This window comes from Anser brachyrhynchus (assembly GCF_964034855.1).
Source record: "Anser brachyrhynchus genome assembly, chromosome: 1".
Taxonomy (NCBI): domain Eukaryota; kingdom Metazoa; phylum Chordata; class Aves; order Anseriformes; family Anatidae; genus Anser; species Anser brachyrhynchus.
In genome coordinates this window covers 168,463,674-168,976,223 of record NC_137694.1, presented here as the reverse complement: position 1 = coordinate 168,976,223, position 512,550 = coordinate 168,463,674, and the positions used below count along the sequence as shown (strand labels likewise).

Below are 512,550 nucleotides of genomic sequence, written 5' to 3'. Positions count from 1 at the left end.
TGTGGCTCTTATTCTTGTATGTCTCATTTCTTTCCTTATAATCTAGCTTTGATTTTTCTTTAATTGATTTTTCTCTCTTAATTAGCCTCTTCCATTTCACATAAAACCAGTTCCACGCATTGACTAATCTCCTCCTTATAGAAAATACCAAGGATAGGCATTAGTAAAGTCAGTGAAGCCCTGGTTAATTACCAAGGAAATCTGCCCGCATCTAACCTAACTGCATAACCGCAAATACAAGAGCAATGTTTTGGAGGCCTGGAACGATGATTCCCAGCAGCATTACTGCCACATTACCCTTTTTTGATCCAGCAATTAGAAAAAGCGCAGCGTTTCTTCGGAGTGTTTCTGCTAGGAGGGGAAGTTGGCAATGAATTCGGCCATCATTCATGTGCTGTCACAGCTAAGAGAGAGTTACCAGAGCTTATTTTCCTGCGCGCAGGGTGAAGTAAATAACAGCAGTGTTCCAGGGCGTTCGGCGTGCCAAGCCTCGCCGTTTGGCTCAGCCCAAATAACTCGTGTCCCATTTCGGATCGGACCGGTGGCAGGTTTAGTGGCTGTTCCCGGACTTCTGTAGATGAAGGCAGTCCCAGATTCTGTGTTTCCCATGTCTTTCCACAGCAAAGGCCCGCTGATTGCATGGTTTCAGCCTCTGACGTTGCCTCACACTCCTTTTAGATGTTTCTATTGCTCAGCTACCTGGTTGCATAAACCAGCTTAATGGCTCCTTGTTAATCTTGAATGAAAGGCCATAATTAGGCCCATCTACTTCAGCAGCACTTAGCCTAACGCAAACAGAAACATGCAGAGCAGACCTATGTGCTGGAATACATTACAAAACTGAAGGTGGAGAAGCTTGCTTCACTGGCGGGTGCTACATCCACAGCTCATGGTACTAAAACAGCGGTTGAACAGCCCGTCCGATCTCAAGACCTGCAAGAAGAGGTAGCATCATCATATGTGGTTGGTTTGAAGCAGTTGGTGCAGAGTCCCCTGAGGTGCTGAGGCAACTCTCAAATCCAGCTCTCAAATTATCATTCCACGTGAAGGGAAAATCCAGTTGGCAAACTGGCTTTTCTAGTGATCACGTGAAAGCAACGTTGTACTCTCCACTGGGTGCTGAGTTCCTTCCTGTGGTTTTTATATTAGTTGAGGGCCTGATCCTCCACAGAAGTGCCTCTGCGCCCACATGGGAATCCTGTGGCCTTCATTATATGGGATCCTCTCAAGGATCCTTGTTTTAATCTGGTCTGTAAGGTGCCACGAGGTTCTGCCATGCTATACAACCACAACAATGGTTTTGCTGTTGACCTTCATGAAAGAGAGTCTGGCTCAACAACTATTATCCAGAAGAATGTGGTGAATTACTCATGTGCTGAATAATGCATCCTGGCACTTTACGTGTAAGAAGGCAGAGGGAATTTATTGGCCAATGTAAGCAGGAGAAGCAGCCCAATGGATATGCTTTTAATCAAGTGACTTGCATACCTTGCTTGTGTTTACTTATTCCTCTTCTCCTTCACCACTAACCATTATGCTGTTGTTGTCCTCTGCCGTGTTTCTAGCACCCCCACAAATGCTTGCTGTTTGGGATTTTGGATTTGAGCTGACACAGGCCACTGGAGAAACTTACGGCAGACCACGCAGAGAGGTCTACAAAGTCCTGTCTATGGCAAACAAGACGGGCAGTGGTTCCAAGGATTTCTTTGATGTTGTTGTTATGCTTTTTAAAAATAGGTACTGTTTATATATAAACATGTATGCAAATACATATTGGCATCTGTGTGTATGTGTGCCTGCTTGCTTGAATATTCAATTTAATTCTGACTTCTGGCAAACGCTTGCTTTTTAAAGCGTTTGATGGCAGTGAGATCCACAGGTTAGCTGAGGAGCAGAAGGGGGAGAAGAAAATGGATGTTTCTATGTTTCCTCGTGGAATTTCTAAACAATCAGGAAAATGTAAAGGTCTGTTTTCCCTGAGCTGTGTATACTGTACTCAGGAAAATGCAACAGTGAATTTCTGTTTCCAATGAGTAGGTTCTTTGTTTTTTATTTTGAAGTCTTTTAAATTCTTTTGGAGAGAGTGAGAGAGAGCTGTACAGAGATGGAAGGGCAGTTACAACAACAAAGCTAATTAGAAAAAGAAAAAGAAAGTAAATCTTCAGCTGGGCAAGCTAAAAACATGATTTATTTCTGCAGGAGAACTTGCGCAAGAGGTAGCAGACAGCAACCTGAAATGAAGTCTCGAGTGTAGCTTGTCAAAGCAGAGTTCCTCCTCCCCTAGCTCCACTTTTCCTTCCTGATCTCTGCCCGGCCCTGTTTCTGCTGCCCATCAGTCTCAGATTTAATTCATACTCCTCATTGCTCCCATGTCTCCAGCTACCATTGCGGCTCCATCCCATCCCACCCCACCTCCGCAGCTGGGTGCCAGCTCGTCCTGCTCTCAGCCAGGATGTGCATCTCACCTAGCTCAGGTTTGAGCAGCAATTGCTGTCCCTGTTTGACAAGAGGGCAAACTGCAGGGAAGCGGATGGAAGAAGCTGCTGTGTACAGAGCACTGACCAAGAACTGGGGAAACACAGCCTGGAAGCGTGACAGCTTTTCTCTCTTTTTTGCAGATTTGTCTGTTCCTGTTTTCATTTGTGTGACTTTTGTTTTTGACTCGGGCTGTGAAGAGCTGGCAGAGGAGTAAGTTAAGAGTGTCACAGGAAGAAGGTGCGAACCTGGAAAGAAATGTCTTCCTCACTGTCCACTTCTCTTCGTGGCACAAAGGATATCAGCACGGCTTGTTTACTTTCTGCCAGTCTCCCTGCGCTGGATTGTATAACCGGGACAAACTTCCTTTTTTCCTTACGTACAGTGCTTGTGTCAATATATAGGACATGCTATAACTATGCACACAACGACTTTTGCACCCAGTGAGAATTTATTTTTCTGCGTGGGGCTCGGGAAACTGATGGGAGCCTTCTTCCCATGGGACAGGGCATGTGATGCCGAGGGGGATTCTCGTACTGACTGAGGCAGTAGCTCAAAAATGTTCAGCTGTACAGCGTGGAGTCATGGGGTTTTCAGCCTTGCTTTTTGTGCTGACCATCCCATTTTCCTGCTGTACTCTTTTTCACTGTAGTAGAGTCAGCTCAACAACGGCTTCAGCTACAGGAAGCTTTAGGAAAATGTGGTTTGACTCTTTCTCAAGAACTGAGGAGTCACATTGGCTGATTTGCCATCTTTTCTGCCTGGGAAATCAAAGTCTGAAATCTCTTCTAAATAATATCCCCAAAGGCCATTTCTCTTCCCAGCCTCAGTTGTTGTTTCTGTTTATACTTGTTTGGTTTAGCTGGCTATTGTTACTGTGGTTTGTCATTATTTCCAACGCATCGGGCTGGATCACTAGACCAAAAAAAGGACGTAGGCACCCTCAGAGGGACCCGAAATCCAGTCTGCACACGCTCCCAGGTCAATACCCAAGCTGCAAGGTTGTGTACTCGTGCTCTCTGCTGCTCTCTTTTTCCAGTCCCACAAATACTGCGCTCTCTGCTTCCCTCTGGCCTGGCCTCAAGGAAGATGGAAACAAACTCTGTTAAGTCCTCTCTCTGGCTCCAAATAGCCCGTGGAGTGGTGAGCCTCCTGAGAAGTCAGGGATGTGGCTTTCAGCTTTTTCAGGCTAACCAGGAGTGGGCACCATGGTCCTGGCCACCAGAGGATCATCCTCCTTCACCAATTATTGTATAAAAGAGGGGCACCATCACCAAATCCCTTCAAGGCACTGGCTGTGCAAAGAAAAGCAGTGGCATCTTGTGAGAAGCTTCATCGTGTCTACAGGCAGAAAGCGAGCCAGAAGAGTGCCTTTGACATTAAGACCCCCAGAGGATTTAGGCAGGACAATACCTGGTTTCTGGGTCCTGACCAGGGATAAGGGTGACCTGCGTCCTTAACAGCATGAAGCCTGAGGCTCTGCTGTGTATCTACACAAGCACAGCTTGAGGACCACAAGGAATTTTAAACTCATAAATACATGGGCATATAGAGTTTAACCTGTAGGGTTAAACATTGACAGTATGAAGGTTTTCTGGATTATATGCTTGCATTACACCCCACTTTAGGTGCTAAATCCTTTTTGAGTGATTTTTTGCTTCAGTAAGAAGAAGCAATGTGCAGCTTTGGTAACACGTGGCTGGGGAAGGCTTAAGAAATTTGTTTCTGTGGACTATGTTGGCACCAGAGCTGGACTTGAGGTCTGGGTCTGTAGGAGCCAACTTCTCCCTCAATGTCAGTGGTGCAGAGCTGGCACCAGCTGAGCACCGCCAGCATCTTGCAGGTGACTCAGGGCACGTTGCACACATCAGGCTGGACCAGGAACTTCCACGGCTGATTGAAATGACATAGTGAAATAAAATTTAATTTGAAAAACTGCTGCATTACAGTATGACACAGAAGACCTAAAGTCTGAGTGTATTGCTCTCGGGGAGCTTTCACAACAAATTTCTGGATTTCAGTCTTTTAATTCACAGTCTCTCCTGGGGCTGGGTCCAGATTTTGTACTTATGAAGATGTTTATTTTCCAGTTTTGTTCAAATACAGCAATCTCCCAAGAGCAAAATTTTTGAGATTTTTGATTGTGGAAGATGGCAGAATTCTTGCAAGATTAACAGCATTTGTTCTATAGCCAGCTATCAATTAAAAACCTTACATGGTCCAAAACATTCCTCTCAGCCCATCTCTGATGGATCCCTTAAATGAACACTTGAATTCACAAAGTGCTGCTAAGAAAAAGCAATAGTAATGTGTTCAGATGCTCTTGAAGTTGCTTTGGCTTTTTTTTTCTTTCTTTCTTTTGTGTTGTTTTGGTTTTTGTTCTTACCGTTCTCAGCTAAATAAAGACATAGTAGTTTTCTTATACAAATATTTCTAAGTTATTACTAAATTTACCTGTGGCTTCCCCTCCACCCCAAAAAATAATAAATTGTTGTTTTCCTAGCACTGTATTTGGTTTCTCTCCTGGGCTGTTATCAGGCTAGAACTAAGAATCATTCCTGCTTTGAAGAAGCTCAGACAAATGGGTAAGCCAGGCTAAATGTCCCCGGGGGAAAACTTACTTCATTTCTGAAACATTAACAACAGCAATCAAATGAAATGTGAGTATTTTCAGAGTACATACTGTGCCTTAGGACATTTAAGCTACTTTCTTGAATAAAGGAACTTTTCAGTAACCTTAAAGAAGCATACCCTGAAAAGACAGTTCTGAGTATCAGATATTTCTGACACGTACCATCTGCAGAAAAAATAGGCTCAGGGGACCCACGTATTCCTCTTTTATCTCCTTTCTAAGCTTATTCTGTGTATTTATGTTGCTTAGCTTGCACCTTGTAGCTGGTAGTTGTTTCTTAGTTTGCCTGTGACAGATCCTGCTGTTTTGTGATAGTCCCTTAGAAGCACCTCATGCTGTTTCTTCTTAGTGTTACTCAGTTTGTTGCTGCAGTGGAGAACAGGGTGTTAGCTGAAGTCTGGTGAGCTGAAAGGAGGATGGCCATCTGACCGATCTTCGAGTTGTTTCCAAGCAAGGATTGTTTTCATGAAAATATTGCCTGCTACCACGTGTCAGGGCACTTCAGCATACCTGGAGAAACAGCTGGGGCTGGAGGATATAAAAAAAAAATAAAATCAAACTTTATGCCATTTGCACAACTGTGGTTTGGGATGGTTTGGCCAATGCCTGGACAGACATCTGATTTGAATTGTTTTCCTGAGGTCAGCGTAACTGCAGAGAGTTCCCATCTGCTCCCTCTCATATTTTTTACTTCTTAGTGCCACTGTGCCATTAGCAAGATGGACAAATGTTGTTTTTTCTTTCTCAAGTGTCTCATCCTTGGCATTTAAGCACAACCATCTGAAAAAACACCCTTACCAATTAAAGGGAACAAATTAATCTTACAGCAAAGGCAATGCATAAAATCTGTCTGCAAGCCAATGTTTACCCCAGGAAGACAGGTAGGCAGCCTCCTCCTCACAGCAGCATAGTGGCATAAGTATTAAGTTTGAGAAACATGTGTCTGTACTAGTAAACTAAACATGATTGGGACTGCCCCCTGGCACTGAGGCCATGAGGAGATGGAAACGGCTGCATCCATGGTATTGGTTGCTCCTCCCCTCCATGCCCCGCATACAAACTGCCTATTGAGAGCAGTCCTGGCCCGTGCCAGCTCTTGGCCTGCATTTGGGAATTGTTTGGGAAAGTTGGCCCTGGCCCCGTTGTGCCAGGCACTATGCTAACAATTAAACTGCACAGACAATTGCCTTCCAGTGCCTGGGAACGTTCCTTGGCACTCTTTAATTTGCCAATATGGACGTTAGCTTTGGAGTTCAAACTCTGGCAGATTCAGCTTGGCTTCCCCCTGACTTTAAAAGGAGGGAAACAAACAAAAAATGGCATTCAGGGGAGCAGTTCTGCTGCATGTGGTCCTTCTTAGAGCCTGAGAAATATGCAAATACACAGGCTCTATTGATTTTTTTCAAATTACTCTGCATTGACAATAGAATAAAGACAAAAAGCAGAAATGACCCAGAAAATTGCCTTACTATTAAGAAAAAGGAAAGGGCATTTTATTTTTATTTTCTGTTATTTTATTTTATTTTAGTGAGTGACAGAGCTTGGGGACGATGTCTATATGGGGGGCTCAACTGGGAGGCTCATCAGAGAGCTATGTAGAGGAAATGGGAAGAAATGTTCCTTTTTAAAAAAAAATAATATGAGAGAGAGAGAGAGAGAGGGAAGAGGTCTAATCCCTTTGAAGCTCACAGTTTTATGAGAGCTTTGTCCTTGGGAACTATTCACCAAAGATGACTAGAGCCGCTTCGAGCTTTGCAAAATTACTACAAACATAAGGTGAGTGGCTTTATCATAAAATTGGAGTGGCCATTAAAACTTCAAAGGAGACGTATGACCTGAATTTTACCTGTCACAGTCAGGAGTATTTATTATAGGAAGATTTGATTCCTTTCTTTAGTTAACAGCCTGGCACTCACGTGAGGTCATGGGCTAGATTATAGTTTTCATTGGTGGTATGACAGATTAGATGTTAATATTTTATTGCTCCTGACCTTGGGAATCCATAAACCATTGGACAGGTGAGAGCTGAAAAAACAACAACCTGGCTCCTTTCACAGTGGGAGCATATTTCTAATACCCTAGTGTGGCCATAGTGGTATGTTTCCATTGATTAGCATCTAACCAGGCTGACTTTGACAGAACACATCCCTCAGATCCCTGCTGGAGACTGCAGTTCTTTAGGAGCCCTGGTCAAGCAGCACCACTGCCCATTTACTGCAAGCTTTGAAATAAGAATACCCGAAAGGAGCGTCAGAGTTGGTAGTCAAAATGGTAAGGAAGGAAAGACACTGTGATAAAGCCATTTTTTCCCAGCAACCTCTATGTATTTTCCCAACCTTTGTCCTTCCTTCTAAATCTGCTGGTTGGCTGTGCTCAAACCAGCAGGGTTCAACACCTCCTTGTCTCATGGGCACAGAGGTAGCCTTTTCCCCTTGTTCTTGCTGGGGCTGCCAAATTCGCCACACCATCATTTGGTTCCCTCTTCTAATGCCTTGGTGTGCTCTCATTTTCAGCCGCCTTCTTTCACTCCTTCGAAACTCTTCCCCAAAATTCAGGTCTTCCTACAACTTCCCATCTGCCCTTCCAGTGTTTTCTGCCATTCTGCCTGCTCCCAAGAAGTGCTTGTAATGGCCCACTTAAGGGAGCAATTGCCACACATGTCTTTGGCTTTCTAGGCTGCTTGTATTGCATCTTAGGAGGCAAATAATATCTGCATCTGAGTGAACATGCTTGCCTGCAACTGTATTTGTAAATATTCAGAATCATTTTACTAATATTTGCATGAGTCTGAGATGCTTATTGTTCTAAGAGAACATGGCAATAGCATTTTAGCAGTACTCAAGTGGGATCCTCTATAAAACTGTTCATCTGCGTTTTCCAAAGTCAGTTAAGTAACATTTGCAATATCCTAGTTGAGGAAATAAAAGTGGTAAAAGAGAACTTGATTCAAAGTCACAATATGGCTGCAGCACAATTGACAGCATAACCTGTGGGTCTGGATTCCGAGGAAAATACAAACTATTATACTTACCTGTATATAATTTCCTACATCCAGATTAAGATTCCAATAGATCTGAAAGATGGGATTTCAGTAGATTTTAGGTGCCTAATCCTGTACAACAGTAGAGATGACCAGCTTGCTAGCACTGCCCTACTTCTATAGGTACCTCTATGGTCAGCCTAAAAACAGTGGTACTTTTGCTCATTAGGAATAATGATGGTGGTAGCCAGCTTTTGCATAATAGGCCTGTGGGAACACTACTTTCTCAGGGACTGAGAGGACCACAAGACATTTTACGTTAGACCACTATTGAAGTCATTGCCAGCATGACATCCCTAGTAGCCTTGCCCAGGCAGACAAGGCAGGGTACAGAGACTCCTTGGAAAGAAAGACTTTATGAAGGGAACAATGGATTTGCATCAACTGATGACCTCAGCATCCAGCGACTGTTACGGTGTATAGAAGTAGACATGCAAAATCTAGTTGTTATGATTTTAAGTGCAAAAGTAAGCTAGCTATAGACATGTGTGACAGGACAGGCTCAGACCTCTTCCAACAGTGTAATTGAACTTGGAGATAAGATTAGAATCTTTGAAATAAAATGAACAAACAAACAAACAGAAAACAGATTATCATCGAGAGATGCAAGCCTGCTTCCCTAGCTGAAAGCCAGACCCTCTCAGAGCTGTCCACCTTTCAGCACTGAAGTGAATGAGAACTGCAGGTCTCTTGGGACTTTGACCAGGGCATCTTTGTGTAATCCTGATGGCTCTCTCCTCACCTCTGCCATGACCTGAAAACCCACAACCTTGTCTCTCTTGTTCTGAATCACTCTATTTTCCTCATCCTTCTCCATTACCTCCCATTCCTAGCCATTGTTTATCCTGATCATTCATGGCCTGCTGTTTCCTTGTTCCTTTCTCCCTCCGGTTAATACTGTTATCACAGCAGCCCTAACCACAAGGTTTCTGACTGGCAGTGTGGTGGGATGTCCACCCTAACTGAGGTCATCTCACCACCCTGCTACCAGGAGGACCCTTTCCTCATCCAGGACAGCAAGAGAGAGACTCAGCCTCTCCTTTCTTGCTGCATCAGGCCCCTTGCATTCCCTCTGCTCTCCCACACTATACTGGTACCCCAATCCCTTCACATATGGAAAACCCAGGATTAAATTGTTCCACCAGCAGCTAACAAGCCACAGCAAAACTGGCCTGGCTGGTTGGAGACCAGCCAAATAGCAATACGGTGGATCATGTGTCATGGGTACTTATAGAAATGAAATGTCACAGCACTCAAATAGAGAAGGAAGACTTGGTCTCAGGCCACGAGGTGTAAAAAAGCTTTATTGGAATCTTTGCTAGTTGAAACTGATCATAAACTACTTATTTCCACTGCTAAAAGGGGCCTGGCAAGCAGCTTGCTGGGAAACATTTTTTTTTTCAATTACAAACGTATGAATTGCAAACTAGATACCAGCCTGAGTAAGACTTGCAGAAGCAGATAGACTCTCTAGAGTACCTGGGAAAAAATACAGTGGAATAAAGTCCAGAGGTAGGGTATTTACATTGCAATTTTATTAAAAATCCTGTCTGAGACAAAATATAGACTGTAACTGCCATGTATAAGGTTGTGATGCCACAAAAAGGAGCTGAGGCTTTTAGCATACTGTTTCTGGGAAAGTCTATTTCCAGTTTCTATTGTCAGTGTTAAAAAAACCTCATAGGACCGGTAGGATTTTGTTTTAAGTGATCAGGAGAGTTGAACCTTAAAGTGTCATAATAAAGACAAGTGTTTTAAAGAATAAAGTGTGTGGCATGAAAATAAAATCTAAGAAAAGTATAAAAGGTAGGATTCAGAAGAACAGAGAAATCTCTAAAGGCTTGACGTGTTCTGTTATGTAACAAAGAAGTGAGAGAATCCATATGTGGTGTTTCATGTTAGGCCTTGGAATAAAACAGGTTCTTCAGACCCAAATAATCATAATTAAGCTGGATGCAAAAGTGTCCATTAATTTAGCAAGAAAGTTCTGCTTACAAGTACCACAGCCAGGCAGCTAATCACACACAGCAGGTATCTTTTTACTGGACAGGGTGTATCATAGTGTCTGATTGTCACAGCGGAATTAAATGAGCAGTGGATAACACCAGAAGTAGCAGTTTCATCCAGCTTCTCATCTTGATGTCCAGCCCCTTCTGTAGCCAGACCCAGTTCCCTCGTAAGACCTGCCACGACCCAGCCTGGTCACACTGCTCCAGCCTCTTGGCCTTGCCAGGCAGTGTCTGCCCCAGTGCCCAGCCCATAGTCCACCATGTCTGCTCTGCCTCCCTCAGCCACCCAGGCCTGTGCCACTCCCCCAGCTTCCTTCCCATTCCCACAGTTTTGCTTCAGGAGTCCCACAGCTCTTCATCTTCTTGTCTTTTCTTATCCCATCCAGCTCTACCTCATGTCCAAACTGCTTGTCTCCGTTAGCAAGCCATGGTCATGTAGTCGTTGCCTTGCTCTTTCTCAAGCTCCTTATCTAGACTTGCTGTCTGTGTTTACACCATTGGGCCCAAGAGTGCTTCCCAGTTCCCATGTCTGGATGTGTACTTAGTCATGCCCCAGCTCCATGCTGGAATAGAAACCTGGATGTGTATGCTGGATGGGAGCTGCAGCGTGTCCCAACAGGCCTGACAATTCAGAGCACCAGGAAACAAGGGCCCCGAGATATGCTGCAGAGCAAGTAAGTACAGATGCAGCAGCTGTTTCTCAGCTAGCTGGCTCTCTAGTCCCAGTTCCAAGTCCAACTTTCCGTACGCAGTCATCACTCCCCATACCCACGCCCAGCTAGTCTAGGTTTCTGTTCCCTGCTTTGGATCCATCTCACAAGGTTCTGCTTCTCAGCGGATCCCATTCTGACCTTCTGATCTGACTCAGCCTTCTAATCACATCTCTGAGTCCAATTCCCACTGCCTTGGTACCAGCAGCAGTCTCCTGGAGTATGTAAGAGACAGGTTTCTTGTTCTTGGGCCTTGTACATGACCCCTTTCCACTCCTGGCCACTGCCACCAGCCACTAAGTGATGAAGAACATCTTCTTTCCTTTAGCTCAGTTGTTTTGTGGAGACAGCCAGCACTTGTGTCCATAGGCGCCACAGTTCTACCCCAAGTCTGAAGAGGATTCTGCAGCCTGGTCATAAAATGTTTGATGCCAAATGTATCGGACATAGTATTAACCTTAATGTGAGCAAAGAACTTGGATTAACATACACGGTGAGACCAGATTCCCTGCACCAATGACACAGAAGCAGGCATCTACCCAGACCTTAGTTCTGTGCCCAGAACCATGTTTGTACAACTCTGTTGCTTGTAGGAAATTGTGAGAAGCTCAGGCATGTTCAGTGACAGTAGGACTTTAGTCACTTTAACCAAACAAATCTCTGAGCAGGTGCATAAGTCAAATTTCAAATTTGTCAATTGCCTGAATTTGGGTAGATTTTTGCAGGGATGGGGAAAGGCACGTAACTAGGTTTGCCAGCATTGCAAACAGTGTTGCAGGGAAAAACCTGAACACCAGCTGTTTTCAGTCACCAGCTTTACACTGTTCCCTTCTGGAAGAAGCTGGAGAAGGCAGTCCATGTGTGCCCTCACCACCAGGCTCTGCTCTAGACAGGCTTATTTCTGAGCTTCACGCTGGATCTATGGCTGCACCACAGCTGCTATTACTCCAAGGGTCACTGTCTGTATTATTAGGAGCCAGGTTCAAGCTACACTCACAGACAGGACTGTCTGGTACTGTGTATTTTTGTTAACCTAGGACACAAAGGCTTTGCCTTTCAGCATAGGATCACTGTGCAACAGGGTGCTTATAAGAAGCACTCGACTTTCCGTATCTCTAGGATATATTTAAAGGAGTTCTTTAAATGTTGATTTCACCTGGTCATGGTCTTTAAGGGACAGCTTGAGGGCAGAGCCCTCAGGATTACTAGCTGTGTGTTCAGTAAGGTCACTGGGGGCTGATCCTCAACATTTCAACTGTACCTGCTGGGGAGCAGTTATGATCTCTGGCTGTGGTTTCTGACACTGAGCTCTGCTGGAAGGCAGCTGGGGCTGCCTGAGCAGCTGGGAGCCAGCATGCACCCATCTTTTGCTGCTTTCTGGAGTCAGGATGTGGCTGAAGGATGTACCCAAACCCAGGAGCTCAGATGGGCTCCATACACACCCCCTCTTCAGGGACATGCCAAATACCTGATGAAGTTTGCTGAGGGTTAACTGCTATCTCATTCACTTTGTGAACTGTTGTCCTTCCCAGTTCTGTATTTTCCCCTTTTCCAAGCGCATTTGTCCCCAGCTCCTTGCATTCCGGCTTCTAACACTTCATATTCTCTTGATGGTTCCCTGGCCCCTTTGATGTATGTATGAAAGTTGATGGAGCTGTTGAAGTCCGTCAGCTGACTGACGCAAAGCACCATAAAATAACCCAGGTCGCATACCACATCCAAGTCAACCTAAACCTGGGCACCCCAAATTCTTCACACTCCTTTGGCTAGTGCTGCCAAGAGGAGCTGGAACTTTCAACTAGATCTGACATATCAAAACCAAGCAATTCTCCGTCTCTTTGTTCCATGGCCGTATCAGGTTCTAGTCTGACTTGAATGGGAGAGGTATTCCTAAGACTGCTTTTGTTTATTTATTTTCAGATGCACATACCACAAAAATTAGATTACGGTTTGGATTTTGTCACGGCTGTCTCCTGCAAAGACTGGTTCTGTCTGTAGCAAGTAGTTTCTGGAGGGCTTCTTCTATTAATTACATGCTGCCACCCACTTATTTCCTTAAGGCAGATTTTGCATCCCTGACTTCCCTGTGAAGCTTCCTTCCTTTAAGGTAGTATGTCTCTAAGGTGGGCAAACTGACAGCATAGAAATGGTATTTACAATCCAGGGGTCAGGATACTTTTTTTCTGCCACATGGAAGGATGGCAAGTGCACGGACTGTGTGACAGAGAGCATTAACTCATTCTGTGCTGACGCTGTAAGCAATTGCAAACTGAGGCCACACTGGGAGACTTCACTGTTGCCCCGATCCTGTGATCCCACATATGCTTAACTTTACATTTGTAAACAAAGAGAAGCACAAGATAAATATACAACACTAAGGAGATGATAATTTGGAAGTTTGTTAACATAATTTACTTTTTACTGGTTAGATGGCAGAGTGTTTGAGGCATCTTGCTGAGGGGCCAGAGGTGCGAGTGCAAGCCTTGATTCAGACTGCAGTTAAGAGTCACTTGCAGCCGCCTGTATTTGGACACTCAGCCATTGGACTGTCGAGTCAGAGATGGGGGGCTGCCTACACAAATAAGGCCTCACATGAGCCTCACAGACCAGCCTCACGCTGAGAAATCTCTAAACTTGGTGTACATGTTAGTCTTGTGCTGCAGGGTCTCTCTGGTGACTTGGTGAACAGTGCTTGGCTCACAGCAAGGATTCCTACGTATCATTGCTATCTATCTCCATGGAGAAATCTGGGAACCCTGGGAACTGTGGTTTTATGATAACCAAAGGTGATCATGGCCTCTGATGATTTTTTCATTTTCTGTTTGTGTGTGTGAGAGAGACATTTACATTTAGTGATTGTTGTCTGATGCAGTACCTTTGTGGACATTCAGCTCTCCCCCTTCTGCACAGTGGTCCTTGCTTGCACTAGCACCATGTTTTCTTTACTTTCTGTTTCTCTTTCTCACCCTGCCTTAATGAATATTTAGCTATTCTGTTCAACATGATGGAAGGTTGAGACAGCCCAGCCATGTACCTGGGGTATTCCTGGCTGATGGCAGGGAGGTCTGGGAGGAGGTGTGAGACGTGTGTCCCTCTTCAGCCTCCTCCAGCACAAGTGTGTCTCAAACCTTGAGCAAGTGTTTTAACTGCGAGGTACAGGGTACAGAGGAGTTTGCTGCTGTGGCCTTTCTCAGCCACATTTTGCATTGTCTTAAGTGCTTTGTGTGCCCTGAGCCCTGCAGGTAACCCGGGGTGGTGGTGGTTAGTCTCTGTGAAGGCTTCTCCATCGAGCTGTTTAACAAAGTCCCAACCCAGGCTCTTTTGACCTAGGATGCAAATGAGATGCCTTCTGTTTTCGTCTCTGTTATTTCTTTTAACCTTTCCTCATTTTCAAGGAGAAGGGATTTCTCAAAAATATTACTTAAACAGGCACTTTATGCAGAATAAAATTAAGACGAACTAAATTACCCTGGTGCTGTGCATTTGTTTGGCTGAGAAAGAAGGTTTGTCTTGTCCTTTCACCTAAAGCTCATTAAAACTTCTTTCCAGACATGTTTTGCCACTCAAATTGTACTCCTGCACGCTATGAAAGCAACAGAAAATTAATTCATCTGAGGTTGGCTGCCCATCCCTGCCCCACTTTCCAGAGTGAAATCCATATAGCCATCAGGACTCTGCCTTTTTGGGATGTATTTAGGGTTGCACCTGAGGCCCCATTTCCAGCCCCAAGCAGCGGGAAAACTCGCTTGAGAGGCAGCTGGAACTTTCTTTTGTGCAAGGAAATCCCCTCACGTAGCATAAGGCTGTTATTGTGAAGGTGACTGACTCTGTGCCACCTTTTCCATATTAAATGTTGGCAGGGGAATTTACCATGCCAAGCAGAACAGCTAGTGAGTGCTCTTCTTGCACCGGGGCCAGCAAAATGTTAGTTACCAGACTGCTGCTACTTGTGCAGCAGAAAGTGTTTGAGGGCTTGGTGGAACATCTCATAGCTTCAGAACCACCCAAAAACCATCTTTCCTTTTCCCTTTCCCCTTTCCCATTCTCTTGGGTGTAAACTAGAGTGGAAGTTCAGCCTTTTCACGCTTTGTAGGATATGGATAGAAAGAAACAGAAGCATTTTTAGCTTTTAGATTGATATCTTCACCTTAGTTTTATGTCCCTGATCTCATCTGCCCTATAATTGTGTCAAAGATTTGTTTGGAGTAGTTGCGGTTTAAAACTGGAGAAAGCTTTATCAAAATTTATGTGTAGAAAGTCTCCTGCAACATGGTTGTTGGTTCACGCTATGTGACTTTATTTACAAATACAGTTCAAGGAATAGAAACTGAGTAGAGTGCATTTTGACAAATATCTTAAAACAACCCTCCTTTGAGACAACTGATTTTGATTTTTTCCAGCTCCCATTTCCAAGAACAGGAACTTAGGAACTGAGTTCCATTTTATTTTCTGATTATTGAAGTCATACTTCCTCCCATATAGTGACTTCACAATTTGCATCAAAGCACACTGTATGTTTCCCAGAATAACTATTATTGGAGGGTAAAGGTATAAATGTAGCCCAAACCTGTGAGCTATTTGGAGACTATTAATATGGGACTTCACTATACTGCTAAAACCGCAGAGAGCTATGCCTCCTGTAGATGCCATTCTGTTTTTTGTTTGTTTGTTTGGTCCTTAGGTTGCACAGCTGGCCTGAGCTGATATAAACATTATTCTGGGAAGTATAAATAAAGCTAATAAATCCACCTGTAAGAATTTTAATGGCTCTAATACCTCTGCACTTAAAAATGTTCACCCAGGAAAGTTTTTTGTTTCAAATGTTTAATAGAAGAAAGTATGAATATGTGTTTTTATAACTTGTAGTCCTCCACTCTCTAAAGTTACATAGAGGCCCTGAAGGAAATTATCACTGAGCAAGATTTTTAGTTCTCCTGACCACACTAACGTGGCGACTTAGTTTGCTAAGGAAGCCCAAATGTTCCTTAAATAAAACTGAAAGGAAGCTGTAGAACCTCTGCTTAACAATAGCAAACAGAAAACAGTGAGAGCACTTGACGTTGAAAATTTAATTTTCACCACCATGTATTTATCTGAGTTTAGCACCCACTCTTAGCTGATAAGGAATAACTAATCATGATTTAAGCATTTCTTCAAACCTAGCAACCTGTTGAACAGCTTCTTAATGTGCCTATCAATCACTTGGAGATAAGGATAGTTTGCACTCATAATAGCTAGTTGTAAAAATAAATAGAAGTTACTATAACTAGTTCAATCAACAATGGGATCTTTGAGGTCAGAGTGGAAATAATCAAACAGTAAGTATGAATAGGCTGTAATTTTTCTGATTAACAAATGTTTTGCTTGTCATGTGATCTTGAGAGCTGCTCTTAGCTTCTTAGAGGACTAAAATACATTTCAGAATGTATGTATTTACATTAGAGGGTTAAACAAACGCATGCACATACCAGTTACCTTCTAAAGCTATCTGTGCATGCAAAGTTTCTTCTTCTTTTTGAAAGTATCTTTGTCGTAAATTTAAATTCTCAAAAGGCCACTTTATAAAGCATCCAGCATAAAAAAAAAGGGAAACCTAATAGTGTGTAGAAAGTACTGTGGAATGCAAACTACAAATTACTGACATACAAAATAAACATATTACTCACATCTCTCTGATACAGCTGAAAATATAACAGCCAACAGGAACATATTAAATCTCAGCACCAGTTGCTGATCAAAATAACAGTGCCCATATATAGCCAGTAGTTGTGCAAGAGGAATAAGAGAACTATGGCTATATCTGTATATACATCCCAATCAATGACAACCACAATCTGAAGATTGAGGAGACATTGGCCCTAGCTTTATGAATCCAAAATAGCTGCTCTGATCACCTTCTGGAAGCACCTGTTTTTGGCAATGATTATGTAAAGATCATAAACCCCTAACTTTTGGTATTTAATAATTGCATCTGTGTTATATATCTAAAATAGCAAATGAGGTGATGTAAATATAACTTTCTTCTCTCCTTACATGTAGCCTGTACAAAAATACAGGGTCTTCTTCTATGTTCTGTGATAATCAGTGCAGTGATTTCAGACAGAGGTAAATAAGTCTGTAACTCATATATTGTACTCAGAAACTTGTATATGCCCATGATATCGTACAACCTGGAAACATCTGTGCTCTTAAGAGATGGAATCACAGAATCACTAAGGCATGAGGAGACCTTGGGAGGTCTCTAATCCTACTTCCTGCTCAAAGCAGGATGAACCATAAACTCAGACCGGGTTGTTCAGTGCTTATCCAACTGGGCCTTGAAAACTTCCAAAGCTGGAGACTGTACAGCCTCTCTGGGCAACCTGTTCCAATGGGTGGTTATCTTCACAATTCTTCTACTTTTTTTTTTTTCTTTTTTTTTCCTTGTGCATATAGCTACTCAGAATCTCCCCTTTTTTCAACTTTTGGCCACCACCTCTTGTTCTCCTGCCATGCACCACTGTGAAGGACCTGCCTCTATCTCTTTGCTGGCCTCCCAGTAGGTACCAGGGGTTGATGTTAGGAACTTCCATGGGCATCTCTTCTCCAGACTGAACAAGCCCCATTCCTTCATCCTCCGTACAGGGCAAGGACTCCAAATGGAAATAAACAGCTGTTGGAAATCCCTATGTTGGTAAGAAACCACAGCATACTTCCTCTATCAGTTGTTTGCTTCTAACCTTGTTCATTCAGTCATGAAAGGAGTGACACCACTTGACAACTGTCTCAGATCTTAGATGTTTAATTAATTTTCACCTTTACCTTCCTGAAGAGGAGAATGTCCAAAGTAGCATACTAACATTTGATCTGATTCTGCAAAGCAATGAACACTCACAACTTTTGTATGTCTGACAATTCCCAGAAGCCAGCCCTCTATTAAACACAGCAAGGGTGTTGTCTATTTGGTGTATTTCAGTATTCAACAATATTCAAAAGGAAAAACCAGTCAGGAGACAGCAAACTACAAAGGAGCATTCTAGAGGAAAATTTGCTTAAAGACCATGGAAGAATGAGATTCACTGATGTCTAGGAGGAGCAGACAGGACTTAAATACCATGGAGTCATTTTGGAAAAAACCCTTTTTGGAACAGCAGATTCGTGGAACTCACTTTGTTTACCACACAAGATCTGAATCAATTTTGTTTAAGGAAAAGAGCTGTTCTAAACAAGGTGCTGTGACTACTTACCTATCAGTCACTTTGATCTATTTTGACTCATCCTTTTAAATTTGAACACAACATAGGAATACAGTAACAGTAACTTCCACAGGAGCTGATTAAAGAAAACAGAATATATATAATGAAGAGATGAGCAAATCTCCAGCATTGCAGGCACTTTAGCTGGAACTTGGCCTTTCAAAGAGCCATCCAGCTTTTATTTTAAGGGTCTCATGTGGAGAAACCTCTTGATCCCTTGGTAGGTTTTTCCATTTGTTCATTACTCTGATAGCTGAAGAAATAAAAGATGTATCTATTCTCTAAACACAACAGTGCAAATGTGTTCATTCAAAGGGACCAAACCAGAATTTTATATGAATTTTCCAAGTTACTTCTTAGATCTCATTTGTGAGAATATGTGTATATGTTTGATTTAAACCCAAGTCTGTCACTGCACACTTGTTTTATGTTTCATAAACTTAATAAGACCTCTAAGTAAATGAAGTGGGAAATTATGAAATGTCACTGAGGACACACATAAATATCAACTCTTGGCTCTAAAAAAATGAGTCCTCTGGAAAACACGTTGAGTAAACTTATTAGTATTTATATAAAACCACTCAGGTCTCTGGCAATATAATTCTAAAAAAGGTCTTCCCCTCAGGTAAATAAACCTCATGTTCTTAACTACTTGTAAGGTTTAAAATGTCATAATGCAAAATATTGCATTATTTTGGCTTAATAAAAGCATTTAAAAATGTTTCCAAGACTGCAGTAAGGGGTTGTTTGTGGTGCCAGCAATGGCTGCAGAGTAACAGTCCTTATTTCAGTGCAACAGCCGAGCATCTGTGACGTTTACAATCATATGAGTTACAGTTTAAAAGTTTAAAGCTTTCCCGTAAATGATGATCATAAGGAAATGGATTAAAGAAGCAAAATATAGAACTTGTTGAACTAGTCTCTATTTTAAACGGGATTATATCTGACAAAGCCTTTTGTTTTAAAGTAGCCATCTCAACAGCAGCAAGAACAGATTGGGTTACTTAAAGGGCCACTGACAACACAGAGGAAACAGAAACCCCTGCGAGTTAAGACAGGGTGCCTCAGTGTCAGAAAACAGGAACTGCGTGGTGTGATATCATCTGCTGGTTTTGCTCATTCCCCCCAGTCACCTCATTGCCTTTACCAGGTTGTGATTCAGTCTAAGAAGGCATGGAATAATAAGGAAAGAAAACTCCCCTTTCCACTGCTTTCACCCATGTTGGTGAGCTCCCCATCAGTGAACCGAGAGTGGAAGCCTGGAGAGAGAAGCTGTGGACCCCAGGCCCATGTGTCTGGGTAGGCACGTGGCTGGTGCATGGAGACCTTCTTCTGCACCACTGGCTACCCTGTGTGAAGCTACTGTGATCTTTTGGGAGTGGGAACAGCACAGAAACAAATTACGACTTTAATCTTGATTTTACCTTTTCCGTTACAAAAACTCCAGTACCCTTTTCCCCTCTTACTGCGCAGACATACTGTTAGACAGTGGAGAAACACACAGAGCTGTTCTGTTTAAGAAACAGGAAAAAGTATTTGCAAGGGAAAAAGGGGGCAAGGCTGTTTAAGGGCACTGAAAAATTGGGATGATCCCTTCAGACAATCTAAGAAATCAAACTACAATTTAAAGGACACTTTTGAGGGATTTTGATGGAAAAAACAAACAGGTGGTATTGTAATCATTTTCTGAACAAAAGTATCCAGGGTATCCAGGGCAATCACACAGAGCTCAGGAGCGCTGGGATGTTTTGGATGGAGGCTACACGAGATAGCTCACAACATCTAGGAAATGCCTGGAAAATGATTTTCAGGGTCTCTGAACCAAGCTCTAAATGACAGTCAGAGGGGGTGAAATTCAGCTTCAGATTGTAGATGCCTAAATTAGGTGTCACTGCAGGCACAATGGGAGCCAAGTGTCTGAGCACCTAGCATGGTCAGTGGAGTTTTGGCCAACACAGTGTGGATGTAGAGAGCCACATGGTATAGAGGTCCTCCATTCCTCAAGCTGAACAGCTCTTTGGACCCCCTGAACTGATGCCAGCTGATATGCCAGTTTTTATAGATGAGTGGATAATTTCACAGAGTTTTGAAAGAACTGCCTGGGATTACACTGAATACTAAAAAAAAAAATAAAAAAAAAAATAAAAAAAAAAAACAGGAATTATCTACAATTATCTATGCAGGGAGCTGAACTAAACCTAAGGCAGATTTTGTGTTTTTATGAACTAAAACTGAACCATTAACTTGATATTTTTGTGGAATGTAGATGGCATCTGAAGAAAGTCTTTCCATTTATTGGTTTCACTAAAGCCTAATTATTCATAGTAGGGACACATTCAGCTTGCAATAGTTTCCGCTCCCCAAAAGCAAAGGGTTTGCCCTCTGCACAGCAAATTGAGTCTCGTCCTCTTGTTTCACCTCACCTGACTCAACATCCATGCAGCTCAGGTTCTCAATCCTGACTAACAGTGATGATTTATGGGTGGAGGGAAAGAAAAGTCAAAGTCCTTATCTTCTGCTTCACTGCCACATTGTCCAAGTTCCCTGTGGGACACAAAGACACATCTTCTTACTGGTTCCTTTCATTACGTGAAGGGAAACAGCTGGGGGTTACCAGGTCTGAGTTGGAACAATTTCTGTGAACAAGAACCCTAACTGGAATCAAGTATAAATAAAAATATATATATATATTTAACTTTTTAAAGTAAAGCAAAGTTTTAAAATAAGACTGCAGAATCTTGGGCCTTACTTATCAAGACTTTTCCCCTCACCCAGTCAGTCATCCTACGCCAGAATCTATGTAGTTAAAAGAATTTTTATTTTGCTAGTAAAAATTATAAATTAAAACAAAAACAAAACAAAACAACAACAACAAACATAAAAGCTCCAAAGCCATGTCATTACTTTATTTAGAGTTCTTGTTTTTCTTTAACTTTGCTAGCTAAGGAACCAAACGAAGACTTTCATCTTACACATTTCTTTTAGAGTTATCTGGTTATCCATGAATGCTTGGGTTGTGTCTCTGTCATCTGGATTTCCAAATCATTTCCTGTTCAAGTTTTGCATAGGGTCAGGTTTACTTGGTCCTTCTATCAGATAATCATAAGCAGTCATGGCAAAGGTGTCATCAAGATTAGCCATCAAACTTTGATTCCCAGTTGATAAAGAAAGAAAAAAATCAATTGGTGAATTTATCAAAAGATAAGATGCAGTTTATTTAAATGATTCTGCTTAACAGTACATCAACAAGGCACAAACTTCATTGGCCTCTTGAACACTGAGTTTTGCTGTGATTTCAAACTCTGGAAAACTGACTTGCATAGTCTGTTAAATCCATGTGCTTCATGCAGATGTGTCTGAATCTTTTTTCCAGAAATAAGTACATGAAATAGAAAACATTGTCCAATACTCCTATATTGCAGTGTGGTACTGTGGTGATGGACCCCTGAAAATATCTACAAAATCTTAATTAGGTTGTCTTGTTACAAGAATAAGATATGTCAGTTTGTCTTTTACAAACCATGAATCATAGTCATAATTTTCCTGGTATCTTCCTGTTATCTTCTCCTACGAAGACAGGCTGAGGGAGATGGGGTTGTTCAGCCTGGAGAAGAGAAGGCTCCAGGGAGACCTTATAGCAGCTGTCCAGTACTTAAAGGGGGCCTTCAGGAAAGCTGGGGAGGGACTCTTTGTCAGGGCGTGGAGTGATAGGACAAGGGGGAATGGTTTTAAACTAAAAGAGGTTAGATTTAGATTAGATATTAGGAAGAATTTTTATTTTTATTTTTTTAAAGAGGTGCCAACATCCTCTCATTTAAGAGTAAAATCTGTATGTGTGTATACTTACACAGACAAGAGTTCTCTCACTAATGCTTTTGTCTCCATACTTCCCAGTCACATTGTTCACAAGGAACAGAGACACCCAACCTCCCACATCTGTGTGATCTGGCAAAGAGTGTGTTCAGGCAGCTGGTTGCTCAAGAGTCCATGACATGGACATACCCAGAACTGGAACCAGCAGCTACTCACCTCTAGGAGATTGATGAGAATACTGAAGGGATATCTGCAGCTGAATGGAATAAAAGATTGGCCTTTGCTAGAGGGGACAGGTTGTGGCTGCTCTTTTGCACAGATTTTCTGATGGCCTGAGAATAACAAAAATGGTTGCTTTGTTGTATACAGCTGCAGGTTGCACTGCTAATATACACTGTGGTTTGACAATAAGTCTCACCAGAAATCAGTGACTTGGAACCCCCATGAATTTTCAATTTGATAGATTCAATATCTGAAACAATTTGCTATTGCTGGTTCACCGAAGAGCTCTCAAGCTCTTCTTCTACCTGCAGAGACACCAAAAAGTCTTTCTGCAGCTCACACAGTTCAGTGAAATGACATTCTTATGATGTCTTCTGTAGATGAGGATGAATTGCAAAGCATTTCTGAGGCAGGAAGAAAGGATTTGAACAGGATAATTAAAGTGTACTTCAGTGTGAAATGGCATCCCTGACTAACCAAAACATAAAACATTACATTAGTTCCTACCTAACTGTTATCCTGGCTTTACCTACTCTTATTTATAATAGATGAGATGTCAAAAATAAGCAAAATATATGAAACAAGACCACAAAGTTGAGTCAAATGTCTGCCTTAATGCTCAATATTTCAGTTTCTAAATTTAAGCTAATATTTCCAAAATACATTTGTGAATAAATTTCTTATTTAAAAGCAAAGAAAAATTCCCTGTATGGATAGGCTTCAAAACTTCCTAATTATTTTTGAATCTTGCTACAATCTGTCAGATAATTGTTTGATCTTTCACTCTTTTATGTCAATGTCAAAATTATTACTGAGTATAATAGGTTCAGAACTCAGGCTGAAGAAGGGAATTTTAAAAATACAGACTCTTGGCACCACGTACCATAACATTACTGAAGGCGTATTATATTTAAAAAGACTTTTTAGAAAGAACAGAGTAAATTTCTTTGAAGTTATTCAGCCTATTGGGCATATGAATGTACAACAAGCACATAGTATGTTTGCCCATTGAAGACTCTTGTTAGGTTTTAAATGATAAAAATTCCAAGCACTGTAAATGCTGGTTGAAAACCTCATTTGCTTTCATAGTTCTAGATATCCAGATTTCTCACAAAAACTAGGTACAGTTGTTGGAACAACTCAGTTCTTTAACACCTTCTCTAGGTCTAAACACCACTTTGCTGTTTTGAGGGGTTGTTTTTCCAAATGGAACTGGCTGAGTGGATTTTGAAACATAACCTTCAGCAGAAGCAGTCAAGATCTGACAGCTTCAGATTGGGATCTCCTCATAGCACTGGATGACTCTCTCACTAACATAACATGAAATTAAATTTACAGCCAGAGTCTGCAAGGAGTTAAGTGCCTCCTTGCAGTTGCTTCCTTAGTAGCTTCTGGCGGTGGACGTGAGGAGGTGCTTGCTGCACTCAGTGGGTGCATCAGCATCAGCTATTTACCACTCTGGAGAGCTCACTGATTCAGTGCAAATTTGCCTTGTGTCTGCAATTGGAGTCATGCAGCACACACATGAGAGCACCCCACTGTCAGTGTGGTTGCAAGGTACCTCCAAACAGGGAAAGCACATCTTCCCCATGTCCTCCAGTGGTTGGCATTCTGCACAAGCACGTGATTCTGTTGGCAACCTCAAAGCAGCCTGGGCTGGCTGTGCAGAAACACACTTTGCATTGCCTACTAGCTACAGATGTGTGGTGTCATGTGCCCAGTGCAGGCAATTGCTATGAATTTATTGCCATAAAGATGCTCCTAGAACCAAAGCGGATCACACCAAGTCAAATCCTGCTCCTGCCTTTTCTCGCACCTCCCCAGCTGGTAATAGGAATGCCTGCAAAGTGGTAACTCACTTGAGAAACATGGCAGGTGTCTGTCTGGTCTATCCATTTGCTTGTGTTTGCCTTATCTCTTTAGCTCTGTGGGAGTTCTCAGTCGAGCAACTTCAATTATCATCCCTCTCTCTCACAGATTCCACAGACCTTCCTGAACAGACACCATGACACCTTCTATGAGGAGACCTGTGCAAGGACTCAGCAAAACATTAATTGCAGACTCAGCAAAATATTCACTGAGACACTAAAATATAAATGGTGCATACGGTGGATTGCAGATTCATTCCTTGTATCTGAATTTATCCCCGCAGTAAAGTTTTAGTATTTATTAGTCAGGATACTGAAGAGACTTGTATGCTAACTGAAATCCCATGCAAACTAATAAACAAAACTTAAAAATTGCATTGGGCCAATTAAACTTGCAACATTGCCAGGAAAACAGTTTTAGTGGAGGCCAAGTCTTTATGAAAAGGTATCTGAACTGGAATCCTTGGGTGTAAAAAGGCTACCCATTAAACCTTAGAGAAATGGTTGCTGCAAGCAGGAATGAGGAACATGGCCAAGATGTGGTGATGAGGCTGTTCTAGTTCATGCTGGAAGTTGTCTCCAGGAATCTAAGCCTTGCGCTACTGAAATCACTAAGGGAACTTCTTGTGATTTTTTTTTTTTGGAAAAAGAAAGCAATGAAAAAAGTTTGCATGCCAAGCTTTAACCTGGGACTGATTTGCTTCATGAGAGTGAAGCCTCAGTGTGTGTGCGCTCTGGTAATTGAAATACCAAACTGTATGAGAGACCCTTCCTTTCAAAGGACAGATGGGTCCACAATAACTGTACAATTGCCACAGCTGCTGCAGAATCGGAAGTTTTGTAATGCTTGGAATAGGAGGATATTTAGCATGTCTACATGGCACAAAGCACTGCTTTGCAAAGCTACCTCTAAATGAGTCGGAAGTAGTCCATCTTCATGCAACTTTCTCCTCAGGCTAATGAACTTTGCCTCTTGGCAGGGCTAATTAACCCATGTGAAGTGCTATGCTAATATGACTATATTGTGTTTGCTACCCACATTACATAGTTTCAAGTCAGGTTGGCTATCTCTGCATTAAACTGCAGTCACGGCTGTGCCAAGGGCATCAAAATACCCTGCTAATGTGAGTCTCAGAGCTTGCCTCTGCCTGTGCTCCTCAGAGAGAGTTCTCATTGCAGGCAGTGGGAACTTAGCCTAAGGAGCCCATGACTGGGCCTTTAAACATTCAAGACCAACATTTTGAATAATTGACTCTCTAGTTTGCCTCGGGATATTATGATAGTTTTCAAAGGCTGGTTCCAATATAGCAATAAGCCACAACAACGTGTGTGTTAGTATGCAATCGGTGCATGCCTTCAGTGCATTGGCATGGAGCCTTTACCACCCAAGAAGTAATCCCGAAGTAATCCAAAGCCTACTGAAATCTGTGGAAAACTTTCTATTCAGTTCAGTTGGCTTTGATTTCCATTGACTTCAACAGGTTTCAGATCTGCCCCAGAGATTCCAGTCCCTTGTACAAGGACTGTTTACATGAAATCATTAGATAAAATACACAAACAGCTCTTGGAACAAGGACCAGCACCTAGGACTCTTCTTGGCGAAGACCCTAATCAGTGTGCTGCAGTCATACCCTTTTTTGTTTTTTCTCTCTTTAAGCCCATGCAGCCTATGAGGTTTTTTTTTTGTTTGTTTGTTTTTGTATTTTTTTTTTCCACGCAGCCTGGCAACTTCAGCACAGGCTTGACCTTAGCACTCCCTGGAGACTTGGAAGATGGGTAGCTGAATATCTCCAAATGGGAAAAAAACATAGGCTCCATATCACACATCCTTCATGAATGCTCTAGCCACTAAATGGTTGTACACAAAGCGGTTGTTGGCAGCTCTTCCCTTGGCTGTGTTTTACAAAGGGTGGTATGAACCACCCTGTTGTATGGAGGCAATTGGATGTAGACAGTGTGTGCGATGCCTTAGGAAAGACTAGTGGACCAAAGCTCCTCAGCTTGTGGATCTCAGTGACCAGAGGCACGAGCAGGGGCCACGCTCCTCAGCTCTGTCATGGGGAAAGTATGTCCGCATATGCCCAGAGGCACATTTCAAGGTCTGTGGAGAACTTCCCAAGGCAAAAAGGAAAGAATTTGTGGAAGTGAGGTGGTGCTGGGTGGTTGGAGAAAAGTGTTTAGATGTAAGTGATCATATGCTTTTTAAGCCCCACATTACAGGTTGCTCCCAGTCGTGGCCTGAGTTACTCATCATCACAGCACTGCACCAACAAACACAAGGCCTTCTCCATCCACGGGCTAGCTCAGGGTTAGCTTCCAAGTTAGTGCCTACAGCTGTACTATTCCAAGTACACACTCCTTTAAGCCCATGCAGCCCACAAGGTTTTGCTTAACCTCCTGTTGAAGAAAAATAGAGATGGAAACCTAAGATTCTGATTCTAAAGAAAAGACTTCTGGATTTGGGATTATCAAGAAGTCTTAGTTAGGTATTAGTCTGGCACTAATATTCATTTTTACTGTGGATCAAGAGCTTCTCGTTGAGTAAACGTTGGTAATGGGTGCTACAAAGATTATAGAGATGATGGTAAGATCTGAGGTTATAGGAATGTGGTTGCTGTTTGGTGATCATATGAGTAGAGTGGTATTTCCACAGCCAGGCGAGTAAAAATATTGCAGGAAAGGAATTAAAATGCTCTGATTTTTTAAATCAGTATCCTCATGGAATCATAATTTAATAAATATATTTCTGATATACAGATGAGTTTTTTTCCAAATCAGTTATGAATTTAATCCATGGGCAAATTGATTAATGTATTAACAGAGAAGTAATTATCTAAAAGGATGTCTATTTAGGTAATGTGTAGTTAACAATTAATGTGCCATTAAAATAGTTAATGTATACTGTTTAGTTAAATATACTCATTAATCAAAACAGAGCAAGCTAAAATAATGCTAAGTGCTACTGTATCAGTGTATTGCCAGCATGGACAGTAGAGTTAATTATAGGTCAGATGCTGATAATCTTGCTCAGATCAAGGAGTTCCTTGTCCCTTTAATAGCCTCAGGGGGTATTTCTGCATTTCACTTTGAGATGCTCCCTGAAGCTGCTCCCAAGACCACATGCACTGAGTCTGCCTCTTTACTAGTAAATTAAACAGTGCCAGGGCACTGGAATTGAAGTTGTCAGAGCAGCCGTTGACATGCTTTTGGCCTGGGCCAGCAAGCACTCTCCTAAACAATTCCCTGGCATGATCGGGGAGTCAGCAGAGGCCAGGGACTATTCCCAGGTGGCCGTGTGAGTGTGGCCACCCTGTTTTGGGGAGTAAGAGAGTTTAATAGTAATGGCATGGTACGCTGTGGGTTGGCCAGTTTCGATGCTGAAGAATGGTCCCAGGCAAGTGTAATTCATTAGTGTAAGTGCCGTTGAGCAGCACAAATGGTAAAATCTGCAAACACAGCCCCAGCTGTGGCTGAAATGTACTTTGTGAGTAAAAGGGACTCCCTAGCAGTTCACAATTGTGTTACATGCTGCATAGCCCGTTGGGTAGCCTTGCCAGGCACACCAAGGCAGTCTGCGTGCATAAATGGGAACTGTATGTGTGTGTGTGTGTGTATCATCCTCTTTCCCAGCCATGTAACCGAAACCAAATATCGTCTCTTACTTCAAGCGATGTATAAATCTATATGCATATAACACATATATATTGCTGACATGTAGCAATTGTTGATGGAGCAAGCTCTGATGCTGCTGTTAAACTGCACTGAGTAGTTAATCAGTGGCCCTATTTTATTGTTTTTGACATTGCTTTCTACAGGTTGAAGAAGTTTACCTTTATAAGAAGCAGAAAGTTGACAGATATAGTAGATAATTCTGTTATGCCTGCTTGGAAATGATTAATGCTAAACTTTTGAACAGGTCTGCCTTGAAAAGGAAATGTCACCTGTTCAAACGCAGCTTTGTATGTTCTCCTGTGGTAATGTATTCAGTGCTTATCGAAATGCTGATCTGCTGGTAGTTTCAGGGAGTAAAGTGAGTTTCAGCAAATGAAGCCCAATCCTGCAGGTGCATGTTCAGGCAAAACTGCCATTAGTTTTAATGAGAGTTTGTCTTATTCAAAAGTGCAGGATGAAGCCGGCTAGTAGGTAAATGAAATATGTGAGCACAAGGGTGGGTTTTTATTATTAAGTATATATTGATGTGCCTTTGAGACCTCCATCCAAAAATGTTTGGAGTTTGTATGCATTTTTCATGCAAAAGCAATCACTAGAGCATTTTTATGATTTATTAAATTCTCATTTTATTTCCCTCCCTTCCGGCTGCTTAATAAAGAGTTTCCAGCTGTTTGTACTTCCATTTGACAGATAAAGTAGACCCTGATTCTGCAAAACACCTAGGAACATGTATAATTTTAAACATGTGAAAAGTATTTTCTGACTGAAATGAGCTATCAGTGGGCTTGAAATTATGCATGCAAAGAGACAGATTTTCTGAAGTTCTTAGGTGCCTAAAAATGTAGATGTGGTTCAGTGGGATTTTTAAGGATACTTAAACGTGTTCCTAACTCCCTCTGTAATGATTTCTTTAGTACTCCATGAGTAATGAGAGAATAGGCAATAAAGAGCACACTTTTACACTAATGCATTTCAAAAAACTGCAGTTTCTGTAGTGTAGGGAATTAGGAAAAATAGGTTAAATTTAACAGGAATGCCAGGAATAGGGAGAGACTAAATGATTGCAATAGTTGACTGTCGTTTCCTCTCTGGAATTACCTGAAACATTTACAGGTTTATTACCATGCTGCCTCTCAGACGTACTAGAACCTAAGCAAAATAAAAGGTCTTATGATCTATCAAGTTGTTTGAGGAACTCCAACTACTTCTTCTGTTCATGAATCATCTGTGAGTTGTTCACGTTTTCCATGAATTTGTCCATTGTTCAGATTTGTATGAAATTTATTTTCTGGGAAAAGCCTATTAATTAACTAACCGAGGAACCAAAGATTGGGGCCAAAGGGCCAGATTTTCAAGCACTCTCTAGGGAGAGTACTGTTTATACATATTTCATGGGAGGGGTTATAATTTCAAAAATAATTGTGGTGGTTTGGAATTTGTAAATGCTTTGGGTGGATATTGTTACATATTAAGTTTTTTGAAGTAACTAAAATTCAAATGACATTCTTAGTCATTTAACTATTCAGTATTTGAACTTCTCCTTAGAAAGTTGTTTGACAAATACCAACACCATGGAAACTGTAATATTTATGTACTAATTGAATACAAATAGAATATTTCCTCTACCACTTATCTTTGTACATGGAGACAGTTCCTCATTCCAGATCTGTCCCCCTATCTACCTATCTATCTAAACCTCGCTCTATTCAATACTTCATGCATACTACCAACATTCTCTCAGTAACATTTTTGCTTCACACACTTCCCTTTTAGTCACTTAGTTTATAAATAATGCACTGATAATCACTGTGACTCTTTGAGTTTGACACAACTGAAATTGCAATTCAATATGAGTCATTTTCCTAATACATATTTAAGTTGTCCAATTTTCTCAAGTTCTTCTTATTTTTGTCTAGTTTTCAGCTGGATTCACATGTTTTGAATGACACCAATTTAGTTCTTGTGTAGAGATCTGAGGACATTTACTGGGATGTTTGTTGTTTTTAATTGAATATTACAAAATGCAGAGAGCTAGAAGATAAAAATAAACAGTCTGTATTGACTTTTAATGGAAATGATTAGAAAACTAGCTTAGTAAACCTCCTCCTTTTAGGGTGTATCTGTACTTCAATCACAGTTATTGCTGTAGCCAGTGTTAATATTCCCACAGTAGCTGTAAATCAACTAATAACTGCAGCAGTACAGGGCTCTGCTAAGACAGACCACATAAATATTTACCTGGCTGAGATATATATGCAACCAGCACTAAATTTCATACTGACATTGCTCTCACTCTGCCTAACCAGTTTGCAGTTAGCTCTGCCCTGCCTGCAAAAGGTGCCATTGTATCGAGTGTCCTCTCAGAAAGAGCTGTGGGTAAGCTGGAGGTTAACTGATGAGCAAGGAGTGCTAGTTTGGTAAACCACTGATAGCCCAGAGCCGAGGGGCTGGCGCTGGGTGGCTTGCATGATTAAAACACTATTTTAAGAATGAGGAATACTCTAGAAAACTTGATATTAGTAGTGATGATTGCAATAAATACACTAAAAGATGATCATATTTCTACTGCAAACACACTTGTTCAAAGGATCAGTGGCAAGGTGACTTACTTGTTTTCAAATGAGTCCGGCTGTGGTGGATTCAATACAAATAACAACAGAAATACAGGAAACATGTTTTGGGCCTGAATCTCAGAGATTTCACATAATTCCTAGACTACCCCCAAGGAAGGAAAACAGAAATTGGTTTAATGGATTAGATGAGGTGAAGGAGAAGAGAAGTCTTTCTTCTCCGGCATGCAGTGACAATTGAGCTGCCTGCAGACCTTGCAGAACCAGCAGATGAAAGAGCCACCAGACCTTAGAACCTCTTTGTACCACTGTGCAGAGGAAATTCAACAAGAAATGGATAATTTATTGGAAAGCTGTTGTCGGGCTATTTTTTGTACTCTTGCCAGTAATGTAGAAGAATGCAGGTCCTCACAGCTTCACAAGCTCTCCACCTGGCTCTTCTAATCACCCTTTCTCATGTGTGATACTGCAGAAACATTCCTGCTGCTGGAGGCTTTCTGATGCTCTGCTGGAAGAATTCTAAAACTCCTAGGGTATGCAAGTAGCAGTCTGATTCACTTCCCACCACTGTAATACTGACCAGAGCCACGGGTGTGAGCTGGTGTATGCTGTCAGAAGAACAGAAATAATTTCGCAATCGCAAAACACTCATTGATTATGCATCTTATGCACGCATAAGTTATTAACTAATTTAAATTTAACTAATTTAAATTTAACTAATTAACTAATTTAAATTTAAAGTATTTGCCATGGTAAAAAGTGCTGCTTTTCACTGATGCACAGAAATAAAATAGCATCTTCCAAAGAATCCCTGAGAAAGTCCCCTAATGCGCTGCCAGATCCTGATGTGTAATTCCAGACACAGATTAAAGTACAAACTAGAAAATACTGGTTGTTTGACGACAGTCTCTATAATGATGCCCAGACTTTTTGTTTCCTCTCTAGTTCTGTGTACCAATACAGACCTAGAGTAAACAGAAACATGAGCTTTCATTACCTTGTATTCAAGCAGCTGCAATAAAAACTGCTAATGGAAGACGAGGAAAGAAGAGGTAAAAGATCAAATGCCCTAAAAGATATTTACACAACATAAGAGTTTTGTGACCATAAGATACTATTTTGAGGTTATGTACAGTGAGTGAAGAAAGAAACTGCACTTTCAGGAAACTTTGTGACAAGAATAGGTGGGAAAATAATTATATTGCATGTCTAGCCTTCCCTTTATACAGACAAATTGTATGGCAAATGCCAAAGCAAACAGTTTATAAGTGAAGCCTAAGGTTTATTCATTTGCTGTCTGATCAGAGGAATTTATACATACCTGTAGTATGAGTGTCTTTATTTCACATTTTCTTTTTTCTAAACATGGGAGGTCTATTAAATCACTGTTAGGAAAGTTCAGGCATTATTTTAGAAATTGCTTTACTTTGGAATTTTATTTAGAATTTAAGGATTATTGCATGATTTAATGTGAAAGTATTACCTTAATTACACTTTTCCTCCTTTGAGCAGATAACTAGCCTACTGAAGAGTGGTGGCACAGCAGATATTTTAGTGAGACATTTTTGATACTCTCTCATAATGCCATGAACAAGCTAAGGAAACATAGTCTTTAGGAAATAACTGGAAAGTAGGACAGCCTGAAAAATCTTGCTCAAAACATAGGCATGAGATTCACTGAAAAACTGTAAAGTCCTTCCAAGTGGGGTGGTTGTAGGCTTATGTCCTGGCCCCAGACCTAGTCTAGATTTTCATTTAGGGTCTCAAATAGGCTAGAGAGCATACACACACAGGTAACTTGCAGATGGCACTGATGGGACTATGCTCCAAGCATTTTGGAGGAGATCTTCAGAAATCAGATGGGCAAAATGAAGGGATGGCCTGAAATCCAAAATAAGGGGAAGTGCAGAGAACTATACTTTAGAGGGAAAAGAAAAAAGAAAAAAAAACATAAATAAAACGGACAATAATGACAGATACAGCAACACAGCAGGCAAAGATTTGGAGATTACTGTGAAGCACAAACCAGTTAGGAGTCAACAATGTGATGCTCTTGTGAACAAGACAAAAACAACTGGGAGACGACTGCTTAGCTCTGCTAAGGTGTTGGTGAAAGCTCACCTGGAAGACTCAGCCCACTTTCAGGCACTGCACCTGAAGAAGGCTGTAGGCAAATTCAAGGTGAAGGTAACAATCAGGGTAAGAGGTTTAGAAGACATAACAAACAATAGAAATTGGATTGCTTGGTCTAAAAGGGGAAGGCTGAGGTGGGAACAAATTAAGAGTCCACTACAACAGGATTGTTATAGAAAGACAGATTCACTTGAAATTGAAATTGAAAAAAAAGAATTGAAAAAAGAAATTGAAAATATCATTTTTTGAAGGCTTTTAAGGATGGATTACAAAAAACTCTTTAAGGATGAGCTGGGAATGCTTCTTCTCAACAACCTCTTGAGGTCATTTACAGCCTTATACTGCTATGATCCATTGATGCACACCAAAAAAAAAAAAAAAAAAAGCATCTGAAATCAAACTTCTATTCTTAAACAGTTTATTAGAAAACTTTTTTTTGTGTGTGTGTGTTATGTTTGTGTGTGTGTGTGTTATATTTAGTATGTGTGTGTGTTATATTTAGCATGCCACCCTACTATTATTTTCCACAGACAGAGCGTTTCATAATTCTCATGTCAATGCTTTCTTAGTTCTTGATGATTTTCATGAATATTCACATTGAAAAGGCTTTAGGAGGTCTTTTCTAAATAAGAATTATGTTCCAAAGGTTTTTACTGTCATTTTGTAGGTGTTTGTTAGATGGCAAATACCTCTTTAATCTGTTTCCTCACAGACAGTTAATCAGAGAGGGTAAGGTTTTAATCTCTCAGGATGATTGCAACTTTTGTATTCAATGCACATACTGATATTTAGCTGTAAACCACATGATTCTTAGTAATTTTTATCCAGAAATTGTTCCTTCGGTTTCCAAGCCAAATCTCAAAATATTTTCACTGGTACTAGGAAGGTTCGTTTGCATCACATTTGCTTCATTTGCATCTCTTGGCAACATTTTTTGGTTCAGAGCACTTACCCTTTAAAAATATACTTATCTACAAGTAGTGACCTCTGGATGCTACCCTCAGTCTAGTCAGTGAGACAAGGTTGTGAGAATAATTGACGTGCTTGTTATCTTGATAACACTTTGTTATCATTTAAGAAATCATCTTGGATTGATTGAAAATAAAACTTACTGTGAAGTTTTCAAACCAATTTTAACACTCTACTTAAAGGAATATTAAAATTCCTCATGTAGTTTTGCTGAAGAGGAAACTGAGAGGCAGTTTTGCTTTAAAAAAAAAAACTGTGAATGTGACATTATTTTTAAAGATGTTTTGATTTGACTCAAATCAATGCTGTTTTCAGTGAAAATAGTTATGTCCCATCATCAGAGCTCACTGTTAAATCCATTTGTTAGCAGGAGAGACACATAAATTAATCACTGACAGAGTACAAGGTTATGCTCATCATAATAATAATGCAGGCTCTGTTGTATGGAGAATTAGGTGATAAACCATCTACTTTATGGCATGCAAAGGATCAGATGTTGCTGCACCTATATAATTTGCTGCAGATTATGAAAACAGGAGGTTCAACAGTCACAGGATTGGATTTATTTTTTAACCTAGGCTTTAGCTGGGATTTTGGTGTAATCTTTGTGGGCTGTGCATTGACACACAGATAATAGACTTCTCCTGTGATAACTAGAAACATAATTAACATTCATTTTTTGTGCACTAGTGAGATGCCTGTCTGCCTTCCTCCCACTCGTGTGGCTGTAGGCCCTCTGGAACAGAGCTCCAGACCAAATGAAGCCCATGGGCCACAAATTCCCACCCCATTTGAAAAGGGAAGCCTCCTCCCAGAGGGATGATGGCAGCAGAGAAAATATTGCAGCCCTGGGCAATGAGTGAGGCAGGCAGTCTGGCACTGCGGCTCAGCAGATCTCTGAGACATGAAGTCACCTAAGTGAAGCCACCCCATACATGTCAAACCAACTGATGGATTATGTATGTGTGCTTCTTCACCTTTTGGTTCCACCCAGTCTGCAGGCCTTATATGGGGTGTAAGTCCATTAGGCTTTTATCAGGGATTCCACTTAAATTCCCTTTCCACGAACATGAACTTGACTTTCTTGGGAAGAGTTCACGTGCTGTTTCACACACCTGCAGGGATTTTAGTCAAGCTGCTCATTATTCCAATCCTCTCATCTGGGAAGATGTGCTTACACCAAGGATGCACCTCCTGTGGCTATTTTCTCTTTGAGGTAAGGGAGGTGAAATTGTTTGCCTGGTATATACCATTCATTTTCCTCATGGTAATGGGTGAACACCTTCTTCTTGCTGCTATCTTTCCTTCATGGAACCTGCAATGTTGCACAAATTTTCCATGTATTTGCCTAGCCTGTAGGGCACTGTATTCCAGTTTCATTCTTTAGGTTTCTTTGAAGCCAATGAAGTAGGACTGGCTCTTGAAAGTGCAGAGGTTGGGATCCAGTCCATATTTATACCATTTTATGCCTTAACTGCACAGATTATACCAAAGGACAGACCGGGCCCAAATGAGACTTTAACTAGTTTCTTAAATCAACAAGAAATGTTTTGGGTTTTAGTGTATTGATTTTCCTGCAGTTGCTCATCCTGAAAATTTGGCAATAGATTTCTGCTGAAGATTTTAAATCAGACCTTGTTATATATACCACATGAGTAAAAGGAAAGAAATTAGTTGTACTTTATCATTTCCACTTGAAAATTAATAGAGATTCTTCCACTACTTTCAAACCAAAACAATACTTTCCCTTAAATGAAACAGAAGACTGTGGTCACAGCCCATCTGAAAAAAAATACAGTGAGATATTTACTCTGCAACTGAAACTGCCTACACTGGAGTACTTAGCTGGTGTAAGAGCAGTCTTTGAGGGGTATGGCCAGTACAAACAACCCTTTTGCTGGTATGTCCATGTTTGTCAAAGACTGGAAGTCCATCTTGCAGTCACAGAGCTGTCCCAGCAGAAATGCAAAGCACAGACCAAGTCCAGGCTGTCTAGGTAAGTCCAATGTTGCACTGAGGACACGAAGAGGAAAAGTCCTACTCTGAAAAAAAAATGAACAAGCTTAGAGAGGGAGATAGGAGATTTGATCGTAAAACAGTAAAATTAAGACAAGGACCCAAAATTCTTGTTAATGCATTCAGAGTGGAGCATAAACAATTTCTGTGACAAAGCATGACAAACTATGAACAAGTACTACAGGATGGGGTTCCTAAAAATCTTTTGACAGCCAAACATTCAGAAGTTGTTGAGAGGCACCACAACATCTTGTTCCTTGGCTAGTGTACACAATATATTCTCCTCAATCTGGCAACAATGAGCTGTGTCTCTTCTTTCATTCTAGTTTGCGTACTCTGTCCTCCTTTTCCTGATCCTTCCTGCAGAGCCATGTCTTTTCCACATTTTCTATGTTTCATGTACACTGCAATTAATTATTATCTCTGTGGCACTAACCACTTGAAGTTCTACAACGTCTGCCTAAGTTGATGGAGGCCTTTTGTCATTTTCTTGACATGAGCTTTTATTACATTATCAACAAAATGGTCAGATAAGCCCTTGAAACTGGGTAAAACTTAGTGATCTTTGAACTTTTAGTGATCAGCTTTGGAAAACAAGGGTGAATTTAGGGGACCTCTGGAGAATCTGCCTTTGCTTTCCTCAGTTCCTCATTTTCCTCTCTCTACAACTTTCTGAGGAGGGGAAGCAGAGAGTAAGGTGTTGATCTCTTCTCCCTGGTGGAGAACCTATGATAGAATGCATGGGGATGGCACAAATCTGCACCAAGGGAGATTCGGATTGGGTATTAGGAAAAAAAAATTGCTAGGAGGGTGGTCAAACACTGGAACAGGCTCTCTAGAGAGGTTGTTGATGCCCCATGCCTGTCAATGCTCAAGAGGCATTTGGATAATGCCCTCAATAACATACCGCAACATTTGGTTAACACTGAAGTAGTTGGGAAGTTGTTCTTGATGATCTTTTTGGGCCCCTTCCAACTGAACTATTCTTCTTTGCCTCTGTTCAAGTCATTTGGATTACAACTGTGTCTGTCCTTGCTTACCATAACACTTTTAATATACAGCAAATAATTATAATGGTGAGTCTGAGGCCATTCTTACTACTCCACTAACGTTTCATTTAGGGCTGGCTGGATGCATGATGTTGATTCCAATTTATTACCAATTGCTGAGCTGTAGTAAATGTCAGCTAAAGAAGAGCTTAAATATCTTTCAGTTCAAGCATTTGTCATTGCAATTTTGAAGGGGAACGAGTATGATTCATAGCAGCATTCACTCAGGTTGGTAAGTTGGTTCTCAACTAGTGCATGTGTGTTAGCAATTTAGTACTGGAGAAGTTATTGTTAAAATTAAAATTTTCCCTGTGTCTGTTCTTGGAATTGTGTAGTACACGTGAGCATACCTCAGGAACCAAAGCTGAAGTTAAGCTCTCAGGGTCCATCCAGAGCACTTCACTGACAGTGGGTGCAAGGTGCCTTCAAAGCACATCTTCTCTGTGTCCTCCAGCATTTCACACACTATGCAAGCACATAATTCTTTTAGTAATGGCAAAACAATCACAGTTGGCTGTACAGAAAGCTACTTTGCATTGAAATATGTGCCTTGGACAGGCAACTGGTGTCCTCCTTGTTCCTCAAGGGTCAGCATTGGGACTGGCAGTGTTTAACATCTTTGCTGGTGACATCAACAGTGCGATAAAGTGCACCTTCAGCAGGTTTGCTGATGACACCAAGCTGTGTGGTGCAGTCAACACACAGGATGGAAGGGATGCCATCCAGAGGGACCTGGACAGGCTGAAGACATGGGCCTGTGTGAACCTCATGAGGTTACACAAGGCCAAGTGCAAGGTCCTGCATCTGGGCCAGGGCAATCCCCAGCACAAATCCAGGCTGGGTGGAGAATGGATTGAGAGCAGCTCTGAGGAGAAGGACCTGGGGGTTTTTGCTTGACGAGAAACTCAACATGAGCCAGCAATATGTATTTGCAGCCCAGAAAGCCAACCGTATCCTGGGCTGTATCAAAAGCACCAGGGCAAGCAGGTCAATGGAAGTGGTTGTCCCTTTCTACTTTGCTCTTGTGAGACCCCAGCTGTAGTACTGCGTTCAGCTCTGGGGCCCCCAGCACAAGAGGGACATGGACGTATTCAAATGAGTCCAGAGTTGGGCCGCAAGGATTGTCGAAGGGCTGGAGCACCTCTCCCATGAAGAGAGGCTGAAGGAATTGGGGCTGTCTAGCCTGGAGAAGAGAAGGCTCCAGGTGGACCCCACAACAACCATCCAATACCTAAAGTGGGCCTACAAGAAAGCTGGAGATGGATTTTTTGTCAGGGAGTGTAGTGACAGGACAAGGGGGAATGGTTTAAACAAAAAGAGGGTAGATTTAGATTAGATATTAAGAAGAAATTCTTTGCTCTGAGGGTGGTAAGGCACTGGACCAAGTTGCCCAGAGAAGCTATGGATGCCCCATCCCTGGAAGTGTTTAAGGCCAGGTTGGATGGGCCTTTGAGCAACCTGGTCTAGTGGTAGGAGTGGTGGAACTAGATGATCTTTAAAGTCCCTTCCAACCAAAACCATTCTATGATTCTATAACAACTTCAATGCCAGAAAAAGTGTGTTGTGGAATAGCTATACAACATTATAGCTCTACTATAATAAATTTCACCACATTGTGGTCCCACTGTGATGAATTTTACCAAATCAAGCACTGGTTGTTCCTTTTTTGTAGGCCTCAGAAGTAGCTACTCTAGTTACATCCACTGGGAAATGCTTTGTGATCCAATATTCTGTCCATGTTGTGTCACAGTCCAAGAACTTAGAAGTGAGTGGTGAACCTACAAGAACCTACAAGTGGTGGCCTAATTCAATGTTGCCAGAAAAAATGAAAAGGAACACAAAGCAAGTGCTTGACTGTAGCCAAAACACCATTTCTTTGATAACAATGACTTTGATTGTGAAGCAATGATTGCTTTTATCAATGATACTAGATTACAGGCAATGATCCCTCCACTGTGACTACTTTCACGTACCTGCACAATGCTGGTGGTTTTTGCCTGTTAAAACACCTTCCACTGTTACCAGACAAACTGTGTTTTAGATCCATTTACAAGACTTTTTTCTACTGCAGACCTCTTTTTTTTTTTTTTTTTTTTAACCACTCTCAGCAGTAGAACCTGCTCTTTTTCCATGTCCCTTTCTATTGTGAATAGAAACTGTCCCCAGCTCTACGGCTGGACCTTGAACTGGGAAGGCTACTTGTGTCCCCCAGTCATTTTGAGTTTGCTGAGTTTGACCGATTGCTGAGTTTGACCGATGTACAGAAACATCTCTCCAAGAGCTTTGTGTTGATTGTCCTGTTGAAGTAACGCACGTATTATTTACCATAAGAGACATTTCAGAAAACAAAGGGTTAAGACAGTGAAAAGTTTGCACCTTTCCATATAAACCTTAGTACTTCCTTGCACATTTTCTGTATGTTTATCCCAGTCCTAACCCACTTCTTTTCTACTGGAAGAAAATGACATCAAGCAATTACTCCTTGTTCCCATTCTTTCTAGTCCAGGTGAAGGGTTTTAACAGATTAATATTTCTTTGATTTGGACCTTGGAAAAATCCATCCATAACCTGTTGCGGTGTTGGTAGACATTTCACTGTTAGCAGTCCCTGACAGTGAAGTCTCCCAGCTATACTCCCTGGAAGACATTTATCTTTGTCATGATTCCATTTAGTATTTGTTTTTCTTAACGGTCTCCTTTTATCCTGTATAACCCAACAAAAAACATAAAACAGATAAAAGTAGGTACTTAGGAATACTGTGAAAATAATAGAGATATCTCATTCTTTACAACAAACAAATGAATATGAAGTGCTTCACACACTGCAGCCTTACAATCTGGATGTTACACAAGCAAAAATAAATGCACACACCCATAAAACTAGTAAAACTGGCTGTTGCAGCTACACATAGTTCCTTGTGTTCATTAAAATTCTATCTTTATTGAGCTTATCTTGATTGGCATGCAGATCAAAGTGAAAACGTAATAAATAAAATAATATATATAATGGAATCCATGGAAAGAAGCTATTCAGAAGATAATTCCAGTAAGTAAATTGCAATGCAGTATTAAAAACAACAGTGCAGAAGCATTTGAAACGTAACACGTCATACACTCTTGAAGGGCTGGATCCTGAGGCCATTACTCACTTGTGTAGACACACTGACTTCAAAAGAATTACTCGCCATGAGTAAAGATAGTTGGAGTAATACTAAACAAGAGAGTATTAGCTCCTCCTGTGCAGCTGTGTAGCTGAATAACAGCACTGCGTGAGCGTGATCCTGTCAGCAATGCCCAGTTCAGTCCGTAATGGCAGCTTCAAGCCCTCTCTGGGACATGGTGAGCCCCAGCACAGGGCAGAGTATCCTTGATGAAATGCAAAGTGGGGAGGACAAATATATACAAATATGAAATAAATTTAAGCAAAAATCCCCGTTTTTATTTATGTTCACTTGTGCTGCTTACAAAATTACTTTCTTATTTCTCTAGCTCTTGTTGGCCTTTTATGGCCCATACATGGAAAAGTGAGCTGGATCATCCTTGCCTCATCCATTATTAAGCAAACAGTTGTGCTTTGCTGAACTGGGACCTCCATTTCCATAGATGAATTTTTATAGCTATTTAAATGTAAGGAGAAAGAGCAATTTGACTTTCAGATGCCAGGAATGAATTTTCAGGGCAAGTAGCTAAGAATTTATTATTTTTTTTAACACCTTAAACTGTTAACTAGAGTCTTTTGATGCAACCATAGTACATGAACATAAGGCTTCTTAACATCATGTTTGCATTTTTTTCTTGGCACAATTGCACTTGAGGTAAGGGATGATCTACAAAGTTAGTCACAAAGGTGAACAAAACAGAAACTAGATGACAGAGTCTAGACATCAGAAACTAGAAGACAAGGTATATACATCATGGGCTATTGAACAGAATTAGTTCAATCCAGAATACGAGAGAGAACAGGTCGAAAAAAAAATGAATGACAGAATAGAAGCTTAAGAGAAACATTTCTCAAATAAATTTAGAAACCTAACTGGCATCAGTGGCTTCTGATTGCTTACATTGTTTGAGCATTGGGAAACAACAAAAAGACCTGGGTATGCCAGATTTTGGCTTTCTGGAAAATAACATTGAGGGAAAATTTCTCCCACTTTGGTCTTTCATCCCTTTTATGTTTGAGCATTCTTATTACATACCCAGTATAACCAAGAATTAGCCAGACTGTCGTACCATAAGGATGAGTTTCAACAGAGAAAAACATTTATCTGTGGTTACAGACTGGCTCTCTGTGAAAAACAAAACAAAACAAAAACTGGTTGTGGCAGTACGTTCTGGAACTTCTAAAAGCAAAAGATGAGGCTAAGTTTACCTGTCTGCCTGCCACTGCCTAGAGTGTTTTCCCAGGTCTCAGCTAGTTTATAACATATGGTTACCTGCAGTCATGTGAAAATGTTTTCAACCAGCCTGGTGAATTTTTGGCAGCCACTTCTGTTTTACAGAAAAAATATTTCACACTATTTTGAAGTTGTAGGAGGCAATGTCCCCTTCCTCAAAATAGTTCTAGATATTTTGAGCCCAATTCACTACCTCTTCAACCAAATTTTTTGTTCATATGACTCAATCAATCACAGCAGCTTTACATCTGTGTCATTTTGGAGTAAGTACTATAGTGAACCAGCCCCCTTTGCTCCTTTCTTCTACATTTTTCCACTGCTGTTGTGAAGGATTCAAGAAAATTTTCCACATCTGAGAGCTTTCTGAGTAAGGAATGGAAGATATGGCATCCTTAAAACCCTGACAAGCATCTCAGAGGTTATGATATCTGTAATACTGAAAAATGCCACCCAGGTTATTTCATTTTTTTTTCTCTTTATCTTGTTTATATTTTATTAACAAAACTAAATCTGATTCCAATAGCTGAGTGGAGACTTCTCTTTAAATGAAAGATTCACCCCTAGCTCATTGAAGCTCTTAACTGACACGGAAGTTAACTGCATTATGTGGGCTTCAGGCCATCCTCAGCACAATCAGTCTTCGTCAAGCTGAAACTTGCTGTGTTTAGGCAGGCTGGGATTTCTAAACAGGTTGTTCAGCCCTATTTTCTATGCTCAGTTGCCCAAGGTTTTGTTTTCTTCCAAGAGTAACAACAAAGCATTTGGCTTACAAAAGTTTTGAAAGAGTCTATCATTTTGAAAGATTTTCTAGCCTTAAAATGGGCAGTTCCAATTGAACAGACAGCACGTTTCCAAAATGGAATGGTCTCTGCAAGCTCTGAGGGACTGGTGAGCTGTTATCTCTGACTTTCTCTGTAATTTGTGACCTTTCAGGTATGCAGCAACGCAGCTACAGTTTGACAGCATCTGGAGGTCTAACTGAGGGCACTTCAGGACTCTGAAAAAGGATTCCTCTTGAGTGTTTAACTCAATCACATTTATTAATAAGGTGCTTAGAGCCTAGAAAGGGCACGACTGTCTACTTAAACCTAAACAAAGATTAATATCCTTTCATGTGGTTTATGTGTTTGCCTGGTATTTGATGTTGTGGGGCTTTGGTACAAAACTGGGAAAAAATGCTTTTCCAGCATGTCATGTTCAAGTAAATATATATCCATAGGAAAAACATAAAAGAAAAAAAAAACAACAACAAAAAATCACCCACCCTCCAGAGGATGTAAGTTATCAAATCTGCTAGCATCTCTTCCAAACCAGTGTGTAATAACTGTCTATACAAGTTACAGTTACTTCTCATACAGGAGAAAAATCATCAACAAGCATATGTCCACATAAGCAACTTAAGGATGAAATGAAAGTTTCATCTCAATTATGTTCTTAATGTAATATCATTAATATGTGATCCATACATTTAACTAGCACAGTCTGAATGAAAGTTACATAAATATCCAGTTGTTATCTTCGTTGATGGAATCAGTCTTATGCCTGTAGACTCCTATGAAATTCTTAGATATTCACCACCCATGTTGCCTTCACAAGCTTTATGCTACTGTAGTAGCTCAGAGAAAAAGGAGTAAAAACCCCAGAGATTTTAAATGGATTCAAAAACTATCAGTAGCACTTACAGAATTTCTAGTGGTAACCATAGACTTATGTCTTCAGATCTACACAAGTCTGTGGTATACTATGTATACTCTGTGGTATTCTGTACTAACTGATTGTTGTAAACACTGGAAAGGTCATGTCAGTCCTAGTGTTTTCCTAGCTTCAAATTCCAACAAAGACAGGAATCCCGAGGTGTTAAATGCCACATGGAGTGCCTAGAAAGAAACAGTCCTTTCCCAAAAATGTTGTTGAGGCTACAAACATAGGAAAAAGAAAGTACCGTTATCCCTGTTTTATAAATACACATGTCGAGAGATGAAAGGACCTGCCTCTGTTATTCATGGAAAGATTATCATTGACTTCAGTGGGTGTAGTATCAGCCCTATAGCGGTATGAAACTTGGCTCCTAATTACATTAGGCCCACGTAGACTTAGTTTCAGCCACAGTTCATTTTTATCGCCAGGTTGTTAACCTGTAAACCAGAGGTATTTCAACTGCTGACAGAGTCTGACTTGCGGTTCTAGGCTCCCAGGATGCTTGACTAAGAGAAACCCATGTCCAGTCACGTTTCATTTGTGCTCCAAGTGCTTGGCTTCCATCAATGGCTTGGGATGGCCTGTTCTCTGCAGATTAAGAGGAAACAATATATGACGCACAGGCTTGTCTCACTCACTTCAAAGTGTGAGCAACAGTGACTCACCCACCTCCACAGAAATCTTTAAACCCAGTGCTGAGCTTCCTATTTTCCTTCTTGTGTCATAGATAGCATTACCGTCTTTTGTTTTCTCCAGCCCACATTCACTTGCTTTGCAGAATTTTGAATCCAATCTGGCAGTGATTTTTTTTTAATGATGCCTTTGGATTCCTATATTCTTTCTTAGTTTACTTAACCAAACAGCATGTGTTTAAGTTTCTCAGTAACTCCGAGTGTTACCAAATAAGAATAATCTGCATAATATCTTCGTGAAAGAGAAGCTTGTTATTCACACTTTATCATCTTGTCCCAACAGACAGCTGCTGTCACTGTTTGCCCTTTTCAGTGGAAGTGGGCTAAATTCATCCCAGTCACAGATCGAGGTAGGTGGCTGAGGTATAGTTCCCATCCATTTTGAATAAGATGTATTATATTGAGTTATTCTTTTACAGAACAGGGAAGCTTATTGAATAGAAAGGATTAACATGACTGCGGACTGATCTGACCCATGCATGACATCAGCTGGGACAGAAAAGACTTCCATAAGATCTTCAAAATATACTTCACTAGGAATGACACAAATAAAACCAAAATTTACCTTATTAGAAAAGTCTTGCCACATTTCACTGGGAAAGATTTGTCTGCTCTTTTGCTTGCAGTCCAATAAGAGAATTCAGTGAACCTGGGTCACACGTGGCTGAGTAAATCCTATAGCCTAGTATGCAAAAGGTGGATACTGCCACCACCACTGCTACTCCTACACCACTCTTTTTGAATTAAAGTGACCGTGGCTGCTCTGCCTTTTGCTGAACCCGGTGCTGTTGATATGCATTAGACATGATCTAAACATGCCTAGAAGACTAGGATCCTTGTGGGCCTTAGGCAATGGAGTACCTACTTTGTAAATCCCAAATGCACTTGGGGAAACAGCAGTCTACATGTTTAATTTTCAGTCAGGGTGTCAGTGGTGTAAACTTAGGCATCAAAGCAAATTTCATAATGGAAAATTTTGGGTAACTTACTGGGGTAAAAGTTGTTGGGAAAATCACGTTTCTCTTTCTTTGATGAAATTTTCTTCGGTTGCACCATAAGTGCTTAGGTACTTTATTTGAATCTTGCTGAAGGCACCTGCCTGTCTGAGTTTCAGCTCTTCTGGGTGTCCAGAGCTCTGCTTTGGCACATGCCCAGAACAGTTTAAGCAGCCTGATAGCTATCTCCCACCTAAGAAGCTAGGCATTCCTCTGCTGAAGTCTCCTGGGGGGGCTCAATCCTGCAGACAGTCTCAGAAAACACCAAACGCACACCCAGAAGGCTCCTTGGAAAATGCTTTGTGGGTGCTTTTTTAGAACAGACAGCGGAGGAAGATCTGCCACCCACCTTTTATACAATACTCTGTGGTTAAGCTGTTTGCTTAGGAAGTTAAGACTACGATTAAACACTTTGCTCTGACTGAAGAGGTTGAAACTAATGTTTCTCCAAAGAAAATGTTCTCCCTGGTGTGACACTCTTGACTTTTCCTCTTGGTGTTGCTTTATTGTATAGCAAAGAATGCAAAAGTCACTGGACTGGCTCTTCTGTACGGGTGCATTATTCTGTAGCCTTGTTGTTGGGACCTGCACAGAATAGGTTTAGGCAGAGCTTCCTCCTTCCAGACTTGTTTATATTCTTTATAGTCAATACCCTTTCAATTCAACTCAGATGAGCAGGAGATGTGACACAGTAAAGACTGGAACAAATTAAATCCTGGTCTCCCCCTCAGTCCTCTACAGCTCTAGCCAGCTAACATATATTAAATAGACAGAAACATTTCCATCACCAGTGTATTTCAGAAGTATACCTTAGAAAGACAAAGTGTAAACACCTACTTAGAGGTTCTGGTCTGTGAATGCAAAATAAGACATCCTAATCTCTGTGTTTGTTGTAAAGTAGTTGAAAATGCCTGAATGGTGAATATGGTGAAAAAGTGGGTTTGGATCCTGCTTTTGGGCACCTGACCTCCCCTGCTGTCTACATAAAGCCACATGCATAGCCACTGGTTTCTACTGTAATAGCCCACCACACAGGCTGCACCTGGGCTTAATTTTTGCGATCCTTGATAAGGTTTAATAATGCCAGTTTGTATTCCTTTCCACCCTAGCTAACAGACCAGCAGTTCTCTTCAATTACTATCATTTTGCTGTTTCACATTCCACTTTTCTTTCTATAATCCTATATTTCTCACTTCACCTCAGATATATTCTATCTGTTTTGTAGAAAAGGATTTCAGATCATTCACAATGGCAGCAAAGTTATATTCTACTGTATCTATGGTTTCTGCCTGTCTTCTTCATGGTTATACTTTTTGTCTTTTCTCACTAAGCAAACACTGAAGTGGATTCTTGCTGGAGAATGTGAGGTCTTTAGATCCCTGCCAAAGCAGAGGAGACTCTAGAGAAATACATAAAGCCAGAAGAGTTAGGCAGAGGGTGACCTGGGTTTTAATATCTAGTAGAAGTTCTGTCTCTGAAGTGATGGTAACAGCAGAAGGTGGGAACAATGCAGGAGGGTCATATCTGTATGGGGAGAGAAAGGGGTTGCAGGATCCAGGAAGGTTGTAGCAAGCGAGTTCAGGTGAGAGACAATGGGTGGGAAGTCAAGTTGTATGGGCAGGAAAAAACAGAGCTTTGAGTTGCAGGGAATCTATGTGTTAATTTGGAAGGTTGAGAAAGGGTATTGTGGGAAGCTCAAGTGGGAGTTTTTTTTTCTGTAGAAGAGTGGAAGAAGAGTTAGGAGAAGTCAGGACATAGTTGGTGCCAAAGAGATCAAAGTGTAAATCTGAGAGTTGTGCTAGTGGAGGAAATTTCCCCTCAGGAAAAGGACAACAGATGTATTGAGAGTGGGTGAAGGCTGCTGAGGAAATATGGTGATTAGCAGCTGAATGCTTTGGAGGAAAAGAGACTGAGATCAGACTGAGTAGGACTAGGGGAATGGAGGCAGGTTTTCATCTTCCCCTCCTTATTGCTTCCACCTCCAAGGTCCTCAGAGCTCCTGCATGGGAACAGGGATGTATATGAAGGACAACAGCCTCTTCTTGCATCCTACCTCTTTGTCTTTGATTGTGAGAGGACAGAGCTGTTTGGAGGTGGGGACCATCTGGGTAACCTGTTATGTCTCTGGGTGACTTGCTATGTTATGAAAACCAGAGCAGTTGTGGCATCTCCGTCCCCAGAGAATTCCTATGCTCAGCTGGACAAGGCCTCGGCTGAGATGACTGTTAGTGCTAGTCCCACTGTGAGCCAGGGGCTGCAGTAGATGGCCTCCAGCTCTCCACTCCAACAGGCTCTCCCAGGTTCTAGGAAGTTTTTCGTCATAGAGGCATTTTTACCTTTGGCATCTTATGCTATACCTTGTTCCATTTCTCCATATTTTTGCTCAAGGTAATAGTTGAGCATAACTATCGAATAACAGTGATGTTCCCATCGGCTTGCAATAATGTATTCTGAGATCATGCTTCTGTAACAGCAAACATTCTAATTTAGAGACTACAAAGAAGGCCACCCACAGGATTTATCTGTCTCTTGCTGAATTCAGCTTGCAGTTCAGGTGCCTACTAATCTCCCCATTTTGTCCCTCAAAATCATCACTTTTGCTAGACTTGCCTGTAGGTCAAAGGAAAGTTGACTTGGCTTCTTTCCAGATCTTGTTAAAGGCCATTTCTGAAGTCATAAATGTAGTTTGCTGAAGAATAAAGGCACACCTTTTCCTGTATGAATTGATAATATAGCTCCCTTTTGCAGCACTCACAGCTGAAGCTGGTAGGATGGTTCAGATCAAATTTAATCTCCATTCTAACAACACTGAGGCTTTTGAGAAATCAGAAAGATATTGCCTATGTTTCCTACAAAAAAAACCCACCCCCTCACCCAACCAAATCAAATCACAACAAAACAAAACAAAACAAAACAAAAACCAAAGCCTCTCTCCAAACTGAATGACAAAATAGGAAGAATTATACTATTTCATGGATTTGTTTTGAAAACGAGGAAGGAGAGGGTAGTGCCTGAACCTGTACTTGATCTCTCAAGCATCAGTGAAGCACTGGTGTTAAAGCCCAGCCACCATGTCTCCCTCTGCTCTTGGGGAGCCGCCAAGTCTCCTCGTCACCCTGAGAAAGTGTCCATCTTCTTCCTGTGACTTTAGAGGGAGTCTGAGATGACTAACCCCCTAATTTACATGCATCACATAGGTGATTAACGTTAGGTAGGATGAATTGTGGCCACAGTGTATCATTGAAACATCTTACCTTATTTTCCAGATCAAAGTATCTCATGTTTTTGTTCTGATGAAACAGTTTGGTACTTAACAAGAGGAGCACATAAACATTTGACATACTAATTAGGGAAGCCAGCTGTTTACTGGATCATTCCATTACCCTGCAATCCTGCTACAACTAATATGTTATGGCACGTGTTTTATTATGGACTTCCACAATCTAGCCATAAAATTGAATAAATATCTGTAACTGTAGCTCTTCAAGTGATATTAGTAACAATGAGAAGTTTTGTTTTGGACTGAAATCAGAATTTCCCTCCAGGTTAAGTTTTAAAATAAAAATTTAAATCTTTTTATTCTGTGGCAATTTATGTTTGGTTTAGTTGTGACACAGTTCCAAAACAAATTTTGAAATGATATTTAAAGTGAACTGTATTCACAGGTTGAACCAATCTTTCTGTCCAGGCAACAAGAGAGCCATTCAGCTATCAGTTCTCATCTTAAAGTCTGAACAAAGTGTTAAAAAGTAATGAGAAATTTCATCAGTCTTTGTTGGTAGTGGCTCAATGGACAGCATTACCACTAAACTGCTAGATAATACCCAAATCATTTTGCTTTAAGATGCTGAATTAAGCAAAGTGTTTAAGAATATGACAAATACTCTTCTGAAAAGCTCTAGGTCAACATATTCTAAATGGATAAATGTAAGGCTGTTTACCAAAACATTTTTAAGCAATAGTAAAAAACGCACCAGAAGCTTATTCAACCTACAAAAAGAAACCTATCCAAACTTTAAAAAAAAAAAAAGAGAAAAGAAAAACCTTAACTTGATTTGAATAGAATGTGAGCTAAAGAACATACACAAAAAGTCCATTTACACTATTGTTTGAGTATGCAGTGTGCAACTAAAAATGTTATGATTGTTTGCAGAGTATCTACTATTAAACTAAATAAAAGCATGCTGTGACTTGATTGACCTATGCATCACTGCATGCCAATCTATTTGAGTTACTTCACAGTTTGGGAACATTCTCACATAATCCTATACATATTCTTACTGCATTTGTTTTTTCCAGTTAACTTGACCTTCTTCTGAATCATACATATCATCTTCAATGTACAGCTGGGAAAATAATTTATTAACAGTGATTTTCAGTAAAAAAGCAGCTCTGCTGCTTCCCATGGGCAAGGAGCTGATACTAACATCACTGAATTTATTGTAAAAGTCCAGTTTATCTGAGCAGCAAGAAATCTCTAATGTGATGTTAAGAGGAGATATTGGGCCTCTCTTACAGATAACAGACTCTAGCCAGCAGTCGACTGTGCTCAGGACTATGCAATCGAAGTGGTTTGTAAGTTTAGAAATGCTGCAGCCGTATGCTGAGGAGGTGGCTTGGCATTTGGCACTAATTTCCATCCTGCAACTGTCAAATCCACAATCACAATCCATCATACAGAATAATGGCTTCCTTCTTCCTGCTCACTCCACAGTCTAAGCATGATTTTCCATCTTAAATGCATCCCGTCTTTCACATATGTTTTATTTTATTGTACATAATCAGACACACACTATGGTATCATTAGAAAGTAAATATTTATTAGTCTTTGTCAACAGCGATACTCCCTGTATTGACATTTGATCCTTGAAAGTAACCATTTATTTTAAATGTTATGGTGCATTGTGGTGCAACAACAGATGACAATTGTTGATTTTTCAACAATGGTAACTGCTGGGCTGAATGAGCGATGAGATAATCCTTGAACCTATTCACTTGTGAGTGGTAGAAAAGGGAGGGAAATGGTGAAAAAGGCCAAATTCTGTTTCAGGATATACCTATGTTTATTCCAGGTGTTTCTGAGAATGTTTGTAGCCATGATGAATTAGCAATTTTTTACACCTACAGAAAAATTGCCACCTGAATGTCTAAAACTGCTTTAAACATTTTATCCTTTCTTATATAGCAAATATAATTCATAAAATCTGATTTTTAAATTATTATTATTTTTACTTTTACCTCTAATAACAAGTAACATTTAGCCTTGCCTTGCAGGAAATGCCTTAAAAAGAAAGCCTTGATATATTCCAGATTCTTAGCCAAATGAAAGTTTAGAAAGACAAATGTGTTTATCAGCCTTCTCCAGGGAGTTAAATTTATGCTGAGTTAGAATGCAAAGACTGGAAGTAAATCATTTTCCAGTGCTAAGAGACTTTTACTTTGCAGTCTTAAGATAGTCTTTTTTTTGGCTGGTCCTTTTGGGGTTGAAAACAGGATTCCTCAGAGCTTTTCAGAAATTAGGGTCTGAAGGAGAAGTAGGAAACAAAATAGTTTACTGAGTAAGATTAAGTCAGTGTATGAACAGGGGAACAGGAAAGACCATAAACCAGAGAGACCAGTTCAAACCAATTTTCAGATAACTCCTCCCTTTAGCAACATTACTGTAAGTTACAGATATTACATCATCAGAACAAATGATTATTTGCTAATCTATGATTCAGAAGGCCAACCATTGTTAAACAGCACCTTTTAGAAACTGGTTAACCTTTTACGTTCCATTTACTTCATCACCAAATTTAAAGATGCAAAGAAGCTATAAATGAAGTGTACTGAGAGATTATTGACTATAAAAATCAGAAAAGTACATATACTTTGTACAATGTACAAAGTACAATGACATTTATCTGTAATTTTGACAGAGAACTGGCAAAAGGTCTCAGGTAGTCAAACCTGGCACCAGATGCCATTAGTACAGTCATAGAACAAGCACAGTACAAAAATCTCCCCATAAACCTGCTTAGGTAATGTATTACTTCTCCGACAATTCAGTTTGGGGAGGCTGTACTGTACTTCTCATAAAGAATGTTAATTATGATAAATTCTTTGATAAGCACATCTGCAATTTGGGAGATGAAATCAGACAATCATAGTAATCTCCTGTAAGGACACTAATATCTACATCTGCTCAGAACTATACATTTTTTCTATCCCAATAAGTACTCCTGTTAGAAGACAGAAATACTTCTGTAGATGAATGAATGAATGTACACATTCAGTGTACAAAGGTGCCTCAGGAAACACAAGCAGAACATACTACTGAAATCAGACTATAGGAGAAGAAGTTGCTTAAGGATGGATTTTTATTAGTCTTTCAGTTTGGCTTGTGAGTGCTATTTTGAAGGGAGTCCTCTGACTGTTCCTACTTAGTATGCTTTGGTTTGCATCATGGAGTGTCTCAGAGCGAGCAAACTGGATTCCTTTTAGATGACCTAACAAGAAAACAGGCTCCAGAAGACGGTATACCTAACACCATCCAGTTGCTACTGGAAATTCAGTCAACAGGACCAAACTAGAGCTAGTCTGACGTCAAATCCATGAAATGTGTGCAATGTGCACATCATTCCTCTGCACCTACTCCCACAGTATTTGCTAGAACAGGTGTAGCCTTAGATACCGCAGGTTTTGAGAGGCTCACTGCAGAGGTCTCAGAGGGGTAAATAAATGGTCCTGAATTGCCTCATTGCAATTTGCAGCTATTCCATTTGTCTGTGGTAAGAGTGGCACGGTGCCATTTATATTTTTGTCAGCTTTCTTAGAAAGGTGTTTAGATGTTAGATACCTGAGAGCCTTTAAGACTGTCCATTTATTTTGGTCATTTGTGGGTGAGTATTCTCCTATACACTGCTAAGTGTAATTAGGCTATAGATGGTGCTTACTGTGGTTTTCTCCATAGCACCACATTTCCTTTATTATTTTTTTTACATCTTGGTTTACTTTGCTCTTGTTGGTGTTCAAAGCTGAAAATGCACTAAGAGCATTGAAGGACCCTGAAGAAAAAGTATATTTCATTAAAAAAAAATCCCATAGACACTTGAGCATTGCTTGATTTCCTTGGGGCAGACTTAACACTGTGTGTGCAGATGGACCTCTTAACTATGTGTTTTGTGAGCTGTTTTTCTGTGCAGATAGTAATGCATTACAGTGATGTGAATGACTGCACAAAAGATATAGATGACTTTCTATCTACATGTGATAAGGGACTTTTTGGTCTATGTGTAAAAATTTTAATTATAATTGCAAAGGAAAAAAGCATCTCATGAGAAGGATGCATGAATTCAGAGAAGTCCTAAATAAATCAGGATAAGCCAGAGACGTATAAGTGGAAAGAAGTTTCCACAAGCCCCGAAAGAGACAGTTTCTGTTCCCTCAAGTCTGAGAGTGCAGGATTCAGCTCAGTCTAATTTATGGCATCTGCAGTGTAGATAGCTGCATCTCAATTAGGTGTTAAGCTTCTATTAAAGTTAATGGAGACCTTGAAGATTGCCTAAGCATAGTCTTCTAATGCCATTTGAGATGCCATCAAGAATATGAGACATCTGCATGAAGCCTCCAGATAAGACACACGACCTAGCTGTGACCCATGCTTTTGTAGAGAAGCCGAATAGTGACACCACACAGCATCAAACATGTTGGTAAGACATCTACGTTTAGGAAATTGAATTAAATCTGAGCTTTCCCTTGATTATAATGGGAACTTCGACAAGCTCAGATGTAGACAGTGGTATTTCAGAGCTTAAATTCAGGCAAGTTGAATGCTACCCAATATCTCATAATAAATGCAATGAAAGTGGTAAACAAGTACTGGCAATGTGAAGAAAAGCCCTATTCACACGGAAGAAAGGACAGAGGTAGACTGTAGTGCTATTAATGAAGAGAAATGACATATTTATGTGTGCTGGAAATAGAACTGTGTAAATAATGGATTTTGGGGGTTCGGTGGTGGAACAGAAAATTAGAAAATAAATTCCTTTCAGTTAACCTGAAATAGATTATTTTTAGTTTTTTGTTTGTTTGTTTGTTTTGTTAACTAATACAAGGAATATGTGTCTCATCTGGTTTGTTAATGACCAAGAATTAGATTTCTATGTAGCCTGTAGCCATGGGTTAAGCATGGTAGCTATATTCCTGTAGCTGTGGATTAAAAAGCTTAGAAAGGATGCTGGGCAGGAACCACTGGATCACAAACTGAAAATTAACATGCAGTGCTATGACAGGAAATAATAAACAACACTAATTCACAGCATGACTGGAAAGCTTATCTGCTGTATTACATATTTTATGGGTTCTACTCTGCAACTTTTGCTTTGATTGCATTCACTCGAAGTGCCACAATACGTATTCACCCATGTGAGTGAGCAAAAGTGATTCATCATGCAAGAAGATTGTGAAACTGGGCAGAATCTTTAATGTATCTACGTGTTCACCCGTCTCCAAAATAATCATTAAAAGACATCATTTGAAGGGTATTTGAGGAAGATTCTTATGCTCTGACATGAGATTTAGACCTGAAAGTTTTTTCTGGTTTAATTGTATTGTTTAACAGGTAAAATATTTCAACTAAACACACTATTATAGTTTTGGAAATACGGAAACTGATGTAGGTTATACCCATTCAGGGTCTAGAATAAACTATAATCACATTAAAATTTATATAACAGCATTGCTGTGTCTACTTTAAAGAACAAAATTGTGCTCATAAAGCTTCTGGGTTTTACTTGTTCTGAGTCACTGATACAAATGAGAATATTCATGTGAACAAAATGAACAGACTTTGGATCCTGAACAACATGAACAATCTATATGGAAAAAAAATTAAAAATATGTGATATTATGTTCATACCCATTAGCAGTTTAAAGCTACAAGTGTTTAGGAATATATAAGTTGAATTTTTCAAAGAAGATACATGTTGATACTTCATATTATCACATGGAAAGTTGTGCGGTTGGCAGCAAAAGTTGCTTTTCCTTCAAAAAAAAGTTATATTAATATTTACTTGATTGCCTGATAAAAGTAATACTACAAAAGAATATTGCAAAACCTTGGAGGTTTGGCATGCTTTTCTATGTGGGTGGAAAATGTTGTTATGAAGCCAAGCTGGAATGAATCATGAAACTGTAGCATAAGAAATATACTAGAAGTTCTATATTAAAAAAAAAAAAAAAGATAAAAAAAAAGATGACAGCTAGAACCTAGAATAATAAAGTTGTGGGCCTTACAAGTACACACAACATAAACATGTTGCTAGAATAATATTGGGTAGTAAATTATTCAGGACAGGCTTTGGTTGCAAGGACAAGCAGTAGGGTTTTTGCCTTTGTTCACAAGTTTAGGCTCTGAACTGAGGTATTGAGATTAGGAGTCCCATCACCAAGACATTTTCTAGGGGAACTCAAAAGCTACAGGACTTCCTCTCCCCTGTAAGTTCTAAGGGGCATATCAAGGGACATAACTCATTTCTGTCGGTGTATCTTCTGTGTTAATGAGAAGTGTCAAAATAATGCCGTACAGATTAACCCACCCACTGTATTTATCTAAAAAGCACGTGTGAGCAGGTGGTCAGGTTTCTTTAGCCTTTCCACTTCTTGCGTCTCAACACTTAGGGGACAACGTGAGGGAAAGTCATACAAAATTTGACTGCTATACAGGTAACCCATCTGTCTTCCTATCAACCTAAAGCCACAACTGCCAGGCTGAAATAAAGATGCATGTTATGCCAGGTAAAATTGAGAGAGTGTTAATCTCATGCATAAACATTGGCGCATGTGTATAAAATAATGCTGCGTAAAAGAAGGGCACGAACCATTCCTCACCCAAATGCCAAGTGACAGTGGCTGGCTTGCATCAACACTGCCTAGCACCAGTATTTTTACAGGAGACTCATCCTGGGGACTGCTTGGAGAGACAATCGTAAGGACAGGGCCAAGGAATGAGCTAAGATTCAAGCAGCGTGACAATGAAGAGTCTGGCAAACAAGTTCAGTAGCAGATTGCCTTTTATTTGGCTGTGTTAATGTCCCCATTGTGACTTATCATAGGTAAACAGGTATTGCGGACAATTCTATTTCAGTCATTAAAAGATATGTTCTGTAAATGTACTGCATATACTTATCCAATTGACCGTTCCAGTCCTGTGTTCCTACTTTTTGTAGCAAACATTAGACATATTCACCTATTGACAAATGTGAAGCTATGCTTGAAGCATTTATAGAACCATAGAATATCCTGAACTGGAAGGGACCCACAAGGATCATCAAGTCCAAATCCTGGCTCCATACAGGACCACCCAAAAATCAGACCAAATGTCTGACTGTGCTGTCCAAATGTTTCTTGAACGCTGGCAGGCTCAGGGCCATGACCACTGCCCTGGGGAGCCTGTCCCAGTGCCCGACCACCCTCTGGGTGCAGAACCTTTCCCTAACCCCCAGCCTGACCCTCCCCTGTCCCAGCTCCATGCCGTTCCCTCGGGTCCTGTCGCTGTCCCCAGAGAGCAGAGCTCAGCGCCTGCCCCTCCGCTCCCCTCGTGAGGGAGCTGCAGGCCGCCATGAGGCCTCCCCTCAGCCTGCTCTGCTCTGGGCTGGACAAACCAAGGGACCTCAGCCGCTCCTCACACATCTTGCCCTCCAGACCCTTCACCAGCTTTTTAGCCCTCCTTTTGGACACTCTCTAAGGTTTTTTTTTTACGTCCTTTTTATATTGACCAAACCTGTACACAGTGCTCAAGGTGAGGCTGCACCAGCACAGAGCAGGACAATCCTTTGCCTTGCAAAGTATGATGATATTTTTAGAATTCAAGACATAGCACTTCTTTAGATGGACCAGCTTAAGAAAAGAGGAAGAAGAAATACCAGATGGATGGAGAATTGTGTTCATTGATGTATTTTAGGCCCCAAATTTTGGTTTCATTTAAAAAAGAATAAGGCAAAGGACTATTTAAACATCTTCAAAGAATTTGCTTCTAACATGGGAACAAAGAACAAACAAACAAACAAGTACACTAAAGGCCCCCGTAAAGCACTGTTTTTTAAATCTTTAAGTCTGTAGGCCGTTTTTTGAAAGGAGACAAAAAGGAACAAAGAGGAGTAGGCTGGTCAAAACGCAGGTAGGAATATGCACAGAAGCACATGTGAACAGGAGGAGCAGGATGTGCTTGTTCCCTAGTAGTTGTTACTTGTAGCTACTTCTCCCTGCCACATGCATATGTGTGAGTAAGATCCCAGGGCTCTTATCACTCAATTGTCTGGATTCAAGGCCGCTCCCTGCACAGGCTCATTTGTCAGGTGCCTTGGCTGGGCATCTTGAGCTGCATTTGGCCTCCAGGCCTTCACTCAAGGTATCTTGCTCCAAGGTCCATATTCTGCTGCTCTTGCTGTCATTGAACAGTCCCTTATTTCCCAATCCATTCGTTATCTCTCAGGTCTCAATTTGGCCCTCAATTAGTAACACAGATAAGGAATTACTGACGTTACACTGTGATTTTTACTGACACCAGAGAAATTCACTCTAGGTGACATCTCCATGTCCTTCCTGTAATGATTGAAAGAGTGAGTAGTTGTGAAGGGGAGGGGTAGGGGGTGGATAATTATAGAACATATTCTTGAGCTCCAGCCTTGGCATGAAAAGACCTTTACATGTCTCCATAACTAAAGTCCAATAGGCTCGGCTCAGCTCTGATGCATTTGTGCCTATGCATCCACTCAAATATTTTAATTTATTTTACCATTAGTTATTTCTTATTGGCTTTACAATTCCATAAACATAAGCTCACTTTAAAACATGATTGGATTAGAGTGCTTGTAGTATTTACTATAAATGAAAGTTTTTCAGTGTTTAGATATATGTTGAGTATAACATATAATAAAGACTTTTTTTCTCTCTCTTTTTCCATTTCACATAAAGCTATGAAAAACGTGTTTCCTATCAACATTTTTATATAGAAATAAATAAATAGAAGAACTAGAGAAAATAATTAATCACAAAATTTCTACCAAATTATCTTTTTGTCAGCTGTGTTCAGTCAATACAAGACTGGGGAATGAAGGCATATGGAAAAAAAAACACATATGGATAGATAGAGCACACTGTCTGTAGTAAACCAAACAATAAATATAACTGTACCTCCAGTCCAGTACTGTAATCAGCTGCTTCTATCATCACTGACTGTAGGTAACATTTCTTCAGCAGAAGCAGAAGCTAAAGTCTTCATGTTCCCTCAGGAAATTCCTGTAGAATTTGCTGACCATTTCAATTGTACCAGTTAGAAATTCCATACTTTTTTCTTTCAGAAATTGTAATTTGCTCTTCTGTCTTTATAGCATATGTGGCAGTAGGTGAAGTTTTACGTGTTCAAAGCCCACACACAATTTCTCTCTGTGCTTGGTGTTCCCTATCCTACCCAAAGATATAATGTGAGATTCAACTTTTCACATCTCTCCCAAAACCCAGGATCAATAAGGAGATGAGCAGCTAAATAGGGAGTGAAATAGCTTGTATTTACTTATGTCTGAATAAGCTACATCTAGTATTATCATTATTATTAATTCTCATGGAAAGAGTCGACAGTTAGATTCCACAGTTTGCTGAAAGTTTTCTCAGATATACCTCTGCCTTTTGAAGACTTTTTTCCTTCACTAGGCTGATACCTTATCTCTTTCATTTAACTGTGGGTTCAATGGTAGGAAATTTGCTGGAAAACAACAGAAACAAATCATCTAGGAACTCCAGCTAGCAGAGATAGTTGTGGAAACAGCCAAAATGGGGACAGCAGAGAACTTCCGTGGAGAGAAAATTGTGATAGTATATGCAGAACCTTGATGTGATAGCAGTCCAGGAATAGGTGGTTACAAGGCAGATAAATTTCACCAGCTTTGATCAAGCAAGACAGCTAGACACAACTGCTAAAAAAACCTGGAGTCCTGGTCAGAAGTGTACAACAGTTTGAAAGGATCTAGGTTATCAGGGAGGTATGTAGGGTGCAAGAAGCTGTTAAAAGAGTGCAAAGAAGGTATAACACAAGAAAACTTCCTAAACACTTTTTTTATGCAGAGGTAGGACTCTGACATAAACACTAACGGGAGTCCATCCTTTGATGTCCACTTTCAATGACTTTAGGGGGCAAAAAGCATAAGAAATACCAGTCTAGATATGACAAATATTGCCATAACTCTGTCTTTGATGACACCCAGGAAGACTTGCTTAGAATGAGTTTCTATAAACATGTAGGTAATCTATTCTTAATGTAGTTTTCTGGATTTTTCTGATCAGCTGAGTTTGAAATTGTATTCAAATCATGGTACTTACTAGCTATGGATGAACACTTCTGTAATATGTTTGTCTAATTCCACTTTGAACTTATTCATGTATTTGACTGCCTGCAGTATGGACATGGAATATGTAGTAAGGCATTGTACGAAAAAGTTCTATATGAAAAAGTTCTATATGAAAATGTTTTATAAAATCTCTTCTTAAAAGTTCTATAAATTCTCTAGCTTAACTAGGTAGCCTCTATTTTGTGGATTTTGTAGGAATAGTTGTCTTTTAACTCACAAAGATCTGTATAAATTCTGTTCTTCACTAACTGTTCTTCGATGGGAATAATATTTTGTTATTAGTTAAAGTAAGGGACCAAGTAACATCAGGAATAATATATATTAAATATAGATGCAGGAAATGGCGGCACGATAAGTGCTCTAAATGTGAGTATTTATATTAGTAGTCATCCATGTAAAGAAAAGTTACCTAATTCTTAGTCCCAAATAAATAAACTAGGTGTCCTGGTCTTATTTATTTATTTATTTATTTATTTATTTATTTTTCCATAGGAGAACCAAATTCATATAGACCTATACAAGGTTTCTGTGTTGCACTCCTCTCCACTTAGACCCAGACACCAGCCCTTAATCTAAAGCAAGGGCTTAAGTTGCTTGTAATTGCCAGTGGAGGCTTTCAAAGGGACATCCAACCTGCTTAGTTAGGTTAGTCACACCTCCATGATTTTCTTAATGTTTGAAGTATTGCCTATCTTACTGGTGGCTGCTGCATGTGCAATTAATAAGTGTCTAACTCTGCCTGCATCATTTAAAAAACATCAAAAATCAATTTGTTTTGTAACTTCTGATCCAAGAACCAAAAACCAGTAAATTATTAATTTAGATCACCTGAATATGGTCTTTCTTCTACAATTTTTCATGTAATTTTATTTAAAAAGAAGCCTTAATACTCCAATATGAAGTCTGCACCACTAGTACATCAGGAGCCAATCCACTCTAAATTTAAATTTGCATATTTAACTGCACTTACGTTCCTGGGATGCTATTTTTTCCACCTACAGATGCATGATATATTGTTTAAAAAGTAGGCATTAGAGTGCCTGTTAATTATTACAACAACCTTGCTGCTAGTAGGTTAGATCACATTGATCCATGTTCTAACTCTGATATGCCTGTCCCCCAACAGAGTAAGCTCTGTCATTACTGGCCTTTAAAACTACTTCTGCACTATGACTGCCCTTATTCCCCACTGAAAGTTATGAGAGACGGAGCAGGAACAACCTTGCCCTGCATTTTGGCTATGACTTTGTGTTTGCCAGATAGAAGACCTTGGCAGAACTCTCTTCTCTGAGCAGTGGGAAGCTAATTTTTTTTTCATAAATATTTAGTTATGTGTTTGTTTAGCTAGTGTTAGAGCATAGCATCCTGTTCATCACTTCAAAAACAGCAAAAGCATTTTTTTTAATATTAGGTCAGGGAAATGTTTTTCCAGTATTGAAGACTGCTCTATAACTAAACAAAGTATTTTGATTTCAGGAATTGCCTTGCTTGCTCTTCAATATTGTTAAACATTGGTCCACAGAAGCACTTTTTGGCCTTCAGGAGAGGCACATTCAGGAAGAATGTTTCATTTGCCATTCCTTCCCTGAAAGATCATAAGGTGCTGAGGAATATTGCTGTAAATATTTCCTTTCAGTTTAGAAGCGCTGGAGTGCATGTTCCACTCCAAGGTCTGCCACAGACCCAGGCCTTTTTAGGCCTTCATCTGCACTTTGGCTCAGACCAGGCTCCCACATGCCTTCTATTAGGAAGGTTTCAGGGTACCAGAAAGGCAGCCAAGCCCTTCTTCACACAATGTCCTGACAGTGGTTGGATACAGCATTTTTCCTTAAGGGACTAAAAGGGTGGATTGCATTCCTTGGCCCCTGGAAGGGAGAGGCCTCACGTAATTCTCAAAAGGTAGTTCATGGCTCATAGTTGGAAGGCCAGCTGTAGGCAAAAATAGTCACAGCAGCAGTGTTGACCTTCCCCTAGAATATGTTTTTTGGTAGCGGAACATCGATCTCACATCACTTAGAGGTGATGTCCTAGCAGAGGGGTTTGACCCCCAGGCGGACTTTCACACTTGCATCCTTTGCCATGCTGGGTGGTGTAACTGTACTTGCTGAGCTGCACTGTTATATGCCGTTTGAGGTATTCAGCCACAGTAATAAGCCTTTTCTCAGTGCTGAAAGGACCACCTAATTCAGCCTGCTGAGGTTATCTCCACTGTGAAATAAACTTTTGTCACCTTTAAGCATGTTATTGAAATATTCCCTGTTCACTTGACTAATTCCTGTTTCTGATGACAATATTTGTAGACCAGAGAGAAGTGGTGCCATGGCCGTTTTCTACTAAGCCACTTGCAATACACATTTCAGAGCTAGGCCATCAACACTGAGGTGGTCATGAAGTTTAGAAGGTGAGCTCTCTCATGCTGAGCAACAACTCCAGTGAAGAGAGGAGTGGAAAGGAACATCTGCAAAGTGATGACCCTGTTAGTATGTCTGTACTATCAAATAACTTAGCTTTTTTTTTTTCTTCATGTTGGTCATATCACATATTTGTTGGTTTTAACCAGTTCTAGGCCCACTTCAGGGATTTCTGGCAATATGGATGCATCTCCACCAATTTTGTTTCCCTCCGTCCTCCATAGTTCTCCAAAATTATTTCCCAAACATCCTCAAGTTAATACATGCCATATTGCAAGACCTGTAACATATACCCTCACAATCACCCTGAGAAAGGACTGTTCCACTAGCTGCAGTGCAGCCCTCATATCAAACACACACACAAAAATGACTAGTATGGCGTAGAGTTCCTCCAAGGGAATGTGGTATTGCCCTTTGATCCAGTGGAGGTTCAAACTAATGTGGCCATGAGGCACTCTGTACTACTTGGCCCCGTGGGCCACAGATCTCTCTTTTGAAAGACTGCCTTTGGCAGATGTCACCCATGAACCCCTCAACTGTCCTCTTGGTTAGCCTCAAAAGAATCTCAAATTCCTTAAACCCTCATTTTGGCATGACAAGGAACAAGTATCTCAGCCATATATATATATATATATATACATACCCTTGAACATCTTCACATACTGGTATTTGTTCACCTGGCTAAGCTGGTTAACAAATGATTACTGAAGCTGGTAAGAAACATACATTGGGTGCTGACAAATGTAATACCAACCTCTAAACCAGATACTATTAAGGAACTGTTATGAAACTCATATTTTCTTTGCCTATGAAATACAGAAGTGCTGGCACTGTAAGGACACTGAATTCCATAAGGACAGAGTCATGTTTATGTCTCATGTTAAAGCTTTACATACCATGGTCTCATCCTTACATTTGAATCAGATGACTTATTTGATTTTTTTTTTCAGCACCTCACTCTGACACAATGAAGCCAGATCACATATTCTGGATCTACACAGAGTTCTTTTAAAAATCAGGATAGGACAAAAGTTTTCAGTTTCCCAAATGTTGTTTGCCAGTTTCACAGATAGGATGGAAAGTCAGACTGTTAGCCAGAGGCTATTTAAGTGGGTGTCTAGTTGCATTAAGTTTGTTATGAATTAACCAGATTAGATCAACCAATTCAGGCTAGAGATCATGCCACCACCAGAGTGCCAGCAGCCTCTGTGGCTTCCCTGAGAAGTGTGCCTATCTCTGAAATCTGGAGGAGACTGGGGATCAGGCCATACATTTACACAACATTATTCTTTGGTCGACAAATCAAAATCTGATGTTTGCATTCACAGAGCTGTCCTGTAATCATTATTTAAGGTAGTCTCCAAGTACTCTCACCTCCTACACATCAGGTCATTGCTTGTGAGTCATGGCAGCAGAAAACATAAGGATGTCAAGAAAGGATGTCAGCTATGGAAATTTCCATTACGAGGGTTTCCCTTTGGCAGAATAAAATGGTTGCAGTAACCGTGCGGATTCTCTGAGATGTTGCCCAACCAGCTTTCCTTCTCACTGCCGTGGAGTTTTATAACACCTGAATTCTGTAACGGCAAAAAAAAAAAAAAAATCACTCTTGGTGCAATGGGTGGTGGAGATTTAGGGTGCAGGTGCAGGCTCAGTGGATACTGCTGGCCAAAATAATGCAAGCATAGGTATGTGAAATTGAGGCATGCCAAGAGTGAAGTAGAAATGGACAATGCATCTGAAACAGCCATGGTTACCCCAAGGTAAGTAATGACTTTGGCTTGCCAAAGGGAAATCCTAGTCACTCAGAGTTTCCACAGTCTTCAAAATTTCTTGATTTTGTGAGTGTTGCGCCAGCTGTAATGAATAATTGTAAGGTGAACCTTTGATTTTATTATCTCTTGTTTGCCATAAGAATTTGAAATCTAGGTGTTGTTGACAGTGACATACAATAAAATCAACTCACTTGACCAGTCTGGTCTCGCTTGTGGGACTGCTTAAAGGAACATGATGTCTAAATGCTGCAATCTGCATCAGGAAATCAAAAAGTAAAGCGTAAACCACTCTTTTTTTTTTTTTTTTCTCCAGACTAAGATGAAAATTAGTTGCTAATCTCACTGACAGCAAATAATGGTTTCTGCATTTTTCTTAGATGTTGTGTTGTTATTGGACATATTTTCAATGTGCTCTATGAAGTAATGCTTAATGTTTCTTAAGAAATAAGCCTGGGGCATGTTCATAGTTGGCATGAAGGAGAATATTTTTAGTGGAAGAGGGTGGTAGTGTACTGATGATGTACATGATAAGATGAAGAGCAAAAAAGTACATTTTTCTGCATGTTTAAACTTTTTAAATTAGAAAATGTGATCAACTCAATGTGATGATTCAGCTGAGAAACAACACAGGGAAAACTGACCTAATTTATAAATTGGTTTGTCTTTTCCACTGCCACTCCCACCAAAAAAAAAAAAAAAAGCTAAATATATAGTGCTCTGTACATGTTCTGAGAAGAACCTTTCTGTCTCTTGCTATTTTGTCAGTGTGAAATTTCATATGTTGATCTTCAGCCACGTGATTGCTAGGTCTTACAGGAAATCAGAAATGGATGGGAAACTCTTCAGGAAATGAATTGTGCAGAAGGAAGTGATGTTGATGACTCACTGGTTTGTATTTTTCCTTCTGAATCAGAACCAGGTGGCTGGCAGGCTCCTGAGGGTGCATTTGCTGTGGGTCTGCTACTTTTTGGGTGAGCAATTAATCCTGTAGTCCTTTTCAGAGTTGCAGATCTTGCAAACTTCCAGTTTGAGGCCTGCATATAGCCTTTTCTCCTTTCTTTCTCCTGCATTTTGAAATGAGCACTCTGTAGTCTCCCCATTTTCTCTCCTGTTTTATCAAGTCACGTCCCACTGTGCCTTGAAATATTCAGCTCTAATTCCCCTCTTTCTAACTGTTCCTGTATGACATCTCTGATTCAGAGAACACTGGGGTAACTCCAAAATCTGTTGTGACCTCAGTGGCTTGTGGCACAGGTCTGAAGTCTTTCACCAAATGACAAAGGAAGACACTTTGGTTCTCAGATGCCTTCCTCACCCTACAACGCCATCTTTAAGAAAGTAACCAGCAGCAAGTATTTAAAAGAACATTTTAACTCCAAAATAAAGTTACATAGGCAAAAGGTTGCTCCTGATGTTCCATGCAGCTCAGCTGATATAGGGTGTTTCACACTAAGCTCCCAGCATTTGTCTTCAGACGTTGATTGGCTTCATTCAGCATCTCTTTCTGAAACACACTTTCCAGTGCCAGTGAGGTACGCCCTTTATTTCTGTCTCTCTATGTGTTTATACACTTGACAGTTGCTGAAGTGAAGGTATGAACACATTTATTACCTTTCTACAAAGGCCTATCTTATAGTAATGCATACACAATATTATTTCTCCATTTCAGCACCAGTCATAAAACTTAGTACTGGTCCTTTACCAGACAATTTCTTACTGTATCAATGAAGGAAGTTCAACATTATTACTTAGATTTTTAAATGACTTAGGCTTTTGTATTCTTACCAATTATTGTAGCTAAGTTTGACATAGACACATAACCTTCAAATATACTATTGCATGCCACCTGTTTCAGAAATGATCTGGTTGGACTAAATTCTGTTTGCACTTTGATAACAGAGGTGACTTACTGTCCTTTCCTGAATATTTGGTGTTCAGACAAGTTGTTCAAGTTATTTTATATGTATTGTATACACACTATGTATTTATATAAACATGATTTCCTTCCATCTATAACACAGTCCGTCATGGTAAGTATAAAGAAAACCTGTTCCCCCAGCTTTGCAGATGGCAGACAGAGGCAAAACAGAGGTTAGAACAATATCAATATTGCAATCATATATAAACAATTTGAGACACAGGTGGTAAGCCTTGACTGGGCCTTCTTTTAGTTCTTGTAAACCATAGTCAATATGGGTTTTATCACGTATGGAAAACAATGAAAAGATCCTTTTTCAACCTCAGTGTATCCATTGCTTTGTGGGCTGATATCAGTGTCATTTATAGAACAGAACTCTGCTGTCTCGAAAGCCCACATGAATCATTAGAATTGCGTTGTGAGTAAGCCTCAGCAGATCTGAACCTGAGATGTTTCACTCTAGCACCCTGAGCCAATAATCCTATGAAAGTAATTTCTTTCAGAAGTTTACTCAGAATTTGATCACCATACATAGGATTCATTTCCATGAACTCAGCTGCCCAGTGCCCTCTGAGGTAGACTCAGACACCTAAGGCATCTGGTTATCCAAGACACCTGCATGCCCCTAACAGGTATGGGATATCCGTACCCTTCTGCAGTAGCAGCTGTTGGTCAGACAGGATAACTGTGTTTGAATGGTGCTGAATGCAGTTTAAGCAGCTAATCTGGGACCATGGGCGGGATTTCTGTCACAAACTCAGATTACAGTGGGCAGAGGTCTTCACACAGGTGATTACATGGAAGCTTGGTGGTTAAGTTCCCCTAATACTCATGGTAGTTCAATTTGGCTGCTCACAAGTGGGACATTTATAATGTCATGCAGATACCTTGAACATCCTAGGCCACCTCATATGGTTAGAGGCCCAGGGGCTATATCTGTGCACTGTTATATGAGATGGGCCCATTAAGAGGGCAAGTGGCAAGCCATAACTCACATGCATGTAGCTTAAAGCTCCTCCATCCCCAAAACAGTGTAACAGCAACCATTGTTTCCTTATTGGAACAGTCCTTGGCCCATGTTATCTTCTAAATAATGTGGAGGCACCTTCTGGCAGGTTATTAACCTGTGCTGAAGCCAGACTATTGTGTATCTTAAAACAAAACAATATGGATGCTTATAAGCCTGTGGTGGAGCTCATAATTTGACTTCTTTCGAATCTCTGGGACATAACAAGAATGTTGTTTTAAGCAAATTCATTTTTTCCATCCTCCTGAGAAAAGATTAATATTTATTTTTAGTTTAAAATCTCAAGGTATTAATTTCCAGTGTATTTCATTCTTCATTTTGACAGTGACTCTATTCAAAAGCTTTAGGAAAACTTATCATCTTACATTTACATGAAAGATTGCTATATCAATATAGCTATGATTATTTCTATAGTGCCAGAAAACACAACAGAACACCACATAGCCCTTAATGATAACATTTCATAAATGTAATTTTATAAACATTACAACTTAGATATTTCTACACCCCAAATCATAATGGGTTTATGTATTTTTCTTTCTATACATAAAAACCTAATATTGCAAATCAATCAAACATCTATTCTCACAGAATGATTAAGATTGAAAGAAACCTCTGGAAGCCATCTGGTCCAACATTCCTGGTCAAGCAGACCTGGTCAACCCAGAGCAGGCTGCTCAGGACCATGTCCAGGTGGCTTCTGAAGATCTCCAAGGAGGAGACTCCACAACCTGTCTGGGTAGTGTGTGCCAGTGCTCTGTCACTCACGCAATAAAGAAGTTATTCCTGATGCTTAGATGGAGCTTCTTGTGTTCCAGTTTGTGCACTTTGCCTCTGGTCATGGCACTGGGCACTGGGCACCACTGAAAAGAGTCTGGCTCTATCATCTTTGCACCTTCCCTACAGGTATTTACAGATATTGATAAGATCCTCCCTGGGCCTCCTCTTGTGCAGGATGAATAGTCTCAACTCCCTCAGCCTTTCCTCATAGGTGAGGTGCTCCAGTCCCTTGATCATCTTGGTGACCTTCTGTTGGGCTCTTTGCAGTATGTCCATGTCTCTCTTTTACTGGGGGGGCGGGGTGGGTCAGGACTGGACACAAAACTCCCAGTGCAGCCAAGAATACCATTTGCTTTTCTAGGAGCAAGGGCACATTGATGACTCATGTTCAAATTGGTGTCTACTAGGACTCCTAGGTCCTTTTCTGCAGAGCTGCTTTCCAGCTGGGTGGCCTCCAGCCTATACTGCTGTCTGGAGTTGTCCCTCTCCATGTGCAGCACTTTGCACTCCTCCTTGTTGATATTCATGAGATTTTTGTACCTCTCTAGCCTGTCAGGGTCCATCTGCATGGCTGCACAGCTCTCTGGTGAGTCAGCCACTCCCCCCAGTTTTGTGTCATCCACAAATTTGCTGAGGGTGCACTCTGCCGCACTGTCCAGATTATTAATGAAGATGTTAAAGAGAACTGGACCCAGTATTGACCACTGGGGTACTCCACCTCCAACTAGATTTTGCACCACTGACCGCTGCCCTCTGTATCTAGCTGTTCAGCTTGTTTTTGATACACCTCACTGGCTGCTCATCCAGCCCATACTTCATCAGCTTCTCTATGAGGATCTTATGGTGGACAGTGCCTTACTGAAGAAAGACAATACCTACTGCTCCCCCCTCATCCATCAGGTTGGTGATTTCATTATAGAAGTTTATCAGGTTGCTCAGGCATGACTTCCCCTTGGTGAATTGATGCTGACTAGTCCTGATGATTTTCTTCTCCTTCATGGAAATGTTCCATCACCTTCCCAGGGATCAAGCTCATGTTGACTGGCCTGTAGTTCCCTCAGTCCTCCTTCTTGTCCTTCTTGAAGGTAGGAGTAACGCTTGCTTTCCTCCAGTCTTTGTGCACTTCTCCCAGTCACTGTGACTGAGCAAAGACTATTAAGAATGGCCTCACAATCACATCTGCAGCTCCCTCAGCACTTGCGGGTGCATCCCATCACGGCCCATGAACTCACAAAGGTCCAGTTTGATCAAGCATTCCCTGACCTGCTCCTCTTCCACAAAAGATACATCTTCCTTACTCCAACCAGTATTGTAGTGACTTTTTAGGTGTATCTCTAATGTCCAGTGGCTGCATTTCAGAGGTGCTCCTACCCCACCAAATGTCATGTCTTGAGATCTTGAGTAAATCGGGGATTTCACCATATAAAGTAGTGCAACTGATGGAAGATTCAGGTCAATATTTTCTCAAATTAAATACTATTTACACCCCTCTTCTCTGAAAATGACTCTTTGTTGATATATCTCAAGAATTTATCATGAACTCTCATAATAGTTAATATTTTTCTTCAAACTTCACCTCCCTGAAGTCATGTACTTAAAAAAGAATCTCAGCTCTTATTTCAAATTAAAAGTTGTTGTAGAAATGCTTGAATATGGGAAACCTGCATAACTCAAATGTAGGTGATCTAGATAAAGGGAATTTTCACCACCATTAAGGTATGTCACTTACTTTTTTAACAGCCTTTTGTAGTTCTCATAAAGAGAAAGAAAGTAAGAATTTATTGCACTGTAAGATTTTGACAATTTAATAACTTGGTGGAGGTATTTGCATTAAAAAGTTATTGAAATCTTAAATTCAGATAGAGAATTAGTAATAACTGAGATATACAATGACATATTGCTAGCAAAGGAAATAATTTATTAACAGAATTGATCACTGGCAGTAGCTGTGGGAAGTTATACATGAAATCCTGATTTAATTGCAAAAGGTACACATACTTCAGAGTTGGCATTTTACTTGCTAATCTAGAAGAAGAAAAAGGTACAAGAGACAGTCCTATTTGCATCCTCTTCACAATTATGTGGTTAATTGGCATGCTCATCACATTGGTATGCCAACAGTGGCTGCATAATGAGATACTCTGGCAAAAACATGCGTTTTATATAACTGCAAATGCATGAATCAATCTCTTAGTTGAAAGTGTTTTTAGCCATTATTTTCAAAAAGCAAACCCATGTAATTCTGCTTGAGGCAGGAGCTGCGTTGCTGCATACTGTTTTCATGTATAACTGACTTGTAAGCCAAGATACCAAAGGGCACATTTCTGAAGCCTCTGAGGGCTCCCAGTCATACTGGCAACAAACTGGCCCTTTTTGAAGGAGGTGTCTAGCCTATACAGCCTAACCAGTCTCACCTACTGTGTTTGTCTGCCTCTCACAGATTGCTTTGTGACTGGCATCCTTGCGCCCTGCATGGCCGTGCCAGAACAGTGGATAAACAATGGGATACCCTGGCACTAGGATGCATTTTCATAATGATGAAAAATGAAGATTTCACAGATGGTGTGACTCAACCTCCCACTTCAAAGGCGAACTAACTGCAGTCTCTGTTATGGCCAGACGATGCCCAGCCCTATGTGAGAGAAGTGGGGATTGAGGGCAAAAGCAGCTTACTCTCCTTGTGCCTCTCGGCACAGTCTGGGATGGAGGCATCTCACAGCCAGCAGAGCTATCCTGTCTGTGTACAGCTGACTAGGAACAGATAAACACAGTATTATGGATAAATGGAGCAAGCTGTGCTGCCTGGTCCCTGACAGAGCAAATCAGTCAACTTTTCTCTTGGAAAGCTGAGTCCCACCTGGCTCACCTGTGCCAATTCTTCCCCAAACGCTCCTCCAAAATGCTTGAAGGATACCATCTGTACATGAAACTGTGGCAAAGCTGTTGAAAAGTTCAGTTCCACGAGTTGTATTACAGCTTGGTTCACAAGGGTTGGAATATCCAGGACTGGATATTAGGACTATAATGACAGAGAAAGAGGCACTTGCTAAAAGGAATTACATGGACTAATTGCCCTAAGGAAATTCCTCTTTCTGTCTCCTTCTGTGGGATTGTGGAGAAGAAAATACATTCCTACCTTGCATGCTTTATTACAAGGACTAAAATTAGGTGAGATCAAGGTAGGTAGTATAAGTTTCTGTTTACCAGTTAGGAAACAAAGTCCCATTGCACCTGCACTTACCTATCCTTGATGCTGGTGCATTACTACAAACAGCTAGGAGTAGAAACAGAGAAAGATATCTGATGTGGTAACCTGCAAGTGTGGTGTCAGGTGCTTGACTTCTGAATATTTAGGAGCACCTTTTCACTCATAGTTTACATGGTCACTCTAATTTTTATTCCAGCCTTTTTATGACTGTTTAGTTTTGAGGGAAAGTGTAAACCTTCACAGATATTAAATAAACTCTGGCAAATAATAAGATAGCACATCTTAGAGAACATTTCAAGGCAGAAATGTGCTATAAAACAACAGGCATACATAATGATAATACAAAGAATTTCATTTTGTGTCTCTGGTGATTAATTATGTTAACTCAACTTCAGATGTTTATGGCATTCCTGAATCTCAGAGAGAGAATCACAGCCTTTTCTCACGCTCAGGTTTTTTTTACAGTTCTATAACTGAGAAGCATTTGTAGTTATATATTCCAAGTATCATTTCAGGAAGTATAGCAATGAGCTTCAATCATTTCAGAGAAATTGGTGTGCACAATAGGAAATAATGAAGATGGATTCCTATGCAGTAGCAACACGATATGGAACATTCTAGGCTTCATATTCGTTGGGTCAAAATATTAATATTTCAGATCATTTTTGATACACCTTGTCTACATCTGTATTAGCTAGACTCTTTGAAGGCACAGGAAAATGTGCCATGTTCATGAAAATTATTCCTTATGCTTTTTCTTGGAGGATCTTAGGGGTCAGCATTTGAGCTGTTAAGTGTTATGAACAGCATGATAGGCCAAAACACACAGAAATACTACTACTTCTCTTTCTTCCTGCAGGTGTGGAGTAAGTGTGAAAGAAAAGGAGATAAGAGTCTCTAGCCAGGAAGCATACACTGCTTTGGGTACAGGGTCACCAAAGGTTAATCCTTCTCCTCATCGTCCAGGACAGGGCTACAGAAGAAGAGCAAGTTTTGATCTTGTGGGTCATCCCATCACCAAATGACTCCGTGGTGTGTGCCTGAGGCTGCTCAGCTAAACTCTGCTCTGTGCATGAGCCTGCGGCAAACCACAGCTTAGCCCTCAGAGCAGGTCTTTGTTATCACCTGGCAGCGTGACGTCCCACACATATCCTACTTTGCTGGAAGGGCAGAGTTAACATTTAGGTCATCTGAAGAGACACCAGCCACAGTCAAAACCTTGTGGCCATTACTTCCTCCATCACCCATGGCTGAAAAACCAGGCTGTGTCCAAACTGCAGGTGTGTAAAACAAACCCAATGTGCTAATGTCATTCAGTTTCAGGTACCCAGCTACCTTCCTCTGCTTCTCCATGTATACCTCCTAGGTGTAATTCAGCACTCCTGACTTTAAATGTCTAATATTTAATTGTCTAAATCTAATCTACTTATTTTGTCTTTTAGTGGAGAGAAATAGGCACGTTCAGCTGGTGATTCACCTACTTATCTGAGATACCTATCTTACAGAAGGATGATTTGCCTGTCTCCCACCAGTCACTGAAGACAGAGACTGAACAACTAACTTGTGAACTTACAGAGGTTTTATGTTACATGCGATTAATCCATGCCTAGGTGCTTACTTGTGAACTATTTGGCTGTGGATCATAGATCTAACAAATATTATTACAAGAAATAAAATGTAGGTGAAAGCTTACTTTTACATTGAGTTTTGAAGTCTTAAGTGTGCAATGTATTCTGCTATCAAGAATGAAAAAAACGTTTTGTGTGTATGTGTTCATATGTTTGCATACGTTCATGTTTGTATACACAAGAAAATTAAGGTGTGCTGGTGGAGGTAACTAGCTATTGTGGCTGTGACAGACTTTCAGGCACACAAAGCTTCTTTTAGTCTTTTATATATATATATATGCATATAAAGGAGTCAAAATGGGAACTTGGAAACCTATTTGTCTTGCAGTGGGTGTACATCTAAAATCCAAGTACATGTTCTTCGTAATGGATATACCATAATGTTATACACCCATAACTTTGAAATCACTCTTTTTTATATAATTACACACATGTACAGAACATATACTATAGTATATGTAATAGCAGTTCTGAATCAAGTTTAATTTGATATATTACCTATATGGCATATTAAAGATGGATAAGTAGATGTACACTTACATATATCTATGCTTGATTATTCTATGTATCTGTATGAAATATAATTGACAATATGTCAAACCTGCATGATGTTCCCCATCCTTCATTGCTTGCTCATGTTCCTTTGCAACTAGAAAACAGCCTTGAAGATTTCACTGCGGGTATCTTGACCCAAGACGGTGAAAGACATTGTAATGAGCTCTAAACTCCTTCCTATTCACATTGCCAATGGTGTTTACAAAAAGACAGGAGAGATTGCACACTGCTCCTTTACATTGCCGATAATACACTGCCAAGCCCCAGGTGGGCGTGAGCTTAAAAACAGCCCAGTTGCTCTTACTGGAATCAATTGCTTTCATGGCTGCCACATTCTGGGACCAGGACAGTGACAAAGTCACTTTGAAAAAACTAAGGAGCTCAGGATCGAGCCTTGTCAATGTACGAAAAACACAAGTAAGATAAGAGTGTTCTAGTCATCAAATAATTTATTTGGAATATGTGTCCAAATCTTGTGGATTTAAAGCATTCCTTTCTATTATGTTTATTTTTTGGAGAAATGGATTGTGTTGTGACTAATTAGCTGCTGTCAGGAACATGAAATTAATTAATTGCTTGGACTTAAAGCTGCATTTCATAAAAAAAAGATTATCTGCACTGTAGACTGCTAACTTCTTTTCTTGTAATAATATAGGCAATAATTACCGTATATGTCAAATAATAATAACAACAAGAAGCAAATCAGCTGTTTTTTCAGCTGTAATTCTCAGGTTCTATTTCATTTGCTTTTGAAAATATTCTCGGGGCCAAATATTGCCCTTACATGTATTTGTCTCCAAAGTTAAGAGAAATTATACGTGTAGATCTGAGCTTAAAATCTGGACCACTGGAATGGCTGTGCTTTTTCTGTTCCCCTGCTTGCATAAATCCCATCTGTGGACCCGATCCAAAAACTTCTGAAATCAAAAGAAAGCTTGTAATGACTTCAATGGATTTTGGACTAGAGCTAAATTATCATGAAATGTTTTTAATTGAAAAAAAAAAATGGCAGTTCATCAAAGCCAAAGCTCTTCTTAAGAAATAGCTGTTTTTGATATATTCATAGTCTTGAAAATCATTTGGAAGGAAAAGTTTGGAATTGTTGAAATGTACAATAAAGCTCTGTTTTTCTACTTCTATTCATTATTTATTTAGAAATAATGACTACAATAACATAGGATTTTAAAGCAAATGTTTCCCTATTATCAAAATAAAAATGTCAAAGTGTCTGAAGTAATTTTTCTTTTGTTTTCTTGTTAAAATTTTATGAAATCTGAAGCTTTCACCTTATCCCATAATGGGAATTTTTAAAGGAAAAAATTCCAATGGATGAAGAAACTAGTTTGTGAAGAACTCTTAGGCCATTAGTAGAATGACAGTGTGCCTATGGAAAAACTTCATATCTCCTGGTAATGCCAGATATAACTTTCCATCTACTGCATTCAGTACACTGAAATGAGGCAGAGCTAGTATCTATTGCTGGTTGTGCTTAAAGAGAAATAAAGAAAAAATAAAAATTCACTATTTGTCTCTCCCAACCTCTGCAAAGCCCCCCAGCTCACATAGTTGCTGTCACCAGAGGAGAGAAACGTTGATAAATTAAACCTGTCAGCTCTCTCTGCCAGGTTGCTAATGGGTCTCTACATTCCGCTATTAAGTGTAATTCTGATGGGCAAACCTTGCAGTCTTCTCACAGCATTATGGACTAACGTGTCTTCTTCTTATTGTGAATAAATGATGTCTGAAATACCTCAACAGAAACAGTGATAAAGTTATTACTGAGGAATGCTAAGTTGTTGTAGGAGAAAAAATTACTGAAGAATGTTGCTGTAGAAGAATTCATATTCTTCATCAAAATGCAGATTAAAATGCATTAATAAACAGTTTTAGGGCGTTTCATTAAACCGAAATTAGATAGTCTTGAGTGGCAGAAATTCAGTCAAAAACAACTAGAGGAATGACAACTACTACAAACTACAGTTATTTTGTCAACAAGCCTTAATTTGCATGAATGCCATGGTCATGAGTGAAATTCAGGAAAGGAAAGGGAAAGGAGAGGGAGAGGAGAGGAGAGGAGAGGAGAGGAGAGGAGAGGAGAGGAGAGGAGAGGAGAGGAGAGGAGAGGAGAGGAGAGGAGAGGAGAGGAGAGGAGAGGAGAGGAGAGGAGAGGAGAGGAGAGGAGAGGAGAGGAGAGGAGAGGAGAGGAGAGGAGAGGAGAGGAGAGGAGAGGAGAGGAGAGGAGAGGAGAGGAGAGGAGAGGAGAGGAGAGGAGAGGAGAGGAGAGGAGAGGAGAGGAGAGGAGAGGAGAGGAGAGGAGAGGAGAGGAGAGGAGAGGAGAGGAGAGGAGAGGAGAGGAGAGGAGAGGAGAGGAGAGGAGAGGAGAGGAGAGGAGAGGAGAGGAGAGGAGAGGAGAGGAGAGGAGAAGTCCAGTAGAACTGAGAAGGGATTACAGTAATCAAAAATAATTTCCGTGGTATTTTTACTGCTAGAGCTAACACACTGAATATGAAGTATACATATTCATTAAAATGCGCTGCTTGTATTGTGGATGGGCCTAATGATACACATTTTTGTTCTGAACTGAATTTAAAATTATTTCAAACTTTGGAAAATATGAAATGTTCAGACACGTGGTCAAATTATTTTTCATTGGATTTACCTCAGTGACTCCGTCTACACATATATTCTTGGCCCATGACATATTAGAAATAAAATTATTTAATCCAGTCTGCAAAAAGAGAAGTTGAAGTTTAGTCACATTATTTGGCAATTCTTTTACTTATTCCAGTATGCAATTACTTACTGCACAATACGTTCATGCAAATGAGTATGAAGGTTTGGATTTGGTACACTATTCAATTTGTATCTCCATTGAAAATCTATTCAAGAGGTATGAAGACAGAACAATTATCTGTAGGACATGAAATCAGCCAACCAGTTCTTTGTTTGTTATAACAACATGGGGGAGTTGTTTTGACAACATTTTCGTAATGTGGGTTAATGTGATGCAACTGCACTTCATATCGTGTCTAGGAATGGGCATTTGCCATTTTCCAGGGCATTTTTAAAATCTACTACTTAACAGATATCTACACGATCAGTGCTGGGAAAGATATAAAGAAAAGAAAGGAAGTATTCATGTTTATTGTAGGAGTCAGCTTACAGTCTTTTAAGTCAGGCTTATAAATTTTGTATATAGGATATAAAACCTGAGAAATCCAGGGGAATTAAGGAACTGCTACTGCACCTGGTCTTTTTAAAAGTCCCCTATTTTAGAATGTAAAAACAAAAAAATGAGAGCTGCTTTAACCTCCTAACTAGATGTAATGTTAAAAGTGTAAAAATCTAGTAGGAATGGGGAAAAAGAGTGCTATGTCTAAGGCCTTGAAAAGCAGATTCAGTATTTAAGAGAATGCTGAGAGTGTTTAGGAAGATGTGTACAGGAATAACCAAGTAGCTAACCATGAAGTAACCATGAAAAATAAGACAGATTATTCATCTGGCTGTGGCCAAGAAATTTTGAAGTGGGGAAAAATGATCCTTGAAAATTTCTAGAAATAAAATTTATCACAAAGTAACTTACTGAAGCATCTCATCTGGGACAAGACTCCAAAGTTACATAAATGCCTACTTCAACCTTTGCTTAAGCTGAACACTAGAGCTGGTATAATAATCAAGACTCACAACATTTGAAAGAGTACTCTCTGGACTTCTAGCATAATTTATATTTGGAAAAAAAAAAATGCTTTTCACAGTCACATACAAATCCACTTCTCCATAATGTAAAAAGGCTAGAACAAATAGCATTATCAGTTGATTACTTTTGCTTAGATGAAGACCAAGACTGAAGCAATATTTGAAATCTAGATCTAGATATAATGACCATCGCTGTGCTTTTTACATGCTTTATATTCAAGATTAGGACAGGCAGGAGAAGTAAAAAAAAAAAAAAATAAAAATGGAGATTCTCAGTGATCGATTCTCCAACAATATCCCTGCAGGATTTACAGCCTCAAACTCCTCCCAGTGCCCTCAAACCACACCTCAGGGCATACAACACCTATGTTCAATCCCACGCTAAAAGAACAAAACTCTGGATTACCAAGCAGATCTCATGTTATATTGGCTACTCAGACTGAAAATATGTATGCACAAAATGACAACTGTGTTTGAAGGGCTGTGGGAATACCCCATGAGAGAGCTGTAGGCTACATCCGAGCATAAGTGACAAGCTTTCTCTGAAAGAGGCTACTCTTGAGCAGTGCAGATGCAACCATTCTGTGTCACTTGGCCAAGGAGCCTGGTGTCAGCCTCTGGAGCGAATATCTGTGTCATACTATGCAATGCTTTGAGAAATACCTCAGCTGGATCTTAATAAGCCTTGTTTTGACAGAACAGCGAGGTGATACCACAGGGATTAATGGTTTCTTCACTTAGCTCTTTAGTAAAAGTTGTCCTATCTTTTCTTTCTGAGAAGTATGAAAAATGAGAGAAGGAAGACCATGTTTTCTTACTTCTCTCTGTTTTTTTCCCATCAGATATCCCAACTATCATCTCCCCCCACAAGATTTTCCTTCACATGGCTAACGAATCACAGTGAGAGATACAGGTTGAGAATATACAGCTTGCAATATGAAGCCCACTAATTAATCAGGACTGTGGCGATGACTAAACAGTGTTGCAAGTTTCAAATTTCCCAGATTTCCCAGAGCAAAGCTATTTCACTAGTATGCCCATAATCCTAGACAAAGCAGAAGGCTTGATATTTGAAAAAGGAAAAGAAAAAAAGTTAATGAATGCCAGGTTCAAATTAAGGAAGATACAAATTTGAAAACATAATGTACTAAGGGCAAAAAATATAGAGGAAAGTTGTGTCCATAGATATTATATCTACTGATTTAGGAATAATTACTTACACGTGGGAAGAGTTACATTTTGATAGCTGGCCCAGAGTACACATTGGGTGCTGCTATGTTTCTCTGGAATGAATAATTTGTCTTTGAAGAGAATACTTTCAGAAGCAATGAAACAATCTGACTTCCCAGTACTGTTCTCATTTTCTTTATTCCTTTTTTTTTTCTTTTTGTTTTTCATTTGGATAATGCTTCTCTACCTATAAAGTGTTTATGTTAGGACTGAATATCTAACTTTTATGGGAGTGAGATATTTATTAGGTAGTTAAACTAGGTGAGCAAGGTACAGGACTGTAAGTGAAGTGTAAACAAGAACTTTGAGAATGAGTCCTCCCAGTGGGCTGTATTTAATTTAGAGATCTAATTTGCAATTCAAATATTAATTATAGCTCATCTGGGTACTGAAAACAGGTACAAAGGCATTACTGAGTGTCAAGGTGGATTTATTTGACCAAATGGAGTTGTTTCTGATTTATATGTTTCCATCTGAGCTAAGTTCAGAGTTACAGGTAGAGGCTGAAACTACTAGCTCAACTGTTCCAACTGGGACAAGGCAAGACTTCAGGCACACAAGTCCCATTTCAAATCAGAAAGACTGAAATGCCCAAAAGTTTTGCTGATTTTCCCAACACTGGTAATTGTTTAGGTAGAAGGCAATACCTCTATCTACAAACTTTGCTTCACTTTTGTCCTTAGACAATGAAGGTTACAACCATACCTGAGCTAGTCACCACTTTGTAGTCAGTGGAGACATACTTCTAAAGAGCATGATTCTTTTGACTCATTTCTATAAAAGGATGAGATTTTTTTTTTTTTACAGTGACATTTACAGTGTCTTATTTTTACATCTTTTCTAGAGCCTTACTTTTCTTAAATTGTAATAAGAGAAGACAAGGATGACCAACTCAGATATATATGTCTCAAGTTAATTGAGATTAATTCTGTCTGATCCATCTATGTTGCAGTGTAAACCTAAGCTATCTCAGCTACCAGAAGAAGATCTGATCTGGTTATGGTAGAATGGAATTCAGTGTAAGTTAATTTATTCTATGAAATTTAATTTTTGAGAGCTAGTATTAAAAATGCGAGCTAGCTAATCAGCATGGCCTGTTGGAAATATTAGTTTATTGTGGAGAAGGACACTGTGGAAATAAATGGCTAATGTTATGACCTGTGATTATTGTAATAAGAAAGGTCTAAAAAATTATAAAAATGACTTTTTCACTGCCAGCTCTATTGAATGTTGTGTGTTTATAAGCACCCTTTCTTTGAGTCATCATTTCTTGGAAAAGACTTACTTTTCTCCATCAGTTATCACAAGATAGCAGAAAGAGAAAAATCATATGTTCAAAGGGTTTCCAGATTGCTAAGTGTGGATAAGCAGCAGTTTTAGTTCTTGTTTGTACATACAACAAAAAACTGTTGTTTTGTTTTGTTTTGTTTTCATTATTCTATGTTATTTTGAATACTATATATTTATTTGTACGTAGTAAAATTAGGCAGGTGAGTGTTTTGCATTCACAGGGCTGGTAGAAAAAATGGGCAAATTATTTTAGTGCCAGTCCAGGGAAGTCCTTTTCAGACAGGCTTCCTTGGACGCAAAGCTTAAGCCTGTTTTTCAAAGGTATTTAGGCATTGCTCCAGTCAGTGTTGCAATGATTTTGTAATCTATCAAAGCTGTTACATGATCTAATAGCTGTAAGTTAAGTCAACATGGTTTAAGCAGAAAATAAGATGAGATTTTTCACAAGGTTAATTAACCCTTGTTAGTAGCAGACTATACATACATAGGACAAATTCACGAGATCCTGAATTCAAAAGCAAGGTTGGATGTCTTTTGAAAGGATGTATCTATTTTAGTAGTATGTTCAAAAGTTTTCAGTGCACTTTTGGATCTGTGTTATGAAAAGGGTCACACTTACTGTTGTAGTCTCTTCGAGCTTCCATATCTTCTTGTCTGAATGTCTTGATCACATCACTTCTATTACATATATGGTCTTGTCTTTATGGCTGACAACTTTTGAGGTGTTTATTCTCTTTAATAACCTCATGAGACAGAGAGCTATTACACCCATTTCACAGATGAGGCAACAAACAGCTGGTGTTTGAGGTATATTTAGGATTTGCTCAGATTCAGCATCACTATGTTTACCTGACCAGATGGTCAAATATAGACACTGACATGTCTATACTCCACGGAGACACAGGAGCAGGGATTCTGGGCCGAAATAACAGGCATGGTGAGATATAGAACTTTCTCACAAACTATGTCCAAAATATGGCATGTACTCAGGTTATGGGGAAGTGAAGTTCACGTCTCTTCTCCACCTGAAGAGAACTGAACCTACAGTCATTTCTGAGCTGGGAACTTGGAGTGTGGGAGAGGAGCTGGGTGCTGCATACCATGAGGCCCAACCAACTCTACAGAGGGACACAAATTTCTAAGTCAGCTGCTTCTACAGTAGCTCATCATGACCTCCAGTTTTCTAATTAGAGACCTAATGGGAACCCATGCCAGGTGTTTGAGTATCTCTGTGCTGTTCAGCAGCCTGGATGGCTGTGCAGCAAAGACAGAACAGTGCTATGAGACTGTAGACATGGCCTATAGCCTGCTTTTATATGGCAAGCCTTCTAAACCACAGCTAACTGTTAGACAAATCCTCACCAGGTTTCATGCATCCATTTAAATGAGGGCAGCAAAACTAGATACGGGAAACATGATTTTTCAACGTTGTAAACATTGTTAATAATACCAGCCAACTCTAGTTTACAAAATTTTACCTGTGCATCTAAGTAATGTCTTAATTTGCTTTTGCTACAACATGCATTGAGACTCATGTTCAGGTCGTTCTGGACATGGACCTTTGTGTTCTTTTTAGTGTCAATGCTTTCTGGGTTGCAGTCTTTCATCTGGTAAATGTGACTAATCGTTTTTTTATCCTTGTATTCCCTATGGCTGTATGAAAATAAATGTTGTTAGATCATATCTATCACTCTGTTGTGCTTGATTTTGAGTTCAAAGATTTTGAAACTAAGGCAAGGGGTGTATTTTAACTTAGACATGTCCCCTAATTGCCCATGGATATGGTTGCTTTGTGACTATAAATCTAGTAACAATCCAGAGCACAGCTTTGTTCCTAATTGCCTAAAATCTGCACACCTTCTCTTTCTCTACCACGTTATCAGCATCCAAGGAGACACATGGGTGTTGATGTAAGGCTATCTCTTGTAAGTCACATTCCTATGGCAAGGTAATAAACTTGTGTATGTATAAATATTAGTACACCCTTCACATAGTTTATCTGACCCACTTGGGATTTCATCAGCAATAAACTTGGAAGGGCAAAGCACTATTACTGAAGCTGCAGTTCAGGATACAGCAGCTATGGGGCAATACCACCTTTAAAAGTTCGGCTCTTCTGCTCCCTGACTTCCTGCCCCCCTTTCATCCAGAGAAGAGGCCCCCTGACTTGTGCTGACACAACTGCTCATAGAGCTGCTCTCTGAACTGGACTGCTGAAGTGGTCTGCATTAAGGAAAAACTCTGTTAAAAAGGGCTTCAGAGTCCAGCCTTTCAAACAATTGTGCTGGCAAAGAGGAGTGGACATGGAGCACAAGAGGGAGGAGGAGGACGAAGAGGAAGAGGACAAGGAAGAGTGAATAACTGGAGCTGGGTGGGGTGGGAATCCCTGAAACTGGCACTGCCACTGAATCCTTCTGTTTGTGGACTACAGCCAGAGCCTGAAGGGTGAAAGCACCTTGGAAAACAGTAATAAAACCAGTTTGTGACTTTTTTTTTTTTTTTTTTTCCCTGCAGCATAATTCTCCCAAACTCATTTTTAGGAAAAGAGATGAGCTCTGTAACACTTTTCAGGGGTTTTGCATGTGAAGTGTTTTCCCCAGTTCAGTTTGTGGCAATGACTCACACTCCTCAGCTCTTTCTCACTCCTGTTTGTCCTTTTCACGTGCAGAAATAACTGCTCTAGTAAAGGTTTGATGCAAAGTGCATGCTGGGGACCCAGAAAACGAAGTTGATGACTTTTTTCTCCCAGTTTCCTGATTCATTTTGTAAGGTGTTCAGATCCAGTTAGTCTCCAAAGGCATAATAAAAACTTTGTACAAAGACTCTACTGTCTGACATTAACACTGTATTTTCGATATAGTGAAAACACTTGCCTTAATCTGGAGTGCAAAATTGCTCAAAAATATCTTAACTACTTTTGGTAAGAAAAAATGTGACTTCTCCCATTTTAAAAAGTTTTTTTTTTTTCTCTTTTTCTTTCTTTTTCTTTCATTAATTGGTGCTGAACATAATCTAAGTAAATAGTACATGGATACTTAGCACACAAAATACTTATTTTTAGTTTTGAAGATGGTATTCCGTTTTAAAGTAGCTTTGTAGCTTTTCACATAACTGAGCTGTCATCACTTGTAAGCAAGAAGTGAAGTTACAGATCAAGTTTGGACATGTGGCTTTATATAAGGTCTCACAAAAATCCTGGAAGCATGAAATATTCTTGAAAGATTGTTTTGACTTTCACCCGATGCTTAAGTCTATTTAGTCACGTCAGGGATATTGCCAGTGGTCTGAACTTTATTATCAACTCCATAGACTGTCTACTTTCATGAAGAAACTATGCAGGTACTGGAGACTACCTAGACTTGGCCTTCACATCTGCCTTCAACAGTTTGCATCTTATCTCAGTGATAAGGAATTTTCCTGATAAAATGATCAGGTAGAAACAATTTGATGATATATTAAGCAATTGCTGTAGATATGCTAATCTTTATTAGTTCATTGTGGAGTGACTAAGATTTTGAAAGAGATCCTGGTGACATAAAAATGAAGCGGCAAATAAATTCAATTAAAAAAATATGGAAGACATAAATTCTTGTGTGTGTGAAAGCATGAGAGAGCTAAGGAAGTATTTTCATTACATTTATTATTCAACAAGGACCTACATCTGTTTCCAGTTTGCACTGTTTATTGACACATCTGGCTATTTGGCCTTAGGAACTACAAGTTGCTGTTGTGGCATTATTCTCTGAATCAACTTTTTAGACCACCCGGAAAATAATACAGCAAGTGCTGTGAGAAGATTGTGTTATTTGTAATAAGATTACCTTTTGGCATCTAGATGTATTGTATAAATGGGATTCTGTCATCTTCTGTTTTATAAATTACAATTTTTCATTTTTTACACCTGTGGGGAAAATAAGGCTGTAGCCAAAGGGCTTACTATTTGACAAAGATAAATCAGAATGGCCTGATAAAGTTTCAAGTAGATGCTAGATACAGTAGTAACTACTTGCCTTACATGCAAAAATACCTTCGTTTCAGTAGAAAAAAAATACAGCGAAAGTCACAGAACTGAGTAAGATGTTTCTTTAACCTACGGTGAGATGTATTTTTTCTGGTTAATATCCCACTGTTGGAAGTGAATACTGTCCAAGTCCTTGACCCTTCGAATACTTTTTATATAATAATTAAATTTTCTCCATCAGTGGTTTGAGAGTAGTAATTCAGTCCAAGAGTCTAAAAGAGAGATATTATGAAGAATATGGATTATACTTTGAAAAATGAATGGATAAGTTCACAGGACAGAAGGGACCACCTAGATCACCAAGTCCAGTCCTTTCCAATTGCATGCAAAAGATAGGATAGTCCTGCAGGATTCATGGAACATCTACTACAAACACCCCCTCAAACCACAGGCCACAAGACACATCCAATACCCTGTCACAGATTTAAGACATACTAGTAAAAGACAACAGCCACAGCTTTAATGTGCCACAGGAAGGAACATGATGAAACGCTTATTTGTTTTATTACAAATACTTTTAAAGTAGGGTAATTTGTTGTCTTTAAAGAATAGTCTAGATAATCTATATGGCCACATGAAGCCACAATGCAGCTTCACTTGCTATGTTGAATTACATGTGGAATTAATTTGACCTTCTGCATAAAACTAACACAGGCCTTAAGATGAACAGAATAAAGATATATATGAAAAAATGCTGGGTTTTGATGAATTGCAGGATTGTAAATATTTTTGTGTGCTTTTTTTTCTCAGAAAGTTTAGAGAGCCTCAACAGCTATTTCCATTCCTTCGGGTCAAGGATACAGTTTTTAATGTGCATTATTGAATTTTTAATTTCTTTAATAGCTGCAGAATATAAAGTACAGAGGGCAGGGCAGCAAAATCACTGGGAGGCAAGAGCAGAGGATGAATACTGTATTCTTTGCAATGCTATACTATGCTCTGTTATTCTCTTTAGGCTTGCTCTTTGTCCTCAACATTGTATTCCCATGTGTGGTTTGATTTCTCTTGTTCTCTCCTTAGGAGAAGAATCTTAGGGCAATCTTTGTGGTTAGGCATTCATACTTCCTGCCACACACGCAACCATACAGACCATAAACCTGGTCTTCAGCCTTGCCACATATCCCGTGCACCTTCATGGCAAGGATGATGATGTCTTCTTCTAGCTTCCTGGCCAACATAAATGTTTGCAATTAGAAACTTAGGTAATGACTGCACTAGTGCACAGTTTACCAGCCATTAAACATATACCAGAATGTCTGAAGCAAAACAAATATGTAGAAATGCACCAGGGGAGGTTTAGGTTGGAAATGAGGAGACATTTCTTCTCAGAAAGAGTAGTCAGGCATTGGAACGGGTTGCCCTGGGAAGTGGTGGAGTCACTGTCCTGGGGATGTTAAGGGAAAGGTTGGACCTGATGCTTAGGGACATGGTTTAGTGGGTGACATTGTTTGTAGGGTTATGGTTGGACCAGATGGTCTTGGAGGTCTTTTCCAACTTCAATGATTCTATGATTCTAAATATAAACTACTCAGGATGATTTTTTTCATGTGCATTTGATGGACTTAGGACTTATGCAAATCAGCCTTGAAAAGTGATTTAGAGTTAGTTTCATAATGCCTGTTTTGAATGTTAGCCTTGCAGTGCCTACAGAGTTGTTGCCCAGTGCTCAAAGGGTAAGTTAGAGTACCTAAATCAGGTGTTTGAATAGTCTAATCAGACAAATAAGAAAATAAGACGTCCTGAGAGAATGGTTCAGTGTCCCCCACACTGAGCAATAGTTACCTGTGTGGAGCTCTGAAGCCTCACTGTTAGGTGCTCTGCTGGGAGCAGAGAAATGCCTGATTCCCCTTCCAGAGCTGTTTATGCACTTTATATGAGATAGACGTGTTATTTAGAAAAATAAAGAGGCTCTAGGATCATGACCTGAACCAGGTCACCCCCTCCCAGCTGAATGACCTAACCACTAGGTTACTGAGTTGTTTGTGGTTCTCCTTCTAGCAGTAAGGGAATGATCTGTCTTAAATCTTGTCTTGCTTAAAAAAAACAAGGAGGAAAGTAGAGTGCCTAGAGGAACCAGGTCAAAAGATTGAAGTTTAGGGCAGAGCTTTAGAAAGAAGCAGCAAGGTTTGACGCCCCCCAAACTAAAAAGGATCAAGCATCCAAATTCTCTGCAACCTCTGTAACTGTTTAAGGCAGTAAACTGTTATGCAAAGGGCAGGCTGTATCTAGAAAGGCAAGCTTTGCCCTTGTGTATGCCTAATCTCAGTTTGGGTTCAGCAGCCTGAAAGCCATGTAATTGGGAGTGCCTCTCCCTAAATCCTAGGTTAGCTGTCTAAGCTCTCAAGAAGGGACAGGTCAGTGCTGGCTTCTGTTGGCTGGATCCCAACAATTTTCTTGTCAGGAGGGGGGCTGATTCATAAAGTACAAGCATCTTGTTTTATCCAGTGGTTGTGTTAATCAACTCAGAAGTCAAGCAGGCTTCTCTAAATCACTGTGAAAGGTTGTTTTCTTGCTCTGAGTGTGTCCAAACACTCATAAGGCTCAGAGTCAGTACTCTCATTAGGACTCGAGTTGTTGAGATACTAAGATGTTTGAAGTTGTAAATTTCTTCAGGAAATATGAAAATATATCCATGAAACTTGGACCTGGACTGTCAAGTTACTCAGGTGCCTTAGGAAACGTTTCGTTTAGGTACACTCTCTTAAAGATTTGCCTTCCTGTACAAAGGAGACAGGTGTTCTTTGGGGGGCTATTTTGACAGCAGTCTTCTTGGTGTTGCCAAATATGTTTTCTTTTCTTATGCCTTTTGGCTAATAAACCTGAGAAGTTAACATCTTCAGTCAGATGGTAAAGGTGTTAAAGTTGTTTTAACACATTTTAAGACACAGCTATCTAATGGGAGTGGATCCAAACAAGTTCTAGTCAGGATACAATAAACTGTTAGGAACAAGAGTACTGTAAAAACCTTCAAACGGAAATTCAGAACCTTACATGGCCCTTGGAAATAGGATCCATCTCTTTTTCTCTGATTTCAGCTCATGCAGCATGCTGTTAACCATCTGGTGCCTCCAGAAAAGGAAAAATGTAAATGACATCTGTCCTTGGCATGGTAATGGAAAAAAGGAAAAAAGCTATATTCATTTCGGAAAAAGAACAGACTCATTTCAACTTTGGTGAAAGCTCTGTGTTTTTTAACTGGCAATAGTATACACAGTGAAAATTCTCTTTGAATTATTCTTATATGCAAATTATTTCTGTGTATTCTACTGATTTATATGCACAAAAACATATTGGCAGTATCTCCTACATAAATAGAACACCCTGTATTGAACTATTAGAAAGGTGAGGTTATTCACTTGTGTTCGCGCAGCTTCTAGTGCTCATGATTCAGTGTACAGCTTTCTACTGAAACTCAACACATCTGGCAGGTCTTGGAGCTTCTATACTAGCTCTAGTCCCAGATGTAAATGTATAAAAATTAATGGTGTACAGACAGTTTTTCATTGATGATGAATAGGTGTGATGTGTATGGAGAATGGGGAGGATTTACATTATAATGAACTGTAGAGAATTCAGTACATGATGGTACCCTAGAGCTTCAGTCAATAAAAAAGGAAATTTAATAATGTACTTTTATCGAAGATGTTTTCCAAGTTTTTGCCCCTTCTTTTTGCCTAATTATTGCCTTCCAGAAGTCTGACTACTACATCACTTTTCACTTCTCATTCACTATTTCTGGTTGAAGACTTCTATTCCTTATTAGTAACATTTTGTTTACCCCAGAAAGAATTTGTTTCATGGTATCACAACTGTAGATCTTTATAAAGATATTCATTATATTCTCTATCTTTTAATATCATCTTTAAAGTCATTCTGCTATGTGAAAGGGCTCTGCTTTTCTGCTTCTTCTTCTTCAGGTTATTAGCCACTGATGGGAAACTTGTAAACAGGATGAAAGGAACTTCAAAAAATACTTGCTGAGTTCAGAGTTAACATCACACCCTTCTTCCTGCTTCTCGAGCCCTGATGTGGATGTTGTGCTCCCAGGGACCCAAGACCTGCCAATGACCTGAATTAGCCAACTAAATGGTTCTGTGGTGTTAGTACTCAGGGAGCAAGAAGAAAACTGAGACCGTACTAGCAGATTGCAAAGTAAGTGGCCAAGACAGTGATGCTTCTTCAGTGCTGCTGCTGCCACTGGAGTGGTGGTAAATTTCTACCTACCTCAGCAATACTGGCTTAGAGAAGAGTGTTTAAAGGGACAGGGAGAGATGCATATGATGAACATATCTCATGGAGGGGGGTGGAATGAGTGGGAAGATACAGCATGCGCCGTAGGGGAGGAAGATAGTAAATCTGTGCTTTCATAATCACATGTGACCAGACACTCAGGGTGGGATTCATTTGACAAAAAGTAGGTGTTCTCATCAGAGCTACTCATGCTCTGTGCCTTTTGCAGGCAGTGGAGAGAGGTAAGCATTTTTTAAAATGTTAGTTTGTGTTTCTGTGGCTTTATTGGTTAAGAAAGAAAAGTTAGTTTTCTACATAATACAAAACTTTTGCCTAATCCCTAAAGAAAGGATTTATTACTACTTTGGCAGGGAGCTGTGCTGGAAACTCTTCCCACTGCTGTTCCCTGGACAATGTCCTCCCTTGAAATATGGTTTGACTGTTCTGAGCAGTCTTGCATTGCAAATTCACACACAGCAATATTGACATCTGGCTTTAGCATATGGGATACAGATAGTCCTTGATTGCTGAACAGCTGTGCTGCTTTGAAAAGAAACAATTGCATTTGAAGAATATGGGATATAGAGTAGGCCTTGTCCTATCCCACACATCTTGCTGACATTTCTTTTTCTAAATTACTAGTCTGTTTATTAAATTTCCACAGTATAAAAACACTGAAATTTATAAGAGACTGAAGTAGATGGTAATATTGTCAGATATGCCAGCAAACAATCCATTGACAACACATGTTAGGAATCAGACCATTACAATTAGTCAAGAACAATGCCAGAAGATGATGAGACTGAGTAAGAACAAACAAACAAGCACAAAAGAAGGGGCAAGGGAAGTACTGAAGGTTCAGAAAATATTCCCATCCATTTTGTATGTAAAAAAAAAAAATCCACTTAGATGAAGAAACCGAGGGTTTTTGCAACAATCTCAGCAACTGTTAAGATAGTGAGCTCATTTACAGAATAACAAAGAAAGAATGCTGGTATAAGCTGAACATCAGCTGTTAGTTGATCAGAAAATGATCCCCCATAGCAAAGTAAAATACAAGTATATAGGGAAGGAAAACAAATTTTTGAAGCCCATATTTATCTCAAGAAATACAACAATGATCAAGCTCTATATCTTGTTCTGAATTATGCTGCACACAGAACTTGCAAATTGAAGTTGGTCATTCAAGCTTTGCTTCATTTTGCAACCCACTAGTATATATTTCAACAATATATGGATTTTCATGATTTTTATCTGTAGGGCTGCATATCCCATTGATATACTTTCAATATACTTTTCACATAGTAAATTTTTTTTGTAGCCAGGCTAACAGTAAACACTTTCCATTCATCGTCTCTCTTATGCCATGACTTCTGGGTGCGTAGGTTTAAAGGTCGTAGATGCCATTATGAACACCAAGTCTGCCCTATATTTACATATTTCATCAGTAAATTTTCTATCAGAGCCATGGTATCCGCATGAAGGTCAGTTCATCTTTAAAAGTAGTAATTTAGTACTGATTAGAGAGCTCAGGACCTGAATTAATCCCACCTGAGGTACCTATAGGGCAATCATTTGGGGCTTTCTCAGTATTTAGTGAAGTGAGAATAGGGAGCATTGGAGGTGTGTCAAGATGAATTTGACTTTGAAGGTGCCTATAGCATACTCAGGAAGCCCAAAGCTGTTAACTTCCTATGTCGGTTATGTGCTGGAAAATTGGATGGGACAAATCTAGGACTAAGTGGGCCAAAGTTATTGTAGGCAAAGTTCTAACAAAAAGAAAATTAAATGAAATGTTGCAGAATAATACACTGGCTATACAACAGAATCTCCTGGCAGCACAACCCTCTGACTCATCAGAATAACTAAAAATGGCTTACAATACAGGAAAGTAAGGGGACTGTTGAAATAGAGGAATAATAGTGATTTTTTCAAAGGAAAAGAAATGGTCGTTATTTATTCAATTCAGGATAATGTGGAAAGGTGCATCTGTACTATTATAGCAGGTCAATTCATGTTCAGAGCCTTTTAATGGAACAGATCCCTTCAGAACATTAATTTGTGCTTACAAAAACCTAATGTGCCAAAAAAGTATGATACCAAGTAGACAACCAAGCCAAAGATGTAGTTTCAAATATTTTATCTTCTGTATTTTCACTCCTCAGTAGATACAAATTTTCTCTTACCTCAGCCAAGTTCATTTAAGTCACTTTATTTTATTTCATCTTTACTTGCTATTAAATTTTTCTAAAGTTTCATTATCTTTTTAAAGCTTCTTACTATATACTTTAAATATATGGGACACACACTTTCCAATCCTCTCCCTGCTCCAAGCAGAGTGGGGCAAAAAGCAAAGACCAAAAATGTCTCTTTCATACCGTCTTCTGGGAAGAAATGCCATCAATGGCTCAACCTCCAGGTCCAAAGTGTCATTAATTGATTTGGCAGATGGCTTCTCAGGAATGCCAAGTCTAGTCATTGTAATTTTAAATTTGTCTATACATTCTTCCAAATTCATTACTGCACTGTAGTACAGTAAACAGCTGGGGCCCAAAATGCAATACATATTTTTACAGATTACAAATATAGGAATAAACAAACAAACAAAAAGTGACATCATACAGCCTAGACCTCAGTTTTTAGAATGTTGGCATAGTTTTTACCAAAAATCTTAACATTTTCCTATCAACCTGTGTGATTCATGGCTCTGTTTTCTGTTCTCTGTTTTGACACTTGGCTGGCCCATGTTAAGATGCTTTAAGAATGTACCATGATCTCTCATTTCACTGAAACGTCACAGACTGTACAAAGGCCAAAGCAAGAGATGGGATATAAGAAGCTCCATATTTAGCTGCTTCATTTATCCTGGCACGCCTATCTTTTTCTCTTCTCCCCATCTCATGTTAGTAATCATGTCTCCCTGATGAACTTTCAGTTCCATAACGACAAAAATGGGCACCATAAGGAGTATGTATAAATGAAGATTAATAAGAAATAATAAGTATTTCTAATAAATGCTTATTGGAGATCAGCTCAAAAATCTATTTAAAGCCTAAATATGCATAGGCACAGAAGCTGTTTAAATTTAAATCTAATCAGGATTCTCAAATTAGGATTATCTTGGGCCTAATCTTGTAAACATGGTCAAAGTACAGAAAAATATATAACCAGGGTTTGCTTTTGTACTGTACACTAATAATGAAACTATTCTGCAAGGTGAGCATGATACAGTTTCTTTCCTGATTTAGTGCAGTGGTTGGATCCAGGCCACCCACATGCCTAGCAAAAAGCCCTTTTCTGCTGAATTCCCCTGTTTCAACTCCCCTTGGCACAGCTATTTTATTTGGTATAAAAGTATTCTCAGGTAGGAAATTTGTACCTGGATATCTTCATCTCTTCGGCGAATCCTCTTACCAGTTGCTTAGAAAACAAGTTTTAGTTTTTGTCTTAAGTGGGCAGTGAGAGTCTCCAAATGCAAATCACTTCCAGGATCTCTGTCTTTTAGTTGGCAAGGTAACTGCGTGAACTATACTCTGTACTAAGGAATGACAGGGTAAAAACAGATCCCAAGAATACATACACTTCTCCATTTTCCCAGGCTGGCTCTTTTTTTGGACTTTCTGGACACTTCACAACTCAGTGAATGAATATTCAGTGGCTTCATTGGTAGGAACTGACATTAGCGAGGGTGCATATAGAAATCAATGTCCAATACATTCTGATTTCAATGTATGCCAGACACTTATTTCTTCACTTGGGATATTTTCAAAATCCTGATCCTATTTTTTCACTGAAGTGATATTTTAGGGGAGATTTAAGGAAGGCGTTGGGGATAATTGATTATAGCATTGTCTATTTTGCAAGGTCAAAGCAGAAGTTATTAAAAGTAGGATTTTTTTTAAGGAGTGGATAGCAGCATATATTTTTAAGTGATAAGCCCATAGGATGCTAAATATGTCCTCCTGGAAATTTAAAAAATGTAAACTATCATTACTCTGTTCTGTTCTGCGGTTGCAAGCACTGGTGCCAGAATTTTTTTATGCCCATGGTAACAAAATCTCTCTCCCTCTCCCTTTGCCCTCAGCCAGCCTTCCCAGGCCAGGAGCTAGAACTGACTTTAGGAGGAGGCCTTTTACATTTGGTGTATACACACGTGTGTGTATACAATATACATAAATCCATATACAGCACAGAGGAGATTACCTCATTAGGCTTGGTCTTTAAGGTCTTCTATTTAGGGAATTCTCCTCATAGGCAAGAATATCCTCCATGAAAGGATGACTTTTTAAAAAACTGGAGCAGTAGGTCTGCTTTACGAATACTTTGAGGAAAATCTGGATTATACCTCTTCAGAATGAGTTACTCCTTCTTTATGCAATTTTTCTGCATGCATTCTGTGCAGGAAAGTGTCATTGTCATCAAGAAAAACATCAAATGAGGAATACGTCAGGCAAATGAATGTTTCTCATATGTAGGCTTTATTACTATTTTTTAATCATATGAAATTTCAAAAACCTGTTTCAACACTGACTGCAGCCAATGGAAAGACAATTATTTACTCCAATGGGCTCCAGATCAAGACACAATGTTGGAAATGGGTGTAGTAAAGCCCATTAACATAGAATTGTTTTTGGACTTGGCATTTTTAAATCCCCTCCTCTTTGGTTCTTGAGCTACACATAGTTTGTGCTCAATAAAAAGACGTTATACTGCTGTACATGTTGTAACCAAGCCAAGAACTCAAGTTGCACTGTAACTAAATCATAACCTTTGGACAAGTTACAAGGAAAATATATTTGTTTTATTGATTTTTAGTCACTTCTGCACTGATTGATCATTTACTTTAAATACAAAGACTGAAACGAGGATTTGAAAATGCATAGTTCTTTAGTCTGACTAAACATCATACCCAGCAAAATGATCTTTTGTGAATTTATATAATAAAAGATTTAATTTATTCCTTCATTATCACTTTTTGCATTTTTTTCTAGACCGTAGTACTAAGAAACTAGTATAATTAATGTATTTGTTAAAGAATTTGGCAAGGGCATAGTCTGATTTTTGTGATTTTCTTTCTAACAAACATATCTTGTACTGTAGTAGAAGCCAGAAGTCTGAGCCACACTGGAGGAAAAGATGTCATAGGTATGTTAGAGATTTATTGGAAAAGAGGCCCTTGTCCTGGTAACATTGCAGTCTAAATTAAGACAGTTGCATTAACTATGTCTTTGTTCTTTTGTTCTCCACAAAATTATTCTCTAATTTTATTGAGATTAAACATATGGTGTTGTTTTTGCTGTTTGACTAATTGCAACATTTTTGAAGAGAAGAGAAATCAAAGAGACTTCAAATTAGCTGTGAAAATGCTTGCCCTGCGATTCTTTAACAAATATTTGAACAAACTTTTATAAGGAATTTGAAGGAAATGATATCATGTGTTTCTTTAGGCACTGTCATCAATCCAAAACAATAACCTTAGGAAAGTCTGTAGAATCATATATTGTTCTTTAACAACAGAGCCTATCTCCATGGCAAAGAGTTGCGCAAGAAAGGGTATTTTAGCTCAGAAGCACTTCATGTTAACAGGGCCATAAAGCTTCCAGGCAGAGCTGACTTGCACTCAGCCTTCTCATGAAGGCAAAGAATCTCAGGGCTTTGTCCATGTAAACAGGCACACATGTACCAAATGTGGCAAATGGGGAGGTGCTGGTCAGCACGGATTGGGCAGTAATACACTATTGTTCTCAGAAAACCCTTTTAAAGGTAGAACTTTCACAATACCTATAAATAAAGTTTTAGCATTATTTGATAGGGTTTTATGGACACTGAACAGATATCTGTGCCGTTAAAAGCTGGTATAAAAAGTTATAATAAAATTCAGAAATAAAAAAGTCATTCTTAAACAAAAATCATTCTACATTTCGCTCTTATCTCCAAACTCAACATTAAGGGATCACATAAATAGCTGATTTAGAGGGAAGTTAAACTCAGATGACAAGTTGCATGAAGGAGCTCAGAAATGGTATTTGTTTGAACTCATAACTATCCATTCTTCTGCAACATAGATAAGGCATTCACCAGAAAAAAAAAAAAAAGACAAAAAAAAAAATGCTTAGGTTCCTTCACAGTCCACTGTTACTCTCAGGTGCTCTTTGCTCACTGTGATCATATAATGTAGAGAGACTGTGCTCTTGATATCAGATTTACCACTGTTGTATCTATCTGGTAACAATCCCAGAAAAATATTGAAACATTAATTTCATTATATGGGTACATGTCAAATGTGGTACATTTTCAGTCAGTCTGAACTTGGGCAAGGACTTCAGAGACTTTTAGAATGTGAAAAAAGCATTACTCTCATCTTCTCAGAATATTGCTTTATGAAAATCCTCTTCATTATTCCTCAGTTTTCTCTTATCAACTGAGGCAAATATTTGGATGTTCTCCCTCCTTCAAGAAATTACACATATCTCCTGCTGAAGGGTGGAACTAATGCAAGTAATGAGATAACTATATTTTGTTAATAAGTTAACAGGGACTGAATGCTTTGTGGTTTTTGTTGTTGTTGCTGCTGCTGTTTGTTTTTGTAAAAAAAGGCTTGGAAGGAAAAGCTTGAGACATTAAAATGGCATTGTAGGTTAGGAAAGAAAAGCAGGAAAAGACAAAAGACGTGGAAAATATGACAGAAATTGAGGACAAGTGTTTTTGTAGCCATATTAGAGAGTAATATATATATATATATCTTGAAATTCAAATAGTAATTCACAAGCATAGCTATTGCTTAGCTTGGAATTTGTGACAATCTAACAGTCTCATCTGCCTTATGTGCGTATATAGTATTTAAGACTTCTGGTCTTTTATAATGAAATTACGGATTTTTTAATATATAGCACAAAGGATTATAACCAATTCTCATTTTCATATTATAGTTATTACTCATTGTATGAACAAGCTCATATTATTATTTTAATCTTATTATATGGAGAACTTTTCAAACTATGCAAGCAGTTTAGCCCTCTCATAGTGACTCATACATGAACTTACTCTCTTTCCCTCCAAAATTATTACAGTCTGTAAATGAAAGGAGAAAAAAAAAAAGTGATGGAAACCTTTAATTTCAGACTACATTTGTTCACGAACTTTGTTTAACTCTATTTGTACTGGTTGGGTTGATAACTGTGTCACAAGATTTTTTTTCTTCATGACCGGAAGTTAAAGCTGAGTCACAAAACTAGTGACTAAGAGAAATCACTCTCATTTCTGTTATCTAGTCACAAAAACAGTTGACTTTTCAGTCCAAAATACTTTCAGAATAATCTGGCAACTGTCAACATTCTCAGACAAGAGAATGTGATTGAGAATGAGTTAAACTGTCCAAGTCCACTCACATGTAGAGATATTCACTGTTACATAGATGTGCCACAGACTGTTCAAATGGTAGCTTTCCCATCTCACCTGTTTCACCACCAGTAACATAAAAGTGCCACTTGATGATGTTCCTGCATATAGAGAAATGATGTAAATTATAGGTGCAAGTCGTGTTTGCAGAAGCAAATCCTGCAGGAAAGAATCTACATAAATGACAGAGCACTAAATCCATTGTGCCTACGCTTTTGAAAGTGGAACCCTCCCTGGGAAGTTGGTCCTGAGTGATTTTCTGTTAATTACATGTTAATTAACCTTTCTACCTACAGCCACGCGGTGATTATTGTTTTTCTCAAGTAAACATTCCAGCACAAGCTCTTAAAGATTACCTAAGGATGTCATGTATATCAGGAAAGAAATCATAACCAGCGAGAATGAGAGCCTCGGCTCTTCTGGCACTATGGATCCTTTAGGAAGGTTGTTTAAAATTTGATTGCCAGCAGTGTAAGCTGCATTTTTTTAATATATATTTGTGGCTCTGCCCTCACAAATCTATGATTCATGACAGGAATGCAGCTTGGATCTCCTGCAATGTAAGCAGCTGCAGATACTTCAAATACTTGGGTACATGTGATCCAGCAGCTTGCTATAAATTTGCCCCTAAAAATAAAGTAACAAGTGATTGAACAGTGATAGGAATTAAACACGGCAGTGAGTGAATGGCATGCACAAGTCCTTACCTCAGAACCTTTTATTAAGGCAATTGCTATAATTATAACCAAAACGAAAAAAGAAACACCCTAGAATACTATCATTGAACAAACTTGCTGCAAGATTCCTTTAAAGGTTTTTTTTATACTGTTGGACACTGAAAAAAGGTATTTGCTGGTATGCAATGTCACGAAGCATGATATGTATGTTGTTACATCATCTGAGAGTCAACTGCATTTCCACTTTCCACTTTCCACAAGTTACTGAACTAGTTTAGTATCAAATTTCCCCCAGGTTTTTACCATGTGAAGAAAATAGTCAGGAAACAAGCTTAAACTTTTGAAACTGAAGCAATATTTTGCTATAAAATCATATAGCAAATATAGTTTGGAGACAACAGACAATAAACAGCTTTGGATATGTCTCTGATGACTGAAAGTCTCAATTTTCATGGCCTTTTGTATCTGGATTTCTTATGTTGTTTTTTTTTTCCCCTCACTTTAATACAGAAACTATCTGTATTTAATAATCCACATAGGATGAAACAGTATGTCAGCATCTCTCTGAACTGATACTTCCATTTCATCTCAGTTTTCTATACAATTTAATATAAAGTGTTGGAGAATATAGAAAATTTCAGAAGAGAAATTTCATGTTCAAATCATGAAATTTGCTTCCATTAACAAATTGCATACTTGCTAGCTGGGAACTTGGTTGGGAGTTTCAGCTTAGATGACAAAGAGTGAATGAGAATTGGAATTAGCCACTCTGTAAACTCCTTTTCTGGAAGGAAGTTATTTATTCATTTATTTATTTTTATTTGTCTTTGTTTTTGTTTTTCCCACTAAGAGAATCATCAGAGGAGCTGTATAGCCTCCTGTCTATGTTTCGTCTTCTACAGGCCATCTGTTTCTGCTATTGTCAGATTAATATTTACCCATGCACAGCAAGAACAAATGTATGGAACTTGCATACTTGCAACTCTAACATACTTGCATATTAGACCCAGATTTTTCAGGTACATCTGAATGCTTCTTCTTGTTGTGTGAGGCAGCTAAACATGAACTCCTAACTTCTTCTGTCTAAAGCTTGGGCATTTGCTCTGAGCTGGTCTTCCAGTCTCCCACTTGATCAAGAGAAAGTTGAGGACACATCCAGAAGGCGCAACTAGTATATTGGATGTTGAGTCAGGGAGAAATGCCAAAGGAAAAACAGGCTGAATGTTTAAGAACAATGCTAAATACTGAAGTATTTATTGACTTATTTATAACTCAGTTCTTATACTGACAAAACTAATTCCGGGGTTGATATGTTTAAAAACATATTTGCCTTGATACAGCATGTCCAATTTTATGTTGTTGTTTTTTTTTTCTTTTTTCCCCTGAAGCTCTGCTTTTATCTCAGTATAATCTATGTATTACTGTATAGTAGTAGTATTGCAGTACTTCAAATAAATGTAATACCATTTTTGCTGTGAAGCACACTATTTGTGTTTCTCCATCAAGTGTGCTTTGCATCTCCCTCTTTAAATATAAAAGGACAGAGGAAAAACCCCAGTGTTTATTTTTCTCAATTCTGCACTGGCTGTTTAATATGTTTCTTATGAATCACCATTATGAAAGGATTCCACTTTTAAAAGGAAGCTTATGAGGATATAGGTAAGTGTGAGTGTGGTCTTTTCAGAAGAATGTTTGATTGAAGACCTGTTTTTGGACACAAGGTAAGGAAAAAGATCACTTAACCTCACTTGAATAAGTGGAGATTAAAGGTTAAAAGCTTTAAAGCTTTAAAATGCATTAGCAACAGAACAGTAAATACAATCCATGGAGACATGAAGGAATTAGCAAAACAAATGTTAAACTAAGAAATGCACTCTAAGATCACTGGAATCTCCACACTAAGTCTGAATGCAGAGCACATTTAAATGTTTCCCTGGTTGTTTTTAAATTGTCTTTGTATTCCTTATATTAGCTCTAATGGAGAGGATACTAAACCATGCCATGAATTATGCAAGCAAGATTTATGTAGATCTTTCCATGTTTTAGCCTCCCTGGAGTTTTGGTGTTTTAAAAGGTGATTTTTATCATATGCCTCATTTAACCTATTGCATATTGGCTGGGCTTGTACTGCTGATGTATCAATAATGTAGTCATAACCCAGTTCAAAAAATTCTTGTACATTACTAGGTGAAACAAAGCTACAGTCATTAGTGATGCAACCATACTATATTGTAGACATAATTTTTATGAGTACAACATATGCTTAATAGCAGTATTTGATGTTGCTATATCTATTTTAAGTTGTATCATGGATACCTTCAACAAATAGATTGGTTCTCTGTTTAGCTTGCATAAGTCAATAAACTGATTCTTACAGCTCAGTAAAACCCACATGCTGGACACTCTGAAAACGCAACTGCTTCCCCAAGGAAGAGGGGTAATCCCAGGCAGACCATATTGTAGCTGTCTAATTTTAAGCTGTGTATCAACAGGAAGTATTTACCTGAGAAAGGCTGAACTAAAGATAAAAATGTAGTTTTTAACTGTTTAATCACAGAAACATACAGAAGCGTCTGAAATTCCAAGAGGACTCCCAAATCAAGATCTGGCAGAATCTAACCAAGGCAGACAAAAAATCAATGCCTCTACTTGATGTATTGCACACAGGGTCAAATCTTACTGAAGGTGGGGGGTCTTAGCTGTGAGAGAAGTCTTCTGCTTGTAAATGCAGCAGACTCAGCATTGCCTCATACGGAGTGAAAACCTGTCCCCACAGAAGTCAATTGTGAAATTTTTATCCAATTAATTAAAATGAGGGCACAGTGTATATGTGAGAATACAGAGGTGAGAACATTCAAAATTTTAAAAACACAAATTATATTCAATATTCTGTGAGTGTAATTATAACAAATGATATCTAAAATTGTGGGATATTAGCAATATGTGGTAAATTTCACCCAGTATGAACAACACCTTTCTAAGATTTGACTTTTAAAAGATTCCAGTAATATATATGACAAATTGCTCTCATTGCAGACGGTTCAGATATGAGAGCTTCTTAAGAGTGACTGAACTTATTTTGAACTTTTATTTTCATTTAAACTCTCCATTAAGGAATTTGGGAGGGTAAGCAGGGGAGAAAGGCATTTGTTTAGATTCTGCTTTTAATAAAGTTTTAACACTTTGATATCACTCTCTGATTAGATTTGGCATCCCACATTCCAAAGTGAAGAGAGGTTATTTGCTCCTTCTCTCCTCTGCCCAACACATCTTACTTATGTCTTATAAGCAGAGCCTCTGAATCAGCCCAATTATTGTCATTAACAGCAGAGTTTTCTGCAGAGCAACATTCCTTGCTGTGGCTCCTCCTCCTCCACTCAATAAGGGATTATCCTATAAACCAGTCTAATAATCTTATTTCCAATTTGGGGGTGGGGGTGGAGGGGGAATACCATATTCTCTGCACTCATGATAAGAACATAGTGTGTTTGAAGCCTGCCCTGAAAGAATGGATTTTCATGATGTTTATCAAGTTACTTTGTAAAACAACTAAGGATGGGTTTCATCTGCAATGTAGATTTCTCCATTTAAGCAAGTCCTGTTTCCTTTTATAGTCAATAGATATCAATAGACACTTTGAGTGTGTGATTCATCCCATCTCAAGATAGACGTCTAAATTAGGTCAGGTGACTCACTCTCTGGAAGTATTTATTGACTATAAAGGGAATCTGAATGACTAACTCAAAGATTTTTAGAGAGATTTTTAGTGAGACGAATTTCATTCTTCATGCTTTGTATCTTCTGACACATAGTCATGACCCTTCTGCTCCTTTAACAGTTACTGTCACTGCATTTACACACAGATGCGTCAGAGAGCTTACCATTTTCCATCTCTCTCTCCTGTGAAACCCAGTCTCCAGCTTTCATTTCAATTCTTCCCACCTAGGAGGATAGCCCTCAAGCCTAGCTGATCTACTTTCCCTTGAACCCTCAATGATTTACATTATCCTTCCTTCCTCGTCTATCTTCACCCAGAACTTCAGCCCTGGAGTCAAATTTAATTTCATCGTTTCATGCCTTCTTCCTCAGGCATGTTATTCTTTATTTATCTCCAATTCAAATAAAGAGAACTGAGCACAATCTACTGGTTCTTTGCTTAATATTATGAAATGTTATAGAAATTGAATGTTCCATAAAATTGAAACATAATTAATAAGAAATAATCCACATATGTTTTTTGCTTTTCATTGAATGTTACAGTGCTTACGGTAAATCCCTCCATATGTGGCTTTCTAGCTATGTTGATTTGGTCCTACCTCCCTCTTTCGCTACACTGTTATTCAGCAGGGAAATCCCACTGGAGCTTGTATTTGTATTTTCGAAAATAAATAATAGGTTTGAATTTTGGCCAAAGTCTTCTTCCAGTAGTGAGTGAGAGTTGCTGACTGAGAGTCTCTATCTCTCATGTGGTCACATAAATTAGGGTCCTGATCAATGATGACAAGCATTCTGCTAGCTAGACAAACATTAATCTGGTTAACTCCCCTTCTTCCCACTCCTTCCTGACACAGAGGAAGAAGTGCCTTTGGAAAAAGTTTGAGATGTGTAGGTTGATTTTTTTTGTTGCTATAATGTGGCAAGGGAGCTCCAAACACCTTTGGGAATTTATGAAAATTCCAAGCAGGAAACAAACAAGCTACATAAAGCATAAAAGACTGCCTTTCTTGCTTTCTTTCCTTTACAAGAGACAATTAATAAATTTTATTGTTTATGATTTCTTGAAAAATAATAGTTTTTGATGTCTTGAAAAATAATTGTTTTTCAAACAGTCACACGAATGCTTCAATCTGAAAGTCTGAGATTCTTGATTCTTTTAATATAACTTCCATTAAATTAATTTTGGGTTCACCTATATGAATAAAATAAATAAACACGTAAAGTCTGTATGGACAGTTTTGTACTGTTTTCAGGTCCTGACTTAGCGTTGCCTCTGAGTGCTTCACTATGTCACTGGACATAAAAGCTCAGGTTTGTGGTGCTTGCCACACTGCAGTGAGCAATGCAGATCTATCACTGTGCCCCCAGAGTTTTACTGCAAAACCCAGCTGGAAGGATTGAAGAAGAGCTCTCCTGATTTTCTAGATCCAAACAATTAAAATCCTAAAGAGTTTTTTTTCCTGTAGAAAAGAAAATCATTTAAGTAATAAAGTGAATTTTCACATTTAGGATTAGATTCCTGTGCTTTTGTTTGTATTTGGTAGCATTTCCCTCAGCTACTTAACTGATGGTGTTATTCAAGGCGCATTGTTCATATTAAATATAAAGATACGCAACCTGAGGACAGTTTGTTGTAACTTATAATGCAGAGAGAGCACTGGGAAGTAAAATCTCCTGAAGTCCTTTATTAACCACGCACGAGTGTTTGCAATTGCTTTGCTCCCTTTAGGGGTTCCATAAACTCCTTATCAGGGGCTCCATAGAGCTATTCTTTTCATTATCCATTTAAATCACAAAGTGATGCTGGTGCTTTGCAAAAGGCTGAAACCCAAGGATTTGTATTCTTCAGCCTACCCCATTTGTCAAATATTTCTATTTGACCTGAGTTTATAAGTGCCTTTTCACTGAGTGGAAACTTGTTATTTTATTTTATTTTATTTATGCTGAGGGAATGTTTTGAATATTCCATATACAGTTGACTTCAGAAAAGAAAGACTATTGTTTTTGATCCAGAAAGAGTTTATATAAGGGATAAGGAAGGGAAAATATTCTTGAAAATACAACCCCCTCCTCAAAGTTGTGTATCTTGGAGCAGAGGAAACACAATCAGAATCTTCTGTTTTGATTAACCAAAAGAAAAAAAAAAAAAAAGAAAAAAAAAGCAAGACAAAGCTCATAGTACTTGTCTAATTTTCATAGTTTGTAAGAGATGTTATGCAAAACTGAGAGTCACCACCACCAGGTGCTGTTTTTACACAGAAATTTTGTAGACATTATATTTTTAAAGATGTAAGGTACAAGGTTCTCTACATTTCAAAGTTATTTAGGTTTGAATTAAGCCATGCAAATAAAACAACAAAAAAGAAACAAACAAACAAAAAACAACTCAAGAACAAAACACCAAACAAACCACAAACACCCACATCTTTCCATTCTTCCACTCTGAAATATTGCCAATTATATTTTCTCTGTTTCCATTTTCTCTTTTATCAAAAATGAGACAATGCAGTCAAACTGATCCTAATGTTGAACATCCTATGTGGCCTGTGAATAAATTTTTGCAATAATGACCTTATTTATTGGGTTGTTTTGGGTGATTTATCTGCTTGTAGCTTCCATTGAATTCCCTAGGCACCGGAGACCACTGTCTGTTCTCAAAACACCAAACCTAAGCCCCTGAACAAGCCCATTGCCATCTCAGTTTTGAGAAAAACAAACCATGAATTCTATAGCTTATGACAAAAATAGTTTCTCTTTTATCCAATAACTAAAGTGTTATAGCTAAGGTTAATTTTTTTTTCCAGAAAAAGGGAAGGATCTGTAATCATCACATTTTTCTTATAAAAACAGTAATCACACTACCAACATCACCACTACCACCAACTGCTGCCGTATCTCAAGAGAAAGTGACATCTTTGTATATGAAACCTGAAAATTCATATCTAAAAGCCCACACACCTTCTCTTCTCGTTTACAGGTGTGCCAAAGCTTCAAATATCCCTTTGGTTAGGACCTTCAGATTTCTGCTTATTTCAAAGTTCTGCAGTTATTTACAAACATGGAAAGTATCTCAGTGTTGATGGATTTGAGCAGTTTGCTGTTTGTTGTTCATTCTTTGCTCAGGTCACAGTCAAACCTCAACCCGTAGACATCTTCAGGTGTGTTATGTAGCATCAAATCCCCTTATGGATACTACAGGGGTTGCTGCTTTCTTCTCAGTCCTTTATGGAGAAGACAGAGATGCAATTCTAACTACTCACAATTCCTCACCTCTTCCTATTTTTTGGGGGAGAGAGACATAGGAACATAAAATCATAGGATAATTTGGGCAGGATGTGGCTGCTGGAAGTCCTCTGGTTCATCACCTCCTGAAAGCAGGACCAACTTTGAAGTTATGCTATATTTCTCAGAGCCTTGTTCAGTCAATGACAATAGATCACTTTCTGAGGCCATCTAGCAGGTCTTTGTTTAAGTTATTCCTTCTCTGCATTCAGAATTAATTTCCATTTAATATTATCCATATATTTCCGTCATCTCTTTGTCAATCAATTACCAAATAAAAAATAGGACCATTTAACCTTTTATATTATTTATAGTTCTCATTACTTCAATTTATTTCAAGTAAATAACATATATTTTTTATCTTCATTTGTCCTGCTCAAATGAAATTGCTACCAATTTCCGATTATTATATTTTGATCTCCAAAACTCCTATCAGTAGATTGTAAAGATAATTAACTTATTTATAGTAATAACTACAATGAATTTTCTATTGAAAGCTCTGCTTTTCAAATTGGCCATCATCCACTTTAATAAAAAAATAAATAAATCAGTTTTAGTGGCTCCATATATTAAGTCATATCCAAATTGTAACTTGCATACTTGTGGGATGCAGCTTTATAAATCTGGACAAGATCAGTGTATGAAAATGCTGCATATCTCTCATAACAACGTAGTATATGGACAGCTAGTCTGAATATGACCATAGATCCTTCTACCACAGTATCCTGTCACAGACAGTAGCCAATAAAAAAAAAAATCATGAAAGAAAACTATAGAGTGGGGTAGTCATTTGTGTTGACAGACAGGATAAAGGTCCTTTGGAAACTGATGGAAAGTACCATGGTTTTTTATTTGATAATTACAGGCATTGTGAAAGTTATTGGGTAAGAAGGTTGGAAAAAATAGACAAAAGAGAGGTCAAAAAAAAGAATACTTCATTTATTTTAAGTATTGCAGTTGGGAAGCACCACATTGATCCTAACAGGGCAAAACCGAGTATGATTATGGATTGTTCTGATAAGTCCCACTTCCTTTCTGAAAAAGATCTCCCTCACTTGAGCCCTTCTGTACTTAGTATGCAGTGTCCTGTACTGCTGCTTGATGCTCAACCTCTTTCTTATGTGAAAGGTGCATTTTAAGAGCTTTTTTTTTTTTTTTCGTCATATTTATGACTTCTATAAATACTTCACCTGAGTGGATTTTGAAACATAACTTTTTGCAGAAGTACTCTGCTAACAGAAGAGCTTCACATTGGGATCTCCCCATAGCACCGGATGACTCTTTCATTAACGTAACGTGAAATTAAATTTATAGCCAGAGTTTGCAAGGAGCTTAGTCCCTCCTTGCAGTTGCCTCCTTGGTAGCTTCTGGCGGTGGACGTGAGGAGGTGCTTGCTGCACTCAGTGGGTGCATCAGCATCAGCTATTTACCACTCTGGAGAACTCACTGATTCAGTGCATATTTGGATTATGTCTGCAATTGGAGTCATGCAGCACACAGATGAGAGCACCCCATGGTCAGTGTGGGTGCAAGGTACCTCCAAAAGGGGAAAGCACATCTTCCCCATGTCCTACAGCAATTGACATTCTGCACAAGCGCGTGATTCTGTTGGCAACCTCAAAGCAGCCTGGGCTGGCTGTGTAGAAATACACTTTGCATTGCCTATTAACTACAGATGTGTCATTTCAATATCTTTGCATATATATATACCCTCTTGAAGAGCATACATCAGTTACTACTTAAGTCAATGAGATACACCGGTCCCAAATTACTAATCACTGAAGTTTTTTCACAGTCATTCACAACAGTTCAAGAACGACTGGAGCGCACACTTTTTCTCAACAATATTTTAATTAACCCTTATTTATTATTTAACCTTTATTTATTATTTAAGTAATTTATTATTATATGCTTAAGATAAATACATTTTTCATGTCCCACGGAATAAGTGTCTTATTCAAAAATGAAACCAACTAAAATGGCTAACTGCATCTTTGCATGCCAGAAGTGTACATTTCTGAGGTGAAAAAAAAAATCTAAACACCTTTGGTATACATTTAGATTAATGATGAGCAAGTACTACTTTGTTTAGAAAAAAAAAAACTATTTTGATGTGTCTAGAAAATTCTTAATTAGAGAGAGAAGCCAGCTTTTGTATTTCTTACATTTGCTTTTCATGGATTCTTTCCCAGTAGCTTGGTTTTAGATTTATGGGATACTTAATATCTTTGCTTTACATTCCAGAAACGGAAAACAGATATTAAACAGAGATTAAGATATCAAAAACAATTCTTTCTACTTTTTTTTTTTTTGCATAAACAATGATAGTCAAGAATTTTGTACAAATTGCAGCTGACTGCATTAGAATTTTACAGTATTATTTTTTTTTAATTGCTTTGAAGTCTACAGATTTATAAGTGATACCTTGATTGGGCCAGGGACTCTATCAATGTACCCTAATAAATTCTTATTTAGTAAGCTAATCCTCATTGACATTTTTTAGTATCACAGCCCTATTGGACTCAGGATAATTCTAAGAAGCCGTTGAGCTTCTTTATGTAAGGGATAGCTGAAACAGCAAAGCTTTTCAGCCAAAGTAAGGCCAAGTCACCAATTACCAAGTCGGTAGTGTACGCTGGAAGACTTAGCTGGATTCTGAGTATGTCTGAAGTGCACAATATGCTGCATGATGCAGATAACCATGTTTTAAGCATTGTATCCATGCTAACATCCTTTTGCTGCTCTCAGTGCTCTCAGAGTGAGCACAGGTATCGCTGGCCTTTGCTGTCTTGTATCATGAAGACATGCCTCAGGGGCAGAGGGATTAGAGTAACACATCTGTGTGTGTGTGAGAAATACCACAGGGAGACAAAGGAGATACAGAAAACCAGAAAAGCTGCCAGAAGCAGCACCGGGAGTGTGGCCCTGCACTGAACTTCCCAGGAGAAGGCTGGCAAAAGCAGCTCAGGATGGGGTGCAAACAACTTCTCCCTTGTCCGAGTGTAGGAAACATCAGCCTATGCATTTGCGGTAAACAGGAGTGAAACATGAATGTGTAAAAAAGGTGGCTGTGCCCACCATCAGTTCTTCATCAAACATAACAAGTGCCAAAATTTCCAAAATTGTCTGATCAAATATTTTGAAACAGAAATGGGAGGGTGCCAACAAAGAGAAGCTACTCTGTTAGTTCAGCTTATACTACATCCTGCTAGTTGCATTTTTTGAGATTTTTGCCAAAGAAGATGCTACCAATTACTTCTGACTGGACTACTTATATTATTTAAATTTTTAGCTAGCCATCACAATGGAGTTACTCTTTTCACTTACTCATTTTGACGCCTGCTTTAGAAGGAATTAATTGGATAGAGGATGGTGGAATAAAGCATGCACACCACACTGATTATATCTGCACTCAGCCCTGTAACACTGTGTTTGTTCTGTTAATTAATCTTGCCATAAAATAAATTAGTGCACGTGTTCCTTCTTCAGGCCTGTGTGCAGTCTGTGATGACATGCCTGTCTCCTGACAATGGTCTGGTAGCGTCATTAGAAGTTTTTGAGGAGTTGGATAAGCTTCACCTGGAAGCCTGTCTGGATAGCCAGAGCAACCTGGTTTCGGTTTGCTAGGGTTACAAGTGATGCCAGAGCATCTCCAGACCTTCACATCCACATGGCCACTGGAGTGAAGTCTCCTGATGTGTGATGAAGTGGTCAGAGAGAGAGAGAATAATCTCTGACTGCCTTGTCTACCTGTGCAAAGAGCTATCTCCACCAAATTCTCACCTCCACAAAGTTGCTTTTGGTCATTAACAACTAGCAGTTCAAAGGGCACAGGACTAGAGACACTGTGCATATGGGGCTAAACACAAATATTAATAAATTATTGATCATTATTGGATGTCTCCCCTCCAGATGACCCGGTTGTGATATTATCCAGAAGACCAGTGTCTCTTGCAGAAACTGCTTTTAGAAACAGATCTATGGTGCTTATGACTTAACAGCATTGCAGGACTTATTGTTAGATCTATTAAAAAGGAAAGTGAAATTGTTTTCTTTAAAGAAACAGTTTTTGCTGTTGAAAATGGAAAGAAAGAGGGGTTCAATGGCAGTGATCGTATGGGAAGTCCAAATTATGGCAAAGAGGGACATTTCAGACATTTTCTTCCCTCCAGATTCAATGACTCAGTTGAAGAAAGCTATGTTCTGGACTCCTGCCTCCAGTTCTTCAGTTACTTCATTCCTTCTGCAGGTTTCACAGAGAGAGAGATTTGTCTCTTCTTCCATGGGAGCCAGGTGGCATTTGTCTTACTGACCATTAATCACCCAAAAATTAAAGATCAAATCTAAATAATTTATCTTGGCTCTCTACAGTCAATGGAAGGAATGAGATGCCTATAAAGGGCAGCTCATCCTACCTACCTTAGACAGTTATTATAGAATAAGATGAATTGCTGCTTCCTCATTGACTTCCCCAGAGAGAAGTGAGGTGACAAGTTTAGATAAGACAATTCTCTTTAAGATGGCAAAAATAAGGAGAGGAATCTTACCCCACCAGAATCATGGCCTAGAGCAACCATATATTTTCTTAAAAAATGTCTCCTCAGTTGTCTGTAACATTATTTGTTTCTTTTCTTGGTGTAAGTCAGATAATGTCAGAATCACTGGTATCCTAACTGTAAGCTAATTCAGCAATGTAGGATGAACATACTGTGGGGTTTCATGATCAGCAGAACACATTCTTCATATTAATATCTTTTTAGTATGACTTTTCTGTAGGCTTCTGTTTAACTAGTATAGCAATTTAGAAATGCATGCCTTGAAAATCTATTTGTTGTTGTTGTTCAGTATTTCCCTCACAGATCTGATATCATTTAAATATGTATGTGCACATATGTGTATGTGTGTAAAAATATACCTACATAAAGAATAAACAAGATGTGAATGAGTGCCTTCTGCAAGTGCTTTGCAATGTTCCCAGTAGAAGTCATCACTGCCCCATCTTGTGCAAGCACTAATATGAGCTGAAACTATAAAGGTTAATGATTTCTTGCCATAAAATAAAAATCAGATAGCAAAAGCTGACTTTCTTCAAGTGATCTTTATTAATAAGAACTTGCACACTTTTTGAGTTAGGGTGTTGCAGGAATAATGACTGAGACTGGAATAGAAATTGTACTGGTGGATAAGGAGCTGTTTTGTTTCTGAGCAGTTGGAAGTACAGCCAGCCAGAGGAAAAGCTATTGCATGGAAAAGGCTGGCTCAGGTTTCTGATGTTAAAATTGCCATTAATTCCCCATTTCAAGATCTGCAATGTCAAAAGGGCAGAGCTTCCTAGAAGTGAATATATAACAGCACAGCTAATGTGTATTGCTTTGCTCTTTGTGATGCCTGCCAGGTTTTCAACAATACTTGAAAGGCCAAGCAGGTTTTTTAGATTAAGCGGGGCCAAGATAAGGTTTGGAAATTCCATCATTTTCTTCAAGTACTTTTTTTTTTTTTTTTTTTTTTAACATCTGCTTGGGTGGATGGTTGACTTCAGGGTGCTTTTCTAACATGAGGTTTTCTTAGTGGCAACCATATAGGATTAGGATTTGAGAAGCTTTCATGAACATTACAGCAAAAGATAGATCGGAGAGAAATCCCCACTCACATTTCCCTGGGCAGCACATGATATATTATTGAATGACTCATGCTTTCTAAACAGTATTACTGTTAATTGTAATTAATCAGCTTCCATCACCTTTGGGTAAGAGCTCTGTCAAGCGTGCAAAACTGTGTCTTGTGAATATGTATTCAGGGACATTTCAAATGTTCATTATTGATCCAGGGGCTGTTAAGAGCTAATCTTTACATATTTGGACACAATAATGGCTTGTGATGCAATTCTGTACTCAGGAATCTTTGCACGATGGCATGTGCTGTCCAGGAACTCCTCACAATATGGATTTTTTATGATATATTTTGAAAGCTCACATACAACTATTTCCACTTCAGCGAATGTGCATAGGTTACATTTGTGATGAAGGACCGAAGACAAAACACACACATTTTCCATAAGAGACTGAGAGGTCAGTGACTCATCCTGGAATATTCTACAGATGAATTAAAATTCCTCTGCTTAAAAATATGTAAAACGACATCTCCTTCCAGTTACATAGCTATCCACAGAGCCGATGGGTTTTCTTCTCTTTCAACTGCCAAGTTTTGTACAGCACAGCATAGCACCTCCTCACACATTACTAATAAACAGAATTTAATCTACACACTATAGGAACTCTGGGAGAGATCCTATATTTAGGCTGTATACCACTTTCCATTACAAAAGTTTCTTGTGACCTTTTTATGAGAAGCTATAATGCCTCCTTTGTATATAGTAGACTTTGACTTTTGGCAAAGGAAAGAAATGCCTTTTATGGGGAACCAGCTGACATATATGCTACTAACATTTCCTGCTTTCCTCCCAGTTGAGCTTCTCAGGAATATATCAGCTGCTTGGTGAAACAATAACAACCTACACAGCCAACCTAAAGCTGGGGTGATGCCACCAGTGATGCAGCATCAGACAGAGCTACACTGGGAATGCCTGAGAGCTGCCAGTGGGAAGGGAGCCAGGCTGCAGCCCTACCAGTTAACCACAGCGCACTTACCTTCCAGTAGCCCATCCTCCTGCCAGGAATCCCACATGGGCAGGCATGCCTGCAGCTCCGAACTGGAAGAAGCCTAACACTAGAGGTTGTTCATTTTTATGGATTTTCAACCAATTTGGAACACCTCGTACTTGCCGATGGCAGTGATTAAAATGTAACCTAACAAAAATTCAGGAGGCAGATTCTCAAACATAAAACCACAGCCACTAATTTACACGGTGGAGAAAATGACCCGAATTATTTAAAAATATGCAGGTATGCTTTGTCACTTTACTGAGCAATTTAGTTATTCTGGAAAGAACATTATTTAAGACTAATGCCACAATAATCCCCAGTTAATTCACTGCTACATAATGAAGCAATAAAACTATATGACTGTGTGTGTATTCATACCTCTGAATCCTCTGCAAGTAATGTTAATGATAACTGTACTGCGCATTTACATACAGCTTCCCTACCAACGATCTCACTGTCCTTTAAGTGTCTGAATTGGAGTAATCTAACAATAGCTTTGGGAGGTTGGCCAGTTTTGTTATCCTAAAATTACAGGTGAGGAAACAGAAGCACCAACAGTTCAAGTGACTTGCACAGGGTCCAAGCCAGGAACAGGAGCCAGGAAACAATGTACCTTTGATCTAAGGTGGGTGTGCCTCCAACCGATTACAATTCGTGTTGCACCTGCCTACGCCTGGGGTGCTTGGCTCCACGTTTTCTGATCCCGACTGGGGCAAAACCACAAGACCATTCTTCAGTATTTGAATGATAAAGAACAGGAAGGATTTTCTGGTGGTTAAGGTGCTAGCCAAAGTCTTCACAAGACTTAGGTCCAATACTCTTCTGCAACACAGTTCCTGGCAGAAGTCCTCAAGAGGATGCAGGTGCCTCAGCTGGGAGTGGGCCTAGGTGGCAAACTTGCAGAATCCTACGTACCTAAGCAGTACTGAAAATCTGGAATAGCCTCCTAGGCAAATGTCTAGGCTCCTTATTTTTCAGTCCATCCCAGAGTCACCAGAGAGGAGATCTACTTCCCCCCCACCTCCTTCTGGGTTCCCCCTGTCCCTCTGGATGCTGTGGCTCCTGTGTCACTCATGTCTGTCAGTGCATGGAATATATGTTCAGAATGGGCACTATGTAATTCCAGGCGTAGCATGGTTTGAATGTCAGGCAGCAATTTGCTAGAAGGCAAAGATGCGTGTGTGGAGGAAAAAGGGAGGAGACATTCCATTTACTCGTTTTTTTTTTTTTTTTAGTTACTGAAGAAAGTGTTATTTGCTAATTAGCAGCACAGTTCTATGCCATATTTCACAACTTCTCTGTATTTACTTTCATGATATCTTCCTTGAATCACATCCTAATGTTTTACTATACATTAACTTCATGGTGTGGTTCCTTCCTGTGCTTTCCTTCAGTAAAGCAGATGAGTGGAAAAAAACCCACAACATTATTCTCAAATCCATATGAGATAGATTAGGTACTTAACCCAGTAATTATGGTACAGCTTCAAGTATAGGCATCATGGAAAAGCTAATGAGAAGTTTGGATATATTCATTGTTCCAGTGAGATTTGATCTCCATCTGAATGGGAGCTTGGCTTTGGATCTCTTTTGGTTTTGGAATCCTCTGAAATTCCTGAAAATTTCAAATGAGTACAGATTTGAATCTTTGGGTTTGACCCACCCTCAGCAGTGATACTAATTTCATGTTCCAGGCTGCACTTCAATTCAGTATAGAAAAATGAGTATTTGTGACTTAGAGAGAGGAAATTATGGTATCAAAGGCCACTGAAACCTGTCCATTGTCTTTACAGTCAAATACATTTAAAAGAAAAAAATAGTTACAGGTGTAAATGTTCAAAAATGTATTGTTACATAGAAATGAGCTATTGTGAAAACTTAGTCTTTACAGTTTGTAGCACCTTGATTTCCTTTGGTGCAAAGAAGAAGAGAGATTACTGGTTTACTTTCACTTTTGAGAAGTAAAACAAACAAACAAAATACTGTTTCTGTTTTGATTTAAGATTTTGCATGTTTGAGAATTCAGTATAAACTTTTATGATAATTATTCACATCTGAATATACTAGGATTTCTACGACGTATACTGACAGATGATCCTTTAAGAGCGTCTGTGTCGTACAGTGGTAGAGAAGTTCCTCTGGCTCTGTGCAGGGTGAAATGAGTGGCAGAATCTGGCTATATTATACATAATGCCTCTAGTATACAGAGTTGCCACAAGGCAACTATAGACATTTATTATATGGGATTTATGTAAGCATGTAAGACATAAATGCACCAGAACAGAGTTCTTTCAAAATAAGTACTGAAGTCATGGAAGTCATTCCTGAATGTACTTTGCTGCAGGATGAGTATAAATAGATCAAAACATCCACGCAATGGAATTCTTTGCAGAGGATGAACTACATGTGTAAGGTGCTATAAGATGCTGAAATATGACTGTTTCAGCATGCATGTATATTTGCAATATAAATCCTTAGAGTACATAACAAGTGCCAGTCTTTTTATTTTAGGACTTCAAAACATTTTATATAACATGTTTACACTATAATTCCAGTAAAGTAATAATCAGAAAAAGAACACCATGAGCATTACACATAGATCATATTTCAAATGCACTTATTCGATAAGCTGTACATGTATGTAAGTTCCACAAAGCTGCAATTGTTTGCATTTGCCTCTCAGCCCAATGAGTGAGTGTTTTGCTATCCTGCTTTTTATCATTTTGTGTTAATTATCACATTGTGTTGCAGCATGAAGGGGAAAGACATACTGATACTGAGACCTTTGCTGTGGAAGTGAAGTGCTATGGAAAAGGATTTCTTGAGGAGGCCTCCAGTATTTCACAGAGGTGCACTTAAAAATGTACAGCTTTGACAGATGTTGCTAGTGGTGCTCTCTACCAGACGTAGACATTCAGTACAGCCCTCAGTTTGGGTAACAACCAGCTAGTGTGCATAGGTGCATATATGGAGAGCAGGGGGTTTGGCCTGTCTGGGTTTTGTGGCTGCTGTTTAGTAAACTCTTAGTAAATCCTGAGCCTCCTTTGTCAATATTAACACAAATGATTAAAAAATATAGTATTGATTTTTACATCTAGCCTGGAAGAAGAAATAATGGTATGTGATTTCAAATACAGAAATCATGAGGTACGGATTTAAGACACACGAAGGACAATTCAAAATAGCTTGTATTTAGCTGATGACAAAGTTTTGGAAGATTCCCCCCTCCCCCTGGATATTTAACATACACTGAGAAATGCAAAGTTGTGTTTTAGTGTAATGCCAACAATACGATTTTTGTTAATGAGCTCTGCCTATCATTTCCTCATGGATATGTTTCCATTGTATGCCTCATTGTGACTAAATAATACTCGTTTTATTCGTCTGTCGCATAGGTCTGATGAAAGCCACATATGCTGTACAGTTAGGCCAGCTGTTACAAGGGAATATTTAAGATAGCCTGTGGCACTTTGTGTTTTTCTGGAAGAATTTCATGCAAGCCAACATATGTCAGTACTATAAATTATTTCCGTATATGTTAGGAGGATTCCTGAAAAATTAGGGACCTTCTTCTGGGAGACCCTGAAACTGAGGAAGATGCCAGGAGAACAAATCAGAAGAGTGAAGGGAAAAAGACCAAATCCTTATCTTCCTGAAGTGACTAGTGTTTAGCTGTCAAAGAGTTAGGCCCAAATGTGTAGACCTTCTCTATAATGACAGTTTTGCTAGTATTTAGGTGGGAAAAGTGATGAAAATTGAATTTGACTGTGTGGCTGGCAAAATCTTGGAAAAATTGTGTTCCAGCCTTCTATGTGTCTCATCGATGTCCTGATTCATAGTATTTATAGAGTGATAAAGAGGTAGACAGCAAAGAAAAAAAATCTGAACTGAAAATCATCTATAACAACTCATTGAACTCCTAATGCCTTCTGCCTGTCCCCCTGCTTGGGAATCTTCCTTCTAAAAGCTGCTGCATCAGGTCATGCACATGTCCAGCTATATTTAGGCTCACAACAGGCTGTTTACTGGGGATTTGAAGTCTGGCAATCCAGATACTCTAGACACAGTTGGAATGCTCTTGCTCACACACTCGCTCCTCTCTGCAACTTACACTTGGAATTAAAACTGCGATGTGGCTCTGTCATTCAAACTTTACTGTGTCTGGCATTGGGTATCCAAAAAAAAAAAAATCTTGGTGAAATACAGCACTATGGTTTTAATTTAAACGACTTAATGCCAAAAATATTAATGGACTACTTATCAGTCAGTAGGCAAGCAAAAGTTTTCAGTGATCTTCCATTTAAAGTTTTGGTTCAGTCAGAAATCAAGACTTTTTATTCTTATTATATATTTTATAACCTCTTTTCCTTTTAAAATAGTATTTCAGCCATTCAGATTCAATATTTAGCAAGCATTTCATGAAATTGTTGTTCCCCCTCTCCTCAAGCACAGATTTCAGCAAATTTCTCATACTCTATTACATGTAATATTATACCGATCCACATGATCAGTACATATGAACTGACAAGATCAGCATAACAAGACATTCTAAGTTCTGAGGTACTTTTCACCATTATAGCTTTACTACCTTTTAAAAAGAAATATATTCCCAGTGATTCTGAAATTCCTTTAAAAATAAACTGCAAATTATCTATAATATTAAATGTAAAAAAAAATAGTTTTTCACAGCATTATAGCACTTGCATTTTTTTTATAGCTTACATTTATTGTCATTTTTTACAGGTTATCAAAATAGATATTTAAAATATTTTTTAAAAAATATATATATTTTTAACTTTTCAACATTTCCATGCTATGGAAGTATGATTTTAGAACATCCTAAATCCAACATATTGAGGAAAAAAAGTTTTTAATTCAAATTAGAAACTGTTTAGAAAAGCAGATAAAGTTGAATGCTTTCTTGATTCTGTAGCTCCAATTTCTCTTTTTCTATCAATGTATTTCTGTAAATGCAATGCTAACTTAAATTTGCTTTAGTGTAGTCCATATATGGCTTTAAGATTTATAGGTGCAATTTGGTTCACCAATCATAGAAGTATGACCAAAGACTACAATAAAACAAAAGAATTTGATGCGTGTTGTTCTTGGATTTTTCACCCAGAAACACAAAACGGTCACAATGTTATTATTACCTGTCAAATCCTCTTCCTTGAATTCTGTCATCACTGTGTGATATAAGTTATAAGCTGGAAGTAAATTGAAGGTTAATGTTGGTTTTAGAGGGACCTGAGGAACATGTTTATGTACTTGGTTTCAAAATGCTGAAATTTGAAGCCTGAAACCTTAAAGAGAGGTCAACGGGAATTTAGCATCTACATGTCTCTGAGTATCTGAGCTTTGGTGCTAAAAAAAAAAAAAAAAAAACTTTTGGAACTTTTTATTCCAAATGTAGGCCTGAGGCCACTGTCCTGATTTACAAATATCCCCATCTCCCTTAATGCCTTATTGTTGGTCTTTTAACAGGGGCTGTGACTCCTCACCAGCTCTGATATTAAAGCTAATTACACACTGTGGGTGCATGAATATAAGTTTAAGGCCCAACTGCACTTGCTACTATTTGAAAATGTTGGTATTTTTACTCTGTTTCTGATCTACCTTATCAGTCAGAGGCCATGAGTAGGATGGGAGCACATGTTCTTTGTTTTGTTTCCCCTCCAACTTGAACTCTGTGTTGTGAAACACAGTCTGGCCATGGTCTACACAGCTGAGCTTTCCTTCGACGCAGAAGCATTCCTCTGAAGGCAACAAGAGTTTAAGATGATGTAAGGGGGTTTCTGACCCCCTGCAGATAATACTGGCTGACAAAATGAGGACTGAGAAGTGCTCTCACCTTTTCTGACCTTCCACAAAGCCAAGAGGAAAAGTCTGCTGGAGCAAAGTCTCTACTAGAAGGACACAAATAGGCTTGACATGCAAGCACTTGTACAATATTGCTATCTCTTAGATACTCTTTTGCTGAGTACAGAGGACCTCTCGGTGTACAGTGTATAACGTAAAGTAGCATCTTGTAAGAGCTTCTGCTCTCCTCACCACACATTCCTCACTATAGCTTGTTGCCTTGCGTAGCTTCATACAATGACTTGAGCTTTTGCATCTTCGATCTGTGGCTCCTTCCCCAGGTACTGATAGCAACCATGCCATTATAGCGCATAATACAGCATGAGCTAACTACCCAAGTATTTTGTCAGCTTTTTGATCAGCCTTTGCACCTTGCCCCAAGTTCTCTGTTGCCACAGCTACACTGATAGCTTTGCTTGAGCTAATGAGCAGCTCTGGCATGTTTACCTGAGCTTTAGCCCCCGAGATATCCTCTGTGCATCTGTCAGTGCTCCCTTCCTCACTTTATGTGTACTGTGCAGAGTCCCTGGCAGGTGAGCAGATCAGCTAGGTGGTGTTAGAAGAAGGAAGGGTGACAGTCTTCTCTGTCCCTGGTGGTAGGACTATGGCTGCTATAAGCACTTGCTCTGCAAAGTTACTCTGGCCCATTGTTTGCTGGTTTGTGTTTCCCAAGGTGGACTTCAGGATCAGAAGGACAGTCTCAGTCATGTGCCTTTGTAGATAAAGCAGAGCAGAAGCCTAGCTTTAAGTGTTCCTGGAGGACCAAGGAATCTAATTAAGCTAAAGTTAGCCTATCTGTGTACTGCTTTTATAACCCCATGCAAAGGTCCCATGGCTAGATACCATCCAGTCCTCATAGCTTTACCTGGAACAGTCCTTTACTATTCCCTGCTTCTCTTGACAGTCGCATTATGTGTGCTCAGAAGGAGCGTTCGCAGCTCAGACATGAAAGCGTGTTCTTATCAATTAATCCTTTCAACAATTTCAAATGGCTACATAAGCAGAGCTATGGTTATCAGATATCTAAATGAGGGAAGGTACTATCTCCCCATGACAGGGCCCATGGGATCTTACATGTGCATTGATTAGTGAATGTAGGGATGCTTGAAATACCGGTGAGATTCCCCACGCACTACCGTAAATGCCACAGCAATTGCCACAAAACCTGTCTCAAATACTTCTCGGGAAAGGGTCTAGACCATCCCCAACAGAGAAGAGCGAGAATTAAATTGGCTCGTACAGAGGGGCTAAAGCTATAACCCTGGATATGTGTACATGTATGACCCTGTCACTATAGCTGCCATTATCCTGGACACTGTGATTTCATGTGCCAGATATCCAAAGAAAAGGAGAGCAGACAAAGAGAAAAGGAAGGGCTGAGACAGTCTTAGTGGCACTTTCTTCTGGGCACAATTGATCCTGCACCAAGGTTGTTCAACTGCTACAGGTACAAAAGGCCCTCAGAAATATTTGTGGGCCAACAAGAAGCTGTGTTAATGATTCTCAGCCTGCAGGCAAGGAGTTGGAAGTCTCTGTCTGCATAAAAGGGGATCATAATTTGCTCCTGAGAAAGAGCAGCAGCAGAAACTTAGTGCTCTGTGAATCCTACTGGAAGGCACTGTACTATTCTCCAGAGGTTTTAACAGCATATGGGATCCATATAATTTTGCTGTTCATTTTCTGTGCTCCTCATTCAGCATTGCACTGGAGTTTGTGAGTCCAATGGTGGGCTTGATAAATCTATCACTACACTGTAACATGGTAGGTCTATCATTTCATTGTAACAGGTACCCCATATGGGTTTAGGTATCCTGTACAGTTCCTTAAAAATGCAGTCTAGTTCACATTAACAGCAAAGTAATAACCTTTATCCTGCAGGTATCCAACCAAACTTGTTTCATCTCTATGCCATGCCAACAGTATCTTGTCTTCTGGGAGTGTTATTTCAGCTGCAGCACCACAGAGCAGAGAAAGAGATAATCCTTGACGTAAACACTTGTCAAGCCTTTTAGGAGTTTATAGGTCAGAAAAAACACTGTCAGTCTGAAACAAGGAAGCAGTGATTACAAGTCTACATGGAGGAAATGCCAGAATTAATAAGGAGTCTGCTCCACCTTCTAAAAATCACCAGGCTTAATTCTGGGAGGTCATAGGAGCAAGTTATTTCTAGTCATATGAAGCTTCTGTGAAGAATGTGCTGTTGCTCTTTCTTACCTTGAGGACACAGAGCAATGGTGTTTCTTATAATTGGCTGGAGAAAGGCAGCGGCTCTAGAAAGCTTTTACAGCTCTCTAAAAGTCACCACCTTCTGAATAGGAGACTTGGTGTGGGAACTCATCAATGTGTATGAACACCTAAAGGGATGGTGCAATGAGACTGGAGCCAGGCTCTTTTTGATGGTGCCCAGGGCCAGGACCAGAGGCAATGGCACATGCTGGAGCACAGGAGGGTCCCTCTGAACACCAGGAGCACTTCTTTGCTGTGCGGGTGACTGAGCACTGGCACAGGCTGCCCAAGGAGGTTGTAGAGTCTCCTCCCTGGAGATCTTCAAAAGCCACTTGGATAGGGTCCTGGGCAACCAGCTCTGTGTGTCCCTGCTTGAGCAGAGGTCTGGACCAGATGGGCTCCAGAGGTCCCTGCCAGCCTCAGCCATGCTGTGATTCTTCACTGTATTTATGTGAGGAAAAGTTGGACAAATGCAGAATTCAGGACCTGTATATCTCATGTTAATCCAAAACATGATGCTACCTAGATCTGAGGTCAATTATCCTGCCTTCGTTTCTTGCAAAATTTAGACTGGTGGCAGGCTACCCACTCCTAGGTGTCATCAAGTAATTTTCACTCTGAAGAGTGTCCTGCTGAAGATGCTGACAAGCTGTTTCACTTGTCTGTTGAGCTTTCCCAGACAGCCAGGACTGTGTCAGAGATGTTCAGGGTAAAAGGTGCCTTCTTTTGCCTGAATAACTTGGACTCACCAACACATCTTCTGAGCGTACTGAATAAGCACTGCCCAGGCACTAGTAAAGGCTAGTAAAGACTAGTAAAGGCTCTGGCCTTTCTGAGTTATTATAGGCTGATAGAGAGAAAGTCAGACTGTTGCTAATGAGTACTATTAATATCTCCTTTTGTGAGAACAAGTCATGTAATACCCTGAAGCTAGAGGCAGTTAGGTTCTTGCTTGAGAGACCATATCATATTATCATTTTCATCTGGCAAGCGTATACAAAGAACTAGAATGAAAACGGCGAATCAATTATACATTTTCATTGCAGTTCTTAATCTCATTAAAACTTTTGCAGATGGGACTGAACTGTGTGGCAACCTCAGTTATTTGTTTTTCATTAATGGAGACCAGACCCTCGAATCCAAACCTCTCTGGAAGAAGGCACAGAATGACACAGGCTGCCCGGACTGCTAGACGTGGGGTTGGGGTGCAGGAGATGGAGGTGCCCATCTTGCCACAGTGCTCATGTGGGATTTGTTCCCCCTTCCTGATTGGGTTTTGTGATTGCCAGGCTACTGTCTCTCAGTGTGAGTGTCTTCTGTATTTATCCCACAGCATTTACATTTTGAGAGCAAAATCTGGTTACGTGACTGTTTTGGAAATGTGGTTAAATGGGTGGCAGGAGTCTGGTGCTCTTAAGTTTTGAAAGAAGTAGAATCTACATGCTTTCATGTAGCTGAAGGTTTCTTTTCCTTGCTTTTTAGCCTTGATTTGGTTATGCTGCATATGTAGCAGCCCTATGAACTTCACAAGCAAGATTTCTGTGTATTAATTATAACAACATTTTATTTCCTGGATATTAATATTAAATTCTTAAAATGTCATGTGCATGCCAAACACTTAAAATTCAAGATGTGGGCCGTTTAAGAAAGCATTCTCTTATCATGTTACAGGAATCGCGCTTTTTCTCTAAGGCAAACAGTTATCACTGAAGTCATTTACAAGTAGATTTTTTCAGTTTCCTTAATCAAGCTTTTTAATATACATGCAAATTGTAGCAGCACAATGTTTGGATACACAAGGGCAAGAAATGAGTGCTTTCTAGATACCGTGTGAGCATTGTTAAAGATTTATAAATACAAGCAGGAATGCACCAAAAAAACACAATCAAAGGTCACTTATAAACTGAGTTAGGATTTGAAACCTCTTTCAAAGACAAGGTAAAAGTGAAGACTAAAAACACTGAAGAACTGGGTATTGAACAATGGCATCAAACATCTACAAAAAAAGGACATTTTGTAATTTCTTGTTTTGAATCTTACTGTGGGTGTAATCCTGGCTCTGCTGCAATCAACGGGAGTTTTGGCATTGACTTCAATAGGCCTGTGTTTCATCCTGTATTTTTAGGATAATTCTTCAAGGGATTTATGAGATATAATTTTAAATCATAACAGAAAACACCCACTAAGGAAACTACTAAATATTTTTTTCGGGAACAACAAATAATTTTAAGATGGGAGAAACTTGAAATACTCTTCCAACTAATTTTCAGTTGCTCTTCTTGTTTAATGCAGCTTAACTTTTATATCATGGCAGGACAAAAAAGGCCATGTGAATGTGCATGATGGAGAATTTGCTCTTATGAGACTTCTAGAAAAGTTGCAGCATCCAATTTTTTAGCATTAACTCCATGAACTTTAATGAACTTGATACCCTTGGCTATTAGATAAGAACCACATTACATCTCATCATTAGTCAGCCAAGATAATTAATGGTTGAAACTGCTGTAATAAAAAATTATATTAATCAAACCTGCCACAGTCTGTTTATTGTTGTGAAGCAACTCATGTATGACAGGTTGATAGCAAAATATGGAAGAAACAGAAATGCTATTCATGCACATTGTTTGTTTCGGTGAGTGATATTTTACACTGGTTAACACCACCTGACATAAAGCAGGTAGCCATATGTTTTCAAAGGCCTGCTTCAACATCTACAGCAGACAAATAAGAGCCTTTATGCTGACTTCCGTGTGCTTTGAAGTCACTAATGAGTATGTTTTTGAATAACATATAGTGTGAAATCTCAGATGAAGCAGTAAATAGATTAGCATTAGGGTGGCTATTTTCCATTCTTCCCCCTTCTCTCTACTTCCTATTTTTGTGGTTTTCTGATGTTACGTCTTGTCTGTGATTACCGTATAAGCTCTTTGAGACAGAAATACTGTCTGCTTACGTACACACATATATAAGTGTGTCTGTGCGGCTGTGTTGCTGTGTGTAATGTTTCAGCTATTCTGGGCCCTTTGCACACCTCTGTGTCACAATTTCCCAAAGTACAGCTATGGTCCTGTTAACAATATACCTCACAGCCCCTCACTTATAAAAATAGCTTTTTTTATTGGTCTTGGGCAATATTTTGGTTCAATGCCAGTTATGTTAAGATGTGAATTCTGTGTGCTAGCTAAGATCATGGTAATTTTCAAGGAAGTGTCTGCTTAAGGGCTGCAGAGTATACCAGGAGGACAATTCAGTAAAGAGTTCAAATCATCCACTTTGTTTAATAATACCATTTCTCTACAGCTTTTGCCAGAGGGGCCTGCTCATTTAAGTCAATATTTTTAACCAAAGAATTAAATTCAGATTCTTCACTCTGTATTTATGTACCTAAATATAAACAGTTTAATTTTCAAAGGTGTAGATTATTCCCTACTGATGCTGACAGCGTCTGTTCCCATCTTCACTGGTAGAATTATTAACACGAACCTTCATGCCATGTTGTGCCAAGTAGGGATTCCTGACATGCAAACACATGTAAATATCATGAGTGCCATCTGCAAGCGTAAAAGGACCAGGATGAGGAAAGTTGTATGGACGCATTTCAGGGAGAATGAGTAAGTAAGCACAGAAGCTGGGAAGATCAGAGAGAAGACTGATTGTTAGGCTTGATTTTTTTTTTTTAATGGCAATGAAGATCTGGTTAGACTACAAGTGAAAATGAGTCAGTTGATCCAAACTAAATCTTGAATAATGAAGTGCGTAATTACTGGAGCACCTTTTTAAGGAAATGTTTGTTCATGTCAGAGAAAAGCTACAAAATGCAGTAGAGTTTGTTGACTTTAGCCCTGGATAAACCTGAACACGGAAGGGCAAAGACCTGATTGTCCATGTTGAGTTTTATTGATACATTTGCATAAGGATGCTTACAAAACATCTGATCTCATCAGAACTACTGTTCCTTTCCTTTTGACCTGTGAGTTAGTGATACCTGAGAATAAGCAGGAAAAAAAATGTACAAAAAGACCGTCAAATATAGGTAAAGCACCTAGTTACTGAAGTATTCTCACTGACTTTAAACAGAATAAACAACTTTTATGCTGTTCATCCTGAGACACCGTAATGATATGTGTTCTTATATCTAATCCATGGCACTGCCACGATTTCCTGTTCATGTACCCAATAACTGACAATAAGCAATTTAAATAATATATCAGCTCTCAAAGGAAAGTTTGGCTTGTCAGGTGAAAAGACTTTGAGCTTCAAACTCTTGTACATACCGATTACTGCTCAGATTCCCAGGAATTTTTGTTACCAGACATCTTTGTATCATGGTAAGTCTTCCCTTTCCTGACGGCACTCCCCAGTCAAGTTGCTTTGTAAAAGTAGACTATAATAATTTTTTTCTAATTTTCTATTATTAAAAAAGCAGTAGACATTAATATTTCAGATGAGAAGTTGTTACCTGAAAAAAATGCTAGAGGTCTTGTAGTCTTTGAGGGTATTTGGAACAAACCATTTCTGTTTGCAGACTAATTGTTTGGTGAGAATAAGGCAAGCTACCTTAATGACAGCTTGTGAAATAGCAATCTATGATATAGTACTTGGATGTAGCAACAACTGTGTTTCAAGCCAAGTAAAAAAACTGTCAGTATCTTGTGCGTGAGAAGCTTGTAGATACCCTGAGGTGACTTCATATAATTCTAAACCAGCAGGTAGCTTCTTGCATAGCTAATCATGGCATCAGTGCCTGGAGCAAGTGGAGGTGGTTGACAATGTACGTTAGTTTTAGATGAATTCAGATCCTTTTGAATATCATTTTAATTCGCTGTTCCAGTTTCTAAAGTAGGCATTTACATGTTTAATTTTTTCAAAATACAGAAGGTAACCTTGGGGAGGGGAAAGCATGGCTTATGTAAAAACAAAACAAAACAAAACAATACAGAAAAAAAACTCCCAAATTTTGGGAACTCTAATTACTGTGTTTTAGATCTGGGAGAACTACTCCTAGAAAATAGAGAATAATTTTTTATTTTTTTTTCTTCTCTCTAAATGAAATATATCTAAAGTAATTCTGAGAAAGCTTCTGTGTAAGTCAGTTGAGCACATATGTTGTCCATGAACTACTTAAACGGTATACACATCAAATTATTTGCTAGAAACTATTTACGGAGTTTGGTTCTGTGGTACACTAATATGCTGCCTCACAGAATAACTGACATTTTTATAAAATAAGTGGAATAAAAGTGATTTCAACATAATTGCACAAACTTCCTTCCTTAAAAACAAAGGGTCTTTTTTTTTTTTTTTTAACAGCATTTAAGAAATGATAGGAGCAGATATCTTTTAATGGGATTAAAGATGAGTAAGCACTTAAATGGCTAAGTACTTAAACACCTACCTTTGAAAACTCCATTAATTCATGACTTTTAACAACTTTAAAAATCTAGGACATATTTACAGATTGGCTTGAGATTTTTGTTTCCCAGCAATATTCTTGTTAGGCCAAATAACATCAGATTAATACTCCTTTGACACTTCATAATAACAATTCAGAGAAAACAATTGTTTGTTTCCACATCTGTGAGAAATAGTTAAAAACATGGATCAAAGCAGATGCTGCACTTTTATTTAGTGAATGCTGGTAAATACTTTCCTTTTTATTCTCTCTCCTGTTGTCTTCTCTTAATCTAGGCTACTTCTTAGTCTAAACTCTAAAGTGGTGTGTAGGTATCATAGCTTGCATACCCAGGTAAAAGTCTGCAGCTTGCTAAATACTTGGGTTTCATCACTAGAGCTGACACTGCTCAGCTAGTCGCATTTTTTGGTTTGTGCCCTGATGCTCCACATCATGCCAGAGGAGAGTAAATATACTGAGAAGGACCATTTCATGATCATGTTATATTCATATGAATGTCAGTCTCAAAAGACCAGTTACGTAAATAAATTTTTCACCAACACTATATGTCTTTCCTCACTGCAAAAATGTCCTAAATTCCCCACTATGCTTGCAGAGATTTTCCAGAGCTCTACTCTCTTTTCTATTCAACTATCTCTCATATCTCTAGCTTTACATCTACTGAGAGCTATTTTCTTCTCATCTGCCCATTCAGAGCAGAACCTACTATGTAAAGGTTATCTGCTTCTAAACTCCCTCTGCAGACAGACCCATAAGGTGGCTCATGACAAAGAGCAGCTCATCATTTGTGCTCATTAGGCCGGCATGTAAATCTGTCCGGGATGACCAGGGAAGCCAGAAGCTGGATGAAGCTTTCAGAAACTTTCCAGAGTCCTACATTGTCTTCTACAGCTCTGCACCCTCAGTGATTTCTGATGCAATGCTATAGAAGTAAACTAATGCCTGTTACAAGGAATAGGTGAGAAGGGTGATGTCCTTATAAGTCTACTTAAAACTTCATGCACGAAATGCTTAGGAAATCTGGTAGAGTATAAATACTTGCAGAGACTTTTTGCCTTCCTCTAATCTGAAATAGCACTGCCTGTCTGGTTTGGTGTAGCAGTAGAAAAATCACATCTCCTGTGGAAGGATGAGTGAGCAAAAATTTTTATAGTGCAGATGCAGATTTAGCTTGCTTGAAAATGGAAAGTAAACACAAGAGCTGTGTGAGATGTCTGCCATTTTTAAAGCAGAGGAGATTTAGGTTATTCCTCCCAAGTGCTATAAAGAAATACAAGACTATCTTAAAAGACTGTGAGTTACTAATTATAATTTATTGCCATTTTTCTTGAGGAACGGCTGCACTTATATTAAAAATACAAATTGACACACACACATACAAAACTGTGAAAGAAAAACTCATTTGGTCAAATGTGTAATTTTTGATGGAAAAAAGAAATATACCCTTGTCTTTCAATAATGCATCAGATTTCATCCACCATTTTTTCCTCATGCCTTTTGTTTTCTTCCACTGGAAAAAAAAAAGGATGATGCAAGGGGTAAGGATCTAAACAGAATGAAGACTGTTCATATACCAATACTTTTTCTAATATAAAATTTAAAAAGACTAAAAAGTTGAAAAATATATTTTACCGACATTAAAAAAAATCTGCTGACTTCTCCAGTTAAAGAACATGAATAAATAAATAAGTAAATAAACAACAATAAAACAAGGAGAGACAGAAAGAGTAAACTATGGAAAATTTAAATAAAGCAGAAATAAATATTTTTTTTTCATCAGAAATTAAAAGCAATTTTAAAATTAAATTAAAACTGTTTAACTGGTTTTAAAAGCATAGTATTTTAATCAGAGATACTAAAAAATTGAGTCATTTGGCTCACTTCATTGCAACCAGTTATAACTGGGAATCAGAAGAACAGTCTGAGAAACAGTCAAGGAATTACAGAGGACAGATTATCTGAAGATCATCTGCAGGTCCTGACTAAGGTCATTTAGCACAGAACAACCACTATTTTTTGCTGGTATTATGAGATAAGCTATTATAATGTGCTTTCTACTTGGGCATGTGTGCACTTTATATGTGCCAAAATGAATAGCTCAAATTTTGTGTGGTTAGAAAATTGGTATGCTTAAAAAAAAAAAAAGATATATGCAAAGGTGATAGTGCAAAAATATTCTGTGTATCATAAATAAACAAAATGACTAAAATCAAGTAGGCAAAACAGAAAGGTTTAGGATCATATGTAATGTTATGCCATAAGGGTAAGAAAGGGTGGAGTATATTAACTGTATGGAGATGTCTACATACATTCTATATTCTATAGCTGTTTACATCTGAGTTAATCAACATAGACGTCCTTAATAGTCACTGTAGAGAAAAAGGTGCTTTCAGTGTGTGATGCATCTCTATCATAACAGAAACATCTAAGCCAGTTCAGATGAAATGTGCTCTGTGTGCTTATTTCTTTCATCAGCAATAACTAGCATGACTAGATCAGATGGAGATGTCTACATGGTACAAGTGCAAAATTAGGTGAGAAGACTCCTTCTCCAGATGGCTTGCTAGATCTCTAGACAATTCTGTGAAATTTGCTTAGAAGATTCTAATGAAAGAAGCTGAGTATTGCAAATTGTCAGAGAAGTCATGTCTTTTACTCTCTTTACTTTTTATAAAATTTCTTAATGGTGGTGATGTTTATCTTTCCCTCAGAGGGAGAAAAAAAAAACAGCAACAATGTAATGGTCGCTGGACTGATAATTCATGAAATTCTTGGGATAAAATCTAAGGACTCCATAGATCTGTCTTAATCTGAGCTATGCCTAAATCCCAAGGTTGAATGTGGCTATGAGTGGTTGAAAAGGTCATTCTTTTAAAACATGTTTCTGGGCTAATTCCAGCATTCACATTAGAAAGATTGCTGCCTCTTCATTCTCTATTAGGATGTGCTTTTCTAGCGCTGCTTTTCTAGCATTAATGTAGCCAAGTAGCTTAATCCTCTCGTTATTTTTTACCAACCAAAAACACTCACGGTACTGTGCCTCTGATTCTGTGATATGAGATATAGGATGAGAATTGTCTTGAGCATTTAGCTTTGCTTAAATCTACCACTGAAATTACAATGAAATTCCCTCTTTTGGTTGTATTCACCTTTAAATTACAGAAAGTTGACATCTTTTTTTTTTCAAGGTATAACAATTACTATTTATGTATTGATACAAAACATTGCTAAATGCTAAGCTTCATCTACAGCCTTATCCATCACCATTTGCCTTTTCCTTTTCCTTTTCTGCACTTCTCACATATACAGGTACACATTAAGGTTTCCTCACAACCTTCCCTGTTATTCTCAACTGTGACCAAGTTGTAGCTATAGAAAAATATACAGGGGTGTCCTGTATGATGGAAAGGGAACAGATAGACATGAAAAATACTTCAACAGCAAAAGCCAGTGAGAAACATGCAGGCTTCTATCCGAGGTCTATGTTACCAAAGAGTTCTGGTGCAGAGGGAGGACTTCTGCTAGGGAAATCTATACCAGCTTCGGAGCTACAATCCACTGACTGTTAAAAAAGTGGCCATCTGTTGAGTGGTTCTAAGCCCTCATCTGAAGTAAAAGAAAGGTCATATAGCAAGACGTCTAGCGTGTTTTCTAAGCAAACAAATAATCGCTCATACAGAAAATCCAATCATCCCTTAAAAATTTAATTAAAAAAGATAATTCAAAGATAGTTTAAAATTACTATGTCAGGTGATAGAGTCAAGCCCACTGTGCTCAATAAATCAAGCATAGCTGAAACACTCAGTGGGTTTGGCTCCCTTGCCTCATATGAAGCAATTCTCAATTAAATGTGAGTTTTCTTCTTTAAACAATTTCTATGGTTTGATTTTCTTTTTTGTGGTTATTTGTTCCCTTGGAAGGTGTGCTAGTCATGTTGCTTTTGAACTAAAATTCAGCATACCATATACTTTTTATTGGCTTCAATGCAATTGCTTCTCTTTGGCCTTCAGAAGTCCCAGACCTCCAGACTAGAACTAGTGCAGAGCTGCTGGCACCTTTTCACAAGTACAAAGAAGCGCAGACACATCACCCACACATTGAAGCAACCATAATAGTTTCTTTTTGATTTCAAAATCCAGTTCAGAATGACTCCCCTTGTTTTATGGACTTTTCAGCCACTTGCTCCAACCTATTGTACCTCATACATTTTGGGCTAGATCCACTCTTGGCTACACAAAAAGACTGGAAAATTGCCCAAAGAGTGCAGCTGACCACTCTCCCAGCTGGAGGGGTTGTGACCAGAGCAAGCAGTTTTCCAGCAATCTCTGCTGTGTAATTCCCTTCTGAGAGAGGCTACTATCCAGCACACTTTTAAGCAGCCACAAGACTTCCAGGTATGCAGAAGATGGGATATTAAGGAGCTGAAAGCCTCTTTCATGACCCAGAGCAACAATAGGTGCTGCATGAAGCAATTTTTTTGTGAGAAGAGATCATCTTCACATCAATTCTCAAAACTGTAATGAGAACACTCTTAGAACTTTCAGTTTTTACTTCTAAATACCCTATTTTTTCCAAAGACATGTTCTTCTCTGGCCCTCCAGATAATCCATCAACAGTAGTGTGATACCTGTTTTGTTCCCTTGGCTCCTACCACCTACAGATTTCTGTTTCTGTAACTCAGCACTGCTGACTCTTAAGATTTTATCACAAGTCTCATAATATTTTGTATTTTTATCTAAACCTCCACTGAAGTCACCTAATTACAACAAAATAACATCTCATTTTTTATGCTGTTGATATCTAATCCCTACAGTTGCAGAGAAAGGTCTGGGCCATGAAAATTTTAAAAAACAAAATCTACATGAAAACCTCAAAAATATTTTTAATTTCATGGCTTTTATGGCTGTCTCCCTAATTTGAGATTCTGGCTCATAACTTCTAAATACTTATAGTGTCTCATCAATACGCTACCTGTTTTCATGAGATGACTCTGTTACATCAGCTTACTTTGTGCTGAGCCCTTGAAATGTCCACTACTGTCAGGTCAACAGTGGTGATGATTAATTAAAACCAACAAACCTTATGTTCATGTTCATCTACAACCTAACTAAAACATAATATCTTCAAGAATAAGATACTATAAATGTATATGGACGTAAAGGAGACATATATGAAGAAGGAAATATGCAACCAAGTTTGGGATGACTCCTGTATTCAGCAGTGGAAAGCTGTGGGTAAAGAGTGGTGATCATTCCATCCAAGTGCTAGAAAAATTTAAAGCATAACATCATGTATTCTGCATGTTCTGTATATGTTAAAGTAGACTCTTTTAAATATTTTACACCAGAGGACACTGAAAAAAAGTTAGAAAAGATCTGAGAGAAGATGTGATCTTTCTCTATTAATACATTAGGGAGGTAAATACAAGGAGGTTGAAAGCTATTAAAAATAAAGGATAAGGTTGGCACAAGAACAAATGGTATAAACTCACCATGAATAAATTGAAGGTGGAAATTAGCAGGAGGTTTGTAACCATCAGAGCAGTGAGGGAGTTTTGCCTGTTTTTACTGAGACTGTGTTACGTAGCCTTGAAAAGCCACATGCCCTACTTACTATGAATCCTACCTTTCAGGGGTCAAGAGGAATCACAAAAATCTTCAAAAATCTCAATTCCAAAATATAAAAATGTCACAATTCTTAGGGTTAATATTTATTGTAGGGCATTTTCAGCTAGAAGCAATAATATGAATGTCTTGTTTCTAGACCTGCAAGGTTGAACATTTAAAAAATAATAGTTATTGAACATGTGTTTTGCATAAGCTGCCTTTTAAATCTACTCCTCAGTATGTCTGAATATCACCTGTTCTGAACCTCACTTTCGGTCTGCCATCACTTTGAGAGGAAATTCCAGTTTCAAGAGAAAGAAGGAAATGTTTTTCACTTTCTTTAAATGAAGACTGCCGTGCTGTTAGATTAGTGAAATTGAAAAGTCAAGAAGTTACGTTTGCTATTTCATGAAATAAAATCTGTCTTGCAGTCTCTAAGCCTAGGTGGGTCCGGGAAAACAAAGAATGACATAAATTTGACATAAACATCAAGAAGAATTACATAAATTGTGCTAAAATGTGGTTAAAAACAAAAAAAAATGGGAAACTTCTCAATACAAATGAATGAATTATAGTCATAATATTGGAGGCATGGCCTGATACCATTTCTAACAAGTTATAGGAAAAAAGTATGGAGTTGTAGTTAGAGTAACAAAGGAATAACTTTGAGGTGATGCTTACCAACTTTTAATTATTTTTTATGAGAAAAAAAAAAAAAGAAAATGAACGATTTACCTTAGTTTGCTAAACTTGTCAGTTCAAGTTTTACATCTGTAAGATTGGCAAAATTCACTGAATTTCACGGGTTATGTCTTTAAAATAATATTTGTATAACAGTTGTGTCACATAGCTGTGAAACTAGTCTGCACGTAAATAATTCTGAATAAATAATTTCAAAGGTTATTTGTTACTGTTTTTTTATATATATTTTTATTTATTTTTTATTTGTTTGTACCTTGTTTCATCACTTACCTAAATTAAATCTGCTCATTCAGAGGCCACCATTTGCCATGGCTGAATTTGTAGGTCTGCGTTAGAAATCCACCTAAGTTCCACCTTAAAATAAACTTGCTTTTGTCTTTCTTGCTTTAATTTTTGCAGCCACATAATAGTGGCTGCTGCTGCACCTGACTGTGCCTAATTACCTCTGGAAAGCAACGTAAGTAACTAGCATTGCTATGAAACTCTTTCTTGTTTCCTTGCTGACTCCTTTGTTCATGTCATATTCATTTGCTAGTTCTGAAAATTCATGTTCAGACTCAGCTACGCGTGCAACCCACTTTGTTTTTATTTATCAGCCACCTAGCAACATTTTCTTCATCCACAATGACTATGTGTCATTCAAAGGCATTATGTTGTGCAAGTATTTGTAGCTGTGCAACCATTTCTTTTTTTTCAGGAGCTGTTCATCTGACAGCACACGCTATGAAAAATAGGACATGATTTGTAATCTTTTAAGAGAAGCCGCTTAGTACTGAGGAAAACACCAATTCTGTTTAGGACAGTGCTAAAACGCTATGAGCAGACTTCAGCAGAGCCTGCACACACTTCTGTCCAGGCAGCTGCATCTGGCATCGTAGGACAGCACTGACGTAGCCTTCTTGTTACCAGTTCTGCCAGAACTGGTATATCTATCTAAAACAAAAAAGGAAAACAAAGTCCCCCAGAAGTCCACTTGCCATGTGAAAATGTTATTTTTCTATATTTTTGATATATAGATGCTCAATAATAAATGGTTTAGATAATAAACCAGCTTTTCTTCCTTCTAATTCTATAAGAAAAAGCAAGAAAAACCTGTGACAAACATTATATTTTTCTAGAAAACACTTCTCAAATTCTTACATTATGCAGCCAATCATTACTACTAACTCTTAAGACAGGTAGGAGGAATATTAAAACCCCACTTTCCAGAGTCATTTGGTTACATGAGACTTTTGGACTTCACTTGTAGCCTTCATTATACGGGAGAGATTAAATATGTGACCAAAACGTGCCTTGAAGGCTGAACTTCCCCCCACAACATAGAAGGTAAATAAAAAAAGACTAAAATATGTTTCATCTCTAAGTATCTTTGATATTAGGGCCAAGTTCATAATTATTAGCAGGTATGAAAGAAGAGTTTTGAACATCTATGCTAGTGGCACCAAGACGTCCTAATCCAGAAGTAAATATTTTGTTTACATCTAACTTCAAACATCTACAATAAAGACATCTGCATTGCTCTAAACTCTCTTTATTGTTAGGGTAGAGAAACAAACACTTGTAAGGAGCCTGTTCATCTCGCCTCTTTCACATATACACTGCGATGAGATGAATAATTTCCTGTCCATAACTTATTCTACTGTATTGAGCATAAGGATGCTTCTGGTGACAAGATTGTATCTGACATTTGATAAAACCATCTCCCCTATCTTTATCAGGATATTGTCCTTGCTGAAACAATGGCACTTACATGGCAGGACTTCAGAATACAAATATCTTTCTTTTCAGATCAAATCTTTGGTTACTTTTTTTTTAATTTTATTTTTGTTTTTGTTGTTGGCTCTTTTACACCTAGTAGAGATGGCACACTAATGCATATCTTTACACAGTATCTGACTTTCAAAAAAAAAAATCAGAATATGTAACCAGGGACATTAAGAACATAGTTTAGTGGAATAAAATGTAGACAAAATAAGAAAACACTTTTATATTTGACCTAACCGTTTATACATTTTCTCTCTTTAGGCTCAGGATAAGTGACCTAAATCTTGTTAACAAGATGTGACGTGCCTGGACTCAGCAATCTGTCCAATCACTTAAGATTTTCTGCATAAAAAGGGAGATGAAGAGAAGTCCCTCAAACTCAGATGTGTAACTATATTTTTAGGGGACAGGGAAAAAATGGGGGGAAAAGCAAGTTTAACTTTTTTAGGAACCAGAGGATGAGGGTGAATTTAGGCAGGGGCTTCTCCTAGATGGGTGCATTGTGTCTGACAAGGAGCAGGGCTTGGCAGTAGCTACAGCCACGCTATGAAACAGCTTAGCAGGACATAGGTCCTAATGCTCCACACTGCAGAGATTTCAGCAGAATTCAGCAGATTTCACCTTAGGCTCTGTTTTGGAGTGAACCTTCAGTCCCTTCTGAAATGAAGCTTGGGCACTGCTCTGGTGTAATTCACTCCAGAAGGAGTATAACTACATCAAATGGCACCAGGCTTGGCTGCCCTCACTGCCCTCCATACGCTTAACCACCACTCACCTTCCATGGCCCCACAACAGGGAGTATGCCACATACACTCTTTTAGCTTCATGGTATAGAAACACTACTTTGGTGAACTACAGGATAGCCTTCAAATATACTGTGCAACTGAAAACAAACAAACAACAACAACAACCACAAAAATGACCAATTATATGTTAGAGCCATAGGGGGCAGTTTAGAAGAGGGCCGGAGCCATTCACTTTGTAGTATGGGCTCTGTCTGGCTCACCTAGGACATACACTTTGCATTTTGGGGGGCGAGGGACTGTGAATCTTTAATTCTGCAGTGCACGGGGAAATTCTGTTGTCACATTAGTCTGATTTTATTGTACTGTTTTTCAGAGGTGATACTAGTTTCAGAACTGACTTTGGGCTCTTTGCATCCCCTTTCATTCTGGTTGCAAACATGTCCTTATTCATGGTCAGCATCGTGCCCTATAAATATTTCATTGATTCATACAGGGATCTCACTGCTATCCAGTATAAATAAAACTAACAAAATCCAACTCAAATTAAATAAGTGTGTAGAGAGCTTTTATGCTCCAACCTTAGCAACATAGCTGCATTAACCTTCAGACAAAATTAAAACTGTTTATGTTTGCTTTACAGCGTGTGATAGTGATTTTTATAAAATCTTTTATAAACTGTATTTTCCTCATACCTGTATGCATTACACTAATGCTCTGTCTAGGGTTAGGGTCTAGATGTTATTTCAATATAAAACAATAACAGCATAACAGTGATGTATGAAACTCTGCTGCCAATAACAACTAAGGGATGTGAGTTTTCCAAGATGTCAAGAGACTTTGAATTGCACTCACTTGAATGAAATACATCATATCATTTTGAAATCTTAATTTTAGGGTATACTACGCATACCTTTAAATATTATTATCTTTTTTTTACAAGTAGGTTTAACAATGTCAGTGATAGTACATAATCAGTAAACACTTCTAACTGAAGATTAGAACATGGAGACATCGTGTCACTGGCATTTTTAAATTGAAAAGTGTTTTTTGACCACAATAACAATTTTTAGAGAATGCCTGCTCTGTCTGACATTTTGTTTTCTTTTACTTTTCTTTTTAATGGGAAATCTGCAAACTAAAACTTTTCCCTAGTGACCTTCAAGGACTATCAGAAGAAAACATGCTATTTTTTTCCTCCTTAAATGCTTTTTTGAAAACATTTTTCAGCTTTAGAGTTCCTTGAAGAAACAAATAAATGAAAAAGTCATTAAAAATATTGAAATAAAGTGCTCAGAAATCAGGCTTTTGCAGGTAGATTTACATGACTGGGTTCTACAGTTTGAAATGAAGCTGGTTCCTCTACACAACACAATTACATTTATTATTTTAGACAATTACTACAAATCAATTTCATCAATTGTGTGGTGAGTTTTTCCTGTGTAAATTCATATGCAAGCATAGGCCTAGATTTAGCCTACCTAAATTTAAGCAATTAGGCATTGAGGGAATTGAGACCCTGGCTGCCCAGCTGTCTCTAGTTAATGGAGAGAGAGGTCTCTCTAGAGGGCAATTCAGATATTAGTTGCGTGCATTGGGTGCCTCTCCCTCATTCCCTTCCTAGGGGTTATGAGGAACCTTGGTGTATCTCCTTTCTTAACTCGTGAATTTCAGTTAAGTAACTAAATTTAGGAGAGCTGTTGCATTTATGACTTTTGTTGTGAGGCTGCAAAGTCATGAAACGCAGTACAGGGTAAGAACTTCTTCAGTGGTCAGACCAAAGTCCTTCTCCCCATATCTTGCTCCCACCAGTGGCCAGCAAGGCTGAAGGACTGGTCCTGCCCACCTTGTGCAGGCAGGATGTGTTTCCTGAGCCAGAGGTGGTGACTTTGGGTTTAATAGCCCTCAGAATGTTTCTATATCATGTCAATCTGGTGTGAACAAATTTAAGATCCCACATCTGCAGCATCTTGTGGGAAGGACTTCCACAACTTAGTTGTACAAAGTAGTTCAATGGGAAGAAATGGGAGGGAATCTCCTGACCTGTTGGAAAACTGAAAGAAGATGGGAACTGTGATATAAACTGTGGTTGCTCAGAAAGCAGTGCAGTGATGCAAAGGAGTATCCCTACAGACTATGTACATCTGTATAAACACATAGTATGGAAAACTAGATGCATGCTCTTTTTTCCAACACCGATTCTTGGCAACAAATCAATTCTTAAATCATTACAAAGCATGTGCAATACATAATCCCAGGAAGTATGCAACCCATTTAATTCTTCTGCTTGTTTCTGTATCTCTAAACTAGTTTGATGCCAGTGCAATCTGCCAAGTTTGGGCTGGGGAGGGGGAGAGATGGTTCAGTTCCTTATTAAGACCTTTTCATGTAACATTACTCCTGGATACAGGTTGTGGTTACCTTTTGTATTGTTATCAAATATCCTTTATAGACTGTGCAGCTTAGGAGGATCAGACTCTGTTAGCACTGTTTGGGACACATTATGTCCCTTATCTACTGGAACTTCATCCTTCCTTACAGAGAAATGTATTTTTCTATTGTATCCACGGGAACAACCTTCAGCAAGGGTAGATGTCCAAACAGACAGTTCAGCTCTGCCCCCATTTCCTCCCCATTCCTCTGAATGAATTCCTATCTAAATAATTCCTGTCTCTACAGGTGTTGAGACAGGCAGTTCTCACATGAAAAGAGAGAGAGAGAGGGAGAGAGAGAGAGAGAGGGGGAAGAAAAAAAGGAAAACAAAATGATGACAAACGAGTTTACCTAGTAACCATTTGGAAACACTATCTTCTACCTCTACCTAACCATAAACGGAAATATGTGCTTTACACCTTCTCTAATCACAAGGTTTAGGTGGCCATACAACAACTGCATGTTTGGAGCTATTCATTATGACTGACTCCTGAGATTTAGCATATGTGTGTGCTTGGACATCTTAGCCATAGAAACCTCAGAAACAGCTACTAAAGCACAAAACCCCTTCCCTTAGTATGCACAGGCATAACGTACCTAATCCTTTATCTCTGGCAAAGCTGTTGTCTTTTTGCCAGGGGCATGTTCAGTGGTGTGTGGAATCTGGAGCTGCTGCCTGACATTGTTGGTGAAGGTGCGCAGATACCATGGTGATGGGAGTGATATAGGTGCCTAGATAGATAGATGGATGGATGGGTGGACGGATGAATGGATGTTTTCTTTACCCACTCGCCAGCTCTTTGATTCAACCAGTCCAACTTGATTTTCCAGATTATTTAAGTAAGGAGGCTCAAATCCATCTGTTTAAGAAAGCCTGGCAAGCAATCAAGCCCCCTGCAATTCTCCCCTACTGCCATCTCAAAATTAAAGGTAAACACTGAGCAGTTCTCATTTAAATATGAAGCATCTGATACAGCCTTGATTTTTTTTCTTTCTCTTTTTTTTTTTCTCTCTTTTTTTTTTTTTTCTTCAGTTGCTGGAGAATAAAAACAACAGTTGAAGGAACTGCAGTCAGTAAAAAGGTTTCTCTGGCAAGGACGCCAAACTAAATAATGACACCCAAAGCAAAAACATGCTTCGCTGAAACTAAACTTTAGTCAATTCACTCACCGAAACAAAGGATTTTTTGTAATTTCAGAAGTGAACATTGTACTTTACTCTGGCAGCCATTTGTATGTTTTTCAATGATCTGATTATGTATAAATCCCAATTTAGCATGCCTTTCAGCACCTAAATCCTATGAGTGATTTGAAAACATTAATGAACTTTTCTATAGACTACAGCTGGTCTTCTCTTCCTCCTAAGTTTTTTAAAATGCAAGCTTTAGTGACAGTGTTTTGATGTGTTTCATTTGTTGATGTGTATTTTCTTCCCCCCCCCCCCTTTATTTTTAATTACTTTGTAAATATTTATAAAAGATACAGGATCTGTTTCATATTCTCAAAGCAAGTCAATGCGTTTTCCTTCATTCCTGTCCTCTGAAGTTGCTGTGCCTTCTTGTGCTCCTCATAGTTTGATGAGACCTGTACTCCTTAGAAACACAGCCATCAACATAATCTGAAATTTAGCATAAGATTAGTTCAAAGGTGGCTTACAGGGATAAAGTCTCAGCTCCTACTCAGAGCCTGAATAATCAAGCAGTTTGCAAGATTGGCTAGATTTCACTCCTGGCTTTGCTCTGTGTCTTTGTCTCCATGTCTTTACAATTTGTAAAACAACTCCAGTCTCTGTTTGCAGGATTGTACATCTCCTTTACACTGGCCTGAAGGGGTACTGTAAATCTATCCCTCTCAGAATGATTTAAAATGCTGCAGGTGAAACTCCCTCTCTTCTGCCTTCTCCCAAGCTCTCTGTGGGGGCTCGATATCTGAGCACTGAGAGTTAAAGGCACAAACTTCAGTGGGAATGTCTCATGGCTACAGCACAAGACAGTTTGGCATATCTGCATTTTTCACGTGTCAAGCGCTTCCCACCCTCAGTAGGACTTTTTGTGCTAAAAGGGCAGAGGGGACCCTACTGGCGTTCCTGATATTCCAAAAAATAATATTCTAAAAATACCTATATATATATGAATAACAATTCAAAAAGAAATTCATGTAGGGTTAGCAAGCCAATCATATTCAATTCTTAGAAATTGCCCTATAGAGCACTTGTTTTCTGCAAATTGCTGAGAATTCATTTTTTCATCTTTGCAAAGAAATTTAAGCTTACCTTCACTACCAGTTCAAATGTTATTAGCAACAGAAAAACAAATTTTAAAAATAATTCCTGAAAGGCTGTAGGTAGAAAAAAACTGTGAAAGACAAATCTTTTCCATGCAAAGGCTTCTGCTGACTGAATCGTTACTTTCAGCTGAAAGTCTGAATTGTTGAAAATTCCTACTCAGCTCTATCCCTTCCTACCTTGTTCTTTTCCTGTAGGAGGAAAACCAAAACCTGAGTTACTGCGAATTATTTTCCTAAAAGTTGTGTTTTCATTTACTCAGCTGAGAAATCATTTGAAATACCCTGAGTCCTCTTATTTCTTCAAAATAATCCCCTACCGTAGACACATGAAGTAGTGTAACCACATTCCAACACAGCCATATTTATTAAAAATTCAATGTCCCATGTATTTTAAGTAGAAGATGTTTTGGTTTTAAGAAATTGTGGAAAATGTTAAAATAAATGTTGCTCCAATCATTGCCCAACCAGTGCACTTAATTAATTTTACAACCAGGTGGTGAAAATGAACTTACTTCTAATTTTAGGGTTATTTGGCCCAGCTCTACTACACTGTGGTGTAATCGATACTACAAGTCCTACTTCTCCAGCTTGTCAAGGCACAAGGCAAATCCAGCTTCCAGGGATGGAGATTTTAGGCCTAACTGCAATTTAGCACCTCATATAAAATGCCCCTTCCTTTCTGCCTGCTGAACCCAGATATTTGAAAAACAGCATGTGTGGGTTTTGCTGCCATGGGTAAGCAGCCCCACTGCTTTTGCTCTGAGCTGTAAATATGTAAGCCACTTTTTGCTGATGATCTCTTTCTGATGCCCTGGCAGACTGCAGCAAATTGCTGATGGTTGTTTCAGCCTCTCTTCCAGACATGAGTCTTCATTCCACAGTCCTAGATAAAATAGTGTAAACTTGGGGAAATTCCAGAGTAAAATTTTTAATGGATTGCTGGATTCAAAAGAATTAACTTGGTGGAGTTATTTCTGAACAACACTAGTGTAATTGAGATGCAAATTAGATCTCTTTAGCACTAATAAATGATTAGTTAATATTCAAAATATCAAATTCATATGTAGTTATACATAAACTTACAAATAAATAAATTACTCTGTCAGTGCCTTCTTTCTGCCTGATTTTTCCTCAGGGTTACTCTTTTGATGGTGATAAATATTTTTATTATTCCTCATTTGTGGGTTACTGAGTTTTGAAAACACTTTCTGGATACACGTACAAATGCATGTGATTTTAAAGGATATTGAATTAACTCCACTGCATCTATGCGAGCACTAGAAAGGGCAGTAAATGCACATCACCCATCATCCCAAGAGCAAGAAGCAGGCAGGGCTCAGTGTCCTATGCTGATGAAGTTTGATGCAAGGGACAAGACAGTGCTGTGCTTCCTTAAGGACTTTCTTGCATCACTCCTGCATTGCCTATGCCCATCAGTGACTAAGGCAGAGTGCTCTGACTGAACAGATTTGATTAAACCTTTCTGGGTGTAGATCTATCACAATCCTGCTTCTTCATGTTGCATGATAACATCCAGCCCCAGGCAGACTTTTGATTAAAAGTTCCCCTGAAGATTTGTGGAGAAATTCTGTTTATTCCCACAACTCTGAGAGCATTGAGGTTATGTGCCCACATTTTGAAGTGCAAATTACATAAATTGCAATTTGGCAAAGACATTTCAGGAGCTGGGAAACTGACTGGGGAGGCCTATAGAAGTTTTCCATTGGACTATGGTCAGGAAAAAAAAAAGCCTATTTTTAAAAAAAATATATATTATTTTTGAGTTTAGCCCACATAATCTTTAAAATTGGGGGTGATGACTAAAGAGAAGGACAGAGCTTAGCGTGCAAGATTGGACCTGGAAAAACTTTAGAGAATCATTTTTCAAAGGAGAACCACACACTGAGGTCACAACCAGACTTCTACCATGTGATTTATTTTCTATTCAGCACTTGCTATATTCTTGCCTCTTCATTTTCACCTTTGTTTTAGAGACAGAAAATGAGTAAACTTTTTTTTCCCTGACTCTGGAAAGTTTGTTGCTTAGTTTTAGAAGAATTTGGAAATGTGTTTGCCAAGTCATTTTTGAACCACACACCAGCAAAGTGATTATTTATTACACTTCTCACTGCTATAAATACAAGTCACCTTGGCCTACTCGTGATCCAAAAGCAGCTTGATTGTACAAGTTCAAACTCTTTTTCACTCTTTTCCCAACCAGTCCATAGGTAAGGGATGGGTAGAACTTGCCCCTGAAAAATAAGAAAAGTATTTGGGCTGTTAGTTCCTAATCAGTTAAGCACCAGAGGCACAGTCTGAAATATTTCATTGATGATTTGACAGCTAACAGTGCAGGGGCTGACTCAGGACTTCTTGTTCACTCTTTGCTCAGACTGAACCGTGATGATTTTTATCAAATTGAGGAGTTAATAGAAAATGCTGACTGGATCTCTTTGATGCCAGTGTCAGTCTTAATTCAGAATTTCTCTGGTATGCTGTGGAAAGTACTTGAAACAATATGGAAACATCTAGGTCACTGTGGTATGAATTTCAGTGGGATTTTCTAATTCCACACGGGCAGTACACCGAGGGGCCATTAAAGATCAGGGTTGTGGTGCCAGGGATCCTGAGATCTTGCTGGGATACTGAGAGTTCCTGCTCTGCACTCAGCTTCTGTGCACTTGATGGTCTGTGCCAGTAGCATGGTAAGATGATAATGTCCCTATTAATATGGACTTGCTGCTGAACACAATGGTTCCAAAGTGCTGTGTGATTTTCAGACTTTCCACTTCTGCCATCAAAGCATCCCGAAATTCCTCTAGTTTGACAAACTTCTGGTGGGCATACAGCAGCACCAAGCAGCAGTTCAGGACAGAAAGAGGAAAGACAGAGCTTTCTGTCACTGAAATCAGTGAATACGCATGGGCGGCATGTGATCACTAAACTTTTATTTTTTTCCTGCTGCTCACAAAATCTTGGCATTCAGAATACCTCCCTGCACTGTGCTCTGGGGATAGAGCAGAACTGACTCTCCTCTCATTGTAGGTCACTTGATTCACCCGGCTCCACAGATCAGGGATTAATTTTTATCAGCTGCACAAGAAGAAGAGATGAAGACACAGAGATAAAGGAAGCACATTTCTTCCTCTGTATTCCTGGGTAATTTGCTTATCCCCACAGGAATCATTTACTATAGCAGAGATCAATAACAGTATACCAGTATAAGCAGGAATTCTTGTAAGAGTCCTTATCCACATAATTATAAAATGGTCTCTTCCTACTTCACCTTTGATCTCAAAACACTATATTTAGATATGTCATGTTCACTATCTGCAGCATTCTGAATTGTGCGATTCTTATCTATGCGTAGAGATTGAACAGATGAATACACAGTAGTCTTGAAGTTATTCCCGTTTAAATATTTTCCATTCTCAGAAAAATGATGGGAAAAGGCATCAAAAAACAATTTCCAGTTAAAAAATATGCTAAAAAATCTCATATAAATGGGCCATTTCTAATAACTCTGGCACTGAACCACTGAACAAAACATGGAACCACTTCATTGCAACAATTCTGTAAATAAAAAGTAAAAACCCAAACATTTATGGGATACAGACCATTTTCTTATGTTGAAAATAAAGGAATATAGATAACATATTTGATGTAGAAATAAACTGAAGTTGGCTGAACCTTTCGGTAGGACTTACTGAAATTCACATGCGCTTATCCGTCCAGATGAAGCTGCTTTATTCTACTGGAACATTCTTACAAGATCTTACCAATTTAAAAACAACAGTCAAAGTATTCAAAATTGTGAATTAGATTGAAAGAAAAATACAAGTTTAACTACTAAGATTAGTATTTTTTCCAAAACTTTTTTTAAAATTTGCTTTTTATTACCACTTTCTTATTTGAAAATGCATTTTGTCTGATCAGATCTTCCTGAAATACAATCAGTGCTTTATGAGGAGACATAACAAAATATTTGTTCTTGTTAGCTGAAAAACAGACATTTCAATGCCTTTTTATTTCAACAATAAGAAAAGTGGATGTTGAAAAAAACAGTTTATTTAATTATCCAGAACTATATAAAACAGCTTAATTTGTGAAGTGTATGGAGCATGTCCAGGGAAGGGCTATGAAACTGATGAAGGGCCTGGCACACAAGTCCTATGAGGAGCTGCTGAAGGAACTGGGATTGTTTAGTCTGGAGAAGAGGAGGCTCGGGGAGACCTTATTGCTCTCTGCAACTGCCTGAAAGGAAGGTGTGGGGAGCTGAGGGTCAGCCTCGTCTCACAGGTAACTAGCAATAAGACCAGAGGAAATGGCCTCAAGTTGCGCCAGGAGAGCTTTAGGTTGGAAATTAGGAGATGTTTCTTCTCAGAAAGTGTGGTTAGGCATTGGAACAGGTTGCCCAGGGAGGTGATGGCATCACTGTCCCTGGGGGTGTTCAAGGAAAGGTTGGACATGGTGCTTAGGGACATGGTTTAGTGGGTGATATTGGTGGTAGGGGATGGTTGGACCAGATGATCTTGGAGGTCTTTTCCAACTCTAATGATTCCATGATTCTATGATTGCAAATTTCTTTGGTAAAAAAAAAAAAAATCCAAATATGACCTCATCTTTTAAATGAAATTCAAGAATCACCTTGTGCAGTCTTACAATCAAATCAATATCAGACTAAATGCCTGGAAACACATTCTTCAATTTATTTTCTCACTCACACTGTGAGATAAATATAGGATAACTGGATCATAGGATGGAGGGCCCCTATGGCCCAATCTTTTTCTCAAACATCAGACCAAGATGCTGAGGACTATGTCTGTTTGTGTCATGAAAACCTCCAAGGATAGAGACTGCACAAACTCTCTGGGCAGCCTGTTCCACTGCCTGGATGCCCTTATGGAGAAAAGGGTTTTAATTAATAGTTTGTGTGCATGGGTAAGTGTGTATATATGTGTTGTGGTTTAAACTGGCAGGCAGCTAAGCACCACACAGCCATCCACTCACTCCCTACCCTGACAGTGGGATGGGGGGGAGAATCAGAAAAAAAGTTAAAACTCATGGGTTGAGATAAAGACAGTTTAATAGGACAAAAAAGGAATGGAAAATAATAATTATGATAAAGGAATACCCAAAACCAAATGATGCACAATGCTATTGCTCACCACCTGCTGACGGATGCCCACCCAGACCCTGAGCAATGGCAGCCCCACCCAACCACCACCTCCCTCTCCCCCCCATTTTTATGGTTCAGTATGCCACTGTGTGGTAGGGGACTTCCCTTTGGCCAGTTTGTGTCAGCTGTCCTGGTTCTGTCCTTTTCCATCTTCTTGTGCACCCCCAGCCTCCTCACTGGCAGGGCAGTGTGAGAAGCTGGAAAGTCCTTGGCTTAGTTCAATCACTGCTCTGCAACAACTAAAATATCAGTGTGTTATCAATGTTATTCTCATCCTACATCCAAAATGCAGCACCATAGCAGCCACTAGGAAGAAAATTAACTGTCCCAGCCGAAACCAGGACAATATAAGTTGTTGTTGTTGTTGTTGTTGCTTTCAATTTATAGATAAATATTTCATGAACCATCTGCCAGTGACTGCAGAATGAGTAACGCCGGTCTAGAGCATATGGGCAGAACTTCTCAAAATGCTCTCTTGGTCACTTTACTACATAACACCAAACTTGGATTTTCCACCAAAATTCTAAAATATTCATAAGAAATTACTGTTAATACAGAGATATATACAGCTGAAATACTAATTAAAACAGATCAAATTAAAAAAAAAAAAGGGGGGGGGATGAATTCAGGTAGCTTTCTTCACTAGAGTGGCTGAGATTTCTGGGTGGAAAGCAGCACATAATAGCACATTGCCCAAATGCCCAATCACTTTCTGAATTAGACTAATAATCTGTAACTAGTAAATGAGGGGTGGGTGGGAAGACTTAAGTGGTATTTTCCTAAAGAACCTGAAGCATAAATCATTCTTGTCATAATATCCATCTTTGTCTAATATTGACGGAGACTGGGTGCATCATAGGTTGCTATTTTTTGGTATTTCTCAAGCATCTAAATACTAGTGTACAGGGCAAAAATAAGACTGGAGAAGTCAGCCAGGGCCATGGAGCAAGCTTGAGCATTGAAAGTTCACACATTTTAATTGCTGCCAATCTCTGCTTGGGCTGCTCCAGTTGCCTCTGCCTGAGGGAAATCTGCTCTAGAGGGAGCAAGCCTGAAGCAGTGGGGATGAGAGGCAATTATCAGTTGCCTTGGGACCAGGCCTCGGACCTCTTTTATTTGTTGGTAAAGACCACGTAGCCAAGACCCCTGTGGGGCTCCATGAGAACGCTGATCAAGGGAATGCAGTCTGGCCTGTTCTGTACTTTTCTGCCAGAGATCATGTAGGCCGGAATTCCTTCCCCAGACACATTTAACTGAAGCATGCAAGCCAGAAGCTTCATTGCTCCAGGCCTCTGAGGAGTCAACAGAGAAAGATACATCTGGAAGGTGATTCAGCACCATGAGAAGTGTCTGGTTTTCTCTATTGATTATTGGCCGCATTTTGGTCACCTACACACCTAAAGTAGCCATCTCAGATACCTTTAAAATTACTCAGGGTTAATTTGGGCTATAATTACTCAAACAACATTGTGAAGGGCATCTCATAATAGCTCCAGTTAAGAATAGACTGGACTATTTGAAGGGATCTGGACACCTGGGCATTAAGTGTGCGTGTACAAATCAGGATATTAACAATAAATGCAATCTATCAAACCTACCACAGTAACTACACATGGTATGCATATAGAAATAATGTGTGGTGCATGCAGAACCCAGCATTTCTGGTCTACATTAAATGAATAACTGAATGAAACTTTGATGAATGATTATACCCCAAACAGGACATGGTCTCCTTGTATGTAAGGGAGTTGTATAAACATTCATTGCCTTCTGCTGCTTCTAAATTCGACAGGTTAACTGATTATGCAGTGCTCATCTTTCCAGAAATTATTATTTCATACAATGGAGATACTGAGTTGGGTTTCAAGCTTCCAAACGTGCACATAAACAGAAATGCTAGACCGTTTGTCCTATTCATGTTTGGCCAGTTGAGGAAGCTCATCTTTTACAGACTGATGATTACAAGTTTATTTCATGTTATTTATTTGTCGAGGTTTTTATCTTGACTATCTAACAGTTTGCACTTAATGAAGAATTTGTGAACTGAAATCTGGAAACAGTGGATTGAAGTGCATTGGATCATCCAAACTTTATCTTTCTGCATAACATGATAACTACTAAGCTATCCAGTTATGCAGCACAGTCTCTGCTACAGAATCTTTTACCATCTCCATAGAAGTCTGCCCCAAAGCCATCATTCATTCCGTTTGTCCACTCCTTCTCTGCTCATTCAAAGCCTGGGAAAGCAGGTGCATCTTCCAGTTAGCCCTGGAAAGTCATATATCTTAGCTGTAAAAACCAAAAAACATAGAAGTAGCTTGTGAAGTGTGAGATGATAGTCTATTCATCTTTAAAACTGCCAGGGACACTATTGTCGTAAACATGGCTAATGACTAGTATCCATTGTCATGTATAAGGAGCCATAAACCAAAGTGGAAGAATGAAGGTCTGTTATGCATGTTGTAAAACCTGGTGTGATGAAGGAAACCTGCTGTGACCACTTGAACCCCCAGGCTAAACATGCCTGGAAATTGCAGATATTTCTTTGTCATTGGTTTCACATTTTTCAGGGAGATAGACATATGGAGGAATTCCTATCACCTGTGGCTATTCCCTGTGCTGAGGTCAGGGCAGATAAAGAAATTCCATTTCTTGGGAGCTATCTTTCTAGTTTTCCTTATGTATTCACCACATCTCCCCAATACTTCACAGCATTTTTTGCCACCTTGCTCAAGGTTTGCTGCAGATAGGATAAAAAAATTTCTCTTCAGGGAATTCCCTCAGATAATCTCTCACAGGGTGTGTCAGGCACTGAGTGAGCTCTGCCCAGTCTCTGAGAAAACCAAAAGCCATGTATATCCCATTAACACAATGAAGGCCAGGTTAACTGGCCCTATTACTGGGGCTCTCAAACACTGCCTTCTGATGACTTCCAGACGTTTGTAAATTGGACATTTAAGTGTGAGCTAGTCAACCAAGGCTTCTTTTATAGTTACTGCAGGAGAAAATAAACATCACCAGAGGCGATTTGTATGACCTATCTTAGATGCCTATCTCGGGATGAGATGAATCACCTTCTGGAGGTGTCTCTGTCTACATCTACTGCATATACAGAGGCCAACATGTCTTGCTTAGACTTAAATTCCCATTTAAAAAAATAAATGAGATTTTTAGATAACCATTTGTCTCAGGAACTTGGACTTTAATAAAACATCAAATAATGTGGGACTGGTCATGCGAGATACTACACTGTCATCCTAATACTAGGTCTCTCAACCATGGTTTCAAAGTCAACACCTTCTTCCAAGAAACTTCTTTATATTTGTTTACAAAAAGGTGTCTATCTTCACACAGTCACCCTGAAAGTCAGACTCATATGTACATTTCTGAGGTATGCAGTAGTATCCTGTGACTTGCACAAACCTTGACCTCCCAGATCTGTCAGGGAAAACATGCCCTGAAAACAGGCCCAGAATGTTGACTTCTTTATCCTCTCTCCCTGGTTTCTCCATATTAGGAATTCAGGAAGGGCCAGTTCAGTCAGTCCTCAAGGGAATAATATAAATGGAATGATCTTAGATCTGGGCTTTACAAAACTGCTCTTAATTACTATATAGACTTATACCTAGTGTCCTTTTTGAGCTGGTTCTGTCAGAATTTTTGACCTTCTCCTTATATGTTTCATTCTACATTCTTTTAGAGTGTTTAAGAATTTATACTGCTTACCTCTGCTTCTGTGCTGACTACCTGAAGTTCCTGGATTTGCTTGCTTGTCTAAGAGCTTGGGCAGAATGAACTACAACATTTGTTCTGAAAGTCTGTATAACAGAGCAATTAAAATCAAACAAGTGTTGGAGTAGATACCTATTAATGCAAACACTGTGACCACGAGTTGCACCCTATTCAGAATCACAGATCACGTACCTTTCGCAATTGGCATGCCATATCAATAAACCTAGGCCTTGCAAGTCACTGAGCTTTCATAGTTACTTATTAGAATAGCTAGAATTGCCATTTTGTTCTTGGTATGTATATTTAAAAAAAAACACAAAAAACACATATAATTCAAATCACAAGTTCCATTTTTCCTGTTAGTTGTGTTTTCTGAAGCCAGTAAGATTCATCAACAGCATATTTGTATTTCGTACCTGTACTCACATGCGTACATACTGTGTATACACAGCAACACAGAAACGTAAACACAGATCACTTGAGCCAAAGGTAACCATTAGGAGGAGTTTGTCGAAAGCGTGCAACAACACACAAGCTCCAGACTGGAAAAGCTGGTTTCATACTACTTAAGTTAGGCACCTATTCACTATAGACTACCTCCTTGTCAAATGAGACGTATATCTCTGGAGGGTGATTTGGCTCACTCAAGATTTGAGTTGTCCTCTGATGGTGTCAGCCTCTTTTCGCTGAAGACAAGCCTAGATATTCAAAGTTTTACATGCTCAGGAACACCTTAGATTTGCCAAATGTAGTGTAACTATGTATTTATTTGAGACAAATATTACTGGGCTTCTCACAGCATGTGGCCTTCATGTTGCCTAAAATACAGTATGTACGGTGTAGGAATCTACATAAGGTGTCTATAGCCTCACTGAAGTGATTTGAGACCTAGTTAATCCAGGTCACTCTCAAGCAGATGCCTGATCACCTGAATTGTTTCCAAGACTTCACTAAATTGTTCTCTGCTAGAAATGTAGATACCCAGCTTGTAGCTAGACACACTTAGACACCGAAGGCTAGGACAACCTAAAGCCTTCCTCAGTCTTCCTCTAGTCGCTTCAGTTGACATGGCTTTTAAATAAGCCTTAAGTAAGCCAATAAATAAGGAAAAAGAAATGACAAAGAAGTCTTAGAAGGTCAGAATGATTGACTTTGTATTTGCAGTCAATATTAGTGTTTAAGTTACCTGATCACTTAGAAAGATTTAGGTTTAGGTCTCACTTTCTGGCATTTAATTCACTTTGACCTCCAAAAAGAGTATCTTAGTGCCAAACTGACAGCCATTCTGATAGAATAGTCCTTTCATTATTTCCCATTTAGGTTGTGTAAGTTTCTCCGGAATAATTAAATGTGGTATATAGGAAAACATTACCCTTGCATATGACAATTTCACCTTGAAAATATTTGGGCACAAGTCAATGGAGCTGGTTGCTATACTGTGCTGACCAGTGAGAACATGGGACAGTGAAAGAACTCCATGAACTTGGACACCCTGGCTGATTTCTAAACAATGCATTATTCCCAGAACAAACTCCTATTGATTTCAATAATTATATTCTGCTGGCTGCTCAATGCTTAAAAAACAAAACAAACAAACAAAAAAACTCCCCTGATCTAGGTATCTAAGTACTTAACTGTCTATCTGCTTTTAAAAATCTTCTTATTTGAAGTATGAACTTTGGGTTCCTAAGTCACTTAGTAATCTGAAGGACAGTTTTTCCTCTCCAAAAACTAGAACATGATAGGATCAAGACTGAATTTTTTTTCCTTGTTCTCTTCTTCTCCTCCCTTCCCTAGTATAATTGATATTCCCCTCAGTTCCAGTGAGAAAAAACAACAGACAGCAACAAAACAAAGAAGCAAACAAAAAAATCCACCTCAGTATTACAGAGTTTTATCCCAAAGCACAGTGAAGTTACCTCAGAAGGTTCATCATAAAATACTGAGTAATAACTTGATGGTAAGGGTGCTTACTGGAGATGTGTGAAATAGCCAGATCACTCCAAAGCTAAGTGATATAACAACTAAAAGTAGCCTTTTTGGAAGCAGGGCTTTCTCGTTTTTCATGTATTAACTGTGAAAGTCTTCTGTTTCTTTCTTATTTAAAATGAGTACATTTTCTTAAATCTTAGAAAAGTAGGGTAGAGTCACTTTGTTTTTTGCAAACCTCAGGGCTTAGCCACTAGCACAGACTCACGTGAAGCTCTTTCACAAAACCTTTGATGCTCCCCTACATGAAATGAGTCACATGAAAACCACGTGAAATACTATGTATTTTATTTTTTCAGCAGCAAACAAAACATGGGTGAAAGCAGACTCGCACGCACATAATTCCCTTCCTTCCTGCTCCAAAACAGTTAATATAGTTACTCCTATGTTATGGCAGATGAGCAATATTTAATACCTCTTTGGCTTCTTTGTACTATGTACTACATGGAGCTCTCAACATCTGGCCAGAATTCTGTTTTTCGTAACATGAAGGCTGGGATTCCCCATTCTCCCAATTGTTAATGATAGGCTAGAGTTTTATTTGTAGTTCCTCAGATCCAGCATATTTCTCTCTCTCTTTACGTGTCAGGGTGGTTCTGTTGTACTTTAAAGTTAGTTTTAGAATGATAATTATGGATCAAGAGTTCACATAGTGCTGTTCTTGATGTTAATAAGCAGATAAATGTATAATCGCTCAGCATTATGAAAAGTTCTAACTGAAGGACCAAAAGACTTTGTCATTTTACTCCACCCTTTATGAGTCAGTAAAACTGATTGAATTATATAGCAGAACTAACACTTCACTCTGATGAAACTCATTAAAAAAAAAAAATGTCACTACATGTTGGCAGTTTATAAAAGGAGATTAACTAGCTTATCCATTGGTACTAACATGTCTTTAATGATGGTAGCATTCTTTACAAATTAAATAGCTATTAATTAAAAAGCCTGTCCAGATATGCTTTTGTGTCCATGTAAATATAGGTAGCTACCTGTCTTATTGAAAAGATCTGAAGTACATTGAATTTAAGACCAGCTGGCTCTCATTTAATCCAAAGGATGACCTTTTGGGCCCTAAAGTTCCCTTTCTATTCATCCATTGATGTACAAATCTGCATTGAAGGAGTGGTGCCTCGGATCAGTGGCTTTTCCAGTCCAACCAGTGACTTCCCCTTGAACCAAAATGTATCCATCTACTGCTATAGAAAAGAGGAATGCGGATGGTGTATTCTGTCTCTGATGTTTTGTGTTTGGGTGATTCCTGTCAATGCTATAGAAGGTTATTGCAAAAGAAGATGAGATGATTCCACCAGTGTTGGAGAGCAAGGTTGTCACCTACGTTCCTTCACAACTGCAGCAAGTACAGTTTAGAGGCATTGGACAGCTGTGAAAGGTTTTAGAGGTTAAATATACCTGGATGAAGATGGAGTAACTGGTGCTAGTTTATGGCACAGTGAAGTCTAGATAAGTGCTTTTCCTAATTCCACTTTGAATTTCAGATGAGACCTAAAGAAAAGATAAGAAAGGCTTCAGATCTGTATGAGGAAACAAAGGGGTAACTTTAAAAGACTATATTATGGAAGTCAAGGGGTCCTGAGATGTGGATCTTACATATTTATCCTTTCTATAGTGTTTATTTCCTGCCGTGTCCCAGTAGCCACTATCTCTAAAATCCAGAGTGACAGCTGATGTCCAGCAGAAGAGTCATAGGCTATCATTCTCTCTATATTTTTGATAAAAGAAGATAAGAAACTATTTCAGAAGTACCATGTTGTTAAATTGATTTTGACAGGATTAAAGATAATAGGTTAAGAACTTCTAATCTTTTTAAGAGGTTCAGGCCAATGATCATGAAATCACCATCTTAAACCAAGACTTTGTCTGTGCATCTCCTGACACTTTGGACAGTCACATAATACCATATAACTGAACTGATAAACCTAGTAAAAGAGACAAGCAAGGAAGCCTTTTCCCAGCTTTGTCAGAGCTCTTGGTTTACTGAATTTAAGCTATCAGGCTTTAAACTCTGGAGAACTAAAGAACAACTGCTGCATACCCATTCAGATTGTGCTTTAAATGACAGTCCCACACAGTAATGACAGGAAACTATTTGTTTTGTATTGCTCAGCCCACACAGACGGAAGCTCTCATAACATGAAATCCCAGTTTCTTTGCTTTTCCTTTGCAAAACATACAAGAGACAGTTCTATGCTATGATCATGTATTCTTCTGTAAGCATGCTTTATGCATTCGTTGACTAGCTGAAAACAAAAGAAATAAAATCATAGAATGGGTTGGGTTGGAAGATACCTTAAAGATCATCTAATTCCAACACCCTTAACCCTGGGCAGGGACATCTCCCACCAGACCAGCTTGCCAAGGGCCTCGTCCAACCTGGCCTTGAACACTTCCACGGATGGGGCATCCACAGCTTCTCTGGGCAACCTCTCCCAATGCATCACCACCCTCAGAGTAAAAACTTTTTAATATCTAATCTAATCTAATCTAAATCTACCCTATTTTAGTTTAAAACCATTACTCCTTGTCCTTTCACACAGAGTCCCCTGACAAAGAGTCCTTCCCCAGCTATCCTGTAGGCCACCTTGAGGTACTGGAAGGCTGCTATAAGGTCTCCCTGGAGCCTTCTCTTCTCCAGGCTGAACAATGCCAACTCCCTCCTTCATATGAGAGGTGCTCCAGCCCTTTGATCATCTTCGTGGCCCTCCTCTGGACTTGTTCTAATAGGTCCTTCTTGTGTGTCCTTCTTGTCCAGGGGGCACCAGAGCTCCAGTGGGGTCACAGTGCTCCAGGTAGGGTCTTACAAGAGCAAAGTAGATAGGGAGAATCACCTCCTTCAACCTGCTGGTCACTCTTTTGGATACAATTGGCTTTCTGGGCTGCAAGTGCACATTGCCGGCTCATGTTGAGCTTCTCATCAACCAACACCCCCAGGTCCTTCTCCTCAGAGCTGCTCTCAACCCATTCTCCACCCATCCTGTATTTCTGCATAGGTTTGCCCTGGCCCAGATACAGTACCTTGGACTTGGCCTTGTTGAACTTCATAAGTTTTACACAGGCCCACTTTTCAGACCTTTCCAGGTCCCTCTGAATGACATCCCTTCCGTCTAGTGTGTCAACCACATCACACAGCTTGGTGTCATTGGTAAACTTGCTGAGGGTACACTCAATCTCACTGTCCATGTCACTGACAAATATGTTAAACAGCACCGATCCCAATATTGATCCCTGAGGAACACCACTTGTTACTGATCTCTACTTAAACATAGAGCCATTGACTGTACTTCTTTGAGTGCAACCATTCAGCCAATTCCTTATGCACCCAATAGTCCATCTGTCAAACCCATGTCTCTCCAATTTAGAGACAAGGATATCATGGGGGATAGTGTCAAATGCTTTGCACAAATCCAGGTAGATGATGTCTGTTGCTCTTTCCCTATCTACCAATGCTGTAACCCCAACATAGAAGACCATCAGATCTGTCAGGCATGATCCACCCTTAGTGAAGTCATCTTGGCTGTCACTAATCACCTCCGTATTTTCCATGTGTCTTAACATAGTTTCCAGTAGGATCTGCTCCATGATCTTGCCAGGCACAGAGGTGAGACTGACGGGTCTGCAGTTTCCCAGGACTTCCATTTTTGTTTTTTAAAAATGGGTGTTATGTTTCCCCTCTTCCAGTCAGTGGGAACTTGACTACCATGACTTCTCAAATATGATGGATAGTGGCTTAGCAATGACATCTGCCAGTTCCCTCAGGACCTGTGGATGTATCTCATCAAGTCCCATGGACATGTGCACCTTTATGTTCCTTATCTGACAAAAACTTCATGCATTTTTGACCTTATGACATAGTCAGAAAATCAAATATCAATAAATCCCCCTCAATACTGATAATATCTGAGGTACTAAATCTCATGAATTTGACACCAAGATAATGATGTTTTTGTAACTTCCATCTGAATACTGATTTTTAAATTCTTGTCACTTACCCTCAGTGACATGTATTGATTATTGCTTGTTTCTATCCAGATATTTCAAGATAGTTCTGCACATGTTCTGCTACCTGTAGACCTCATGCAAGTCTTTACGTACTTCTGGCCAGTTGAATACTTCCATACTCCAATCACTGTATTGAGTACAGCTCATCATAGTTTTGAAATTTTGTTCATGTGTAGACACCTCCATGCTGATCCATAGATCTTACCCCAAAAGACAACTTAAACATCCAGGAGGTCAGATCAGTTGCCTAAATGTAGGCATCCAGCATTGCTTGTAATATCTTTGTTGGAATAAAAAGATGGAGTTGATATTAGACAAGATCCAAAGATCTAGCACCCTTCTGGAGAGGTAGCAGAAGGCATGGCAAAAAAACCTAGGAAATCTAGGATGTTGGTAGACTTGTATATTGAGCTGAGCCCCTGGAGACAGGTGAGATGATTTGATCCTGCTTGGACATGGATATCAAAAGAAAAAATAAAAGTGCCTTGTATAATTGTTGAGTGATTTGTTTTGTTTTCAATGCTCCTGTGAATTTACTTTGACCCAATTAACACCATGTAATTTCTACTGATCCATACCAGTGTTACCTGGACTTTCATAGATATTAAATGGATCTTTGTGATGTGAACAAATTGTCCTCTTTTTAATTAAACATTTTTATAAGCATACTGGTAAACACATAGTACATTAATTTTCCAGTAATTTAAGTTCTTAAATTTGTTATTCATGTGCGCATGAATGCTCACTGGAACAAAATTATTTCACCAGAACACCCAATCTAACTGCCACCAAAACCTGCTGAATGATATGTTTCTGGCAACTATAGAAAATTTGCCCATAGGGATGTTTGAATGGAATGTTGCTATGTAACCAAACTCCAAAAAGTGTCTTTAAAACAGTGATGAATGAGTGAAGTGCACAAATAGATTTTTTTTTTCTGTCAGAAATGTAATACTTACACAGAACCTTTTAATTGCATCAGTAACTGAACTGACAACCAAATAAATCTGACAAAGAATGTGAAAAACTTGATATATCCTACACTGATGGGTGGAGAAGATTTCAGGGAGGCTTTAACTAGTTATTTTCTTAATAACAAGGTTATATTTGCTCTTACAATTATGATTTCATGGAGTTTCAAAATCAGGATGACAGCAGCCTTCACATTTTGTGCAGAAGCCTAAGTATATTATCTTGGTAGCCTATAGAAATATGACTGAGAAAGATTGAAAGAGAAAGATTTAAGGGAAGGTGAAAGATTTACTGTTTTAATAGAATAACAAATTAAATTTTTGAGAACACTTTGTCTGTATGAAACTAAAGTTTTCTAATAAGAGAATGTTTATGAACTTATTTACATCACTTTTGGTCTATTTTATTTTTGTACACCTTTTTCTTTATGCACTGATGCTTTTTCAACATAACATTTATGCAGGTGATAATTCTGCCTAATTTTACTTTTTAAAATTGAGACAAGTAGGTGCCTAACTTACATACCTGAAAGTTAATGGACATTAATTCTGTGTGCCTTTGAAAGCACCTACCTTTTTTTTTTTTGACTTGATAAGCATCCATTTTTATAGAATGAGTTCACTAGGAACCTAAAATAAGTATCAAGATATGTTAGATATGTAAGCTACATGAGCTGGACCACCTATTACTTTGATATCTGTTTCTGATGATGACACGATGTTTTTGTGTCATCACTGATAACACAGCAGAAGAAAAGAGTGAATGAAGAGAACCCACCTTGGACAAAATTAATTTTATAGTGATTTGTGCATGCATGTCTATACTCTACAGTGAGGCCTGATCTAGACACAGGTAGGTAAATCTGTGGTAAATATGCAAAGAAAGGAAAGAGAAAGACAGACATAATACCAATCTCTAAACAATCCAAAAATATGTAGGTAAAGATCTAGGCGAAAAATTCGAAATAACAATAATAAAAAAAATCAAAGTAATTTTTCATCGTGTACATGAATAGAATAGAATAGAATAGAATAGAATAGAATAGAATAGAATAGAATAGAATAGAATAGAATAGAATAGAATAGAATAGAATAGAATAGAATAGAATAGAATAGAATAGAAAATATCTATAAAGTATCAACAATAGTATTCTGGCTTCAAAATGCAAATACAATCTCAGAACGGAATCTCTAGCCGGATAAAAAAAAATTCAAATCCAACTGGTGCTTCATAATAGTATAAATGTTGATGGTCCTGTGTTTGACAGCAGTCTGCAAAGCAATGCAAGTGGACCTGGGTTTTAGTCTGGAGTATTGGAGTTACAGCAGAGAGGTTCTGCAATTGCACTGCCTCTGAGTTTCCATGTTAATATTTCCTCAACTACTTTCTGCTTTCAAAGTGACATAAATTGTGGTGAATATGTCTTACGATCTGTTTGCTTAAAATGGGGTTTCTGTCTCTGCTGAGAGTGGCTGTGAAACAAACAGTATGTAACTGGGTTATTGCTTTTGGAGAAACTTCACTTCTTGTCATGGCCTCCATCAGTGGTATCACACAGCACCACAGTTCTTGACTGGCATCTTTATGTCAACAATGCATTGCTTTCAGAGTGCATATTTGGAGTCAAAATATAAAGCTGCATTTATAGACAGGTATTTGAGAGTTAACTTTTATACCCCTAAATGTTTTTAGAACAGGTGACTGAAGAGGTACCTCATGCAGCTGAGATTTCATTAGTGCTATTCATCCAATTAAGATACAACACTGCAAGAGGGAAGTGGGAATTTTGTAAGGAGGTGTAGTATTATCAGTATTGACTTAATCAAGTGAATTATTTTTCTCTGTTAGGAGCCCCAAAAGTCTAATGGTAAACAGCCTAATGATAAGAGATCTGCTTCCAGAATTAATTCATACTTTATCCAATGGAAAAAAGGAAAAGATTTATACTCAGGAGAAAACCATACCATTTTTAAAATGTAAACATGCAAGAATTAAAATTATATGGTTAATCACAAACAGAAAATACTTTCTGTATTCTTTGCAGATTTCACTGGCAGGCATTTCAATATGCTTAATTTGTTAAAGTGCACAAGTATGTCATTTAAAAAGTAGCACTCATGTTATTGTGCTTGCTTTCACTATAAAAATAGAACTCCTGGCACTCAGATAAAATAGAGAGTTTTGAAAATAAGTATTTTAACTCATGTCCTAGACACTTCTGAATCTGCTTTATACTCAGAAAGGTCTGTGCATGGGAAGGAAAGCACTTGCTGTTGTGCAGAAGCTGATTTTATGGAACGTGGCTTTTTTTTTTTTCAGTGCAATTAGAGCCTAATGGTTTTTAAAAGAAATCCTAGTCTCACATATTTATTAATTATATCTCATGGGACACAGCTCCTGTCTTCTCCATTTCTTCTTTTCACACTCAGGGTCAGGAAGAGGGTTTTTTTTTTTTTTTACATCATTCAGTTTTCTTTTATTATTGACTTCCCTCCCATCCCCAGGGATGACTTCAGCAGATCTGCATGGGTGCAACTGAAAGCAGCAATTGGCCACTTCTCTTCTTCCAAGGGCATGACTATGACTTACCCAGGCAGATATGCAGGCAGACCTGAGCTCATTTTACCTCTCCTCAGAGCTAGCTGACTGAGCAGCAGTGTGGACAGGATGAATCCAGGGCTGTCTGTACCCACCTGTGCAGGCACACTCCATAAATCGTTAAGTCAGAGCCATGGGATTAACTCCCCTAACACTATCCATGTAAAAGCAGGTTTCAAAAAACATGGTAGGTGGAGGCTCTCTAGGTCATGGAAAGATAGGAGGTTCAAACACCATCTCGTTGTACCAGAAGACAGGGCAATGAATCTCCCTTTGAAAATGTCCATCTTTTTCATTCTCTAAGGGATTGCAGTGATTACCTTTTACCTCTGTCTAACTTCGAGATGTTGGAGTTAGGTAAGATGAATCTCATCCCCAAGGACTAGGTTGCAAGCACCTTCCACAGAGTTAGTACGGCTCTCAGGAATCAGCAGCAGGATGCCAGTCAACATAACTGCAGCTACTTTGGTCAGACGTTCCAGAAAGGATTAACCAAAGGGTTAATGCCTTTTTCAGAATTTTGAGAACTGGAGCACAAAAAAAAAATGGAGCTTGGAATATGTGATGTCCTGATACAGTTTTAAACTTTTGGCAGGTTTAAACAAATTTATGCAGCATTCATGGGCATTTACAATTAGAAATCATGGTCTATTTAAATCCTAATAAATATCTTCTGCTGAACTGTGTCAAAACAAAGTGTGAGATACCTTCAGTGGATTCCTTAAACAAATAATATTAAACTTACTTAAATAATGCCCTCCAGGTATTATACTGAAACACCTGTTTTATTGAGCAACATCTACTCTCATGGGAAATAAGTTCAAAGCCAATATAGTAGCATACAAAATGTTTTTGCCAGATACAAATGCTGCCTACGTTCAGTATTGCAAATGGAAATTTTTTTTCCATTTGCAGTCATCTTTCCTTAATAACGCAAGGTCATTTATACAACATGACTATTTTCATCTGTATGAAAGAGATTATCATTGGAAACATTAAACTGCAACTCTATTTTTAAAAGACTTTGTTGAGTTTAAAGGAAAGAAAAAGTAAACCTTTTACCCAGATGAGGTTTAAATGTTCATTCAGAAAGGGGGAAAATAGTTTTGTATTTCCCCTTGGTCATCAACAAGAGCCTAAAATGAAACCCATCCAAGTGAATGAAGAGATCTCAGTTTCCCTAATAAATTTTGGATTATGGCTAACTCATTGATTTCAGCAGTACAATATCTAACTGGGTTGAAATGATCCAATTCTTATCTCTCTATATATCAAGAATTACACAAAATTAATAGTAAATATAAAGTGAGATTATACTCAGGCCTTGCTAATGCTGAATTATTATTCAGAGTTAAAATTTAATTTGCAATACACATTTGTTTTGGGAATTATAACAGAAGCAGAGAAGAATAAATGGGAGCAAGTCAAGGCTACTTTGTTGATGCTATTTATGCCTTTTAGCTGATACTTTTGTTTAGTTTTAGTTATAGGCAAAGTTGTCATTGATTTCAGATATGACAGAATTTTATCGGTTGTACTTCTCGTCTGTGTTTCATTTAAGAATCATGGTAGTTAAGTCCTCTGAGTAGGCAGAGAAGGATACATGATTATATTTAGAGACTTTTCCACTACTCAGATTTTTCCACTTATTATAGTTTGATTGAGCCCTTCGTAAACACTAAAACCCACTGAGGGCTGGGCGTGAACATTTCCAGAATTAATGGCAAATGAACATTTTCAAAACTAATGTTCTAGCTAAAACAATTTCCTAGTAAAGTGTTCACAAGCAACAATCTTCCTGCAGTTCTCAGCTTTGCAAAACAATTTAATCATATGTTAAAGACAACTGGGAAAATAGTTGTCTAAGTTTCAACCTCTGCTAGAAACACAACTTTTAATATTTCCAGTGATCTTTCCTAATTCCTTTTGGAAAGAGCTTTTATTCTGGTACCTGTCAGTTCAGTTTGCGTTTTCTGGAATCATCTCCAATGAGATGATTACCCCAGAGTCGTTAAACAGAAATTTAGGAATAAACACAACCAAATAAACAGAAATATGTGAAAGTTTCTTGGTTGACTTTGACAAGCAAATCAATTTGCCAGAAAAGGGCTGTCGTCCTTCCAGCCAACAATCAGGGTCCTGATCTGAATCAGAATAACTATTTCAGATTTAGTTTGACTCTCTGTGCGTACCAGCTGGTGTCCCAATATCATCTCCACTTTTGTAATATTAGCTGGAGTGTATGAGCTCTATCTAGCCGCACACCGTTACATGCAGCTTCTCGCTTTGTACATTAGCTTTGTTGATTGTGGCTTGGGTTTGGTAAACTCAGTGTTTTCTGCCAGATTAGACAGGAATGGACTGAAGCTCTTGAAGTAAGAGACAGCTGAAATCAGTAAAATCCAACTGCGCTTGCAGAAAAATCAACAACACAAAACCAAAACCAAAACCAAACCCAGCAGTAATAAACAATCAGTTTCCCTGAAGACACTTCAAAGATTTTGTTGTCATATCCTTTCTTCAGCTGTGCCATGCCTCATTCCTCCATTCAGCTTCTCTTCCGCTCTCCCCAGTTGTGGGGAGAAGAGCAAGGGCATCATACACAAGGCATCTTATCACCAGTAAATGGTAGTTAGCTGGAGGAAGAATGTTCAGAGGAGATGAAGCTTAACCCCTCCTTCTGTTCTGTGGGCATATATACTGAAGCCAAAGCTCACCTTGCAGGGCATGGAGATAACATGGAGATAACATTTTCTCCTGGAAGAGGGAGAGATGAAGAAAGATTTATAACTTTCAGGGTAGCCAGCATTATCCCAGGATCTGCTGGTGTGATAGCAGAGAAAAGCTGCTTTACCTGATTTTGAGGTAATATAAATCTGGCTGTTGGATGCATTTTTGCAAGGTAAAAATATATACATATATATCCTGCAAACTCAGCTATATTATTTCTAACTATAGTTTTACATCAGTTCATAGCTTAACATGTTAAGCATGTTTTTCATGAGTCCAAGGAAAGGCTGAAAATTTTGTATCATTCAAACTCAAAGGGATGGAAAAGGAAAATCTTATTGGTGAAAAGGAGGGCTCAGCCAGCCCTACAGCAGTTTGACCTGAAGATAGCCTCTAGCAGCCACCAATGCAGCTGTCAGTGGAGTTTTCAATAGCCAGATGTTGTTACTGGAAAATACATTCCAGAGTTCATTGGAGCTACTTATAGTCCTGACCTTGTATGACCAAGGCAGCTGATTCCATCACTAAAAAAAGGTTTTGCAGATTAAGCTGAATGTGAAGCTTCAGCTATAGAATTATACGGTATTTTGCTAGCAAAAGTGTAATGACTAGAACATGCACGTGCCTTTTTTCTATGCCAATGCAACTACTTTCTGAAAAATTTTAACCTGTTCTATATATCACACGAGGTCAGCTTATCATTCAAGCGATGAGTGGAGTTGATCTACTTTCTCACCATCTGAGCACTTGGTTAATTTACTGTCTGGTTCCTTTAAAAATCTTCTTGTCCTGTTGTAGCTTTATTGTCCTTCAGGGTGAATATTGTAAGATAACTGGAAAAAGTTTTTGTGAAAAAAATAATATCCTCCCTTTCTGCAAAACAAGAAGGATTTTCAAGGTCCTGGAATGTGCTTGTTCCTCAGCCACCCACAGAATGCGTGGCAAAATTAAATACATCTGACATGTACAGTACATCATGTCATGCCTGCTGATGTGATCCAATAGAGTACTAAGCATTACTCAATGCAAGGCTTATAGAAATGAAAGAGAGATACTGATTGCTTAATATTTACTTACAGTTTGCGAAACAGGACGAATAATCACACCTTGATTTCAGGGGCTTTTTTTTTTCCTAATTCCTGTATGGAAAAAAAAAAAAAAAAAGAAAGACTTATTTTTTCCTAACATCATATAATGTTTGCTAAGATATATGGTTGGGGGCTTGCAATTATAATGAGTTTACAGTATGAGATGTCCCTTTTCAGCAGTGAGACAGGCGAGGAAGTGGAGGACAGGTTATTTAAAACCAGACCCTGTAAACAAGGACGATTTATATTATTTTACAGGGTTCTGAATCTACACCTGAAATGCTGTCAAAGGTGCCATGCTACCATTGTCCATATGAGCCATAACAATGAGTAATCCACATGAATCTGTAGTACATTTTACAACTTACAATGTTAATGCCAAGTTGCCTTGAATTTCAACACTACCTAGAAAAATACCTGTTCAGTTTTGATTGGATGAGAAACAGTACGTACCATTTCCAGATTTCACCCACTGGACGGGTGTCCCATGATACTAAAGTTTCAACATACTCATGTTAGGCATGCCCTGTGGGTTTGGATAAAAGCATTGTCAAGCCTTAACCTCCTCCTCTCTTTCTCACCTTATACATTAAACAGAAAGCAGATGGCAGCAGTCACTCCCATCACAGCCTCATTTTTCCAGGTCTTTTATTTTTTGTTTAATAAATGCCACTTCAGCTGTGGGGTTTTGTTTGTTTGTTTGTTTTTGTTAATTTGTTTTTTATACTTTTGGCTTGCTCCAATTCTTGCCATTGCACACAGAAGAGATAACTCTTTGGATAACCTCTATTTGGTCTGCTTATGTGGTCTATCAAAGGTGATCAGATCTTCAGCAGCTGTACATTTTTTTGTGTTACTGCAGACAGTCTTGTACATGTTATAGCCTCTCCATTACTTCTTCCTTTGGTTTATTGTACACAAAATATTCCAGAACTTTGCCATATGCCCATATGCTTTTTTTTTTTTTTTTTGCAATTTTCTCTAGAATTTGCAGTTATTTTTCTGTATTCCGTGCTGTATAGGAGGATGTTTCACGGGACCAAGGGACTTAATTTTTCTGGTCTTTCTAAATGCATGAGGTATTTGTACTATGTTGCTTCTCTAATACATTCAGGTTCTTAAATACAGTCTCCACTTTGTCAATTTTTAGATTTCTTATCATATGTGTAATCACTCTGTCATTTTAGATTTTGTTAATATTTGAATACATCATAGGCATCAGAGGACTATTACATTAAAATGCATTTTTAAGAAGAAATAAAAGAGAACATGACCTTTTATAATTATGAATAGGAATGTATTTCTTATGGCAGATAATAAGAGGAACTGTTGAGAACAATAAGAAAACTAATAAATAAGGTAAAGAATTGTTTTACATAGTGAAAATATATCTTCTTTCACTGCATAAAGACTGTCAGTCCAAGAAACTTCTTTTTTGGCTGACTGTACCTAGTTATTATTAGCAGTAAACATTTCACCAGTTGTTCATAGATAGAAGGAAAAAAAAAATTAATGAATCATCCTACCTAAGGTAAACTTTGAACCAACTCTGCAGTTAACTCCAAGATTAAATTCACTTTGAATATCAACGAACTTTTATCTTTTATACTTACTAACAATAAAGCATTTGACTATTTGAAACATTTATCTAAAATTACTGTGAAAGGAAGCTTTTGGCAGTGTCATAGCCAAAAAGACACAGAACAATTTTTAAAAGAGCAGTAGAATCTCATCTTTTTCTCCCTCTCTCTCTTTTTTTTTTTTTTTAATAGACACTGCTTACCTCACAGATTCCTGAGTGAAAATTAAAGGCTGAGTTTATAAAATTACCAGCCCTACCCATGTCAGATCTTCTTCACATATTTCAGTTGAAAAAATTAGAGAGGGGACATTAAGGTTTATAGAAACCCACAATTATGAAGGAACAAATATGTGTAGAACCATTAGAAGTGCATTTGAAGAGAAATCTGTGAAAAACTGTTGATTACCAGACTGAAAAGCAATTGCGGAATTGTAAAGCAGTGAGAGATTTTATTCTGCAGAGTCCTGATCACTGGGAAGACTATTTGGTGAACATGGCATGCTGGCTTGTCTGGCGCACAGAGTCTGATGCCCTCCAGACTAAATGACTATTACAGAAATGAGTCTGCATAGGACTGTGTTTTTATGGTATGTCTACACTGCTAAAAACAAGGAGGTCAGGGACCAAGCTCTAGCATGGGTCTCCTGATGACTCAGACCCCTTACAAGAGTAGTTTATTCCCTAGTTTTGGTCTGGAGCACTTCAGCCAGCTCTTCCAAAGTGCTCTTGGGAGCCAGCACTAAGCACCACACAGAGGAACTAAGCCATGATACATGGCCGAGGTTTGGTCTGGAGCCTTCTATTTAGTAGTATAGACACAGCTCCACAGATCTGCTCCATGGTACCCCATTCCTGAGGTGTGCTGAGCCTCATTATTAGCAGGGCCTGAAGGAAAAGCAAGGAGACAGCATTTTCAGGCACTTATACCCACAGGTTAGTGACTGCTCCAATAGGAAAAGTACAGCAGGATTGTAGCAGCACTGGGAAAATATACACTGACAATGGATGTTAATGGCATAAGTGCTTACAGCAGTAAATTCATTTACAGAAATCAGCAATGGCAAAAATTTCTTTCTAGTCAGATTGCTGGACAGGTGGGTTTTTTGTTTGCCTGTTTGCTTGTTTGTTCACTGAAAGCATTATTGTTCTCTACAGCTAGCTCAAAGGAGGTTGTAGCGGGACGGGGGTCGGACTCTTCTCCCAAGCAACAAGCAATAGGACAAGACGAAATGGCCTCAACTTGTGCCAGGGGAAGTTTAGGTTGGATATTAGGAAACATTTCTTCACTGCAATGGTTGTGGGGCATTGGAACAGGCTGCCCAGGGAACTGGTTGAGTCACCATCCCTAGAGGTATTCAAAAGGCCTGTAGATGTGATGCTTGGGGACGTGGTTTAGTGGTGGACTTGACAGTGTTAGGTTAATGGCTGAACTGGATGATCTTTGAGGTCTTCTCCAACCTGATGATTCTATGATTCTGTGAACTGATAGGCCCGAAGCAGCACTTCAAATACCCTTTACTGCTAGGGAGATAGGAATTCGTGGATAGATCAAGGCAACTCATGCTACTGTCCATACTATCCTGCCCTCCTTTCCTTCTTTAAGGGACAAAGTAAAACCTTTGGACTCCACCTCTGTACTGTGGGTGCCCTCTAAGACAAGGATGCAGGTAAAGGAAGTACATCTCTTTCTGGCTTTCTTACAGGTTTATCTACTTTCTATTTTCCTCCCAGCAACTTTCTTCCCTTCTCCTCTGATAGCAAGGGAAAGAGACATTGATTAGAGAACAAAAGACATCAGTCTGAAACTAGTTCACAAGGTATGCATTCACTCCCTCCTAGCCAGGGGGAGGGTGGAAAAAAGTGAGACAGGTAGAAAAATGGATTCAGTGGATGAGGAGAAGACAGCTGAAGGAGTGATTATATATGGGTAGTCAGGAGGATCATCCTAGGGTTGTATCATAGTCCTTCCTGCCTTCCTTTATATCTGAGCAGAAGACAACGGCTGCCTAGGTGGAAGGGGCAAGGTGGGGTCCTATATTTTTTGTTCAGATCAAAGAGCAATTTGTCTTCTCTCACAGGAGTAGCACTATGTTCCATTTTTGGAGAGAAGTAGGAAGAGTTTTTGTTCTGGAGAAGAGGAAGTTTGTGAAGTTGCAGTTCAGTGGGGACAACACAGAAGTGGATGGGGTTGTGAGAAGAGAAGAGGGAAAGTTAAAAGCAGAGGGATAGTCCAGGGAAATTTTGAGATCACATGAGCAGAACAACTGAGAGGGAACCCATGCAGCCAAGAACGCTGACGAAGAAGGAAAAGGTAGGTGTGAAAATAACATGTCATCTAGCTTTGGTAGCAAATTGATGCTACAACCTGCCCCTTCTCTCCCTTTTCTCTTTCAGTTTCATTGACACAGAAAAACGAGTTTTCAGGATTTTTTCAAATGGCGTATCCCTAGACTATATGGGTGGACAGAAGCAATAGAAATAATCTGGTATCTCCAGAGTACATCCCATACTCCAATACCTATTTTAAGATGAAAATAAAATGGAAATGGAATTAATAAGGCTATGCATGTACAGAGTGAAGAAAAATTAGCAGGGGAGCATTATTCTTTGAGTGAATTCACATTTTCAGAAGGACAGTAGCTTATTCTGATGGTACGTGTCTTAAAACAGGACATCATGCCTGGCCATCTGTTAGTCTCATCTTGGCTTTTTCTCATCTTCATAGCCCAGTGTTTGCATCCCTCCAGCACATGTTCTTTTCTTTGTTTGTAATCAAGTATTGAAATATATAGGGAAATAGCTAAGACCCCAGAGAACAACGAGTTCTTAGTGTGGTCTGGAAGAACTTCCAAAAGTGACGGAATTCCTTCTTTCTCCCACGGAGGTATGACTTGATCTGTCTCTCCTTTCCTTTCAGTCTGTGATGATAACAGAACTAGAAGTAATGCCTATTTTGCAATGTATAGTTTTTTTTTTTAATTTCTCTGAAAAATTTTATTCCTTTTTATTTTTTCTTTAGTGGAAAAAGCAGATGTAGTGTACCATTTGAACTGATACCCAATTCTCCCCAACTAGAGTGCTGCAAAGAACTTGGTATCTCAAACGCCATGTTAAATGAAATCTTTCAATTTGAGTAGAAACGTCCATAGGGAGGTTGATCTCAAAATCTGTGCAAGATTTACATATAATGTTAATGTACTATCAATCTTCTGAAAAGAGATTTCAGAAAAAGGAAAAATAAGAAATCATTCTATCAAGAGACATTGAAAAAATAAACTCCCCATTTATATTTTTAAATACAAATAGGGATTTTTAATCGTTTCAGGTTGCTCAAGTTGTTATCACAAAAGATCTTGGTGTTATAAGCACTTCCTGAAAATCAAGATCCTTTCAAATTATCTCTGATTGAGTGCTGAGACACTGAGGAGGGCAGAAGTCACGCTTGTCACACTTCTCTGTAGTAACACTTTATTTAGAATTTTGAAGCATGTCAGCAGCTCCTACTAAACACTTGCACCTCCCGTCTTTTTCTCGAGACAGCTTGTGCAATGTGACATATAAGTCAAAAAATGCAAAGACATTTACATATGTACTTAATACAGGCAGAATAAACCCCAGGGTATGTATTAGACCAAATTAGGAGCCCAGCTGAGCTGGTTGAAACGTTTTCCCTCTGTCAAACACCATTTTCAGCCTTGTTACTCAGGCTCCAGGTAGGCGCAAGAGGGACCCTCCCTTACTTGATGATGTGGAAATGTGACAGAACCCAAATTAAAGGCTTTCTGTACTTGTTGGGGGAGAGAAAAACATTAATCTGGATAGACGACAACACTATGAAAAGTATTAGCTAACGTAAGGTCCTATGACCATTGCCTCCTGCTGTAGCTGTATAGCTTGTAGAAAGAGGAGCTTAAGGTGCAGGACATACACTGCAAGAGTTTGCAACACTCGGCTAGCATGTAGGCATGCAGACTTCAAGTCTCTGCTCTGCTCAGAGTGGAGGAGAGCCTTACAATTCAACACCATCAAAAGATGCCCTCACTCATGCTACAAGTTCTCTCTGATGGTTTTGTTTATTGTTTGTTTCCTCCTACAAAAGAAAAACAGAAAAAAAAATGAAACAACACCAGAAGTCTCAGTTTTGTTCTCCACCAGAACTAAATCACAGAGTGCCAAAAGCTCTGCACACTATAGGCATCATCTTCTGGCCACCCTTCAGGTGCAGGGCCGCCCTTGGCACTTGGCTTGTTCTCCACAACACATCCGTTGTTTCATTGTAGCACCACCCTCCCTTTACTACCACTTGCATGCTCTCCAAACTGAGCTTTCCTGGCAAGATGTCTGAGGAGTGAATAAATAGAGGAATAAGACTGTTCAAGGAGTTGCCGCTTCCTTTGCATTTCTAATTTGATCCTGCTTTGGTCTTAACTATTTTTTTTAACTTCACTTATAATTTATTTTAAATGTTTTTCAGAAACAATGAGAATGACAGAAAGGCATCCCATTTAAATTGTAAAAAGAAGTAATACAGGTTTGACTGCATTAGGAAGAAAGAAAATAATTCAGAATAATTGAAAAGCAATGATGAAAGTGCTACAAAAAATGAGGAAAAAAACACTTGACATAATAAAGAGATATGGAAACTTTTTAAAGATCCCAGAGAGATTCATTTTTCCATAATCTAAGAAATCAATCCAGGCAATCTGGAAATCTGTAGTACTCTTTAAAGGAGGTCTTACAATGCTGTCAAAAATAAATGTATCTTCTTATTTGTGACAGTGTGAAAGAAATTCATAACAATACAATGCTCTAATGCTTCTCCCTGTGTTAAGCAATTCCAAGGACAGCTGAAAGCAATGTGGGAGAAAGGGAGACTTTTCTGCACATCAGAAAGTGGCAGGATTCAAGTTGTTTATCCTAGATTTTTTTAACCAGACAGCCCCTAGATCTTATGCTAAGTCTTTAATGCTTTGTTATGAAAGGCATCTATCAGCTGAAAAACTCCAGGCCTATTGCTCACCTTCCTGCAACCAGGATCTGCCATCAGTTAGGATCCAGTATTTAAAAAACAAAGTCTAACATTTAGAACCAAAATTCCCTGGACTTCTCAGAGAAGTTTTTTCCTCGCTATTTTATTGTGCCATTTTAAGCTACTTTTGCTACACGTGCTAAAAGATATTTCTTCCTTCATAACCCCATTAGCTATCTGCATAGTCTTCAAAAACACATACCTCTAATTAAGGTATGGTCTGGCTTTGCACTACTATGTGCAGGTAAAAAATAAATCCAGGCGTGTTTCTAAATCTGGGAGAAGGAAGGAGCGTCTGCTGCAGGTGATTCCTACCTCCTGCCCACACTGAGCCTTGCAGGAGGAAGGGCACACTCCATTCTGTGCAAGGGGAAGTGGCACCGCTTTGGTGCTGGGCAGTACTACACAATTCTGGTGGCGCTGGGACTGGGAGGGACCATCTGGGAGCTGCCAACCAGCATGAAGATATAGTCACCATTCCAAACCTGTCTGGGCTCAGTTCATATTTATCTGAACAAATTCTCCATGTGAGACCTCACAGGTACAAATGGTATGGGTATGTGTGAGTTTTATACTAAGCTGTGCATGTCAAAGCAACTTCCAAAAATATCTGTCTGGACATCTACAAATTTCTGGAGGTAAAAACCTTGTTAGCCTGAAAGAGCTCACTGAATACTGTCACTTTGGGCAAGTTTAATAAAACAGAACGATTTGCCAAAGGCCTCAGTACAATGACAAGCTGTTTGTGTCAGTTGTAGTACATCTCAGCTCCATGTGGTAGTACACAAGTTAGGTTACCAGAAGTTTAATCTCTGATGGCAGAGATTAGCTGCTGTTTCACCTTCCTCAGGCTGAAAAAGCACCTCTCGCCTTTCTCTTCTTTCCCTTCTGAGTACTCTTTGTACTCTTGAAAAAATGATGAGCAACCCCATGCACTGAAAATTCCTGCATAATGTTGAAATGCTAAACAAGAGAACTATTTTTTTTCCTCAGCAAATATAAACACATTCCACTTGAAGGTACAGTTATAAAATAGCAGAGATATGATTAAAGAATTCCATGTGGATTCATTACAAGCTTTCATTTCTGGTAAACTAATAAAGCTTTCCAGCTCATTTAAAAAAAATAATCTCCCAACATTACACAGGAAGAAAAAAAATATTACTCTTTGGGTCTCTGATAGGATATTAGCAGAAAGGCAAAATATTATCTATGCCAGATATACAAGCCAATATCGCAGAAAAACTCATAAAGTATATCAAGTCCAGGCAAAAACATAACAAGCAAAAAGCAGAAAATCACTTGAACTGTAGCAAACTGACGGTAGACCCATAAATATAACTACCGTGCTCCCAGCCAAAGCAAAAACCTCAGAAACACATTTTCAGAGATATACAATTAAGACTGGGAAAATAAAAAAAGAGAGAGAGAGAGAGAAAATTAACAAAAAGCCAAAATGCTTTTTACAGAACTCTAATGAAGAAGGAAAAGAACACAAGGTACAATAATAAGCCAGATGAGGTAATAATATACCCAGAAAGAGTTGAAAAGGAAAATGGACAAAAGTCATTCCTAGTTCAACTCAGCAGCAATTTAAAGAAGCAAGAAACAAATATATGTACAAGTAAATATATGTTTGTAAAACCTTATAGAGTACTGCCAAGAGTCCTTGAGGTGTTATTTCTATGCATACAGATATTCTTCCACAAATGCATCCAAGTGGCCAGGACTTAAGAACAGCAAGCAAGTCTTATTTCCATTCATGGCATTTGAATTTCTCTGATATTGGCTTTCAGAATGTGATATTATAAGATAGAATTTGCTCAGTCCTGATGATTTCCCATAACGACTTAAAGGAGGAAAATATATCAGCCATACTGCATGAATGTTATATGGATGTTTAAATGAAGGTTTTATGTACTGGTAGCCCAATATATAAATTAACGTTTTATACCTTCTTAGAAATCTTAAAAGCAAACAAACAAAATGAAACAAACCAAAAACCACAACAGTGCACTTTTCTATGCATACATTAGAAGCACCCAGGACATATTTTACATGAGTCCAGTGAGTTGAGTTTGAAATCTATGTCTGGTAGAGTGCTTTCAAACCAGATTTCAAATTTCATGTAGATCTTATTCTTCTGCCCCTAGTGGTGCTTATGGTGTAGATCTGTCCGGAAGGGATGTCTTTTGACTGTGCTTTAAAGAAAACAAAATCAAAAGGTGGAACTACAGCAGGAGAAGGGAAACAAGTTGTTCCCATACATTTATTGCCAAATAAGAGAAGCATAAAGAGCTCCCTGGAGAGTTGTAGCTACAGTTGTAACTGTGTCTTGACCTGCTATGCTGCTTTTTGTTTTATAGTCCTCAGAGGCAAATTACACAAGGTTCACTAGGGTGAATGCATAGTCATCCAGCTGCAGATTCATCCCACCTTGCTCTAGGTCCCTAAGCAAAAGCTTCCATTAGGAGCAGACCTATCTTACCCTCTCTGTCTAGCAGAGGAATTTCCAGAAGATGACTCAAAGCAAGGCCTGAATCTTGCTCAGAAGGGGCATATGTGTCTTACAAAAAATGTTCCTAGAAGAGTTCCTGACACACTGATAATAAGCTAGTTTCATTTTTTCTTTCTTTCTACTCTAGGTTTTTTTGACTTTTTCAGCTTTTGAAGGGCACTATGCTACATGTTCTTAATTCATATTGGAAAAAATACCCCTTTTTAAGCTTTCCTTTGTGTTATTGTCCTTGCTCCCCTCCTTCTGAGTCTTTATTGCTTCCCACTGTGAGTGGGACATAAAGGAAATGCTCCACTTAGTGAGATGCTGAATAAAAAAAATGTTAAGCAATACACTTATTTTGTGCGGGAGCCATTGGGATAAGGCACTTAGTGGCAGCAATATTGAAAGGATCGACCTTGTAAAAAGGCAGTTTGCAGCCTTTGTAATCTTTGAACAGCATATTCTCAGCCCTCTGAAGTTTTCTGCTGTACTATTACCTTCAGAGTTGATTATTGCTTTGTTGATTTTTCCTGCAGAGATAGAGAGTCGGTACCTTCTGGTACGCTCTGCTGATACTACGGCTAATGCTTGTGTTGTTTTAAAATCCCACTTAATCCACCGCCTCCATCCGAGTCGTAGCGTGTTTCATTTTGTTTCCCCAAGTGCCTTCTTCCTGCTCCAGAGCATGTGCTAAAGCAAAGCTCATTCGCTGCGTTACACAACCCCAAATTACTCTAGGAATTAGGGCATTTCTGATCCCCCTGCTAATACCGGTGTTATACAATTGAGGCGCCCTCCAGATCTTCTCCTTTCTAAGGGAGGATAATAGAAGTTGCTTGGAGTCACTGGCGTTTCACAGGGCCTGGGCCTGCTTGCTTCAGCCGCCGGAGCTTGGTCCTGATGTTTGCAGCTGAGACCCATCCTCTGGAGTAATCTACTGCAGGGAGACCAGGGCAGGCAGCCTGGGCCACCAGAGATGATGCTTTGTGTCCAACTCAGTGTCACCAAAGAAACAGGGGTCTTTGCTTTGGAAAAGCACTCTGCCCCAGTGGGAAGTGACGCTAGGTGCCCAGCTAGGTCACCGGCTTCCTCCTGAGAGGTGAATTTCTTCAGGATTTCAAGGGACTGTCTAGGTTGACGATGTGGGAAACGCAGCTCAGAGAAATCCACCCATGATGCAGATAGGATTTACCAAAAGTGGTAGACTGAGGACCAACAGAGATCCATTGATTTCAAGGCCTATAACAGTGTTCTTAGAATTGATTTTTTTATTTTTTTTATCTAGCATAAGCACATAGACACAAAAGCTTGGGGCAAGGCTGATTAACTTTAGACCTGAGAGTCTGGTGGCTTTTCTGCTGATGAATAAGTAATGAAGGTGCTGGCAGCACAGTATTCACAGGCACCCGTACATGTCCATGTGACGGAAACAGAGAAAAGCAGGCTATTACTGTCTTTCAGCAATGTCTTATTTCTGTATTAGAAAGCAAAATAGACTTCAGCATTTGTATTCTTTAAACTAATTTCAGGGTTATGTCTTAATTTACTCTTACCTCAGGAGTTAAGAAACAAACACTCCATAAAACGCAGATTATACAACACATACTTATGGCCATCTGGAAAAACATACTGATTGATTAAAGTTCAATCTATCTGCTTTAAGACCAGCTCACAGTAACTGCAATGATTGCAATTCCAGCTATGAGCTTTCTCTTCTTAAAACATTCCTCGCTGTTATCGGACCAATCACTCAACAGAACTCTCACTTATTTCACTTATTTCAATGGCAGGGATGTATCTGATAGTCTGGAGCACAGTTCTGCAGAAAGAAGAGGGTTTTGTGCCTGATGACTCAGAATTTCTAAAGAATATAAAGATCCAGGCTCAGTGATGTAAACAGAAATACACTTGCGTGCCCCATATGCCTCAAAGAAGCTGAGAACGTGATACAAAATATTGACCAAAGTTCAATTAAGTACTGATATGTTCTGTCAAAGTTTATAAATGTGTGTTTAATAATTTAATGATTAGGCAATTAACCTTTAGGATAGTGTGCAAAAACAGGCTATCATCTTACTTTTGTAAAAGTTCTACCTGCCTGTGTCAAAACACCAGTAAATCAGTTCATTGCAAGAAGATCATTAAAATCATAGATTTTTAGAATGTTAATTAAAAAGGTATTTTGAAATCCAAAGTTAATTGTGAAAATCTTTTATGGCTACATAATCAACAACCAGAGATCTATTCTGTCTTTATCACTAAGGGAAACTAACCAAGGCTTTTTACACATATACTCTGTGATGAAGTACACATGCCTTATTTAGAAAGCCTTCAAAGGTCTCAGAAGCTTTGCCTGAAGATAACATGGGTCAGTATTTCCCTACAAGTCACCATTATCTTCTCAACCATGTGTGAAATACTTTTGATTAAATAATGTATTTTTAAATTTTGTAATAGCTCAAGGATGGTTTGAAAATGAAGCATGAGTCAAAAGCTCATTGAATATTATTCACTGTGCATTCCCCAATTATTCTTGCAGTGCAGTTAGTTCCAAACCACTAGCAAATTTGCTATAATAAAATTTTCTATCAACTTTCCTTTATATATTCATCTTGCCTCTACCGTACCACTCTGAGCTCCTCCCAGCTGGATTCTTTTCCTGGGGGCAGGATGGAAATATTTCTCTGCTGCCTTCTCAGCCTTTGATTCATATAGTGCTTGCCCTTTTTATTCAGTATTTTAACTACCAGTATACCAAGTCAAAGTAATTGTGAGGCCCTACTCATGTAATCTAGACATTGACTAAAAAGCAACTCACTCATCACATGGACCTGGGGTGTATAAGAAAACCTGATAACAGATGGTAACTACAACTACTACTCATTAGAATCCTGATATTGAACTGAGCCATGTCATGTTCAAAAGGAAATCCAGAGCTCTGGAAGATGAATCCTTGCTTATGGGGATGTTCAGTCCAGGGCACACGGCTTTAGCTAGCCTGAAGCCTGAAAAATTGTAAGGCCTTGATCTGCTCCTGTTGGAGTGAATTGCTAGAGTAATCATAGTCTCAGTTAGACTTCCTGTGTGCATTTTGGACAGAATTTAATGCAATTATTTTTAGACCTATGAAAAGTCATGCCACTCATCCAAGCTAGGTGGCCTTCATTCTCCCTCTAGTCACCAGGTCAGGGCTTTCAATTTGTTCCACTTGAAAATTACTATGGACTATGGGATATTGCATATTTAAGATATGTGATGATGACTTCTGGGAGCTGCTTCTCTTCCTCACTAGGCTCTCAAGGTAGGTAAATGGCAGACTTTACACTATCTGTCTAACTTTTAGACAGTTAAAATTAATGATCTATCATAGTTTCAGATATGAGATACAGTTTCGTGAACAAAGTGTAATAAAACAACTGATAAGAACATCAGTAGTCAGATGCAAATTCATGCTGGGGACATTTAAACTCAAGCTCATACTTAAGGAAATATACTTAAAAAGCAAAACCACCCATCCTGCCACCCATATAGCTGTCTGTATTTAAAACTCAAAGAATGTTGTTAATTTGTTTTGTGCCTTTGATTTCTCTATGGAAATAACTGCCTTTATGTATGCTTATCTACTAGTCAATTTCATGTTCTGACAGCGAACAGCTTCTGAGCATATTTGGATAGAAATTTATAGTTACATTGGAAGAAAACACACAGGGACAATATCACTTCCCAAAATATGCAATTACGCTTTCATGCAAAACACTTCAAAGAAATGTACATGAAAAAGAAAAAAAAAAAAAAAGAACAAGAAGAAGAAAAAATAAAAATAAAAAAAAAAAAGAAGGAAGGAAAATTACCCTGAAGAAGTCAGCTAGTCAGCTAAGGGCTTTCCAACTGTGAGACTGTGCAAATTAAGCTTTTTTTTTTTTTTTTTTTTTTTCCAGTTTGCTTTTAAATGGCTCTGAGGAGCTGGTAATCTTTCTTGCTGTCAGAATCCCAGAATTGGGGCATGCTGAACAAAGACCCTCCACAAATGGCTCCCTCTGGTGTGAAGCTGCAAGTCTCAGCCTGTCCAGGGTACAGTTGATCTTTAAGTTACAGTTTATATTTTTAACATGATGTATAACAGCAGTTAGAACATCAATCTGAAGATTATCTCAAATGTGATTTTTTTTTTTTTTAATTGCACCATCAGCTCCTCATTGTCTGGGCTACTGAGGATGAAAGAAGAACTTGGAGAATTCAGTGCATGCATTACTGAATATACGGTGCTAATATCCAACCTTACTCAATCCACTTTTTTTTTTTTTTTTTTTTTTTGGTCAGGATATACAAGCACAAGCTCAAGCACTAGCTTGACCCAAGAGGGTTGCTGGTGTACCTGGTGCCTCTAGTATCCACATATTCCATCATCTTGAGGACCAGGTGAGATTCTTAAGCAGGCTAGACAATAATGTGAATATACAGAGGTAGCTCAGGTCAGGAAAGGCTAAGAAACACTAGTAGGTCTGAGCTCATTGTGTAGCATGTGTCATATTTCATACCTCTTTGGATCCCAAGGATATGAACCAGGGGCAGCTGAGCTGGTTCTATGCTGAATTAGTACATGTTCAGCAGGTTTTGTTAGCGTGGACTGTAGGGCACATTGAAGTGGCTATGTTACTCCTGAATATGAGCTGTCTCTAAGAATCAGCATGTTTGTGTTCAAGGATTGCTGTTTCTCAGCTACTAAACTAGACCCAGCCTTGAACCAGCTTATATGACCCTGTGGTCCTGACCGATATAATCCTCAATCTGGATACAACATGTGCAGATAACTGAGAGTTGCCTGAAATTTATTACTTAAACTACTCAAACACTTCAGAGCCTCTTTGCCTTCTTTATTGATTGCAACACTTTCTTGCTGCTGTGATTTTTTTTTCCCTAAAACTCCAGGAAGAAAGATGTTATCATCGTCATCAGCACAATGATGGCATTAGCAGCGGTGAACCCAGGTACCCCTGCACAGAGTGCTTGTGCTGTACAAGGGCTCTCTGTGTGTCTACAAGCAACATATGTGCTGCAGAGCTGGAGCTCCACCCCAAGTCCCTTGGATGCGTGTGCTAGTCACATAAGACATTGGATGAAGAACAAAGTCTTGCTTGGAAAGGAACAAGAACTCCTAAAAAATTAAAGAAAAAATTCCATCAGCTTCAGCTGAGGAACTGAGTCCCTAGACCAGAAGTAGGCTCTGGTGTAACTGCTTTCACAGCTCCAAGACTCTTGGCTGCCTGTTTTTGCACTGACCTGGCTTTAACACAGAAGTGGAAAACCAGAGAGTGGTTTTAGAAAGGATATCTAACTGTCTGCAAGCTTAGGTAACTTGCTTGATAAGCCTAGATCTTCTTTAAAGCCTTACATTGAAATGTCCCCCTTCTTGGAAAGAGTAGGAAAATGTCTTGGAAGGTGAGGAATCCACCTGATTTTATAGAAAATGGCAAGAATGACCATATTTAATGACACTGACTGCAGTGTTTACTATAAATGAGCTTGGAGCCCTTTCCAGGGCTCAACAGTATTCAAGTGGCTGTTTACCTAAAGGTAGAAATATTTCAACAGGAACAAATGCTCCTGACCATATGTAGGTGGCTAAACCTAAATGCCTGGGGACCTTTCAAGCTAATTAGGGAAGAATCTAGCAAACTTAAGCACATACAATATTAGGCAGTTGTGGAAAAGAGGCAGGCTGAACTTTCACCTGGGATCAAATGAGGATTTGGGCAATAATGATCTAACCTAAACAGAGTTTAGGATAGTTTTATCCTACTCCTAACCATAGCTTGCCTTATTCCAGTTGCTGGTGCAAGTTCCTCTACACTGACTCAGGACGAACTGCCTGTTTCTTCAGTGAGACTAAATGCTCAAGTAGAGCATGATAAATTCTGATAAAGAAATCAATGTCATTGGAGCACTCTTTTTTTGTTGTTGTTGTTCTTTGTCCAGTTGTAGTAGACATAAAAATCTCCCAAGTTCTGGCTTCTGCTGGAGGAGTAAATAGGGCTCTAGTTGTTAAGGAGAATTAGTCTCTTGACTTCAGAAGAATTAACTGTGGTCGTTTATATCTCATGTATTTAAAAATCATTGCATGCCTGGATGTCTAATGGGCACATTATCATCACAACAGTGTTTTGAAAAATAGCATGGGATGGAGAAAGTCCCCAAGGGTTGGCTATCCAGGGACTTCTTCACACTTGTCACCACATTATATGAATTGCTGGCAGAAGATTGTAGATATCAGAGATGAGAACAAACCTGAAGTGTAATTAGCCTCAAAGAAAAGCCGGAGAAACAGAGACACAAAATGAGGCAGGGCTTGCCAGGGACCATCAGTAATGCAGTGGCAAAGCCCATGTTTCCTGATACCTAACCCATGTGCCAAACTCTAGGTGCAGGCATACACATTACTGTCAGGAACATCAGAGGAGGAAGGAAAAGTCTGGAACTGCCCACTGAGAGCAGTCCCTGTGCACAGCTGAGAGAGAGAGTGAGCAGGAGAGGATGAGCAGATATTGGCAATCCACCTGCAAGCAAGGCCAAGAAAATATTTACCTGTGCTGGTAAAGGAACTATTCAAGGCACCCCACATAAAGGGACGCAGGGCAGGGTGTGTGGATGGAGTAGCTGGAGAAAAAATGCCACAGACTACCTGACAGGAACAGATAGGGCCTGTAAAATAAAAAGGATTTGAAAAGCAGAGAGCGAAATTTTCAGGTACTAAGGAAGCAAGCAAAGCAATGCCATAGCAAGACAGTTCACTTCACCCTGTGAGGGTCGTGAGGAGGGGAAGTGGGAAATGGGATTCTGTGATGTCAGTTTTTAGGGGAAGGAAGACCGAGATAAAAACGAGTGGTTTTTTTTGGTTGGTTGGTTGGTTGAGTTTTTTTTGTTTGTTTGTTTCTTTTTTTTTTGGGGGGGGGGGGGGGGCGGTGGGAACTACCCCAAACCTATGGAAACCAGAATTCTAGTCTGGATGACAGTAAGATCTATCCCTTCAGCCACAGTTTTTAGCAATTTGGATACTATAATTGCCTTTGAAAGTTATGGCAAATGAGACATTTTGGAAGAAATGAGTACAAGCTCCATTTTGGCTACAGGAAATCTGGAGGGGTTTCTCTCCAGGTGGGTGCAGACAGAAGAGCTGTACCAGCTAAGCTGGTAAGAAACAGCTTCTGAGTTCATACGTTATAGGAAACACATTAGCACCGCACTGGCTCACAGTTAATATAGGCTGTATAAGATGACACCAAGAGCTACGCTGAGAGGCCTGAAGAGCTTTCTGGGCTGGTTCAGAACCCTATCTGGCCATTAGCTGAATCACTGTGTTTAGCAGCCACTCAAATAGACACACTCCAAGATGCCAGTTTTCTGCTGTCCCATTCACCGCACTCTCTTCGTGCTAGTGAGTATTTCTGGAGAACTGCCAAAAATTTGATTACCGGTATAAACAAGAGAGAATAAATATAGTGGCTCTGACTAGCCCATAACGCAAAGAAATTCAGTGATTTATCCTAATAATTATAATGTTTTTCAAAATATTTTGAAAGGGAATATATTCAACACTTTGGAAATAAATATATTGTATGCATTTTCATTTTTAAGCTGCCATGGAATGTTAATGGTGACAAAATATTTGTGCTATACAGCCAGTATGCTAATATAAATATTTTCTTAGTGAATTTTTTATAGTATATAGTGTTTGGGAATTTATAAGTGAAATTAATTATATGCTTAGGTCTCGGCTGCAGAAATCACATTAAAAACTGTTTTCTGTAATGGAAAAAAAAATCAGAACAGACTACTTCTAGGAGGTCAATTAGGCATTAAAGGATTCCCGAAGAAGCATGATTTTTAAACTAGGTATGCTAAAAAATGGAATTATAATAAGTGCATCTCAAGTGGCTTTTGAAACATAGAAGAAAAGGCATAACTTTATTCATGTGATTAATTTCTTTTAGTTAATGGGAGAAATAATGCTGATACAATTGATTCCAACCGTAACTATTATCAGTGCCAGGTTCTAAGCAGAAGCTATGTGTGCTCAAGAATTTGCATAGCAGAACATGATTTGGGACTGGGACCATAACCTGCTGAACACACTCATCACCATTTCCAGGGATAGTCCTTATGGAACCTGTTCAGCCTGCTTACCTGCAAAACAGCCTGAATATCTCATCCAGATGTGACCAAGGTCTAAAGCATCCTGCTCTGTATTTCCCTGCAAAATCATCCCTGATTTATACCTATCAGTGAAACATAGCAACTGCTAACACCTCAAAGCGACATTACTTACCCAAGTGGAGCAAGAACCAAAGAAATCATAGTCTGTCCAAGTAAAACTGCAGGTGATAATTTATTTCAGTAAAACATAATTAGTGGGATTGGAATTCGGCCAGGAGCCTCAGGTAAACATTCCTTTTAAAAATAGGAATTGGATATTATTCTAATGAGTTTTTAAAACTAGTCCCAAATATATATAACCTTTCTCAATGCCTAGAATATTTTGCATGCAGTTAAGTGCAGGATAGATGCTGAGCATACCAATAATGCTTGGTGCAAAGGAGACTTTGGAGTGACCTCAAGGATTTCAAAAAGGTGAAAATCTCTGTGCCATTAGTCACTCTCCTCATTACTAGGGCATGCCCAAAGGAAAGGTACAAAACTGGCTCCTCTGCAAGTACAAGTACAATAATCAAATGTGGCTTTTTTTTTTCCCCCCAAGTTTACTCTACGCAGCCCAGAAATTCTCTTGTGTTCAGTTCTGCCTAAGGTCATTTTTTAAAATCAAAGAGTTGAATTTACAGCCTGATAAGGGTAACAATTGTAGAGGTCTGTGTTACTTTTTTAAACAAAAAATAAGCACCCGTTTTGCAGGTGTTCTTGAAAGATTTGCAAGTCTCATGCAATTTCACGTGTCGCTAGCATCCCTGCGTGATTATATAGCAACCATGGAAAATATCTACTTCCTGGTCTTTCGGGGATTTGCAATCCCATCTGTTACATTTCACAGTTCATCACTAAGAATATGAGTTATATGATAAGTTGTGGAAAGTAATTATGAAAATACATAGTAAAGTCCTCTGACAGAAGCAAATGGTGTAGGGATGAGGGTCAGGTGGGGGATATGACAGCTTCAGTAAGAGTCTGTCAGAAAGGTCTTCTGGAATAAGTCTTGTCCATCTGCCAAACATACGAGATAATTGACATCTTGGATATTCCCACCAGCTGTCTCAACAGTTCAGGATCGAACAGGGGCAAATCACACCCATAGAGAAGCAGAAATGCACGCCACAATGCAGGAACTGGAAAACATGACAGGTGACATTTGCTAATGACTGGTAATGATACATAAGAGATGTTAAGTATTGTAGCTGTAACCCAACCATTTTGGAAGACTGAAGTTGAAATACAAACTAATTTTAACACTTTCTAAAAAAATCCAGAGATGATCTGCTATCACACCAGCGTATTCCTGGTGCACCCTTACTTGTGTAATGTCTGATGCTGACACATTGTCATTTGGACTGCTGATATCCCCACACTTTAGGTAACCACTAAGCTTTACATAGAATAAAAACAAAGGATAATTAAATTGTTAAGACCTCTGGTTTTCTAGTAGATCTAGTGGAGCAACTATACCTTATTAGGTGTGTCAGGACATCTTGCTTTTACTTATTTATAATGCACAGAAAACAAACAAACAAAAACAGAATAAGATTAATTTCCATTTATCATCATACCACCCTCTGAGGATGTAATACTTCCTACCACATCAGTAATTAAGAAGATAACAAATGGTATTTCTTAATTTACAGAAATAGATCTCTTGAACAACAGAGTAGAAAAATGAAAAATTGAGAAGCAATCTGAAACATCTGCTGCTTTTTAACAGCAACAGAAATAGTAACACCCTCCCCACCCACCCAAGGATTTTGCTATCACTTCAAAAAGGTAAATGAAGTGACTTGGATAATTACAGACGTGTCATCCTGATGTCAATACTTGGCAAAATAATCCATCAGGTGGATGTGACTCAATGAATAAATAATTAAAGAAAAACAACATATTTGAAATGGGTTGATACAATTTATGTAAAATAAAACTTAGCAAACTACCTTTATAAAAAAAGAAATTCCACACTTGTATGGAACACACTGGCTTTACAACAAAACCTGTACTTTACTTTCACAATCAGAGCACCTCTCAGCAGAGGGGCTTGTTACCTGAGCAGCAACTGGTGGCTCTCCAAAGGATTTCCTTTACCATCCTTTGACAAGCTTCTTTGCTGACACAGCCTGCAGGAGCATAGCTGGCTTCAGCAGAGCTGTGCTCTTTCACACCATCAAAGTGTTGCTCTCCCTCTTAATAATTCCCATCCTTTGCTGACTGCTGGATCCATCCCAAGCCCAAATTTTGACAAGTAAATAAATAAAATTATTTTAGAAATTCAGTCACGTGGAGCTGGCCTTTTCACTGCTGCCAACATCTTGCCCAGTGCCACCAAAAGTGAAGTAAATATTATTGTGATAGCCAGGAGAGACTCTTGATCTTTGCTCTGTGCAAACGCTCTCCTGAGTTTAATATCTGATCCACACACTAATGGCTGCTAAACTGTTGAGACAATACAATGTGTGGATGTCCAGGAGGAGAGAGATTAAAGTAAGGTAGAGTTCAGAGAGCAGATCTTCTGATGGCTTCCAAAATACTCAGTTAAGCTCATTCCAGTAGTAATTCAGTCCCAAGTGCGTCAGATTGGTTGAAGACTAATGTGCAGCTATAGACTGCAAGCAATGTAAGATGACGAATTAAGTGTTTTCCTTTATCATGATTGCTAATGAGTAACCATTACGCAGAACATTACCTCACAAAATACTGGTGAGCCAAAAATCACTCATAATGACAGTATATATTTACTAATGTGACATTCAGAGGGCTCCAACATTCTTACATTGAAGATTTTGCCCTCTGAAACACAACATGAATTAATTCACCACCACCCATCCAGGGGTCCTTACTCAGTTTTGCATGACTGAAATGCACAGCAGAACAGGCCTATATTAGAGTCAGAGTGCAGCTGTGTACTTTCTGCAGACTTCCAGTTCGTCATCATTTGTTCACTATGAAATATTCTTAATTGGAAATAGCTGGCAGACAACATGGCAGATGATTGCAGAATGGTGGTATTAATTTGTTGGCAATTTTGTTCAAGTTGTTCTTATTAAAGACCCTAGTCCTGATGTTCTTTCCCAAATGAGGGGAAAATAAAATGTGCTAGGGATGAACCAAACAGGATTATAAATGCCATAGGTACAGAATAGAAAAGCCTTGCTAGTGCCTGCACCAAACTGTTTGGTGATCAGTTGAATCCTGAGCTTACCAGCAGGAGAGGACGATCTTTCATCTTCTCCCACTGAGAACATTGTTGTGATGCCCTTCCTCCATCTGAGACAAGCCAGTGATGATTTGGAGGTAGAAAAATTAAATGAGCAAACAAATATATCTGGAGAAATGAACATAAAGAAAGAATGGAGAATCTTCCTCAGACCTAGTGAGGATGTGATGTTTGAGATACACTGCAAGTCTATGTCAAAATGTAGATGTTACTAGCATGCTGAACAGGTAGTAGAAATGCCTATTTTCCTGTTTTCACCATGGCTCATAAAGGAGAGAGAGAAAAAACTCAGGTCATGGATCTGCTGATTGCAGGGCCTCAGAAAATTACCTAAGTAACCCACATACTTGAATCCAGTTTCTGTTTCAGAACACATCCATAGAAATAATTCTTATCTTATTTGAGAGACTGTAAATCCACTACCATCCTAGGTAAGCTTTTCTAGTACTTAACTATTCTTACGGCTAGGAAAATGCAACGTCAAGGCCATGTTTGTCTAAACTGAACTTAAATCCATTAGCTCTTGTTAAGCCTTTGCCATCAAGATTAGAAAACATCCCACTATCAGGTCTAATCATACTCACTAGAGTACGGGATGAATGGCCACTCTTCTTCTCTTCAGTGAATTTAGAAAGTTGTACATCTTAACCCTTAGAAAAGCTTTGCCTCCCAGCCCTTAGGTCCCATTTATAGTCAGACTGGTATTTCTACATTCTTCTTGAACTATGGACATCAGAGCAAGCTAAGTACCACAGCAGCAGCCTACTCAAAGCTGCGTGGACAGCCATGGCATTTTCCAGTCTTTATGGGATATTGTCCTTTTTATATCCAAGGATCACCCTCTTCTGAATTCAAAATTTTTGAAGATAATGAATAAATCTTTATTTGAGCCACTTTTTTCCATGGAGAATGATCAAAATAAATCTCATCTAACTTTAGATTTTCAAATACAACCCCCGATTGCATCTAAATCGGTAGTATGAGACTAAAAAGCTAATTAGTCAAAGTTTTATAAAAGGCTTATAATCAAAGAGTTAATAAACACTGGTCAGAACGCATCTTGACTGCATTTGAAAGACCCTCAGGAAATTCATGTTTCTCCCAACTGACTGTGGAAAGTATCCAGGACAATAAGGCTCTGTTTAGGGTCCAACACAAGTCAGCACATATACAGAGCAAACCCACCTTCCTATGGAAAGAACTGTTTCTTTGCATCTTTATTTCTAGAGGTATTGTCTTCTGTATGTCTGTAGTGAAACACATTTTATGGGATTGTGACTCTTTAAGGAGGCAATTATGTCAATGCTACCTATAATCATATTTTCTTCTATAATTTTTAACCCAACAAATTTTGTGTTGTCTAAGAATCCTACCTGAAAACACTTGAATGGTCATCTTTGTTGTTAGTGAAAATACTGAATAGTGCCAGCTTAAGATTCAGGGCTGGAAATAGATCTGTTCTTTGCCGCTTCCTTTGTAGCAACTGCTTGAGATCTCTCCAGGAGCCACTTTATGGCATGCTTGTTATGTGTTATGCTGTGTTAATTTTATATAATTCATGTTTCTTAGTCAAAATGTTATGGATAGAAAGTCAAATGCCTCAGAGAAATCCAAATATGTGACATCAGTATAGTTACCATTGTCTGCCAGCTTCAGAGCAAAAGACAACAAACAAAACCTACCTTCCAACCAAAATACTTGCAGCTTCTAATTCTTTGTTCTGCAGTCCAAAACCCATGGCCCTGTATTTTTTTATATTCAAGACTAGCAGGATAACCATCTGATAGCTACCTGTGTCATTCCTTTCATCATTTTCAAACACCAGACAATTACCAAGAGTTTTTCAATCCTCTTTGAAGGATTTCAATTCTTTCAGTTTTCCAAGCTTTGCTAAAAATTCACCAAGGCCCTTCAAAGATCTTGGTTAATTTCCTTATGACTTTCAGATGCAAGTTATCCTGCCAATGTTGTATTTCTTCCTCTGCAGTTACAGGTGGTAAATTTTCTATTCCATCCATGGCATTGGATGCCATGGCCATAGACACAACGTTCATTCTCTTTTCAACTATAAAAGAAAAACAGCTGTTGAGCACAACCAATCTCTCTCATCCATTAGTCACAGCTTCATTTTCTGCATATAGCTGATCATACCTGACGTAAGTACTCTTCTTTTCACAAACACTTATTTTCTCTTCTTTGAACCTTTCTTCTCAGATTGAGGTATTTTATACCTGCATTTATATCCTTACTGTGGATTTGTGGAGTTGTATTATAAATCTCTTCCCAGACACATAAGGTGTAAGAGCTATTATAATTCAGCAAATGAAACAGTTGTTTTTTTTTTTAAATCAGTGTTTCTTTTGATTATCCATAAGAAGAATGTAAAATCATGACAGTTTCATCTTCCTTCAATTTCACAGGACAAAACAGAATAAGAGAATTAATACATTTGCATTTCATGTTTAACAATTTTCATATTGATTTCATTTTATTCCTTCAAATCTTATCTGACATCTATTTATCCACAATCAAAAGATCTAAAATGTAGTACCAGAGCTGTACAAAGCAAGACATCCTGCCACTAGAATTTGGATACTTGCATGAGGCGTCTCCTATCTGACTACAATATTTACAACAGTCCTTCCTGCTCTCTTATCAGATTGTCATCTCACAAACCTAAGATTATTTGGCTGTTTTCAGAATGGTATTCTTTCATGCATAACTCAATATAACAAGATTCCAGTCACTATTGCTGTATCTGACCTATTTGAGGATACTACAACAATTCTTCTGCATTTGTTCATACATGATACAACAAGAAAGAAAAAGTACAGTAAATGAAACCCAAACTTCTTAAAACCAGCTTATTTTATTCATTTGTTTGCTTTGTATTTATTTATTGTCTTTGAATTTTGAGTTTGCAGGAATTTTCCACTAATCAACAATTGAAGTGACCTCTGAATCAGAAGTCAGTATGTCAAAAACAAACAAACAAAAACATTGAACTTCCTGAGTAACACACACCCTGCATTTTGAGATGATGTCAACTTTTAAAACAAAATTGGACTTGCATTTTGTGTGCTACTGCCCATTCAAGTCTTTGCAGAATGTTGGGCATTGAGTTGTGAGCAATTGCTCACCAAGTTTAAAATAGGGACTGCTGGAAATTTCATGGAGGAACAGCAAAATACACCATAGCAAAAAGTATTCATTGAAATATGCAATTATTATAATTAATAATACTGCTATTAACAAAAGTAATTTCTCTGCCAAAGCTTGAGGCACTCTTTGGTTCATTAGAAGAAATCACAATAATTATCAAAGAAAATATATGGCCCGGCAGAACTTTGAGATGGAAAACAGTTATTACATCACCTAGTTCATTCTCTCATTGCCAATGGAAGATTGCAATATTAAGTACAAATTCATCTTCAATATTTGGGTGCAGGTTTCCAACTTTTTTCAGCAAAGCAACAATTCTTTCAGCAAAACATTAATGAAATGCTGGCGCTCTGGCCCTCAGCTTGAGAATTTTTCTGAGAGCAAGAGCTTGTCCAGACTTTTCTGTGTGTTTGCCCAGATAAATGTAGTTAAATAGAATTGTTTAGATTGCTGTTTTTCCTGTTGCACTTGTTCTCCAGCCAAAAGAAAATGCATTTTGCATACAGTGTTGCAAAATGGGACATCTCCATACAGTACAGCTAACTTATTTTAATAGAGCAGAAAGTTAGTCTTGATATTTTTCTCTTTTGATATGCTTGCAGATGACTAAATAAAGTGCCAGTATGGAACAGTCACCTAAAACTGACATTTACTATATGTACAGTCCTATTGGAAATGTAATTCTTTCTGAGTTTACAGTCACACAACTGGACAGATCTAGCTCAGGTCTCAGATTTTTTTCCAAGTGTAGCTTGAATGCCTCAACTGTAGGCACCAGGTCCTAGGTTCATTCCACCAGACTTGCTAAAGCTCATTGAGGGTGTGTAAAAATGAATGCCTCCTGTTTGCAATAAAAGTCTTAGATTTGTACGTGGCAGTGCCCTGTGACACTTCTCGATCAGACCATTCTGCTCTGTCAACCTCTGAGTCTCAGCACATTGTAAACTGGGGCTAAACCCCAAAACTGCTCAGACCAGTGTTTTGGGGCGTGCTTGGGCATGTGGGCACTAAGGCAACTCTCAGGTCAACCAGTAAATCAGTTCAGCAGGTGTAGTCAGCTCAGCAAGGTTAGGCTGAGCAGGTGTGAGTTTTGTTTGGATCAGATGCACCTAAAGTTCATCCCTGCCCTGTTTCAGTTCAGACTCCTCTGTCCTTTTCTGTTTATATATTTTTAAATTTATTTGTTTATTTATTTTTTTATTTATTTTGTGGAGTTGGACCAAAGTCACTTACATGAGCAAGAAGTCACTTACGTGAACAAGATGTTAGGCATGTCCTTGGGAGACATACATCAGAATTTTCTGGTCTACCAAATACTGCCATCAGATTGCAAGCTGATTGGTACAAAGAGGAGGCACACGCTAAAATATCTATCAGACAGTTCTCTTTTTCCTGTTTTCATGCTCCTCACATTGGCAGATAAAGTATAAAGTCTATTTCAGTCAGGCAGGCCTGGGTTGTCAAGTCCAGATCCCTGCTGATTAGATAGGTAATTCTTATAAGAACTTCATTATTCCTTGATTGTGATTATGAGTCACTTCCAGTTTGCTCAGTCTGGGGAGGCCCACTTTGCAGGTGGAAACAAGTCACAGATTCATTTAATCAGGCCTTATTTTTTGTTGTCCTGTCAAAAATATACACCACAAATCTCCTCTATTTCAGAAGCACTGGGGGGGAGGTGCATATGTGTCACTTCCAACAGGCATTCAGCTTTCACCTGCCAGTCTCCTAAGATCTTTTCTCCATTCCAGTACTTGCTTTGTCACGCAATGTCCTTCCTCAAAAAAAAAAAAAAGGATTCAAATAAAACAAACAGAGGAGTTGATATTGATCTTGGTGTATTACAGAGGAAAGTAATTAAAAGGGTGATTACTGCTCCTGTGGTGCAATTTTGAGCATCAGCACAATACATTCTCTACCTTGTTTATCCTGCTATGCCCAAATAAATAAAATCCAGCTTTTCTAATTATTTAGCTCCCTGCTTCATTTAGCAGTACCCTCTGGGATTACCTTGTGTATGTGTATAGGACCTATTTGTTTTTACAGCTTTTTGTCTTATTTATGAGCTTGCCCAGGTAGTGAAGTGAAAACAAATGACAAAGTGCACAACTAATTATCAGTCTCTTCCTATTCTGACTGCTTACATGGGAAAAAAACATGACATATTTGAAGATCTTTTGTGTTTGCTATATAACATGACACATTTACTTTGGTTTAGGGCAAGCTGGACTAACACTGATCTTACAGATGTAAGTGGTAAATGCACCAGCTGGCTCTAATGAAAGCATTTTGAGCACTAGTGAAGGACTTCTGGAAATGCCACCTCCAATTGCTGGAGCTGAAGATTTCATGAGAGGAAAGGTTTCCTCTCCTGGTGTACTTGCCACCTCCACAACAGCTACAAGAAATCTGTCTCAGGGACCACAGGAATTTCCCCATAACACTTCAGTGACTCTGGATGCTCAGGCACTCTGCTCCAGGAAATGCTTGCCTCAAGCACTGCTGGGGTTCCTTGTCACCAACCCACTCCTGTGCTAAAGAGTCTGTGCACTTGGAGTTGAATATGGACTTTCTGAGAGTCCCCTAAATTAATTTTAGGTAGTAGTATAGGGAAAACAGTAAGATGTCTTAGCCCAGGCTTTTAAACTCTGAAGGAAGTATCACCATGTGCCTGATCTTCCATCCTACTTTTCTGCAGCCACTGCTGGAAAGAGTAAGTAGATGGCCATAAGGGATGGCTATTCCTGAGTTCTTCATTGAGTCATTTATAAATCTGTTTGCTTTTCAGCCTTTTTGCAACACAGGGTGGTTGTTCTTCCCTGTAAAGGATTTCCAAAAGTACCATTGCACCATCTGCAAACAACATTAAGGAACTTCTAAAGCTACTGCTAAATCATACCGGTGTGTTTCCATAGAATTTTATTGCCTCTGCTGATTTAAAGCACATTACTGCTTTGATTATGCTTGTGACAAAGCAATTTATTAGACTCCTTCACTGCAATTTGCCTTCCCTAAGCTATGCATCCAACATACAGGTAGAGACATCTTTGCTGGTGAGATGTTTGCACTGAGCTGCAATACAGTTGCCTGCAGGAGATGGTTAATTCTTCCATACACCTACACCTACAATCAACCATCTATATTTCAAAGTCTATATGTCCTCAGCAGCTTTCTCAGTTAGGACAGCAGACTTTCCAGCTACTCTACATAAAGATTCCGTGAAGATTCCAAGTTGGTACTTGAAACAAAGACACATAGATAGCCCACAGAGAAGTGGCAGCTATGAAGCCTGGCCTGTCAGTGCTGGCCTGAAGCACTTGTCTTCATGGAGAGGCAGCTGATGCTAGAGAGGATACTCTAGGATGTCTCTGATTATCCTGAGCAACCTGATCTAGTGGTTGGCATCCTTGCTCATGGCAGGGAGGGTGGAACTAGGAAAGCTTTCAGGTCCGTTCCAACCCAAGTCATTCTATGATTATAGTAGATGCAAGTGTTCAGACAAACAAATTGAGTCCTAAGCATCTTATCATTTCTCCTGCCCACAACCTCTTCCTGACAAGTTGCACCTCACCCAGCCTGTGGATAGCTGTGAACTGCTCTCTTCTCACTGAAAGTAGCTAATGAGTTTAATTCTGAAATGCACTAGGAAAGAAAAGAAAACAAAACTACTCCACTGCTGGGGCCTCCGTTTATAACTGCGTAAGACCTTTCATGCATGTCTTAATGTATCTTAAATAATTGACTATGAGCCCTTAGCAGGCCCCTAGCCTTCAATAAAGTAGGATAAATCGGAAGGTATTTGAAGTTCTTAAAAAAAACCATGTGGACAACCCTAGTGGTGAAGGCCTGGGCCACCAACCTGCAAGAACAGAAGAGTTGCCCTACTACCTAATGGCTAGTACATCTCAAGAAAACAAACAAGCAAACAAGCAGAAAACAACCAAACCCAACCAGCCAACCAACCAACAACAAAACAAACAAACAAACAAACAAACAAAACAACCAACCAACCAAAAAAAACCTGAAACCATCTTCTGGCACTGATGCCAGCTGGCATGGAACACCTCATGTCTAGACTCTTTAACTCCATCTCCAAAAGGATAGCAGCATCCAGCTGCCTGTTGGGGATGGTTCCTGGGCCATGCTAACTCCTGAATGGTGCTTGGGTGCTGTCTGGAAGAATGCTAGCTCAGGCCAGGGGCCACTCTTGCAATATGACAGCAGAGGCAGCTGCATTGCAGTGTTGCTTCCCACCACTGTTTAACTTACAGGTATGGCTGTAGTCAGTGTAGCCATCCCTGCTCACTGCTTAGGTTCATGGGCTGATTCTTACCTGTGTGATGAGGATGACTTCAGTAAATAAGAGAGAGATTCCTTGCAAGCTTGATATCCCACCTCCTTTTTCTGTTTTTGCAAGCTGTATGCACATCTAACAGACATGGTGGGGCATGCAGTTCCCTGGACTCTTGTAGGCCTCGCTTCTTCTGGTGGCGTGAGCTCCTGACAGCCATGTTCACATGAGGGAGGCCTCTCACCAGCGCCACTCCTCTGTAAGCAGTGTGTCCAACCTACTCAACAGCCTTAGGCAAGGCTGTGGGTGCGATGTGGGACAGCTCTGTGCTCCGGAGGCCTTGTGAAAATTTGTACTCTTGTACCGAGTAAGAGAGAGAATCTGCTGCAATGCCTGGCCGTAAGGCTGAAAGTCTGGTTTCTGGTTGTGAGGTGGTCAGCTTTCTTGACTAAAAAAGCAGGCACGGATGACACTCAACAGTTTTCAGCAGTCCTCTGACACACCAAGGGTTTACTGGGGAGGTAGGTATCTGTAGTCTTCCCTGAAGAGGTCATTAATGCCTTGGTTGCTGCTCAGGAGGAACGGTGTCCCAAGCCAAATAAAGGTCCTGAGAGGCAGTGGAGCTACCTTCAGTGTTGCCTGCTGCTCATTATTACCACTGGGCACAGAGTAAACAGCATACATCCATTTTTTATATATTTATTCACATCAAATTTCTGTTGCATTTTCTATGTTTTCTATCTGAATAAATACTGTATTTTTAATGAATACAACATAGTCTCATACGTCCTCCTTTTTGGGATCAACCACGGCTGAGTGAAGATGTGGTTGAAAATAGTTTGCCGCATTCATAGTATCTAGGGATTCTCCTGGCACTGGGAGCTGCAGCTTTCCTACTTTCCTGTTCAGGCTACTGGAGTTAACTTCTCCATCTTTATCAGGTCCCTAAAGCCTCCATGAAGCCTTTTCTTACCCACTTCCCCCAATGCAGGTGCTGTTTGCCATGGTCCCTAGAAGCAGAGGAGCAAGCTGTGCATCATTTAATCTCCCTCAAGGTGTATTGAAATGCACTACCAGTCCAGAAGTGGTGGTGTCATCTCACTGACAGGAGCTTACCAAAGGCCGGGTCTATTAGCATGGAAATAATCATATAGTTTCTCAAAATGGGCTTAGGTATGCCTTGAAGGAGGTCTGCAGTCAGGGACAAGGAAGATAGCTATTGGCTTTTACTGGGAAAGTACAGAACCCCAAAACAGCAGGTAGTTTTGATGTAGAGTCCAATGCATGTAGCAGTAGCTGAGACTGAACCAAGCATTAGGTGAGAAAGATACCCAAAGCAGGGTCTGTGTTATGGCATTACGAAAAAGACCCCTGCCCTTCAATTCACTCATCCTGATTATGGCTTTGAAAACTGTGTTTCACCAGACAGGTGCACTGACCACCTTTATCTCCCACAAGTCCCTCCTTGCCAGTCTATACTCATGAAACCTCAAGGACCCATGAGAAGGACCCCGTTCTCAGTGGATCTCCTCTCTCACGCCTCTCCAGTTGCCTAAGGGTCAGGGACACCATGTGTGGCCTTGAAGTTTTTCACACCATCCTGCTGCTTTGGTTTCAGACTGCCAATACAACCACATTGGCCCACCATTAATGCAATGGCTTCCCATTAGTAACAGGTTTTACATGACTTAGGGACATATATCGTCATAAATGTGTGTGCTGCAAATGCTGCCACAGATGTATGAGGATTTTGGAGCATCTGAGTTCAGTCACTTACTAAACATACAGTCAAGAGAGTTGATAGTATTATGGGGATGAGATGACCCAGAAACAAACGTTCAGCTGCCTGAAGCAGCCTCGCTTCCTGAAGTTGGACAGGTGAATCCCACTCTAATGCAGCACCTCCTTAAAAGAGAGAAGTAAGCCATATTGCATAGAACTGGGACATTATGTCTGCACGTAGATAGGGCACTGCCAGAAGAACTAATGGGGAAAAGTTCCTCTTTGGATAAAGAAATAGGTCATCACTGTCAGCATCTCACATTGCTTCTGTTTATCACTGTCTTCTCACTTTTCTAGTGGCATAAAGGTAGCTATCCCTTCTCCTTTATTGTGGTTATCTTTCATCTTTCCTCTTCTCTTCTTAAAATCCACCTCTTCACATCAATAATCCCACAACATGAATTAATTTTTTGAAGAAACAATATGACAATGAGCACTGGTAGAGTCTTCTAAACTATTTCTTATAGTGATATCCTCCTGAGTACACATTCTAGTTTGCTATGACATTGTTATTTGAGACTGTATGAAAATCAATATATATACAATGTAAAAAATAAAATAAAATCTTGACTGTCAGCTGCTTTTAGAATGATGGTCACTAAAGCTCTTAAGCCTAGATTAAGGCAGTGTATATTCTGTCTACATCCCTAAAGCTTGTATCTCCTTTTGGGTTTTCCTATGTCTCCAGAGGCACAGGGCACAATAAGCATGGGAACTTTAGATCAAGTGTTCACTGTCTGACCCAGTACTTTGGTGTCCAGATGCAACAGTGCCCAGTGCCTCTTAAGTTATTTAGTTACATGTCAGAAAGTGGTTTACTAATTTGCTAATTTTACTGTTGCCGTATAAACTACTTACTCATTTTTTTTGTTTATTTGATTGATTGATTGATTGACTGATTGTTTCATTTTTCATTTTTTTTTCTGTTGCTCATTGCTATACATCAGAGTTCAGAAGTCACCTGAAGAGCCCCATATGCACACATAGCCCCATATGCACTTTTTCTGAGCATTTAAATGAGATGGTGGGTAATGGTAGCAGAACTAGGGCTTCACTGATAAGATTTCAAGTCTTGCTCTGGGCTTACTTCAAGTCTTTCTCCTGTTGAAAGCTGCTTCCACTCTGTGCAACCTAAATGCCTATGTGGTTATGCGAGCTGAGATCTGACCTAGATCTGATGCTAAACACATTGTTCCCTTTTGTGCTGCTGGCTACAGAAGCATTGTATCTTAACCAATCTAGCTGCAGCAGCCAACTACTTTATCTTCATCTTTAAACAGGTTCTTAGTCTTGGATAACGATGTGTTACGGTTGGTCAGATAACATTGGCTTTTTAGGAGTTGTTGCAAGCAGCTACTGTCTTTGTTCTCTGCTTAGCTTTCAGTCAAATATTGTGTAAGAGATTTCCAAAGGAAGAAATTTTCATTATGTTGTTCCTGACCAGATCTTTTACAAGACTTCTCTATAGCTTTGTGAAAAATGTTACTTTAGAAAATAAAACCACAGACTCCATCAATGAATTCATATAACAAGGAAGACTACTTCCATGGTCAACTTCATACTGCTAAGTAGGGCACTACTAACAGGAGAAAGTCTGACATGATAGGCAAGAATGTATCTCAGATACTTTAGCATAAAAAAAAAAAAGACTTTACTCTAAGACATAATAATGCAGAAAGATTTCCAGGTAACACTTTGAAACCATGAGTATTTAGGCCTGAATGTTCTCATAAAGTAATATTAACACTAATTTTATCACAAACACATCTACTCTTTCATAACTTTACATTAAGTCATATACAAAGATTCATCAAATAGAAGTGAAGAGTCTCCTGGCAAAAAAAAAAATCCTCAAAATGTTTACCTAGCCATAACTAATAGCTTTTGATTGTTCCTTAGTAAGCTTGGAAGCCATTATGGAAAGCGCAATTAAGAGTCTTGACATTTACTGTGCGTTCCAGTTCAAATTTACTAATGGATACAATTCCATTCCTTTTTGCACGACACAATGCCACAAATTCAGTTCAGAGTAATGCAGACTTCCAAGGGTGAGCTGGGAATAATTACATAGAAGGTCAAAAGCCTCTTGCTCTGCAGTAAGTACCATTTCTGACAGGCTTGCTAGTTTGTTTAAATAGAACATTATAATCAAGCAGATATTGGAAACAATCTCAAGGAGATTACTTTCAAACAATATAGAGCCCTGCTCATAAAGATATACCTCATTTTCAGTTATGTGGAGGGTCACCAAGAAAGAAGGTCCTTTTAATACTGAAGTAGACTTCTGGTCATTGTGAGCTGCAATTCCGTATCCAAAGTAGGATTTTATTATCAAACTTGAAACTAACAGTAGGCTGAATATTCAGCCCAATGCAAACAGGCTGCATAACTTTCTTTAAACCAGCCTTCCTGCTTGTGATACTTTTGTGAATGAAACTGGATATTGAAGAATTAGAAGTTCACATACACCTCTGGTCATTTTTCAGGGAAAAGATTGGGAAGGAGGAGTAGAAGAGATGCTGATTACAACATGCTGTCTTCATAAAGTAAACGTATGCAGAGGTGTGGGAACATGCATATAAACCTTTCTCCAGAGTTTGTTGTTTCATTAAGATGAAGAAAGTTAAAAAATGTGTTGCTTCCTCTCTCCTCCTTTCCCATAACAATTCTTGCTGAACAGTGCTAGTCAGGAGCAGGTATGAATGTCACCATTTCCATTGATAATCAAGTTTTTGTAAGAAAATAACACAAGTAATTTCCCTGTATTTACAAATAAAGACCTGCAAACTCTGTACCAGGTTAATAAGCTCTTCAGGTTCTCTAAGAAAGCCTTCAAGAGTTGCCTAGACTTGCTGCAGGATGTAGCTGTACTGAAAGGGGCATAGCAGCAGGCCATAGGCAGACAGACACCTCTGTGGTGAAAACAGTCTAGGGCGTCAGTGGTGTTCCTCAGCACAGAGTGGCATTAGACCATCTTCTTTTATTTGTTTTTATTTATGCCAAGTATCTGAGTTACTTGCAAACTTTCAAGTAAAATGAAACACCATTCACTGATTTGAGAAACAAACACCTCGTGAAGTCCTGAAGTACTTCAGCTTTGAAAAAAGAACAAGTAGAAACTTCTGCCAGTTTGCTGTGAAACTGCCAAGACCTCCACATTCAACGTTAGTTATTTTTATCGGAGAGGGAAGTTGGCTAAAGGCCTGAACAAAGAGGTGGGTCTTCAATCCCTTGCTGAACATGGGAAAGCTCAGGTTTAGAAGTGTTTTGAAGAGAAGGAAGAGGTAAGGTAGCAAATACCTGTCCTCCACAACACCACACCCAGACTTCCTTCTACCCTGTCACCGAATCTTGCTGAAAGAGTGTTGGTGGCACAGAACAGACCGTCCTGATCAGCTGGTCTCTGGCTCATGTGATGATCATCACCTTATAAGTTCATCTGGAGATGAAGTTTCATACTTTCCCATCACCCTATTTTACTCAAAAGGCTTGCAGTCCCCTTGACTCATGGCCCCAAACAGAGAGTGCAGCCCTACCATATAGGACTAGGATGATAGCAATGCAATCTGCATGCAGACAAAGCAGCCCATCTGCTCAGTGATCATGAGATCATAGCTGTTCTGCTGCAATAATCTCCCACTTGCAACGTGTGTCACAGGTATGAACTGTTTGGCCTGTATACCAACAGGTTTGATCTTGCCCCTGGATGATTCCTGAATAGGTTGCTGAAAAGCTCTCAAAAGCACCTCCACCTTATAAGCTGACTCCACCCTCTTTACTCACAGTGGGTTATGAGGAAGTTGCTGCCTTTTTTATTTGTTGCTTAAACCTACCTGTTAAAGACCATAAATGCATTCTACACACTACATAAAGTGTGGGGCTTATTGCAGGTCTCACAACAAAAGAGTGCTTTAGGTTTGAATGCATTATCTTTGAAACCTGGGAGAGGGAGTACGTTGTATTTGTTCCAGGATTCAGAATGTGCACACAAATAAGGTGGCTCAGTTGGATTTAGCCATGCTGATGCATGGTCCTTTAGAAATTGTACTTCCAGTGACTGAAATCATCCACTTATGTTTCTGAACACTTCTGAATCAAATCTGGAAAATGGGTTCATGACAGTTTGGGATACAAGATGGTCCTGACGATTGACACAAGCCACATTTTGGGTGAGGTTTATTCATAAGCAGATGCATTTTCACACAGCAGGTCAGCTAAGTAATATGTCATACTCAGCACTGGCCTGCAATGTAGATGATTCTTTAATATAGTATTTTCTTCAGCTACTTGACTGAATGTGTTCAGTGTCTGTAGGTTAATTCTTGCAGAAAAATAACTCATTTAGTTCCAGTTCCACACGTCATTTTTATCTAAATGAAGATGCCACAGCTTTTTTTTTTTTTTTTAAATAGGTGTGTGCACTCAATATGCTTTGAACAGGGGATGCTGGCAAGGCATCTATAGCTACAATCCCATCTGCTGTCTACGTGAGGTCCTCACATGCAACCTGCAAGAAGTCTGTCCAGGTATGCTTGGCCTGACCTCCTCCCATGCACCCTGACCTCCTGATGACATGTTGACAGCATATTAACCTGCTGGACATGCCCGAACACATAAAGCACTAAAACGCTCCGAAGGAAAGTCTCCAATTGCACCAAACTTTGTTGCCTTCCAGATAGTCAGGAGTGGATTTGGCTTTAGGATGGCCTCAGGTAACCCCTGAGGTGCAGTGCAGATATACCGTATGTCACCCGCATCAACACACCTACATGTTCTTACCACGCAGAATTCTCTCTTGGCTGGTGCAATGGAAATTAGAATTGGGTGTGCCAACATGTATCAGTAGGGAAATGCACCCTTAATCCATGAATGTTTGCTTTATAAAGACTGAAGTACTGTAAAAGCCATTCCTTTATGCAATGCAGCTTATAGATTATAAAATTCAAGAGACAAGGCATGGATTAAGTGCATTACCACACAATGGACACATGTCAGTTTGGTTTTTATCACTGTCAAACAGGCACTGGGAAAGAGTCATAAGAAAAATATTTATAGTAATAAATCCCTGTAGAAACATCTTAACATGATAACATTCAGATTGTACACTAAAAGAACTGGAAGTATGTAGAGTACAAAGTGACTCAGGTATTCCAGGTAACGCATGACATATTGTAATTATACTAGTATTTCTGGTTGGCTAGTAGAAGTTGCAGGAGAAAATGCACTTCACAGGTTTTGGATAAGAAACTGAAAACGTTTGGGCTGGCTACACATTAACCTCAAAGCTGTAAGTACGGGCAACTTTTCTTACTATTAATAACATGATCTATGCCAGTAAACATCTTCCAGAATGTAAGGAGCACAAATTATAACTGCTTTCATAAGTCATAAAACAAGGTGCGCACTGTTCTCCAGCCTCACATAATCGTGGAAATATCATCACTGCAGTAGTTTGTCTCCCTCTGGATTTTTTCCCTTCACATGCTTATGCTGACAGCTTGCTTTGCTTTACTTTACTCACTGATGTGGTTAAAATTTGTAACCCTCTTGATGACTGCCATGGTTAGAGAGCACATCTCTTTCAACAGGTTCCTTTTTCCTGGCGGTGATACAATGTCTCTGATTCATAGGCTGTGGGACAGTGGTGGTGAAATCACTGGAGCTTACTGTCCCTTGGCACTGGGGACTGAACGGAGAGCTGGTGCAAGCTGGGGAATTACCATCGAGTGGAGAATGCCATCCCCGACTTTGGCTTTTGAGGTTTAGTTTCTTTTTCACTATTTTTCTCTTTCATTACATTTCAGAAACTCAAAGGAATGTAAGTGTTTCCATATCACACTGTATAATTTAAAAGAAGACTAATATTTTGTCTGGCAGCCTTTGTAGCTTGTACAGATGATTTCTTACATCAAACTTCCCCTTCCTTTCTCTCCCTCCATTCCCCGTCCCTCTGAGTTTAGAGTGTGATGTTTTGAAAAGCACACTATTTGACTAAAGAGTCCTCTCTAGCATTTAATAAATTAGGGATGGGTTAATATGGCAGCCTTCGGTTAATGTTCCTCCTTTATAATTTGCTTTACTAAAGATTGTTTTATCTAAAACCTGATAATTTGAATTGGCTGAAAATGTTCCATTGAGAATGACTTTTAACAAAAATGCATTGTTTGCTTGTTTGTTTTTAAGGAGACTTTTCAGGGTAGAGAGTAGAGAAAAAGGGAAAAAGCCTTTGTGGGGGATAGAGAGTAAGGGTAGTTTGACTAAGTGAGGGATACTTAAAAATCTTCAGTTTGTAGATCCCCGGATGACTGTTTTGGTACCCCACAGAAATCAGTTTGTTCCATAATTCTCCTCTGTGAGCAAGTGTGTTGCATGGACTATATTTCCCATCATTTGCAACAGCCCGTAGAGGAGGCCTGTGAGACCAAGTTAACCAAGGAAGAAACAGGGGTGCATGAGTGACGTTCTCCACCGTCCTGAGCTCATAGAAACACTCTGGTCACAGTTTCCATAAGGCACCTTAACACTTTTTCTATACAGAAAATGTTAATTTCCAGACAAAATTTTGTGGTTTTGAAACAAAATTCTGCTTTTGCAACAATAATTATAACAGCAGTGGTGATGATGATGATGACATTTTCCTGAGAAAAGAAATCCCATTTTCTGATTAGTTTTATTCACATCTTTGTGAATCTTTTCTCACTGAGAAAAGTCCAAAGGAAAACTGAGCCTGACATGAGCAGTGAAGAAACCAGAAATCTGCACTGGGGTCCTGCTTGTATCAACTCCTTTCATTGGTGAGTTTGCCTAACTTCCTTCCCATATGAAATTATCCTTCTGGAAAACCCACTTAAAATCTTTTCTCAGGCATAGTTGGTCAATTTTGCATTAAAAATAGGCAATGGCAGCAACTTACTGCCTGTACAATTTTTTTCCTGCTATACAGTCCTGCTACCCTTTTGGTTATAAAATTAAATTCAAATAATGCTGCCACATTCCTCTTAATTTAATGAAATGTTAATATTGACTAAAGCTTCAATCAGCTTGGAATAACAGAAACTGAAAATTGTGTTGCCAAAAAGATGGGTATTTAATGTACTGCTCACTACTTCCTTGCTTTTCTGCTTTGTTTATCAGTACATTAATTTTTCCGTGTTGCACCAGCATATTTTTATTATTTAAGCAAATTATCATGGCTGAGGTAAGTAATAAGATTATTCTTTGTTAGCTGGCACAAAGCCATCCCTTTCATGTGTACAAGACTCAGCTATGAATTATAAGGATGTAATGTCCTTGATGGATTTAGTGGTGACATCATAAATCCTTGCTCTGATGAAGACACTAATATGTGCTGTTGCCAGTAGTTTGCTGACACCACTGGTATTTAAGGACACAAATAAAGATGTCTTTCTTGGCATAGTACCATGGAAGCCAAAGCTACTATGAAAGAAAACACCAGCTAGGTGAATTCCAACTGTTTTGGAAATTCATCACTTAAGCAGGGAACCAACCATACACCTACATAATGAATGATGCTCTTCTGTGTTCATACTGTGCTTTGAAGACCATGGTCAGTTGAATGTAAAACAAACAAACAAACAAACAAAAACAACTATGCATTTGAGGTATTCGGCAGCAGTTTGTTAACTGTTTCGGCTCAGCTGAAGTAGTTCTGGAGCAGCTTGCGGGTCACCGTGGCATAGCTATGTGGCTGGACTGGACCCAGAGCAAGGAGCAAGACAGCAGCCTTGTCACCTGTTTGAGCTTCCTTCCTGCCCTTTCTTCAAAGGGGATTCATGCAGGGCCTCCTCTGGCCCCAGCTCCTGATTTAGTACTGCTGCCACACTCTGGCGCTGCAGTCAGGTGAGGTCGGCATGTCCACGTGGGTTCTGGGGGCAAGTCAGAGCACTCCTGTGGGAAATGGTGGCCTAGGCCTCCTACACCCACAGAGACGGTCATGGGGGGACTGAAGCTTGTCCTGTAGTGATGCCTGGCACAGGTGAGGTGCTGGGTATCAAGAAATACAAGTCACATCACAGCACACACTCGTAATGCATTGATGGGTCTCTAGACTGACTCCTTCAGATACTCCCTAAAGCATAGGCTCCCCAGCACTGCCCTCTGCACCATCATTGCTCAGCACACTTCTGTTGCACAACCTTGCAATCTCTCTTATTCTCTTTTTAGATAGACGTAACAGTTCTCACAATAAAATTTTCCCCACTCATTTCTGACACTCCGGTCCTTCTTTTCTCTCTCTTGGTGGATAAAATCCCACCTCAGTGCCTTAAGGTGGCACATACAGAATCTCACACCACCAGTGCAAAGATTCCAGATTTTGTTTCAGGAACTGCATGTGGCTTCTGGGCAGTGACATGAAACTCTTTTCTGTAACAAAGTATGTTAGGATATTAATTGCTCATGTTAGTGCAAGGTGTCAGGTATCATTATCAAAATCATTGCAAAAATCTTCATGTTGCTGTTCAAACTTTGGACTTGGCTTAAAAATGAAAATGTTGTAAAAAGGTGTTCCTTCCCTTTGCCTTCTCTGTTCTTGGACAATTCCAATTTTAAATTTTCTTTGCTGCTCCAAGAAATGATAATTTCTTGCCCCTATTTCAAATGAAGGCTGAGTCTCACAATACCACGACTCCACTAGCTGCGGCTTTGACAGAAAGCCAAAATATCTGCCTTTTAATGTGCAAAATGTAGATGTTATTCAAACTTTGCATACAAAATGCACTATCTGTTATCCTGACAATGAATATGTTTGTGCATTGTATCAAGCAGTGCTTGGCTTCCCTATGCCATATGGTGTAGTTTTGTTAATAGTACTGATTTTCATATAATTTACCTGGAAACTTTCAAACCTCCTGCTTGTGTAAAGTTCTTGACACACCAACCTACAGCTCAATCCAGATCGTACCTGTTTTAACCACTCTACATGAATTTCTAACCAATTTCTATCTGTTTCAGGCATGCTGGGACCTGTCAGCATTTCCACTTTGTTCTTAGCTGGATTGATATGACGCTCATAAACGTTGCCAGATGAATCGGTGGCAAGGGTTTGGTACATAATTCAAGGAATTCAGGTTTTCAAGTCTTCTGAAGCAGCAGTCAGCCTTGGAGCCAAGGTTTAATATCATTAGTGTATTAATATATGTCAGTGGTTGAGTCCTTTTTTTTTCTAAACCACATTTCACAGAAAATCTCCTACCAACAGCCATTGATCAAACATGACAAGCTCCCTTTTGGCTATCGCCTGTAATACGGGCTACTTAACTCCAGCATTCCTTCCCAGAATGGAAACTGCGGCTTTTGGCGAAATAATGGAGCTTCTGTTTCTCTGCCACTGTCAGAAATGGAAATTCAGTGCAATCTTTTCATCAGCTTGAAATGCCAGATCAGATTAAAAGCCCTGATGCCAAGAGGAGGGCATCGGATGCATTCCTTTGAACTGCGGTTCTTAATGCTCTTCAGCCCACCACTTTGTAAAAGCACCTCAACCTTCCTGTTACTCCCCTCATTAGAGCAGTGCTAAAGTGTGAAATAATTAACAGAGGTTGAGGTCTTTTGGAAACAGCCCTGCTTGAGCCAACTCAGGTCTGCTGCAGGGCTGCCAGGGCAAGAGAGTCACCTCAAGGAGGAAAGCACACCAGCGGGGATGTAAAATCAAACTCACGGGGTGCATGCAGGCTGCTCCATGGTCACCTAAAGGAGACACTGAGACCTCTCTGCTGGGGAGAGTAAGCAACATTAGCTTCAGTTCCTGCCAGGCCTGGGTGTTTAAAGGTGAGTAGTCGTCACACCAGGTCCACTTGGTGGATAATTAGCCAGGCTAATTAACATTGGCATTACTCTCCATGGGCTGTAGAAACAGGACCTGGCAGCCCCAGAGAGCTGCGCCTCTGAATCAATCACTGATTTCTTGATCTTGAACTTGTTAAAGGTTGTGATAACTAATCTGGGTGTGAATAATATTGCCCGTTGTGTCTGGCAGTCTGAGGAAGCCACTGCCATCCATAACAAAGGTCTTGCTGCTAAATTTTCTGTGCATTTCACACACATATGGTGTGTGTGCTATGCATAGTGCCTGCTATGAAGTGTGTTGTTGTCGTAATGAAATCATGGGGAATCAGATGGAAAAATGTGTGTTTGAGCACTTAAAGCTAGACTTGTAGACCACAAAACAGACTTCACAAGTAGAGGTCAAGGTGGCACCAATTAAGACAAGATTATATTTAATGGAGAGTCACCTGGATTGAATTAAGTGTATTTTCTTGGACCTGGAAGGCTGGAATCAGGATAAACAAACTGCTCCAGAATTCCTAGGTGACCTTCTAATAATTATGACCAAATTTGAGTTTCGAGTCTTCAGAGCCCCCAAATTATCTTTTATATAAGAATGCACATTGCTACTCGGGAGGTCTGTTTGTTGTGATGAACACAGCATAAAACAAATCTCTCACACACAATAATGCAGGTGGAGGCTGCAAAGCAGTTTCTCCAACCAAAAGAGCTAATGGGCCTCCAGTGTAAAACACATTTTTGTAACTCCCTTTCTTCAGACTTTCTTTTGTTGTGAGAAATGCAATGCCAAAAGAACTTAATCACTTTGTTTTCCAGTCCATAAACAGCTGACATGTCACTGGGGTTGTGATTAAGTACACACAGTAAGTCCACCAGAGTTCACGCTCATGCTACAGTCAAGGATGGGGGCCACTGCTTTTCTTTTTGTCTCAAGCTTTATTGTTTTCGCATGTACCAAACTGTACCTCCTCATGGAAACACAGGATAAATATGATGCACACACTGCTCAGTCTTGCAGGTTCAATGTGCAGCGTCTTTGTCCCTTATGTGCAGAGAGGATGCCCAAGAAAGGAAGAGAAGATTGTAGAATTAGGTGGAATCTAATTCTGTTTTTTTTTTTTTTAACTTTTATATTATTTTCCCTGTCTTATAATCTACATGTCCTCTTTAAGATGAGCATTCATCAACAAGTTTTTCACCGCAAAATAGTTTCTTTTAAAAAATGTGTTGGTAGACTGAGCTCTGCTTATTCATCCGAGAGATTTCAATATATACTTAATAAGCCCATAAAGGTTTTCAGATCCCTAATGGGTCTGTATCGATTCTTTGGACCGTATGAATCCTCACAGATTTTTGGTGAACACACATTGGGCAACTTCCACCATTTCTGTCAGCAGTGAATATAAGAAACACTCAGTATCTCTAGACAGGTGTAGAATGGGCTTCCTTAAAGTTGACTAGAAATGTCTAAAATGTATGGGTTGAGTTAAAAGTTGACTTGCACAGAATTTAAATATATATATATACTAAAATTTAATTCAAAAAACTTTGTTTCATACATACTTTTCAAGAGTTAGCCAAATATCCATTTTCTTGAGAAATGTGTCATAAACAGAAAAAAAAAAAAAAAGTCACTGCCACTATTTACTTCACAGGGTGTTTACTTGAAACTTCAGGCCCATGGTTCACAGTCTTGCCTGCTAAGATTAGGAATACTGTTTTTATACCACAAAAGAATGGGAAGACCTAGATTTTCACATTGGATGCAAAATAGTTGTTCTTTCTGTTACGAAGCTGGAGAAAATCTGATACAACTGATGCTTCAGATAAAATTGTACTAGTTTTGAAATATGTTTTTTTCTGTATTTTTTTTTAGTTTGAATCTTGGGGCAAGAGAACTGTATTTTAAATGATGAGAAATACACCAGCATCAGTAATTGCTACAAAGCTTGTAAAGACATTCCTATAAACCTTTGTGTGGTACATAGAGACAAAGGTGTAATGAAGTATAAATGGCCATGTTTGGCACCATCTGATTCAGTGGTTCACAACCTAATTATTTCCAAGTCATAGCACTGCCACCATCCTCTTTCACTTAACCCTGACCCATAGGATTACTGTATAATCATACTTCATGCTCATCTCAGCTCCGGGGTTATTGATATTGCCCTATGTCCCTTCAGCCCTTCTCCTGACTTCCTGACCCCTCCTGCCTTAGTTCTTGGTTCATGCTACCGGTGCCTTGCCACCCTGTCATACTGCCGTTACCTCTCTTCTGCCTCCAGCCACACCACCCTCTGCTGCTCATTCCCCTGTCCCACCCTGTGCCAGAGTCAAAAATGACAACCCCCAAATAGACCCCGCCGAATCTCTGTTGTACCAGGCCTGCACAAAGGCCAGAAAACTGGTCAGCTTAGGATAACAAGTGCAGTGTGAGCCTTGCTTCCCCCAGCAGGAACCGGTGACTTGCATTATCCGGTTGTGCTTTTTGTGGTTGTGAGTAATGCAGCCGTTTGCAAAAGGATGCCGAGAAACCCTGAGTTCTGCATCCTGTGCTCCTCCACATGTAAAAGCAACAGCTAGCATATCATTATCATCATAACTAAATATATTACACAACAGTTGTTAAACACTTCCCATCCAGGTCCTTTCTGAACTTTAATTAAGGTTGCAGTGCCTCATGCAGATGCCACTGCAGTCAGCGTGGTACGTGTACTCCTAAGGCACGTGTCATACATTATGCCAGGGGAATAATGTTTGATGGTCTTTGGCTTTGGCATGAAGTGAGCCAAACAGCTCTAAATCTAGCACTTTAAGTAAATTTCCTCTGGGGAAAAATACATAAATAAAATCAAATTCTGGAGTAGATTTGTGGCAAGGATAAGCCTTCAGCCATGAGTAACAGGGACTCCCAGGTGTCAGGAAACGCTCCTTTGCTCTGCAGGTGCTGAGCACTGGCACAGGCTGCCCAGAGAGGCTGTGGAGTCTCTTCATGGAGATCTTCAAAAGCCATCTGGACATGGTGCTGGGCACCCTGCTTTGGGTGTCCCTCCTTAAGCAGGGGAGTTGGACAAGACGGGCTCCAGAGGTCCCTGCCAACCTCAGCCATTTTGTGGTTCTGTGACTGTATGATGCCGTGGTACACCTGATCACAGGAATCAGGCGTGAGGGTTAGCTCCCTCCCTACCTCTGCTCCAGGTTTCCCTGATGGGTCCTCCTTCTAGGAAAAGGGTGATGCTGGGTTCTGGGGAGCCTCGACCGCCAACCCAGAACCCACCTATCCTGGTGAAAGGAAAAAAAAAAAAAAAAGTTTCTTATAATTATTATGCCCTTGCTGACTCCTACACCAAGGTGCCACCTTCCACTCTGTCTTTGATAAGTGGCTATCTATTAGGGATCACCACACACCTACAAGTAATGAACAGTGAACTAACTTCTGGTCACGAAGCTCAGGAGTGCTGGCAGTGCCCTCTCAACTTCCTCCTAATAACCTCCCTGCTAGGACAGTCAAGGAAAATATTTTGAGCCCTAGAGCCTTCTTAAAGTTTATAGGTACAAGGCCATCAACATGAATCAAACTAAAGCTGACAGTCCCAAAGGGCCACATTAATTTTCCCACAAAAAAAAAAAAAAAAAAAAAATCCATGAATGTAGCACTCCTGTCCCACATTTGGCAGGTTATTCATTTATTTTAATTTGCAGTAACCATGACTGAGTTACATTCATCTTCCCAGATGTTGTTAGTGATGAAAGCTCAAGGAATAAGCCTTTTCTGGTGTTGATGTACTGTGTGCCAAACCTCATCTTGAGCCCCTGGCTCCCGCTGTACTTTTCTTGTGTCTGTACTGCTGCTTTGTGATAAATGAAACTTGCAGAATCACACGTACTGTGGTACAGGAACAAGCATCTTGTCTGGGGAGTGGTCAGTGCCAGAGGCTAAAAACTTGTGTTGTGTGTGCATCTGCAGAGGCTCATGTAATCACTAAAGCAAAGTTATTATAACTAAAGCAAAGGTGCTGAGGCTTTGATTACAAATGTCAAACAAAACGGGAAACAAAGCGACTCCGAGGAAGGAGAAGGGACCCGTCCCCGCGTTCTCCTCCCTCCGGCTTGTCACAGTGAATTGCTTTTCCTCCTTTGTTTTATTTGCTCTAAAAGTCTTTGCAGTGTTCCCTTCCTGGCTCGTCTGTAGAGTCCTAGGAAGCTCAGAGTTTACTCTCAGTTAGACTGAAAAGCCCCAGCTGGTAGAAATGATCACCCGTAAATAAATAAACACAACCAAAAAGCCTCGCAGAAATGCCGTACCAGCCTTTTCTATTTTTTTTTCTTCTTCTTTTTGTAGCACGCCTCATAAAGAGATTGCAGGCTTTACCATTAGACTCAAAGAGCCATGTTAACAATTTGCATTTACAGAGACGGCTTTCTTTTCGGCTAATTGCAGGTTTTGTTACCACGGTGCACGAAGCTCCTTCAGCTCCCCGTGGCTGCACGGCTCCCTCCCGGGGGAGCCAGGCCCTAAACCTCCACATGCAGCAGAGGAGAGGAGCCCGAGCTGCCCCCGTGTGAGGGCAGCCTCCCAGGTCCCCGTTCGCATCACTTACCTGTGTGTGAACCCATCCAACAGCCCGAGTGTGAGATTTGCCACCATGTATAGCCAGGGCGAACCCCCTGCTTGGTGTCCCTGTCGTTCCCCCTAGGGCTTTGCCTTTCCCTCTGCTCATGCCTGCGTGTTGTGGTGGCAGTCTGGTGGCTGTGCAGGTCACCTGGGGACCTTTTTTGGGCAGCCAGGATGTCCCCTACCAGATGGACTGTGCTGTCCGGGATTCGGATGGGTTCGTGATGCCTGCAGGGAAAAGGGGAACAGACCAGGTCTGGAGAGTACCCGGGGCGTCAGGGCACCCCCTGAAGCACCAGCTTAAGTGTGGGGACAGGCATAAAAAGAGACCGGGCATTCACTGCCTACTCTTGGCCTTGTGGATCTAGTATCTTCAAGATGTTCAAAGCTCCTATGCAGTTTTTGCATAGATGTGGACACCTAGCTCCTAAGGTACTTCCAGCAATGCTCCTTGTGCTCAGAGGTGTGAGTTTGTAGAGGTACCCGAACTACCTTTAGAAGGAGCTACTCAGTACATCCATGTCTGCATATGCGTGTGCGTGTGTGTACAAATGTATGTATTTGTACTTGCATGACTCTGTGTGCTACCAACCAGACCTCTGACGTCAGTGTAGGCATAGCCTGTCCTTAAGAATAAACTGCAGAAGCTTTATGTGCTGGATAAAGCTGCAGAGCAGTTGCATCCAGCTACCCACAGCAGCCAGCCCTGTCTTTCGGTGGCTCTGACATGTTTCCACCAGGCTTTGGAGGCAGAAGAGGAAGCTGCTTCCCAGGAAACCCGCTGCTGTTCCTGCCTGGGCCACACACAGGCGGGCTCCTTCATCGTCAGGACGATGAAACAACTTTGGAGCTCTCTTCTCCCGCGTCTGCTGGTTCCTCGGCCATGGCAATGCATGGTTGCACCAGCAAGGGCTGGATTCGCCCCTGTGAAAATGAAATGGCACGGCAGGATGGTCACGCCAGTGCTGGTGGAGGAGGTTAAGATCTTGCTACCTGAAAATCAGACCCAAGGGAGTGACCTACCGGTGTGTCAGCTAAGCCGCTATAATGGCTATTTTACTTTTGCTATCCACATTAGTTCCTTTCCTCTCTATATTACAGTGTGGATGTATTTAACTACACTTCTTTTCCAGCCAGAGCCTGCTGGAAGGAGGCAGAAAAGCAGAGCTGCAGGTTGCCTTGCTTTCACTCCGCATTCAGAGCAGGGAGCAGCGGCAGTCCCCCCACTAGCGGTGCTGCCTACCTTGCACTGAGCGAGTCACGTTTGTGATGCGGCTGAACGCAGAGAGGGAAATTTAGTAACTCCTTGCAGACTGCATACCAGGATCCCTTCACGACATTGCATGCGTAAGAAACACGGAGGGGAGTCCATAATAAATGTTACAAGGGGAAATACCTCCGACTGATAAGAAGCTGAGTGGATGACAAATCACAAAAGCCTCCAGTGAACCCCACAGGAGCAGATAACCTTGAGACGTACCTGTATATAAAGATTAAACAGCAACCTGAGCTCGGCGGAGATTTATAGAGCTTTGCGAGTGTCTTGGTTTCAGTGTTTGCTTTTGCAGTCATTTCTGGACTTTATTGTTAGTTTCTGTCTGTTAATATTCTGTACGGGACCAAAAATACATGCATGGAGAAATCACCCCAGGAAAAAAGAATTCATTTGAGATATTTTACAAGGAGATTTTATAGATCAATATCCCCAGTGAATAAGATAACCAGGAAAGGGCACAGTACATCTGTGAGAGAGGTTGTGCAAAGATATAAACAAAAACATGAAGGATAAAATATATTGACATATTTGAGCTTACTGGCTAAATCTGGTTATTCATTCTTCCATAAGTGGCAGCCCTAGTTATTATGGGCTATATATTTTTGCTAAGACAAATATGTGAGGCAGTAAATGCCTTCGTTAGTATGCTTCAACAGGAAGGGTAGTGGCTACTGCTGCTATTCAGGGCCTCTCAGGGAAAATACCGATGAGTAAAAAAAAAAAAAAAAAAGAAAAAAAAATAGTGGCCAGTTACACATTGGGCTGAAACCTTAATGAGGGAGACAGTTCTGCCTAATGGCTAAAGCAAGTGGGTAGAGGCCTGAAGCAGCTGGTGTTATTCTGAACACCAGGAGCACTTCTGTGCTGTGCAGGTGGCAAAGCTCTGGCACAGGCTGCCCGGAGAGGTTGTGGAGTCTCTTCCTTGGAGATCTTCAAAAGTCACCTAGACATGGTGCTGGGCACCCAGCTCTGGGTGTCCCTGCTTGAGCAGGGCTTGGACCAGATGGGCTCCAGAGGTCCCAGCCAGCCTCAGCCATGCTGTGGTCCTGTGATTTTATGAGTCTGTCTACTCAACCATTGGGATACTCCAGCTTGATTGCCTTTATTTCTTCTACTGTAAAAAGGCTGCAGCTGTCTAATTTGCAAGGATGGGACGGCTGATAAGGGACATGCTTCCACAGCGCGCACCACAGGCATTGCACTGCAGAGATAGTTTATGTCCAGGAGCCGTGTCCCACAGGGGTGGCTCTTCTTTGGAAAGGCTAAACTATCAGTGAGCACCAAAATCTGGCTTCTGTAGCGTCACCCTTTCATCTTGCAACCAAAACCTCATGGCACTGGGTCTCAGTGCAGCAGGCTGGAGAACAGCAAACAGGTTTTTCAGCCAAACCTCCCATATCAGTGTGCTTCCCTATTGCAGGCTGGCGAGGAGGCATGGCATTGTAAATGCACGGGTGAAAGTCTGCCTCCTTCGGGAGGCAGGCAGGCTCCCAGGGTTCAAGGACACTGCTGATGTGATCGTTTCCGCAAGCAGAGAGGTCCGTGCTTATCTGACCCAGCGACCCAGCATGCAGGGTTGAAGGTGGCTACCAGCAGCCACTCCTCATCGCAGTCCCAGAGAGCTGAATGTGCTGCGCGCCGCGTACAGACCAGCACATGCTGCCTTTCCACTCCAAACAACAACAAAAAGAGGTGGGGGGTGGTGGAGCCGTGTGTGGATTAGATGACAATTGAGCCGTTGTTTGTGCAAGTGGAAGAAATAACTTTTCAGGAACAGGCCATGGGTCAGGGCAGTGGACGGTGTGGGCGTTCACTGGAGAAGTCAGACTAAACAGGCAGTGATGTGCTTTATACTTATGGCACTGCTGGGAGAAAAAACAGTACGAAACACAGGCAGGACACTGAGGAAGAACAAACAACTTATTGTGTGGAGAGCAAAAGTACCTTGGAAGGACTAGTAGGACTATCTGATGTTTAAATTAATCAGTGCTTTGAGAGATTCAAGATCTGTTCTAGGAGGGCTTTGGTTTAGACGCATCTCTTGATAAGGCTCAGAGGTCTCCAAATCAAATCACTTTGTTTACTTGTTTCTCTGCCTGTAACCACGTAACATCGTGGTTTTTATTAGATAAATGATCATATTGGCTAAAAGCAAGTGAATGGAACTGCAAGGGAAATGGAAAATTCACATTTAAGGAGAAATTTCACCATTAAGGGCAAAGTGCAGCTCAAAGCCTCTGCCTTGGTCTCCACAGCTGTCCTGAATACTGCCTCAAACATGCAGGGAACTGTTCCACAGACACGGAAGAGAAGCCCATGGGTCTCAAAACGTCCCTAGGAGCAATCACAAATAGCACCCAACTTCAACAAAGTACAAAACCGATTTTTCCAGTTCACCAAAGCCTTCCTTCCCCAGCCATTTCTTCACTTGGCATGCATACAAGGAACAAATCCTCTCTCAGCTGCACAGGCATCTTAAGGATGCTGTACATTAATTGTATCCCTACAAGCAGGGAATTAAGAGGGAAAGAAGAAGGCAGAGACAGACACACAATTCCATTTTAAAATACTTAGTGAACTAAGATTATATACTAATGCAAAATATTTTTATATCATCCCAGGACATTTTTGTTTATACTGCTGAGTGCTATTTTATTTGTTCCAGCTTTGCCACAGATGCGCAAACACTGAGAAAGAAGAAAGAATGTGTACTCTATATGATGGCTTTTAAAAAATCAGTAAAGCAAGTAAAATCCATTTCTTAAGAAAACATTCCATTAAAAAAATCACTATATGTTTATAGAAAAGATTTTTTTTAACAAAGGTTTAATTTTAAAAGTTAATAACTGGGTATTCCAGAAGGTTTGAGTCATCCACAGTAATAATTAGGGGGTTTGTTCCATACAAAATGCTTTATTTAACCTTCATGCCTCCATTCAGATAATTATACAAATGCATACATTTAAAGGTTTAAACTCTATTTCAATTCACAGCTCAATTCATAGGAAAGTTGAATACAGAAAAGCAATGCACCAACAAAATATGTCTGAGACACCATTAAAAACGATAACACTTGTTCATTTAAATCTTTGAGAATAGACTGGAATAATCATCCTCTGACAGAATTTCATTAGGGGATTCCCTTTACATTATCATAGGGCAAAAAAAAATCACCATTTTACAGTAAGAGGAAAAAAAGCTCTGAGTATATTTACAATACATACAGTATACATAAATACAAGAACAACACTTACATAATATTAATAAACTTATAACATAGGTGTTGCCTAAACACTACATAGCATATAAATGCAGAGGAAACTATCGGGAAATTAGATCTTCAGATGATTACTTTTATTATTGTTGAAGAAAAGTAATTTTTGCATGGAAAATCTTTTGAAAAGGCAAAAGAAAAGATGAGAAACTACTGCTTGCTTGCTAGCACTGGTATTTTTATTCCTTTGAAGTACAGGGCTTCTATCGACACTATTATCTCTATGGGGTTACTGATAATGACCCTCCCTTTTGCATCTTATCGTAGGAAAAAGAATGAGGTGCCATACATACTAATTCCATTGTTGTGAAGCTTCGGTCCCAAATTAGTCACTTTATAAACTACGGGATGTTTTTGTATTTTTACACAGGAGGATCAAATGAACACTCATTGGTACATACAGCTATAACTACCTGATTAGAAGGAACAGTTGGAGGCCAAACGCAGCCCCATCCTTAGGATTTCATTCAACTAATGCCATAGGGGAATTTACTTCATCCATAAGTGACTTGGCCAAGAATGGTATTTTTCATTATTCTGTTGTTTCTTCCTAAACGCAGCTGAAAGAAACTTTCCAAATTAATGGTATTTTTGACCCCACATGTTGATAGCAGTGTCTAAATCTCTCGTTCACTTGAAGTGTATGAATGTGCATGTCTGTGTGTGTGGGTTGAAGGTTTTAAGGCTGGTGGTGCATGAAACTTAAGTAATTCATTACTATCTCCGTGTATATTGTGCTGTAAGTGCACATGGGATATATAACTTCTTGGGGACAGAGCAGGTCAAGAGAGCATGCTGTGTAGGTGTTCAGTGGAGAAATTACATCACCAAGGAAGCAATGTATAGGACAATAGGGAAAAATATACTATGGTGGTTTTCTTTTGTCTTTTTTTTCTTGTTTAATGAAAAACAAGATGCAAATATAGCACTGAAAAATAGTTTGAAGCCAGAAATGAGAACGTAAGTTCTGAATTTTGAAATAGTTTGGTTTGTTTGTTTGTGAAGATTGTGGCTCAAACTATATTTCCAAAGAAACTCTTCACATGTAGAAAGGCAAGAACAGGGAGAAAAGCAGCATCTGAACCCATGTCTGTGGTTCATGGTTCATGCTTATGGCAGTCCATCGAAGCTTTTACCTATTTGAGTGTGTCTCCTACCAGACACCGAACTCTTGTTTTCCAAATGCAGAGCTAGCAGCATGAAGCAAGGCTTAACAAGTCAATGGACCACCACGCATGTTTTCTAACTGACAGCACCTTGGCTCGCTGACATTTCTGAGAATGAGCCAGGGGAAACATTGCAGGTCACACATATGGATGAGAGGACCCCAAATAACTTTTGCTGTTCTTATTTTCATAATAGCTAAAATTCACATTCACAGTTTTGCTTGTCTGGAGGACTGAATGATTGTTTACTGAATAATCTACAAATCACTCCAAAGACAACTCAGTTTATTTCATAATTTAAAGTCAGTAAGCACAAGCTGCTATAGAGGTATGCTGGCAAATCAACAAAACAGAACAACCAAACAAAATCAACCCCCGAACAACAACAACAAAACCCCTCTGTATTAATTTTTTCAGAAGGAAACCCCAAAAGCCTGGCTCATCTTATGATGGTGAAGACCAGATGCCCTTTCCTACGCAAGAACTCACACACCTAGTGTTGGAGTCAGCCAAACTCCCACCACCGTGCATTTCTAGGGGTGTCTCCTCGGAGCACTGCAGCTTCAGAACAAAGGACCAAGCCCTCCTCTCCAACAAACAGCTCAGGTATAAGAAACTCATATTTCCTTTGTCCTTCTGATGACACATTCCCTGGTGCTCTCCTCAAATCCCCAGTGTGAATTGAGCTCTTTTATGTGCTTAATATTTGGAGATTAAGTTCAGGATGACAGAATAAGTATATGCATGTTCTGATGGGATTATTTCCACTGATGTCTAACAGATTTAAAAATAAGTTGTTACTAAACTAGTGGTCTTCTCACATGATTAACCGGCATGCATCAGTGTCTAGTTTTTACACGCACGGCCACATGCTTTTATTTTGTACCTCCACTGTCTTCCATACGTGAGCATCTTTATGCACACGCAATCCTGCCTTGGTGAATAAAAACAAAAACCCATTCTCCCACTCAAACAGAAACCCACTGAGGGTAACAAAATCTGGGCAAAATGTAGAACTGCCCGAGTACAAAATTCTGCACAGATAAATGGTGGGTACAAATCTAGAGAACAGAAAGCAATCGTTCTTGGCAAAGGCATTAGGACAACCAGTTACATTTTGATCTCCAATAAATTCATTTTTAGGAACAGGAGAAGCATGAGGGATGGCATTACACCACTATTTTAAGACTCCATTAGCATCAGTAATTTATTATTTTTTTTTACAGAAACCTACTAGATTAATAATAATAATAAATGAGAAACAAGGACAGGAAGAGACAGATCTGGCCATTTTCTAGTGAGATCAGTCTACTGATGCAATCGTTTAGGCCACTTAATATTAAAAACTAAACCTTCTCCACTCCAGTTATACCATCTTCTTTTTTGTTATTCAGATAGTCTCTAGACTAATAGTCCCCACCTTTTTCATTCCTTCGTCCCTAAAATAATAATAATATATAAAGTGATATATTTTGTCCTCTCTTGGAGTCAACCATTTCAAAGATGGTATTAAATACCAGTGTTACACAAAGAAGAGAAAGGAGACATTAGATGAACTCATCTCCAGAGTTCAATGCAGAGGATTTTTCAGGAGAATCCCTGTTCTAGTGTGTACCCTAAAAAAGCTCCATTGGGCTTATTGCTGGTTTTTGGAATATTTTACTACAGAATACCCTAGATATATGGGCGTATCAGACATAAATTAGGAAGAAATGCCATAAAACACAATCAACTCCATTTACACCTACTTAGAATTCATATGGATATGAGTAATTTGTAAACTAAGACCCATTCTCATCTCACAAGTATATGACAGACGTTATTTGAGAAAATAACTAAAACTTCTAACAAAATATCTCAACATGTGAAAATACAAATGGCACTTTGTGTTCGCTTCTGTGCTGCATTATTGTTCTCAGAGTACAATTTTATTTTCATCTTATTGTTGACAGAATCCTGTAAATTATTGCTGTGTAAAAGTATAGGAACATCCCATCAGTTCTAATAACAGGCACTTTCAGTTTCTGTTTCATCTTTTAAAATAGATTTTAGGCTACCTTGCTGAAGTGTATGTGCATTTTAAATGTCACAGCTGTCCCGCTACCATTGGTTTTGTTGACATGCTGCTGCACCTAGAAGATGGAACTCCCCTGGAACTGGCAAAGAGCAGCTGCTTATTTCAGCTCTGCAACCTTTATTCGAGATGCATTGTTGTCAGGGAAATACAAGAACAAATAATATCAAACGAGAGTTTGCTGTTACTGTATCTGCCATTCACTGTAAATTGCCAGAAAAAAAAAAAAAAAACAACAAAAAAAACCCCTTTTCATATGGTTTTCATTTTAAGAGCTTTTTTTTTTCCTTTATTCAGTCAAAGACGTTCTGAGTGTTGACTTATTTGACATTGAAGGACACAATATGACTTCACTATATCGCATGCCATCTGCAAAACAGCAAAGAAGCGTCCATTCTGTCTTGCAGAGAAAACACGCTCCCCAAAACGGAATAATCTACTTAACATTTTATGTTTAAGCTTTGCAGGGCATTATTTAACCATTTTTTGATGAAAACCAAAGTTGTTTTTTTTTTTTAAAATGTACTTCATTTAACCTATTTACACCCCATGAAAAATTGTGAGTTTGAAAATACTTTTCCACTATCACATATATTACAGAATAATTAAACTGTTACAAGTATAGTAAAATACTTTCAATGTATTTCAATTTCTAAAGATGCAGTATCCTTATAGTTATTTTTTATTTATTTTTTTACTAAAAACTGATTTACTGCTGCAATTGATCAGAACTGAAGCATTTTTAAATGACCAATGGGCATGATTTTAATAAGCATATTACACAGCAACCGTAATGCTACCATGAAACTGTGAAAATATAACAATCATCTTTAAATTTCTTTGTGTGCTTCTCCAGTTACAAATCACAGGCAAAGGCATAATACAGTAATACAAGCTGGTTTCTTAAGAAGGTAGTATTTCCTTTTACAGTATTTATTTCCAGTTCTTCATCTTGCTTTGTTTTTATAAACTTGCTTGTTTATGTATCCGCACATGGGAGGAGGCATGTGGAAGTGCCAGCACTTACACGCATGGGCGTACGGGTGAGCATGTAGGAGGAGGGCAGACTTCCTGAACCATCTTTAGGCACGTCTGCTCTGGAAGATGCAGTTTCTCACACTGATCTTTCCAAACCAAAGTTCAAACTAAAAAAATAAGCAAGGTATTAATGGTGAAACTTACTCTGGTTTGAGGCACCCACCTTCAATAAAGGAGAAAGAGATTTTTTCCATTAAACAGCATTTATTATCAGAAGATAAATTTATAAATGGCAACTAGAATACATTTTCAATGTGGCTAATGGAAAACGAGACTTATGATCACTGCTATTCCCATTATTAAAGGGGAGAAAGGTTGTCCAGCTATTTGTCCATGCTCTGCACTGTGAGTTTACCCCAAACATCAACATCACTGATGTCATTTTTAACACTGTTAATTTTGTTAGACATTACTCCAGCAAATAATCATATATACAAGTCAGTCTAAATCTATTATTTCATTAATTGTGTAAGCATGATAGAGAATAAGGAATACTGCATCTTCATCCCCAGTATAAATTGCTGTTGCAATGAGCCAATTTTACAGTGCTGAATAAAACAGGTGCTCAAAAAATAATGACAATTTAAAATTTAAAAAGTTCTGTATCAAAGCTGCTTGCTCGTTACGTTTTCATATAATGCTGGCTACTGAGATTTCCTGACAAATCCACTGGATCCTTTTGAAAATACCTGAAATCTGACACTTCGTGGCAGTTTCCCATGTGGGCTGAGCTGTAATGGCCACAGTGGGTATTAACTGTCCTTTACTCACACCGAAAAGCATAAATCTCTTTCTGAAAGAAGGGGGACACCGTATATATTTGTATTTCCCAACTGCTCAATTCAGATGGACCTACTGTGTGCTGCCAAGAGAAGATCTGGTATTTCTGCATGCCACGCATGATGTAAGCCTTCACGACAGTTATGCAATGTCGCAGCGCGGCAGTGGGACACCAGGACTTTTGAGGAAAATGCCATGGAGTAACCACCCTCAACCTCTGCACAAGCACCAAAATTTGGCGGGCCTGGACCACAGCCACTGGTGGAAGAACACCCTGAGAAGCTGGGAGACATCAGCTCCACGTCCGAACACCCTCCTCCCATGAAGTAATTTCTCTTAAAATACTTCTGAAGGGGAAAACCAAAACTGAGAATATCCTCAAAAAATACCTCGGGCCAAAGCCTGAGGGCTCTGGTACAAAAGAGACACTTGCCAAGGATCATACTGGCTACCTGAAACCCAGCGGTAGACTGCTGCTGGTTGGCCAAGGTGTCTAGAGGTAGGGTTGTAGGGCAGCATAAAAAGCACGTATACATCTGCTAGGAAGGCCAAGTATCCATTTTTGCCTGTTAATTAAGGAAATTTAGGGTGCACTGCTCTATCTTTTAGCTTCATTCTGTTCCCATCGGCATGCCCTGAGCCTGTGACCCTCAACGTGAGCTCTGCTTTACCCCCTTGTCACTTTGGGGTTCCTTGAATAAAACCAGACCCTCTTTCTGTTGTTGTGTTTCACATGTATAAAGTAACAGGGAACCGGCTGAAGGACAAGGGGTTCACAAAGAGCAACTTCTGCCTTGGGAAACAAACCTCCTCGGGTTTCTCTGTGCAGTCAGCACAGGGCAGTTCAAAGCTGCACACTGAAATTTAGGGCCTCTCAATTGCTCTTTTCTCACCATTGACTACAGAGGAAGCGTGAAGAAGACATTGGTCCCTCCCAGTTACATTCAGCCCTTGTGAACAACATCAGAGATGATGCCTCTCACTGCTTCTCTTGAATGCTAACAGAACAGCCTTAATAGTTTCTCGTCCAATAAATTTCATTTTCTGTGGGGGGAAATCACAGATTCTGCTGCTATTCAAGTTATTGGTAGTTAAAATGTTCTCAGGCAAGAAAATAATTATATAAATTGAGTTGTACCTGACCTGAATTCTTTCCCAAAACACTGAGAACGACTGATTCATTTAAAGGGAATGACACTGAAGCACATAAAAGTAGACCTTGAATGCAGTCCATGAACCTCCTCAGGCACAACACTGACAATCCGTTTTTTAAGTAAGTAACGCTGTTGGTAAAAACCCAGTTCTGTTGCTCCACGATGCGTTATGGGCTATCAAAAAGCCCCTGTTTGTTTCAGCCTTTTTTAAACTGCATCGACACTCGGCGTTGCTGCTTGAATACTAACTCTGAGCTGGGTACTAAACACTGCCAAATTTTGTGGAAGATGATTACCAGTGTGGTCAGTGGGAAATGGGAGAGGCATTTTTCCTGCTATGGCTGCTGATAATTTGTCCTGGGTTTCTATGTTGACCAGTCAGAAGAGGGGAAAATGAATTTTAACAGTACTGAAGTTCTTTAAGGGAGCTGATAAATTATCCATTATCGGGGAACATTTACGCTGTATTTAAAGACAATCATACTCCAGAGCCTCTAAATGCTGTTAGAAAGTATTATCCCAGTCTTATTAATTCTCAATTAACTGTAATTGCTTTCAGTATTTGTGTGGATACTCTGTGCTGCTTTTTCTTAAAGATTATCTTGATTTCCGAACCCCCACCAACATTACAACCATTACTTCAGGAATCAGAAATGAATTCAGACTGATCAAACATTTAAAAATGAACAAGTGGCATCACAAGTTTAATCTGTGCAATTCCTGGAACCAAATATTCATAATTAAATGCACTGCAAAAGACCTTTATGTATACATCTTTTATCTCTAAGCTATGAAAGTCTCAACACTTAAAAAATCTTGCCAAGCCTCTTCTTTGTCGCATTTAGCTGAATAGGCAGATCCTTGTGAGGAAGGAAAACAGAAAAACACTATTCTGTTTTCACGAACAACTGATGACTAAGAGTTTCTCTCTTTCCTCCATAATGTAATTAATATAAATTGATTCACAATTATAGGGCTGTATGGGAATGATCAAGAATTTCCTTTTATTTAATCTGAAAAGTCTTGGATTGAAAATCCCAGCAGAGGCAGCCACTGCTACCCATATAAAGGGCCATTTGTATCATAACAGACAGCTGGCAAAATCTTGTTATTCCCTAATTCCCAGGGAGAAACATAATGTCTTGCAGAGCACCATTCCAGAACCATTTCTCCTTCCTACTTACAGTTCATCCACTGACTCCTCAACGCTCAGATCTTTCCTTTATCTGTCTTGCTTTCCAGACACAAATAAGTTTTACGTTGAAGGAAATGAATGTACTTAATTGTGGTACCTAGCAGGTCAGTGAAACCATCAGAAAGATTGACTTGAATGGTCTTACATGCTATTCTGCATCCCTGCCTTCTGTTGGTGTGGAGTGAATTGTTGTTTTGAGAACCATTTTACTCATTATTGCTTTTTCTCTGCAAGAGACGCAGCCCTTTCTTCTGTTTTGTTTTGTGGGTACATTCAATTCCATTCCACAGATGCCTACACCCCTAACCTTGGTACCAGCGAGCGTAAGATCTGACTACTTCCTTGCATTCAAACACTGGTCACGGGGAAGAGGATACCTGCATGAAAGAAAACTGCACTTTGAGAACGGGGTAGTAGTTTTCAGATCGGCTTTTTCTATACAAATCATGAAATGATTCTAAATAAGTCCATGGTAAAATACAGATACTTAATATTGTACTTTCAGCAGAAATGCTGCTGCCCCTTTTTTATTTTACAGACTTCAACAACAACAACAAAAGAAAAAGAAAGGAAAAAAAAAGGATAAAAGAAAACGGTTAAATGGCTGGTGTCCTCAATGGCATAATGACAACTTGTGGTACAACATTAAAATGCCACCATTGTTATTGCAAAAGTTTGCTCCAGCAACCCTTCGGCTCCGACGGTGGGACCTCTCCAGCAGGATCTTCTCGCCTACTCCCACGCAGCTCGTCTGTAGCACGGCTCGGGCGTGAGGCTGACATTGGCCAGGTGGTATTCAAAACAAGAGGAAAAGATGGGATAATAAAGGTCTATCGGTCTGGCTCTCATCATCATCATCAATTTGTGGCATCTGATCCTCCAATCAGCAGTGATTTTTCAGGAACAAAATGTCCGACAGCTGAGAAAACATACAAGCTATAAACATTTTTTTCAAAGGACGCAGCATGTAAAATAATGCCCATTCCTGTAGCATTTCGGCTGCTATTTCCCAGGTGATTGTGATGACACTTTTGGGGTGTAACCATGCTGAGGGGCAGATGGGGTTAACTTCAGATGGCGAGGAGAAGAGTGGCACTTCTTTTCCTGCTTTTTTTTTTGTTATTATTTTTTTTTTTGTTACAGACAGCAGGGACAGCCCTGCCTGTTAACACTGTAGAAGGGGATTCAGCCCTGCTGAATTCACTCCGGGTAGTTAAGAGACCCAGCTCTTAAGCTCGGCTGGAACAGGTAGCGTTTCTCAAACCAGCATGTGCCTGCGGCGGTGGAGCGCCAAGTGATCTGAGCGGGAAAAGCTGCGGTCACAGTCTGCACACTTGAATGGCTTCACTCCCGTGTGCTTGCGGTAATGCCTCGTCAGTTCGTCGGAGCGAGCAAACTTCCAGGTGCAGCCTTCCCAGGTACATTTGTAGGGTTTTTCTCCTGGCAGAGACAAAAGAAAGGGGTGGGGGGGGGAAACAGGTGGTGACTTTCGCCTCCTTGCTCTTAATCCCCACAACCCCCTCTGTACGCTTCCCATGAACACCCACTGCCTAGGGGTTTCTTTAGGCCAAATTACACAATTACTATGAACCGAATCTGCTGAATATAAGGAAAGGGCCTCGAGATTTATCATTCCTGTGGCATTCACATGACTAAGAAAATCAACAGGATTAAGGCAACAGTATAGATCCTACCTTGCAGGGGTGATGCGGGGATTAACGTAAGGACAAAGGGCTGTGTAATTATTCCCATGATTACTGTACAAGTTTGCTAGCCTCATCCCAACAAGCTGTACTTTCTCCCAAAACGGCCAGCCTGCCCTACTTTTCAGCAATTTATCACAGGGTGCCAAGGACTTCCAATTATTTATAGGAAGTTTATGAAGGTTTCTAATTATTCGTATAAACAACACTGCAGGACGTTTCTTAGCAAGCTGGTAAAAATGAAGTACGATTTCCCAAGGAAACATAAAAATTCAATCTGCAAAGTGTCCTCTTTATTTATTGCACTTACGTTCAGTAAAATTAATTTTGCCTGTAAGATGTTACCAGGAATGGTCTATGATTTTTAAAAGTACTTAGCCACGGGACTTGCACACAGCTATTGATAAAAACTGATTTACTTCAATGAGATCAGACTTGGGCTAAGAGCAGTTTTGGAAAATCCCACCCCACTGCTTTTTGTCTTAAGTTAAACATGATGCATGCCCCAGGTTCTGTGTCATAGAGTGTCACAGGAGAAGATTAATATGGCTGATCCAGACTTTTTGCTTTCATAAAAGAAATTGCTATAAAACCCCATTTTTGCCACCTTTGAAGGCTGTACTTGTTTGGGATTTCTATCACCACTCTTTAATGTCTACACGTTAAATGCTCTTGGGAGTTACCTTGATCCTACAGTTGAGCATGCTTCAAAACTGAGGAAGTGAAACTGTGTGAGGTCTGCGTGCGCGTTCCTCTGGTGTGTCAAAAGTGATTTTTTAACCTTCCCTTCCTGAAGCAGCTAACCACAACCAGGACAACACAAGAGCATCTCTGCAACTACTGTTTCCTTCATCGGACACAGTCGTTCCTCAGTTATTTGTTATCATTTATGAATCACGAGCAGCTCGCGAGATACCTTTCCAATTATACGAGCCAGTGACGCAACACTCGCTTTGTCGCAGGCAGCACCTCCCTCCCAGCATCTCTTCGAAAGTCAGTAAATGTTTTGCCGAGTGCTCGGAGTTTCAAAAGAAAATCATCGCCAAGTTCAAACAGCCCTGAGAAGTCCAGCTGAAATGGCCGCGGGTGTCTCTGTAAGGAAGTCAGATGCTGTACAGGCACGCGGTGGGGCTGTCGGCAGCATTTGAGCTCGCTGGGGCAGTCCCTCCTGCGCACCATCTGGGCTGCGCTGCAGTTTTGATGTCGGACGGGGGTGGGAAACAGTTGCGGCAAGGAGAGAGTGATCCGGGCTCCGGGCTGACAGGCTGGACTTGCAGCCGGAGCTCTGCACTGGCAGCCAGGTTGCCCAGCTGATTTTACAGCCCCCAGCTGAGCAGCACCTGCTGTGCCTGGGCAGCCGTGGCGGTGCAGCAAATGGTGGGGCACCTGTGCTTGCCAAGGACAAAGCTCTGCAAAACGGGCTCAGATTTGTCACTGAACTGCCTTGCATACGTGCCCTTGCTGCAAACAGCTAGTGTGGAGCACTGTATAGATGTAAGCCCTGCCATCTGACGTGATAGGTCTACCCCAGTGGTCCCATCACACTGCATGGACAGTCTGCAAGTGGAGCGCTTGCCGCTTCCAGCTTCAGCATACTTTTAGGCACTCTTCTTTCAACGCCTGGCGCTGCCTCTGTTGGTTTCTTTGACCACAGAGACCTCCAGAACAAAGAAGGGACGTATTTCCCATGCTTTGGGTCCTTACTCAAAAGGATCTGTGAACCTGTGTCTCTCCTTACCCCAAGATCCTTCCCCTGAAACGGCCACTTCGGCACAGAAAGCCCCGGATCTTCTTTCCCGTGGTAGAAGACCAATGGAGAACCCCAGGCGGGAAGGGATGGAAGATGAAAGAGAAATACCAGAAATAGTTTGTTCTTCCTTTAAAACAGTATCACTTTGGGTAAGAAACCAGAGCCAGCTGGCGGAAAGACGTGAGCGTAGGCCACTCAGCTGAAGTTCCCAGGTGTTGCTTCCAGCCCTTCTCCTCAATGAGCCCTGCTCACCCAGCCCCTACACAGCTATGTGAAAGAGACAGGACTAACCACATTCCTCTCACGCTATTTACACCACTGAAGGAAAATATCTCTTACAAGCTCAACCTAAGAAGACCTTTCATTATTTTCAATTAAATATGTGTTTATACCATAAGAGAGAAAAAAAGCAAGACAAAGCAGCATTACTCTAAAGACATTCAGTAATGTACATCTTGGAAAAGGCATTGTAAAAGAGACCATGAAATATATGATTTTCCTTAAAGATTAATCAATAACATTTTACACAAACCTTATTTTTAGGTAAAGAATAATATTATTTTCTATTAAACACTCACATTATCTGTGGATGGCCAGGTGCCAGAACAAAAAGTTCTTATTAATAGGCAATACTATATTAACTGTGAAGCCTCTGCCTGGTAACACCCCCAAAATGAAGGCTAACCACTGATTCCTCAAGAACTGCCGTAAAGAACGGAAGGTGCAAGAGTTCAAAAGATAAGAAAGGACCAACAGGAGCAGAACTGTCAGAGGTTGGGAATCTGGTGCCAGATTTCCCACTCCAGCTTTGGGTGATGAACTCGAACACTCACAGCTGAAATTCCCAGCACAATCAACAGAGAAATGGGACCTCACAGGGCAGCCCAGAAAATGGTGATCAAGGCAGTGGACAAATCTAGTTAGTTAATTGGAGGAAACTATCCCCAGTGCTTACTCATCTGTGGGGCTTTGGTGGCTCTGGTTAGTGCTGGGTGCACTCCCAAGCCCCTGGGTGGACTACAGCCCTCCAGAACAGAGGAGCAACACATATTACACATATATCACCATTTCAGGTCTGGATTGCAGTGGAGTCGAAGTCAAATACTCAACTCAGACACTTCTACCTTTGTGCAAGCACTTGAGCTTAAGTGCCTAAGACACTCTTGGGTTCAAAGTACCTCTTATTCTGCAGCTCCCTCAATGGCTCAGCAGATGCCAGAGCATGGGCCTCAGAGTTACTGCCACGCACCAAGGCTCTCAAATGCCCATTCAGTTCTACAGAGCAAAGGCAGGCAGTGCGAGCTCTGCCCAGGGTAGTGGAAACATGGGAATGGAGGAGGAAGACAAAACAGCGGACAGGCTTTGGAAAATGTAGGAAGGAGAGCTGCAGAAAGAGACTAAGAACTTGCAGTAATTAACACAGGGAGGAACAGAAAACTGGAAAAAGAAAAAAGATCGTCAGCTAGCTTAATTTTCCGAATCTGTAAGGTTTTAGACTTACAGAAGGTACCTTTTTAAAAATAACAGCCTGAAGCTGTGAACATATTCATGAAAGCTGACTCTCTACTTTCCCAGCTGTCTTTGCAAGCCCTATTGCTTTGTCCCAAAACTTGACAAAAGGATCGTGAAACACAGAGAAACTGTATTCTGATGGTATTCTGCAGCTCTGCAATACATAGACAGTAAACAGTATACCACGACAGTCATTTACACAAATCAAGTGGGACCCAGGAGCATGAGAAGGCTCTTTTAGGCAGTTCCCCGTAGAAAATGAGTATTTTCTATTGTTTGGGGAAGTTAATTAGAAAGTTTTAAAGGCATGACTCAATGCCCCAAATGGAACTAGTCATTTTTTAATCTTCTATTAACAAAACATCTGCTTCTAAGAGCCCTCCAAAACATTGCCTTTTCTAATCCAGATGCCACAATCTGAATTAGTTTAATTACTTTTACCATATTAATTTTCCTACACTACCATGACTCCTCTCACTTAAGCACTTAAGAACATAGTTACAACAGTTACTCATTAAATCTCCCTAAACTCAAGCAAATAATGAATTAATAATGCCGAATAACGACCATTATTTAGTCAATCCTTCAAAAATTTTCCACCTTCCCCACAGCCCAACAGCTGTCTTCCCATATCCGGAAGATCATTCACTCACGGAAATAAATCTCCTTCAAACTTCTACTTTACAACCCAGTGATATTCGCATACTCTAAAGAAAAAATGTCGTATGTTGGTACCAGCAAGAGACCATGAGATGCAAGAGACGAAAGGAGCATGGTCTGCTCTACACCACAATTTCCGACGCGGTACACTCCTCAGCAATTTTGCTCTGCCCAACAACTAGCTGGTATCACAGTATTTGATGTTCAGTGCTTCAAGTGAAGCTGCAACCAAAGCCCGATCTAAAGAGTTACGGGGTGGTCTGCCAGCAGGGTAAATGCCCCATGTAACAGAACTGGGCTTACATTCCCTAGGCAAGAAACTTTATTGGCTGCGTTTGCAGATACTCTGTGGTACTCCCTGGGCACTTGCAGTCCCTTTCATTTGTGTATTATTAAAGTTTCTTTTATTCATCAGTTTAGCAGGCTTTTGGCAACTATGCCATTGAGTAACGATGAGGTAACTGTCTGCCACCAGGACAGAAATCATCCCAGTGATCTAGTTGTAAACCCACTTTTATCTCTGACAAACTCCCTTCTGTTATTACAAGTGAGTGTCCTTTCCCAATTATGTCCCATCCATCCACTTCTGTACATAACTCTCACCATGACTCTGAGTTACTACATCCCTTCTCCATAGCCCCTGCAGTGGTATTCATCATTTTGAAACACTGCTAACTTTTTTATTGCAAAATATACACAAGAGAATGTTCGGGGTTACAGGCTTAGCCATCTAGTCAGACTTTTCTGCATTTAAGCTTTCACTATCCTGTGAAAAAGCCACAAGCTAAAATTCCAGTTTTGGAAAGAAAAAGTTCGAGAAGCACTTGGAGATGAAACTTGGTTTATTGTTTTGTGCAGCGATTCCAAACTGGGCAGGTGGGAGCATAGGGGAGATGCTGTCCCTCACTCCATTCACAAACTACAAAGGACTTAAGTCAAACTTGCATGGTTTAAGAAGTGGCACCTGCCCAGCCCTGCTATCTATGGCCACATCTTTATACATTCCTAATACAGTTTCTACCGCCGTTACACATGGAGGAGTGAGTATTCCCCACATAAAAACAGAGTGAGGTCCTAAGGACTTAGCCCGTAACAAATCGAAAGAAAACAAATACTCCAGCAAACATGCCTCTGCCTATGTTTGACGGTGTTACATATTCTAGTTGGAAGTCAACAGGTCTGCAGGGTCAGGACATCTCAGAGCCGTTCCTGGTTTGGTTTCTGCTACAGGATGCTATGCAAAACATAATGTGTAGTATTTATGTCAGCTGGTTTCAGCTCCCACGTAAACACCAGAACCACTCTAAAACACACAGCACGGTCACGCTGCACCCATACTGATAGTGCTGTGAGGGGGAAAATCATAAATGGAAAACCACAAATAATGGCTTATTACATTTTGCATTTCTACTAAAAATAAGCAATTTCAGGCAGAAAAGAATCTTTTTACAGCAAAAACACCATCTTATAAAGAGCATCCTCAGGCACTCCCAGAGGAAGAGGGCAGCTTAGCTTTTAGACACAGGGGAAAGGGAAAAATGACAACTATTATGTTTTGTGTGATATTTTTATTAGTATAATTTTTTAATGAAAAACATCTGAGCACTTATAGAGTACTTTCCAACTTTAAAGTGCCTTGTGCAGCACTTCATAAAAAAATATATTAATACCTTATAAAAGTCTGCCTTCATAATAGCACCGTGTAACAAGTATCTTTGTGTCTATTCTGCAGGTAGGAAAACAAAGGCACTGAGCATAAGCAGCCTTCCCAAAACTGCAGAAAATGAACGGCAGCGTTATGACTCACATATTAAGAACACCTTACTTTCTGTAGGGAGACCACTAGATCTCAGTTTCATCCCTTTAAATGATTGAAACATTTGCAATGATTTTGATTCAAAAATGTAATTCAATTATTTTGATATCTTTCAAAAGGTGATTTTGAACCTCTGTTTCCAAGTTACTGGTTCACTATATCTCTTTTGTGAATATAATAAATTTGAGTTTTGCTTCAGTATTGTTAAAATATGCAAATCAAAGATTTTTCTGGGAAGAGATTAAAGTTTCGTATCAGTTGAGCAAGTCTGGGAAAATAATTTCTACAAGCAGAATGGGAACATGCTGTGCTTACTGCAACGTCTTGAAATTCAGGTTTTTTACTCCTCGTTCTCAGTCTTAGGCAGAGCAAAGGGACATGGTTTCTTCAGGTGACAACTGAACAAAACAATTTCTTCAAATCAAAATCATAGTGACAACCTGCACTCTCAAACACCAGACAGAACTTCATCAGATTTTTGGGAGTTCTTAAAGTGATTATTTGCAAGCTCCACGTCTGGTAATTCAGACCCAAGTCATTCTCCCACATCACAACATGAGTATCCTTCATTTCACCACACTGCTGAGTTTAGGAACCATTTGCCATTCTGGCCCTTCTCATCACTCCCCCTGCAAGATCAGTATTAGTTAAGGACCCTTATCTATTTATTTCTCCTTTGTCTCTCTTCCCATACTCCCCTTTAGGTTCAGTCTCAGTTTATTGCTACTTTAATACAAAATCTCAGCATACAAACACAAAATACAAATCCCAGCATAAAATGCCTTTATTTCCAGACTCACAAGAACTCTACTCTCCATAACTTCAGAAGGCAAACCCACAACACCAGTCTCAGTCCTGTTCTGCCACTGCGCACACTGAAGACAAAGAGTTAATACAAGAAACTTCTCTTCCACATTTTTGCTTTTTAGGCTTCCGCACAGAGACTTTGTCCTCCAAAGGGACTTGGACAAGGATTGTCAAAGACATTGCTGAAATAAAATGATAAATGTAATTCCCCTAACAACTGTAAAAATACAATTTTTGGAAATGTGAAAGGCCTCTTCCTGTGCACCTGATTCCAGGAACTAGATGAAATCCCAAAAGTAGGGGACAAATAGCATTTATTACCCTTTCTGATCATTTTTTCCTGCCTGATGTGGTCCTTTTATATATATATATGTACATACTTATGAATTGAAGTATACGTATATGCTTACATACATCTCTCTGTATGTATTTGTAGTAGGAGAGAGCATGGAAATTTCCTCCTGCCCTCCAGCCACAGCAATAAGGGACTATCAAAATTCCAGTTCTTTGGGTAAGGATGAGATTTCTCCTTTTATGGCAACCTTCACTCACAAAGGAATTTGGGAAAGGTGATGCACTTCCAACAGCAGCCAGCTGCGCACATGGTGGTAGCAGACTTGTAAACTAACTCTCTTTGGCTGGGGTGCTGCTGGCCTGAGTTTTGGTCTGACCTCCTCAGAGAAAACACCTTGTCTTCTCTGTGGTCCCTAACTGCAAGGGAGATGCCAATTAAGTGACACTTCCATTTCCATCTTCAATAACCGTGTCTCCGATTCTGCTCCCGTCACTCCTCCTGGATGCTCCAGGACTTGCTCCAGCACGTTCAGCTAGAGCAATATTGATGTCTCTCAGTATAAAAATTAAACCTTCCACTAACTGTAAAAACAAAACAAGAAGCAACTCCCCAGAGAAATAAACAAACAAACCAAAAACAACAAAAAGGCTCCAAGGGTTGAGCTTTGTCTCATTCAGAGGGCAGGACCCTGGTGTGCCAGGCTGTTTACAGAAACAGAGCAGTGAAAAACACCTCCCTTAAAGACCTCACTAGTTAAGCAAATGAGTTGTGAATAGTATAAAGCTTTCTAAATAGATATAACAATTTTTTTATCACCATAAAATGTAGAGTAAATACATACAATATCAAAGAAAAATATTAACTGACAAAATACACATGATGAGGGAAGAGACTGGGAAAATTAGAATTAATGTGACCGAGATACCAGAAAATTTTATATCCTACGTGGAGAAAATACTGAAGTGCAGAAAATAACCACCCATCCTACACAGGAGTCATCTTATCTTTTTCTTTTCATGGGAAAGGAGAAGTTTTATAAAATTTCCCCAGTTCTCTGCCTACTTGTTTGCAAAAAATGAAGATGGAAAACACTTGCTTTCAGGCTCTGCTTTCCTTTTTCCTTCTAGGAAAAAAAAGTAAGCAGAAAAAAAATCAATAAAACATTAAAGCAAAGGCTTTTGTGAAACTTACTTGTACTTTTGAGCACGTTCTATTCTCAAAGAGTTTGTTTCTGATTGACAGGTTGCCCTGAAAAGAACAGCACGGACACGAACAACTCCAGGCGCACTTCATGAGAGACGTGGTGTTACCAGAAATGGGCATTTCGTAGCATGTTGCTATCCGTTCCCCATCTGGGACTGAGTGGGCTGCAAGAGTTAACGTCCTTGGAAGCCCTGTAATGTGTTTTTACTCCTCTAGGTCTGGGTGCATCTGGAGGCAACATCTGGGAAAGCACACTGGAGGGAATGGGAGTAGGGAGGTCTTTCTCGCCTTCATGCCACTGCAGGGCTGAAAATGGTAGACCACAATCATGCCTGAGACCTCAGATGAACTGCAGTTCTTTGGAGGTAGAATATTAAGCACTAAATGGCTTACTTAGAGAAAATTTTATTCTGCATAATGAAATCATCATTATTCCCTCGTGCCACACACAGACAAAACACATATGCACCCCATATTTACAAAGTCAAGGGGCACTGTTGCAAATATTTTTCATAACCTAGAGACTGAAAGCAATCACAGACACAATTAGACTTGCTTTCCCATCAAAGTGCCTTGGAATAACCACACGGGCACTCTTCCATATCGGCACGGCATCAGACCTACAATGCAGAGAAACGACTCCCTGTGTGTAAGGTGAATTCAGAGCTCGCAGAACGCGCCAGAAATGAAATCATTTAACTTTCCACGGAGCGGCTATTGGAAGAGAACTGGATGTACGAGCTCCCTGTGGTATGGACACCTGCCCGTAAGTAGCTGGACTCGGACAACTATCCCTCTACATCCAGGCGGCTAGCAGAGGTTCACATTTCTGAACATCACCTTACCAGGATGCGGTGGCCTTGGTGAGTCTGCCTTTATACCCTGGTAGGTATTCTACCAGCAGACACCCTATTTTAAATACCTCCTAAGTTCTGTCCTGAAATCTGAACCCAGGAACATCAACAGGCTGAGGCTTCAGCAGTCCTGTTTATTAAAGTATTTGTCTATCTTCTAAACAGAAATTGCATGAAGAAAGGGCAAAAAAGCTAGACGTGAAGACTTCTATGAAATATACTGGTTTCCACATTAGAAAGCTCAACTGTTTATTGAAACTGGCAGTAAATTTTAAACACTAAATGAAAATATTTCTTAAAAAATAAAAGCGTCACCCAAAACAAATAGAACCTCCTATTTTACTTAAAGAAAACTACTTTTTAAATTAGCTTTGTTTATTTAAATTCCTAGGTTCTGAAACAGCATGTGAACCTGCTGTTGCAGCTTTTTTCACTCAGCAGATTTACGTGCAGGAGGAAGAGCCCTGGGATAAAGGCCCTAAGAAGCACGTAGGACATGAGAAAGAAAAGCTGGGCTTTTGAATAGAGAGTCTGGTGGGCAGGTGACAAAGAGGTGTTAATTTTAAAGTAGGCCAAAAATCTGCACAGTTCAGGTCAAATCCAAGAGGATTATTTTAAAAATGTTGCTTCCTCCCAATATTTGTCTAAAGAAGGGATTACAAACCTGTAAATATCTCTCTGGAACGTATAGCTAGCAAAAGGCATTCAACAGACCTTAAGAAAACAACAGGTTTAATGGAGTTTTAAAGCCTACCGAGCAAAAATAACTATTTTGGTGCCTCTGACTTCTTAAGTCTGCTCTGAAATTGCTGAAAGGAAAATGTGAACAAAGACTAATGACAGGGGCCCTTTCATATTAAAATAATATATGGAGCAACAGTGAGTGAGAGGAATGCAATGTTTGAAAAAGCACAGACTAAATAAAACACCCATGTACTCACTAGCCCTCTCTCTTCTAGGGTGGTGTCTCAACCCAGCAAAAAAGGAACTTCTTGGGGAGGAAATGTTGTCATTTTCTCAGGTACAAAACCACATTTCTGAGATGTTTAGTGTCTCCATGTAATGAGGACACGCTGATGAGGACCCCCTGACACTAACAAATAGGCTTCATTACGTCTGAGGCAAAGGTATTTGCTCTCATATCTCAGGAATGATATAGGCGTTGATCAAGGACAAACCCCTGAACACTAAAAGAAATTATTTGGCCTGGGGGCTATGTTCAGCTTGCGTCTTTAAGTGCAGCCACAACTTCGGCAGCAGGGGCACCAAGAAGACTGATTTGGACCCAGCGCTGGCTGGAGCTCACAGATGAAAATCTGCAGCCACAACCCTGTGTCGGAGCCCCGCAGGAGCTTCTCCAGACAGGGAGGAAGCTTCCTTGCCTTCCTCCACCCACTGGAGGCAGGAGCAAAGCCACAGTTGTGACTGGATGACACCCTGCCCTATGCTCATGGACTAAATCCATTCCTACTTCATGCCACTGGAACATCCCAGGCTTCTGCTGCAACTGACTCCAAGAAGCTACTCTGCCACATTCCTCTAGAAAGTAGTAACTAATGACTGAAATAGCACTGCATTGAAACACAAAGTGGTGATTGTATAGCTACAACACCAGCTATAAAGAAAGTCCTACAGAAGTGAGAGACAGAAAGCAATCACTTCTCTATCAGACGTAAAATCATGCTGCACATAACTTTGAAGCAGGCATCTTATTCCTTTATTGAATTCTTCAGGATGATTCACACAACAGTTTAAACTCCTTGGGCCTTTCCATATGGTAAAAGGGTAGCCACAAGAAGCTAGAAATGGATTTAGCTGTGAGCAACTTTAGATGTGAAATCCAACACAAATCAAATTTCCCTTTAAATGACTATGTAGTTAGTGGGTTAGATTTCTCAGGTCATAATCCCCGTGCTAGGCACCGCTTTGACTGTGACGCATTCACACCACACAGTGTACTCTGCATACTTAGAAGAAAGGGAAGAGCTTTAAATATCCTCCACGCGTACTATCCATTATACCTGTTTCAAAGTCTCTGTGTTCTTTACCAGGCCCCTAACAGACAGTATAATTTGCCTCTTCAATTTACATAATATGGCTCAAATTTACATGTTCTCCCTATTTGAGAGGAGACGGATGATGCGTATGAAAACTGGGTCACAATATGCAAAGGTCAGCTTTGGTACTATTGGTAAAAAGAGGATACCACAGACTAGTATTTGTAGACCAAGTAGCCTCTGGATCAAAAGTGAAGTTGCCGGCCAGTGGGACGATTTGCCCTCTATGGGGTGGAAGAACTTACCGGTGCACCATGTGCATGCCATGGGACATCCACCACAGCCAGCTGCACAGAGGTGGGCTCCCTGCAGTGCCTCTGCAGGCAGGTAGAGCCTGTCATCGTTTGACACTCACGCTTCTCATTACTTAATCTATTTTATACCAAGACAACTGAAATCACTATGAACACACACAAGGCGCTGTGTGCTTTTCCTATGACCACTGACGTCTATCCAAAAGGTGTTTTCATTTTCTCATGCCTCCTTTGCACTGTTATGGCAAGCAAACCAAAGGGTCCTGGGTGTTTGTTCTTGTTCTCCCTCTTCCCTCTCTTAAAACTCACTCCCTTGTCCCCTCATTGTTCCATACACTCCCTTTATCCACAACCATTATGCTGATGAAGGCTATAATAATATATACCTGAGATGTGTTATTTCTCCCGAGACTTAACTGTCTTGCATTTGACCTGATAAATGGTGGCTTTGTCCTGCCACCTTCACCATATTTAGCTCTTATATTTAGTTTCATTTTAGTTACAGATGATTGAAAAATAATGATCCCATGTGAAATTTTGCAGAGAAATTGCATTTTTGACTACTTTGCAGCTTGTTGGTGACATTTCAGAAACATCCAGCCAACTAGAGAGGAGGTTGAGATACATGCCCTCAAAATTTTGGCATGAAAACATATGCCTGCTTTTTGCCAAAATAATGAAATCTTTGACACTTACTGCCAATTTTACAGCTCCACAGACCCATGACTTCCAGCTTCACCAGCTTCACAGATCAGTTACTAAAATCCAGTTTTTATAGCCCATGTCAGCTTCTCAACAGCAAGCATGATTTGACTCTTTGATTTACATAAAACATGCCTGATTTTCATCATCTCTGTTTAAAAGGAAGAGAGTCTGTAGATCTTTCACAAGCCAGGTCTAGTAGAAATGGAAACAGTGATAAGATAAAATTTAAATATTTTTAGAATTAAGTTTTGATGGTAAAAAGAACATGCTAAGTGGAAAGAACCAGTATTGCTTAGTCTTAAATGTTCAGCTGTCCTACTGGAAGCGTCAGCGGCAAATTTATCTCCTAGAGGACCTAAAATAGCAATTACATATCATAAAATAATGCTATGGTTGTTTCCCTATCTGTCTTCAAAGTAAAAGAAGCAAGCTAACAAAGATGAGTCCCACCAGGGCCGCATAGGTGCACGCCTCACAGGGAACAGGAGTTTCAGATCTCCACCATTAACTCCCAGGGCTGACACGAGTGCCTACACTAAACAGAACAGACACAGGCAGATGGGGAATGCAACCCAGAGCTGCTAGTTTTCCGATACTTAAAGATTACTCATTTATAGAATCACACATTAGTAATTTTCTTTATGTTCACTGAAGCAGAAACTAACTCTACGCAACTCCGGTGAGCCAGTTTCTCACCGTTTTCTCCTTGTGGAAAAAGATGATAAACCTGAGCTACAAGATTGACTGCAAGTCCTGAAAGCTCTCCATCACACCCGATACCTCCTGATAGCTTTATTTGACGATCTGGCAAAACAACAACAAGAACCTGATACTAGAAAGAGAAATTCAATAGCAAGTGCTTGTGATTTATGAAATGCTCCAGCGATTACAGGTTTCACTTGCAGTTTTCCCAGTTTCAGAGACGATACGTAATTCAAGCTCGCCCCCCAGTGGCTTCCATGCCCACTCCACTCCACGAAGGTTTGAGGACACTGGTGAGAACTATTTGGAAGTTGGCTGATGGCTTACTTAAAAAAACCGAGGGAACACTCAAAGAGAATTGAATGCAAATGTTACTGTGTGTAATATTTTGTTTCAATTTTTAATGAAGTTCAAAAGAAATGTACTTTCCAACCAAGAAAGCAGTTCATCCTGTCAAAATGCCGTATTATTTTTCCTCTGGTTTCCAAGTGAACGTGCATGTTTTAGTGACTATGAATATATAGTAAATGAAAAAAATAGTTTTCAAAAACATCCTGCTTAGCTAAACAATTGCTAGCAAGATCAGTCTGCCTAAAAAAAAAAAAAAAAAGCCCAGATTATGCAATGTTGAGTTTCTGTGATCTTTCCTCAGAAAGTTGCCTATTCAAACTTGCTCACCCTTGCGTGCATAGCTGTCATAATTCATTTATACTTATCCAAAACTGCACACTAATTATTGTGGGTCATACGTGAATAATTAACTTCTTTTGCCTGAAGCAAAAGTAAAAGCCAAGATAAAAAAATGTAAGATGAGATTAATACACAGAGTATGCTCATGGCCAATGCTACATGTAAGTCAGATTACATCAACTTCTTACCAAGACCTGAAAAGCGTTCCGTGAAACACATTTTAACAGCACAATATGGATTTTCTCACTGGATTACTGGTTGAATTCAGTGCTCACCTTCTCTCTAGACTACACTTCTTACGCTGCAGCAGGCACAAAGACATGACAACATAAAACAGTTAACAACTGATCATTTAATGAAGGTTCTTGATTTGAGGTTATTTTTTCTATTGTATTTTCTTTTCTCCCTGAAGGAATGAACTAATATCCAACATGACTATAAAATATTTCAGGCAGCTGCCTTTTGGGGTGGGGATTCATTTCAGCAAGCTAACAGGCAAGTACCTGAGCTTCCCCTGTATTCAGCAGTGAAATAGAAGCACCTTCAGATGCCAATCCCTGGGTCTACCTGAAGAAGGAATAATGTGCCCCAGAGGTGCCAAACCCTCTTCTATGACTACCCATAGATCCCAGACAGATAGCATAGCCTAGACACCCAGCCGCTGGGGAACCAAAGCTGGAGAGATGAATCCTGCATTACTTTTGGTACAGAAACTCCCTTCATGCTACCAGAGAGTTATAGCTGCAAAAGCTGCAATTACCAACACCATTTTATGCCTTCAGTACCTAGTTTTGAGCACCTGAAATGCATAGCCTGAGCTTCAGTGGTGCAGACTATCTAACACTGATTTGGGTGTGTTATACACAAGAGCTAGTCTGTCATGAGATCACTGATGAATTACAGACTCATTAAAGAATTGGGCAACAACTTAGCAATCAGGATACAAAGAAGGAAATGGATGGAGTAGAGTTAGATTGAGATAAAGGAAGTAAAAGAAGAATGAAAGAGAACAAGGCAAAAGTGTAAGGGTACATAAAATACATCAGAATACAAAATATACAGGGAAATAATAAGGAATAGGGAAAAAGAATTAAGACAAAACCATTAAGAGAGAAAGCTCAGGCATTAATGGGAAGATGTGAAGAAATCAGAATAATTGGAGTGGAGAGAAACCTAATGAAATACCCAGAACGTTTATGCTGTTATAGGAAGGAACTCTACTTTACAGGAATTAGTTTGGGGGGGGGTATTAGGATGGAGCTTTGTTTAGTATTCCTCTCAACAAAAGTCCTAGCAACCTAAAGACATATTGGAAAGAATGATGCAGAGGTGACTTCATCTGAAATGGAGAAGTCATCACTTAATTTTTTAAAATAATATCTCATACTCTTTAGAGTACATCACACCACAGAAAGCACCACCAGGTTCTCAACAAAGAACAGCTTTGTGCTGTATGCTGGACAAACACCATCTTTTCTCCAAGGAGTTACAAGAATGTTGAAGTACATTAAGAGCAGAGAGATCAATAAATTTAATTTAAGTAGATCAGCAGCAGAGTTAGGAATAGCACCGAAACTCAATAGTGTTCTGTCCACTGCCTTTTTAGCCATTCTAGCGGTCACCTTTTAAATTGTTCTTGATGACCTCAAAAAGCTATTCCTGAGTTTCTCCACAATAAAATTACAACAATTACACATCACTGCTTCAGCTGCCCTCATATGTCTGTCGTGGGGAGTAGTAATGACCTATAAAGTTAATAACAAAGCCAGGTATTGATTAAGTATTATCATCACTGAATGGGATCCAGCTCATCTAGGCACCTCTCTTGCATTTTTGGTGAAGGGACCCAATACAACCTATTCTCATTAAGTGACTGACTTCCCTTGGTGGTATGCGTTAGGTGCCTCTGAAAGCATCCAGAAAGAAATCCCGAGTTCTTGAATTTATACTTGGTTTGAATGGAAGGTATTTAGCAGCACCTGTCATTGAAAGGCTACATCTGTAAAAGCAAGTAATATAAGAGCTCAATAGGAGCACGTCTGTAGAGTGAAAAAGTTGGTGAAGATCCATGTCCACACTCTTTCATCTTCTTGATGGTTTTTCTTGGACAAGCTTTGGTTGGTCTCAAGCAATGGTCATCCACTGTTGGTTGAAACACATTAGATGCGTCCATGGAAGCCACTTTTCTGTTTAGTTTCAGCTGAAAGGAGTCCAGTTTATGCTAAGAGTGCTTAAATGTTGAGAAGAAAAACATAGAAAGTGGCGATGACAGGGAAGTTCAATTCAAAAGTATGGTCCTGATCTGCACCAGCATGCCAATACTGGTGTACCTGCAGACATCTCCATTATTTCCATCCAGATCTTTGTCTGTTAGTGTAGGATGCAAGTTCAATTGGTCCTATATTAGGCAGAAAGGAACCTGCTTGTCTTAACCATGCAACACAGTGCCAGCAAAGCCTTACCTGTGTGCGTCCTCCGGTGGGCCTTCAGGTGGGAACTTTTTGTGTACACTTTGTTGCATCCCTCGAAGTCACACCGATGGATGCGCCGCTTCCTGGAGTCTGGAGACTCAGACCTTCTCTGACGCCTTGTGCTCTCAATACTGAATGGTGAAATTGAACTAAAAAAACAGAACAGAAGGAAAAAAAATGAAGCAAGAGCACAGCACATACCTTGGGCCCCAAAACATCAGCAGTAATAAATCACTACGCCAGAAGCAACCCGAGCAATTACTTAAATATTTCCTTTTCTGCAACATAGTCCACAGCACCTCTTTGAAACAATTCATGCTTGAACTAGAGTATATTTTGCAGTATGAAATAATTGAAGTCTTGATTTAGACGTGCTTATTGCCAGAGAAAACACCATGATCCTTGAAATACTGCTCCAATAATGAACTAGTCTGACTTTATCTGAGCTTTATTTCAACTTTACTTGTCCAGTTCCAAACTCACTGAACCCTTCTTTCTAAACAATTTCCTAGATAGACTCCATAATTTCTCCTTGATAAGCTTAAATAGATAAAAATCCTGACACCTTTTGTGAAAAAGTGTTTCCAGCACCCAGATCTGAACTATGGATCCTTGTATTTGGCTAAACGCCTGTTGCTTGCTTTTATACACATTGCCAAGAGATCCCTATCACCCTGCAGCAGTGATTTTTCCATTTCCTTATTTAACAGTTCTCAATTACCTGTAAGTCAATGAATTTTATTTCCTTTCAGACTGATGATTAATAAAAAAAAATAGTAGCACAGGGCCAGGGAACAATCCCCACAGAAATGCATAAGCTCACTGAAGATACTTCATTTACTCCAGTGTCCTAAGGCCCATCAGTCACCCCAATTTTAAGCAACCAAAATGTAACGTTGAAGTCATGTTGCTTTGGTTTATAAATACGCTGCATATCAAGTCAAATCCTTGAAGAAAGTCTGGTACAACAATGTAGTAGCCTTGGGTTAGACAAACTTGTGTCATAAAACATTATCAAGTTGGTATGCCAGGATCCAAACCCTCATCGATTTCCATTAATTATATTACCCAGCTATAAATCATTATTGATTGATCTCCTTATCAGCCCCATTACAGTTATACTGCACAGCAGTTGTGTTCACCTACAGTTATACTAGCCTGCTCAGTTACTTTGAGTACAGGAACAACATTGCCCTTCCTCAAGTTTCTGGGACTTCCACCACATTCCCAGGTTTACTGACATTCACGGAAATGACCTTGAGGTTTGTCAGATACTCTTTTAAACTCTTAAGATGCAAGTTCTCAGCTCCTGAAATAACTTGTGACCATCAAATGGAAATGAATCATAGGGAAGGAAACTGAATCTGCTCACGAAAAGAAGCAAGACCCACTGGGGAAACTACAATACTAAGAATGGCATTTGAAAGAAATACTGATGCTGAGAAGCTCCTGTGTCAAAATCAATATTCGATCCTCTCTTACAATAGCCAGTGTTGTTACAGCTGTAGCTGTTCTGGCATAAACTTCACTTTCAGGGATTTCCAAAATTTGCTGATGATTGTATCGGATTAAAACGTTGCCTACAGCATCTCACACCATTAGCACGTGATTTCACTGATGTTCCAATTTATTGCATTTCAAATCTTTAGGTTTCAAATTTGTGGTAGTCCAAATTATTAATCTTTCTTTCTGTTTCAATGCTTTTAAAGTACAATCCCAATTTAAAACACTACTTAGAAAAAGGAGCATTCTTTCTGACAGCCCTCTTTTTCTCTTAACACAATATATACTTCACCTTCAGGCAAAGAGATTTTTCAGATTAATTATTTTTGCCTAGAATATGATATGTGTAAATGGGCATGCAGGGAATTTCTGAAAGAGAGGAAGAAATGGACAGGGGGCCATAATATGAACATTAACCAGCAAAAAGTAGTCCCCAAGAGAGTAAGACACATCAGCACTTTAACTATGTGACAGGAATACAGATATGTTTAGCTGTCACGTATATGGCTTAGGAATTGTATTTAAGCATCTGCATCTCAGGGCAAATGAAAGTCTTGGGTTAGACGATTAACTGAGATCAGTCCCACTACTCCAGATTCTTTTTTTTTAACACCCTGCCAGATAAAATAGAAAGCAAACATAAATCAAATCTTAAAGCTCAGTACCGAGGGTACATAACCCAGTATGCAGGACCAGAAAACCTTTATCTTCAAAAATAAGCATTTGTGCATCATTTTTGCTGCATGGGATTTACAAGCTGTCTTAAAAGCCTGTTTTGTAACAGGGCGTTCAGGTCCTGGATAATACAGTTTGTTTAAATGGGAGGAGGATCAAGCTTACAATGCTGCTGCAATTGCCAGCACTGAGGAAAAAAAACGAACCTTGAGCACAGTCAGCACCTCCTAAGGAGCTAGTTGTCACGTACCAGAAGGTGACCTCACGGCGTGAGCTGCTCTTGCTTTCCTGGGGGTTTACACAGGAGGGTGTAAATGAAGCGGCGCCACATGATCGGTGCTGCCACTTCTAAATTCTTGCTAACCAGCAGAAGGGACACAGGTGACAGCTCAGAGCACCCCCTCAAGGGGATCTTCTCTAGCCCCTGTGCCGCAGGGGCACCCCATAGTTAGCACACATTTTAGGTGCAGACGAGCTCACAGGTGGAGAAAGCCAGGTCAGAAAAAAAAGGAAATAAAAGCCAGGAACCGAGCACCAGCTTTGTTTGAGCCTTGCACAAGCCCTGTGACTGTTTAACTGGAGATGCCACAGGAAACCTTAAAAAGAGCCTACAGATGCTTTTTTTTTTTTGAGGTTACTGAGGTTAGTGCCTCTCGCAGGGACTTTCGGTTCAGTTCTTTTCATGTTCATGTAGCAGTAATTGGACACCCTCCACTTTCTCGAGCAATTTTCACAAAATAACTTCGCCAACCACACACAGTGACAGAAAAAAAAGAGCAAAGTCCTCAAAATCATGTTTTGTGTCTTTGAAAGGCCATTGGGGATCTGCCAGGTGGCTGTGCCCGGCACAGAGCTCCAGAACTACTGTCTGATGGCATCACAGCAGACAAGCACCTTGAGAATGGAAATGACTGGGAACTCACAGGTATTGCTTTTTGTAATGATTTTTTTTCCTGTTTCCAATGTGTTTAAAATCATGTAAAAAAAATAATATATATATATTAAGAAAAAAAAAAGCAACCTCTTTTGACTAAGTGTCCCTCGCAGAGTGCCCAGAGTGAAGACCTGGAAGAACATCAGCAGCTGCCAGGGTGCCCCGAGGAGGAGCTGCCAGTTCTCCTGCTGACATCCAAGATCTCAGGCAGCCTTTAAAACTCAAGGAGGGGTTTAGCAACAGGGCTGACACCTATGTAATATCCCAGGAAAATTGCAGGATATATCAAATTACTGCCGATGCGTCAAGTTTGGGAGATAAAATAACGAAGAAAAAAATCGGGTTCTGGCTCGTCAGCTTGACATTTATTTATTTGCAACTCATTATTCCTAAAAACAGTGTAATTTCTGCATTGGTATAGGAACCATTACACTGACATAAATCCTGGGAGGGAGACAGCTAGTTGCCTCCAGCTGCAACACCTATAGCTATTACTGCTCACAGGGAAATGAATGAACGCAATCGGACATTTTTTGGATGGGAGCATTTAGGATGATCTACAAAACTTCAGATGTGTTATTTCCAGATAGAAGTGAAAATATGCATCTCTACAGTTCACAGACGTACAAGGGCTTTTCCCTGATGCAAAAGTCTGCACATTAAAATAAAGACCCAGGCTTCACCAGTAGATGGCCATCAAGTTCTCCAGAGCATGCAGTGGGGATTAGAACAACCCTGGTAATGCAAAATTTTCTCCTTTTATGAATGCTGCCCATTACTTCCTAGGTGTTTTGCCTTCACTTTTCATACAGACCACAAAAGGCCTTTGGCATGTGCAGCAGCACTGTTAAAAACACACACAGTGGGTCTTTTTATACCCATCCTGTGTTTTCTGAGTGATAGGCAGAGCAGAGCTGCCCAGGGAGAGCAGTATGTTCATTAAAACCTTGAACCATGCTCGGTGGCACAATAAAATGTGACACACGGTGACAAGTGCTCCACAGAAACAGCCTGCCCATGGGGAAAATACACAGTACTACCTTCTGCCACCAAAATGCAAGCTTCAATACTGTGTCCTGACAGCCTGGGCAAGAGCTTGGCCAGCAGGGAGCCTGTGACAGATCCGACCAAACTTGTAGCTGAACGAGAGACTTAATGGCTGCACTTCACCAGCGGGTCCATGGCTGCTAAAAACAGATGTTAACCCCATTCTGGGGCAAAACACAGGCATTTATCAAGTCTTCTCTCTCTGCTCTCACTTCCACGAGAAGGAGAGCCAGCCTGGGCTTGGCACCTTGCAGCAGCTGCTCCGTCTGGATGACGGGCTCGGCAGGCCACAGCATGCACCGCAAGGCAGGCATAACGCAAGCCATGGTCCTCTTGTGTTTCTCAGGCTGTTGAAGGATGTGATTTGGTTAAGCTGACATAACAGGACAGTCCTGCTCCAGTTGCTTTCTCCTGTGTCGGCACAGGCACTTGTCTGGTCCTGCAGCGAGCCAGTTCAGGGACACACGATGATGAAAAGCCAATTCTGCAAAAAAAGCTGAGCAGCTTGTTTGCTTTTGCTGGTTTAGCTCTCTAAATAGTGAAGTTTGCCAAATACCTGCCCTGACACATCAGAGAGGATGGGAACCTGTGTCCAAGAGTGAGGGAAGTGTCATCACCCTTTTCAGTGGGAACCAGCTGTTATAACACCAATGCCATAACTTCCATGGAAATTCAGAATTTGTACAAAGAAAATCAAGAGCATGCACATAACAAATCAACTCAAGCAACAACTGGAAAATGCACCTTTCGCTCCACAACAAAGCCTCTTCTTGCGATTCTTGTGTATGCAGAAAAATGCATACAAGAAGAGAAATAGATGGGCTGAAAAGAAAAATTAGGATACTGCTATTGGAATACTTAGAAGGTGATAATGTGCTTTGGTGATACAAGACAGAACCCAACAGGCAAATGTTAGTATCTCACCCTCCTGCCAGTTTTGGAAATCCAGACATTAATATTTTTTCTTTCATTTTAAAGAGAAAAAATATAAATATTCAGTATTTAAATACACAGCGTATAAATGTAGCAATGTGAATACTTCATTTGTGAGACATGCATACGTTCTGGGCCAACCTTTCATTCATAGTAACTGAAAGTGCAGGCAAATGAAATAAAAGCAGAAAATTCCGTATTATATGTTTGCATTCTGCATTGCAATCAGCAGTTGAAGAAAATGCTCAGATCTCTAGCATTCATTTGCAATTCAACGGGAACCTGGGCTGCAGAAACACTGTGGGTTTTGGCCATGAAGCGTTTATAGAAATCAGAGCTCTTAAGTGAGTACCTATGGGCATCAGGGTTGAGTTTTCTGAGCTATTTTTGAAAGCCTTGGCCTTCAGATCCAGTGGCGGGACAGCACCCCCTGAGCACATCAGTTGAGTAGTACACTCACCAAAACCCACTGCAGTTCGCTGCCCTCTGTCAGCTGAAGTAGGTTAGTAAAGACTGCACAGAGGCTCACAGAGCTGCTCTCTGTCCCAGACAGACAGACAGACAGATGCAGAGACGAAAGCAGCCTCAAAACATTTGCTTTGATTCCTCTAGCACACTTCTGAGTCAAGTTAACCCATGCACAGCAGCACGCAGCTCATTTTAGTTAAGTACTCATTTTCTCTCAAGACCTTCAAATTTCAGACGTTAACAGGCAAAATACAGGCAAGTCTGTGTGTTTCTGAAAAGGGGAACTGAAGTGCATTTTCCTGGCTTCCAGTTCTCAGTCACTTTCCTTCATAGTAGCTCTTCACATAACACAATTTCATTTTCTGATAGCTCTTATAATGTTATGCTCCCACTCAGGATATTGGTGAAAATAACTTTACAGACACTACATATTTAACTGTGATGAAATATAATATACATTATTTATCATTACGGTTTATACTACTTCACCTACTCTACTAGCGAGATGCCAAAATCATACTGTTTAAAAACATAGCAGTTTTGTTACTTTACTCTGCTTAATAAGAATTAATGTCGACTCCTGTTAAAGTTGTCCCCTCAAATATTTACTCACTACTTTTTTTTTTTTTTTTAATACTAAGTTTCTATTGTGCCCTGTTCACAGGCAAACAGATGCACATGCATACATACATATGTATTTTTTCTTCTCTCTGATCCTGAGACTCTAATTAATGTTTCATGAGTGACAAACATCTGCCTTAGGAATGTTAGACATTAAAACATATCAAGCAGTACTTCAGAAGATCATAAGAGGAAAATATGTACTACTTGTTTTGTTAGCGGTTGTTACTTCAATCGGTGTACTTTAGGTGACTTTATACTGGAAATTACACTTTTTGCCAAGAAAGAAATGAAGAGTTTTGCAGCATACACAAACAGTATACATATTACATAGGAAAGCCATGTGGGTAAGTGAGACACAGAAAAGAGACATCTGAATATGCAGCAGATCCCAGGCAAAAGGATCCTCTGTTCTGGCCCCATATGGCCATTCCTGTGCTCTTAAGTTCCTGCCCAGGGCAGCCACCAAACAAAACACCCCCATATCTCTGGCCACAACTTTATCTGTAGCATTTATACCCACCAAGACCAGCTAAAGCCACTTGAACTGTTGAGTTGCCTTGCAGTACCACAGCATGTTTCATCTCCCCAGCTGCAGTGGAACTGAAAAGATGTGAGTGAGAAGAGCCAATGTCAACTGTGGTATGTCTTACCAAAATTATCTATATCCTCCATTACTAGCTGTGTTAAATTAAGACGTGAATTAGATGGTTGCTTGATCCTCCTGAGCCATGGTGCTGCTGTGAGGTGATGGAGTGCTGTATCCCAGCCCCACGCTGGGCTGAGACCCAAGCGCACATCACATTTCACCCTATTACTCTGTGCTGGGTTTCTGAGGAAGGTAGGCCAGAAAATATCTATGACATGCTCCAGCATCTCCCCTACATCTGACGACTGGAGGACCAGGGCTACAAAGCACACTGCACCACAAGATAGAGAAAGTCTATAAATCAAGCCTGTGATGTACTCTGAAAGCACACTCCAAAAAAAAACAAAACAAAACACCAACAAAACAAAACCCACCCCATCAAAGCCTCCCATCTATTTCACAGTGATCATTAACTAATAAAATTTTACCCTAGAGACTCACTGTGTAGAAGAGCAGAGGATTTTTATGTTAACTATCTCATACTTAATCATTGCCTGCATTATTTTAATGTTTATTCCCGGTTTGGGAAACAGTAAGTTCACTGTAGTATAACAACTTGCACCACCTGCAGATCTCACTCACTGTACAAATCAGAATCTGGGCAAGCTCCTAAGCAGACACAACATTACTCCTGCAAAACTACATTCAGGCATAGCCAAGCATGGGCAACTACAGCTGCTGGAACAGCCGCACTCCTACCAAAATGGGGGACTGCTGCTAAACGAGGATGAATTTTGTATTTCTCCTAACTGATGCCAAGACATACACAGCTTGTTTCTACAACTTTTAGAAATATTCGATAGTAAAGCTGCAATGTTTTACATATAGACAAAATACTGTTAGGAACTTTAAACATATTTCCCCTTCATTGTTCCCTGTGTTCCTCCTGGATTCTGACAGATGAATTCAAAGTAGGTGAAACACTTGGCCTGACTTTTCATTGTATATTTTGAAGTGACAAATAACTACAGTTGTTTAAATTTGCCACATTACTGTGGAATAAAGAATAACAGAAACACTTAGCTTGGGAGGTACACATGTGGGTCACCTTGTCTAACCTCCTGTTCAATGGTGTAACTTCAGAGCTAGATCAGATTGCTCGTGGCCTGGTCCTTTTGGAGTCTGAAAATGTCTGAAGATGGAAAAAAACACACGCCTCTGGGCAATGCGCTCCAGTGCTCAACCACACTCATGTTCTATATAAACTTTCTAATGAATGCTTATTTTTTCTAAATAGTTCCTGCTTAAATGTTTGTATTTATAAATTCACATACTTACACATTATAATGAAAGATAAAGGAGTGACCATGAGCTAAAACAAGCTAGAACTTTTTTTTTTTTTTTTTTTTTTTTAATTAGCTGACTTTGCTTTAGACCTCATGCTCTTCTGAGCTGAACTGGAAATCCATGAGAATAAAGAAACCTAAAACAGTGGGAAAAATGTATCTTCACCACGAACTTGCAGGTGAAATTAAGTGCATGAACAAAGGTCTGTTCTTTAGATCTGAAGACAAAGAATTTTAACTTCTTTCTGAAAATGGGAATAGTTCCTGAAACACTGTATGCCAGATGTGTTTCATCAAATATCCTGAGTTGGCAAGGACCTACAAGGATCATCAAGTCCAACTCCTGGCTCCACACAAGACCGCTCAAAAATCAGACCATGTGTCTGGGAGTGTTGTCCAAACACTTCAAGACTGCTGCCCTGGGGAGCCTGTCCCGGTGCCCGACCACCCTCTGGGTGCAGAACCTTTCCCTAACACCCAGCCTGACCCTCCCCTGTCCCAGCTCCATGCCGTTCCCTCGGGTCCTGTCGCTGTCCCCAGAGAGCAGAGCTCAGCGCCTGCCCCTCCGCTCCCCTCGTGAGGGAGCTGCAGGCCGCCATGAGGCCTCCCCTCAGCCTGCTCTGCTCTGGGCTGAACACACCATGGGACCTCAAGCTGCTCCTCATATGTCTTGCCCTCTAGACCCTTCACTGTCTTTGTAGCCCTTGTTTGGACACTCTCTAGTAGTTTTATGTCCTTTTTATATTGTGGCACCCAAACCCACACATGGTGCTCAAGGTGAGGCCACACCAGTGCAGAGTAGAGCAGGAGTTTGATGCATGCTAATATAGGCCTAGGAGATAAGCCTGGTCTAGAGGAGAAAGAGCATCTTGTTTCATCTCTTCCTTTTACAGCTGGCATCATTCACAGGACCTCTAATACACTGGGAGTCCTAGCACTCCTTCCAGAAGGAGGCTGACTCAGTGCTGAGTTTGTTCTTTCTTTTTTGTCCCCTTCTAAGCAGAGCAGAAAATTGGGTAACTGAGCACCTCCAACTCAGCTTTGGGCTGAGGGTAAAAAACGCAGAGCCCTGCTTCTTACCTTTCCTGTTCCTTTCTGATTCATACTTTACCTTCATATTTTTCTGGCAACACATATGCAAGCAAGCTACAGCAATACTGGTATGCTCAGCAGAGGAAATTAAAAGAGGGAAATAAAGAGTTCTCTGTTGGAGACATGGGCTGAGCTGAAATTTCCAGCATGGAAATTAGATGAGTATGTACATGTTAACGTCTTTCACTTTTGTTCTGGTTGCTTGCAGAAATAGCACAGTCTCTCCACTTTCTAGTGCAGAGCTCCCTGCGCTTTGTATCTTGTTTACCATGTTTCTTTCCTCTTGTATCTCCGATTCTGATGTCTTACACCTGTGTAGCATAGTAGTCAGTCCCAATGTCTGTACAATGAAGACTCTTGCTTGTGTATCTACCTCCTCTTGATGGTCAGACCAATAGATTTGGAATTGATCACCTTACTGGTGATTAAAATTCTCTCTTGTGTATCCTTAGCTGACAAAATTGTCATACAATGTCTTGTGCGGTCAGTGACAAAAAATGAGGACATTGCACCCGCTGGGACTGGAGCTCGTGTGAGTGACCTTTTCTTCCTCCCTTCATGTTCAGAAGGCTCATTATCAATATGTTAAAGATTTGATTACCCTGGATACCTATGTATAGTGTAATTCAGGGTTGTCATCTGTAACACTCTGTCATCAAGCAGATTTTGGTAACTACAAAATAGTTGACTCCACTGACATGCGCACTTCAGCTGTAAATATAACCTGGAACACCCACGGGAATATCATCTCAAAAAACAATTTCATATGCCCCACAGCTCTCCACAACGCTCCTGTCTCTAAGAACATATACAGCAAAGAATGCATCTACTGCAGAGACAAAGTAAGTATCATAGCTATTTAATCTGGATAAGACAAAGGGACTAAGCAATTTAATTATTTGGGGACAAAAATATTACTGAGCACAAAGTCACACTTCAGTGATCAGGGTTTCTTTTTCTAAAACTCCTTTCTAATAAATAAAGTTAGAGATTTTTATTTTTCTTAGAGAGGTCCCTCTTCTATTCAAAGGAAATTTTTATTAAAAAACATGAGAAAATACTCTATAAAATTGTTACTATGCTCCAGAGGCCATAAAGACTGTGCCACCCTGTCTTTTCTTTAACAATGAGGAATACTGATATATTTATGTTGTACAAGAAGCTAGCTTTTATATTCAAAATGCTAACTTGTACCTGGCTTTACAGTCATGCATGTCTGTAAAGTTCTTCATCTGGATTACAAGCTCCTTGCTATACCTTTTGTGTTTGCATAGCAGAATAAGTACAGTGGGGTCCAAATCCATGAGAGATATATAAATACATTACTTTAATAGGAAGAAATCCCATTGCCTCTCCTCGTAGGTTTTCCACACCTATTTATAATATTACCTCATCTGGAAAAAACAGTAACAGTGTTCTGGCCTTCAGTGCCACCTCCCTAGTTGGGACCTGCCTCTCTAGAAAATCACAGAGCCAGGGTTTTGTCTCTCAGTAAGGTGTTTACATGGGCAGATATTTATATAGTCACGGTTTCACTCTGTTTGCTAGAATCTGAAAGATTTCTAGTGGCTTCACCTGCACACTCAGACAGAAGATATCCCTCAAAGTTGTACAAGTCTTTTTGCCATATAATTTCTGAGAAAGAGAAATGACTACCATCTACAGGCTGGAATAGTTATGTTATCTGTTTACTGAATTTGCAGGGATTGGTTGGACCATGTGGGTAGCCACTCCTGTTCTCTCCATCATTGAAATATACCTAATTTCCATCTAATTAATTCCACTTCAGCCTGCACTCTGAGTAACTGCGGGTAGGCAGAGTCTTTCCACCTCTAATTAATTAGGTAACAAAACACCAATTCTCACAAATACCAAGAAGGTGAATTTCAAGAATTCCTTGTTTATCACTACACCAGTTCAGCAGTCAAAAAGATACCAGAAAAGTCTGGCAAAGCTGCCATTGTCTTCAGTGGAATCAAACACATGCTCCCCCAGAAGAAAGGAAACTGGAGCATTTCAGCTTTCATGAATCAGTACCCTTAGCACTTTCTTACCGAGGCAGCACTGCTTTTACTATCTCAAGTGCTTATAGGAAGGGCAAGGTTTGATTAAGAGCAAAATTATGTTGGTAGACAGACTGCATGTGGCCATAAGGTATCTTTTCTACTAAGAAATCTAAGGAAATACATCTTTACCTGATCTTTTTGCCACATTAGAAATTGAACCATTTGCACTCAAATATTACAAAGTCTCTGTTCTTCCTGACAAATATCCTCAAAAGCTTTTTCAAGAGCATCGATTATGCTGGTAGCCAAGCAACTCCACTCTGGGCTTCACTGGGTCCAGGTGGTTACAAGGGCTTGCTCTCATGCTCCTCCTCTCAAACAACGAGGTGGTCCTCAGGGTGGCTATTCCCTGGACAGGAAAAACTACAAAAGCCTTTAGTGTGGGAATATTCTTCTTCAAAAAGGCAAGAACAAAATCCCAATGACTTTTTGTTGCCGAGAGAAAGGGTGAAGATTTCACCCTACACGTGCTCCAGCCCTGATAAGGTGAAAACTGACAGGACTTGGCTGGCTGTATTAACTGTGACTTTCCACTTTCCAACTATGACTTTGTAAGTGGGCTTGTAAGAACGTTTTCATGCAAGGATTTAAACTGGTTAAGATTTAAATTAAGTTGCCTCTTCAGTTTCTTGAAACGTAACACAATGTGTTCTCTTGATAAGAAATGTTTTCCCACTGGCTGAAGGGCGTGTGTCTCCCTTTGGGACGTCAAGTATTCAATTATTTGAGGGGAATTATTTTACTATTTCCAACAGACGTTGAATGTTTTGTTCTGAAAAGGACAAAAATATGCAAAGTTGAACAAGACTTGTAACTGTCAGATTTTTGACCCAGCCCTTCCCTAGCAACAGGCAAAACTGCGTGCTTGCAGCCTTTGTGAAAGATATTTTATTTAGCTTTATTCCACAAGAATTATTTAGACAAATATTTAGAAAAAATGCTATGCAAACAAAGAGACAGAGAATTTGTAGCCTTTGATATACTGCTATAGTTAAATGAACACGGTTTCACAAGGGATTCAGTAGCCACCATTTTCAGATAGCACATTTTTTCTTTTAATTTGAAAATGTCTCAGGGAGGAAGAAGGGAACTTATTTCCCATACGGTCAGAAGCATTACCTGGCCACCAGCTGCATTGCTTGCTTGGATTTCTTGCAGATGCCTTAAAAATGCATATCGAACCTTTTTCATCCATGCGATACTGCCTGTCCTACTTAGTGCTAAAGCATATTTCTACAGCCTTGTTATCATTTGGTGTATTTAGTTTTCACACTACCATCACCATCATTTATTTTCACACTTTGAAGCACACTCACATTACAAAGGGAAACTTGCAAAGAAGCGAAGCGCATCTGTCTAGCCGTTCTCTCTGAAGTGGGCACATCCCTCCCTCCTGTGTCTCCTACAATGCTGAAAATCAAGGGACTGTAATAATGGGCCACTCTGTTAACCTTGCTAATTTATGCATGTTGCTCATTAGTGCTCTGCCAAGTGCAGTTTTCAAGTCCCAAAGGTAGGTCAACAGATCTGAGCTTCTAGAAGAGAGTGTTCTGAATTTCAAGCATCTCAAACTTGTGGTCAGGAGCACTGGATTGGGATCCAGTGGTCTCTTGCTTTGTCACAGGTTTCCTATACATCAATCTATACCCAAAACCAGTTGTGCTGAGCCCAGATGCAGTTCACTTGTCTCTGGAATTTTTGTCACTTCCCTGAAAGCACCAATCTGCTAAATCTTCACCAACAGGATGTTTGGTTTTATAGCTTCAATCCTTTATCAATAACCAGCATTTTTTGCCCCCATATAAGACACAGCTATGAAAGTTTCCACTGGAAAACATGCCAACAAAACACAGTAAAATGAATGACTGCAGACCTTCTCTCAGGAATTATTACAGAGAATTCTTCTCTGCAGAGGAAACAGTGAGTGCCTCAACAGAATTAACATTTTTCTTAAAGCTTTTAAAATAACATCATCATTTCTTTAATAGTACTTTAAAATTTTTCTCCTTTTTTAAAATAAATAAATAAATAAATAAAAATCCCCAACATCTACTTCTGGTATTTTTTCTCTCTAATCTATTACAATCTCCACTTGTTTACTATCTAAGACGTTACAAACAGTATCAGACACCAAATAAACCACCAACTAGTACTGCCAATATAGTAATTAAGAACAACCAGTGTGCATACACTCAAGCTTTTACTGGAGAAATCGGAGTCTGTTAAAATCTAGCAAAACTCAACCCTGAACATATGTTGTTTTGTTTTGTTTTGTTAAATGGGATGGAACATACCAGAACTTTAAAGATCAAAAAACCCCATAATTTCCTAAAACATTTGGAGCCTTAGCTTGCAGTAAAAATGGATAATTATCAAAGCATTTTGCTGTCACAATTGTACACTTGGAAGAGGCACAAAAAAAAAAAAGGAAGAAAAAAGAAGGAAAAAAAACCAACCCTCCCAGTAAGACAGAATGATATTGCTGTAACTACAGTAAGAAAGACAAAGTGTTAGGCAGGTGGAGAAATCAGACAGGTATTCAGCTATTCAGGTTTAAGGTCAGACGAGACAATCACGGTCATCATGAGCCATGTCCAGGATGAGCCAAGCTGCACATTTCACTCTGCAGCCTGGAAATGGGGCACCTGCCTACACCGTCTGGAAGCTCCTGAGGTTTGGGATGGTGCTCAAGGCACCTCGCAACACCCACACAGTAGGAAAAAACACATTTTGGGGTGCAAGAGAGAGGCAGGCTCTTCCTTCCCACTGCAGTTTTTATTTCTTCATCCCATGTGGGAAGGGTAGAGGGGGGAAGACTGTCATCGCTGATACCCCAAACTGAACTGGGGGTCAAAAGGGATGAGCTGCTCACAGGCAGCTTGACGAGACATGAATGCTCTCAATGGGAAAATTCCTGACCAGGCTGAGATGAGATCATAGAACAGAATTACAGAATAGTTTGGCTTTGAAAGAACTTAACTGGTTCACCCAGTTGAACCCCCCTGCCATGGACAGGGACACCTTCCTTTAGGTCAGGTTACTCAAAGCCCCGTCTAACACAACTTTGAATATTTACAATGATGGGGGCTTTTCTGGGTGACCTGATCCAGCGTCTAACCATCACAAGCTGGACACAAAACCAGTCTGATGCATCCATATCCATTTCTCCCCACCCCCCCCCGCAGAAATACTGCTGAAGGAAAGCTGTTAACTTCAATTTAATCCTCTTGGGACATACCCATTTCCAAGCCCATCTCTTCCCTCTTTGGATAAACAGACATCCATTCAGAAGTTTGTATTAGCCACATCAGCCACAAAATCTATTCTTCGTTGAAGTCTCGTATCTTGCTACTCAAATATAACCCAGCTTGTTACACAAATGGAGGGAATACTGACATTGTGGATTTTTTAAAAGTAAAAATTTTAATTAAATGTGATATAGAAGCATCCTGTGGCATGAGGAAAGCCCTCTCCTGCCATACAGAAGGTACAATGAAGTGTACGGACAGGAATATAGAGCAGAATAAAGCTGCAGAGCTTCTGCCAACGTGTTAGTTATCAGAGTTACAAGGCTGCTTTCAATGGCCAGCTATTTCTTGCTCTTGTTATGGTCTCTCCTACAAAAACAAGATGTCAGAATTTCAACGTTTTTCATGTTCAGTAAATTATAGTCATTTTCAGAACATCTTTAACCTTTTCAGCAGCATGTGGCCTGGCTGGCAGACCACTCGTGGCTCTTCACACCAGAAGTCTGACAAACCTCTTCCAGAAGAGGCAAGGCAGGCAGGGAACTGGTATGTAAAATTATAGAATATCAGCCAAACCAGTACCGCATACTGCACTACCGTGTATTTAACACGGGGATGTTAAATTCTGCTATCTCATTTCTGTGACAAAAAATTGAGCAACAGCAACAAATGGCCCAGTATTAATCTATTTTTGTGACAGGCTGTTTTTATTTCAGTTGCTGGAGTTCAAAGAGGAGAGATGTGGTTTAAATACACTTGCCACGGGTGAGGACTCTTTCTGAAGTGCTGGAGCCTAACTCTACCCGTTGAAAAGCACTGGATTTAAGAGCCATTTTGAAGCACAACACTATTACGAAGTCTCACATTATTTCAGCGCCCATATTACTCAACCATACCATTTGAAAATGCACCTGAATTAAACACACAACTTCTCATTAAAGCAATGTGTTACATTCAGATAGCAAAGACGATCAGGAAAGAAAGACAACATGGGGCTCCAGAGTGCTGCAGTGGATCTCCTGGATAACCTCAGTGCTGTCCCTTATTCTTTGCGTGTTCCTGCTTTTTAAAGTATGGGGATACTACTTTTTCCTCCTTCTCTCTTCCGCCTCCCACCATCTTAGGCTTATCGTCACTTTGCTAGTTGCTGAATCTAATCATATGCTTGTACAAGCACAGCTGTAAGGGGGCTGCAACCTCACCCATGATTTTCAGGCAGAACAGTAAATACTAGTACTAAATACAACTATTAAAATATGAAAATATGGAGTATAAAAAATTCAAAACAATTTCATCTTATTTCTGAGCCTGCTGGCAGTTGGTGAATGCTACTGTTTGCAATGATGTTTAGAGAGTGTCTCATCTTTAGTCTGTCTAGATGCGTATTTTAGGTGAACCTGGTTAAGAAGAAATCCTTATTAATGCTGTATCATGGTCAGCCCTACGGTCTTGCTGCATGCTTTCATATTACACACACATTGCGAGACAAAGCCAAGTGGGAAGCCAAGTGGTAGGTGACTTATAGAAGATCTCTTAGAAAACGTTAGATTTTCGTTTCCTAATGCAATGATTAAAAAATCCTTGAGTAAAGCAGGTTTGTGATCAGACCATTTCTGCTCTGCTGACAAACCTGTCCGAAACTGCAAGCTCCCAGACCTGGAACTAGAGAACCATTATTGGCCAAACACTAACAGGAGTGCAAAGCCTCTACTTCATATTCTGGCAAATGTCCCCGCAAAAGGTGGTGCTGTGATTTATGTGCCATTCAATGCTGTTTTCAAGACATTCATTGAACTGAAGAAGCACCATTATAATATGTCAAGCACACGTCAAAGCCCATCTAAATCAACAGGGGCTGAAAATACATCATGTGCCTGACATACAACAATTGACATGTCATATTATATTTGACATTTCAAGGACAATAGTGCCTATTTAAATGGAGACATGGTAATATAAATATTTTTTTACTCAAGTTAACAGGGCATCTAACAGGACATCTTGGTGAAGAGCTCTTTGTAAATATCTGAAAAAAAGAAAACTTTTTAAAAGAGCAAAATCTTGAATGGCTCAAATTATGAAATGTGGAAGAGCCAACTTAAAAGAAGATAGCTCTAATAACAGATCACTACCTCAGGGGGTAATTCTGGTCACAACAGCTAGAAACCTGCTACCGATTTGCATGGAGACATAATTTTACCCCTTTTACCTGTCCCTCCCTACTCCCTTTGCAGTTCTGAATGGGTTTAGGCCTCCAAATAACACTATGTAGATTATCAGCATTGCAACTGATATAGAAATATGGATTAAGAGGACAGGCGTACGAGGAGGCATGAGCACAGCATGGGTCATACTCTTTTTGCCTGCACAGACAAGACAAATTGCAATGTAGCAGAATTTTGAATTACATATGCTCCACCTTACACCTCATCTCCTCTTCTGGAGGCAGCTGTATGGGGACAGTAGCAACAAAGGTTCTATAGGATGTGTTGACAAGGAAAAGGAGGAGGTAATACAATACATCTAAAAAAGGAGCAGCCAACTCATTACTGTTGGATTGGGAGATCCCCCAAATTGGGGGAATCCAACAAAATGAGATTACAGAGCCCACTGTCACACTTTCATCTAGTTTCCACCCATAAGGGATGGTTTTCTTTTTTTTTCTCTTTTCTTGGTTTAGATATTCAAAGATATTTTTTTTCCTCCACCACATGTTGTGATGCAAAGAAAAGGTGCTGGCAGAAAGTTTTTAAACTGAGGTTTAAGTAGATGAAATTAATCAACTGCTGCTTTTACCTAATACTTTCATCTACAGCCTTAATTGATTCTTTCTTGTTCTATCTTCTCTCCTTTACATTTCTAAGACATGATGCTACACTCCCCAGAACTGCTGTTTAGCCAAGCAATACGTATTTAACTCTTTTACTCTGACTCTTAGTTATCCCCTCCAGCAATCGAAGCAGTTTGCTGCTCTTCTCAGGTCTTGTTCAGATTTGTAAATGTACTGAATGCAGCACAGTTCCCTGAAATAATATTAAGTTCTCAGCCAAGAAGCATGGCAATAGCATTTGCAGGATTAGATACATATGTTGTATGCATAATCTAATGACGTTACGCTGTGTGGATGCCATTGTAAATGAGGAGGGTGAGCAGAACTACCATAATGAAGAATGAAGAAAGCATCCAGAAATCTAAAAACATGGAAAACATCTCCTCTGCAGAATATTCTTCCCCTCTGTATTTTCTTCCATTTAAAACTCTACTTTGAAGAATGCAATGAATTTATTAATGACAAAATGCCAAATCCTACAAACCTGTCAGAGAATATAAGCAAACTAATCTACTTTTTTCTTTCTTTTTTTTTTAACCCAGATCCTGCTCATAAATTCTGAGATGCTTATGCCCCAAAGAAGAAAGTAAACAGAAATACTGTGTTAGTTTAAAATTCTGTTAAAACAGAAGAGGTAAAAAGAGATTGGAGGAGGTAATCATGTTAGACTAGCAAGCAGAGAATTTTAATCCAAAAAAAACCCCAAGCCCAAAAGCCTCAAAAAGTTTTGAGTGAATCTTCTTAATTGCAGCAACTACAAAGAAAAATAGTATGAGTAATCTGTCATAATTCTCATTCTCCTTTCAGAACTGTGGAAAATTGAGCAAGGTAGAAAGAAAGGTACGGTGCCAGCGTTTCATTTTAGACCTCAGAATTAAATACAGAGATCAAGTAGTTCAAAGGAGATGAACAGAAAAAGCATTCAGGTACTTTGTGAATTTAAGTTCTTCTTAATATTTCTGTCTAGGCTGCAATAACAAGACAAGAGCATACCGGGGAAAACCAGAAAAAGACAAAACTACTAACGAGTGTGAAGTTATTTTCAAGACTCAGAATAGGATAATTCAAAGAACTGAGAATGAGAAAGAAGAGTAAAACTATAAAGTGCTTTTTGACAGCCTTCTTTTTAAAAAGTGGCTGAGGAGATTTATCAAAGTGTGTGAAATGTTTGATCCTTAGCTGAACTTACATGAAAACAGAACCATATTCCTTTCTGTTCTGAGGTCAGAGAAACGCAGCCAGAGCCAAAGGACAAAGAGCACTTTTTGATTTTAAATTAGGTAATGCTGCATGTGTAGACACAAATGTCAATATATAGGTAGCTAAAAGGCAGTTCTCAAACACAAAGTGTTTTGGCACATTTAATTCACTAAAAGATAAAAATCTGAATAGCTGAAAATTAAGAGTATCAAATGACACATGTGAAAGGGAGGCTAATTGAAACACAGTATTTTATATAGAGAATGGAATTATGTAAACTAATTCAAAACGTTATTATTAATTAATAAGCAGGCATATCAAGGCTCTGGAGGTAGAGTGTACCAGTGATGAAAAGACATAAGGATGCTGCAATGGCAGTATGTACCTATTCTGAAAGTATGTAGCATCAAATAATGTAGCAGAGTGTGAGCTGCAGCCCCATGCCCTTGTGTGTACTACACAGGGTAGCTGAACCCAGCCCTGCTCTGCTCTACCAGATGGTTGTCCTCTTTCCCCTAGCAGGGAGATAGTGTGATCCGCCAAGGGGAATGAGGCTGTTCCATCACCCTGCAAGCCATATATTAGGAAAGGGACATTTGCAGATATTCACGTTGGGGGTCTGTTACCCATTAGGCATCACATGCCACACCTCACCTCAAGTCTTTCAAGCACATAACAGTATTTATAATGCCTTTAGAAACTGGACAGGACGTGCTGCTCTTCACAGATGCTGTACTGAGAGGCAACCTGCTTTGCAGTCCTAAAGAAAATGCAAGAGCAGGAGCTTCTGCTAGCCCCAGAACAGGTGGTGTCATCAACAGTGTTTGCTTCTTCCTGCTAACTTAAGCTTAGACTTGAGTGGAATGCTGCCTTGCTGGGACAGAGGAGATGGGCTTTGTGCTAGAGAGGATCGATCTCCTCCCAGGAGGATGCATTGCTAGCTCTTCCCTTGGGACCACGAAACTGGGCAGCCAGGAGCAGAGAGAGTTGCAATGGAGGACCATACAAGTGAGGGCACCAGATGTGTGTGACACAGGACAAAAAGCGTCTGCTGCTGTCCTACTTCAAGGTGGTACAAACCTTCAAGGTGCTATAAACCTCCAAGTACTCCAGGTAAAGGTCACTAACTTTGATTTCTAATTGTAATTAGAAAGGGGAAAAACTGAAAAAAACAAACAAAAAACAACAGTTCTTACTTGTGATTTATAAGCCTTAATCCAAACAACTCTGCAATGGATCTTCTTCACCTGCCTGCCCTGTTCCCAGTCCTTCCCAGCATGCTATCACCAGGTCTGCATGCTAACTACTGTGTTACACAAGGGACTGAGAGGCTGGAGCTGCAGGGACATCTGAGGAAGGAGACAAATGAGAAAAGTCCTACAACATCGCAGTGGGAATAGCCTCTCTGTATGTGCTCTTCTACTCTAGGTTGCATTTCTCCTTGTACTGCCAGGACACTTCTTTGTAAACCCTTGCAAAGGAGAACACAGTCAACTTGGAAAATACCAGACAGACTTGTTAATTCAAGACAAAACACTGTATTTGGCTGATGTGGCAAGGATTTGGTAGCAGGGAGGCTGCAGGGGTGGCCTCTGTGAGCAGAGCCCAGCAGCTGCCCCATGTCAGATCAGAGTCAGCTCCGGCCGGCTCCAGAAGGGACCCGCTGCTGGCCAGAGCTGAGCCAGTGAGTGACATTGGTTGGGCCTCTGGGAGAGCAGATATAAGAAAGAGGAAATAAAAACCTTTTGTGCAACAGCAGCTGGGAGAGAGGAGTGAGAACCAGCCCTGCAGCCCCCAAGGTCAGTGCAGCAGGAGGGCAGGAGGTGCTCCAGGCAGGCAGCAGCAGTTCCCCTGCGGCCTGTGGAGAGGCCCCTGGTGGAGCAGGCTGTCCCCCTGCAGCCCACGGGTCCCACACGGAGCAGATCTCCACGCTGCAGCCCGTGGAGGAGCCCCCGGTGGAGCAGGTGGATGTGGCCTGGAGGAGGCTGCGGCCCATGGAGAGCCCCCGCAGGAGCAGGCCCCGGGCCGGAGCTGCAGCCCGTGGAGAGGAGCCCACGCAGGAGCAGTGGTCTGGGGGGAGCTGCCGCCCGTGGGGGACCCGTGCTGGAGCAGTTTGCTCCTGGGGGATGGACCCCATGGTACGGAGCCATGTGGGAGCAGTTCTTGAAGAGCTGCTGCCTGTGGGCAGCCCCCGCAGGCTCAGTTCGGGAAGGACGGCATCCCGTGGGAGGGACCCCACGTGGAGCAGGGGCAGAGAGGGACCGTGAGGGAGCGGCGGAGACAAAAAGCGTTAGGGACTGACCGCAGCCCCCATTCCCTGTTCCCCTGTGCCCCTTGTTGGGGGAGGAGGTGGAACTGGGTGGATGGCAGAATGTGTTTAGTTTGCTTTTAGTTTCTCACTGTTCTGTTCCACTAGTGACGCGCAATAAATCTCATTAATCTCCCTAAGCTGAGTCTGTTTTGCCTGTGATGATAATTGTTGAGTGATCTCCCTGGCCTTATCTCAACCCTTGAGCCCTTTCCATCATATTTTCTCCCCTATTTTCTTTGAGGATGGGGAGTGAGACAGCAGTTGTGGTGGAGTTCAGCTGCCCAGCTGGGTAAAACCACCACAAAGGGTTTAAAATTCAGGTCAAATTTTAAGTTGGTCAGAATCTTAAGAAGAGGGCACGACATATTATTCAATTAGCTGTTCTTTTATATTTCTCCAAGGTCTGAACCCATGAAAACTGAGTAACCTGTTTTCTCTCTTTCCCTCTGGAGAGAAGGCCTAGCTTCTAACCAGCCTGGTTAGCTTCTAAACGCACACAGTTTGCACTCCAAATTATTATATTTTGAAAAGCTCCAAACCCCTCTGCAATGTGACCATCAAGTGAAATTTGGGATTTAACAACATTATGTTAAAATTTAAGAATTATAAAGATGAAGGAAGTAAACCCTACATATTTAGTAATACAGCAAACCCTAGAGATACAAATATGAATGGAAATTGCATTATATTGACTAAAGTGTTGAAGGGAGTGTTTTCAGTTTCAGTTGTCACTATCCAGCTTGATTGCAATTTTTTGTTGTTGCAACTCCTGTAGACGTGTACTTATTTGTAAATCATTGTCCACCTTTTAGCCCCATCTATGCCATTTCTAAATTTCTACATGTGATTAGAAAATCTGAATCAGAGTTAATGCACCTAGACTATCTGCACTAAAAAGCACTTAATAAAAATCCAAAACATGTTTATAAGTTCCAACTATTCCCACTGAAATTAAAAGCAAGGAAAGTAATTATGTTACTCTGGGGGTTTTTCCTCTACTGTTGTTTTCACAAAAGCATTAATTGAATGCCGGTCTTGAAAACATAATCAGCATTAAGTCTCGACTCTAGATGGCAGCAGCCTCCTTTAGTTCTTAAGTTTTCTCCTTCCTTAGTCTACTGGTCTTTGTTCCTTAACCCTCCAAATAATTCTATACTTCCTTCTCTTCCCCAAAAATAAAGACTTCAGTGCTCCAAGCAGTTTGGAGAAGATCACTGCGAGGCATTTTCACTAAAGAAATCAGGCCATGCCTGCAGTTAAGCTACATGGTTCTTCAAAGCATACAGAATAATTGAGGCCTGAAGTGGGGAAAAAAAAAAAGAAAGGAAGATTTTCCACCTCCTCCTTCCCGTATCAGGCACCTGGAGAAGTGTTAGAAAAAAAGTGCTTCTTTTCGTCTAATGACAGCCCCTCAAATAGAAAGGGAGGGGGCAAAGGACAGAGAAAAGAAAGAGACATAGAAGAAACAGAACAAAAAGGTGCCAATTCGTAATGACTTTGAACCAGGAAAAAAGTCTGCCTAAAGAATATGTCTTTAAAGCACCGAACAATTTAACAAATCTCTCTCTTCGGGTGCAGTATACTGACACTATGCTGGTAGAGTTTATCAGATGAGCCAACGCCACGTTACATGTTGCAAAAACTAACACATAAGGAAAGCTATCACTCAAACTAAAACCCTTCATCTGATCTCCTATCCCTTTTCCTTTCCCCTAATATTTGCTTTTAATTTTGCCACTCAGACACCATTCTTAGTAAGTCTATTTTTTCTATGCTATATGTCTTCCCCTGTAATGGGTATTTGGTAGGGTTTTACCTCGTCCAACCTTAGCGTTTCTTGCGTGCTCTTAGACATGATCACATCTCTGGCATTCAAGTAAATCAAATGGAAATATGAAAATATCTTAAACAGAGATTTCTAAAAGTCCATGCTTGCATAATTCCTTAACATCTATAATCTGTCACAATTAGAGCCTGATTCTGTGAACCCTCAAGCACCCGAGCGATTTCATTAGGGCAAACAATTCCAGTTCAGCTGGATCAGTCCTCTCTGTGCAGTTTCCCACAAACGTGCTTTCAAAAACAAGCTATTGCACTTAAAATTTACAGTTAATGTTAGCATTTTGAGGATTTCCACATATTGTCATGATCTTTTTTTCTATTGCTAAGGACATGTAGGGACATCAGAGCCCACTCAAGAAATTGACTTTCATAGTAGATCCTGCTGAGCACTACTTCATGTGGCGGTCTTAAAAAAAAAAAAAGAAAAAGAAAAAGAAAAAAAGGAGAGGAAGAATGCACAAATGCACACGGTTCAGTCCCCTGCATGCCTTTTGAGGCCCCAAATATTCTAAGGCTGGTGAAGCTGAAGTTAAGAAGCTTGGACCTTGCTGTGAGGCATACACATGGTCTTCTGGAGTCATGAAGGCTATAAAAATACAGCGAACGAGTATCTTCATCTTCCTCTGATTGCAGTCAGCAAATATGTTTTTCTATAAGAAGCAGTATTTTCTTAAACAAGAATTTAACAGACAGACACAGAGAATGTCTGAGACATATAAACACCTAAGACAATAAATATCAAGTTTAACTTATGAATTCATCTCTGACTTGCTTTACAGCAAGATCAGATAATATTAAGACATCTGAATAAAGAGAAGGGCTCTTCCTAAACTCTGTTTGACCAGCATTACAAACTGCATGGTCATTACATGACATTTTTCACAGTGTGGTTTTATGATACAGCTGAAGTGAGCTAATATTCTAATAAAGGCAGCAGTTTTGCTTCTTCTCCCTCCATCCGAAGCCACACGTGCCTGATCCACCAGCACTCCTCTAGCTGTATGGAGCAGCAGGTTTGGGAGCTAGCGTGTGCCACTGCCATTCCTCCGGTGCGTTCCACCAACAGCCTGTTGAACACCAGTGCCCACACGGAAGAAGTGACCAAAACCCACAACTAGTAATGGGGACCAGACCCCGTCCATTAATTTGCCCACTCGCCTATGTAATTAAGTTACACTTGCTAGTTTTGTAAAAGTAACTAATATCACCCTGTTGTGCCATGGCTAAAGGACTCAAGCATGAAAACCAGAAATGAAATTTCAGAGCTCATGTGGGTAGGAGTCTTACCTTCATTTTAAACCACAACTGAAGCATCCCAGATGTAGCACAACACTAACATTACCCCAATGCTTTTTAAAGAGGAAGCCTTGACCACCCAATACTGACATACGTAGCTGTGTATTTTCTGGTGTGCTTTAGGATAAAGAACAGCAATCAGTGGATCTGAGAGTCAAACCCCACAATTGTATCCAGGGGGCTGAACCTATATTCACATGGGACCCCACAGAAGTCAAAGACAATCCCTGAAGGCACAAAGGGTAGCTCACGAGTGCCCTTGCACCACTGGGATCAAAATCTTTACTTTTGGGTCTAACACAATTACAAGTCAGAAATGACACATGACGCATGGCCACTTTAAAAACTATTTCAAGGACCCAACACAATTTATTACAACATCACAAGTCACCAGTGGTCTCACCCTTAGGACTAGAGTAATGAACAATTCATTTTTGTGCTACCAGAGGGAGCAAAAAGAGCAAACGAAGCAGTAAACCTTCCTCCTCTCATTCTTCTCAATTATTATCAGGTTTATCTATAATTCATAGGTTTTACTATGAGAATCAACAAAATATCTGAACTGATTTCAGATTTATGAATTTATTCTCTCAATACCCAGGTGAGGCTGATGGACAATGTTATTACCATTTTTCAGACAAAGGATTGACACACAAAGTAATTACCTGCACAATTTTTTTTTAATTGTTATTTTTTACATGAGGTATGATCTACAGTGGAAAATAAGGGTGACTGAGCTATCCTTAAACATCATTACGTAAGAAATCTAGGATAACAGGGATATGACATATGGCAGATAAGGAATCTCGAGCCATGGTCCCATATCCCTACCTAATGTAAAGGTGTATTTGATTTCAGATAACTCATCCTTCAAACTCCACTTTCCTGGCTTCCTCTTGGTGCTTGTTTTATGGCATTTAGAATTAGAACTCACATACTAATTTTCAGGGAAGGAAGATTTTTTTCCCCAGGATGGTAATTTTTACCTTACATTTCCTCTACATTTGTTATATCTTCTTTAAGACTCATTCTCTTTCACTCTGTTCTAACCTACTTAAGTGGTTTGCTTAGTCTCCTTTGATGGCCAAGGGACAGAGAGAGAGACACAGGGAGAAACTGGCATTCCTTGGGAAAATTGACCTCATGCATTTCAAACAACCAGTTCTTAAATGGGGATGTCCACCTCATGCCATTAAATGAGGAATGAACTCTACATACCTACTTAACTGGTGAAAGGAGTCACACTGAGAATTTATCCATGGTGACATCTTTAGCTGCTAACACCGAAGGCAAAAGCTGGCACTGAGAAATCAAGGCAACTATTTCCGTGCTGCTGATAAACAAGATAGTGGTTTGGGAAATGCATTTAAGAGAGGAGAAAAAGGAAAGAAAAGACGACTTGTTTGTTTTACAAGTTGTTTGATTGCCCAACAAATCATTTAGTCATTTGTCTACTCGTATTTGCTATACACATATATTTATGAAAATGCAGTCTGAGCGAGGGACCACGGAGGGTGTCTGGAGGCAACACAGGGCACGCTGATACACCCTTGACTTTAATGTATCAGACTTGTAATGAGGGACTAATTTGGTTCTGAGCAGTAGCTTGGCAGAAACAAAATACTTATAGACTATTAATAGAGAAACTTTTCACAGAAGCTGTGACCTTTATGACTTAGCATGGTTTACAGCCCTCCCTCTGTTACAATTAAGCAAATCCTTGCTGCAAAGCAACATGTTAGTGTCTTTTCCTCCCAATTACAAGGGGACAGACTGCTATGCAGAGCAACGCTTTATTACATATACTGATGCAAATCCCTTCTGCAGTACAGAGGTGTACTATTGAAACATGAGAGGGGTTTATACTACACTGAAAAATAATGTCCCCTCATGTCCTATAAAAATCTGTCCTTGGTATCAGCAACCACTCTAGCTGAAGGCCTATGTAGATTTGCAGATAGTGATTTCTCTGCTGTGATAATGAACTAATAAACTAATAGGAGAAAACATTATCAGTAGCAATGTTGTTGTGGAATTTGGGGGAAAAAATGAGTGTACTGAAGAAGTGGCTACTTTTTTCCCTTCAAAATAAGACATTTGTAGTAGATTTCTAATTACACTGAGTATAATTAAACATTTAAAAACACTATTGCAAATGCCTGACGGAAAACAATTATGAACCACATCAAAGAAAAAAGTTCATTTACTATGTCAGCCCTTATTTGCCAAGCCATGTGTCAGCAAAAATACTGTCTGTTAAGGTCACTGAGAGTAGAAGAGACAGAGAAGTAACTATGTCAGGATCATTTTTAATGCAAGTGGATAAGGTCTACAATTCAGGAATTGAAATTAAAACCTGCAAAATATGTATTTGCATCTTTAGACAAAATAAAGCAGCTTTTTTAATTATTAAAAATACTTATTTGTCTGGCTCCATCTGCTCACTGCTGTAACTCACTGTGACAGAACATGAGCGAAAGAGCACATAGTGTAAAAGCGCAGGTGCATGGGATTAAACAAAAGAAGACATAAAACAATATACAAAGACAACAAATTAGTTCCAGAAATACAGGCTAGAGAGAGAAATTTAGAAATGATTAGAACAATTGGTACAGTGACCCTAGTTCTTCCTGGCACTGCAAAAATGATTCTACAGGGATGCACCACTATCTCAAGCATCAGAAGAGCAACATGCTTCATTTTGTCATACTTAAAAAACAGAGGACTGAACAAGCAACGACTCACTAGAAGCAAATGGTGAGAGCAGCTAAACGACTGGCATTGCAGCAGTTTTATGCCTGGCAACTATTTGTGCATAAGAAATGATTTGTAGTGATGCTCTGCACGTGAAGAGCGATAGAGTAGTTCGGTACAAGTAGTGGGAAGCATGTTTCTTTAATTTATCCTATTTTTAGTAGCAGGTTGAAACGATGTCAGATCTAGGAATAGTTTGGTCTCATGGAGGAGTGCAGAGTGAAAACTCCCCCTGTGAAAATTATTTCAGCCACATCTTTGACAGCTGGCCCACAACTACGTTACCCTGGGAATGCCAAATCTGTGAGATAACTGAGGGGAGATAGCAGAGCTCTGCACAGCCAAGAATGTAATGATAGGAAGTGACTATTCACTATTTTTTCTAAGAACTGAAGGCTTAAACTAAACAGAGAGAATAACTTTTTCCCTCACATAACACATACTTGGAACTCATTGCCACTGCATGCTACAGAGGCCAAAAGAATAAATGGTTTCAAAAGAGGATTAGACAAGTTCATAAAGGGTGGCATCATCTATGCATATTAAACGTTAAGGTCAAGAAACAGCCTCAGAGTCTAAAAGTGCATAAACTACTGATTTTTTTTAAAGCTATAAAGTAGAAGATGTATGGGTGGAGGGGAAATAGGTATTCCAGAGGAAGAATCACTCTATACCAACCTTGTGATGCCCTTCCAGTAAAGAATAAGCAAGTTACTGGGTCTGCTTGGACTGACTCAGTAGGAAGGATTTTAGACTTCAATCATTTGTTTCTACACACACAGTAGTGAAACATACACTGTTGAAATCAAACGCCAGCTTTAGTGAAGGACCTCCATACCAAAGGAGTAGGTGTGCTGGTTCCTAAAACATCATGAGTAGGATGACCTCCAAATCTCACATTGCTTGTGGTATTTACAAGGATACGGCATGCTCAACAAAGGACAGCTTAAAAAAAAAAAAAAAAAGGATAAATCCAAGGAATCACACTCATCAGGAAGGGAGAAGTTCAGCTTGCAACGTACCTTGGCTATCCACCTGTCCAACAACTCTTTGCTATGCATTGCCCACTCTTTTGTTCGGGCCTAATCCAAACGACAAGCTGAGGAGCACAGTAACATTTCCTACTCAAGAATATTTCATAGTCTCATAAGGACATGCCATCTTTTCAAGTATCATCCAGCCCAGGAGGCAGGTGTATGGAGCATGGAGAACTAGCTAAGGGCATGGAAGAGAGATGTGTGGGCTTCCTGGTTTCAGCATGAGACATTGGAAGAGAGGTGAGGAGCCACTGTCAAGGCTTTAGGCCTGGGGAAGGAACGACAGCCAAAATCAACAGGACGTGCAGGCTGCAAAGGTGACTGAAGCATATTGGAAGCAGCAATGGACAGACTGAAAAGTTGAGAAGTGACAGAAATTTCAACAGCTGGCTCAACCAAGTAAGTCTCCTTGACCTTAGTGTTAAGAGCATTTTCCCTAAAAACATCCCTGCTCAAAGAGAGTAGAGTATCTTAGTAACTTTTGCTCATCAGGTCTGGTGGTACAAGTACCAATACTATGGAAACGACTTTAATTTTCTGCTCTGAAATCACTGTATGGCGTAATGTTTGCACCAAGATTATACACAACAGTATTTAATGATCTCTTACCGACACAGTGATGGAGAGGGTGGCTGGGAAAGGGGATCTTTAAAAAAAAAGATTAAAAAAAAAACCACTGACAATAACAAAAAACCTTCTGCAAAATTGCCATACTCGTCATTTTCGTGAAATGAAAAGTAATTTACACAGCAGTTTTACAGAAAAAGGAATTATGCAGTTAATTGGCATTGCTGGATAATTACACTGTACATGAGGCCTTGCTTTTAGGAGAAAATACAAGCTAATAAAGAGAGCCAGTTGATCAGTAATGGCAGGGCTTTTGGGAGATACCAGAGACACAAAGCTAAATAATTTAAAGCAAAGGAGTATAATGACTGTGAAACTAAATTATTTTAAGTTTACATTAATTCTCCACCCAATTACATGTCTAATGTTAAATGCAAAAGCTAGAGAATTCCCCTCTGCTGCCTCGTCTGCAAGCACACGCAGCGAAAACAAGGAAGCCAAGGGAATGTGATCTGAACACGACCGGACTCTGAATGCCTGCCTTGAACCGCTGCGTGCATCCTTAATATCCAGAGGTCTGCTGGAGAACTAAGCCAGTTTACACCTCCCTCTGGTTAATTCTGGTTCAAGTAAGGTCTCTGCCCAATACGGCCACTGCAGTCAATCGATTCTCTCTGCAATGCTTTTTGTACCTTTCAAGCACCAGCAGTAGATGGCTCAGCCTGGCTGTCTATTGCCACAGTTACCGGGGAGAAACCAGAGAGAAGTTAAATAACATGGAATTAACAATGAAAACGATGACTGGTGTAATGAGGCTGTTGCGTTACCTTTGCGTTAGAAGCAATTTAGCCCTGATTACTATTGACCTTTGGTGATGCTGCATCCAAGTGAAATGTGCTATCCTAGAAAAGTGCGGGTATACTGGAAGGCAGACTTTTGTTTCTGAGGGTATTCGTAAGTAAACCAAATCACTTCCCTTCCTGCATTAGAGGTTTATCTTACCTCTGAGTTATCAGCATGCAGTAGTCACCCTTGTGTAACAAACAATGCAGAAAAAAAACACAAAAAAACTTGACACAGTACACCTAGCAAATTATTATTATTATTACTTCTATGGCACCCAAAAGAGCACTCAGTACTTCACGAAGTAGTTAAAAAGACAAACTATGTGCCACACGGAGCTAGCGCTCAGTGAAACAGTAGAGCTGCACGGGGTGGAAAAACGGGAGGAGATGGTGTAACAAGAGGAAGTATACAGGTCACAGGAATAACATCAAACAGTTACTGATACGGGGGACGTGAGGTTCAATGCACGTTACCAATTCTTATTCCTCATGCTCGGAGAAATCCCTGGGACGGGATGTCTTGTTATCATGCTTTCTCACTCACGTTTTTTTTCCAAAAGCACCGTTTGCTTGCATGGTAATCTGTATCTTATTTTGCTTAGATTTTGAAGCCCGAAAGTAGACGTATTTGAAAATCATGTCATTTCCAAAATAAACACGACCATTAAGGATCTGCATTTCAGCAAAGAGCAGCCCCAGATTTTGAAGCTTTCACTGATTTCACAGGATGGCATCACAAAGTCTTTGACTTTGGGCCAAGACGCACCACAGCAAACACCCAGAAGCAGCTCATGTCCCCGCACCCGATGTAATGCACTGACAAATCACACTGTGGGACTCTGCATGCGCTCAGCCTAAGTTAGAAGAATGGCAACAGATGTGTTTCTCTTACTTGCTCTTCATTTAATTTTTAGGACTCACTGTTTGGGGAACTGGATAGGCCGCTTGGTGTAGGTGATGTATTCCTACTGAAGCGCTATGATGCTATATAAATCCATTGCTCTCACACCTCTGTGTGCTGACAGCACTTCCCTGTCCTCTGCGGGAGGGACTGCAGCATCCTTTGCCTGCTGGCCGCACTGGGGACAGCCCAGGGAGGAGGCAAAACAGAGGAAGGTGCATTAAAGAGAACGACCAGGAAAAACTAGAGTGCTCATTGCCAAATACATCTCCCAGTACAAAAACAATTGCCATACAACCCCCTGCTCTTTGGGCAACCGCATACCGCCCAGAACAAAGCACGCTGCTGGCGCCTCCGGACTATTAATAATAGTAAGGTATGTGCTACAGCAGGAGGGAGGACTGCAAGGGGTGGTGCTCCACGGGGCTGGCATAAGGAATGGATCTGCTCCAGGCTGCCTGCCAAATGCATCGGAAAACTTGACTTTTCCAGGGGCCGCCAAAGGATGCTTTTCTCCAGCCAGCAGTACTCCTGCGAGGACTTCTGCCTGCAGAAGGCAAGTATTTCTGCTTGCTCTCCAGCCTCTCCAACCATTACCGCTGCATCCTGATGAAATGGGGTCACCGGGCTGGTCACCCTGCCTGCCCTCGCTGTAACAGCTTCTGCTTCATGCCCAGGGGCGTATGCAGAGGTCACCAGCCAGTGAGTAAATGCCTGATAAAGAAATTATTCCAACTAGCCCCTTAACTCAAGGGGATGCAAGAGGGATGGCAGAGCCAGCTGCAGGCACTATTCGGGTTTGCCCACAACCCACTGCGAATGCAGAGAATAGGATATCTCACCAGATACAGAGGAGAGAACAGAATAATTGTTTGTTTCGAAGGAAACAGCTCAGTCCCTGCTATTGGTCTCATACTCCAGAGGTTTTGAAAGGCATGAAAGCAGTAAACCAGCACTGAGAAAAGAAGGGGCAAAAAGGGCTAACAAATAATGATAATATCTATCAGTGCACATTTTAGCATAGGGAGACGTGTCCAAGGGAAATAAACTAAATAATCATGAAGAACCTTCTGCAGTTACAGTCTTGAATCACCTTTAGGTTTCCGCACACATAAACTACCTCCGGGATGCCATGTGTCCCTGCTAGGGCTCTTTTCCCACTTCAGATGCCTGACAAACTGCAGAACAACATATCCTCCCAGAGAAACGAAATCCCAGATTCCTGCCTTACTTAAAAGGATTGCAGACGACTAGCTGCTAGAAGCGTTACTAAATATGTTGATGGCTCATTCCTGAGTTTACTCTCGTTACTGCTTGTGCTTCTGGTTTCTGTACCACAGGAACGGTCAGGCAGGCACTGCGCACGCTTGCTGTTGTGCAGATCTGCTGCGACACCTCATTTTCACTGGCAGAGCTGATCGAGGCCTCCCAGTTCATTTCTCCCAGCAGCCGGGCCCTGCTGCTGAGCTGTGCTGTGGTGCACTGGGAGACAGCCCAGCTCCCTGCGAATGTGCCTACAGACCTTGTCTCTGTACAGCCTTCAGCTTTCGAACCACTAACGCAGACTCCACAGGTGGGAAGAGGCAATTTAGCTTCCTTGTGTACCGAGCAGAAAGCATTTGAGATACCATCTATTTTGCAGAGGATTAAGGCTACCAAGCGTCTATCTTAAGACATCAGCCCGCCTCACAAATACAAACAAGCAGTTAGAGTTTCCAGGGACACATTATCTCACGCTATGGGATATGCCAATGGGTTAACCTAAGTCTTGGAGATAGTATTTCAAAACCGGTTTTGTGGAGGGACTATCACCTCCTAGATATAACTTTGTTTTTATTAAATAAAGTAGTAATAAACAAAAGCAACAACATCTTTATGAGTTTCCTCAAAATAAATGAATAAATAAATAAATAAGGTCTTGAGGATTCCTGGGAGCTTTTCTTGTGCACTAAAAATGCCTACTGTGAAGTCATGCTGTCCCAGTGGAGATGCCCAGAGATCGCAGAGCCTGCACTGCCTCTGTGCCGGCTGCCCCCAGCTCTCTGACTGGAGATGTCCCTTCCCTGCCCAAATAAACCCCACGCGACGCCGCAAGCTGCTTTTTTTAGAAAAAAGCTTAACTGAATTAGCACCTCACTCCAGCCTGGCTCCTGTACTAATAAGAAAGTCCGTGAGCATTGCCCCGAGATGTCCCTGCGGGGGGCCAACCACAGCTCCTCTCTTCAGACCAAGCGCACCCCTGCACTTGCACAGCGCTGTTCTCGCAGCACTCTTTATTAACGTTTTTCCCAGGACGGCTGCCACAGCTGAGCCGTTCCGCACAGATTTTCTGCTCGGTATGGGGGGGTGTGAGGGAGGGGGCGTTAATTATACAGCAAGATGGAGCGGGGCCAGGCAGCCCCTCTGGCGAGCGGTCTCCTCCGCGCGCAGCCTCCTTCCTGCTGTGCGGCAGCCACAAGGATCACCTGTTGGTCTTGGCGCCCGCCCAGCCTGGGGCCTAGCGGAAATGACAGAATCAGCGAGAAACGAGAGCCAGCTTGTGTTGCAGCTACCCAAATGAGGGAAATACAAAAACAGATGATGGCAACGTGACCCGGCTGCTGCAGGCAGGAGCCAAGAGGGGGTGGGGTAGAAGGGAACAGAGGAAGGAGGAATATGGGGGGGGGGGGGGGGACAGAAAAAAAAAAAGCAGACCACTAAAAAAGAAGCTTTTTTTTTTTTTTTCTGCTGGGTCTTTCTCCTTTCTCTTTCCACATTCAGCACAGCAAAAACATGAAGAGTTTTTCCTCCCTCCATACGAGCACCTGCCGACATGAAGAACTACCTTACCTTGCTCCTGCTCCTGCTGGGGAGGTCGCGTCTTTCCATCTCCTAAAGGAGAGATTTCAAAGGGATATTCAGATACAGGCAGCAGAAACAATCTGCCTTTTTCAGACAGGCTCCTCTCTGTCCTGCGACACACAAACGGTTCAAGGATCTCTCACAGGTTTGTGTCCGGAATCCCCTCTGCCTTAAAAACAGCACTCAGCAAAGCCTTGTATTTGGGAGTATTTGGGTGAGCTGCAGCATCATGCAGCGGAAGGATTAAGCAAAACTTGCCTCTTGTATTGTTCTTCTGAACAAAAAATCAGCTAAGAAACCACAGAGAAGCTATTACTAACAACTTCAAGTAGAGGACTGTTGTCCTTTAAATGATAAAAATACGAGCTCTGATTACACATTACATCTCCAGACATAACTAGCTTCATACAAGCTCTTGGAACACTCATTTATGCCAAGCACAAACCATCCTGACATCTGAAATTTCCAGGGTAATTTCTCCAGACCCTTGAGTTCAGACATATTTCAACATAATAAAGGCACACTCCCTTGAAAAGCTTAACAGGCTTTAAATGGGCTTTTGAAAGATTTTTAATTATTATTATTTTTTACACAATAATTCTTAGAAACAGTAACAATAAAAGCAGGAAAAACTTAATCTGTAAAAGGAAGTTTTTCCTCTCCGAGAGCAATAGAATGGATTCCCAGAGCTTGCTGCTTCCAGAGGAAAGCCTTCATAAATAATGAATAATGCACATTGCAATTCCTCCATAATCCTTCAAACACACCCAGCGTCGAGCAGTTTCTGGGGCTTAGGCCCTTAAGCTGCAGCACTTTTTTGCCTTGCCCTCCCCAGTTTCACCAGCTTCCTCTATTTCTCTTCTTTCCAGCAACTAGGTAGGCAAGCAGAAGCAGGATTCGAGTAGTGGGAGCAAGCTGGGGCTAATTTGCACATTATGAATTATTCAGGCGCTCCTGATTCCTGCACCTGCACAGAGGCAGGAAGCTTGCAAGAAGCAGTCATTACTCTTCTCTTGGGTTTGCACAAGCTCAGTTACCGCTCAGACACTTTGTTCTGTAACTAAGGGCTTCAGGTCTTGCATTAAGTAGTGGAAATGGGGAAAAATAAATAAATCTCACGTCGTCAACCCCCCCCCCACTTTCCACTGCCCCATACCCAGGATAATTATTCCGTCCCTTCTGAGACAATGGGAGTTTGTATCAGAATGCTGAATTCATCTCACATGTGCTAATCCGGATCAGAGCATCAGCAGAGAAAAACTGTGTGTGCACGAGCTGGTCTTGTCAGATATTTACTCAGCTGTATTAGTCTGTGTGTTTGAACTTTTCCCTAGCTCAGGGCATCAAGTATTTCACGTGCTAACTTGATCATTACGGCATCCTTCTTCACAGATGATACAGCAGAAACACATTTTCTCCTTGGCCTTCTGGCTAACGTCATGGGTACTGACACTTTAATACTATTAGAGGAGTCTATCCTGGGCTTTCAACAGGATGGATTTAACAATAGGTCTTTTCCATCTTCATCCACCAGTATCTTGGTAAACAAAACATGACACCTAACAGCAAATCGTGATATGATCCGTGAATTTAAACAGCCATTAAACACATTTGCAGAGGGCAGATACAAACCAATTAGCAGTATAAATATTTCAAGGTAACAATGAGATTTTTTTTCAGTTGATATGCTAAGGCGAAGAGATCTGAAAGTACCATGCAAGTTCAAAGCAGCAAACACCATCCTTATCCTTACTGTATCTCATGCCCATAGTTGCACTGAATATATCTGGGTTTTGTCCTTTATTAACATGCCATCATCAACAAGTTTTCAAGTTAAAAGATGGTCTCATTAATCACAGGCAGCTAAGCATCATGCTTGGAGTGATTCAGTACGACAGATCTGCAGCAACTGATAACGAAAAATCTTTAATCCCCTGTTCCAAAATAATAAGTCAAACACGAGTGTTAAGCATTCAGAAAGTACAGTCAATCCTTATCAAATCTTCACTCTCCTCTCCATGCCTAAGGAAGTTAATTCAGCTTCCTTTTGCTGCAGAATGCATGAATGGCCCTATCTCATTCCTATCCAATAACAGGTTCTCCGGCTCTTTTTAGGGTATTTTAATTGGGCATGTAAACACGTTTTATTCTTTGATGCTCTTTCATTCAGCATCATTAATCCCCAGCATGAAATCAATAGACTTACAACACTTAATCACGTCAAAACGCAACATACAAACCCACAAATGACTTTAGCTCATCACACAGTGAATAGTTTGCAAGTTGGAAACTATGCCTTCTTTTTGCCTTGGGATTCAGCAAACCCTAAGCAGGTCTTTCACAGAAGTAAACAGATTCTCTCTCCAAGTATCTGCCATTAGGCCAAAAAAAAAAAAAAAAGAGTTGTTGATAAACAAAACATGGGATTTTTTTGTTTGCTCTGTCATCTCTCTTCATCCCTTGCAGTCACTTAAGAGAATAAGTGCAGGCCTTACAAGAAATTCTTATACTTGTTTTAAAGCAACCTCTTGGCAGCATGCATGTTTAAAAATGTTTTTTAAAGGCTGCACTAGCTGGGCTACAGAATATACTAGAGTTGCAAAGGAAGGGAAAATCATCTTTGCAGGTGTTTATTTTCCCTTTTTTAATGGTTACCACATATTGTTTTTCCACTTGAAAAGAATGTGTAAGGGGCAACATTCACCTTTTTTTTTAAAAACAAACAAACATTTGCTCTACCTTTACATATGATTTCTAAAGCCAAAGGGATACACAAAGTGACAAGAAACTCTTTAATGGTGTAGAAATTGTGGTTGAGATGTAAAAATTAAGGACAGCCAGTTCCACCATCTGATAGACAAAAGGGAAAAAGGAATCCTCCAGATAAAGGAACAGTAACTTTAATTCTTGTACTTTAAAAAACATTTTTTAAAATTGAGTTAAATTTAAAAAAAATTAAAAAAAAATAACATTTTAAAAACTGCTCATTTGAAAGAAGAAAATACAATTTTAAAAGTGAAATATTTGAAGGAGGTGTGGAAACCAGCATGCTGAAACCTTGCTTTGCAATGCAGGCACACAAAAGCCTTCCCTACATCCGTGACCACATTCCCAGCCACTGTCGCATCAATAGGCATACCCAGCATGTCCCGAAACTCATGGGGTCCTTCACTGTAACACCAGAGCTTCTTCAGGCACTACCACAAGACATATACTCACTCTGGGAGGTGCCCATTTTCCATCTACAGGCAAAGGCAATGTCCTGAACTTTGCCTACATCTTGTGAAGAAACCCCAAAACAGAAGCAGAGTTTTGATGGTGGTGGCACTGGCAACTTCCTGCCTTGTACCCATGTGTTCATATGATTTTGGCCATAGAAGGAGAGATGTTAGTTGCAGTCCTCAGACAGAAGGGTTCATTTGGCATCTCCCCCATCCCAGGAATAAACTGCCTGAAAGGACACTGGGTCTTCTGCACGAGCACCGATGGAAACGAGGTTACTCTGCCTCAAGGAATGCAAGAATCACGGGGATAAAAGCTGGGCAGAAAAGGGGGATCCTGGCTCCATAATGGAAATCTGGGCCCTCAGCTTCAAGAAGGAAATGGTGAAAGCTCTGTTTCAGTGTCCAGGGCTGTTTCTGTTCTAACACTGCTCCAGGAAACTAAGCCTATAGCTCCAGTCCTGTCCACACTCAGGCATGATTCAGGCTCTCCTTACCCACTCTCCTCATCCTCTGCTCCTTGTTTATACAGTGCACTATATTCAATAAGAAGGGAGATGAGGAACTCCACCATCCCACAAATATCCCATGTGATTAGGCCTGTGTGAGGATCCTAATGAATAAAACGTCTCTGCGATGCTTGTGCTGAGAACACAGGTCTCACCTGACAAGCTAAGTTAACGATGTTCCTCTGCAAAAAGTGGGAGCGCTGCTGTTGGTGCTACCAGCTTGTTTCTCAAAAGAATCATACCTACTCTGTTATCATCCAGAAAAAGCTGTGAGGACTACCTCGAAATGAAGCAGATGCTTTTAGTTCCTGCTGGTCCCCTATACAGTCCCTAAAAACTTTTCTAATGTGACTGGGCTGGTATTCCTATGGAAGCATTTAAGCTCCCTAGACAGGAAAGAGAAGTATACAGCTAAATCAGATGCGTAAGACCTTTGATCACTCCTGAGGTGTGTCTCTCCAACGATTATAAGAGGGAATTCTGGAGTCTTTCTTCAGAGGTCAGAGCACCCTGCAGAACTTAACCTTAACCTACAGGCAAAAGTTGGTGTCTCAGCTCGGCACAAGTGCTTTTTGCTCAAGGTTTAAAAAAGTTTTGTGAGTGTGAAACGGAGGTACCACTGCCTCCAGTGTAGCACGACACGCTCTCAGAATAGCTGAGTGAAGGAAGGAGAAATTTCCTAGCAGGTATGACTAATCTGTACTTTACTGCAAGTATCTGGAGTCTTAGTGACCTCCTGATTTTTCAGTTTTTCCCCACTGAAAGTAGTATTTATGCACTGAGCTGCAAGGAGGAAAAGGCATAGATTAGGGAATTGCTTCAAACTCTTTGGCTATCCTAGATGCATTTATTTTTTATTGCCTCCGTTTAAAAAAGAAATAATATAAAAATGAGCTAAAACTAAAGTATGTAACAAGGACATTTCAAATCAGGCAAAGAGAAGATTAAGCATTTTCTTCTGGCAGTTACATTCTATTTATTATCATCATCATTCTTTATTATTTTTCCTTAAAAATGATCCAGATTGTCTCCCCAAACATGTTGCTTTTAATGTTTGACAGAGGCTAGATTCACTCGTGGTTGAAAGCAATCAAAGTTCAGGCACAATAATTTATTATTCTAAAATCCAGTGCTCTGCAGTTACAATTTGGTGCTAGAGATGAATTGCAAGTACCGACCTGGGCCTCACATTCCTAACGACTTAATGGGAATCCTAACAAGTGAAACAGTGTACTTTGCAATGCTTATTTTCTTTTTAAACTGGTGACAAATGGGAAGTACTACTTTGAGCTAGCCTTACAAACAGCAGGAATAAAACAGAACAGCAGAAACGTTTGTCTTTGAACAGAGGAGAGTCAAAGCAAACTAAGGTGAAAACAGTGTCTGGCAGGGTAATTCAGATCAGTGAAGTCATCCAACTCCATAGCAGCCTGACCCCAACGCAGCCCCAGAGCTACAGCTGCCAGCTAGACAGCTACTAGCCAACAAACTAGCAGAGGTGCAAGCCAAGGAGCCAGCAATGAACCCATGTGCCAATGCAGGAAAGCTATATTCCAGAATTTGGCATCTGGGTCCTTCAGCTGCCAAACATCTCCCATCTGGCTGAGTCTGTGGAACCAGGTGTTAAAAAAAAAAAGGGGGGGGGGGGGGGGGCTGGTAAATTACACAAGATAAAAGCAGTACTGCCTCCAAGACACCAATGATAAAGAGGCACGTTGTGCCTGCCAACACCTGAAATTCACATATGACATCACTTTGTCAACAGTGAAATGGTGGACCGGGGTACTTCTGGATCAGGAGAGGCAGTATGGACAAAATACTCAATGTACCACAAGAAAAGAGTAGTTGATATGCATGAACTGGAGCAACAGATGGCCTGTGGCCATCCATGGAGGTCATCAGATGCAGAACGCATGGGATCGGTTTTGAGTAAAACTAAGAGATTTCATGAGCACAATATGAACAACCTACAAAAAATGTTTCTTCAAGACTTTGTGATCCACTCTGTTCCCCCGCTGTCACAAAGAAAATCAAATATCTGTGAATGTTTTTGCACTCTCGTAACTAAAACACCATCACTGTGAGTATCATTTTATGGAAAATAGCTTTCTTGAAATTCAGGGGGAAAACGTAACTTTAGTAAGAAAAAAATGAAAAAAGGAAGAGAACTGAGGATGCGTAAAATTTCATTCAAATGAAATACATACACTTGCATAGCTCTATTTAATTGTAACAGTTCATTTCTGACAAGTAGTTAGTGTTCCTAAGCTGTTAATAGCTCTATACTCCAAGAAGCAAGACCAGCTGTGATGAATACTCCTACCAGTGCAAGAAGTGTTAAGTGAACCATAGGAATTCATAATTTTAGGTGATACACTGATTAAATTTAAATTCATCTCATTGGCCTTACTTCCACCTTTCACCCTGCAGATAGGCCCACATGGCCTAAACAAGGTTTGACAGATGTGACCTTCCTGAACAATTTGCTCCATTATTTTAAAAAGACAGAGAAGACCCTATATCTCTCTTCCAAGTTTAGGGTTTTATGAACAGCTATGTGTCTTACCAAAATATTATATTTCAGCCTCATCTCACTCCAGCCAGAGCCAACAAATTTGCAGTTGTTTAGAGCACTGAGATGCCCCATGCAATCTTCATCTACTTATAATCATCCAGGCTGTTCAGGGGGTCTTACAAGTAGGATATCATGTTCTTTGTTATGGTATGTGTAAATTCAAAATGAATTTTTTGAGCAAATTATTGACAACATAAAAACTTGAGAAAAAAATTGACAACATAAGCCTCTCTCTTGAAAATGCTTCCTGTAGAATAGAAGTGTTTATATAGACTATTATTAATAATTATAGCTGAGTCTGTATCTAAAATTGTATGTGCGAGGCATTTATTTATTTATTAATACTTATTATCATTTATTTATTTATTAACACTTTGAGAGATTAGTAGTTTCTTCAGCAGTTTCTGAAGCTATACTGATACGTTCAATTACACTGAAATTTTGAGTGGAAACTTCTAAAAGGAAATTCTATTTTATTATTGTTTAAATAAAAATATCTTCTCAAGACATCAAGTTCTGTTAATAACGTTATATTTTTGTTCTCAAGTAAATCTCAAAAGCTTTGTACTGGTCTTAAAAGAGAAGTTGCTGCTGCTACTTTGAGAGTATTTGAGTAATAAAATCCTGCAAATTTTTAATATAAATATACTAGTTGTAACGCAATTAACTGCAAATTGGTGATATGAGGAGACTTGAGGAACGACTTCGGTATTTGACTACTCATTAGCAATTTGAAAGTGTAATTGCTCTTAAACATGCCATCTTCTTAATTTTCTTACGAAGCTTAGATCTGCTTATAAACATGAAGAATTAGATTTCTGATGCAATTATTTGCTTGTAGTGAATGTAGGAAGTTGTTTCTCCTTTGGTACTCCACAGATAGAGGTTCTGTGGATTACTAAGGGTAAACAAAGTAGAGAGTTGACGGGTTTACACTTGTCACATAACACAACTCCAAAGAAATCTTTTTACGGGCCCACAAAACAAAGGAAGAGATGAGGACAAACAAGCAAACGCACCGAGAGCTGACATTTTGTTGCATACCATTTTTAAACCCAATAAAGCATGAGCAATGAATCCAGCAAAAACAGCATCCCTGACAGCACTGGTACACCTGTTCTGTCATGTATGACCTGTATGCGCGAGGTCAACCCGAGGCACCTGATGGTGTTACTGGTATTACAACACTTGCTGGAACCTCCCACTGGACTTCGGTGTAAACTCTGCACTCTAAAGCAGGTTATCTACTAGGCACATTACACAGCAAGGTTTTAAGATTTTGGCATCCTTGAAAAAACAGCAAGGAGACGTTTGCAAATACCTCTTCCTACATTTTACAGCTTTGCTCATCTACTATTTCGTGGTAATTGACAATGACCCATTAGAACATATGTTACGTTGATCCACGTTAACCTTGGGTAAAGTAAGTTATTACTCAATTTCAGTAGGCTACTTTGGACATTTTCAACTGCATTATCAAACATTAGACAGGATTCTTCTTTGCTATTCTCATATTTTATTTACTAGGATTTGGAAAAATTGCAGTTTTCCCACAATGCACACCACCACCCTCCCAGCCCCCAGAAGATGAAAAACAAAACCAAAAATCAACTTTGGACCTTGCCCAGCCCCACATATCCCCCAGCCATGACATAAAGAGGGAAAGAAAGCTGAAAAGTACTGCTACTAGGCTTTGTCAATAAAACAGAACATTATATAATACACAATAAAATGCTTCATACCTGGAGTTGAAAAAACGAAAAGGGTTAGCAGCTGACCTGGCACAGCCCCACATGCTCTCTCTGGAAATTGAACACAGACAATTAGGAATTTTAAGTTACCCCAAACAATTGCAGGGGACTTAGACAAAGTTGAGGAACACTTACTGCAAAGTAAGCACACGGCCTCAGCATGGAAGGGATTTAAGATTTTTCCATTCGTTTTAAAACTCCTCCTTAAACTGAAATTGCTCTGTAGAGGCCCCAGCTAATACTAAACAGGTCATTAGGAGCTCTGCCATTAATTTGTGTGGGAGTAGAGTCAAGGCTTAAGGGCCCAGGTGTCACTTGGTGGTGGTCATTCTGGATCATGGTGGATCACATTTTCTCATTAAAAAATAATCAGTGACCAAGAAGAAAACATTAAGGAGAATCTTGAGCAGACAGACATTGTGTGAAGAGGGAATAGAGGCTAGAGCACACATCCCCTCCCAAAATTGTGCTGCTTAAGCAACATTATTCCTAACACACCATAGAATGACCTAGCCATAAATGCTTTTACTTAAAACTGAGACTCCAGGGAAAATAGATAATCTGCTATGATATTATCTGGAATATTGAACAATACAAACGTACTATGTAATAGCTGCATAAACCCTCATGCTGTGATTTGGACTACATGGAGTAGTCCTTTTCACTGACAACTTCTGATCTACTACATGTACTCAAACAAGAAGCAACAGACAGCTGGCTTTCTGAAAAAGTTCCACCATGTTAGAAAAGAAAAAAAGAAAAACCTGTAGGAAGCCAAGTCTATGAATAACCCACTTCAGTCCTTCCCTCTGTGGTTTAGACCTCAGACGTACCACAAAATTAGTCTGAGGACAACGCCCAAGAAGCTAGCAAAAAATATTAGAATAATAACATGAATCATAAAAAAATGTTACAGCACGCTAGCTGTTCATTGCATTTGCACTGCAAACATTTTGGATTCTTTATAGCGATCAGTTAAAATGCTCAGGTTGGGGTTGGCACAGTAATTGTTGAAAGTAAAAGGAAACTTGCAAAGAAACTTCTCTAGATTTATCTAACTGCTCTTACCTTTGGCCCTTGGTAACCTGTGGCCTAACTTGGCACCTCAACATTTACAAATAATCTGGTTTTTTTTCCCAAGATTTTGCACTGCATCCTTCAAACCTCTCACATTTCTATGCTTGAAGTGTACAGTAAATATTTGTCTTCCTTACTGTTCGATTTTGCCATTTGCTAAATGATAAATTTCTGATAATGACAGAAATCTGCCACCAAAATGACAAAAGGCTGCAAAGAACCTTCATAGCAATCTGTAATTTATCAGCTCTATCATGGCCTGACATTGCTTTTCCCACCCTTTTTCTCCACTCCACATGTAGAGTTTCTGCATTCTGCAGAAGTGCATCTGAGGTATGTGTCCCATGAGATCACTAGGTACAGGTTTATTTCACAATTGCACCCGTAGGTAACCAAAGGCACTGGACAAAACCTCCCCCACCCCATTAACCCTCAACTGAACTCAACGTGCATTGGAAAAATGGTAACTGGAAACCGTGCCATTGACCGTTCTCTCCCATGCAAATTAATTTATAATCGCCTTTTAGCTCACTCCATGTCTTACTAAAAAAATACTTATTCCCAAAGCTAATACAGACAGCAATACATTACTCTGAAACCATGACTAAACTTTGTACAATTATTTTCATAAAGTTCCATTTTTAACACATAAGCAATATGGCAGGCAAAAAATACAGCTGGTGAAGATGAGAAGTGTTTGCATGCTGAATTTTTGCCAATGGGAAATTCAGCAGACAATTAAAACTCTGGTAAGGACTTCCAGTATCTAGGCACTAAAGAGAAAAACCACCAGAAAATCCATCTTTCAAAGAACCCAAAAGACACCTAAAACTTGCAATGTTCCCCTTGGTTTGGCCTGAAAGCCAAAAGGCTGTGGCTCGCAAGTGGGACAACTTAGCCTGAGATGGCTGACGAGTTTCCTGCCCCTAGTTGGCTGCCTTATTCTCATTTTACTAACATCTGAGTGGGACAAACAAGTTTACAAGCCACATTTTCAGATTAAAATGTACCTTAAAATACCATTCATGTTGGGGTGGATGAGGAATAGAAGGGAGAAACTGGCATTTAAGTGCATGCCTATGCATCCTGTCTGGACAGTTGAGCACCTACCTCCCACCCCAACGCTGCTCTGATCCAGAAGCCCAACCCTTGCCTCCGGGGCTGAAGTTTTTCTGTGCTCTGGAAATGGCTAAAACACACTCGACAACATGGATTCAGCATAAAAAGGGATCTCTAATAGTCACTTTCCAATGCAAAATACCAGTGTAGGAGGAAAAAGAAGAGAAAAAGGATGTTGTGGGGCCACTCCTGGGTATCTTTTGCATCCTAGCCTTGTATTCAGTTGGCAAACTTGGGTATCTGGCTTCCTGAGTCAGTGTGCTAACCTCTAGTTTTTTATGCCGCAGGTAGGTGGCTGCATGACTGCTGCCCCTGCCCATCATATCTTTAGAAGGAGTGGATCCCCTCCTGTGAGGCTGCTAGGAAGAGGATAGGATGGGTTTTAAAATAGGTAGAAGCAGGTAAGCTCTGAATAGAGTGCTTGCTCTCTCATTTTCCACAATGAGAAGTTGGCAATGTAAACTTTTTTTTTCCAGACTTTGGCTTTAATGATCAGGTCACAAGCTCCACAGAGAACAGAGATGACCCACAGCCATGCACCTAGCAGGTAACCAGAGCATTTAACTCTCTGCTGATGATACTAAGGGAGTGCTGATACCTTGTGTAGGTGCTCTGAAACTGCTGGAGCCAAACACATATTTTATAACCTTACAACGCTTCCACCAGGACCCCAAAGTTGACAGTCCACACCTTGTCCCAAGTGCCTGCATGGTTCATCCTGGCTCTGAGCACATGTAGCTCATGCACATTGTATGGGACTAGTGGTATCTCTATGCCATGTGGTACATTAACAGGCGTGTGCCCATTACAAAACTGCATGTTCTTGGTAGAGCGTGCTATTAGGATTCAAACACATTTGCAAGCAAGACTCTGCCTTAGTGGTGGCTAAGAAGCTCAGAGAAATTATACAGTGATACAAAAAAAAAAAAAAGTCAGGCAGTGGAAATGCTGAGTGCAAAGGGAATCAACCTCTCTAGCTAAGCAAATAATTTACTAAACATTATCCTGTTCTTCCACTTTCAAAACCTCTGTGATTGAGATTTGTGTATATTCAGTCATTATTCTAGCTCCTCCTATGAACTTATTTGACTCTGACTCTTTGGCCACCTGCCCAAAGAGAAAGCTATGGTCATCAGCTCTCTCATTTTTGGGTTCTGCTTGAAATGCTGGAGGTTTCCCCATGCAGCAGCCACTGTAGACAAGCCTTAGGATGAGCATTTTCTCAGGGCAGCCTCTGACCTGCCAGCCCACTCCATTCTGCCTGAGCTTAATGACACAGGCTAAGCAAGAGTGGGTTTGATCCACTGTGGTCTCCTCTTTAGTTTCTTCCTGCCTCAGTTTTCCTATTTCCGTGCATCACTATCCTGCAGCAGCTCAGTATATCCCAGGGGGATAAATAAATAAAAATGTTGCCCAAAACTTCATTCTTGACGTGTCTTTTGTGTGTCATGGCTACAACAAAGAAGCTTGACTCTGGCACTTGTGACTGTTGTTACTTCTGACACACCTCAGCATTAGACATTGTCTCAGCCACTGATTTGCTTTCTCTCTTATTTCAGCCTTCAGTTACTTTCATTTTGCCTAGAGTAACTTCATATGCGTGGTTGCTTTAAGCTCCAATTATCCCTGCCTTGAAGTGTTCAAAATAGTAATGGTCACGTCCTCAGCCACATACCCATGGACAACGACACCTTTTCGGCACAAGGGCTCAGCACAAAAATTTCTTCTATATCCATCATCCAGGAACCTCCTGTCATTCCTCTTTACCTGAAGCCTAAAAAGAACTTGCTGTGAGAAATGAGGTTGCAGTGGAGTGACTCTTAGTGAAACAAGATGGAGCTAATAAAGGGGAAAACCCACGACAACCTTTCCCCATTGTGAAGAAGAAAGGAGAACAGTAGAAAAAATACATTGTGGTTTTTGTTGTTGGTGGTGGTTTTTTTGTTTGTTTGTTTGTTTGTTTAGAATCTTGTATTCACATGCTTACTCAATTATGCCTGGCTGAATGGTGTTCCTGTCTTAAGAGTGCCCTCCTTTGCATGCCTTTTACATATACCTGGGACCTACACAACTTCCTTCATGTTTTTGCATTCACTGATCTGAACACTCAGGAAACACTTTTCATATGTTGGTATGAGCACTGCTATTAAGAATTAATTGTGCTGCATGTTTGTCTGTCACAAAATCACAGGAACTGCCATATGGAAAAGGAAAGATAAAAACTTATCTGATCTAGATAATGAAAAAAGAAGTAATTTTGGCTCAAGTGACAGCAGAGGACAATGCTCTTTCTTTTTCTTATCAGTAAGTCAAGGTAGCAGTTCACTGAGGTAGTTTTATTCTGGCTTTTTCTGGCAGAGTTCTGCTGTCTAATCCACGCTGACGAGTATTTGCTGCAGCTCTGAATTTCTTAATGCACACCTTTCTGCCTCTGCTTTCTGTGCTGATTTAGAAAGAAAATACAGAAAAAGCTGAATAATGAATCATCGGGGAAACTCCTGCCAAATAGGCACACAAACTGCTAACTGGGTAGCAGTCATACATATTGTTACTTATAATTCATATTTCAGTGTCATGCTCTTGAAGCAATCACACAATGCATCCTCCTCCATCAATAAAAGGCATTTCACATAGCTAACCACTAATGACTAGAGCTTCACTCTGGAGCAACACAGAGCAGTGGATTTAGCGTGGGAATAGATCCCAGCTCATCCTCTGCTTTGCTGTGTGCCTTAAGCAAGTCACTAACCTGCAGATAATTATAATATTTGAACACACAGGGGACCCGTACAATTTAATTAGTTAATGTTTGCAAAGCACTCCAAAGATAAAAAGTGCTATATGAATTATAATCATACTCTATTGTTTTGGGGCGTTTTATTCCAAGGCACACTTGTGTAAACATGTTTAGTGATGTAAAATCCCAATAACGACAAAGTTTGATAACTACCTTGAAATGATTGGCACTTCTTGGACTGAAATTAAAATGAATTAACAAATTTAATCTATTTTTGAGACGACAATTATATTAGACAATTAAATATAGATACTGAACTGAAGCCAGGAAACAAGATCTTTGAAAGTTTGTTTGTAATGGATAAAGGTAATGAAAGAGACATACAGAAAGTTATCTGTGAACCCAAATGTTACAAATAACTCTCTTGCTGCACTATACTGGTCTCAAAACAGGCCAAGTGTTACTTTTTTTTTTTTTCTTTTTAGCATTCAGATTTCTGTTATGGTTTCAGAATTGATCATTAGATGCAATTAAGTTAATGGTAAAAGTCACCTGGACTTTAACAGGGCCGGGATTCCTTGGCTCTTTCAACTTATTATGCTTATTAATTTAAATGTTTCTCTTCAAAGGAAAATATTACTCCTAGCAATGGTATGGTAAAATATGTATTGCAGCTCAGTGCCTACCACTTCAAAGTGATTCAAAAGAAGAGAGCAGATTTCCTAATGGCAATGCCTCCTTGCTCTAGACTCATCTATGAACAGTCACTGGTAACTTACTGTTGCAGGGTGGACTGGAAAAAAAATATTTTTGTGTAGACCAAGCCGAAAGCTTTTTCTTTTCACATTAGCTTTCTTCAGGGAATAATTTGACAATATCCCTGTCTCCTAATACACTGTCATTTAAGCAATACCATCCTTTCAAAGCAGGCAGCTATGGCAACTTCTTTGTAGAAGCTGCTTTTGATTTACAGTTGCCGTCCACCTGGCACTTGTTCCTAATGATCACTGGCTGATGGGAAATCTGTTATCCTGGCAAAAGGCTCTGAGACACATACAAGAGATTTTCACACCAACAATCCCAGAATCTCTGTGCATGCACAGAATGGCATCCTTTGATTTTATTGCCCAGCCTGTCAAGTTATTAATTTATTTTTTTTTGTAAAATGTGGCATATGCAAAAGAAAAAAAAAGAAAAGAACCTTCATAGAATAGTATAGGTCTACAAATAAGTTTGTAAAGTGCAATCTAAATACACTATAGAAGTCAGCACTTCTTTACTGAGTTATCTGAACTGCGTGTAAGTATAAATCACACTTTACAGCAATGGCATAGTCCCCAAGTTTAGATATACCGGTTCAGTTTCTTCACGAGTCACAGACTTCTATCATGGCCTCAGAAAACCACACAGAGTACAATTCCTCACGTAACTTTAGCAGTCTTAAGGTTAACCATTCTCCCTAAGGAATTTGTGCAGGCTCCTTTATAACCATGGGGGAAGACAGGCACCTCCAAAAGGCATGAGATGATTGAGAAGGGTTGGATGAAAGATGCAAAAATTGGACCTAGAAGTATGCACATCTCTACTCTACTACTGTGAAAATCCAAAACACTTGAGCTTAACTTTCAGGTAGCTTAAATTATGAGAGACGAACCTTGCTGCAAGGTTAAGTCCAAACTGCACCAGCCAGTACTGCTCGGGGGTTCCCTAAGCTGGCTGGGACACAGCTCTCCTCTGCCAGCCCTTGTCCAACCCAGCAACACTTTTCACAGCACAGTCCCTTTCTTTTCTGCCACAGGATACAGATGTGAGACTGCTGACAAAAAATAAAACTAGGACAGAAATATCCACGAAGTGGGGGCATCAACCACAATACAGATGTTTGTCTGCCTTACTGGGCTCTATGTCACCAGTGCATCTCACTTAGGTATCTGCATACGCACCTCATTTTTAATGCTCAGTGAGTCAGATAGGTTTGTTCAGTGACTTGAGAGGGCTGAGGAGAAACCCCATGCCAAAAGAGTCTGTGGGGAGGTGGGAGACTCATGGCCAATTCAGTTTTCTCTGTTTGGGGCCCCAGTGCCCCCCATGAGCATCGCAGCAACTGAGCAATCTTCTGCTCGGAAAAAATTTACTGCAATGGAAAAACGCACCCCAGACTTGGCAAATCTTCATGAGAAAAGTCAAATTGAAGCTGATGTATTCCCACAATTTTACTTTAGACAAACTAGCATTCTCCAGTGAAAAAAAATGCTTTATTGAGAAATTCTGGAGCAGCACTACTCAGCTCTTCGTGTGCAAAGTCACCATCCAATTGTGTGCCAGTTTTAAATTGAGCATTTGTTCACAGAGGGTGGATGTACCAGAGGAGAGAGAAGCAAAGTTCAAACAAGTACTGCCAAAACACTCTCACTTATGCTTCTTGGGAGACTCAGGGCAAAGTATTTTGTCAGTAACTAGAGGAAAAAACTGAGGCAGAAGTTCCCTATAATGAACAGCACAATAGTAGTAATGATTGCAGCTGAAGCAGGAAAACAGATATTATCCATGTAGAAAATGAATGGCTGATGGGAACACACTTATAAACCTCAAAAGAGATAAAAATCAACACAGAAGTTGATTTACATTGAAGAAAAGGAGGGAGAAGAAAAGGTAAGAAAAAAAATCAGACTCAAAAACTACTTATCAACTTGGTACTGTGGCTGTGCTGTCTATCTGCTGTGGACTTTCTTTTTCTCTCGTGCAGTAACCAAAACTTTCTTCTGCTGTGTTACGATAATAAAACCGAGCAGAATTTAAAAATAAAGTAAGATGATCACATTAGCATTAACGTATCAATCACGTAACGTAGCCAAAGAGAACGCGTAGTAGGGTCAAAGCCCTCTATTTCATTTTCCTACAAGCACCCAGCAGTATCCAGCGCAGCGCAAGAAAGAGTTCATGCTAAAGGTCAGCACAGTCACATCCCAATGACAAATCACATTTCTATGAATTAACTGCAGCTATCACTACAAGTATTCAGGATTTCCTCTCTGAATTTTCTGTCTCTGCTTCATTCCAGAGAAACAAGAAGCTTACTCAAGCAACATTAGTTTATATGCACAGTCCATCTTCTCCTTGACGTGGAAAAATGGTTTCATCAAAGGGGTTCCCTCCACCTACACCTCATAAGGAGCAGAAATGTCTGTAAGGGCAGAAAGAGAAATTTCTGGATCTTTGGATTTTAAACAACACACTGGTCAAAAGCTCACACTAAAAACCACCCTCCCTCTGCCTCTCCCACTGCTGCCCTCAGTCTCTGCAGGTAGGAGAAATCACATGGCATGTGTGTTTGGGGGAGAGAGCTACGTGGTCTGAAATACTGAGGTTTTACGGTGCAAGTGTGCAGGGCAAGAAGAAGCTGAATGCCCCGTTCAAGGTTTGTGTTGCTGTGTGCCATGGGATGGCTCCTGAGCCCCGCTGCATCAGGGCAATGGAGGGGTGGGAGGGCTGCCATGCTGAGGGAACAGCACTCTGCCTCCAAAAGGGGAACTTAAAAATTTTACTGGTCTTCTAGGGCTTGACTAATGCTTTCTCTTTTCTTGGCTTCATAAAGAATTCTGGAGTGTATCTGAGATTTGACCCTGAATATATGATGCTATTCTGGCTGTGTAATAAGCACCCAGCGGTGTCAGGTATATAGAGGCAAATCTGTTCTTTGTTAGAGAGCTACATGTCAGAATGAGTTTGTAAAACATGCTACGAAAAGGATGAAATGTTGCTTACAGTGCAAAGCCCACTGAAATCCACATATCGTGGCAATATTTATTATCAAGAGCAAATTATCTGAGATTAATAAATTATTCCTAGTCCAAGTTATGGTAAAGCACAGGAACTGCCATAAAGCAGCACTCTCACATAAAGAAATTTCACCCAAGTGCCCTGCTGGAAATAATGACTTTGTTTATCTATAACTTTACATTATTGATTGAACTGAAGAAGGACTATGAAGTAATTCCGAAAGAAGTACTGAGAAATCTGCAAGCTCTGCCAATATAAAGCTAGCAGCAAGAAGGCAATTTTCCTGAGAAAAAATAGTCATACTTGGTTATTTTACAAATATGCAAGTGAATTACATTCTGTTTAAGTAAATAAGAACTAATGCCAAACGTGTCTCTTAGCGTTTGATTGTCAGAATTTTTACTGGTAAGATATTTTTTTTTCTAGTTAGACTATAGTGGACTTAAAACAAAGCAGAAACACAGGAGGATGCCTTCACTTTTAGAGGACACGAAAAGCAAAGCTGTCACATAAGCATTCCAAAGTGTCCTATGACCTAGCCACATAAGGGTAATTTGCAAGGCAACAAGCTTAAAAATCATAGAATCATTAAGCTTGGAAAAGACCTTCCAGACCATCTGGTCCAACCATCCCCCTACCACCCAATACCACCCACTAAACCATGTCTGTAAGCGCCACCTCCAACCTTGCCTTGAACACCCCCAGGGACGGTGACTCCTGAGTCAGGCCATGGGGTGGCTTACCCTCCCCTCACACCAGAGAACTGCAGGGCCTGCAGTCAATGGGGAGGAATGGGAGCTCATGGGCTTAACTCTCTCCCTAAATTAGACAGCTAGCATAGTTTCAGAGAATTACCACTTGGGCACATCAGCTGCTGTGCTCTCCGTGTGCCGTGAGGCCAGATAACTAGCTTGGATGCAGGTACCTATGCTGCAGATGTCCAATTAGGCAGTTGGGGAATAAGGGCCAATAGACAAATATATTTATATACATATATATAATTAAATATCCTTATGAAGGACAATTTAAAAAATGTCTGAAACACAAACTGGAAAAGGTCCGTTGTTGTCTGGCACGTGCCACTGTCATGTAAAAACTCGGCTTAGTGTTATGTTTAACAAAGGCAAGACTGCACAACAGCAATATAATATTGAAGGAAAGGATAATGCCATCCCTTTGGAGGTGCCATGCTGTACTTCCCAGATAGAAAGAGAAGACTCTCTCTCAGCAGTAAGTTATTTTTCGTTGTTAACTGTAGAACTATTTACAAGAAAGCACTGACAAGCTCACTTAAGAAAGACTAAATGCTATGGGACAGTCTTCAATGCTCTGAGGTCCAGCCTGCTTCACCTCAACACTTAGCTTAGACCTACGACTTACTAAGATTTAGGCGGTCTTTCTATGCGTGCACCTACGCTGCCCAGTTACTCAGCAGAATGGTAGGTGCCTTTCCACGTCTTCAGAGGAAATTCCTGACTACTAAGTTTAGCTGCCAAACTGAGCACACAGGATCTCCCTTTGGAAAGCTTCAAAGGCACTTTCCTCTCTGCAACAACAGTATGTAGAATGTGGTCTTTTATTTTCAGAGGACTGCTTTGCTAGACATCTAAAATTAAGGTACACATTAGATGCCAAAATTATACGGAATGGAGCCTGTCTGTAAGGCAATATATTATAGACCAGGGAAGAAATAGATTGAGTGGAGTTGGTATAATGCGCTAACATCTCTTTTCAGCTCGGCAGCTGTACGTACAGCGTCTATGACTGAGAATGAAGTGAAAAATAAGACAAATTGCAGATCACAGTCAAATTAAATTTTCCTAATGGGGCTTTTGAAATAAACTAACAGATTACTGTTTAAATATAACCTGTAACAAGGATGAGTTGATGTTATATTATTAAATTTCTTAATTTAATTCTCATGCTCCAGAGCCAGCCAAGCAATATTCGACACATTTTCCTTCACAAATTGTGGAATGCATTATTCCGAAAACACTTTTCATGGTTTGACCAATTCTCTAAATGTTCCATCAAAATCAATCACATAAAATAGAATCTGCCTGCCAGTCATATATTAAAAGTATTTGCTAGCTCTCCATGCCTCTTTCTCTTTTCATTAATTAGGCAAAACTATTTAGTTCAAAATAATGACGGATTGTATTATTTTTCTGGCTTATTATGTGTGCTATAAACTGAGAAAAAAATACTTAGCACTTCAGGGCCTGGTGTTGTTACTAGCAAATTCAAAATATGTGCGAGGCCTGTCAATCAAGCAGCAGTGTCACTTGTGAAGAATCGTTTCCTTCCTTTACCACTGTCAGAATGGGAGCATGCTAATTGCAGTGGGAGCCAACACCCTGCCTTGGCCATAATGAACTCCCTCTCTGCTTAGGGGGAATGTAGATTTGAGGATCACAGTTACTGTGCTTGACCAGAAGATGAATTAGCGGGTGTCTGGTGAAAGCCCTTCTGGGTTGTGAAAGGTGGACTCTCTGAAACAGAGAGTCTCTGAAACTGAAACAGAGAGGCAGCATGGCTGGATGCAGTGCAGAATCACTACTGCCAGTCTTGTCTGCAACACCACCTCTTCCTTCCTGCATCTTTGGGAGTGGGTGGGAGGGGTGACTTAGGTGGGAAAAGGGTGAAGTAAGGAACACCTCAGGAAGAAAACACATTGGCCAACCGCCTGAACAATGCAAAAAACATAGTTCCCCCTCAACACACAGCTTAGTTTTCTCTCAGCGTACAGAACATAGCTTTGGGAACATCAGCGCTTCTGGCTATTGATGGCATGGAAGAAATAAAAACCAACAATATGTAAGTACTTTTAGATATTGAGTTACAACATTTAAAATGCATTTATAATAAATTATATAACAGCGTCTAATGGCCTTTATTATATCCCTTCCTATTTAATAACGTCCAGAATGCCCACAGTTTGAACCTCTCGGATAGAGTAATATGTTTTGTAGGGGTAGCACAGGCTTTAGTGCCTGGAGGCTCTAGTTCTATTTCCAGCTCTGCTTCAGACTTACAGGGTGACCTTTACACATAACCTCATTTTCCTCACCTATGAAATGGGGATATTAATACTTATTTACCTCACAGTTGGTTCCCTTCCAGCTGCTACAGTGACTGAGCAAGCTTATGCATCTACAGAATTACTAATGTTAGTGATAAACTTTTTCTTTTTTTCTTTTTTTTTTTAAATAAGCAATAAAGGAATTAAATTAAGAACCTGGTTTTTGTCCCTCCAGTAAGTAAAAGCACACAGAAAAATAACAGTAATGGAAAAAATGTTCAAAGCCCCTCACTAATTTCCTTTCAATTACTCTATTCTTCATGAGAAATGTGGGTGATTTCTATTTGATGGCAAGTAGATGAAGCTTCCTGATGCTGCTTTCAGTCAAGAGGAAGTGTGTTTTTTTCAGGGAAAGTCTGACCTGGAGTGAATATAAAAACCACTACAAGCTTTGCAAGTAAAAAAAGCAGGAGACATAATTTTAATCTGGAACTTTATCTAAGAATTAGGGAGGAGAGAAAGAAGTGAAAAGAGAAGCAGAGAGAGCAGAGAGAGGCAGCAATCTCTTCCTAAAGGGAATGCGGCTGAACAGAAAGGATGCCGGCAGGTACATCGGCTTGCAGAGGAGGGGACACCTCCACGGAGCTGCCGATGGCTGGTGTCTCCATCAGCCAGGGAACACGTTGGTGATACTCATCTCACTCTGAGAATGTGATACTTACTCTTGTACTGCTCTGGCTATGGAGAGCGCTGTAGATCCAGTTTCATTAACGCTATCTAAGGTCACATTTGGCAGGTCGTCATCATCACTGTCACTTTTAATTTGTCTGGGAGATAGGCCTCGGGGGTCCATTTGTGCTGGAAAGAGACATATAATGGATTAATATGAGCGCGCTGAAATTAATCTTGTCCCAGAGCAACATTAGGGTGTACAACACATCTATCTGCTTAGGCTGGATGGCATGGTTTACTCTGAGCTTCACAAATCAGATGGTGAATTTGCAAAGTCCTCTAGCAGTACTGCAGATATACACAAACGTTTCCACCTGTATACAAATATCCGAATGCACACAAAATATAGGAATGCATTCTGCAGACCTGAGCTACTGAATGCAAATAAAACTATATACACAGTGTTTGTCAAAAACTCAGTTCACCCTAAAATTATTTATTCTGGTTGTCTTTGGAAAGCGAAGAGAAAGTGGTACCTCCACCTTGTACAACACAGCACACGTGAGAGCAAATTTTACAGCCAAATTTCAAGAGCAATCTTTGGATTTTGACTGTCCATCTTGAGATACCAGGTGGAGATCCATGTCACTCCAGTCAACTAAAAGCTAGGCAGCTAAAATAGGCCAGTTGTCCTGGCTTTTGAATCAATTCAACACCTGTGTGAACCTCTGAAGATGACTTGACTCCACATAATGTGTCAAAGACTGCAAAATATTTTGCACAGACAACTAAGTTTCAGGTGATTGATGCTGGCTAATGCAGCTTCTTCCTTTAAGTCCGATTTGTTGGAAAAGTCACATGTTCTCGGGTCTTAAGAAAATCCAAACATCAGCGTTGCAGGATTATTTTGTCCATCTACAGTTTAGTGTTTGGTAATGCCCTGGGTGTCCACAGCAAGGTGCTGGCAGCAGGGGGCTCCTCTATGAGGAGAGGCCGGGGCTGCCCCATGCCAGACACAGACGGTGTCCAGCTGGCTCCAATGGCCCCACCACAGCAGCCAAGGTGGTGGCACCTTGGGGAAAATGTACAAAAGACAGGGCAAAACACTGCACAGGCAGCGAAGAAAAAAGTGAGAAACAGTCTTGTGAACATCAAGGTCAGAAGAGAAGAAGGGGGAGGAGGTGCTCCAGGCACCAGAGCGGAGGTTCCCCTGCAGACTGAGGATGCCGCAGCAGAGAAGGTGTTTCCCTGCAGCCTGTGGAGAGAGCCACTGTGGAGCAGACACCCGCACTGCAGCCTGTGGAGGAGCCCATGCTGCAGGAGGGGGATATATCCTGAAGGACCTGCAGCCTACGCTGGAGCAGGCTCTTATGACAAGAAGTGCAAGCCATGGTGAGCCCATGCTGGAGCAGGCTTATCCTGAAGGACTGCAGCCCGTGGAGAACCTACTCTGAAGCAGGAGAAGAGTGTGAGGAGGAAGGAGCAGCACAGATGAACTGCCATGAACTGACCGCAACCCCCATTCCCCTCTGCTGCTCATGCTGGGCAAGGAGGTAGAGGGGTTGGGAATGAAGGAGTGAAGCCGAGCCTGGGAAAAGGGCTGTGTGTGTCCTAACCATCCCAATTGTTTTTAATTGGCAATAAGTTAAATTAATTTTCCCCAAGTCAAGTCTGGTTTGCTCGTGACAGTAATTGGTAAGGGATCTCCCTGTCTTTATCTCGACCCATGACCTCTTTCATCTTATTTTCTCCCCCTGCCCTGCTGAGGAGGGGGAGTGAGAGAGTGGCTGGGTGGGCTCTGGCAGACAGCCACAGTCAGCCCTCCCGAGGTACGTTTTGTGAAGAAAAGAGACAGCAAAGGAAAGGACAGCAGAAACGTGGGCTACATGCCTACCCTTTAATCTTGTCTGCTGCCCTGCGCAGGGAAGGGAAGCAAGGATAACCCTTCCCAGGGGAGCAACTGAGTATGGGCAGGGAGAGGAAACCAAGAGGTGAAGCGACGGGGACCCTGGGGCACAAGTGTGACCTGGGATGTTCAAAAGAGGAACTGGGGAGTTGCCTGTACCAGGGGACAGATCCAGAGACAAACCTGAGAGGTGATGTAAAGAGAGACAGTCCTCCTCACCCATGAAATACCATGTGGGATTAGTAAACTCTGAGAGACACTGAAAGCATCTGGAGTAGAGAGCAAAACTGGAGAGATGCCTGACTCTGCAAGGGAGGAGCAGGCAGGGGGGGTAGGCAAGAGATTTGTTTACAAATGTGTTTATTTTGTTTGGCCAGGTGAAATAGGGGAACCCAAGATTATTTATTTAAAGAGCTTACTGTTCCAGTTTGTTAGCTTGTATTCTCCTACAACACAGTGTCAGAGAGAGGACACTTTCTGGGCCTTGCTACATGTGTTTTGAGAAAGCTTTTATTCCCCATCAGCTCTGCCGAAGCAGAGCCCTACACAACAGGTTCCCTTCAGAGATCACAGAATGGCTTGGGTTGGAAGGGGCCTTAAAGATCCTCTAGCTCCAAGGCAGGGACACCTCCCACCAGAGCAGGTTGCTCAAAGGCCCATCCAGCCTGGCCTTGAACACCTCCAGGGATGGGGCATCCACAGCTTCTCTGGGCAACCTGGTCCAGTGCCTCAACACCCTCTGAGTACAGAATTTCTTCCTAGGATCTAATCTAAATCTACCTTTTTTTTTAGTTTGAAACCATTACTCCTTGCCCTATCACTACACCCCCTGACAAAGAGTCCCTCTCCAACCAGGCCTCAGTCAACTTCCACCAAACTAAAGCCTACAGTACCCTGAAGAAATCAGGTTTTGCAGTCCCCTACATTCAAATGCATGTTTTATTTTTTCTTGCTTTAAGAGGACACAGAATCACAGAATACCTCTTGCAGGCAGATGCCAAGGGCATGCCAAGGGCTTTTTCAACAGGAAGGTTCTTAACAGCCTTACCAAAACATGGGGAGAGGGTCAGAACAAAAATATAGTTACAGGCATACAGCTAGAGAAATCTGTTTTCTTCAAGGTAAAAATACACAGTATTTGTAAACCCTAACTCTGTTCAGCTAAAACACCAGGGAGAAAAGAAAAAAAAAAGTATACTTTGTCTTCATTTAAGTCACCCAGGTCTAGGTCTACAGCTAGAAAGGAACTCTGAAAGCCACAGTTAAAATTCCCATTTTGCAGTATTTCTCAAGTTGCTGTGTTTGCTGACTCTAGAACAGGGACTGAGCTACGCTGAAGAATGGGAGGGAAATGGACACTCCAAGAGCTATGCAGCCATAAAAGTAGCACTGATGGATAGCTGGGCTCTTGAAAAGAAAGCACTCCCTAAATGAGTGATGGCTCTAGGGAAAGTTGGTCTTAAATTTTAATTTATATCTTGGCTATGAACCACTTCTGAGTGAAAGAACAGTGAGTGATTATAACTACCCTTCAGCCGCATTTTTATTTATGTTAAAGAAATTCACAAAGAAATTACTATTAAAATATGTTCAGTAAGCTAATGCAACAACCCCTTCCTGAAGCACAGTGCATTTACAGATGCACAGTAGTACTTCTGTTAGCTTTCTATTAACAGAGTTTAGGTGCCTCAGTAATACTGGCTGCATTCTGATTGCTTGTTATTTCTTGACATACACTAAAGCAAACACCTTTTCCTTATCAAAGCAAAGACTGTTAACAATAAAAGATGAGCTGCACTGAGACAGACATCAGAAATTGTTCAAAACATTTTATTATTTTAGGTGGAATAAACACCATTCTATGTTTCTTAAAATCACAACTTAGTCATGATGGTATTCAACGTGTTTCTGCGCATCAGTGATACCCTAGTACTTGTTTTAAGAGCAACTAAGCCCTCTAGTCAGCTGATTTAGCCTCAGAAAGCTACTCCTAAAGAAGGTGCTACTTCTGAGGATACTTATACCCTATTTAGGCTACCTTGTTAAATGCAATTTAAGATGATTATTACTTATTTTGTTACTTTTTCAGTCTTTCTTTCAGTGCATCTCATTGCAAGAAGTTATGCATTTATATCTATACAACAATTAAGTATTTTTAAAAGTGACGTATTTTTGAAAGCTGATATTTGTTAATAAATTTAAAATTGTAATGAAAATATATATGAAAAATAATACTTTGCATTTACTGTGGCTCAACCCAACTTGTATTATGGTAAAAGTCTTAAGTGGCTAGCTCAGAAACTTTCTTATGATTAAACCTAGGCTTAACTTAAAATCACAAAAGTCGAGTAATTTAGTCCATAATATAGTTCTTATACACCAATTTTGACCACTTAACCGTGAATACACCTACCCAGAAAGCTTGTTTAAATGTATATGAAGAGTATCTTACGTACTTTTGTTCCTTATTAGACGCACAGTTTCATTATTATTACAGATTGCTAGAAGACTCTTAAGATATTATTGAGACTCCTATCCTATTCGGTGTTGTTTCTAGATAACCTGAGGAATGTGTTAAGATGAAAACTCAATTATACTAAAATAGCACCTTTTTGTTTGTACCCAGTGAGGTACATCCACTCTGTATACTCCTAATGCAGCCATGAAGTTGGCAGTGGGGTTGTGCATTTGCAGCTAAGGAAAACTGGATAATTCTGCCCCATGGATGCTACTTGCTTCACCAGAAGCCAACGTCTGAGTACATCATAAGGTGTTGTGACACATGGGCATGGTGAGAGTGAAATGCTAGGAATGGAAATGGATCTTTGGGCAAATTCAAAAGCGGGGAATTCAAGGCCATTTTTGGTTATATTTTCACAGCAAACTTATTTAAAGATGATAATTAAATTAGAGAATGATGCAAGGATTACTCCCTTATTTTTAAATGTCAGCCATATAGATAGAAGCCCTTTTTTTGTCCCACTTTCCATTCACGACCTCTTCTGCTCAGTCTTGGTCTTCCTACAACCCTCTCATTTTTCGCTCTCCCTTTATGTCAGTGCTTTGCAAGCACTGGAGGAGAGCAAGTGATGAAGAGCAGGCTGGCCCTACAGGTGCTCCTCGCCCCAAGGACTCTCCCATACCAGACCAGTGGATCAAAATGCAAAATGGGCTGGATCTTGCTCCTTCTCCAGCTTGCAGACTGGGATGGCCAAGATGCTGGTGAGCAGAGGTGGGTAACCAGGAGGCTGAGCTTTGCCTCCGACACCTGGCATAAGCTTCCCTGTCTTCTGCCCAGCACGGCTGCAGCTGCTGCAGGGAAAGGCAGCCTTTAAAACTATTCTCCTTCCTCAAATGAGCCATGTGAATAACCAACTGGCCGAAAGCCTAACAGATATCTCCTCCTCACCACTCACTACAGCGTGATAACTGCAGTACAGGATTTTTATACATTCAGAGTTCATGACTCCTACTAATGTCAACAGCTTTGCCTTTCTCTTGGACATCTAAGAACAACTGTCGGACTGCTGGCACCAAGGTTTATAAATACCAGCAGCAGTTCATAAATGCTGAATTAAGAGTAATTATTGGCCTAATGAGCATCAGACTGGGAATAAGGAAGAGATGTAGGCAAAAGATAATTTAGCAAATGAGATGAAAAACATGGAGGACAAGTGAGTAATGGAATACAATTGGCAAGCAAGGCGAAGGAGAGCCCACAAAACATGCCAGTGCATTTTAACCTTGCTTTGTGCCCTACTTTGCTCTGAGGACCAAGCTTTTCCTTGAATTTAAGACCGCAGGTCCAGAAGAAACCTCACCGTACCACTGAATCAAGTCTTCCCTATCACAGGCAGACACATTTAATTAATAAAGCTCAGGCTCTGGAAATGAACAGGTTTTCTTGCCTTTGCTACTCCTCTTGAAAGGCAACATTTGTCCAACAGAGCTATCCCGTGGTTTTGTGACGTGTGAATGAGGCTAAGGTGAGGCAAGAGAAAAGAATCAAGGTAGAGACAGCTTTCATGAGACAAAGGTGTCATTGAAAGAGCACAGGAGTTACAGAAGCAAGCTGTTAGCACTACACGCTGGAAAGACCAGTGAGCCAGGAGAGTTATTTAAGGCTGTCTGCAAGTACAGAAGGCTGCAAGTGGCCACATCACTTTCTGATCCTTTCTGCCAAAGAAAGTGCAGAGAATTGCTCTTGACACATGTACATATATGCAATCACTTCTCAATGACCACTTGTGCCAAAAAGGAGTTTCCTTTTAGGTGGTACAAGTGAACTCATCCCGAATTTGTTTTAAGGTACAATGTGCAAATGGCTCTGAAGAAAGTTGCAACCAGCCTGTAAATACTCCAGAACTTGGTCTACCATCAATACTGTATCTGAACAGCCAGTTGCCAACAGGAAAGTCTGATCTGGATCAGATATAAGTTTGCTTCTATTTCTGTCCAATTAAACACAGTTTTTTGGATATAAAGTTTATGTTGGCTGTAGGGGCCAGACAATACCTGATCCTGTGTTTTTTTGGGACAAAATTACCCCTTCTAAAAAGCTGGAACAGATTTAAACTTCCACAATGAGTTTTTAAGGAGCGCTGACTTATTTTGTGCTTTCTGGCACAAAATCTCCAGGAATGACCCAGTCTGCCAGCTCGAGGATGGACAAACCCCTTGGATCCAGGGGCCAGGATGCAGCCTTCACCTTCCCAGGGCAATAATGTAGCCACAGGGCCACACAACTGGAGTATTTTTCTCCTACTCCACTCTCTAAATGTGTGCTTCTGTTTGCACTGGGGCAGGCATGCTTCATGTGAAACTTTGATTTGGGAATCACTCCAGGCATGCTTGGGTGTGTTTTGTTTTCCATCAGCAAGCTCAGCATTTTGGGACAATGAACAGACCTGAGCTCCCTCGAGAGATGGCAAAAAGAGGTTTGCTCCACCCTTACATGTCCTAATCACTCGACTTTTTCCCAGCAATTTAGAGATACACAGCTCAAGTGCTGTGGCCTGGTTGCTTAGGCCATGCACTATCAAAAAACCTGGGGCTGGATGCCTGTAGTAGGTGGTCTGAATCTGTCCCCTCTTGAGGGTGAAACAGGCCGTGCACTGACATACCTCTGCAACTGCAGGCGGTTTTCAGTTACCACAACCTGATCTGATTTCCTCAAATCAAATTTCCTGCGAGTGATAGGGATGAAAATTCATCCCATTGGTAGGCTCGCTGAGATCCACTAGAAGCAATTTCACATCTACACACTGCTTTTGATTTAAAAGCAAATCTGAGCCCCTTGGGTTAAAAATGAATGAAATATTTAAGAGCAGGAGAAAACTAAGTAACCATCAGGAGTTTTGCCTCTCTTTATAGGTAAGCCACGTAGTATGAGCTAGTGCTGAAATGACTCATTACAAGATAATGCTTGCTGGTGTGAAAATAGAGAAAATTTCAGCATCCTGAAATATTGAAGCCTCTGGCTCATTTTATTTTAATACCTCAGTTTTCTGATTTAAGGTAACTTCTCTGCTAATAGCTTTGCGAACATACATACGTGTAGGCCTGCTGATACACCACAGCATAATAAAAACTGAATCCCACTTAGTTGCACTCTTAAAATAATTAAAAATCTATTTCTGCTTTGTGAATGATTTCCAAATTCAGAGCTGGTTTGCTCTTGTTTCACACATTAAACTCCCCACTGTGCTTTCTCTGAAAAACACCTAGTATTCAACGTGCTGGCCAAAGTGATTGCTCATGATGGGGTTTCCCAGTGGCCCTGACATCCCACCACTAGGTCTGCAGAAATTAAATTCTGCAGAAATTAGTACTTCTGAGGTACCTCAAACAAGCCTGAAAGAGCCACGCTTGCTATTTTCTTTGAAACTTCAAAACTTTTCCTCTCCCGTTGCTTCCAGTGCAAGATGGCATATGGCAGCTAAAAGAAGATCCTATCTAGTTTTAAGTGGCAGTCGCTCTGCACTAACCTCCATTAAGAATGAAAAACCAAGTATTACCCCATGCCCCCAAATTTACATTTTCAAGGACCTAATTACTACGTGTGTGTGTGCAGAGGGAGGCAGCAAGGTGCCATCTGCTGCCAAACTCCCAGAAGGATGGCACTGGAAAATACAGTTGAGAAAATTACACCTCCACTCTTTGCCGGGGGGAGGACGAGAGGAGCCTTCGGCAGGTGACTCGGTCATGCCTTAGTTTCCTGAGAAAGGAAGAAAAGTTTCTGGGGCATCTCAGAAGTGCCTGAAGATGGGACAATGGCAGCAGCCCTGCTCCCACTCACTCACTCCCACTCTCTGTCCCCTTCCACCACTAATGCCAAGGTGACATCTCGGTCCCCAGCAGCAATGCTGAACAAAATGATCCCTGGCCAAACCGGCTCGACTGGAAGAGGAGGAATTCACAGGGGGACACAGTAATCATCATTAAAATCAGCGATCTGCCAACAGTTATGAATACCACAGTGTCTCAAACATAACTTTGCTCTCTGTGTTTGGCGTGTGGCACAGTTCAGTACCTGAAATAACTGCCTGTGTAACTCTGCAGCCAGCAAGCCCCAACCTTTTCTGAAAATCCTCCTTCTTGGCAGGTTCCCAGAGAACAGGAGCCCCACGCCAAGTCCTCCAGCAGGAAAACGCTGAAGGAGAGCATCACAGAGGCTGCAATGTGTTTTGAATGATGGAAACAACACTTTCAGACATAGATGTACGCGAGATGCTTGAAACAAAGTCCTCGGAGATTAAGTGCTATGCTCAGGTTTACCTAGCGTGTTTCAGACAGGTGTCTCAGGAAACCAAATCCTGCCTCTAGAGACCTAGCAAATGCACTCATTGTGGGAATGACGGTATCCACGATTTTCTCCTCGTAAGCTGGTACATACTATACGAAGCACACGTAGGGTATTTTTCTTCCTATTTAAAGTTCATTATAAGCACTTTGTGCGCTGAAAAATGCTCTGGGCGCACCTATCAGATTTTCAATCAAAACAGCTCGGTGTCTGGTAGGGGCAGCAGAATTGGTCGATTTATTTCATATAACTTTATGTACAAAGCAGCAGTATCCATGAACTTAATGGTCAGAATATCGAGTCTACAGGGGTAATTTTTATTACAATTTATGGCAAGATTACCCATACGCCACAGTTTTCAGATTTTATTGAGATTTTATGGGACTATATAGCTACAGCAGTTAACTGCACCCAGCATAGCTATAGTTCACAAAGAATGGGAATTGGCACCAAACACAGTGTAACTAATCTACCAGAGAATATTAATTGCTAGGATCCCATCAAAGGCAATATTTAAAATCATTTCACCAATCACATTAATTCGCACGAAACCTGTAGAAGAGTAGCTATGTGTAGAAATGTAAAGGTGAGAGCAATTGCATGGATGGAATACATGCACATATGTAAGCATCTCTGTCGCTGGTTTGTATACAGAAACATACAACACCATTTTTTTTTTTAGACAAAGGATTTTGTTCCTTCCCAGCTACTGGAATGTTGTGGGATCTCATCTATGCAAAAACCGAACTACTGAGACTACTGAGATTTAAACCACGCTCAGCATAAAATACAGAAATACTGTATCACCAAAAGTAAACAGGGAAAACAATGACAGATTATATTTAATATTAAATAAAATACCGCAAAGCCACTACAAAAATAGTAGCAGATTGCAACTAACACATTTCAACAGTCTAGAGATATATAAGACACCAGAAAGTTTCCAGTAGGTTGGTCCAACTCACAATAAAACCCAAGGCAGGGATAAAGTAAACGAGAAGTTTTATGCATGTGTTTCAGCTGGATCCAAATTTGTGGGTTAAAAGGAACTAGATCAAAGCTCAAGGCTGACGAGAGTACAGAACTGAAGGGCCAGAGGCATTCTTGGCGCTGAAGACAAGGAACTAACAGCTTCCATTAGGTGTAGGGACTCAGGACATGTCAAAATGGCCTTCCTAATCCTCCTTATGCTTGGCTTCACAAACAAAGCTGGAATACATATCTACCTCGTTTCCCTTCCAAACCGGCTGCTAACAAGAAATATATATGATGCTAAATCCATTGCTGATAAATATTTGAAGCGTGCGTGCTTCTGTGGCGAAAAAATCTACACGTGTCACTAGTGAGTCGCGAGATCTGACTTTTCTGGAGATTTCAGTAGAAGACTGCCAACACAAGCTACTTTGTCTGAAACAACCTCCTTCTCAATTCTAAGCTGCAAAGTATATCTTGCAACCTGTATTTTAGCTCTCCATTCTGGTAAGAATTACTGTTTACTCCAGTTCTTAAATATATGCGCTATCTCCAGTGACAGGGGTTCCTCCCCGAACACAAGCCTGCTTCTCTCCCTGGCTAGCCATTGCCAACCTGCTTCTCCTTTCCAAGAACCACTAATATTTCTTCCAGACACTGCGGTAACAGAGGGATTGAGATTCACATAGCAAACATTTTGAGGGGTAGGAAGGTGGAGGCAGACAGGTTGGAGTACGTACTGCCTAGGAAGATGTGTGTCCAACAACAAAAAATTACAGCTAATCTAGAAACTCTCCACCCTGGTGCAACTCAGATCCAAAATCTACTGAAATGCAGAAAGGATAATTGCTTCCCATGAAACGAAAAAGGCAACATTACTGGTTTTAATTAAGAGTCTCTTCCATAGCATAAATTATACAAACAGACCATACAATCTGACCTTTAAACATACGGAATGGTTCTTAGATTTGTAACTTTGTACTACAAATTGCATTAACATTTGTGGGATAAACTTTACAGTTGGTGGAAATATAGCGTGTATGTGTATATAAATACAGTAGACTGTACTTTAAAAAAATGGGTGGCGGATAACATAATCTAGTAGTATTACCTGTTTTAAGTCACAGCAAAATCTGTAGCAACAGGTACTGCGTTTACTAGTTATGAGTCTATCAACATATAGGAATACGGCATGTGTAAGCTGTGAAAAGATGAAATCCTGTTATTTCTCCTAGGTCTATACACAGATGTAGTAACATACAAATAGTCTGTGCCAGTGTCTTTATGGGAGCTTACATACATGAGAAGCTGAAGTTCAGGTGGCAAATTTAAGTATGTAATGTTTTGAATGCTGGATTTTGCAACTTGCTGCATCTTCTGAAAACTTTAAAACCCGTAAGAGTGAAAAAACACCTGAACCTGAAAAAACAGAAATACCAAAGTTGTGCAGGTCTTTGGTGCACCATCACCAGGGGGAGCTTCTGGAACGCCCTTCGGTGAATGGAGCAACTCTATGAAGTATGGAGAACAATTTTTAGGGATATTATCTTTGACAAAATCTGCCGCTAGAGGGACATGATTTGCCAGTAGTATTTGTGGATATCATCTGAGAGGAAAGCAGTGGAAAGACTCAGGCTAATTGGACCAGAGTCTGTAGGGGAATGTATTGCTACCATGCCAGGCCGTTTTGCTCCTCTCTATCAGAGCCTCTCCTTGTTCCCTTCCACAGTACAAATTCTGCCTGGATCTCTTTTATTTCAAAATCCCAGCAAAGCTTCTCCTTGCCTTTCCCCAGCCACTCTTTCTTGTGTTTTTTACCCCTTAAGGGGATTTTGATTTTTTTTTTCAGACCTCCAAACTTGGCTGGTTTTCTGCAAGTGCTTATGAATACCAAAAAATGGACAACTGTCCAAACTAAACCCAAGGCTCATGGCACAATGCCAGAGAGGTTCTAGAGTTTTGCACCAAAAAAGCTGGAATAAATTTTTCAGCATGGAAAATGCTACATTTTTTCTCTACTCTCGGTTTCAGGAAGAGCGGAATAGTTTTTCTTGAAACTTTTCTCAAAGTAATAAAAGAAAACAACAACAAAAAAAAGATAAAAGAAACAGCCTGAGGCAGAAATTCAGCATGTAAAATGTTAGCCTAAATGGTTAACATATAGACAAACTTCGAGAAACCGAAGATGGGGTTTTAATGGAAACTCTCGGGCAACCTTATCCATAGTTGTTGCTACCTGCTGTGCTTCTAATTGCACCTTTGAGCAACACACACTATTGCTGAACAGGGGGAAAAAGGCGAGGAAAGAGTTTTTCATGGTATTTTAATGTGCTGGAATACTTAAATATATAATAATGCCTGGTGGTCATCATGCACAAAAAATCTTCAAACACTCGTCAAGGTTTTGATGACCAGAGAACAATGGTGACCACTGAAGAAAGTGATCTTTGCCTCACAGATGGTAGGGAAGTGTGCATGTAACTGCATGCTTGTGTGCACATCTGAGATTAGAGTGTTTTGGGATTACAGAAAGCTGTCAAAAATGTGTACGTATTCAGTAAGACTTTGCAAATGCCCAGTGTTGTATTACCAACACTGATCCCGGATGTATAGTCTTCTGATTATCTTCTAATTATGTGTTTTTAATAAGTTCCTAAAATGCTCCAATCCTGATTTTGGTTTAAACTAGGTGAACTGAGAGGTTTTAATCCTGCAACAAGACCCAGTCTGACTGAAGGGTGTTTTTGTAGCATGATACCTAGGGAATGCAGTGTGTGATCCAGGACCTGATGGGATGCTCACCTCTGTGCCTGGTCAAGTTATGGAGCAGATCCTCTTAGAAACCATATTAAGGCTTATGGAAGACAGGGAAGTGACTGGGGACATGGGAAGAGCAACTGCCATCATCTACCTGGACTTGTGCAAAACCCTTTATACGTTCCCACACAGCATTCTTTTCTGTAAGTTGGAGAGACATGGATTTGAGGGATGGACTGTTTGGTGGATAAGCAATTGGTTAGATGTCCAAATCCAAAGGGTAGCGCTCAAAGCCTCAATGTCCAGGTAGAGACCAGAGAAGAGTGGTGTCCCTCAGGGGACCCTTGCTGTTTAATATCTTCATTGGTGACATAGACATGTCACCGTCCGTGGGGGTGTTCAAGGAAAGGTTGGACCTGGTGCTTAGGGACATGGTTTAGTGGGTGACATTGGTGGTAGGGAGATGGTTGGACCAGATGATCTTGGAGGTCTTTTCCAACCTTGATGATTCTGTGATTCTCTGACAATGGGACCGAGTGCTCCTCAACAAGTTTTCAGATGACATCAAGCTGAGTAGTGCAGTTGACACTTTATAGGAAGGGGACGCCATACAGAGGGACCTCGACAGGCTTCAAAAGTGGGCCCAAATGGAACCCATGAAGTTCAACAAGGACAAATACAAGATCCAACCCATGTGCAGGGGCAATCCCAAATGTACAGGCTGGGTGACGAATGGATTGAGAGCAGCCCTGCACAGAACTTGGGGGTGTTGGTGGATGAAAAATTCAACATGAGCTGGCAATGTGTACTTGCAGCCCAGAAAGCCAACCCTATCCTGAGCTGCATCAAAAGCAGTGTGGCCCCCAGGACAAGGGAGGTGATCTTCCCCCTCTGCTCTGCTCTTGTGAGATCCCACATGGAGCACTGTTTTCAGCTCTAGGGTCCCCAGCACAAGAAAGACATGGACCTATTAGAGCAGGTCCAGAGGATGCTCAGAGGGCTGGAGCATCTCTCCTGTGAAGAGAGGCTGAGAAAGCCGGGGTTGTTCAGCCAGGAGAAGAGGAGGCTCTGGGGAGACCTCATGAAGTCTTATTTAAAGGGAGCCTAAAGGAAAGATAGGGGATAAGGGATAATGGTTTTAAACTAAAAGAAAGCAAACATACAAGAAATATAAGGAAGAAATCCCTCACTATAAGAGTGGTGAGACACTGGAACAGGTTTCTCAAAGACGCTGTGAATGCCCCATCCCTGGAGGTGTTCAAGGCCAGGTTGGATGGGGCTTTGAGCAACTTGGTCTGGTGGGTGGTGTCCCTTCCCATGGCAGGGGGTTGGAGCTAGATGAGCTTTCTGTGGTTGTATGCTACTAGCAGCTCAGGTATACAGGAGAAAACTCTGCAAACCCATCTGGTTTTCAATGCTGCAGAAAAGGTTTGATTTAACAGGAAATCTTGTGAGTGAAAAACATGAGAGAGGAGGCAGGACAGAGAGCAGAAATGATAAGCACATTTGGAGGGAGAAAAGTAGATCTGAGACTCTCCTGAAGGACTGGACTGTGACTGAGAGCACCAGGATGAATGATTCCATGGAAAAGGAAGCACAGCAATAGAAAAGATGACAGTATGGGATAGAAATATTAACAGATAAGGAGGGAGAGATGAAGCAGAGCTGCTGAAACTAATGCTTAAAGAATAGTCAGGAAGGGCCAGTAAAGTAGAAAAAAATGAGGAGGTGAAAAGAGAGGAAGATAGAGGAGGAGACAGATTTCTTGTGCTGAACGGAAGAGCGAATTCAAACAGAACATGAAGAAAGATGTTTTTGCTTCAACTCCCTAGAAAGCAGCTGTTGGAAGGACAGTTTTGTTGGGGAGGAAGATGGACTTTATGGTTCCTATGAAGGATTAGGGGAAGCAGAAAGACATCCAAGCAAAACATCTGGAGGCTGGATTAAAAGGAAGGTGATAGCTTGGGAAGTTTTTGCAATAAAACTAAAAATGAAAAGGTCCTAGTCAAACCTGTGAGGAAAAGCAAAATTCAGCACAAGAAAAGTAAAACTGGGAGCTGGGAGGGAATAACAATGAAAAATATTTATCTATATATGCCATTTCTTGCAATTTTTCCCTAAATACCTGCGACTAGAAAAAAATAGGAGAAATCTGAACTTTGGTCTGGTCTAACTGTGGCTAATTTTAGCATTGAAAAATGCTATCTGCTCAGGGAAGTCTCATTCAGGCGAAAACAGCTTAGATATAGGCTAATGTAAAATACAACTTCAGGTGCTTCCCAATCACAACTCTGTATCATCAACAATCTCTGATTTAGACCCAAAGCAGCAACAATACAGGGATTACGGGACAAACGTTCTCTATCTGTGGATCAACTTTGTTTCAGTGTGTGCATTTTTTTGGTTCTGAAAATGATCAAAGTTCATGTGAAAGTTGAAAGTAGTGACTTCATATGTTTCTAAATCTGCATTTCCCCATTGGATGGTAGAGGATTAGCTACCAATTCAATTCATCCAAGATGATCTGTTAGCATCTGTGTATATTTATTTCTTGTTTCCAGCAAAAACGCTGACTACTGAATGGAAGTTAGTCTGTGCATACATGAAATTTGTTTACTCAGTTAATCTATGCAACATCACTGTTATATTTATACTGTTTTACATTAAAAAGAAAGAAAAACACACTCCAACAAAAGATGACAAAAGATGACTACCTAGAGTAGATTGCTGCCCATTCTTCTATTATTCTTCTATTGTATTTTTTCAAATTAACCTGAACATTTATATAAAAAGAATTAGTGATAGCAAAATGAGTAAAACTGATGAGAAAAAAATAAAAATAAAAGAAAGCTTAATCCCTTCTTTTTCTTTAGCTATACATTAATAGGTGCTGCAGGGCTGGTTAATGATCTCTGCCAATAATCATACAAAGGAGAGATTGTCAGGGCAGCTCAGGAGGCCTCGAGCTTGTGGGCTGAAATCCCTATAGCACATTAAATTCTGGAATTTGGTTGACGAAGCCAGGGTAGTGAATTTCCAGTTTTACAAGATCAGGAGGTGCTTCACATGGAGGGGACTATTACCAGAGCCAACTAGCACCTTTGGAAAGAAAACAAATGGGAGAAATTCCGGATGAGCTCAAGGTCAGGTGCTGCTCAAAGCTCCAAAACCAAAATACAGACTAAAATTTAACTTTTTTTTTTTTTTCCAGATAATACAGTGAAACGTTCTGCTTTCATTTATCACTTCTTGACAAAATGCCACAAGGTCCTAAAACTACATCATTGTATGAATTGTACTAAAATTTCTTAAGCTGCGATTTTGAGACTTAAAGCAAAACACAGATCTGCTGTGTGCTTGTTTCCTATGGTCTGCCTGTCAAGAGGACACATCCCATACTTGGGAACTGAGGGAATGGGAGGAGAACTAAAGACTGATGGACAAGACATTACTAAACAAAAGAATGATCCACCACTGTTGTATATACAGCAATACGCAGTCATCAGTATACCAAAAATAGACAGGAGCGTTGAAGAAGAAAGGTCTTTCAGTTGTAGAGATTTGTTCATTATGCAATTAGGTACCCAAGAGATGTTATGAAATGTATTACTAAATGCCCCATAGTCTCATAAGCCCTAAAGTAAGGTTATCTGTCAGTACCCTCCCATTCTACCTCATTTCAGAGGAGAATTGGCCATATTTTATTCACCCATACACAATGAACCTTGAAATGAGTCTCCCTCATTCCCTACATCATGTTCCCATCCCTAACACTAATGTCTTCTCTACAGAGTTATGCTTTCCAAAGCATCTGAGCACATCTGTTTTCCCTTTTCTTCCCCCACCCATCATGTCCCCATCTCTAACAATTTTTTGCTGCCTTGGTAACTGTTACTTTCTCATTTTTTCTTGCTCTCCAGCTCCCCTTTTTGTGTTCTTTGGACTCCTCTCCAAGAGTGTATCTGTCCTGGCATGTGCTTTCCTCCTCCCTTCACACCTCCATAAGCCTCTTATGTCCTGTGTCTGCAAAAATCATTCCCAACACATACACTCTGTGTGGTTTCCTTCCCTTTGGCTGTTTAATCTGGAAGAGGCAACCTAATTCAAAATATTGCACTGCCACTCCTTAAGCCTAATAAAACCTACTTCTCTGCAGCTGGTACCACTCTTTGTTCCAAAAGCCTTTCCTTCTCGTGTTCCTAGAGCACAACAAGTGCTTTCTCTTTGCATGGAAACAACCTCTCTGACTCTCCATTCCCTGCCATTTTATTTTTTTTTTTTTTTGAGATCTGTATCACCTGGTGAGTTTTCCATGTCTGTCTATGATGTTTTGTACATTGTCATTATTCTGTTGTCCTATTTCTTCAGTTTGTAGGGAGAATCGATTTCTCTCAGGACAATACTTGACACGAGTTGTCTGAACACTTATCACCTCTGCTGACTTCAACCGTTTTTTGTATTTATTTTAAAGAGCACCTATGATAAGACTTTTAGAGGTTCCCCATCACTAATGAAAGTTTCGTGTCCCTCCAGCAAATGACGTAGCAACTTCGTAAACTAACAGCTTTATAAGGTTGTTATGTTTTCCTCCTACAAGAAGTGTTTTATAGATGCCACAGATGCACAGAACCAGTTCCACCTTACCTTTGACATGGCTTCTCCCATCCTCCAACAGTGGTACTACTATAGTGTTGTTCATATTCCCAGGTGATCTCACAGCTGTATAGACAACAGGTACTGACTGTACCACCACGGGTATACGGTGCACATGACTCATTTTGTTGGACTGCAAGTTCATGGGGCTTGAAGGTGGAACTGGATGGATAATGTGCAAAAACTGCTGGCCTCCAACACCAGATGCAGAGGCCACAAGAGGACCTGGAGTTAATACTGATGGGACAGATGCTGCTGAGGATACCGACGTTATTACCGTGGGCGATGAAGCTGGTCGACTGGAAGAAGAAGAAGAAGTAGAAGTAGAAGAAGGGGAGGAGGCTGATGCTGTCATGGAAACTGGTGAAGATGAGGCTGCTGTAGGGGACGATCTGGCTTTGTTTATTGATAAGTCCACTGGTTCAGTCTGTGTTTGGAAATGGTCTGTAGATAATGAATCCTCCGGGGGATCTGCCTTCATGTTGTTTAGTAACAAGGGTACAGCTTCCATATCTGGGTAGTTGTGGACGTTTGGAGACTGTTGGGGAAGGACAAAAGGACATATTTTTAGTTACATATGTGGCTAAAGGTGATGTGAACACACAATTGCTAACACACACATATCAGACAAGTTGGTCCTGAAAACCACAGGATTTGTTCCTCTTTCTTGTGTCAGCTTGTAATTTAAAGGACAAATCATGATACAAAGCACACACTTGTTTAGTTTGAACAGATTATGAAGAAAATCTTCTATTCCCATTTCTTATAAGGCATCAGGATTAACTGTTTGAAATCACCCTGTTTCTTTGAAGTATTCTCAAACATTTTGGCTGTAAGAATTTTTAAACCTCCACGAGTAGCCACTATTTATATTGACAGAATATTTCCTCCTTAAGATACACCGCTACTCTCTTTTGTCATCCCCAATGGATATGGCCACCAACGTTTTTCAAACAACTTTCCAAATGTTTGAAGATTGTAATGTCCCCCTGCTTGTCTACCTTCTTCTAGTCTAAGCAGACCTTGCTTCATCTTTCTGTCATAAGTGACCTTTAAAAGAACAAGCCTTAGCACTTGTTTGCTCTCTGCAGCAATTTGTAATTTTGTCTACACCTCTTTTCAGAAGGTTGTGCCTTACACTAAATGCAGCACTTCGGTTCAGTGTTTGACTTTCTGTGTTCTCTACTGTTACAGATAATGAACTTGCAGGTCAGCAGACAGCCCCACACTTGTATGCTTACCTGTTAAAGGTAACAATGGCCGCAGCAATTCCTTATTCTGAATTAGCACGTTAGATATCCTTCATCAATGCTATTTTATGTTTTTTATTTGCTTTATATACTAATTAAGAACAATTTTCCTGAATTGGAAAAATAGCATGATGCTTAAGGCCAACTCTCTCAAAGCTGGTTGGTCTAAATTTATTCTAGACTGGTGTAATCTGCTATTTTTATAGTTTTATTCCTTATTTCTATCATCAAAGTGGTTAATAGAATTTTTGAATAATAATACTAGGGCAAAGATAGATCCCTGGAGAAGCCCATTTGATATATCTTTCCTTTTTGACAGCACATCATTAATAACTACTCCTAAAAAATGTTTTTCAAGCAGTTTTCAATAGGAAGAGCAAGGAAGGAAGTGCCCATCGATAACCTGGTAGTAAGACAAAGCACAGCTCTCAGCTACTCAGCTAAATACTTCCATGGCACTGCACTGCAGCAGTGATGCTCTGTGGGCTCAGTGCCACAGGCACACACGCTTCACTACCTACTGTAGTACAGGACCCAACCTAGACAAAAAAACATTTGCCAAGCTACTTAAAACCTTGACCCAAAACAATTCTTCCATACGTAGATCTAACAAGTCATCTTTCTATGGTACCTAAACAGCTCCAAATGCATTCTCTCATTCTCAGGATAATAGTATCTATGAAAAAATCAACATATTGTCAGAAACATTTAAAGCCACAAACATTTTAGTTAGTCTACTCTAAGTAGGCTTACAATCAAGCAAGCTATGAATTTGCTTTGGGATTTTTATAATTAACTATGTTAAATATTTTCATTGAGAATCCTCTTGGTTTTGAGTCAGAGCCAAATCTCATCACAGAATGGAGTTCTATTGCAAAAGGAAAATAGAAACACTAACATTAAAAATTGTAAGAACAACAGCCTAAGTGGATATTATCCCCAGCATGCTGAAAGACGAGACGTTTAGTAGATTCCATCCATTTGGCTGATTTAGATACGTTTTTGGACCTGACATTTCCCCCCATTTGAAAGCAAGAACATCTTTGGAACAGCAAGTCTCCTGCTCTATTCATATACAAATCACCTTAAAACAAAGGGACCCCAATTCATCTGGTCGCTAGACCCTGCTGTTCTCCTGTAACACAAGTAACAAAAGCAAAAATCCCCTTATAAAGATAGTGTAAAGGACACAGAGTAAAGAACAGGTCATTTTTCAAGGCCTCCACTAAACCATATCGCTAAGCTCTACATCCAAACGTCTTTTAAAGACTTCCAGGGATGGTGACTCAACCACTTCCCTGGGCAGCCCATTCCAATGCTTAATAACCCTTTCGGTAAAGAAGTACTTCCTAACATCCAACCTAAACTTCCCCTGGCACAACTTTAGCCCATTCCCCCTCGTCCTGTCACCAGGCACGTGGGAGAATAGACCAACCCCCACCTCTCTACAGCCTCCTTTAAGGTAACTGTAGAGCGCGATAAGGTCGCCCCTGAGCCTCCTCTTCTTCAGGCTGAACAAGCCCAGCTCCCTCAGCCGCTCCTCGTAAGCCTCGTTCTCCAGACCCCTCACCAGCTTCGTCGCCCTTCTCTGGACTCGCTTGAGCACCTCAACGCTCAGATTAAGAATGTCTTTGCTTTCGTAAATTCAGGCTCTCTCTCATTTCAGTCAACATTACAAAAGCCAGCAGGATACCATTAACTGCTTGTACATCCTTATACTTAAGACAAAAATTGTAAACAAATTAGTTTTGTTTTGTACTGGTGGTGGTCAACAGAGGCATCTACTCCAACAACTCGCTCCTTAGCAGTGACCCACACGTGGTGCAGGTGTTTCGCCAAGATCTCAATTTTAACCTAAGCTGCCAAAGCTCTATTTAAATTGTATCTGAATCAAAACTCTGAATATTATCGTTATTTACTGGATATGCACGGCATAACAAAACAAGACTTTTTCCAATGACAATGACTATTCCAGCATTAGGAACTACATGACTAAAAGTGAAAACTAAGCCAAAAGGGATAGCTGAATACTCAGCACTTTACTTTTTAGCATCTTCTACGAACATTATTAACTGAGATTTAACTGCTCATTTCCTTAGACAGTGAGTGCGGCCGTTGGTTTTATTTAATGGAACCACATCTTTTCTAATTCAGAGGCTCACAACACTACTGCTAGCATGTTCAGAGGTATACCCTCAGCCATTTTTTCAGCTCATAAAGTCAACTGGATTAAAAACGAGAGTGTTACAGTTTGTCCCCTCTGTACTGCCTTTCTACTCTTATCTACTGATCTGGGTGTCTTCTGGTGCTGTGGGCTTGTCTGACACTGATGTGGGGGTCAGAAACATATTTTCCCCAGTCGCCTCCCAGAAATGCCTGTGTTGCTTTTCCAAACTTTGTTCTGGTTTTAGGGGGTCTGAACTCTGTTGCTGAGGGTTTGGCAGCCTCCAGAGCATTTGGTGGGTCAGAAAGGGTTCAGCCTGAGGTCCCTGTAACCCCGTGGGCTGCCCTGGACACCAGCCCAGCCCACGGTGGTACGACACGGGGACATGTGGCTCCATGTGGCTTCTCCTGTCTCACTCCTCCTTCCCTCTGGTGTGAGGGAGGGGAACAGCTTCAGCCCCTGCCACAGCTGGGACTCAGAGGCAAACCTGGCAATGCTTCTCCCTGCAACACGGCTGCTGCAACCTTTCACCTGCAGAACGGGGCTGCTAACCATCACCTGAAACTCGGGCTGAAACAGAACCCAAAGACAGATTAGCACAGCTCCATACTAGAAAACGGCTGCTGAACAATGCTGTAGCCTCTTCTAGTCACCGTTCTTGGCTGGTGCTTTTTGTGCCTGCCCTTTAAAGCTGTGCACCAGTACTCTCTGCAGTGCTCCATTTCATTAGCTTGCCGCTAATGAATGCTGCCAGGCACGTAACACGTCATCTCCCTATTCACAAAGCATTTGTTGGCTGTGTAAAAAAGCATTCCTTACTGCCTGTTTCCCCATCTCTCATGGAAAAACAACCAGCCCACTGCACAACCAGACACAACATCTCGAGAGAAGCATGGTACAGTTATGGCTGATACTGAATTATCTGCTGGATGGACATCCTTTCCTGCACAGTTATACTTCACCTTCTTCCCAATCTCCTGAACGCTACCTCCTTTTAACTTCTGGTAGGCTTAATTTTGCAGCAGCCTCTTTCCACTCCTGGCAATCTTCTTGCAACGTCAGCGATGTCTCCCATCCATAACCAAGCCATGAAGAGCTCATCCTTCCCGCACAGCAGAGGTTAAAATCAGTGAAAACCCAAAACCCTTTTTTGTTTTTAGCAACTCATCCCAGCACCTTACACTCGTGAACTTCAGAGGGTACTAAGCTTCAGGGAGTCTTCGTGCTTTTGTGGACTTTTATCGCTCTGCACGGCAGAGTTTACAACCCCCAACAATCAGCTGTCTGCTTTTAAACTGCTCTTCCTTTCTGGCAGCATTCCCTCAAGGTCAGACAATTTGTAAGAAAGCGTACCAAAAAAGCTGTCCTTGATGACGGAAACCGAACAGACTAAATTTAGCATTTATAAAATAAGCTGGCTTTGAGGACAGGAAGTGAAAAAATAAATTGCTAACCATTTAACTCTTCAAACATCACCAAAAAAATACTGCTTAGTTGTCATCGTGCTGCCACACCTCATTCTGCTCTGGCAGCAGCGATTTGAGGCAGGACAATTTTGTTTTGTCAGAGCTAAAGGAGGGTGTGATGAGAACATCATACATACTTCTCATTTCTGAAAAGCTTGCCACTATCTTAGGCATGTCGTCGCCACGGCTGCACCAAAAGGGAGGAGGCTGAGCAGTGCAGGTACACGGTCTGCTGGGCTGGCAGTGCAGAACCGTGCCCAGCTAAAACAGCTTTCAGCTCCGGCTGTCATGCTTGGAGGGTGAAACCCAAATTACCAGGAATATTCTGCAGGTCACAGATTTTAACATTTCACGTTAAAAGAAACTCATGCTAGGTTTGAAATAACAAAACCCACTTGCTCTAGCAGAAGTAATTTTGCTTCTGCATAGCACACAGATGTGTTTGCAAGGCTAAAGGCATGAAGCGGGCACGCAGGTGGACTGGGTGTATGAAACAGCGTGCTCTTTTTTAGTATGATACTTGTTTTTTTATAATTAAAAATGGAATATTTTCCTAATCTCTCCTTTAGATAAGGGTAGAAAATTCATCTCCCTGACCTTGTGGTTCTGCAGCAGTTGTCACAAAGCCTGTCTTCCTATATGAGTTTTGCCCTGTTGTGCCCCACCTAGGCACTTGCAGAGTATGAAAGGCTGACACACAGCTAGCTTGAGTAAGTAGCAGCTTGGGCACTTCAAAAGGTGCCCAATCCTTTACTCAGGGTCTTTTTTGTTTGTTTGTTTTTTATTACTAATCTAGGAGTAAACTCTTTTTAAAATTACGGGAAGAGATGTTTTTGAAAACCCCTTCCCGTCATGAGAAATTACATTCACAATACTCACACGCTTCCGCCTGAAAAGCTCCACTTCAACCAAAGCAAGCAAAACACTCTTAAAAAGGGAGAAATATGGCAACCTGGGGGAAAAAAAAATAACTAAACAACCTGTATTTGAAATACCCTGCTACCCCCTGGAAGACACATCTGAGACTCAACTATGCTCACTCGGAGATGTAGCTATCACCATTATCAATTTGTACATGAGGCTATATCAGGATAGTGCCCTGTTGATGAAGGCTGCTGCTCCAAGCCTTCCCATGCTAACAAAACTGCTCAGTCTGGATACATTAGACAAATGCAGGAGGTCACACTGAAGAAGACAGCAAAATGCAAGACAGCTGGATCTTTCTGCTTTTTACTGGAAACTTAAATTAAAAAGTGGTTTAGAATAAGTTTTCGAGAAATGACTGGTCAAGGTCAAGGTGAAATTTGTGTTCGAAGCAAAAAAAAGATTCATCCCAAGAGGTTGCACTCCCAAGTTAGGGTGAGTCTGACTCTATTACAACTCCCATTTAAACTTTTCTAAAAAGCACCAGTCGGCACTGTGAGAGACAGAGGGTTGAGTCCAGGGTTGGTTAAAATATAAAGGGGTTCAATGAAAACTCGATTAAACAAATTGAAATGGATTCAACTGGAGAGACTGAATGATCCCCACTTTAAGGTACTCGTGATTCACTTAATGGATCATTATCTCAGCATAATACTTGGATGTTTGATTTCAAAGTGGATATTTCCAACTCTTAATGCCTAAAATAGAATTTCTATTCTCTTTGTGATTCTGAAGAGGCAAAATAAACTCAGCACACGTGGTGAGGTACAGGTGACCTTTGCCTGCAGAGTGTTGCTTGATGTGCAGAACCTACAGAAAAAGACCCCAAATAAAACAGCATTACTGTGAGCTGGGGAGACCAAATTCAAACCAACCATTCATAAATAGACAAGCAAAAATTCAAGCTCCAAAGCTGTAAAACACTCTATTAACTTTTTCCTGAACAGTCACACTAAGGCACTGCTGCACTCCGTGTGGAGGTATTCCACTACTACTGCAATAATAAAAAAAGTACCACAGGCTCAAACCTTTTGTAACAGCTCAAACTAGGAGCGAGGGAATGTGCTTAAAACCGAAGAGAGATCCCTATACAAACAGCATTAATTTTTGAACATGTTTAACAGTGAACACAAATACACTTAGTGTGAAATGACTTATTTTTAAATAATGCATTTCCGAAGACAGAATAAGCATTAAGGTTACTTGGTATTTAACTCTCCCATCCCAAAACGTACAGATTTACCAAAGCGTATCTCCCATGGCACCTAAGGAGAACCAGTGATTACCACCTCCTATACCCCTATAAACTCATCAGCCCCGGTACAATCTAATAAGTTAAATGTAAAAATAATACATTTCTTGAACATGATGCCAAATACACAGTACTTCAAACTCTTGAGAGCCCTGCCCCAACGCTTCATAAAAGAAAAAAAAAAACAAGAAACCCTACCCCCTCAATCCCTAAATCATTAACACATTCAGAAAACTAGACGTTGAGCATAGATGTGTTATTTATACTTGAGCAGTGTTACTAGAATCCTCTATCAAATGAAGAATCTGTTGAAACTAATTTATGCCTATTGCTATGACACAATACTTCAAGAGAACCAAGAGCCTAACAAACATGTTCAACAACAGCAGTGTAATGTCACCTGTGATATTACTTGCTTCAAGCATATAAAGAATACTGATAATGTATTTGTATTCCTTGTACTAATCCACTTTAGATTTGAGAATAATTTCTGAAAAAACAGGAGATCCTTCAATAATGGTTAAGGGGGAGGTAAAACACTGTTTAAAGTACCTTATTCCCCTCAATTCATAATCATTCTTCACATTAAAAAAACAGTTTATAAAATCCCAAACAATCAAAATTTTACATATCCACTTAACAGTACTCATAAATTTTTCTCTCAGGTTTTTGGAGTAATTCTTCTTCTTTTTAATTTCCGTTAGTTCTTTATTTTCCCTAATCCCCCTTTAAATCAGAATCTTTCCATTTAGTTTATCTAAAGACTATGCATTGAATAGTACTATGAGTTAAATGAGATTATTTGAGTTAATAAATTTGATTCCTTGATGCTTGTGTTGTAAAGTAATAAGAAAATAATGTACTAAACATACACTGGGAATTTTTAATTAATTTGGTTTGTCAGTATAAACTAGTTATCTAGCATGAAACTGAATACATCAGGAACTTTTTGCAAGTACCTCCCAAACAGATTTGCTGCTAGAGAGGTCCAACAAACTAGCGAGGCTTAGTGAAAGTCAGTTTTGAAAAAAAGTGCTCAGCAGCATTTACGTTTCTAGGTGAAAATATTCAAACTATATTTTAACATTTATTTCTATCTAACATAGAAGTATTCAATGCTTGCAAGCAAACCGACTTGCTCTGAGAAATGACAGCCTGAAGAATAACTTGCAGTCAGTAATTTCCTGAAGTTAAAATTTTTATGCAAAGATTTGGCCCCGGAATATTCATAGATGTAGTAGCAATATGAGGACTATGACAAATAATCCCTGAATTATTTAGCTATCTGCAAGCTGATGAACAGTTCCAGGTGACACTCAGTCATGTCCCCACCAGCCTTGGAGCTCAGCAGTCCCAGAGGGATCTCACACATCCAAGTCATTCCTCCTTGGGCACGTGGTGCCAGACACCGTAACGGGGCTCTGTGCACCAGGCAAGTACAGCTGATGTGAAAAAGGCATAAAAGACTGGGCAGCTAATTCTTTTTAGTTATTCCTCTGTAGTCAGTCTTCCTCGCGTGTTCCCTCTAGCAGGAAAACACCCACGAACTACAGGAGGTGGCAACAATTCTTCAGCTACTTGAAAAATACATCAGGAGCAGTGGTGGTGCCGTGCCCCAAACTCACATGTAACTTGTCTTCCATACACTGCAACGGGGTTTCTCTGTCTCATCCTGCGTGTCTCTGTTTATCTTAATTTCCACAAGAAGGATTCATTTTCCCAAACGAACCTCCTTTTTCTCTTTGTTGTCCTTCATTCTGAGGTTTTGCTGATTTTATTCTTCTAACCTCTGAACTGAGATTGCATCTCAATTTCAACACACTTCTCCTTACTAAAATAAGTACATTGAGTAGTACTAACTATAGTCAGATCTGACTGAAAGCAATCCTTACAGTAGTTTGGGGAGAGAAAAGAGAGAAAAAAGAAAAAAAAAAAGAAGAAAAAAAAAAAAGAAGATTCACTTCAGACAGGAAAAAAATGATTAAGTAAGGATTTACTAAAACTAGCAAACTCCAGCATGTTCCTCGGAAAGAACGGGGAATAACAGCACTGTCTGGAAAAGGCCCTACAGAGACGGACAAAATGCAAAGACTGGGTCTAGAGCTCTCTGATACCAAGTTCTGGATGGAAGGGCTGGGATATGAACAGCAAAGAGACCAGAGCTCCAAGGGACCATACCATGAGAGGTGAGCTGCAAATTAAGGGATTCCACAATTTTAAATACTAAATGAGCCACTAGGTCACATAATGTCACCTCAGAGGCAACTGAAGAAGATGATGGCGAGAAGGAAATGGTGCCCATCTCCCCGGGTGGTGGGGCTGGCTGCCAAGGCTGCAGGGCTTGATCGCTGCAAGGATGAGCGTGCATGACCCAGCCCGGAGGGGACGAGATGGTCAAGCCTGGTGTGGCTGGACAAAAGGCTGTGTGCCAAGTAAAGCAGAATGCCTTGCCAGCGGCTGGCACTGGACACAAAGCTGCCAAGATACATCATTCCTCCACTGTCAGCAGACATCCCCGAAACCCACTGGTGAAACATCCTGCCTCTCCGTAACACCAGTCCACAAAAAATGAGGATAAGCAGTGCATATTGCAGTAATTGCCCACTGAGGGTCTGAGCAAAGTTAGCAAAGACATTCCTAACATTCCCCAAAGGCAGATTGCTTAATCTGTCAGGCTTAGTAATGTTGCCTTAACACAGTTTTTGGGAAACAAAGATGGAAATGGCTGTTTTTGACTTATTCCCCAAAAGTGATTGCGCTCTTATATAAACTATAAATATGTAGATTTGGAAAATTAGTTTTTAATGCGTCTGGAATGGACTTGGATTCAACTCGCTGACCCGATACGTCACAGTACTTACTGCTACAGAAGACCAGTAATAAAAACCTAACCCTGTACGTGCACCTTTTCTGAGTCTTTAATAAATAAGCATAGAATCACAGAATATCCTGACTTGGAAGGGACCCACAAGGATCATCAAGTCCAACCCCTGGCTCCGCACAGGGCCACCCAAATATCAGACCACGTGTTTGAGAGTGTTGTCCAAACGCTTCTTGAACTCAGAATACACATGATCAAAATTACAGTCAAGGGGTAAAAAAGGTAGGATATGGATTATGAGATGGACAACCTACTGACACAATACGTGGAACAGCAGACAAATGCTCAGATACAGACCTGGAGCTGACCTGTTTTGGCTTCAACCTATGGCAATACTAAGCACTTACTGACTATTGAAAGCTGATTATTCTTCAGAAGTCTCTGTTAGGTGCAGATAATACACACTACTTCCACTTAATAGAAGGGAAAATGTAGGGGGAGAATCTGAAGAGATTTTTCAGAACCATAATATCAAAAGTTCAGAATTACAACATTAGAGCTAACACATTATAATACATTAAAAAATAAAATTAAACCTATCATAACCATGAAGCCATATATTATTTTATTATTTCTGATTTTTAAGGTTACTGAAGATAAATGGCATAGAACAAAATCTATTACTATCCAGAAATTTCCACACTATAAAGCTTACACTGTGTACGTCTAACAACTTTTATTATTTGAAACTATCACACTTGAAATCTGAGGCAACTATACACTCACATTCTTATTTCTTGGTATCTTTAACCATGAGAGCAACATAAAATTAACTCAACTAGATATTTTTAAATTGTTAATAATATCCCAGTGATTTTTACTACACAGCAGAAGAAACTGTATTTTACTTGTTTTTCTCAGAACAGAGTCATACAAAACAAATATGATCACCATGTTATTAGTCATGCATGACATCACTCTAAGTTTGTTCAGGAGGAGTAATTGTTTTTAAGAGAGGAAACATCAATTTTCAAAGAAGTTGTTGATAGTTTGCGTCAACTTCAGAATGTATGACGTTCCCTAAAATTAAATTTTGTTAGAGACAAAATCATTGGTTTTTGACAAGTAATACATATAAAGTACCAGATTAGACACTTGAAGGCTAAACTGCAAGTAAAACAGTTCTCTTGAGTCCCCTTGAGAGATAGGTTTTAATTTAATGGAAACTTCTTACATGCTCTCCATGGTGACGGGGGCAACAAGACAAACTATTTCTCCCACTTGTCCAGAGGAAAAGAGAAGGAAATGGATAGAAGAAACCGTTTAGCTTGGTCCACCAATTATCTTTCAACAGAAAGAAAAGTTTCATTTTATTTTCTAGCTCTTTGGAAGTATTTGAAGTTTTTTTTAAAAAAAATCATCATTAAAGATGCACGTTGACCCATTTAATATTTCAGCAAAGAACATACATCACTTATTTTCTGATGTTTCTGTTATTTCTTTACTGATTATAACAAGCTAGTGAATTCCCAAAAGTTTTTGACTGACCTGAATCTCCTTTTTTTTTTTTTCCCTAAATAAAACAACATTAGATGCAACACCACGTGCCACCTGGTACTGAGTATGGAGATGTTTTACAACATCACTGAAATCACTCCCCACCTTTGAACCAAAGTAACTGTTACTGACAAAGAAAGAGGGTCCTTAACTCCCTATTTACATTGACACTGAGAATTTATTGTTGCATTTTTTACAGAACCACAGAATGGTATGGGTTGGAAAGGACCTTAAAGATCATCTAGCTCCAACCCCCTGCCATGGGCAGGGACACCTCCCACCAGACCAGGTTGCTCAAAGCCCCATCCAGCCTGGCCTTGAACACTTCCAGGGAGGGGGCATCCACAGTTTCTCTGGGCAACCTGGTCCGGTGCCTCACCTCCCTGAGAGCAAAGAATTTCCTACTTATATCTGATCTAAAACTACCTTCTTTTAGTTTAAAACCATTCCCCTTGTCCTGTTGCTATGATCTGTGATAAAAGAGTCCTTCCCCTCTTTTTATATGCACACACAGACACATGGGTTCACCCTAGTTAATAGCCAATGCTTACACGAAGGATCCGAATGAACATTTCCATAAGACTCATCATTACTGTTCAAGGACCAATGAGGTTTAAGGTGCAAGTGTTGAGGTTTAAGGCTTAAGGTGCAAGAGTTAATTCACTCCTGCGTGGTTTCCTGCTTTGCTGCTCTGACTCAAAGAGGAGATGAGCTACATGCAAAAACCCACATTCTTATTTACTTTGGGAGGGGTGCATGAGGTAACTTTAAAAGAAGCAAAAGCTGAATTGTTCTATTTTTTCACTAACCATCATTACCATTCACCAAAAAAAAAAAAAGATCAGCACAACAAATACATCTCTGAGTAGACATACTCAAGTTTCTGCTTCTCCAGAGACACAGACACTATTTCTCTTGTTGACACGTGGGTCCTGTGTTTAAGCTACTTTACAGTGCTAATTAGTACTGACAACTCTTAATATATTACAACTTAAATAGGAGAAATCACACTTCGGCTTTGTTGTTGGTGGTTTTTTTTTCCCACCGAATAAAAAAGACTCTCTCTCACTTCATAATAAACATAATTGTATGTTGCATCTTGAAAATCTAACACAAGAAAACTAAAAGCTCTAAATTGCAGCTGCTTTAAAAATGGCTTGGTATCTCACGAGTTTCCTGCAATAATTCAAGACTTTTACATTCAATCAGTACAGAGGATTGTTTCTGATGCAGCCACACATGAGCAGACAGCCACAGTTCCTCTGCGATGCCACCTAGGGCAGAGCCACAGTGCAATTGACCCTCCCATGGCCATGGCAAGGAGCTCATCTTGTGTACACTTCCCAAGCAACAAACTTCTCAGTAAGTGCCATACCTGCACAGATCAGGGAGTACATCACATGCATTTCCAATCGTGAGCAGGCCAGTCTTCCAGAGAAAGGTTGAAACAGCTATGGAAATGAGCAATTGTGGAAAATTCTGACAGGGAAGGTTTCTTATACCCTCATTATTTACACTCTAGAAGGAGTTAAGCACTTCAGATGAACTTTGTAAGGAAAAAAGATCGAGAATCAAGATGCCACCAGCAATCTGTCTGGTTGAGCACGTCCCATTAAAAGAGAAAAATGCTGTTGAGAACACCACTCTTGAAAAATTTGCCTTGCCGCAGCCTGGCAAGTAAACTACGATCAAAATTCTCTCCCTCTCCCTCCTGTCCAGTAAATCTTAAAGCCTGTAAATCAGACCAGTTTCAAAAGGATGCATCAGAAGGATCCCATCTCGGAACAGCCTCGTAACTGCACCTCGTAAACCATAAAAAGCCTCATAAATAGAGTTCTCCTTGTGAGTACCGGAGACAGACTTGAATCTCTTCAGGCACTGCTGCAAACTGAAGCCAGGTCTTCCACATCATTAGTGGTTAAGTGGTCCATGCTTCTGAGTAAAAAGAGGGCACAAACATTACCTGCTACTTCTGTGCTTCAAAATACAAGGTTTGGGGGCATCTAAAGCAGAGGCTGAGTCAAAGCAGTAAAAGTTTAATATCTCAACTGCCAGGTCAGATACCCTTGACAGGAGATATATATAGATCACCTGTTTTCCTGGTCCTGATCAGACACAGACATCACTGAGCTGTTCTGCTTTTAAAAAGCACCACATACACATAAACAAGATTTTAGGTCCTAAGAACTGTAAAGTGTTGTATACAATAGATAATAAATAAAAAAATCCCATCCCTCCAAATTTTTGTGGTCAAATAGAAGATTTAAGGATTTCAGTTTTGAATTATGGCACCGAAATCCCTATGGATGTTCCATTTCAGGAACAGATCAGTCTAAAAGCTGTTTGCCTAGCTGTGCAGAGGATCAGTCCCTTTTCCAAGGGAGAAGAGGAAAGTCAGATGCACACTTGAATATGACCAGGTGTCCAAATGACTAGCTGACATGGACAGCATTTAGAACGACAGCAGTGCTGTGAAAAGACTGTTTATAATCCCATTACAAGATTTTAATAGAATGACTCACAGTTAATATACACCCAGGTGGTCTTCACAGACAGATGAGGTACTTCATCATAGTACATGGTAACAAGAACTTTGATATACAAGGGCCTATTCTTCAAATGCAGAAAGCATTTCTGAGGAATCTGTTCAACTTCAAACCCAATGACTCTACCGCTCAGACAGCAATTTATATTCAGCTTATAACTAATCCAGTGCCTGCATAGAATATAATTGATAACTTTATTGCTTTATTATCCTGGAATGTAACAACAAGCTTTATCACCATTTTTCCCCTTGCCTTCCTTTTTAAAAACTGAATTCTTCTTATGTGGAAGGAAAATAACAGCTATATTCTACTGTCGATCACAGATATTGTAATTTTATTAAATTTAAGGTAAGTAACAATCATACTTAAAGGCCATCATTTGGACTGTGCAAAGCCAGCTGCATTAGCCTGAAGACTAACTGCAGCAGCTGCGCTACGTGGAAGGCTACAGCAAAGTCAGTGCCAATACACCCGTACACCAGAGGAAGAGGGTTTTGCTTGCCAACTTGCTTTTCTGTTTGTTTGCTTTGGTATGCGACTGTAACATCCTGCAAAATTTGCTTGTTTAGCTTTATGAACACATACAAGTGTTCAACATCACATTAGACCGTGGATCAGCCCCAGTGCCAGTCCTGTGGGATGCAGCCATTGCGGAGCGTGACCAGGGCTGCTGCTGACCCAGCTAATGATCCCTCTTCTGAGGGAACAGCTTTGCAAACGGCCCAGAGAGCCAGCTTACCAAATGATCTGCTCCGACTGTTAAAAATATGTCCCAACAGAGCTGGTCGTTAAAATAGTGGGGCCAGTTGACCGCCAAAAAGATTACTGAACCTAAGTATTTACCCAGGGAATTCTCAGGTTATTAATTCATACGCGGCGCCTCAGGAGAGAAAGAACGTTTGTTTAGGCCAGAATTTGCAGACTGTGTCCTAGTTCAGGCACCAGTGCTATTTCAAAATGCTGGCCTTGATGCACTCAAATACGAAAGAGTAAGGAAGAGAATATTTAAGAGAAAACAACCAAACTTTGTATAGGACTATTTAAGATATAAATCTAGGAAAAGGGAGAAATTTGGCAAGCAAAACATATTTCTTGCTTCGCCTTCATCTTAACTGTCTCCAAAGATTTCACAGTCTAGAGAACAATATTAATGCACATAATACAGTTGATCTTGGAAATATTGATTACACACCAAAAGCATGACATTTGAAATCACAATTTCATTACATCCTGAAGTAACAGCAGTGTCATAGAGGGATATGTTTATTATTTTGAGACTAAGCCAGTTATCTCTGGAAAATGAGTTTACTCTGTAACTCTTTCATGATACAGAAATAAGTCTTAGAAAGAGAACGTAGCCCTTGTGGAAGCAATTGTGTACAACAATGACAAGAAATGCCATAACTGGTTCTTGAAAAGCTATCCCTAAGTTCATATTGAGTTCAATAAGCCTGAAAGGTTGTGAATGGCATGAGATGTTTTTTACAGTACTTCCCTGTAAGTATTAGCTTCGTCTGGTAAAAGAACTAGTCCGGCTGTTCTCAAACAAATCCTCCTGGGGAAGAGATGTCTTTGAGTCTTGTCTTCAATCTTTCAGATCTGGCAGGAAAGCCAAATCCTTGGTACATAAATAGTACAAAGTATGCCAGTCATTTGCCCTCCACGTGTATTTTCAGTATGACATAGAACAGTGTAAAAATTAAGGAAGAAGAAATAATAATAATAAAAAAAGGAAAAACAATAGGAAATAGAGAGGGAGATTTGAACCAATTCACCTATTTAGTTCAAGTTTTTCCTAAAGGATCCAAGAAAGACAACTAGGAAAAGCATGCCCTTTGTGAACAGGTTTAAATTCACACACTGAATTTTGCATTTTCCACTGTACAAAAAGGGAGAAAGATCTCCCTTGGGCTAGACGATCTCTAAACCATGGCTAGCACTCTAGTGTCCTTGCACAAAAAGAGTATATGCAAATAAATCTTTTCGTAAACTAAAATGCAATGGCTTAAAAATCAGAATATATTATTTGTTTAAAATACAGCATGATTATTTCTGATATGTTACTGCTATTGATTTCTTAACCTAGACAAAAAACAAAACAAAACAAAACAAAAGTTCCTTAATAGATAGGTAGCTTATGAAATTTGAAAAGCACTTAATTGTCAACTATTATTCTATTTATGGTACTCATGGGTCAACGCAACTCTTGAAATCTTGCTGAAGATCTTGAGAGCTGGTTTTAGTTAACTTAGTTAACTTAACCACCAAATAAACTGGATAAAACACTACAGCTGAAGCCAATGAACCAAAACACATTACAGATTAAAAACTAATAAAATCCAAAAAAAATTACTGATGAAGTAACTGTCAAAATGTTTTTATTATGACAATAAAACCACAGAACATGTATTAGGCTTAACTGCCTTTTATAAATATTTGAGAGTGTTCTTTGAATACTGTAAAAAGAAAAAAAGCACCAAGAGCTGGCATCATAAAGGTGTGCCACAAACAGGTTGCAGTTAGGGACATTATTGCATATATTTCGTAAATATAAATATACCATAATTTAGATGACTACAGAGTAATGTGGGCACATGAGCTAGGGTTTTAATGTTTGGTTTTAGAGGCCATGGAGCTGCTGTCTCCGCAAGGACCAGATCGGCCCTCCAGAATCCAGGCTTCCAGCCAGAAAGCTTCCCATTGCTAAACAGGTCCTAATACCTAATACTTGCACATTCACTGAAATCGACTAAAGCTAAGGCAACAAAACACAGCTTTGAGAGATTTTTCTAATTTTCCATCTGTGTAACGGAAGAAGGCAATTCTTGCTATAATTACAACATAAAAGGGGATAATAAAGATTTCAGTCCTTTTGAATTCCTAACTGGAGACTCCACGCTGCAAAATGTGTAAGAAATGAAAAAACGAAGCAAATTACCTCAATAAGGGATAGCCTTGTTGAGATACTCTGGTTGATTTCCTCAATCTGCCTGTATCCCCTTCGATTTGTCATGATTGACCATTGGCCAAACGTGTGGATGGTCAGAACATGACTGAAGTAAAAACATGTAGCACAGTAGGAAGCAGAAATTGGATGACATTAATTGCCTACACTAAAAGATGAAAAGAAAAATACACCCAGATATAGGATGTTCCAGAAAGATTTTTTTTCTCCTTCTTTAAACAAGGCACCATTTGGAGTCTTTTAGAGGACACTAGAGTTAGAGGATGTCAAGAATACTGAATTTTAACTTCAGCTTGGTTTTCCCAGGAAGGATTTAATGCCTTTAGGGCAACCAAGGGAAGTACAGGTATTACAAAGATTTATGACCAGAAACCAGTGAACTAGTTTGATTAACTCTCAAAAGAAAACTCTGAAGTGACCAACACAATGAAAATATCTATATAGTCATAACTGACTTTGACAAAATGGAGTGAAATTCTGGGTTTGCATTCATTACAGAGATATTTTTAAACACGAAAATTAATAATATGTTGGAGATTAGAAAGAATGAGTTTGCATGTACATTGCTGTCTTTTCATCACAAAATTACTGAAAATTAAGATATTTACCCTGAATTTATATTACGGAAGTCACAATGTAACCCAATACAACGTGTGTTTTAGATGCTATTACTATACACATAAAACAAAGAGAATACTAGAAAAACTCTTTGTGCTGTTATGAAATGGCATAGGTGGCCAATGCAGCATCAGGAAGGTGTGACCAAGTTCAGTTTGTGACACACTTCAATTCACCAAATCAGTTCAACCTACTGAATAAAAAATTCTTACAAAGCAGATGGCAAACATGAAAAACAATTTTTATCTTCTATTAATAATGACTAAATTCATCTGATCTCCATGGACAATGAGATAAAACTTTTTTGCTTGCTTAAACTGAGAAGATTACTAGTAATACAAGAATAGGCATTAATGTGAGAACTTCAGAGCTGGCCTCACATGTCCCTAATGCCTGAGACAGCTACAGGAGTGCTGCTGAGCTCCAGCAGTGTTTGGCTTCATCAATAGTTAACTCTCTCCTGACACCATCTGCTTACACCACAGTAAAAGAAGTGGTAAATGCTTAACAGGGAGGAAATCGATGACTGAGTATTTGGCAGCTACAATCACTACAGCGTTTATTTTTGGGTGATGAATCACCGCGTTTAACCCAGCCACACAGTGCTGGTATATTCGCTTTGCAGAAAACCTCTTTTCCAGACAGTACAGGCCTTAGGCAACAAACACCTTGCTTGGTAGGGCCGTGTCTAGAGACAATTTTGGACAAATATGAAAATCTGATGGTCCAATCGTTCCCCTGTACTCAGCTCCAGTGAGGCCGTACCTCGAGTGCTGTGTTCAGTTTTTTCCCCTCACTACAAGAAGGACATCGAGACCCTGGAACGCTGGTGAAGGGCCCGGAACACAAGTCCTGTGGGGAGCGGCTGAGGGAGCTGGGGTTGTTTAGTCTGGGGAAGACGAGGCTCATGGAGACCTTATTGCTCTCTACAGCTGCCTGAAAGGAAGGTGTGGGGAGCTGGGGGTCGGCCTCTTCTCACAGGTAACTAGTGATAGGACTAGAGGGAATGGCCTCAAGTTGCACCAGGGGAGGTTTGGGCTGGAAATTAGGAGACATTTCTTCTCAGAAAGAGCAGTCAGGCATTGGAACGGGTTGCCCAGGGAAGTGGTAGAGTCACCATCCCTGGGGGTGTTCAAGGCAAGGCTGGACACAGTGCTTAGGGACATGGTTTAGTGGGTGATATTGGTGGTACAGTGATGGTTGGACCAGGTGATTTTGAAGGTCTTTTCTAACCTTAATGATTCTATGGCCCACGGTCATTTGCCAGCCACCCAACCAAACTATGAGAATATGGGACGACCTGTTTGTAGATCTCAAAGATACTGCGTGTAGTCAATAACAATCACCTTTTCCTTCACAGACAGTCAAAATTGTCCAAGATGGAGGATTCACTGCAGCCATGCAAGGTGTCAGTGACAGAGCCCAGAGCAAGAGCCGGATCTACTCCCTTGCAGCCCAGTTCCATTAAACTGATGTCACACCAGCACAATAATTCTTCAACCTGTCAAAACTTTGAATGAACTTGCAAAAACTGGACACAACACTGGATAAGCAAAAACTGGAAAAACCCCTGACTAACCATTTTGATCTAGTCAGCTGAAGTATGTCTCTGATATCCCACTCTCCTTTGGCAGCCTCACTGCAGGCTGCCTGGGACGAGGGCCAGGAGACACACCCAAAGTCGTCATGGGCTAGAAATTTCACTCTGACTACCTTCAAAGCCCAAGATGACAGTGAGGTGAAGCAGCTTTGTTTGGAAATACGATGTGAGTGCTCTTTAATGGCGATGCAGATCGTCAGTATTTATTTGTCCTTCTCCCCTTGCCTCTTATTCAAAATTTGGGAAGAGTTCAAGGTCTGATTCAGTTTCTGCTACTTCCCCCACTGTCACTCGATCACAGATTTCCACCACAGCAGCGCTCACAGTTACACATGGGTGAACAACTATTTTCTGTAGCGTATCAGCTATACCACAAATGATATCCCAATAAAACAACAACAGATCACTGACATTTTGTGTCAGCATTAAGAGCTGTGACAATTCCAATGAATGCAGCCCACATGCTGCAAGGTGGCTACTGAGTCAGAACAGTGCTTTTATATTTCCTTTTGCCACCCCAAAACAGGCATCTCCTAACTCAAATACCCACCTTAGCGTTACCTACAGTACCAACTCAGTTGTTAGATCCTTTTCATTTGGCCTTCAAATTGACATCAGCAAGTGCCAAAGCTTTAATATGTTAGACCCCAAAATTTAACTGTCTATAATAATAATCCGCAACAACCCCATTCATTTTGGGATGCATCAAAAATAGAGGAATAATAATAATAATTTACACAGAGATACACATGCAAACATACGAAGTATGAAATATAAATTATTCAAATGCAATATTTCTACATAATTTCATATATACATACAATCTGTATATATAATCACATTACATAATACTTTATGTATACATATAAAGATATATAACTAGAAAGGCGTACTATAAAGACTTCATACATTTGTGAGATCAAGGACGTTCTTTGCACCACTGAGTTTCTAGTCACTGACATGCAGAACAGCTGAAAAATCAGCATAAGACGTTGACTTCACTTCAGCATCTTTTTCTCTCTTTTTTTTTCCCTTTGCCAACTCTTTACAAAACCAAAAAAAACATCATTTCTTCTCTTTTAGCCATTCAGTTCTTATTAAGATCCCCTCGATATCCTAATGAACACTTTAGTCCGAGAATTTCCAATTCATTTCTGCTTATTTCAGTTGGTTTTACACCAGCACAACCCTAATACTGTCCCTTAAAAGATCAAAGGAAAGGAGAGAATTCTAATGAAATCAACTTTAATTCCATTAGATTTCAAGCTGTGCTTATGAATCTATTCCTTAGGGCCAATCACTAAAATGCCTCTTTCAGGCTTGTATTTTTTATTTTTTTTTTAGTATCTTTAGATATGCAGTAGCTCCTGACATAAGAATAAATATTCAGCAATGAATGTTTTTATAGTGTATATATTAGATACATATATATATGTGTATAAACATATATATATATATGTTTATATAGTGTATATATTGTGATGACCAGTGCACAGAAACAGATGCCTAATATACACTGGGCATACACTTGTTGCTTCCAACTTGCAACCCCACAGTATGTAAATCTGATCTAAAGTCACAAAGCTATTTCTGCCCCTCATTTTCATTGTCTCCTCTAAAGCAGAACTGTAACTGATCATTTGTAATTCATGTATTATTTAAAGGCTATCACAGTAATGTGTCATATATGACTGTAAAAACAGTGATGTCTACCTGGAAATCTGTACTACAACTGTAAAAAATCTACCTTTAAACTCTTTTCTCATTTTTCAATTATTATACCCAACAGTAGTAATTTTTTATTTTTGAAAAAAATGAATAATATGACCTCCATGATGCTATCAAATGTGTTAATGCTTTTAGAGTGACTAATATGAAATCTTCACTTCAAAGACGTAATACAAGTCAGGTGTCCCACATTGCAAGCAATTGTTTCAGTAACCTAACACCACTTTCCACAATAAGAATTAAACAGTCAATATTCTCTTCCTTCATTTATTAGTTCAAGACGGTTACAATTAATGTTTTGGTACAGTTATCTATTAAGAGCTCGTAAGAAGACTCAGCAGTGTGGTATATACATTTATCTATATAGGAAGCTTAAGTAGCACAAGGAACTGAAATTTGCAGAAACTGTTTTGTAAGTTTACACATTGGGATAATCTTTGTAACAGGACATGCAGACCCAAGATGGGGGATTTCAGAAAGGATTCTCTCCCTGTTGTGAAAGATATTATTTCAAAATTTCCACAGAACCATTAAAACCCTTTTTAAACGCTATCAGGGTACCGCAACTAGTATTGCTTGAAACACGTGCGCCCACACCAATGAAACTCCTTCAAATCCTTTGACACCGTGACTGAGGATGCCTGACACCTTGCATCCTCAGCTACAAAGTCCCTGGAACAAAAAAGGGCAGGGGCAAGGCTACTGATGGAAATGTATTTATATATATGAATTACTTAGCTGCCCCTGTGACTATATACAAATCTTTAAAAGACCAATAGCTTAAAGACCTGATCTGCACACTTAGCTGGGCATCTAAATCCCCTCTGCTGAATTGGAAATCAGGGACCCAAGTGCTGTGGCAGGTCTGGAACACAGGCTGCTTCCTATAAAGCAGAGCTTTACCTTTAAGTTCTGTCCATCTGTCTTTCTGCTACTTCCCTCTCCTTTACCACATACTTCGCCGCTGCTGTTGTAAACCCAAAGGTGATCATTTCTCAAAACAACCTGTCAAAAAACTGCTGCTATGCTTAGCTGGTTAATCAAATGCACCCCTTTTCAAACGTACATGCTGTTACTTTATCTGCCACTTCAAATTAGCAGCTCCGAAAATTCAGGTCCATTTGCAAACCACGGTCTGTCCCAATCCATTATCACATGACACTTGGTCAGCAAGCAGACTGTAAATTAACATTTCCATCTTCTGTTGTAGCCTTTTAGTCATAGTAATTACAATAAAATCTCTTTAATCAGCAGACTCATAAAACACCCAAGACGGATGTCTTTTATTTGAGGAAGACCTTGTGATGCACATTATGTCACCAGCTGCAAGGGGAGAGCACCAGGGCTTGCTAAGGCAGCAGGCGAGGAGGCTTTCTCCCAGTGAGCAATGATTCGAGTTCCCTACCGATGTAGTGCTTTCTGCTGCCATTAGCTGAAACAAAGAAAGACAAGTCGAGTTTTCTCGTGCATTCCCAGTATATTTCAAGTTATTTTAATAAAATGATCCTACAAAATGTCTGCAGATCACCTACACTAAGAAAGATGTGCTGCTGTAATATCATTTCTACAGTGTTCAAGGCAGCCTTTTCAGCGGAGCTTATAATTAAAACTGCTTTTGATGGTGAAATTGGGCCTCTGCTGTTAATCAAAGGACCAAAGACACCCCTCAGCATGCATAATTCTGCACCTCTTTGTTTCAGAGAAATCTTGACAGGAAAATAATGGTTCCTTCCATTTCTTTCTTCTGTGTCAGTTAACCAGGGAAGGTTATTCTGCTTGAGTCTCCCAACTGCTACGGCATAAATTACTGGGGGGGAAAAGAGTTGGAGACTCATACTTCCCAGGAAACGCTCTGCACGTGATTTGCACCGGGGATGAGTGAACTGACTTGGGCAACACAACATTTGCCAAAACCTCTGCACATGACCCAGACCAAACTCAGCGACCGTTTTAAGTTTGGGAAAATTTTAGTCAGGGGAAACCGTCTGTCCCCGACACCAAGCCCCTTTCCCATTCTTCAGGTTTCCCCAAATATGATCTCATCTCAGATCCAGCTAACCACAAGCACAGCACTGCCAAGACTCTTCAAGAGCTTGCTAGACCTGAAAACACATTTTTTTCCAAAGCTTCTCTGTGGAAATGGGGTCTATGTTAGATAAATCTTCAAAGGTCACCAATTGCATTCATTTTCAGGTGAAATTCTTAGGTTTACAGGACACATCTGGGTTTCCAAATTATAGAACCAATCTGTAGGGCACAAGAATTTGTGACAACAGAGGGGGAAAATTAAAAGGTACACAAAAAATAATGGGGAACATATATGCAGAGAGAAGAAATACGAGAAGCTTTGTTCAGTTTCAGTCTTCAAGACCAAACAGTTGCTGATCCAGCTTTGCAGTGTTTTGATCCTGCCATTCCCCAGAGAAAGTAAAGAAGTTTAATCTTCAGACAAGTATTGAAATCACTGCAGCTAGAGGTAAAGAGCTCTCAAAAATAAACCATCTTGGTTTGCAAAAGCTTCTTATACTTGAAAATTTCCCTAATCATTCTTCTTAGAACATGCAAGTTCAAGACAATAAATCCAAACCTTTCCTAAAGATGATCAAAATAACGGTGGTAGATGTCCTAAGGCAAACCTGACCATAAGTTAACTACACCTGTGCTGCTTCCTTGAGGTTACTGGCCAGACAGGCCCATAAAAGACACAGATATCCCCTCACCTTGGCTGTATCCCCCCCGTGGTTCCACGTGCTTCCCTTCTACAGGACATTCATTATTCAAAGGGCGACGAAGCTGGTGAAGGGCCTGGAACACAAGTCCTATGGGGAGCAGCTGAGGGAACTGGGGTTGTTTAGTCTGGAGAAGAGGAGGCTCAGGGAAGACCTCATTGCTCTCTACAACTACCTGAAAGGAAGGTGTGGGGAGCTGGGGGTCAGCCTCTTCTCACAGGTAACTAGTGATAGGACTAGAGGGAATGGCCTCAAGTTGCACCAGGGGAGGTTTAGTTTGGAAATGAGGAGACATTTCTTCTCAGAAAGAGCAGTCAGGCATTGGAACAGGTTGACCGGGGATGTGGTGGCATCACCGTCCTTGGGGGTGTTCAAGGAAAGTTTGGACTTGGTGCTTAGGGACATGGTTTAGTGGGTGACATTGGTGGTAGGGAGATGGTTGGACCAGATGATCTTGGAGGTCTTTTCCAACCTTAACAATCCTATGATTCTTCTCAGGAAAGCAGCCATTTTAAGAAAATGCCAACATGAATTTCACATCAGTTTGCTCCTTTGTGTATTCCAGTGTTATTCAGGGAGAATGTGTCAGTAATTAACACAGGTTCATACCTTCCTTCCTAACATATAATGTTGCCCAACTGGATACGGCCCTCAGCAAAGGCCTTAGGAACACTGGAAGCACAGCTCCCTAATGAAGTCATTTACTTTATGCAATGATTTAGAGGTCCTTCTGAAAGAAGTACTGTCTTTATTATCTCAATATCTCATTTCATGATAAAGCTTATTTTCACTGGTTTTATATTTCCTCTATGCTACCCAGCTTGGTATTAAAACGCCAAGTGAAAAAGTTCCAGAAGTAACTGAAATATTTAATTTGTCTTGAGGAAATGTAATGAAGCTTCTGGAGAGCACATCATCAAAATCTTCCTACCAGGACCAGGTAAAAGCAGTCAGAGTAACAGCCATTCCTTTTTGGCTTGCAGTTGAAGACAGACTGGAGCTATACTCGCTGAAGATGCCACAGGAAGACATTCAGGGACACAATGATCAAAGAAGAAAGAGAACCTCAGATAAATAACAAGTATGACATTACCAGCAGCTAAATCCTATTCTAATCAAACATCATCATGTTGCTCTTACAGTGGACTCGAGGACACAGTAATACAAGATATCTCACAGGGCTTCATCTCATCTTATTTTTAGTTTTAAATTAGATAGCCTGATAAAGACGATGTCCCTAAAGGTCATTCCCACACACAAAACATTATCTCCTGCCACCCACAGAGATCATGGGGCACAGCCTTTCCATGCTCCACTTGGCACCCCATGTTAAAGAACACCATAATAAAAGCATCTTCTCGGCAACTCCCCACCCCTCCTCCTCAAACTACTTTCTCTTCCAGGATTACTGATTTATGCTGTTATACAACCCCTTCCAAAACTTACTTTGACTTTCTTCCCAGCCATGCTAGTCCAACCACTGGAACAGCAGGAGGGAGATTAAATGTGATACCAGAATGTCTCCTCCTTGGTCGAGAAGCCAATTTTTAAATTAGGAGCTGTTTCTAATCACTACCAACACTCTGTGAGCAAAAGGGTTTTATTTTGATCTCAGCTACAGTCAGAGCTAGGAAAAAGAACTATTATTTTGAAACTGAAAACTTTACAAAACGTTGAAGGACACATTCTTGATAGATTTTTTCATGCATAATCAAATGTTCTATCCGCAGGCATGGTCAGGGGGTGAAGATAATAAATTTCCATAATTCAGTCAGAAAGCATACAATGTAAACACTGAAGATTTAACAGCAAACATCTTCAGATATGCCCTGAGTCCTGGTGGGTGCATCCAACTAAGTCTGTGCACCAAGAAGCCTAAAGCTTGCCTGAAAAGGCAAACCAAATAAAATAAAATAAAATAAAACAAATTATCCTTGTTGTTTGCTTTCTCATAACTATTTTATGTCAAAGGTGTTGTGTAAAAAAGGGGAGGGAAAACGTTTCTGTAGCAATATATGCAAGAGTGTAGAAAAACACTTTTTTTTTTAAAAAGAGTGCATTAAAAAACAAGCAAACCACCACCACCAACAAAAAAAACACGAATCACATATCCTCCATACACAGCAACAAGCGGAGTTTCTTTCAAAAAAAAAGAAGTGTCATGTCATGCACTCCTCAGATTCATTCTTTCAGTGTTTCACCCCCCTGCCATTTATTTATGTGGGATCTCTGTAAGTGAAACGTTTTGATTCAGTATTTTTCTAATACCTTCCATTAGGCAGCATCCTTTATTACTGTTAAACTAGAAGTTCAGCAAAGTAAGGCCACAGTCCTGCAGGCAGATACATCTGAGTTTTGACACTCAGACCCCGTTCCTTAGAAAGTTGGCATCCTTGCAAAACCTGGATCACATACACAGACAGCATTTTACAGCAAATGTGTTATCACCCTCCCCTCATCTCCCCATATCTCGTTAAAAATTGCATTTTTCCAGCACGTCGGTCACTGTTCAGGCACTTTCAACTCTGATCCTTTGCAGACTAAGCCTGTATTTTCATTTCAAAGCCCTTTTCACTACTGCTTTCCAGCAGTAATAAACAGAGTTTTTCCAGGTAAAAGCTGTCTTGCTGCTTGACACTGTTCAGAAGCGTATTACAATGACTGCTACAGGAAAATATCTTAAAATCAGGCTAGTCTCCAACAGACTTTGAAACTATCTGAACTTTTAAATGTTCGTTTTCTCTGTGTCACTTGAAGCCTGGCAGTTACCTTAACTGACCCAGTGGAAGGAGAACACCAAGCAGCATCTCTCTGCGCGCAGCCAGGGCTGAGGGAGTGCAGAACAGCAGGGGCAGGACGAGGCACTCACAAGTGGGGGTTTTGAGCTACAAGCGGTGACCACATCGCTTTAACAAGTTAAAACAAAACAGCAGACCGCAGTCTGGTGAAAGGGGACGCCTTTCAGCATTTTTGTTTCCAAAGACTATTTAAGAAGAGACTTAAGTGTCCACAGACATGTACCAGGCTCCCCAGTCTACTCCAGACCTTTTCCAGCAGGAACACGGCAGCACATTCAGAACTCCTACAGAACTGGAAATGCCAACTCCACACTGACCTAACAAGTACACCATGTACCTCATGCCCCCCCCCCCCCTTTTTCTTTTTTTTTAACTAGAATTAAGACTGTTACCAGGGAAGACCTCTTACCTACCAACAGGGCATTAAAAATAATCGTATTTCCCTAACACCCGTGAAATACAACCAAGTCAGCAATACAACAGGTGGTCTTACATTGAAATGCCTTGCTTTTGTCATGTACAGGTTCAGGACATCATGATCCTTCAGAAAAGCTTTCCTGCACCTTTTCCACCTGACAGTGGGTAGGTATGGCAAGTCTAAATTAATACAGAGTCAGCTGTTCTTCTGCTGAAGAATACTTGGAAAATAAACCAGTAATACCCTCAAAAACAAATATGCTTTTACACTGGTTAATCCACTGGAAAAATAATTCAGTTTTTTTTTGTTTGTTTGTTTGTTTGGGTTTTTTTTGTAACGGAGGCATAGTTGCAAATTTTGCAACATCTCCAACAATGGGGTTGTGTCCTACAACAGTTTTCTACGTTCCAACACAGTACAAATCTAAAGTCCTATTACGAATACAGTTAAAGGAGGAAGGACTGTAGGTTTGCATGGCTTTACTCATCTCACCTGAAGATGCCAGAGATTACAGCAGCACCATTCAGTTACTCATGCTGGCATAAAGCACGGAGACTGAGGCAGGTGTCTCCTTCCCTCTCCATCTAATTGATAAGAAAAGTTCCTGAGGAAAAATGAGAATATAACTCAACACCTATGCATTTAGAAAGAGTATTCTGCATGAGACACGGTTAAAAAGTGTCAGTTAAGTGTTAAAAAACTTATCATTTAACGTGGAGGCTGGCCAGCCTTGAACAGTTATCTCAGGATCTCTCTTCTCTCCTAGCTAGAACCGAGCAACCACCACTGTCTGATTGAAACAAAACCAAGCCCACGAATCTTCACGTGGCTACTACGCCTGTTACCAAAAATACTTGTAAGGCTAAGACAAAATTAGTGAAATAAAAGGCACAGAACAGCTCCAACTGTTTGCAAGGCCGCTGCCTTGCTCCTCCTCTCAGCTTATTTTCTCTTCTCCCCACAGATACTAAACCAGATATAGTTAGGGATTAACTTTATAAACAGTGTCTGCTGTCAGTGGCACTTTTCCATGTGTTATTTACAGTTTTGACTGTATGAATCAATGAGTCCAAAACCTCACTGTCTGCTGTTTTGGATTTTGGAGGGCTCACAACGAACACAAACACGCCGTGCATCATAACCAAAGCTCACTGCCACCAGCCTTACTCGCACCGAGCTACACCTCACTCTCCAATCTCTGTGCTAAAATTGTATATTGCTGCTTACCTCCGTGTGTCACCTAAGTGCTTTCCATATAAAACTGACAGCAATAGGGAATTTCCTTAGCAGGCTCCATCAACTATCTTCATATTATGGAAAATACCTGCTTGAGGTAGTGGTCTGTGAGAAAACTTAGTGTGCTAGAGGATTTGGGGGATGTTTAGTGTGCTTAAGACACTTAAGTGTAAAGTCTACACTGAGCCATTCCTTCCCTGGTGAACAGGTCTTCTCTAGGAGAGGCTAAAATGATGGGGGGAAAAAAAAAAGAATGAACGAAAGAAAGCTAAAACACTCACTCAATTGCATCCAGCTCCTATCTGCCTTCTGTCTTTCTGATTTACATAAAACGCTGTAGTCAGCACTGCTTAATTTTTGTCAAGCTTCGGATGTTGGCAAAGTTTTGCAGAGACAGGCTACCAATAAATTAAAGGTTTATTTGCTCCTCTCTTGAGGTACACAGAGGCATCCCTCCAATTTTACCAGACTCTCCATTATTAGGCCAGTGTACCCTTGTTCGTGTCTCTGCAGCGGAGATCATATACCATACAGTAAGGCACAAAATGCCTCACTATCAATATTAACAGAAAAGCACTGTTCCATATTATTGATGCAAGTTATTATCAAAAAATTATTTTACAAATCTATTTGCCACAGTTCTCCTCCACTCTTATTTGCTGTTTATCTAGCTGCCAAAATCACTGAATTTAAAATGCAGAAGTGAACCTTACAATGAATATCAACTAACATCTTCTGACTGAACCACAATTTAAAATGTCACTTCCAGGCAAACAAGTGAGCAAAACTCATAAGGGCATAATTTATTAAAGCTGTAAAATGGACTGCTATTTTTTTTTCCTCTAGTAATGACAGAATTGGCCCCTAATCAGATGTGCATGCACTACAGGGAGTAACAGGATCACCCTAATTCTGCCAGCTGATTCAGGTTTTTATGTTTGTCTCAGTTCTTAACCGAAACCCATGCAAAACATTAAAGAAACATGTGCTATAGTCATGATGAGAGACTACATCCTCAAACATATTCAAAGGATGCCCCGTCCCACAAAACAAAGAAAATCACCTTTGTAGAAGGCCATAGCATTAGAGAAACATAAGGCTGCATGTGACAGTGTGGTAGAAACTAATTAATGTTGTCCTAAAAACCGAACCAGATAGCTTTAGAGAGGTTTGTTCAATTTACTGTTAAACCTTTTAGAACTCATGTTTTACAACTTCAGGAGGCAGCCTGTTAGGGTGCTTGGCTATCATTAAAGTTACAAAGCTTTTTCTTTGAAAACTAAACCTTTTTTACAATGCAGGATGGAATTGGAAATTTCTTCCAGTTTCTTCTCACCATAGCCTCAGAGAATATGAAGAACAAATGTTTATCATGCTGTCTATACACAATTTTTTCAAGAATTTGAAAATTTGCATTTTTTTCTCCTTTCGAGCCAAAACAATGCTTCTTTTTCTATACAGTTATTTCATGTTAAGCATTTATTAACTCAATTTTCCATTCTAAAATTATTTGTCACTTTTCTGTATTGATCTTCCTCTAACAGAGCCTGGATCTCACTTCCACTTCGCTGATTTTAATCCAGTCTTTTAAAGTCCTTGCAGTCCAGTTCAAAATGTACAAGGTTTGCTTAGTCTCAAGAAGAGGAGGCTCAGGGAGACCTTATCAATGTGTATAAAAATAACCTGCTGTTAGGGAGTAGAGAAGATGGAGCCAGACCGTTCTCAGTGAAGTATCCACTGAAGAGATAAGAAGCAATGGCACAACACAGAAAATCTCATTGACATATATGAGAAAAACTTGTGTGCTGTGAGGGCGTTCGAACACTGGAACACATTGCCCAGAGAGGTTGTGGAGCCTCCGTGCTTGGAGACGTTCAAACCTCAACTGGTCTGTCAACCTCAGCCTGCTCTGGGAGACCCTGCTTGAGCAGGGGGTTGGACCATTTAGTTATGCATCTGAGCATCTTTCACAATACCTGATTTGGTTGACTGGTCTGCAATTTCAGGATCTTTCTTCTCTCTCCATTTTAAGAGCATATTCTCTATGCACCCTCTTATGGGATCTCTCCAGTCCTTCATGATTTTTACATGGTAATTGTTCATGGATTCAAAACTACTTCAATTAGTTGCTCTGGGTAGCCCAGAATAAACTCCACCTTATGCCTACTAACCTGAATGCGTCTAACTTACAAAAATGTTCTTTAACCTGTTCTCCCCCTTTTCTGCCCTGTGTTCCTGCCACGTTGCTGGTAGCTTCAACCATGCTAAGCGTTTGATTCCAATTAACCTTCTTCATAAAGACAGAAGCAAGAAAGGTTAACCCGTATTCCAACTTATTGTGTCATCCTTTTTTTTTTATCTTCTCCTTTAGATAAGTCTTATAGTTCCCTTTGTCTCCCTCTACTTACAGAAGACCTTTGCTATTCAGAAAGCTTTCTTTTAATGCTACCTCCCTTACTATGTGTAGCTCAGCATTTTTTAATTTGTCCAGCATGCGTTTCATCTTCTTTTATCTTTAATAGTTATCGTGCTGAAAGAGTTTGAAAACATTTCTCCCTAATGCCCCCCATACCGTTGCTCAGATACTTCACTCTTATTAGCCAACAGTCTCAAATTAAGTCTCAGCTTACCTGCAGAGAGAAACCACTAAATGATCTCAGGTTTTTCATATTCTTTTGTAACTGTATTTCAAAGCTATGCTAAACAAATCAGTCAGAGAGCATCAGCCAAGCAGTCCACCCACGTTCACAACCTTTCTTTACCTAATGATAATTACAGATTGTACTACAGACAGCCTTTAATAAACAGCATCAAGTTTAGAAGGAAGACATCTGTAGGGACCCTTCTGTTGCCATGGAAATATCTGCAGGCCAAGCTGTCTTTAGCTCTACACATTACCTCCACATTAACCTATTATTATGCTTTTCTTTGGGTATTAGTACAAATTATGGACTAACTCACCCCATTCGGATTATTATAAACAATATTACATCTGACTCTGAGGAATTCCAAATAACAAGGAGTCACAAACGCTCCAGAAAAGGGTAACTTCCTTCGCCTCCAGGCAAACCGAATACTTGCCTGATGTTGTACAGGATTTATTTTTGCAAGGTCCTCCTGAACATTTTCAGCTTCCACTGACAACCGGGGGAAGTCAGGGCAAGGCAGCAAGGAGCTGAGCTCTACAACCAGCAAGGCAGTTTTGGAAAGCCAGTGAGTGGCTCACAACTAAATCTCTTTCATGTTGCTATAACAGTTTGTATGAAACTTAAGTCATGTCAGTTCAAAACATTAAATAGTTGATTACTTTTTATGACTACCTGATTAAAGCAGTAATAGTCATGAATGCAATGAACAACAATAAATGACCTTGAACTTAGATGGTATAGGGACAGGCACTATAAACGTGTACAAAAGACAGACTCTCTTACATAGAGGACCTTTCATCAAGAAGGACCCCCAAAAATTTTGCAACTATACACACATAACACCACTGAAATGTGGTCATTCCAAGGGTAGAAGGCATTAGGAGACTTGCAAACAGCATATAGCACAACAGTGAGATCTTTAACACCCACAGAGCATAAACAGGATCTCAGTTTTTAAGATCTCATCCAAAAGACACCCACACAGACAAGTGCACGGTATTCAATTTACTTATTTCATATAAATGAAGGAAGAAATTAACCTCTGCTGAGACATGAACCGTTGGTCTCAAGAAGGGTGAGGGTTCCAAGCTTGAAAATTAGATTTTTCATAATTAACTATGACATTTTGACTGCTTCTCTAAAATTAAATAGGACATAATTGAAGATGTTCCTTACTTTGATGATATTTCATATTGTCAATAACTTTTAAACAGAAAATCAATCAGAAGAGTTTTCCCTAGTGGCTTGAATTGCGACACTGAATTTTTTCAACAAATATTTAATCACAGACTTTCTAAGACTGATGTCCAATGAAACACAGGCAACATCGTAAGCAGGAATCGAATGACATAATAGAAAACCTGTGAAAAGTAGATATGAAAAGAAAAAGGAAATAAAAGCCACAGCTGCTGGTACTTACCTAATATGAACAGTATTTGCTAGTGAAAATGCTGCTAGTGGAGTTTCTCAGAAAAAGAAAATAATAACAAAATTATTTTCTACATAACTTTTTTTCTGTATTTTTCTAACACTTTATATGTTTGCAAAATGAAAAAAAAAATGTCCAGAGTGTGACGAGTGATTTAGGATCTATTTTTGAACTGCAGACTCAAAAGAAAAGTTCACAGAAATCCTCCCGTAGACCCCAGAAAATACGCAGTTATTGCTCAGAAGTAACATTATGCTCAGTCAACAGTTTAAAACACCTATTTTCATCATAAAAGCTAAGCTCTCTCTCCTTTTCCTTACTTTTGATCTCTATTTAATTTCTGTTTGATCTTATCCGCTCCAACCAAAAAATCACTCCTTCAAATAAGCATAAGGATGTTGTTTTATGCACACTGTAAAATTAGAACAGGCTCACAGGAGGAAAATCTTCACATAATAACAAGCAGCCGTGCTACCATCAGCGCCAGACACACAGCACCACAGCCAAGGAATTAACTCATCACCTCTGTCTTTCTAGCCACGAGAGGCGTGTGTATTACACCACCATCCCAAGGTCAGCACAAACTGACACCAAACCGCGTCACTCTGGAAGCAGCAATCCCACCGCTCTCTTGCCCCCAACTTGCCTCCTCCCTTATGGTGCTGCAGGGACTAGCATGGGGGCACCAGGGAACTGGCAGGTTGGAAATTGCCTCTTCCCCTTGAAAAAGGATTCATTTTTATCTTGTTTCAGCTCTGATGTTGTGGAAGTACTCCTGCTGGTGAAGGGGAAGGAGGTTGAGGCAAATCCCATGCAGCCAAGACGACAAGGTAGTAGGATGCTGAGTACTGGCAGCAAAAGTGACCATGAAATGAAGTGGGGGTCCCAGCGGTCAGTCCCAGAATCACAGAATGGTTTGGGTTGGAAGGGACCTTAAAGACCACCCAGTTCCAATCCCCTGCCATGGGCAGGGACACCTCCCACCAGACCAGGTTGCCCAAAGCCCCATCCAGCCTGGTCCTGTATAACCAGCTAACATTCGGTGCTGCCTTCTTCTGTAAGCCCGCTGGGATCTGTGGGACCACGCACAGATAACTCTGTCTTCCCACTGTCCGAAAAACTGCGTGTTTAAATTCCATGATCACCTACTAATATTTGCGCAAAACTCTCCATTTGTTCCGTGCTCATGATAAATGGCCATTGGTGAAGGAGCCAACAGGTCATGTTTGTTATTCCACTATCGCTGATGACTGCTTGATGCTCTGTTTCATTTGGAAGATGCCAATGAATGGATGATGCCTGATGAACAGCAGACAACACGCAGTTCAGTAATATTATTTTTTAATTAACAAGGAAAATCAAAGATATCTGCAGATCCTAAGTTCAATCCAGTTCCAATTAAGACCAGTGAGATAATGACAAGCAATCTAGCTGCATTTAGCTGCACAGCAAACGATCTCTGGTAGCATTACTAGCTTCACAGACAACCTATTTGCCAAAAACAATGCACCTATTTAAAGAAAACCCACTAGCACTTTCCATATATAAAACATACATTCATCTGATTTATGAGACTGTTTTAAATTTCAAAGTAGGCACAGAAAATAATTTTTGAAACGATATCCTTTCCAACTGACCAAACGCTGAAGCAATGAAGAAGTGGAAGTAGGTAAGAGCCAAAGCAAGACCTATCAAGAGGGACCCATTTCCTAGGCTCCGCGCTCAACAGCTTCGTGCTGGAGAAGAACTTGCCACTTGACATACAGCAGTAGCACAAGTGAGAAGGCTGATGCTAATTAAATCAAGAGATTGCCACAAAAGGTCATGTTATTTAATACACAATATTCTTGGGCCTTTAAAGAACACTTAACATATGGCACTTACATTTTTTAAGTCAAATCTAATAGACTTTTCTTATATTCTTTGTATTAGATCTCTGTTTATGAAGACTTGCAGAAAGAACATGCAATACAAGGCAGTAACACAAAATGCATAGGGGAAAAGTAACCTATGTCAAGCATACACAATGCCAGCACATAAACTGATCACACATGCATACATAGGTGTCCTAGTGATAATGGGTTATATTAGAGTAGTTTCTGCTGGGAAACAAAGCTTCTTAAAAATTATTTTATTGATTTTTTTTAATTTTAATAAGATACCAGATTATGCAGTAGGATGTGCAACATTTCTTTAAGTGCTGCATAGAACATAGACATGGACAAAGCGGTGAAAAGACTTCATATTTTTCAGGAATTAATTTCACTTACATTAAGGACTTGGATTAAATTGTCCCCCTTTTTAGGCAGGAGGCTGGGGGGGGTTAGGTAACATTTCTGTTTTAAGCCAACCACAACTTAAAGCACGAAAACTTGTAAATCTATATTTAAATCTGTATTTTATATGACATCACTAATGTCACAAGAGACCTTGAAACTACCGTGGACACTTGTCTGAAAACATCAGCTCAACAAGGTTCGGACATTCTCTGACCATCTGTGCTGGTCATCCATTCACCCTTACACAGTGGAGAAAAATCACGGTGCCAGCAGATAATTTGTTTTGCCTGTCTTAGCAAGGCAAGGTGATTCGCTCAGACACTGCTAACAGTTAAATACCCAACTTACTGAAGAAGAATCCCACATCCATTATTTGTAAAGGTATTGGGAGCGCTGAAAAAAAAATGCAAAAGGCTATAAGGATGATCGCAGAAGTGAACATTCAAAGATACAGAAAGTAGATGATACATTTTGGTTTCAGCAAAAGATGAAGTCCTACGATAAACACCTTAATCCTGACTGAGATCAAAACTGTCCTAAACAAAGCAAGAACAAGTGCAATTAGCAGACAGTAGCCATAAAGCATGTGAAAATAAGTAGTCTTTCATGTAACAGTTATCACCGCTTTGCCACAGGTATTCAGGAGATCAAGAAGTACAAAAGAGTTTAAAAAACTGATTAAACAGTTTCACAGGGGAGGGTTCATCAGTGGTTATTAAACGCAAAGGTTAATAACCTTTATTGTACAGCAACGTGATTAACATCGCCTGAAAACAGCTGACTGATAGAAGAGATGTCTGAAGAAGAACTGCACGACATAGACCTTCTTCATCTTCCCTGTTTTCCTCACCTGTTGGAGACCTTATTGGAGCGTGTGGCCAAATGTGCCTTTGGCTTGACTTGCCATGGTGGTTATGGGACTTGTGAGTAAGTCAGCCAGCTCTATGCAGGCAGATGTAAACCATTAACTGTTTTAATGCACAGTATGTTTCACCGCATACCCATGTAACAACAGGTTTGTTTGTTTGTTAACTGTCAATTTAGGCCTTTTTGTGGATTTTAGCACTCAAAATATCAAGCCTGGTACTCATTCAGATGCCATTTGGATACAGATCTAACCTACAGCTTGTAAAGCATTTACTTGGTTATGTTCCCCCGTAACAAAACCATGCAGGTCACGATTTGAGATAAGTACGAAATGAAGGATCAGTTTCTTCCTCCAGTACAAGTCTGTATTTCTCCCCAACTAGAGCAAACGTGCAGCATTGGGAGGGCAGGGCTCACATCGCTCAGCTTCCAGGGGTTGAAGGCTTTCCGAGGCTTTTCCTAGGGCTTGGGATTCAATCGGTAACACACAGTAACAACAGTTTGGCAGGCCAAGGTATTCCCTAAGTCTCACCCATTCACCCACACTGCCTACCAGTGAGGCTATACACTGTGGCTAATACCAGGGCTATTCCGCACCCTGCTGTTGAAGTTACCCAGGGCATCTGACAGGGTTAAAAGATCTACAGAACATTAAATCAGGGGCTGGAGTATTAAAGACAAGAACTGTACTTCGATTTAAGAACTCTAGTGAAATACACAGCATCACTATTTAGGTTTTGAGCACATTTCTGTTTTTCAGTGGCAGAAACTTGACAAGGGGTCAACACAACACAGTAAAGATGAGACTACATGTACTGGACATTGAACTAATTCTTCCTGTTAGACTCAACAAAGTTCATTGAACATCATCTACTGCAGCATTCATCTTATCCCCACACCTCCCCAACCCCCTCCCCTCCCCCCCCCCCCAAAAAAAAAAAGAAAAAAAAAAAGAAGATCAACTAAACGAATACCTAGATTTTGCAAAAGGCACAAACTCCTTGTTCTTATCAGGGCGCAGTGGAAGCAATTGTTTCCCATCCATGAATTCTTTACTGACTTACAGGCTGGTTAGCCTAGATAAACTCTCATCCATACATTCTTCCCTGACAACTGAACTCAGATAAGGTTCTCCAGCTCCAACCTGACCAGATTAAGATGGTCAGGGCATTCGTGACAAGAGTGCCTTCCTTGGCCCAGCAGAGCCCAACCTTATTTTTCCTTTGTCCCGCCGAGCTTGTAAGAGTGATGAGAAGTTCTTTTACTTCCTCAAGGTCAGGCTTGAAGTAATGAGTAACAGTGAACTAAATGATTTACGTGGGAGAAGACACACTCCGAATTCAAAATTAAACTGAGTCTTTAGCTGAAGCCAGACCATAATGAATATATTTATCTGTAGCTCATATGAAGAGTGTTTTTTTGAAAGCTTCAGTTTAGGCACTTTTTCCCTAGAGCAAACTGATAAGTGAATTTTAAGAAATGTCTATAGATATACACCAACATGCTACAGATAAACAAAACACCGAGAAGAAGAAATGCATAAAGGGAAGAATCTTGCACTGAAGCTCAGATTTAAAACCCTGGACATTGGATTAAAGGTTCAAAACCTTTAAGTTGTATGAAACAGGAACACTCACCAACCAGTACTTGTATTATTCACATTGATCACTGATTTCTAAAAGCTGATTTGATCAAGTACCTCCTGCTATTAGCTGATGACCTTCATTTTTAAGCCATTCTACAGGCACAGGGCTCTGTCGAAGGTAAAACATTGCCACTTCATGTTCCGCACATCATTTCCAGGTTATTAGCCTTCTCATAAAGAATGGGGAGGTTGTTCATTTCAAGATCTTTCCTTGGGATACATGTCAAGACTACAGTAACACTGTAGTATAACTCATTAATAATGTGAAAAAGAAAATAATCCTATGACCACACACCAAACAAAACTATGTCTTGGGTTGTATCTTGAGCTTGAGCTGTTGAGTCTCCCATTGTTCCTGCAGGCAGCAGTAATAGCTGGTTTGTTACACTCAGAAAGAGAGAGAACATATTGCGTGGAGTTTGATTTTCCTTCAGGTCTGTAAGGAAAGGCATCAGACTTCGTGTTTCTTTGGTGTAAACTTGCAAGTCATGTGCCTAGGGGCTTTGCTGTCAGTTTTTATATGAGCAAGACAAGTCAGAAGGAGATACTATTCCCACTTACAGCATCTCACTAACTCTCAGATGAATATGACCTACCTATGGAATATACTGGAGAAGGAAACATGATGTAGGTCAGGTTTCCCTCCTTGAAATCACTGTCTTTGAAACTAAGTGAAACAAACCAAAAAATAAAATAAAATACACTGTTCAGAGTGCCTTTGCTCCCAGAAATGTCTAGGTATAATCAGCAGGGCATCAAAATAAATAATGATACCCTCACACCATTGTTTTTGCTCAGTCATGCCAGGACGATCTTACTGTTTCATGTGAGATAATGATGCAATAAATCTTAACAGATCTGTGCCACTGCACTTTTTTTTTTTTTGCATGACATGCTCCAAGATTCCTAGCATACAGATACATCGCCCTCATAAAGAAAGGCCTTGATCCTGCAAGTCCTTGTGCAGCTCAAAAGGTTGATGTACTCCATTACCAGAAACAGCAGAGGCTACACACAGGCGCTATTAAGGACAAGCCTTGAACAAAGCTCTCCACTATCTTTGAAAACTGCCATTCCTTTGCATGAACAATCCCTCATGTTCAGAAAAACAGCCTTAAAAAACACCCCGTGAAAAACAGCAGCAGACTATATGGCTGCATGGAAAGCTCTGCATCATCCCAACAAGGACGGACTGCGCTGCTGTGCAGTTCCGTTGTTTCATGTAGTGTAGCTTAGCATTCCTTTATTCGAGTCAAGACACCTGCCTCGTTCATCCTTTCAGCACCTGCAAAGTGTGTGATGATGCCTAAAGTACACGTTTTGTCTATGTGACATGACTACAAGCACAACCCATGAGTTAGGGTTGCACAGATGCAACCAACAGCTTATCGCCTCTCTTCCTCTTCCCTGCACACCCCTTCAGCTTCACGTCTGCTCTGGCATTTGTCTGACTCCTCAGAAAGCCGAAATTACTGCCATTTCTTTTACCCCAGTCTGCTTTTAGGCCAGACTGGCAAGCTGAACCAGCTCACTGACGGGTCCCATCAGTGCCAGTGTCAGCTCAGAGACAGCAGTGGAGGAGTTGGGGAAGGGGAGAGGATGGGGAGAGCAAAGGAGTAAGACAAGCTCTTCCAAAATGTGGTGCTCAGTGCCTAACCTGGCTTCCACTACAACTAATGGTAAAATTTTTACTACAAGGAATATTAAATTTTGTTAAGACTGCCCTTCTTCCAGCGCATTTCTAGAGAAGCCATTACATTCTTTTATTAAGCCTGTTTGCTAACACAGTGTGTTACACTGCCAGAGAAAGCAGAGACCATCATTTAGAAGAACAGCACAGACAGGTGGAAGAACCTTGTTAGCTGTTGCCCTGAGGTTTGCGTATCTGTAAAAGAAGAGAAGGAGCGGGGCAGCTGAGAGAAAGCTGCAGAGGAGCACAACCCCCATGCACGTCACTTATCTGGACATGTTCCCTACTCACTGACTTTTTTTTCCCTCCTCTTTTTCTGGCCAGAAGGTTTTACAGAGCTACAGACTAAATGCAAATAGCACATGTTCAACTTCTATGACTCCTGACTAATCAGGGTTTAGAAATAAGTACTTGTAAGAAACACCAGTGCTAAAATCCTCCTCCTCAGCATTTCACATTGTGTTAGAAGAGCCAAGAAAGACAAAAAGAAAACATGCTGGTCAGTTATTTAAAGGGAAGACTCAAAATAGTTACTAAGGAAGGCAGAGTTGTGAAATCCTCATCTGGTTTTCTCAGCCGCTCCACAAATAATCCACACAGGGTTCATGTCAGCCTGTGGCTGCTGGTTTGGTACCAGCACCCACGGCCGTGCCGTGCACGAGCACTTCCCAGGTTAGCAGATGGGCACAGCAGGACCTGGTAAAGGACTGCAGAAAGCTCCAACAGAGATGTTCCCAGAGCAGGCTTTCACAGGGGGAATGGAGAAGGTCGATTATTGAAGATACAACCTCTCCTTTTTTTTACAGGGTGTAGCTTTCTCTTAAAATTCCCACTCAGCAGTTATTCATTACCTGTTTTCTCCTGTTAGAGAAACTATTCTGTTGACATGGCAACAAATTCCCACCCTGAATTTCTGTCCCTGTGCCTCCTTTCAGCTCCTGAGGATGGCGAATATCAACCAATCCTTCTCTAGCGTTTCATGCTATTACTGTCTATACCCTATCCCTTCATATGGGCTTTTAATTAAATTGCATCTGGCATCCATAGGTGCACACGGTCATCATGTTTTCTGGCAAACAACTCCAACAACAGAGCTGGGAACTGAGCTGCAGTTCAGGAACGTGCTCACATTAAGAAGCCATGCCTCAACATACAGGGAAAGTGGTCAGTGTTCAGTTCTCAAGCTATGTCATGCACCTTTTCAGATATAAAATTATGACTCAGGAGAAAAATATAGCACACAATGGCAGCCAGAAGGGTCACCTGTACCCTGGTGTGCATTAAGTACAGCACTGCTAGCTGGTTGAGGGAAGGGATCGTGCTCTGCTCTTCGCTGGTGCAGCCTCACCTTGAGCACTGTGTGCGGTTTGGGATGACACAGCATAAGAAAGACATAAAACTATCAGAAAGTGTCCAAAGGAGGGCTACAAAGATGGTGAAGTGCCTAGAGGGCAAGACATGTGAGGAGCGGCTGAGGTCCCTCGGTTTGTTCAGCCCCGAGCAGAGCAGGCTGAGGGGAGGCCTCATGGCGGCCTGCAGCTCCCTCACGAGGGGAGCGGAGGGGCAGGCGCTGAGCTCTGCTCTCTGGGGACAGCGACAGGACCCGAGGGAACGGCATGGAGCTGGGACAGGGGAGGGTCAGGCTGGGGGTTAGGGAAAGGTTCTGCACCCAGAGGGTGGTCGGGCACTGGGACAGGCTGCCCAGAGCAGTGGTCACCGCACCGAGCCTGCTGGAGTTCCAGAAGCGTTTGGACAGTGCTCTCAGACATACAGTCTGATTTTTGGGTGGTCCTGTGTGGAGCCAGGAGTTGGACGTGATCGATGATCTTTGTGGGTCCCTTCCAACTCCGGATATTCAATGTATTTATTTTTTCCCTTTAAAATGAGCAAGGAAAATCCATCTACTGATACTGCATACAATTTTTCAACAGAAAGTTATTTTACCATAGCATGCACTCAAAGTATATTTGCTGATGTAATTTGCACTCACCATTAACTACTGGATAACAAGAAATAACATGCATCTTTTTAGAGTTTATATGGCTGTATAAATCATTTGCATGGAATCAAGAAACACTAAAAATTAGGGTACACAATCAACAATAAACCCTGTCTCATACACATTTCACAACATCCTTTCATTTAATACTAGTACATAAAGAATATTTGAAATTTACTACTTCAAAAAAAATAATCTGGTTTAATTAGTATAATAGCAGATTTTAAACAAAATTAAGAACAAACATCAGATCTGACATGTAATACATAATTCTGCTTTAAAAGCCAGGAAATTTAATCTGGTTGATTTCTTCCAATTATTTTAAAGACTTTTATACACACTTCAATGGCTCTATGGATTATAGTAGCAGTTTTATAGATTTAAGGTTTAGTCCTGCATGCTACTCTGGTCGAATAGTTTTGGCTTCTATTCTATCTGCTATTTTGAAAGTTTTCTATCATGAAAATTAATTTCTATCATGCCACATCTACACAGCATGTTTTAACTTGTGGACCATACAGAACTGTGGATGTTGCAGATCTAACACTTTAATCAGTTTATACCTCCATTCTAACTTGGATCTGTGAAATAACCGGAATTAAGAAAGCACAGCTCTTCATGGAGTTTTAGCTTTTCTCCCCAAGGAATCCTCTTCCAGCTCTGGTTTAGAGCACAACCCTGAGCACATCTGAACTGACACGACTGCAGAAGAGTTAAGAGCGGACAGGAGCTTCCCAACCCAATGGTCTGCCCTAACAACCACAGCCTAGAACACCACTTCTTCCACAGGGAGTGTTTCTTTTCTTCCCCCATAAGAGAAAGCTGTTAATGACATTAGCACTTTATCTGCTTTTGATACAACAACACAAAGACATATTAGTACACAAGTCCTACAAGTATACAAGTAATCTATTAAGCATAAGTTTTATAGTCACATGGAGTTATTACACAGCCTTGCTCCAAAACACCCAGTAGCCACAGGAAAAAAATCCTTTGCATTTCAGCATGTTCTGAACAGCATAGCTTCTGCTCTCTCCAGAAACCTCTGGACATGAATAGCTTTTGCAGTGATTTCTAAAAATCTATAAGTCTGCTCTCCTATGACTAATGTGGAAGTAAATCAAAACTTTATTGCAGGAAACACGCTCTTTGCTGCCACCACCTATATCATTACAGATTAAGCTCTTGTACAAGGGTGGAGGTAGGCAGGTGCAAGACAACTTAAGGTATTACAGGTCAAAATCAACACCACAGCCTCCCATTGTCACAAATATCTCTGCAGAGCTCAAGAGCAGTGACAATTTGCAATACTAAAGATCAATCTCTCCTTGCAGAGTCCCCACTCTGCACACTGACAGACACTGGAGGGTATACGAGAAGTACTATCGCTCTGTACTTGCTTTACTCTCATTTTCCATAGGCACATACTATGACATGCTATTGGATGGGTGAGAAGGACCTCCCATCTGAACCACTGTCTTCACTCTTGTGTTCTCATACAGGCTCATATGGACTTAACAAGAATGAACAGTGCCATGTCTGGAAGATATAACAGGTTGGAGCAGTGGCCATCAGTGGTAGCACTGGTGTAATGACCTTTAAGTACTGAAATTCAAGACCCTGAAGAGAGCGAGAAAAGAAAGACAGTAACAGAGAACTGCCCAGATCAGCCTAGACAATGAGAAAGTTTCCAGGGAACTAAGTGGGATCCCATGGGAGGCAGCAATAAAAGTGCCAAGCAGCACAGGAAAACTTGCAAAATGCAAGACTGGTGCGTCCTGCTACTCGGAAAAAGTGAGACCAGTCTGGTAGATGGAACAAATGGTGGAGCTTGAGTGCAAAGATGCAGTACTGCAGGAGGTGGAAGCAGGGACAGGCTACAAAAGATAAGCACAGAAATACCGTGCAGGCTTGTGGTGACAGCATCAGGAAAGCCAAAATTCAGATGGAGTTCAGCCTTGTAAGCGATATCAAAGGCAACAACACGAGCTTCTACTACAGCACCAGTGGAAAAAAAGCTGGACAAGGAAAACATGGGTTTGTGGCAAACTGGGAAGGTTGAAAGCAAACACCATAAGGCTGAGGTACTCCATTGCCTTTTCTGCCTTGGTCATCACGAGCACGGCCTTCTCACGGGCCTCTGTGCTTACAGGCAGGGTTCACAGGGCAGAAGCACCCGCTGTGATGAGGGCCAAGCTGGGGACCGCCTGACAGGACTGAACCCAAACAACACCACGGCGGCATCAATGGGTGCTGAGGTCAATGTTCTGGCAGCACCCTTGTCTGCCTTTTCTGAAAGGCCATGGAGACAGTGGGAGATCCCTGATGAGGAGAAGAAACCAACAGTGCCGTCATCTTCAGAGAGATCCAAAAGGGTGATCCAGGGACCTGTGGGCTGCTAAGTGGCCCACAGGAGAGTCCTGTCATCTGGGAACATGCTCCTGGGCATCGTGAAGTAGGAGAAGGTGGCAGAGAACAGTCAGTATCAATTCACCCAGGGTGAAATATTTGATATTGCTACTGATATCCAATCCCACCTCTCCTTCCTCAGTCAACAGTTGTCCCCCCTCACTGAGAATTCCCTGTTCCACAGTGGAAAACCTAATTTCATGATTAAGCTTTTATCATTTTACATCTATCTGTTCACAAACAGCTGTTCAGTATTAAAAAAGCAAAACAAGCACAGAAATCTACACGGGGCACATGTACACATTCGGAGCAATCAGGCACCCACTATCTGAGAACTACCAGCCAGAATACGACCGGGCTGTATTCAAACCACCTACCTAGCAGAAAACAATCAAAGAAAGAGGGAAATGATGCGGAAGGGCACCGGAAGAATTAAAAATATAACCGAGTGTATCTATAATCCAGAGAGGAGAGGGTGGTGATGCTGTCTTCTACAGACAAACCGACGCAACTAGTAGGGAATTTCCAGTAACTCATTTACAGCAATGACATTAGCTCCGCAAACCGAATCACAGATGATGGCCAAAGCCAAAGTCAGTGCCTCAGCATTAATATTGATCTCTAGTGCAAACCACGAAAGCAGGAAAAAGACCACAAATGCCGCAGCAGTCTAAGGAGGAGGTGGGACACAGGTGGCAGCAGGATGCCCCCTTCCCTGTGGGGGACCCCGGCTGTGTAGGTGCAGAGGCACCCTGCTGCTCCTCCAGCAGCCCCGTGCTCCCTGCCAACCCAAAAGAGCCCTGGCTTCATTGCAAGAGCCAGGTGCAAAGGCTAGCCCAAGTCACACATGGGGTGACCCCACATGGAGCTGGCACAGGCCTCCCCACTTCATCCGCCTGGGCTCCGCGCTTGGGCAATGGCCTTGCCAGCCAGCAAGCAGAGAGACCTGCACAGGCAGGAGAGGATGAACACCACCTTTCGTTGCTGTTGTTTTTTTTTGCCTATGGTTCCTATGATATTCCGATTCATTTAAGCAATGTAACCAAACAATAACAACATTTGTAAAGAAAATGTCTGTGAAAGCAGATGCCCCTAAATAACAGTTTATTAAATACTCATCCTCCCAGCGTGAAACAAAGCAGGGAGAAAAATCAAGAAAACAGGATCCTTAAAGTAATTTATGTAAGGGCTCATCTCCACAGAGAGAAATAAGGAAAAAAGCCAATAATACTAAAAAATATATGGCTCTTTCAGTACTTCCCAGCAGGATACAGAGCAAGAGTAAAATATACATTAAGAGGACTATTTATAATGCAACCTCAAATAGGAAAAAAGAGTTAAAAGAAAACCAACAAACAAGTGAAAACTATAAGTAATCCCTTCTCATAACAACAACAAAGATTAAAATAATTTCAGTAATATCATAACATAGTGGCATTTGTCTCTTGTTGCTGAAGTGTTCTGTGATACTATAAATTATTGAATTATACTGGCTTGTGCGTATTTTTCTGAAGCTAGCTAGTATATTAAAAAATGTATTAATAATGTACACTTTCACAATAGTTCTCACTTCAAGTATCTCAATGTCCTTAAAGAAATAAAGTATAGCAATTACCCAAGTGAAAACCAGGAATACAGAGAGATTGCACTTCACGCTGAGCCAACACAAAGGGAAAGGACTACGGCCGAGTCACTTCGATTTCTCTTCCCCTCTCAACATACCAGTATGCCCTGTTGATCAAAATACAGACCGCCACGATGAAGTGACTCTAACGAACATTCAAAAATCAATTAAATTCACTGCTGAGTGGAACAAGACGAAATGTAATGATTAACTTTTTTCATTTCAAAATGATTAGAAGAAGATTTTGTGTTCCTAATTATTTCACGGAGCCATTTCAATGGAAAACATTTTAAATAAAGAAGTCTGAACCATGAACACTGTTCATCAGCAGATCTACATTACCTATGTACATGCATAATCACACAAAGATGTAAACATGAGGTGATTTAAGGTAGCTGTCTTGTTAATAAAAGAGGGACTATCTATCTCACCTTGATCGGTTTCTCTGTATGAACGCATGGACTACATTATTTCAGAACCTATTAAATTTCAGTGCAGTTGCAACCTGCAAACCTCAGATACCCTACCACATAAACCACAAAATTTGAAGAGTAACTGCTTCTTAGATGCCAATAATTGTTTTGCATGAAGTCTAAAAATCACATGACTTTATCTTGGAACTGTTTTACACTCCTACAAAAAAAGAAAAGAGGCCTGTGCTAAGTTTGAATGTAGAAGTGTAACAGGATTTTAGAGAGCAATGTATATCAATTGACACATGGAACACCTGGCACTCCTTTGAGCATAGCATCAGTACCTCTCTGGCAGGATGTAAAGGACAAAAATCTGTAGGTCACTAGTTTCCCAGTTAAGATTGCAAACTAGATCAAAATGGCAGTTAAGCTGTAGATGCTGGACTCCCAAAAGAAACATCACACGGAGCACACAGTAGTGTCATCAGAGTTGGGGTTATCAGGGGAATGATGTAATGGTGGGTATTTGGATGGTTGAGAATTTTTCAGAAACTTTTTTTTTTTTTTGACATTTTCAACTATTTTCTAATGCACTAAAGGTAACACTGACCTTTCACATCTCTATAAAACAAACTCTTTTCAACCCAAAATGCAGATTTAGAAATTCACAGTAACAGACAGACAACTTGTATGTTCCGTGCTTGTTTCTCTTTACAGATGAAGTTTCTCAGCTGAATAAATCTTCCATGAGATTCCCATCATAAACTCTGGTAGCAGAGCAGGCTGAGATGTCATACATTATCACAAAAGGAAACTGTCTTCAAGGTGAGCTCACAAAATAATTGACTGTGAAAGAAAGCAAACAGACTACAGTCTCATAACAGACTTCAGTACTATACTCAAATCAAAGGGTTGACTTTCCTTCTCCCAAACGCAATGTGGTTGTTTTTTTGTTTTGTTTTACAGCCCCCACAAAACCATTAACAAATTCATATACTTAATGTATGATATAGTACATAAACAATTTTACTATGGGACTGTAACAGTATTCAGTAATGCTCAATTCTGGGTAACGTCACACATTCTGTTTGAAATTCTTCCCAGTTTTGCATGTAAAATATTATCCTTTTCCTCTACCAAATACATCTATCTTTTTGTTTTGTTTTGTTTTTAATGAGCAAAGTCACCTTCTTCCAGCCCTCTATAGATATGAGATAACTTTTTATGTCATGGTGCTGTTACTGAAACATGAGTTGTTCGGAGCACAGATCTTTCTCTGCTTCTTTCCTTTTAGACTTGCTACTACATTCCTAATATGCATGATCATCGTTACCTGAAAATACCCATTCAAATGGTGTCTGAACACATATTTTGATTAATTAAGCCAGGGATATCCAGGGACTGTCTTTTTATTCTTTAGTTTTACAATGCCTAGTGCAACGAAGTCCTCAACCACAGCTGAAAATCTACACATTACTACCATACATATAACAAACAATAATAGACAGAATAAGGAATATATTTCCCCGCAGTGCTCTATAACTGCCTAGGAAAGCAAAGCAATGGCAGACAATGGTCAGTAAATTAATTCTCAGAGGATCTGGGATCCTTCTCTTGGTGAGAATTTTAGACAGCACGATACATCTTGCAACGCCCACCTGCATTTTCTTTCTGTAAACTTGGTTAACTTGGCAAAAGGTTGCTTGGTGAGTGTGACAGTGAGTTTAAGCCATCATTTCCTATTAGTCTTAGATCTATTACCTTTCATTAGTACTTTAGCATCTGATCCTGAAGGGAAAAATTCCTAACAAATAAGCCACAACTACAACCACGGTGGAAAAAAACGAAACAAAAGAAACCGTTGGCTCTCTATTCAATATAAGTGGAAAGGCTGACTTCAGAAGGAGTAAGAAACATGCTACACAATAAATTTGCATCATTTGTCAAGGCAGCAGTGGAGAGACATGTTAAAGAAGTTAGTTCAGGTCCCAGAAGCAGTGAAGGTGTCTCAGGATGTAGTTTCAGATATAGTTAGCCACCTCTACCTACAGGTCTTTGTCAAAAGTACCATGCACAATCTTCTTCCCACCCTTACCCTATCCGTGATTTTGTAACAGTATGACTGCAGGACGTATCAAATCATTCTTCACGGAGAGGGTGGTTGCACACTGGAACAGGCTCCCCAGGGAAGTGGTCACTGCACCGAGCCTGTCTGAATTTAAGAAGAGATTGGACTGTGCACTTAGTCACATGGTCTGAACTTTTGGGTAGACCTGTGTGGTATCAAGAGTTGGACTTGATGATCCTTAAGGGTCCCTTCCAACTCAGGATATTCTATGATTCTATGATTCTATGATTTCCTTTCTCCTGTTGGGTTGTTTTTTCTTGGATCAGTGACTGGTTGACCCAACTCACCCCCATGTTATTCAGCCACTATCAAGGGATAGAGCAGGAATACCAGCTCAAGAGCAAAGTTACAGAAGGCAGTTATATTTTATTCTCCATGTGAGCAGCCAGATAACATGAAAAAGTGCCCACAGTATTTATCGGCTTGCATGCTTCACTTGGCTTAATTAATGCAACTGATAACTGTGATGGACCGTTCTGGGATGTATATTGCACTCTCCATTTTAGGGCCAATTCTCTTTAATGCTTTCATAAATGATCTGGATGCAGAACTCGAATGCATACTAAGTAAGTCTGCAGGTAACTCTAAATTAGGAGGAGCTGTCAACTCCCTTGATAGTAGAGAGTCCTTGAAGAGAGATCTTGACAGGTTAGAGGGCTAGGCTATCAGCAGCTATATGAATAGCAAGTGCCAGATTCTGCTCCTGGGAAAAAGCAACCCTTGCTATATGTACAGACTGGGGGACAAGAGGATGGAGAGCAGCTCCATGGAAAGGTTATCTGTGGGTTCTGCTTGATGGCAAGTTAAATATGAGTCAGCAGTATGCCCTGGCAGCCAAAAGTGCCAACCGCACCCTGGGGTGCATCAAGCACAGCACTGCTAGCTGGTTGAGGGAAGGGGTTGTCCTGCTCTGCTCTTCGCTGGTGCAGCCTCACCTTGAGCACTGTGTGCAGGTTTGAGCACCACAGCTTTAAAAAACATATAACTATCAAGGAGTGTCCGTCCAAAGGAGGGCTACAAAGATGGTGAAGTGCCTAGAGGGCAAGACATGTGAGGAGTGGCTGAGGTCCCTTGGTTTGTCCAGCCCAGAGCAGAGCAGGCTGAGGCGAGGCCTCATGGCGGCCTGCAGCTCCCTCACGAGGGGAGCGGAGGGGCAGGCGCTGAGCTCTGCTCTCTGGGGACAGCGACAGGACCCGAGGGAACGGCATGGGGCTGGGACAGGGGAGGGTCAGGCTGGGGGTTAGGGAAAGGTTCTGCACCCAGAGGGTGGTCGGGCACTGGGACAGGCTCCCCAGGGCAGTGAGCATGGCACCAAGCCTGCTGGAGGTCAAGATGTGTTTGGGCAATGCTCTCAGACGCACGGTCTGATTTTTGGGTGGTCCTGTGTGGAGCCAGGAGTTGGACTCGATGATCCTTGTGGGTCCCTTCCAACTCAGGGTATTCTATTACTGTGATTCTGGGTTGCGAGCATATTCCCCAAGCACAGCCGTGATGGAAGACACAGTTGTACTTCCTTGCCAGGAGCCACTTTAGGTACACCTCATACAGCACTGCATCATGCCCTGTTCCAGTCCTTACTTCTCTCTGGGATTAAATCTTGATCTCTTCCTAAAGAATGCTGTATTTATGGCTCTGTAGAACAACTAATGAATCGTATCAGCTGTATTTCTAACACCTCAATAACACTCCTCGATTACTGTCTGTTGTAAGATGAAGAAAAACAACAGAAAGTAAGATGGGCTAGTTTCTTTGCAGAAGAGACTGATATATGTGTGCTGTCCATATGCTGTTTGTTTCCCCAAAATCAGTGGTGCTAAACATGAAGTATAATTTCAGAAAGAAAAAAAAATTATGTGGATGAAGCAGGGATTCATTACAACAGGAATTACAACAGGAAATACTAGAAGCATGTTTTCTTCTAATAACACAAAGAATGTATGTAAGCCAAAGAATCAATAAAACCTAGCTCCCTAAATAGTCAAGGAGCAAGCTTTGCTATTAACAGTCTTCTTGACTGAATTTCAATAGTTATTTTTGGACATTTTTTCAAATAAAAGAGATTTCTGTCACTACTATCCAGGCTGAGGTAGAATACATTTCTGTATACAACATAAGCATGCATGGCATTCTTCAGACATGAGATGACAAGATAATTTAGCTAGAGACAAAAGACAGAACAATATTGGTTTGTTAAAAGTTTTTGTCATTTTAGTCATTCTTTTCACAATTCGGACACGATAAGGCACGGGAATGGAGACAGATCAAGCAGAATTAGGGGATGAATTCACAATGAGATATATAATCTTCAAACAGCGATCTGAGAGGAGAAAATGCAGTCACAGGAATGGATGAAATATAAGATCTGGAAACAAAAAGGCTCATGAAAATAAGAAGTGCATTATTCTCTGTATTTGAGGATTGATTGTGAGACCTATCCTACACACATATCTGCTTTTAACAAAGGCCTAAGGTCTGAGTCCGCAAGTACTTAAGAAAATGTAACTTCACGTTTGAGTACGTCAGACACATTTACCAGTTAAAAAAACAAACAAACAAACAAAAATGAGCCACATCAGCAACAATGACCATCAAGACTTTCAGACTTCACACTGAAGCCAGCCAACAATATCCATCTCAACATTTTAAAGTAGCCATCAGTTGATGAATTCACTGCCCAGTCTGTATTGCCATTTAAACTAATGCAGCCTCCATACATTTTTGCAATGAGGAGCATTACTTTCCAAAATAGCTTTTGGCACAGCCAAAGAATGAGTATTTACTTCCTGCTGAAGCACCCCACCTTCACCTGTACAGGGAGGGACCACCTTCTTCATGCCCTTCTCTGAAGCCAGTTACTGACATGCAAAAAATTTACTGCAAATAAGAAGATCTAAAGCTGTAGGTCATTGGAGTATATTAAATGATAAGCAAATTCACATTTCTAAAGTAATTCTACCAATTTATTAGCAATGCCAGCTCCTGTTCCACAGTAGGGGAGGTAATAACGAAGCCTTGTTAAAGGGCAATGCGATATCTTTTATGTAATGTCTTTTTTTAATTTGTGATAAAGTCATTAAAGCAGCACTGTATCTTCTTGAAGCCTCAAACAATAGTCTGCATTAAATCTCCTGTGCAAAATTAAGGACAGTAGTTCACTGGAAAAATAAGCATCTGTTCTTGCTAATGCTGATGGCCTTCTAAAGATCATTAAACTATTCTAAATTGGTGACAATAAAACAAAGCAGAAGTGTTTTAACTTTTTCCAAAGCAAAGGGAAAATTGATTTCCCTTGTAAATACTTCTTTGTTCCAAATTTGTCCAGTAACCTATACCTCATAAAGCATGTCTTCCTTATGAAGTTGCCTAAATCTCATTCACCCACAATCACCTAGCTTGAATTTAGTGTCTTTTAAAACTGGGTTGGTAAAAATTAATCTTCACTGCATTTACACAGACTGTAGCTCGTGAGTCATGCCCACCTCTCTTTAGCCACAGGCTCAAAGGAACTGGTGCTTCAGGCACAGCTGAAATACAGGCAACAGCTCCCCATTTCCTTTCAGCCTCAACTAGAAACTTGCCTATTCTGCTGTGCCTATAAGCTTTGTTCTTCAAAGAATACCCTGAAATTTCAACCGGACTACACTTTCTTCTCTAATTCTTTTTCCTGCACTGCATTTTAAATCCAAATTTGCTTGTTCTAGATATGTAACATTTCTGCAGTAAAAAGACAGATGCTATTTAAAAATACTTTAAAAAACACCCTTCGGAGCTGTCAGCCCAGGTTTGGTTTTGCACCCAAACACAATGCAAGAAATAGCACTATCATGAAAGAAAGTAAAACAAAAAGTCTTCTAGCAAGACAGAGATCTTGGAGTTCAGTGCACAAATGGTAGAGAAAAACTTTACAATTCATTTAACCTAGCCTGCAAATAGACCAAGGACTCCAACACAAAAACGACTGACGGTCTGTCTTAGTATCCAAACAAATCAAAAAATGCTTAACTCTCAGCTCAGCGATTTGCTCTGTTCTGGTTCCCACCTGCGTTGTGGAGGATCTCTACTACTACCACCATGTAGTCAAGGGACAACACCAGGTGAAGACCAGGTTATCCAGAGCAGCACCTGAAGAAGAATTTCTAATGGAAGTGCACATGGCCAGATGGTGCCTATTTCACCAGAGCTATATGCCAGAAATGGAAAGTTAAAAGCTGGGTCCACTTATATACAGAATCTTTTTTCCCCCTCCTATTGTGTTTCTGTGTTGGTGGAGTAGGGGTAAGAGGAAATGGAATGTTACTTCTTCTTCAGCTTTTTGTTCCTACCTTGTCATGTTCCTGCAGCAAGCACTGTCCACTTTAGCTAGGTTGCTGCATAACAATATTTTTTATTGCTCCAGTCAATAGGCTGGTGGGTTACTAGCTCACAAAAAATAAGGACACGTGGATTTCAAAAAAAGCTTTTAATAAAGTCCCAGGTTAAGCACATACTGTTTAATCATTGCACTGATCAAATTACAAAATAAATTGAAACCTTGGAGTGCAGACTCAAATGCTACGGTCATGTCATCTGCTGAAGTAATCTGCCTAGCCAGCATTTTACAGTAACATCATTACAACAATTCCCACTCGAAGCAAGGATGTAGGCATTTAGCTTACTCTCCTTGCGGTCTTGGAGACATACCCAGAGTCACAGGGGTACCTTCTGGCTCCTGCTCTCTGCCAGTAATTCAGCACTGGCACCGAGTGACTCCTGAGAAACTCTCCGTACCTTCGTTTCACCTGCGTCACGTACCTGACAGGACACCACAGGACCATGACGGCAACGGGGCAGGCCTTGAGGCAGTGCCAGCCTGCCATCATACCCAATGCACACGCTGGCCTCCGCGCAACAACTGCCCAATATGCAATTCAACTCTCCTCTACCAGTTGCTCTCTCACCAGGCAAACATTTCAAGAGCGAGGACAGCAGAGGACTAGCTGGGTGTCCCAAGCAGCACTGCACGCATGGCCAAGCAACATCCACCTTCCTGCAGCACGCTCCTTTCTCTGAATCCCACCTTGGAGGCCAAGAAGCAGAAGCGACAGCTAATCAAGGCACAACTAATGAGAAAACACCTTTTCTGGCTGAAACATTCATATGCCCTGCAAGAAATTTTTCAGTATCCCTAACAAGAAGCAGGCACATGTCCTCGAAACCCACTATTAAATTAATTTTGATAAAGCTCTGCAGTAATTGCCTTGTAAGCACCCATCATGGAGGACCCACCAAAACCGGACTGCTCAGCCATCACATGCAGCAGCGATGGAGGCAGCTCCCACACCACAACAGCAACCTCCTTCTGAAACCACCTCACTTCACCGCATCTCATACGGACCAGCCCCAAAGGGGCTAAGCGAGATCGTCACATGGCACCACGAGGGAATTTTTCCCTTGGGCCTGCTGCTGTTGGAAAGGGCTGGGAACTGATGCTAGATAAGCTCCAAATAAAAATTAGGTGCATGCTTTAACACCAGGAACAGGTAACTGATAGCACAGCAGTAATGAGATTTTTCATCGCTATCATTTTTAAAATCAAGAAGCTGTTTATTTGAAAGATGGGCTCAGATTTAAACAGAAGACACTTCCAATGGTGCAGTAGCCTTTATCAGCTAAAAGATCAAGTGATACTATTCCAGTTCTTCCAAAGCCCTGTTACAGAGGCAAATCAGCACGGTCTGGTCTGATGGCTCAGCACTCATCAGCCCTGACTGAGGGCCACTGGTGCTCCAGTGCATTTTCTGGTTTTACTCATCCACGACTAATGCAGCCTTTGGGATCCTCTAGCCACAAACGCAACTTTCATATCATAACTCCTAAACTATGTCTCACGTTTGCCCTTGCCACAAACCGATAACCAATACCAGATACCAGGCAGGAACAGAAAAAAAAAAAAAAAAGAAAAAGAAAAGAAAAACAAAAAAAAAAAAACAAAAAACAAACAAACAAAAAAAAACTCTACATCTTCATCTTCCTAGACAGGTTTAGAGAAGTTTGCCTAGTTTTGCCTGATGTACAGCATCCTAAATGAAGCAGCTCCAGCTGCTACCATTAAGACTCAAATATGCTGTCTTGGTTTGCGACGTTTTCGAAGTAGAAATGCCATCTCCCTGCATACCAATACAATACAATGGAGGTGCAACTGTAGGGTCTTTGGGCACTGTCACAGCGCGAAGAAGGAGAGCTATTTTAAATTCAGACTGCTTGGATCACACTGTAGTTCTCGTCCCATTCTTCCCAGTTATGATATTCATCTTCCCAAATAGCTTCACGGCACGTCTTTGATAATCACCACCTTCAAACACTTGTCCCTGTTATGTCTACCAACATCTACATATTCTAAACAGTCTCTGAAGCACATGCTAAACATCTGTTTCAACCACCTTTCTCTTTTAGAGTTTAAGCTGTTTTCTGGAAAATTGCCATCCTAATGGCCAGCTCCTCTGTTAGCAAACTGGAGAATTCATTTTGTATTTATTGATTGTTCCCTAATGAAGAGCCATAAAGGTGCTGGAGACTCCTGACCAGACACTACTTAATTAGTACCAAAGCACATAAAATCCCAAATTAAACTGAGCTCTTTGTCCAAAGTCGCAGTCACTGGAAAAGAAAGAGATGACATCATTTTCTGCTTACAAAGTCTGTAAAATTTTATTAAAAAAATGAAACCTAAGGAAATTAAAAAAAACTATATAAATTGTTCATTTCCTTACAGTTTCTAGGACACTAAATAGGTGTTCCAGAATCAAATCACACTTAGTACTCTTCCTGAAGGATCCAGCAATATGTTTCATGCATAGAACTTATTGTAAATTAAATAAAGGCAAAAACCAATATAGCATTTGCCTTCTGAACAATATAAATAAAAGTTTGTGTTACATACAAAGACACAATGCAAAGCATCCAGAAGGTATTAAATTTATCTCTAATGGATCTGTCTTTTCATCACTGTGTCTCATACAATAATTGAATTTCAATGTTCCCTCAAACTATGCTGGTACTGGTATATTTTCTGATGGTACTGACTCTAAAGAAGGCTGAGAGGTGAGCAAGAACACCATTAAACGTCGAGCTTTTTTACTCAAAACAAGCCTCAAGAACATTCTGAATAACCAATCTCTCCTTGCAAGTCTTTCAAATTAAGTCATCCTGAAAGTTAATTCCCTTTCTTCCATATCATTTAAATTCTCAATTAAATATTTGAGAAAATAGCAGGAAGGAAAAAAGCTAACTAACAGAAGGAGGGAAAAGCCCAACCCTACATGGCAAAAACATTGCTTCTTCTGTTACACTTTCTGCTTGTTGGAGGCATCTGCCTTCAGAGCAATAAGGTGGCTTGAATTCTTCAGGACAGCGTAAGGTGGACGCAAGGAAATAAGGAATCTATCCATGATAGCACAAAACCTCATCTTATTAGCCTCTATAAACATCTCTATTAAAAACAGATCCTGCCATAGTAAGCTGCAATCCCTGGTACAATTACTACCACATATGCAGGAAAATACCCTGAACAAATCCAAAAACTTAGTCATCCATTTTCCTTAAATCTGCCACTAGAATTAACATCTAACACCACATCTAACACCGAATGGTTGCTCTGCAAAAATCCAAAATCGTATTCATAGTGTCTGTTTCGTATTCAGCAGACTCTGTGACACTAACTGTAACCATCTGAAGCATCTAGCTCTCTTATCACAACAAGTACATTCCACCCAAAAGAGCAATTTTGCTCAAACAGAAAATGCCATAAGATAAACATATAAAGGACGAAACAACCACGGTAAAGCAAATAGCCCAAGAAAGCAGAATAGCATAAATATGTATGGGCCTTCTTGGATGTATGAATTTGGCTTCTTTGCCATAATCCATTATTCCTCCCCATATTTTAAACTGCACCCTTTTTTGCAGTCGTAAAATTACACCACAGAAGGCATCTCTAACCCAGACAATTTCAGTATGTCTTCCACAGAGTTTTGTGTTCCCAGCTGCCTGACACATTTCCCAAGAAAGTGAGCTCCAAAGTGGTAACAGAAAACAGCAATACAACAGGAGAGACAGCTAACCACAGAGTAGCTTGGCAAGGGTCACCAGCGTGCTGAAGAGTGAAGCCACACAGAAACCTCCGCTTACCCCTTGCTCAGATTCCAGCAGCTCTGTTTTAACTCTGACTGCCGGCATCCCATCAAGCATTAACATTCTGTTTTCAAAGGCGCTGATGTCCTAAGGCAAAAAAAGGACAAGGTTAATCAAAAAAAGATGAAAGACACTCGATTAAATTCACTGTTTTAATTCTATAATACTGCAGAAGTAAGTTTTTCCGAACTAAAGTTAACAGACATGAAATAATAATTTCAAAAAGTACCTACCAAGTTGCTATTTCTTTTAAAATAATAAATTATATTTTCAGTTACCCTTAAAAGAGAACTAAGTCTTTGTAAACAAAAAGGGAAAATGATCTTCAATTACTATTTTTTAATTTGCAATTAATCACACACATGCATATATATACATTCATTTCTTTAGAACTGGAAAAGAGAGCAGTGATGCCAAAGAGCTTCAGATTTTTGGCAGTATACTTAGGTGTATTTGATTTGAATCACACATTTGTACTTTATATCACCTACAGAAAGCATACAGTTGAATTCAGAGAAATTATATTGAAGACCTGTACATGCACACACTATAAATTAACACACAGCCTCAGATTTCGTATCATTATCTTGTAAAGTTAACTGCATTTCTCAATGAGAATCTCCATGCGCTCACTCCTCATACAAAAGAAATTAGAAAAACAGAGTGTAAAAACCATCCTTTCAGTAATGGACAATACAGGCTGAGAGTTTCAGTTTGAAGTGAGATTTGCAAAACTGTACTTCTCTGAATCAACATCCTTATTACAAATGCCTCGTCCCACTGTTGCCTGAGCGTTTTATGAAATATGCAAAACAATCTCTGGTGCTTTCAGTTCAAATACTACCTTAACCTGAGTTAATCTTCTAACGTAGTCAAGGCTCAAGGATGGTGTTTCAAAGCTAGCCCCTTCAGCTGCCATCTGGTTTGAACAACACGGTGAGAATAAAGACATTTTATCACTCTAGCGAGAATGTGACCTTATGAATCAAAACACTTTGGTCAGTTGCACAGAAATGCGAAAACGTCAAAGATGTTTCTCAAATAGAGAAACTCTAGCACATATAGCTTATAAGTGACTCATTCGCAGCCACTTATCTGTGACCCTGTCTGGAACACAGCACTTGATACTGGGAACTCACCTCCGCGCTAACCGTTACCTCTTAGTCCTCAACAAATGCACTGTAATGGAAAAAACCCTCTCCGTGTGTTTCACTGGCAGCAGATCTGTTCAGTACTGTGTGGTGCCGTTATTCAGAAGGAATTCCTGTGTTCATTGCCCTGTTTATTATCACGGCTGCTTTGGGGGAATTTCAAGGAAAAATGGTATGCTATACTGCTTCCTAAAAGCTTCCAAAATACACTTGTAAAACTTAAATTAATTTAAACTTTTTTTTTTTCCAATTAATGCACTGCATCCCAGGATCTTCCCAGGCTGTTTAGGGAGTTAAGTATTGCAGCAACCATTTACTTCTTTATACTCCTTTACTTTGTTGTAATTTAAATAACTTACACTAAAGAGCAGGGAAGCCAATACACGCATGCTCCAACACAGTGCCAAAGGCAGAGCAAATGACCTGTTTAAAATTCCCATCACCCTCACTTTGAACCCATGTGTTACAGCACACAGAGCTGTGGCTACGGTTCGGTAACACGGGGAGGACAGGAACTTGGTAGTAAAGCAGAGAGCAGTGCGACAGAAAGGAAAACAGCACCTTTTTTCTCATGTTTGTAAAATTAATAACTAAATAAATAAAATTATTAAGTTTAAAGAAAAACTCTAAACACTTAAATTATGAAATTTTGGACCGAACAGGTCATTTTCAGCTTAACATATACACATTCAAACACATATAGATAAAGACAAGTCAAGTGATGTTCCAAATCCATGCTATGCTTCCACTGCCTATCTACTTTAAGCTTGACACAACAGGAAGAAAAATATAATAATAATAATAATAATAATAATAATAATAATAATAATAATAATAATAATAATAATAATAAACAACTCTTCTTGCATCTTTTCTGCAACTCATTTTGCACACCTTGATCATTATTCAGTCTTTGAGGCGTGGGGTGGGGAAAGAGAAGGAGGGAGCCGGATGCCACAAACAGCTTGCTGAAATGGTTCCAGGCTTTACATCCCTCTTCCCAGCAAGGGCGGTGCATTGTTTACTTATCAGAAAGGGATCTCATGTCCTAGGGCGTCACTGAGCTTCAGTGGTTTGGATGTGGTTTCGGGTGGAGCTACAGCAGGAGCCAGCCTGGCATTCCAGGCTCTCCCAGCGCCTGCTCTGCAAGCAGAGAAGTCCCCCTCCTTTCATGATTTATAAGCAGTACAGTTGAGTTTTACAGCAAGATCAGGAATATACCATAATAAAGCATCCCTTAGGCTGTTTAGCTTGTAGACAAAGAAGGATGAGCTGATATTGCTTCACGTCCCCGAGGAGGTCTTACCCGAATGAAAAAAGGGACGTGGCTGCCTTCCGCAGGAGGCACAAGCAGAAGGAGGGGGGCAGACAAAGCGCAATTGAGGAAAGGCAGGTTTAATGAACTGTTAGAATCTGATTAGAGGCTAATGTCCCTTTTAGTGCTTTGTACCAATTTACAGCTGATATACTTGAACCATTTTTCCCACTGGCTGTGATAAACTCATTAGTTTTAAAAATGCAAGCTAACCAGAGCCTTTGAAGTTTAAAACTGATAAATCATGAAAACCTGACTAGTTCATGTACCATTTAACACATTTACATTTAACTAAATTTTCATAGCACTTGCTTCCCCTTTTGTTGTCTAAAATCATATTTCTTAAGAGCAACGCTCTGCCTTTTGAGCACTGGTCTGAAGGATGAATTCAGTGAATATTTTGGCTTTTGGGTCATTTATAATTCTGAGCAGCAATAATCGCCGGAGTAGATTCTTTCCAAATTATTTGATCTTTCTGCGTTTATAACTGAAAGGACATCGTGTGACACATCCTGGGGGGGTCCACCGCCTGGTAACTGCCGAGTGGATCTAATCTGTGTGTCGCACGTACAGACGAAACGTTTAGCCCAATATTCGCTCAGAGAGCTGATCTCTCAGAACTACACTCTCCTGCTGTAACCAGCGTTTGCCCTACAGTATGTTCAAAGCCATTCAGCAAATAGAACGTAATTGCCGAGGTTTGCATACGGTGGGCAATCAGCTAAGGAAAACGGGCTCGCCTCATCCCCACAGGGGTGGGGGAGTGTGCGGAGCTCCCTCTGGAGCCTCTCCGGTCAGCTGGGCCAGATGGAGCATTCACACCTGAGTGAGGCCAGGCTGCTCTAGTGCCCCACGCTAATTTATTACGCTCAGGAGACCCACCAGCCGAGATCGCCCCTATGATGTACTAAGCCAATACATTTTTCAGGCCAGAGTCCCCTCCCAGCTCACTAAACCCCCTTCAGCCACTGTGCCAGCTGAATTGCAGCCCCCCAGCACCCCACAGGTGAGGGTGATGTGAATTCGTATGACAGCCCTTTGATGTCCATCGTCCCTCCTCCCAACCCAACCCACCTGGTGGACTCCGGTCACCCACTTAGGCAAAACACACAGCAGATGTCCTATACCAGGCCCTTACCAAGCCAAGCTCTGCATGACCTTATGAAAACATCTGTTCTCTTGGATCAATAAACCAACTGATCCTAAAAGAGAGAAACCTCTGTTTCTCGCTGCTATCCATTTCAGTCTTTCACTGATCACGTTTGGGCATTCATTGCCTTGAAAGATTAACATGAAACACTAACCAGGCCCAGGTCTGTATGTGCAACTGCTACTGCAGTAGTTGTCACACAAAACAAATAAGCTTTAAGGTTTACAGGCTTTTCTTAGAAGCTGTAGCAATCAGTCTAATAACAAGACTCCACCCTTCCAAAAGACCTACATTTTTAGTACAGCATCACTCCAACTACAAATTGACATTTTCTTTACGAGGACAACTGTCTGTTGCAAGTTGTAATCAAATTATCATCAGCTACTTAAAGGGAATAAAAAAACAAAACAAAAACTCCTATCTCATCCTGGTTCAACCCTCCCCCTCTCCTCCCAGCATCCTGTAGTGTTTATTCATTTAATTATGAATGACACCACTATGAAATCTGGCTCCATTTGGGAGAAGGCCCGTAGTTTTGAAGCCAAGTTTTTAATTTGGCCAAGCCATACCTTCAAGAATCACGCTGCAAGCTTTTAACAGCAACAGGGGGAGCTGGTGCCAGAACCAACCTCCTGCCCTGAGAGGCAACCAAAGATGCCTCTAAATTCACTCCATAATTTGTTCTAAGCGCAAGATGACAAAATCTGACCCCCCCCCACACGCCAGTCTCCAGTATTTTTAAGTCCAGCTCTTCAGTACTGATGCATGAGAAATGAAATGATGCTCTCCAAGATCATGGTTGGCCAGACTGGTGGGTACAACCCCACACTACTGCAGGAAGACAGCAGCGAGCTCAGGATTCAGAGCACCCAGAACCCAGGCCCTACATCCCCTGCATGCACTGACAGTCATTTATTTATGTTCCTGTGCAAGACCAGCTCCTTCTCGTTTCATCTCATGAACACAAGGGATATACAGAAGCAAGGGTGCATGATGCTAGTAACTGCTGTCATTAATGAAGATAACAGACTGACTTAGTCATGTTGAAGCACTGCACACACACACAAGACAAAGCCCTCAATGAATGTAAACTTTTCTATGAAACCCCAAAATGTTCAGCTGACAAGTCAACGCTTCGTGAGGGGTGGGTTGACCCTGGCTGGCTGTCAGACACCCACCCAGCCACTCTCTCGCTCCTCCTCCTCAAAAGGACAGAGGGAGAAAATAAAATGAAAACACTCGTGGGCCAAGATAAAGACAAAGAGATCCCTTACCAATCACCGTCACAGGAAATACAGATTTGACTTGGGGAAAATTAATTTGTCACCAATTAAAATAGAATTGGATGGTGAGAAACAAAAAGTAGAACACCTTCCCCCCACCCCTCCTTTCTTCCTAGGCTCAGCTTCAGTCCTACCCTTCAGACTCCCCTGCGCACTGTCCCCAGGTGACGCAGGGGGACAGGGAACATGGAGGCTGCAGTCAGCCCACAGCAGTTCCTCCTGGCCGCTCCTTCCTCCTCATGCTTTTCCCTGCTCCACAGGGGTCATTCCCAACAGGATGCGGTCCTGCAGGACCTGCTCCACCAAAGTCTCCTCAGTGGGCTACAGGTGAATCTTTACACCAGCACCTTGCACACCTCCTCTCTAACCACGGTGTTCTGCCTGTGCAATGTTTTGCCCCTTCTTATCTATGTTTTCCCCGAGGTGCCGCCATTTTGGCTGCTGGGCCCAGCCATGCCCCGTGGTGGGGCCGTTGGAGCTGGCTGTGTCCAGCATGGGGCAGCCTCGGCCTCTCCTCACAGAGGAGTCCCCAGCACCTTGCCACATGCAGACACTGCAGCGATACGCACTAACAGCACCGCTTTGCAAGTTTATGTAATTTCAGATTACTTGGCACCGACCAGTGGCTCATACTGGTTTCTCACCGCTCCCCTTTCCTCTCTTGCAGAACCCCACATTTTGTGAACCACTGAACATACCATTACTTGGACAGATTTTTCTACACAACATCACACTTTTAGAACCGTCTGTATCCTCCTGAATTTTACTCCTTGTCTTGTCCCCAGTACCATTTTCATAATTATTCAATGTGACTAATAAAACAGATTCCTTTGTTTTTCTGTATGAACTTAACATCTATCATGAGCCAATCTCTATCACTTTCATTTTTGAGAAGTGCAGTATCAGTTGCGGGAAGAACAGAGTCAAATTAAATTTACAATTAAAAAGTTTCAGGTTTAAGGGTAATAGTTTTGAAAAGCTAAGAGCTGAGGACAGCCCCTAAGCAGCTTTCCTGTCTCAAAGCTATGACTTACAATTCGCCTTGCCTCATCTTCCAGTCATTTTTACACAAGTTTTCTGCACATGCAGTAATTTCCAAATTCATCATTATATTCTCATTTATGCTTTCAAAACTTTTGGTCGTTTTTGCAGGACTTCTAAATTTATTTATTTATTTTTTGTTATTTTTTTTTAATATTCAACTAACTTAAATACGTCTGACCTAATAACTAATACTGAACTAACCACAAAGTAGCCCATGTTACTTATTTGCCCTGGCAATAAGATTACTCTGTTGATCCTTCTGAAGATGAATACCTAAATTCATGCTATTCCCATTACTTACATTACTATACTGAAGTTATCCATTAACAAAGCAACAGACAGCATAACACCTCAGGGCAAAATATCTGAAGTGATTCATTTAAGGCAAAGCTTTTGAAGATACGTTGCATCCTTTTAAGAGTATAACCAGATACGGTTTTGAAAGTTTGAAATGCCTTTTCTCATTGATTCAAGGGAGACTAGAAGAAAAGATTGCCATCTCTTCTCAAATATCACTACCATCTCCAGAGGGAGAGGAAGCCAAGAAGAACGCGTTCTCGAATTTTCACAGGAAAGAACCATGAAACTGCCTTCTACCTCAATCACCTACTCTTGCTGAAGACCTTCATTTCCAAAGAAGTCCTTTATACACCATACAATGAGATTTGTTAGTCATTGAAATGAAGTTATCTCGAGAGTAAAACGTACCAGTTAACATCGCCACAGTGTGTATAACAGCAGTTCATTCCAATAAGTGAAGGAAACAACTATCCAATAGAAAATAAAAGTAAATTTATGTAGCTAGAAGGTAATCACTCAACTGGGAATTCTGCCAGGGAATCGGGGTTAACAGCCCATGTCTTGCCATAGGATCTTCATCATATGTAATTATGTCTATAGCTGTGTGAAATGTTCATAATGAAAGCATACTCTGGTAGTTCTGCATTTTACTCTGAACTTGAATTTCAAGTCAAATTACCAGAAAAGAAAAGGATAACTTGCATTTATTGACACCTCAAGGAAAAGCGAAATGATTTCTTAAGAAATAAATAGACTGAAGCCTTAAACTTCACACTATATTCAAGTAAAACGGGTATGTTTGATCTGAGTTCAATTCAAAATAAAATTCCTTTAGTGAGGACAGAACAGAGTTTGCAGAAGCCTATGTGAACAATATAGACATACATACATACTTTGTTTTATGTCTTATCTGAAACACAATCTTAAACAGCACAGCAATGGACTTCTGGAAATATGCTAGGACATCAGATCAGCATGTGACTATAAAGAATAATTAACTACAGCTAACAGGAAGGCTATTTTTCACTAGTCTGCACATCTCCTTCTGCTCTGCCTGTTAGCCCTAAAGAGAGCTCAGGGTGTAACCAAATGCAGTGCATGACATTCCTTACACGCAGTCTACATATATATATGTGTATATATATATATACGTATATATCACAGACATACATCTACATGGCATTCAGTGATCACGGAGACACCATAGCTCTAGGTCTAGTAAATATATCTTCCATGATGGCCTCTGAGTATGGTCTTGTATTAGAACCAGGCATGCCTGGTACAGCCCACACCTGAACAGCAGTTGTGACTCAGTGCTGTCAGCACCTGAGAAGCACGTGCAGTGGCTGGCCTTTAGCTCAGGGTGTCCTGCTGAGATCCTCATCTGATGTACCAGATCATGTCCGGCTGCACCCTCCTGTTGCCAGCACAAAGACATACACATCCAACACAAGCTTCTTCAATTCCTACTCTGGGTCTTAGAGCCTTAATAAAAATAAAATTAAAACAAAAAAAAACAAACGAATTTTGCAGACAGCGGGATTCCAAAAGTAGTTAAGTAGCCAAGTCCCTAAGGATGTCGCTGTGTTTTCATTTGCTATGTATTTTTACAAATCTGTCTCCAGGGAAAAAGCTCAAGTCCAGACAAGATTCAGTCACAGAACCAGGAAGACAACCAAGTTCTCACGTTTCGCTTTTGAAACCTTTTTGGTTTGTTTGGGTTTAAATTAGTTTTAGCAACTATAAATAGAACCAAAGAAATGTGGGCAGCTTCCAGGTGAGAGGAGCATCAAGTGCATTGGAAACTAGAAGCCAATCTGCTATTTCTCAGACTCCGCAAGCAACTCTGTCAGCTTAAACTGCTCAAAATCCTTTTACATCAGCTCTGCTTTCCTGCCACTTTCATCCGACTCTACAAACAATTATTGATCATTCCTGTATATATCATTCAGATGCTGTTACAAGTAACATTAATTGTATCAGAGCCATACATTTAACTTTTTACCAACTATAATGACTTCATTGTTCTCCTTCTAGTATAATATTCACAGAATAATTGGTAAGATTTTTAAAACACCAAATGATCTCCTTAATATTTGTGGATCTTTTTTTAGTCTTGCACTTAAAAGCCTTGCTTAAAAACATGTCCCCTGCACAAGCACATGCATGCACACACACACAAAAAAACCAAAACAGAACAAAAAAAACCCAAAACACTAAAAAACACTAAAAAACACCACACAGAGAAAGCTGAAAAAGAGACATCTATTCAGGATAGAGAGATATATTGAAAAAATGGTATGTTTCAGAGAAACATGCACTGCATTTATCTTTCCACAGGAATTAATAAAAACTAAAAAAATATTTTTGTAACACTTCATGATGCATAACAGTAAAATAAACTTTTCATACCTTCCTGTGTTTTTTTTTTTAAAGCACCGACAAGTAGTGAAGGTTGTTATCAAGTGGAAACTTATGACTTTTCACCAAAAAAAATAGTAATTGACCTATATTGCTACTTGTCCTTGACCACAGTTACAAGTCAAGTGGTTTTAAAAAACTACTTCTCAATTTCCAAAGTAGCTTTCTGCTCTTATGTCAATTGCCCTTGAGTTTGGAGAATAGTTTGAAGAATGTGAGGCTTAAAATTAAAAACAAACAAACAGGAAAAAAAATCGGTCAGGAGAGTGTAGATTTTTCATAGTCCTGTAAATGTTATATTGATGCAACTTATAAAACACATGCTCCTTAAAGGTTACCTTTACTATTAGGTGGGCTGTTGCCTCCATTATTAATCTTGAGAAAAATAATTGCATAAGACATAAACAGCTGGTAAAAGCAGTTTCTATTACATCAGTTTTCATTTAAGATGTCCCCATGTCTTGTTTTTACTGAAGACTAAAATCAAAGTTTGTATAATCAAAAATAAGTCTCAGGTCACAACATGCTTTTAATTAACTTCTCCTGGTGCTAGAATGAGTATGTGACATCAACAGAGTGTCAAGGGAATAGTTCTGCCATCTGACAAAATTTTCCTGTATCTGTTAATTGCATAAATTGCTGCTTTTCTGTAACTGGTGAGCAAATGAGCATTGAATGGAACTGCCCAGGAGCTTACCAGGAAATACACGGTGACCAGAATTCTAGCCCAAATTCTGCCCTTACCTGCTCCAGTAGGAAAAGGAGCAGCTTGAACTGTGGGGAACATGTCGGCATGCTTTTCCACCCACCTGCCAATCTGCAAAAGTCTGCTTCCATGAAGACAGTAACAATATGAACCTTGCACACTGGAGAATAAAAGGAACATTTAGCAGGTAGCAGTAGCCATGGTTTTGTCCAAAATTTTTATATGTTCCAGTGTGATAGGCCAAATGACCGAACGTCATTCCTCTTTGACAAGAAGACAAGTTGCAGTCTAAGGGGTCTGCTTGGCTCTGTCACTCCCTGAAGCCCAAAGGGACCGTCACCTCAAAGGGACTGCACCTTCAGCTCTGCCACCACAAAGCCCCAGCGGGGGTGCTGAAACAACTGCAGAAAAGGTTTCAGGGGCCTGGACATCAGCGCTTCCTCCTTACGTTACATTGCCCTTTTCATTCTGGTTTTCAAGGGAAGCAAACAAGCTACAGCTAATACTGTACACCTCGCTCGAGCACAACCAGCTGGTGGGTCATGCCAAACCCTTCAGTGTGGGGAGAAAACTTGCTCCTCCACATCCTATGTTCCCTTCCCTAGGCTAAAACGTAGTTATAAATTGATTGTCAATTGATTGTTCAATTCAATAAATTGAATTGTTTGTGATTGTAAATCACAAACTTTACAAACTATATCCTCTTAACAAGAGCAATGTAAGATAATGTAGTCATTAACTGTGCCTAGTTCCCTTCTAGCAGCTGGGCCACAGAAATTTTAAGAAGCTGTTACTGCTCATAGCCAACAAAAGTGTTTCTAATTTATCTGAGAGCTCCAATATATAAGCAGAACCAAAAGTGTACCAGGAGAAGTCAGCTTTCCCCCTTTGGGTTAAAAATGTAACCACTAAACTGTAGAAAATTCAGTTAAGCAGGCCTTATTTTCAGTTCAGATTTTACTTCTTCACAGACAATTTTAAAAAACACTTTTTACTCTTAAAGAAAGACCAGTACATGACAGATGTAAGAGAACCCCTTGTTCCCAGAAATCAGGTGCTGGTTTCCAGCTTGGCTTGTTGAATTGCCAAGTAGAGGGACAGAAGAGAAAGCAGATTTACTGCAGGGCTTACAAAGAGGAGAAGACAGTTGCATGCAGCTGCAACCTCCAGCGCCAGATACTGTTGGGCACACCTGCAAGCAGCAGAGCTGATTCTCACAGGACCTCAGAAACCGTCTGACGTGGTTCAAGTTCAAAGACGATAGGCAGCAAGTGATGAAACCAAAAATATTCTTTCAGTGGCCCCATCCCATCTGTTAGGAAGAGCTGTAACCACAGCCTTTGCCCCAGCAACTCTGCTGGAGCAATAGCACTGAGAGAGTGTAGACTGGTTCTGCTGCTCGTATTTGCAAAGCTGTGTATAAATACCATTTGATTCATACATATGCTGAAATAACAAAGCATTAATTAAATTAAGCTGAATGATTGCATGTTCAGGAGAAAAAGTCAGACTATTTGCCAGAAGTTAAACATCAGTTTATCAACCTTCCCTTTTGCACAGTACCTTCCACGGGGTATGGAAGTATGGCAATTGCTTTAGATGCTTCTTTCTGTGAAGCAAACAAACTGCTTATTCCAATGTTTCAAAAGAAAGGGTGTATGCTCTGATGAAACTCCCAAACTGCAAATGTTTAACATCCTGTCGCAACCTGATCTCTGCCCTATTTAACATCAGTTTGAGGTCTTCCCATTCCCTACAGGCTTCAGTACAAATTTCTGGGAAAATATTAATATCAAAGCTGGCAAATAGCACTCATTAGTGTATTTCCAAAAAAAAAAAGGGGGGGGGGGGGCAAACTCTGACTTTTGTTCAGTTAGTGAATGAATTATAAACGACCTCAATTCATGAATGAGAATTTTTAAGTATCTACCAAATATGTGAAAAAATTGTCTGCAATAATGTACCCATCGCAGACTGCTCACATCAATTTCTAGATAGTCACTATTATGGATACCCGACTGCTCACAGGATGTATTTTCTTACCCAAGGCACGATGACCAAAATGTTTGTATAGAATAGGAAACAGTCACATTGAACTCCACAAGCAATAAATGATGGGGGAATTAGGGTCCACTTTAAAGGCAATTCTAATTAAGTGTTAAGAATTTCTAATTAACAGATTTCAAATGTCAACAGCATGCATTTCCCGCAGATTTTAAGTGAAGCTGTGATTCCTCAAACACATTTGAAGAGAAGTGTACTGCACATGAACATTTCTGCCAACAATCAAAATAACTGCTTTCAGATTAAAGAACATTTTAAGTAACTATGGGTATAGCCATGAAAATGACAGAAAAAAAGCTGAAAAAGAGATATAAGAGTAGCAAATATATAGCTCTACAATGACAAATCCTTTGAACTTTGATTACAGGACCCTTAAAATTCAGGGATACCAAATTTGCTATATACAGCCAATCATACTAGGTATATAAAATAAATTTAAGATTTTAAAAAGAAAGTAACACGTGTATTAAGAGGAAAGATAAGTGTGGAACATGTAACACATTCAGTTAGCATGAAACATTGTGAAACCCTGGAACAATTCAGGGAACAATGAATCACAGAATCATTCAGGTTGGAAAAGACCTCTAAGATCATCTAGTCCAACCTTTAACCTAGCACTGCCAAGTCCACCATTAAACCACATCACTCATTTCTACATCTACATGTTTCCTGAAGACCTCCAGGGATGGTGACTCAACTACTTCCCTGGGCAGCCTGTCCCAATACTTCACAACACTATCGGTGAAGAATGCTACAGCCCATTGTTTTATTTTTTTTACTTTTTTTTTGGACAAGATTCCAAGATAAGTCAGCTGGGAAGGGGCCTCCGGAGGTCTCCTGCCCAACCTCATGCTAAAAGCAGGGGCAGCCTGAAGTTCTGACCAAGTTGCTTGGGGTTATGTCCGATAAGATCTTTAAAAAGCTCCAAGGATGGAGAAGGCACAACCTCTCTAGACAAGCTACCCCACTGAATAACAGCCCCCGCCGGGGAAAAAAAGCTTTTCCTCACGGTGTCTGAACCTTTCTTATTCCAACAAGGGCAATTGCAGGGTCCTGCACCTAGGGAGGAATAACCCCAAGCACCAGTACAGACTGGAGGTGACCTGCTGGAGTGCATGTCTGCAGAGAGGGACCTGGGAGTCCTGGTGGACAGCAGGCTGACCATGAGCCAGCACTGTGCCCTTGTGGCCAAGAAGGCCAATGGCATCCTGGGCAGCATTCGGAAGAGTGTTGCCAGCAGGTTGAGGGAGGTGATCCTGCCCCTCTGCTCAGCCCTGGTGAGGCCACACCTGGAGTGTTGTGTCCAGGTCTGGGCTCCCCAGTACAAGAGGGACATGGAGCTCCTGGAGCGAGTCCAGAGGAGGGCTACGAAGATGATTAGAGGACTCGAGCATCTGTTGTACAAGGACAGGCTGAGAGAGCTGGGCCTGTTTAGCCTGGAAAAGAGAAGACTGAGGGGAGACCTCATCAATGTGTATAAATATCTGAAGGAAGGATGTTGAGAGGATGGAGCTGGTCTCTTTTCAGTTGTGCCCAGCAACAGGACGAGAGGCAATGGGCACAAACTGAAGCGCCGGAGGTTCTGGATGAATATGAGAGGATACTTCTTTACTGTGAAGGTGACAGAGCACTGGAACAGGCTGCCCAGAGAGGTTGTGGAGTCTCCTTCTCTGGAGATATTCAAAACCCACCTGGATGCCATCCTGAGCAATGTGCTCTAGGTGATCCTGCTCAACAGGGGGGTTAGACTAGATGATCTTCAGAGGTCCCTTCCAACCTTGTCCATTCTGTGATTGTGTGATTTCAAAGCATGCCCATTGGCTCTCATTCTCCCACCACACTTTTCTTCCATCACTACCCTCCAGGTCCCTCCAGGTGGGGTGAAACCAACTGACTACAACACTGAGCCCAGGCATTCAACTCATCTTCACCCATTTGATGGTGCCCCCATTCATGCTGTACTAACCCACAGCTTGGATACCAGACTATTGGTTAAAACCACTGGTAAAAGCCTTCCAGAAGTTGAGATGAATGGTTTATGTTTCTCTCCCCTCACCCACTTCCCCCGTCACTCTGTATCACAGATGGCAAGCATTTGGGTCACACATTACTGTGGGTGAATCCACGCTATTTCCAGTTACCACCTCTTTCTTCACCATGCCCAGAAACGTTTCCAGGGGACTGACTCCATGATTCTTCTGTGGACCAAAGGGAGGCTGACTGCCCCATGTCCTCGGTTCACCCTTTTAGACTTCTCTGAAGAGGACAGCGCTGCTTGGTTTCTTCTCCTCATCAGGGATCTCCCACTGTCTCCATGGCCTTTCCAACGTGGTAGACAAGGGTGCTGCCAGAACACTGACCAGCTGCCTCAGCACCCATGGGCTTGTTTGGGTTCAGTCCTCTAAGGCAAACCCCAGCTTGGCTGTCATCACAACGGGTACTTCTGCTCCTTGAACCCTGCCTCTAAGCACAGGGGCCTATAAGAAGGCCGTGCGGGCGATGGCCGAGGCAGAAAAGGCAATGGAGTACCTCAGCATTATAGTGCTTGCTTTCAGCCTCCCCAGTTTGCCACAGACCTACATTTTCCTTGTCCAGCTTTTTTCCACTGATGTTGTGGTAGAAGCTCGTGTTGTTGCCTTTGACATCCCCTACAAGGCTGAACTCCATCTGAGCTTTGGCTTTCCTGATGCTGTCGCCACACGCCTGCATGGTATTTCTGTGCTCATCCTCTGAAGCCTGTCCCTGCTTCCACCTCCTGCAATATTGCTCTTTTTGCACTGGAATTCGGTCATGAGTTTCCCCCTTAAGAGAAGCCAGTCTCCTCACAAGTCCACTTGCCTTACGAGCTGCCAGTGGATTAGAAAACAACTGGACTTTTCTTCTACAAATTTGTTTTTCAGGAGGTATTAAGAACAAAAATACAGATAAAGCCTCTGGCTAACACATGTATTTGTGCCCCAGATTTTTTGCAGCTCTAAACAATAGGATTCCTGTCCTCAGAAGAGTGAGTTTATGTTCTTCTGGTAGCACCTGGTACAGGTCACTATCAAGAAGAGACTTTAAAAACCAGGTGGGCCACTGACTGAAACACATCAATGATATTATTCTGCAGCATTTCACTGCCAGGGATTCATTGCAGAGGCAAAAGAGACTGTCAACACAGCTTAGCAGGGACTTCAAATAATACCTTCAGAGCCCACTTCCTTTGTTTTCCTCAACCATTACTTTATCGTTGAAAATGACGCAGTACAGTCCACGTGTACCACCATCTCTGGCTGATTTCATATATTGTAAGTATCACAGCCAAATAATTGCGCTTGGCAAAGCACCAGAACGTTGCTAGTTACTGTCATTTCCACTGAAACATACAGTACACCAAGCTATACAATGAAAAATACATCTCTACCGGCTCTGCAACTCTAGCTTGCTTCAGAAGCGCTCTATGTAAATGCATTTGACAGAATTGTGTGTGACTGTTAAATGTGCCCCTGCTGTGTCTTTAAATCCTCATTAGTGTTCTTTAAGTCAGTGCACCTGATTATACATTGCACAGCGGGAAGATCTAACAAAGTATTGTTATTTGTATTATCTTTTTATAACCTAGCATCACATTCCCATTAAAAATGTATAGTGACCTTACCCATGTCAAGGCTTTCAAGAAATAAATAATGCACTGAGATAATTGGTTGTTTGCCATCATACATAGTCTTTATTGCATGTGTCAAGCCCTGAGTCATACTAATATATTTAACATTTCTCATTAGGACATAATAGGAAATTGTGCCTGTATAAATCACATATTTATTCCCAACACGTGGCTTAGTTACACTGTGTAAAATGATGAAAACGATTTCCTGTCCACACTAGCTATGTCTCACATAGAATAAAATGTTTTTATTAGATTTACTTTGCACCACAAGAACTGGATGGGTTAAGCTGCTCATATTTTTAAGCAATGATTTCTGCACAGGCACAGAGAGTTGCATGCACTGAAACGTGTACCGCATCTTTCTGAAGAGATCTGGACCACTAACATTCATATTGTGACAAGCTGCCTACATTATCATTCTGCATGCTGAAATTCAATAAATATTATTAGAATATTCTAACCACTAAAATCACAGCCACCGTGGTTTCAACAGCAGTGTTATCAGACAGTGAATGATGCTGGACACAAATCTGAACAGTTATTCCCTCAATCAATATAGATGATTCTCAATAATGCAGTTCACGTTAGAAAGCTCATGCCAACTCACTAGTCCACATATAAACAGATTTTTTTTTTTTAAAGAAAAATGCTTTTCTCGCTCCTCGTAAGAATTAAAGAATTAAAAAATGTATTAAAGGTAGCCTAAAGGAGGTACGCCAGGTACCCAATTCATGTTCTGTGATGAAAAGCACCAAATCTACATCATTATTGGAGACACCCTGGCTTAAAGCAATCATGGAGTCTCCCTCAAACTTTTGAAATTTTTGTCTGCATGTGTACACAGACACATGTATGTGGAGGTATACTTTATATTGTCTGGAAACACTGATAAATTCTGAATTTTGAGAATTACAGAAAAAAGCACAGTAATTTTATCTCCTCTTTGGTGCCAGGAACAATAACAAATTATCCACTATGAAGAGCAAATTGTGAAAGTCTATCACTATTTATCCTTGAGTTTAAAAGAGTCTCTGAAGTATAAATTCAGACCTTCCCCCCCCCCCCTTTTTTATTTTAAATGACTATATGCTGTGAATGGTCATTTGTCTGAGAAAAAGCAGAGATGTAAATTTATTTTCAACCTGAAAGAATACATGCCAGTTCAATGGATTATATTATTCTAAAAGAGTAAATTAAGTATTAACCAGCATACACCGAAACTAAAAACAAAACCTTGTACTGCTGACCAACTCTGAGGAACTACCAGATTAATTCAAGAGATCATTATTAATACTGCTGTGAATATATGTAATTATCAAGCCTCGTAAAATCCTATTCAGGCAAAGCAAACCTTTTAAAGTAGGTTAGCAAATAATCTTTTACATTTTTGGCATCATCAGCTGCCATACGACAGCTCTAGAGTCATGTTTATTACGTAAATGAAGAGTTAGGTTTATTACTGTAATGAAGAACTTTTACTGCAGTTTTGCAGTGCAGATACTAGTTAAGTGCTTTACATATCAATCATCTTGAAGGGCCTACAAAGAGGTCAGTCACTAGCATTCACTCAGGACTAAATCTTGGCTGGCTACCTGGATCATCCCTCAGTGTTGAAAGCAGTCCAAGCTGATTCAGACCGGGATTGCCCAGCTTCACATCTCAATGGCGAGAAATACGGATTCGTAATTCTCAGCATAACCAGTGTTCCTGAGCTGTGACCTCAGAAAGAAGTAAGGGACACAGACTCTTCTGTGCCACAACAACGTAATGAGCTGTGGATGTTTACTCTTTTACACCTTGAAATTTTTTAAACTTGTGAAATTTTCAAAATGAAAGCCTTGGGAATTTTACTTAAATGAACACCGATTTTAATAGCAACTATACCCATGCTAGTCAGCACTTAGGTTCCTTAGCAAATGCAACATTATCTCAACCACACATGAGAAACACCTTTTTTTCTTTCTATCTTACTAGAGAAAATATAGACGAATACTTTTACGCTACCTGTATTTGGAACAGAAAAAGGAGACTTCTCTCTCTGAGACTAACATATTATTTTTCACACCAGTACTTCATAAAACTGCTCTATCAGGAACAACTAGAAAAAGGAAAGACACGTTTTGCAATACACACTTATGCCAAAGAAAAGTAAGGCACCAAGAATCAGGGCCTGTGGAAGCTCTCGTAATTATGGGGTTCCTTCAGCCACCAAGACTCTTCGGGAGCCTCTCCTGTGTCTTCAGTGCTATGTGACTGTGCAGTGCATTGGAAGGTCTGGAAGATGAGGTGAACTCTTCCTTTGCTGGCCTTGCTCGTATCTTATTTAGGATTTTAGCATAATTTTGAGAACAGTTACAGACACCTTAAATCACATATGCCTCATGTAATCTTTTACTTATTTACACTAAAGATCCTCACCTGGGAAGATTCAGAACCACAGCACTGGAAAAATCTCAGTGTTTCAAAACACTTTCTGATGAACACAATTATGTTTGTGATTGCAAAATATTCCTTGGTCCCATCAGGCTGCTATGTGGGTGGACCCCAGAAAGTACAAATAAATGAGTTACCGTTCTGGTGCCCTCCTTTGCAGTAACCATTACTGGTTAAAATTTATGACTAGACAAACATAACCAGTTTACTAGAAACCCAGACATAAAAAAAAATGCGGTAAAAAGAAAATCTATCTTCATACTTCAACTGATAAACAATAATCACTATCCAGCATCCAAAATAAATTCAGCAGAACTAATCCCGGTCTGCATCCTGGAATTACTAGTGGAGCACAGAATATTTAGTAGAATAGAGAACTAGAGACTGTCAATCACTACTGATATGAACAAAACCAGAAACTAACCCTGCTCACAGAACACTACATTCATGAGGCTCTTTTTTCCAATGACCTCCCTACTGACAGTAACTGGTGTAATATTAGGCAAATAAATGTGTGTTTCTGTACAACACTGTATGATGAGTTATTTACACGCACTTTTCTAAAAGTAGCAGCAATTGATGTTGGATTAATACAAAAGTATTCTTAAGTTGCATATAGCTCATAGAAACCAGAAACTAAGAACATCACTCACTGTTTTGCAAACCTGCTATGTCCAACAGTAAATCTCTTCCTTCAGGCAAACGTGGTAAGTAGCCTTGATCATAATAAACTATTGCTACAGATCAAAGAGTAATGGCACATATATGTTCAGAGTAATATAATAGGCAAACCCTTGCTTGAAGCTAAATTCACGGTTGAGAAGCACACAATAGCAGTCGGGTGGTATTATAACCATCTACATTTAACTAATCTACTTTTTCAGTATTTCTTTATCCATTTTCCATGCTGAAAAGACATCAATGAGGTCAACCACACCAACTAAAGTGGGTGAACTGGTCTGAATAAATTAAAGCTTGAAACCTCTTAATGTTAATATTAAAACTTTTTTTTTTCCAACACTTTGAAATTACGAAGGTTCTAAAAACTATTTAGATTCCTGTCATTACCACAATAGAAATAAATAGTAGGTGAGCTTGGTTTATAAATGCTTTCCATATATTTAAATATGTAGCAGTTAAGAAAATTACACAGCCTCTTATGTATTTTTATTGTGCAAAAGATGTATTTTCACAGAGAGATGCACATTGCTCATCATTCCTGAAGAGCTTTAAAAGAACTGAATAGGACAGTATGATAGTTAAAAGGACCCAGATTATTTAAAAGAAAGGTTTGCCTCCTTGTACATGAACAGCCAGGATTATTGAATCTCTGACTCTCTGCATATAAAAAAAAAATATCTTACCCTTGGTTTCTGCAGAGATTACTAAGGCAATTCACTTGTTTACATTCTGCGATAAAATAAACTGCTCTGTCATGCAGCCTGGAGCTCCTGTATCTCATCCATTATGTAAATCTCCAAAGAGTAGTTCAGCAAACACCATCTCAGTTCCACTGCACTTACTAAGACTACCTACACATCTAAGTTAATTTTCATTTTCCTAAGACCAACAGAAACTCTTTATTTTCTTAATTTGCAAGACAGAGTCTCGCTGTCATCTTTCTTCAAAGAATAGCCACCAAAGCCCAAGCACATACAGTTTTAAACACAACTTAGACTTAAATCCAAACACGTGGGTTTTGGGGGTGCACCATCTCCTCTAGAAGACAGGAAGATAAAGAAAAAAACACTGGAATTATTTTGAATCTCACTATTTCTAGAATAACATCTTCTGGCATTTTTCTCGTTAGTGTTGGATTTTTATTTTGTTTCTTTTGTGATAATGCTGAAACATTCTTATATTACTTGGGAACTTAGGCAGAGAGTCAATGCCTGCTCACCTATGTCCAAAACCCAGGGCTTTTGTTTTGGGTTGAATTACGCCCACATGGCCATCGCAGCTGACTGTAGCAACCACAGCTGTAGCAGAATGCTGTCGAATTGAACTGAAACAACAACAAAACTCTAGGTAAATTGCAAAGTTCAAAAGAAGGCGACAGCCTCAACGCAGAAGACTTGCCCCTTCGTGACTCGTTGCTACACCCATGAACAAGACAGACTTTATGCATCACCAAGGGTACACCCAAAGTGCTGTGTGGGAAACGTACGAGCAGGTCAAGATTTAGATTAATGCCAGGAGCTTCTTTTCGCTTTCAGACACATGTCCTTGGGTATATGAAATACCGTATCCAGTACAATCATCATTCAGGTCTGTTAGCGGAGGATATCAGTATTAAAATAACTTCCTTCTCCTTACGTGGTAGCTATTGAATTCTAACACATTACTCTGCTTTCACGTGAGAAGTGACAAATTGCCATTGTTTGATATTATTCTCCCTATGGCATGCCAAAAATATGCATTTATTTCTAGCACTAAATGTTTATTGTCAGATAGGCTGGAAAAGGAAAACAGTAAAGTGTATGTAGTATTTCAGTTTCTGCTTCAATGTATCTTAATCAGTACTGCTGTGCGGATCAAGAACCGTATTTTTTCCCCTCTCATTGAGAAGTAAAGATTAACTCTAAAATGCAGGTAGCTGTGCTGCTTCATGATACTGAGAATTAAACATTTCCACAGCAGTAGTATCCTTATTTTCCATGCAAACACTTAAATCCTGATAACTAATGACTGGAAACAGATAATTAAAAAACAAGCAGGAGAAAAGTCCTGTAAATCTCTGGTTTAAATTTGTTTTACCCAATGGACAATGCCCAACACAACTGAACAGTATTCAATTTCTTGGAAACAAAACAAAACAAAAAAACTGAGAGCATGAATTTAAACATTTTTCTCCCCCATTTGGAAACTTGTATCATACATCTGAAAATACACACTTAAAAATGGTCTTGTCAAACAGCTTTGAAATGAAATGCCTTGTGCTTCTCTCCCTGGAGTACTATAAATTTAGTCATTATTAGAATTAGTATAATTGTTCTTTAAGTGCTCTAGGAATAAAAGGTGAAATGAGCTAAGTGACTGCTCTTTCATTTCCCATGAGAACATGCCTCAGCAGCGAAGTCAGACTGTGGGAGCCGGGATGATCAGGGATGCTTTGAAAACCCATGGACTGGAGAACGAGTCCAGCAGAGCAGACCCTCGTGTACTCACGATGCCTGGACCAGCACAGCTTGCAGGTGGAGGGGATATCTTTTCTTACAGGGAGAATACAGAAATTCGGTGGAAAGAACTGCCCTCTGGAGATGCCTGCTGTCTGTCAGCTACTGGATGACAGGAACCTGCAGCAAAATCACTGAAGTTAACATAATGGATCCAGGCCTCTGCGATCTAGCTCCTTGCAGACTCTGTCCCATCACTAACGAGTAATTTTCATCAGCAATAAAAGGTGAAAGAACTAAAGTAGCTGGTTTGAAGCCACCACGAAATAAAGAGGAACAAAGTGCCACCTCAGTTGGTAGCAGTACCAATTGCCACCCAGGAGAAGCACTGGTCTGTGTCTCCATTAGCAAGGAGCATTGTGCAACAGGAGGGGATCTTCTCAGTGAGGCAGTTTGGCTGAAGATATCCACAGTCTATGTCTTTCGGGGGAATTTATTGTGGAGTAGCCCATGAGAAATCAGAGCATGTTAGCTAAGCTTTTGGAGCACATCTCCCAGTTTAGTTCCTTCCAAAGGCGATGTAGCTTGCACAGCCCAAGGCCATGCTACTGGGCAAAACCAAGCACAGACAGAGATTCATGGATGCATTTCCAGATCTAAGCTACTACAGTAATACACTCAGCTCACTTTCCAGCTCTGGTCTGGACTAGCTGCCTCCAAAACCTAAACTTGCCAGTGGTTTGGAGGACTGGTCATTCCAGATAAATCTGGTAACAGTGGGGACAAATCTGCACTGGTTCAAGGGGTCCTGCCACGCACTCCAAGTCTGCCCCTTCAAACCACTAGGCACAGAGCCTGCAACTCACAGCAGAGACACCCTCTGCTTTCACACCGTGAAACCGCCCTGCTGCTAGGTCTCTGATCATTTCCAATGCTTTGACCTGAAAACGGGGAGCACCAGGAGTACCACAAAGGGGCAGGACACCCAACCCCAGCAGTACGGCTGCAGCGAGCGTGCTCTGGAGGCAGCTGGCCCCAGCTGGTGCATACATGGGGATCTGGCATCACTCATACCAGGGGGAACGGTTTGCTCCCCAAACTGGATACGTACAGCAAGGTAGATACTGTACGTCCCGTGTTTATGCTGGACAGTCCTGAGGTACTAAATACAGAGGCAGCCAGAACTGAGGACATGCTTACGTCAGAATTTCTTAACTCGATCTTCATGCTGCTTCCATCATTTTATTTTACACAGTCTTCAAGACATGTTTCAGAAACTGTAAGAGGTAACAGCACCTGTTTCTGTTTCCCCTGAGAGGCAGGGACTCTGTAGCATATCTCCTCTCCCCCTCCCAGTATGGGAACATTAACACAGCCACGTAATTCAAAGTCCCAGAAACTGCAATCAAAGTTACCTGTCTTATAAAGCAATTTGTCACTCTATTTTCCATATACATCAGTTTTTTCTAACTCTATTCTCAGCTCTGGCCAGACCGTACAAGGTTACTTTATTTTATTTTTTGGTTTTTACTCCCAAATGAATTTCAGGAAGAAATCTCAAAAAGTAAACCAGTGGTTATAGGAAGACATTCATAACCGGAAAAGCATGAGCTCAGTGACTTAAGTTAATCAAAAAAAAAAAGTTAAGTAATCATAACCCAAGCCTTACAATCTACAGCTATAAGTAATATAAATGATAGATGTCAACACATTTACTAACTAAAAATGTAGGGAGATACCTATTAACTTTCACAAGTAGTTTAACAGGCACTCTACTGCAATGAGCCTGTCAATAGGTGCTCAATCAGACCCTTAACCACAAGCTTTCACATATATCCACAATTTACAAACAGACTCATTATTGTCAGCTAGCACTTTGTGGAGCAGTGATCTAGGCAATGACAGCAAGATCCACCTTTACTTTACACTGACATTTAGGCAAATTAACTTGCATATTAGAAATATTCCGTATTTTGCTCACATCTTGACAATTCTGGAGTAATTACTCTTCTGGAAGCTGCACTACAACGCAGAGCTTCAACCTCCCCCACATGCCATCTTACATGAACACCGCTGCCACGCTTTTTAACGCAATTCTCCATTCCTTGTGTTTAAAAAAAACGTTCAATAAACAGGATTTGAATTCAACGCAGCTGAATCAGCCCACAGCTGTTCCAAGCAGAGCAGAAACCCGTACAGCCACCAGGACACAAACCCCACACGCCACCGCTGAGCAGCTGCTGAGCTGGAGATGTTTCTCCCAGTTCTTAGCAAAGCCTCCTGGACAGCTCTGCACCAACTACTTGAAAATACAAACTTATTTGTTATATATAAAGGACCTCATTATTTACTGATTTTAAACCAAAGCTTGAGGCTTTTGCAGTAGACAAGGCTTTGACAGGGAAGGTCTAACCCACCTCTGTGCCTACTTCCATTGCCTTTCTGAAGTTTGAGGGTATGGAAAAACTACAGCTACCTTTAACCGCTACCTTTTATTCTTCTGAAATAACACTTCTGCAAATATATATTTTGTTTTGCAATATCAGTCTTAAAAACAATGGTTATGATCTTCCATGGACATCTGCCCCCAGTCCACATTGGCAGGAATGAAATAAAAGCACAAAAGCCTCAGAATTGCAATCCAGCCGGGTTTAAACAAGGTCAGGTCACAAGCCAAACACCAAATACAATTAGGACCCAACTCTGATATACTGGTTTGATGTGTATATATGTGGGCGTGCTTTGGATACCTGCCCTAAGCCAGCTGCTGAAGAGCACTGCGTAAACACATGGAAACAGTGGGGAAATGAATGGAATGGAGCCAAGAGCCAAGACCCATAAACAAGAAATAATTTAGGCTCAAAAACCAACTGCACAGCAGAAATGGGGGGGGGGGGGGGGGGGTAGAGGGGGGAGCAGTGCAGAACAAATTTTATGCTGTTAGTAAGGAAAGCCTAATAGCAACGCTGAGGTCCTCCCAGAAATTCATTCACTAATTTTACAACGGCAAGGGGAAAAGGAATGAGTCCAAACTAATGCAAGCGCGTGAGGCTGAAGAGGTTTGCCACAGACTTCGCCAGTGCCTTTTTTTTTTCTCTCTCTCTCCTTGGAAATGCCACCAGCAGTTTTTCAGCAATCAGGATCAGTCCCAAACACGCCTCACCCTGCTCACATCTGAGCCGGGCTGGCCCAGGGCTGAAGAGGGCTGAAGACAGCACCAAGAGGCAGCCCAGTATGCAGCAGACGGCCTTTGCGAGGAACAGAAAAAAGAAAGGACATCTCTGCGTTTTACATCTTTAAGTGACTAGAAGTAAAAGCAGATCTGTGCTCTGAACACGACTGAACCCCAGACGACAAACTGCCTGCTATCTGTTGCTCCATTAAATATGTACCACTGACTGACTGTTAAGGGACAAAGCCTGACAAGTGCCACACAACGGACGAAAAAGAACTTTACAGTCTTTGTGCCTTGCTGAATTTGGCCATCAGTCATTTTTAAGTGGTAATTTGTTATGCGGCTTTATCCAAGATATTTATAATCATAATGAACTGAGACAAAGCACCAAACTCCAGCCTCTTTGCCTTAGAGTAGTCTAAATTGAAAAGAACGTGACAGGAAGGATAGATTGATGGTCAGTGCAAGATAACTCTCTTGAGATTAATATATTTTGTCCTGTTCATGCTTCTATTTGTAATTATACTCCAAGAATCCACTGAATGATGTTAGATGTGAAAGACCACTTAAGAGCAGTCACTTCCCTTCTAGAAAAAGTGTATTTGTTTGCAATAGATAGGGAGGAGACAGCAGACAGAAAACAAACATCTCCACACGCTACCAGTACTCTGACTGCAGGCAAAAGCATAAAATCTTCTTGAAACATCCTTAAATATATCCAGTAAGAAAAATAACCGCCTTTATCACCACTGGACTCTCAAAATCACAGAAAAATGCAGGCTGGGAATCCAAGTCCAAACTCCATCCAAAACAAGGGCAGCTTCAAAGCCGGATCAGATGGCTTGGGGACTTTGCCCAGTCTGCATGGGTGCCTGCGGCTGTTCCTCCCCATGCACAGGACTTTACGTTTTCTTTTGCTGACCTTGTCGAGGTTCCTGCCAGCCCATTTCTCCAGCCTGTCAGCATTGCCCTGAACAGCAGCCCTGCCCTCACCGGGTCAGCTGGGTTTCTGCAACATGGTCCTGCTCTGCACAGGAGTCAGGGAGGGTGAGGCAAGGGTAAATCGGAGGTAGGGAGACTGTTGAGATGGGTTGAGCTCTGGAGATCTCAGAAAAGGTATTTCCTTGTGTTGAATACCTCTCTTTAAATGGCTGAATCAAAGTTTGCTCCTGTTATTTTATTATTTTAAAAAAAAAAAAAAAAAGATGACACACAGGTTATGTTCTTGACAAAGCAGTACTTCTCAGGCTTGTCACATAGACCTCTTCAAGAAAATAAGCAGTTGGCTCTTAATGCCACTGAAATCAAGACAACTCCGTGTATCACAGACCATTTTCTGAGCACGGCATTATATAATTTAGAACATCATTCAGCCTGATCAAAGGAACTTCCCAGCAGTATTTCTGCAGGCTGTCCTTGAAACCACAGTGTGAGAGGGAGACTGCACCCAAGACCACTCATTGCAAAGGCAGGTCTGTGTTATACTTAATCTGAGCAATTTCTTCTCCCCGGTCCTTAAATTTAGCTCTCCAACCTCCTTTCAATCCTGCCTACTCCCTTTTGGCCTAAGGCCTTAATCTTTATGTTGCCCAGGCATTTTCCAGCTATAGTTCTTTCCTGTCAGTTACCCATTTCCTTATCAGCTTCTACACTGGGCTCTCATCTTCATGAATTCGCATGCAATCACTGCAGACTGAAAAATATAAACCTTAAATGTCATATTCAACGAAGCAATGAACCTCCGGATTCAGTAGCTGTTACAGACAGCACAGAACCATTGTAAACTGCGTGCATCCAATATACGTGTATTTATTTATCATATTTCTTATTTTTTCTGGGAAAGATTCATCTGACTTCACTTTACGAAACAGAAAATTTTATGTTTATATTTCCTCCAACAGTTGCATGTATGGTTAGATGTCAGTTGTTTATATAAAATCGCTTTTACATGCATTACGATATGGTTTGAGGCAGACCAACAAAGAGATTAAATATATTGATATAGTTTATAGATGATGCAATCCAAGCCCTCTTTACACTACCAACGATATACCAACATACTCCTATTATTAACGGAAAAAAATTGGCTTTCAAAACTTGGTTATCTAAACAGCATACTCTTAGCTCTACTGTAAAGTGAAAGACTGAGGCAGGGTGCTGGGTGAAATTCAACCTCTTTCCTACTGGAGCCAGAACTTTATCAACTGATCTTAAAAGTGACCACAGAGAATCCCCTTCTACCTCTGTTGCTTAAGTTTTCTGAAATCAGTCTTCCCAGAAAAGAATTTTTTAGTCTCAGACTTTGAATTCCTGAAATTGTTCAGATATATGATTTAGACGTGGTACTTTCCTAATCTAAAAGATTAACAGCTGGATTCAGAGCTCTACATTTGCAAAGACTGCCAAACAGAAAACACATAATGAAATAATTCAGTATCTCCTCCCTTATCTGCACAGCTTCCCCATGATTATTAAGGGATGTCATCAGAGGGACATGAAAGTAGAACTATGGCTTGAAAAGAAAGAGGTCATCCTATTCCGTTTTTCTTTCTTTCTGCCATCACTCTGCATTGAGCCAAAAAAACAAAAGCATAAAAAAGATGAGAGATACAGAGATAGGCATGCTACATTTCTCACACAACTACAGTCCTTTCCAATAAACTCGGGGAAAGGCCATATGAAGTCTAGGAGTCTTAAATTTGTCTGATCTGAAAGCCCTCTCTGCACATTCTGCTTGCAATGGCCTGTCTCATGGATCTGACAAAACTTGGAGGTTTTCTGTCCTGGTGCCACTTCAGGCCAAACATCTAGCATGGCCCTCTAGTCCGACAAAGTTTCTCCTCTAACAATTCTACACAAACACGATTATGCTATGGTAGTGTCGCTCTGTGCTGTTTTCTGGACAGTGTGAGGAGCCCACTGCAACATGCTGATACCATCTGCACATTATCTCTGGGTAAGCGGGTCTTTGTGCTCTCTCATAAACTTTCTGCCAGTAAAGCATTGTCATCACACACACACACGCCAGTTCATATATACAGAATTTTGTCACTGTCATTCCGGAAGATGCGAGCAAGGTTTCATTGGTATTAGTTTTTCACACTGCTATTTATAGGCAAGAGGTCTGAGCGGGGAAGTGTTTGCTCCCCCATGATATGAGCCCATCCAAGCTGTCACACGTTGGTGTGGACAGCAGTTGTGGGCTTCTTGGCAATAAAATCAAAGAGAAATTCCTTAATACTCTGCATGCTGGCTTCAGCAGGCAACAACTGCTGGTTCGTATCTGGGAATACCGGTCCCTGATCCGGGAAAGGAATTGTGGACATTACTACTGAGCTACTAATACCACTTATCTCTATTAAGGTTCAAATTTGCCTTCTGAAGGTTGGAGGCTTTTAGGAAACTGTGGTATATAAAACAGATGTTCTATAGATGCCTCTAAACTAAACATCATTTCAATGGCTGTTATTTCAGGAGACTGGATTCGAGGGCACAGATGCTTCCCTCAAGCCTTGTGCTGCTTGTAAATCCTTAGGTAGTTAGGATCAGCGCATCTTCTACCTGTTGCAAACACTAAAAAGGCTAATCCAGGAATTAAACTCTTCCTTACTGTGTCAGTTGTTGATAAAATGCAAAAACCTCTGAGCCACTCAAGCATTAATATAACCAAACTACCATTGAGATAAAAGAGAATCTCAGCCCTGCTAAAGTATTTTGCTCAGATAAATAGAGGAATGGAGTTAAATTTCTGGTATTCAACTGACACACACTGCACTTTTGGAAAACTTTAGTTGCTCTTTCTTTCATTGTTCCTACCCCAATCGAGATTCAGAGGATGAAGAAAGCTTTCTGGGAAAGAGGTTTTCCACTGTAACATATCCTTCCTTGACCAATACGGTTTCCAGAATGCCTTGCTTAATTGAGTCGCTGCACTGCATCCCACCATACTGCCATTGCAATTCATTCAATCTGGTGCAAACCCACAGGCACTGCTTCGTTTAAACATCCTTGGCAGGCACTGGTTAACATAGCATCCCAGCCAAAGTCTACAGTTCACAGTCACCAACAAGTCTGATTGACGGACGTCAAGGCCTACTGAATTTTATCACCTTCTAAAACATAAAGTCAGCAAAGCACAGGGGTCCACTAACACTTTTTCCTCTCTACCTAGCACAGAAAACACATGCTGTAAGACAGGTATCTCTGCATGATTAGAAAACAAAGCACCAAGATACCTACACATTAAGGTATCATATCCTGTTTATTAAGCCACATTTGTCAACATTTCATCTGAGTGCTACTCAACAACGTATTAATCTTCATAGCTGGTAGCTGCAAAGACAATGCCCATCTCATTCTCCTTTCATCCTTGCACAGAATAGCGCACCCCACTGTGTGTCAGTCCATTCAGACACTTGACTTCCAGGGCATTACCCATTTCTTTAATGTACTACTAGGTTTTCCTTTGAACGTTCAGGTCTGTAATTTTTTGTTTTCTTTTGCCTTTGTTTTTTTAAAGTCAGAAACTGTTGTGTAAAGTTACAGTTGTGTCAAGCTAAAGTATTCCCCTGCCTGAGAGACAGTATGGCATGTGGGACTCGGGTTATTTCATCTATAATGTTTTGTAATACAATGCAAATTTTTTATAATAGCAGTAATAGGTATAATGCACATGGTTGTAAAAATGTCAACCAACTTTTATGGCTTTCCTCTTCATATGAATATTCAGTCATCCATTCATCCCTTAATCCACTTCAATCCTGAAAAGAAAAAATGGAGTAATTCAGTATTTGTGAGATAATTGAAAAACTGTGTTTAATTGATGTATTTTCTTAGGTGTTTATTAATTTCTTAAATATTATTGTATATGTAAATAAAAATGTAACAACAGATGTCTGTTCCACAGTGAAACTCAGGTTAGGAGATCAGTAAGTTTATAAGCATTTTATAAAACTGGATGATTATGACACATATATATTATAGAGCTTTTTATTTCCTGTTAATGAATGATTTTACTTAATGTTTGAAGTGTCTTTCATTTCTAAGCTGACACTTAAGTGTACCAAGTCCCAGCTGCTTTAATTAGTCTTCAGGGCCCATTATATATCAGTATCATACATTTGTAGAGGTAAACTTTCTAGCAGTTACCTACTGTGAATCTTCTTTATTGGCATTTCCAAATGCTTTCCCAGAAATACTATGTGAGGTCTGGGCAATAACACATTAAAAGGCAAATACATTTATTAGTGAACTCAGTCATTACAATAATTATTTCCTGTGGCTGGAGAAGATCATTAGAAAATGTGAATACATATGAATACATCATTATTTTAGCTATGATTCCAAGTGAATATATAAAATAAAATGTATATAGATAATTAAATACTATACTAAACTTTTGGGACGCTTCTTCAGATTTAAGAAAATACACAAATCCAGTAGTCTAACTTTTTTAAAACCTTGGGAAAAAAAAAGCTTCAGATGTCCAAAATTTAAATAGTCCCACAATGGACAATAGTCCACAATGTGTCCCAAACCTCTTGCCAGAATATGTGCATATATCTGGAAGCAAATGCTACTTACATATGTCTCTCTTAATAATGTAAATGGTGTGAAGTCAAGAATCTATATCTGCTGTCAGAGTTATTATAAACAATCTGCTGTTATTTTTATATCATTTAAAATAAGGTCATCTTTCACATAGCAATGGAGCATCACCTGCCTGTTTTAAATCACAACCCAGTATTTTGTTAGTGCTGTATATATGATAACATGGCTAATGGGTTTCAAAAAGCTAAGCAAACTTTTACACTGAAAACAAGACAAGAATCTCCCTTAAAGATGTAAAATTACTAAGTACTCATATACTGCGCTACTATTGTACTGACTGAATTTTATGCACTTATATTTTTATTAACATTAATACTGTCTTAGAAATAAAATTAAGTTCTAGACAGTCATATGAATCATAAAAGGTTGCAAATTCACCATAAACATTGACCTCATTAAATATAATTAAATACTGCAGCCTTAGAGTGTGCTAACTACTGTAGACCATTTGCTCCATCTCTTATGCATCTTGTAAACTGTCTTCTTTTTTATTGCTGTTGCATCTCCCTTGACATTATTTGGATTCCTTCAAAAATTTCCATTTCGTGAAACAGATTATATTTGGCTTGCTGAGCCAACAAGCTTTGGGCCGCAGCTTCTTTTTGCACACTGGAAGAATCTCCTTTGAGTTTCTAGCAGCAATTTCTCTGTCCGATGTCCAAAAATGGGACAAGTAGACCAGTTTTTCTTTATCCTGGACTTGCACAATGTGGTTATCTAACTTGAAGAAGAACTGATTTAGTCATCGAGTTCTTGTACATTAAATGTGATGTATTCAAAACCTTTGTGGGGTCTCTGTCAGGAAGACAGCGTGACCTGTAATTGTTTCCAGTTCTACATGTTGTCTTATTATTACTTCTTCTTAAATACACACAGACATACACACACTCCTACAATGCAACTTAGCTTCACGTCACACATGAATGCTAGAAGTCTTATTAGGTTACTGTGCTATGGTAATGGAGAAAACATCGATAAGCATTTCAAAACTGCTGAACTGCAGCTATCTAACTAATCATAGCCACTACTGTGTTTGCATTATTAAATCACATACAATGGCCCTCCTCATGAAGAACCTACTTCTTTAGCAATGACAAATAATTGGCTTTGCTTATTCATTCTCTTCAGGTTTGCACAATTTACCAAGCACTGAATTGCCCGTTTCCTTCCACACCCTGCATCACCGTGGTCTCCCTGCCTCGTGTACTCCAGGCTCGTGGCAGGGTTTCTCTTTGTCCTCGTCTTTGCTAAGCACCAGCAGTGCACAAGGTGCTCTGACAGCGCCCACCATGCCACAGCCCTGCCCCACCGCAGTACACGCGGTCAGGGTGTGGGACAGGAATTAGCCTCCTAGCTCTGAGACTGCCTGCAAGGCTGACAAAGAGCGTGGATGGTGACAGGCAATGCACATCAGCCACAAATTCCACACATTCAGGTCAAAGACCTCTTAATCGCGACTTCTTTAGGCTGTTTTGGGGGTGAAAACAGAAGAGGTAACCATCCATCTGAAGACATCTGCTCAACTGGCAGCTCCACAATTCTGAGGCCTCATTTTCAGAAGTACTGGAAAACTTCGGCTTCAGATGAAGTGACTTTGAAATCTACGTGAAAAATAGGGCCGTCTGTCCTTGCAAATCTAATGCATTGATTCTGCCACGTGTCATCACTGTGAAATGTGTGCTGGACTTTGTTTTTTAGCTGTTTACTGTGAAATCGCAGTTTCTCCTATCGGAAATATGAAAACTGGTATGAAAGCCTAGAGAGACACACATCTAGCATTTGTAGAAAATGTTTTTTGTTTTTATACCAAACGAAAATCTACCACATGACACAACTGCACAGTATTTTTAATTCAAAAACCTTTATGCCAAAAGGGTTAAGTAACCATAGAGCAAAGCACACAAGAAACCATCGGCTTCAACCAAAAGAAAGAAATTTAAGTTGTGAACACTCTTATGTCCACTTCCAGCCAAAAGCTAACCATCTTCTTCAGACTCAGAGTTCATAAGGCTAACCAATACCACCAAAGATCAGATTCCTTCTTCTATGGCAAAAGAAAACCAAACAGAAATTAAAACACACAGTCCAGCCTGGAAACATTTCTTCGTCAGAATAAATCCACTCGTAGTCCCACCCTGGCCGACATCCCCACCAACTGGCAGAGCGGAGCAGGAGTAACAGACACATTACTGTAAGTAAGGAGCATGGAAAGCGCTTCAGGACAATCATGCTGTACGTATTTCCAGACAGAGGCTACCCTGTGTGTAGAGATGCCTTTGTATCTAGAAGCAGACCATTTTCAAACACATAAAAACATGCCAATTCATTAAAACACAAGTTCAAACAAATATCACTTTCATCATCTCTTTTATATACTACTAATTTTTATGTAAATTCCCATTAATACAGGTACAAAGTATTCCTCACATCATACTCCCCTCTCCTCTTGTTTGGGCAGATATGGTAACATACACATGGAAAAGATCAACTAAGTCACAAAGTCAAGTAATTTGCTGAATCAGGGTTTAGTAACTTTTCTCTCTATGAAGCAAATCCCATATTTGGGTATAACTATACCTCTGAATCACTTTCTTGCACCATTTATTTTCCTTTGAAAACATATGCACTTTTCTTCTTGAAAGCCCTCAAATCTGCACTTACACTTCTGTAATCCCTTCCATAGGCCTTGAGTCACATCCAACTTCCTGAAGACAAGGCGCGGCTTCTTCCAAACTCACCAAGGCCACCCTAAACACCAGATAAGGCAGAATAATTGAAAGCACAGTCTCAGCAGCGTACAGAGACCAAAGAGCACTGGTTATCATCAACGCAGCGTTGGGGATGGGTACGTGTACATTAATAGTAACCACATACTTGCCTTTTTTTCCCTACACTTTTGGTTCTTGCAGGGAAATTCATAATCTCCAAAAACCAGATATTCTGCAGAAGCTTAAATAATATATACTACATACATATATGTAAAAAACAGCTACAGATTTTCAACTGTTCTTTACATTCAGAACCAATAAGGGACAGGAGAGGCTAAAATTCAGCACAGCACTGTACCCTATCAGCATACCCTAAAATCTACCTACCTCGCACTTCGAGTGCCTACATTTCTTTCCTTGGATCTAGCCCCAAAGATCTTCATAAACTAGATTCTGTACCACCGTAACTTCAGCTAGGCGAAATACTTTGCCACCAAGCTTTCTGCAGAAAAGTTAAACAACTTTAAACTGCAACGTGTGTCAATGTCCCACCAGCCGTCATCACAAGCCGCAAGATGAGCCAGATAATACAGCTTCAAATGCATTCAGTTTAGGATAAATGTAACTGGTGCATACTTTATTGACCTCACAGGAGGAGAGCACTTTCTATACATTTTGTCACTAACTACCTAACTGTGATCGCAAAGTTTATTTTGTTCTCAGCTCAAGTTTTTGCTAGTCTTTGATAGTAATTTCTTTTGAAATGAGGCAAGTGGAGTTACTTGCTCTAAGACCACCACCACCCCCAGCATCTTACTCTGACGTGGAGCTATGACAAAAATATCTTAAGCTGCTCAAAATATTTCTGAAAATTAACTTAAAGCTTGAATTTCTGGTTTTTGCTGGTATTTTTATAAAAGTAAAGAGAAGCAGGAGGCAGCAAGTGGGATGCTTGTTGCTAGGTGATACCTAGGCTCTCCTGAACTCCTACAGACTGAAGTATTTATCCAGACTCCCACAACGAATGACATCCAGCGCAGAGAAAGAAGAGAGACATGCGCTGATTGAAATACATCCTGATTCAAGGAAAGAAGCAGCCGCTCTGCCACCAACTCAGTCCCTGGGGTACAGCAAGGCGAGGATGCTTCAGGAGGCTAGGGGGAGGCTGACGCAGCTCCTCCTCAGCATCTACCTGACAAGCTGGAGCCTCACAGGGCCCATGGGGAGGCATCTCCAAAATCAGCCTTTCCTTTTACAACAAACCAGACCTATCTTGGCACCACAAGGGGCTTGGCAGCATGAGAAACTGTCCCCTTCACCCATCTGACTGTGAAGCTGTTGTTGTTTGTTAAATCGCAGTATTGCAGCAACAGGTTTGCACTGCAGTGGGCCAGATGTGGATGAATGATTCGTGAAGGGAACGTACAACCTTTGCGAGAAGCCTGCGTGCCATGCGTCTCCTCCTCCTCCCTTTGAAAGGTTTATTCAGTGACTAAACTTTCAAGCAGTGCTTACACAGTCTTTCAGCAGAGAATTAGAGGAATAAACATTATTCTTTACAGGGTCTTATATTTGACATTAATGAATTATTTAGAATTACACAGCTTCAAGGATAAGTCCCAGACCTTCTGGGATGAACAGACAAATTTCATTCTCACTACAACTCAAGGACACAGCTCGACAAAAATCATATGTAGAAATCCAGTAGATTTCTGGTGATGCAATTTTAGAGAATCGTTACTCTGAGAAAGAGGATATCTTTCAGTAACAAAAAAACCTGCGACTGTATGAACGTACACAAAGAATTCTGGCATAGCAAATGAAATTAGAAACTTGCAAAGGTAAAAAAGATTTACCAGTTAAAATCTGTAAAACTAGTGGAGCACTCAAATGCCTGGATTTAGGTAATATTTACTGGTCAACCCAGAAGAGGGCTGTAAACTGGAGGGAGCAGAGAAAAATGGAGCAAAATAATGCAACTCCCTTGAATTTTTATTCTAGAAGCAGTGGTTACCCTCAGCACTTTCAGCTGATGGAATGGGTAGCTCTGAAATCTTGATATTCCCTTCACAGCTCTAGCTTAAGTAGAGTGACATTGGTTTTTGTTAGATCTAAATAAAATAAAGTTTTGATAAACACAGTCACACATCACTTCGGACAGCTTTGCTGACATAAGGAAATGTTTGTGTTACACGGTATACGCATTCTGCACAAGGTCTCTTAGATCACCATCTACCCTCGCACACAGTTCAAACTCCACATTAGAGTTAAAATTCTGTTTACCAGCCTGCACACACAAAGTAAAAGGACTTAGTAGGCCTGCTCTTATTACAAGCATTACTTGCAATTCCTATATATACATGCATATACACACATTTACAGGAATATAAATATATAAAACGTGCACACAGCCACAGAATCCTGATGAATTAAGAAGTTATTGCTTTGTAAATAGTTGTCTTAAAGAACCTGCAGAAAGCATAATTTCTAGTTTATCATCAAAACAAGACAGGAGTTTTTAGTTGAACTCTGAAACGCAGCTACACTTCTGAACCCGCACAGAATTGGAACTAAGAAAAGTCATTTTATTCCCTTATTTTCAGACTTTCTTCAATAAAACTGTATATATTATTCTCAAAATGGTAATGCCTCTCCGAGATTTCTATTCCATAAGAGCTTATGATCATCTGAAAGTAATTGTAAAATGGTAATATTAAAACAATTGTTACTTTAATTTCAGGTTGAAATCATACACATTGTGTTTCTGCATTTTATTTGCACTTCAAATAAAACAAACGTAATTAAGTAAATTAAAAATCAAGTCAGAGTGTGACATTGAAAATGGAAGTACCCTCAGGAAACCTGTTCATGCCCCACATAGGATGCCAGGAAAATGATGTCCTTACCATCGTGGTGGGGAAAAGGATAAAGACAGACAACAGACTCCTAAATGAAGTGCCTGGATTGACTATAGAGATTGCACGGAAAAATATTTAATTGCTTGGACACGTTTCACATTATTATTTCTTCCTGTTAATAAGGACTAGCATTACCAAATGTTATCACCCACCCCACCTCTTCTGGTTTAATATCTTTACTGAAACAGGTTTATGCTCAGCCCAGAATCAAGCTGGTTCTACTTGTGGTACAGGCAGTAGTACTTACATCCTCTTTTCAAAGTTGCAAGATAATCTTCATTTATGTCCTAACCCACTTAAAAATAAAACAGGGTTTTTCCTTATTTCCCACTGAGAGGCTGCTGAATCCCAGAGACCGTTAGAAGAACAAACAATCCTTGTGCTTTACATGGTTATAAATGAAATAACCAAAGCTTAAGGGTGAGGTCACCAGTTTCCTTAGGACACCCAGCAAAGCAGCGGTTTCTGTGCAGACTGTGCATCTGACATTTCTCGTGGTGACAGCCATCGCCCAATGACCCGAACAAAAGGGGGGTGGCTGAACATATAAGGCCACTTGCTGCAAGTCTAAAGGAACAAGCACAACCTTGCTGCCGTCTTGTGCCAAAATCTGCTCTCCAACAACCCAGAGGTAGCGAGCAGCCTGCAATTTGGTGACGGAGCACATGTAGTCAAGATGTAACAAAGTCTGAAAAATGTTAATCTTGTGTCAGGATGGCAAATATTACATTTATGTGCCTCAAAGCTTATTAGGAAGTCTTTTCATAATTGCTTTCAGAGGGAACAGTAGGACAATGGAAAAATCATGGTAAGAAGAAAAAAATTGAACACTGTGTGAATACATGTAATATATGTAATATAATATATATGTAGCAGCTTACATAAAACCTGGCAAGTCTTTTCCTTTCATGCTGTGCAAGAGGTTGTAAAAAAGTTAAAGACCGGCACTAACCATCATCACAGCGCGCATGAAATACTGCACGGCTTTCCCCTAACCACAGTGTCAAGCGCACTCTGCCAACTTTAATAGCAAAACCGCTCAGAGAATAAGCAACAACAGGAGAAGCTGTACCAATTAAATTTGTTTTTAAAAAGGGAACAAAATCATTCCCACGAGCAACGGAGGTGGCTACACAAGTTCTGATACACACCAAAGAAGCCCAACCACCCTCATTTCCAGGCTCAGAGTTATGCTTTCAAGAAAAAAGGAAGTCCGCAGCTTATAGATTGGGTAGCTGTGCTTAGCTCCTACTCCTGCCTTCACTCCACCCCCAACAAAATTCATCATTGCTTCTGTTACAATTTGTGCCCTTTTCTTTGTTTTCAGTTAGAAACGTACCAACAAGATGTTTTTTTCATGAAAAGAGCATGATAGTTACACCCATGAAGGTGTAGGTCCGTACTGAGACTCTAAACCTGGTACAGCGTGTGATAGTGATGCCATTAATCAATTTAACGAATCTGTTTGTCTGGCATGATACAGAAGCGGCTGATGAGTGTCTATTTTAATAGGAATGTACGCTCTCTAAAATTGATCAATTGACCAGTAGTGTTTTCATTAATCATTTTTAATGTCTTTTCTCCTAGCATGGCCTTTCTTGAAAGTGCAGACTAGCATTATTACTAATAATTATGCCTCAGGATATGGTAGGCAAAAAGCTCAGAAAAGGGAGAAATCCACATCCAAGTATACAATGTTATTCTCCGGCAATAACCAGCTTGAAACAGCTCCACTAGCAGATTCAGCAGTTACACATCTTTTAATAATAATTTGAATTCCAGGGTAAGTCACTGAACCACACTCGTCCTCTTGATGTCTTTGGGTTGAGTGAGAAGAGTAAAATTGATCCCAACACGATTCCTTGAGAATTTCCACTAGAAAATCTCTATCCCAACAGTTCAACCTTTGTAATGCACTGCAGAGCTCAGTGCAAGCTACGATTAACCTCACAAAGAGGTGAATCTGTTACAAGACTTGACCTACATGTTACATACCAGACCATACATTTCATTGGCCCTTATTTTCTCCTCTTATTCTAACAGCTTGCATATTTTTGTCAGGAAACACAGTTGTTCTGTTTATTTTTCTGTCTCTTTTTAAATAGAAATGTATTTGTTCTTCTTCAAAATACTTCCACCATCAAAAAGACAAATTCTGGGGAGTTGGGTAGACTCTGGGGAATAATCCAATGAAATTCATCCAGTACTACAGGGAGAAGCTGTGCTGTACATCTGACTACATATTTAAGTGCAAAAACCACAAGTGGCCTGACTTCCAAAGGTAATTTCTACTTTCCAGCCTCCTGCTGAGATCACTAAAGGAGTCTGCAGGACTTACCATCTGCATGCTAAGAGTCACTTCATTCTGCAGACCAACACGTACCAACCACCCCCTTATCTGTGGCTCAACAATTGCACATGTTCACAGCTGAGAAACCATAGCCTGACGATTAACCTTAGTGAATAAAGTTCCTGCCAGTTGGTGGGGTCATCTCACCTGCCTACAGGCACCTACACCCGCACTCGCTGCCCTTCACGCCCCCGGAGCTACAGGAAAGAAATAAGTGGTGCTAGGGCCTAAGTCACCGTTCTGTAACACTGCACTCATTCCTGCAATCACTCCTAACTGCAAAGTGTTTTAAATAAAATGGTACCTGGTTGTCTGCAGAGTGTTAGGTAGTGAAAACTTTGGTCATTTAAAGAAGCCTGGGGTTCCTTTAGTCTCCTGATCAAAAGCTCTGATTTTTAAGACTTTAAGACTTATTTTCAGCGGAGCCAGGCAGACTAGGAAAGGCATGCCATTTTTAAAAGAGCCTGCAAAAAAAAGGAAATTAAAAAAAAAAAATCAAGCCTGAGATGGTTAACTGCTACTGTCATGCAGGAATCAGCAACACCACCCATGCTAAACTTCCTGCATACCAAGCTGATACATAAAAGTTCATAGAAGTACACTGCTCATCAATTACATGAAAAAAACATAAAAAAAAAATTACAAAATCAGAAACTAACAGTGTAAGGACGTTGTATTGTTTGGTTTATTAAACTAGTCTGGCAAGTGCTCCGAAGAAACAATCCTGTATTATATAGAGGAGAATACAGCTTTAAAAACCAAGGGTTTTCATCCTGTACTTAGTGGAGCTGGGTCAGACTGGCTGTTCCTGTACCCTTGGTCACCCGAGTGAATCAATCCCAATTTACACTCCCGTCACTCTCATTACAAGCTAGCAAGTGAGCTCACCGCACCATATTATCTTACAGGACAGAGGATGCAATTAATAACAACTTAGTATCACCAGTATCATTTAATAATAATACAAGACAAATATACTAGAGGAGGTCACCACTGATTTTTTTATTTTTACTTTTTCAGTATTCTGGGTATAACAGAAAACATCACAGACACGACATTATGGACACTGTTCCACTTGAAACGTGTCTCTGTAAGTGCCATAGACTTCTGTCAAAGTCATCTGAAACAATTTCTGGTCAACCACCGCAATCTGTAACCAGTACAAACCATCCTTACAAAGAAGAAACATGAATGACTAAGATAGACATTTGCCAGTTCTCTGAGGCTCAAGATCAGTAATTTCCCGACAATCAAAGCTTTTGTTTTTATATCAGTTCCCTTTGATTACTTTTTGATTTGCAGGGAACCCCTGACGCAGTACATTACTTAAACTGCTTAACAAAGTGGTTGAACTAACTGGCGGCAGCAGCAATGTGCTAGCTGAAGATACACACCTGGGGCTAAACCCATTCTTGGTTAAATTCCAGGACTACACCTACCTGATGTCTTAAAATTACGAAATTATTTAAAATATATTACCTATTGAAAAATATTTTGTAATTTAATTAAGTAAGAGAAAGCAACTACGGCTCTTGCAGTTAGAACTACACTGATTTCAAGTTGTTACTCCTCGCCTACAGTGTCACAGAGCTGGATCACCCAGCCTTTTCTCTTCACTACTCCCTTCATTACGCCAGTTCTTCGTCTGGCATTACTCGCTGCAGAAACGCTGTGGCTGTCCAGACCTCAAGCCTCAAGTTTCCCCCCATCGCTCTCAGGTTCAGGGTCCCCATGGCCACCCTTGAGACTCCACCACCATCAGATGCTGCTCCCACTTGACACACTGACCCAGGAAGCAAAATCCTGCCAATCTCAGCTGCTGGGTTTCCCTTTCCACCCTGCCGCTGCCAGGGCGGGCTTCTGGCACCTGAGGCACCCAGGGCACCAGGGACACCTGAGGCATCAGGGACAGGAGGAACTTCTTCACTCAGTGGGTGATGAGGCACTGGAACAGGTTGCCCAGAGAAGCTGTGGATGCCCCATCCCTGGAGGTGCTCAAGACCAGGTTAGATGAGGCCCTGGGCGACCTGATATAGTGGGTGGCATCCCTGCCTATGGCAGGGGGTTGGAACTAGATGGTCTTTGAGGTCCCTTCCAACCCAAACCATTCTGTGACTCTGTCATTTTACAATTTTATGACACCTGAGGTACCCAGGGCACCCGGGACACCTGAGGCCTAGGCTCCACAGCACCATCCCCTGAATGCGGCCGGGTGCCGTTGCCGACAAGTGGCACCCCCAGCCCCAAATTTTGGGGCTCCAGGGCTGGTAACTAGACTACCCTGAGATCACTCCAGGGATAGAAGAGTCTTCCAACACAGTGCACCACCATCAGTCGTTTCAAAATAATGTAAAATTATAATCTGAAGGTAGTCAGTGAAGAGTTTATGAACCCAACACCCCTCTGTGACTTGTCCCACCTACTCTCATTGCTTGTCTGACCACAGCTCTCCGGTTATCCTCTTCCCTGAATTTCTGTCATTTGTGGACTGCTTATTCACTGGTGTTATTCCATCAACAAGCTGCTCAGTTTCACTGAGACTGGTATTAGCAGTACAGGTGGCTGTTGCTAGCTATTCCTGTAATACCAAAACAGAACCTGTCCCACACAATGTGCTACTGAAAAGGTGTTGTTACCAAAAGACTAAGTAATTGTAAAGACATCAATACAAGAGCAAATTTCAGTGGCTAACACCACATACTATCAAAGTACTGACAGCAATCCAGAGGCAAACAACAAATACAGCTGTACGTTGCAATATTAAGACATTCTGAAAACGTAGTTTTATTAAAAGCAGAAGTAGATGCATTATTCTTTATAATAAACATAAGGAATATTGAAAATAACTAACACTTCCACAAGTGGCAAATGTCATCGTTCCAATGACAGCCCCTACAGAGTTGCAACCTGTTATCACAATTAAGATTCTGTTAAAATGCCCATTAAAATTATCTATTTTTAATTAACTGAAATTTAGTCTAATATGAAACAGGTTATAACTTGCTGGGTTTATAAGACAATGAATTACCGATTAGAAAACAAAACAAATATTTGTCTCTTGAGGGGGAAGGAGGAAATCAAACCTATTTTAACGGGAGAAAGTAATATAAGTCAATAAAAAAATAATAAATTTTACTTACATAAACCACATTCTGCAGATAATAAAAAGCAAACCACTGAAAATAAAACCCCCAGCAGTGCCCATTTACAGTTAAAAAATAAAAAATCAGTGTTATGGCTCTGAAGTTCACACTGGAAAGAAAACAGAAGTTCAAACACTTTGGTACGGCGTGAGGCTATTTTTTCTACATCCCTCAAGAGTTAGCTGCAAAAAGAGTTTGCGTGTGGATGTATGCACAAACTCCCGAAGAGAAGGTGTACCAAAGGGCCAAAATGCAAAGTGTTCCCACCAGAGCTGTATACGGCACAAGCCCATGATCACCTTTCTGCAGCCTACTGGGACTTGGTACCCAGCTCGGGGCTTGCAGCTGGGGAGGGCAAACAGGGGAAGGTTTCTTGCATTTAAGGTCACTTTCACCAGGTGAATCATTTCTATGCTTTGTCCCAAGGATGCATTACTACCAGATTATATTGCATTTCCAGCCTCATTTTCTAATCTAGCGCACAGAGGAAGCCCATTTTTCCCTTATCAGCTGACCAAGTGACAATAACACAAGGTGGGCCCAGTGATTCACCTGCCCGCCTGCTTTCATCTCGCACCAGTCCCAGTGGGCACACTAAACGGCAAGTGTCAGGCAGGACGGAAATCTTGGCAGTTCCCTAATCTTTAGGGTATCAAATATGGTAAGTCATCCTCTCGTATGGAAGATCTCCTGGGCCCAGGCCAGTGGTTTAAAGGGCTTTGACACATTGAGAAGGATTACAACAACTGGCACCGTTTCATAATGAAAAAGCAGCGAGGTCTGGCTTCCTAACAACTAAATACACTAAAAATCCACAAGCTTAACTGGAAACATATTAACCTGCAGTATATAAGCAAATAGAAAATACTCCCTTTTTCAACACACACTCAAGGACATGATTTCTTATTTTTCCTGTATTCTTCTTATCAGGGTTTGAAAAAAGCCCACGAAGAAGCATCCCATTGACTGGGTTGTGAAGAAGTGTATTACACAAATGCAGAAGCACTCTATTAATATCCTCAGGTGACGTTCACAAACATTGGGCTACTACTCTGCTAATGCCTTCAAAATGAACAAACTTCTCAAAGGATGTACCAGGGAAGTAGAAACTTCACAGAAGCAGCTCTTCAGAAGCCCCCTGAAGACCAGCACACTAATGATGACAACAGCAGTGCCAGGTTTGTCGTCCCCTTCCCCCTCCTCCCCTCCCACCCCCAAAACTGGACCAAAACAAAATATTTCCATAAGAGTGAGTGGCATTAACACTGAATTAAACTAATACCAAGCTAAGTTTCAAGCAGACGATAAACACTGTCTTGAGCTTAAGATAAGACTACCCTGGAGGCGAGACGCAGCAGACTGAGGAGTCTATAGCTCTAGTTCACAGAGCTATTCCCGAACTGGAAGAATTTAGCAGAAGGGGGGGTGATGGAGCCAGCCCTCCTCCTCCACTCCTGTTAAGTATGTGTCAAAGCACGATCTTTATCACCTGGCACCCCTCTGATTTCAAAGCTTCATTTTCTCTGTTGCCACCTAAAGAGCCATCAAGAGAGAAATCACAGAAATTCTAAAAACTTGTCTGGAACAAACCTCAAGAGACCAGCTAGTCTATTCCTGTCAATTCACACCACTGTGATTACCTCAAAATCATTATAGCCTCATTATATCCATTATATAAAAGCTTCAAGAACAAAATCACTGGACCTGCAAAAAGAACTGCTTGTAGCATCAAGATTCATCCTGACTCAGACTAAAGACAAAACATCTGCTTTAACTTACAGCCACGACCAGAAACAGAGCAAAAATAGTCTGTGTATGTGGGCTGGGAGTATGTCAAGAGCTCTGATATTTACTCCAATAGTTCCCATAGACATCTATCTATAATGTAAACATTTTTTGGATGAAAATTAGGGTTCGACTCCACACGCTATTAATTCCAATAAATTATATGCCTTTTAGGGATGTTTTGCAGATTATATCCCACAGATGATGTCTGCAAAGTGTTTTAAAGACAAAAAGCAACATGTATTATTACTACAAAGTTTTGGCTGTCAGGAAGAGGGAACTAAGAAAAATACATTTTCATTCTTCTATACTATATTAAACAATACACTAGTATTTCAAATGCATATATATATATACATACACACACATGCAATCAGTCCTCCAATTTCTCAAAACTTATTTTGAATTCAAGCTTTATGACATATAAAAAACAATGACAAGTGGCAAAAGATGGTTCCTTTATGCAGACATCCATGTTCCCCTGGCTAAATCTATTTTCTGAAAGAGGCAAGTCTGCTGCTAATCTGGGGAAGATGAAGTTTCTGTGTACTGTTTGAACTCTGTAATACCGACACATCTAGGTCATTACAAAGGTCCTTGGAGTTGATGATCTAATTGGTTGTGATCCCTAGTGAATACAAAAGTCAGCATTTGGTCCATGCTTTGCTCTTTAAAAAAAAAAAAATTTCAATGCATCTCAACTCAAGATATGTAAAGTGTAAATCTGCAGCATCCAACGGGTTTCATGTTGGGAAAGAACAGTAGTGAACACACTTAAAATAACATTGTTCTCACTATTAAAGTAAGTCTTTTTAGTACAGCAAAAGGACACATGGCAATGTAGACAGCCTCAAAGTAAGCACACACAAAAGCTGTCATTACTAGATACAGATACTTTCAAATGCCTCTGATCTCTTGGGATTTAGTTACATCGGGCAAGTTACACCCAGAGAACAACCAAAAACAATACTAGTGGTTGTTTTTTTTGGTGGTGGTGGTGTTTGGTTTTTTTTTGTTTTGTTTTGTTTTTTGCTATTGTATCACAAAGATTTACAAACTATTTTTTTTAATATTAGAATTTCATCATGAAGTGTTAAAATAGTTTTAGCTGTAAGATTCCCTAACAGTTAGCTATACTCTAACAAGTGGCTGTCAGAATGCTTCATCCCTGTACTGTGCCATGGGGATGTACCGTCTGAAAAAGATGTTAATAAAACCACTAGATATTACCTAACTTTAATTATCTTCCCTTATACGTTATAGTCACATAAGAAAACAATGCTTTTAAAAGTGGTAATTATCAGTACACACTTGTGAAAGACTAACAGGAACCGAAAGGGAATAGCAAGAAGGGAGCAAGAAGAAAACAAGTCAAATACTACTGAAAATTAGAGAAGGGCAATGTTTAATGCAACTCACTCTACTCCATTTGTATTTCCTGTGCAGCTCAGAAATGAAAACAGAGGAGTATTAACTTACTGCTTACTGCCACCATGGAAGACATTATCAAGCCCTAGAGTGTAAAGCTAGGATTACATACAGTGTCTCTTTAAAAAGACCAAGTGACTCTGCAAAATACAACAAATGGAAAACTATATTTAAATGTGTTTTGCTCTGTTCATGCTTCTATGTAAGTCTAGTATTTTTAAATGAGATTCTTTTCACAGAATCAGCAGATGAGTCCAGCAACTGACCGCTATTTTGTGACTCTCCACTCCTACTTACTTTAAAATAGGTGTATTTACGCATTTTTGCTTGCAAAACTCTCACACTCCAGTGCCCCAGCTTTGCCATTTTTAGCGATTCCCTCCCATGAGAACAAGCTCAAGAGTCAGGTTTTCTTTCACACACAGACAGGAAGCCCCATCACCAAAGTAACAACCAGCGCACTGGGGAGAGATGCAAGGAAGCAGCGTGACAACAACAGAAATTTTCATATTTATATTTAAAAAGAAGAAAAAAAACAGAAAAACAGAAGAGCAAGGTCTTGAAGAGAAAGGATTAAAATAGCTATCTAAAGAGAAGAAGGAGATAATGGGAAACAAGGAGAAGTATTACGGTGGAAAAAGAAGGACAGGACAAAGCATTAGCAAAAGGAAGCAAAATACTGTGACCTTCAAAAGCAAGGACTGCCTCCTGCAACTATCACACGTGCAGGTTTTCTTTATGTGAAACACAGGGCAGGAAGGTCTGCAGGGAGCTATGAAAATATGAGCTGAACAAGAACCTTGCAGATGGTTGACAGAAGTGGAGTGATTGAAATAAAACCCTTAAGACCAAGAAAACCAGAGGATGAAATCATTCTTCTTGACTATACCTAAAAAAAATCTGGAAGATTTATGAGAGAGAAATATTACTACTATGAAACCCATGTGATTCACTGTGTCCACCAGATAAATTGTCCTTCACCTCCAACTACTGGACTACAACATAGGTGGAAACTTGGCTGGACCACTGGACCCCAAATGTAATCATCAGCTACTTAAAGTCCTACTAGTTGTCGATTTCTAGGCGCTAATACTGTGGAACAGCTTCATTAACAACCTGCATGATGGGACAAAGCAGCCACTCTGCAGGTTTGTGAATAACAAAATTTGGGGTAGCAGCTGGTATGCTAAAAGGGCAGCGCCACCATTGAGAGAGATCTCAACAATTTGGAGAAATGATTTGGCAGGAACATTGTGAAATTCAGCAGAAGCAAACGGCAGGTCCTGCATCTTGGAAGGAACAACGCCATGCACCAGGACATGCTAGAGGCTGACCAGCAGCTTGGCAGAGGAGAAGAGGGTCCTGGTGGACAACAAGTTGACCACGGACCAGCAATGTGTCCTCACTGCAAAGGAGGCCAGCAAGCTCCAAGGCTGCATTTGGAAGAGCATCACCAGCAGGCTGGGTGAGGTTATCCCTCCCCTCTGCTCAGCCCTGGTGACACACACCTGGAGCACTGGGCCCAGTCAAAGGCAGACACGAACGCACTGGAACAAGCCCAGGGGAGGCCACCAAGCAGGCCATGGGCTGAAGCATGTGGACAGGCTGTGAGAGCTGTGCAGAGGAAAAGGATCTGGGGGTGTTGGTTGATGCTCACCTGAACATGAGCCAGCAGTGTGCCCAGGTGGCCAAGAAGGCCAACGGCATCCTGGCTTGTATCAGAAATAGTGCAGCCAGCAGGACCAGGGAGGTGATTGTCCCCCTGTACTCTGCTCTGGTGAGGCCACACCTCAAGTACTGTGTTCAGTTTTGGGCCCCTCGCTACAAGGACATCGAGGCCCTGAAGCATGTCCAGAGAAGGGCTACGAAGCTGGTGAAGGGCCTGGAACGCAAGTAATATGGGGAGCGGCTGAGGGAGCTGGGGTTGTTTAGTCTGGAGAAGAGGAGGCTCAGGGGAGACCTCATTGCTCTCTACAACTACCTGAAAGGAAGATGTAGGGAGCTGGGGGCCGGCCTCTTCTCACAGGTAACTAGTGATAGGACTAGGGGGAATGGCCTCAAGTTGCACCAGGGGAGGTTTAGGTTGGAAATTAGGAGACATTTCTTCTCAGAAAGAGCAGTCAGGAATTGGAACGGGTTGACCGGGGATGTGGTGGCATCACCATCCTTGGGGGTGTTCAAGGAAAGGCTGGACCTGGTGCTTAGGGACATGGTTTAGTGGGTGACGTTGGCAGTAGGGGTATGGTTGGACCAGATGATCTTGGAGGTCTTTTCCAACCTCAATGATTCTATGATTCTACGATCTGGGTCTGTTCTACCTGGAGAAGAGAAGGCATGGGGGCAGATGTTACCGCTGTCTACAGCTACCTAACAGGGTACAAAAACATCAGAGCCAGACATGCAGGAATGTGGCAGGAAGCTAAGGACAGGAGATGTAACAAGCAAAATTCTGGTTAGGTACAAAAAAAAAAAAAGGGGGGGGGGTTATGTTAAGGGTGGTCAAATGCCACAACTGAGTGCCGAGAAAGGTAATAAAATCTCCATCCTTGAAGATATTCATAACTTAATTAGGCAGTGGCCGAACAACCTATTTTAAAATACAGTTCCTGTTTTTCCTCTTCTTTCCATTTGCTGCATACTAGTGAGCAACAGCTATAGACACAGCCATACAGACCCCTGAAAAGCAACAACATTTTATCAGCTGAAAAGAACAGCTGGAATTACATGAGAGCCAAATCACAAGCCATCACTAACATAGATTTAGGCTAAGCTTACTGGACTTCAAGAAGCTCAAATCAACTGCTCTAAGAAAGACCTTGCAAACTTTCAAGAAGGAAAAAGCAAAACAATAATAATTGTACCGGTATCTTTTTCTGTTTTCCAAGCACATGAGGAGTGTTTATGTAAGTGTGTTAGAACCCATCCATATAAAATACCTTCCAAAAAGAAATTTCAAGTATCAGATCTTTATGTGCAAACTAAGAGTATGAATCACATGATGAAACAGAAGGATGAACAGATTTCTGTAGTCTCCTATCATCTGTGAACAAAGCACCAAGAAACATACATGATACTAATCAGCCAGGACTCCACAGATTGCATCAGCAGAATTGCATATGGAATACACGATTATTATTATACAGTTATGTTAAAATTAGACTGCGCCCAGTACTGAGGACTCTGGGGACACGTTTGTTTGTCTCCCCTTTCCCTTCAAAACTTGTGCAACCTTATATTATACAGTTTTGCAGTTCTGGAAAAATAATGCAATGCCCAGGTTATGCCTCAGTTCCAAAATACTTCACATCGCGTTAAAACAATAGTTTTCAGCAATATCCGTAATCATTTTTCACAATGGCGGAACAAATTTCATTTAAAAGCAGGAAGAAGGAACAGAAAGCAGACTGTGGAAAATTCTATTTCAACAATAAATCACGAAGGTCATGCTTGGTTTGGGGTCGTGGGACACGTCTGTCCTTGGGAAATAGCTGGAAGAGAGCGAGGGAGCTGTGCCTGGGTCTGGCTCACTCCATTCACAGCGCCTCTGGGCATCTCTCCAGAGCCCCACCGCCTTCAGCAGGATGCTCACCAGCACGCCTCTCCACGTACCACGGTGTCAGGAGCCCACACTAGAAGCCCCAGGGCAAGCAACCATACCTTCCTCCGCGCCTTGTGCCACACCAAGAGTACTCAGCACCTAACATTTTTGTGAAAGAAAGCAGCAGCTGAGCAACTGGCAATGTTTCTGAATGAATAATAAGAACAGAACAGTGCACATCAAACCCATAACCGATCTTGCCACTGTAACTGTAATTTCAAAGAGAAACACCACGTTACTATCAATTTACATGCTACAAAGAGTATATTCACCGCTTAAATGCTTTTGCTGGTAAAATACAAAGCCAGTTTCACCCTCATGGTGAAATGAGTCAAATGGTCAAATTTTTAATATCACATATTTCTAGTTATAACCTCTCAAAGAAAAATACATTAGTAATGTTACAGATTTAGTGTTTACTTTTTCTGTGCTCAAACATCTGACTTGACTTTGAGAGGTGTCAAACAACAGGGACGCCCACCGATGTCAGAAGGGTGAGCTGTTTCAGAGCCCTGCAAAGGTTTACTCACTGTCTCCGACTGTCAGTTCTCTTATTAAAATCACTAGGGTTATGCAAGTTGACCAAAAATAGGCTTTGCCTGTGACAGGAACAGTTTCTAGATCTTGACACAGACTAAGATGTATCTTACATATATATATGGAAACTCTACTTTAGGAAAATAAAACAAATGCATAGACTGAAACCACGGTTACTTCTTGCATTCCTTAACTCATATTTAGTTTAATATCTTCATTTATTTTTATCAAGCTCAAAAAATCAAAGCATAACAAGGAACACAATGTCCTCCTAAAGTATAATCCAGATCCAGCACAAGTAGCTCTCATCTGCAGTCCTGTTTTTCATGCTGTACCGTTTATGACACCGTTCATGCACCCCAGCCTCAGCTTCCTCAGCTCTAAAGCAGAATAGCAACCCTACCAGAAGACAAATCACATTACTTGGTGGAGGGTACAATTAGTCGAAACAGCTGAATCGATCTAAAAGCGTGGTGCCACCAAAAGAGCAGTCCCCTCTCCGGTCCAGATTCATCACGTTCAGTCTTGGTTCACAACCTCTGATGTTCATCTGAATCCTCTGCTGAGCTAAGGTCACCAAACAGGCAAAAGTACAGTTGTCTTTAAATATGAATACAAATTCTCAGCCAAAGTCATAAACTGAATCCCCTTGCCAAGGAACCGAATTGGTACTGGTGATAGCATGTGGAAGGGAGTAAAAGACTGGGACAATGGAAGGGAAATAGAGACCATTGCTTCTGGCACAGAGTTTGGTAAGTCCTATCTGGTGGACAAACAGGACCACACACCAACTGCTGTCATCACAGAACAGAAGCACTTTCCAGGTACCCAGGACTCTGAAATTCTTCAAGAGCTGGATGAATTTTGCACAGAATTTTCAAATGAAGTCAAAAAACATAGAGGTTTCACTGGTGGAGAGATGTCAGGAATTCATCAGCAAGAGTTGGTAGGATCACGTTCTGTGGCCGTATAATCTTTTCAGGTTTCTTGTAATTCTGGAATCATCTTAGGACTCTGTTGAGAGTGCTATACATTTTATCATTTAAAGTCAGTGGGATCAGGCCATAACATAATGAATCGCACCTCCAGAAACAGCGAGTGAAACAAAGAGAACTCTCCATAAAAAAAGAGAGGAAAAGTCCACAAAGCATTTTCATTTCTCAACACTCTTTCTCTTTCTATTACGGACATGCTTCAAAAGAAAACTAAATTAATCCATGAATGTCATTTAACTGTCAAGTAGGATGCCAATGGGCGCTTCAACAAAGACCAGACAGTCAGAGACAAGAGGCAGGATACACCATGATGATTTTCAGTACTATTCTTCTGTATGACTGAATGTGTTTAGCTGCAGTTTCAATTTTTTACCAGTATGTTGTCTCACAGCACGCAGCAACAAAAGCATATTCAAATTATGCGTTCATTTATAGAGGCAAAAGAAAATAAAATTGCAATGAAATCTCCAAGACTTGCTTGTAGGTCTAGCAAAGGGACCAAGGCAGAGACACGTCATAAGATACGGCTGTTAAACCACTGGAATACACATTCCTACATTCACCTAGGATTTCCTTGGCATAGTCTCTAAACACATTATTTAAGAAAACTGGTCCCACCCAGGTAATTCAAAGCAACCACTATTACCGGGCAACACCTTTACTCTAGTCATTTACGGACCATTACCTTTCTTTTCTGGAAAATATGCCATTGCTATTATACAGCAGGATACTTTGCAGTAAAGTATAATATGACTTTTGCAGTCCTGTTAACTCCTTTCTACAGGTAGAAGATTATTTATACCTGAAGTGGCTTTGCTTGTATTTTTGTTGACATATCCTATGCTAAGCTTCAGCTCAGAATAAATTTTTGCAGCTGAGACATATCAGCCTCTGAAGATGTGGATTTCTACTGGAAGCATAAATATGTTTAGCTGGAGAATTAAAAAAAAAAGAAAAAAGTGGGTTTTCAACTACTTAATATTATCAAAATCCTTCACTGTAAAATTATAAAAAGAAATGGACAGTTCAAGGTAAAATATTATCTACAATCACTTCCATACATATCCTATCTTTATGACTCCTGGTTGCAACCTTTTTAAGGTCTTTTCACTGACAGTGCTTATCTCAGCTTTCTTTTTTAACGTTTTTTTTTTTTCTTATCTCTTGCAATGAAGTACCCGTCAGACTACAGATCAAACCGCTTGATTTTGACTTTGTCACAACAATTCTTGACCACCTTGATTCTTGATTCATAATCCCTACTACCTCCTAATGCCAGAACCACCAACAAAAAGGTATGGTAAACTCCAACACTTAGAAGGGCAGCTATTTGGTTTGAAGACACTGCGAGTTATTTCGCACCTCTGAATGGACCAGAAGATCAGACCCAGCACGTGGCACTGGTCTCTGTACATCTCTCACAGCAGCTCTGGGCTCTCAAGCTCCCCAGGCTCCGGCAGCCAGAAGCCTGTGCTGGGCGCTTTGTGCCTTCACAGTGAGACCAAAGCCTTCACCCGCACTTTCAAGACCTGACCAGAACGAGCAAATTGTTAGTTGTTCAGGCAAAAAATTCAGAAGAATCTAAGAATGTGATGATTTGCAATGGGATCTGACCCCCAAACTTTCTCCCTGCTCAGAAGGAAGATGAAGAACAGACCAAGTACATCAGGTGTGTGACAAGGCATGCAGCTGCACAAAAGCAGAAGAGACTTCTCCAAGTCTTCCACCAACAAAGATGAGCAAGGAGAGAGACTGCGGAAGTGGTAAGCAGTTACGTTCAGGGAAAGGAGAACTGGCATGAGTGCAGCCGCCTCCTGGGAAAAGTATGGACAAAGGAAGGAAGAAGAGCACTAGGAAGATGAACGTAAGCAAGAGAACGGAGCACACAAAGTGAAAAAATGGTGGCCAAAAGCAAGAACAGGACAAGTGATGGACAGGGAGGGAATGCAAAAGAAATGGTGTGAACTTCTAAAGTTCTTTCAAGTATGAAAATTTTAAGTAATCTAAGAAGCTTCAGAATACTCCTCTGAGGGAATAATGTCTTTTTGTTGGTGTGGTTGGTTGCTTTGTTGTGTTTTTTTTTTTTTTTCCTTCTCTGTTTTTTTGCAAAAACTGTTGAATCAGCAAGCTGATTTGACCACTCTCAGGAAGTAAAGTGAAGTCATCGCAACAAACTACATCAATTGATTTTAAATGTTTTTAAATTGCAAGAGCATCTTTCATATGCATCCTCATTAGCTAGAGACCATAATGAAAGGAAACACAAAAAGGTGAGAGAACGATAAGCAGAAAATATCAGGCAAATGTGAATGACACACTAGTACAAAGATGAGTCAGATACGGAAAGAGGGGAAGAAAAGCGTTCAAAAGAAACGAGAGGATGGAAAAATTCGGAAAGATGCAACTTCCAAGCTACTCATCTGTAATGCTCGTGTTTTTCATATTTTTACAATATATGTATCTGGTAAATGTCATGTGTTTATGAGTATACTAAAAAGATGATAGGACTAGTAGTAGTGTGTCCATCGTATTAGTACTTCTGACCATTTTGAATTTTAGCAAACCAATAAAAGGAAAGAGGCAATAACCTCTACTGCACCTATGCTCAAGCTCTGCAAGAGCACAGGAACCACTCAGGCTTCTGCTTTATTTGAAAACCAGTTTCTTGCAAGGATTTTCAATTGTTTGGCAACTACCGCAACCTCCGAGGAAGGAGTCAAACTCACAGCAAGAGCACGCTGCCTCACCCAAGAGGTTTTCCTGCTTCCTCCAACCCTTACCTGACTGCAGCCAGTTCAAGTTGGGGGATTGTTTTAAAGCCAATGGCTATTTTTATTTCCTCCATTGGAACATCTCTTCTCTGTCACTGTGTTAGGAGGGGACCTGCTGCTTACAAGCCATGACTTAGCCCTTTACAGGAGCAGCCAGCTCCACTTTGCAGTGGAACTGCTGTAATGATGTGCATTTTATAAAAAGGATGAAGCGAGAAACATGATACACTTGAGCTGCTGTGCCCTTTGATTTTTCAAACCTTGTTCACGTACACGACAGCAAGACTGAACAGAGCAGCTAATACTATTTACCTCGCCTTCAATGGGAGAGACATTCTGCATGAGGCTGTCTGGCACACCAGTAGTTTTTTCTGATCTTCAGCTAGTGAATGTCCCAGGAACTGTCAGTCTCTTTGGCTGTTTTCCCACCCAGATGCATACACGTATATAATGAAAGAATCCCTTAAAACATTAGTCTCTGAATATCCATAAAGAATTCTATTTTTCCCCTGCTTGTCTTCCATGCCTTCCTGCAGTCATGACAAAAAAAAAAGTTTTAAAATAATAAAGCAACCTTTCCTCAAACCACATGGAAAGGATTCTTTCTGCTACAAACCTCCTCTCATTAGAAGCGCCAGCTTAATTTTATACCACGTCAGAAGCTGTGGTGACAGAGAAATTGGACAGCCTCGGAAACTGCAGAGGAAGGGACAGAAATGCAAGAGACTGAAATGTCATTTCTGACACTTCTCCATGCGCTAACACCGTGCGCAGGCAACCGAGGGTTTGAGCGCATCTCCCCAACCACCACCACCACAACCACTGAAGATGCTGCTGCCCAATGCTGCTCGAAGTGTCCCCAGCCAGCAGGTAGCCTCCCATGAAGCCTGGTATTTCAAGAGAAGCCATCAGGGAGAGGTAACACACCCAAACCCACAACCATCGCGAGCAGGTGGCAACCCATCACGGGGTGATGTTTTGCTAGCAGCTGGAAGAGGACGTGTGGTGAAACACAAAGCTTCCTGGCCTAGCTGCACAGTCCTACTTAGGAGCTCCACAAACACAGGAACAATCTCACAGGTTGATTGGTTTTCAATTTATACACCTATTACTGTTTCAATTCAGAAGTCCTTACGCATTAGCTTGAGAGGCATTTTCAAGAGCACCTAAGCCATTCGGACACATCACACTGAAAGCCAGAGTGGCACTTAGTTGTCTTAGTCATTTAGGCAATTTGAAAATCCTACCTTTCACATTATCTTATTGCCATCATGGCCTATGTCTGCCTGCCCTAACGCTATGTTTTTAACCAAAGCACCCAGATGGGGAACTGAGGTGTCCTAGACGTTCCCTATAGGTAATTCAGACACAGATAAGCACCTGAGGACATCACCACAGCCCACCTGAGACCTAAAAGGTTTTTTTTTTTTTTTTTTTTTTACCTCTCCCTTGTCTACAGCAGCAGCATTATGTTTACTGTACCTTTAACTGAGCACAGTGCCTCAATCAGGTGTTAAATGCAATAAGCCTAGGTCACCTTCCCTTATCACTCTGTTCAGTATACATATATACACTTATGTACATATCTGTGTATAAACATACACACACATACATACACACAGACATTTATGCACTGGCACTTTAGTACTCTTCAACATAACTGCTCATAGCATGCTTTCGCTCAAGTGGGAAGCTGCTCCTGCAAGGAAATTAACTGAGCCAAGTCAGGTCACACTCTTGTTTTCCCCCCTGACCTTTAGAGAACCTCTAAACTTTACTGGGCGCGTTTCCCATCACCCTTTCAGGAGTCATATACAGCAGAGAAATGAATCCAATTAAATGTGTATATATATATATATATATATATAACAGAAATACAATAAGCAACTAGTAAGGTTAAAGTTACTGGAGATTAAACAGTGAAAAAGATTCTTAGACAGTACCTTTCTAATTATTTTGTTTGCTCTCTTAAGATGTCAACCAAGCCAAGACCTAGCAAGTCCCTGTTTGCAAACAAGGCCTCCACTTTCATGGGCCTTTAATAATAATAATAATAATAATAATAATAATAATAATAAAGAGTCTTTGCATCAGCACAGTAGGTTTTGCCTACTACCTACCAGGCTGTCTCTCTGAATAAATGGATTTCCAAGGTAGCACAGCTCTCACACAGCTAACACTGTTACAGACATGTTTGGCGACATTGAAGCTAGAAATAGGAATTGGGCAAAAATACTGCTTTGTTTTTCACATAAAAACCTGGCACTCCACCCTGCCGTTATGGCACACTGCACCCATAGGGGATGAGAGGGTCCTCTGCATCCCACTTGGGTCTCTTCACACGGTGTCTTACCAGACTTCATGCAGATAGTACTGCAAAGTCAAATTCTGCACTTCCACTTAAAATATTGGTAATGTTTTTGTGGGGCACTCTCACCATCAGGTAGCCAGATGGAATCACAGTCTGTTGAAAAGAAACAAACACAGATCAATAACTACAGTCTGAGTCGTGTGCTTTAAATACTGTCAAAACACGCTCGGGGAAAAGGCTGGTGGACTTCACAGCAAAAGCTTGGTGCACACAAATACTTCCTATGCAGAGAAATAACATCCGCAGGAGTTAACTAAAGACAGATAAATATCTGCAAGCAGACAAGTATATAAATAAATAAGGATGGGGAGAATTTCACATCCTTTTAGCCATTTATATTTAACGATCTCTGTGCTACTCAGTCTGTAGTTCTCCAATAACAGAGCTGCAGAACATGTGAATGAGAACAGGAAGGCATGAACTCGGAGATCAAACCCCAGCTCCTCTGGTTTTAAATTGAAAATAACAGCCCTTTCCCTATTGATTTTTTTTCTCCTTTTTCATTTGTGAAAAATTGATTTTTTCTCGCCTGTGTTTGCTGAAGTGTCCACACCTGCAGCTCACCGCTTGCATTAATCTTTGTATTTGTTCATCCACGCCTCTAAGTAAGCCATGTAAAATAAACACCTGGGAGCCCTTGTCCCACACTGACTGGTCTTCTCATGAAGTCTTGGAAATTGTATCCTTCCTACCTTAGGAACGAACGATGAGACAGCTGTGCTTGCATCCCCTGAGGACCCTCAGAAGAGGGCTCTTTTACACATTTTTATGTATTTTACGCAGAATGGCACCAACTTCGCAGGCAGAGGCTGCACAGACTCCTGCTCCCCTGACAGCTCCAATGAAAGAAGCAGAGTAAAACCTCCAGGCTTGCCAACACCTGAAAGCCATGAGGAATTTTGGAGTGAAAAAGAACCCTGAAATACCCTGGAAGAGGAGATAATTTTGGAAGGTCAAGATGAAAAGGTGGAAAGCACTCAACTAATAAAGCCCTCACCAGTTATTACCTGTTTCTCTCACTCTCTCAGTATGAGAGTAATGGATTTAACAAAAGAGCCCACACCACACTTTGCCAACCTACACAGTTCTTCCAAAGGCAGCTGGGCTGGCTGGAAAAACGCCAAACAACTCTGGTCCTTAAAATCCACCGGCTGTAAAACTTGAAAAGTTTAACATAGAGAGACTTTTTTTTTTTAAAAAAAAAAAAAAAGAGGTCTGACTGAAATTTTTCCTCTGAGAATGATTTGGGGAATAATCTGAATTAAAAAAAATGTAACTGAGGATAAATCCATGGTGCTTATGAAATACTAATATTTTAGCACTGAATCCCTCCTACCAGAAAAGGAGCTCTTAATTCTCCAAGCAGGCCAGATTGCATGCATTTACGGTGTACGCACACGTCGACTCGGAACACGTATGGCTTATTTTGCTTCTGATCTGAACTAAGAAGTGCAGATGTGAAAGGCATTAATCCACTTTGGCAACTGATCTCTTTTGCGCTGGAAGACAGTCACAGAAAAATATTTCAGAGAAGCAGTGCAATGAAACATTATCACCATCTACTATTGCGAATGGCCATCAAATATATTAGAAAAAGTTTTGCAACTGCATGTAGCACACAAAAATACTGATTTGCACACAATAGGCAACTCAATTTTAAGGTGACTAGCCACGTTGCAAACCTATGACTTTAAAAAATTTAATATATTCCTATTCCAGGATCTTCTGAGCATTAACGATTTTGGATTTGATTTAAGTCAAATTATTTGAGTCCCTTCATGACTGCCTGCTATTGCCTTTCCCTGTTCCTTTGGTCAGAGGCATCAATAACACATGTATTATGCTGTAAGCACTCCCTCATTACACAGTTCTGTGATTCATTTTTCAGACTAGCAAAAGAAAGGAGACAGGGTCATTATGACACAACCATCAGATACACAATTACATTACAAAATGCATCTAAAAGACACAGAATTATCCATTCAGTATTCACTGTAAGGCAATACATCCTGCTTGTAGGTTACGGGAAGATAGAAGAAGGACATTGGGCAACCCTCCAGATGCTGCAGCACTGACACACAGACATGCACTCGGCACAGGACAGGTACAAAGCCCATGGGAGAGGAGACCCGGGGTGACAGCCCTCTATAGGGGTGCGTCCTACATGGGCAGCACCTGCCTGGCACGGGGCACCACGACTCCTCCAGTGAGACACAGCCAGCACGCAGCAAGGGGAGATGCAGCTCTTACGTAACCATGCCCCGTTTGGCAGATTTTCTATGCAGCAGCAATTCCCAAGAATACAAAAAAATAATAATAAAAAAAAGCATGTTCTGCAATGTTATTCATGGAGAAGGGAAAAAAAAAAAAAAAAAGCGTCTTCCTCCGGGCACCGTGGTGAATCATTCACTGTGCACAGGGTAACATTCAGGCCAAACGAGGATGCCAGATAGAGACAAGCTCCACAAACCCAGTGCAGTGCACAGTAAATAAAAAAAAAAAAAAAAAGAGAGACCTCTTCCCTTTCTGAGAAGGTAAAGGAGCATTTTTTTTTCTGAACCTGGGTCTGTTCTATACTTCAGAGAATTTAGCATTCTACAAATCCTTCACTGCAGCGATAACCAAGATTGGAGAGTTACAACGCAGCACCACCGATTCTGTGGCAAACGGGGCAATTTCCTACCACTCCTCAAGCACTTAGATTGAGCTTCCCTCCACATAAACTTTAAACACCAAAATACCCTAAGAGCCTGCCTACCCTAAGTCCCAAAGATAGTCAAATGAAGAGAGACGGGAGAGCTGTGCTGCCCCTGCAGATAGTGTCCCTGCCTGAAGAGCCCTTGTGACACCGTGGCCACCACACTAGCAGTGCCCACACACCCCGGTCCCCAGGAGAGCTGTGGTGCACACCAACCAGGTCACTTTTGGAGGAAGCTGAACCAGAAGCCCCTCTCCAACTGCACCCAGACATGCTCCAGCCTCGAATGGGGCCACAGGGTCCACACCAGTGACTAGTTTCATCATTTCCATCTGCTGCTGCTTCAAATTACCTGCTTTTGGGGAGACGTAGCCTCCAGCACATAAGTGCCAAAGTTAGGTGAGATGAATCTGCATCTGGTGGTTCTGAGATGCTGTGACTACACCAAATCCCTTTTAAAACAAGCTAACATTGCATGACATAAGACATATTATTTTCTAATATCACCAAATAAGTATTTGTTGGATATTTCTGCATTCCCTTTGCTCCCAACGCTTCTCTGAATTACCTTATGCTATCTTCCATGTAGGACATTTAAGTATGTTTACACACCATTACCAACCCACGGGAAAAGAGCCCAAAGGCTGAAGTACTGAAGCTGAAGAGCTGAGTGGCCTTACCCCGGGGAAATAACAGTGCAAGGCCTGTGAAAGCTGGTGGGCTTCACGGACAAATGCAAGCAGCTGATGAGTGGTAACTCTGGGCAGCAGCACACCCAAACCCACCACCCAAAGCTCTCAGGTACCTGAACAGACCCTAAATCGGGCCGTAGGTGTGCCTGTTTCTGTCCCTCTGATGACAGAGCGTACCTGCTCCCGTTCAGCTGCAGGCATCTGCCTCCCGGTCAGCAGCAACCCGCCGGGATTATTGCAGCCCGTGCTCCAGGTCGGCTGTCCCACCGTCACAGCTCACACCTCGCCAGGCAGAGTTAACGCCCAAGTGCAAGATACGTACCCCTGAGGACAGTTTTCACGTTGTCAAAAACCTTACACTTCCTTCTGCTCGTTCACGCGTGATCAGTCTCGGCTCACATACTGAAGTTTCATTCAAAGAACCGTGGACAAGCGTCATCCTTTACACAGGGAAACTGATGCAGCTGGATTATACCAGCCAGACAATCTTCCAGGCATTTCTGGAGAACACACAGGATGTTTCTTCTCCCACTTGCAAGACTAACAATAGTACTTGCTTTACGGCTACAGCACTGATATACACTGGTTTGTTATAGATTTATTGATTAAGTAGTCTTACTTGTAAGGACAAAATCCCATGCTCCTTTTATTCCTTGACTCCTTTCAACACATTCTTCTTTATTTTACATTCGCCTCCCCCACTATACGTATGGACTTTATATGGAACAATACACAGAAATAGACTCTCATAAAACATTTATTGTCAAATACCACCTTTTTATTATTATTATTTTGAGAATTAAATTACAGATAAGCATAGCCGCAAAATGAGCCTGGAGAGGTTCTTTGCTTTAACCCATTTTATTTTGTCCAATATGCAGAACGCAGTATTTCAAATGTTACAACCCAAATAATTTACAAAACACAAGAAGCTTTAAAAACAGACTTTTTAAAAACAGACTGCTGGTTTGCTGCCACCTGAGCAGCTCGTATTCTCCGTCTCCCTGCCCTGAAGTATGTACAGCATCCCTTAATAACAGCTGAGAATGAAACAGCAGCAACTAATGCGTGCTGAATTCTGAAAGCCAAAACATAAAATATACCAAGACCGAGTTGTAAGCTGCTCTCGTAAGATTGTCTGTAATTTTAAAAATTAAAAATCCTTCTCATCTGGATAGTACCTTTTATTGCTAAATAGTTTTAAAGGTACGAGACATTTATCACCATTAAAATCTATACAAAGTCTATATCAGACCATGTTCAGGTAAGAATCTCCAAATCTAATCAATTCCCAAAGCAATAATTTCCAGAGCATTAACATTTCAAATGATTGAAGCAGATAGTGAGCCGCAGAAGAGTTGAGTGATTCAGTGACTTCCTAGAGAAAGTCTGCTGCAGAAGGAAAAATACATCACTAGTTTTCCAGTGTATTGTCCTTCATCTGAAACACAGCTTCAGACTTCCTGCAGCTGAAAAGTGAGCTGCTTCCAAATCAAAACAAATGTCCCTGCCTTGAAAAAAACAGCAGCTAGGCAACAACTAATTTCAGGAAATGGTTTGGCATTAAGAAATCAATTCTTTGTCCACGGAAATTTTAGGTGAATTTGAAGAGTTTCACAATTGCAGAGACCAAATGTACTAAAAAGCAAGCTTCTCTTCTAATGTTCTCGCCCCTTCTGTGTGCGCGTGTGTGTTCGTGTTCCTAGAGAAGAAAAAAATATGCGAGTCTCAAAAAGGGTTGCGTGAATTATTACTTTATTTAAATCTTTTAGCCCCAGGCAAGAAAAAAGATCACGCAGCTATAAAACAATTTCAAGTCTGCCAACCATAAAGCAAGCAAAATGTAAAAGGTACAAGGGTATTTAAACAAATGGAATTAATTCAGGTCCTTTGCTCCTTAGTATCTAAGCATCTTCCAAAAGCATGTAAAGAAACATAACTTATATCTGTCCTCCAGAGCTTAGTTTCTCTCAAATTCTTCCTGGGAAAATCCACATGTGCACTGCAGTGTTTGAGGGATTCGAGGTTATTTCACTCTTCTTTTTGTCCCCCCCAAGCATCTGCACATTTGTTTATCCTTAGTCATGAGAACACGGATGACTTGAGAATGACCTCAGGGACGAGCGAGGGAGCAGCGAGATCTAGAAAAGCCTCGGTATCGTTATGAAAAGAGACTGTCTGCAGCAACAAACCAAGAAAATCAAAGAGGAGGAGAAAGAAGGCAGATATACAGCTCACCTTACTCAAGATGTTCTGCTGGACAAAAATTAATGAACACCATGAACATCTTCAGATAGCAGCCCTTCAGAAAACTGAGAAGGAACATACCTGGGGAGATCCCGCTTTTGTAAAGGTTGTAGGGTGTCCCGAGCATGCTCCTTCCAGTTCAGTGATCTCCCGCCATAAAAGCGGTCCCCCCCCGTTTTTGCATTAGTAGTTTATGGTAATCATAGGCTGAGCATCTGGAAACGTAGCTCAGCGTTTCTAAAGTGTTTTTCACATACTACACATGGAACGCTCTGCCCACCTCCTATATTCTTTCTCTTCCCAAAGCAGTAGGAAATTCCCACTCTTTGGGATTTGTGAGCCAACAAAAAAGTTGCAGAATTCTCTTGCTGCAACAACACGTTCAAATGAGAAATAGCCCCGAACAGGACAACGCAACTGCAACTGATTTGGTAATAACAATCATCATCATCTAGGGTGGTTATTTAGACTTCATTCAGTTTCTCCAGCCATTTATGCAATTTAAAAATAATAGAATTTTTAATTGGCTATTCTACTACAAATCTGAGCATTTAGATATGAGGTATTTATGGTCACTGAGTAATATTAAATTTAACCTGCCTGTCTTCAAAACAGAAGACACTAAAAAAGGAAAGTGCGAAATGTGATTCATGACAGGGTGCTAAATTAGACAATCTTAACTGTGGAGTCATAAGCACTGCCACTAACTCTTGCACAAGCACTTTCAGAAAGAAGCTTCTGCCACTTAGCGTGAGATTTTCCACACTTGGGCTGTGCTTGGAAAGCAGGGTTTGTTTTGGAAAAGAGAAGGATTACAATTTTCTACCCGATTTTGAAGCATGGAGAAGGGAAAAATGTAACCACGTCCAGAACTGAATTCCTCTTCAGCTTAAAGAAGGCTCAGGGGGGAACTCATCAGTGTGCATGAATACCCAAAGGGAGGGTGCAAAGAGGCCAGAGCCGGGCTCTTTTCAGGGGTGCCCAGTGCCAGGACCAGAGGCAATGGCACACACTGGAGCACAGGAGGATCCCTCTGAACACCAGGAGCGCTTCTGTGCTGTGCGGGTGACTGAGCACTGGCACAGGGTGCCCAGAGGGGTGGTGGAGTCTCCTCCTTAGAGACCTTCAAAAGCCAGCCGGACATGGTGCTGGGAACCCTGCTCTGGGTGTCCCTGCTAGAGCAGGGAGCTGGACCAGATGGGCTCCAGAGGTCCCTGCCAGCCTCAGCCATGCTGCGATTCTGCGATAATTATAAAAATGAGAAGCTCTGAAGAGCTAGGCAGTACCTGCCAAAAGAGATACCTTGCACCACAGCAGCAAGAACGCAAACCCAGCCTTTGCTCAGACCCGGTGCTCAACCAAGCCTTAAGGGTCGGGCAGATGTACCGGTCTGACCCTCCCCACACCCCTGCCTCTCTGGCAGGGCTCTAAGGATGTTGCAACTCCTCGTGCAACTCCAGGGGCCACTGGAGTCTGCAAACTCAAAAAATAAAATAAAATCAAGCCCAAGTGGTCAGCCAGCATTTTCAAACGGGGCTGGCGTGCTCAGAACTTAGGCTACCACCTTGAGACGTCTTAAAGCTATTTGACTTGACCCGTGCTATTACTCTCTTAAAGCTGGTCTTTAAGGCTGAGAAGCACATAATCGAGAAACCTAAAGACTCTTGTGGCTTGTAGGAGGCGTGGGCGTGAATGCAAAATGGCACTCTGAACTTTAACTCTTCCATACAGACTTTACAATACTAAGTCCCTGTAATAGATTTAATAATGTCACAGCCCCCTACATATTTGCATCGCTCTGTAATATCAAAGTTTTCCAACCCAACTGCTTCAGATCTGTATCACAGGAGAGGGGAGGGGAGAGGAAAAAAAAAGAAAAAAACCCAGACCACAGCTTCTAGGCAATTTCCTCTATCTGGTAAATTCACAAATACAAGAATGCAACTAGAAACTGTGTGCTGAACTCCCCAAAAGCCAAAACCCAATCCAGCTGCAAGATTCATTTCTCAGCGTACAAGCTGCAGTTGTCGGCTATCTCTGCTGTTCACAGAACTGTTAGACAAGGGGGAGCGTGAGCTGTGGGCTAAAGGAAACAGAGATTTGGACTCATTCAGAACAAGAATTCCGAAGTCCAAAGCTCCCCATGGAAAATGCACTGCTAGTAACTGTCTTTCCATGCAACAAGGACTCCAACTCGAGTAATTTCTTTAATCACAACAGCAGAGGTATTGAAGAGGAAAAGGGTTTCTTAAATATGTTGATCCCAAGAGATTTATTACACAATGTGCCAAACGGAGCCAGAGAAAACAGCTCTGGGTTCTCTCCAAAGGTATCAAGAGGCGAGGGCCTGCAGTCGTCACCTCCATAACCCTACATCAAGACATGTCATGAAAGTGACTGTTGCAATTCACCCAGTCAAGGTAGATCCGCGCCACCCACCACTTCCCAGAAAGTAGGATATGAAACGGAGCTCATCGAGGTACACAGGTACAAAGTGAGGGGCAAACCAGCCGGATCCAAGCTCTTTGCTGCCTCCTGCCCAGCTGCAGAGTTCATCATCTGCCCAACCCACACGCCAGGCTTGTAAATCAGTCCCAGCAGTGACCAGAACAAGCTCAAGCCTGCGCTTTCCTGACCTCTGAGGAAGCAGATAACATCAGTCAAGTTCAGAATTGACTGTCCGCTGAGTTTCATCAAATTTCCCTGTGATGCTGGATGCCAAGCACCACCAAGAACCAGATTATAACGTGTAGCCACTGAGTGTTCTGCGCCCCCCCGGCTTTCTTCACTGATTTCATGCACAACGCTTATGCAATTCACCAGCTGAGCTTGTGGCAGGTTAGCAGGGAGCCACAGGCACCTGGGCTGCAGCCAGGGGCCTCTGCAAGCCCAGCTTGGAGCTACAAAGCAACAAAGATCTCACAGAAGACAGCTCCTGCACTGCTGTGCAGGAGATACAACAGGTAGGATGAAGCTGGGTACCACGAAGGTTCAGCATCCTTTCCAGCATTCGTTGTAATGCACCAGGAAAACAGCCAAGACTATGAGGAGTAAAGAGGTTAAAAGACTGCAGAATGAAAAAACAATAAACAATTTTTTTTTTCACGTGTGGCTTAATACGAGCTTATATGTAAAATAACAGAGGTTAAAAGTGAAATTCGTGTCTCCAACACTGCAAATCTGTTTCTCTGCAATGGGGAAGTTTGGCTGAAAATTCTTAATTTATCTTTGGCAATCTAAACCATTTTCATATAAATTATGTGGGGAAGGCAAAACTGACTGACACTTTGTTTCACAATAATATGTCAGCCAAAAATCCTGGCTCACATGACTCACTTGTTATCACTGCCAGAGACTGGGAGCTTCACATCTGATGCTTTATGCATAAAAATCATCTACCTACATTGGAAAATACACATCACAGCATGCAACCTTGACTGAGATTTGTGACTTCCATGGATTTCTGATCCCTTAAGACAAAAAAAAAAAGCATCCCTTTATTTTTACAAAATTAAGATGACTGTAAGATCTTTACCATTCTCAGTCTAAATTCAAAGTCAGGCTGTAACTTCCATTTATTCATGTGGCATTCAAATGATTAAGAAAAGACATTATTTCAACAGTCAGACTAACACAGCCTATCATTAAAAAAAAAGGCAACAAAAACCACTCGATTTCTGCAACAACACAAAACCACTGGGAGGAGCGACCTTTTAACCCGACGAAGCAAGACGACGACTGCAAGCCTGTCCTCTCTGTGCCTGCTGAAACCAACCAAGATGACAGCGGTTGTCCTCTTCCCCGACTCCTCTCCAACACCAACTTTGTATTTGAAAAAAATGTGGCATATTGGAATTATTGGATCTTTGCTCATTTTCTATCTTGTAACAACTGGAACAGACACGGAGCAGGCAATTTTTGCTGTTGTTGTTATTGGGAGACTTTGTGGTGGAATCTATGTCTCCTTTACACAGTGTCTCTCACTGGTATTTAAATTTTTTAAAGACAGTTTTCAGCACTCCCGCCTGCTATTCATAATGAAAGCCACAGTGGAATCTTTCAGGTTTGCCTGCAGTTGCGGTTACCCTACTTCTTATAAACACGGCGACTTCCTGCCAAGGTTCCCACTGCTAAATCAGGTTGAAGCATGGCATCCTTCACAGCTGTGACCCCTGAGTGCACTCATGCTGCAACTCTGTCTGGTTCTATTAACTACACACTGCAGTGAGATAGCATTTCTGCTGCTACGGCCAGAACAGGCGACTTCTACTCTGAGCCAGCTCGGGGCCTGCCAGCATGCTCCTCTGGGTAGCACAGCGTTTTTTGCTAGGTTTCAGAAGCAACCTCATTTTCGTTAATTGCTTGCAGTATGAAGTTCATGGCACACTTTAAACACACCGTGGTGACTAGCACGTAATCCATTCACTCTTCTAACCATGCAGATACAAGCACACAGAATAAAGCTCTTGATCAAGTGAACACTAAAGGACAAAAGGACTTTTCTTTTGCAGGTGAAAAAAAGGTGAATTAAAAACCAGGCTGAGCATCTTATCACTGTTTGGTGATCCTGTAGTGGATACAGTTATTGCACAGCAGGACATTAAATGTGTTTTCCTATATACTGATAAATTATAAATGATGTGTGTCCTACTTCTTGTAGTACCGCTTTTCTGATAATCTCCTGCAGGACTGAGTCAGCTAATAGCAGCCTTGGCATTTCTGACCTTTACTTAGTCAAAAATTCTCCATTTTGTTGTTTAAACAAAGGGTCTTGTCTGCCGCCCCGACGGTCCCCATTTCACTTACCCAAGGCAAGCTGGTTTGCTCGACACTGGCACCACAGCATCCCGACACCAGGCGCACATGAGACAGAGACCGGCTTCTTTAAACGACAAATGGAGAGCCCCTTCAACACTTTTGGCTGAGACATTTCCAGCCCTTTCAAATCACTCCACGTACCAAAACCTCAGCAGCATCGAAACTGTGAAGCTGTCAATCACCAAGAAGAAATTCTGCTGCTGGGAGAGAAAATGGGGAGGGGAAAAAAAAAAGCCACCGCTCCCCCTTGCTTGCTTTCTGCATGCCTGCCCCTCCAGCTGCCCCGGTGCGCTGTGTCAGTGGATGAAAATAGAGCAGCTTCGCTGGCTCTCTCCAGGAGACCAGCTGGCAGAGCCAGCAGCCTGCTCCCAAGCAGAAAAGGGTAGGGCATGATTTTGGTTTTGTTTGTTTTTTTTGGGTTGGTGGGTTCTCACCCCTACCCCTCAAGTGTGAACGTTCGCTTTCATTTTGACAATGATGGGTGAGGGTGGGGGGGGAGAACCTCCCTTTTGAACACAATTTGAAACATCCACCCACACCTGATGAGTAGGAAGCCTCCGGGAGCGTCATCTGATTCTGCAGAACCTTATCTTCCCCGGGAGAAGAAAGAAAACCTGCAACTCCTTACTGCAGAGATAACCTTCCAAACACATGGAAGTGAGGCAATGAACTACCGAAACACTCCCAATGCTGCTCTTGTACCTTGATACGCTGCTTTGGAGCAAAAGAGTTCCTGTTCAGAAATCTGGAGATGATCCCAAAACTGCGAAGAAGGCCTAAATTTCACACTGCTGCTACTCTGGTCATGGGCCCATAATACAGGAAGACTCTGAGAAGCATACCGGCAAGAGAGGTGTAAAGATCTACGGAGCATACTGAAATCCAACGGGACAGCTAAGAAAAGACAGGGAGAGTGGCAGTGCCCAAAGCACCCCCGACTCACCCAGAAGACTGCAGGGACGGCGATTCAGCCTCCTAGACAGCACAAAACACTCCAAAAGACAACAGCCCCACTACTTAAATAAACTTTCTTAAATAAGCTTAAATGCATACCAACAAGCTCTTCCACAGAACGCCTGTGTCCGTAAGCTTTGCTTAGACACAACCATAAATCACTCGGGGACATTTTACTACCGGCGCTTTGAATCCCACTGCACACATTAGCACCCAGGACGGCACCTGTAAGACTCCACAGCCTCACAGCGCTACCTCGGGACACAGCCCTAAGAGAACACCGCCAAGGCTGTAGCCTTAACCCAACCGCCCCGGCTCGCGGAGCTGGCATTTGGGGCGCGCAGTATGTCATTTCTGCACGCTGCCCAGGGAGGAGCGCACTGCAATTGCGTTTAGGGATCGGGTGGCACAGCCAACACGCTTTCTTGCTGACACCTCTTCTGGCCCACGGCCGCTCTACACCTTTTCGCGATCGGGTTACGAAGGACATGAGTCAGCCGCGTCAGATTTCAAGCAGGGCCCAGGTGTGGTCACGGTGCGGACAGAGAACACTGCTCCTCTGGCAGCAGTCATCTGTGCAAATACAAGAGGAGGTCTCCTAAGGTAAAGAGGTTTAAGCTCAATTCATGTTGGAAACCCAAATTAACCACCTCAGTACCACGCAGGTCATCTCCGCTTCAGGAGCTACAGTCCCATTGCTAAAGCTGCTAGGTTTCAGAGCCTCACAGCCAAAATGACAGAGAGGCTTTCCGAAATTTTAGTCATGACTTATGTCCAGTCGAAAACAAAGGCATGGACAGACAAACAAAAGGCATATATAAAATAAAATAAAGGCATGGATAGACAGACAAAATCTGTTTACTTATTACGGCCCTCCTAGAAGCATCGGTACAACAGCACATAAATGTTTAGTAGGGAGGTCCTACACATGAGGTCACAGGGCACTTCTGGAAGGTCACAGAAGGACTGGTTGCTTCTGGAAGGTCCTAAGAAGACCAGTCTGTTTTCCCCCAGGGGGACAGCTGTGGGCAGCATCACAGGGCCGATGTGCTCCTAGCACCTCTCCTCTGCCACCGGTACCGCTGCCACCACGCAGGAGCAAAGCCCCCTTTATACTTTTGATAGTCTGAAGTTGCCAAGGAGAAGCCTTGTGAAGAAAAGGGGGGAATTACACTAAAAGAAGGAATGGTGAAGGACAGAGCAGAAAAGTAAAAGAGCATTGGCTCCAAATACTTACTATTGCGTTGGTTTGTGCTTTTGTTCATTTTTAAGACACATAGCTATTTGTTACATACAGACGGCTGGCCAAAATCCAACTTAAGTCTCATGGAGACAGCAATTTTACTATGAAGAACAAGCTGAACATATTTACTGGACTTGGACAGGCCTGGAGACCAAGCCCATCACTAATTCCCATCTCCTGGCTGATCATGAGGTGTTTACTTAAGCTTTCTTGCTGCCACTGAAAGGGAGGATAACTCATCTGGGCAGGAGCCCTCTGGCTGCAACCTGTATTTGGTAACGCAGCGTTACAAGTTTTTCATTCATGACTCCTTTAGCCTTCAAAAACCTCCTTGTAATTTTTCTCACTCTTCTGGAGGTGGTATGGTGTTGGGAGCAAAGGAAAAACTGAGCAGAAAACACCTGGCCTGCTTACCATATTTGATGTACTCTTAGCACCAGTGCGACCGAGAGCTTTTGCTCTCTCAAGTTACAGAGGAAAAAAACAACTGAACGGCTCCTTCAAAGCCACGTCTCCCTCTGACCATTCCACATTCAGCACTTAAACATGAGTGAGGGGAAAGTCGTATCACTGCCGTGCTTCCAGATCTCTCAGATCAGACTGTAGAGTGAAGGAGGGGGTTAAGCCCTCCAAGACAGGCAGAGGGTTTAATACAGTCGCAGGAGGAGGCAGCTGCAAGGATCACAGCCACAGGGAATCGGAGCACTTGGGAGAGGGCAATAAGAGGAGCAGGAGGTAGTCAGGGAGAAGGAATGTCAGACAGAGGAACGCATTACTGAAAGAAAGACGAAGAGAGTTGTCGATCCATTGGGAGAAGCTAGGAAGAAGGAAGGAACTAGATATGAACTGGTTTGAAGAGCAGCTGCGATGTTCATGCCAGAAAGTCACCATGACGGTGACATGGCAGGGTGCCCTCGTGACTTCCCTCGTGGCTGCATAGGATTTCGTACCACTTCCTACCAAAAAGGATCCTCAAACTATGCTCATCTTATAAAGTGAGTGGCACTGACTGTGGGTGGCTGTCCTTCTCTTGCTACACACGCTGGTTGTACTGATCCAGTAACAACTTCAACAGAGGCAGCTCACAGGTATTGTCCCCCAAACTAGTAAAAATTGCTTCTGACATCCTTTCCTCAAGTTGCAAGACTACGTGTAGCAGTGGCAGAGTTAGCGATGATCACAAGACACTGATAAGGATCAGCACCAAGTGAAACTGTGGTGGAAGCTGTCTGGGGGCACCACGTACACAGATGCTGGACACATGAGGGCACGATCAGCTGGGATTCGGGCCACTTTCCACGCCTGGTGCTGTAGGCTGGTGAGAGCACCAACAACGGTCTCTCTTCTGCCCCACGTGAGCCATTTGCGGATCTCAGACAAAAACAAACTCAAAAATACTCAGACAAAAACTCTCATAAGTTCAGGCAAAAAGTAAGAAGCAAGCAGATGGTTTGCCACGTGACAAGGAACACTCAGTAGGTAAATTACCAGAAAAGCAATGGGAAGATCCTCAAGGAAGAACTGCAAACTGGAGATAGCCAATACACAAATGAAAAGCAGATGGAGCCGTCAGACTCTGTACAACTCCAACACACCTGGAAGAACTTGTGGGAACAAATCCTCTTCGAGCAGTTTAAAGTGCCTGGCCTGCAAATAGCAGTGAGACAAGCCCAACCAGCAGAGCAGACACCTCAACTTGGGCTTACGGGTAATCCTTCGCAGGAGAGGTTCCTAGGGGATACTTGTACTTTTAACAAAGCAGCCATTACTTACAGCAGTGCTCCAGGGCGACTCTGTGAGAGAAGTCTTCTGCACAGCTGCTAACAGACTTCTGCGATTGCTTCCACAGATTTTATCTTTTCTGTGGATGCACAGAAGGGATACAGTCCTTCTGCGAGTTTTGTGTTTGAAAACAACCTAATCCCAAGCTGACAGCCCGAGAGCATCGGTGACAATTTCCATGGCAGCTCACTCACTCAATGTATAGGTGGTAGTGCTGCTCGGAGTCCAGGTGACCCAGCCCTGAACACAACTCAACTCTTGGGACTCCCAAGCCACGTGGGCTGTCAGAGCAGCGCCCCATCACTGGCAAGACTAAGGTGAGGTAAGTTTTGTTCATCACTGAGGAGCTGTTACTGAAAGAAAGCACACATGGGGACACCAGCACTTAAATACTGCAGAGGTGTTGGGAACTGCACGCTGAAGAGTGATTTCAGGCCAGGCATGCCCATACCCCATTGCAAGGACTCTGTGCTACAAATGATGCCAGTGATGCAATCGCAGTCTGACGTCTCAGCTAGGCCAAGTAGAGAGCTACTAGATGGGGAAAGTAATTGAGCACTTTTTCTGAGGGACAGAGGCCCCACTGGAGACACATCAACCTTCTGGCAAAGGAGAGAGGTCAGTGGTGAGGTCTAAAAAGCCTTTTACAGCAGGGAATACAGACAGAGCAGCAGCAGCTGGGAACCAACACAGCTGCAAAGCACAAAAGCACTCGGGAGAGGGAAGGGAGGGAGTCAGGCTGGCCAACCTTCCCAAGCCTACGGACCACATACCAAAGTCTCCACGTGGTTCGAGAAGCCCATGACACATACCTCACACGTTGGAGGAGCTGGGGGGAGATGACAACGGATCTCTGAAGTCTCATTTCTCCAGTGCTGGACACAGCCCGGTGCAAGGGGGGTGCAGCAATGTCAGCCTCGGCAGAGTCTGCTGGCTTGTCTCCTCCTACAGCCACGTGCTCAGAGCACCCAAACCCCCCGTGGCCAGCGTAAGCCTGCTTCTGGGCTGCCTCACAGGACTTGCATGTGTTTCTCTGGATAAGTCGCAGTATCTGCCCAAAATACTCTCCTCCATGCATGGCAGCCAATCCCTTTCTATTGCCGTTTTCTCTTATTACTTTTCAACAAAACACATGAAGTCTTTGGAAAGGACACGTTTTGAGACCTTGACCAGCAAGGCCTTTGAAAGGAGGCTAGTAATCCTCAAAGCCAGTAACAGCCAAGGCCCATAGGTCAAACAATCTGCACTCATCCACACCAGCCAGTTTTTCTATCCTTTCAGGTGGGCATCATCATCCGTAAACTCACTTCCCCTTCATTTTCTGCTGGACTAATCCATTTCTTGCAAACAGAGGTTCGGAGATTACATCACAACCTTACGCAAGGGAAACTTTTGGATGCCGCTGGGCTGGAACAGCCCAGATGAAAACTGGAGATATTGAATAGAGGAAGGGATAGGCTCCGGCTTTTCTGCACAATCTCTGAGGAAAACTCAGTTACATTTTTCATCTGAGCTTCAGTGCGTGAGTTTGCTGGTGCTGTGCCCAGAACACGTCCCCAGACCAATCCTACCAGCGCAGTCATGGTACTGGATTACTGGGTACTTCAGGGAAAGCAGAACACAAAACTTAATTAACCACTTAATCAGTGCTTTAGAAATACTTGGTTGAGGGTTCTTTCCCCCCTATGCACAGAGAAAAATAAGTTTTCAGCAGAACAATGCTCTGGCAATCACCTCCTATTGGCCGCACATAGGAGAAGCCTACCCTTCATGAGTTGCTCTTGGGACTACAGAGCAGGTAAACTTTTCAGAGGGATGTGAGGGAGACAACTATTTTATGCCCCTTTTCCCATCAAGTCTGAATATATTTACAAGGGGGTGAAGGGTAAAGGTGAGGGACTAAACTAGAAAGAGATGCACTGGAAGAAACGGTGAAGCAACACAGGGAAGAAAAAAATAGCAAGTACTTAATTGAATAACTCCACCAATTCATGCAGAAGGACAGGAAATGAGGACAAAAGAAAAGGGTGACAAAATAGAAGATTTACACGTGTTCACACGCTGTTAGCTCAGTGCCTGATTGATTTGATAACCATCCCTGGCACATTACATAAATCAAGTTTTCAAGAAACCTTTAACCTTTACTCAGTCCTTGTTGTGGGGATATATCAACCACCACAATTATAGCAGTTTGTTTTGTTTTAACACATACCAAGAGGAGGATAATGCAGGAAAAAGATTACCCCAGCTACACAGCTTGTGCATCTTGACAGGGGGGTCAAGGACTGCCAGGGGAAGCATCTTTAATATTTACCCCTAAGACCTGTTCAAGTTAAAATTAAGAAAAAAAAAAAGAGGACTGATGGTTTCCTTGCAAAGGTGCCTGGCACTTAACTTATTTTCTGATGCTTTTGAGCTCAAGAGTTCTCTGAGGGACAATCTGACAGTACCACCACACTTTACTGGGGACTGCACAGAAGTGACTCTCTCAGGGAATTAGCTCTGATCAATGCTTATTGACAATCTGAAAGCTTCCAAGAATATTGTAAAAGCAAACAAACAAACAAACAAAAAAAAAGCGTAAGAGGGTTGTGAAGATTACTGGAGACTACAGATAGAAAAGCAAAGGAGAAAAACGTACCATCTGACTTGCAAAGTAGTTTCACTTCTCTGCAGTACAGCAGGGGTACTTTTGTGTAGGAAAGAGGAGAAAGAGGCCGACGACTTGCTGCAGTACCTTTAACAAACTGTGCTCCATTCATCTCCTCTGGCTGCTGTCCATCACATTTTATCAACTTATTCAAAGTGAGCATTAAAAGCTCTTTAGTACCTTGCCACTTTTGTTACTGTTGGGCAGAAATAATTGCCAAGTAAGATAGCTATCTGCCAGAGCCTGCTCGTGTCTGAGAAGGTAGAGGGCTCCAGGAGTTCCACTTTGAGCTTTTCCAAGTTTCCAGTTGCCAGGTGCGTGAGACAGCTGAACTGCACAGGAAAATTTCACGTGAAAAAAAAAATCAGAGAGACACAGCAGAGCCACGATCTGCCTGAAGAGCTCCACTACTGAAACCATTCAAGCAATTTGAGGAATGTTTGCCCTGTTTTCAAACCGTGCATCCGAAAACAAAGCCATCGGTCACCCTAAGTGAAAAAATCAGTGATCCCTGAAACAGGCGCTGGCCCTTGCCCTTCTGACGCTGCCCCCTCCCTAGCCACCCTCTCCCCCTGCCTCAGAAGCTTATGGAAGTACCAAATCCTGTCCAGGGCTCCTCAAGGAAATTCTTTGTTCGTGCTGTTTTCTCTGAAAACAGCCTACGACTGATTTCTTTTCGCTTCGAACATGCCAAGGTTTGACTCCAGCACAGCAGCTGCCCAGTAAGTCAGCTGGGAAGTGGATGGCTTTGCTCGGGGAGGCCTCAGCCTGCCCCAGGAGCCCGCGGGCACACGGGACACCGGCACCACACAGATGCAAAGACAGGATCATTGCAGTGAGTGACAGAAAATACTTCCTTCAGACGTGGAGTGAGCCGTAGGCCAGCCGATCTTGCTTGCAGATATCGTTACACGTGTAATAATGCTGGCAAAAAAAAAAAAAAAAAAAGAAAAAAATCCAAGCACTTAGCCTCTTTGATGGCATTTTCAGCCAAAGATGTAAAAAGTAGTTTCCTTGAAGTCAGGGTTCTTGTTCAGCTCCACATGTTACAACACCGGAGTTAAGCGCCGTGTCAGTAGCTCATGTCACTTGATAGCCTACTAAAGCTTTGTTAAGTGCGAGGATTTGCATGCTATTACCAACACCACCATAAACTTCCCAGACTTCTGTAAAACCCTCCCGGCTGCCATTAAACCGCTACCGCCGTCTTTTCCCCCCTTTCTTTCTGACACCAGCTGACAACAAGGCGGCACGGCATTTTGTTGCCCCACGCCTGCCCTGCTGGTGCTGGGCTGGGCGCGCCCTGCCTCCTTCACCGAGCCCTCACCTCAGCGCTGCCCGTCTCCCCTGCCTCCTCACCCCGCGTCTCAGCCAGGCCATCTTCCCTCAGCCCTGCTGCCTGCTCTGCCTCACTGCACAGCTTCAGCCCGCTGTGCCCTGCTCTCCTGAGGTCCCCATGTGTGTCTCCCAGCCGCCCACCGGGGTCCCCTTTCATCCTTTGGCTGCCTCCGGTAGCAGCTTTGCCCGTGCTGCCACCTGAGGAACCCCCTCAGCTCCCCAGCCCTCACGAAGAACGAGGCCTCCTCGCCCAGCCTCTGGGAACCTCAGACATTTTTCTGTTTTCTGCTAACGGTTCTAACTTCTAATGGTCCTCCTGTGGTTTATTTATTTTCAAGCACCCCGTCATTAAGCCCAGCTCCACACGCAGTCCTTAACTCCGTGGGAGGGCTCCGTGCCTACAATGACAGGCACAGCAGAGACAGAGACCAGAAGAAACCTGTCACAAGCAAGGGGAAAAGTTACCCCCTGTAAAACAAAAAGTTGGAGCAAAGGTGACAGACTTGTCACCTTTGGGCTGGACACCAACCAGCAAGGTGAAATAGGAGGAAAGAAGAGCCATAATGAAAAGGACAAAACATGAGGGGATGGGGGGGGAATAGTAAATGCTTGTAAATGGTTTTAAAAGGTAAGGGAAAACTCAGTGCACCTCAGGCAGCTGAGCAGAGACACTCTGACCAGTGAGATTTGATGGAAGGAGCTGGTTCCTGACTGGAAAGTTCTGAGCAGGTCAGGAAAAGAGAAGAGCCAGTGAGAGTGGTGAACCATCACTGACTTGTTTTTACTATGGGAGCAACAACTGGACTGAAATGGTGCAAACACGCAGGGAACAGCACGGTCAACCTCGTACAGCACTGAAGCAGTCCAAGGAAGGATGGGCGAAATACACAGAAAATACTGTATTTATACACACACACTACAGGACATTCTGTAGTCACTCCCTCAACAGGAGGGTTTTGTCCACCTTCAAATTTTCTTTTGCTTGTTGCTGATGTGCTGACACTTGGGTGGTTTTTCACCACCTCTGTATGACTTGTTTTATTTTTTTGTGGAGTTTTTGTTTGCTTGGGAGTTGCTTTTGGTCCTGTGCCTCGTTCTCCTGTGTGTTCTCCTGTTAGCCTGCTTGTGCCCTTTCCCTGCCAGTTGTCTTAATCCTAGACTCTTAGGAGTTTGTTTGCAGGCCACTTATTATAAGGGGATCCTGACCTATGCCCGGGTCTTGTAAACACTGCAAACAAAACAATGGAATTATTTAAAATTAAACATTTACAATGTATTTATGAACTATATTCTTCAACAGAATGAGAAACACACAGCGCAACTCTGGGATGATGCAGAACCACTGATTAACATAATAGAATCGCTTTTGTGCTCTCCAAGCAGATTAAACAATTTAGAGTCACCAAGTCTTTGGACAGACCCAAATGAGATCAGCTTCTCCTCAAAGGGACCACCCATATACTCTCTGTTATTCTCCATGGCCTTCTGATCAGGCTCTACTGTTAGCAAAAGCAAAGCGTGCTTTGAGTACCAATCTAATTGTAACAAATCTGTATAAAACATCTTGGCAAACGGGATGATCATAGCATTCACATACTTTCTGTAAAGAATTGCTGAACAGCAATAATCCGTTTGGATGCACCGTAATTCTGATACAGCTCAGTATAAAGACAGGAAAAAAAAAATTTATACTTCACTTTTCTAATTCCAGCTTAACAGAGTACTGATGCACTAAACACAAATATTGTAAATGCTCGTATATTTTGTATCTGGAAAGAAACAACAAAATTGTTCTCACTCACTTCATTCCAGCAGAATCAGCTCCAGAAATCATATACTCCCCAAAGTCAGTCTCTGTGAGCCCTGAACTCATTATCACTGCTATGCTATGATTTGCAGGAGTTAAAACTTTAGCCCCGTAAGGGCTCTTCTATGCTATACTGCAGAATCAAAATCCGGTTAACTATTGCTGCTGTTTTCATACGTTCAAAAGCATTACCTAGACAAAATTCGTAATTCTTCAAAGTGACATGACGTGAGGTCATATATCTCATACAACTCACAGTTTGTACAGATGGTGATGAAGGGAACACTTTTAGGAGAAGGTTAACTACTAGCTCATCAGCACTGACATTAAAACAAGCTTCATGCCTGTGAGCAAAAAAGGCAAGGAAGACAAAGTTAATCACTTCTTTGGTTGCCTCTCAGATGTGGAAGGGTATGTAACTGGACACAATTACTATACAAGAACTTTTATGAATAGTGATCCATAAAGAATAATTCCTGCAGCTATCATACTTTTATACATGAATATATACGCATCATTTGTCAATGTCTCGGTATGAAAATGAACACAAATAGTTGAACTGTTTCAAACGCAGACATTTTCGGTACCCAACTTCAGGCACGGTGGGTAAGTTTTCTGACTAATTTTACTGTTTCAGCAAATGAGTTGAAACAATTCTGTATCTCTAGACCACACCCCGACTGTCTCAAGCCAGGTTAATATGACCTCTAGCTTATAGTACCTTTGTACAAAGGTCATTCTCCCTCAACTATTATCATTAACTGCTAAATAAGAATGAATGCTAAGAGAATTTCCCAGATTCATACACACAATCCATACCAGGGATGGAAATGGAAAGCCACAATCTACAGTGTCACAATCCCTGGTCTTAATATTCATCTGCACATTACTGCATCGTTAACTTATACCGGAGATGGGAAAGAGGGGTTAGAAAAGAAAGCAGTCACTGTTAAGTGTAATTTGAAGAAGGATGTTGCCCAATTACCTGGTTAGATTTCAAATCCCAGACAAGAAAGGACAGTGTATGTAACAAGGCCACAAAAAACAGAGAAAGAACTAATACATGTGGAGACTAATTAACAAGGAACTTGCAACAAAACAGAAGGATCTTCTAAGAGTTACAAAGAAAACAAGTGTAAGCTTGAATCCACAGTTTCTTCTAAATATTATACTCGGGCAAGAAAAACAATGGTGAAGTTCCTGTATTTTCCCGGTGTTTTTTTTGTTTGTTTGTTTTTCTTAGAACTGAAATTACCTATTCTGATTATGAAATGAAAACACAGAGTCTATGTGTCATTCCTTTAATATTACCTGTATTTTTTAAGATAACACAGTTACACACGAGGGGAGACCTCTTTTTAACTACTGCAGTTTTATTACCGATGATGAAATAACCAAATAACCTCATAAACTCAGTTCAAATTTTCAAGTATGTCAGGGGTGGAGGGGAAGAAACCAACATCTGAAGCCCAGTGACAAAAATAAACCATGAAAATCAAGAATCTGTAAGTGTACAGCTGTCTACACTACAGAGAAATTAGTGCCAAGCCTTTAAAACCCTGAAGAAAACTTAGCTTTAAGTATCTAAGAAAAGAAATAGGCAAACAGGACACCCCAGCTGCCTGCCTACTACAGGACTTTTCACTATTACAACTGATGAAACTCTGAAGGAGGAATTTTACCTTAGCTGCTGTGACATTCAAGACACAGTGGCTGGAAAGAACGCCCTGGCCCCACAAAGGCTGCTGGTTACAAAAGCAGATATCCACTTGCACTGAAAATGGAAACTTCGCCCTGCATTATCCCTGTTGCTTTTCAAAGGACCTGATTTTTTAAAGCACAATTGTTTCAAAAAAAAAATCCATTAGTGGCTGTTTTAGATTTTGGCATGCACTCATTTATGTCCTTTAGCAGATACTCTTCAGCAAGAGCTTCACTGTTTATACTTTCAAAAACTCTGGAATGAACACAGTTATTTTCTTGCATGCCACAAGTTTTTGCCTGTTTGTACAGCACCTTCATTCCAGCATCCGAGAACCCCTCGTTCAAAGAAACGTCCAAAGACATGTGTTCTCCAGACCTCTGCAAGGATGAAGCTACTGTTGCTACTGTGCAGGAAGGGAGATGGAGCCGAGAGAAAAGGGTCAGATGCAGGTAACAGGCGTAGGGCTGCAGAGGAACAGGATCTCCATAGTTGCATCTCTTCAGCTGAGAATTACAAAATCTGGGGATGCGTATTGTCAGTATTGTCCATAGGCAGAACGAAGGCTGGTACCCTGACCTTGCCACCAGAGCACCTGCAACACTTCAAGTTTTCTGAGAAGCGCAATCTTGTTTGCCCACTCACTGGTTTTATGAGACTGCATCTGTGTTGTTTTGTCCTTAGCTCTTCTTTGTTATTATTTGTTATTCTCCTGCATAGCCTCCTGGAAACTGGGAAACTAACCAATTTTTAGATTTAGGAGGAAAACTCCAGTCTGCTATGGCTGCTCTATCTCCCATTAGCCCAATACAAAATGTGACTTTCAATCCTCCTTAGGTTCCTGCTGCTCACCTCCTTCCTGCAGGCTCCTCTCTTTCCACGGGGTTGTTCTTCCCCTAACTCTTCCCCTTTGATGACTGATTCAGTTCATAAATAACTTCAGCTAAGAAACAGATGTTCCCCCTCCCTCCTCTCCACTTGTACCTTCATCTCACCCCACCACATGCACATAAGAACTTTTAAGGATGCAAAATTAAGACCAGATTCCGAAATCTTGTCCCCATTAGTTATCAAGCTGCAAAAAATAAAAGTCAACATTCGTAAACTGGGGACTGTCAGCAGCAGTGCCTAAGTTAGGAGCATCACGGTGTGTCAGCCATCTCCACCAAGCCCGGAGAACAGTAGAGGTTGCTGTGTATCCAGGAAAGCCATCCTGGAAAAGATTTTCTTGGAAACACGGCCAACGATGGTTTTGCTCATTTTTATATGGCTACTCCAACTGCACTTTTCATGTATACAAACCTATGATTTGCAATTGATTTTCTTGACAATAGAAATACTCAGTCGTACATTTTACAGTATTTCATGTCTTTCATTTTTCAGTTCAGAAAAACTGGCCAAACACATATCACATTTTGTACAGACATGCTTCTTCAGTTTGCTCACTGAAGAGGATGCCTGCCAGCATTTTAAGTTTTTTTTTCAGTACATTACAACTGGGCCTTTTCCACAAGACACCGTTTGCCACATTAATCTCTCCCTGAAACTCTGTATTTCCCATTCCCCTACTAACTTCACCATTTACATGGGCTATTACATTGCTGTTTGGTGAATTTATTTTCAAGTTGCATTGGGTGCACATCTGAATCCAGACCAAGTAAGCCTGCCACAGATGTCCAGGATAATTCATTCCTTACCGTCAATAATGAGGACCCTGCAGACCTTGCCAGTTCCACCATCAAGTCGTTTTCCCCTCTATCCTTTCCACCCTTCAGAGGACAAGCCTGACATTTGCGCAGTGGATCTAACCCCATGGGACAGCCCGCGCCAATGTTTAGTTGACACAAACACTTTGGAAGATATGAAAGAGCCAATTTGGACTCAAAGGATGCATCATCTCCAACTTACCTACACGCTAACATCTCTCATTTCAGCATCATACCATGAAGGTGAAAACACAAGTCGCAGCTACTTCCACCAGAGAAAAAACTATTTCTTTCTGTCATCACACCAGACTGCTGCTGTTCACCCACAGAGAAGTCAAGTAATGTGTCTAGAAATCTTTAACACCTTGCAGCTGTCATGTATGGACACAGAAGCATCTCCCAGTCAGAGATTCAACCACATTGCAGGCTGCAGGTAAGTATGAAAGAGGCGCTTACTTTCTATTTGAATTGATATTTCTATTTATTTGTGACTAATGTAATCTCAGATTTCATCACCATACTCCCAGAAGTCAATAGAACCTGAAGTAAAAACCAACGTACCTAAGGACAGACGTTGACACTGTTTCTCTGGAGCCGTGGCAAAGCTGCAGAATGATCTGAGCGTTCAGTATTACTCTAGCAGTAGTAAGTAGTAAGTATCACATAACTATTTTGAAAATCTATCTATACTTGCTAGAAACAATAAGGAATCTAGAGCTGAAAATGGTATCAACATTCTGACAGGAAAAACAGCAAACACTTAAAGCCCTCCTGATGTTTCTACAGGACTGAATTTTATTCACTACCAATTCACTGGTCACACCTTAGAAAAACAAAGGAAATTGGAGGAGAGCAATGGGACTAAGGTATACTTTTTTCATGATCACTGCCCCAAGCAAGCATACCTTAGTCATTAGAATAGTAGGCACATAACCAAGCTATTCAGAAGACACGCGTCATATTATAAATAAAAGAACCAAGAATAATTTTCTCATTTCAGATAAAAGCAGTATCACACTGCTATCTCATACATTTCCATCTCTTATTTTCATACTCTGATAATTCTCCATACACATTCGCTGCAGTTATCCCTTCTTCCTTCTAAGTTTAAGTAAAGAGCACTGACTTCTGTTCGCCTTTCATCTGGAGGCATTTAACTTTTAATCAGTCCTTCAATATGAAATGCAGTTTGTATTGGCACAATGGTTTCACATAAAAACAATCATAATTTTAGCAGAACTCTATTATGCTGCGAATCCTTGCTTCCATCTTGACTTACTTTGCAGTAATCCATGCAGTTTATTTGGTTACACAAAGAACCACAGTTCATTTGACATAATTACCTCCCTCTTCTGTTAGTATCTGGTTGGCATCCTGAAATGCCATATTCACTTTTTCTTGATGCATGTTCATGGTCCTCAACAAATGACTTCATAAACCTGCTGTTCTGCCTTTGGCCATATAAAAGTTTACCTTCTCTAATTTTTGTAACTTCTGTAACTCTATCTGTGGACTTTCAAATAAGCATACAACAAACAAAAAAGCAAAAGACTCATCAAGCAAGCATTTCCCTTTCTCACTTTTCCTTCTGTAAAGGAAAACACCCAGAAACCTTCTTTTCCTGATCTACTGACCCCCCCCTTCTGCCTAACGCTTCTGGCCAGTGTGTGGCATCACTGACAGTGGAACCAGTATGAGTGGTGACTACAGCTTGCAGAGGAGGGACAGGCAGCCTGGGAGATGGATGACAACAAGGACCATGACTTCTTCCACACTAATGAGCACGCAGAGGCAATCACTGTCCACTCTGTACAGAGCTCAGCTCTTGTAAAATGCACAGAAAACTCTGCTCTACGCTCATTCTCACATACAAACACTCCTTTCCCCTCAACGTGAATCTAATACCAACTTCAGGATGCCCTGTATAGTATATATCATGCTCCAGGGATAAAGGTACTTCCATTCTGAAAACATTAACAATTCTAGCAAGACCAGATTATGACCAGCAGCCTTTAAAATTAAGTATATAAAAGTATTCCTATATGATAAGAACAAGTTATCCAGGAAATGCAATTTGCTTGCCCTTCTCACAAACTCTTTTGCATAAACATAACTAAGAGCATAAAAGTCACCCTCCAAAGTACACAGAAACTTTTAGAAGGCATGAGAAGTAAAAATGTCAGGTTTCACCCCATCAGCTGAGAGCAAGTCACTGAAGACCTGATTTATAGAAACATGGATGTTAACTTCAGTGAGAGTTGAGCCATTTAACACACGTGAAACCAGAACCAAGTTCAGCACTCCCTATTCAGCAAAACCCTCACAGATTCTCTCCCTTCCTTCTGAATCTAGAATTAGCTATTACATCAAGGAACATAAAAACCCAGAATTATTATAAATATAATTTCATGGACATGTAGTAACTTTCAATATGGTCTGCACTCTTCAGAGATATTAATTTAAAAGCTTGAACCAACAGTTTAGGATTTCCTCTAAGCTGCAGCTTTCTCAAGTCAATATTTGTAAATCATGTTTCACGTTTCCAAGGAAACCAAGTGGGTAATACCTCTTGCAAACAGCCTCTTTCAATATACTTTTCATGGCTACATGGCTCACAGAAGTTATCCTTGGTCTCACAAAGGAAAGAAGTTGCACTTTTCCTTGTATCTTCTGAAAAAAAAAAAAAGTAGGCCTACAGAAGCAACTCAAGCAGCTTCTATGGCAAGAACCTACAGACATCGCTGTGGACTTTCCAATCTGAAGCATACGTATAATAACCCTTGTATACTATAGAAAATCTGAGTATTTTTTCCAAATACTAGTAGACCTTAAAACATTCAGGGTACATAGCATTACATTTATTTTGCACAAGTAAAAGTGAGGCACTTGTTAAATGATATCTAAATTATCAGCCAGTACACCACCTATAGAGGCCCGAACATACCTCACCATCCCTCTCAGAAATGTATTATGCATCTAATAATAAAGTTCAAGTGTTAATGAAGATAAAGACCAAACCCAGAGTAACATATTACAATAGAATACTGCTTACTTGTTTTCTTTTCCTATTATTTTTCTTACTTGACAAACATTGAAATCAGTTTAAGGCATGACTAGCTTAATGAATTCTGCAAACAAAAGGTTACAGTGATGTACTCAAAGTCATTTTGTTGTTGAGATCTTTGGAAGAAGCAAACTTAACAGCAAAGCAACAAAGAAATAGTATAACTGGAGAGGAACAAAAATAAAGCAGAAAAAAATAAATCTATGAATTCCACTTCAATTCCTGTGAAGACTTAAAAAGAAAAAAGACAGCAACAGTATTTTTGTGTTCTTGCACACTTGAGACAGTTCAAAGCAAAACAGAAATCAATTGTCCTGTATTTTAGAAATGTTGTGAGACTTCCGTTTCTAAAAAGCCTGGTGATGCATTTCTAAATGATGCACTTAAAGGGCATCATTATGTGTCCAAACACCCTTGCCATCAAAGACTCTGAAGTTTTACCAAAAAAAGTCCAGACTAAAAAAAAAAATACATATCCTGCTTTCCCATCTGTTCGCATCTACCTACAAGACACCCTCAAGAACCGTTTAATACACAAAATACACATTCAAAGTTCCTCAGGTTGTTGCACTCAATTCACGAGGTAAGAAATGAGTATTCTTTGGTGGCTCAGTGTAACAAGAGAACCACAAGCCCTTCAGAAAGGACCTCAGCCTCCTCCTGACATGACAAACACCAAGCCAAATCCATGGAGCTAGATGGTCAGAAATTTTTGTACCCAGATCCACCTGCAGCCTACAAGAATCCAGGTTTGAGAACACCACACAAAACAAACCTGCAGCTTCTCAACAAACGTAGATGCAGCAGGAGGACTCTTTTGACTTTATATGAGAAGATTGTTCACACAACAACAAAAAATGATCCCATTAAAAAGGAAACACTTTACATAACGTACCAGGCATCACATTAGCTATGTAAACTTTTGTGGCCAGCAGTGAAAACCACTTACTGTCTTATAAAATTTCTCAAAGTTTTCTGGTCTAAGAAACATCATTCTACAGCTGAGAATTGAGATATTTCTAAAGGACAATATCTTTAATGGTTAATAACTTGATTTGCAATTAGGGAAACCCATGTTGTTTGAAAACATATTCAGCGACAAATAGGGCTTGAAGGATCTTGACTCACAGCTCAGCAGCCATGGGCTTTCTTTATGACCTCTGCTAACGAAACACACATGTACACCTTAATTTACTTTTCTTGGATCATTTGTGTCCTTCCCACAAACATACGCTCCTTGATTTCACAGTTTCTCCCCCTGCAACCTGCCTTCATCTCAAGAGATACATGCAGAGCCCAGTTCCACAACTGAGAGAGACGGGAAAGACTAGAAATACTCTCAGAAGATACCGGAGCCACTCCTCAACACAACAAAACAACCATGAAGACACACACAAAAGGCAGTCCTTGCCCAGGCTGCGAGGACAGGAAAAGGCCCAAGAGAAACTCCTTCTAGACCGCAAGTGAAGCCATCGTCACCGTGAACCTGAGATGTCCCAATTACAAAACAGCAGGACACACAATGCACGTGACAGCTTGACCTTAACAGAAGAAACGGAGTTGCTTTCCATGTGGCAAGCTGTGAGGTTATCCCAAGCTTTCCCGAAGGTAACACAACCGGCGCCGAGATGCCACGTGCAGTTCCAGCTGTCTACTGCATTAGCTCCGAAAATAACGGGTTACTGCTCTACTGCAGTGTTTTCAAGAACTGCTGTAATAAATCTTCAGCAGAATTTCAGGACTCCAGGGACCTGTAACGTGCTATGTGATCTATAACATGAAAATATAAATTAAGGAATGACTGGTTTTTACATTTAGAAATGCGTGCAATGGAAACTAATGCTGCATAAAAACACACCTCGGAAGTAAAAAAGATAAAAAGGCTAATAGACATTGGGTAGAGAAAACAAGAGCAATATTACTGGTAAAGAACAACAAGCAACATCTAAAACTTGCACTTTAATAAAAAATGAAATCATTATTAGCATTTGCAGAGAAAAGTTTCTAAGCTAATGACTGAATATGGTTTAGGCTCACATTTCTTTTTTTTGCCATATGAAGAGCTGTACTCAGAAGACAGAGTTCAAAAGCTCCATGGAGAGCTGTTCACAAGTCTCAAACACCACTGCTTGACTGTAAGAGGCTATTTCTTAATAAACTGGTAGTCCATAAAGCGCATAAAAATCATGAATAGTAGTAAGTCCAATAGAGTACAGTACAAGCCCACTTCAAGTACCCCACTGGAAGCTTAAATCAAGATATTGCAGAGTAAGATGAAAGGTGAGTCTGTCAGGAGGAGAACTGGGGCAAAAGCTGGGATTGCAACAGGTGGCAGGCGGTCAATTTGATTTTAGAAAGGTGATGTTTCCCCACAGACCTATTAGTTCTGCAACAATATAAGACGTGTATAATATTTGTTTTACTACGTACTTCTCTTTCTGTTTTTAAAATACAGATAAGTAAACACTGATTTGAACTTCTCTCAAGAGCACAACAAGACATTATTTTGGCAAAGAACTTCAACTGAATATATTTCTAGTGCTCTTTACCTGGTGAGCCATTCACTTTCTTCCCAGACAGCTTGAAGCATTAATAAAATCTTGCCTCTAAATGGCACCTTTCAGTTTTCCAACTTGCTGCACAAGGCTACATTGCACAATGGTCCTTGTTCCTAATCCTGATCCTTCTTACATGATCTACAGTAGTTACATTAACCTGGAGAAAGAAAATGACAGAACCAAAAAATTTCCTTTTCCTTCCTTGAAAAGGAGGAAGGGAATTACATTTCCAATTGCACAGTTGTAAATTTTCCCATTTTTTTAATCATGCTTTGGCATTTAGTTGCTATTTCAAGAAATTAAGGAAAAGTCTGGGAGGGAAAAAAAGCCTTCAGTTTGGTTTCCTTATATACTTATCCAAGATTATAGTTTTATAATCAGAGTATGTAGAAATAAGCTTTATTTACAACTGTTATCTCCGAGAAGACTGAGCAAATAGAGCAGTGCATATGTAAACATGGAAGCAAGGCTCTAAAAAGGATGAAATAATGATAGGAAGAAAAAAAAATGGAGTACCAGCAGGACATCAATAATAAAATTACTGGGAAAGAGCAGAACTTCCTGAAGTCGAGCCAAGCTCAGCAAAATCACCTGACACTCGTACTCCCTCTTTTAAAACGAGTATGATTAACGAACAGCAGTTATGGGGAGGGAAAACAGAGTATCCAAACAATAACAGCATTATTACATTTGAAATGATCCTGGCTAAGTGCATGAAGAAAAAATGGTAAGCAAGAGACAAAAAGGTCTTAAGTAGTGCAACATAACATAAGCACACAAAAAACTGAGCATGCGTAATCCTACTCATCTGATATCCCTGGCCAGCAAGCGTTGTATTTCATGCTTCATATAAAATATACGGAGTGGGCAGGTCAGAAAAGGCACTTGAGAAATAGGGTGTCAACAACAATAGATGAGAAAAAGGGAAGCCTTCATAAAAGTTACTTTCATATGCAGCTTCACAACATGAGAATAGATGGGTACTCCTATCTTTTGACAAAAGTTTAATGCTTCCAGAAGCAGCAGCCTAACAAACAGCATTCCAAAGCCTCTATGGTAAAGAAATAGTCTTCCTGTAACATTGTTGTAAATTCTAACGAAAATTTCTGACTTTTATTTATTCTTCTCAAACAAGTTGAGAGACAAATTTGAAATTATAAAAATGACTTAAATTCCTTCCCTCATCAGCATTCAAGGAGTACTCACTCGCTATTGAAGTTTCAAAGAAATTACCATTACCAGTCTGATAAAAATCACGGACTAAACAAAACTGAAATGGAGTAAACTAATCCATAAGCAGGTGCATAAGAAAGCTTCTTTTCCACAGCTTATTCAACTACTACAGACCAGTACCTAGCTCATACAAAAGTTGAAAAAAATCTAGTGGGAGCAAAAAAACCCAGGTACCTTTCTTTTTATTCCTTCCAGTCTTAAGATAAACAATATGCTGAAGAATGATACATACTAGCTGCAAAACCCTCAAGTACATTCTAAATAGAAACTGAGTTTCACTTTTCCTTCTTATACTACATTTTTCCTTTATTTAATATAAATATTAGTTTTAAGCACAAATACTTCTTAGTAGGATTTCTACAGTAACCTGGCACATTAAAAATAAATTATTTTTATTATTTTGATCTGAGCGATGTTTTCTACAGTTTACCAGAGTTCTGATTTCCACCTAAGAACAGCTCGAACAGGTCAGTATTTAAATAAAACCATCCAGTAAATAAGAAACATAGCATTTGACATACTGTAATATTAAAAAAAATGATAAAAATAAAGCTCAGAAAAATTAACTCCACAAAGTTTTAAATACATGGGTATGCGTTCTCTCGACTAAAAACCAACATATGTGGCATAAGACTTTCTGCTGTGTATCAGCATGCTAAATGTCCCTTAGACAATGGACATCACTGGAAATGAAAAATGAGGAAGAATTACAGTAACAAAAGCAGCTTTAAACTGGTTGCTTAAACCAAAGTTTCCTGCTTGCTATCTGGAAGTAAAAACGAGCTAAATCAATTCACCGTCTTCAACAGCTACAAATTAAAACACTGATCAATTATGCAAACTCTGAAAGCAAAGACAAAGAAGGAACTGACAGGAGACTGGTTGACCACTCACTTAAGAGACAGAGGTACAAGGTTAAATGGCTGGAAGCCAAATATATGGATAAATTTAGGGTACATATAATGCATAAAGATTAGGGCAATTATAATCACTGAATCCATTTACCAAAGAATATAGGTGATTCTTCATCACACAATGTCTTCTACGGTATGCTCATGTATTCACAAAACGTTAAAGCTCCAACAAAATACACTTGCTTAATCCAAGTCCAGGTGATATTCTCTTGATGACTCAATTTAAACTGAATTAGATGATCATAACCATCTTGTCTGATCTTCAAATCAATGAATTTACAATCCAACCCTACGTTCAGATCTCTTTTTTTTCTTCTCGCTTCAGAAAGCCAATCAATATATAACTTCAATCAATAAGTTTAATCAATATAACTTTAATCAATATAACTTCATTTGACTTTATGGTAAGTTCCTTCTGGTATCTGCTTAAATGACAGTATGTCCATCATCAACTGAAAACTTCAAACAACCAGCCACCACTTGAAACCATCCTTCAGGATGGCAATGAACTCAAAATGAAGCTTCACTCTTCAGTTAACATTTTAAATATACGCTTTTCAAAGTCTTTTTCACTAAGTCAATACAGATTTAACACACATATTCACATGCTACCCTATCGGGGGAACTTGACATGTTCTTTAGCCTATGACACAGGGAATTAAATCCCGCTCTCAATATTGGGCTTTACGTTTAGGCAGAAGAGAGCAGTACAAAGAGTTAAGAAAACCCGTGCCAGACACCAAGAACAATGATAACAGTTTTACAGGAATAAAGCCTAGAAGTACTCCTAAATCCCTGAATTAAGAGTTGTTTCAGAGTCGCATGCCTCCCACTAGAGGTACAGAACATGATGGTTTCCAAAACCAGTGATCATACTAAAACTGTCAGAATTAACTGAATTTGGCAGCTATGGCTAAACGTGAACTTGTTTATCCAGGCAGAAATCCTTAAAAGTCTTCGGAACTTGCATGCTGGCCAAGTTAGGCACCACTTTTTCTGTGGCATTTGCAGTGCAGTCAGGATGCTTTTTAGGACGCGATTCCCACACTTCGCCCAGTTGCCAATGCTCAGACTTCATAAAAGCTGCAGCTTAATCATTCGGCCTTTAAACTAAGAACACCATAATGTCTGAAGAATGCTGACAAGCATTACTGGTTTAGATCATATCAAGTGATTGCCACGGCACATGGCAATCTATATAGCCCTTCTATAAGCATTTCTTTTACAGATTCTTTTGTATAGGTAATTTTTTTGTTTGTTTTGCTGAATTAATTTTATAGCACAAGGACATTTCAGCCAACAGAATTTTCGTATTTCTAATTTTTAGCTGATACAAAGGTATTTCATGCTACATTTATGTTACTATTTATAATACCACAGTAATATACAAGGATACGTCAAATATCTAACACTAAATCCAGCTACAACATCCATCACCACCTGACACCCCAACCACAGCTCAAAAGACAACTATATCATTAGCCTGCAGGTTCAGGTGTGTACACAGCAGTACAAAAAGAAAAGTTTGGAAGAAAAAAGCATAGAGTGGAAAATAGAGTAAAGTTGCTATGCCATTCATAAAATGAAGATGGCTTTAAAATAACCCAGGACCCAGAAAATCCAACTAGGAATACAAATTAAAGAAGTCTTTTTATTACAAGACTCTGTCCCATTCAGGTCATCAGTGGAAGGGTTACACCAGGATGAAAAGGATGTCAGAAAACAATATTTTTCACCCAAAGAGAGACAGTGCAGCATGTCACAAGAGGCAGAAGAAGCAATAGCTAAACACCCAGTGACAAGAACTCATGGTTGTGAAGAAGCTAAACTGACCGCAGTCAGAAGTAATCAAAAGAAAAACTTTCTCCTTTTATTTTTAATTCCTATTTTTCTAGGGGAGGAAGAAGATATGCCAATGAAAGCTTCACGCGTGTGGAACTTTGGCAATGTTTGGGAGGGATGTGAAAGTACAAGTATTTCTCACTTCTGCTGATAGACATGCCCACAAGATGACTCGGGTACCGAATAGCTAAGATCCCAGTGCTTTCCCTAAGGAAGAAAACCACAGCCTGGTTGAGGGTGCCCACTCTCACAGCGCATGTGGCGAGTTAATTGACAAATAATGGAAGCCACAAAAAAAAAAAAAAGCACATGGTGCATGGAACTCACACTCCCTTCCTCTCCCCCAGCAGATGACATTATTTGCTTGATGTGACTATTGTAAACTTTACCCCAACAGTCCCAACCAAAAATTACAAGTTACCAGTTTGTCCACCTTCTCAAAATGCAAGGCCCAGAACTACTGCTATATATTCTTCAGGTATATATGCTGAAGACATTTTTAGCAAAATGTTGATTTAGCTGAATATAGATCTGGAAAGTAAAAGTGAAAATGGCAAAGCTTTCTAAATTAACAGCCTCCAAATCTGCCTGCCAACTAGACCGAGTTTGCATGCTTTCCTTTTCAGAAGGGAGAAAAAAAATAGTCATTCTGTTAATGTTTTCCTTTCAAAATGCTGTTGGGTACCATCTATACAAAAGATTTCATTGACTAGATAGAATCTGTGAAAAATTAAGTCATCTTGTAAGTCTTACTGATTGACAGAAACTGGAAAGGAGTGATTTTCCCCACCTCTGTTTTAGGGGGGTTTTTGTTGGAAACTCTTTTCATTTCCCACTTAACCTAAATTTTCTTGCAACAGAAAGATTCTATGAAAAAGAAACTGGAATAGCTCCAACTACTGTCCAACACTTAGAAAAATTTTAAAGTGTCATCGATCATAGCTCTTTACATGCTCTTCTACATGCACTGCCAACCCTCACTCCAAGACTAATTCAAAAATGTTTTATGCCAGCATCACACACTCAAAGACAGAGAATTAAAAAAACAAAAAAAGAATCTCTAAAATATTCTGATTTTAAGTCAAGTCCTGCCCAGATTCGTGTGTCAGATGTTACTGAATAATACTCAGTCATCTTTCTTTCTTTCCAAGGAAGAACTGGCAATTAATAATGATTAATTCTAAATACCTCTATGGTTAACGAGGATGACCACGTGTTATCACATCTGCTATGAAAACTGTCCTGAATTTTTAGCACTTCATCTGAAAATGCCAGTCCCATGGAAAAAAAAAAAATAATATTCACAGTAGATGACAACAATCCTAGTCACTCTTTGATGTTACAAATTTCTAATACTAGGTTATTTAACAAACTTCAGTCATTTCAGCTGAAATTCTCAGTGTCTGCTTCTGCAAAGTTTGATTCCAACATTTTCAAGAATACATCAGGTATCTTTGACTATTTTGGTAATGGGGAAAAGTCTAAAAAGTAAAGAATATTTTTGTTTGGAAAGATTTTCCCTCAGGGAGCCACAGATGACTGATAACTTTCCCAACAGAAACTGATGGGGTTATAGAGTTGCCTTTTCCCATTCCACAGCCAACATGTTGCAATTTGAGCACCATAGCTGACAACTACAGCTGGCAGGTGCCCAAGAAGGCTTCCAGAAGCTTGCCGGTGAGATCTCCAACTCTGCACACGGGCCCGAGCATCCCTCCTGATGGACCCCATTCTCCACGCATCGGCCGCAGCGACCTGGCCAGCAGGCATGACGGTGCTCCCTGCACTGCAGACCTGGCTAAGCCCCCAGGAAACAGATGCACCAGGAAAGGGCTTTAGGGCCAAGGCAGAGAAAAAGAAACTATCTTTAGATAGCCAGCAGGATCAGTGCATTCAAAACCTTGTGCTCCTTGCAGCTCTGGCCACTGGACAACGCCTCACACTAATTATAAGTTAGTATCGTCGCTTGCACCTTACAGAGAGGATAACCAAGCGGTTACCCTAGGTGACACCTGCCAAAACTGGGACCAGAACTCGGGTCTCCAACACGACACATCATCTGATTAATTATCCCCTTTGCTGCACTGATGTCCAAGGTCATGCATTTGATTGTTCTGTGTTTAAACAACGAGAACATGCTCACCCCACGGCCAGGAACAAAGCTGGGGATTTCTGAGTCCCATCGTTACTCTGCTATGTAGCGAATACCGTGCCAGCCGTTAGCAAAGAGCGTACTTCATTCCCCCTCTGAAGGCTGGTTCACACAGAGGACAAAAGCTTGCTACTGCTAACCAGGCGTGCTTTAACTCAAGTGGTGCTGGTCTGTGCTGTGACTCCAAAGCCCGTCAATGCGAGCGCTACCAGCGACCCACAACAGGATAAACATCACTGCACACAAGGAAATGTGCTTCCTCGGTGTTCCAGGAAAAAACAACACAAAACACAACACTATGAACAAATAAACAAACCGGGAGATTAAAAAAAAATAAAAATACAGACATTGGACATTGTTAGGATCGCATTCAGAGGAAATGTCAAGCTACAATAGTCTTGGCAAAATTTATTTGTTAAAATACTCTTTAACTGTTAAAGGTCATCTTCGTTGACCCTAACACATGCAGCTTCAGTTCTAATACACCTTAGCTTTTGCATCCTTAACTTTGTAGTTTTATTAGACTTAATAACAATAACAGTCAGCAACCCATCACCTAGACAAGTCTTGCCCTTGCACCTGCTGCTGAGGAGGCTCCTCTGACAAAGGAGCTGATGCACACAGATGCAAAGTGCATGAAGAAAAACAGCACAAAGCATCAAAAATGGAGGTAAGGAAGATCCCCGACGGGGAAGAAGAATCAACATCACAGAATCCAGCACTCGACTCATTTTGCACGCAATATTCAGAGGCCGTGAGGGGCCTCCTGTAGCAACTGGTGGGCCAAGCTTGACTTCAGAGTCCTCTCCACCCTGTAATGTTGCAAAGAGGGAGCACAGCAAGCTGACGGCTTCTCTTAAATAAGCACCCACATTTACACACTGGCCTGTGCCAACTGCAGTCCTTGAAAACATTTTAAATGAGTTCATATATTCACTCCTGAGCCTAGTTTTACCATATATATTTCAGTTGAGCAACACTGGGATGGTTTATGCCACCATTCCTGCCCAAAAATACAGGAAATGACAGAGAAATAGTTACATGATGAAGGCATAGCCATAATTTAAAGACATCTCAATTCAAATCACATTATATTTTGCATTTATGTCTGCTGCAAAATATTCTTATATTATAGTTTTTGGTTTAGACCAAAGTCCGGATTATGCTTTCTGAAAAATACCAAGAGGTTATACACTGGAATCAAGAACAGAGAAGTCCACACAAGCGCAGTGTTATATGCAGTATAAATATACTGACTTCTTGGCAAAGCCACCTTGATTTTTCTCTTCCTTCTGCCTCTCACTATTCTTTCAAGAATTCTGTGCCACCAAATGGTATATAAAACTAATTAAAGAATACTCTACTGTTTTTATATTATAGTTACTGCACGGGAGCAAACACAAAAACACGGATTCAAAGTAAACTTAAACCAGTCACACCAAACTTCAAGAAAGTATGAGAAAGTTCATACATTTTAGGGTACCAAATCTAAACAGGTCTTTGACACGGGAAAAGGCTTCCAAATGCAAATGCAAAAGCACCAGCACAGTTTTATCATAACCCAAAAGAGACCGCACAATTTTCCTCACATTGGGCCAATTTTACCCACTTTCACAACTGGATTACATGCATGTACTAGGTCTAGCCAATGCTCTAGTCAAGTTTGTCAACGTAGCTTTGGTTTATAGCTAGGCGTACAGCTATCACGGTGACACTAAATCCTTGAAAATAACTCTTGCTGCTCATTTATTTTCACATTTACTACTGACTTAAGAAAAAAATTCATTTAGCTGAAACAGGAGGTCTGTCTAAAGTTCAGTAGTTGAACAGCACGTTCTCACAGGGTAAGGTTACATGGAGCTTTTGATTGACTAACACTGTTAAAAGTGTCTTTAGTACTACAGCATAAAAGCGTTTCTCTTTTCTACCTTAAGCATATTTTTCATTAAAAAAATAAATTTCACTGCATAGGAAATGTAGTCATTTCATGCTTTCACGTTTGCACTTTCAAGACCCCAAATTCGTCTTTCAGATACACAGCATACCCTGCACAAACGTAAAGGAAAACCCAAACGCGGCTTAATACTTTTCTTTACATCTCACTCTTCAACATCATGCCTCTTTATATGTTTTCTTGTTAGCTGGGGAAAGTGAGCATGCTTGTGTTTGCAGCTCCTCCTCTTTCAAAGACGCACAGCTGCAGCTGTAGTAAACAACCACCAGTCAGGAGCTGAGAAGGTCAAAGTCTCAGTGCCGCATCCATCTCAGCTTTTCTAAAATTGAAATTTCCATTTTGAGAAATTTGGGTTTTTATTTCTCTTTATATTTAAGTCAAGGAAAGGGAAGCCACAACCATCTCCCAACAAAATAAACCAAGACACAATTCTTCACAAGCCACAAACGGAATACTTCAGGGAAGATGAGTATTTCCCCAGCTTCATTAATACGAGACCCTGAATAAGGCGTCTGTATCTTTTAGTTGAGCAAAGGCTTGGTCAAAACCCATCTTGAAGCAAACAGACCTGTTACACAACACAAATGACACTTATTTCCTTAAGAAACACACCAGGAGGTTGGCCATCCGGGAAGGTGGTGCCAGCGGTGGCGGGAAGCTCACGGAGTGGACCCAGTGACCCGAAGCTTGAAGACCGCAGCACTGTAACATCAGAAAGGCTAGCGTCAGCAGGCACTGCTCACCCAGTGATTAGAAAAGGCACACGCCTTCCCTTTGTTTGATAAGCTACTCAGGTCACACAGATGCCTGCCCAAAATCTAAACAACAGGACGCCCTAAGTGCCAAAACAACCACCCAATTTCAGAGGGCTTCTGCAACACCACGGTGCGGTCAAGAGCATCCTGAATATCTACGAGAGACATTGCACATTTCGCTCAAGAAGTGCGGTCCGTATTTCTATTTAATTTCGGCAGGTACAGTCATGCGTCGTGTTGGTCTGTGGACTTGAGACTGAACAGAAAGTTGATTCCTACAACACGGGCCTGCAGCCTAAGCCCTTCTACCACTTCATGGCAGAAGAACTAGTTCAACCCTGCAATATTTAAATCTCTCTCCAGAAGTGAAGCTCAGATCGCACAGTCAGATCCAGCCAATCCCAACAGAAATACCTGGCAGAGGACCACATGATTAGCCTGTCCTGGAATCTTAAAGTTTATTTTTCGAAGTTGTTACAAACATTCTTCTGGTCTCTCTTGGGATCTTAGGGATCTTTTCAGCAAAGGATTTTCTACAAGAGAGGGGTAAGCCTGGAAATATTGTCACTAAGTATTGATGAGGAAATAGATACATATGTAAAAAAAAAAAAAAGTAACACCTCATCTCCCATCCCCCTTTTTACATGTCTGATATTGCTTCATTATCAGAAGCAGAAACCAAACAGCACCTCCCAAATCCCAAACTCCTTTCAGCCCCTCCAGCGCACACGCAATCATTCCTCTAACGCCCCTCGGCGTATCTCCTACGTCCTCCCCACAGCTGGGCAACCGCAGAGAAAACAGTTGTTTTTTTTTTCCACAGCCCTCTTTAAACGCTATTCACAACTCCATGAACTGAGAAGGTACAAGGAAAAAAATAAATAAATAAATACAAGCCACCTCGTGAAGCTGCCTGTAACCTAAGGAAAAGGTTGGCTGGAAAAAAAAAAAAAGAAAGAAAAAAAAAAAAGGTTTCTCCAGCTCCTTCAATCCATGGAGAGAGAGGGAAAGGGGAGAGAAGGAACGGCCCCGAGGGTGATGTCCAGGGCTGGGGGGGCCGGGGGGCTCCGCTTCTTGCGGCGTCAGGCGCCCAGCCAGCGGCTTCAAGTTGCTCGCGTCCCATCAGCGAGGGATTTTCGCGTCCCCCCTTCGGAAGAGGAGGCGAAAATGGAAGGAGAGCCGCGGCCCGGCGGCGTGAGGGAAATGGTGCCGGCGGCCCGGCCCGGCCCGCCGCTGCCGCCCGCCTCGGGGCTGGCACCGACCGGCGGCCAGAAAATGGAGCCCAGATGCCAGGGCGGCGAGAGGCAGCCCCGCCAAGTTGCCGCCAACCGTGCGCGGCTACCTGCCGCGGCAAGACAAAACGGGCGATGAAAAGGGGAAAAAAAACGCATAGAAAGAAGAATATCGCTTATTTATGACGGTAAAAGAGGAGAATACCAAAAAACGGCGGAAAAAAAAAAAAAAAAAAGGTTTACTTACTTATTCGGGGGCTGCCAAAGGCTAGCAGAATTTAACAGGCTTGAGCTAAACCATGATGTAAGCGAACTTATCCTCGGCACCTCGCATCGAGCAGCTCTGTTCCCGAGTACGTAACGTATCTGGGATTTTATTTATTTATATATACATATATATATATATATGTATATACACGCGAGCAGGTTTCGGTGCGCTGTCAAAAGCGACCGCCGCGGAAAGGTCTGCAAAGGCTTCTCGCCGGCTATCACACCCCCGCGAGAAGGAGAAAAAAAAAATAAATAAAAAAAATATGTAATATATATATTTATAGGGATCCTATAAGCAAAGCCCAAGCGCTGCCGGTGCCCCCCGGTGCCGGCGGCGGGCAGCCCCGGCCGCGTCCCTCCCCCCCGGCGCCCCGTGCACATGCTTTTCATGTAAATACAGCCCTCCGCTCCCCCCCGCCGCCAGCTGACGGCTCAGCGCGGCTCTTCAGGCGTGTATTTATTTAGTGACGGGTAACGAGGGTGAGCGTGGGTAACAGGGGCGCGCGTAACCCCCACACACACACCCCGGTCCCGGTGGCAGGGGGGCAGCACAAAGGGCTCGGCGCCTCCCCCCCCCCCCCCCCCCCGCACTGCAAACACGCCGCTCGCCGCCCTTTTTTTAATTATTATTATTATTATTTTTGTGTGCGGGTGTCCCCTCTCCCCTCCAGCAGGAAAGTTGAGGGAAAGTTGGGGCGGGCGGCCCCCCCGGTGCGGTAGGGCCGTTACCGGCCGCCAACGGCCGCCGCAGCCCCCCCCGGCCGGCAGCCGCTGACCCCGCGGCCCCGCGGCCGCCTCCGCCCCGCTCCGACCGGCACCCCCCAACCCCCAGTAAATCCCTTTTTATTTATGTTCTTTAGCGATTTCACTTCGTACGAGCGGTTATTTTTTTTTTTTTTAAAGAAAGCTGACTGGGACGGCAAGAAGAAAAAATAATAATAAAAAATAACCATAAAGCGCACGTTCAGTTTATTCCGATAAGAAACGGAATCGGCACAGACCTGAGCGGGAGCCGCAGAGCAGCCGCCTCCTTCCCCCGACTCGGGGTTCCCCCCGGCTCTGTCTGTCCGTCTGTCCGCCAGGCTCCGTCCGCCCGTCCCCCCTTCTCTCCCGGGGGCCGGGGCAGAGGCTCTCCCCGGCGGCCGGCCGCCGCTGCGGGGAAATGAATGGGGGCGGCAGCAGCGGGGGGAAGCGCGGCGCTGGCCGCCGACTTACCCGCGTCACATGAGGAGCCGCGGGCAGGGCGGCCCGGGGGTGGAGGCTCCCGGCGCCGCCTCGCCTCGCCTCGCCTCGCCCACCGCCGCCGCACCGGGGCGGCAGCCGCCGCCGCTCCCCTCACACACAAAGGCCCCGCCGAGCCGCCGGGCCCGGCCCCGCTGTGCTGGGCGGCGGGCGGAGCGCCCCCACCGGCGGCCGGGCTCCGGGGGGGGGAAAGGGGCCGCGCCTCGGCACCGGGGGTGGCGGCGGGAACGCCCCGGGGGCGCTGAGGGGGGAGCACGGGGAGGTGGAGGGGGGGGGGCAGAGCCCTGCCCGGGTACCTGGCGGGCTCAGCCCTGCCAGCCTTCCCCTCCTGCTCCTTTTATTTTTAACGCTGCGGCTTGTGAGAAGCCTGTGAGGGTGGGTTGCTGGGTTTGGTGTTTTTTTTTTTTTTTTGGTTGTTTTTGGGGTTGTTTCTTTTTCGTGGAGGTCACTGTGTAGGGCTGAGCTGCACCTCGGCTGGCTGAGGGATTCCTTCAGGGGAAGACTGGCCCGCATAGGGCCTGCTGGGTCGCAAAGGCTTTAAGTAACAGCACACGGAGAAAGAAGCCTTCCAAAATATTAAACTCTGTGAAAAATTCTTCGTTGTGTTTTGAAATAATTCCTCTAAACCTCATAGGAAACGAAAACGTAAATCATGAGGTTCTGTCTTTAAACTTTGAGAAGTAAATCCCTATCTCTTCTCGAAAGTTTTCTTACAAAGGAATGCTCATGCAGTGAAATGTTGTGGTGGAAACACCCTGGCCCGTGTTTGTCCCGCGTCGGAGCTACTGAGCGGGCCTAACTAGTTCCCGAGGGATTTCCTTGGGTCTGAGAGTCTTGTTAATAACGTGAAGCCGATGCGGCTGTTTTCTGCCTCCTCCCCGAGGCCTCCTGTTGCAGGGAGGAAATACAGCACGGCCAGGGCGCAGGTGAGCTGTGACCAGCCCCGGCTGCTAAGATGGTTTCTGAGCAGTGTGTGGAAGTCAGTTTCAGGAAGCTTGGTGGCCTTCACGACTGTCAGGGTGCCGTGCTGGGCCCCGGCCTTCAGCAGGGTCAGAGCATGTCAAACATGGAAAGTTTGCTGCGAGACCCCCTCGCATTCAAGCACGGCTCAACAGCTTCAGCAGATCCCCCGGTTGTAACCTCTGAAGCTTTCACAGCAGTAGTTGGGCGAATGAAATAGGAAACGAGCGACTCTTTGTCCAGTAGATGGGCCTGCTGCGTGAGTGTGTTTGTAAAAGTCTGGAGGGTGTGCATATTTACACAGAAAACCAGGCTGAGCTGAGGTAAATAATTACTGCTTAAATGCTATTGCCTTCGGTAAATACAAACTCATGTTTGCTGCTTTCCCCAGTAGTTGCTCAGGAAGCCTGAGGAACCACAACCAAAGTCTGCTCCCTTAGCGCGTTTCATGCCAACTGCCTGAAATACATCCATGCACCGCTTCGTGCGTTCTCCCCTTCGCTGACCTATAAATGGTCCTCGGCCGCCTTTTGGCTGGAACGGTTTAGGTAACGTAACCCCCTCGCTATTTCTCCCTGCATCTTATCTCGATTTTCACAAGGTTAAAAAAGACAGAATAGCAAATAAGAAATGTTAAAACGGATATAAACAGAAGTCCACCTAGCAGTGTATATAAATGTACGTCTCTGCAATCTATAAAGGAGATTAGGTGTGATTTGCTATTATTTTGTCTCTAGTGCAGTCATTTCCTTTGGAGAAAACTGTGCACGGAGTTAAAATATAGTCTAATGACCTGAACAACATATTTCCTTATATTACTACTTTACGTATAGAGCCAGCTCCACAAACTCACCAGAGATTACATATGTGATTCATTAGTTTTCAGAAGATTTTACCCAAGTCAAAAGTTAACATTGTAACACCATGTTTTAAAAGATAAAATATGCAATCCCGTAGGAAGTAGGCTACTATAGAACTGTGCTGGAAACACTCCCTGGGTAGATTTGTAGCTTATATTCAGATTTGTCAATAAAAAAAACACGAGCGTTAGCATTCATCCTTCTTAACCACTTGGAACAGGGAGCGATGATTTCCCAGCCTTGAGTGTTCCGCAGAGAAAAACTGGTTTTCACCTACTGGGGTTAAAGGATTAATGAATACTTGGCACATGAAAAATGAATGGTGGTAGCGGGAAGAAGATTGCATGTAGGCAGTGTGATAAGGTGTGTAACAGAGAAACATCGTGTCACGCACCTGGCTGTGCCCTGAGAAGCAGACGAAGCTCATTTCCATTGGATTTCAGATAAAATATTTTAACACATCAATATTTATTTTATCACACTTAAGAAATATTTTATTCATTTATCTAATATATCTAAGGAAATCATCTAGAAGAGAAGTTGCCTGACTGACATTTGGTGATAAAATTTGTTCTCCGTGAGCTTCATTATGTGCTATGGTGGCTGTTTGCATGGTCTGTTGCCTGCTGCTGAGAACTATTACCCGTATGCATGAATTTGCAGGGCAGTTTCTAAAGCAAAAATATGTAGCTACATTCATGGGAGAAATGTATTACATGATTATATATCAATAGATTGATATAGAAGTAGGGATATTACACATTAGTATTTGATGTATATCACGGATTTATAGAGAAATGTAGTTCTCAATCACATACTTTTATGGAAAAGCTGTCGTACTAAATCACCATCTTGGCTCACTCCATATACCTGACCCCTCTGTTTCCATTCTTCTGTAGATTAACAAAGCTGAGCATTCGTCGTCTGTTTGAAAATGTACTGGCTTAAATTTTTAACACAGGAATACTTTGAAAACATTTAGTGTTTCTACAGATTTTCTTTTTTTTTTCCTCTTTAGAAAAGACTTTTAATTTTCCTATTAACCAATAAGACTTCTTAGCATGCCATTTTTTCAGAAACAAGAGTCTTAAATTTTGAAAGAGCAACATTTTTTTTTTCAAGTGCCTTGCTCTATTCAGTTCTAAAAATAGAAAAACATAATGTTGGAAGCCAGGAGAACAAATCAGCCAGTGGAACATTTTTGGTTATTTGCTTTTTCACAGGCCCAACAGTTATGTTTACTTGTGTAAACAAGTGACAGACTTTTTTTCCCTAATCCTTTTCCAGGTCTGCCATATTGTCTGCAGACCAGTATTACTAATTCATTGTTACTGAGTGCCACCACTTACAATCCCAGATGGTTATTTTCAGTCTTCCTATAGCTCTTTTTCCTTTAATGGAATTTCCTAAAACTTATCAAAGAGAAGGTCTGATAAAATCTCTACATCATGTTCCTCAGCCTCTTGCCTCTCTTATATCAGTCCTCCACTGATACAGTGTTTTCATCATTTTTCCCCAGTATTCATTGTCCTATTTGCATTTCATCCTAGATCCTAATCCAGCAAATAGCCAAATAAATATTCTTGAAAACGGTTTAGCAACTTCTACGTTTAGCTTTGTCTTGCCTTTTTTTTATTTTATTTTATTTAACTAGTAAAGAGTCGTTCATTTTTCAAAATGGGGAATGGCATCACCAGCAGAGAGCACACTGGAACCTCAGAACAAAAGAAAACAGAAAATCAATAGCATATTTTAACAATGCAAGCCTGAAACAAATAAAGATACATCTGAAATAAATCAGCAATGTGCTGAATATTGAGAGATATTGTTATTTAAATTAACACCAGTTATAAAAAAATCATTCTTAAGTTACCTATTGTTTATTCCATTACAGTTTTTATTTAATGTTTTAACTTAAAAAAATCAAATAAATGGGAAAAAAAAAGTCAATCTTACTACCCAAACCAAAAACTAAGTGCTTTTTTATTTGGGATGCATGGTTAGACAAAAAGCTTTAACAAATTACATGATATATTTTAGAAGACAGATTGTGTTCATTTGCTGAACTTGGGGAAACCTTTGGGTTGACAGATAATCAATTCAAATACCTGCAGTTGAGGGATTGTGTTGCTAATTTCTTTCATAAGCCTTCCCTTTTGTATAAAGGCACGTAATTTTTTTTTTTTTTTTTTTCTTCCAAGGAATTGACCACATCAGCAGATACAGCCTTTTGGATATGGTTGCTGTCTTGCAATCCAGCCTCTGATCCTCTGCCAAGTACTTCCTCAGCTCCTTGTATGCCCAAATTGGTGTAAGGCTCAACACAAATAAATGGTGCTTGCCCCTCTTTCTGAGAGCCATGGTCATCAAGCTTTAGATTGCAAATTGTTTGCTGCAAGGACATCAGCTTCTGTTTCTTTAAATCTAGTTATAAAGCGTATCGAAATGTATGGGCCTGTAACATTGAATGCTAGGGTATCTTACAGTCAACTTCTAGGTGGCCATTAACCAAAATGGCCAATTTGAAACACAGAAGCATGACTCACAAGTGACATTACCATATCTCACATGACTCACTGAAACATCGACAGTAATATTCCTCAGGTATGAAAATCAGAGCTTCATAATGTAAGCAACATTTGTGTTTTCCTGTACTTTGTATAAACCAGTTGTTTGCTCTTAGACAGATGATCAGGGAATCCTTTCCTTCAGCCCACTCTCCTAAAAAAAACAAACACCTAGGTCACTGCATAAATGGCAGTCTTAGTGTATACTATACAACCTCTCTGATATAATAAAGGGCATAGTGGAGAGTAGTTCAGCTACACTGCACAAAAGAGGAAAATTATAATCTAATGTAATAGGTGTAAGTTTTTCTCCAGGGATAGAGATCAAAATATTCAATTTGCCAGATTTAGTTTAGCAATGTTGCCAAGATACATATTCTAGGAAAGTGGGGCTATGTAGTATTAAAGTTCTACTCCCTTGATCTAAAAGCTGTGTGCCCTTTATATAACCTTGGATTGAGATCATGCACTATTTTATTTTTTATTTTTTGAAAGTTGCCTTCTTTTAGCAAGAGCCATTAAAGCGTTATTATCTTATTTAAGAGACTACCTCTAGAACAACAGGAGGGACAGTTTCTTACTTAGTGTAATCTGACACTGGCAGAAGGTAATGGGGAGTAGGAAGTCATCACGGCACATGTTCTGGGAGAGAAAATACTGTGTTTTTTTTTTTTTTTAGCTCTTCAATGTTTGGTTAGTATTTTTGTAAGGAAAAAGAACTGGTGAAAAGCACTTCCTGGCTCTGGACACCATGTCAATTCCAAGCCTAGGAATGGAATGGGTTGCTCTGGATTTTCCTTTCAAAACTCCATAGTTTGCTGCTGAGTTGGTGGACTTCAAAAGCACTCTGAGAAAACTTCTTACATCGTTCTAAGCTTTATGTTCAATTCCATTATCTCAGCTCACCGTATCGAATACTGTGTTGTTTGGTTGTTCAGGAGACAAAAAAAAAATGGTGATCTTTTAGACAGTGTTTTATAAAGAGAGACGTACTGTATTCCCATATGAGCATTAAAGTCACTACATCTCTTTTGGTAAGGTAGCAACTTGGCATGGGACAATCTTTGGAAATTTTCCCTGAAGCTCCCACCATGTTGCATTCTTTGTGGCTCCTACACCACTGTGGAGTGTGGCACTCCACAGGTTCTCTGCAAAATCAGCATCGCCTAATTTGTTCCCTATAACAGGTAACAGCCTACAAAGGAAGTTCTGCATCGGGGGACCTTTCCAGGCTCAAAGCTGGAAGAAATGTTGCAGAAGTGCTTGGGTTTTGCACATTTGACTGAGAAGTGTTCTGCAGACAGGGTAGCAATGGAGCACATTCAGCTGTGTGCCTCAAACGTATCTGATTTCCTACTTAGTAGGCAGCCAAACACACCTGGGATGTCTTCTTTGCTGATATTATCATAACAATCTTCTATGCTTTTCTTGTCAGGTGTTAGGTATAACAAATATTTTCAAGAAGTTATGTTTTGCCATAAATGTTTTGCCATATGTGTTTTATTTTTTCCCAGTTGTTTTTAATTCAGCAAAGTTCTTTGTTCTCCGTGGAGGTAATAAATAAATTACAACAGAATAAATCTCCAAGCAAATAAGCACTTAGATGCTTTTTCTTTACTCAGACAGCATTTCTCCATTCCCATATTTCACCCTGTTTTGCAGACACATTCTTGTATAACTTAGACATTCACGTTGATAACTTTTGTTTGATTTCAAGGCCACACAACGTAGCTTTTCCAGTACCAGAATCTCTTGGATTCTGACGATACTTGCCCAGCCTCAAGAATGGAAAAGATGCGGAATCATAATGGAATTGGGGCACAGGGAAAATGCTTCTTTTCAACACCTCTGCTTCATTAGCTGGGCTTGCAATACCTGCTGTTGTACCTGGGCATAATACATATCAATTATCATGGAGCTTTCTGGATTTTATGCTTTCTGGATTAAAGGTTGACGGCTCACAAGCATTGAGAGGCTTCATCTGGACTTGGTTGTACATATTACATGTCAGATGAATAAATTTTTGGGGTGGGTTGTGTAATAATTTTTTTAAACAGGGAATTTCACAGATTATTAATCATTGTGCCACTGAGTATCAATCTAACAGCTGAAAAACCTAAGCATCTTTTTGTTGCAATTTCTTACTTAACATCACGGGGGGTTTTTTTGTTTGTTTTGTTTTTTAAATTAAGAGAATGAATTTCAGTGGCTGCACGGCTCAGAAAATACCAGTTATCAATACTCTTTCTAACGACAACTGATGACATGATTTCTACAAACGGTTGAGCACTTGGCAAATGCTAGCCATAGAAATCGAATGAGCTGAAAGGAACTCCAGCCTGCCCTATTGTCACTACTGAGCTGACAGATGGGAGAAAGAGAAGGAGGTTGTGATGCTGTCCCAGAAGCCCAGGGGCATACCGTGAAATGACTGCTGAAATGCCTTGAAAGACCCTAAGTGAGAGAAGAGCAGATTTCCCAAGAGCAGACATCACCTATATCCTGATTTTAAAGTTGCTCTTTCTAACGCAGCCCCCCAGGAGGGCAGGTCAAATTCTCAGCAGAGCACCTAACATCAGAGCTCATCCGAGCCTCAGCCGTGGAGGTAAAATTGAATTTCCAGGACAGAAGGAGGAGCTGGAGCCAGGCCGCTGCTGGGAGAGAGGGAGGGCAGCGGCACCAGTGCAGCTGCCCGAAGCAGGTGGCCCAAATGCCAGCATCTGCCGCTGCCCTGGACACCGTCACCTGCCTGGGCACCATCAGCCTGGCTGGGCTTCTCTGCAACCCAGTCTGCTGCTGCGAACAGCTGCCTGCTCTGCCTGTGCCTGATCAGCAGGGAAAATCCCCCGGTATGTGGAAAAGCCTGTAAGCCCTGGAATAAGAATTCAGAAATCGCTGGTGACAGTCTGTTGAGATCAGATCGCTAGGCCTTGCCTTTCCTTACCTACCTTTTTTTTTCTTTTTTTTTCCCCCCCTCTCAATTAGTCTAATGTGTATCTTTTGGTTTTGTAATAATTGACTTGAGAAGTTAAAAGTACCAAACTTCAGTAGCTTCACCCATATGTGCTGTGCGCCTCAGGCTAGACAGCACATATTGGTAGCCAGACTGAGAAGAACATTCACCACGTTACCTCTTAAAAACTCACTTTATTTTTCTTGTTGAGCTGGCTCCCATCCAATGTGACACTCCAGCATGAGCCATGCAGTGACAGCAACAGCCTCCATGGAAACACACCGGAGCATGAGGCCAGCCGTGGGGTAGAGAGAAAAGGCAGCTTCGTCCTTTTCCTTCAGTCTGCTGCGTGTTTTCTCTTGAGCACGCTTTCTTGTCATTTTTAAAACATATCAGGAGTGCCCCTCCTGTGCTACCACATCTTTTGTCTGTCTTATGTAACAGTGCGAAGTTACACTGAAGCTGGACAGCCGGGGGCTGCTTGCAACACACCCCACAGCCCCAGCGTTCAAGGACCTCCATGCCTCCTCCTCACTCCTGTCCAAGCACTGCAGCCAGGAGGGAACCTGCCTGTGCCACCAAGACATGAAGAAACGCAGGCTCTGGTGGGCGGAGGTTTGGAAGTGCATTGCTGAGCCAGGGGCTTCTCTGTGTCGAGGTGCTGCAGACTCAACATTTCTTCTCAGCAAAAGGGAGGCAGACAGCAGCAAAGGGAGGCTGCATCTTCGAAATTTCCTCACCAACTTCCAGAATTTTATGTATTCCCACTTCATTAGGGAAGCGGTTTCTTAAGAAAAGAGTGGGTGGAGCAGGTTGCTCTCCCAGTAGTGTAAATGGGGAGACTTCAGTGATCAGGATGACCCAAGGAGGAAACTGTTGCCTATTTCCCTCATCATCATCACAGCTATAACCACACCTGCCTCCCCATCGTACAAAAAACTCATGCATCTAATAGCATTACAGAGCTTTGCATAATGCTATTATGATAGAATTGATGACATAATTTTCCCTTAATATTTCTGAATTTTCTCTTTTTTCTTTTCCCCCAGACTGTCTCGAAGTAAATCTCTCAGCGCGAGAATTCACCCTTCGATATAGACGGTGAACCAGACAGTTATTTGGCACTGCTCCAAATGCTTCCGTGTTTCACAGACGACAGGCTAAATCCAGCAAAATTTGCAAGCCTACAGGCTAGCTGCTACTGTGCTTAACTTTCAGACACCTGGCTTTGCGTCTACAAACAACATGACAATACTGAGTTTCCCCACATATAACTTGTAGGCTCCTGGTACTGAATTCATAACATGCAGTGTGAAATATCAATTCTGTATATATCATGGGGAGAATTAGGTGCCTCAGATTCACGACAGCCAGAGTACCGAGCAGGAAGCCTCTTAAACTAACCAAGAACAATGACAGAAAACAGTTATATAGTAGCATCTCCCTCATCTCAGGACTTAAAGTGCCTAAGCGTGGGCTGCAAGCAAACAGCTTTATAGGATTGCGATTCACAGCCAGGTACTCTCTCCACAAGTTGAGCACCTTAGCTATGGGCTGAATCAGCTCACATCTTCTGAAAATGATGTGTTGGTATTCCAACAATAAGATATGCATGGCATGTAATACAGTGTGTAATAAGCACATTTTAATGTACGATGCTTTAATATATGTTATCAATAATAATAACATACAGTGGGCACATAGGTGATATATCCCCTACCTCCCTTATCTCCCAGCACAGTTCCGTATATTAGATGTGCTTGCCTGAGGGACTGGGATATTTCAGACTAAATGTGGACTGTAGGTATTTACATCGGGACCATACACCCTTACCCCCTCTCTAATGGGGAAAGATACTCATCTTTAGGGTCCGATTCATCCCATCCTAAAACAGATTTATAAATTTAATTTTCATTGCCAGATATCTTGTTGTGCCACATACTTCAGAGAATACTGAGAAGCACATTTTGCTTCCTTGTGGCTTCTGGCTCTCTTGACATTGATTTGGTCATTCCCCATGTCCTTGCTGTCCAAAATACTTCGGGTATTTGTGGGCAACACCAGGTCCCCAAGGCTAATTCTTCCCTCAGATCTTTTAGAAATAAAAACAAATCTTTATAAACCCAGACACTGTCCCCTTAGTTAAATTTCCCACACACACAAACAAAATTGTCATCCCCATGTGTCAGACTCCCAAGAAAACTAATTGCACAGCATGCCGTCATAAGAGAAATGGATCACCTGCTTCCCTAAGTGATACTCCCTGCCTGAGGTCACCGAAATTAATTCTCCACCACCACCAATGGTACTAGGTCCCCAGTTAATATCCCTAATATCTATTTTCAGGGTATGAGACCAGGTTCTGAGGTGATGTCAATTTGAACAGCTGCATTGAGCTGGTGGTCCTGGTCATGTTTATCCCAGGACCCAGCAGGGGACATGGCCCATGAACTCGTGTATCTTCCCGATATCTTTCACTTCACTTTTCACCTCTTCTCCTCCATCTCATCTACCTCTCCTTCCAAGAGAGCCTGATCATTTCTACGTCTTGTAGTGTAATACACTAAAAAGAAACGTAGTTGGCTACCTTTAAAGCACTTTATATCACTTTAAGTCAGTTACACTACCACAGCAACACTGCCATCTAATTTACATAAAGTCACCCAGAGGTTAATTAGTATATGGAGGTAAATTTCCAAAAGAGTGCACCAGGAAAAAAGCAGCAAAAAGCAATTCTTTCCTTAATTGGTTTTGTACACACACCTCTCACTCTATGTTTTACAAATGTACTTAGTAATTTTTGTCTTCATTTTCTGAGCAGATTGCATATCAGGTAGAAAGGAAGTCTGTCATTGTGTACGTCTGAGTGGTTACTTGCCGACCTTTTGTTGTGGGATAGGCTATTTGGAAACATTGCCATCACATGCCAGCACAATTGCATGGTAGGTGCTGTAATGCTACGCTTGCATGCATGCTCTATAGTGGAACAAAAAAAGAATCCCCAGATATCTTTCTGTTTGAGTAACTGCCGGCAAAGGTTGATAAAAACTTTACGTTAGGATGACATGAAATCTTATGTGTCCCCTGCTGTGTTGACATCAGGCACTGGAGAGAAGATGTGCACCTGGCGAGCTCTCACACAGAGGAGGACAGGGTGTTCAGTGTTAGCAGGGGCAAAAGTGATGCTTTGCTCCTTGAAAAGAAGCAAAAGAGAGACCATCAGAAACTGTCCCCGGGTGACCAAGGGAGAAGGCAATCTCAGAGCCTTGTTGGATTCACCTCTGAGTCTGGACACATGGAACTGACAGTTGGCACCATATCCATCTCTGTATCCAAAGACATCAGTGGAAGTGTTTATGCTTTTCTGCAAGAGCTTTAATGGAAACAGTCCAGGTTAATTCGAAGACCACACTTCTTTCAACAACTGTAGCATACACTAACGCTATCAAAACCTAGAAAACATGATGGGTTGCACTACAGTGTTTTTTAAGAGAGTTTTTAGCGATAGCATTTACTGCAGCCAGACTTCTGCCAGACCCTAAATCTTGATAACCTACCAATGCATGATAATGCTGACCTTGGCCTTTTGAATATGAAATAAATCTACATTTTCATGGAGGGTTTGGAGTCAGTCAAGAATTCTAACCCTAAGATGTGTCTTTCTCTGAAACAAGTAGGAGAAATCACTGCAGCAGGATTGAATAGCGGTCACAGACTATTTGGAGTGGAGGTTGCTTCATCTTTGTATCTGTCTTTTCCACCAAGCTTATTTAAACACCTGAAAAAGTAATCCCACCAGTAGAGCAAAGGATCTGCTTCAGAGCACTTCCTACCCCTGGATGTAGTGCAAAACAGAAGGCACACCGTACCCTGCTTTCCTGATCATTCTTCTTTCTCTATCTGCAGTAGGAAGGTGGTGGCTCCACCTCTACTCCTTTGAAGGTTTGCAGTTCTATAAATGTTATTTCTGATTACTATTTCTACAAAAGCTGCCTAAAAAGCAAACACTTGCAGAACTGCAAACATTTTCACGGTGAAGGGGATGTACAGCAGTACAGCCTCTCCCTGGTCACGTGAAAGTAGATGTTACATTTGGCAGAGCTAACAAGGTAATTCCTTTTTAATAATTGGTAATTGGTAATTCCAATTAATTGAGTCCTTCCATTTTCCTCAGTCATGAATAAATCTTTCCTTTACAAGTAACATCACTGTGTTCATTCAAAAGTAGTGCTACAATAAGAATACCGATAATCAATATTGAACATATTTATTCTATGTTATGCATTTATTAATCCTCGTTATTCTTGCTGCTTAAGCCAGCATTTTTTTCTTCCTTTAAACAGCTCTTGTCCATTGTTGGTGTTTACAATCTTCTTATTGTTTCTGAGGGTTCTCCTATTCCCTCCCCATCATTGTTTAGCAAAGCTAAATGCATTTAGTTATTTTAATCTTTCTTGAAAAGTCAATCCCTTAATTAGAATCTATGGTTGTGGAGTTCCACAGGGTGTCTGCAAGGCTAAAAACCACTAAGGCTATTTTCTTACTAATTGTGCTCACAGACAGGACATTTGTTAATGTTGTTGATGGCATTTTTTTTTTTTAAAGACTGTTTATTTAGGTGAGAGGCAAAAGGCAGAATTCATTAAATTAGATTTTCAAAGGATCAAAGCCTACAAGACACAGAAAGTGATGATTTTCTTGTTGGGATTTTAAACCAAAATATGCAACAACATACCTAAAAGCCAGAGAGCTGGAGAATGAGCATGTCAAACTCTCTAAAACACGGAGATTTTAAGATTATTCTTGTGAAAGAAGGCTGTCAAATGTTGATCCATTCTCTTTCCTACCAGTTGCTAATGAGTATCAAAATATGTGGAAGCACTCCCTGATTCCTAACCTATTGAATCCATTTTGCTAAAGACACATTTGGAGATTCAGTGGGAAGAACAGTAATTTCCCCCAGAAGGACTACATTGTCCTTTTTCCTCTTTCTTGCTTTTGTCTCCAGATCTGCTTACTAATGAGTCTGCATGCAAGTTTTTAGGAATAAAGAAATTTAGCTCCCCTAGCAAGCAGTGGAAGAAGGATCAACAAACCTTTATGAAGGCAATGCAACAAGTTTTTGAAATGAGTTTTTATGGGCTTCTCCATGTGTCATTTCTTTTCTGTGTGTCTCTTAAGGATGTAAATTCTCTACATATGCAACTGCCCTCCACAGCACCACATACACTATTCTAGATAATAAATGTGGTAACAAACTACCTGAGAGACATCTTTTTGCAGACCTTTTGCGCATAATTTTACTGTAACTTGAATGTTTCTTATGCTGGGGTATGTCCCATTTGCTTCAGTTCTACCTAAATTAATTAACTCACTACCCATGAGTTAAAACAGACGTTACATTGTTTGGGTATACGAGCTAAAGGTATTCCATCAAGGCATGCTTGGAGTGTGCTTATATTCCCTCTGGCCGCCATTTCATAATACGAAGGTTATGAAGGTCAGCTGTGTAGTGTGGTTTCCTCTGCAGTACTCTGGGTGAATCCTGTTCTGTCATCCTGCACTGTTCTCCAGTCACTTCCCCATGTCCCACATCATAATTAGATGCTCACTTCCAGTCTTAAAAGTAGCCATTTGGGGCATTTCTCCTTCTCTTAGGAGATGAGCCCCAGCTGCTGGGGCTTCCTCATCCTTGCCATGCCAACACCTGTATTTTTCACATCACTCCTAGACCTCATGTGGGCTTAACTCTGGCGACAATTGCCAAAATGGTGCCAGAGACCACACTAACAATTTAGCTAGGTGGCTAACCACATGCCAGTGTTTGAGCCTGTGCACTGGTTACTGGCACATTTGTGACTTGAGAGCAAGTACCTGTTGGGCAGTACCCTTACTGGGCCTTTGGGGAAGCCTGTGTCTTTATAAATGAGGTTCTTGTAGAGCCTTCTGTGCCATCTGTAGCATCCCTACTTCTCCTGGAGAGCAATCATTGTCCCATGTCCACATCGCCTATCTCGTTTCCATCTTCCACTTGTTTGTCGCAACTGCTGAGGTAGAGTCAGGCTTTCTCTTCCCTGCTCTCCTCCCGTTCGTGTGGCATTTTCTGTGCCACCTACACAGTGTCTTAACTTTAGCAGCAGCAGCGCCTGCCGCCTTTCTGAATATCCCCAGCACAGCGACGTAAGCATCCTTTTGGAGTTTAGGAGCTATGGCCTAAAACCCTGCCAGTTCAAAAAACGTCCCATTTCCAAGGTGAGATGGCTATCACCAGAGATCCTGAATACTGGACCCAGACTACAATAGGCTATGGCCCCTTGGGGATTTCAGTGGAGGCGGGGCATTTTGTCTGGGCAATCTTAGGTGAGAAATGTGTGGCATTTCCTTAGACTGGCCTGCATCTGAGCTGGCTCAAAACTTTGCTCTGAAGGATTTGATGTCAGACCAGAATGTTTCTGGAGAGTAAATGCTTAGTGGGTTAGACAGTGCTGGAGTGTGGGCAGTCTGGTTACTTAGGCACATGAATTTTGTCCAGGTCCCAGTACCATTCTGAAAGGTGCGTATGTTGCTCCTAATGCCTGCTCCTCAGAAAATCTGGCAAGTAATTACATGTGCTAATACCTACGTACCCATACCCATATACATATTTACTTTGATTTTTAATGAAAACCCTATATTTGCATGACTAAATGACATGTCTGCATCAAGAGGCCCTTGACATAAAGCTTGCCACTGTGCAGTGCACGCTGCAGCTCCGTCCAGATTGAGGTGCCAAGCGCTCTGAAGTTCAGCCATCCCGGTACTGTAAATGGGGAGATTCATTCCTACTGTGTAAATAGGAGACAAACCAGCTTTCAGGCGGCCCAGAAAAACAAAACTAAAAGCTTCTCTCCTTAAAGGAGTAAAAAGCCCATCCTCTAAAAATACGAAAAATGCTTCAGTTTGGCACAGAACAAAATATTTTGAAATTATGCAACATGAAACTGTTACTGACACCCCTACTGAAACATGACACTGGTTCCAGGATGTTAAGGCACTCCTGCTGCTGGGACAGACAATCTGCATTTAAATTACAAGGTTCAGCCATATGTCTAGCTGGGAAATGAAAAGGTTGGAGTGATAGATACCACCTTGTGATTCTGCAATTGGAGTCTTTCATCCTATTCAGTCACTCTCATGCTCTGTGGTCTGTTCCAGGAAAAAAACTCTTCCTGTTAAATAATATCTGAATGTCTCCAGGACCCATTACAGAAACAAGCATTTTCTTTTTATTTTTTCTCAGAAGCTATATATTAAACCTTCAGTTTGAACAATTTTTGACTAATATCCTCCTCTGGTTATTTAACTTGTGACAACTTATCAGTTTAACCCCCCCAACTTTTTGACATTTAGACTATGACACATTATTAGGGATTAGAACTGTTTGATTTAGAAAAAGTTAAATCTTCCTTATTTACAAAAAAAAGGGTACACTCTAGCTCCCCACCCCTGTGTGTGTATTTTAAAATAAGAGAGTAGTATTTCCTTATAACTCAAGTTATACGCATTTTTTGCCTGCCTGGTAGTAGTTAGTCTATGCCACTGTCTTTCAGTGGGAAATAATATTTTTGTTGCACCTTCAAGTAAAAAGAGTATCCTTGTAGCTGCAAGATATATTCTGTAATGACTTGGACTCTACTTCTTTTAGACTGTGAGGAATCACTATTATAGTATTTCCAGCACTTTAGTTGCATGTCCTGAAAGAAAGTTAAATTAGTTGGTGAGAAAATCTCATTTTTATGTTATGAAGAAAAAAAAAAAAGTTGTATAAGAACAAAGATGTCTGAAATATAGAGACTTTTCCCACATTTTAGGTGTGTTAGTGTTTCTAGACATTTTTTTCTTCACTTGTCATTTCACAGGGCTTGATTTTAAGAAACGCAGCCTCATGCAGGCTTAGTGATTTAATGATGGTACCAGCGAGTGGTAAAGACACAGTCTGGGTTTAGAAATCTGGTTGCCGTACTCTTTAAATTGGAACTGCTCCCAGAATTTATAGTCTTCACTGCAACCCTCACACACGGTGAGAGAGGACACTATTCACAGCATCAGCGATAAAGGTCTGGCGCTGCTGTCCTTGTGAATGCCATGTTTCAGTGGCCTGTAATTTGATCTGGACATTTTTAAGCTACACGTATGACGTGCTGAGCTCAAAGTCTGGGCTCTGCAGAGGGAGAACCTGCTCACAGGGAGTTCAGAGGATGCTGTCAATGCAGAACTGTCCCTGGGAGTTTTCTGGTAAAGGCAGCTTTGCACATGACCGAGAAAGAGGTCAAAAGAAGCCTTGCTGTGGTATATTTTCTGCTTGTCCAGCTGCTTGCTCTGGTTTGCCCTCCCAGCTTTGGAGACCGTGCTGCTGGACTGAGCTCCTGGCTGACCCTGGGCCACACTGGTGTGGCGTGAGCGGTGTCCCCATCACCGGTGGGGACACCTCCCTGTGGCTGTGGGCTGCAGCCTGCCGTCTGCCATCTCCTGTCACTGATGCGAAGCTTTGAACTCTGCTCTCAGCTACGGATCTTGGCGCTTTTATCACCACTTTGGAAAAAAAAAAAAAAGACCATTAGTGTAGACCAACTGTGAACTGATAACAAGGGATATACTTGTGAACTGCTCCCAGAATTGTCACTGGCCTCTGGCACTCTTAAGAACAAAGAAATGCAAGAATTAGTGTAACAGAACGACTCTGAAGATACTTATTTTCATATACTTTTTACTCCTGTGTTTAGGATAGTTTTAATTAAAAGTAAGCACTGGCAGTAGTCATATAACAAATAGTTCATTTTGGTAGCTTTGAAAGATCTTTTTTCTTTCTTAAAAGTTCCTGATAGTGAGCTTGATTGAAAAATAATCTAAATGAGCATGCAGAAAAATGTTTCAAATCTGATTTGGTACAGAATATTTCCTCAGGTGAAAAAATATGCAGGATAATTAATATCCTAAGTAAGTGTCTTATAAGAGAGACTGGAGAGTTTTATGGAGTAGTATATAGTATATACATATGTACTGCATATACATACGATTTTGTATATATGCCACATACAAAGTATTACAGGTATGTGTTTAAAGGAAGAGAGCGTGACAAACCTGTAGGAGCCACAAAGTCTATCTAATGCATATTATGCATGTTAGCAACAATTTCCTAATGGATATGCTGATGCCAAAAGAACTCTTTGGGTCTTTCTGAGAATAATGCATGCATAAAGTTCAATGAAATATGTAATCCCTTTCACTCATTTATACTGAGGAAATACAAACAACCCACTCTGTTTAAATAGCTTTAAGGATCTGATATAAATCAACAATAGCCAGGAAATTTAAGAACGCCAAAGTCCGACACTCCCTCTTCAGACAGTACACCCAGTTTGTGCAGAGTGAGCTAGAAGCCTTGGGTATCCCGCCTAATTTTCAACTCTTTATTTCTGCCAGACCCTATGGGAAAAGCACCAGCAATAACAGAAGCTTCCACCTCAGACCTTGTGTGGCAAGAGTTCAAGTGAAATCAAAAGGGCTTTACACAAGGAATCGGTAACTTTTTGGCCTGAGACACCACGACCCAGCAGCTCAGGCCAAGTCCTCGCTTCGTCAGGTAGCGATGAGTACTGTGCCTGTCTGTGCTGACAGGGAAGCAGTGCATGCGGAAGGGAGGGCGCCACCGGAGGAGAGGCTTCCCAAACCCCATAGGACCTCCTTCCTGCCGGCTCCGGTTCACTAGCTGTGGAGATGCGGGGACAGCAGCGTGGCCTGCCCCACTGCTGCCGAGGTCCTGGGCTGCCAGCAGCTCCCACAGCTGGTCAGGGCAGTCAGCACCCGTCCCCCAGCACACCCATGCTGCTGTCAGAGGGCCCTGCTGCCCGGTCCCCCGGCTGCCCTACACACAGACACACAACGTGCACCCTTTTTATGCCCATGCACGCAGTCCCAATCTTTCCTCTGACACGACCCGGAAAGTTAAACCTTTCCGAGACCTGTTGTTTTTTTCTTGTTTCAGATCAAGACAAGTTGAAAATGCCTCATTCCACTGCAGGGCTAGTTGATGAGGGGGGATTAGCTTAAGGCGTTTTTGCAGACTCTTTTTTGAGGCATTTTCAGCCAGGCCTTCAGGGAACCATGCCCTTGCCCAGGTCCCACCCGTGTAGGCTGTGGCCCTGAGGACGGCTCCTTGGCCGGAGGCAGCGGTGTCTGCAGGGGAAGGTGTTGGTAGGCCTGGCCCTGAGGGCTCAGGGCCTGAATGTAACCCCAGCTCTTTTTGTGCCTTGCAGTTCTGGTGATGACCTTGATTAGCAGGGAAATAATTTGGTGAAGAGAGAGAAAAGGACTTCCCTGTAAGAAGGTGTCTTTTTATCGTCAACTTTCACACAGCCAGAGGAAGAAATCCCCCAGGCAATTGGAGCTTCTAACATTACAGTCACAGGGTTTGTTTTGAGAAAACAAACACGTGTCAGCGTTTTTTTAGTTATTTTTTCAACCTTTAGACATACTGGCAAGGCATCGATTCAGTGCATTATTTTACATGAAGACATGTAGACAGGAAAGCACAATGCCAGCTGTGAGTGCAATATGCCAATGGTCTGTTAATGATAAAGAGCAACAATAGGAAGGACCCGTAAACCAGACAGAGCAAAAGAAGGAGAGAGGCATGCACAGAAGTGTGTGGCAGCTACCCAATTATTGGAGATTTCTCTGGTAGTAATATCTAAAGTCATTAGTGTAGAACCAGCATTGAGTAGGGACATCTGCACAGCTGTGGGTGTCAGAGGGTTTTTGGTTCTTTCCAGGTCCTGCTTTTCACAGTGGCAGCAGTGTAAAAATAAACTTAAAATCAGTTTACAGGGAACTGGATAAACACAGTGCGATGATGGCTGCACTCTGGTAGCTATAATCCTGTGTCTGTTAAATGTTAGACTTTAATTTTTTTGTAATATAACTTATCAAAGATTACAGCATTTAGAAAGAAAAGTGATAATTTTAAGCATTTATCTTAAAATTATGCCCTTATTTATTGCATAACTTATGGCTCTCTGATTTGAATTTCTTTATTACACTAAGGTGGGTTGCACTTGTAGCATCAGCTGGAAACATGAGGTAGTTCTTATAAAAATAAACATTTTGGCGTTTCTCTATGTTCATTTGAACAGTGTCAGAGATTCAGCACATGCAGTTACTTTCCGTCAGCTTTGGTGTACTTGTGTTGAACAGGTAAAAACACCAAACTAAAACAGGAGTCAGGAGAGGAGAGGAGAGGAGAGGAGAGGAGAGGAGAGGAGAGGAGAGGAGAGGAGAGGAGAATTTAGTAAATACACACTACATCCAGAAGCTATCAGTTTCAAATCATTTTGCCCCGAACATGCAGAACATATCTGTAATGTGCAGAGTCAATAACGGAGATATTTCCCAAACTTGGACCCTGACCTTGCACCTGGACTCTGTTCCTGCACAGCCTCCCACTGTCACAGCAGACTTTCAGACCAGCCTCTCAGTTTGTGCATTACAGATGTGATAACTTGACCAATGACCTACACAGGACACGTTTCCTAACCCAGAAGGCAGCCAGTTTTAAGAGCACATCGCTGCCACCCCATCACCAAAGAAACTTGCACTTTCTCCAAAACGATGTCTCAGCTGCTGTTGCAGATGGTGGCGGGGGCTGTCATCCAGAGGCAGAGATTCTGCAAGGCAGCTATAAGAACGTGACAAAAGACTTGAGGGAAAATATGAAGAGAAGATGAATCTATTCAACACTAAACATGTTTATTTTAACTTCTCTGAAGCTTCTGAAAAATCACTGAGCAGAACTCCAGGGTATAAATCAAAGTGAGAGAGAGAAAGAAAAAGGGCAAGCGAAAGAAAGTCATTACTTTGATTGGCCATGAAAGATTACTCAGAATCCATAACTGTGTTTACCTAGCTCAGCTTTGTGATCTAAGTTCACTGTTTCAAAACCCTTGAAAGAAGCCCATGTGAAAAACAAAAACAAAAGAGCCTGGAGTGTTCACAAGAAAATGACTTATGTAAGTGCATTACAAGTGGAAGCTTGGGTTTTGCCGACAATGCTCACACAGCTGCATTTTCTTTACTATTAAACATATTTTAAATTAAGGTTTTAATTTTAAATTAAGGATGAAGATTTTTCCTAGTAAGAGTTTAAATTACAGAATAGAGGATAAATGATAAACACAATGTTATACCATTTCTTTTCTCTTCACTTTACTGTCCTGCAGTTATGCGTTAGCGTAGCCCAATTTACAGTATAAGGCTGGAAAGTCAGTACTAGGCACGCAGTTACAATAAGCACTGTTCTCACTTGTTCACTATAAGCTCCCTATTTCCTTCTTAAAAGTTGTTTTCAAAAGGATCTGCTTGCGTAATTGTGCAGCAGCAAGCCCTGGTAGCCTCAATCCCCAAGAATGTTTTCAATGACCTCTTCCTGCCCAGTTTTTCCATGAGAGAACTGTTGGGAAAGGGGGAGCTGACAGTGTTACCAGAGGGTAAATGAGTAGACAGATGCAGAACAGAGATTAGAGTTTCAGAGAGAAAAAAAAATTATTTCTCTCTTTTCTTTTCTCCCTGGTGTTATGATCGCTTTTAAAAAACACCCCCTCGTTTTAACATTTAATGTCCTTCTTGTAGGCACAGGCCTTCCAGCTACAAAGCAGACCATAATTTCAGAGGTGGAAATATTAAAACAGAGGAATGGGAGCATTTCATCCAAATAATGGCTGCTGGCATCAAAACAGGCTGTGGATCAATCTTTGCTATGAAGAGGCTGGCTAGCTTTGTAGTGACAGTGTGAGTCAACATTGCCATTTGCACTACAGATAAGTAAGTGCAAACAAAGGGTGGGAGGGCAGGAACCAGAGCATTAAAAATGAAATGTCTGCTTCTGCGGGGAGCTGAGTTCAGCAATACAAGCACATACCTGTACCACATGTGTAGCAAATCAAGATTTCTCTATTTACACTATCAGTTTTTTGGTTACGGAGAACTCTTCAAAAACCTAAGGGCAAAATGACCTTGAGAAGTTTAGATTATTAATAATTAATTATTACTCTCTAACAGACCCCATTTATCACCACAAACACCAGATACATTAATTGGAGCATTTCTGGCATTGGAGCAAACCCGTTCCCTTCATGTCAGATTTTGTTTTAGATTTTGTTCCCAGAGGGAGCATAGGAATTCTTAGACGTACCAAAGAGCAGTTTACAGATTTTCCACTATCATGGGTTTATAAATATATATATACATATATATTTGTCCCTGAATCAAGCTTCATAATAGCTTCCATAATCGAAGGAATATCTCTGCTAGACAAAGACAAAATTAATAACCAGAGATTCAGTTTTTAACCCTGCTTGTCGCCTACAGCTCTGACACTGAGGACTGCAGGGTAGATTATTCAGCAATTAACATTATGTGATGTTGCTGAATGCAGCATATTTCCTGTAGCTTAAAAACATGCCACGCTGTGGCAATGCAGAGTAGACAGCTTTTAAAGTTTGAGTTAAATCAAAGCAAAAGTCTCCCATGAGTTGCTCAAATTCTGCCATTACTTTATATATTGTGATAATGGTGTGAAGCAAGGTAGAGATTTAAAAGGATGAGAACATAAATCTTTCTTGGAGACCGATGACATTTTGCTCATTGCCTGTGCATCCAGAGGACAGAAGGAGCTTGCTGTGTTGCAATTTTCCACACTGCACCTAGTAGGAATGCAAAACAAAAACTTCTCAGTTGGATCAAAACCTGTATTTGTTTCCAAGACAAAACTTCCCATCATATTAAGGCCTGCAAAATTTGGTCAAGTTCAGAAGGATTCAGGAGTTCTCAGTAATACTGAGGTCCCCTTATCATTTTATTAGCTACAATAAACTGCAAAGGCCCCAGTGCTGCATTGCTTGCATTTTTCCCTGGATGGGAAGAAAAATGTATATATATATATGTGTGTATATATATACATAAATATATGTATAAATATATATATATATATGGGCAAATATGATGCACCAGTGCTCTGTGCTCTTAACTCTTCACCCCAAAGAGTCTGCCTCTTTAAATGAAGCACAGGCTGGAACACGCTATCTGCTTCTCAGAAAGCCGAAGGTGGATGCTTGCCAGGGATTTGTGCAGCTTCCTGGCTCTGCTGATAAAGCAGGCCACTGCGAGGTAAAGTCCTGCTCTCCCTCCAACACGTTTCCTCTGTGGCCGCCCAGGAACAAGGGACCTGAGAAGACCAGAAAAACACAGAGACCGTAGCACTGCCTTTGTCGGAGAGCCAACAGTGTTCACAGGGGTCTGGAGGAGCCCTCTGAGAGGTTCAGGCACGTCTACGTTTAGAAATGTGAGCTTTGAGCCGGGGTATTCGCATCAGCACATGGAAAGTATGAGAAAGCACATCTACCGCTGAAAGTTAATGATAGCATTTGACCATGTTAACCAGTAAATGACAAGGCAGGGTCACAGGAGTTAATTATTCAAGTAAGTGACTGCTAAAAGAAATGTTTAAGAAATGCTGGTGGTTTGCACCGACTGAAATGGAAGGTGACTAATCATTTCAAAGTTTAACCTTGACAGCTCTAAGTAGACCCTTCTTGCTCTTTTCTCTGATTTTGTTTTTTAAATCAATATTGTGTACCTCGCAGGCAGCACATTAAAGGTTTTACAGAGAAAAAAATAAATAAATAAAAAATCTAGCTGGCTAGAAAGGCACCTGTGAGACAAAGAGAAGAGCTTCAAGAGAGAAGCAGCCCGGTTTGGAAGTCTTCACCTCTGGGAGAAAGAGGCTCTGGCCTCCTGCGTGATGCGGGGCCGCTCTCCTCACCTCGTGGTACTCGTGTATTTGGATTATAGCCTCTCTGGGGCAAACTCTGCCTGCTTGTAGAGTGCCAGGAGCAATCAGGCCCTGCTGCCCACTGATCTCCCTTGGCAGTGCCACGATATAAACACTAATGAAGAGAGACTGCTCATACCTGCGCAGCCCCAACTGAATCCACCACTTCAAATTTTTCATTATTTTTTTTTGTGCCCTGATAATTTAGAAAACTCCAAGGCAAAATACAATTACTGCCATGCCATAACCGCTAAGCTTCTGTGGGACATAGCTGCATAATTTTAAGAGCCAACATTCCACTACGCCTCTTTGTTTCAACAGGCAAATACCAGAAAATAAGGTAAAACTGTGAATGTATTTTCTTCTTCTGTATGCTGAACTGCTTTAAAACTTCTAATACTGATATATGAGTCTACTATACCCCCCCAGAAAAAGAAAAAAAAAAAAAGCAAGTAAAAACTAACATTTTACAACTACCATATGGCATATATACAGCGCTTCTAATCCCAAGTGTACTCGAATTGGACATACAGTTATCACTTGACCTCTCGGAAAAGCGCAGGTGTCTCGAGGTTGGGATACAGCATGTGCTAAATAAACAGTATTTGAGGTTTGGAATTGTTTTTCCCACTTAGAACTCCATTAAGGATAAATCAAAAAATAAAAGCATATTCGAAGCATATACACATAGGATAATGAAACTAGAAGGAAAGCAGAATTGGAGAATTGAAATATGAAGATATATTAGAGAGGGTAAAAATTAAATATGAGCTGGAAGATAAAATAGGAACTAACCAATATTTTTTCTTGACCCCCCCCCCCCCCCAAAAAAAACCACCAAACAAACAAACAAAAAATCCACCACTGTCAAACAAACAGACAAACAACAACAACAACAACAAAACCTTTGGGGTTGTAATCTGCTTATTTAGAAGTCTTTACCCTCGACACCAGAACTTCCAGTGTTATTTCTGCCCATCATTGGTGTGTGTGTGCTGCACTGGAATACATCCTTTGGGAATACCTTAAAGGGAAGAGTGCAAAATCCTCAGTAGCATTGCTTATGGGAAAAAAAAAATAATAATAATTCCTCAAAAGAGTAATTCATTCTTGATGTGTAGCATCAAGTCATGGAGGTTGTCAGATCTTGCTGCTCATGTTGTAGGGGTGCTAGCAAGGTTATCTTCCTGGGTTCTCAAAGAGAGATGTCCACTTGTATGTTCAATGGGTCAACATGTAGGTATGGTCAAACCTCCCTGTTAAATGTTACCTTGCGTCTGTTGCCCCAAATGGCTTTTTCAGCAGCAATCCACAGTTCCCTGGTGGCATACAAGAGTGATTAAACTCATCACAAGTTTGAGTCCCGCTGTCCGGGATGACATTGTCCCTGGAACTCCTGCAACAACTTTCAAATGGCTAGTATGATGTAGAGATGGGCTTTCCTTCCTGCGACCCACCATCATGAGCAGTGCCACCTCTGCAAACACGCAAGCACAGTGAGGGGAGAGAGCATGCAGACTGAACCTTGAGGACAGTCTCATGTAGCAGACTCCTGGGATGAGTAGAGCAAGCCACAATTCAGAATAAGCAAGCAAATAGAGATGTTCATCTGGTCAGTCAGGGGACTTGTAAAGCTGGATTACCGCTGTCTGCTTACAACACCGAGTGAAAGAAATATGAGCCATTCTACCGGAATACCAGAGGAGGCAGGAGAAAGTGCATGACCACTCTTGCGCCAGGTGCTGTTTTGCAGGTTGGATGCCATTTTCTGTATCAGTGGAGCAGTCCAGACCATCATGGGGCCAGGAGGATGGAGCCTCAGCCATGGCTAGAAAAAATGTACTCAGTGAGCAGGGCAAGGATGTTAGGAGGCAAGGCGTGTAAGTATATAAAGAAGCTTTGCTTCAACCGATATCTGTGAATAAACGTAACAGAGCATTAAAAATTAGTGAATACTGCACACATCAACTTACAGGAAGGGTAAACTTTCAAGATATCCATGTAACTTAAAGATTGCAGAAAGTAGAAGTCTGGTTTTCAAGTCCCATTGCTCAAGTCAAGAACAATTTACTCTCCTGCTGTACTTGGACTGAGACAGAGGGACGTGGTAAAGGCGGTGTGGGTGGTTCGTAGTGTTCTCTTTGCTTTGGCTTGGGCAGCTAGGAAGCCACAGCAGTTCTTTGCTTGTAGTCTTTTTTTTGCTGTAAGCATGAATGTCCCTTTTGTCCTCTAACAATCCTATTAGTGTGCTCAGGAAGACAGTCTTTGACCCTTTCCTGGACTAGTAATGGAAGCCAACTGAAGCAGCAGGATGCTGTTCTTCCAAAACTACGTTGTGGTGCTTACTGTTGATGCTACTGCTGGCATCATGCAAGCCAGAGTGATTTCAAACTCCTTTGTTAATGCCCCTTCATCAGGCTATACCAGTGGTGATATCACTGCTTATAATACAATTTTTCAATCTTTGCTGCACCGCCATTGCACTCATTCCTTAGGGATAATTTCAGCTGGTGGTTATAGATCTTCAGCTCAATATTACGTGTTGCAGTGCAGGCAGAAGGGAGGAAGAAAGACCCTGCACCACGCTCTTTTGATGCAGGCCTGCTTATTTTTCTGAATATCTTTGTTGGGAAACTTTCGGTCAGTTCTGAGTTCTCCTTCCTGTTGTAAGCCTACCAGTGTTAGCTCATGTGGCAGTGGTACATACTTTCAGGTAAGTGTTGGTACTTGTGCCTGAGCTCCCCTTATAGTCATTGTACATGATTCAGGGGCCAACAGTTGCATATTTAGTACATTTTTAGGAACTGCAGGATCCTAAAAATCCACAGTTCTGCATGGTATCTACTTGCCTAGCTTCCAAGCTGCCACTGTGGGAGGGTTTGCTATGGGTCAGACTGGGTCACATCTGCCATCTACGCATGGATATCTTGGATACCATACATGACCTTAGATGGCCCTAGCTTTCTTTTTACTAGTGGACAAATAAATTAAGCTCCTATCTGCCATCATCTAGTCTCTGTCTATTCTTATGGGTAAGAAGCAGCTGGCTGTTTATCTCACCGATCTGAGAATGGGCTGGTATGCCCCCTGGGGATTCCCGTCTATATCTGTTGATTTAATAGGAATTTAGGTGAGTAGATAAGGTGAGATGACTTATTTTTGGGTGGCTGTAGTGAGGTGAAATGGATCCCACCCATACCAGCACACAGTTAATATTAAAACAGTAAGCACCTTGCACTTTGCTCTTAAATGTAAATAATAATTTTGTTTAGATTTATTGTGTTCTAAAAAGTGATTCTGCTTTTATTAAATTGATCCTTGTTAATTATAATCCAATAAATTTCAGAAGAGGTTTTAAAGGGTAGCGATTTTTGCATCTATGTTCAAAAACCAGAAGCAGACAGCAAGTCAGCAACCTCCTACTGAATTCAGAACATGCATTTGAAAAGTAATTTCAAGTCCCTATGCAAGTCAAATAGAGAGAGAAGTATGTACAAGATGTATTGTTATATTGTGACAAACCATAAAGAAGCTTTCAGTTATATAGCATCTTGACAGGCTGTTCAAAATCAAGCCTTTAACCTCAGTGATAATCAGGTTTCCCTCTTTGCTTCACACATATATTATGCCATATTTAACACACAAAAGAAACAACAGTAATATTTTCTTTACTGTGAGCCAACTTTGTCATATTGTAGCCCATCACTCTTTTTGTCCTTTATCATAAGAAAATCATCCTGTACTTGTTTGTATAGCAAACATATCTTTCCTAGCAGTAGTCCTGATATCCAGAATAGGGATTTATGAGACCAGGTAGCAAAGTGCAGTCTTACTCCTCAGGAATAACTGCTAGTGTATTAATCTGGAAAAAAAAAAAAAGCCATATATATATATATATATATTTCATAAATTCTGTCTTTGTAAAGATATGGGTGAAATAAGCATTGCCAGAAAGGTGATGATTATGGTAGGGACATGCAATGACTTCTATTTTTGAATCTATAAATACTTTTTGAGTACTCTTCTGTAGTTTTATGAGCATTAATATGTCAGTTGTGTCACTATCCTGACCACTGACTGCTGCTCAGTCTCACCTAGCATGGTAGTGTTTCTGGACAATAAATACCTACAAGGTCTGGTGATTTTCACACTTTATCTATGTCATCTGCTTTCCTTAGATTGCCTTTCTGATCATGGTTCAAACAGCTACTACAGTTACTGAATTCCTCCAGGTGTATTACACTCAGTTGCGGTGTCTCAAAAGTATTCTCTTGATCTGGTGAGTGGCTGCATGGGAAATGACAGAAGGAATGAGGAACAGTATAGAGAACTATAAAAAAAAAAAACAAGAAACATGTAATTCTATCAGATAAAAGAAAAGGAAGTGTGCAGACCTGACTCTGAATTGTCATAATTCTCTTAGTGCACCACCAGTATTTCACAGAGCATTACAAAAATGTCTCAGAAAGGGCAGTGCAAGGAAATGAATGGTGATATCTCCATAATGTTTTCAACTTTTTGTGAACATGTGTGTCATGGACATGGGCGGTATATACCTATGTATGTAATAAAAAGTGGGAAGAAACAGGTGAAATATTTGGGGATAACGACATGCTGAATGTGGCAACTGCAGACATACTGGGCCAAATTTTCAGAAGCACTGCAACACATTGGTTTTGATGTGTCATTCTTCATCATTTCTCTTGATCAAACGTTCTCAAATCACTGAATTTCAAGAGTACGTGCTAGCCTTTATGACCAGATGCAGTGAAGGTATAGTAAGTGCAACACAGGAAGGTGATTTTTGACTTCAGTGGACCACCAATTTATACATGTCCCCTATGCTGTATTTATTCATATGGAAAAAAAAAATCTAAAAATAACCATCACTAGCAATAGGAACTCTGTATGAAGGAACCAGCTTAAAGAAAATCTGGAAACAAATGTGTCTTTTGAAAGCACCTATGCTATTCAAAGGTCAGGCGCATGCTGCTTTTTCCTTGCTTCTTAATAATGAAGCAGTAAGCTTGTTTCATGGTAACAATAATAGCCACTGTACCAAATTCAATCCAGCACTCTACATACAGTGATACTGACATCTGACGGTACTTGTGATGGATTATTATGGTCCTCCATCATCAAAGAGCAGTAAAAATTCAAGGCTGCAGTTAAAATTAATCTGGCCGTGAAACTGGCCTATAGTTATTTTTTCCCCCAACTACTATAACATTGATATATACAAGTCATCAAACGTGACTTTGTGAGGGTATTAGATGTACATAAAGCTTGCTGTGAGAAACATGCTGTTGCTACAAAATATTCAGAAACCAACTACTTCAAGTGGATCTTTTTACTTCTCCTGTAATGTTACACACAGTGCTATGAATAAAGTGACTTAGCAATATCTAGAATGTTTTGAAAACCTACTGCCAGTGAGCTGGTAATAATATTTCAGCTTTCATGTGGAGACTACTGATTCAAAATCTGGCCTAAGTCAATCTGACCAGAAATGATTCTTATTTAAATTGCTGGTTTGAAATAAGTCATTAGTTTTAGTGAAAGCCCTGAGGGAGAAAATTCCTAATTACAAAACCACGACTATACCTAGGAGGACTCTTCTGGATCCTCAGAAAAGGCCAAGGATCCGAATGCCTAGAAGAGGAAACCAGCCATTGGCATCAAGCTGTCCGGGAAGAGCTAGGGGCACTCTGTGGTGCTGCTGGTAATGCAGTGAGGGACACTGCGTGGTGCAAGGCAATGTAAGAAATTACCTCTCCTGTTGAGGGAAGACTTCTTTTTGAGATTTATCAAAGGGACTGGTACAGCATCCATTCAATAAATACTGATTTGGACATCAAAAAAGTACGGTCTCCTGCTAAGGAGAGGAATATAAATATAAAGGGATGTAAACTATATATATATATTTTTTTTCCTTGTTTGCTTAATTACTCTTGTCTTCTCAGTTTGCAGAGCATTTGTATAATCCATATGTGGCAATAATTTCATGCACAAACTTTAGTATGCATAGTGCTGTAGAAGCTGAACAAACCTTGTCAATCACAGAACACAGGAAAACCTGTTGGTGGAACAAATTTGCTGCATGCTTTAATTGTAGTCAAAGAGGCCTAGCTTCCCCTAGATTTTCATGGTTTGTTGTTCAACTAGAATTTCTTCCATACATCTGAAATTTGCTTCAGGTTATAGTATGTTTTGTGGTCCATCACACCATGGCATATTACCAATTGATACTGTATAATCCACAATGAAAATATGCTCTTAATGCTCTGTGACAAATGGAAAGAATTTAGGTATCTTATTTAAACCTGTAGAGGGGAAATGGAATACAGCCCAGGCTTGTAGTTTGAATATATCCTTTTCATTAAAGAAAGAGGTATACAAGTAAAAGGTATTTAAAACTTAGATTATTGTTAAGAGGGAGTCAGTGACTTAAGCTTTTCTGAGTTGACTTGCCCATTTTTTTTAACTGCTTCCTACCCATACTTATTTCTCTAATAAATGTGCCAGTATCATTTTGGATATGCTTTTAATGACATTGAGAAAGGCCTTTTGGCCTTTCTCCTTTCTTTTCTGTCCTAATAAACTGTCTCTATCTCAACCCACAGGCTTTCATTTTTTTTTTAATTCTCTCCCCCGTCCCAGAGAGGGAGGGGGGAGGTTGAGCAAACGGCTGTGTGGTGCTTAGCTGCTGGCCGGGTTAAACCACAACACGGGGGACAATGTCAAATGGTTTGCACAACCAGGTAGACAATGTCCAGTTGCTCTTTCCCTATCCACCAATGCTGTAACCCCATCATAGAAGGTCAGCCCATGTGGGATGCCTCATATTGAGATTAACCATTCTATTATTTGAAGATTTTCCTTTTGGATCAGTAGCCAATTGTTCTGGAGTTGTTCATGGCTGATATTAAATTGGTACAAAAAATATCTCACTTTCACCAAAATTTGACTTGATTTTACTGATGCTGCACAGTGAAAAGGTTTCAAGAAGGTGAAGTGAGATAGGGCCTGGAAACTCTTCTACATTCTTCTCTGCTTTTCAGTTCTTCCCTTTTCTTTCCTTCTGCCATTTCACTATGTCTGAGATGGACTACATTACATCACTGCAGTGCCAGATGACCAACAGCATTGCATTTAGCATGTATGCTAGCTGGTTTGGGCCTCTGTACTATCGGAATTATCAAAGACACCAAAGTAAAAGACAAAAATATTGCCCCTAAAGTCTGTACAAGGCTAAAAGATTAAGGGAGTGAACAGTCAGTATCACGGAGAACTTTGAAAAGCTTGGTAAATGCAGTTTAATAAATCTACTTGCATTTTGACACAGGGAGAGGAGAACTTACTCATCTACAAATAGCACAGAATAAATTAATTTGAAGAGGCTTGTGATGAATAAATGAGGTGAATAGGCTCTCCCATGATAATGCAATGCTTACGTGTAACACAGGAACTCTTACTGAGAAAGTGTAGGAAGGTTACATGTGATACCGAACCCAGCTCTGCCTACAGTTTGTTAAGGATTTTGAAAAATCAAAGAATTTTCAGAAAAGGTCCTCAAGGGTGACTAAACTGGAAAATGTTTCTCATTAAACCTGTGGAACAAACTACTTAAGGCATCAAAGACAGAGGTGAAAAATGGCTTGATTTAAGTACCTACCTGGAGAACAGAAATTTAGTAATAAAGGGCTCTTCAATCTTACAAAGAAATGTGTGACATGTTCTGAAGGTTCCAGCCTGAAGCTAAAGAAATTCAGACCAAACTAAGGTAAATTTTTCACTTGTAAGGATAATAAACAAATGGCATGACTTTGGATTCTGGTCCAGTGTAATTTTTAGAGGAAATGAAGTGCTAGATTTGTTCCAGAACAGTAATACAAAAACAGGTTTCACTATACCTTTCCAGCACAAAAGTAACCCTATGTTAAAATCCTGTGTCACTGGAAATTTTAAAACAGAATTTGGAGTTTTTTAAAAGACGATCTTGTTCAATGATAATTCTTGAATTTTAATTAGAGACTGATTTTTATCAGTCTTATGACTTATATTATGCAGTAAATCAGTTTAAGGACTTAAAATCTATCATATGAATTAACAGTTACTTTCTAAGGATGGAGTTCTAAAGACACCATAGAGGCAGGCTTTCAGGAGTTCTGAGAATGAGTTAACCATACAATTCTTTGTTGTTCTAACACAACGCTACAATGTAGAAACTATGGATAAGGTTTTCATGCAAAGGAGAATCCCAGAGACTTCCAGAAATTTTGCCTTCCTTCACTTCAGAATTACTTGTGAGTTTTATTTTCAACAGAGCATTAATATGTGCAGCATTCAGCACACATTTATGTACACTCAGCAGAATAAAGCTAGCTCTCTGACAAATCAGTTCTTTTGTCTATTTTCTGTGGACAATGGGATGATCTAGAAAACTACCTGGGATCAGTTTGAACAGTTCACAGGACATTCTCCATATCAGTGCACCCAGCCCTCTCCACTTTAGAGAAATCTGGCAATCCAGTACAATCCCGATGTGCAGTGAAATGACCAATTACTATTGCTAGCAAGAGGAGTTTTGCCATCCATTGCTGCTGCCCACCTAGTAGGAAACTAGTGAGCTTCAGAGGCCTCCTTGCTCTCATGTGGTGAGGTCTTTTGGGGTGCTCAATGTATAAAGCACCAACAGAGGTCCTGCATGAGCAGTCGGTCAGGGTATGTATATGTGGGGAGGGGAAGGTGAATGCCTGAGGTAGTGCTGACTGGCCAGTAAAGCAAGTGGAAGTCTTGAAGATAAGAGGGATGATAGGTATGACGTCAAGGAGATGACTTGAGTTGCAGAGACATGATCAGAATTAAGTGATAGAACTGAAATTTCACCAGTTTTGCAGTTCAAATAAATAAATAAATAAATAAATAAACAAATAAACCCAAAACCCTTCATCCCTTATGATGATTGATGATTTCCCTGCATTAGGTAGCAGGGTATGGTGAGAAGGACATGGTTCTTTCAACTGCAAAAGAGAAAAGCCTTAGAAGCAGGCAGTTATATTTAAACTCAGATACCTCTTTTTTTGAGAAGCACAGTTACAGCATCTTAGTTGGAGGCTGAAATGTCAGACCATTCAAAGGAACAGAAATAAGAGTGAGTCCCTGAAACAGAAAATGCTCAGATATATTTGTCATGTGCACCAAATCTCCAGTGGAGCAAAGAGCCTGACTGACAACCCATATGAAGGGATTCTCTGTGTTACTCAGCATGACAGCCAAGTGACCATCAGGCACATGTGAAGCAACAGGCCAGGTGTGGGGTCAGCCCAGGATGCACAAGGAACAAGTCAGGCCCCAGTAGGCACAGGGACACCTCCAGTGTAGCTCAGGACAGGGCTGGGTGCCCAGGGCTGAGCTGAAATGGGACCCCTGGGCCATGGGCACGGGGTGGGTGAAGGCCCCAGGTGAGGCTGGTGAAGGCCAATAAGGCCCTTTGGGTCCTGGACAGCAGCCTCATATGGCTCAGCAATTAACAATTGTTTTGTTTTGTGACAGATATCTTCCCAGGAAAGATGGCCTCAGCGTGATGGCACTTTCTGGCAAGACTGCTAATCTGTGTCTCTTAGCACCATTTGTGAAAAGGGGTCACCCATCCTTTCACAGTATATATAAAGAGTGATATTCTCATACAAGCATGACATTGTCTTCTGAGACCATTATTCCCTGATGCATAGCATCAGTTTATGAAGTGATGGCAGCTCTTGGGTCATGAGATCATATCAGGCTTTTTATCCTGCTCTGCTCCATTCTTTATACAGCAGACATCAGGTTTAGTAGTTTTCAGCATCCTGTCAAGCAAAATGTCAATGGATGACAACCTAAATTTAATCATCACCCTTCCGTAATTTAATCTAAATACAGATCAGTCTGGTTCTGCAGGTTATTTTAGAGCACTTTATTATTTTGATATTGTTTGCTAACAACACTTTAGATTTGAGATAACAAGGATCAGCAGTTACATGACTCTTCTCTCCACAAAACTCTTTAAGCTATGTATTAATTTTTGCAGTTTGTGTTTAGTTCTTTCTGATTAGAAAATAATTTGTTATGCCTAATTGTCTACTTAGTTGTAATATCATCTAATAAATCTATCATAAGAAAGTGAAAATAGCGAGCTAGGACAAATATTAGTCTTCAGCCAGCATAAGCAAACCTATGCCTACCTTGCTCCAGGGGTCCAACAATTTCAGTGGTGCCAAGATGAGCTCTTTCATTTGACTTGGCCTACTTTTTTTGGCATACACAACAAACTTAAAAATATTTCCTTTTCATCTCTAATATTTCCAATACTTACATTCCCCTTTTTGTCTCTTTTGAAATATATATTTTTTTTTGTGCAAAGTCTTAGAAACATTATTTTAGTTTATTTAGAGGAAATCTTTTCTATTATTGACAGGCCCATCCATAAATCAATAGCAATAGCTGGGAATATGCTGGTATTTTATATAATAATAATAATAATAATTATTATTATTATTATTATTATTTATTATTTAATTTTATATATCATAATACAATAGCGGTATTAGTACTTGCCTGAGTATTGCACCCTCATCAGGAACCCAAACTGCATCTGAGATCAGACAATATGATGTTTTTTCTTTATCAGGTCAATAGATGGATTATCTGGCTTTAAACTTTGTTCTGTCATACATTTGCCAAACCTGCATAGCACAGATCTTTCCAGTCAGGACTGGATACCTGTTCTGGAAACCTCTGCAGTTTGCTGTCTCACACTACTCTCCTGTGTCTTATGGATGCAGTAGCAGCTCACAGGGCTAATTATCTGGTCACACATAAGTGCATTTCAGAAATGTTTAAAATACTTTTTTGGACCAGACTAAATTGTCAGGTGTAGAGAATTGTTTCTCAGATGTGTGTGAATTCAATCTAAAATCATATGTATATATGTGTATATATATATGTGGAAAAAAAAAAAGAAGATAAAAAAAAGGAAGAAAAAATATTTGTTCTCCAAGGTGAAGAAAGGGCGTCTGTGAAGTGTTTTTGGCAATGACAAGAAGTGGTTTATGGTTAGCTTTCATCCATATCTCATAAATAACATTAAGACTAATAAAGACAAATACTGTCTACACCTAATTTCTAAAGCCATAGATTCCTTCTCTACTTGTTCTCATCATCATTCTGTATTTGTTAGCCTCTCTTTCTCAGTGACTTCTAGTTTTGACCATACAGTTTTGAGAAACATGAAAAAAAACTTAACATTCCTTCTAGCTTGTTAAGGCAGGCAAGTGATGGCCTCAGCTGTACTTTCATTTCCTTGTACGTATGGTTGGGTTAGCTTCTTAATGAGGTATGCTATTTCCATGATATTAAATTTACATTTTTCTTTCTTTTTTTCTTTATTCCAGAAGTTCTAACTCTTTTCAGTGCTGCCAGGAGTCACTTGCTAACCTACTGTTTTTCTCACATCAAAATTTCATCTGTTTATACCTTAACAACCTCTACATTGTCAGAAAGGTGGATTTCCATGTGAAATGTGTTAAAAACAACTCAAGTGATCTTCAAAAACAATGTTTCACAATAGGGAGGAAGTTGGTCAAAAAAGTACTTTATTTTCCTTTTGTATCAAGTGCAGAAAAATATTTCCAGCTCTTCTTCTCTACAGAAATATATACTCTAGTCTGTGGTGGAAAACATTCCCACTTTACAGGTTTCATTGTTTTGGACCTATGCAGAAATGAAAGAGGGTTCCACCCCTCTTTTCCACTACTCTCCTGCTCTGGTCAGCAAATTGGAGCCATGCTATCAGCTGTTTCATTTGCTTTTCCCCTGCAGAGCAATAACTCTGTCCTGTTTCAAAGCAGTTTGTATTTCAGGATGAAAAATATTCTCCTAGAAATTTGAGCTTGAGGGTGCAGGAGATTGGCAAAAAGAAGGCAATTTGGTTTTCTCATCTATGGTCTGAAACCCACTGAAATCTTCCAAAGTTGTTGGCAGACATACTGCAATGCTCTTTTCCTTCTTTCCAAAGGAGTCTTTGCGTGAATGTTAAGTCCCAGACCTTAATTAGGTGCTGGTCTTTTAACAGTTACCCCTTCACTTAGCCCGTCAGCCCTGTAACTCAGCCTCTCAACTTCCCTTCCCAAACAAACAAAAATCCCTTTTAAATGTTCAAGGCCGCCTTCTTGTGGATTTAAGACTTTGACAGAGAAAATCCAGCACGTCTTGCTGCAGTTGTTGAAAAAATTTTCTTATGCCTTCATTTACCGTTACCAGAGTGGGGCTGGCACAAGGGAATGTGTACTTGTGCCTCTGCTGTGCTAACGCAAAGGCTGACAGCCAACCTTAAATCACCGGTGAAGGTGGGTTTGAATAAGATACGATTCCTGCTGAAGTAGTTTGTGCATGGACATACATTTCCTCCTGTCAATTCTGCTAAAGAGTGATAACCTCTTACAAAGACACCAAAGCAAACAGCTGGCAATCAGTAACATCTTGAAGCACCTGAACTGTTTGCTAAGCGAAGCTGAATGAAAGCCATTAAATCAGTCAGGAGTGCTTATACTTTCAGTTTTTGATTTTATTCTCAATTTAAAAAGATATCACTCATCTTTTTCATTCTTACATGGAGTAAAATTTCTCATGGTCAGCCTTCTCTACCAGTGTTAACTGAAAAGTATTAAAAACGTTAAATTCTTCTGAGCCAGCTCCAGTCAGAAATTTCTGATTCTCGCTTCTTCCAGACACTACTTGAATCAACAGAGAAGAGCTACTTAAATCTTTCCTACTTATCTTCCATTCATGGAGCTTTCACTCCAGTGGGATTTTTTACTGGTCCATTTCTCCCTGTGGGAATTTTGTAGTTCATTTCATTGCTGATACCATGTGCAGTTGAGTGGTTCCTCAGCATCAAATACTCTGATGGAGTTCTGCTTCATTCAGCATTTGAGTTCTAACTCTGCAGCAGCTGCACAATCTCCTGCACAGTTTCTGTGATCAGTGACCCAACCAGATCACGCATAAGAACCTTTTCAAATACAGTTCCTACATTTTTAATTTAATAACACTTGCATTCAGTGATAGACTTTTCAAAAACTATCATATTGCAACAGTAAATATGGAGCTAGGATTTAATCTACCACTTTTCTGAGTTACCTCTGACACGTTGCAGTTCACAGGCAACATGAAAATTTCCAGTGGCAGGGACTTGTACTTTTGGAGGACAGAAATACAACTTCTGTTGACAGTCACTGTGGAGATCCAAGGGCTCATGAGTTGCTGCATGGCAACAACAGTGCTGCTCCTAGACAGACACTGATATATTGCTATCGGTTTCTTGTCAAATGTGTTCCCCCAAGTATAATTAAGCACAAATCGTGAATACATTAAACCCATTTCAACCACTATGTTTAGCCTCCCCAGACATGCAGAAAATACTCAACATTTTTTTCCTCACTCTTAAAAAGACCCAGTATCTTTCTTTCCCACCTTTAAAGAAAATCAATTTTTGGCAGCTTTCTTATATTTTTGCTGTGTTCCTGATTTCCCTCTGTTTTTGGCATTGCCAACACATTCTGCAATATGCTGCAGTGCCCTTAATAATATTTTGGAACAGCCTCACTAGAAATGCCAGTTCACAGAGGATTGAATTAACATGCATCATCTACACTGTGTACAGAGTTATGAGTTTTGAGCCTTTCCCAGTATTTTATTGTTGATATTTCTTTTCTGATGGGTTATACTCATGTGAGAAATGTCTCAATTTTGTGACACATTTTACTTTTTTGTTTTGCTCTTACATACTTTGGCTGAAACGTTGCTGATGGCACAAAAAATTCTACATTTCTTGACTGACCAGGCTTATTATTACGATTATTATTTCAATTCAGTTTTATGTTTTGTTATTAATAAGCATAATTGCCATATACAGGTTGGCAATCTCTGTTCTTTGGCTCTATATCAATCATTTTCAGAGGCTGAAACTGGATTCTGACCCACTAGCTACTCAGACAAAAACAGGATTTTTAATCTGTGGGTGTTAGTTGACGAGAAGCTCAACATGAGCTGTCAATGTGCACTTGCAGCCCAGAAAGACAACCGTATCCTGGGCTGCATCAAAAGCAGCATGGCCAGCGGGGTGAGGGAGATGATTCTCCCCGTCTGCTCTGCTCTTGTGAGACCCCACCTGGAGTGCTGCGTTCAGCTCTGGGGACCCCAGCACGAGAAAGACACGGAAGTATTAGAGTGAATCCAGAGGAGGGCCACAAGGATGCTAAGAGGGCTGGAGCACCCCCCGTATGAAGACAGGTTGAGGGAGTTGGGGTTGTTTAGCCTGGAGAAGAAGGCTCTGGGAAGACTTTACAGCGGCCTTCCAGTGCCTAAAGGGGGCCTGCAGGAAAGCTGGGGAGGGACTTTTTACAAGGGCATGTAGTGATAGGACAAGGAATTTTAATCCTTTAATCTAAATGAGGGTAGATTTAGATTAGATATAAGGAGGAAATTCTTCACTCAGAGGGTGAGGCACTGGAATAGGTTGTCCAGAGAAGCTGTGGATGCCCCACCCCTGGAAGTATTTAAGGCCAGGCTGGATGGGGCTTTGCGCAACCTGGTCTGGTGGGAGGTGTCCCTGCCCATGGCAGGGGTTGGAACTAGATGAGCTTTAAGATCCCTTCCAACCCAAACCATTCTGTAATTCTAGGTTGCTGGAACAATTACAGCAATGGACTCAACAGTAAATATTGCAGGACATTAGATTTACGTGACATGGTGGAAACTCTCTCTACCAGTACAGACCCTATTGATAGTGTCCTATGGCTTGTGACTCTACGTAGCTGTCTGTGGTGACTTCTGTATGTCATTCAGTGTTGATGTTGTAGATATCTCTTCAACAACCCCTGAGAATTTTGAAATCAAGTTTTTAAAATCTACTATCTCTTGCATTATGGATTTTATACTGGGAGCACTAGCCCAGACAACAGAATCATGGAATTGCAGAACCAGGTAGGCTGGAAGGCACCTCTGAGGGAAGGCACCTGTTTAGAGAAACGCTCTGTCCATTTGAGTCTTGAACATCTCCAAGGACAGAGTGCACGTCCCACAATGTCTCTGGGTCTCTTGCAGTATTGGACCACACTCATGATTTAAAAAAAAAAAAAAAAAGTTTTTACATCTAATTGAAATCTCCCTTGTTCCCCCTTGTATCCACTGCCTCTCAGCCAATTGCTGTGCACCTCCAAGAAGAGTTTGGCTCTGTCTTCTTTGCATCCTCTGATCAGGTAGTTGCAGACACCAGAAAGATCTGCCTTTAACTCCCTCATCTCAGGGCTGAACAGGTCCACCTCTTGCAGCCTTTCCTTGTAGACCAGGTGTTTCAGCTTGAGAGCAGCTTACTGGCCTCTGCTGGACTCAGTCCAGTATGTCCATGTCTTTCATGTCTTCAAGAGCCCCAAAATGGACACACTACTCCAGATGCAGTCTCACAAGTTCTATGCAGAGAAGGACCACTTCTTTGAACCTGCTGGCTACAGTCTTGCTAATATGGCCCAGAATTCATAGAATTATAGAATGTCTTGAGTTGGAAGGGACCTTAAAGATCATCTAGTTCCACCCCCCCTGCCATGGGCAGGGACACCACCCACTAGATCAGTTTGCTCAGGGCCTCATCTAACCTGGCGTTGAACTCCTCCAGGGATGGGGCATCCACAACCTCTCTGGGCAACCTGTGCCTCACCACCCTCACCACCCAATTCTGGTGGCCTTCCCTGCTGTGAGGTTGCAGTGCTGGCTCATGTTCAGCTTGTCCTCCAGGACACCCAGCTCCTTTTCAGAAAAGCTGTTTCCCTAACAGTCAGCATTGTTGCATGTGTTTATTCCACCTCAGATGCAAGACTTTGTATCTGCCTTTCATGAACTTCCTGTCAGCCCATTTCTTCAGCCTGTCAAAGTCCCTCTGAATAACAACCCGGCCCTCTGGTGTGTTGACTTCTCCCACCAGTTTGGTGTCATCTGCAAACTTGTTGAGAACGTAGCCTGCCCCATCATTCAGAGATTAAACAGTGCTTGTCCCAGTATTGATTCCTGTGGAACACCACTATTTACTGGCCACCAGACAAGTTACTTTGCATCATTGATCAAAACTTGTTGGGTCCATTCAGCCAATTGTTCAGCCAATTTTCCACTCACCTTATCATCCACTTATCTAGCCCCTATCTCACTAGTTTGGTGATAAGGGGTCTATTGGAGATTGTGTGAAAGGCTCGTTAAAGGCAAGGTTTGTAAAACACACTGCCTTCCTCTTGTGCACAACATCATCATAGAAAAGAAATGAGGCTGGTCAGCCATGGTTTGCTCTTGATAAAGCCATGCTGGCTGCTCACAATCACCTTCTTGCCTTTCATGTGGTCAGAAATGGATCCCAGGAGGATTTGCTCCATAGCCTTCTCAGGGACTGAAGTTTGGGTAACCAGTCTGTAGTTATCTAGATCCTCCTTCTTGAGGATGGGTGTAATGTTAGCCTTTTTGTAATAATTAAACCTTTGAAACAGTCATAACCTTTCAAATGTGCTAGAGAGCAGCCTCACAATAACATTGATCAGCTACTCAGATGCATCCCATCAAGGCCCATCTGCACGTCTAAGTGGGTTAAGTGCTCCCTAATTCTATCTTCTCCTACTGTTGCTACTGCTTCGCACCTGCAGACATTCAGGAGGTTCAAGAACCTGGGAGGCCAGAGGGCAGACCTTACAAATGAAAACTGAGTGAAAAAAAATCACTGAGTACCTGAGTTTTTCCATGTTCTTTGTCATGAGATTCCTTGCCCCACTGAGCACTGAGTCCACATTCTTCTCAGCTTTCTTTTTGCCAGTGGTATACTTAGAGAAACCTTTCTTGCTGTCCTTTGTCTGCTAATTCCATCTCTAGCTGCTCTTTGGCTTTCCTGACTGTATTCCTACATGCTTGAACAATGTCTGTTCATTCCTCCTAAATAGCCTTTCCTGCTTCCACCTTCTGTGTATTTACTGTGTTTGAGCTCAGGCAGGAGCTCCATGTTCATCCATACTGGCCTTCTGCCATGCTTGCTCAACTCTCTGAACATTGCGCGCTGTTCTTGTGCTCTGGGGAGGCTGTCCTTGAAGATCAGCCAGCTCTCCTGCGGCCTTTTGCCCTGCAGAACAATTTCCCATGAAAGCCTCCCTGAGCAGACCTAAATCTGCTCTTCTGAAGTCCAGGGCTGTCATTCTGCTGTTTATCTTGCTCACTTCTCTCAGAATCTTGAATTTTACAATCTCACAGTTGCTGAAGCCAAGGCTGCCCTTGACCTTCATATTTCCAATAAGTTCTTCTTTGTTTTGGAGTAGAAGGTCCAACTGTGTATCTCCTCATTGGTTCATTGACCACCTGCATCAAGAAATAGTCTTCACTACAGCCCAGAAATGTCATGGATTGTTCATGTCCAGTCATATTGCCTTCCAGTGGACACTGGGGTGATTAGCACAACCCCTCCCCCCCCACCATGGGGGCCAGGGTCTGACTGTGAGGTTTTCTCCAGCTGCCTAAAGAATGATCCACCTACCTTCTCTTCTTGGTCAGGGATACCTAATACAACATTATCTGTACAAATCTATCCTCTGATTCTTATAATTTTGGAGATGAAAAATTTAGGAGGTCTAGGAGCAGAGGTCTGATCTGTCTTGGTACAGCTTAGAGCCTGAGAAAATTGCAGACCACCAGGTGCCAGAGCACTTCATTGAGAAGCTGTCGGCATTATCAGCACTTGACCATTGATTGAGGATGGCAGACACCGAGACAGGAAACAGAGGTTACAGAGTGACTACGAAGTTAACACAGGTGGGACTCAGCTCTAAATATGTGTGGATATACATAAGGGGACAGTGTCTAATCTCCAGGTACAACCAGGTAGGGTCTTGCCTGCAGTTCTGTGCTCATCTCTTCTAGGTAAGGCAGCTGAAATACAGCTGTGGAGATGAGCTACCTTTTCATCAGCGAATAAAGGAAAAGGTCCCTACAGCTGGAAGACAATAACTCTCATAAATGCTCACTGTAGAGCAGTAAGTGTATAAGAACACCTAAGAAACAGCAACAGAGAGGTTTGCTGGAAAAAAACGTCCCAGGAGAGGTGGGTGTATCTAGAAAGGGGAGAGATTGTGCTGAGCTGGGGGCTACCCAAGGCCCCCAAGGATAGAGTTGCTTTGATATCACACACACTGCTATAGCAATGTAATTGGAACCATTCAAGATGATTCAGGAATTTAAGTCTATACCTAGATCACTGCAGAGAGATTTAAAATCTGATGGCAAAAAAAGAAAGCTTTTACTAGCAATAATGGATACAGATCTAAATTTCTCTTCTGAAGCATAGTCATATTTATACCTATGGCTACAACACTATAAGGGTTGCTATGTTGTACTATCTTTTATTACAAGATAAATTATTTTCCAGGTATTTTAAAAAATTCTTTAGAAATTATTTACATTCTCTGAAATGTTAAATTCAATAATTTGTTTATTAAAGTTTCAGACTACATTTTTCTTTTAAGTGCCACAGGCCTAAATACAATACATGTTTTTCTCTGTCAGGCCTCAGTTAAGATTTTATGTGCCAGATAAGAATTTCTCAATATTTTCTCTCTCTCTCTCTCTCTCTCTTTATTTATTTACTTATTTTTAACAACACCTCCTTGTTACATAAGGCAGGAAAAAAACTTGGAAAAGCTGGTGTTCCTTGTTATCTCTCTGGTTTAGTCTGCTTCTTTAGTGCTAGTAATAGCTTATGTGGGCTCTCTTCTTTAACTCTTACCAAGCCTGGTCAATCTCCAATTACATGCCCATCCTTGGCCTTTATTTCCATTTGCTGTTTGCTTCAATGGCTGCTTTCTCATGAGGTTGTTTCACTAACCCCATGAAATCTATTCTCAGTTTATCAAGGGTGATAAATGCTTCTCACTCTGTCTATACGCTGCTATCAAGAACTACTACTCCTGGGCATTCTTGTAAACTTGCAGGTCTTGTTCTCACCTTCTGTCAGCCTGGCTGGGTTCAGGCCTTTTCCCATCCTCTTCCTTGGTTATTTAGGATTTGGCTTTATGATGACACTTCACTGCCCACAGTCCTCACTATTTCAATTTAAAGCTCTGTTTGTTCAGATATTTTGTAAGTCAGAGACTGGTCATATTGGTCCTACAGTTTATAATTTTTTCCAGCCAACACAGGGCACAAATATATGTGTACGGGAGTAAGCCCTTTAAGGTAAAAAAAAATAAAAAGGTATGTATGGAAAAGGAAGTACATTTTCAAGTACTTTGCTATATCCATTATAATAACAGAAAATATTCTTATGCTTGATTATCACAAAAGCCAGCAAGTGTTTTCTCCACTGGAATCCACAGCAGAATTATTTCTGAAATACACTTCTGAAAAATGTCATGATCTAGTGTATGACAGTAACTACAAGCTGCTGTAAAATATGAAGCTCTTTCACAAAAACCCATATGACCAAATGACATTCCATCTACTGTACGTACTGTAAAATCACCCTTTGTGATTGCGGATAATAACAGGATTTCACTGTGCAGGTGGTTTATGTTGTCAACAAGAACTCATGATAAAAACACATAAGATCAGCCTGACATTAGGAATGAGTATAGATTGTCAAGTACAATCTGGCAGTCAACTTAAATCACAAAAACTAATTGAATTGCATTTTTCTCTCCTGTCGTGGGTGTTTATATAATCGTATGTCCCTTAATCTGCTGAATCCTGGTTTAATTTCTCACCTTGTTGTTTCAGAAATTGTTTTGACAAGAGTGGTTTCAGAGGAGCCTGTCCACGTTAATTCAGCAAAATCACCCCTGCCTTGCTCCTACACTGCAAAACAATGGAAAGACCACTCCGAGATCTTGGCTGCTGCAAAGAGAAGCAGTGATACCTCCGTACTCCTGTCTGGAGTATACATGAGCCATGTCTAGGAAAAGCCTGGCTAGCTCTCACAGTTGTAGGTAGCTGGCCCAAATGTTACCTTGCCATACCTTACAGAAGCTGTAGCTTTCACTTCAGCCATTTTTTTTTCACGTCGGACACTTTTTTTTTTTTGATATTACTTTACATATATATATATATTTTACTTATACAGCTGATTGTAAAAATGTGTAAGCAAATATTAAATATTGTTTCATATTTTAGAAAAGATCTTCAAAAAACCTTCATTAGCTCCTCTTATGTCATGAATATGCCATGTACTTTCTGTAGTATCTCCCTCCAAAAATAACAAAGGCTGGGCCCGCTTCTGATAGCTTTACTCAAAGCTCTGTTTCTCCTTACAGAAGAACAAGCCCCATTTATTTCAATAGATGACACCTCTGAATAGAGCTGTGCTCACTTTAAATTAAGCTATCCAAAACCTGTCTCACTGACAGGGTTAAAAATTTATTGCATGCTTTCAGTGCATCCTTCTCATAGAATCAAAGACAAGCTCCTACAACCTGAAACTTTAGACTGTATGGAGAAATTTCTGGTATATTTTACAAACATGTTCAGAACATCTGTAACAAAAGGTATGAGGCAATTACAATAGTTCTTTACTTCTAGTACAGAAAATACACGGTGCACATGCTCATGGGTAAAGGTACAGATAATTAAGTTGCTCAAGTTCTGTTCTCGGGTATCCCAGTGAAATCATAATTTTACACATTTCAATGTGCTTACTCTAGTCTTGCATATTGTAAAAGAGAATTTGAGAACTGCATACATGTTAGAGATGCAGATTCATTAGTGTCAGAAAATGACATTAGTGTAGTGTCTGAAAATGACTTCCTCATTTGTGAAGCCTGCCTTGCCAGAAAGATATTTACTTAAACAAAACCCAAACTTGGAGCCGAAGATTTCTCATGATGAAATCTGTCAGCTTGAAGACATTCTTTCTTAGTTTCCTTCCTCCCACCACTCGCCCGCTACTTGCAAGTCTCACAGATTTGAAAATATTGCTCCGTACCATGGATTCATGACAACTTTTTCTTCATTCAAATTAACCTTTGCAAGCTCCATTACTTTTCTGTCAACTTCCTGGTTTCTGTCATAATCAGATTTCTGAAGGCTTAGTTGTATTTGATGCAAAACTGCAATGGGCATTGAGTCACAATAGCCAGAGCTCTGGAAGAAGAGCGCTGTCATGAATATTGGGTGGGCACCTGCTGATGCCTGCCACAAAACGATGACGAAGGAGCTCTCCTCTACAGATGTCTGGCCTTGCTGGCTCATAGGGAGTACAGCCAATGTCCTTCCTTGTCTCCAGTTCTGCCGTGACATGTACAAAAACTGCTCCAGAAAGGTTTTTAAAAAGGCTTTATGCAAGAAATCCTGTTTGGAGGATTCACCAGACAAGCTTTTGTAGGTGAAGTAAAAGCATTCTATTGAAACAATGAGGTATGTTAATGATCGATGTATAAATTAAACAAATAGTGACATTCTAGGAGCTTAGAAGCTTAACTGTCAGTTATGTTAAAGGGTTACACTTAAAATGTTGCAGGGTAATCTGAAGCGATAAGAATGCTTGCCATCTGTTTTAAAACATACTGCATGCTTTAGCAGATTGGGTTCCAAGCATTTCTATTGTTGTGAACCACAACTCTGATAACACTGCTAATTTCCATAATATTCTTGAGATATTTCTGACATACTGGTGAGGGGTACTCTAAACAGCCAAGGACAAAGATTATGAAGAAGATAGACATAAATTTAGTGTGCCTTGCTTGCGCTTTGGCTTCTCGGCTAACCAACCTTGGTACCAATCTGAGTTTCTGCAGATAAAGGGAGGGGTATAACCATGGCCCTCCAGTCTGCCAAAACTTCAAAGCACTAGGAAAGTTTTACTTGTTTAAAATCACATTGCCAACAATGGCAGTTAATGTGTGGATGACATTTGTTGTAAACACACTGTTTGTAGAAGATGTCCTTTTGAAAAATATTGGTTCTGACCATGAAAGCAAAAGGCAATATACAGATTTTGAGTTCGCTACTGAAAAGGGGAAATCTGAAATTGTAAGCTTTTTCTTACTTGATTTTTTTATCATCTTATCTTACCAGAAGTTGCATTAATGGATATGTTCACCATATCTCTATGAAAGTTCTTTTCAGTTCTTTATATCCCTCTGCTTAGATTTATTTCAGATAATCTCAGCATTTTTTAGATACTGTGCTTGACGATTATTTTTTTAAACTGCTGTTTTTGTCAATCAGCAGAATTTCTTCTGACTTTTGCAAATGTCAGGCATTTGAACTCCTACATTTTCTTGAAAAAAAGTTTTGAAGAATTGTTAAAAATAATTACTGTCATCTCACACTCAATAACTGATTCAACTTCACAATAAAATAGATTTTTCATACTTTCCTTAACACACACATCCACATCAGTCATAAATAATGTTTTTTTTTCTGGGTACTGAAGGTAGAGACTCCAGGTTCTGCCCCTAGTCGCAGTTGAGACATTCACTTCTGCTCAAAAAGGAGACTAGGCACAAAGTTTATGTCCGTCCTTGTAATCCAAGGCTTAGTTACATATTCAGGCTGAATGTGGTACGGTTCTTGAAAGGGTAATGAATGCAAGGTTTAAAGAGCGATTTCCCTGACAAGGGAACCTTGGTAGCGGTTTCCTCACTAGGGGACCACAGTCCCACCAAGGCAGAAGGTGGTGCCCAGCTGCTGCTCCAGCCCTGAGGCCACACAACCTCTGCACAGAGGGAGATTTTCAAATGATTGATAGGGAGCAGAGCTTCAGTGCCTGATTGATGTTTATACCTTCGGGGAGGAAAATCCCCCGCAGTCGACAACCCGGCTCAAATTCCTCTTCTCACAACAATAGCAAAGATGCTCCTAGGTCCACCTGAACACAATCCTGTCTGGCAGAATGGATGGGATAGAAAACTGAGGCAGTCCCTCGGTGTGCCAGCAGTGATCCAGTTTGACCTATTGGCAGTCCAAACTAAAGGTGGTAATTTCCTGCTGATGGGCAAGAAACAAAACATTTCCCTGTGCTTTGCTGCTTGGAGTGACAATTCCTTTGCTGGTCTGCAAAATTGCTGCTGTGTATCAACTCTCAGCACCTTTGGAAGCTGTGCCTGTAGAAGTCATCCTGAGAATCAATTACTCCCAGGAGAATTAATTCAGGATCTGATCCTGCCGAATGCTGCATGCCCTTGGCTCTCATACTGGGAGATGCTCAGTGACATGTAGAATAAAGAGACCTCAAGCTTTGCTCCTGGTCTTGCAGAAAGCAACCGTGTAGCTTCAAATGCCTTGTGCAATGAAGGATCAGGCTCTCCCTGGGAAGCAGTGGAGACAAATAAGCAAACCTGTGATATCTTTGCACGAAAGACTGTTCAGTGCCACTGTGTAATGTGAAAATCCACTATTTTTTTCCAGGTTTCCATATGCAATAATTTTACACAGTGAATATTATAATGATGGCTAATAGCATGTCTCCAAAATACCATGTGAAATACATAATGCTGAGATCAATGGTGAATAAAAGCATTGAAATGACAGCCTTTCAGTTCAAACAAAGCACAGTATTAAAATTCTGGTGGGTGAGTTTGGAAACAAAAATTGTCAGCTTCTGACTGATGCAGTCACCTCTCTGGCGGAGTGTCAAAATAGGTCAATGGAGCTCTCTTTTCACAATAGCTAGAATTAAATGGAAACTTTGCCGTGTTGCAACCTAAATCAGTAGGAAAGGAGACATTCCCATTCTTGTGTAGCTTTTGTACTTGTTACATGATATTAGGTGATATTAAGTGACAGCTGGTAGGTTTTCAGCAGAGGGTAACACTCTTGTCCCTGAGGACGGCACCACCCTTTGCATGCTCCCACCTTCAACATTACGGTCCCGCCGTGTACAACACCGCAGCGCCTCGAGGCTCAGCTCAGCCAAGCGTGGCAGGGTCGGTCCACAAAGCAGGCGGAGGGCAGGGGAGGCGATGGCAGCCTGACCATAACCCCAGCAACCAGGGCTCAGTTTCTAATGGCAACAATCTCAAAAGCTCCTCTGTGCAAAGCTTCATAATTAAGTGTTAAATAAAAGTGCTGTGCTGTGAACGGTGCATCCTCCCTTACAAATTCCGACTTCATCTTCAGACATGGTAGTCTATTAAGTAATTCAGTTTGAAAATTTCTAATACTTAAGCAAGAACTGTGAAATTAAGCTATGGTCAGGTTTAAATACAATGATTTCCTTTGCCAAGTATTGCTTGAGATCACTGTGTTCCTGCTGCTTGGAACTACATCTCCATGTCAATACATCACTAGGACATTTTCTAAATGTACCTCTAGCTTCATCAAAAAGCTAAGACAAACTTGATCAGAGTAACAGATTACAACCGCAGCATCTACACGTAGAAAGAAAAGGTGTAAATGGAATGAAGGCCAAAAAAAGAAGTGTAACATCATACTAAAACTTGCCTCAGACTTTTTCCCATATGTGAAAAATAATCCCTTCAAAAATACAAGGCTCAGTCACAGAAGAAATCTGCAACAAAGCAAAGCCACCATGAAAACCGAATGTTTTATATTAAGACAGAACTCAAACTTTAGTCCCTGAATAAAAAGTAATGCCCCCAAAAATCTAAATTATCATATATTATTCATCATTTCTTTCATTTACAATTAGTACAAACACATTTACTGTACTTACAAATGTCAGCACGAACGTTGGTTCACATCAATGTACTATAGATTTGTATCTTTACAGTACAGTAAACCATTATTTTTAAAACAGTGTAAGAACAGGAAAGAGGAAAGCCAACAGCTGAAAAAGGGGCTGAGCCACCATCTGATTTATAGCTTTTGCTATTTTTGCGCATTAACGAGAATTAGATATAATCTATGTTACGGCAAGATTTTAACATCTTTACGCACAACCACGTGGTTTGGCAAATGCTGGATTCCACCGTGTTACAAGTGCTGCCAGAGCTGTTCTTTGCGTGCTCTGGACAAACATATTTCAGCGTTGGGTGGGTGAATGTACTGAATGAGGTGTGGTTCGGAAAGAGGTTACCGCAAAGGTTACCTCTGCGACTCCAGTTCCTCAGAGGATAGGTATACCCACGGTGCCCTGTAGCACTGTATCCAATTTCTCAGGTAATTGCCCAGAAATGTGTATATATATTTTTTTTGGTCTTGCTCTCCCTTTCCCTTTTGTGTGTGTATGTGCCTGCCTCTATATGTGGTGGTAGTGAAGGGAGGAGGGGAGGAAGAAAAGAGGGTTGGGCTCAGCACATCTACCACGACTCTTCAAGATATGAGGCGTCTCCAGAGATAATATATATAATATATGTATTATATATATATATATATAAATTTTCTTGTTGGGGAAAGAACTAACATTAATGAAACAAGGCAGCTTTTCCCATTCTGCTGGAGGCGTTCGCTAGGAGTTCTGGCTTCTGGCCACCGGAGGAAAAAAAAAAAATCACCACACAACCTCGTTCCTAAATTTTTGCTAATACTCGCATTTTAACTTATTTTTTTTTTAATTGCCCCCCATTCCCGGGAGGCAGGCACTCCTCCACAACCCTGATGACACCTGCTGGCCGGGACGCGGCTGGTTTGCTGCGGGCTGCCGGGCCCACGGCTCGCCTCTGCCTGCCCTCAGCCTTAACAGGGCCGGGGGACGGGGATGGAGGGACTGAGGGAGGGCGGGGGGGACGGAGGGCGGCTCCCCGCCTGCCTCCCTCTCGCCGCCGCACATCTGCAGCCCTGCACAAGGGGGACTTGTGTGCGCGGCCCCGCCGCCGGCTGAAGCCCGCCTTTGTCCGCCGGGGCGCCGGGGCGAGGCGCCGCGCATATCAACGAGGCCGCCCCCCCGGCCCCGGCCGCTTGCTCCTCCGCCTTCGCCCTTCTTTCTCCGCGTCCCGCCCTGCCCTGCCCTTCCCTTCCCCTCCGCCTCCTCCCTCAGGCCTCGCCCGCCGGCCCCGGCCCGCTGCCCGCGGGTTGCCGCGGCAACGGCGGGGCCCAAGGGGCGGCTGCTGCCCTGCCCGGCCCGGCCCTGCCGTGCCATGGCCTGCTGTGGGGGAAGGCAGCTCCTGGGTGCCGGGCTCGTTTCTGCCCCACGCCCCGTGGAGACAGGCGTCGGGCAGAGGAGAGGGAGGCAGACACAGCACCTGGGGGATGCTTTCTGAGCCGTCGATAATGGGGGAAGGCGAGGGGGTCTTCCCGCGCGCAGCTGGGTTTCCATTTCCATACACCCTTCACGTGAAAGCGATGAAAACGCTGCCTTCCCCTTCCCAAACTGAATGCCAAGTGTCTCCGAACTCATGCAATGGGAGGACTGACACAAAGAATCACATCTGGGGTGTTTCTCGCACCACCACGAAGCTTGATCATCAGTGGCGGGTCCAGACGCAGCGCGAGGGACAAGTCCGCACGCAGTGAGGGACGAGTCCTTTGGCTGGAAACAGCAGTCAGACGCGCTTCGGTGCTGGTGGTCCCAGGTGGAGTCCTCGCTGACGAGCCACCTTGCTTCTGGGCATCTCCTTGGGAGCCACCGTGCTCTCCCTCCGCAAGACGTGGAGCTGGATTTTCGTGCTGAGGTCTTTCAGCTCTAGGCACAGCGTGTCCAGGGATGGAATTTCCTGCTGGGAAGAGTTAACTTCCAGTTTCTGGCTTTATACAGCTGTATATATATGCTGTCATATATACGTGTGTGTGTGTTTGTGTGTGCATATATGCATATGTATATATATGCTTGCTGTATTTTTTTTTTTAATATAAGCTCTATCACGACTAACTAAAAAGGAAATAAAGGCAAAGGGAACAGAAAAATACATGGGTTCAACTGCACTTGTGAACCGGATTCTGCACTCCCACGAGATCATTCATGGGTCAGTTTTTTTTTTTTTTGTTTGGTAAACTATTTAACACAAAGTTGGGCAGAACATAAGATAGTAGGTGATAAAACTGTACTTTGTAAAAAGCTAAAAGTCAGCAAAAATAAGATGAGGCCTAAATAGCATAACTTAATTTCTTTTGGAACTCTGCTGTCATAAAAACAGTAAGCAGTTCGGTTTAAGAGTGGGCTATTAACCCTTTGCAAGAAGCATGTTATGCATGCGCATTCAAATTAAATTGAAGTCCTGGCACTCAGAGGGGTGGCATTGCTTTTCTGTGTGCTTTTATTATATCTTGTGACTTACTATATCATGTAATTTACATTATGTAATACTTAATGACCCCCAAATACTAATTCTGTGAAGAGATTGCTGTTTATTGAAATACATGATCCAAAGCATTTAGTAAGTGTGATACTAGCTAATTCCCACTCTCCGATTTCTGCAGTAAATGATTTTAGGGATCATTTGTATTCAAAAAAAACAACTCTCAACTGGCTTTCTGGTTGTGCTTAGCAATGTATCCCTATTGTACTTAGCAAGGTTGCTATCATACAAAATGAATGAAAGACGACAAAAGGAGAAGATTGAAGAAGAGCACTGGGAATTTTAAAAGACCTTCAGTTCTGCACTGCCGTTTTTCTCTTTCAGTGTATTCTCTCCAAGAGCTTAAAGAACTGCTGTAGATGAACCAAGTTGTGCAGGTGGAGCCAGTGGTTAGTAAGGCACACTGCTTCAGTAAGTCACCTGTAAAACAAAATGACCTTTGATGTTTGAATAAATGCAGATGTTTTTGTTACTTTCCTGGTCATCAACATTATCTGTAGTATGGTTTGGAATATCCGCCTAAATGCTCAATGCATTTGAAAGAAAAAAACCAAACCAAAACAAACAACAACAACAAAAAAACAGTAAGGATTCAGTAAGTGAAACTGGGATGGTGTTTCTTTGTGAGGATGGTACTCATTAAAAGCACCTCTTTTTGTCATGCAAATCATGATATGTCATGCCTGTATTTTTTTTTCTGTGACACTTTGGAAAAAAGAGATATTACTGTAGTAGGTAATAGGAACGTGTGTGGATGTGATGGGGAGGGGGGAGTGCTGTTACCAGAATAAGGTTCAGAGAAACTCAAAGAAAGTCCAGCCAGGATGCTAGTGGGATCATAAAGAGAAGAAGAGAAACAGAAGCGAGAAAGAATCTAGAAGCCTCACCAGAGATGTACTTCTTATCCTCAACATTTCAAAATGGGGTTTTAACTCTGAGAAATAAGTACAGAAATGAATTATCCATACTCTGTGGTTCCCAAGGTATTTGAGACTGTCTTTAATGTTTCCACTCTAAAAGGGGGTTAGTTCTTCACTGCATTTCAAAGGCAGTCCCCTAGAGTGAAGTTCAGCTTTGGCTTCAAGCATAGAAATTTAGCTATGAGAATGTGAGTGAGGTATCTTAACTTTGCATTGCAGACAGTGGGGGTGGGATTCGGGTTCCTTCACAGGAGCCATTTGAGCCTCGTGCTTTAACACATTGAAAGGGGGCTGTCAGATACAGCACAACCTAGGGTCTCTCAGATCCATGACTTCTGGACAGACTGCCGGAGGCCAGGCAGGATTAGCCAGGGCAACTCAAATGGCACAAAATGCCACATTTAGGCAACTGAAGTTAACCTAATACACTTGAAGGAGTTTGCAGCCTAAAGTAGATAACGTGCTTTTTGTCAGCAGAATAAGTCTCTGTATTCAGTGACTGCACTGACAAGACCTGTAATGATCACAACAATGATTTAGACACCTTGCTCTCACCAGTGCATCTGTGCTGAGGTTCTTAAATTCAGGTGTCGAATCCTGCAGGCTTAGTTTACGTTAAGCCCTGCAGGCTTAATTTACTTGCCTAAACCCTGGTGACCAGCACTGTTTGAGGCTGCCATACAGCGCTGTCAGTTGTCGCACTGGACCAGAGGGAGACCTGCTTCTCTTGGAGGCAGACAGACTATGCAGTCAGCTTCTCTGAAGCTCTTTTCTTGTGAGTCACTTCCACAAACTCAATTCTTCAAACACTTTCTGAGAAAATAGCTGTCTTTAAAAGTTTCCTTGTTTCCTGCCCAGAAAGAAATTTTATGTATTTTATTTATGTTTTCAAGAAACTCAGAGCTGTCTAAGACCTCTCCTTTCCAGAATCTTTATTGCTATAGAAAGCAGACCCTTGCTAAATGGGAAAAAATGTGGAGACGGGAATATGAGTGCCATATAAGAAATTGAAAGTGTGAGAAGTTGAAATGTTGCTGTTCAGTGAAGTTAAACATTGATCAAAACCTTTACAAGGTAGAGGACTAAAACCATTAAATGAGTGGTTTCATTCAGGAAAGCACTGGAAATGGAGAAAGATAAAGGAAAGCCAATGTGATACCTTGGAGAATAGCAGTAAAAACAAACAGGTGTACAAACATTGGGAAGAAGTTCAGGAAAAATAAAAAGCAAATCACAGTTTTCTCCAAAGGCAACACAGAAAAAGACAATCTGGTACACACTGAAGACATTTCCCGAGAGATTATCTACTGTTGAACTGCATTGGGATATTGGGATAGAAATATGGGAGAAGACCCATCTCTATTTGTAGAGATTCCCTACCACTTTTTTTCTTTATGACCTTTCTTTATTTCTATTCCCTTGGAGAAACATTCTGACAGTTAGCTCCAGGATTTTTCTTGTTCTTCCATCTTTTTTTCCCTTGAAATTTAAAAAGACTTCTTCTGCCTTCAGATGACTTTTATGTGACAGAATGTCAGGTCATCTTTTTATTCTTTTCAATATTTTATGAGAATCTTGGCAGGCTTTAGAGGCTCTTTAAATTTTAGGACTGAGAGAAGCAACTCAACCTTATGCTCTTGTGCCAAGAGAGAACGCACTTTTCCTGGTGAAATGTTTAAGTCATCCACTTGAACATCCTCCAACCTTTTCACCTTTTCATATCAATGTCAGCTTGAAGTCATAGCTGTTATAGATACCATTCACAGGGCTGAAGCCAGTAAAAGACTTGAAGCATCTACAAATGGGACTTAGGTGAAATTGTATTGCCTGAGCATAGGCCAGTGATCCAAAAGCCACCTGTTCATCTGCTGCCTAGCATGATTACATACCTTCCTGTCAGACTGTGAAGTTCTCAGGACACTTACAGCCAAATTAAGCAGCTCAATATCTTTCTTTTGTGTAACGTAAGGGTAGGGTTGGGAATGCAGGCTATGCTTCATCTACAAACCCTTGAGGGATCCAATCTGTTAGATATTTTCAGAGCATACCTAATGGTTGGGACCTCACAGAAATGCAATGGATGCTTTCCCTGAAACACAGCTGAAGAGGAGGCAGTAGTGCTTCCATGCCAAGTACACATACATGCATGCACACAAGCCAGATATAGCACCAAATGTTCAGGGCACTCTTGCCCCAGAAATGGGGGATGTAATACTCCTCTCAGCCTGAAAGATTTGATGGACACTGACTACCTTTCACTCATTTATCACTAGAGTTCTGCTAGAAGCAAGGACCAAAATCTACAAGTGACACTTTTCTGCTGATCATCCTAGCTCTTGGATTACAATGTCATGCTCTATAAATGTTTTCTTCTCTTTGCTGTACAGAGGACAGAAAGTCCAATCATCCTGGTTAGTTGTGTGGCTGCTTTTTGGGACCCTTATTTGTCAGGAAGAAGATGTGAGCTGAACCATTTTGCTGGGTTCAGAGCCACTGTCTTCCATTTGAGGTGTGGGCACCATCTTATTTTGTTAAAAGTGGGTGCTGGCACCACATCTGGCTGCATTTTAGCAACAAGAGCAAAAAGTGTGAGTTCTGCTATGCTTCTCCAAGAGTCAGGATAACGTGCCTTCAAAAGACAGGAGCTTTTCAGTAGCCTTGACTAATCTATTTTCTACATCGGGATGGGCATAAGATAGGTTCATGATGTATTTCTTACTACCTAGATTCTCACTCAGTGTGCCAGCTGTTTGAGACCATTGCTGAGAGGCTTCCAACGAGTCCTGCACAGGGAGTAGCTGCTTAGCATAGTTTTGGAGGGCAAAAACATGGAAATGGTGCATGCATATATGAAGCAGCCAAACTGCATTGTATCTATTCCATGTCACACTGTTTTTGTTAGAAATGTTGCCCTAGTTTTTGCTGTTCTGGCACATGCTGTCTCCTTCAAATTGGCGAGAAAATGCGTTGCTCTGATCAGGCTTCATCCTTTCATAGATATGCAGTCATTTTTTGTTGTCGTGACTTTGTGATAAGCTTTAATCACAGTACGAGGTGGTCTGCTCTTTGGTTACTGGTCCTACTTGGGTGGGCTGGCCATGTGTCATGTGCATCCATCTGAATAAGAAATTATTAAGGGATAACAAAATCCTACACTGTTAGCCGGATGTCCAAACTAAGCTGGAGGGGCACAGACCAGCCTTGCAATCAAATTGTTTGCAGAGAGATGGAAAACAGAAGGAAAATGTTTATCAATTGTCCAATGCTTCCATAAGTAATCAGTTTAGCTGATTCTGCTTGTTTTTTTTTTTTTTTTTTTTTTTTAATTAGCAATTACCTGTAAAATCATAGTATCTCTTCAGCTGGTTGGCTGTTGTTTTCTATGTCTGAAGAAACTATCTTTCTGAAAATTTTCTACTAAACATTCTGAAATAGCATTTTCCCCTTCATTATTCTAGAATTTTGGATCTGAACTTCGCCAGACAGATCATCACTCTGCATTTCGAATCTGACACTCCAGGGGCTTTTTGTTTTCCCTGTGTCCATCTGCTGACAGGAGGAGTTTTAGCTAGTGTTTGGGCTTGCATATTGGCACATGTGGAGAAACAAATTAGCAGGTAAGAATTACCAGTCTTCAGACTAGTTTCTTTCTTTCCTTTTTTTTCCCTCTCTCTCTCTCTTTTTTTTTTCCTTTTTTTTTTTTTCTCTTTCTCGGTAAGAAACACAAAGATAAGTGGCAGCACATGGCTTATAGCTGCCTTATTATAGTCGCCTTCCCATGTGGCCAGTTTAAAAGCTAACTAATAGTTCTGATGCTAGCTAACCTGGAAAAAAGATTCCAATGGTTCTATGTGAGAATAACATCTGCCTTTCAAATCTTACGCTTGCCAGTGTAGGCATGTGAGGTTTTTTGTTGTTCCAAGAACCTCTGAAGCGTAGCAAAGGTAAAGGTCCTATGAATTGGAACCACCTGCTTGAACTAATGTTTTGGCAAGCTCCTGTTTTCCTGGAGCTGGTTCAGAGTGTTCTGGGCTATGTGGAATGGGAAAAATCCACAAAAATTACTTACCACACCATAACTGTTTTCTATGCTGTTGTGTTCAGACTGGAAGTGTGTAGAGAACCAGCCTAGCAAGTGTGAAGCACATGCTGTGTCTGTATGACCACATCCTTTACTGCATAGTCTATTGTATAGTCTGACACAATAAATGCAGATCTTAGAGATCTAGAGGTAAACAGCTTTCAAAATTGATGATGCAAATAGCACAGTGGATACATTCACTGTTTTCTTGAACCCTCTATTTGACAGTGTTACAGGTCTCAATATTTGTTTTGGAGTAGCTGGACTGAACACTGAAAGACTCTGAGAGCCCCTATTGTACTTAGGTTTGTGTATACAGCTTGTATATCCCTCACACCATCTGAGCTTTGTGTGATGGGCTTCTTTTTAAACCAAAGACATGTTATGACCCTTGTAAAATAACCCCTGCTGAAGGCTTTTTTATCCTTCAAAGGAAAGACAACAATGGGATGTCCACAAATATTTGTCAATTCATGTTAAAATGGCAAATATATGACAAGAGTACATTTTCTATACATTTTTTTTTGAAAGCTGGATCAAAAAGTTAAATACCTACAATTCAAAAAATCTAAAAGTAGTTGTACCTCCTCACTTAGATAATTAAAGATATAGTCATTTGATTTTCTTTTCTTTTTTGTAACCATGCTAAAATATGCTATAAGGTTTATAAAACAAATCTACGATTTCCCTGATCTGAGGCTATTCTAGAGTCCTAACCCTTTGAGTTCTAATATACCAACGAATGTGCAATTTATACAAAGTGAAATATTCAACAGAGAAAACTAGCAAAGTCTAAGCCAGAATGCCATCAAGTAGACCAGTTAGGACATTTTCTCAGGAGGTTCAGATGGCTGCCCTGACTGAGGCATGAAAGGTGCTAAAGTCCATGTCTCTACAGTTGTTATACTGTATATGCAATATAAGGGTGTCGTTGTCTTTATGAATTTTGTAAACAGTGAATACAGTCTCAGTCAGGATCATTCTACCCAGCTTTTCGTTGTTGGTCAGATTCTTGCTGAGCTGCTCCAGCAGCTGTAGAGTAAGTGCAGCTCAAATAAGTTTCTAACATATGCATTCAAACATCTAAAGCTCTATAATATGAGTTTTGAGAACATTGGGCTTCCTTTTGTTAGAAATGCCTGTAACTAGTGATAATTATGGGTCAATGAAAATGTTGTATGTGGTCCCAAAGTGTTCATTTTTTTAATTATGTAATTACTGTCCATTTTTATAAAGGGTTACTTTAATCTCAACTCATGTGTGTTTCATCTCCCAGAGTCTGAATGTACTCTAACACTGACATTTTCCTTTGTCTCTCCTGATGTATTTGCTAGATTCAGACTGTAGGTTATTTCTTCATTAAAGCGGATACCTATGATTTATCTTTCCTTGGCATTAGCATCAATACTTGATAATACTTGATAATACTTGAATCATTTAATCACATTCCTTCTTTGAACTTCAGTCTGGTGGGCATAATTTACCTCACCAAGGAAGAGTTAAGTACATAAAACAATTTAAAACAACACCAACCAACCAACCAACTACCCATTGAAAGCCTATTTGTCCTTAATTAAAAAGGGCAAGGGATATATAGACTCAGGCAAAACAATAAGATTCTTGTATGCCATTTTGACTCAACTTCCCTATCATTCTTGGGCATTCTTTGGGATATTTTATCAATGTCCTCCACAATATGCTAAATTTTCATCCATGAGATGCCTACCTAATTACATCATGGAGTAACTCTCTGCCTCTGCTGCTTATCTGGGTCCTTTACCTTTCAATGCAGTAAGTTTATTCAGTCAGTCATGAAAATTACCAGATATCCTTTTTCTTATTTGCACTAGCACTCTTTGTCAAATGACCAGGCATAACATCTTTTATCAGGTGATTGCAGTATATCACCTGTTTGTAAATTGCCACTCTCTGGGAGTTCAGACTGGAAAAAATGGTGTTTGCCCAAATGATAGCAAACTTTTTCTATGCTGATGTGATAATCAAAGGTTAGTGTCTCTTAACTGGTAGTCTTGTTCCAGAATTTCTCTTAATCATCATCTCTCTGAGTTTTAAATCAGTAGGGGGGCACAAAAGATAGCAGGGATTCCAAAAACAAACCACATTCAAAATAATTTGTAGTCTGGCATTGGGATCCTTGACACGATATGTAGACATAATCCCAATTTGTCTCATCTGAGCGTGTCTTTTAGAAGTGCTGAGAATTGGTTCTCAAGGCTTTCAGTTACTGGTTTGGTTGATCAGCACACCTGAAAATTAGTGTAATATTGTTCTAGAGTTCAGTGTGTGATGGGACCACAGCAAAGGTCACCTCAACCATTTAAACCATCACAGAACTCATCATTGTGGTATTTTAAATGCCTAAGAAATTGCATGGTTGCTAAGATGCCTTGGATTACTTTAAAGGCTTGCTGAAAACTGGTTCCATCAGTGCAGAGGTTAGATTGCTGAAGTTCTTAATCCAAGTGCAGGTGCTTCTTGCATTGTGTGGTCTATCATAATTTTCTTTAAAACCATTTCCTTAACTAAAAAAGAAATATATGTACAGGTGTTGCTGTAATCAGTATTGCTACCCTTTCCACTTTTCGACTCCCGCTTCTGCTTTTCCGCTTCTAGGTCATAATGCTTTTTACAGTATCATAAAACAAACCGTCACAATGTGTGTTTATTTTTCCTAAGAAGTAGACTATTCTTAAGAACTATGACTATCCAACTTACTCTTTATAACCCATATATGTTGCCTCTTTTATGAAGCGACTGTTTTTTGTTTGTTTGTTTGTTTTTTTGGGTGGGGGGGCTGTAGAAAGCTATTGCTTGTGATGGGAAAGGGAGGTAATACTCATGGCAGAAATTATAAGAACTAGAACAAGGTTACAGAAGGATTAGAGATGACAGTGTTCCAGGGATGGAAACAAGCAGGTTTACAGAGGTAAGAATTAATGTAAGAACGTTCAAATGTGCTGGGTTAGACCAGAAGCCTGAATTCATCCAATATCTTATCTCCAGCAGTGGTCAATATCAGATGTCTAGGGGAAAGTAAAAAAGATGGCAAACGTGGCAGAAATCTTTAAATAATGCTTTGTTAATGTTCAGCACATTTCAGAACAGGGACTTCTGGAACTAGAAGTCTTGTCTCTGTACTTAATGGGCCTCAATGGATTTTTCTTTCATGAACTGCTTTTTAAATAAACATCTCAGCTTGTCATCCAGTCTCTCATCAGAGCCAAAGGCCAGATGAAAATACTATGACGTGATTCACCTAATTTATTTTATATAGTGATGTAAGGATGAGAAAATAGTCGTCTAAAAAGCATCAGCTTCTTTCTAGCAGAAAAAGAAATGTAGGTAAAATGTAGGTTATTGGCTCAGAGGGAAATTAAAGAATAAATGAACTCTAGACATGAGACTCACATCACAGATCCTAAGGTGTCATGTCTTCATGCGAACTGTCCTTTGGTTTGGTCACCTGAACACAGGTATTTACTGCCATTTGAGATGACATGTCTGGCCTCCAATATCTTCCAGAAGTGTGTAGGCCTTCTCCAGGCCAAGGACATGGGACATTCTAGAGGTGAGCATTCTACTGAATGGCAGCTGGGGGCCCTGCAGAATAATATAATGCATAGTAACGTGCAAAGCATTTCAAATAACAGTAGACAACAGGGCAGGAGACTGACCTGAGCCTCCAGTACCATGACGTCTGAAGCGTGCTCCGAGGTTCATTGACTGTAGGGATTTAGTAGCTGTCTGTTGCCTAAACATAGGTGACTAGAGCTATCTGAGATTCTCTAGAGTATCTGACCCATCCACATGGGGTGGTATATATGAGACAAAACCTAGAGGAGACCTCTGCCCCTTCTAGACCAGCAGCTGGAGGCTAGGTGGGATGCTTAGTGAATCTCAAGTTATGCTAAATATCCGTGTGGGGAATACAACAGATTTCTAAGTGGGGGAAATAAGGTCAAACTTGCAGAAGGGAACAACTGAAAATTAGGACTGCTTTAAGAAACTTTTTTTTTTTCCCCACTAAAAGAAAAACATGCATAAACTTAAATAGTCTTGTATAGAAGAGTCTTGGATATGTTCAGTGGAGGGTATTGAGATAAGCAAATCCCTTTTTGTGTTCTATATTTGTATAATGGATGGTTACTGGGACTGCAACATAAATAACAATAATAATAAAATTACACCTTTATTTTCAAAAAAAAAAGAAAAAAGGAGAGGAAAGGAGAGTTTAAGATGGTTTTAAGAAGCTGAAAACAATGATCAATCAAATATACTTGCAACCAAGATTAAAGATCAGAAGGTAATTGATTACAGGAGGAAATACAGACTTTAAAATGTAATATGTGGAGAAGTTCATACAAGAAAAATACTGTTACAAAGAAGAGAGGAATGAAGTTGGAAAAGGTTAATAGGGAAACAAATATTCCATATTATGATTTATCCAGTTAGGCAGGCTTGAGAGAGTGAAGTTCAGTGTTGGAGTTTGCCATGTGAGAACAACAAGAAAAAAAAAAGCAGCAGAAGAAGAAGGATTGGTCTGAACACAGAAGAGGAAGGCTTTCATGCCACAGGCAGAATGAACCTATTTAAATAACTTTAATTATAGGGTTTCTAAGATAAAGCTTTTTTTTTTTTTTAATTATTTTTCTTTCCCCTAACACTTTATGGGTAAATTAAACACCAGAGTCTTTAATTTTTAAAGAGGATTTTAGGGAGGATTTGGGCAATGGACAGGTAAATCAGTGTAGTTTCATAATGATTTATTTAGTGCAGCTTTTTTTCCATTTTCCATTTAGTATAGTTTGCCATTGCTGAAATTTAAAAACATTCTTTAAATCTACTTGCATCACCTACTAAATTTTGGAACTATACTAACACATTACAAAATAAGCTGAAACAATTAGGAAAATTTTATTTAGGAGATAATTTACTAGCTGAAGCCAATTTTTCAATCTGAAGTGGATACATAGTCACCTATGTTACTTTCTCAGTGTTTGTTTTGTATGAAAGCATCCCTGCAAATAATAATCTTGGAATCAGTTGGAACCCCTATTAATGAAAGCTACAGAAAAATACCAAAAAGACCCTAAAGTTTGAATGCAAAATGGAATGTTAACATTTTAAACAAAAGAGGAAAGATCTTTACTATATCATATTGTGATAAACATACACAGACATTTTCATCATAAACATACTTACAGTTTGTTCTAAGACAAAAAAATATATATACATTCCTACATTTTACCTCAGAGTTTTTCCTCCGTATTTTTAGTACTCACAGAAATGCTATGGAAGAAACCATACACATGTAGAGAACGAAGACTGGTATTGTCTGAAAAAATATCCTGCCGTTTCCAATCAAATTTAGTCTTTATATTATGGTAAAATTCTGCAAGAAAAACAAAGAAGCTGTCATCACATCTAATGGCTTTCTTATGTTCAGAATCCCCTTTGGAATAATAATTACATCCATGCATGTATATTGGTGTATCTCTGCTTTGCCTGCTCTCACTGTTGCGCCTGCATCATGCAACATGACCTATCATTTATGCCAGGCATCCATCCATATCTGTGCTGCATTGGTGGTTGCACATTGCCATATGGATGGGTGTCCTGTAGTTTATGGTGCTGAGTTCCAGGTCATTTTCACACTAGATTGCAAGGTATATTCAGGAGGCCAGCAGAATTGTGGGGATGGGAATCAATTCCTTGTAACTGAGTTCTGTACGTCAGGACTCAGGTGGCTGATCAAACAGTGTGCCCACAATTTATATATACCCAGGCATGTACCCCTTGGTGAATTCTCCCCACAGACTTTATGTGCATATAAGAATATTTTAAGTGTGTACCTGAAAACACCTTGGCTATTAATAAAAAGTCTTTAATGCTCTTATGAAGTTTGGTGAGTTTAAGGAAGTTGTAAAGCAAGCTCCCTCATTTAGAATGGAATACCAATGGAATCAGTAATTTCTATTGTACTGCAATTGCATTCATATCTGCTTGAACATCTTAGATTTTTTTAATGCCTTGAACAACTTAATGAAAAATACATAGATTAGCTTTGGGCTAGGAATGAGATTCATTCTTAATTATAATAAACTATTATTTTTACCACTCCCATTTGTTTGTTTGTTTTTCTGTAGTATTATCTAGAAATCTGTCTTTCTCACCTGTTTGAATGTCTATTTCCTTCATGTCATTTCACTATTGCAATATAAGAATTGTATGGTATTCACCTTTTTACCATTATACTGTTCTCTGGTTCTGCGAATGCAAATTCCAAGAAACAAGGAGAGAACAACCCTGTGTAGGATTAGAATCACCACAAAAAAAACAGTGTGTTTTGTTTCCTTTAGCTAAATAAATTGGCCTTGAGAAGCCCACACTCATACGTTCCTGAGTTTATTCCTGGTGGGAGGATGGAGGTCCTAAAATAGGTGGCAGGCATTTCTAACACTTCAAGGAATCATGAAAAATATCAAGGCAGTGGCCATGTGAGGAATCAGCTGGAAATTTTTCTTAGTGTATCTTACATGTTTCTCCATGATATCAGTGTATCAAAACAACAGTCAACTATGCAATACCAGGAATTGTGCATAACTTGATAACAAGGCGTCTGGTCAAACAGCATCATCTGTAAGTTTTGTCTGTGGCCAGAGATGCCACATAGTGAACTTTCTCTATAGACACCTTCAGCAGAAGTAAGAAAGCAGTGGTGTCGTATAGCCCGAGTATTGTACGTCCCATTTCCTTTGATTTGGCCTTCACATTTCTCAGCTTGTAATTGCTTTCTACTTTTGGTTTGGTGATGATCCAGGTTACATAAAGACTGTTTGACTGGAAAGATTTGGACGATCTCCCAGTGACTGAAAGGTAATCTATGTGAAATGACAAGAAATATTTTTTTTCTCCTCCGACTTCTTCAACAAACCAAGAAAACTTCTTGCTTCGTTGGTTCCCATTCTCATTGTGCCTGTCAGTCACAATTGATTCAGAGTGACTAATCAGAGCAACGAGATAGCTTCCCAGTGTCTTTGTGGCACTCGGTGATTAAATATACACCACTGTGCCGTGAAAACTTTTACCAGTTTGTCAGATTCATAGTGGAACTTTCTTTAGTAGTAGGAAGAGACATTTTAATACAGCTGCGGGTTTGTCTGGTTCATTGACTGCAATGTTCACTGTAACAGATCACCACTGCAAAGTGCATTTTTTGCTAAAACTTCTAACAAGGCTTTTTTTTTTTTTTTTCACCAGTTGCCACTAGGACAATATTTTGCCCTCAAC

At 40.6% G+C, this 512,550-nt stretch overlaps 1 protein-coding gene and 3 long non-coding RNA genes across 25 annotated transcripts; 1 reads left to right on the top strand and 3 right to left on the bottom strand.

Annotated features, from left to right (window-relative positions):
* The first annotated feature begins 59,119 nt into the window (after window positions 1-59,119).
* LOC308199760 lies at window positions 59,120-72,574 on the top strand. Of its 2 annotated transcripts, none has more exons than XR_013954915.1 (4): window positions 59,120-61,750; window positions 67,928-68,655; window positions 69,555-69,975; window positions 70,138-72,574. It is a non-coding gene; the product is annotated as an uncharacterized lncRNA (long non-coding RNA). The 2 variants fall into 2 exon arrangements; XR_013954916.1 differs by having other exon boundaries at window positions 67,928-68,666.
* A 49,296-nt stretch (window positions 72,575-121,870) lies between these two features.
* On the bottom strand, window positions 121,871-127,611 carry LOC308199757. The gene is made up of 2 exons (XR_013954913.1): window positions 127,157-127,611; window positions 121,871-122,088 (listed from the first exon to the last, which is right to left on the bottom strand). It is a non-coding gene; the product is annotated as an uncharacterized lncRNA (long non-coding RNA).
* Window positions 127,612-153,367: 25,756 nt separating this feature from the next.
* On the bottom strand, window positions 153,368-156,764 carry LOC308188564. The gene is made up of 3 exons (XR_013945591.1): window positions 156,694-156,764; window positions 156,409-156,470; window positions 153,368-155,358 (listed from the first exon to the last, which is right to left on the bottom strand). It is a non-coding gene; the product is annotated as an uncharacterized lncRNA (long non-coding RNA).
* A 48,014-nt stretch (window positions 156,765-204,778) lies between these two features.
* On the bottom strand, window positions 204,779-450,934 carry KLF12 (KLF transcription factor 12). Of its 21 annotated transcripts, XM_080556818.1 has the most exons (10): window positions 450,550-450,909; window positions 384,420-384,483; window positions 356,761-356,835; window positions 355,914-356,003; window positions 300,536-301,082; window positions 283,505-283,640; window positions 271,039-271,098; window positions 262,980-263,021; window positions 230,037-230,194; window positions 204,779-214,006 (listed from the first exon to the last, which is right to left on the bottom strand). In XM_080556818.1, exons 2-10 carry the CDS (start codon window positions 384,438-384,440, stop codon window positions 213,825-213,827), a joined length of 1,311 nt encoding a protein of 436 aa, XP_080412944.1. In that variant the 5' UTR covers window positions 384,441-384,483; window positions 450,550-450,909; the 3' UTR covers window positions 204,779-213,824. The 21 variants fall into 21 exon arrangements, with proteins under 21 accessions (XP_080412944.1, XP_080412962.1, XP_080412964.1 ...); XM_080556836.1 differs by lacking the exon at window positions 356,761-356,835 and having other exon boundaries at window positions 450,764-450,934; XM_080556838.1 differs by lacking the exons at window positions 356,761-356,835; window positions 384,420-384,483 and adding an exon at window positions 447,904-447,993.
* Window positions 450,935-512,550: the final 61,616 nt, after the last annotated feature.

Bases quoted from the DNA above. Each gene is read 5' to 3' on its own strand.
- KLF12 (XM_080556818.1), bottom strand. From the start codon at position 384,440: ATGAAGAGGAAAGCCATAAAA. The intron at 356,836-384,419 runs GTTGGTTGACAT...TGTTCAAACCAG, and splicing joins TGAAGAGGAAAGCCATAAAA to ATGGCAGCTGAAGGGGCTAG. The intron at 263,022-271,038 runs GTATGAAGCATT...TCTCTCCTTTAG, and splicing joins TTTCGTTTTTTCAACTCCAG to GAGATGGAAAGACGCGACCT.